Source organism: Panthera onca, chromosome B1, assembly GCF_046562875.1.
Source record: "Panthera onca isolate mPanOnc1 chromosome B1, mPanOnc1 haplotype 2, whole genome shotgun sequence".
Classification (NCBI taxonomy): Eukaryota; Metazoa; Chordata; class Mammalia; order Carnivora; family Felidae; genus Panthera; species Panthera onca.
Genome location: NC_138342.1, coordinates 33,951,757 through 34,528,472, shown reverse-complemented (window position 1 = coordinate 34,528,472; position 576,716 = coordinate 33,951,757). Strand labels below are relative to the sequence as shown.

The 576,716-nt window shown below is 41.5% G+C and overlaps 3 protein-coding genes and 1 long non-coding RNA gene across 20 annotated transcripts; 2 read left to right on the top strand and 2 right to left on the bottom strand.

The window, feature by feature from the left end:
• Positions 1–44,557: 44,557 nt before the first annotated feature.
• On the bottom strand, positions 44,558–58,354 carry UCHL1 (ubiquitin C-terminal hydrolase L1). 2 transcript variants are annotated; one of them, XM_060655168.3, is made up of 9 exons: positions 58,307–58,354; positions 58,178–58,189; positions 57,574–57,702; positions 54,672–54,822; positions 52,508–52,593; positions 52,382–52,429; positions 51,440–51,506; positions 50,224–50,282; positions 44,558–44,995 (listed from the first exon to the last, which is right to left on the bottom strand). In XM_060655168.3, exons 1-9 carry the CDS (start codon positions 58,337–58,339, stop codon positions 44,909–44,911), a joined length of 672 nt encoding a protein of 223 aa, XP_060511151.1. In that variant the 5' UTR covers positions 58,340–58,354; the 3' UTR covers positions 44,558–44,908. The 2 variants fall into 2 exon arrangements, with proteins under 2 accessions (XP_060511151.1, XP_060511152.1); XM_060655169.3 differs by lacking the exon at positions 58,178–58,189.
• A 39,375-nt stretch (positions 58,355–97,729) lies between these two features.
• Positions 97,730–479,214, top strand: APBB2 (amyloid beta precursor protein binding family B member 2). 14 transcript variants are annotated; one of them, XM_078446163.2, is made up of 18 exons: positions 99,553–99,782; positions 160,897–160,972; positions 176,919–177,074; positions 213,616–213,721; positions 243,040–243,155; positions 288,978–289,793; positions 355,686–355,894; positions 365,463–365,525; positions 365,919–366,004; positions 366,099–366,159; positions 405,479–405,625; positions 409,053–409,180; positions 465,759–465,873; positions 468,498–468,585; positions 469,416–469,499; positions 471,632–471,747; positions 473,421–473,600; positions 477,931–479,214. In XM_078446163.2, exons 5-18 carry the CDS (start codon positions 243,110–243,112, stop codon positions 478,096–478,098), a joined length of 2,307 nt encoding a protein of 768 aa, XP_078302289.1. In that variant the 5' UTR covers positions 99,553–99,782; positions 160,897–160,972; positions 176,919–177,074; positions 213,616–213,721; positions 243,040–243,109; the 3' UTR covers positions 478,099–479,214. The 14 variants fall into 14 exon arrangements, with proteins under 14 accessions (XP_078302291.1, XP_078302290.1, XP_078302293.1 ...); XM_078446165.2 differs by lacking the exons at positions 99,553–99,782; positions 160,897–160,972 and adding an exon at positions 97,730–97,748; XM_078446164.2 differs by lacking the exons at positions 99,553–99,782; positions 160,897–160,972 and adding an exon at positions 97,778–97,794.
• Positions 479,215–483,497: 4,283 nt separating this feature from the next.
• Positions 483,498–535,816, bottom strand: NSUN7 (NOP2/Sun RNA methyltransferase family member 7). 2 transcript variants are annotated; one of them, XM_078446175.2, is made up of 12 exons: positions 535,639–535,816; positions 534,755–535,159; positions 525,318–525,376; positions 524,577–524,707; positions 512,871–513,023; positions 511,722–511,905; positions 509,960–510,170; positions 504,163–504,306; positions 499,082–499,183; positions 493,719–493,836; positions 485,971–486,094; positions 483,498–485,113 (listed from the first exon to the last, which is right to left on the bottom strand). In XM_078446175.2, the coding sequence occupies exons 2-12, from the start codon at positions 535,065–535,067 to the stop codon at positions 484,475–484,477; spliced, it is 2,178 nt and encodes a 725-aa protein (XP_078302301.1). In that variant the 5' UTR covers positions 535,068–535,159; positions 535,639–535,816; the 3' UTR covers positions 483,498–484,474. The 2 variants fall into 2 exon arrangements, with proteins under 2 accessions (XP_078302301.1, XP_060511153.1); XM_060655170.3 differs by having other exon boundaries at positions 535,612–535,715.
• A 71-nt stretch (positions 535,817–535,887) lies between these two features.
• Positions 535,888–570,013, top strand: LOC132692585 (uncharacterized). 2 transcript variants are annotated; one of them, XR_009616445.3, is made up of 5 exons: positions 535,942–536,043; positions 537,484–537,571; positions 547,229–547,405; positions 552,357–552,439; positions 569,688–570,013. It is a non-coding gene; the product is annotated as an uncharacterized LOC132692585 (long non-coding RNA). The 2 variants fall into 2 exon arrangements; XR_009616444.3 differs by lacking the exon at positions 547,229–547,405 and having other exon boundaries at positions 535,888–536,043.
• Positions 570,014–576,716: the final 6,703 nt, after the last annotated feature.

The window sequence follows — 576,716 nt, the reverse complement described above, 5'->3', positions numbered from 1 at the left end:
GATAGGAAATGCATCCCTTAGGTTAACTGCTCCTCCCCTTAATAAAGTAACATTGTCCCTTATTCACAACAAACTACTTAGTTCAAGTATTTAACCAGGAGTTTCCAACCTGCACATGGAATCAAGGGAGACATTTCAAACCATCTATGCCTGTATCTCACCCTCGGAGTCTGGCTTAATAAACACAAGGTGCAACCTCTTTAAAGGTTCAAAAGTTGAGGTGAGGGTTCCTAGATTTCGAGCGTACATTTCAGTTCAAGCCAACTTTGCCCTTCTCCACGCATCTTTACTGACTACAAAGTTGAACGCTTTTTAGTATGACTTCTTACTGAATCCTTCTGTCCTCTTGATTATTTTAACTGCTGCTCTCAACTCACTAAAGTTTGTGATGTTAATTGGGGCAGGTGAAAAAAATGATCGATAACACGTCCTTGGCAGCTAGAAGTCAAGCAGATGGAAACAATGATACTGTAAGATTCTCAAAGGAAGGGACATGCCTTATCCATCTTTGTATTTCCCCAGTATCCACCATGGTACTTTGCTCAAAGGAGGCGCCTAATACTCATTTAGGAAGGAAAGTAAGATAACCTGTATATAGGATCTGCTCCCAACTGTTAAAATATCTGTAATGTATATGATGTCCATGTAGTTGAAAAGTGGTTTGGTGGGGAGTAACAGTATTTTTTTTAATTGGCTCACTTTTTTAAGCAGCTTTATCAGGTGATAAATCACATACCATGCAATCACTCTCTTAAAGTATACAATCCAATGGTTTTTAGTATATCCACAGAATTGTCCAACCAATACCACAATTAATTTTAGAACATTCATCACCCTGGAAAGAAACCCCAAGCCCACTAGCAGTCACTCCCATTTCTCCCCAAGCCCTTCCCCTCAGACCTAGGTCACCACTAATTTACTTTATGTCTTATAGATTTGCCTATTCCGGATGTTCTTACAAATAGAATCACACAATGTGTGTTTTTTTGTGTGTGTCAGGCTTCTTTCACTTCGTATAATGCTTTCAAGCCATTCATTTTTATTGCCAAATAAGATTCCATTGCATGGATATAGGTATTTGATTTATCCATTCATCAGTTGATGGACACTTGGCTTATTTTCACTTTGGGCTAGTGAATAGTGCTGCTACGAACATTTGATTTTTTTGTGGACATACATTTTCAGTTCTCATAGGCACCTGCACTGGAGTAGAAAGGTTGGCCCATATGGTGACTGTGTTTACCCTTTGAAAAACTGCAAGACTGTTTTCCAAATTGGCGGCAACATTTCTCATTGCCATAATCTCCCCTTCTTTCCTTGGACCCTCCATTCGAGTAGCTAGGCCTTTCTTCTCCCCTTGCCGCAAGGAAAGGATGTGACTGGCTGAAAGAAGAAACGAAGGGGTGTTCCTGACTTTCGTTTCCAAAAGCCTACACCCTCGGGGGAACAATGAAGACTGGCAGATGAGACAAACAGGATTAGAGGGAGGACTTCCCTCATGCATTCCACTCCACCCCATCCTCAGTACAAGAAAAGTTTCCTCCAGGGCTGGGCAGAAAACAGGAGATGGGACAGAAGAGATGAGACCATAGTTACTGGGTCCCAGAAGGTGTTTGTTAGGTGGGCAGCATGCTTTCCTTGGTGACTAGACTCCACAAAGCAGAGAGAGGAAATTGCTAGAAAACATATGCCCCAAGTCTTTCGAGAATCTTGCAGCCATTTCCTTGCTCAGTGTGGTAAAAAGAGCACATGTTTCCACTGCACTCAAAACTGATACAGAAGAACCAGCTTGGCAGGAATGAGGGGCATCTCAGTGACAATGTAGAGAGGAAGGACCTAGGGACTTCCCCCTAACACCCTGTAACTGCATAAACCTCCTGGGACTTAGATTTAATCTCATGGAAAATAAGTGGTAAGAGAATCCCAAACTGATTAAGATTAATTTTCTACCAGTCTGGCAAAATACGAGTTTATAATTGAAATTCAGTTGTACTTTGGCAAAAAGAAAAAAATTGTACTTTTGAGTTAACGTACTGAAATTGTACCTCCCAGGCAAGATTGGAAAAAAAGACTAAACAGAGCTGGTGGGTGGCTCGGTTGGTTGGGCGTTTATCATCGGCGCAGGTCATAATCTCATGGTTCTTGGGTTGGAGCCCTGAACTGGGCTCTGTGCTGACGGCTCCGAGCCTGGAACCTACTTCAGATTCTGTGTCTCCCTCTCTCTCTGCCCCTCCCCTGCTTCGCTCTATTTCTCTCTCTCAAAAGTGAATAAACGTTAAAAAAAATTATTTTTAAAGAAGAGAAAAAAAGACTGAAGAAGTCAAATGTCCAATAAGTGTATGAAAAAAGAACCCCACTGGTGACAATGATATGTGAAGCAAGCATCCGGAACAAAAAGAACGCTTCCGAACTGCTTGCTGGTGGAGTAATGAGTGAAAACAGCAACTTTGGAGAGCAAGTTAGCAACATTTAATGAAATCGAACAGGATGTAGGGAAAAGCGAACCCTCATGCACCGCTGGTAGGAACGTAAATTGGTGCAGCCACTGTGGAATTCAATCTGGAGGTTCCTCAAAAAATTAAAAATAGAACTACCATACAATCCAGCAATTCCACTTTGGGGTTTTTATCCAAACAAAACAAAAGAAAAGCAAAAACACCAATTCAAAGAGATATGTGCACCCCTATGTTTATTGCAGCATTATTCACAATAGCCAAGATAGGGAAGCAACTAGGTGTTCACTGAGAGATGAATGGATAAAGGATATGTGATGTATACGTGTGACGGGCTATTATGCAGCCATAAAAATGAATGGAACCTTGTCATTTGCCACAACATGGATGGACCTAGAGACTATTGCGTTAAGTGAAATAAATCAGACAGAAAAACGAATACCATATGATTTCACTTTTATGTAGGATCTAAAAAAACAAAACAACCAGAAATAGACACATAACTACAAAGAACAAACTGGTGGTTGCCAAAGTGGAGGGTAGTGGAGGGATGGGTGAAATAGGTGAAGGGGTCTAAGAGGTACAAACTTCCAGCTATAAAATAAATAAGTCACAGAAATGAAAAGTACGTCATAGGGAATATAGTCAATAATATTGTGATAACTTTGGTCACAGATGGTAACAACAGTTATCATGGATGAGCATTTTATAACATATATAGATGTCAAATCACTATGTTATACACCTGACACTGATATAACATTGTATGTCAACAATACATGTATACATATACACATACATACATACATACATACATACATACATACATAAAATTGAACATTTTTAGACCGTATGACCCAGCAATTGCCTTCCTGGGTGTATAACCTAGAGAACTCTTGCACAGGTGTGCCATGAGATATGCAAAGGGTGCTCACTGTACGAATGTCTGTAAAGGCAAAAAGGAAAACAAGTTAAAAAGTCCATCAACAAGGGACAAGACAGGTTAATTGTTCCATGTGTACTTGAAGTATATTACAGCCTTGTTCCCCAAAATGAGATTCCCAACCAATCTTGTTGACTCCACCCGAGAGCTCCAAGACCTACTCAACCAGAATCTGTATTTTAACAAGATCCTGGTAAGTCATGTACCAATCAAAGTTTGTGCTGTCCTATTCAGTTAAATGAATGAACTAGGACTATTTGGGTCAACATGAATAACTCTTAAAAACATAATATTCAGAGAAAAATAATACAAGTTGCCAAGGATGAGTATAGTGCAATGTCATTTAAATAAAATTTGAGGGACGCCTGGGTGGCTTGGTCGGTTAAGCATCCGACTTCAGCTCAGGTCATGATCTCACGGTCCGTGAGTTCGAGCCCCGCGTCAGGCTCTGTGCTGACAACTCAGAGCCTGGAGCCTATTTTGGATTCTGTGTCTCCCTCTCTCTCTGCCCCTCCCCTGTTCATGCTCTGTCTCTCTCTGTCTCAAAAATAAATAAAACGTTAAAAAAATTTTTAAAAAATAAAATTAAATAAATAAATAAAATTTGAAAACACGCACAATAATGCTATATATGTTTATGAATGTGTTTGTATGTAGTAGATATTAGACATGTAGGGAACTGTATAAACACCATATTCTAGATACTGGTTATCTCTGCAGAAGGAGGGAGGTGATTGGGAAACTATAGAGAAGCTTCAATTGCAATTATAATGATTATTTTTTTCTCAAGCTGCATGACAAGTACACTTCGATTTTTCATTAATTTTTACATGCTAATGATTCTGATACCCAATTCCTGATATATGTATGGGGGAGGGGTGTTAAAAAAAAACAAAATTCAACTGAGTAAATTTGAAGCTCTAATTGGCTTTATTAAATGATTCATGAATCAGGCACCTCCCATCTTAGCAGATAGAAAGGAGCTCAAAGGATCTGTGAAAATGGGAAGACTTTTATAAACAGAAGGAAGTGGGTCCAGGAAGACATTCTTGCAAAGCATGGGTTGTTTCACATAAAGTCACTCTCCTTTGGGAGAAGGCAGGGGTCTACTGGGCAGATTACTTTACTAGTGCTGACCAGGTGATTCCAGATCGACTAGTTGAAGGTCACATTCCTGGGAGAGGCTGAAACTACACTTAGGTTATGTATTAAGTCTTGGTTTGCTGACATGGGGCTTAGCACAAGTGACTCCATTTGAGGGCCATTTCTGTTTTCCTCTTTAACATGGGCCAGGGAGCAGGGGTAGCAGGGGCCACTGGTGGATGTTCCCACCACCAAGCAATTTGCTGACACCAGCTAGGTGTCCTACAATTCAACTCAACTCTGACACTATCTACCCTGAGATAGTACCAGATCCCACAGATTAATGGCTCAATCCCACAAGACTGCCCTCCACTTCAGAGGCCAATTACAAGTCCAAGTAGTCACCTATGCTTCTGACCAACCAGCTGTAAATCAGAAGTCCCCACGACACCCACCTCCAATTCAAGTAATTTGCTAGAGTAGCTCATAGAACTCAGAGAAACATTTTACTTACTAGATTATAACTGAGATATTGCCAAATGGAAGAGATACATAGGGCAAGAGATGGAGAATGGAGGCAGGACTTCCATGCTCCTTCCCAGCATGCCACTCTCCCAGAAGTTCCACGTGCTTGCCGATCCCAAAGTTCTGTCCTTTAGGGTTTTATAGAGGCGCCATTACATAGACATGGTTAGTTAAATCATTGGCCATTGGCTGCTGATTCAACCTCCAGCCATGCCCACCTCCCCTGCATTCAAAGAGGTGGGACTGAGAATTCCAACCCCCTATAATCACGTGGCAACCAACTCGCATCTTTAGGTGCTTTCCAAAAGTAACCTCATTAATGTAACCTCAGGGGTGGTTGAAAGGAGTTTGCTGTGAACATCAAGACTTTTATTACTTTCATCATTTAGGAAATTCCAAATGTTTTAGCTCTGTGCCAGAAAGAGGGATGAAAACCAAATATGTATTTTCTTATCACATATCACATTATTACATGTGCTAAAATTTTCGTTTGAACAAGAAATTTTTAAAAAGCAGAATATCGGGGGGGGGTGATTTTTATTTTCTTCTGAATATTCTTGTATTTTTAAACATTTTTGTAATGACCACGTATTATTTATATGATTTAATCTATTCTAAAAGTAATGTTGAATATTACTTTTGATGAACTAAGCATATCTTTACTTAAAGCATCAAACCAATTGCCAGAATTATTGCATTTTTATTACCCATTCCAATCTCCTACGTGGCTCCTTACCTTGGCACACAGGTTAGGTAGGGTCCAGGAGTCACTAGTAATGCCCAAGAAAGCACCCAGCCTGGTGGCTGGCAAGTACAGATGGGAAATGGTTCTGGATCAGAGCTCTGGTGGCTGTCCTGACTTTGTCACTAGGGGCCGTGAGGAATCTAGGAAAACTTGTCATTTCTCTGGGCATCTTTTCTTTAAAATGGGGATAACTCAGGGCACCTGGGTAGCTCAGTCCGTTAAGCATCTGACTCTTGATTTCAGCTCAAGTCATGAACTCACGGTCGATCGTGGGATCGAGCCTCGAGTCGGGCTCCTCACTGAGACTGGACCCTGCTTGGGATTCTCTCTTTCTCTCTCTGCCCCTCCCATGCTCTCAAACTCTGAACTCTCAAACTCTCCCTCAAAATAAATAAACATTTTTTAAAAAATAAAACGGGGATAACTCGTGCATAGTCTGTCTCATTGCATTCTTGTAAAGACAAAAAAACAGGAGTATGAAAATGGTTTCAAACCTTAAAATGCCTTGGAAAACTCAAGTTCTTCCTCAACTCCTCAACTCCATGTGTCAGTCCTCAATCCTGGGCCTGCCTAAAAATTAATGTGGTGATTCTACCCAAGACATGTCTTCTCTGTATTCCATGCTTCCCTTGGAGGGTAGTCTTTGGGGTTGCTTTCCAATTTTTCCTGTTTGTTCCCCTTTTCTGGGCACGTGATAGGAATGCACTTCACTGTTTTCTTGAAATTAGATATGACTATATGACTTGCTCTGTCTGATGAATTTTGAGCACAAATGATATATGTCATTTCTAAAAAGAACCTTGAAGAGCATTTTTGAGAATCACCATATCCCTTCACAACTGCAGGGTGATTATGGAAATGTGTACTGATGAGCCTCAGAGACCCTAGGTCTCTGAGTGACTAAACGGAGCAGAATCTACCTACAGTGGACTTGTAGCATGAATAAGAAGTAAATTTTCGTTACAGTCAGTACCTGAGATTTGGGGATTACCTGTAACCACAGCAAAAATAAGTTTAGCCTGACAGATACAATTTTCTAAAATCAGTGTAGTAAATGTATTAAAGAAAAGGATGGATGAGAACAACACAAGTCTTCATCAAGAATAAAAGTAATAGATATATAACCGGATGTGGATTCTCAATTTCCTTTCAGTTACTCTCTCCATGACTTGGCAGAGACATATTCTGTCATTCTCATTTAAGACCAGGGCAGCAATTTCTAGCCTCCTTTTGACCCTTGAAAAGAAGCACTCTCTCTCTTTCAGAGAGAATAGTATACCCAGGTGATAAGTTGTCAGGTTGGGGATTGGCATGCCAGTTATTAAATCTCTTTGCCAAATATTTCTTATTTTCCTCCTTTCCAGGGATATAAAAAGATTGTACTTCCTATTCCTCTGGGAGTTGGGTGGGGCCATGTAACTAGTTCTGGGCAGCAAATTATGACTAATTATGACATAATAATGACTAATTATGACTAATTGACAGTGGGAAAGCTTCCAGAGATCTTTCTCCTCTGGTGTGGTGACCCACAGCGTTAGAGATGTTAGCTGCTCCATCAGTAAGAGTTCCTAGTTGTGACGAGTCAATCCCTCCTGCCCAACCCAAAATGGACACATAGAGTCATGTGAAAAACAAACCTCTATCATTTTAAGTCACTGAGACTGTAGGCTTGTTTGTTACAGCAGCATAGCTTAGCCTTTCCTGATGGATCCAGAGGGAAATACTGAGATAAAGTCCCTGATTCCTTTGAAGTAATCACAACCACCACAACTCTTCAATGAACGTTTACCATTCCTCTCCACAACTTGGCAAAAACAAAATAAAACAGAAACAAAGCAAAAAGCACACTCAGCCCCCAAAGATCTTATTAATGGAACCATAGTCCTCTGATGAAGGAGCCCGCATGTTCCTCCTACAAGCATTCAGTCGGTTTTCACGTACTACGTGTGGCTTAACCTCAGGGGTATCTCTAAAATCGGGAACATGGAACTTAAAAAATGATATTGTTTTTCCTCTTGCTTCCAGTTCCAAGACTGGGTTCCCAGACGTGAGTTAACAAGTGAATTTTTTTTTAATTTTTAATTTTTTACTGGGATACCATTGACCTATAGCATTATGCTAGTTCCAGGTGTACAACATAATTATATATACTGAGAGAGAGAGAGAGAGAGAGAGGGAGAGAGAGAGAGAGAAATGATCACCACAATAAGTCTAGGTAACGTCTTTCAACACAGTTACGTTTTTTTTCTTTCGGTGAAAATTTTTAAAATGTACTCTCTTAGCAACTTCCAAAAATACAATACAATATTGTTAACTATACTCACCATGCTGTACATTATATCCCTATTGCTTATTTATCTTATAACTAGAAGTTTACATCTTTTTACCACCTTCACCCATTTTGCCCACCTCCCCACCCATCGCTTCCAGCAGATACCAATCTCTTCTCTGTATCTACAAGTTTCGAGTTTTGTTATTTTGGTTTTTGTCTTGTTCTTTGATTCCACACGTAAGTCAGGCCAAATAGTATTTATCTTTCTCTGTCTGCCTTATCTCACTTAGCATAATGCCCTCAAGGTCCATCCATGTTGTTGCAAGTGACAGAATTTTCTTTTTTTTTTTTTTTTATGGCTGAGTAATGTTTGAGCGTGTGTGTGTGCATGGGTGTGCACGTGCATGCGTGTAAGTGTGTGCACCACATCTTCATCCTTTCATTCATCAGTGAACATGACAGCTGTTTCCATGTCTTGGCTATTATAAATACTGCTGCAACGAACATAAGGGCATAAGGGGGCAGGTATCTTTTTAAGTTAGTGTTTTCATTTCCCTCAGATAAATTCCTAGAATAATTGGTGGGTCGTAAGGTAGTTCTATCTTTAATACTGAGGAACCTGCATACTGTTTTCCACAGTGGCTGCAGGAATTTACATTCCCACCAACAGCGCACTAGGGTTCTTTTTCTTCACATCCTGGCCAACAAGTGAATGTTTAAGTTCTGTTAGTGTTTATGAGCTTTTCTAATCTCTTTCACAGTATGCTCATTACTCCATACCTGTGTGTTTTCTTACAAATGTGTTTGTCCTTCTAAGAAACGAAAAGAAAAAAACTGCCTAATGCAGTCAGGTGATCTCTAGCAGGTGATTAGCTATTATAACTTTGACCTTCAAATCCCCACAGACATTTTCTTTACTTGCCTTTTGCAAAGTACTTTATTTCAAATTCTTAGAAGAATACCTGGAAAATTACTCATCTCATCAACTAAGGCTTTCATCTCAGTGTGAAGCACTTTTATTTGGTTTTGTTTCTGAGACAACATCTCTAAAACTCTTGAGTCATTGCCAAGGGTATTTAAATTTTATTTATTGACTGGACAGATCCATGAGGTTTGAAAGCTGATTTATTTACTGTGTTTTCATCTGATTAAGGAGTCCAGAAGATAAAGAATATCATCAAAGAATATCCCTGTAGCAGGAGAAGTTTTCTGAAGTTGATTTTCAGATACTGATATTCACTAGAAATGGGGGTAAATGGTCGACAGGTTTTTAGAAAGTTAATTTGAATAGATACTTTGAGAGGACAGAGAGGCACCTCCAGATGCGGTTGTAGGCTCACTCAATGGTTATAAGTAGCTGGGCTACTGTAAACTACTCAAAATGTAGGAGAGGATTTCTTCTGCCTCCCCTCCTTCCTTTAGCTGGGTTACTCCATCTAACCTCCCAGCCTCAAGTTAAATGTTGCTCTCCCAGCAAACCATCCCTAACACCCTGACAAGCTGATTCCTCACATACCCTCTTATAGAAGAGTATATTTCCATCCTAGCAATCACCGTAATCACTGAATACACATCTTTGTAATTACTTCTGTGTTAATGATCTCCTCCAACAAATCATAAGCTCTGTGACAACAATGATCATATTTGCATTGTTTGCCACTATTCCAGCCCCAATTTATCGACTCAACCAATGCAGGCAAACCTCATTTTATTGTACTTCACTTTATTGCACTTCATAGACCCTAAGGGTTTTTAAAAAAAAATTTTTTTAAGTTTATTTATTTATTTTTGAGAGGAGAGATAGAGAAAGTGGGGGAGGGGCAGAGAGAAAGGAAGAGAGAGAATCCCAAGCAGGCTCTGCAGCATCAGCGCAGAGCCCGACACGGGGCTCGAACTCACAAATCTCAAGATTACGCCCTGAGTCAAAGTCAAGAGTCAGACGCTTAACTGACTGAGCCACGAAGGCATCCCAGTACTATGGTTTTTTGTTTTTTTTTTTTAATGAATTGAAGGTTTGTGGTTAACCCGCCTTGAATCTCTCAGTGCCATTTTTCCAATATTTGTTCACTTTGTGTCTCTGTGTCCCATTTTGGTAACTCTTGCAATATATAACTATTATTATTATATTTGTTATGGTGAACTCCAGATCAGTGATTGCAACTCATTGAAAGCTCAAATAATGGTTAACATTATTTGGTAATAAGGTATCTTTTAATTAAGGTATGTACATTGGCTTTTTTTAGCCATAATGCTGCTGCACACTTAATAGACTACAACATAGTATAAACATAACTTTTATATGCACTAGGAAACCAAAACTTTATTTGACTCACTTATTGTGGTATATGCTTTATTGCAGTGGTCTGGAACCAAAACCACAGTATCTCTGAAGTATGCTTGTATTAACAAATGTCTATTATGTGACAGTCACTGTGTTAGATACTTGGGATGCATGGTGAACAACAAAAAAAGATCCCTGCTCTGGGACACCTGGGTGGCTCAGTCAGTTAAGCATCTGACTCTTGATTTCCACTCAGATCATGGTCCCAGGGTCCTGGGATCAAGCCCTAAGTCAGGTTCTGAACTGAGTGTGGAGTATGCTTAAGATTCTCTCTCTCTCTCTCTCTCTCTCTCTCTCTCTCTTCTCTGCCCCTCTCCCCCACTCACACACTCTCTATCTCTAAAAAAATTAAAATTAAAAATAAAAAAGGGGGGTGCCTGGTGGCTAAGTCAGTTAAGCATATGACTCTTGGTTTCGTCTCAGGTCATTATCTCACAGTTTCATGAGTTTGAGCCCCACACCAGGCTGACAGTGTGGAGCCTGCTTAGGATTCTCTCTCTCCCTCTCTCTCTCTGCCCCTCTCCCACTCATGCTGTCTTTCTCAAAATAAATAAATAAACTTAAAAAAAAAAGATTTCTGTCCTGATTAAACTTAGATTCAGGAGCAAGAACTCAAAAAATAAATGCCCAACCTAATAAAGTATATGGCATGTCAAAAGTTGAAAAGCATCATGGAAGAAAAACAAAAGGTGGAGCCAGGTTAGGAAGGGGAGCTGGTTTCAGTGTTAAATAGGGTGGCCACGTTAAACTTCAATGAGACGGTAGGATTTGAACAAAGACTTGGAGGAGGACAGGTAATTAGTCCAACAGGTATTTGGGTAAAGTGTTCCAGGCTGAAGTAGCAGCTAGAGCAGATTCTTGAAGGCAGGAAAGTGCGAGTTTTGTTCAGGGAATAGCAATAGGGCCAGTGTGGCTGGAATGGGGTAAGCAAGAGAGCAGAAGAGAGGTCAGAAATATTCAATCAGTATTCGTCAGTTTGTGAGTTCAAGCCCCGTCTCGGGCTCTGTGCTGACAGGTCAGGGCCTGGAGCCTGCTTCGGATTCTGTGTCTCCCTCTCTCTGCCCCTCCCCCACTCACGCTCTCTCTCTGTCTCTCAAAAAATGAATAAACGTTAAAAATTTTTTTTTAATATTTGTCGAGGAAATGAATGAAAAAACACTTATTTTTATTTTTTTAATGTTTATTTTTGAAAGAAAGATAAAGCACGTGAGGTGGGGGGACAGATATAGAGGGGGACAGGGTACAGGAAGCAGGCTCTGTGCTAACAGCAGTGAGCCTGATACAGGGCTCAAACTCACAAACAGTGAGACCATGACCTGAGATGAGGCCACCCAGGCACGCCAACAATATTTATTTTAAAATTCACTTTGAAGGATTTTCACACTATTCGTATATTTTCCCATAGGTGAGAAAAGAGTCTCTAGATCCATCCAGTCCAAAAACCGTAATCTCACTCATGTTAAGTGGCAGCTCTAGAAGGCATTGCGTCCTTTTATTGTCAAAGAGGAAACATCTCCTGTCTGTGTCAAGAGATGGCCATGTGTTCTCTTATCCATAAGTCCCCGGACCCCTCCTGGCATGGGTTCACACAGAGTCTGCAGCGGAGAAGAGAAAGTTGATTCTGCAGTGCGAGGCAGAAGCCCACGGTGCTGACAGGCCACTCCACCTCAAGGCTGATGTGATGGGAACCAAAGTGCAGCAGAGGAACAAGAGGGCATTCAAAGGGGCCGGGAAGCATTATCTCACTCAACACATTGAGCAGATGGAGGTGGAAAGGAAAATGGGCTCTTTGTGAACAAATGGTTTACCCTCATTGAAACTCACTCTCCAGAAAGGTTCTGTAATCCACGCACATTAATGGTATATACCAGGGGTTTCCAAATACCGCTGCAGAATCAGTTGTGAGATGTTTGGCCAACTCTCTCGGAACCTATTTGGAGCTTTTCTCAAAATATGGATTCTCGGAGCCCAACTCTGAAGGGTCTGAACCAGTGGATCTAAGTGGACTCGGAAATTGGTACTTTTAATGGCTACCCAAGAGATTCCAATGAGCAGCTAGCAGTGGAAAACCACTGCTGTAGTGTTCTGATTAACGCGCCTGCAAGTGACCAGAAAAAAAAAAAAAAAGCTTTTGCTAATGGTACTGGTTTCAACTGGTGGTATTTCAGGCATCAGAGATCAAAGGAAGAAGTTAGGTTGAGGTAATAGGAATGGGAAGCCCGCCAGAATTTCTGTAATCACAGGCCTGAACAGCCATCTTCATAGAACAGATGTCCTGTGAGACAGCAATGGGAAAATCGGTCCCTCTTCCCAAGTTTCTCCTCACTCCTACCAGCAAGTTCTTCCAACAGAGTCACCAGTTTACAAGTAGCTGGAAATCTTTGTGTATATTGATGAAACTGTAACACACACACACATACACACACAAAGGGAAGTTTGGGAATCTTAGAATTTCTACAAACATTCTAGTAGGGGATGGTGAGGAAGATGGGTAGGGGAGCCAGCCAACAAGATGGCTCCCAGTGCCTACCTCCTGGTATTCCTCTTGGGTAGTCTCCTTTCACTATACTAGGATTGGTCTGGATGACCAACAGCATGCAGCAGCTGTGATGGAATGGCATTTCCACAATTAGGTTATTAAAAAAACCACTGTTTCTCTCATCTTAGAATCTCTTCTCCCTCAGCTCTCTCATCCCAGGGGAAGCTAGCTGTCATTTTGATAGGACACTCAGGCAGCCTATGGAAAGGGCCATATAACGAGGAACTGAGGACCGGGCAACAGCCGGCAAGGAGCTGAGTCCTGCCAACAAGGTGAAGGGGCCAGGAAGTGGATCCTCCAGCACATGAAGGCTTCAGACGACTGCAACCTCATGAGAAATTCAGAGCCTGAACTACCCATCTAATCTACTCCCAGATTCCTGACCCTCAGAAACCGTGTGAGATAATATTCGTTGTTTCCAGCTGCTACGTTTTGGAATAATTGCTATGCAGCAGTAAAAAAATATACTAACCAGTTTACAAGCTCATCCAAAAATTATTCACATACATGCTAACCTAGACTTCCCTCATCCACTAAGTCATATAGCATTCGAATAAACTTTTATTGAAATATAACATATATATGGAAAAGCGTACAAACCCTAAAAGAATACATCATTTTATGCAGCACCTAGACCAGGAAATAAATTATTGCCAGGATTCCTTAAGCCCTTTACCAATTACATAACCACTTTCTTCCTAAAGGCAACCAGCATGGTCATAGAATAGTTTTGCTTGCTTCTGAACTATACATAAATGGGTTCATAGAGTATATGTCCTTTTGTGTCTGGCTTTTTGAACTCACCATGTTGGTGAGATTCATCCATATTGCTTTGTGTTTGGGAAGTATTTAATTGGCTTCTTGATTTGTAGAAGTTAGTTACATATTCTGGATACCAGTCCTTTGTCAGATATATGAAATACAAATATCTTCTCTCCCATTATTATTATGCTCCTTAATGAGATCTTTTAATAAAGAAAGTTCTTAGTTTTAGGTAGTCCAATTTATTACTTATTTTCTTTGTTGTTTGTGTTTTTTGTGTCTTGAGAAATAATTGCCTACACCAAGGTCATGAAACTATCCCTTTTGTTTCCTTTCAGAAGCTTTATTTTGTTTTCCTACAATACATATGGAATTGATTTTGTGTATTGTTTGAGACAGAGGTCATAATTCACTTTTTCCTAAGTGGATATCCAATTGACTCAGTGCTGTTTATTAAAAACCATTCCTTGCCTTGCAATTTCTTGATCCTTTGTCATAAATCTAGTTATCATATATGGTCTGTTTCTGGATTGCCTATTCTGTTCATTTCTTTGTCTACCCTTGCATCATCATTGTCTTAATTATAGTAATTATCTTGATACCTAGTAGGTTCTTCAAGATTACCTTGGCTGTCTTGGTCCTTTGCACATCCATATAAATTAGAATCATCAATTTCCATATATACACAAAACCTACTGCAATGCTAAGGGGAATTACATCAAATCTAGAGATCCTTCTGGGAAAAACTGACAATATGAAGTCCATCACTTCATGAACATGGCATATTTCTCCATTTATTTTGGTCTTGTTTAATGTGTTTCAGTAATATTTTGTAGTTTTCAGTATTTTTTTGTTTTTGTTTTACTTTTTATTAAAAATAATTTTAGGGGCGCCTGGGTGGCTCAGTCGGTCGAGCGGCCGACTTCAGCTCAGGTCATGATCTCGCGGTCAGTGAGTTCGAGCCCTGCGTTGGGCTCTGTGCTGACAGCTCAGAGCCTGGAGCCTGTTTCAGATTCTGGTTTCCCTCTCTCTGACCCTCCCCCGTTCATGCTCTGTCTCTCTCTGTCTCAAAAATAAATAAATGTTAAAAAAAAATTTTTTTTAATAATTTTATAGTGGGTGCCTGGGTGGATCAGTTGGTTAAGTGTTGAGTCTTGATTTCAGCTCAGGTCATGATCTCAAGGTTCATAATATCGAGCCCCCATCAGGCTCCACACTGACAGGATGGAGCCTGCTTGGGATTCTCTCTCTCCTTTTCTCTCTGCTCCTCCCCTGTTCATGCATGCACGCTCTCCCTCAAAATAAATAAATAAAAATTTTAAAAATTAATTAATTAAAATAAAATGTTTAAAAATAATTTTATATTTACAAAAGAGTTGTAAAGATAGTACAGAGCCCCACATATCCATCACTCACTTTTGCCTAATGTTAACATTATGATATATTTACCAAAATTAAGAAAATTAACATTGGTAACTATTTTTTTAAATTTTTTTTTAAATCTTTATTTATTTTTGAGAGAGAGACAGAGTGCGAGCGGGGGAGGAACAGAGAGAGAGGGAGACACAGAATCTGAAACAGGCTCCAGGCTCCAAGCTATCAGCACAGAACCTGACACGGGGCTCGAACTCGCGAACTGTGAGATCATGACCTGAGCTGAAGTCGGCCACTTAACCAACTGAGCCACCCAGGTGCCCCCATTGGTAACTATTTTTAACTTAAACTATAGACTTTATTTAGATTCCTATCAGTTATCCTACTAACATTCTTTCTTTATTCCAGGATCCAATTCAGGTTACCACATAGCTTTTAGGCAGCTAGCATTTTTGAGGTGAGTTCCTGTCAGCATCTGCTTGTTAGAAGTGGTTTCATTTCTGGTCACTTCCAGGACAGGCGCAGTTTCTGCTGTCTTCTACAGGGCTTTCCCCACATTCAGGGAGTTGGCTAATGGAGGGATGGTAGGGCAGAGAAGTTACAGCTGATGATACTCCATGGTGGTGAAAAAGTTTCTGCAGAAAACACTGCTGTGCCAGAAAACTGCATACCTCATTTTGTCACTCCATTTGGGTCTCTGTTCAAAAGTCCTTCCTCAAAGATGTCTTCCTCGACCACTCCATCTCAGATAGCACCTCCTTGCTCTCTAACACGCTTATCCAGCTTCATTATTTCTTCATAGGACTTATGATCACCTGCTATGACATATATCATCTGTTTGCATGTTTATTATGTGTCCTGCCCACTGGGATGTAATGTTCTCTGAGGACCAGGAACGTTTTCTCTCTTGTTCCTTGCTGTATTCTCAGCATTTGGAACTGGCTTGGCACCGGATAGGCTCTAATTTTTCCTGAATGACTAAGTGAATGAATATGCAGATTTAACCCCAGAGAGCCTTCAAAGAGGTTTCAGGGTCAGGGGGAGGGTGTGCAAAAGTACCTGTCTCCCCAGCACAATTGCAGAAAGCCTCGCATTCTCCTGCAAGGGAGCGGACAGAACGGAGAGAGCGTGGCATATGGAGTCAGAGCTCTTTCAGTCCTGACTCTCACCTACAAGCTTTTTTTTTTTTTTTTTAATCTGAGGAAAGCCCTTACTCTGAACTCAAATGTTCTCACCTATAAGATGGATACCGGAATACCTACCCTGCAAGATTCCTCCGAGAATTGAAGGCATTAGCATATGTGAGCTGATGGTCACTTATGTAAGCATTCGAAAATTACTGGTGAGGACATCTGTGTGCGTGGCTGTGTTCTGGGAAGGTCCGGGAACCACCCTGAGGTGACGTCGCTGAAACAGGGCCAGGGACACGGAAGCCAGGGGTTTTATATTTGCAAAGGGCTCTAATCATCTGTAGGGATCCCTCAATTTTGTAGTTCCGTCCCCTGAATAGAGATAAAGGAAAGGAGGGAAAGAAGAAGATCCAAAGACCCAATAGGAATAAGAGAGTGATGGAGTGGAAGCAGAGAGGCGCTTCAGGACTGAGTAGCCATGTGACAAAAACATGCTGGACCAGGAGTCCTAGGACGATTTGTGGCAGAACTGGGATAAGTATCCATGTTTTCCTCCCCTAGCAGCCAATCTCCCTTCATTTCAGCCAACACTTGTCTCCTTTTTTATTTATGATCTTTCTAATTAAGAAGCTGCAGCCCTGCTTAGATGTCCATATCAGCTCTTCCTATCCACTGCATATGTTTGACAAACAGAAAGTGGGCGCGTGGGTATAATAGACCAAGTGTCTCAAAAAAAAAAAAAAAATCCACATTTTTTAGTTGGGTCTTTTGTGGTTGCAAGTGTCAGGACCCAAATCAAACCAGCTTAAGTGAAACCAAACCAAAAAAAAAAAAAAAAAAAAAAAAAGCCTTTAGCGGTTCGCGTAGCTGTAGAATCCAAGAATAACAAGCACAGCGAGACACAGAAGCTCCCACGATTAAATCAGGACCAGCTTGTCTACTTGTTAGTTCTGTTTCCTCTGTGTTGACTCCCTCCGGCTTACAGTCTCCCCTCACCCACAAACAATGGCGGCCAGTAGCTCCTGGAGCCCCATATTTCCTGATTCACAACCACAAGGAGAAAAGCAGGAAACTCCTTCTCTGAGAACTGAAGGAAGAGTCACAAATTGCATCTGATCGCCCCTAACTGGCCTAACTTGAGGTCTGTATCTGTGAACTCCGGGGTAATATGTTCCGATTGCCCGATATCTAGGTTACATACTCTCCTCTGAGTCAGAAATGCAGCCCCTCCTGAAGAACATGGCTCAGGGTGGGGGAGAGGGTCTGCAGGGGAGGCATCGGGCTATATGCCAGAGGATGAATAGATGCTGAAGAACAAAAACACCAGGTGGCTACTGTGCCAAGTCTTCAGACCCATAGACCATGTTCTTTGTCCATAAAACAACTATTACTTTATAAGATTAAGGTCATTATTTTTTTTTTATCTAACGCTAGCTTGTTGGCTTCACTTCTGTAAAGGCCATATCTTTTTTTTTTTTTTTTAAGGTTTATTTATTTTTGAGAGACAGAGAACAAGCAGGGGAGGTGCAGAGAGAGAGGGGGACAGAGGACCTGAGTTTGATGCAGGGCTCAAACTCACGAACCCTGAGATCATGACCTGAGCCGAAGTCGGACGCTCAACTGACTAAACCACCCAGGTACCCCAAGGCCATATCATTTGCAGAGAGATCTATTCAGGTTCACAGAAAGAATAATTTAAACAGTCTTAAATAAATCTGCGCAGTCATGCAGAAGAATCCATAAGAAGAAGGGAAACTAAGTTATAGGAGAGAAGACAGAAAGCAGACGGAGAAAGATGAACTGAAAATAGATGGCGAAAGGGTGTAACCAAGAAAGCAGAGAGGAGCAAAGCCATCAGAAATTCCAGCACCTATTTGAGTATTTTCCCTCCTCCATTCTTAGGTTGGGGTCCCTAGAAGCTGAGTGGAGGAAGGTTCTCAGGGAGAGACAGGACAGTGGAGCCGCTAAGCAAGATGCCATTCCTCCTGAAGACTAAGCCCCCAGGACATCCCACCCGGAGGCAGGGGGCTGGCCTTTTGTACTGCTGTGCCAATCAGTGGGGTGGGGTACATCACCTCCCCGGGGAAGGCAGCTCCTCTCCAGCCAAGGGCAATTTTCCAGAAAAAGGGAAAGCTGTGAGTTGTTATCAGCCAAGGCTCACAGCAGCCCTGGGTGGGGGATTGGCAGATAAAGACGACGAGGGACAGAGTACCAGGTGCATGCCCTCCGCCTGCAGCCTGTTACTCACTCGAGCTCAGCCTGTAACTTCACCTGAGCTTTAATACAACGTCCCATCGTACAGCTAGTTCTTACATTTCCTAAACATCTGCTTCTCCACACTGACACACCGCTAATGTAGTTCAGCCCCTCATTGTCTATTGCACCGACACTGAAAGTAACCCCCTAGTTCTGTGGCCTCCCATTTAACCGTGCTTCTCATCTTTGTGCCTCCTCCTTCTCCCGCATGGCTTTGAGCCGTAAACTCCAGCAGAAATGACACCGTGCCACATCCATGGGAGGCCTTCAGAAGACTCGAAGCGTCAGCTTTTGCCTTCTTGGAATACTCTCACCACGATGTAAGAAAACGTGGCCTAGACACTGAGCAATGAGCAAGCACAGAGACCATGTGGAAAGAGTCCTGGCCAGCCCTCTGCTGCCCCAGCACCTGAAGGCTGCCACATGAGCGAGCCCAGGTGAGACCAGTAGAAGAGCCACCCAAGTAATTCACAAAATTACAATAAATGATATTTCATCATTGTTTTAAGTCATTAAGTTTGGGGTCATTTGCACACGGTGATTGATAACTAAAACACTCACTACTTGCCGTTATACCCAAAAATCCATCCTCCACACTCCTTCCCAGTTCTTTCCAAAGCCTGAATCTGGCCATATCTCCTCCCTAAGTAAACCCTGATGGACTTCCACTCATACAGAATCAGGTCTCAACTCCTTCTCCTGCCCTGGGGCATACGCAATCCTTCACAATTGAGCCCCAGCTTACTTTTTCAACCTAATCTTCAACCATGAAACCTGAACTCTAGCCACCACGAGCTTCTCCTCTATCTCCGGACACACCAGCTTGTCACATGCCATCCCCTGTCCACCACTCTTCACACGACCAACCCAACTCCAAGGGCAGATTCTCTTTCCAGCATTCCCCAACCCCTTTTGGCAAAGTCAGTCACTCCTGTCTCTGTGCACCTTCTCACCTCCATTACAGTCCTTATGATGCATCACTTAGGCCAGTCTCCTACAGACAACAAACTCCTGTGGTGCAGGGGCCATCTTGTATTCGTTGTTGAACCCCCAGAACCTCACTCAATGCCTGGCACGTAGTTCAGCCATCAAATGGCGGTTGACTGGAGTATTGCAGACTACATGCTTCTTGAGAGCAAGCCCTAAATATTATTCATCCCATTGTGCTAGGTTTGGAGCTTGGCACGTGATAAGTACTGACTGAATATTTAATTGAATTGAGCGATGGGAAATAGGAAGTTAAATGAGAAAGCAAAAGGACAGAAAAGAGCAAATTAGAAAGTTCTGTGAGAGGGGCACCTGCATTTGACTTCAGTTAAGCTGAATGCTTAACTGAAATGCTTCGGTTAAGCATTTGACTTCAGACAGGTCATGATCTCTCGGTTGGTGAGTTTGAGTCCCACACTGGGCTCTCTGCAGAAAGCCCACTTCAGATCCTCTGTCCTCCTTTCTCTCTCTCCCCTCCCCTGCTCACTCTCTCTCAAAAATAAATAAATAAATTTAAAAAAAGAAAAAGAAAGAAAGTCCTTTGAGAGAAAGTAGCCAGAAGACAGTCTTCAGAAAAACAATGCCAATTAGAACTTCTCAGGGTGGAAGAATTCCTACATTCTCTGAACATTTTGATTTTAATTAGCTCTCAATTTATTCTTCCCTCTCTCTCTCCCTCTCTCTCTCTTTTCAAACCAAGTGGTAAATTTTAGTAGAGGAAGAATGGGTCTCCGAATGCGGTTTGAGGGCTGATATCGGTGGCTTTTCTCGGACACCTTCCCACGGATGCCCTGGCACAGACTCCCTGCTCATAGATTGGGTTTGAGTGAGACAGTGCCAAGATGGAGTCCAGGCCTGCAGGGACCAACCCTTTCCAGTCATTTCCATATGCTGTCTTATCTGCTGAGATAAACTGGAGCCACTTCAGACAGGCCCGGAGCACACACCTTCCTTTCTTGTTGACCCTGGGGCAAAGAGCCGAGAGATTTTCCCAGGATTTTTAAACTTGGTTTAATTGTTCAGGAAGCTCAAAATGACTTCCATTTTCAGTCATTAAAATGGGGGGAAAGGGAAGACACAGGTTTGTGTTATAGTTCAGGTGAGTCACAAATTGTGCCATTAGTGAAACGGAAGATGGGGTAAGCAGGTATAGATAATAAATTCCTAGACCAGTTGTTCTCAAACTTTAACCACATCAGAATCACCGGGGCGGGGGGCTTCCTAAAACAGATTACTGGGGCCACATCCAGAATTTCTTTTTTTATTGTTTTTAATGTTTATTTATTTTTGAGAGAGAGACAGAGCACGAGCGGGGAAGGGGCACAGAGGGAGAGGGAGACACAGAATCCGAAGCAGGCTCCAGGCTCCGAGCTGTCAACACAGAGCCCCATGTAGGGCTCCAACCCACGAACCCAGGAGATCATGACCTGAGCAGAAGTTGAAAGCTTAACGGACTGAGCCACCCGAGTGCCTCTCATTTGCATTTCTAACAAGGTTCCCAGTGACGCTGAGGTGGCCAGCCAAAAAACCACTTTAAGCACCTGGCCCTAGACCATAAGCTTCTTGTAGAGAAGGAACTGGCCTCTTGTCTCTGTGTGCTCAGTGCCACCATGTAGTGGGTGTCCAATGTGTGCTTTTCTATTGAATCACATTAACGTTAATCATCATTATTGAAAAAGTTATTCAAAAGGCATTCTATCATACATCCATAATAACATCTTTTTATACTAAGGGAAAAAAAACCCACAAATCTTTATGGAGATTAGTTCTTCCATTTTATCTCCTCCAGCAAATTCAAATGAAGAGGGCGGCTCAAATAATACTGTATCTAGCACCAAACAGGGTCTGGAAATACAAATCATTCAAGTAAGTTCCCTAAAAAGGTCTTTGCCTGGAGGTGACCACTGACTGCTCTTAATACTGTGTTTGTTTGGTTTCAGATGATAGAAACACTTCTCGGAGCAGCTGGACAAAAAGCAGAATTTATTGGTTTGTAGAACCCAAAAAGAGCAGAACAACTAAACCCAGCAGGGATGTTGCTGAACCCAAGGGATGACCAGAACCACGCTCCTGAACCCGACCAGAGCTCCCTTTTTGGTCACTCTTCTCAGCCTCTCGCTCCATTTCGGCACTATGATCTGTCACTGCGCTCCTGCTGTCTTCATATTACAATAAATTCGAGGAAAAGACTCAGCCATCGAGGATGACAGGGTGGGGTCACATAAGAAAATAGCGTCTCCCACAGTGGCCATATGGGTGAGGAAGGTCACAGATCCCACAGGAGTGGGGATTAGAGATGCCAGCCCGGCATGTGAGACAGAGTCCCAAACAAATTGACAGTCAATGCTATCCATTGTCTTTTGGACACATATGAAAATCTGCCCATTCTTTTTACTCTGTTGGTTCTGAATGTCTGGCATTTTAAGTGCAATAACGTCAGTTTTCGCTTAGATGAGAGTCCAGGGACATACATTCTTCAGAAAGAAAGTTAAACTGTAGCAAACACTATTGTGCTGCCGTTAAACAAGCTGATGAGATGCCAGTTATCCAAGTTCAAGTTTATTTTGAAAATGAGTGGGTTTTTTTTCCCCAACATGCTGACTCAGCGGCTTGGTTAGGGGAATGTAGTAACACAATGGTTCGCCTCTGCCGATCTAGGTCACCGAGGCTGATTCTAATGGACACTAACGTTTGCAGCGGGATTTCTGTGGCGGGTTTCCTTTGTACATGGCAATCACTCGGGTGAACATTTCTGTTGTGTTCTTAGACAGAAATTTAATGTTTACTTTCCGACATGCTCCTCCTTCTTGCTCTATTATTGTTGAAGGTGGAAAATCCAGCAAGGAGAGGAGTTCCAAATGTGTTGATTTGATGAGAAATCAAGCGATGAATACATTCAAGTTGGCCACTGAAAATGTGGAGGAAAAAATGGCAACTAACAACATAAAGCACACAGCAAAGGTGTGGACATTTTCTTCAAAGCGCACTTAAGAGTAGAACAAAAATTAAAAGGTGCATTAAGCCATGCGAAGCAGATGTTAGTAACAACAGAAGTCCAAGTAGAAAGTGTTTCTTTCGGGAATGTTTGATCACTGGGACTTTACCAGCAGAGTACAGGTATGTACGTATCAAAGTGGATGGATCTATGCAACGGTTTATATTCCTCTTATAAATTTAGACTTACCATCATTTTGTTATTTCCAAAGAGATAGAGTCTATCTCATTCATTAATTTTACCAACAATTACAACTCTCCATTCTGTACCAGACCCTGAAATAATTGCTGGATATACAACAATAAATAAAGTCAGGCTCCCCTTCTCAAGCTCTCCAGCCACCCAGGGGACAGACATGTAAATAAGTAATTTAGAAGAAAAATAGGGGCAGCAGGATGGCTCAGTTGGTTAAGTGACCAACTTCAGCTCAGGTCATGATCTTGCGGCTCATGAGTTTGAGCCCCGTGTCAGGTTCTGGGCTGGACAGCTTGGAGCCCGGAACCTGCTTTGGATTCTGTGTCTCCCTCTCTTTCTGTCCCTCCCCAGCTCGCTCTCTCTCTCTCTCTCTCTCTCTCAAAAATAAATAAACACTTAAAAAAATTACAGGGAGTAAAAATCATAATTTTTCTCCTTCACATCTGGAATAAGCACTGAACTCTACTTGACCATGACTGTCAAGATTCCGGGGGCCAGAACAGACAAAGCTGCATAAGCACCATCCTTATGGGTCATGGCTTTGGCTGGACTTCCCTCTGGATTTATAATGCATTTGCTCTAACAAACAACTGTTCAAGGTGCTGTGGACAATAGGCCATGCCTGTGTTTATTTCCCCCTATGCTCTCAACCTAAGAAAAGAGTATTTGGATGGTGGCAAGGCAGAAAGAAAATGTTTATGATGGCTATAGAAAATTATTTAAAACTCGTAACTTGGACAGGCAAAGTGAAATAGGAGATTTCCTTCTGCAGATATAAAGATTACTGAAATATGGGGCACCTGGCTGGCTCAGTTGGTAGAGCATGTGATTCTTGATCTCAGAGTCGTGAGTTCAAGCCCTACATTGGGCATAGAGCTTACTTTTTTTAAAAAAGATTAGTGGAGTGCCTGGGTGGCTCAATTAGGCATCTGACTCTTGATTTCAGCTCAGGTCCTAATCTCACAGTTTATGGGTTTGAGCCCCTTTTTGGGCTCTACACTGGCGACTCAGAGACTGTTTGGGGTTCTCTCCCTTCTCTCTCTGTGCCCCTCCCCTGTGTGTGCTCTCTCTCTTTCAAAATAAATAAATGAACATTTTAAAAAAAAGATTACTGTAATAAATGACTTTTGATTTATTCTACTTGATTTTCAAACTCATGTTATTCTTGTCAAGCCTAAAAAGATACTAGAGGAATGCCTTGCTGGCTCAGTCAGAGAAACATGCGATTCTTGATCTCAAGGTCATGATCACGTTAGGTATAGAGATTGCTTAAATAAGTAAATATTTTTTTAAAGACACTAAAAAAGAATCCTCGTCTTGTGGATTTTCTACCCCAGGTAGAACCATATCCTGGTCAGCACTAATCACTGAGCTAACTTCTTAATTAGGAGGGGACCAGGCCAGAGGATGGACATAACCCACAGAACAATTTCCCAGGACCCAGCCTTGAACATTCTGCCAACCATGCCCCTTGGAGATGTCACCCAGGGTCTCTACTTCCCCCCACACAACACGAAGTTGTTATGGGGGATTCTATTTCTTTACTTTGGGTACATCTTAATCCCTCTGCTGCTTCTGTGACTTCTCAGCCCCTTGAGCAGGCAGGTCCAGGTCTCTCACCTTGGAACTCTCAGCTTGTGGGTATAGTGCCAATGTAGAACTGAGCATGCTCAGTGACTCCGTGTGTAACCAGGGAGCGCGGGGACAATTAGTTTTCATAACAAATGGCTACAACATCCAATAGCAACAAAACAAATAGCCCAATTTAAAAATGGGCAAAAGAGGGGCACCTGGGTGGCTCTGACTTCAGCTCAGGTCACGACCTCACAGTCTGTGAGTTCCAGCCTTGTATCCGGCTCTGTGCTGACAGCTCAGAGCCTGGAGCCTGCTTCAGATCCTGTGTCTCCCTCTCTCTCTGCCCCTCCCCCAGCTTGTGCTCCTTCTCTTTCTCCCTCTCTCAAAAATAAATGGGCAAAAGATACAACTAAATAGCAGGAAAAAATAAGAAATAGCCAAAGAACATTTTCCCAAAGAAGACATACGTACAAATGACCAAGGGCATGGGAAGGTGCTCAACATCACTAATCATCAAAACAATGCAAATCAAAACCACAATGAGATATCAGCTTACACCTGTTGGGATGTCTATTATTAAAAGGACAAGAGGTAACAGGTGCTGGTAAGGACGTGGAGAAAAGGGGAACATTCCCAGCGCTATTGCTGGGAAAGCAGTATGGAGGTTTCTTAAGAAATTAAAAATAGAACAACGCTATGATCTAGCAATTCCACTTCTGAGTAGAAATAAATAAATAAACAAACAAATAAATAAATAAATAAAATCAGTATCTCAAAAGAGTTATCTGTACTCCCATGTTTATGGCAGCACTATTCACTCTAACCTCGGTATGGAAACAACCTAAGTGAGCCTCCACAGATGAATGCATAAAGAAAATGTGGTATATATTTATATACAATGGAATATTATTCAGCCTTAAAAAAGAAGGAAATCAGGGACACCTGGGAGGCTCAGTCAGTTAAGCATCATGGTCTCATGGTTCTTGGCTTCAAGCCCTGGGTCAGGCTCTGTGCTGACAGCTCAGAGCCTGAAGCCTGCTTCAGATTTTGTGTCTCCCTCTCTTTCTGTCAGTCTCCTGCTCGCACTCTCTCTCTCTCTCTCTTAAAAATAAATAAATGTTAAAAAAAAATTTTTTAAAGCAATCCTGTCATTTAGGACAACATGGTTAGAACTGGAGGGTGTTATGCTAAGTGAAATAAGCCAGACAAATACCACATGGCATCACTTATATATGGAATAAAACAAAAAGTCAAACTCACAGAAACACAGTAGAAAAGAGGTTGCCACAGAAACAGAATAGAGAGCCCAGAACACAAATGTGCGGTCAACAAATCTTTGACAAAGCAGAAAAGTATATCCAGTGGAAAAAAGACAGTCTCTTTAGCAAACGGTGATGGGAGAACTGGACAGCAATATGCAGAAGACTGAAACTGGACCACTTTCTTACACCATACACAAAAAATAAACTCAAAATGGATGAAAGATCTAAATGTGAGACAGGAAACCATTAAAATCCTAGAGGAGAAAACAGGCAACAACCTCTTTGACCTCAGCCGCAGCAACTTCTTACTCAGCACGTCTCCAAAGGCAAGGGAAATAAAAGCAAAAATGAATTATTGTTACCTCATAAAGATAAAAAGCTTCTGCACAGCAAAGGAAGCAACAAAACTAAAAGGCAACCAACGGAATGGAAGAAGATATTTGCAAAGGACATATTGGATAAAGGGTTAGTATCCAAAATCTATAAAGAATTTACCAAACTCAACACCTGAAAAACAAATAATCCAATGAAGAAATGGGAAGAAGACATGAATAGACACTTTTCCAAAAAAGACATCCAGATGGCAAACAGACACATGAAAAGATGCTCCACATCACTCCTCATCAGGGAAATACAAATCAAAAGCACATTGAGATACCGCTTCACACTCGTCAGAGTGGCTAAAATTAACAACTCAGGAAACAACAGATGTTGGCGAGGATGTGGAAAAAGGGGAACCCTCTTGCACTGTTGGTGGGAACGCAAATGGGTGCAGCCACTCTGGAAAGCAGTGTGGAGGTTGGTCAAAAAATTGAAAATAGAATTACCCTACAATCTAGCAATAGCACTACTAGGAATTTATCCAAAGTTTGCAGGAGTGTTGATTCATAGGGGCACATGTACCCCAGTGTTCATAGCAGTGCTTTCAACAATAGTGAAATTATGGAAAGAGCCCAAATGTTCATTGACTGATGAATGGATAAAGAAGATATGGTATATATATATTCTTTATCCATTCATCAGTCAATGAACATTTGGGCTCTTTCCATTATTTCCTATGGTATATATGTATATATATATGTGTATATATATATATATATATAATATCTTCTTTATCCATATATATATCTGTATCCATATATCCATATACATATCCATATATATCCATATCCATATATCCATATATATATGGATATATATATAATGGAATACTACTTGGCAATGAAAAAAAATGAAATCTGGCCATTTGCAACAACATGGATGGAACTGGAGGATATCATGCTAAATGAAATAAGTCAGTTAGAGAAAGACAGATATCATATTTTTTCACTCATATGTGGAATTTGAGAAACTTAACAGAAGACCATGGAGGAGGAAGGGAAGGGAAAAAAAATAGTTACAAACAGAGAGGGAGGCAAATCATAAGAGACTCTTAAATACAGAAAACAAACTGAGGGTTGGCGGGGGTAGGGGAGAGGGGAAAATGGGCGATGGGCATTGAGGAGGGCACTTGTTGGGATGAGCACTGGGTGTTGTATGTGAGCAACGAATCACGGGAATCTACCCACAAAACCAAGAGCACACTATACACACTGTATGTTAGCCAATTTGACAATAAATTATATTAAAAAATAAATTAATTTAAAAATAAATAAATAAATACAGAGAACAAACTGAGGGTTGATAGGGGGATGGGGGAAGGAGGAAATGGGCGATGGGCATTGAGGAAGGCACTTGTTGGGATGAGTACTGGGTGTTGTATATAAGTGATGAATCACGCGAATCTACTTCTGAAGTCAAGAGCACACTGTATACACTGTATGTTAGCTAACTTGACAATAAATTATATTTTAAAAATAAATAAAAGAAAAGTGGTTGCCAGGGGCTGTTATGTGGGGAAAATAGGGAAAGGTTAGTAAACATGGTACAAATTTCCAGTTATGAGATGAATAAGGTCTACGGATCTAATGTATAATATGGTGACTGTATTTGATAACACTGTGTTGTATAATTGAAATTTGCTAAGAAAGTAGAACTTAAATGTTTTCACACACAATAAAACAAAATAAATATGTGAGGTGATGGATGTGTTAATTAACCTAATGGGGGGGTCTCCTTTCATAATGTGTATGTATATCAAATCACTATATTGTATATTGTATATCATTATATTGTATATATCACTATATTGTATATCAAATCACTATATGCTTTAAATATCATATGATTTTATCTGTCAATTATAGCTCAACAAAGCTGGGGGGGGGGGTTCAGGGAAGTAGAAAGAAAAAAAGGAATAGCTACAATAATGTTATTCTTCAAACTCAGAGGTGGTGCCTTAAAAAACAAAACAAAACAAAACAAACCCCCAAAACTGTGGATACTTAAGCCCTGCCCCAGAAACAGCATCTCTAGAAGAAGGGAATTTGCCTCTTTTCAAGCTCACTGGAGTTTTTGTGGAAGATCCAACATTGAGGACTGGACTAGATGGTGTTTCTCAAATTTGCCTCCTTCAAAGAATGTGGATAGCTTGTCAAACCCATTGAGTCCCCTCTCTCTTCTAGAGATCCTTATTTGATAGGCCTGGGGTGGGGCCCCAGAATCTGAAAGTTTAAGAGAGTCCCCAGTGATTTTTAGGACTCAGCAAGCTTGGGAAACACTAAACTAGGCTGGGTTTCCCAACCTTCTCTCATGATAAGAATCCCCTCTAGTTGGAAAGCAAATTCCTTTGCCCTCATCCAGAACAACAGAATCAGAATTTCTGGCTCAGAGATCCGGCAGTCTGTGGATTTAATAAAGACCTCCACTTGATTCTGGGAAATAGTAATAAAGGCTCATTGATTCTCAACTTTGGCTTCTCATTAGAAGCATCTGGGAACTGTGTGTGTGTGTGTGTGTGTGTGTATGTGTGTGTGTGTGTGTGTTAAAATACACAAACATAAATTTACACACAAGTGTCATATAAGTGACATTTAGTACATTCACAGAGTTGTGCGATCATCACTACTACCCAGTTCTAGAATATTTCCATCACTTATCTGGGGATTTTAAAACATCCAGATGACTAGTCTCTACCCCAACCAAATAAATGAGAATCCCAGGGGTGGGACCCAGGCATCAGTACTCTTTATAGCATTCCAGGTGATTACCATTTGCAGTCAAGTGCAGTAATGAATCCTACCCGGTTTCTCATGCTGCTACTCCACACTCCCTATGTACACCACCACTTTGCTCTTTGCCATTCTCTTTTTGAGGTGCTGCTTAGTTTGAGTCTTGTGCCCCACCAAGAACCCTTAAATTCTCATGTCCTTCTAAGGAATGGTGACCAAGTTTCCTATAGCTTTTGTACCTCTTCCATTGCCCTAGTCATAGTTATGCTCCCAAAAGTTCTCATTTAGTTGAATGAGTTTATTTATTTTTTTTTTAATTTTTTTTTCAACGTTTTTTATTTATTTTTGGGACAGAGAGAGACAGAGCATGAACGGGGGAGGGGCAGAGAGAGAGGGAGACGCAGAATCGGAAACAGGCTCCAGGCTCCGAGCCATCAGCCCAGAGCCTGACGCGGGGCTCGAACTCACGGACCGCGAGATCGTGACCTGGCTGAAGTCGGACGCTTAACAGACTGCGCCACCCAGGCGCCCCTGAATGAGTTTATTTAGAGTGACCTCATAATGATATTGTAGGAAGCAACATTTTACCTAATTCAATAAACATAGATGGAGAACCAATTGTGTACTAAGCATTGTGTTAGCATGGGCCCTACTCTGATGGTGGGAATCAAGAAGGAAGACAGATATATGACAAGATGGCCAATACTGTGACATATTCTATCACAGCAGGATTGAGAGTGGGAATACATAAAGAGAGGCATCCAAACAAGAGCCCACAAACTTTTTCGGTAAAGGCCCAAATTAACCCTTTGATGAAGGGCTAATTAATATCCACACTGTATAAAGACTTCCTACAACTCAACAACAAAAACAAACAACCTGATTTTAAAAATGGGCAAAGGACGTGAGTAGACATTTCTCCAAACAAGATACGCAAATGACCAGTAAGCGCATAAAAGATGTTCAACATCACTAACCATTTGGGAAATGCAGATCAAAACCACAATGAGATACCATCTCACACCCACTAGGATGGCTAATATCAAAACCAACCAACCAACAAAACAGAAAATAACAAGGTTATTTGAGAATGGGGAGAAACTGGAACCCTTGGGCATTGCTGGCAGGAATATGAAATGCAACCATGTAGAAAACAATATGGCAGTTCCTCAAATGAACTAAAAGTAAAAGTACCATATGTTACAGAAATTCTACTTCAGGGTATATGCACAAAAAAATTGAGAGCAGGGTCTCAAAGAGATATTTGTACCCTCATGTGCATAGCAGCATTATTTACAATAATCAAAACATGAAAGCAATTCAAGTACCCATCAGTGAATGAACAGATAAAGAAAATGTGGCATATGCATACAATGGAATGTTACTGAACCTTAAAAAGGAAGGGAATTCTGCCAGGTGCCACAACACAGACAAACCTCGAGGACATTACGCTGGGTAAAATACGTCAGTCACAAAAAGACAAATACTGTAGGATTCCACTTGTATAAGGCACCTAGAATTCAAATCCATAGAAACAGAAAGTAGAATGGCTCCAGGGGCCGGGGGAAGAGTAAATGGGAAGATATTATTTAATGGGTACAGAGTCTCAGTTTTGCAAGATGAAGAGTTCTGGAGATGGATGGCGATGATCGTACCCCGTGTACGTGCACTTAATGCCACTGAGATGCACGCTTCAAAATGGTTAAGATAGTAAATCTTATGCTGTATGTGTTTTACCACGATTTAATATTTTTTAAATGTTTTCTTCATAATCGAGTAAGAAGTGCTGAGTTTGACCTGAGGCAATGTCAGTGAAGATGGAGCAGAGAAGACAAATTCTGAATACATTTGGGGGGAAAATAATCAAAGAGTGTGTATGGAGATGAGGGAGGGACTCCAGGTTTCAGTCTTGGGAGGTAAGTGAGCTAGAAAGGACACATCGTTCTATCCACGCTTTACAGTAAGGTGATGAAATGGAGACCCATAAAGGTCTGCCACAAATCTTCCAACTTCGGGCCAGGAATTCTTTAAAGTTTGCTGATTCCTCAGAAGCTGTGATGTGAGATCCTCCAGGAAAACGGATTAGGGTTTTTGGTTTCCACGAATTCTGAAATGACTAGAAGGTAGTAGAGTACGGAGCTGAATGAAAGAAAAGCGATAGACTACGTCACAGGAACGTACGAAAGGAAATCGTGAACTAAACAAATGTTTGCTGAGTCCTACAATCTTGCAAGCACTATCCTAGGCATTGGGGTAAGTGCAGGAAAGACGGGCAAAGTCCCTGGCCTCAAGATGATTTTAGTGAGGGGAAAACAGGCAACTTCCAAAACAGCAGCAGTGAGCAAGAGGTGTGAGTTAACTCCAAGAGGGGGATGTGTCAGTGGTGATACCACTGCCAGGGTGATAAGTGAGTTGCACCCTAAATGATGGGATGGAGCCTGTCTTTCAAAGATATGGAGGAAGAGTATTTCAGATAGAGGCAACCTCATGTACAAAGGACACGAGGCAAAGATGATCTCAGAAGATTTTAGGAACAGGAGAAAAATTAAAAGGCCAATATGGCTGCACTCTTTAGGACTTGATATGTTTGAGACCTTGATTAGCCATCTCTGTTAGAATTCATTCTCAGAATATGTCGGTAGACAGTTGAAGGCATTGTATTGAAAAGTGTATCACAGGGGCAGGGGGTGGGGGGGAGTAGGTGGAGCACAGAGGATTTTTAGGGCAATGAAACTACTCTCATGATACTATAATGATGGATACGGGTCATTCTACATTTGTCCAAACCCATAGAGTGTTCAACACTGGGGAAACACTCACGTAAACTGGTCTTCAGGTGGTGACGATGTGACACTGAGGTTCATCAGTTGTAAAAAATGCACCACTCTGGTGGGAGATGTTGGTAATGGAGGAGGCCATGCATAAGTGGAAGCAGGGGGAAATGGGAAATCTCTGTACTTGCCCTCTCAATTTTACTATGAACCTAAAACTTCTCTAAAAAATAAAGTACTTTTATTTTTTAAATGTTTTTTTAATGTTTATTTACTTATTTTTGAGAGAGAGAGAGAGAGAGAGAGAGAGAGAGACCGAACATGAGTGAGGGAGGGGAAGAGAGAGAGGGAGACAGAATCTGAAGCAGGGCCCAGGCTTGGAGCTGTCAGCACAGAATCTGACGCGGGGCTCGAACTCATGAACTGCGAGATCATGACCTGAGCTGAAGTCGACGATTAACCACCTGAGCCATCCAGGTGCCCCTAAAAAATAAAGTATTTTTTAAAAAGCAGGTTGAAAAAAAGCTCTGTAGATGAAAAGGGATTTAAGAGACAGATTTTGTTAAGAAGAGAAAATCACAGCATGTAGGTTTGCACTGTTGAATGACGACAAGCAAGAAAGTGACCATCTTAAGTCAGGACAAAGGTTACATTTGTGGGGAGGCAGGGAGAGGTGACTGAGACCAGGCACACAGAGGACTCGGCCGGCAGGCAAAGTGGTTTCTTCATCTGGGTGGTGGCTCCAAGTGTATTTGCCTTAAAATAATTCTTTAAGTTGAATGATCATCCAGGCGCCTGGGTGGCTCAGTCGACTAAGCCTCTGACTTCAGCTCAGGTCGTGATCTCACAGTTTGTGGGTTCGAGCTTCACATCGGGCTCTGAGCTGACAGCTCGGAGCCTGGAGCCTGCTTTGGGTTCTGTGTCTCCCTCTCTCTCTGTCCCTCCCTTGCTTGTGCTCTGTCTCTCTCTCTATCAAAAATAAACAAACATTAAAAAAATAACAGTTTTAAAGTTGAATGATTGTCTATAAGGTCTTGCTGTATGTGTCATTTATTAGAATAAAAAAGGTTTAAACAATAAAGTATATTCATTCTGATTTTTTTAAGTGCATTACAAGCATTTTCTCTCCTTCAGTCCTTATGACAACCCTGCTAGGTAGCTCTTCTCTCCCTGGCTTAATGATGATCGGGAGACATTTAAGCTGCTTGCCCAAGGAAATGTGTATAGTTAATAACAGAACCAAGATTCAAATCCAGGTCTTCTGGATCCAAAGTTCTTACCGACTTACACTACCTCTCACTGCACATTCAAAATAGTAACAGAGCACATTTTACAAGGAGGTCTTGAAATTCGCTCTTGGGGAATCCATGGGGGCCATCAGGGGATTCAGCTTTAGAGACTCTCGAGCCAGAGGAGGCCACTGTCATACATGGCTCATGTGTGAAAACCGGTTACAAGACAGTCACCTGTCCCTCCCATTCCCTTCTCTGCAGACACTCCTCAGGACAGTGGCAGAGAATGAGGCCCATCCTCTCCCCAGGCTACCTTCCTGAATGGACTCCGTTACACCAACACCAGCTTTCGCTCTGTGCAGCCAAAGACCTTCAAGGAAGAGTCAGGGTAGTGGACCCAGAATGCCAGTCTGATGTGAGAGGACAGTGTTGGAATTCTGACCCTGACCTCTCCTTGTGCTGCCTCTTCCTCCAGGACAGGTCTCCAGGAATACTTTCTCCTTTCCCAAACCCGCTTTATACTTCCTGAGCCACATCTCAAATCCCTCAGCCTGGTGGCCTCCGTGAGAAAATTCAATCCCTCCACTGAGGAAAAGGAGTTCCAGTCTCTTGGTCTCTACCTGCACTTTGCAAACCTGAGCAATGCTTTAGATTCAACGAGATGTTCATTAGGACATCTGCTCAGTCAGCAAAGAAATATTTGCTGAGCACCTACTATAGGCTGAGGATTCTGAGGGTCTTAGCCTCAGTTTCAGCTTGGGCTTCGGGCTTGGGGCGCTTCAATTCCCACCAGGGAGGATGCAGATACTGTATTCAGTCTTCCCACCAGAGAGAGGTATAGATGATTTCCCACGGGCACCTGAGCAGTGAGCACACATCACAATGACATAGTCAATGTGATGCACTCTCATCTAGAGGAAAGGATGTTTCTCCCATTAATCTGGCTTTGGCCCTTTCTACCCTCTTTAAATTAAAAAAAAAAAAAAAAAAAAAAAAAAACCCACACATTTCTTGAATGTCCACCAAGCTCCAGGCACAAGCCCTGGGGCTGGGAACGCCACTGTACATATAAGGCCCTGTCCTCGCCATTTTCTAGCAGGGGGTCTGGCAGACAAATGGTAGAAGATTGCTAGCCCTGCCTGTTCGGGAACAAGATAGCCTCTGCTGTTATTGCATGAAGGAGATTTACCTCTTTCCCGCCCGGCCGAGCCTGGCTTGCATCACTAGAGGAACCACCCAGCTGTAAATGCTTGCTGTAACGGGCAATGGTGCCAGCTCCCATTAAATAATCTTGATTCCAAGTCCCGCCCCCCCCCCCCCATGGTAAAGGGGAGGGGCTTCCACTTCTGTTAAAATCACAGAAGTTACACGGAAAATCATTTGAGCTCATTCCTCTGCTTAAACCCCACCCACGACAATTCCCCTCTGCCTGAAAGCGTCCAAATTCCTGAGCTGGGGCTCTCAAACCCTCATGATCTGGTCCCTGCCTGTATTCCCAGCACCTCTCATCCCCCCCACCCCTCCCAGAACCCTTACCCTCCCTTATGTCAACCTCACCCTCAGTTGTCTGCAGTTTTTGAACCAGAAAGGCACGCTTTCCCCTGTGCCTTGGACTTCACTCTGCCTGGCACACTTTCCTGCCAGCCGTGTTTGCCTGACAACCTCCTTCTCCTCCAGGCTTAGCTCAGCCCCCAACAACCTGAGGTGCTTCACCTGCGCCCTTGGTTCCCCATCCTCACAGAGTGAGGGATCTCGCTCCTCCCCTCCCAAACCCCTGGGGCTGTGCCAGAGACCATATGACCAGCTGGGTCTTGGCATCGTTGTGGCTTTTGCTTGTCTCCACCCCCCCCCCACCCCCCGCCATGGCCTGTTTGTGTCTCTTTCTCTCCCTCTCTCTCGGGGACATATTGTGCTCTCCTATTTCTGTGCCTCCAGAACAAGCACCATGTTCACACATGGTTTTGCTGGAGATGAGAAAGAACCAGAAGGGGAGAATCCCCACCACAACCCCAACTGCATCACCACTCACATGTGATGGTGTGCATATTGGAGTGTGTGTGTGTGTGTGTGTGTGTGTGTGTGTGTGTGAAAGAAGAAAAGGAAAAAGAAGCAGATATTGAAAGAGAAGGTGGACAAGTCCAGTACTGTGAAGTTACCAGTTTTAACATCATTTAAATCTGGTCGTTATGAACCTCCTACTTTTTCTCTCTGCTCCTCTCTCATTTCCCTACAGTCTATTTTCTTTCTTTCTTTTTTTTTTTAATTTTTTAAATGCTTATTTATTCTTTGAGAGAGAGAGAGAACACGAGTAGGGGTGGGGCAGAGAGAGAGACACACACAGAATCCGAGGCAGGCTCCAGGCTCTGAGCTGTGAGCACAGAGCCTGACACCGGGGCTCGAACTCACTAACAGCGAGATCATGACCTGAGCAGAAGCTGGACTTGCTTAACCGACTGAGCCAACCAGGCGCCCCCTACAGTCTATTTTCCACCCAGCAGTTACAGGGATTTTTTTTGTTTTGTTTTTTAAGATCAAACCATTTTGCTCAAAATTCTGCAATGGCTTCTCATCAATGCTGTCACACAGAATACAGCCAAAGTCCTTACGATGGCCGTCCAGGTCCCATATGACCTGCCCCCACCAACGGTCTCTCTCGCTCCTACCCCACTGGTTTCCTGGCACCCTCTTCTCCAGATCATCTGTTTGATAACACATCATTTTCTCAGTGAGATCTATCCTGGTTGCCCCATCAACACTGCCAATGCCCCTGCCCCGCCTTCTTGTCTTGCTCTGCTATCTTATTTTTTTCTTTTTTCCATAGCTCTCTTCACTTTCTGTTGTACCAGATACTTTCCTCACATGTTTATCGTTTACTGTCTGTCTTGTACCCTTCCCCTCTCCCCCTACCCAAGGGCCCAGGTTTTTGTCTATTTTGTGGTTATGTAGCCACTTATTAAGCCATTCCCCTTGCTGCGGTCAATTGTATTTTTCCCTTTTTTCACTATTATAATATTGTCAAGAACAAAGCTTAGTACAGAAATCTTCACATAGATCTTCGATTACTTCTAAGAATTGGACTTATTTAATTAGATGGTGTATATTTATAAGACTTTTTATACATATTTCAAAATTGATTTCTTATCACACTTTTTGAATAGTATGTACTTATTGAGAAGGAATGTTACTCTCTGTTTGGGGGCAGTTTATAAACTTAAATTTATTATGTGCCCCAGCAACTCCACTCCTAAGAGTCTACCCAAGATAAATGAAAACCCACCTATACAAGCACATGTATATAAATATTCAAAGCAGCATTCTTCATAATATCCCTAAAGTGGGAAAAAACCCAGATGTCCATCAACTGAGAAATGGATAAGTGAGACGAGGTGTTTTCATACAATGGGATACTATTCCGCAATTTAAAAGATAGAATTATTAGTACAGGCTACAATGTGAATCAACTTATGCTAAGTGAAAGAAGCGAGGTGCAAAAGACTACATTTGTAGAACTCTATTTATATGAAATATCTAGAAAAGTCAAATTTATAGAGGTAGAAATCAGATCAGTGGTTATCTCAGGCTGAGAGTGGGAGCAGGGATTAACTGTAAACAGACACGAGAAATTCTTAGGGTTGATGGAAATGTTCTAAAACTGGATTTATGGGGATGGGCTTACAACTCTATTTACTAAAATAATTGAAATGCATACTTACAATGGATGAATTTCATGGTATGTAGATCACACTTTAAAAGCTATTAACAAGATGGAGAAGAAATGTAATCAGAGGGAAAGATTAGGAAGAAAATATAAAATGCATGCTGTAATTTTAAAAGTTTGAGAAATGTTTGAGATGTTGAGAAACAGTATAGCAGAAGAAATGTAAATGTTCAATACCGTGCATTTTAAGAACATTATTTTTTTAAATTATATTCATGCAGATTGGATTTATGTGAACTTCTATAGCAATGAGTAAAATGCGTAGGTCAGATTTCAATAAGTGATTACGGTTACACATCATTTTTCCTGTTTATATTTCACCAACCTGGTGCCTTGTGATGAAAACCATAAGCAGAGTTACGAACGTGTTAGTAAGGCAAACTCAGGCTGTGGGCTGGACCAAGGAACAGAGTGACCTTAAACATCCCCAGGGAGGATGTAGAATAAGGAAGGGTTGTCAGTTCCTGTCATTTCAGCACATTGTTCACACCCTTATACTCAGAGATGGGGGGAGGGCAAGGAACTGAGAAGAATCAGTGTGATTTCTTCCCAGTGCAGCCATGGGGTCAGCGGTGGGGACTGTGGATGGGTGGTTTATAGTGGACAAACAGGGCAATCCAGTGACTCAGTGACCATGCTGCCTTGCCTTGTTCAATTACATGTGAGATTTCTGTTGCTGTGTAATAAAGGACCACAAGCTTAGAAGCTTAAATCAACACCCATTTCTTAGCACAGAGTTCTGTAGGTCAGAAGTCCAGTATGGCAGGACTGGGTCGTCTCGCAAAGGTCAAGTTAAGATGTTGGGTGTGCTGTGTTTCTTTTTGGAGGCTCTAAGGCAAAGCTCTGCTTCCAAGTTCCTCCTGGCTATTGCTCGCATTCAGTTCCTTACCGTTGTAGAACTTAGATTTTCATTTCCTTGCTGACTGTCAGCTTGGACTCACTCTTGGCTCCTAAATGCTAACCACACTCCTTTGCCAGGAGGAACCAAATCCTTTTTAAGGACTAGGTCAGGCCAAACAGGGATAATCTATCTTAATGCCAATTTATTTGGAACCTTAATTACAGTTGCAAAATCCTTTCAGAGCAACATCTAGATTAGTGTTTGATTGAATACCTGGGAGAAAGTCTTTGTACACTGGGGGCTGGGAGTCTTGAGGGCCATTGTAGAATTCTGCCCGCAGCAAATTACTTAGGAAGGATTCTCCAGTCTAGGTAAGTGATCTTCAGGGTACGGCGGTACCAAGCCCTAATGGATGTTCTGGAAATTGCTGGGCAATTGTTTTGGGGTTGTAGTGATGGAGGGTAGGTTCCACTGGCACTTAGTGTCCATGGCCAGCTTGCCGGATGACAGCCCACACAATGAGGAATTGCACAAGGTACCACACAGTCTCGGATGTCCCTCCAGGCATTCATGTCGGTGAAAAAGCTGTGTAGCTTTCTGAACTTCTCTCTATTTTTTGCTCAGTTTTTGCACTCACGCGTCCATAAATGCACTTCGTGAATAAATTATTTCCAGAGAAATAATGTGGTTATTCTGTTGGGGACTTTCCCAAAATTATTCGCCATCTTGGAAAATTCACATGACCAATACCAAGGCTGCTCGTGGAATCTGAACTGTCAACGTGCCAATCCTGCCTCCGACTGAAGTCGTGGCTGTCCCTGTCTCGGCGTTTTTATGTTAAATACAGGCCTCACCCTACTTCCTGTCTTCTAATAATACAGCATTACCTAAGCGTTTACCTGTTGAACATGTATTCCTTTTCTTTTTTCATTTTTTGTCACAGTCTAGCTGACACACAACGTTACATTAGTTTCAAGTGTGCAACATAGTGATTCCACAAGTCAATACATTATACTCTGCTCACCACAGTGTACCTACCGTCCGTCACCTACAACTCTCATTGCTGCAACAGTCATTGAGTGTATTCCCAAAGCTGAACCTTTCACCATGTTTTCTTTCTTTAAGTTGACTTTTTAAAATCACATGTGTGGATAGGTTATATCAACTCTAAAGTCTCAGGATAGTAAAGGAGGCATTACAACATAGTGGTTATAAGAAAGGGCCAAAGATTTACAGTGTGGACTTGCTGAAGCTGGGACTGGCCAAGAGAACGAGTAGTGGAGCGTCTGATATATAAACTCGCAGAGATACAAAGGACTTCTAATTCTGTTCTTTTTTAAGGAAGAAACTAAAACAAACAAAAAAGGGAGTTAGTTAATGTCACCCAACTAGCTAATGTCAATGTTGGGACCAGACCCAGTACTTATAATGGAAGGGTCAAATGAGACAAGTATGAAATGAGTATGAAACTACTTGAAAATAAAATTGACATTTTTTAACTGAAGTGTTAGGGACAATGCTTCCCTAAAGATCTAACAATTTAATACGATACAATTAATTCCAGTATTTTCTAACATTAAGATGGATTTGGAAGCAAGGTTTTACTAGAGGCAGAACTGATTGTAGAATTGGTTATCTCACATCAATGGTACTTGGGATAATATCTAACTCAGCATTGGCAGGCGAAGTATTTATTTAGTGAACTTGTGATTTGAACTTCTTACTGCTTATTTCTATTTATTGTTATCAGAAAAAATAAGTTTTTTATCAGAAAAAATAAATAGAACCTGGGTAAATTATGAATAACCTAACAAGCAATTCAGAAGGCTGGCTTTGGCCAATCTATATCAAGACTGGTTAGTCCAGTCCAAAACACTGGGCCAAAATGAAGCCCAAACACTATCACACTTCATTTGCTCAGAAGGGCCAAAGACCCCAATAGCGATTGGTTTTTCTTCCGGACTCAATTTTGTTCACTTGCTTAGCTACAAAATTGCCATAAGTTTTCTTATGCTGCCACCTACTGGAAACAAGAAGTATAGTTTCGAATAAAGATTTTTGTCTTTTACTCAACGGGCTTGGATGTGGAATGGAGAATTTATTTAGCCTCTCAATTTGGCCGTAAATATCCAAATACTGAACCTTTAAAGGTCGTTTTCTCTAATGCCTAGAGATACCTTAATGTCAACCAAAGCAAACAAACCTATGAATCTCCATTTGCAAAACACCTCTTCTGTCCTTAGAAAAGATAGTTAAATCATGAGTCCCTTAAAAACCCCTCCCTACAAGAGGGTAAATACACTGGTACCGTTCATGTCTTGATGTAAAACGAAAAGTACCCTCTCACTGCAAAGAACAGCACCAGTGGTCAAGGAACCACGGTTTAAGATAACTTTTAGGAAGAATTGTTTTGGAAATAGCGTCTTACCCCAGAAAATGAGGTCTGGCTCGGCAATGAGCAGAAAAGGACACATACTACCTTAGGACTTAGCTTGGAAAACAAAGAGAGAAGGATAGAAAGAAAATAGCTGATGACAAAAATAAAAACAATAGTATCTACTGTATTCCAGGCACATGCCCAAGAACCTCAGAAGTATTTTCATGTCATTCTCACAACAAACCTATGAGGAAGTACTGAACCCACTTTACAGATGAGGAAATCAAGCTTTGGAGGCACCCGTCTGGTAATGCAACTGACCGCACAGGCTGCAGCTCTCAAGCACAAAGCTATGCTGTCCCACTGACAAACAGCATTGCCCGGAGCCAAAGCCAAAGCAGCCCCTGCTTTCGTGTAATTGATTTTATTTTTAAAAAATCACGGCCAAAAAGAGCCTAAGGGATACATGACAACTACATGATTTGCAGTATCCTCGATGGGATTCTGGAACACAAAAAGGGCATTAGGTGAAAACAAATATGAATAAACTATGACTTTAGTTAATAATTTATCAATATTGGTTCGTTCACTGTGGTAAATGTATCATACTAAAGTTAAGATTTTTTGAAATGCTTATTTCTGAGACAGAGAGAGGGAGAGAGAGGGAGAGAGAGAGAGAGAGAGAGAGAGGGAGAGAGAATGAGCGGGAGAGGGGCAGACAGAAAGGGTGACACAGAATCTGAAGCCCGCTCCAAACTGTCAGCACAGGGCCCAATGCCGGGCTCAAACTCATAAACCGCAAGATCATGACCTAAAGTCGGAAGCTTAATGACTGAGCCACCCAGGCGCCCCAGGTTAAGATTATTTTTAAACCTGCTTTTTAGAGAACGATTAACACTACGGAAAACGTCTGATTCCTAAGAATTAGGAAACACATCAGTATAAAATTTGATTTTGAATCGGCTTAAGAATATTGATTGCAAACACAAGCAGTGAAAGGCAATCATCAAATTATTTAAATTGTCCAAATCCAGAGATTTTGTATTAGGAGAAAACATCATCTATACTGTTTATTCTGCTGAGACTTTACTTCTCTTTGTCCTTTTTCATAAAGATTCACATACACACATACTCCTCAACCCTATATTAACAGTTTATGTTACATTACTACAATTACTCAAGGCATGTTCTCCATGTACTAAGCTCCATGTGGCTTAACTTAGCTTGATAAACTAAGATAAATCCTGTGGGACAGGTCCTATCATTCCCATTCTACAGGATCGCACCAGACTGACTATCGACAATTCACAATAGCACACTCTGAATGGTTAAGCCAAACCACACCTTGTTCCTCAGCTAATGCCAAGTCAAAAAATCAAACAGGTGAACAACTTAATGCTATTATACCAACGAGTTAAGATCCCATCATTCAAGGGACAAAGAAAGTAACTCTACCAAATTAGCATGTCAAGCCATTATTTAACATGACAGGCTGTGTAGGAAATTGAACATGTCCCAAATAATTTGAGGTTTAGGAGAGCATAACGATGATTATTTAAAGTTCTAAAATAGCCTCATAATGGGAGCGTCTGGCTGGCTCATTCGGTAGAACATGCAACTCTTGATCTCGGCGTCGTGAGTTCAAGCCCCACGTTGGGCATAGAGCTTATTTAAAACTTAACTAATTAATTAGCTGAAATAGCCTTATAATGGAGCCTGTAGAAGACAGAAGACAAAGTTAATAAGTTCCTCTGACTTTAACCATAAATTAAAGAAACTTGAGAGTAACCAGCAGGAGCTCACTGCAGATTTCTAAGTCCTAGGGAAAAAAAACTCACACTTTTTTTTATCATGAATAATATGGCAATTTTATAAAGCTTGGAAAAAGAGAACATAAAGTTAAAATAACCCATAATCTAGAGACAGGGACAGATCCACGTTGAGAAATTGCAAATTTCACAAAGTCGCACAGCCAGGATGTTGGAAGGGGTGATTGAAGTATAAGACCTTGAAGCTTAAACTTCATTTTGTTTAAGTTGGGTCTATCTATGCCTGGCAATAATCAATATTGTGGGCTCTTAGAGCTAGTCTGCTTTGGTTTGAATCTCGGTAATATTTACTACCAAATAACCTTCAACAGGTTGCTTAAGCTTTGCGGCGCTTTAGTTTTCTATTTGCAAAATGGGGATAATACCAATCTCATATGATGACAAAATTTAATTCAGAATATAGCCAAAAACTTAGCTGTTATGGTCTTCTCTAAGCACATATGCATCCACGTTTATAAAACTATCTCACTCATTTCATGCATGAATATTTTCCCATGTTTTTGGGTCTTTCAGACAGACTAAGTATTATACTCAATAGATGTGTAACCTAAAGATGTCCTCAGTTGGACATTTTGAGTGTTAGTTTAAAAAGGGAGATGCTTAACATCAGGTGGCTTTGCCTGTTGAAAGCACTAGTCATCTTCAAGGTCAAAGACTAATAACATTTTAAAGGAAGAAGCCAACTGGACACAGATCCTTGACAAGTCCAAGATGTCAGTTAAGAGGGCTTAATAGGGAAACAGGTGCATACTGCCTTCACGTGGAATATAAAGTCAGTGGTACCCCTTGGAGCTGTACATGGCTGGGGCCCCAGGGAGAGCAGTGGGGAAGATGTTGCTACTGGATGTAACCTTCTAGAGGCACTTTCCCAACATCTTCACTCGTGTCCAGTGTAATATTAAACACTGAAGATTGGGGGCGGGGGTGGGGGAGTAATTCCTTTGCCCAAAGTTACTGAGAGGCAGAAGTGGAGGTCAAAGCCAGGTTTGATAAACCTTAATGCCTATTCTACTGACTCCCAACCTATGGTAGCTACCTTTGGGTAGTCAGTCCACAGTCTAAGCCCAGTTTCCCTAGTGAATAGCTGTGAGGCTTTGGGCATGTAACCTAACCTCTGTGCCTATAAAACTGAAATTTCTCTGCACCTCCAGGGGTGGGACCACCCACATATATTAGCTATTGCATAACCTTTCATGGTGTGGCATGGTAAGGCATGTTAGTTTGGAATCATTTTAATAAATAGGTTTCTCGTACACAAAGTATAAAGGCTTATAGTTACATTTTGTGATATAATTTGTATTTCAGAGGCCAAGTGATTTTTTTTCTGGCTCACATAAGTAGGAAGAAGCCTTGATTTGCTTCCTTTCCCTTAAGTCCTTCTTTGTAGTAATTGTATAGAAGTCACGCAATAAGTTAAAATTCAAACCACATCCCTCTGGCTTCAACCCTAAGCAATTAGAATTCTCTCAATCACTGTATATTTTATTTTTTACACTAAAAGGATGTCAATAGTAGTGATCATCTTCCTCCTGGGAACCAAAATATCTTTCACTTGGAAGTTGGAATCAGATGTGTTACCACCATAGAACAATCAGAGCTGAAAAATTTAAGGTAACGGAGACCCAAATTATCTGGACTCCTGGCAACAAAGCTTTTCTGTGAAGATCACAGTTAAGAGCATTGAGTTTCTTCCCCATTGTCCTTAATTCCTTTAATTAGTGAGAATCAATTATATCCAAGCATCGATTGTTGAGAATGTCATTTACTCTTTAATGCAAGCTTACACATCACATATTTGCATATCCTTATCTATAAAATAGTAAGCCTTAACAACAAATGGCAGACATTTGCTCAAAAAAACCCTAATTTCTGGAAAACAAGGACTTGCTTAACAAAAAGCCCCTACATTTATAAGGTAGGTCAATGGCCAACGCTAGAACAATTTGAACAAAACATACTATGGGATTATAACCAAGAGTATAAAATATCTGTGAGTTCATACTGATGATTGAATAAGTAGGGGAGAAGAGATAAATCTCCCTTGGAAGATCCCAAATAATTTATACTTCATCCTCAGGGAGAGCAAAATTCAACTCCCCACTCCAAAAGTGTGGGCTGTGCATAGACTTCCTTCCAGAAAGTATAGTATGAAGGGAAGGAGGGTGGGAAGTAACTTTACAGTGGAGAAAACTTGACAAATCCCACCTCAGCCAGGCGTCAAGGTCAGTATCAAGTGATAAATCCTGTTGATACTGTGTATGTAACCTTTATATAAGGTGATGAAAATGACAACTTGATCCCTGTGGTCTTTCTCCCCCAAAATACAAAACCCTAGTGTGAGAAAAACATTGGACAAAGTTCAGTAGAGGGGCATCATGTAAAATACTTGTCCAGTGCTCCTCAAAACTGTTAAGTCCTCAAAACCAAAGTCTGAGAACTTGTCAAAGCCAAGAGGAGCTTAATGAGACATGACCACTGAATGTAACATGGTGTCCTAGATGGGATCCTGGAACAGAAAAAGGGTATTAGGTCAAAACCTGGAAGAATCTGAATAAACAAACTATGGACATTAGTTGACAGTAATTTCAATTGTTGGTTCACTAGCTGTAACAAATGTTTCCTACTGATGCAAAGGTTAATAGGAGAAATGGATGAGGAATATATGGCAACTCTGTAATAGCCTCTCAATTTTCTATAAACCTAAAATTGTTCTAAACAAAGTTTAAAAATCTTTTAAGTCTACAGGTATATACAGTAATAGAGATATACAGAAAGGGGCACCTGCTGGTTCGGTTGGTACAACATGCAAGTCTTGATCTCACAGTGAAATCTGAGCCCCACACGGGGCGTAGAGGTTACTTAAAGTCTTGAGGGGCACCCGGGTGGCTCAGTCAGTTAAATGTCCGACTCTTGATTTCAGCTCAGGTCATGATCTCACAGTTCATGAGACAGAGCTGATGGCACAGAGGCTGCTTGGAATTCTCTTTCCTCCTCTTTCTGCCTCTCCCCAGCCCATGCTGCTCTCTCTCTCAAGATAAGCTTAAAAAAATAAAAGCTTGAAAATAAACAAATAAATATATAGGAAAAAGTCTGGAGACCCACTGGACCAATACTATTTTCATCATCATTTTCCTATGGGCTGTAGGAGTTGCTTATATGGAAGGCCATAAACGTGTAACACTAGGAAAACGTACTGAAGGGTAAGGTAAAGGAGAAAATGAAAACCAGTTTAGGCTCATCCCTTAATCAGCAGAAAAGTTTTATTTCTTTTAAGGACAAACAATTAAACCACATCCAAGGCCTGAACTTACAGACAGAAACCAAAAGTAGTCATTTAAAGCATTAGCTATTGAGGTACAATACATACACTGGGGGAAAATGCTTCGCCATCTGAAGCTTCTATCAAACTTTGCTCGATCGACAGCTGAGCTCTGCTAGTGCCTGGGTGTGGTAGAGGGTAAGAGCGTATCTGCAGAACCAAAGGAGAACAGCTGTGTTCCACAAGTACTGAAGCATTTTAGACTGCACTGTGGGGACAGGTTTCACGCTGAAGGGAAGGGGGTGGGGGGAAGCTCTGTCCCTCCCCTAGGGCATCAGGCTGCCTTGCAGAGTGCCACAGCAGAAAAGCGGACCTCCCCTTGCTCACGCTCAGTGAATTCTCTGCAGACCTTCGCGGCATCCTGCAAGGAGAAAGGTCATTAATATCCAAAGCAGCAGCAGCTCGAAATGAAGTTTCAAAGGAAAAGGAACAGGTCACCCTGATCAACTTCAAACCTCCCCTTAAACTTCAGAACCAGGGCTGATTTAAGACAAAAATCAGGTGATGGGCAGACAGGAACCCACAACACACAGACTTGACTTCAGAAGCTCTTTTTTTTTTTTTACTTCCACCAAATACTCTGTGCTTTTCCCGCCTCGTGCCTGGTTTTGACAAGAAAACAACACTATTAGTGCTCTTCTCCTCAAAGCAAAACAAGATAAAAAAAAAAAAAAAATGGATCCTCTCTCCCATAAGGGATAAGGGGGGATAAGAGAAAAGTTCCCCTAACTCAGAAATTCCAAGGAGACAAATTTCTTTCAAGTGAACATTTCACAAAACAGCCTGGTTTTCCAGGTGCAGATGATGAATTCTTATTGATGGTGGAATGACATGTGTGACTAGTTCTAAGGCCTAGATTACAAAGATTGGTAATAGAAAATTGATGCCAATGTTAGTTATTTACCAAATTCTAGGCTTTAAAAGCCTTGGCATAGTAAATATCAATCACTGTTTAGTCTGTAAAAAGTCCAGTGGAAAGACAGCTCCACAAACCATATTGAATATGACCTTTAAGAGGATACAACAGTCAGCTCCCAAGGTCTAAAACCAATCAACCCCGTGAGTTTGGCCCTTAAAAGGCATCAACCACACCCAGAGTTTTGCTCCTGCTTTAGAACCACTTGTAAAAACTAGAGTGGATTCTATAGATTGACATCTACATATTTCACTGTCAGAATTTTTAATATACTGATATTCCAGATGTTCCTTCCCCAAATTGACTTTCCTATAGGGCCCACAATGATGATTAACATTAAAGATGTGTCTATAAACGGAAGAGCCATCCCCTACAATGAGCAGTGACCTCAATCCTTTCACGTTCAGAATTCTTGGATCAAGTTTATGTACTTTCTTACCAGATTAGCAGTAATTTACAGTTTAGATAATCTAAAACAACTGTAACCACATATAGCAGCAGCCTTACTTAGGATAAGAATTTTCACTATGATGCTGGTTTATATTCCATTTAATTTTAAATGAGATTCTAAATAGTTGTTGTTGTTTTAAAACAAAGTTTTATCTTCCCCACACCTCACAAATTCTACTCAAAGTAACAGTTTTAAGTTTCCTATGTGGGGCACACTTATCGTACCAGCAGTGTTCAAGAGGACAGTAACTACCTCAAACCTTATTAGAAGGACCAGTCTTTCCCCTAAATGGGTCATAAGCAGAAGTTCCGCCTCTGTTCTTATGCTCTCCCATAAGTAAATTCGACTCTGCAAATATCCTTCAATCCTGCTTTTCTAGATCTAGGTCTCATTCCGTACTGTTCCCATATACCCCTCGTAAATCCAGACTTGTCTCTAACTGATCTCAGGTGTGTAACAGCAAACTCGAGGCAGTGACCCCACCTACTGTAGCATAATCTGGCCCACTAACACCTGCAGCTCATGAGGTTTAGGATGTTCTAAAATCCGGTCTTTTACACAGAAAGGTAGTATCGAACAGTGGCTAAGATTGTCCAGATTTGAACCATGGTTTTGTCATTCAAGTCACTGACGACCCTGTGCATCACTTAACTTCATTTTCCTCATCTGTAAAACGTGAATACAATGCCTCAGAGCCTCGTTAAAAGCATCCCTAAAAGCTGTAAGTCACTTAGAAGAGCATCTAGCACACGGGTCGGCAAACTGCAGCCAACTGCCTGTTTTTATGAATTAAGTTTTAATAGAATATGGCCACACATTCACTTGGACACGGTCAATGGACAGCTGTAACAGAACTGAATATGAGCACCCTCATTTTATTGCCCTTCACCTTACCGCACGTCTCAGACACTGCATTTTTATAGTGAAAGTCTATGGCAATCCTGCATCAAGCAAGTTATCAGCGCCATTTTTCAACAGCACTCGTTTGCTTTGTGCTTCTGTGCCCCATTGTGGTGACTCCTGCAACATTTCCAACTTTTTTCTTGTATTTGTTACGATGACCTGTGCTTAGTGAGATCTGACGGTCACTATTAGGATTGTTTTAGGGTGCTATAAACCACGCCCATACGAGACCGGAGAACTTAGTATAAATGTCGTGTGTGTTCTCACGGCTCCGGTGGCCAGCTGTCCCCCCGTGTCTCTCTCCCCTCAGGCCTTCCTATTCCGACACAATGTTGAAATTAGGCCAGTTAATAACCCTACAGTCATCTGTAAGTGTTCAAGTGAAAGGAAGAGTCCCACGTCTCTCACCTCAAATCAAAAGCTAGAAATGATTAGGCTTACTGAGGAAAACATGTCGATCGCGGAGACAGACTGAAAGCTACACCTATTGTGCCAAATACTCAGCCCTGCCATGAATGCAAAGGAAAGATTCTTGAAGGAAATTAAAAGTGCTACTCCAGCAAACACACGGATGGGAAGAGAGCAGAACAGCTTTATTCCTGGTATGGAGGAAGTCTGCGGGGTCTGGATAGAAGATCAAACCAACGAGAACATTCCCTTAAGCCAAAGCCCAACGAAGAGCAAGACCCTCACTCTGTTCAATTCTGCGGGGGCTGAGGGAGGTGAGGAGGCTACAGAAGGAAAGTCTGAAGCTGGCAGACACGGACTCAGTAAGTGTAATGAAGAAGGCGCCTCTGTAGCATCAAAGTGTGCGGTGAAGCAGCCCGTGCTGAGGCAGTACCTGCAGAAGGTCAGCTAGGATCGCTAACGAAGGTGGCTACACCGAGCAACAGATTTCCGACACAGAGGACACAGCCTTCTACCAGAACAAGGTACCAGTTAGGGCTTTCATAGTGAGAGGAGAAGTCCATAGTTGGCTTCAGAGCTTCAAAGAACAGGTTCTCTTGTTTGGGACTAATGCAACCGGTGATTGGAAGCAGCAGCCAGTGCTCACTTACCATTCTGAAAATCCAAGGGCCCTTAACAAGTATGCTGTATCTACTCTGTGCTCTATAAATGGAACAAAGCCTGGATGACAGTGCATCTGTTCACAACATGGCTTACTAAATATTTTAAGCCCACCGTTAGACCTGCTGCTCAGAAAAAAAAGATTTCTTTCAAAATAGGACCGCTCACTGACAATGCACCTGGTCACCCAAAAGCTCTGATGGAGATGTGCAATGACATTAATGTGGTTTTCATACCCGCTAGCAAAACATCCATCCTGTGGCCCCACGAATTAAGGAGTCCTTTCAACTTACAAGTCTCATTATTTAAGAAATACATTTTGTGAGGCTTATAAGCTGCCATAGATATGGATTCCTCTGATAGACCTGGGTAATAAATTGAAAACCTCCTGGAAAGGATTCACCATTCTAGATGTCATTAAGGACATTCCTGATTCCTGGGAAGAGATCAAATATCAACATGAACAAGAGTCTGAAGGAAGTGGATTCCAACCCTCGTGGATAATTTTGAGGGGGATCAAGACGCAGTGGAGCAAGTAACTGCAGATGCAGTGAAAACAGCAAGAGAACAAGAATGAGAAGTGGAGCCTGAGGATGGGCCTGAGTTGCTCCAACCCCATGATCAAACTTTAACAGATGATGGATGAGCACATTTCTTAGGATGAGATCTACTCCTGGTGAAGATGTTGTGAAGACCGTTGAAACAACCAAAGGACTTAGGACATCACATAGACCAAGGCAGCAAAGCAGCGGCAGGGTTTGAGAAGACAGACTCCCAATTTTAAAACAGGCTCCACTGTGGGTACAGTTCTATCAAAAGCATCGCAGGCTACAGAGAAATTGTTTGTAAAAAGAAGAGTCAGTGGATGTGGCTAACTTCCTTGCCGTCTTATTTTAAGAAATCACCTCAACTACCCCAACCTTCAGCAACCGGCATCCTGATCAGTCAGCAGCCATCAAGAACGAGGCAAGACCTCCGTTAGCAAAAACATTACCTACCACTCACAGAAAGCTCAGATGATGGTAGGCATTTTTTAGAAATAAAGTATTTTCTTTTTATTTTTTTAATGTTTGTTTATTTTTGAGAGAGAGAGAGAGAGACAGAATGTGAGTAGGGGAGGGGCAGAGAGGGAGACACAGAAGCGGAAGCAGAATCCAGGCTCTGAGCTGTCAGCACAGAGCCCGATAAGGGGCTTGAACTCAAACTGCGAGATCATGACCTGAGCCGAGGTCAGACGCTTAACCCACTGAGCCACCCAGGCACTCCAAGAAATAAAGTATTTTTAATTAAAGTACATGCACTGTTTTAGACATAACGTTATTGTACACTTAATAAACCACAGTATACTTATACTATAACATAACTTTTACATACACTGGGAAACTCAGAATTTCATTGGACTCACTTCATTGCAATATTCCCTTTATTGCAATGGTCTGGAACAGAGCCCACAATATCCCTGAAGTATTTCTGTACTTGTAACAGAGCCAAATGCCACACGAAGCCAAAAACATTTTCTACCTGGCTCTTTACAGGAAGTTCACCAGCCCTTCATCTGCACATAGCAAGCACTCAAAAAAAATGAAGTACTTTTACCTTAACTGCACTTTTTATTGTATCACGATGAAACAGCTTTCCTTTATAACAGTAAATTGATTCTAGAAACTTGTTTTTAGGGTGAAGGGGCCTACAGTAGCCTGTTGTCCAGAATTAAGAGGTTTCTATAGTCACTTAGAGTAGGATAGTGATCCTGGATCTTAAATTCTTATCGAGGCAGATTTTGAATCTGCTTCTCTTGTGCTGTAACAGTGGACCAAAGGAGAAGAAAAAACTGAAGTTGACGGCCTAACCAGAATCCATAGTGCACTACCTATAAGACTGACCCAAATCCATCAGTTTGAGAGGGTTTAGGAAAGGCTCAGGCTGCTGTTCTTTGAGTCGTTAGCTATGATGTAATTTGACAAGAGAACAATGGTCACCTTAATCCCGCGAGGAAGTTAAGCAACAGCTTTCAGACTAATTCTAACCATAGGCTAAAGTCAGCACACGAGACAGATTAGTCAGGGCTGTTCTGAAGGATCCCGTTTAAAACCGTATCTTATAAGATAAGGTAGACAGGAATAATCCTTTAACCCTAAAGACTGCTATTAACCCAGGTGATTGGTGCTGGCCGCACTGACAAGGTATTAGCACTGTAGATAATATGGCTAAAGAAACGTGGACCCAGTCAGAGGCGGGTTCCGAAGATTACCTGCAGCAATGAGTCCTCTGAGCTGGTGCCATGGTTCACCGGAAAAGGCATTCGTCCATCTACAATGAAGAAGCCAGGCATGTCAATTTCTCTGCACATTTGCTGGCTACTGTGTTCACCCAGCCTAAAGGGAAGTTTTAGATCTCCCAAATACCACTGCCACTCCACAAAGGAAGGCTGGTCAGAAGCAAATAAGGTTCAAATGCTCCTAGATGCCCATTCCGGGCAATTCTAATCCACAAGCAACAGGTCCACACAAGCGAAACGTAACCATCCTAACAGAAAGGCTTGTGCCCCATCTGCCGGGCAGGACCCCAAAGCAAAAGCCAGATGCAGCCTCCGAAGTACAGGGAGGGGCAGAGACAAGAAGGAATGCTTCGGATTTCACTGCCCCTCAACGACTGCCAACTGACCCCACGTTAGCTTTGTTTTTATTTGCTCAAAGGTAGTTCCTGACTTGAGGCAACATGGCTACCAGTCTTCCTCCGTTAATACAGAAGGGAGGACTTTTACAAGATGGATAAGCTTTCTTTATTGCCGTATACAAGCTAAGGGAAATTATCCCCCAACACATCCAAATTCTTTCTATACAAGCAAGATCACGTGCATTTATCTTTTTCCAAAAGTATTCCTTGTCAGGTTGCTGCTAGCACTCCTAAGCCAGTAATGCTGTAGTGGAAGGAGGGAAGAGGAAGTCTGACATGAATGCCCTGAACTGGCACTGATCTCCTTACCGGTGTGTGACCAGAGTCATTCCTTCTGCAGGTCACTGACAGACTGGTCAAGGGAAGGGTCTGGGTATGATAAAGGATTAAGTGCCCCCATGAGAATACCTTGCTGTTCTGACTTCCTGAACAAAGATACACTCCACAAACATACATTAAGTGCCACAAAGTCACACACCAATACTGTTAAAAGGAATCTCATCTGAAAGAATGCATGAAACTATGGGGTGCCTGGGTGGCTCAGTCAGTTAAACGTTTGACTTCCACTCAGGTCATGATCTCATAGTCATGGGTTCGAGCCCTGCATCAGGGTCTGTGCTGACAGCTCAGAGCCTGGAGCGTGTTTCGGATTCTGTGTCTCCCTCTCTCTCTGCCCCTCTCCAACTCGTGCTCTGTCTCTGTCTCTCAAAAATAAATAAACATTAAAAAACATTTTTTTAAATAAAAGAATGCATGAAACCATACTGGGTTCCCAAAATGGACAAACTTACCAAGTTCATAGAGGTGGCCATCCACGTTGTTAAACAGAATAAAATGAAAATTCACTTTGTCATCTACCTGAAGAGTCAAGAAATATTTTGAAAATGAGTTTTTATTGTAATATACATTGCATTAAATTTTTTTTTCTTCAGCTTTACTGAGATATAATTGACCTAATATCGTGTAAGTTCAAAATGTATAACATGTTGATTTAATACACATATTCTGCAAGGATTTTAAAAGCAGAGCTTAATTTGTTAAAAAATAAATTGTCACTAAGTATGTGCTTGAACTGATTCGCTTATGTACCATTTTAAATCAGTACAGCTAACATGTATTTCCTATATAATAGACAATATTAGAAGACTCTTTTAATACCTTCATCTATTATGGTAGATATAGTGTAACTATCAGAACTCTGCTTTTCACTAAGAAAGAAATTCAGGCTTAGGGAGGATAAGCATCTCACCCAAGGTCAAGACTAGAAAGTGGCAGGGTCAACTATAGTCATAAAGGCACTGATAACCAACGTAAATCTAATTAACAGTTGACAGGAGGACTCTATTCAGATTAATGGTATATTTAAGCCTTCTAGAAACCATCAATCCTAGCTGGTAATCTCACTCTTGGCCAACAGTCTGTGAGAGAAGTATGTGAAATGCTCAATTTCCAGGAGGGGTGTTACTCTTGTAGAATCATTTGGATCTAAACAAAAAACCATCAGTTTGAATTTATTCAAGACTCTTTTATTGCCAATTAGATTTGTGGGGAGCCATTTTATGAACAGTTGTAGTCAAAGTATTATTCTGGTAGAATGTTCTGGTATTAATGGGCCTAGCTGGCCGTGGCTGGAAACATTTGCTGTGTCCAGGGAAGAGGTTCTTGTTCGTATCAGGGGAAACACAGACAGCACCTGGGCAGCCTGGCTCTGATTTGCATCTGCATGTATTTACCCGACATTGGCCTTCCTGGGCCACGGCATCATGGGCTGCCTGAATGGCCTGCAGGAAAGAGAGAATAATTAGCACAAAAACCTCTGTAGGAATTGAAAACTGATGCTCTAGAAGCCATCTTCCTACCTCATTCTTCTCAAAGCATTTTGCTCTGTCTTCAGGGGACAGCTTCTCCGTTTCAGAAAGAAACTGTTTCAGGACTGACCCATCCTCTTTGGGGGGAGGAAAAGTCTATTAGTATAAATAAAATAACGCAAATGGGTGCACAGCCAGCCATGCTCAGTGACTTAAGTCTTTACTGTGGTCTCGGAGGTGGAAGAGCCTTCCTTTCCCCCTCAGCCGCTCTTGCAACCACCCCCCTTCTACCACATTCAAGTCACAGAACTCTCCATTCCCCCTGTGTGCCAAGCCCTCTTGCATCTCCTCCCTGCTCTCTCAACCTCTTTTCCCTCCCACCTCACACTCACCTCTCCAATCCCTTACCGTCTTCTTTACAGTGGTTGTGCATTTGTGACATGTATTTGTGAGATTTGTCATCCCATAAAGGCAGGAACTGTGGGTCTTGTGTGTTACTGTGTGTTACTGTTACCTACAGCACCTGACAGTACACAATCCTACATGGTACAACTACATTCTAGTCTAGTTAACAATTCTCAAACCAGGATGTTTTACTTCAGGGTAGAAAATGCAATCTCCGTAGTATGGTTATCCAGGTGGACATTAACCGAAGGATCTTTTTTAAACAATTTTTTAAGTAAGAGCTTGAATTCAAACCCTGAGATCAAGACTTGAGCCAAAATCAAGAGTCGGATGCTCAACCGACTGAGCCACCCAGGCGCCCTGACTTAAGGATCTTAAGAAATGGAAAGAGCCTTATAGCCTGGCCCAGAGACAAGTGACCGGCTGACGGTGTGGAATAAGCGTTTTGTCATTGCTCAATATGGGTAAGTCTAGGAGACACTGAATACATAGCTAGAGTAAGAGCGAGTTATTTTTCAAAAGACTGCATTCGAACTTTCAGCTCTAAGCGAAAACATATTCGTTAAGTGAAGACGGTTTAAAATCTGGAAGTGATAGGAATCCTCTTAACTTTATGGGGCGGGCTAGGACTCAGATTACATCTTTGGCTCTATCATGACCATGGTTACAAAGAGTTACAGTATCCCTCTGACCTCCGAACACAGTACTCTAAAGGGAGACTTACTGCAGAAGAAATAAAGGATCAAGCTACAATACTCTTTAATATGGCAAGTCAACATTCAAAAAAGTAGGTTCTAGAAGATTTGGATTATTATAGCCAAACGAGTTTTGTTGTTGTTGTTTTAATTTCAAAAGTACACTAGCAGTGGTCTTGGCCACACTTACACCTTGTTTAAAAAAGTATTTGACCTGCTTGCTACAAGCCACACCGTGGACTTTATTAGCTGAAATTATGCAATTCTTAGCCATTCCCATCCATTGTCTAGATCAGGAGCTGGCAAACTACTGTACCTATTTTTGTATTATTGAAAACAGCCACACCCATTGGCTTACATCTGGTCTATGGCTGCTTTTGAACTACAGAGACCAAATGGCCCTCAAAACCTAAAAGACCTATTCTTACCTTCTAAGAAAGTTTGTTGACCCTTGGCCTATATCATACGTTACACCGTGTATCTTAACATAGCTTAGTGCTATTAATTGTGCTTCGGACAAACGTCAGGGCAGAGACTGCTTTCTTCTATATCCTCCACAGCATTCACTGGAGGGGAGCTAACACCCCCCGACATGACTTTGTTCACAGCTGGATCTTTCAAGGTTTTGAGCTGCTGCTATGCTTCCCTGAAGGAATGTTCACAACATCTTTGTCCAGCCGTTCTAGGCTTTTGGTTCTCCTGTTGCTTAGGAGACCCAGAACCATTAAAGACAGGTCCTTGGTGTTACTATTTTATGGCTGAACATCATCTCTAATTCTTCCGAATTGTTGAGACCTGCACGGGGGCACAGGGGAATCATGACGACTGGCTGTCTGCAAATGGAAGAGCAGAGGCAGAGAGGCAGTACAAAACTGCGTATCACTCCCTCTTCCCCTCCAGGTGGAAGAAGCTAGACCGTGCTTCTTGGAAAATGAGTTTCCTTCCCTCAAAAGAGAATCAATGTTAATTTGCCTACTGATTATATCTGGAGAAGTAGGTTTCAAAAAAAATTTAAGGCAAAGACTTTGCAGAGTAGACCCCTGGGGGTTTTGGAATGACAAGTTATTATGAACTAGAGGTCAACTAGAGGAGGACTACCCTCCACACCCACTTACCAAACTCCAGTTTGTCCTGGTTATTGGCCACTGCATGTATCAGCCCGATGGTACCACAGGAGTTCCCGATGGTCTGCTTCATGAAGTACACCTTGGGACTGACTTCTTGTCCCTTCAGTTCTTCAATCTGTTTTTTCCTGAAGTTCTCATGCTGTGAATATAAAAAAACATTTTTGTATCTCAAAATGAAAATGCAAAGAACTAACAGATGGCAGCACAGCGAGTTCTACCACCTAAATGGAAACACAAGTGGGATGTGGGACCAGGAACCTTGGTCCCAGGTGTTGGCCAGTAACCAGAGAATGGCCTGTCTGCCTCCCACACCCACGTCAGCCAGTCCGTGGGGTTCTGAGAGGCTCGGAGACTCCACCCTCATGCTGCAGTGCAGTAATGGCCTTGGATGTTGCCCAAGGATTTGTCTAGACACCACTACAACCTTTTAGCTTGAAATGGATGGTGTCCTGAAGAAAAACACACAAGTTCATTATTTTCTTCCTTAAACACCACCACCAACTATCTTAGTATTCTTTGAAGTTCTACCTCTATTGTGTGCAAGTATAATTCAAAAACAAACACAAAGCAAGACTTAACTGCTGAAAGGAGCAATTTAAAAAAATTAACTATTCCCTCATTCTTTTGGAAGGAAAGACAACTGGTCTAGGGTTCTGGGCTGTGATTTCACAAAATCGTCTCATCCTACAAGAGCAAGATATGACACTTGTTTGTGTCACATTTGCAAACTACAGTTTGAGGACAGATTAACAATGGGGGGGGGGGCAGTCCTAAGAAATCAACAAATGAATAAGAGTAGAGATAGTGTCCCTCCAAGAATCCATTTGCTCTTTGTACAGTAATTTAGTGGGCTTGTCTGGACCTTTTGCTAATGAATTTTAGACCTTAAAGGTAGGACTTCACAGTTAAAAGCAAGGTGCCAATGTTATAGAAACATTAATTTCCCATAACCAGTGTGATTTAGACATGATACCAGAAGATTTCCAATTCCAGTTGCCTCTCATTACTGTACACATAACTGAAGTTTAAGCCTTGTCTGTGACACCATAAGAATAAGAGGGCTTGTTCCACCAGACCAATTCAAGCTCCAACCAACAGGAAGTTCTAGCATCAAAGATCTACCGCATCTTTGAAATGTGTTAATCACGGACTTAAGGGTTTTCACTTTTCTAGGTTAACTTTTTTTTTAATCGGATAGCACCATTCTTTAGTTGTTTGAGCTCTTGCATGGAAATACTTCTGCAAATTTTTCATTACCACTTAAAATTTAATCTTTCAGAGGTGATCCAGTTAGGATTTCATAACCTTCTCTTAGACAAAAGTGGATGCTTTCTAAATTAACATCAGCTTGTTTGGAAGTCAACATATAAACTTCAGCTTTTCTTTGAATTTGTCTCAGTGTTTAGCCTAGTCGGTGTTTCGTGTCACAGAACAGGTGGCTCAATAAATCTGACTGCCCAGCTGGAGGTGAAGGAGTATGAAGTATCTGGCTTGTTCAAACCAGACCGGTTCTCTACCAAGAGCAGCTTGATCGGCAAAAAGCAAGCAGTGGGCTTTTGAAAGACAAACACGAAGCACCACTGCCTCCCAGAGGCCTTGCCTGTGAGTGCTGCTCAAAATCTCCGAGTCATCATGGTTCCTCTAATAAGAGAGCTCGAGAGAAGCTCAAAGGAGAGAGGAGATGGTGTCTGATTCGGTCAACAGGGAAGCTAATTTGCCTTGCAATTATTTAGCGGCTCCGTTTTACCTAACAATAAAAAACATGTCAGTGGGATTAACCTAATAACTTTAATAAGGGTTTTTAACTCACAACACAAAGCCCATTTACTAGGAGGAACGCCTGGAACTTCCCACAGAGCTTAATAATTTATGCCGAGGATGCTTCTAGAATACCCAGCCTTAGCATGGTGCTTCAGTTCCGCTTACTGTGTTTGGAATGATGCCCCAAATGCTAATATCCCAAGTTTTGTTAATGCAGATTTCATCACTCCCCAGTCAGGGGTCAAGTGACAGCAATAGGAGATAGACAATGCCATGCCAATTAGTGGGATTTCATACATCGCAAGACAACAATTAACCCAGCTACCTTTTTATATCTGATGCTCAGTCTTTGAGGTACATACATCCATGCACACTTGTAGGAGGAAGACCATCTAAAGGGAAATGAAAAGGTGTTTCCAAGACTGCTCTAATGCCCACCTATTTCATTTAGCTACAAGGTCAGAGAGGAAAGAGGATAAGAGAGGTGGAAGGAGGTCCCCACACAGGAACCACACGCAAATGAGTAAGGTCTTTTTTACAAGCACATTGGGGAGGTTAAAAACCAAGTGTGCATGTTGTAGGGAGTGGAGGGATGGGAAGAAACAGGAGTCCAGTGGAGACCCAAGAGTGGGGATGGAGCATTAAACAACCTATTTTGTTTTCCTGTGGTCTAGGCAGGCAAGCCCGCCCCCCTGTTTTACTGTAAGGTGGGAGTCTGAGAACCAAACAATAAACTGACAGGCCGCAGCCCTTAAAGGGAAACAACCAGCCATTCTTTGGAGTGGAAGGCTCTGAAAAGCGCAGGTTCAAGCTTACTTATGAGTAGGATGAGTGCTTTCTCTGGATAACTGAGATAATAGAACAGAGATGCTGCTTCTCTTTGAAATTCCAGGCAGTGCTGGATGGACGAGCGAGGAGCCAACAAATTGTTAACAGCCAGTGAGTAGGTAGCATGACACAGAGGGCTTCTCACCCCATCCCCCGCAGAAAGAGGGCAGTTTTGCAGGTGTGGACTCGCAGGCCGGGAGGGGAGGGAAGCCGGGTGTCTACACTGTCCTCAACGCCTCCCTCGGGTTTGGAAGCAGCGCACACGTTCCGAGGCCCGAGCACCCCTGGCCCCACGCCCTACCTGGGCCGTGAGGGGAAACAGCAGCAGCAGCGCGCAGGCGGGCGCGGGCACCGAGCCCAGAGCCTCCTCCTCCAGCCCCAGCACGTCCGCGAAGCGCCACTGGCCGGCGACCCCCAGCCGGGACAGCACCTGCAGAGAGGAAACAGGGCGGCCAGGCAAGCGGAGACCCTCGAGTCGCGGGCACCGGCCGGACTCCGGGGCCGCCCCCCGGCAGTCTCCGCGCCGCGACCGGAGCCGGGGAGGAGTAACGGCCCGCCCCGCCCCCCACCCCTCACCCCAGCGGGCGCAATGACACAGCACAAAGCGCGGCCCACACGTGGCTCCCGCGAAGCCCGGGCACACGAGTCGGCGCGGCCCGCGCCACGCCCTCGGGGGCCGGGCCAGCGCTCACATCTGGGCGCAGCCCCCTCCTCCCTTCCACCGCTGACGGTTCCGCAGAGTCACCGCCCGACCCCGATGCAGGGGCGGAGGGAGGGCGCCCGGACTTCGCCCCAGCCCGGCCGCCTGTGGAGCGCGCAGGATGCCGCTGAGTCCCTGCGAGACAGCCGGGGCCGGTGGGCGCCTCCGGGGGATGGGGACAGAGGCGGCAAGAGACGCCACTCACTTTGTTCAGCATCTGAAAGGCAAATGCAAAGAAAAAATACAAAAACAAGGCCACTCATCGATGCAGCTACCTGGCCAGGGCGGACCCTCAGCCCTGAGCTCCCGGGGCAACGATGCACCTGACGCTCACCTCGGGGTTAATCTCCATCGGTTTGAGCTGCATCTTCGCGAACCGCAGGAGGAGCCACTACCCAGAAGAAGAGAAAAAACAGCAAGCGGAGCCGCCCAGGCTGCCGCTATAAAGCGCCGGCCTGACGCACTTTAGGTGCCTGCGCAGGGGGAGCAGGGGCAAAACCAAGAGACGGGGAAACGGTCAGTCGCTACCAAATGGGTACGAACCCCCCCATGCGCCGCGCAGAGTGGTACAGCCGGGCCCCCAAACCTTGCAGTCTCACTTGCTGGTGAGATAATCTGGTGGTTGTGGAGATGGTTTTTGTTGGTGGGTATTACTTGAGCGTATGGAGCAGTGCTTTAGATGGAGTCTTTTTTTTTTTGCGAAGTTTCTGGAAACCTATCCTTCTTACCATCCCAGTTACCCGAGAGCTCAGGGTTTCTGAAGCGTTGAGAAAAAGCCCAAATTCAACAGGTATATATTTAGTATGAATATAAATATAGGTCTCCCACATCTTGCAGCAGTTTGCATTTGACCTTAGACAATTCATCCTCCATGTTAAATCAAGCCAGTACCGAGCTTCGTTTTTAATTGATTGCCTAGAATAAAACAGTCTGGAATGTAAACGATATTGTATTAGTAATGCTGATGTAATGTGACTCCCGGGGAAGAATTGGTGGGTCGCGGAGAAGCTGTAGAAACCTGGGGGATGTGACCGTGATGTAGCACAGAAGGCAGGCGGTCAGAGACTTTAAGAAACGGATCCAGGGAAAAGACAGGTGTGATTTCGAGACAAGAGGGTGTAAAAGGAAACGTATTTTTAAAAGAATGGGAGGCTTTGAAAAATAAAATTCTGAGTTCACGGCGGAAGATTCAGAGTGAAGGAGAAAGAGAATGGCAACTAAAGGAACCGCTGTTCTCTAATCATCTCAGGTGGGGCTTGTTTTTCCTACCAGCGTTTTCAAAAGATGGAGAGAAAAAGCATATGCGGGAGAATGAATAAAAAGAGGGACAAAAATCTGTAGGAATAGTGTCGGTGAAGCTAAACCTCAGAATGAAGTGGGGCTTGCAGAGACGCTAGGGAAGCAAGAAGGTTGTTTTCTTTTGTTTTGTTTTTAAATATGCTCATAACAAAATAATGATAATGGTGAAAGAATAGACCTGTTTAGGGGGTCCAAGTTAACAGTTACAGAGAGAAAAGAAGTAATCTACATTTTTTTTTTTGTTATTATCCCTACAGTGGATCAGTTGACAGATCTTTTGGAGGTTATCTCACTCAATCCTTGAAGTATCCAATGAAACAAACTCTTCCTAGTACAATTTTACAGGTTAGAATTTGTGGCTTAGAGAAGTTAATTAGCTTACAATCACAAAGAGAAATAAAACAGAAGTAAATCCTGGTAAATTGGGCTCTAGGAGCCCATTCTCTATCCAAGTTAACACTATAATCCACTTCTATCTTCTCCCATTTTTTACCATCAGAAAAATGACCTTCACACAGAAAATGAGAGAGAAACATGAGTAAGAAGACTCTAATGGGTGAATTTTATGACATGTAAACCATGCCTCAGCACTTTTTTTTTTTTTTTTTTTTAAATATACTTACAGGGCACCTGGGTGACTCAGTTGGTTGAGCATCTGACTTCTGCTCAGGTCATGATCTCACCATTCATGAGTTCGAGCCCCACATCAGGCTCTCTGCTGTCAACACAGAGCCTGCTTTGGATCCTCTGTCCCTCTCTCTCTGCCCCTTCCCCACTTGCGTGCTCTCTCTCTCTCTCACTCTGTCAAAAAATAAATAAAACATTAAAAAAAGACAACTTGAGAGTCAAGACAGATGAATAGGTGGTACAAGAACACCTGGCTGGGTTGAATGAGTTTTTGCCTTTAGATGTGAATGACATTCCAATTTACTTTAACTATTCGACAAATACTGATTAAGTACCTATCTGTGATGGGCATTGAGCTTAGAATTGGGGATGCAAAGGTGAACACAGCAAATAAACACAGAAACTTCCCCCATGGAGCTTTGATCAGTAATAAGAGTCATGTGGAAGAGGGAGCTCAGGAACACCTTACCTAGTGGAGAGGCTCCGGAAGGCTTCCTGAAGGAAGTGACATTCAAGATAAGGGCTGATGGACAGGTTGAAGTTAGCAGGTGACAGTTATTACCAAAATAAATAGTAACAATGGTCATGAAAACACTAGAATCTCTGTGAAAGGCATTCATTCATTCACACAACAAATATGTATATGAAGGGCCTACTATGTGCCAGGAACCATGGCACATGGTAGGAGCAATGAACAGAACATCTCCCTGCTTACAATGAGATGCCAGAGACTGGACAAAAACAAATCTTATCCTGATCTTTAAAAAAGGCGGGGGAGGGGTATATTGCTGAAACTGCAGCCTGGGAGATTTGATACCAGTCATTAGCAAAATTCTGGGAGTCTTAGAAAAAATAGAATGGCTGCATTTAGAACAAGTTATGCCAGCCAGCACCTCGCCTTTTCTTTTGGAGTCACTGGCTAGCAGAACAGGCAAATCATTTCCCATTGTCTTCTTCATGTTGCCTGGGTTGGCATCAATTGATATCAGAGTAGAGGCGGTTTTATAGCTTACTTACTTATTCTACCTTTAAAAACTTGAAAGTGCTGCTGAATGGAGTAATTTCAACCTGCAGCCACCTGGCAATGGTTTTAACCCTTGCTTGGGCGGTTTCATTAGAGCAGAGGTAGATGGCATGCATGCACGCAAGAATAAACAATCTTGGGGCGTCTGCGCGGCTCCGTCGCTTGAGTGTCTGACTTCAGCTCAGGTCATGATCTCGCGGTTTGTGGGTTCGCGCCCCGTGTCGGGCTCTGTGCTGACAGCTCAGAGTCTGCAGCCTGCTTCAGATTCTGTGTCTCCCTCTCTCTGCCCCTCCTCTGCTCACACTCTGCTCTCTCTCTCTCTCTCAAAAATAAATAAACATTTTTAAAAAAAGAATAAGCAATCTAAAAGCCAGAATTATGAGATTTAGAAAAATGAGTTCAAAATAAAACGATGAAATTTAATAGAGATATCGGTGATGATTATACACCCCTATGTATATACCAAAAAACTTTAAATGGTGAACGTATCTCAATAAGCTGTTAAAAACTTAGTAGGGATATGTGTGAAGCTTCTCATGCCAATTAGCATAGTACAGTTTATATTCACCTTTTCTTTTTTTAATCTACCAGAATCTATGGTTACAAAAGTATGTAATAATATGGGAAAATATCAAGTGAAAAGTCAACATTTGGATTATACTCACTTAAAAATGAATACACATGGGGCGCCTGGGTGGCTCAGTCGATTGGGTGTCTGACTTCAGCTCAGGTCATGATCTTGCAGTTCATGGGTTGGAGCCCAGCATCTGTGCTGATAGCTAGGAGCCTGGAGCCTGCTTGAGATTGTGTCTCCCTTTCTCTCTGCCCCTCCCACCATCCTGCTCTGTCTGTCTGTCTGTCTCTCTCTCTCTCTCTCAAAAATAAATAAACACTAAAATAAATGAATACACAAAGGCAGGAACACATTTTTTTCAGTGACAGAAACACATTTTTAAAAAATCAGTTAACACACAAGACAAACAGAATAGACCTGTTATAGGTGGAGAAACAAATCAATGAATGAATAAGTTGTCCTTCATAAATAAACATGCCATTTCTGATGCACCAGCAGCAGGATTTCTTTTTATCATAAGTGTTCTTTCTCTAACAATAATGCAAGTTTGGGATGAACCTTTAAAATCTACCTTCTGAGGGGCACCTGGGTGGCTCAATTGGTTAAGCGTCCGACTTCAGCTCAGGTCATGATCTTACGGTGAGGTGCGTCGGTTTCTGGGCTGGCAGCTCAGAGCCTGGAGACCGCTTCAGATTCTGTGTCTCCCTCTCTTTCTGCCCCTCCCCCCTCAAAAATAAATAATAAACATTTAAAAAACTTTAAATCTACCTTCTGATAATTCTGATGACTTAATAAAACAGAAACTCGAATGTCCTTGGCAAGTCAGATTTACAGTGTTATGGGAGTCAATCCTGAAGGCTCAGCCCCAGGTTTATTCCACCAGCACTTCACAGTGGCTATGCAAGCACCAAATTCCCTGTATTAAATCCCTTTCTACTTAAAATACCTAGAGTGGTTTTAGACTCCTATACTGGCATACTGCATGCATTTTAAGTGACTCACAAAAATGGAATAGTTATTTATTTTAATACTCATCAGAAAAGCTATATGTTCTTGTATATGTGTATAATTAGAATATCAAGTTTGTGATTTTACCCGTATTAAACCTTTGGGCAAATCTAACCTATACTAAGCAAATAGTATCATTGGTCTATAAGGATATTGCAAAAACTATAGGAGTCATTCACAAATCACGGTGATAGAAAAACTCTGCTTGATGACAAAAGAGCTTTATTGGTTGATGGGGTAGAGTGTGCAGTGTGTTTATGAAGGCAGGATACTCAAGCACTGAAGCAATACTCCCCAAATATTTTGCGGAGTGGGTATTTCTACAGAAGTTACCCAAGGAGGGAGATAAGAAAGGCAAGAATACTGGCTTTTTTGTTGTTGTTATACAAAGGACATTGTATTTGTTATCCTCCTTTACTCCTCATACCAATTTTTGGATATCCATATGTCTACACTGATCTTGCAGATAAGAAAACTGAGGCTCCAGAAAAGCTGTTTAACTTGTTAAAGTTCACATAGCTGCTGAGTGTCTGAGTCTGGGGTTCAACCCAATTTCATTTGCTTTCAAAACTTGTGCGTGTTCAACTCTTCTGCCTGCTTCCATCTACAGCCCAGCCCTATGGACCTTAGTAATTACCACTAGAAATAAGTATGAAGTTCAGCCACTGAGAAGAAAGGGCTAAAATGATTTCTGCGATGTGCAGGGCCGGAACAGGTCTCTCAATCTTCTGATAAGCATTGCTCACTTTGAGGCCTAAGAGTCTAGTTTGAATTTATAATTAGCATGACATTAATAATTGCTTCCTCAACATTTTTCAAGTTACTAGACAATTCCTCTGTCAATAATATGTCCCCAGAAGTAAGGTTCTGACATCCAGAGATTTTAAAGTTAAAAATAACAGAAAGAAAGACGGTGTGTAATGCAAATAAAGTGCCCTACTTAGTTCCCATGGCGAAGTCCATTTTCTTCCTATTTCCTAAAAGCAGTTCATTTACTGGGTAGTCACAAGTATATCTGAAGAAAGAAAGATAATTGTGAAGGAGGAGAATATAGGTTCTCATTGACTTATACCTTATATATACTCATATATTTGTTCAACAAATGTTCTTTGAGTATGCACTAGGTGCCAGACGCTATACTAGGCTACCTGGGTTAGGGGTGGGTAGCAGATGACAGGCGTAAGGCATAAACCATGTTTCCTAGCTTTTACAGATAAATCATCAATGTAAAGCTGCCTTTCAGGGGCTCCTGAGTGGCTCAGTCGATTAAGTGTCCAACTCTTGGTTTTGGCTCAGGTCATGATCTCCCAGTTCATGAGTTCGAGCCCTACATCGGGCTCTCTGCTGTCAGCACAGAGCCCGCTTCTGATCCCTGTTCCACTCTCTCAGCTTCCCTCCCTCCAACTTGTTCTCTCTCTCTCTCAAAATAAATAAATAAACTTTAAAAAAAAAAAACAAGCTGCTTTTCAGGGAGAATGGGAGGGGGATCCAGGGTACCAAATGTATTTATCAATTGCAAGGGATTGCTCCTTTTTAAAATGTTTGAACATGACAAACATGTGCATCTTAGAAACAGGGAAATATTATTTTTATCAAACTCGTCACGTTTGATTTGTGTTCAAGATAGCTAGCAGCATGCACTCAGTTTCCTCAACAGTGAAATGAGGATTGCATGAACTCTAAGATTCCTCTTAGTCCAGCATACTAAGGACCTGGGCAGGAAAATAAAAGACACATAGATCGACTCATATAACAGCCTGGGTTAGGTCTCCATTCGTCTCTAATTCCTTAATTTTAGCCATTAGGCCTTTTTAATGTCACTAGGCTGTAATAAACAAGATTTATTAGTTAAAATCAGCTTCTGAAGTGTCCTTCAGAGACATTTGTAATGTATTTCCTTTTACCAGGAGATTAGTATATGAGGAATATGATAAGCAGAAAAAAATTTAAATCTATAAATATGCCAGGAAGAAATGTTTTCTTGAGAACACTGCTGAGTCTTAACCTAACCAAGCATTTTTTTTTTTTTTTCAGAATCCTTAGAGTGAACAAATCAATATATAGATGTCTGGTGTCTTGGTCTTACCTGGACATTTAGCTTCAATGGCCTAAGAATATGAAACAATTAAAAAAAAAAAAAAAAAAAGAACAAATGAGTAAGTCAAATTGGAAAAAAAAATTCAAACTCCTCAACCCATAAATCCACCACCCTAAGAAATTTACAGTTTCATTTCTCCCCCTTTTCCTCCCAGGATTTGGACATTTATGTAGCAAACTCTGCTGGATTCCTAACCAGAATTTATTCTCTTCCTCCTTCCTTACTGGCTGCCAACTGTTCTAACCCCAGCTCCATCCTGCTTTCTTCAGACCCCAGCTCAAATCTATTTTCGTTTTGGGAAGATGATGGGGGAGGAGGAGAAAGGATGGACTGTCCTTGGAGATCTTCATTGCCTCTTGGGAGACCAGCAGTATTTCAAAAAGTGTCCTATGTAGTGTATTAGTAGACCTTCCGTGGAAGAGCCCCTCAGAGCACCAGGTCAGCCACAATGCCAGAAGCAGATATCCTCTTTGTTTCTTTTTCTCAGCTATGAAACTGTCCCCAGCAGCCCCTGCTCCTTGAAAATTGCTCTTGTGAAAACTGACCAAAACTGAGCCTTATGCCTATCTCAGTAAGGGGATTCCCATCACTTAAGGAGGGTGGGAAGCACATTGTATGTCAAGAAGGGGAAAAAAAATCTGTGTTGTATCTCAAAAACGACAAATTGAAGAAACACATTTTTCCCTAAAAGGAAAAAGAGAAATAAATCCATGCTTAAATATAGGCAATGAGGGGTGCCAGTGGTGCCTGGTTAAGCATCCAACTCTTGATTTTGGCTCAGGTCATGATTTCATGGTCTGAGTTTGTGCCCCACGTCAGGCTCTTGTGCTGGCAGCACAGAGCCTGGAGCCTGCTTCAGATTCTGTGTCTCCCTCTCTCTCTGCCCCTCCCCCACTTGAACTCTGTCTCTCTCTCTCAAAAATAAATAAACATTTAAAAATCTTTGAAAAAGTATAGGCAATGAAACTGCAGAACACCACAAACAAAGAAAGATTTTAGAATCAGCCATAAAGAAAGAATAAATGAAAATGACACCAGTTTCCTCAATAGCAACCGGGGAAGCCAAAAGACAGTGGGACAATACACCTTCAAAATGTTGAGAGAAAATAACCATCAGCCTTGAATTTCATATTTGGCAAAATTATTTTTTCAAAACAATAAAAAAATACATACAAACAAGCTACCTCAACAATATGTAAAAGAAACTTCTAAACGATGTAATTAAACAAAGAAAAAAATGATCCAGTAGATGGTCTGAGAAAAAGGATTAAAATAATATTCGGGGGAGGCATGTATGTAAATCCAAATAAATAGTATTTGTGCATAATAATAATACCCAGTGTATAGTTTTAATAAAAAGAATAGCAATGAGGCATCTGGGTGGCTCAGTTGGTTGAGTGTCTGACTATTGATTTCTGCTCAGGTCATGATCCCAGGGTCATGGGGATCAGGCTCTACCCTGAATGTGGAGCCTGCTTAAGATTATTTCTCTCTCTCTCTCTCTCTCTCTCTCCCTCCCCCCTCCCTCCCTCTGCCACTCATCTCTGCTCCTGCTGTCTCTCTCTAAGAGCAAAAAAAATCTGGGGCACCTGGGTGACTCAGTCCATTAAGTGTCCGACTCTTGATTTCAGCTCAAGTCACAATCTCGTGGTTTGTGAGTTTGAGCCCCGCATAGGGCTCTGCACTGATGGTGCAGAGCCTGCTTGGGATTCTCTCTCTTGCTGTCCTCTCTCTCTCTCAAAATAAATAAATAAATAAATAAACTTAAAAAAATATATATATTAAAAAAATAAAAAATATAAAGAATAAGAGTGAAATACTGTTCTGCATAATAGTATGTATGATGGAGGAAAGTGCAATGAGAGTAAAAGTATTGAGAGGACCTTTTATTATCCTGGCAGAGTTAAGAAATTAACTTTAGACCTTTTTAAGTGAAATGGTCATGATAACATCTCAAGGTAAATTAATAAAGAAAATATATATGTATATATATATAAGTCCAAATAATTAGGTAGAAATAGAATAAGGAAAAATACATATAATCAAATCCCCAAAAAGGCAGGATAAGAGAAAAAAAACAAAAAACAAAACAGAAAATCCAGGACAAATAGGATTAACGAGATAATATAGAAAAAAGTCCAAATAAAAAATCATACTAAATATAAATGGACTAAACTTAGCTGTTTTATCAAGTTAGATTTTTAAAATCTAGATACGTGCTATTTTTGAGAGACAGGCCTAAAGTATAAGGATACGACAAGACCGAAAGTAAAAGGAAAAGAAAAGGCTTTACAGGAAAAACATTAACCAAAGAAACCTAGTATAATTATATTAATAACAGCATAACAGATTGTTAAGCAAATGTATTATTCAAGAGAGTCATCCATATGATTATTTAGTTCACTAGTAAGGTATAATGAGTCTAAAATTGTATGCTTCAAAAAAGTCTTCAAATGGGTAAAATAAACACAAAATCCCTTCAAATGGGATTACAAGGGAAAATAGCCACTATCACTATGAACCAAGCTTTCTCAATTATTTATAATCAAGCTGACAGTATGGTGAGGAGTATGGCTCCTGGTTAAAATGTATGTGTGACTTCTAGATATCCCATGGGTCAAAGAAGAAATCAAAAGAAAAATTAGAAAATATTTTGAACTTAATAAAGATAAAACCACACTGTAATAAATGATAAAGAAATAAAGAAAATGTATGTGTGATTTTTCACGCCTGACCATAGGCAATCCCAAAGGCTTTATCTGGCAGGCCTCCTGGGGGAGGTTGCCCATCCCACACCAGACATCGACGCAGTGCAGCCTTGGAGGAAAGCTGCAAAGACTCAGGCTCCTCTGTCCAGTCACACTCTTTCACACACTGTATGTGCATTCCTAGCCCCAGAATCTTTATTTCTAGGTCTCTTTTTCTGAGCCCGGGGCAGATGTCTTCCAGGTTCCCCTTCTGAGGCCTCCTTATGGGGAGCAGAGGAGGGAAAACCCCGAGGGAACTCCTACCCAGGCTGACTCAGAATTTTTCACTCCTGGCCTTTCCTCCATGTCCTTACCCTGACCGCAGACTCCATAACACTATTAGACTCTGTTGTTCCAGGGTTCCCTCAATAGTGAGATGACCCCCACATCTGCACCAATCTACCTGACCTTGACCAGTGTACTGTTCCATGGGGGAAAATGGAACAGGAGAAGTCTGCACTTTCTCCAGTGTAACCTCTTGCTTGTACCGTAGCATTAAGTGAATAAAGGCTTAGCCCTTTCATTTTTGGCACATTGCTTTAATCAGCTACTCTGAAACCTAGCTTCTCTCTCTCTCTCCCATCTCAGCTGGCTGAGCTCCTGACATATAAAAGTTTAAACAAATTCTTTTGGAACACTACAACTAACAATCTCAATCTAATGGACATATATAAAACTCTGTACACGACCGTTTTAAAATGTGCATTCAAGCATTCATGGAATATTACAAGCGTTGATTAAATGCCTAGTCATAAAGCATGACTCAACAAATTTCATAGAATCAGTATTATGCAGACTCTGTTTTCTAACTGCAATGCAATTATTTCAAATACCAACAATAAAATGACAAATGAGACCTATAAAATTAACTTTGGATATTAAAATGCACACTTTTTTTGATAAGTCATTGCTCAAAGTAAAACTCATAATTGAAATTTGAAAATATTTATAACTGAACAATAATAAAAGTTGAAATATCAAAATTTATGACATGCAATTAATGTAATATTTGATGGAAATTCATAACATTGAATGCTTATATGAGTAAAGAAGAAACATGGAAAATTAGTGAGCTCAGGATCCAACTTAAGGTAGAAAAAGAACAACAAAATAAACTCAAGGCAAGTAGAAAAAAGTAGGTAATAATAAGCAGAAATAGATGATATAGTAAAACGCAATAGAGACAATCAACAAAAGTTGGTTTTTAAAAAAGATTAATAAGGGAGGGAGACAAAAAAATTAAAAAGATTAATAAACTAGGCCGTCACTTGGCAAGATTTATGGGAGAAAAGAGATTACTACACAACATTAAGAATGTACATCGGGAAAACAATTGTACGCGTTACAGATTCGAAAGACCGTGAGAGAATACTATGAACAATTTTAGTCAATCAATTTGAAAACTCTGAGAAAAAATTTAAATACCTGGAAAAAATAGAAATCCTGCCTTGTGAAAGTAAAGTAACTTAAAGTAATTAAAACTCTTTCAATGAAGAAATACTCAGCCTTAGATGCTTACCAGGCATCCAAGGATGTCTTTGGATTCCGTCCGTACATATACGATTCCTGAGAAGGTAAAGGAGGGAATGCTGGCTGACGTCAGCGGAAAAGGCAGTGTAAGGGCCTTTAAAAATGTACCCCTGTGTGAAAGCATTTCCCCAGATCCTCATCAACGCTTATTATTTTCCTTTGATTGTAACCATCCTTGTAGGCGTGAGATGGTATCTCATGGTCATCTTGATGTGTCTTTCCTTGCTGGCTAATAATATTGAGCTTCCTTTCATCTGCTTACTAGCCATTGATATATCTTTTTTGGAGAAATTTCTGTTTACTATAACCTTTTGAATCCACTCCAATAATAGTTTTGCTCACAGCACTCCACCAAAAGCTCCCTTGGTATAGCCACGTTTTACTTCAAGAGGACTCTTTTGTCCTCCTCTTACTAGGATGACCAGCAGCATTCTGTCCCATAAACACTTTTGTCTCTTGGCATCCAGGATAGACAGTCTTCTGGGATTTCCTCCCTCCTCCCTGACATTCCTTTTCTGTCACGCTTGTCATCTCTAGACATAGATGGTCTGCATGACTCAGTGCTTGAACCTCTTCTGTTCTCTGCACTCATGCCCTTGAAGCCCTCATGCAGCCCAGGGCCTTAAATCCCATCTTTATGCTAGAGACTCCCAAATTTATATCTCCAGCCAGACGTCCCCTCTGATCTCCTGTCCAGTGCCTTCTTCACATGTCCGTTTTGATGTTTAGCACCTAACTTGTCCCAGACAGACTGACTTCCTCATCACCTCTCCAAGCCTGCCTTTTCCATACTCTTCCCCATCCAAAGTCCACCTCATTGAACTTTCAATTGCTCAAGCCAAAAACCTCAGCATCATCCCTGGGCCCCCTTCTTCCCATCCCAAAGTTTGTCATAAATCCTGGCAGCTCTATCTTCAAAACATATCCCAAATTCTTACCACTGAGAAAATTATAAGGCAGTCATTAAAAATAACACGCAGACATTTTATGATTAAAATATGGAGTGGAAAGGTGGCATGCAAGTCCTATGTACAATATGCTTCCAACAATGTGAAATATGCTTCTAATAAAGATTTGAAAGAAAGTCACAGAACCAATATCCTGAAAAATCCACAGAGATATTTTTATACTGTCCCATATTTTTCTTTGAAAATATTTATCCAGCTATAAAACTGCTGGAAAGATTTCAGTGTTTCTAATATTGACAGATGTTTGTGGAGTACAGTACCATTTTATTTTTTATTTTTTTGTAATTATTTTTGTGTTTTAGAGAGAGAGAGAGCATGCAAGCAGGGGAGAGGGGCAAAGAGAGGGAATCTTTAAAAAAAATTTTTTTAATGTTTCTTTTTGAGAGAGAAAGAGAGAGAGAGAGCATACAAACAGGGAGCAACAGAGAGAGAGGAAGACAGAATCCGAAGCGGGCTCCAGGCTCTGAGCTGTCAGCACAGAGTCTGATGTGGGGCTTGAACCCACGAACCATGAGATTATGATCTGAGCCGAAGTTGGACACTTCACTGACTGAGCCACCCAGGCACCCCGAGAGAGAGAGAATCTTAAGCAGGCTCTGCACTCAGCATGGAGTCTGATGTGGGACTCGATCTCATGAACCCTGAAATCATGACCTGAGCTGAAATCAAGAGTCAGATGCTCAACCAACTGAGCTACACAGGCGCCCCAGTACAGTACCACTTTAAATAGTTCTGTGACATAAGTAGGAAAGGGAGCTCGTTTCTGGACGCCCTCTTGTACCATTGTTTGCAATGCACATTGTTACCAATGTATGCAAATTAGTTCACAATATACTATCTCATTTAATTCTCTGACCCTTTTAAAAACACAGCTTTATTTAGGTATGATTGACACGCAATAAATATTTAAAATATCTAACGTGTAATTTGGTAAATTTTGACATATGTGTATATCTGTGAAATCATCCCCAGGTGAGGATATGGGCACATCCACCACCTAAAAAATTTCCTTGCACCTCTTTATAATTCTTTCCTCCTGCCTCTCCCTGCTGCTTGGCTCCCCCAGCAAACACTGATCTATTTTTTGTCACTAAGGATTAGTTTGCATTTTCTAGAGTTTCATGTAGATGGAATCATATATTATGTAGTCTTTGTCTGGCTTCTCCCAAACAACCTTTTATGTCTTATTCACATCTATGGCTGAAGAAATAGATTCATAGAAGTTATGTAATAAGAGACGGCCCTGGACTTCCAATCCATTTCTGTCTGTCACCTCAATGCGTTGAAAGTAAAGCCTCAAATTGTTCAATTAACTGTCATACAGGTAAGTGGCCGAAGTAGGACAGAAACCTATTATGCCACATGTGTCTCTGTTATTTACGTCGCTATTGCAAAGAGCATTATGATGACTTTTAGATTTCACTAAATCTGCATTTTCAGAAGTCCCAGCCATGAACTCGACCTTGATGGTGGCCTTGGACAGAAGATCCAATGTGGTACGTTTTGACAAAGCTTCCTTCAACACAGTTTCTTTCAACTTGTCCCAATAGAGATACCTACCTCTATTGTGTCTTTCCTTGAAACTGCCTTCTGATTTCCATTGGGTTATTGTGCTCCTTAGAACAACAGTTAGAACAACAGTCTCCTTAGAACAACAGTCTCTTAAAGAGAACCACAGTTAGGCTCCTTCCCTCTTTCCTTTCTCTGCTCCTTCTCTCTCTTCCTTACTTCCATCCTTTCTGTCTTCCTTCCTTCCTTCCCACTTTCCCCTTTCAGCTTTCCCTTTTAAAGATTCAGTTGCAATTTATCCTCATTGTCATTTTTGTTACCACTGCTTTATACTCTAGATGGCCTAGACTACCAGAATAACACATGACATTGGAACAAAATGCTTGGTTTGTGATTTCCAAAACCGCCACATTACTATAGCTTGGTTTTCAATTCATACATTTGTTAGGCTTATGAAATGCCTTTACAGCTAAGAGATCACATAAAGTTAACCTTGAACACCTTTTTTCGTATCTGCAAAGTTTAATTAGTGCCTTAGGAGTTGTTTACTAATTGAAAAACAGGTTTATAAAGATATAAAACAGTTTATATAATGAGCAGTAAGATGATACTTTGAAAAAAGTATTAAAATTATTCAATACTTGTCAGAAAGGTGGGGAAAATACCTTTATAGTGTTTTAAATCACCTGTTTAAATATGATTTTAATTGTGTACAACTATTGTATTCTATGAGTGTGAACTTAAATGCCAGAAACCATAAGTTTCAACAAAATTTCTGAAGATCTTGGCTAGCTCACCTATGAAAAATAATGTTCTATATCCACTGGGACAAAGTTTTTAAGGAAATACAAGGAACTGTGACAGCAGCCCCCATATCACAAATGCAAGCTGGAATACTCTGGGGACAGTATGTCAATATGAGCATTAATTGACCTGTGAGACTGAATTATAAAATAACAAGCTGAAAAGGAATAGAAATCATCTTCAGAGCCTGGCCGTACCTGCCTCATATTCTTGGACTTACGCCCAGCGACTCAGCAGAGTAAGGAGATAGTGCTAAACAATTCTTTAAATGATGCTACTGATAAGGGAGGGATAAGTTAACCTCCATCCTTTCTCCTAAAAAATTCCGGATTATAGATTTGAGTTTGTATCTATGAAACCCTGAAATAGCATGTAAGTCTTTTTTTTTTTTTTAAGAGACAGACCAACTGTATACATGGAAACTGGCGAATTTTTAATAAAGAAATAAAATGTAACCTTTATAAAGAAATTCTTCATGACTTCTATGCTTGTGAAACCTGATTGTTCTGATTTCTGATAACTTCAAACTTACCTTCTATTTATTTTTACGTAGCAAGCCAGGCCTAAGAGGTTATCCCCAGGGCACAATTTATAAGGGTGATGACAGAGAAATAAATATAGCATGGTCAAGGAAAGAAGTCAATGTTTTCAGTTGAAAATATCCAGTTGAAAAACATGAAATCAAGAGAACAAAAGTATAAAATGAACATCAGGGTAAAAGATGGGAAATGGAATGTTCTAATTCGGGCCAGATTTCAACTCTTTTGACTTCAGTGGCATTTATTCTAGAGATACCGTTCCTGGATCTCTCTATTTTTATATGTCCTACATTCTATGAGCACAAAGAGTGGAGAAGATACAGAGTGAGCCGGAGTGAGGATACCCACATATTTTCCAATTACCTTGGCAAAGTTACTTCATCTCTCTGACCTTTTCCCGTGCGTAGAATGAGGCTGCTCCCAGGGTGCTGGAGGGTTGAGTCCATGTGTCAAGCGCTTAGCAAACAGAGAGCCCTCGGACATGAGGGTTATTACAAGGGGAAGGACTAAAAACATAAATTGGTTTCATGGAAGTTTACTTTCTCTCCTTTTCTTGCCTTGGTTTACAGGACAAAGCCTATTTTCTGCTCTTGTTCAAAGTAGCCACCACTAACTGCCTGCCAGTGCTCATCAAACTTTACTTAAGTACCGCTTATATCAGAAGAACCTCGGGGCCCCTGGGTGGCTCAGTTGGTTAAGCGTCTGACTTCGGCTCAGGTCACCATCTCATGGTCCGTGAGTTCGAGCCCTGCGTCGGGTTCTGTGCTGACAGCTCAGAGCCTGGAGCCTGCTTCGGATTCTGTGTCTCCCTCTCTCTCTCTGTTCCTCCCCCGTTCATACTCTGTCTCTCTCTGTCTCGAAAATAAATAAACATTAAAAAAAAAGAAGAAGAACCTTGAACTCTGGAGGCCCACAGTTGCCTGCATCAGGAGAGATGTGCCTTTTGAGATCAGGTATTTCATCCTTAAAAAAAATTGTTTTGCCCATTTTGTACATTATGTCATAATAGATGTGCATCTGTTCTAATATAAAATATTTCCCCCATGTTTTCTAGCACACTTGTCACTCTAGGAGGATGTGAGTTTATCCTACAATTTCTAATAACTCCTGGAATGTGGTTGCGTGTTCCCAGGGTGTGAAAAACTCAGTTTGAGAAACAGACTGGCTCGCAGCCCTTAGGATCTGTTTAGTCAGAAAGAATGAGTGAAAGCAGATCCTTTGTCTCAACCAGTGATTTGTCCTCTCCAAGGTCCTGTAACTAGTGTGGTTTTCACTTTTCTGGATGCTGCCTCCTCTCTCATGGGCATTTCCTTGTGGCTGGTTGTCTTAGGTCAGGTTTTAAAGAAGCAGAGCCAGAGAGAGGAATTCAATGCACTATGATTTGTTGATGGTAAAATTATCCAGGAAAGGCCTTATGAAGGAGGGAAAAGAGCCAAGCAGGGATCTGGTCTCAGGTAAAGTCTGACCTTGACCTGATCCACAGGGGAACATTTCTGGAGCATGAACCACCCTGCAGAATTGTCCTCCCTTTAAGACAAGGCAGCAGCTTCTGTATCCCAGAGCCAGTCAACTGTTGGCTGTGCTGTCTTGGTGGCCTGTTTGCCCCAGTGTTGATGGCTAACAGCTTCCAGGTGGTGCGTGTGGAGACCCAATCAGTGGATCCCTCAATCTTGAGCACATTCCACATCTTCTTTGCTATACAGTGGGTCTCCTAGTTTTTTTTTTTTTTAATTTTTTTTAACGTTTTTTTATTTATTTTTGAGACATAGAGAGACAGAGCATGAACGGGGGAGGGGCAGAGAGAGGGAGACACAGAATCAGAAGCAGGCTCCAGGCTCCGAGCCATCAGCCCAGAGCCTGATGCGGGGCTCGAACTCACGGACCGTGAGATCGTGACCTGAGCTGAAGTCGGACGCTTAACGGACTGAGCCACCCAGGCGCCCCAGTGGGTCTCCTAGTTTTACTTGTGCTCCCCTTCCAGGAGGAATCAAACCATCTGGAAGCCCTCGGATAGTGATGCTGGATGAAGCCCTGGAGACAGGAAAGGGAGATCCATACCAGTGATACATGTCTGTTTCTATCAAGATAAACTGTGGGCATTCTCAGGATGGAAGAGGTTCAATATAGTCAACATGCTACTGCATGGCTGTTTGGTCTCCTTGCGGAATGGTGCCATATCAAGGGTTCACCAAGACCTTCAAAGCGCTAGCTACTTCATGGTCATCTGGCCTAACCCACCCAATGCTGTCACTGCAAGGGATCAATGTGATGTTCTATAGGACGTCTAGAAAGTGCAGAGCTCTTAACACTCCATTATGATGGAATGTGAGAAAGGAAGCATAGCCATGGGGCAAGACCATAAATGTATATTGTTGTCAATTCCTCGGGACTACAAACTGTTTCTCCCCTTCTTTTTGGATTGGAATAGAAAAATGCATATCAATGACGGCATACCATGTACCTGAGGCCATATTCATCTGCTCTAACAAAGATACCACACCCGACAGGTAGATATGGCAAAGCTACTAGTTTGAGAACAGCCCATGGAATCACTACCAAGCATACCATGGTGTTGCAGGACCCTTATTCCTAGAGATTCAGTCATTGAGTCCGGATCTAAAAACTGAATCTTGTCCTGAACCAGGCAAGGAATTATAACTTCTCAATGGGGTACCTTCTCTTAGCGTCGTCATTTTCCATCCTTGATGTCTTTTACTTGTAAGTGGTATCCTTATCAATCGCCCACCTATTTTGCCCCTAGGGACATTGAGTTCCATTATCTCAATAAACCTCTGCAAGTCAGGCTGCCTCTTTATTGCCAACCTGACCTTGTTGATTATTATAATTGTAACTCCTGGCTATATACGTAGGAGTAGAATTGCTGGATTAAAAGGTAATTCTATGTGTAACTTTTGGATGAACTGCCAGATTGTTTTCCAAAGTGGCCGCATTATTCTATGTTCCTACCAGCAGTGTATGAGGGTTCCAATTTTTCCACATCCTTGCCAACACTTGTTTTTCTCCTTTTGATCCTAACCATCTTAGTGGGTATCTAATTGTGGTTTTAGATCCTAACCATCTTAGTGGGTATCTAATTGTGGCCATCCCTGATGGCCAATGATGTTAATCATCTTTCAAGTGTGATTTGGCTGGCCATTTATAAATTTTCTGTGAAGTTATATCTATTTGGATCCTTTACCCATTTTAAAAGTTGAGCTATTGTCTTTTTATTATTGAGTTGCAAGAGTTCTTTTTATATTCTAAATACAAGTCTGTTATCAGATATATGATTTACAATTACTTTCCCCCATTCTGGGAGCTATCTTTCCATGAAGTCAGTCATCTAGTCATCTAGCAGGGCCCTCACTGCTACTGAGTACCAGGTAAATGACTGATAACATACTGGATGGCAGGAATTTGTGATCAATTAGACATATTTTCTGCCTGCAAGAAAGACAGAGCAACACAGAATTGGGGCACCTGGGTCAGCTCCTGATTTTCCTTAGTCCTCTGGCCACTGCTCATCTCTCTAACATTTCCAACTGCCCCAGAGCTCAGTCCTGAACTCTTCTTTTTTCTAACTCCATTCATTTTCTTAATGATCTGTACCCATCTGTAAACAAATGATCCTAAAATTTGTATCTCCATCTCAGATCTCTCCCCTGAATGCCAGACTCGTTTATACAATTGCTCAGTTGACATATTCTGCTGTATATTTAATAAACGTTGTGAACTTAAGTGACTATATCTGAACCTCCAATATTACTTTCAAAATGTGTTGTACCCCTACCCTTCAGTTTCACTAAATGGCAATCTTGTTCTTCATCACTCAGTTGAAGAACCTTAAGACAGTCAGCAAAACTAAAAGGCAACTGATGGAATGGGAGAAGATATGTACAAATGACATATCAAATAAAGGGTTGGTATCTAAAATCTGTAAATAACTTATCAAACTCAACACCCAAAAAACAAATAATTCAGTGAAGAAATGGGCAAGAGACATGAATAGATACGTCTCCAAAGAAGACATCCAGATGGCCGACACATGAAAAAATGCTCAACATCACTCATCAGGAAAACCACAAGGAGATACCACCTCACACCTGTCAGAATGGCTAACATTAACAACCCAGGCAAGATGTTGGTGAGTATGTGGAGAAAGAGGATCTCTTTTGCACTGCTGGTGGGAATGCAAACTGGTGCAGCCACTCTGGAAAACAGTATGGAGGTTCCTCAAGAAGTTAAAAATAGAACTACCCTCCAACCCAGCAATTGCACTACTAGGTATTTATCCAAGGGATACCCGTATGCTATTTCAAAGGGGCACATGCACCCCAATATTTATAGCAGCGCTATCGACAATAGCCAAAGTATGGAAAGAGCCCAAATGTCCATCGATGGATGAATGGATAAAGAAGATGTGGTATATATATGTATATATATATACGTATATATATATACATATATATACGTATATATATACGTATATATATGTATATATATATATATGTATACACACACACACACACACACACACACACACACACACAATGGAGTATTACTCGGCAATCAAAAAGAATGAAATCTTGCCATTTGCAACTACGTGGATGGAACTGGAGGGGATTATGCTAAGTGAAATTAGTCAGCCAAAGATAAATATCATATGGCTTCACTCATACATAGAATTTAAGACACCAAACAGTTGAACATAAGGGAAGGAAAGAAAAATAATATAAAAACAAGGAGGGGGACAAAACATAAGAGACTCTTAAATACAGAGAACAACAGAGGGTTGCTGGAGGGGTTGTGGTTGGGGGAATGGGCTAAATGGGAAAGGGGTAGTAAAGCAAGACACTTGGGATGAGAAATGGGTGTTATATGTAGGGGATGAATCACTGGAATCTACTCCTGAAATCATTATTGTACTACTAACTAACTTGGATGTAAATAGATAAATAAAATTAAAAAATAAAAATAAAATATGTTTAAAAAATAAATAAATACTAAGATATATTTGGGCTACTGGGAGCAGAAGCTCAGACAAAAGGGAACATGTTGATCCATCTTGTCTTCCTATTCTCAAGGAAAAAATAAATTTAAAAAAGTGCATTTACTGTGATGAGCACTGAGCAATGTATAGAAATGTTGAATCATTATATTTCACACCTGAAATCAATATAGCACTGTATGTTAATTATACTTCAATTAAAAAAAAAACTCAAAAAATTAAAAAAAAATTTGTTTTGCAAAAAAAAAAAAATCAAGAAGCTTAGACTCATCTTTGACTCCTTTTTTTCTCTCACACCCAACATTCCACTTGACATTAAATCCTAAAATCTCCACGTTCAAAATATATCCAGATTCCAACAACTTGTCACCACGTCACTCAGTGCTAATAGCTGGGTTTGAGTCAGTAACATTTCTCATCTGGATTATTGCATCGGCCTTTTAGTTCATCTTCCTGCTTCTGCCGTTATCTGCCTCCTACAGTCTATTCCTAACATAGCAGCAAGAGTGAGTTCATTTAAAATGTCAGATCATGTCATTCTACTTATAACTCTCCCATGGCTTTCTATCTCAAGTAGAGAAAAAGCTCAAGCTCCTGTATATTCTGTGAAGCCATACATGACCTTGTCTCTCTCCCCTTAGCTCTGTATCTCATCTCCTCCTACTCTCCTCCCAACTGACTCCACTCAGCCACACTACTTCCTCAGTCATGTTCATGCCTCAGGACCTTTGCACTTGCTGTTCCCTTTGCCTAGAATACTCTTCCTGAGGTGGCCTTATGACCACTTCCTTACCTTTCTCAGGTCCTGGCTCAAATATCCTTGTATCTGTCAGAGTTCAGTCAGGGAAGCAGAACCTCTGTGAGTGTTGTAGGACAGGGGATTTATTATAGGAATTAGATCATATGTAGCTGTGGGACCAGCTGGGGACATGAAAGTCCAGAATGGTGATAGTCACTATCCAATTCTCCTGAAGTACTAATGCAAGACAGAGCTTGCCAGGAAATCTGAGAAGCCAAGGACACCCAGCCACTAAATTAGACCATGAAGGGGGAGTTTATGGAGAGATCTATGGGAATCTGTTTCTTCTGTGTAGTTACAGCCTCTGTGAGTCTGCAGCCAAACTCTGTGAGTTTGCTGCCTTTCTAAACATATTTAATTTTCTTTTTAAAAAAATGTTTGTTTATTTATTTTTGAGAGAGAGAGAGAGAACAAGCTGGGGAGGAGCAGAGAGAGAGACACACACACAAAATGTGAAGTAGGCTCCAGGCTCTGAGCTGTCAATGCAGAGTCTGATGAGGGGCTCGATCTAACCCACAAACCACAAGATCATGACCTGAGCCAAAATCAGACACTCAACTGACTGAGCTACCCAGCACCCCTAAACATATTTAATTTTCAAATAAAGACAAGGGCAAAAGCATACTTCTTAATAACATCATGCATCTAATAGTGCAAAATTCCACTGTATCACATTAGTTATTTACATAAATTATTTTTTCTAGCTGAGTGAAGCCCCTTTTTGATATTCTGTAACATGAATTCTAAAATTTAAGGTTGACTGCTATTCATACATAATGTTAGATAGTAGGGGAATGGGGCAGAGAAAACGAAAATATATACACAAATATATTCCTATCAAAGTAAGAAAGAAATGTTCATAACTACCATAGTCCTTGTCTCTGCAAATGATCATTTGATGAGCATTCATATTTATGACTTCCTTCTTCTATTCTCATAGGCTCTAAGCGTGGATCAAGAGAGACAGAAGACACTATAGCAAGAATAGAAGCCATGGGGATCTGAGTTACTTGCTCACACAACTTATTCCTTCAGGATCTGTTAGAGGTCTTATCTAGACATCCCACTTCCAATTAATAATGGAGTGCTGCTGTGCACATCCAGCTCCATGGCTTGATGGATCAGTCAATACTCAGAGCATTATGGACCCTTTAGTTTGAATAGTTTAGTCTTTGCTAGGGCCCACTAGCAAGCTAGAAGCTCTGTCTCAAAAAGGAGGATAGTTATAATCAGAGAGGAGCATAGTTTTGCCCAAAATCTTAACTCTCTGAACTGGGGAGCCAGTCAAAGGCTCCATACAGCAGCCCTATCAGTCACAGACACCTAGGTCACCATGGGATCTTCTGGACTAGACAGACTAGACGGCCACACAGCTTTCATGGCAGCCTGGACCCATTGGAGAGTCATCTCTTTCTCTGTGCTGCACTTGAAATGGGAAATCCTTTGCGTTGTTGGATAAATGAATCAAAGCAGCAGTCCGAAATATGCATATTGCCCCCCAAGCACCCTAACAACACAAGGTGTTCTACTTTTCCTCAGCGATAAGAGGATCATATATGGCAACTTGTCCTTACCCTTGGGAAGGATATCTTAACATAGCCCATGCCTCTGGACTCCTAGAAATTTCATTGAGGTGGTAGGTTCCCAAATTTTTGTGTTTTATATCCTACCTCCGGCCCCGTTGTCTATCCAAGATGTCTAGGATGGTTGCTATTTCTCTGTTGCCCACAGGTTCAATCCATGTGAAATCATACTCATACCCTTTCCATGCAGATTGGTAAAGTCCAAACCTCCTTATGCACCCTACTCTACCAAACCCTAAGTTCCAGGAACACTCTCTAAAGGTGCAATGAATGCCTTCCCAGGTCTCCGGGTATTGATCATACTCTGAACATTGCATGACTGTTTCCTGTGTCCTCTTGGTAAATTTCTGCTCTTCCTTTAAGATAGAAATAAAATATCTCTTCTGTGAAGCCCATCCCTCATTCCTCTCTATTGTGCTCCTAAACCCTCTTTTATTCCTTGATTATACATTTATCATGTTGTATGAGAATTACCTGCTTCCAGGTAAAAACTCGATAGCAGAGTCTGCCCTACTCCTCTTTCTACCTTCTGATCTTGGCATGCTTCAGTGCATTAGTTGGAGCTCAGTAAATGTGCCTTGAATTCATTAAGCTTCCTGCCTAGTTGGCTGTCTTCAAATTGGCTATGATCAGTACAGGGCTGAGCTATCCTAACTAGTCCTTATTTTGAATAATTAATATGCTAAATTTTCTTCTTCTCCGATGCAAATTTTTAGTTGCATTTATTACACTTTTTTAATAAAAGATGATACATGGGAAGGAGGTCCCCATATCCCTATTCCCACAAAAATTTGGAAATAAAAATTTTACCTGAAAATTAAACAAGAAAAAGAATTCACATATCATGGATGTAACTCATCTTATGTTGGAAGAAGGCCAAGATATTGTCTGTAAATGTGTGATGGAAGAATGGGTTTGTCCAAAACTTCAGGTTAGGCCACCGGCAGGTCAAATGAAGGAGACAAGATTGGAATTTGATTATGATCATAATAATGATCCTGAGATAATGGCTCTGAGAAGCCATGGTCTGGCATTGACAAGGAAGCCCCAGGAGCCAGAAGCTGGCAGGATCCTTTCCAGTCCTGCACAGGAGGACAGCCTGACCTCTAAAAGGGAGTCCTCCAATGCCACCATCTTACAGGTGCAGCAGGCTGTTGGAACCTCAGACCATTGTGCTCTTGGCCTCACATCACTCTCACCCTTATTCTGATTCCATTGGATCTAGCAAGTGATCTTCTGGTTGCAATTTGGCTTCTAGCACATCATACAGGATGTGATAGTTGCAGTTCTTACTGTAAATTAAAAAGTAAGCTCTGAGTGTGGCGAATACGAACTACCCTGACCAAAACAAGTCTCTGAGACTAAAGGCTGAGACTCTGACCCAATTTTGGCAGCCAGCCTGCCTTTACCCTGGTACCTTACCTCCTTTTTTTTTTTTTAAATGTTTATTTGTTTTGAGACAGAGAGAGACAGAGCGCAAGTGGGGAGGGGCAGAGAGGGAGGGAGACACAGAATCCATAGCAGGCTCTGGGCTCTGAGCTGTCAGCACAGAGCCCGACATGGGGCTCGAACTCACAAACTAAGAGATCATGACCTGAGCCGAAGTGGGTCGCTCACCCAACTGAGCCACCCAGGTGCCCATGGTACCTTACCTTCTTCTGTACCTTCCCCCAAACCACTCCAGGTATGATCGCCTCCAAAGCATTTGTATCTGCTTCTCTGTGGACTCCCTTTGGACTCACACAGTACCTTATGTTACTTTCTTTTTAAAATATCCATCTTGTCTCTCCTTTAGATCAGTGTCCTTCAAACATTTTTGGCTACCATGGACCATAAACAATGTACTTCCCTCATACATTTTTTTGACATAAAATTTTTTATCATGAGCTTAAATAAGTGCAAAGAATATAATTTCTGGTGCATTATACACACCAACAAAGTTTTACTCTTTTGTTTAAAAAGAAATTAAAAAAAAATTTTTTTTTACGTTTATTTATTTTTGAGACAGAGAGAGACAGAGCATGAACGGGGGAGGGTCAGAGAGAAAGGGAGACACAGAATCTGAAACAGGCTCCAGGCTCTGAGCTGTCAGCACAGAGCCCGATGCGGGGTTCGAACTCACGGGCTGCGAGATCATGACCTGAGCCGAAGTCGGTCGCCCAACCAACTGAGCCACTCAGGCTCCCCAAAAAGAAATTTTTTTAAATGTTTATTTATTTGAGAGAGAGAGAGAGAGAGAGAGACAGAACACAAGCCACAGAGGGGCAGAGGGAGAGGGAGACACAGAATCTGAAGCAGGCTCCAGGCTCTGAGCTGCCTGCACAGATCCCGACGCGGGGTTTTAGCTCATGAACGGTGAGATCATGACCTGAGCCAAAGTCAGACACTCAACCAACTGAGCCACCCAGGCGCTCCAAGTGTTACTCTTTTAAATGTATCTAATGGAATTAAATGCCATAACAATTTGATACTCACTATCATGTATTTTTAAAATACTTAAGCCAGCTGTTCATTAACATTTTACATTGTTCCTTTTTGCTCTTTATCTCCTATTTCATTTCCATTTCTCCCAGAAAATTTCATCCTAATGTAATGTATCTTTATGCCTAAAACTCTTCTATTTATCATTCCAGGATAATTGTCTGCAATATGGAAATTCAATTTTATTCTTATTTCTTGTGGCCTAAGTCTTTAAATGTTTGAAAGTATCTTCTAGTCTGACTTACCATTATTATAAGTGTATTATTAATCAAAATATCATAAATGTGTTACAAATTTTATAGGTAATTATTAAACATGAAAAGCAAAAATTTTTTTGAATATGGCTGCATTTAAAAAATGAATTGATGCATTTGTGGATGAATAAAGGACTACTACTGCTAGAAGGTTTATAATAATAGTAATATTAATAGTAAACACCCTTGCCCTCCTATTGACACAGAGCTTAACATCAATTCCATTCCTGCTTTTCAGTGTTATAGACAGACCTCTGAGAAACTTTGTTCACATAAAAAAATAGATGGGAACAGAAAGAATTTTGTTGTGGCAACGTCACTACATTTTTTTGCACTCCATCTAAGTTACATGAAAAAAATACAAACTCTAATTTAGATTCGGTCATCCATTAGCTGACAACTCCATTCCTTCCCCCTCCAATTTTGTTAATTGCGAGGAGTTGGAATCAGTGGGCTCGTAAGACAATCCAGTCTCCATAGTCTTTAGCTAACTCAGCACCACTGGCGGGATGTTGAATTGTACTTTTGCTTGGTTTTGCACTCAAGGCAATGCACCAGAGTTAGAAGTAGTTTGCAGAGATGTGCCTTCCTTCTGCAGAGAGGATGGAGAGTGAATGTCAAAAGGGAAGACGGGGAAGGAGGACCAGCCTGACACAAGCAAGCACGTTCGGGGCAGACTTTTAGGAAAGAGTTTCCCCCTCCATACTCTGAGGACTGGGGAATGGAAGCATCTGTACTCATCATGGAGTTCCTGCTTTGATGTCCGGAGCCGGGTTAAAAGAATTTACCCACTTTAATTTTGTTCTTTCTTTTTGCTTTTTGAATTAATTTCCCCTAACTTCTGTCTGTGTTTTCTCCAGTCTAAAAGAACTGGACAGATCTGTAGATGACTGTAACTAACTAGTGAGACGTTTAGTAGCTTGAGGTTACAGAGGCTGTTTTCTACATGTTTAACAAATATAATTATTTCAGGGGTGCCTGAGTGGCTCAGTCAGTTAAGTGTCCGACTTCGGCTCAGGTCATGATCTCGCGGTCCGTGAGTTCGAGCCCCGCGTCAGGCTCTGTGCTGACAGCTTGGAGCCTGGAGCCTGCTTCAGATTCTGTGTCTCCCTCTCTCTCTGACCCTCCCACACTCGCACTCTGTCTCCCTCTCAAGAAATAAACATTAAAAAAAAATGTTAACGATCTCGCGGTCCGTGAGTTCGAGCCCCGCGTCAGGCTCTGGGCTGATGGCTCGGAGCCTGGAGCCTGTTTCCAATTCTGTGTCTCCCTCTCTCTCTGCCCCTCCCCCGTTCATGCTCTGTCTCTCTCTGTCCCAAAAATAAATAAAAAACGTTGAAAAAAAAAATTAAAAAAAAAAATGTTAAAAAAACCTTTTCAAATATAATTATTTCATCTTACATTTAGAGGACATTTGATTGGTTCATGTAGTGGACATCAGCTGTTTCTGCCTACTCAGCATTCATTCCCCTTTTATCAACAACACATCATTTTGTTTACTGAGATAAAATTAACTCTGAATCTAGGGAGGTTTTTTGTTTAGTGTGTTGTCAATGTATCACTACAGAAAAGGACAATGACATTTCGCAAGAACTTTTCAGACTTTGATAACTTTGGGCATCTCTGAAGTTTAGAAATACTAGTTTATGGAGGGGCCCCTGGGTAGCTCAGGCGGTTAAGTATCCAACTCTAGACTTTGGCTCAGGTCACGATCTCACCATTCCTGAGATCAAGACCTGGGTTGGGCTCTGTTCTGACAGCATGGAGCCTGCCTGGGATTCTCTCTCCCTACCCCACCCCCACCCCCCCCTGCCTCTCCCATGCTCATGCACAGAAAGGGGGAGGGGCATCTCTCAAAACAAATAAATAAAACTTAAAATAGGAAATATTAGTTTATGGTAATAAATTTTTTCTGGTGTAATACTTACCCATCTGTAAATGGGGTGAATGGGTGTATTGGTTTCCCATGGCTGAGGTAATAAAGACTACAAACTGGTATAAACAACTGAAATTTATTCCCTCAAAGTTCTGGAGGCTGAAAATCCAAATTCAAGGTATCAGCAGGGTTGCTTCCTCCTAAGGACCCTAAGGGAGAATCTGTTCTATGTCTCTCTCCTAACTTCTGCTGACAGACAGCAGTTTTGGGGGTTTTTGGCTTACAGATGCATCTCTTCTGTCTTTGCCTCTGTCTGCATGTGGCATTCTCCCCATGTCTCTGTGTTTCTACATGGCTGTCTTCTTAGGAGGACATCAGCCATAATGGTTTAAGGGCCCACCTACATCCAATATGACCTCATCTTAACTAATTGCATTTGTAATGACCCTATTTCCAAATAAGGTCACATTCTGAAGTACTGGATTAGGACTTCAACTTTTCTTTCTGGGGAGGGCACACAATTCAACTCATGGGACAGTGGCTCAAAGATGAACCTGATGATGGCTTGTGTCTTTTATAATACTCTGATAGTTTGGGGCGCCTGGGTGGCTCAGTAGGTTAAACGTCTGACTTCAGCTCAGGGCATGACCTCAAGGTCTGTGAGTTCGAGCCCCGCATCAGGCTCTGTGCTGACAGCTCAGAGCCTGGAGCCTGCTTCAGATTCTGTGTCTCCCTCTCTCTCTGACCCTCCCCCATTCATGCTCTGTCTCTCTCTGTCTCAAAAATAAATAAACATTAAAAAAAAAACTCTGATAGTTCAATTATGTGGGAATGGCAGATCAAACAGCACTATCACCAAAGTATTGCCCAGTACATAGTAGGTACTCAAATATGTTTGTTAAATGAATGTTACCACTGAGGAGCTCAGGACCCAAAGACAAGAACTTCAGTCACTGTCCTGGTGAATGAGTCAGATCGTGACTGCTTGCCATATAGGGATTGGGCTTCAGGCAGTTCTGATGTGAGGGAATCCCCTCCTGTTCTCTAGCTACTAAGACAAGTAAGCCAGTTGGGAGAACGGGGGCCATTTGGGCAACAATTGTTTCCATCTTACAGCAAAGTGTCGAAAGAAAATGTTGATGCTTAAAGTTTCACCTCCAGTGAAGTTATGTTTTATACTTTTGAATAGCTTTTAGGCCAAGGAAATTGAGGGGAAAACAACTTTGTGAGGAAGACAACACATATTCCAAAATGATAATGATATGCGTTACCAGGCTATATAATATGTTCCGATATTAACAAACTCCCCATAATCAACTGCTCATTTGCATTGCATGTTACTTCATGAGTGTTTGCTTTTGGAAGAATATCCTCTGAATCTCCTCTGTTTAAGCCTTACTTTTTCTGTTTCTTTCTCTCTTTTTAAATGCTTATTTATTTATTTTGAGGAAGAGAGCATGTGTGCACCAGCAGGAAGGGGCAGAGAGAGGGAGAGAGAATCCCAAGCAGGCTCCTTGCTGTCAGCATAGAGACTGACGCAGAGCCAGACCCCAGAACCTTGAGATCATGACCTGAGCTGAAATCAAGAGTTGGACACTTAACTGACTGAGCCACCCAGGGGCTGCTCATTGACTCTGTTATTTTTTCAATTTCTATTTCATTAATACTCCTTATTATTTCCTCTCTTCTTACTTTGGATTTAAATTGCTCTTTGTTTTTTTGGTTTTTTTGTTTTTTGTTTTTAGCATGAAAGCTTAGATTATTGATTTGACTCCTTTCCTTCTTTTAAAAAAATAGTTAATGCTGTAAATATTCCTTTAAACTCTTAGCGGTGTCCCATAAATTTTGATATCTTGTATCTTCATTTTCATTCCATTCATTTTATTTTCTAATTTTCCCTGAGACTTCCCCTTTGACTCATGGATTATTTAGGAGTGCACTGTTTAATTTTCAAAAATTTGAGGATTTTCCTGATATCATTCTATTATTGATTTCTTGTTTAATTCTGTTATTATCAGATTGTGTATTCTGTTGTCATGGAACAGAATGTTATATAAATGTCAATTAGGTCAAGTGGATTAACAAAGTAGTCAGATATATATCCATGCTGATTCTTTGTCCACTCGTTCTGTTATTATTGAGAGAGAAATGTTGAAGTCTCCATGTATAATTACACATTTGTCTATTTCTCTTTTCACTTCTATCAGTTTTACTTGTTTATTTTTGATCTCTAACTTTTAGGTGCATACCCATTAAGATTGTTGTGTATTACTGATGAATCAACCCATTTCTCATTTTGTAATGTCTGTCTTTAATCTTGGTAATTTTTCTTGTCTGAAGTCTATTTTACCTGATATAAATATATCCAGGCCAAATTTTCTTTTGATGTTATGAACAAAATTGTGCCCCTGCTCCCAAATTCCTATGTTGAAGCTCTAACCCCCCAGTACTTCAAAATTGACTATATTTGGAAATAGGATGTTTAACGAGGTAATTCAGGTTAAATGGGGTTAGATGAGTTGGCTTTAATTTAGTGTGATGGTGTCCTTATAAGTAAAGAGAGAGGGGCACCTGGGTGGCTTAGTTGGTTAAGATTCAACTCTTGGTTTTGGCTCAGGTCATGATCTCACCATTTGCGGATTTGAGCCCTGCATTGGACCCTGCCCTGATAGCTGTGGAGCCTGCTTGGGATCCTCTCTCTCCCTCTCTCTCTGCCCCTACCCTGCTCACTCTCTATCTCTCTCTCAAACTAAATAAACATTTATCTATCGATCTATCTATTTATTATTATTTTTTAAGGAACCTCTGTGCCTAACGTGGTTGGAGCTTGAACTCATATCCCTGAGATCAAGGGTCCTCTGCTCTACTGACTGAGCCAGCCAAGTGCCCCCAAATAAATAAACATTAAAAAAAAAATAAGTAGAGAAAAAGACATCAGGGAAGTACTTGCACAGAGCACAGAGGAAGGGCTGTGTGAGGACACAGAAAGAAGGAAATAATCTGCAAGTCAGGGAGAGAGGCCTCAGAAGAAACCAACCCTTGTGGCACCTTGATCTTGGACTTCTAGTGTACAGAACTGTGAAGAAATAAATTTCTGTTGTTTAAGCCATGTAGTCTGTGGTATTTTGTTACCGCAGCCCTAGCAAAATAATATTTGATTAGTGTTTTTATCATATATCTCTTTCCGTTTATTTTCCTTTTATTTTAATTTATGTATATAATTATATTTAAACTGGCTTTCTTATAGATTGCATATAATTGGGTCTTCTATTTTTATATCCAATCTGAGTATCTCTGTTTTTTGATTAGAGTATTTAGGCAACTTACATTTAATGTAATTATTGATATGGTTGGATTTGGGTCCACAATTTTATTATTTTACTGGTCATTTTCCATGCTTTTATTCTTCTCTACTCCCTTTCTTATATTCGTTTGGATAATTTAAATACTTTTAGTATTCTATTTAACTTTATGTATTGTATTTTTAACAATTTTTCTCTTTTAGTGGTTGCTCTAGGGATTATTAAATGTCAGTGGTCTGCACACAAGTTAAAAGAAAGAAATTTGCTTATTTTTTCTTTGTGACTTTCCTTGCAAACCTAAGATTACTCTAAATGAGGCACTGTCATCTTAACCTCATTAAAATTGAGGCCGATACTCCAAACCACACTGGATTTATATAAACACCAGTCACTTGGACAAAGGCAATGTGCTTGACTGACTTCTATCATCTCACTGACTTTTTCCAAGATCAAATCTAGTACAAATAAAGTGAGAACAATAGACTTCTGTCCAAAAGACTTGTCTCAGGTAAAGTAACAGCAGATTTAGGACAATATAAAACTCAAGTCTTCTTACTAATATCACTCTCAAACTTGAAAAGTTATATGGGCTTTTTTTTAGTAGATCTAGAGGCTATTGGTTAAAATAAAGTCTTAAATAAGTGGGAAAATATAATACACATATATATGAGATTATTCAGTAAAATAAAAATGTCAGTTATCCTCAAATTAATTTATATTAAATGTAACAACAATCAAAATTCTGAACATTTTTCATCAAAAATCATATATTTATTTTAAATTTTATAAGGAAGAGATACTGTGAAAGGAAGGCTAAGGCAGTCTTGAGAGACCTGCACTGATAGCTGTGGAGCCTGCTTGGGATCCTCTCTCTCCCTCTCTCTCTGCCCCTCCCCTGCTCACTCTCTATCTCTCTCTCAAACTAAATAAACATTTATCTATCTATCTATCTATCTATCTATTTATTATTATTTATATTTATATTAAAGAGAGAAAGGAGAAAGAGAGACCTACATGACCAAATATAAAAATATATTACAAAGGTATAGAAATTAAAATAGTGCGGTTAAATTAAAATAGCACAACAATAGAAATATTAATCAGTGGAAGGGAATAGAGAGCCTTGGAACAGCCCAATGAGAACCTGGTACGTGATAGAAATGTCATTACAGATGAGAAGGATTGTTTGATATATTGTCTTAGTATAGCTGGCTTTCTACTTGTAAAATTATATCTGTATCTCACACCATATTAGAAAACAAATTCAAGATTTAAATGTAAAAACAAAATAAAGGACATGAAACTTGAAATCTATCAGAAAATAATAGGGAAGAATATCTTCATGACTGAGGGATAAAAAAAGTCTTAATCAAGAATATTTTTCCAATCATATTACCATTCATGGAAAAGCAATAACATTTATCAAAGTATGTAGAACTGCTTTGAAACTCACTATATGTAAGGAGAAACAGATATACCTCCTGTTCCACTTAGTGTTTCCTCCTCTTTTCCTAAGTTAAGTGTTCTCTAACAAAACTCAAAGATATCAGGCAAATTTTTTTCTAGTACACTTCTAATTTAGTTCTTTTCTTACAATAAATATTATGTATATGATGATATTATCCCTTATCTCCTCAAACTGTTATCTGATTCAATAATATAAAATTTGGCATAATTTCAAGAGAACTTTTTTTTTTTTTTGGTGATAACTTTCTAGACAGGATATGAACCTGGAAGAAAAAGGTAAAAACTGGTAAAATATTTGCCTGTTACATTTTTCCTGTTTTTGAATTGCCTCGTATTTCTTCACTTTTTGGGAATTTTATTCCAAGACAATTGCCAGTGCACAGCGGAAGACAATTCATTGCAATTTATCATGTTTACTAATGATGTAACTTTGATTGTTAACTTTTATATTCTAAATAACAGTTTGAATGATTACTTGCAAAGTCTTTGGCTTGGAAACTATTTTCATGAGAAATCATATCTCATTTCATTAAAATAAAGACAGAAAATTCATTCTCAAGGAAAACTCATTTGTCTTCTAAGAATAGCATTTCGGAGATTTAAAGAAATTAGAAGTGGAAAAAATCAATTACAACTAATCTACCAGCTTGTCAGAAAGGATTGCTTTTTACAAAATATATTCTAGTTCTTTGTCCAGGTTAATTTTAAATGTCTCAAGGCATAGAGCACTTGCTATATGCCTTTGAAGTCTTTCTTTTATCTAATTGACCCTACCAGCAATCTTTTTTTCCCAAATATCTAATCTCCATGTTAGGTATTAATTTGGTGCTATTACTTTTAATTACATTTCTTTTTCCTATACTAATGCCCCTTCACTCCCAAATTCACTTTTTATACTCTCAGATATTTATAAGGAGCTAGGTATCATTTAACCTAATGACAGATGTAATAATAATCTGTTAAAGAGATCTTTAGGTCTTTCTCTACATTTTCCCTGTTTGCCCCTCTTTTCTCTCTCCCTGTTTTCCTCCTTCCTCCTCTCCCTTCTTCTTTTCTTTCTTTCTTTCTTTTTTTTTTTTTTTTGCAGACCTTGTAATGAAGTGCTTACAAGTAAAAGATACTTGGCAAGAATGAGTAGAGAAAGGAGATTATAAATTTTTTGCTTAATCAAGGAGAATATCAATTCCTTTGCAAATTAGCAATATATTTCTTGTCTACCTCTAGGTATGAGTGAAGCATTTTTCTTTTGTAAGTGATTTCTGGTTCCACTATAACCTCTTCTGTCTTTTAGTATTCTTCATTTCAGATTTCCTCCTTTCTATTTAATTATGTTTATATAAATTTAAAATTGAGTATTTTTCCAGGTTGGATGGTATTATTGATGTTGTACCCTCTGAATACGAAGGTGATGGTTTTCCTCCATTTATAAGACTTAAATTCTTGCCCTTATCTGTGTGGACAATTAATTGTGAGACACCATGCACACTGGTACTCTGGACTCAAATTTCTACTCTCTGAAGATAAGCAAAACAAGCATTTTCTGGAGGGCTGAGAAGATATCATATAGCCAGGGAAGGAGATTGCCCTGAGCATAAGAACATAAATTCTTTGTAGGCAGAACCAGTTCAATAAAATGCCAGTGTCTGCAATAACAATTCTTGGTCACCTGGGGGAAGGGTAGAGACAAAGAATGTGATGAATTTTATTGTGTACTTTTGTGCTCATAAATTAAATTTCTATGAATTCCTGTGTAGAGCCCATCTATTATCGTTGTCCAAGAACAGTGGAATAAGTGTTTATAAAATTTACTAAGTATATTTTTAATATTTAGTGAAAATTTACAGGTAAATTTAATCAGCTTTCTCCTCTCTGCTCAAATTCTGCCTGTCTATTTTAATAGCTTTATGACCTTGGGAAAGAAACTTAACTCCTCCGTGCCTCAGTTTCCTGTTATAAAATGGTGATACAGCCTATTGGAGGAAAGAATGTGTTACAAATTGAGAATAAATTGAGTTAATACTGAAAGGTGCTTAGCAAAGTGCCTTAATAAAAACTAATTTTCCTTTTTCCTTTCATTCATTAAACAGATCTTTACCAAGTGTCTTCTCTGTGATAAAGCTGGAAATAGGGGTTCACAGTATAGTAACAGAGAATGATTCAATACCTAACTGTAGGTATGAGGTGCTACAAAAACATATGACGTGCTCTAGAAGCGAGAAGTGACCATTAACCTGTGTACTAGATTAAGGAAGAGTCCTGGCCTTTGTAGAATGAGTATGATTTCGAAAAGTGGACAAGGTGAAGAAAGTAGGAGTGAGTAGGTCAGTCTGTGAAGCAGAGTATATTTCAGGCAAAGGAAACAGCATAAACAAAGGCTTGAAAGCGTAGAACTACATGATGCTTGCCAGTGAGTGATAAAGTCCGGGTAAAGCATCATGACTGGGGAAGGGAGGATGGGGAGACACTTTTTTCTATTTTTGGTGAGTCCTCCATTGTATGAGTTTGGGTTATCTTAGGGCCGGCCCCCGCTTCCAGCAGAGAATCTGAAGGGAGGCAAATATTTCCTCTCTCTGCCTTCTGGCTGCTAAGTTATGGGCTGTGAGCTTGAATAGGGAGAACGTGTTGCTAAATTGCAAAAGTTCAGGAACAGTGGCCACAGTGAGTGGCCAGTGTTGGGGGGGGAGGGGTGCCATTGGTGACATACCGTGCAGTGGTCTGGTCTGTGTTATTTGCTGCCAGTCTTCCGTAGATCCTGACCTTTTTCTGAAACAGTTCTCCATCTTTGTGTTGATGCAGTGGGCTACCTGACGATGCCTTCTCTACTTTTATTTCTGGAAAAGTTAACTAGAGTTCCTTTTGTTTGCAACCAAGACGTATCTCAAACAATAGAAAATTTAGTCTTTTTGGTTTGTTGTTAGTGTTTCCTAAACTTTGTTCCATGATACCAAGTACTTCTGTAGTAAAATACATTTTTAAAATATAAAACCAATGTAAATGTGAAATATAAAATTTTTTGAGGGTAAAATATGTATTAAAAATACCCATGTAGAAACAAAAGGATAAAATGGATAGTAATAGTAATAATTTGAGGCAATGTATATTTAATGCTGACCTATGAGCTGGGCACATTGTTATGAGCTTTATGTACATTATCTTATTATATACTTTCAACACTAAATTGTACTTAATATGACTATCAACATTTTCAGACAAGAAAACTGAGGTTAGGAGAGGGTACGTCACTTTCCCAAAACTACCAGTGGGATGTGGTATAAGCAGGATGTAACCTGGGTAACCTGAATATAGAATGTACACTCTTAAATCTATGACATCACAGATGAGCTGGTCATCGTCTTTTCCTGGGAACGTTGACAAAGCTTTTTATAGAATAGGGAATATCTGAACTGGACCTTAAAGAGTAAGTAGTATTGGCCAGGTAAAGAAGATGCAAAGGGTTCAGTTCAGCCTGAGAAGTTTGTGTGCAAGGGCAAAGACTTGAAAGGCCATTATGTGTTCTAGAAATGCCTCTTGGAGCACTGGTTGATGGTGTAGTGTAGTGGTGTAGTGGTGTGGGGGAGGGTGGTATAGACAGAGTTATGGGCTGAGGGAGGGGTGAATAAAAGGGAGGTTTGTAGTAGAGGAGTCTAAATGTAGGATTGAAATGGAATGGGAGTTTGGCCACATGAGTCCTTATGATGTGGGAAACAAAGGCAAGAGAAAACATTAAATTCCCTTTCTGCCGACAGCCCACTGACAAGTCCTGGAGACAGGCAGAGTGACAGTTCTCAAGGAACTCGATTCTGCCTCAATGATGACGCTTTACTAAGGGCAACAGCAATCTCAGCCCGACCCCCCTCCCCTCCATAAGTCTACTTTAACACATAAAAATTCCTTTGGAAACTTCCTCTATCTCTACCCCCCGAAAATACATGTTGGCAATCATACTCCAAGCATATGGTTCCCTGATACACATCTGAAAGGTCTCATGACTGAATTTTACTAAACAGTAATACATGATCTTTTTCTAACAGCAGCTAGCCCCCTCAAAGTCTTGGAAACCTTGCTTCCAAAATTCCTTAGAGACTTATGCTATCCCTGATCCCCTCCCAACCTGAAGGTATATAATCACAACCCCAGTGCAGCCCTTTCTGCCCACGAGTTCTGTCCCTGTGCTTTAATAAAACCACCTTTTTGCACTGAAGATGGCTCAAGAATTCTTTCTTGGCCCTCAGCTCTGAAAACCTCAACACTCCAAACCACATCACTTAGATTCAATAGTTAAGTTTTTATCCTTAAGCAACTGGAAGTCATCAGTGGTTTTAAAGGAGGGGAGTGACATCATCAGCATCTCTTTTTAGAAGGATCGCTCTGGCAGCAGCATGGAGGAGGGGCTTGGGTAGGGAGTGATGGGTGTCACCAAGGTCAGTTAGCAGGATACTGAAATAGCACAGGAAAAACCAATGAGGAGAGCAGGAATGGGGGTAGAGAGGAGGGCCCAGACTTGGGAGGCATCCCTGAGAGGGCAGCAAGAGGCCTTGCTGAGTAATTTAACGCTGGCTGTTGAGGAGGAAGGAAGAAATGAAGATGACTGAGAGTTCTAGTTTGGAAATCTGAGTAATTAATTGGTGATGTCACTTCTTGAAATAGGAATGGAAAGAGGGAAATCTACATGAGGCCTACTAGAAACGTTACATATGTTGTCTTCATTTTAATTAAACAAACCGATGATGAAAAGGTCAAAATGCCCATCTTACAGATAAGAAGATGGAGGTTCACTGAGGTTAAATAATTTGTCCAAGGTCACACAGATGGTAAGTGAAAGAGCTGAGATGTGAAATAAAGTCTTACTCCAAAGCCTGTATCTTTCTTTCGATGATGTATTCTACACTATGATGGTAATTTTAATTTGGAAAAATAGGACTGAAACTCATGGGAAAGGGAGAGCTAGAAACATGATCCTCTCAGGGGAGGACTGGTAAAGAATGAAGAAAGATTAAAGTCTTACTGTATTGGGATAAAGAACTGGCGTTCACTGTCCAATAAAATTTTCTGCAGTGATAGAAATGTTTTATACTTGCACCATCTAATACTGTAGCCATGAGCCTGTGTAGCTATGGACCACTTGAAATGTGGCTGATATGACCAAGGAACTGAAATTTCAATTCCAATGTTAATTAATTTAAAATTAAATAAAAGTATGTGGCTAGTGACTACTGTATTGGATAGTTAGGATGAGAGGAGTCAACCAGACATGGGGAGTCCATTAAAGGACAGGTCTTTCTGGTACTCCTGAAAACTCACTAGGTATTTCATCATCTGCCTCAATCTGGTAAGACTGGTCCTAAATTTGGGGACTATAATTCATTAATTATAAATGTGTAGACAACACAGTAATTTTAGCAAGTCTTACATTTGGAAGGGGAGTAAGTGCAGTACTCTATTTGCCTTCTTATATGAGACAAAAATCAAAATCATTTCCTCTGTATTTACATTTTTCTGTGTGGAGTGTTGTTTAACAGCTTAAGCTCCAGGCAAATGCCTGGGTTCAAATCTCATTTTGGCCACTGAATGTGTTGCGCCTTGAGTTAGTTACTTCACGTTCTCAAACTTCTCTTCCACTCCCTGTAAGATAGGGATAACAATAGTACTTTACTCATAGGTAGTCGTGAGGATTAAGTCAAATAACTAAGACACTTAGCCAGTATCTGGCACAAGCTAAGCACTCAGTACAGGTTTGCTATTCTGTAACTAGTGCCTTGTTGTGATGAGTTTGTACTTTGTACCTTTCTATTTTCACATTTACTTGACTATTTTTGGACAAGTAAAGGTATTCTTTGTTTTTTAAAATTGTTTTTAATTTATTTTTGAGGGGCGCCTGGGTGGCTCAGTTGGTTAAGCGTCCGACTTCAGCTCAGGTCATGATCTCGCGGTCTGTGAGTTCGAGCCCCGCGTCAGGCTCTGTGCTGACAGCTCAGAGCCTGGAGACTGTTTCAGATTCTGTGTCTCCCTCTCTCTCTGCCCCTCCCCTGTTCACGCTCTGTCTCCCTCTGTCTCAAAAATAAATAAACGTTAAAAAAAAAAATTTTAAAAAAAAATTATTTTTGAGAGAGAGCGCGCCAGCAGGAGAGAGGCAGAGAGGGAGGGGGACAGAGGATCCCAAGCAGGCTCTGCACTGACAGGCTGAACAGCAGCAAGCCTCATGTGGGGCTGGAGCACACCAACCTCAAGGTCATGACCTGAGCTGAAGTTGGAGGATCAACCAACTGAGCCACCCAGGCGCCCCTTTGCAAGGAAAGGTATTCTCTCAGATCTCTAAATGTCTGACCATTCTTTTTTTTTTTTTTTTTTAATTTTTTATTCTTTATTATTTTTGAGAGAGAGAGAGACAGACAGACAGACAGACAGACAGACTGAGAGCAAGCAGGGAAGGGGCAGAGAGAGAGAGGGAGACACAGAATCGGAAGCAGGCTCCAGGCTCTGAGCGCTCAGGACAGAGCCCGACATGGGGCTGGAACTCACAGACCCCGAGATCATGACCTGAGCTATAGTCGGCCGCCCAACCGACTAAGCCACCCAGGCGCCCCAAATGTCTGACCATTCTAAAAAGGAATACACATTAGTCAAGATAAAAAGATAGGGTTTTGGAAAGTTTTAATTGTAGGCACGAGTTTTGCAGTTACTTTTGTATTCCACTTTGATTTCCATTTTGTTAAAAGTATTTTAAATCAGTACAGTCCCAAATCATAACCCTAATATTTTATTTGTGATCCTTAAAAATCATAGCCTTGATATTTTACTGTGATCATTAAAATTCCCTTGGTTTAACCTCTAACAGTTCATACACCACTCACTATCGAGCAAAAATACTAGAGGCTCTAAATTTTGACTCAAAAAATTTCGTCATGTCTTGAAGCTCTGAAGAATTTCATACCACTTAAATTGGAAATACTTGAAGCCTAGTCTCTGGTTATTTCAGAAATGGCTGGCTATGTTGTACAGTGTTCAGACAGATCAAGAACTATTTAAAGACTAATAGCTTCAGTAAGTATGAACAAGTAATAGGATCCCTTTTGTTGCCGATTTTGTACTCGGTAATCTTTATACTAAAAAACCCCAGCATTGTAAGATAGTCTTTCACTCTTAACAGTGTTTGTGCAAAACACAAATGTATGTGTATATATATATATGTACATATATATATATATTTAATGTTTATTATTTTTGAGAAAGAGAACACTGGGGAGGGGCAGAGAGGGAGTGAGACACAGAATCCCAAGCAGGCTCCAGGCTCTGAGCTGTCAGCACAGAGCCCGACGTGGGGCTGGAACCCACCAGCTGATGACCTGAGCCCAAGTCGGCCGCTTAACCGACTGAGCCACCCAGGCACCCCCACAAATATATATTTTTAATTAGATTAAGGTGTTAAGAAATCTGTGTTCAAGTGCAGTTTTGCCCAAGTAAGCAAGTCATTTACCTCTTTGGGCCATAGAGAGGTAAACATCTTCTGTAAAATCTGAGTGGATCTAGGCTCATTCTAGAATGATCTCCTAAGTGTCCTTCCAACTAAAACTCCTTGACCTTTCCTTTTCTTTTTCTCTTCGGCCTTAAAGGACTTCTAGAGGTAATGTTTACTTCCATGCTTTTACAAACATGCTCTCGAAATGTTCTTGGACTATTTCATTTCCTTAGAAAACAATTCATGGGTGAGTCAGCATGAAGGAAAAAACCTACTCACAATAGATATCAAAATTGCATGAGGTGGCGAAACGAGAAGTGATTTTCTTTGTAAACGAAAATGATGAGGTACAGAGGCACCAATTATTTATAAAACGAGTGCGCGGTGGAAGGCTTTATGTAGCAGAGGTAACTGTTACATATTCAGCAAGTCGGAGAGGGTATCAGGGAGTCCTCTCCACACAGCCTCAAAACTATTACTATAAACGTTCCTTTCAGTGAGGGAGGAAGATGTGTGTCGGGAGGCAGACAAGGAAGGATCCCAGCAAAGCGGGTTAAAAGCCTTCCCGCCTCCGCTGGTCTTCTCTCTAAATACATAATCAAGGGAATTTCCTCCTACAGCCACGGAACGTTCGGTGGCCGTTTCCACGTCACTATCAGGGCAGCCAGAAATTTTGCTTCCTCAGGCGGTGACTTCCCGACTCCTGCAGGTCCTCCGTGGGACTCCGAACGTCGCCCTTCCTTCCGTGCGCAGTCGGGCTGCGAGGATCGGAACCCGGGCGGGGGGCGCAGCGGCCAGGGGACGGCGCTAAAGCGTTTCCTGGGTGAGCGCGGCGGCCGGGCCCGTTTCCGGAAGGCTGATTGCATCAGGTGTGGAGCTGGGCGCCTCCTCGGCCCAACCTGGCGGCCAATGCGCCTGCGCGCGTCGCCCCGCCCCGCCGCCGAGCACTCCACCGCGGGTTTTCCTCCCGGTCTGGAGAAGACCGAACCGGGAGGGGCGGGCGCCATTGGTCGCCCCGGGACCCCCGGGAGAGGGGACGGCGGGGTGGGACTCCCGGAGAGCCGCGGGCGGCTGTGGGGGTGCGAGGGAATAGAGTGCGGTGGAAAGAGGATCTGCCTGGAAGGGTGGAGGCCGGTCCTGCTACTGAAGGGCAGGATGGTCTTGGGCTGGCTGATTGCCTCGCCTCTCTGGACCTGAAGGACGTAGGCTAGAACTAGAAGGCGTTCCAGTTCAGTCTGCATTTTCTCAAATTGGGTTAAATTGTGGCCTCCGGCTGTCCATGGTCCACCAACTTGATAGGCGGATCTTGGGGTGCGGGTGAGCACTTTCATGGATTTATAGGGATTTCTCAGTGGCAGTATTGTTTTCTGTTGCAGTAAGGAGCGACATGATTGTTGGCCTTCAGATGGGTCTGAGGAAAATTGTTGATGAGAGGTTGTGGGGGATGCAAACACCAGAAACCGGTCTTCCGCAAGGCAGCTTCCCTCCACCACTGATTCCTTGCAACCCCACCATGAGTCGGAGTCATGGTCCCATCATACACTCTTTCATACACACCTAGTAGATTTCCCTCCTAGCACTCCCGATGTTTTTTATGACATTTTTGAGTGATTATTGGGTGGATGTCTGCTCACCTCTTTGGACTGTAAGCTCTAGGAAGGCAGGGATCTGGGTTTCTTTTTTTATTCATTGGTACTCCCAGGCTTACTATAGATCTTAAGGATCCTCAATAAATTATGATAGTCGAAGCAATAAAGTACTGCCCACCCCAACCACACACAATCCTCACGTGAAGAGTAAGGACCAGCTAGGTGTGAGTTTGTTATTCAAGGAAGTAGTGAATTCTGGAAGTTTGGGGAAGAGGATGAGTGAGGCGGCGCTATAACTTCATAGTTACCGTTTGTTTACTTCCGGCATAATCTTCCTGACACAGATCACAGATAAGGCTGTGGGTATAGGTACAGTAGTGGTTCTCAAAGTGTAGTCCTCTGACCGGCAGCACCAGCATTACCTGGGAACTTGTTAGATATACAGATGCTTGGGCCCCACCATAGGCCTACCTATTCAGAGACTCTGGAAGTGGGACCTATTATAGATAATATTCCTGGGGACGAAAAAGAAATTATGCTTTTCCCCTCCTGCAGGTTTGTTTCTCCCCTGAGGTGATCTTGCTGTGATTTTCACCTCAAGCAATGGTGTGTGTGGCATATGCCTGGGATTCTGCATAAGGAGGCAGAAGTTCTCGCCTACAAGTTGCAGCTGGGTGGGTGTGGGCAGCTGTCATCTGGGTACATCTTCCCATTATAAGGGATTGCAGACATGTGGGGGAAAAGACTAGCCAGGGATGAGGTTACCCAACTGCCTGCTGGTGCAGACAGACGCCAAGCCACATGGAGGGGATACTGGGCTGCATCGCGACTTCCAGCCCTTGGCTCACGGAACCCAGGCCCCCACTGCCTCCCTGCCATCTTCCCAGGTAATAGGGGAACCGTGGGTCCCAGAGGCCCCGCAGCCTCTGCCTGCAGGGGTCGCACGAGGAGCGCGGCCCGCCCCCTCCTCCCCGGCCCCCGCCCCCGGCCCCGCCTTTCTCCGGTTCGGCCCCCGCCTGGCCGGGTCCCTCCAGTCTCTCCTCGCGCAGCCGCCGCCAAAGCCTGGAGAAGTGGAATCTCGCCGGCGCCGCTGCCTGCGCGGGACTCGCGGAGCGGCACTGGGCATGCTCAGTCGCCGGAGCCTGTCCTGGTCTCAAGTAGGAAGCTCGTGCGCTGCACCCGCAGCTGATCCGGGCGCTCCAGGGAAGGCGAGATTGGAGCAGAGCGGCCGGGTGCCGGTGCCGGAGCGAGCGCGGCGCGCATCGCTGGTGAGCCTCGTTTTCTTCCTTGCTTTTGCCCTGGACCCCAGGGCGGCCCGGGAGTGCTGGCGAGAGACCCGGGCAGCGGCAGCGGCAGCGGCAGCGGCAGCGGCGTGCGACGAGTGGCTGCGCGCAGCCCGGCTGCTGCTCCTCTCCTGCCGGCCCCTGGGGCTGCGCGGCCACTGCCGCCCGCCTCGCGGCAGCCACAGCTGCAGCAGCTGCCGCCGCATCTGCAGGGGGAACTCGTTGCGGAGTCCGGTGCACCCTGCGCTCGCGCCGCAGGGCCGGCCGGGTGGCACCGCGACTGCGGGCTCACTCCTTGACTTCCATCCCTCCCGCTTCCCGGCGCCCTGGTTCCCTCGGCAGCCCGGGCTTGGCGGGGCCTGGGGCGGGGGAAGACAGGGTTGGAGGGGGTGCGCCCGGGTGGGGGGCTGCGGAGGGGAAAAGTGAGGGCGGGCGCCGGCGGAGAAGAGCGCACACCCCCTTGCCCTGGTACCGGCCTCTGCTGTGCGGTTGGGCTCTCCCTCCTGGGGCGGCAGCGCGCTCCTGCCGGGGAGTTGGAGACGGCGCTGGCTTCTTGGGGGTTCAGACGCTAGCTGCTGGGAGATCAAAGGGGGAAAAGTTCATTTCCCTCTCGGCGGCAGAGAGCGTTTTAAGTAGAAAATGGCTGGGCGAAGGGGACCTAATCCGGGAAGCTGGCCACCGGGTCCTGAATGCCCCTCTGCTGCCCGGCGGGAGGAATGGAGGGTTGAACGTTGGAAATGACATTTGTTCGATGAAAACAGCGCTGGACGGAGCGAGGGGTGCCGAGTGCCATAGAAACAATGCTGGATGGTCTAGACCGCGGTGAAGAGATCTAGAACTGAGGGGGTAGGGCGAAGGGCCGAGGGAGAGTGGAACTTGAATTAAACCAGAATAAATTGGAGAAATCAGATTTAGAGTTGTGGCCGTTTTGTAGTCAAGTTCTGCGCAGTTTAGAGCCACAACTGTCATAAACGTTTTTGGATGGATTGAGTGGTTGGGAGGGCCAAGATTGAGAAGAGACTAATAAGGTCAGGGTCAGAAGCTCCGACGAGACTGGGTTCTGGAGGGGGCGTAGTTTTAACAAGTCCTTCAGTCACTGTCTTTACAATGCGCCTGATGACTTAGATGAAATACCTAAAGGATTATCATAAAATGATGCCAACAGTGGTGTTTCAGTTCCAAGAAATGAGGAAACTTTGGGAAATTGGCATTGGTTTGTCATTTGTTTAATATTTAACTGATTTAAACAAACAAAACAGTGGCTTCCTGATCTGTTGTTCTGGATTTGGGTCTCTTAAGTCTTTGATTTTTTTTTTCCTTGTCATGGACTTCTATTTCAAATCTTGTCCTCAAAAGGCCATGATAATTAAGGATATCCAAGTTTGTGTAGCTGGCCTTTCAGGAACATAATCCTTGAAGGGGGATTTCTTTGTGAATTTAGGTAGCAGCTTTGTTGCATTTTCTATTTGTAGCTTGAAAACAATAATTGTTCAACAGCTGTGTATCGTAATTTGCAGAATCCTAGAAATGCACTGATTTGAAAGGATGGCATTTTTCAGATGGATGAGGAATCTCGTGCTGGGGGAGATGCTGAGAGAACACAGGTGGCAGTAGAGTATAGTGGGCTAGGAGTCAGGATACCAAGGGAGACACACAGGCAAGATTTCTGTTGCTTTTCTTCTGTCATCATCGTACTGCATGACCCCCAGAATCCCTTGAGGTCTTCATAATCTAGGGATGCCCCTGGGTATTTGCTCAAAGCTTTGGAGAAAGGGGTCTAAAGTTGAGATCTTTTTCCAGGGAAGGAGTTCCTTACACTTTATTCTCTTTTCAAAAGGATATTTTGAACTAGGTAATTCACCTCCAAGGAGCCAGCACCATTCAGCACTTTGTGAAACTTTTATGCAGTGGTAGTGGAAAAGCTTGATGAGCCGAAGTCTAAAAGACTGGCATTTTACACTTAAATGGACTAATATGAGTAAGAGACTACAACATTATTTAAAAAATTACTACATCTTGTAAGAATCCACATGTACAAAGATAATGTATTTTAAAACTGTTACTCTTTTTACTTTTTTAATGTCACGTTTCAACTTTCAATGATCTTTTTCCTGCCACCAGAAAAACAACAAACATTGAATTCTTTCTTTCTTTCTTTCTTTCTTTCTTTCTTTCTTTCTTTCTTTCTTTCTTTCTTTCTTTCTTTCTTTCTATTTCTTGTTACAGCAGGAATTAATACTGAAAGCCTTGCCCTAGTATTAGTACAGGGTTGGGGCGCCTGGGTGGCTCAGTCAGTTAAGCCATCAGATTCTTGGTTTCGGCTCAGATCATGATCTCACAGTTTGTGGGTTCAAGCCTTGTGTCCAGCTCTGCACTGCCCGTGTGGAGCCTGCTTGGGATTCTCTGTCTCCCTGTCTCTCTGCCCCTCCCTGCTCTCTCTCTCTCTCTCTCTCTCTCTCTCTCAAAATAAATAAATAAACTTAAAAAAAAAAATAGTACAGGGTTATGCTGAGTACTCTGATTTCACAGTATCTAAATTTGCCTTTTAAGAAAAATGGATTGTTCTCTATATCTTTTTTAGTTACACTTTTTAAAAAAGTTTATTTATTTATTTTGAGAGGGGGTGGGGTGTGTGGGCAAGAGAGGGGCAGAGAGAGAGAGGGAGAGATAATCCCAAGCAGGCTCTATGCTGTGAGCTTGGAGCCCGACATGGGGCTTGAACCCAACGAACTGAACTGCGAGATCATGACCTGAGCCGAAATCGAAAGTTGGGCGCTTAACCGACTGAACCACTTAGGTGCCCTTAGTTACACTTTTAAAATAGGCAGGACTCTGATGTTGTAACACCTTAAGTTTTCCATGGCTGTAGGGCTTTTAGGAAAGTATTGTAAGAAGGTATTAACTAGTTATGTGGGCAATTCTTATTTTCCTGCCCCATGTTAAGGAAACTAGCATTTGTTGAATGCTTGCTCTGTGCCAAGTCTGATATGAAGCTTCTTACGTATATTATCTTATGTCTCAGTATCTTTCACATGAATGTCAGCTTCCCAAGAAAGCCCCTCTGAGGAGGTGGACAATAGTTTGATTGCACAGCAATAGAACTTTAGAGTTTTATCTTATATGAGAATATTTCTGACGTTTTCGTTATTAAAGAAGCATTCTGTTGTGAAACATTTTTGATTTGTTATTTGGAATTAGATTTGATTGGAACAGCATGTTTTCAAAATTATTTGAATGTTTTAAATAATCTCTCTGGATTTAAAAACTGTTTTATGTTCGTTTATTTTCAACAGTGTTGTGCTACCAACACATAAACCTAACTGTAAGGGAGATAAACCCAGATTACCCATTTTATTTCGAATGTGTTATTAGTGTTATTAGTATTCTGCCAGTTGATGGCATGTCTCAGGTGAAATGGTTTGTCAGACACAGAGTGACAGATTCTCCATAATAAAAGAGTCTGGTGGGATTTGGTGGAAAGACTATGAACCAGTGACTCCCAAGACTTGCCTCTGAGTCAGGCTCTTCTGCTACTTTCATTTACTGTGTGATCTTGGGAAAGTCTGTTTCCTTGTCTGGGCCTCAGTTTTTCCATCTGTAAAATGAGGGAGTTGCAGTAGAGTGCACCTCCTATTGGGTTCTTTTGTCCCATTTCAGGAGTCTGTGATGCAACCATTTGAGGACGTGGGGGTTGGGGGGGGGGGTGATTTGGACTTAATTTAGAGCATTAGATGAAGCTGATTTTGTGTTTCACTAGGTCTGGCCTATCCTGACCTGGCCTTTGAGGAATGCCTTTCCCTCCCTTTTTTTTTTTTTTTAAACTTTTTTTCAAAGTTTATTTATTTTTGAGAAAGAGAAAGACAGAGTGCAAGTAGGGGAGGGACAGAGAGAGAGAGGGAGACACAGAATCTGAAGCAGGTTCCAGGCTCTGAGCTGCCAGCACAGACCTGGACATGGGGCTGGAACTCATGAGCCATGAGATCATAACCTGAGCTGAAGTCGGATGCTCAACTGACTGAGCCACTCAGGCACCCTGTGGAATGCCCTTCCTTTTTTTGGCCAAATCCTTAACTCCCCTTTAGTTTTTGTCAAAGAATGGTTGTCATAAAATTAACTCTGTGGCCCTGCCAAGTCTAGGTAGGGGTAAGGTAATGATTAGATTTGGATAAAGCACATTAGATATTTGAAACTGTTTTATAGCATCTTCTGAGGGGAAACTCTGCTCTTGGGCATCAGATAAACTGAGAGAGAAGCCTCTACAGAGGCCACAGAGGAGAGTATCATATGTCTGGGGTGCCGGGCCTACTCCTAGGAAGTTTTGGCAAGCCCTTTCCATGTCCCCATCCTCTGTCTTCAGCCCTCGATTAGAAATGTAGCCCTTGCTCTCTGGAATAAAATTATCATTATCATTTCATGTTAGCACCATCCCTGTATTGGGCGGGTGTCCAGGGTCCGCTCCTGCAGTAGCAGGAGTGGTGGCTGTTGAGAGACATCTACTCAGCTTTGGCAAGATCGTGAACTTTTTTCCTTTTCTTTCTTTTTCTTTTGGCAAGCTATGATGATGGGGCAGAGAACAAAGGAGACTGATGCATTCGGTGTTTGTAGTGCACTTTGCTTTCATGACATTCACAAAACTCAGTGTCATTAACCTTCAAGTGAGGCAGGTGAGGAGATGCCAGAGTTGTTACCCACGTTTTAATAATTGATGATAAACAGGCAGTAAATCTAATGCTTCTGATGTTAACCAGGCTGCAGGATTACTAGGCCTCTGGTAGGAGTGAAGCAGTAACTCAAACATGAGAGCCCTAAGGGAGGAAAGGCATAGAGGTTAGAAAGTCAGGTCACTACAACTTGGCCAGAAGTAAGAAGTCTGGATCAATTTCAAAGTATTAGAGGCCTTGGGGCACCTGTGTGGCTCAATCGGTTGACTGCCAGTCTCTTGATTTTAGCTCAGGTCATGATCCCGGGGTTGTGCGATCGAGCCCTGTGTTGGGCTCTGTGCTGAGTGTGGAGCCTGCGTGGGATTCATTCCCCCCTCCCCCCCCCCCCCCCCCCCGCCCCTTTCCCCCACTCATGAGCTCTCTCTCTAAAAATAAATTAAAAAAAAAAAAAAAAGTGTTAGAGGCCTTTAGGTGTAGACTCACAGGAGACATTTCCTTTCTGCATAATCTTATTTCCATTATGTTTGAATCCTACCTGGTCTTATAAGCATTGACCAAATGCTAGGACAGACATTAGTTTTATCATAAGGAAAAAGGTCTAAATGTATAATGTATTGATACATAAAATGTATAGATTTATATGGACAAAGATGGGACGAGAACTTGGAAAAAAATGAGTAGTATGGAATTATGGATTAAGGTATTTATGATTTGACAGTGGTTATAAGTTCTATTCTTTGCCTCTCATGGAAATCCTGCAAAATTTTGTCTGCTAGGTAATAACTGAGGTTTTAAAAGTGTAACTCTACTGGAAAGTATGCTTTAGGAATACTCAGGGTGGGAGGAAAAGTGGTTTCGTTTGTGTTTTTCTTTTCTTTTTTTTTTTTAATTTTATTTTTTTTTTTTCAACGTTTTATTTTATTTTTGGGACAGAGAGAGACAGAGCATGAACGGGGGAGGGACAGAGAGAGAGGGAGACACAGAATCGGAAACAGGCTCCAGGCTCTGAGCCATCAGCCCAGAGCCTGACGCGGGGCTCGAACTCACGGACCGTGAGATCGTGACCTGGCTGAAGTCGGACGCTTAACCGACTGCGCCACCCAGGCGCCCCTGTGTTTTTCTTTTAAAGTAGGCTAAAAAGAATGCGGTTTTGTAACGGAGCTAGGAGGAAGTGCGCTTAGGAGGAGGAGGTTGGAGAGAACCTGCAGAGAGCTCCAGAGAGTGAAGGGCAAAGCTGTTTTGGGAGAAGGAAAGCTTGGCATTACAGTGCTGTAGGATGTAGTGTTTTCAGAATTGCTGCCCTATAAATCAGATTTTAGTTTCCACACAACTTAAAAGTGCAAAGCATGGTGTTAGGCCTGCAGGCCATTGTCTGTTGGGGATGTGTTTGCTGGCCTTATCAAAATAATGATGATGCTGAAGTGAATGTTTTGTAAGTGTGTCTAAATTAGAAGATGTGCTCTTTTTTCTTTTTTTTTTTTTTTTTTTAATTTTTTTAACGTTTATTTATTATTGAGAGACTGAGAGACAGAGAGACACAGAGCATGAGCAGGGGAGGGGTAGAGAGAGGGGGACACATAGAATCTGAAGTAGGCTCCAGGCTCTGAGCTGTCAGCACAGAGCCCGACCCGGGCTCGAACTCACAAACTGCGAGATCATGACCTGAGCTGAGGTCGGTTGCCCTATCTGAGCCACCCAGGCGCCCTATCTTTTTTCTCTTTTCTTTCTTTTTTCATGTTTATTTATTTTGAGAGAGAGAGCACACATGCATGTGCCGGGAAGGGGCAGAGAGTGAGGGAGAGAGAGAGAATTCCAAGCAGACTCTATGCTGTCAGTGCAAAGCCTGATGTGGAGGCTTGATCTCACAAATCACAAGATCAATGACCTGAGCTGAAATCAAGAGTCAGATGCTTAATCAACTGAACCACCCAGGTGCCCCATAAAGATGTGTCCTTTTTTCTCTGAGACTATACCCTTCTGATTTGGGGGGTAGATTTTTTTTTTTTTTTTAATGAATTGGTGGGAATATTTTTATTTGGCAGCTTAATGGTCCATGAAATTGACAAGTCTGGGAAGCCAGGCCTGAGATGTCAGAGCCCTGCCTTTGGGATAGAGTGAGAAGTGTAGGCCAGGCCAAACTGGAGCTTATGGGTGGGCTGATGGGGCCTCTGGGCCTTCCAGGAATGTAGGGTCACTGGTAGAGACCAGGGTCTTAGGAGCTTGGAAGAAGCTAATTTTGAAAGTGCTCTGGGAACCAGCAGATATTTTTGAATTATAGCCCAAGAATGTCAAAGGAAGTGCCAAGAAGAAAGATGAGGGTCTGAGAGAGCAGAAAGGACAACTGAAATGTGAATTTCAGCAGGCAAGGCCTCAAAATGACAGCTCTTAGTGTTGGTTTCTTTGCATGCAGGCTCCTTTCTGCCAAGGCAGCATGCTTTAGCAATTTGGCGTTGGTGCTTCTAGGAAATGCTGCTAGAGTCAAAGCCATAGAACAACAAGTGGTCTAACAGCCAGCTTGGTTTGGACCTCTGAGTATCATGTCTTCCAGAGCAAGTAGGAAGCTTAAGAATAGTTTGCCTCAGGGAATTGCAAACCCAGCTTATTTCTGTTTTATTTATTTATTTTTTTTATTTTTGGGACAGAGAGAGACAGAGCATGAACGGGGGAGGGGCAGAGAGAGAGGGAGACACAGAATCGGAAACAGGCTCCAGGCTCCGAGCCATCAGCCCAGAGCCTGACGCGGGGCTCGAACTCACGGACCGCGAGATCGTGACCTGGCTGAAGTCGGACGCTTAACCGACTGCGCCACCCAGGCGCCCCGCTTATTTCTGTTTTAAATAGTAGGTTAAGAAAATGATGTATTTTCTTTTTTTTTTTTTTTAATTTTTTTAATGTTTATTTATTTTTGAGACAGAGAGAGACAGAGCATGAATGGGGGAGGGTCAGAGAGAGAGGGAGACACAGAATCTGAAACAGACTCCAGGCTCTGAGCTGTCAGCCCAGGGCCCGATGCGGGGCTCGAACTCACAGACCTGAGATCATGACCTGAGCCGAAGTCAGACGCTCAACCGACTGAGCCACCCAGGCACCCCGAAAATGATGTATTTTCAAATAATACTTTAAAATCTATGCTTAATGATATCTGGGTCTTAGTGGTCATCATGGCAATCTATTGTTGGAGCTCTTTGTGCTAAGAGCTTTATCACCGTTAATCTATTTAATTCTTACAAAATGCCGTAGTGCTGTCCCCATTTTAGAGATAAAGAAACTTTAGAGGTCCTTTTCACTAAAGCCTGCACAGTGAACAGTAATGCTAACCCTGTAACTGTAGTGAGTATAGAGGAGTCCATCAGAGGATTGCTGAGGGACTGACAGGATGAAGAAATAACATTTATTAATTAAGGGTCAACTACGTGCCTTGTGTTTTACGGGAAACATCTCACTTAGTCCTTTAGGGTACCTCCTTCTTAGCTCTTCTGAGTGAGGAACCTTCCTAAATTCACCATTTGGGGAAGAGGTGAAAATTTCACCTTTCATCCATTTTCACAATGGACATTAACCTAAATCCACATATTTAATGGTGGAATTAGTTCTTTCATATTACGGTTCCAATATGCGTTTCTTTCATGTGCCCACAAATTGAGTAGTAGAAAATCCAGATATAATTTCTGAATGTGTCTGAAACTAGGGGTTGCTGTATAGCCTCTCTGGACACATTGCAGTCTAGAATGTTTCTACTGTGAAAAAATACACACTGGAATCTGATTGGTTGTCACGTGCCGATCATGGGGCAATGCTAAGGATGGCAGAGGTTTCTGATGTCTGGGAGAAGGTGAGGTGAGGGTTTCCAGGTTTCTCCAGCTACTTGTGGCTGGCTTGAGACTTTTGGCCGCTGGAGTGGTGGGTCTGGAGAGAGAAATTCAGCACGCTTGTTGGTGGTGCCTCTCTTTGGGAGCAGCCGGCATGCTCCCTTCTGATTTTCATTGGATTTCCTAAGTGGACTTTTATCCTGGGCAAGAGAGTCTGCCTGTTTGCTGGGCAGTACTACTTGTCAGTGGAAGTGAATAAATTAGAATTTCTTTAGCGTGAGTTAGGTTCCTTGAGTTGATTTTTTTCCTGAGTGAACTAATACCAAATTTCTGAACCTAGTAACTGAGGCATGGTCTGGACTCACAGGCATATAGATACTTTGAGAAACACTGATTCAACCTCAGATTCTTCTATCTGACCAGAATTTATCTTCTCTTATAACCAGGCTTTATTTATTTATACATTTTCCAGACCACTAGTGGAGACAGACAACAAGAAACTTTAGCTTCATTTATTTGTTCATGCCTTTGTTCAGCAGATGTTTATTGAGCACGTACGTTGTGCCAGGCACTGTGAGAAGTTCAGGAAGACAGAGGAATGTACCAGAGCACTGACTGTAAGGTGTGACAGGAGAGGCATGTGTGTGAAGTCTGAGGGAGTGGAGAGAAGGAAGGCTGTCCTCACTTGGTGGGAGTGAGGAGCCATGGCGAGGGACTCCTAGTGTAAAATCCCCACTACAGAAACCCTTTTCAGCTGACTCCTTTTCCATTTTCCTTCCCTCCATAGAACTGTTACAGCCTGTTTCTTCTATCCAATACCTGGGATTTGCCACTCCTTCCAGTGCGAACCCAGAGATTTGGCCTTTCAAATCTCTATAGCAGTGGTTCTCAAAGAGGAGTGGGGGAGGGCAATTTTACCCTCCAGGGAATATTTGTCTTTCTTTCTTTCTTTCTTTCTTTCTTTCTTTCTTTCTTTCTTTCTTTCTTTGAGAGAGAGAGGGTGCAAGTGAGCGAGGGGCAGAGAGAGAGGGGGAGAGAGAAGAGAGAGAGATGGAGAAGAATCTCATGAAGGTCAGAGAGAAAGAGAGAGAGAAGAGTGGGGCTCACCCAGAGTGGGGCTTGAGCTCACCCAATGTGGGACTTGAACTCCTGAACTGTGAAATCATGACCTAAGCCGAGGTCAGATGCTTAATGACTGAGCCACCCAGGCGCCCTTGGAGACATTTTTGATTGTCATGCTGTGGAAGGAGTACTACTGGCATCTAGTGGGTAGAGGCCAAGGATGCTTGTAAATATCATACAGTGCGTGCATGCACAAGACAGCCTTAGGGAAAGGTGGTAGCAGGTGGTTAATAGCCAGATTCTTAGGCTTCCAGTCTTGCTCTGCAATTTAATAGCCACATGACTGGCGACAATAGAATTACAGAATTACAGGTGGAGAACAGAATGTACAGTGCTTTAGTTTCATCATCCATAAGTAGGAATACTAATGGTGCCTATATGATATAGTCATTAGGAGGTTTTCATGAGTTAATGTTTGAATATAATGAACAATACTTGGCATGAAGTAAGATCTTAACAGTTATAATTATTTTTTATTTTGAGCAAAAACTTTAACTTTTGACTCCGGAGAGCTTGAGTTTAGAGAATCCAGGGCAGCTGAGTTTGTGGCACCATCTCTCTGTATGCTTTGGCGTAAGAATTGGCCATTGTTTTTGTTTCTCTGGTCCCTTTTTGTCCATGGGTTTTATTTTCCACTGTTTCCACCTCTTGATTCTAGGACTTTTGATAGCTTTGTCTTTCATCCTTTTTTCCCAGGGACCCAGATTTATGTCCTTAATGAACCTTTCCCTGGAGGGCTGAGAAATATATTTATGATTTTTTCTTAGCTCTTTCTATTTTGGGAATGGTGAGAAAGCAGGAAGCAGGTCAGGGGAGACCGCCTTACTTCCTGATTGTCACAGCTCCCTTCTCTATGAAGTTCCATGCAAGAGTGAGAGGCAGGTGGTAGTGCCTGCTTAGTAACTAACTCTTCCCTCTCTCCACCCACCAGCTCCACCCCCAGGTTAGGTGCCTACTACTTCCAAAATACCCTGTAATTGGGCCACGACATTATCTGCCTGCTTGAAATCATTTCTAAAAATCAAAGCAAAGATGTAGAATGTGTCAGTGGGATTTAAAACGTCTTGGTCCTCTACTTGGTTTTGGAGTTGTTCTGAAAACAAAAGAGCAAACTTGTTACCTTAGGTGGCAGTGTCTCTGTGGCCTACAACTGTGTCTTCCTTTCACTTGCAAAAGTGCTCAAGTCATGGTCCTTGCTGGCTTTCCACAGGAAGATGGGCTTGTGGCTGCCACTCAGCAGATCAGATTTACTGTCAAATTTTGCTAACATAATTGACCTGTAAAGATTGCCATTCTGTGTTTTGAATGGTATCAACAGACTTGAGAAAAGTAAGAAGTTGTCATGAGCTTTCTTTTTTTTTTTTTGACAGGAAGCAGGATTTATTGGTGGGCATGAATGGGGAAGGGCAGTGCTGAGGTTCACATGAGTGCAGAGCCCGCCATTTGTCCAAGGGGCCACGATTAGGGATGTATTTGACTCCACAGCGATCTGGAATGAGCTGCTTTTTAGCCACACCATGTCTTCAAATTCGTCCCGATTAAACTTAGTAAAGCCCCACTTCTTGGAAATGTGGATCTTCTGGCGCCCAGGGAACTTGAACTTGGCCCTACGTAGGACCTCAATCACATGCTCCTTGTTCTGCAGCTTGGTACAGATGGACATGATGACTTGGCCAGTGTGGACCCTGGGGCTTTCCGGAGGCACCCCGCATACCTGTCTGGAGCCTAGATTGGAGAATGCGTGAGGCCAAACCTCAATGTCCACCGGAAAAAAACTGTCTCTAAGGTCCCTCAGGGCAATCCGTACAACCAACAGGCAAGTTGTCATAAGCTTTCTAATTCCTTCCCCATGACACAGTTATCTCTCCCCTGAATGAGAGCAGTGGCCTCTCAGTGGCCTCCTGGCCTGTCCAGCTCCATTCATTCAGTTTGGCTTCCAAAGCGCTGGGCGCTGTTCCAAATGCTGCCTGTGGAAACGGACCAGGGTGGAAACTGACCAGGATGGCCACTGTGTCTGCCTGCCTAAACTCTCTGGCGGGAGAGACTGACTACTGTGATAAAATGTGATGTGTGCTACCACGAGGGGAGGTGGGAGGTACTCCGTGCTTCCGAGACTAGCACCTGCCCTGGTTGGGTGTAGGGGGTGTGTCAGGCACGGCTTCCTTCCAGAGGAAAGGGTAGACAGCATGCCTGGCACCTCCACATCTGTAAGGTGCCCCTGACTCCAGACTCCTGCTTGGAGCTATGTTGTTGCTGATGGTGTGCCTCCCTTCCTTCCCACCACTGTGGCCTCTCGTCGAGTTGCCTTCTCTGTGGTCTCTCTGTTCATCCTCTGCACTGCCTGCAAAGTGATCTCCTGAAATCCTCTGCAGGTCCAGGCATGCCCGTCCCAGCCCTCCAGGGGCTCCTCATTGCCCTCAAGATGATGTGCCAGCTTCTTGGCATCACACCTGGTACCCTTCATGATCCGCTTTGCTCTCCATCTCATGCTCAGAGCTTGAGCCACACCGTTCTCACGACCTGCCCTTTTGGCTTTGGGGCTTTTGTCCTCTGTTCCCATTGCCTGCAACCATTCTTACTGTCGGTGTATTCTTTACTTGCTTGACTTTTGTTTCTCCTTCAGAAGTAGCTTAATCATCACCCACCTCAGTGTGTGTCAGAATGACCTGAGGGCTGGCTAAAACACACATTCTCCCCTTACCCCCAGGGTTTCTGACTCCCAGGACTGTGGGGTGGCCCCATCAAAGTTTGTATTTCTAACAATATCCCGGGTGATGTTGATGCTGCAGGTCTGGGGACCATGCTTGGGAGACCCTAGGTACATGGTCACCAAGGACAGGGTGACTGGCTCTTTTTGCTTCCACTGTGAGTGCCTGACAATCTCTCTTACATCAAGCCTTTGTTGTCATACTGCTTTGCAACTATTTACTTTCCTGGCTTCTCTTTAGTCTGTAAGCCCCTTGAGGGACAACACTGTTACTTCTTTATCTTTGTGCTCCCAGTGCTTAGAAATCCTGGGTGCTCATTAAACATTTGTCAAAGAATGAATATATGAATGAAAAATAACTTTATCATTGGAGACTTTAATAAATATGCCCCAGAACTTATTTTAGCAGCTAGTTTTTCCGACAGTTTCCCCCACAGTTGTGAAGGTATAGGCTTATAACATGCTGTTAATGAGATCAGCATGCGTTTGGTTAACATAAGAGCCAGTTAGCTGTGTGGTTTTGTGTCCAAATTCTAGAAAGGTCTAGGGGAGGGACTAATACTAAGCATATTAGTGTTTCTGGAATTACTCAAAAATTACTCAAACATAGGTTTTTAAATAGTGGCTTGGTATGAAAATATGTGTCCAAAAGATATTCAGATGTCATTTAATTTAGCAACCATAGCATAACTGTGGTCTTTTTATTTGAAATAATAAATCTCAGTGAACTGATATTAAATGTAACCAGATGTTTAAGCAATCATTTCTTTAAGCCAGAGGGAGGGATAGCTAGAATACTTCATGTGCTTACTCATTCCGTAGATGTTTATTGAGCATCTATCTACTATGTGCCAATAGGCCCTAGGACTATGGCAATGAGTAAAACACTCCTGCTTTCTCAGTGGGAGGTGCCAGGGGGAAAATAGAGTTGGGGGATGTGATGCAGAGTGCCTAGAGGGCTCCTTTAGATCAAGTAGTAGGAAGTGACTTATTAAGCTGTGTCCTGATTGACAGGAAGTGATGGCCATGTCGAGATCATGACACGACAGGAAGTGATGGCCATGTCGAGATCATGACATGGAAGGGAGCAGTTTAAGGCTACGAGAATGGTGCAGAGGGCCTAACTTTAAAGCCTGTCTTTGAGGATCCCTGATGCCCCTGTGGTCTTGAAGACTGGATTGACGTCACCTTATTATTTTTTTTATTTTTTTAATGTTTATTTATTTTTGAGAGAGAGAGAGACAGTGTGAGCAGGGGAGGGGCAGAGAGGGAGGGAGACACAGAATCCGAAGCAGGCTCCAGGCTCTCAGCTGTCAGCACAGAGCCCGATGCAGGGCTGGAACCCACGATCCGTGAGATCGTGACCTAAGCCGAAGTCAGACGCCCAACCAACTGAGCGACCCAGGCGCTCCCCCCCTCCACCCGTCACCTTATTATTGTGCTTGCTAATTCAGATCCAGGCTCAAGCCTTGCTTCCACAGCTCCGAAAGCAGTACTTCCCAAAGGGTGTTCAGTGAAACCTGAGTTATGGGAAATATGTTGGGAATAAAGGTTTCTGCCATTGAGTTCAGAAAACTGCGTGCACCTTCTCTTTCCATTAACATATTCAGGAGGTTAACTACATTTAGTCCTGCGTTTGCCCATGGGCCTACTTTGCGCAGCATCTTCTGAACTGATGTATCTTGTTGCACACCTTGGACAGTCAGCTCTAAAGCTGCTGCTTCGTGCACACCTAAAAGAATATTTCACGTGAGGCAGGCTTCTCTCTGCTCTTCACGTTCCACTTCCCCTTTGGTGACTTTGATTGTGGAAGAGAAGGTGGGAGTGGGATTTCTCACATTGGTTTTCCAAATGCCTTGTGCCCAGTGGATCAGTCCACTGATTTGGGTCCAAAGGTAAGTGGCGTTTAGAGCCTGAGAGGTCATTGTTCGTTCGCTGCGTTCGGGGAGGGGTTGGCTGTAATGTCATGTCCATGCAAGCGGTTTCTGCACACGCTTTAGCCTCTGTTACTTTAATGGAGAATGGTTTGTGGTTGAGTTATTCATTCTGTCTTCTTTTGGGTATGTAAACATCGCTTTGGGTGTCAGCTGACCCTGAGTAGAAGTAGAGGGAGAGGAGTGATCTGCTGGGAGTTGCTAAGGGTGAGCCTTAGGTATGAGAACATTAAGCTTGGGTCAGACGCTGTGTACTGAACCTTTACTGATGTTTTGGAATCTTAATACCAGCTTAAAAAATACTGGCATTTAGATTTCCTTTCAGTTGAGGTATGTTTGGTTTTGGCCCTTCCTGAAGTCAGAGCAGATGGACAGGGTCTGTCTTTTTGAAGTTTTGTTGTTGACCTTTATGGTTCTAGTTTGGCACAGCAAGCCCGGAAAGGTTCAAGGTGGGATAAGCTCACTGAAAACTTTCATTTGAGGGAGAGTCCAAGATGAGTCTTTTTGTAGAATAATTCAGAGTAAAAGAGCATTTGGCTCACTTGCCAGGGTTGCGGGGAGGCTCCCATCCTGTGCTGCTGATTTTTTGTGCTTGGGGCAATTTCCAGAAAGAGGCAGTGTGGGGCCTGACTGAGAGAAAGGTTAAAGAAGCTGCAGATACAGATGGAATAGTCCTGGAAATGGCCCACCCAGCGAGGGAACTAGTGGTGGGGCACTAGAGGGAATACCTGGGGTTTCCTTCTAGTTCTAGGAATTTGGAATGATTAGTGCTTTTGGGTCCTCTGTGTTGGGGCACTGTGTTTGCATGGGTTGTGCTCTCCTTAAATGAAACAGAAACTTTAGTATGAGTGGTGGATATATTGGATACCATTACTGTGCACGGGATTGCCGTGTCTTCAATTATCTAGTATCCCCAAACTCCTGCATTCAAATGATATACATTCCAGTGACTTGAGCAGGAAGTGTGAGAAGTAGTGGAACAGAAGTAACACTCACTGCTCTTATGCATGAGACCTAGCAGTTGGGTCGGTGTCGTTTTCTAAAAATGTCTTTTTTTCTAGGTCTTGAGGTTATTTCTACTAAAATGAGTAAAGGAAGTCTCGCATTCCCTCAACTTAGGTATAATTGTCTCCCGGTCAAAGTCATCTCCTGCTGACTTGAGTTTTAGTTCATCTTAAATCATTTTCCTTTACTGGTACTAGATCCTGCTTTTCTATATATTACATGTATATATTTTGCAAGCCACAAGTTGAAACAAGAAACAAAAATAAGGCATGGAGTTTTATTGAATTTTATCTTTTCCCCCCTTAGTTCTGAGAACATGTGAATTGCAAGAAAATCAATATGAAAAAGCTGGGGAGAATGTTGATTTGCGGTATTATTATTTTTATTTCCTAGGAAGAAAACAGGATTTTCATTAGATGCCATTGCGTCGTTTTCCACTGAGAGCGGTAATAGTGGGATGGATGGCCATATCCGGAGTTTGTATACATTTTTGCTTAAAATGTAAATGTTTTTTGTATGAACTTTGCCAAGGTGTTGCCCTCTTCCTGCAGCAGCAACTATTATACAGTATGGTTCTGTCTTGCCAAGGACCATTTCCTTTTATCAGAGTGAAACTTCAGGCAATTTTAACTTAGTTCTACCATAGGGGAGCTTGGAAGATACGAGTGTTCATGAAAGAACATTTATTTTTCCTTGGCCATTGACCTTGAAAGTAAATTTTTGAAAAACTTGAAGATCTATTATTTTGATTGATGGTTAGGTTAAAGGATACTCAATGTGATGTAATTATACAAATTACATTTGCATAAAGCAAAAGATTACGAGAGAATGAGTAGAAATGAAAATGGAGTGCTTGCGTCATGGGATCGTGGATGATTTTGTTGGCTTTCTCATTCTTCTTCCTCCCTGACCGTCATTAGTGTTTTTATGTCCTTGTGGCATGCAGTAAAAGGGGGAAAAACATGCCCTCACATGTTCATTTTCGTGTCCTCTAGAGGATGTGCATTTCAGAGCGTTTCTTCAAGGAGGCTAACTGGGAACAAAAAAGAACTGGCAATATGCTTAGTGAAATAAGCCAATCACAAAGGGACAGTTATTGAATGAATGTGTTTATGGGTCCCAGAATAGTGTAATTCATAGAGACAGAAAATAGAAAGGTGGTCGCCAGGGGCTGGGGTAAGGAGGTAACAGAGAGTTAGTGTTTAATGGATCTAGAGTATGTATGATTTGAGGAAGATGAAAAAAGTTACAAAGACAGGTGTTGGTAATGGATGTACAACACTGTGATTGTACTTAATGCCACAGATCTGTACACCTAAACACGGTTGTAACGGTAAATCTTGTTATGTGTATTTTACCACAATCAAAGGGAAAAAAAAGTTTAAGCTAAAAAAACCCCAAAAAACAGAGAGCTGTTCCCGTTTCCTTCCTGTCCTCACCGACTGCAGCTGCTCTGGGCATGCTCTGATCTTGGTGTAGCCTGCCACTGGGGCTGAAGCTTTGAGGGGTGCAGAGGGCACAGACCCCAGCATCTGGGGGGATGTTTAGGGGCTGCTTGACCTGAACATGATCCCAAGCTCTTGTCTTTTAAAAAGCTTTCTTTTATGAGAGATGAACCCTGAAATTGTGAATTGGGTAGGCTCTCTGTGGGACATAGTTTTGGCCATATCTGTTACTGACTTCTAGGAAATGAAACAGTTTGGTAAAAATTAATCTTCATTTGAATGTCTTCCCAAACTGTGGCACTTTTCCCATTTATCTCGTTGAGTGTTTCCTCAAAGCCAAGTGACTGCGTGGCCTAACTTTTCTTTCGTCTTGTTCGTGTTATTCTCAAGAGAGAGTCGGCTGTCGCTCTGGACAGGACTGAGTTTCAGTTTGGGCCCTGCCCTGGGCAGGTGGATATAAGTGGGTACCCTGCCTGAGCCACAGCTTCTCCCGTCTGTAAAATATCTGGAACGATTCATACCGGGTTGGGAGGATTTATTGTGATAACATGAAAACACATGCTGCTTTCTTGATTTCCTGTTGTTGAAATGGTCGGTAGGTTGACGAAGCATTCTAGAATAACCCCAAATTTGTTATTGGGCTGTAGAAGATGGTTCTTGATCAAAACTTAGATATTTTTCAGAATTAAAATATTTTAAAAGATCTTTTAGAAAAGGCAAATGGAAAGATATTTCTAATTGGTAGTAGATTTTTCATGCTTTGTGTTCAACGCTCTGAGAGTTTTTATTGTTACCTCATCTCCTGCTTTTTTATCTTCAGAAAGTGTGAATGATAGTCCCTCGGAGTGTTTTGTACCCCTTATTACAGTTGGATAGTCTTGGAATACCCGTGGATCCGCATTTGATCCTGGGTCAGTCTCAGTGCAGTGCCCCTATATAAGTTACCTCCTTTCCCTCACCTATGGGAGGATCCTATAGAAATTATAAGGGTTAATGTTTATTGAGCACTTACTGTGAAACAGTGGTCACTGTGGCATGTGTTACATGGAGGGCATCATTTGGTCCCACGTCTCTGTGAGGTAGTTGCTATAATTACCCTCAATATAGGTGGGGAAGCTGAGGCTTACCAGTGTCCAAGGACATACATACAGCTGGAGCAGGTGATCGGATTGAGCTGAATGTCGATTATGAGGACAGAACTTGGCACTGGGGAGGCACTCAGTACATGTGAATGCGGCATGTATGTGTGCATGTGTGAGCACACACACACTGCACACCCTTAAATTAATATTTCCCCCAGGTACAAGAGTTACTAGGTTGCAAAATCTGGAATTCCCTGGGAGCGTAAAGAGTACCTAAGTGTGGGAAGGCTCATGTTAGCAGCACAAAGTGTATTTGGTTGTGATTGTAGCTGCTTTGCATTTTTTTCTAATTTCTTCTTTAAACAAAGAAAATTTCTATATACTCTGTAGGATTAATATGTACTTTTAAAAGATGTAATTGAGGTTTCACTGTTTTTCTTTAGGAAAAAGCCAGTTATTTCTGTAATCATTAAGTATCCTGTCCTGAGAATAATTACGGAGGATAAGCTGCTGCCACCAGGGGTGTGCAACTGGCAGTCTTGGAATGTTCTGTAAATATATTAGCCTGAAAATTGCATTTTAATGTGGTGTACTAGTGAAATAGAATTTGACTTGCTAAATTATTCCATGTTAATAATGATCTTTTTCTAAGGAAGGCTGTTACTGTATTAAAAAAAAAAATAGGTCGTTTGTATCTTCCAAAATAATTGAACTGTCCTTTGGGGTAACCTGTTAGTACTTTCACTTCTATTTGACTCTGGATAATTCATGGAATGCAAGAAACAGAATTTCAGGTCAAGAATTTGATTTTAGGAAATATCATTTTCTCTACAGTTTGCTTTGAGTAGCTTTGACCTACATTATATCCCGACTGAAATGCTATATTTTAATATTTAAAACAAGTTAAGGCAGCTTATGAGGTACTACACATGATCTCAGCTAGCAAAATGTATGCATTTAGATATCAGTGATGCCTTCTTTAATTTTTTTTTAATGTGTATTTATTTTTGAGAGAGAGCATGAGCAGGGGAGGGGCAGAGAGAGAGAGAGACAGACAGACAGAATCAGAAGCAGGCTCCAGGCTCTGAGCTGTCAGTGCAGAGTCCGACGCGGGGCTTGAACTCACAAGCCTTTGAGCCGTGAGATTATGACCTGAGCTGGAGTAGGCTGTCCAACTGACTGAGCCACCCAGGCACCCCATGTCAATAATGCCTTCTAAGAAAACCATTTCAAAGACTAACTCCTGAGCAGTGGATTGGTTAACAGTTATTCATGCCAGAGATTTCCCCCAAGTTTATTTAAAGAGCCAAATGCTGAATTAACTTGTTTTGGAAGTTTTTGGTTGCTTCCCTCACACACAGAGAAAATCAGGCTGTCCATGTGTGGTGAACATATTTCTCATGATTAATAGATGAATAAAATACAGTTGATGATAGAGTGAATGCACAGGTTTGACACCAGACTCTGGAAGAATAGGGAGGCTCTTAGCAGGAGAAATTTGAAACACCCATTTCCTTGAAGAATTGTGTACTTCGTTTACATTTTCCAAATTTTTATTAGGCTAATTTTTATTAATCAAAATTTGAAGGCAACTTGAAGGTTACATGTAATCTTAAACTGTTGGTTGTAGACCCCAGGGAATCATTTAGCTTTCAAAAGAAGGGAGCACTTCTATTAAGAGTTTTAAAAAGAAAATATCAACTATCAAATAGGTCACTGTTATAGAAGATGGTTTAATTCTTGTTCATCAGTCAAAACTCAGAGATGTTGGCTTAAATGGAAAAAATGGAGGTAAAAGAGTGGGAAGCCAAGCAAATTATAAGTACTTGAAGTTTTTCTGTGTATTAACTGGCTTCCATTTGAGAGAAATACTTGCTTTCTCACGATAAAGAAAATTTCTCTTGTACTTAAAACATGTTTACATTTTGGTTGCGTCCTGTTTACCTCGTATGTAAAGAAACCCTTGGATCTCAAACTTTTAACCACTCCTTATTCAGAAGGGTGATTTGAGAAGGAGCAAATCTTGCATCAGTGAAGAGGAAAACTGGTTAGAGAAACAGAGTCATTTCTCTGCATCTTTGGAGTCAGTACTATACAGGCCATATCCGTTAGGGGTTGAACTGTGTCATTCTCCCCCTCCCCCGCCTCAAAGATAAATTGAAGGCTTAACTAACCCCTGGTACCTGTGAATGTGACCTTACATGGAAAAGGGACTTTGAAGATGTCATCATGTTAAGATGAGGTCATACTAGAGTAGGGTGGGTCCTTAATCCATTATGACTGGTGACCTTATGAGAAGAGGGAAATTTGGATGCCGACCAAATGAGAATGTCATGTGGAGGTGGGGGCAGACTGGAGTTACACTGCCACAAACCAACCAATGCCCGGGGCCTCCAGCTGCTGGAAGAGGCAAGGAGGGACCCTCTCCCAGCAGCTTCTTGGAGGGAGCTAGGGCCTGCTACCATGATATCAGAACTCCAGCCTCTAGAACTGTTGAGACAATAAATTCCAGTTGTTTCCGCCTCCCAGGTTGTGATTGTTACAGCAGCCACAGGAAGCTGCAGGACAAGTCAGACCTCCAGAGTTTGACTCCTGGCTTCACATTCTAGTGTTGTGATTGATCTTAGGCAAGTTACTGAACCTCATGGTGCCTTGGTTTCCTCATCTATAAAATAAGGCTAAAAAGAGTATCTTCCTCATGTAGTTGTTTTGAAGGTAACGTATGTATGATACTTTGAACAATGCTATTATATGTAAAGAAAGTAGTCATTTTAGAGCTATAATTGATTTTTTATCATTCAGCAAATATCCCCTGAGTTTCCTTTTTAATAACAGGCCCTATGCTAGATAGTAAGTGAACCAAGCAGACAGGATCTCTGCCCTCACAGATCCTTCAGGTGATCATTCCCTGTATTAATGTGAAGAAGAAAGGAAAGTGGATTCCATGTGGCATCTTAATGAGCAAGAACCTTTCCTTAGACCTCAGAGAGTCTGGTGCAGAACCTGTGTACTGGACAGGCAGTGAGCATGCAGCCAGACTGCCTGGGGTCAAGTTCAGGTTCTTACTAGCTCTCACCTTAGGTGGTAATAGAATTTTTAACTTCCTCTGCTTCCACATCTGCAAAATGGGGACATAATAAGAATCTTTTTCAATAGGGTTATAGTGGTGAGGATTAAATGAGTTAAAATGCGTAAAGTACCTAGAATAGTAAGCACTTCATAAATGTCTTTGTATTATGAAATGAACCCCGAAAGATCCTAAATCTATAAATGAATTTTTGTGATATTTATAATAAGCGTGGAGAATTCAAGTATGGATTAGATGTAGCTCCTTTCCACATAGATTCATGGTCAAGGTGAGGGAGATTTATTTATTTACATGTTAGCGAAAAGGCATATGAACAAAAAATGGTGGTAGAAAGTAGAAGGAGCATGATTAATTCTCCTTGGAGGACCAGGGAAGGTTTCCCAAAGATGGGTTTTAGAGGTTGAATAGGAATTTGCCAGGCAGCAAAGGAAGGAAAGAATATTAGGGGAAGTGAGAGTAGTACATCCAAAAGTCTGAGGTCTTAATGCCATGATAGGTACAGGAGACACCCAGTGGTCATTCACAGCGGTGTAAGGGTGTAGGTATGTCCTAGAGCCAGGATTCAGACTCTGCCGCTTACTGCCGTGTAACCTTAAGCTATTTTCTTGACCTCTCTGTGCCTCTGTATTTTCATCTTTTAAGTAGTGATAACAAGCTTTGAGGGGATTAGATGCATATATTAATTTGAAGTGCTTAGATCAGTGCTTGGCCAAAGTGCATGCTCAAGAAGTATTGGCTCTAATTAATGTTACTACTCTTGTATTTGCTATTGAAAGACAAGGTAGGCTCACTTAATACTCTCAGTCTAATCCACAGATTCCTGTGGGCCTTGTATAAATGCTGCACCCTCAGGTCCGTGTACTTTCTTGAAAAACTTTTACCATTTGAACGTTGGGATTAGGAGGTAAAGAAAATACAGTGTACTTGGTTTAAATAGAGGGAAAAATGATTAAGATAGGCTAGACGTTGGCACAGAGCTATGTGCAGATTGCTGATTAGGCAAAATAAAAAAAATAAACCAGCATGTTGAGCCAACATAGTTTTGTTTTTAAATCTGGCGAACCACCTGTATCTCTAAGTGATCAATTTAAAGATGGCTTTGGTTTGTTGTTAATTGTCTCCAGATTACCTGGTGACGGCAGTCTGTGTTCTGAACCACTGTGAGTTTAAACAAGCCACTCCTGGAATGCAGTCTCCTGGTGGCGCCACCCAGGTTGGCGTGTGTTCAGAGGTGAGAGGGCACATACAGCCTTGTATTTCTTTGGCTGTCCTTCTCAGGGCTGTGATGTTGCAAATGCATGATTTCAGCCATGGTCCCACTCACTCTTATTTTTATATTTTGAAGGGGGATGTCATTTCCAATTGTGGTTTTTCTTTGATTATGAAAGTAAGATGTGCCCGTTACGACAAGACTTAGGCAAAAAGAAACTTAAAAGTAAAACAACACGAGAAATTTTAACATTTGGAAATAATAATTGTTAATACTTGGAGTGGAGCCTCTTAAGCCCCCTCTTGCTTGCAAAAAAAAAAAAAAAAAAAAAAAAAATCTCAACTACAGGGGCAGCTAAGGCCAGTGTTGGGCAAGGGGCAGGCTGATGAGTGAGGTTTCTGGGGAGATGCTTAATTAGAAATTGTTCTGGAAAATTCAGGACATAAACAACATAATAGCAGTAATAGAATTATTTTACATTAAATTAAAGTGTTGGTGATAATAAGTGGGCAAAGTTTATATCTGTTCATCCAACATGTAGTTATTGAGCACCAGCTAGATGCTCAGGTTACAGCATGCACACAGCAGGCAGAACTGAGCTTTCCTGGGACTTGCACCATTGTCAGCATTTTAGACGGTAACTAAATAAAATAATCGACGTTATAAGGTGTAAGTGCCATGGAGAAAAGCGGAGCAGGCTATGGGGCTGGAGAAGAGGGGGCTTAGGGGGAAGGGATGTGATTTTACTTATTTTATTAATTTAATAAAATTAATTTAATTTGATAAATAAAAATAAATAACATTAATTTAATAAACTTAATTTTTAAAAGAATGCCTTTCAAAAAAATATTTATTTTTGAGAGAGAGAGAGAGAGAGAGAGAGAGAGAGCGTGAGCGCATGAGCAGGAGAGGAACAGAGAGAGAGGGAGACAAGGAATCCGAAGCAGGCTCCAGGCTCTAGGCTCTGAGCTCTCAGCACAGAGCTCCATGTGGGATTTGAACTCATGAACCGCAAGATCATGACCTGAGCTGAAGTCAGACGCTTAACTGACTGAGCCACTCAGGTGCCCCCAGGAAGCGGGGATGTGGTTTTAAACGATGTTGGGGATGGACAGAAAAGTCTTGACAGGAGAGGTGGTGTTTGACTCGAGGCTTGAAGGAGGCAGAGGGATGGCCTCTGCTGTGCATGTTGTGGGAAGAAGCTTTCCAGAAGGAGCTGGAGGATAGCGGGGCTGGAGTGACATGAATGAGGGAGAAGTAGATGGGCTCAGATAAAACGGTGGGGATGAAGCAGTGCCTGGGTGGCCCAGTTGATGAAACGTCTGACTCTTGATCTCAGCTCAGGTCATGATCTCATGGTTTGTGGGATTGAGCCCCATGTTGGGCTCCACACCGGCAGCTTGGAGCCTGCTTGGGATTCTCTTTCCCTCTCTCTCTGCCCCTCCCCGTGTCGTTCTCTCTCTCTCTCTCTCTCTCAAAAATAAATAAATAAACAACAACAAAAAAAGGTGGGGGTGAAGGTAATGAAATATCCTGCAGGGCTGGTTAGGCCATTGGAAGAGCCTTGACTTTCATGCCAGGAAAGATGTGAAGTAGCTGGAGGCTTCCCAGCCAAGGGTGATGATCTGACTGATGTTTTATGAGGGTTGTCCAGTGGCTGTGGTGAGAATCGACTTTAAGGGTGCTGGGTGGACTCCGGAAGATCAGTCCGAAGACTGGTTTAATGTGGTTTGAGATGATTGAAGTGGGGGGGGGGGGGGCAGTGGAAATGGTGAGTTACTGGATTCTGAATATGTTTTCAAAGTGGAGCTGATGGGGGCACCTGGGTGGATCATTCGGTTAAGCACCTGACATCAGCTCAGGTCATGATCTCACGGTTTGGGGGTTCGGGCCCACATTGGGCTCTGTACTGGTAGCTCAGAGCCTGGGGCCTGCTATGGATTCATTGTCTCCCTCTCTCTCTGCCCCTCCCCTGCTCATGCTCTGTCTCTCTCTCAAAAATAAATAAAAGTTAAAAAAAATATACAAAAAAAGTAATACAAAGTGGAGCTGATGGGATTTATCAGTGGGTTGAATGTGGGGTGCGGTAGGAAGGGAGGAATCAAGGATGATCTTGCGGGTGTTAGTCTGAGCAGCTTGAAGTGTGTGGCAGCTCTGAATTGAGATGCAGAAGTCAGCTTCTGGTGGGACCGTGTTGTGGACTGAATGTTTGTGTCCCCCACAAATTCAGGTGTTGAACCCCTGTCTGGAATGTATTAGGAGATGGGTCCTTTGGGAGGTAATTAGGGTTAGATGAGGTCATGAGGGTGGAGCCCTCACAAATGGGATTAGTGCCCTTACAGGGGTCACAAGAGAGCCTGATAGTGCTCTCTGCTCTCTACCATGTAAACATACAAGACACAGTCTACAACCCGGAAGAGGATACTCACCAGACACCAAATCCGCCAGTGCCCTGATCTTGGACTTCCCAGCCTCCAGAACTGTGAGAAATAGATTTCTGTTGTTTTTAAGCCACCTACTCTGTGGTATTCTGTTATAAGAGCCCAAAGGACAAAGGCAGGACAGATCAGGAGTTGAGCTTCAAATATGGTATTTTGAGGCGTTGGATAGAAATCCAGTTGGACCTAGGAACCTGGCAGTTGGATCTAGAAGTCTGGAGCTTAGGGGGGATGTCTGAGCTGGAGCTGTAGGTTTGGAAGAATAAAGAGCATCCAGGGAGGGACTGACTTGTAAGAGCTTAGCCTCTGTTTGACAAGTTAGGGTTGAAGAGATGAGGAAGAACAGACCAAAGAGACTGAGAAGGAGTGGCTGCTAAAGTAGGAGTGTGAGGTCCTAGAAAGGCCAAGTGAAGATGTGTTTCAGTGGACAGATATGGTCAGCTGGGTCATATCTGGGAATAGGTCACATCTCTGTGTAAAACTGTAGTGATTATTGAAAACGTGTGGGTGTTCTTTAGGTTTTATTTTATTTATTTCTCTAGATATACAGAATTGTATTAAGTATAAATGCCCCAATCTCTCTCCCTACTCCTTGGAGATAACATTGTTAATAGTCGTCTGGGTAACCTGGTTTTGTGTGAGAGAGAGTATATATGTATCTTTATTGATATCTGTATCTATATCTGTAAATTTTTGTCTTAACAAAATATTTCAAATATGCAAATATCCAATGAGTAGAGACTAATGTATTAAATCCTGATGTACCTACTATCTATATTTTTTAGATAATGTTTTTAATTCCAGGATAGTTAACATATAGTAATATATTGGTTTCAAGTGTACAATATGGTGATTCAACACTTCTGTGGAATACCCAGTGCTCATCACAACAAGTGCCCTCCTTAGTCCTCATCACCTATTCCACCCATCCCCTCATCCACCTCCCCTCTGGTAACCACCGGTTTATTCTCTATAGTGAAGAGTCTGTTTCCTGATTTGCATCTCTTTTTTTCCCCTTTGTTTTGTTTCTTAAATTCCACATATGCCTACTATCCATATTAAAGAAATGTGATCACTGTTCTGGATGTCTTAGAATTTATCTTTACTTCCTTATTATTGCAGTTCTATTCTTTTTTTTTTTTTTTTTTTTTTAACGTTTATTTATTTTTGAGACAGAGAGAGACAGAGCACTAACAGGGGAGGGTCAGAGAGAGAGGAAGACACAGAATCTGAAACAGGCTCCAGGCTCTGAGCAGTGAGCACAGAGCCCGACGCGGGGCTCGAACTCACATACCGCGAGATCGTGACCTGAGCCGAAGTCGGACGCTTAACCGACTGAGCCACCCAGGCGCCCCTATTGCAGTTCTATTCTTATTCTACTATTTTTATTTTTGTACACACATATATCTTCTTGCTTGCGTGCACGCATGCCTGTGTTCTCTCTCTTTCCCTACTCAGGCTCTTTCACTCTGCCCAAGGCTGTGCTATATTTCTCAGACAGCTGCTGGAACAGCCACCACAGTGGTCCTGTACCCAGCTGGGTCCTGGGAGAGCTGCAGAAGTAATGATGCACAAAACGGCAGCCTCCTCAAGAACGTGTTAAATTTGCTGGTGAAAGTAGCCGTGGGGCCCCTGGGTGGCTCAGTTGGTTGAGCCTCTGACTTCAGCTCAAGTCACGATCTCATGGTTTGTGAGTTTGAGCCCCACATTGGGCTGACGGCGCGGAGCCCACTTTGGATCCCGTGTCCCCCTCTCTGTCCTCCCTCCCCCACTCACGTTCTCTCCCCAAAGTAAAATAAACATTAAAAGATGTTTTTAAAAAGTAACCCTGGGGAGTCCAGTGTTTCCGTTTGAGAGCTCAGGAATGCCAGTGTGAGGATCATGGTATAGGGGAAGGTTTGAGGCTTTGGTGTTCTTCAGTCCTTGCTTCGAATCCCAGCTCTGTCGCTAACTGTGATCACGGACAAGTCACGCCTCCATTTTCTTCATCCAGAGACTGGAAAATTTCCACCTTAAAAGTTTGCGAGGGTGGTGGGAGGTAACTTATCTAAGTAAAGTGCTTAAGAGTGCTAATCATGTGCTAGGTACCAATGACATAAATTCCTTCTCATCTCATCTTTTTCCTGTTTTGTGGTTAAACTAATTGCTGGATGAAAAAAGTTTGGAGGTATATTATTTAAGTAAATATATTCCAGTTATCTAGAAAGGAATATTGAGATGAAAGAATCTTTTTTTAAATTTTTTTTTTTCAACGTTTTTTATTTATTTTTGGGACAGAGAGAGACAGAGCATGAACGGGGGAGGGGCAGAGAGAGAGGGAGACACAGAATCGGAAACAGGCTCCAGGCTCCGAGCCATCAGCCCAGAGCCTGACTCGGGGCTCGAACTCACGGACCGCGACATCGTGACCTGGCTGAAGTCGGACGCTTAACCGACTGCGCCACCCAGGCGCCCCAAGAGATGAAAGAATCTTAATGCAAAAAGTAGCTGACCTGAGACTGGTGTTCTACCTTTTTTTTTTTTTTTTAATTTAAATCCGATGTCTTAGCCTGTAAGCCTTTAAGTTTCTCTGTGAACAGGTTCATTGCCAAGTTCACTGCCAGAGGTCTTCTGGAAAAGAGTTACTAATAATCTATCCTAACTACTACCTGTGCCATTTCCCTGCCTCAGGAGAGCTAATACTTCAGAGGATCCATCCTAACATCGGTTGGTGAGTATCTGTGGGTAAAAACTTCATTTGGTGGGGCGCCTGGATGGCTCAGTTAGTTAAGTGTCCATATCTTGATTTCGGCTCAGATCATGATCTCATCGTTTGTGAGTTAAAGCCCCTCCTCAAGCTCTGCACTGGCAGATGGAACCTGTTTGGGATTCTCTCTCTGTCTCTCTCTCTCTCTGTCTCACTCTCTCTCTTTGCCTCTCCTGTGCTCTGTCTCTCTCAAAATAGGTAGAATAAACTTAAAAAAAAAATTACGTATATATTAAAAAAAACCTCCACATCATTTGGTTAGAGGTCATCGGCTATGGTTTGTGAAAACTGGTCCTTAATCACAGTGGTTAAATGAAGTGGTTGGAAAATGAACCAGTAAGAAAAATGACTTCAAATAGTTTTTTATTGCTGACAAATAATGAGTCTTGCAAATGTTTAGCATTGGCCAAATATTTACTGTGATCCCTTGGCCACTGCCCTGGAGGACATGACTGAGTCAGGACCACCCAGCACACCAGAAGCATAATCAAATGGTATTCCCACCTGTGACTCCCAGAATGACCACCCCACTCAGTAAGTGACTTGCATTGGTAAAAGCCATCTTCTTTTACGCTTGAGTGTTCTACGGATGGTTGGGGGAAAAATAAAAATAAATGAATGCATGGAATAAATTTTAAAAGGAGTTTAATAGCAATTGACCATTGTTGGTAGATCCCAAGTTAGGAATCAGATAGGTTGTTGCTGATTGTTCATACCCATGGTCTGATCATGTTGAGCACACAGGCATTAATAAAGGGGAGAAGAAACTGTTTATTGGCTCATGTGGACAAAGGAGGAAACGTATGTGGTGCAATTTTTCCATCTCCCAGCCCCTGGTCCCGTGAGTGGTGTATCTCACAGTATCAGCATTCTCCTTCCTGGGGTGACCAGGGCTGCTGTCAGGGCAATGTTGGAGCATGACCTGATTCCACTGGGTCTCTACTCCGCTCCTCCCTGAGGAGAGTTAAATTGATCCAGTTGGGTCTCAAAGCATCATCCATATGGGAAATGGTGGGCCAGCCATAGCTATCTGGTACCTGGCCTGAGTTCCCCTTCCCTCACCCTTTTGCTGCTCTTGTCCATCAGAAAGAGAACACCAGTTCCTTACTGGTCCATTTCTCCAAAGCTCCTTAATCAGAAGTAGGGGATTAGCTTTCATTGGCCTTTTTCTTCTCAGATCTTCTTAGAAAAGAGTCTTGCTTTCTATTGCCTCAACTGCTTTACTGCTTTATCTTACTTAGGAAGTACAGTTTACCAAATTCCAGGAATCAAACCATATTTTTTGGCCAGGTATACATGAGACTAGGATGAGGTTGTCTCTGGTGCATGATCTATACAACAAAACATTGGGCACCAAAACACACGTGGGAGCCAAACCTGATTATATAGTGGAGGACATGTATCCCTTTTTTTCCATGACTGATACTTACTTCTCACTTCTGATGAAATAGATGATCACAGACAGAACTTTAAGCCTGGGTAAGGAATTCTTTTGATATGGTAAGTTTTAGGAAGTGAATATACTGCAATGAAATCAGACTAAGCGGTGTGTGAAGCTGTGGAGCATTTTTATTTTCTCGAGGATGATGATATTAGGGAATTAAATCAACTGTTTAGTGGAAAAAAAAAAAACAGTGTGTGTGGGATTGAGTTTTTCCACGTGTAAGTGCCTGTGTAGCCATCACCCAGATCAAGTTAGAGAACATTTCCATCCCTCCTACAGCTTTCCTCCTGTCCTCTTCCAGACAGTACCTTTGACACTAGATGAGTTTTTCCCTGTAAACTGCATTTTCTTTTTTTTTTTTTAAATTTTTTTTTTTTAACGTTTATTTATTTTTGAGACAGAGAGAGACAAAGCATGAACGGGGGAGGGTCAGAGAGAGGGAGATACAGAATCCGAAACAGGCTCCAGGCTCTGAGCTGTCAGCACAGAGCCCGACGCGGGGCTCGAACTCACGGACCGCGAGATCATGACCTGAGCCGAAGTCGGCTGCTCAACCGACTGAGCCACCCAGGCGCCCCTGTAAACTGCATTTTCACGTAAATGGAGTAATACAATATGTGCTCTTTTACGTTGGCTTTTTTTCGCTCAACCATTCATGTTCTTGTAACAGTAATTCATTCTTGTCCATTGTGTGCGGTATTCAATTATATGAACATACTTCTTCAGCTCATCCACATTATTGTTGGCAGACATTTGGTTTCCCAATTTTTCCCTATTGAGAATAATGATGCTGTGAACATTTTGGTATATGCCTTTTGGTGAACATTTACTATGCATTTCTGTTTAGGTATGTTTGGAGGTGTGGGATTGCTGGGTTGTAGGGCATGTGCATGCTGTGTAGCTTTAATGAAGTCTTTCAAAAGGATTGTTCAGGTTTACATTCCCAGCAGCTGTGTATGATGCCAGCCCGCTTTTTAATCCCACTCAGACTTCTGTGTCCCCCCTGCCCTCTGCCAACCAAAAAAAGACTTCCCCTGTTCCCTACCATAGTTAACAGGACTACCACCCGTATAGACACCAAAGCTGGAAGCTATCTGCCGCTTTGAGATTGTTTTCTTTTGCCTCATCCAAGTAGGCCATCAACCAGGAATGGCCATTCTTCCAAAATGTGCCTGGAATGTGTTCTATCTTTCCAGTTCCCAAATGTTTTCATTTTTTTTTCATGTCGAAGATGGTAAAGCTGCTAATTGGTTGTTCTGTCTCTAGGTTTTCTTTTCTGTAAGTCAATTTCCAAATGTCACCCTAGAATATAAAGATACATAACTAAAAGCACTCATCGCAATTCATAGGCAGTTTAATGTGAATTGAATGGGAATCTAATTTAAAATTGGCTGTAGGGGGCACCTGGGTGGCCCAGTTGGTTAAGCGTCTGACTTTGGCTCCAGTCATGATCTCACAGTTTGTGGGTTCGAGCCCCGCACTGGGTTCTGTGCTGACAACTTGGAGTCTGCTTCAGATTCTGTCTCCTTCTCTCTCTGCCCCTCCCTCGCTCACACTCTGTTTCTGTTTCTCAAAAATAAATAAATGTTAAAAAAATTTAAAAAATAAAATATAAAATTGACTAATGTGAAGTCTAAACTCTTTTGCATAAATATATATTGGAAAGAGTTAAAGACTAATGAATTTTCAACCTACTGGGGATATCATTTGGGAAACTCAGACACATGCACAGAGAAAAGAGAGAAAGAGAAAGAGAAAGTTTTGGCCTTTGCCTCTGCAATAAGATGTGGCATATAACACTCTGGAAAACAGTGTGGAGGTTCCTCAAAAAATTGAAAATAGACCTACCCTATGACCCAGCAGTAGCACTGCTAGGAGTTTACCCAAGGGATACAGGAGTACTGATGCATAGGGGCACTTGTACCCCAATGTCTATAGCAGCACTCTCAACAGTAGCCAAATTGTGGAAAGAGCCTAAATTACCATCAACTGATGAATGGATAAAGAAATTGTGGTTTATATACACAATGGAGTACTACGTGGTAATGAGAAAGAATGAAATATGGCCCTTTGTAGCAACGTGGATGGAACTGGAGAGTGTGATGCTAAGTGAAATAAGCCATACAGAGAAAGACAGATACCATATGGTTTCACTCTTATGTGGATCCTGAGAAACTTAACAGAAACCCATGGGGGAGGGGAAGGGGGAAAAAAAATAAAAAGCAAAGAGGTTAGAGTGGGAGAGAGCCAAAGCATAAGAGACTCTTAAAACCTGAGAACAAACTGAGGGTTGATGGGGGGTGGGAGGGAGGGGAGGGTAGGTGATGGGTATTGAAGAGGGCATCTTTTGGGATGAGCACTGGGTGTTGTATGGAAACCAATTTGACACTAAATTTCATATATTAAAAAAAAAAGATGTGGCATATAAAAAGAAGCTAAAAGAGGCACAGATAACTCATGTCACAGAAATCAATGAGAGTATTATCTGTTTAAGGATATTTCAGGTTGGATTATTTAAATCTTGATGGCACTTTACACTTTATGAATGTATACGTGTGTACATAAATGTGTGTGTTTCTCATTTAACTCTTACAACAACCATATTGAATAGATACTATTACAGTATCCTCTTTTTGCAAGTGGGATCTTTTAGGAGACTCTCCCTGGGTAATGGATAGTAAGTAACCATTCGTGGTTTGGTGCATATAGTCAAGCTTTCTGACCTTATAGCACATGGTCATTAAATTCAGTTTTATCCTTTCTGTATATGGGTTCTGTAGACAGGATATAACTTTAAGAGTCACATGTTTTATATAAAATAGACCATTATTAAAAAAATAAAGATAAAATAGCTGCAAATGGAAAAAAAAAAGTAGCCCATTGGCGCCAATGTGTGTTGTTATATTTCTCAAATCAAAATACGCTTATTGTCTTTTGTCATGTTATAAAAATGGTAACAGTTTTAGTAAAAAATACAATATATAACAGAGTACAAAAAAGAAATTTAAGAAAATCACCTGAAATTCCACCATTTAGATAGGTTTTATCTTTTAATAATATGGAAAGCAAAGGACCATTGTCCTCTGTTACCTGAGATCTTGTTTTGTGTCATATCCTCACATCATCAGGAAACAAAATTCTACCCAAAGCTCATCTCTGACCTGACTTCATTTCTTTGCTGTGGTTATTTGGGCAGCAACACTTGAAATAATCTTAAATGAAAAGGTGTGATATAGAACAGTATTCTCATAGTGATGATTCTTATGCATATGCAGAAGTCATGAATTTTAGTGATAATATTAGGTGCTTTGTTTCTGTGCGCCTAAAATGTTTGTTTATAGTTGCAATAATATCCAAAGGAACATATGGTGTAGTCAAGTGTATGGGATTTGGAGTCCCACCAGGCCAGGGTTCCAGTGATGGCTTTATTACATCCTAGTTGGATAGCCTTAAGTACGTTTCTCAATTACTTTGAGCCTTAGTTTTCTCATCTGAATAATTGGAAATAATACCACCCGATAGGGTTGCTATGAAGACCCAGTGGGATCATGTCAGTACCAAGGCAGTTGTGGTTATTTTAATAATAGTGTGCTGGCCCTTTATTTACGGTCAGCAGTAATTTGTCCAAACAAAGTGGAGGGCTGAACTTGAGCAGTGAACATAGTGAGTGTCTCGTCAGTGCACAGAATCGTCATTTTTGTGTGTGGTACAGTAGTTGGCATAGTGGTAAGGGATGGTACGTTCACTTTAGAATTTCTTGGGTCTTGCTTAATGGCAAACAGGTAGCGACCGAAGCTCACAGTGGGAGTGAGCAGGCACACGCAACCCTACAAAATTAGGTGCATACCAGACAAATGAATAACATACTAATTATTATCCTTCCTGGGAGAAAGTCTGGGAGGATTGTAGCTTCAGGCACTTTGAAAGACCCGGCTTTTTAAGCTTGCAAAATCGTGATTACTATTTTTAGTTCCATTTCTACCCTTTAAAAAAGTGTGGTGTACTCCTTGTTACTCCTGGATGGTTTTATGTATTTTAATTAATGTTCTCTTATTGCATTTTGTGCCCCAAGGCTACTTTAGTGAAAGATGTAATTTCAGAGGGCTGATGAAATTAGATAGGTCTGACTGGGAAGACTGTGTTACTCATATTTATGGTTATACAATATTTCAGGTCCATCTATGTAAGACAGTCCTGCGCTGTAAACACACAGTGTTCTGAATCCATCTGTCTTAGAGTGGTTCACACCAGTGAAGTAATAGCAGCTCCGGTGGGGGGGGGGGGGGGGGGGGAGGAGGGCATTTTATTGTTTTGGTGTTAAACAGAGCTTTACATTTTTTCCCTTAGAATCTCATCATGCAATTATATGTCAAAATTTGAAAGCGGTTCTATAAACCAAACACAAACACCCCTCCCCTCCAGCTTTATCACTTTATGGGCAGACCTTGCATATTCTTTACTGAATTGGCATGAGGTTTGTGACCAGGCAGAAATCAGCTTAATTTGGGTCTGAGTGAGCAGCCAGCTATAGAGCATGGAAAATATATTTTAAATCATTTGCCAGAGCTGAATGCAATTAGTCTTAAAGCGAAAGACAATTCTCTGAAAAAGAAAAAGTAATCTTTTGAGGAAGGCTTGAAATAAGACACAGTCAATAAAGAGAAAAGCTGTAATAAACTATTTATTATGGTAAAATGCAGGGCAGAGTTTTAGTGGGAGTTAATTAGCATATAAGCTATCACAAAGCTATTGAACACTAATTATGCATTATATAGTATCTTCCCTACCTTAAAGGTTAGGGTCCTGAAACCCTCTTGAGAGTAGAACTTGAGGTTGCAAAATTTTATTTAGTTTTTTAATTAAAAAATTTTTTTAATGTTTATTTTTGAGAGAGAGAGCATGCGTGCGTGCGGGGCGGAGGGGCAGAGGGAGAGGAAGTCACAGATCCGAAGCAGGCTCTAGGCTCTGAGCTGTCAGCACAGAGCCCAACGTGGGGCTCGAATTCACCAACCGTGAGATCATGACCTGAGCCAAAGTTGGACACCTAACTGACTGAGCCACCCAGGAGCCCCAAGGTTGCAAAATTTTAAATCCTAGGAGGAAGGAAAGAGTTAAGAATATCAAGATAGTAAATGAATCTTTTTAAAAAATTTTTTTTAAGTTTGTTTATTTATTTTTGGGGGGGCGAGGAAGGAGGGAGGGAGGGGCAGAGAGAGAGAGAATCCCAAGTAGGCTTCACCTTGTCAGCCTGATGTGGGGCTTGATCTCATGAACTGGGAGATCATGACCTGAGTCAAAGTCAAGAGGTGAACACTCAACTGACTGAGCCACCCAGGCGCCCCAATAATAAGTGAATCTTAGGAACTTTATACACATTTTTTTTTATGTTTCTGTAAAATCAAACAGCAAAGTGTGCTTTAGAAACCTCATGCAGAGTTTCATTATAATAGTGTGTATTCCTTTTGCTTTGTGACAGGTAATGACCATATTAAGAGGCTTTTGTCTTATCCAGAGGTAGTCCCCTATCCACATAGTCAATGCCTTTCCCTCCCTCCTTCCTTCCCTTCTCTCCTTCTTTCCATTATTTCCATTCAATCGTTTCTTATTTTGTACCAGATACTATCTTAGACTTTGAGACCACATCAAAACAAAGTCCCTGACCTCAGTAAGATTACATTCTAGTTGGGGAAGGCAGGTACGTGTCTCAGGGTTGGGTTCTTCAGGAGCAGATGCTGAGATACAGTTTGGGGAAACAAGATGTTCATTTGGGATTGACGCTGTGAACAAAAATGGGCAGAAGCAGGATTGGGCAGAGGAAGAAGCTGAACTCTGCTGCAGGTTTGACGACGCCTCTACCAACCCGCCAGGGAACTCTGGAGTGAGGATTACCTGTCAGAGTGTCCCTCACGGAGCGGTGACCTCCCTCCTTTACCAGGTGTGTTACCAGGTATGGGTTGCCCTGGGAAGGGTGTCACGTAGGGCACCTGAGGCTGCAGCTCGTGCTGACCTTGACCAGCGGGGCCCTGGAGGCTGTCAGCCTGCAGATGCTCAGTGAGTCTTGGCGGTGCATCTCCCAGCCTACCACGAGTATTTAAAGTATCTGGTGGTGACACATGATGGCAAAACTAAAGCCGGATGAGGGGGCTGGAAAGGGAGGAGAAGGCCTCGTGGAGGTACTTGAGCAGAGAGCCTCAGGAATGGAGGGTGTTGGGGCAGAGCTGTCTGGGGAAGAGCCAGAGCAAAAGCCCCGCAGAGGAGTGTGCCTGGTGTGTCAGGGGAGCAACAAGGAGGCCAGTGTGTGGACCACGGTACCGTCGTGCGAAGCCTTTTGGTCATCGCACGGAGGTCCCCGTGTAGTTTCCGTGAGGTGGTGTATTGGTCTGGAGGGCTGCCGTCCTAGACTACCACAGACCTGATGGCTTCACCAATACAAATGCATCGTTTCACAGTTCTGATGGTAGAAGTCCCTGTTTAAGGTATCGGTAGGGTTGGTTCTTTGTGGTGCCTGTGAGAGAGAATCTGTTCTACCCTCTCTCATAGTGTTTGGAGGTTTGCTAGCGATATTTGACATACCTTGGCTTGTAGATCTCAGACTTCATCTTTTTAAATTTTTTAATGTCTGTTTGTCTTTGAGAGAGAGGGAAAGAGACAGAGTGCTAGTGGGGGAGGGGCAGAGAGAGAGAGAGAGAGAGAGAGAAACAGAATCCAAAGCAGGCTCCAGGCTCTGAGCTGTCAGCACAGAGCCCGACGCGGGGCTCGAACTCACAAACTGCAAGATCGTGACCTGCGCCAAAGTCGGACACTTAACCCACTGAGCCACCCAGGCGCACCTCAGACTTCATCTTAATATGGTGTTCTCCTTATGTGTGTGTCTCAGTGTCCAAAATTCCCCCCCCCCCCTTTTTTTTTTTGTTGAGGACACTGGTCATATTGGATTAGAGCCCACTCTAATGACTTCGTTTTAACTAATTACATTTGCTATGATCTTATTTCCAAATAAAGTAACATTCTGAAGTCCCGGGGGTTAGGACTTTAATATATGAATTCTTGGGGGATACAATTCAATCCAAACAGGTGGGAAAGCATTAGAAGGTTTTGAACAGATTAATAGTAATAATCTGATTTATGTTTTAAAGAAGTTCAGTCTGTTTTGTGGAGAGTAGAATGGAGTGAGGAAGCAGCAGGAGATGATGATAGTTGGGCCAGGGAGCTAGAGATGGTGGTAGTGAGTGGTCAGGTTCTAAGTAACAAGGTAGAGCTGATTTCCTGTAGGATTTCTTGTGGACTGAGAGGGAGAGCGTGTGAGCAGAGGCAAGGAGCAGCTGGAAGCATGGACATACTGTTTACTGAGATGGGCAAGGTGTTGGGAGGAGCCAGTTTGAGGGTAACATTAGGGGTTTTATTTAGGACTTAAATTTGTGATGCTTGTTAGATATTCATGTAGAGATACTGAGTAGGCATTTGGATATAATGAGAGATTCTGGAATCTGGAGTTCAAAGATGAGAAGGGACCAGCAAAGACCACCTGAAAACAGGGAGTCTGTGGGTAGGAAGAGAACCCACGGTAGGGGGAGTGTCTCTAATGAATGTGTTTCAAGATCATGTAATTGTCCAGTAGGTTGAGGATTGGATTGACCATTGACTTGCGCAGCATGGTGGTCATTGGTGATCTTGACAAGAATAGTTTTGATAGAATGATAGGGATGAAAGCCTGGTTGGAGTGAACTCAATGGGAGGAAAGAGTAGAGACTATAAATACAGACATCTATTGATTTTATGGTAAGCTCTTTGACTGGCTTGCTGAGGATTCCTGTTCACCCCAGAGATACAGAGTGACTAGGATCCTAGAGATGGAAAAAACTTCTGTATTTTTGTACTATTTATTTATTTATTTATTTATGTATTTTTGTATTTTTGTACTTTTTAGAGAGAGAGAGAGACAGAGAGAACATGAGCTGGAGAGAGGGGCAGAGGGAGGGAGAGAGAGAGAATCCCAAGCAGGCTCTATGCTCAGTGTGGAGCCTGATGTGGGGCTCAATCCCACGACTCTGAGGTCATGGCCTGAGCCAAAGTCAAGAGTTGGGCGCTCAACTGACTGAGCTACCCAGGTGTCCTGAGATGGAAAAACTTGGGTTTTCTTTGACTGGTTTAGAATGAAGGTCAGGTACTTCTCTGATTCCTTCCCTTGTTCTTTTGCAGAGTTATTTAACTCTGCCCACTAATGATAACTTCATGCCAAAGTATATAATGTTAGCCCCTCTAAGACAAGTTTTATCTCCTTTCCTCCTACCAGAATAGTATAGCAATACTAAGTTCTTGAGGTGTGAGTAAGGGAGTATTAGGGTTATAAAGGATTAGTCATGAAGTCCTAAGGGAAGAAATATTTGACCGAAAAGGAAATGTATCCAGGATTCACTTGCTTGAATAAAGAAAATGAAGAAATTATACATAATTAGCTCTCAGGGTAATTTACATCCAAAAACAGTCTTAGCCGCATTTCAATTTTCTCCTTCCCATATCTTAAAATCAAGAGTTAAGAGCGAAGCATAATTAACAGACTTGAGTTTCATCTCCTCTCATTTCCTAGTCTGCCAAGGTAAGGGAGCAGAAGACCCAACCCAAAAGGGCAACCCAAAGAGTGGAGTGAAACACAAGGGCTTTGAGTTGGATCCTCCCGTTGCCCCCCAAGTGCTCAGTGCATTTAGAAATGCCTGGAATTGAATGTGGGTCAAGGTGTGAGTTTAAACTTTTGGGGAGACATGTATAATTTCAGAATCAAAGGAGTTCTTGAACTTAGTTTTTACAAGGCCATATTAGGTCTGAATTTTTTTTTTTTTTTTTTTTTTTTTTTTTTTTTTAGCACAAATGATAGAATGAATTCGATTATTGATGCTCTTCCTGCTTTGAGGAGGACACCTCAGATAATTTATCTGACCAAATGTGATTATTTCTGTGAGATGAAAGAGACTTTTTCTTTCAAGGGTTTATTGCCTTCCACCAAGTTTAGGTAGGTTAAAAAAAAAAAAAAGGAAGTAGAATTAAACAGCACAACAAGAAGAGCTTTGGATTTAATAAAAGGAAAGCTTTTCCTGATGAGGTTCCTTGAGGCTGGTCCTGGCTTTCCTGCAGCTTTATAAATCCCTCCCTCCTAGATGATCAAGGTGTGGGATAGACAGAGTGATCGGGAGAGCTTTAAGGGGGAATGGAGAGACCCATTTATGTTGGAAGATATAAGAAAACATCGGCAAATTTAATGCTACTTTTATTTTTTTTATTTTTATTTTTTAACTTTTTTTAGGTTTATTTATTTATTTTGAGAGAGAGAGAGAGAGTGGGGGAGAGGCAGAGGGAGAGAGAGAGTGGGGGAGAGGGAGGGAGGGAGGAAGAGAGAGAGAGAGAGAAAGAGAGAGAGAGAGAGAGAGAGAGAGAGAGAATCCCAAGCAGGATTCACACTGTCAGTCCAGAGCCTGATGCAAGAATTGAACTCATGAACCGTGAGATCACAACCTGAGCCGAAATGAAGAATTGGATTCTTAACCAGCTGAGCCCTGGGCACGCCCTTGATGCTACTTTTAAAGACCTTCAAGCAAGCAAGCACAAGCCCCCCATCCTGCAGGTTTCCTTATTCAAGCCCCATGGGACCACAGTGTTTACAGTGTGTCCTTGTAGGAGGTGGTACAGTGGGAGACAGACGTGCTGCTTTATCTTGATGGAAGTTCTTCATGGACACAACCTTTGCCCACAGAGACAAATGATTTCTCAGATTTCTGTCCATTCTGTGCATTATTTTGTTGCAGCTTCCTTCTTGTCTTATCTGAGATTGGCCTCTTAAATTCAGGGTTGAAATTTAGGTAGGAAAGAAAGAGGAGCATTAGTTGGGTATTGTTTCTATTAAACCTGGTAATGAGTTAACATACTATTGAATACTATTTTGTATGCTTTCCCCCTGAGGCTGTAAAATACTGTCATTTCCCAGATAAGGAAGAGTCCTGGGCAGCAGTTGTCATTTCTTCTGAATTCATATATAATCTAGCCTTATTAACCCTGTGTAGCCCTTCTTCATGCCAGTATATGTCTGCTATGGGGAATTTTAAATAAAGCCAGCTGTGTTAAATATTCATAGAATTGATTTTCACTTGTTTAAAGTCTTTGGTGATTTATCTTCAGGGAGTGTTAATACAGCAGTAATTCTACATTACATTTCTTGCACCAATATTTAATTGATACTATATTTCACAAGGATTATTGCAGGTTTATTGCTGTTGTATTTAGAGTTGTGGTTCTGTGCTAGTAATTCAGAGAAATAGGATCCTTGAATCTGTTGTTTCCATTTTAATTGTGTGTACTTTTGAGCTGACAGGTTTGAGAAGGGCTGTTAACTCTTTAACAGACCTGATGGATAAAAACCATGTGGTGGAGTAGACCTGGGGAATACTTCGCTTGAGGATGTCATTGTATTAATCTATTTTTTTCACTGATAGTAGGTAAATTAAAAAAATATATATATATTTTAACTGATACACTTTATTTTACATAATAGGTATTAGTGTTTGCTTTACTTCTCTCTTAAGGTGCCTGAGACAGCTCAGCCTGTGTGAATGGCAGCAATTGTAGTGCTTTTTAGAGCAGGTTGACTTGCGTTGTTACTCTCTTCCAGAAACTTCAGGAGTTTTTCAGAGCATTAGGACAACAGTATCCTCATCAGTTATTGTGTGATCCTATACACTTCTCTTCAGAACCTTACACAGTATGGCACTCAGCAGGTGCTCGCTATTGTATTGAATAAATGTCTGCACAATGAACAACTTTTTGTTTAGTGAGTAAATGGACGACTATGCAATGAAAGTGGTGCACGTGTGATACAGTTGTGCGCCCTGAAGGAAGGAGGGTTTCTCTGTTAATCACAGTCTTTAATAAATATTTGCTTAATGGATGGAAAGTGGGAAAAGAGGAGGTATTTTTAGGTGGGTAGAAAGGAAGAGTAAAAATTGCAAAGGCTCGAAGGTGTAAGGCAAGGCCAAGGCCTGAGTGTGTTGTATTGGAGTTAACTCGGGCAGCTGAATGGTCTGGAAAAAACTCCAGACTGAGAATTAACACACTTTGCTTCTTTGCCACTTGCTAAGAATGTGACCTTGGGTGACCCTGAACTTCTGGGCCTTGGTTTTCTCTCATCTGTCGTGCCTTTCCCAAAGCCTTAGTCTGAGACATAGATGAGAAGATTCATATGAAAGCGTTTTGCGTTCCGTGAAGGGTCATTCATATTAGATGGGGTTGGATGGACCCTTGATGCGTGATTTATCCATCAGACATTTACTGAGCACCTGCAACAGGCCATGCCCTGTGATAGACAGTGGTGGGTAAAAAAACACAGGCCTTCCCTCCTGGACTTTCTAGTGAGTAAGGAAGGTATTAAGCAAACAATCACTCAGGTGTGTAATTCCCGACTGTTGCAAGTACTGTGAAATACAGTGTGCTAGAAGCTCATTCTAGCCTGGGCCCGAGGGAGAGCCTGGCTCTGGGGTTTGAGTTTATCCTGTACTGTGTGGAGTCCTTAAGCGTTCGTGCAGGGAGTGACCTAAACCCAGCATTGCTTTGGGAAGCTGAATCTTCATGGCTACATGTAAAATAGCCTGATGAAGGATTGGGGTCTAGGAGAGCAGTTAAATGAAGCTACTGTTATCCTGTCTGTCCTAAGTCATATGTATATTCTTGGAATTGTTTTAGTGTTTTAAATGTTTAAGGTTGATATTTTTATTCAGGGTTTTCTAGGGTCTTGATGTTTATGTGGTTTTCATTTGGTATATTAGTGAACTTCTGTTTTTAATTAGATATGAAGTTAACAGGAAATATTAGCAGATGCTTCTGTGGGTTCTCCTGTGTGCCAGAGACACGGTGCTTAGTGCTTGATATATGTTATTCCCTGTTAACACTCCACAACCATGTGCGGTGCCAAGACCATGTTATCCATCCATATTGTCCTCATTTTACAGATGAGGAAACTGAAACTTGCCCAGGGCTGTACAGCTGGCAAGTGGAACTTGGACCCAGGCCATCTAGTTTCAAGTGTGTGTTTTTAATCACTTCATTATCATCTTTTCACTTAAAAAAGAATTAATCTAACGTTCAGTGAGAGAAGATAAAGGTGCCGGTAAAGCAGTCCTTAACCACTGTGAATCCCTTCCTCTCAATGTATTTCCTTCCTGTTTTTTATTTTCATTTATTTTTATTTTTTATTTTGTTTAAACATATATAGTTTGCACAGATCTTTTTTTTTTTTAATCTTTATTTATTTTTGAGAGACAGAGAGAGACACAGCATGAGTGGGGGAGGGGCAGAGAGAGAGGGAGACACAGAATCTGAAGTAGGCCCCAGGCTCTGAGCTGTCAGCACAGAGCCTGATGTGGGACTTGAACCCACGAAACGTGAGATCATGACCTGCCGCTTAACTGACTGAGTCACCCAGGCGCCCCATTTCCTTCCTGTTTCTTAAAAGTAAATTTTTGTTAATTATAAAATTAGGAAGAAAACCTATTATAAGGCAAACATTTTTTAAAAGTTATTTTGTGGTTTGGGGGCACCTGGGTGGCTCAGTTGGTTAAGTGTCCGACTTCAGCTCAGGTCATGATCTCGCAGTTCGTGGGTTCGAGCCCTGTGTTGGGCTCTGTGCTGACAGCTTGGAGCCTGGAGCCTGCTTCGGATTCTGTGACTCCCTCTCTCTCTGCCCCTCCCCCACTTGTGCCCTGTCTCTCTCAAAAAAAAAAAAACTTAAAAAAATGTTAAAAAATAAAAATAAAGTTATTTTGTGGTTTTATGCACTTTGCCAGGAAGAATTATAAAAGTTTAGTAGTCTCTGACATTGCTTTGTGGACTACATGTCTCCCCATTTTTTCCTTTGTTTCATAACCAGAATAACTATGAGTCACATCAGGGAGTGTCCAGATCTGCTCACTGTAGTAGATCTTATGTTTGTCTCCCATCTTACATTGCCTGTAAAAGCCCAGTTTGGTGTCAGGTGGATATTTAGTTCTAGGGCAGCAGAATCATAGCATGGATAGCACCTGTGACGTATACAAAGCTGATTCTCTGAGTTTAAGACAGGGACCCCAAAATTAAGGTTGAGTCACTTCCAAAGAGCCATTGTAATTACGGAGAGAGACAGACTGGAGAGCAGGACCTGGAACATCAGCCCAGGGTTCCCTCACAACTTTGCATGTGAAGGATAGTAGAATATACCACTCTAGTGTATGACTGTAGGACTCAGGATGTGTCACTCCAAAATATGCTCCTTTGGTATGTTGATTACTTTGAGCTGTAGGCACTTGAAAAACAGCAAATGCTAGGAGAGGCTTTCTCTGAACTCCTCTTACTTATTTTTAGGCAGATAGGAACTTAGTTGTCATAGATCTCCTCTCTAGAGTTTCATCAACCAGGGGAGACTGGCTTATCACAGGAAAGGAGACAGGAAGTGACACCACACCCAGACAGACTTTGTCACACCTGTCACGCCTCCTGTCTGTTCTCAGGGCCCACTCATCTTTCGTAAAAATCGTTTACTCTCCCTTGAGAAGCTTCCCCCTCTTTCCCCTTTCTCTGTTAAGATGGCATTTAAGCCTGAATTCTAATCCACCTCTTTGAGTTACTCATTTTCCCCCAGGTAACTTTCATGTTAAATGAGCTTACATGTTAATAAACTTCTGTTTTTGTCTTGTTAATTTGTCTTTTATTACAGGGGTCTCAACTAAGAACTTATAAAGGTAGAGGGAAAATTATTTTTCCTCCCCTATACATGTTTTCATGCCTTTTGGTTGTTGTTGTTGCATGTTGTTTGCATTCTATTTTATTTGTATAATATAACTGATAGTGAAATTTTGTATTAATTCTGCTAAGTCCCAATGCTATGAAATCAGGTTAGGACACACTCTGGCTGTTAGTTCAGAATGAATTTGTATTCAAATGATTTAAATTTGAGTATTAATAAAATCCTTTAAAATTTCCTATAATTTTAATCATGGTCAACCTAGAATGCTTTATTAAATGAGCTCTCCTGTGTTAATTTCCCTTGTCATACTATTCTACTTTTCATTTGTTTTATTTTTCCTAACACTAAATTAAAACTTTAATCCTGAGCTATGGGTCAATGTGGATAAGCTGTAAAAAGTTTGAATTCAGAATTAAACTAAACCCATTGCGCCTGGGTGGCGCAGTCGGTTAAGCGTCCGACTTCAGCCAGGTCACGATCTCGCGGTCCGTGAGTTCGAGCCCCGCGTCAGGCTCTGGGCTGATGGCTCGGAGCCTGGAGCCTGTTTCCGATTCTGTGTCTCCCTCTCTCTCTGCCCCTCCCCCGTTCATGCTCTGTGTCTCTCTGTCCCAAAAATAAATAAAAAACGTTGAAAAAAAAAAATTTTTAAACTAAACCCATGGCTTTGGATTAGTTTGGTGTATGGCTCAGAATCACTGACATTTTTTTTGCAGTCATAGTAAGAGAAAATGTTTTGCGGTATCTCCTAAAAGAGTTTTTATATATTGCTTTTGATTCTGCTTTGTTTCTTGACTTTTGGTCTCTTCCAGGGAAAAAGTGACTCTTTCTGCCTAACATAACCCTGTATGTCTCCTGAGGGCTCTGCTTTAATTTGGTTAATACTGTTAACTGCTAAAAAGTACATGTTCTACTGGAATTGGGTGAAGATATAATCTTGCTAAATAAGAGACATATGCTTTACAGTTTCACAATTGTTTCATTTTCTTTATTTGGTTGGAATCTCTTTTTGGACTCCTTATGCTTTTTTGTAATTGGTGTTATCACCTACCAGTTGTGTTTCAGTAATAGAGCCAGAATCTCTTGAATATTCTGCACAGAATTTTGTGTTTACAGTGTAAGCTGTCTTATCTGGGATTATCATGACGAGCAGCTAGTCAGCCAAAGTGGAGAAATGTAAAAAAAAATGTTAAATTTGTATCTTAAGCATTTAATTTTAAACTCAGACACATAAATATACAGCCATTTACTAATGTCTAATTTTTTTTTAACATTTATTTATTTTTTTTGAGAGAGAGAGAGACAGAGCATGAGCAGGGGAGGGGTAGAGAGAGAGGGAATCACAGAATCCAAAGCAGGCTCCAGGCTCTGAGCTGTCAGCACAGAGCCTGATGCATGGCTTGAACCCATGGACTGTGAGATCATGACCTGAGCTGAAGTTGGATGCTTAGCTGACTGAGCCATGCAGGTGCCCCAGCCATTTAGTAATTTCTGATGGAAGCCCAATAAGTGGTTTCCATGGTTTTGTTTGCACATAGAACTGTACCCGTGATGCATAGTCTACTTGGTTTTTAGTTTGGGTTGCTTTAAGTTGTTGCAAGAACTTTAAGATACTTGTGAACTAGCTGAGTGCAAAATCCTTACAGGTTTTTGTGATTTGCCTCTATTCCTTTGCCTCACACCTAAATAATGGCAGTTTTAGTGTCATTTTTGTTGAGTTATTCCACATTATTCAGATATTCAACTTCATTTTCATAGAAACATTAATTTTTCTGAACTCATATTTTCTGTTTACATAAAATTTACTGTGTGTTTATATGTAGTTAAATTATAAGAACTATTGGCATAAATAGGTTAGGAATTAACATATCTGACTCTAGGGAAGGCTATAGCATGATTGATAGGAGTAGATCACTCACTGCTTCCCAACTATTGTGTATGAAGATGTAGTATTTTTTATTTTACTGTAGACCTGTACTTTTATAAAATGAAAAAAAAGTAAGAAAGACATAACAAAACACAAGCCTTAGTTTTTTTATATCTTAGAAACAACAGAAATAAAATTACATGTCAGTAAATATAATCAGAACAACTTAATGTAGGGAAAAAAGAAAAAAATTACAAATTTGCCTGTTCTTCAGAAAGTGTGTATATGGGCAATTCACATAAAGAATCACTATTAGTCGTTTTTTTCAGAGAGAGCACGTGCATGCATGCATGAGCAGGGGAGGGGCAGAGAGAGAGGGAGAGAATCTTAAGCAGGCTCCATGCTCAGCACAGAGCCTGATGTGGGGCTCAGTCTCAACAACCCTGAGATCATGATCTGAGCTGAAAGCAAGAGTTGGATGCTAAACCAACTGAGCCACCTGGGCACCACAAGAATCTCTGTTACTCTTGTTAATTTGTTACTCTAGTTATAACTCAACAAGTTACAAGTGAAATGGTGATTCCCCATATTAAATACCTCTGTGTGTACTTTGAAAAACCTCTCTATGTGTATCAGTATTTAAGGTTTTTTAATTAAGTTTTTTATTTTAAATCCAGTTTAGTTAACATACAGTGTTGTATATGTTTCAAGTGTAAAATTCAGTAATTCAGTAATTCTATATGTTATTCAGTGCCCGTCATGGTAAGTGTACTCTTAAGCCCCTTCATCTATTTCATCCATTTCCCATCCCACCTCCCCTCTGGTAACCCATCAGTTCTCTATAGTTGAGTCTCTTTTTCTTGATTTTGTCTTTCTTTATCTCTCTCCTTTTTTTTTTTTCCTTTGCTCCTTTGTTTTGTTCCTTTAATTCCACATATGAGTGAAAGCATAGTATTTCTTTATCTGACTGACTTATTTTGCTGAGCATTGTACTCTTTAGCTCTATCCATGTGTTACAAATGGCAAGATTTCATACTTTTTTATGGTTGAATAATATTGGAGTGTGTGTGTGTGTGTGTGTGTATCGCATCTTCTTCATTCATCTGTTGATGGACATCTATTGGGCTGCTTTCATAATTTGGCTTTTGTAAATAATGCTGCTATAAATATAGGGGTGCATATGTTCCTTTGAATTAGTGCTTTTGTATTCTTTGGGTAAATGCCCAGTAGTGCAAGTGCTGGATAATAGGGCAGTTCCATTATTAACTTTTTGAGGAAAAAGTTAAAAAATACCGTACTGTTTTCCACAGTGGCTGCACCAGTTTCCCACCAACAGTGCACGAATAATCCTTTCTCTCCACTGCCTTACCAATACTTTTCATTTCTTGTGTTTTTGATTTCAGCCATTCTAACAGGTGTGAGGTGGTATCTCATTGTGGTTTTGATTTGCATTTTCCTGATGATGTGTGATGTTGAACATCTTTTCATGTGTCTGTTGGCCACCTGTATGTATTTTCTGAGAAATGTCTGTTCATGTCTTATACCCATTTTTAAATTGGATTATTTGTTTTTTGGGTATTGAATTGTATTAGTTCTTTATATATTTTGGACACTAACCCTTTATTGGATGTGTCATTTGCAAATATCTTCTCCCATTCAGTAGGTTGCCTTTTAGCTTTGTTGATTGTTTCCTTTGCTGTGCAGAAGCTTTGTATTTTGCTACAGTCCCAATAGTTTATTTTTTGCTTTTCATTTCCCTTGCTTCAGGAGACATATCTAGAAAGATCTTGCTATGGCAATATTTAAGGTTTTTGTTTTTATGTTGCACATAGTTTTTGTTAACCTATTTAGGCTGGGTTGGTGGTGATAGCTTATCTCAGAGCTAATGTATAATGTATACCTAAATTGTTTATGGTTTTGTTTTAATAACACTCATGGTGAAGGAACTGGTCTTACAAAAAGATGTTGATGAGAAAGAAAAAAGACATCATAAAGCAGTTTCAGTAAGCTCAGGATCTTCATTTTTCACTTTTCTCCAAAATGAAGCTAGTGTTGCTGCTGTCTCAAAATTTACCCTCAATCCCACCTCAGTAGCCAATTTAGACAATTTATCCTTTAAATTTATGGTCATGTTTGAATGATCTTTTGGCAGAAAGAAATGATCTCTGGATTTTAGTACTTGTACGTATCAAAAAAAAAATGGACAAGGTAACCCTAAACTATTACCTGTGGTCATGTGGTTCTCCTGTGCTTAATTAGTAGGCAGGTGGTACCAACTAACCTTGCAAGGTCAGCACCACCAGACCTGGACAAGTTCCCTATTCATGTATTCGGATGTTGCAACTATGCCTAGTGGCCACACCTGTTTCTAAATACTCACTCTCCATTTCCTGAACAGCTGGTAACCAACAGCTTACACACTGGCCCCCTCGACCACACTTTGAGAAGCCCTGTGTACAGATAGCGCCCCCTACTAGTTGTGTACTCAAACATCAATCATTATTCTCTACAGAGGGTGTGTGATGTCTAGGTTAATTTGGCAAGGTGGTTAAACAGAGATCAGTAGAGAGATCCTCTTTTGCATAAGCATTTTTTTCCCCTGGGGAGAAGGTTCATAGCTTTCATGAGATTCAAGCTATCAGATGTATGTGTGAGCATATTTGTATGTATTATGCGTCTGTTTATCCCATGATTATAATGGTAAGGATCATGCTTTCATCTGAAGGAGTTCGGGAGATGCTCCCCCAACTATGTTGCTTTATTATATTGATTATAATGACGTAATTGATTATATTATATTGATTATTTTAAATCAAAGGCCCTTGAAAAACAAATGCAATGAGAGGCTTTCTCTGACTTCTCTTTATCTGCCTAAAAACAGATTCTCCAAAAAGGAACCCCGTTGTCATAAATTCCTTCCCTGGGAGTTTCATCAACTAGGAAAAATGGACCTTTATCACACACCATACCCAGACAGACGTTATAACAAACTATTATATCTTCCATCTGTTCTCCTAAGGGCTGGTTTGTCTTTCCTAAAAAACCATTGACTCTCCCCTAAGAGGCCTACATGCCCCACTCCCTTTCCTGTATTAAGATGGCATATAAGCTTTCAAGTCTCAGTGCTTTTTGGGTATCATTTTCCCCCCTGTGTTGCCCCCCTGCATCTAATATTTTAATTAATATTAAAAATTAATAAATTTTTATACTCCCCCCCCCCCCCCCCCGTAAATCTGCCCTATTTATTTGATAGACTCAGCTATCTAATCTAGGAGGGTAGAAGGAAAGTCTTTCCTCCCCTACACATCTACCTTTGAATTATCCACTGGGCTTTGCATGTATCTGCTGGGTATTGCTTTATATAACACGTATATCTGGAATGTAGCCCTTTCAGTGGAGACATTTTCTGGAACATAGTTCTTTAAAGTGTAGTTCTATTCTAAAATGACACACTCTTAAATTTCTTCTCTGGTCAGTAGAAATGTGCCTATTATCCCCTGAGAAATCTCAGTATTTGGTCCCTGTTTCCTTCTCCTGAGTATATTGCTTGGGTCCAACAGGATTTAGTTTCTGTAATACTGAAACGTAACTTGGAAAAGTGATCACTGTGGCTGTTTTAATCCTTCATTTTTATATTTTAAATAAATTACAATTTTAAAAGATTTTAAATTCCCCTATGAACAAGGACTTATTGGGATAGCTGTGATTTATCCTGTTTTTATTAGCCCATTGTTGGGATAGAAGCACATTTTTCAGGTTTTTAAAGCAAATGAAATTTTAGCTATAGTTGAAACTCATTTTCATGAAAGTTTATTAGTAGAGTCTTTGGTGTTCAAGCAGTTGTCCTTGGAGTGGTAATAACCAGGATTTTGAATGAGAAGTTGACAGTGAAGGCTGCAGGGAGAAGTGAAAATATACTGATGAGTATAGATTTATCTCAGAGTAAAAAAAAAAAAAAAAAAAAAATTAGTGTGTTAATTTTAGAAGCATTTGCTTTCTTGATGTTATACCTTGCAATTTGAAGTTTTTCAGTATCCTAAAATAAGCTGATGTGCCAGTCAAAAAGTATTATTGAGAAAATGACAATCAGGCAACTTTTGCTAGACTTCGTCCCTCCCCCATCCAATCAGGTGAAAGAAACAACAGTGGTAAATTTCAAGCATATTTAGAATGATGTCGTTTGGATGTGACTTTAATAGCTATCATTTCCTGAGTGCTTAGTTTGACATATTTTATTTCACTTAATCCTTCAAATAAGCTGAGGACTTGAACAGGATCATCCACCTCAGTGTCTGAAGTGCAACGTGTTATGCCAGGCTTTGGGTTGTATTGAGCTTGCAGGCCAGCCTTAGTTCCTGTGTTCCTGGATGCATCCAATCTAATGGGGGGGGGGGGACCAGGAGCCTTACAAATACATAATTAGAAATGGTGGTAGGTTCTATGAAGAGAAATTCATAGGGCGCTATGAGAATATAAAACAGGGTGCTCATCTAGTTGGTCAGGGAAGGTGTTCCTGAATGCGTGATATTTAAGCTGGAACCTGAATAAATATTGACGCGTGTAAGTTTGCTAAGCTGAAGTGTGTGTGTAGGTGGGGAGGGGAGATGGGAAGACATTCCAGACAAAGAATGTAGTTTGCACAAAGCCTTTGAAGTGATGATCAAGGCTGACTCAGGGACTGAAGTGTATAAGAGGGAGGGATGCTAATGAGAGGCTAGAGCAGCGGGCAGGGGGAGGACCCCAGGCCACAACGAAGATTTTGATGTTTATTTCATTTTATTTTATTTATTAAAAAATTTTTTTTAATGTTTATTTATTTTTGAGGGAGAGAGACAGAGCATGGGCGGGGGAGAGGCAGAGACAGAGAGGGAGACACGGAATCTGAAACAGGCTCCAGGCTCCGAGCTGTCAACACAGAGCCCGACAAGGGGCTAGAACTCAGGAACTGTGAGATCATGACCTGAGCCAGAGTCGGACGCTCAACCGACTGAGCCACCCAGGTGCCCCTTGGTCTTTATTTTAAATGCAATGGGAAACTAATTAAGAGTTTTAGGTTGGGGAAAGGCATGGATAGATACATGTTTTGTAAGGATCATTCTGGGTCACTGTGGACATAGGTTCTCACGGAGTCTTATAACCAGGCCACTCCATCTGCCAGACCTTTGCTGAGTTGTGTATGAGGTTGGCTCTTGCCCCTTGGCTGTTTTGTCCTCCACAGTCCTGTTTATTTAGCAGGTTTCAGGATTTGCTGTTGACACCTTCCCCTTACAAGGTGACTTACCTAGAGTACATTGCTTTCGTTGGAGCCGCCTGTTAGCTTTGCAAGAACCTGTGGAACAATTAACAATCTGTGGGTGTCACAGGCTTGCAGAATTGTCTTTGGGCAAGTTCTATGGGGCAAATAGCTCTTTACCACCACAGTCCTGGGTCTGGCTCTCAACTTTGATGATCTGGGAAGTCAGTTCTTTTCTCAGTACACCCACCCATGTCTAGTCCACTGACATCAATAGACATTGTATAGGTTCTTGCTGTTGGGGTTTCCTTTTTATTGGTCTATACATTTTCTTGTCTATTTAAAATTTTTTATTATTTATAATTTTTTTATTTTGAAATAATTTCAGACTTTCAAGAAAGTGGCAAAAATAGTACCAAGAATTCCTTTAACATTCTTCTCCCAGGTTTTCTAAATGTTAGTATCTTACATAATCACTGTATAGTGACCAAAACCAGGAAACAAAGATCGATTTAATACCATCATCTGGAGACCTTGTTCAGATTTTGCTATTTAATGTCCCATTAATGTTCTTTTTCTGGTCTAGGATTCAATCCAGGATAATATGTTGTGTTTAGTTGTCATAGTGCCTTAACCTGTTAACCTTAATAAGTTATTTTACCAGCAAAAAAATGGGTTTATTTGGGAACAGCAGAGAATTGCAGTCTGGGACAAGTAAGCCATGGCAAAATGAGAGGCAAGTCCAGAGAACAAAGGAAAGAAATGTTCTTTTATAGAGGAAGGTTGGGGGGAGTTGGGGAAGGGCTGTTATAAACAAAAAGTCCATTGGAGCAAATTGGGAGCTGGAAATATAGTGGCTTCTCATTGGCTGGGTTGTTGCCAGTGGGAAAGAATCTTTCTTCCTTCTGCTTGGATAGTAAAGTAGAAGCTAAAGTAGTATTGACTTGCAAGGTATGTCTCTTCCTATTGAGTCTGCAATTGACAACCAATGTGGGGGCTGAGAGAGCTCCTCTGTCCTGTCTTCCCATTCCATTTTTTTTTTTTTAATGTTTATTTTTGAGAGAGAGAGTGAGTGCAAGTGGGGAAGGGGCAGAGAGAGAGGGAGACACAGAATCAGAAGCAGGCTCCAGGCTCTGAGCTGTCAGCATGGAGCCCGATGGGGGGCTCGAACTCAAACTGTGAGATCATGACCTGAGCTGAAGTCAATCGCTTAACCAACTGAGCCACTCAGGCTCCGCAACCCCCCCCCCCCCCCCGACTCCATTTTAAATGAGGTTTCCTTTCATTAGTTTTCGTACTTCTGAACATGGGACAGTCTTACCTATTGTTAATAAATTTGACACTCCTGAAGAGTACTGGCCAGTTATTCTGTAAAATGCCCCTCCATTTGGGGAGGTTGTTTATTCATGACTGAATAAAGGTTATGCATTTTTGTTCTGAGTATTATGGAAGTGATGTTATGTTGTGTGCTTCTCAGGGCATTCTTCTCTGTTTTTAATCATGATGCAATTTGCTCGTTCTTCCTTGCAAATGGAGATGATGCAGTTAACTAGGCTCAGGTTTCTTTTTTTTTTTTTTTAATTTTTTAAAGCCTTTTTTTTCATTAAATTTTATTTATTTTGAGAGAGAGAGAGAGAGAGAGAGAGAGAGGGAGGGAATGAGTGGGGGAGGGGCAGAGAGAGAAGGAAAGAGAGAATCCTAAACAGACTCCGCACCATCAGTGCAGAGCCCAATGTAGGGCTCCACCTCACCAGCTGTGAGATCGCGACCTGAGCCAGAAACCAAGAGTCAGACGCTTAACTGACTGAACCACCCAGGCTCCCCAACTAGGCTCGAGTCTCTTAAACTTGAGATAATGTTGACCTTTCAGACCATGTCTGGGGCACCACAGGTTGAGAAACACTGGAATTAAATGCTCTCATTTTAAGTGATCTCGGTGCCAGCATGCTTCTAAATGCAAATGTAGGAATGAAATTACTTGGCTGTACAAAGGTTGGCATCTGGATGGCCTAGGATATGCTTATATTATTGTAGATTAATTAAATATTCATTATAAAAATAGAAAAAGAAATAGAAAGTTTCTAAATCTCAGACTCCTGCAGAAGATATCCCTGGACCTCACAGTTATGGAAACTTTGGCGGGGCTGTGGTTTTACCCTTCCTAATTGCTTCACCCATCCCTTAAAAGACTGTACCATCTTGTTAAGGGATTTGGGAGTTCCCTGGCCTTGAACTGATTATTTAGAGTGGGATCCCATGCCCCCTATATCATTGCCTACTCACCTCACCTATTATACATGGACTTTTAGCTTAGAGTAACCTTACCTTGTTTTAGGATTGTTTTAGAATAACAAAACCATAATAATATAGTCAACATTTTTCTTTCTTTCTTTTTTTTTTTTTTTTTTTTTTTAAGTTTATTCATTTATTTTGAGGGAGAGAGAGAGCTAGCACATACGTGTACAAGCAGAAGAGAGAGAGAATCCCAAGCAGGTTCCACACTGTCAGCCCAAAGCTGGATTTGGGGCTCAAACTCCCAAACCGTGTGATCATGCCCTCAGGTGAGATCAAGAGTCAGATGCTTAACCGACTGAGCCACCCAGGCACCCCTAGTCAACATTTTTCTTAAAGTTCATTCTTTATCCTTTGCTAATTCTTCCAATTTATAGTTTTTAACTAACTTAAAAAAAATAAAACCTACAGTAATATCCCCCCCCCCCCCCCCCGCCCATTCATTTTGGCTTTTCATCCTGGTAAAATACTATAAAAATAAATCAGCTGAATTTCAGCATAAATACAGGGAAAGCCAGCAGTTGGAATGATTGCAGTTTGGAAAATGTTAGATAGAGGCACTTTAAAAGAAAGATCCCACCCTATCACAGGCTGCTACTTTGAAATAACTCATGTTTCTTTCCCACCTCTAAATTGTCATTTTTCCAGTTCTTTTTGGAAGCTTCAGTATGCAAAGCTTTGACAACAGTATAGGAGAATGAAATCACTACCCACTGTGTGTGACATTTGCTTGAAGATAATTCATTTGGCTCAAATTGGCAGTGGCTGAAATGCATGAAACAATGAAATGTTTGCATGGGTTCATTGTTTAAAGGAAGGAAATCCATCAAGGTATCCTTTTAATTGCAGGGCTGTGATAAGCCTTTATCTGATTGTATATCTTTAAATGGATATTTTCTTCCTCAGCTTCATGCAGAGTTGTGTGATAATTGGAATTCTCAGTACCTTTGCACTGTACCTTCCATCTTTGTTCTTTTCCCCACTTGACTTTGGACTGATGGCTTCCTGTATCAGGTAGAATAGTTTTAATGTAAATGATAGAAAATTCAACCCAAACAGGCCTGAGCAACAAAGGGTATCTATTGGCTCATCTTACTAGAAAGTAGAGCTTAAACATCAGGTTTAGGTATGGTTTGATCAGGGCCGTGGTCAACTTCTCAGACCATAAGGCCAGTGCTTCTCAAGCTATTGGAAAAAAAGGAACTTAAAAAAAATATTTTTAAACCAATACAGACCCATACTTTTTATAAAATACAATACAAATGAATTACAGAAAAAATGAAATTTAAAAAAATAAATATAAGGCCCAGATTTTAATTATTAAGTTCAACAGATATACATTTATTGTCAAATTGCTGTCAATGTTTCTAAACCTTATTTTCAGTTTCTGTCCTGACCTTTTTATAGGCTGTTATAGGCTATTGAGAAGCTCTGATTTGCTGCTGGCCTCTTCTGCCAGCTTATTTTTCAGTGTGGTTTGCTTCGGGATGGCAAAATGGCTGCCAGTAGCTTCCAGAATGATGTGTTCACATCTTTATTCACATCTAGGGGAAGAATTTTCTCAACTATTGTTCAAAAGGGTTGAGGCTCACACTGGTTGGACCAACTCAAAGCCCTTCACCGTGATCAGGGGAATGCCATTGGTTCCTTTTTTGTATTATTTGTCCGTTCTTGAACCACTAGATGTTAGAAGAATGTAGGAACATTGGGATGGGGGGCGCAGTCTCACTTAGACCATATGTCTGCCATACAATGCTGGGGTGGGGGGCACTGCAATACTGACTGCTGTTTTATGTTAATAAAAATATCAATATGGGGCGCCTGGGTGGCTCTGTTGGTTAAACATCTGACTTCGGCTCAGGTCGTGATCTCATAGTTCGTGGGTTTGAGCCTCACGTCGGGCTCTGTGCTCATAGCTCAGAGCCTGGAGCCTGAGCTTTACACTTTACATTTAATCTATAACACAATAAAAAATAGATATTTGGCCTTTGTCTTGGGTTCCTGGCATGGAGCTCCCTAAAAATCCTTGGAATCTCCTGAGTCATGAATGTCTTTTGTATGTTTACGAAATGACTCCTGGATAGAGGATGTGAGTTCTGCTAAATACTTTCACGCTGGGGGTTGGTCACCAGAATGACCAAGCCCTGATAGACGGGGCAGAACTGTAGGTGCGGAACTGGAGACTGAGTTCAGTCACCAACGGCCAATGATTTAATCCATTGTGCTGCATAAAACCCCCTAGAATGCATCTAGAGAGCGTCCGGATTGGTGAACACATCAAGATGCTGGGCAGGTGACTTGTCCGGAGAGGGCACAGAAGCTCTGTGTCCACCTCCCCCCCTTCCTTGCCCTATGCAGCTCCTCCATTTGGCTGTTCCTGAATTGTATCCTTTATGATAAATCATGAGACATAAATAAAGTGTTTTCCTGAGTTCTGTGAGCCGCTCCACTGAGGCTGAGCGGTAGAAGTTGTGGGAATCCCCATATTTGTAGCCAAGTCTGACAGGAAGGCAACCTGGGGACCTGGCCCTTGTGCCTGGCATCTGAAGTGAGTGCAGTCATGTAGGACTGAGCACTTATGCCTGTGGAGTCTGATGCTCCCTTCTGGGTTGTTCATGTCAAATCGAATTGAATTGTAGGACATCCAGCTCCTTTGGAGGATTGAGAATGAGACATGGTCCTAACAGCATTCCCTGAGAGAGGAGTAGGTACTAATATGACCCTAGTGTGCAGTGAGGAAATGGATAAGAGACTTATTAAGCAGCTAAAGTTGCACACCTAGAGATCTTTGGATTTGAAATCTCAAACCGCACTCCTCTGCATCGGTGTGTTGTAGACTTCTCAACTAGTCCAGTGAAATTCAAAACAATTGGTATTTTTGTGAGGGAAGTGTTAGAGATTTAATGGTTTAAGAGAAATGATTTATGTCTCTGTTGGTAAAGCTGTCTTTAAAACATTTTATTTTATTTGTAAAAAATATTTGTGTGTGTGTGAGAGAGAGAGAGAGAGAGAGAGAACAAGCAGGAGAGGGGCAGAGAGAGAGAGGGAGACAAGACAGAATCCCAAGCAGGCTCCAGGCTCTGTGCTGTCAGGGAAAAGTCCCACGTGGGGCTCAGACTCACAGAGAGGTCATGACCTGAGTTGAAATCGAGCCACCAACTGAGCCACCTAGGCGTGCCACCCCCCCACCCCATTTTTTAATTTAAACTTTTTTAAGATGGTGAAGCTTTCTGCAGATGGGGCTAAAGGGAAAATTTACCCACTTAAAATCCTTTGTAAAATAAGACTTGAAAATGAAAATGAAAACCCAGAATTATTTCCAGAGGGTAGACAGTATGTTAACCCTGATATGTACTTAAACACCCCAATGTAAGCTGTCCTTTAAAAAATAACCATATTTTTAGGGATCACTTAGGAATATCATTAAGTGAAAAGAATCAGATTGTAAGTTATAACTTCCTGCTGGTTCTGATAACATCTAGAATTTACTCTTTGTGCTTCTGTTAAATCTAGTGTGATATAGGATTTGAAATCCAGAAGATAAAATAGATGTTTTAGTTATTTAAAGGTTACATTCAAGGAGAGGTGATACTGTGCCACTTTTTTAGGCACTGTGTAAGCAGGTCTTTTTTTTTTTTTTTTTTTTTTTTTTTTTTTTCCAAGGGATTTATCTATTAAAAACTTAATTGGTTTGTGCTGTCTGGTACAAACAGAAACTGTTATGTCCTCTTAATGAGATAAAAGGAAATTATGTGTCTTGAGATCTTCTCTAAATCAAAGGAGACTTCTCTTGTGCCCTATGTTACTGTGTTAAACATCAGTAATTCCATACTACTGATTATAATTTGTGTGTGCATTCAAAATGGGTTGTGAATTCAGAGATTGCATTTGTAACTTAGACACTTGCTTACATTTTATCCCTGGATAAACATAAAGCCTTCTAGGAATTACCTTTTCTTTACAATGAATTTTCTCCCTCCTACAAGCCTTGTTGCTGAAACATTAGAGAATGTTTTGTATTTGATGTGGATTTTCATATACAGCTGTGGAAGTATGTTACTTGAGCTACTGTAGAAATAGTGTTTTTGCTTCAAGAAAATTGTTTCCTTTCTTTCAAAGCTGCAGATCAGCATTTCTACTCTTCATGCTTTCTGGCCCCAGGTATTCAATTGACAGATCATGTTACTTCCTTTTCTTTTTGGTCATTCCCATTGGCTCAGTTCAAGGCCCCCAATAACTGGATTATTGAAATCCAAAGTGGATTCCCCACCTCTAATACATTCTCAATGGTATTGCTAATGTTCTATAATACAGATCCAGTGCTAGTCCACTATTCAAACATGCTCAATGATTCTCAGATCCCCAGTATATATTTCAGATCTTTTATCATCAAACTTTTTTCCCATAAGATATTTTACCCACCAGCATTGCTGTCAATTTAGAATATGCCAGAGACATTCCCACCTTGCTAACATTGCCCAAGCTACCTCTGTGTCCTATTGCCCTTTGCTTCCTATGGGCCCAAACCAGGTTTTGCACTGTATAGTTTAGGTCCCACCTCATCCTTGAAATTCTTCTAGATCCTTTCCAGCTAGTTCTCATCTGGTGTTTATCACTCTCATTGGATTGTGTGTCTTCCCAGAGATAAGGAACCTGTCTTATTCCCCTTGGTATCCCAACAGCCTTGCCCTTATTGACATTCCATGGATACTTGTTGAATTGAATCAACAAAGGGTGACCTGGTGACTCAGTTGGTTAAGCATTTGACTCTTGATTTAGGCTTGGGTCATGATCTCATGGTTTGTGAGATCGAGCCCCAAGTAGGGCTTTGTGCTGACAGTGCTGGCCCGATGTGCTTGGGATTCTCTCTCTCCCTGTCTCTCTCTGACCCTCCCCTGCACACAAGCTTTCTCTCTCTCAAAATAAATAAATAAGTTTTTAAAAAAAAGAATTGAACCAATAATTAAATGAAATTTATTCTTTTAAAACAGAAGTAGGAGGGAGGAAAAGAGAGGGGGAGAGAAGGAGAATATGCACATGGGTGAATTCTGCATACTTCCTTTATGTAAGGTACAGGGCAGAGCATTGTGGGAGATCAAAAGAAAACTGCAAAATCCAGACTATGGGAGGGATGCCTGGGTGGCTCAGTTGGTTAAACATCCTACTTCAACTCAGGTCATGACCTCAGGACTTGTGAGTTTGAGCCCTGCCCGGGCTCTGTGCTGACAGCTCAGAGCCTGGAACTTGCTTTGGATTCTGTGTGTCTCCCCTCCCCACCCCCCCCCCCCCCCCCCAATCTCTCAAAAATAAACATTAAAAAAATTAAAAAAAAAATCCAGACTATAGGAAACCCTATAGGACAATTGACCTGGTTTCTTCAGTGAATAGATTATTGGAAGACAGAGAGACAGAGATGAGTAGAAGACCTAAGAAATTTATCAACTCAGTTGCAATGTGTAGACTTTGTAAGGATTTTGATTCAAGCAAACTGTAAAGAACACAAGACAATTGGGGAAATTTGAGCACTGATTGGATAACTGATGTTAAGAAATTATGATTAATTTCGATAGGTGTGATAAAACTAGTGTGTTTATGCTGTAAAGTGTCCTTATTTTTAAGAGATACATACTGAAATATCTGCAGATGAAAGGCTGTGATGTCTGGGATTTACCTCCAAACAACCTGGTGTTTGGGGGCTGGTGATCGAGGGAATGGGCATGGAGAGAAAACAAGATTGGCTCTGATTGGTAATTGTTGAAGCTGGCAGATGGCTGTGTGGGGATTCATTCATTCTTTAAAAAAAAAAGTTTTTGTTTTTAATGTTTATTCATTTTTGAGAGACAGAGAGAGACAGAGTGCAAATGGAGGAAAGGCAGAGAGAGAGGGAGACACAGAATCCTAAGCAAGCTCCAGGCTCTGAGCTGTTAGCACAGACCCTAACACGGCTCGAACCCATGAACTGTGAGATCATGACCTGAGTCGAAGTCGGATGCTTCACCTGAGCCACCCAGGCACCCCAATTCTTTCTACTTTTAAGTTGAAAAAAATTTATTGATGTATAGTAGATACTTTAAGTTTTTTATTTTTTAATTTTTAAGTTTATTTATTTATTTATTTTGGTGGTGGGGGGAGACAGAGAGAAGGGCAGAGAGAGGGAAAGAGAATCCCAAGCAGGCTCCACACCACGAGTGCAGAGCCTGATGCAGGGCTCGAACTTATGAATCTCGAGATCATGACCTGAGCCAAAATCAAGAGTTGAATAAGCAACAGACAACCACTCAGGTGCTCCTATTTTCTTTTTTAATTGAAATATAGTTGATACTTTCTATATTTTTATGTGTTTGAAAGTTTCTCTCATAAAAGATACAGAATAAAATAAGGGCTAAGACATAGGTTTTGGTTTTAAAGTATTTGAACCAGTGAAACTGGGGTCTGGGCAGCTCAGATTCTAGCCCTGGCCCTCTAATGACCTGAATGACCTGGAGTTGCCCCTTTAACATTTCTGGGTTCCACAGAACATTACTCGAGTAAATGAGTTCACTGGATGGGATCCTCCTTGTCAATGGTTACCTGCGATGCTGCACTTTTGAAAGAGGCTTGAGGTGTGCTCTCAAGGAGAAAGATTCTAGAATCAAGGAGCCATGTTCATGAAGGGCTTGGTTTCCTTCAAGCTGTTTGTCAGATTCTAGTTCCAGACTGGTCACCTCCTTTTCCCCAGGGAAACTGGAAGCATTCTGTAATGCAGGCTGTCAATTTGAGTTGATAGGATTTCAGCCATAGAACAGAGGTGTCATATAATTAGCTGGGTCGTCTTATCCCTGAGTTATTTCTGTGTGTCTAGTGGTTAGGAGATCAGGCTCTGGAGGCCGGGTTCAAATCTCAGTTTAACTACTAGCTGTGTCACCGACCTTCCTTAGAGGGCTGTGGTGACGTTTAAATCAGCTAATACATGTGTGACACATAGTGATGGCTCAATAAATGATATCATTTTTTTCAGGTCCATTAGTCTTCTTTGTGTTTTGGATTTACAGTTTTTAAAAGCTAGTTGAGCCTTAAGCTCCGTTGTCATCTTCAGTTTCTTCCTCCTTCCCTCCCTCTCTTTGGGTTAGCACATTGGAGACCTCACCATAGTCCTTACCATTGGTGAGAGCAGCACCAAGGTGCCTCCGAGAGATCGTCCTGTCAGCCCTTCACTTGGATGCTGATGCTGATGGTCTGGTTGCTGTGGCATTTGCCTGTGGTGGCATAGCCAGGGCATTGGTGGGGCCACATCTGGAATCCCATCTCCTGACTGCTGGTTATTTCTGTGGCTGTGTTCAGCTTCCTGAAGTCTCCTTTGGCATCCTAATTGCTTACTAGGATGTAGTGTGGAGAGAAAAATTCTGTCTCCTGTATCTGGTATTAAAAAACTTATCCCCTCTGTTAAGAAGGAATGTCTGGTAATGCTCTAGCATTTGTAGGGAGGGGAAATGGGAGGAAGCGTGGTGTTCCTCACATTCTGACTAATCGCTTAGGCAGCGGGGCTCCGTCATTTCCTTTCTGTGGCTTGGTGACCTCAACCCTCTTCCTGGTCCAGGCCGGCAGCACCTGTGACCACCCTCCCTTCCTTACAGCCAGCTTGTCTTGGGTCTTGGGTCTTTGTCTTACAGTTGTCTGAATCACTTCCCTGTTTCTCATCCTTGATGTTTCCCAGTAAGTAGCATTGTTTCTCCTTAAGCCTATTGTTTTTCTCCTTAATGTTATTTCTTGATTGCCTTCATTTTCTTTTGATGCTTCTATTTATTTTCTATTCATTAAGCTGAAAATAGGTTTATAAAGTTCTCTTATTTTTCCAAGGATGAGATCCCAGTTTATAGATTATCTGCATCCCTTTCCTTTTTCTTCAGCTTTGAGGCACTTTGTGACTCATGAGATTTTCCTAATAAGGGGGAAGGTAATATTTTTATAACACTTGACAGATTATGTAGTGATTTTATAGACAAAATAATGTACTAGGCATAAGAGTTGGAAAGCCTAGATTTTGTCCCGGGTTTTAATTTCCATTCACAAACCAAGTTTTCAGACAAGTTTTTTTAACCTTTTCCTACTTCCGTTTTCTCATCTGAAAAATGGGAATCCCTAGTGTTTGTTGGAAGATGGTGTGTTCTTGGCATTAAGTTCAGTAAGTTCTGGCTCAAGTAACTGTGGATATTGTGATCTTATTTGGGATTCATAGTAACTTTTTTGAGGTATATTGGACAATTACCCCCATTTTTTATCTATTTCCATTTTCTTTCATTTTTCTTCTTTCTTTTTCATCTATTTCTTTCCTTTTGTCTATAAGAAAAAAGAAAGACTTAAAAGCTAACACATTTCAGTTGTACAAATATGGCATTAAGGCTCGGTGTTTGAGATTTGCCCTAAAATCTTTCCTTGGAAGAGGAGGCAAAGGGTGAGTGGAGGACTCCTTCCTGCGTCTTTAAATTCAACTTATTCCCGGTTCAGTACAATCCAGAAAGACCGGGGGTGGGTTTGTCCTTGACTTAGAACTGTGTCCAGGCTTCCTGAGCGCAGGTGATAGGCCCGGAGGTGGTGTCATGCAGTGGGCAGACTCACCTGGGGTGGGGTGTTGGCCCTGCTCCAGAAGCCGTCTGCTCCTCCGGTTCCTCCTTGGTACAGTAACTGCCGTGAGGCGATTTTGAAGAATAGGACATACACGTAAAGGGCCTGACATGCTATATAGTTGCTTAGCCAATATGAGTTCCTTTTCTAGTTTAGAATATATTTCTGATTTGTGTAATGGGAACTGAAGTGGAAATGTTGGGATTCGGAGCGAACGGCCAAGAAAGAATTCTTCAGACGTCTTTGGTGCAAAAAAGTAGTTTCATGAAAGCACAGGACAGGACCCATGGGCAGAAAGAGCTGCGCTGGGGTTGTGACGGGTGACTGATTGTATACCTTCAGGTTGGGAGGGGGTTAGGGATAGCATAGCATACATCTCTAAGGAATTTTGGCAGCAAGGTTTCGAGGACCTTGAGGGGGCTAACTATTGTTAGGAAAAGATCATAAAGTACTATCTAGTAAAACTTCAGTCATAAGACCCTCCAGATGTATATCAGTGAGGCCATATGCTTGGAGGATGATTGCAAACCTGTATCTTGGGGGGTAGAGATAATGGAAGTTCCCAAAGGAATTTCTATGTGTGAAAGTAGACTCCCAGGATCCTGGGGGGGAGGGGGGGGGGGAATAATGTTAAGCTAAGATTGCCTTTTGTCCCTTAGCAAAGTGTCCGCATCGAGGCAGCTGAGCTCCCAGGGGAAGGTCACTCTGCCTGTCTCAAGGACTTACCACTGGACTGTAAGTAGTAAGGAAATTTAATTTCTTCTTTTGCCTTTGTTTCCCATATCAGGATCCTCCTGCTAAAGGAATTTCAGGCAGCAGCCAACAGGTTTTAGAGACATTTTTGTGGGCAGTGGTACTCTTGAAACATCCCTAACTACCCCCACCCTGCCAAGAAAGGCTGGTCTGGTAGGGTTGGGACTTGCTTTCCACCAGTGTTTCTCACCTCCAGGTGGGCCTTAGAGTGACATTGCTTTGTCAGAATACAATTCTGGGCTCCAGACCAGACCTACTGCCCAGACATGCACCTTTGGGAAAAGCTTTCCAGGTTCTTCTGATGCTACCCTGGCTTAGAGCCGCTGCTTTAGACAAACCAGAGTGACCTTCTAGAAGTGTGTCTAAAATATGATTCAATTTAAAGAACTCCAGTTGGGTGTCTCTTTCTGAGGATACAGCAGTTCTTTTCTGAGAGGAGCATGTCCTCTTGTACACTTGGCCTTGTTAATTGGGTGTAATGCTTTCATAGTGACGATAATAGCTAACCCAGGCACTTTACATGTATTAACCCGTGCAGTTCTTGCCGCAGCCCTGCGAGTTAGGTGCTATCACTGTGTCCCTTCGGCATGACATATCCAAAGCCACACACAATACCTGGAATGGAGCCAGGTATTGAACCCACACAGCCTGGCTTAGGAGTCAGTGCCCTTGTCCCTCATGTTATCCATCTGTCTTAATCGCAGATAGGACTGCCTTGGAAGAGGGCTTTGGAACATGCCGCTGTTACCCAAGGGTTGTGGAAATTTGGTAAGAACTGGTAGCCTCTTCTCCGCTGACTTTATATTGTTTCTTGGCGTATCCTGGCTGGGTCCAGATGTGAAGAGGACTCCTACATCAGAGCGGATGTGTGTGCAAGCAGGTGGTAAGGGGGAGGGGTAGAGCACATTTACCAGCACGCCTCTCCTATTTACTCCTTCCACTCTCCCACTTATTACCGAGGTGTGTGGGATTGGCTCGCTCTAAGGGTGGTAATTTGGGAGTCACTTCTTTGGCTTCCTTCACTGTAGCGAAAATGATAGACTCGTTGCTCTTTGAAGGTGAATGTCTCTTTGAGAGAGCCTGAGAATGACTTTCATTTCATCTGTATTCGGGAGAGAACAGAACACAGTTCCCAAAGGCCTGGTGCTAAATAGTCGTTTGAGGAGGGCTTCATGTGGGAACTCTTTGCAGCCTGGAACAGGCTGTAAAATAGACTGGGGGATATACTTGCTTTAGACTGACCTGCCCAGACAGAACATTGTGGGGCGCTCAGGCAAATGCAGCCCGTGTGAAATAACAATTAGAACGGCCACTTGCTATGTGCTGGGCACTGTGCTAGGTCATTTAGGACACTCTGTCCCTTATCCTGGTGGATGTCTTGGTTCCCATTTTATGGAGCAAGAAACCAACTCAGAAGTTAAATTATGAGTCTTATGGTCACACAGATAAGTGATGCAGTCAGGATTTGAGCATATTTCTCTCAGACTCCAAAGCCGTGAGTATTACTTCCTATAATACTTCACTCTTCTGTGAAAGAAAACCGTGTGCTCAGCTTTGCGGCAGCATTAATTTGTAAATAAAAGCCTTCTTTCCTGATTTAACATGAAGATCTTCTTTTGGATGTAAGGAATAAAATAAACACTGCTAACTGCTGTCCTGAAATGAAGGAAGTAAAAGAAATGAATGAATAAATGAATGAATGAGTGAGTGAGCTGGACTGGTGGTAGATTTGTAGAGCATGGGGAGATCCCTCCCCCAGGATACTCACATCTTCTAAATAAGTCTGTTGGGGTCTTTCGCCCTCCCACCCTATTAAACATAATATAATATCTGGACCTTGAAGTAGCAATTTGTATTTCTGGCTACGTTTAATTCCTGACTTGTTTACTCTCGATTTCTTTGCCTTAAATTAGTTGTACCTCCTATTCCTCCCCTTTTCTTTTTTTCCCTACTGTCCTTTCCAGTAGAAGGTTTTGCTTGCCAGGATCATTTGGTTTAAGGTGGATAATGTATGTAATTTTAAAAGTTCAGATTTCTTTGAAAAAGTCTGAAAAGAATTAATAAAGGCATATCCATCAATTCATGAACCACAAAAATTAGGATGAGCTTTCCGACAAATGTTGTTATTATAATACTTACTGTTCCATTTTCAATTCAGACATTACAGATGCCCCGAGGAAACAGACACAGAGGGAAAATGAGATGTGATCATATTAATTATGATTTCACTTCTGCGGTTAAATAGATTTCCAGCTAGAGTCAGGGTTGCTTCTTAATTAAACAAATATTTCTTGAGGGCTTGAAATCTGCCAAACTCTGTACTTGTCTTTGATTTCACCTGTTCCTTGGGTGCTAGTGCCATTTCAGCTCTGAGTTGGTTTTAAAAATTCTTTGCAGCAGCTCTCAGAATAATTTAGGTCGGAGTTTAGGACCGTCATTCCATGAAAGCCATTTTTCCATGTACTTGAAGGGTAACATCATGTCTGTCTTTTTTTTTTTTTTTTTTCATTTGGGTTCTCTGTTATTCCTCTCCTTTCTCCTCCTCCTTTTCTTGGCCTTACATTCTTGATTAGGAAGAAATACCAAAATTAACTTAATTTAAAGAAATTGTATAGATCCGTGCTTCCTATCAAGTGGCCTTCAGACCATCAGCATTATAATCACTTGTGCTTGTTAAAAATGTATATTTCTGCAACAACAGGGATGGACCTAGAAGGTATTCTGCTAAGTGTAATAAGTCAGAGAAAGACAAATACCATATGATTTCACTTATATGTGGAATCTAAAAATCAAAACAAACAAACAGCAGAAACAGACCCATAAATACAAAGAACAAATTGAAGGTTGCCAGAGGGAAGGGGAATGAAGGGAATGGGCTAAATGGGTGAGGGGGGTGGGAGATACAGGCTTCCAGTTATGGAATGAATAAGTCACAGGGATAAAAGGTACAGCGTAGGGATATTGTAATAGTGTTGTATGGTGATGGGTGATAGCTACACTTGTGAGCATAGCCTCAGGTATAGAGTTGTGGAATCACTGTACTATACACATGAAACTAACGTAAAATTGTGTGTCAGCTATAATCCAATTAAAATAAAATGCATATTCTTGTGTCCCACCCCAGATCTGAATGTGAGAACTGCTGAATTAGAGTTACATGCATGTTATTTTTATGCATCCGGTAGAATGTTCTCTTTTTTTCTTTGAATAAAGAGGTAATCTCATTTTCCCCCTGAGTTAATGTACTCTGATTAAAAAACAAAAATGAAAACAATAAAAAAACATTTCCAAAAAGAATGCTGGAATTAGGTTTTAGAATTTGAGAAACTTTTCTTTAGATTTTTACTGAAACTCAAGTTGTTCTTTCATCTACTGTGGGTATCCTCAAATTATTATTAGCAAACTACCCAATTCTTTGACTTTTTAAAAATGAAAGAAGTTTAAAGACTTCATTAATTTGAAGTCCTAGTTCAAGCTACTAATATTTTATTTATTTTTTTTAATGTTTATTTTTATTTTTGAGACAGAGAGCATGAACGGGGGGAGGGGGAGAGGCAGAGAGAGACACAGAATCTGAAGCAGGCTCCAGGCTCTGAGCTGTCAGCACAGAGCCTGATGTGGGGCTCGAATTTGTCACCTGTGAGATCATGACCTGTGCTGAAGTCGGACGCTCAACTGACTGAGCCACTCAGGCGTCCCAAGCTACTGATGTTTTAAAATGAGTCAAAGGAGTCACAGAGTTGTGGTTGGTGGCAAAACTGGATAGAAACAGGTTCTGATCTGTGCCCATCAGCTGTGTGACTCTAGGTAAGCCCTTTCAACATTCTGTCCAGTAGCAGATGGCATGGGTATGTGGTGACTTCCCTTCTGGTTCTGATTGAGTCGGACCTTGTGGAAAGAGAAATAAAAGATGTTGACAGATAGGCCAGTATGCTGGAGAGGGAAAGTTTTGTATCGGTAGAAGGGACTTTTAAAATGAAATACATGATGGCCGAAGGAAATACAGTCCATCAGTCCATAAAGAATAAGAATATTGAAGTTAAAAAGAAATGATTGGGAGTTTCTTGTACTCATTCAGAACAACAGTGCAGTACTTACCCAGATTCCCGGTTACTGAAGCCCAACCAGGAAATGGACTTCCTTAAGGCAAGGACTGCCCTTTGTTTGACACATTTCATTTGCTGTACTGTTGCCAGGTACGTTTGTGCCATTTTATAGATTTAGGTAGAAGTGGGTGATGGTAGGATCTGGGGAGAGCATACGTCTTCCATATTAGAAACTGCCACTATTCGAGGAAAGAAACAAAGCATCCTGCTTTAAGAGATTCATCCGTCTTAAGCTAATTCAAACAACTGGAGAATTGAGGAGAAATTGGAGTTTAGTAAATGATTTCTTGCTTGTGCTGTTGTATTCCATTTCTGTCTGTTGAGTTATGGAGAGAAGGATGGATATCAAAGGTGGCAAAGTATATAAAGACCAGTGTTCCTTAAATCTCAATAACTTATGGGCCTCTTTATTTAAAGGAAAAAATTTCTTACAAATCCCCAGTACTAACATAAATATTTTTATTATGAAGTAGCTTAAATATGCTCAAACATAAAACTAGGTATAAACTCCTTATGCTTCAGCTCTTATATAACTATTAAACAATGACAAATTTATAGAGTAAATTCAACAAAGCCACAAAACCAATAAAATTCAAATTAACATTAATTTGTCATGACAGATAATTTTGTTTGATAATTTTGACAGATAATTTTGTTTAAACCTTTCTTTGGAAATGTGATTATGGTTCTAACACCAAAGTTTTAGTTCTTTTGAGATCTGTGTGTAACTCAGTTCTCCTTCCACCTCCCTGTATTCAAAACTTCAAAAGCACCTTCTTTTGGCAGGAATGCATGATTTGGTTGTTTAATTTAGTTTTATTTATTTTTCTTACTTGTCCTTGATGATTAAAATTATACTACCAGATGCCATGCCAATCAAAAACATGAATGCAAACTCACTTTTGATCAAGCAAGAAGGTGGGATTTGGTACCTTGTTGCACATGGGATAGGTGGAGGGAGGAGAGGGGCCATTGGTACCTGCTATATTGGGTTTCTGATTTGGATGAGTTTGAATGGTGCCATTGAGCAAAATGTAGAACAAAGGAGGAAAAGTAGGTTTTGAGGGAAGATGATTAGTAGGGGACTTAGGTTTCCAGCAGTATAGTGGATTGGATACTCTGACATGCTTCCCCACTGTAATCTGTATAAAACATTTTTTAATGTACTTCTGGGATCACAGGAGCTAAAACATCTCCAAAATCTCCTACCTCAATTAGATCAACCATCATCTAAGGGTAAATTAAACCAAAGCTGAGAGCTTTGTATATAAACAAACACAAAAGATAGGTTGCCACAAGGGCAAATGATGATATCTCCACTGTGTTTGGAGACTGAGCCTTGGGTCAGTGGCAAGGTGGACGAGCCTGCCTTTTGCTAGGACCTATAAAAAACCCCAAGGTGGCCCAGGTAGGTAGCGCCCGTTGGCTTTTGGGGGAAGCAAATGCAAGTCCTTTCTGGAGGAAGGCATTCCCTTCTTTGGACCTTATGGTTCTCCTAAGATCAACCAAATATGAATTCAGAAAAAAAGATCTCTAATTCTTCTAGAAAACAAACCACCAAGAGTGAGAGTCACCAGAAACAAAAAACAATAAATTTAGAATCCTGAGCACTTTACGTATGAAAATGATCTGATGCAGAATATAAAATAACTATGTTTGAAATGCCTTAAGAAATAAAATAGTTACTCACAAATCAGTACAGAGAGCGTGAGATAAAAATTGACCAGGCATATTATGTAGCCATAAAAAAGAAGGAAAGCTTGCCATTTGTGACAACTTGGATGGGCCTTGAGGGCTTTATGTTAAGGGAAAAAGTAAGAGAAAGACAAATCCTGTATGATCTCACTTATATGTGGAATTAAAAAAACCCCCAAACTCCTAGAAACAGAGAACAGGTTGGTGGTTGCTTGAGGAGAGGAGTGGGGGAAATGGTGAAAGTGGTCCAGGTACAGACTTTTAGTTATAAGTTCAGGGATATAATATGCAGCATAGTGACTACAGTTAACAATACTGTATTTTATATTTGAAAGTTACTAAGAGAGTAGGTCTTAAAAGTTCTCATCAGAAGAAAAAAAATTGATAACTATGTGAGGTAACTGATGTTAATTAAACTCATTGTAGTAATTATTTTGCAACATATACAAATGGTAGATCTTAAGCACCTTAAACAGATATGGTGTTATGTGTCAATTATATCTCAATAAAATTGGTGCGGGGGTGAAGAGTGGGTACAAGGGCAACATAAATCTAGGTGTTTTTGTTGTTGCTGAAAAAAAAATTGACTAGGCTGACTTTGAAAAATACAAACAAAAACAGCACCTAAAGAAAAAGTTGTAACTGTTAAAATAATTCAATAATTAGAAATAGCTGAAGGGGTAATTAATGAACTAGAAAAGAAGATTTGAAAGAATCGGGATATAACATAGAAATGAGAAGAAAAACATGAAAGTGTAGTTGAAAGGTAGAAAGACTATAATGAGATATGTTCAGAGCCCCAGAAAGATAATAACAAATGGAGGGACATTATATTTGAAGAGCTAGTATATAATTTTTAGAGTTTATGAAGGACATAAATGAGCAGTGTTCCTTAAATTCAAGTAACTTATGGACAGATGAGGGGAGCACAACATAAACTAATAAAAAGAAATCCATGTCTCCATATAGGAACACTTCAGTACACCAAAATAAAGATGATCTTAAGAACATACCAGGAGAAAAGGGTAATTGTTCATCAAGGGAATAATGAGCTGACAGCTGACTTCTCAACAGCAATAATGGGGAATGGAAAAATATCTACAAAATACTAAAAGAAAAATACTGTTTGATTGTATACCAGCAGAACTGTCATTCAGGAAAAAGGCAAAATGTGCTTTCCAAAAATCTAAATTGTTTTAAATGTTTTATTTTATTTTTGAGAGAGAGATCGGGGGAGAGGAGGAGGGAGGGAGGGAGGGAGGGGCAGAGAGAGGGAGATACAGAATCTGAAGCAGGATCCAGGCTCCGAGCCCGATGCGGGGCTTGAATTCACCAACCGTGAGATCATGACCTGAGCCAAAGTTGGACACTTAACCGACTGAGCTACTCAGGTATCCCTGCTTTCCAAAAATCTAAAACTTGCCATGACAGACTTTTATTAAGATACTTCTTAATGGATATACTTCAGGAAGAAGAACGTGATTCTAGGAGGAAGGGCTGAGATGCAAAAAGGAATGGTAAAGAAATTGATAAACATATAGGTAAATCTCATTAAAATTAAATAAAATTAAAAGTTTTTTAATTTAAAATTTATCTTTTAAGTAGGCTCCACACCCAGCGTGGGGCTTGAACTTATGACCGTGAAATCAAGAGTTGGATGCTCTACCCTCTGAGCCACTCAGGTGCCCCTAATTTAAATATTTTTAATTTAAAAATTAAAAATTTTCTTCAGTCATACTAGCCACATTTCAAGGCACATGTGGTTAGTGGCTACTGTATTGAATTAACACAGATATGGAACATTTCCGTCATTGAACAAAGTTCTGGTGAACAGCACTGTTGTAGAACAATGGAAGGGAAATACATTAAGATAATTTCTGCAATTCATTTTAAGATGCCATTGTTTTAAGAGTCACCATTATATAGTACATGTAAAAAATTTTAGGAAACACATTGCCAATTTTTTTAAAGATTCTATCTTATTTTTTAAAAAGTTTTTAATGTTTATTTTATTTCTGAGAGAGAGAGAGAGTGTGTGTGAGCAGAAAGAAAGAGAGAGAGATAGAATCTGAAGCAGATTCCAGGCTCTGAGCTGTCAGCACAGAGCCCATCATGGAGCTCGAACCCACGAACTGTGAGATCATGACCTGAGCCAAAATTGGGTGCTTAACTGACTGAGTCACCCAGGTGCCCCTAAGATTTTATTTTTAAGTAATCTCTGTATCCAGCTTGGGGCTCAAACTTACAGCCCTGAGATCAAGAGTTGCATGCTCTGCTGACTAAGCCGCCAGGCACCCCTGTTGCCAAAAACTTTTTAAGCTGCCATTTTTATAAGACACGTCTCAATATCACCTGTGTGAAAATGTGAAGAAATGTGCCTCTTGGGATGGATGCCATTAGGGGTTAGAGCATTAATGGCATGGACATCCAGGAGTTGTGATCCAAGTAGGTTGGACATAGATGGACATAGATCTGGCCTGGAGACAAAGCATGGTGCGTATTTGGCGCATAGAGTAGGTCTCAGTGAATGTCTGGCGAGTGAATGGGTGATGTACTGCATGGCTGTGTGGGAGTTATCAGGATACTCTGTAGTCGGGCCTGGGAATGTGGTTGAAGTCACCAAAAGATTTATATGAAGTATGAGGAGAGTCAGGATGAAGCCTTGATGAACACGATTGGTGTTCTAGTGGTCATGTAGAAAGCCTACGAAGGAGCCTGAGAAAGAGACTTCAGAGGTGGGGAAGAACCAGGAAGACTTGGGGCAACCTGAGACTAAAGGGTGAGGAGGTGAGATGTTGTGTAGACTCTGCCAGGATAAGGCCTATGCATTCCTGAGGTAAGTGTCAGCCTGCTATATGTGATAAGGGAAGCATTGGAAATTACAAAGGCATCAATAATTATTTCTGCCAGGGCCTCTGAGAAGACTTCATGAAGGAGGTAATATCTGGGCGGGGCTTCAAAGGACAAACACTTGGCACGTCTGAGTGGTATGGCGGGGCAGTCTGGGCGGATGGAGTAACACTAACAAAAGCCTGAAATTGTGAAAACGTGTGAAGCCCTTGGCAGTAATTCCTAATGAGCCGGACTTCACTGCGTCCAGCTTCTTTCTAGGTAAAGGTCTCGTGTTGATGAAGGAGCATCCATTCTCTAAGATCAGAAGCACACCTTTTGCTAATCTTTGGTCGGATCGGAAGGTAACTAAAATAACTGCAGACCTGACCAGATACTTCCCAATGCTCTAAATAGACTACTTTATACATGATTTTCAGAACATAATCTTAATACAGAATTTATTACTAAATTTTGAGATTTAAGTTCTGTGTGCAAAACTAATGCCTGTGTTGTATTGCAGATTACATAATCATATGACAGACATCCTTAGACTACAGAGTGGAAAAGAGACTTAGCTTGTTCCAGTTAACCAGGTGCTAAGAAAATATGGGGCAGATAAGACTTGGGTAAAAAAATCCCGGGTCTTTGATTTAAAAGCTAGGTAAGGGGCGCCTGGGTGGTGCAGTCGGTTAAGCGTTCGACTTCAGCCAGGTCACGATCTCGCGGTCCGTGAGTTCGAGCCCCGCGTCAGGCTCTCTGGGCTGATGGCTCGGAGCCTGGAGCCTGTTTCCGATTCTGTGTCTCCCTCTCTCTCTGCCCCTCCCCCGTTCATGCTCTGTCTCTCTCTGTCCCAAAAATAAATAAAAAACGTTGAAAAAAAAAATAAAAAAAAATAAAAAAAAATAAAAGCTAGGTAACATCCGTCAAGTGACTGGACTTCTTTATGACTCAAATTGCCCATTTAAAAATAGGCGTAATAATAGTTCTTACTTCAGGATGGACGTGAGGATTAATGGAAAGCACTTAGCAAAAAGTTTCCCATTATCATGAAAAAAATATTTCGATACTTTCTTCTGTAAGAAAATCTAGTAAAACCAGTGGTTCCCAATCATGGCTGTGCATCAAAGCATCATGTCGAGATAGTTAAAAAACGAAGACTTCCCAGACCCTACCCCAGACCTGGTATGTGTGTCGTAGGAACTGGGCTTTGGACTTTGTATTTTTTTGTAGGAACTCCAGGGTTAGGAAGTCTTCTGTGGAGTTGAGTATCATTTTGGTCACTTTTCCTCGGATACTTTTTTCCTTGCTCTACAATGTTTTGAACATTGGCTCTTAGTGTTTGCTGAGTATGTGAGCTTTCAGGTTATTAATCCTGGTCACTGTGTGGCTCTTTACTCCATACCTTCTTTTGTCTCTCTTCCTCTTTTCTCACCCCCTTCTCCTCCATCCCATGCTGAATTTTTAGACAGTTGTGTTGACAGTGTCCTGGACAGCCTAGTTCTCAGGCCCTTTTTATTTATTTTTGTAATAAAACGGATTTAAAAAAGAAACTTTTCTAAGGCAGACATTTGGCATGTTAAAATGGAACTTCAGTTTAGTTTCTAAAATAAACAATTCAGCCTTTTTAAAAAATTCTTTAAAATATGAGTGCTCCAGGAAATGCTTCTAAAATAACTGATATTCCCCTTGTTAACACTGGGGTTGTTATTGGCTGGATTCCAGCGTGTGTTCTTTTTCCTTGGTAGGGGGCAGGGGGCCAGTGTGGAGAGAGTGCTCTACTCCATGCCAACACACAAATTGTAGTGCCACAAACCTAAGAGTGTGGTTCATATGCTCGCAGTAGTTATCTGGTATATTGTAAAATGTGGTCTGGAGATTAAGAAGTAAAATTTTTAGGGGCCCCTGGGTGGCTCAGTCAGTTAAACGTCTGCCTCTTGATTTTGACTCAGGTCATGATCTCACAGTTTGTCGGATTGAGCCCCGCTTTGGGCTCTGCGCAGACAGTGTGGAACCTGCTTGGGATTCATATTCTCTCTCTCTCTCTCTCTCTCTCTCTCTCTCTCTCTCTCTCTCCCCCTCCCCCCCTCCTTCTCCCTCTCTCTCTCTCTCCCCCACTCCCTCTCTGTCCCTCCCCTGCTTGTATGCATACTCTCTCTCTCAAAATGAACTTAAACATTTTTTTAAAAAGAAGTAAAATTTATTCTAATTGGATCAGTTAGAATATTCCTTTTAACTTTTGTGTGTAGGTATTTTGGTTAAAAGAATCCCCGTATTGCAGCCTTGCTGCTTATTACTCTATCTAGTTCATATATTGTGCATTTCATATGGATGAGAAATGACTAAAACGTCAGGTTTATCAGGGCGGAAATTATGGTCCCCGGCACTTAGAGTAGTGCCTGGCACGTAGTGTTGGAGAAGAATATATAAATGAATGAGCTAACAATTAGACAACCAAACTAAAAGCCACGTCTACCACTTTTCACTGAGAAACATTCTCAAGGACTCTTAAAGGTAACAATACCTGATATTGGTCTGGTATCTGGATCGGAGGCTGCCTGCGTGTTCCCATAGCTCCCTGTGCCTCACGCAAATCACACTGCATTCCTCAACCTAAGTCCTTGCAGGAAGGGACTGGGTCTGTTCATGGTTGTGTCCTCAGTGCCTTATCTGGCAGCATTGCAGTTTCTTAGTAAATATTTGTTGAATGAACATATAGAGCTAAAGTTTCCATACTGTGTTCATATTTGGTTTTATCAGTTGGCAGCCCCATGAAGTTGGCTGATGGTATCACACCAGTTTTACAAATGATGTAACAAAGGTTAAAGAGCATACATTAGTTATCCCAGAAAGCCTCAGGTCATTCTAGGACTGCAAGCTCTAAATCTGCCTGTGTCTTCATCCCTTGTTCTTTCCAGAACAGCCTTTAAAATATTAGTAAGCTCTGGGTGTTGTATGTAAGCGATGAATCATGGGAATCTACTCCCAAAGCCAAGAGCACATTGTATATACTGTATGTTAGCTAACTTGACAATAAGTCATATTTAAAAAATAAAGAAATAACTGATATTCTAAAAAAAATAAATGAAATATAGTTAATTTTTTTTAAGAAAAGCACTAAAATTAGGAATAAAATGAGTTTAGCATGGGTGAGATAAACTTTACTTTGTTTTTGGTTTTAAGTTGCCACCCAGAACAGGAACAGTTTAATTTAAACTGAATGATCAGTTTTAATAAATCAGTCTATTATTTAAAAGCAAACAAACAAAAACCATTGGTGAACATAAATTCCCCCTCCCTGCCCCCTCCGGTTGAAACCTCTACTTGAGAGCCAGAGATGGGAAGTTACCATATGAAACCTTTTCCAAATTGTGCCATGTCTTCCTCATCAGCTACAGTCTTTGTTGGTGCCAGTTTGGGTGATTCATAATAGATCCTTTTCAGTTGCCTGTGATGGGTACCTATGATACGTCCTTTTTGAAACAAATTAAAAATAAAACAATTTTAAGACTATACTTTTTCCTGCCAAACATTTTAAGATGTAAATTTATCAATACTGTAAATATGTTTTTGAAAATCAGATTTCCAAAGTGGTGAAAGGCATGTTCTCCAGTGTATTTTAGCCTGGTCTTCCTGGTCATTTTGATATAGAAATTTCTGAAGTGTTGAATTGGCTTGGCTGGTATTTCTGGACTCAGGCTCGAGAAGGAGAACCCTTCCCTGTGATATTAGAATAGGAACAATAAAATGCCGGCCAAACATCTAAGATTCTCAAATGGTGGCAAGCATCTGGGTGCACGTTTCGCCAAAGGCATCCACTGAAGTAAAGACCACACAACACCCAGCCAGGGTTCCAAGAAAGCCTTTTAAAATCTGTGAGTCTGATCTAATTTCTGTTTCATCTCTATTAAGAAAGATAACTTGATGGCTCCAGCAAGATTTCATCCAGTTTGATCAGTAGGTCAGAGTTCGTTCTCCCAGCCGGATAAATTTGAACTTACCATCATCGCCTTACAAATAACTTTAAAGAGTTACTTGAACAATACCACAGAGCTTTGATTTCATTGTGAAATGGCAACAAGAATCCAGTTCCCTTTGCCCGCTGTGGACATTGACCTTTAGTATTAGAACAGAGGCATCAAGGGGGAATAAATAAACTGCCAATGTTGTGTTTCCTCCAGGATCCAGCCATGAAAATATATGGCAGGGACTTGAGGAGCAGTTTTGGGTGGAAAAAAATGCATTTTCTTTTTTAGTCGGGTGCCTGGCTTCTCAAATGAGGCGGGACAAGCTATTGTGTTTGTGCTGGCTCTTACAAAGTGAGATCACGTCATCCCTCGATGCGGCTTTTTTTTTTTTTTTTTTTTTATTAGCAGCTTCACAGCCCATGGCTTTGTTGTCCTGCTGCACAGTAGGACAGGCTGACGAGCAGTGAGCTCAATAAAGGCTTTTCAGGGAGCGTTTCTGAGTTTGTCATTGCCATCTGTCCTCTTCTCTCCCCTTGCTTTTCAGGCTATTCACATTTTGTGCAAATCTTGGGTTTCTGATTGGTGTGGCGGGGACACTGTAGGTGGATGCTAAGAAAGAAGTGGAGGTGAGCAGTATTTCAAATAAATAACTTAGAAGCAAAGAGAAAAATCTTGCTCGCTCTCTGAGGTTGTATCAGACATAAGAGAGGAAGTATTAGGATTATTTCATTTTATTTTACGTTAGTTCTTGGGGACTGTTGTTAATTTTTGAAACCACTAATGCCTCTCCCCTAAGAGTTGGGTCATTTTGGCAGGAAGAGGCCAGGACCTGATGCCATAAATCACTTGTTTGCAGCTACTGGGGTGAGCATGCATCTTTCTTCTCTCTTGCAGGTGGCTCATTGCAAGTGTAGTTTTAGCTTGTTGAAAACCCTTTGTCCTGCTTTGATTGCTGGGTATGTGCTGTTGTCAACAGGGCAAATGCTAGGACCAGAAAGCTTTCGGTGTGATAGGCAGTTTCTGTTCTGGACACCTGCCGCCCGAGCACACTGCAGCCATTGTTCCTCTGCTTGAACGTGTTCTGGGCAGAGCCACCATGTCTTTTTTAGCCTGCAGTTGAGTCTTTTTTTTTTTTTTTTTTTTTTTTTCCTGCATGCATTTCATTTTTGGTGGAACAAATGTCTGTCTTATTCTCCTGGTTTTGCTGGTATGAATTTAACATGTGCGTGTGTTTCATACAAACTTGCATTTGGAGGAGTGTGTGCTGAGATGTTGTAGTGGTGGAAAGAGTGCTGGGTCAGAGTGGAGACAGGTGATCTGGACTTTGATCCCTGATCCTCTCATCCCTGCTGCGTGGCCTCAGTAAAGATATTTGAACTCTCTGGGCATCTCACTGTCTTCATTTGTAACCTCAGGGAGTTTGGGGGTTCTTGGAATGATGGATTACCAACTCTTCCAGTGTTAAGATTCCACCACTGTGTTTTGTGTGTTCTGGGATGCTAAAGAGTGTCAAAAATGGAGGGCGTCAAGTGCTCACTAGGGCCGGGCCCCTGTGAGACTGTGTAACACCCGGAGGCACTCTTTTTAATTAAGCAAAAATTAGATGACATGGCAGTGACAGATGATTGGATGAATTAACTAAAGGAGGGAAATAACTATGGTCTTCTTGTCTCCTTGTGGTAAGTTTGCAGAAAACAAACACAAACTTTTTATTTCTAGAAAAGTAGTGTTAATCAGTTCTGACAGTGTTATTGGACATTTGGGTTTGGAACTTCTAAATTAAGAATTGTTGAGTTCAGATAAATGAAGACTTCTTAATTTATTAGCTCTTATTGATGAGATAAGAGGAAACCCACAGATCGGGCTGATGTAGGATAGACATCCAATTCCTGATTTGTATTCTCATACTGTTTAATAAAAATCTTCTTTAAAAGTATTCTAATTCTACAAGTAATCCATATAAGTTGTAGAAAATTTGGAAAACACCAAGGAAAGACAAATGGCTTCTAATTCCATGACCCAGAAATGGCTCTTTTTTCATACTTTGGTGTCTTTAAAATATACATACTCAGTTTGTAGAATAAAATTGGGATCATACCATACATATATATATATATATAACTTTCCTGTATTCCTTTTGAGATGATTTTTGGGACTGAGTTTTCAAATGAAGGTACAGATTAATGTAATATTATGCGTGGCACACTTGTGACAGGGTCTGTTTTGACTTACAGAAATAGAATTGTAGACCCAGTATCTGAAAATAACACTTGTCCTGTTCCCTCTCGAACAGGCTTTCAATGTTTAGCGTTTATAGATGTTGTCATAGCTAATACTATAATTAACAAATGAGGACTTCTTAATTTATTAGTTCTTAGTTGTTCACTAATTGCTTTTGTAAGTTTCCCTCATTTTAGTTTTCCGTGCCAGAATTGTTAACTTGCAGTACCAGTGAGCAGAAGTTATTTTAGCACTGTCTTTCTGGATGCCTTGATTCCTCAAGCTGAAGCATGGTAGCTAGCGTGGGCCAGGCCACAGGTTTGGCATGAAGGAGGAGAGTTAAGAGATTCCTTTTGCCCGAATATATTATACATTTGATAATATTTATAACTCACTTGTTGAATATTGGTTTCATATATCATTTTTCTCTATTAGGAAATGAAAGATGATTAGTTTCCCCTTTGGATTATTTAGCCTATAAAATTTTCTGTTACAGCATTCACTTTGCATTGAAAATGCATTTTAAATCCTGAACCACACTGGGATTCTTTATGACCTTCCCCTAATGTGTCTTTTGGTGTGGTGCCCTTTGAAGTCCCGAAATGTTTTTCTATTTGATTGAGATTAAATCTGGGTTTCATTTTACTTTTTAAAACATATTGAGCAAGTTAATTTTCTGTTCGAGTTCCTAAGGGGAATGATTCTAGCCCTCTGTGTCCCAAGAATTCAGACTGAGTCTTGCCAGAACATTCCTGTGGTTTTCCACAGGGCAGATCACTGTGTTCATGAAATTTTAGTTGTAGCTTGTGTTTTCTGTGGTTAATTAAAACATCTGGCTTTTGAATTTTCCACAAACAGAGTATAATCGTTTGGCCGAACCTTCTCAATAATGGTTAAATACCTTAGTCCTCCTTTAGGATAGCCCACACTTGTCTTTAGGACACCTCATAAGCTGTTGTCTCTGTTCCTTAATGATTTTAAACAATTGGAAAACATTTGGGGTTATCCTGCCAAACATAAACTCTTGAGAGAGAGAGAGTGTGTGTGTGTGTGTGTGTGTGTGTTTGTGAATATGAATCCCTCCAATGGCTTCTGGCTTTCCCCCTCCAGGTCGGAGCTGCTGTGGGTGAGCTGCTGTGGTCTGTAGCCAAGCATGCTGTGGTCGGATCTGCCCAGCCGTGGAACAGAAACATTTGCTGGATGGAAAATCCATAAAAGAAAGCTCCTGTGAAAGCCGGAGACAGACAGTAACTTAAGCAAAATCAGGTTAGTATAAGATAAGAGAGCCTGGATGAAATGGATCGGGTCAACTAGGGAAAAGCCATTTTGTTTATGCCATAAAGTGCTTCTGAAACTGCCCCAAATAGTCATTCCCAGTTATTCGAGAGACTCCTAGCATTGTACAAATGGAAGATAGATCTGATCCTGACGTATTTACATGTACAGTGTATCATTGTCTTCCTCCCCGCCTCCTCTGTCCCATCGTCTTGCTGGTCGTCCTCTCCTCTCTCAGGGAACGTCCTCAGCGCACACATGTAAGAAGCCACAGCCAGAGGCCGCACAGAACAACCATAGCGATCTTGGTTTTATTTTGGAGAGAAACCGTGTCCTCGAGAAAGCATGGGCTTGCACTGGTGTTTTCAGACTCGCCCTCATTTGTGTTCTCACACTGGGAAGGGGGCATCATGGAAACCTGCCGTTTCTGTTGGGGTGCTGCTGGCCCTGGTTTGCTTGGCAAGATTTTACTTTTATCTCCCCCTGGACAAAAGCTAGCAACATGTTCATTTTTGGCAGGGTGTACATCTGGCATGAAGACACTCACATAGGACAGAAGAAAAGAAATGTCCTGAAAATAATAGGAATGTAGACAAATGCAAAATAGCCTCACCGTGGACCAGGAGAATGAAACAAAACCACCTCATGTGGAGCAGTAGGTGGGGACAGTTCATTTTGAGTACGTGTCCTGTACAAGGAGAGGCACTACAAACAAGCATTTCTATTGGGTGTTCAGGCAGTAACTCAGCATTATACATAATAAACAGTGAATAAATACTCACCAGGCAGGAGTGAGTCAGCAGTCTTGAGACCCTGCAAAGTAGTGAGCGTCTGTTGACTTCACCCACTCAGCATCCCTTTTCTCTTTCTCTCTTTCAATAAACCGCCTAGATTTTCCCTGGGCAGTCAGTCACCCTTGCTCTGTTTTCAGCCTGTATCATCGTCAAAGGAGGTGGCCTCGCTGCCTCCGTTATGGGTTTGTGACATAAGCTTGGCTAGTCAGGGTCACAAGGATCGGTTTATGGAGGACACCACTGTTTTCACTGACCCTGTTGCAAAGAGGTTTTTCCTTTTTGTGGGTTTTTTTTTTTTTAAGCTGGAGCTGTTAGTTTCCCTCTTTGCCACCAGTTAGGGAAAGCCTTTCGGAGAATAAAGTTAACACAGAGATCAGAGCAGGGAGATACAAGAGATCACACACCCACACACACCCACACACACCCACACACACACACACACACACACACACACACACACCCCACACCATATACAAAACTCAGATACAGCACCATCTAAAGGCAGTAACTCTGGTTTCACTTTCCTGGCAAGTTAGATAGTTTGAATTAGATGTCTATCACTTAGATCCAAAAAGGTCCTGATTGGGAATGCCTTCTAGGTGTGAGGTGTTAGTGTGAAATGATTGGCACTCCCTGTCTTTAGGGGCTCACAGTGTAGGGGATGGGCCAGATTGGTATTCAGTTAGCTGACACATGATGTGAAAAATGTATCACTAGAGGTAAAAACAAAACAAAACAAAACAAAAAAAACCACACACACACACACAACGAAGTTCTGTGGGAGTAGAGATGCAATTATGAATTCTGTTGGGTGTTGGAGAGACTGGCAGAGAGCTGTTATTTAACAAAGGAGAAGTAGAATTTAGTCTTCAGGAACATTAGGAAAAAATACTTTTAATTCAATTACTTGCTTTTTGAGTCTCAAAGAAAGGGAGGCTTTTCAGAGCCTATAGTTAAAATGAATAGCAGATAAGGAAGATAATTTCGGAGCTTCCCTAGTAGTAGAATCCTGGTGTTTACAGTAAACACAATTGTTTTGGGAGCAGCCAAATGAGAGGTTCCCAGAAAGTTGTCCAGAGTTTATTTTAACACCGCAGGGTAACAGCGGCTCTTCTCACCTAAACCTCAGTTGGCTTTTGGTTTAAGCAGAATTCTCTAAGCATGTCATGAATTTTAAAGATTATTTCTTCTTCTTCATGCTAGACTTATTATTATTTTATTTTTTGTGACAGACATTGCTTTTTTAAATTAACAGACTTTATTTAAAAAAAAAAATTTTTTTTTTACATTTATTTATTTTTGAGAGAGAGAGAGAAACACAGAGTGTGAGCAGGGGAGGGGCAGAGAGAGAGAGGGGAGACACAGAATCTGAAACAGGCTCCAGGCTCTGAGCTGTCAGCACAGAGCCCGACATGGGGCTTGAACCCAGGAACTTTGAGAACATGACCTGAACCGAAGTTGGATGCTTAACTGACTGAGCCACCCAGGTACCCCTGAATTCTGTGTTCTTATAAAGACCAATTTTATATACCTATGTTCATCAAGCCTTATTTTTAAAAATAATGTTTACTTCTTTATTTTGAGAGAGAGAGAGAGAGAGAGAGAGAACAAGCAGGAGAGGGGCAGAGAGAGAGGGAGACAGAATCCCAAGCAGGCTCCACACTGTCAGCACAGAGCCTTATGTGGGGCTTGAACTCACGAACTGTGAGCTCATGACCTGAGCTGAAATCAAGAGTAGGACGCTTAACCAACTGAGCTACCCAGGTGCCTCTGTGGCATTTCATTATTATTTTTATTTGCAGTTTCCTAATAACACATGATTTTGAGCCTCTTTACATATCTTTGTTTGCCATCTGTATATCTTCTTTGGTGAGGTGCCTGTTAGGATTTTCTTACTGTTGAGTTCTAAGAGTTCTTTGGATGTTTTGGATACCAGTCCTTTATTAGGTAAGTCTTTTGTGGATATTTTCTTCCAGTTCTGTGGCTTTTTTCATTCTCTTAATAGCGTCTGTCTCATAGCAGAAGTTTTTAATTTTAATGAAGTCCAGAATATCAGTTATTAATTCTTTCATGGATTGTTGCTGTTGTATCTAAAAGTCACTGCCAGGGTGCCTGGGTGGCTCAGTTGGTTAAGCGTCCGACTTCAGCTTAGGTCATGATCTTGCAGTCCTTGGGTTTAAGCCCCATGTTGGGCTCTGTGTTGACAGCAGCCTGGAGGCTGCTCCAGATTCTGTGTCTCCCTCTCTCTCTCTCTCTCTCTCTCTGCCCCTCCCCCACTCGCACTCTCTCAGAAATGAATAAATGTTAAGAAATTAAAAAAAAATAAAGTCACTGCCCAACCAAGGTCATCCAGATTTTCTAGAGTTTTATATTTCTATTATGTCTTCTAGAGTTTTATAATTTTATGTTTTATATTTAGGTAAATGATCTACAGATATTTTGAGTTAATTTTTGTGAAAGCTGTCAAGGTCTTTGTCTAGATTCATATTTTGTATGTGAAATTACAGTTATCCCAGCACCATTTGTTGAAAAACTATCCTTTCTTCATTGAATGGCATTGGTTCCTTTGTCAAAGATCAGTTAACTGTACTTGTATGGGTCTGTATCTGGGCTTGCTCTCCTGTTCCATTGATCTATTCACCTGTGCCTTCACCAGTATCACACTGTCTTGATTACTGTAGCTTTTAGTAAATCTTCAAGTTGGGTAGTGTTAGTCCTCCGACTTTATTCTCCCTCAATATTGTATTGGCTATTCTGGGCTTTTTGCCTTTCCTTGTAAATTTTAGAATCACTTTATCAGTATCCACCAAATAACTTGCCAGGATTTTGACTGAGATTGTGTTGAATCTGTAGGTCAAGTTGAGAAGAACAGATGTCTTGACAATATTGAGTCTTCCTTTCCATGTATGTGGAATAACTCCATTTATTTAGAACTTCTTTGATTTCTTTCATGAGTTTTGTAGTTTTCCTTATATGGATCTTGTACATATTTTATTAAGTTTATATCTAAGTACAGTAAAACCTTGGTTTGGAAGCATAATTCGTTCTGGAAACATGCTTGTAATCCAAAGCACTTATATATCAAAGTGAATTTCCCCATAAGAAATAATAGAAACTCAGATGATTCGTTCCACAACCCAAACATATTCATATAAAAATGATCACAATACTGTAATATCATACAAAATAATAAATAAAATACAATATATAAAGAAAAATAAACAAATTGACCTGCACTTACTTTTGAAAACCTCTGTGGCTGGTGTGAGGGAGACGAGAGAGGAGGGTTATTGTGTAAGACAACTTTTACTATCACTAATGGAATCACTGCTATTTATTGGCTCAATGGAATCTTTTCCTTTTGTGCAACTTTAACAAGGAACCTATCCAATGACACTTGCTTTTGCTCCTTTTGAGGACAGTGTGACATTGCATTGTCATCACTTGCATTGCTACAGCTTATTCAGGCGGTGCATTTCTACAAAATTTTGCACTGTTTCCCACATGTTACACATCTCCCTCATCTCATTAGTAAGTAAGGGATTCCTCTGCCTTTTTCTCCCCCTCTGCAGATGAGATGCAGACGTCGACTTCTTATAAAATCTTGCAATTTCAGCCACTTGCATACCTCATTCGTGCTTCTTGATGATTTGCTTCTTGGCTTTTGCTGCAGTCATCTTCTTACTGCCTTTCTTTTCAACCTTTTCCTGAATGGGAGCCATTGTATACGCTCGCACATATGTTGACTACAGAACAGCATTAATAAACTCTTGTCATATACTGTACTTAATGTAACCGGCAATAAGGCAGCAGAGAAAAGGGTCTGTATCTGCAGGCAGCCTGACCCAGAATGAAGCAAAGCATTCCTAAGCTTACTCTCTGTATGGAAAAGCAAAGGAGTGTCCATAGGCGCTTTGAAGTGACAAAAAATACACTAGTGCCAGTTGTGGGCATCTTCCAATGTTCTGAAAAGTCCCTGATTTCTGCCAAACACCACGGCCTGAGATTGAGCAACCAAACATGGGAGACACTCATCCCCAATGCCAGAGAGAGAGAGAGAGAGAGAGAGAGAGAGAGAGAGAGAGAGAGAAACCATTGGCTCAGTTGTGATCATGTGATGTTCGGCGTCATGTACTACTTGTATTGGAAGACATCGCTCGTTTGTCAAGTTAAAATTTATTAGAAGTGTTTGCTTGTCTTGTGGAACACTCGCAGAACAAGTTACTCACAATCCAAGGTTTTATTGTAGTTTCATTTCTTGTCCAATCTGGATGTTATTACCATTATTTTCTACAGTGATTTGAAAACGACTGTGATATGAGAAAAAAAATGCATTGGAGTTTCTAATGAAATCATCCTATTATGTAGCTTTTGAAAAGAACAAAAGATGATAATTATGAAATTTATCTCCTTATTATTGAGCTAGTTATGCAATCAGTGAGCTTCTTAGCCATTCTTGTATCTTCTTTAGGGAAATGCCTCTTCAGATTCTTTGCATATTTTTTTTTTTAATTTTTTTTTTTTAACGTTTATTTATTTTTGAGACAGAGAGAGACAGAGCATGAACGGGGGAGGGTCAGAGAGAGGGAGACACAGAATCTGAAACAGGCTCCAGGCTCTGAGCTGTCAGCACAGAGCCCGACTCGGGGCTTGAACTCACTGACCGCGAGATCATGACCTGAGCTGAAGTCGGCCGCTCAACCGACTGAGCCACCCAGGGGCCCCTTTTGCTCATTCTTAAATTGGATTATTTGTTCTTTGGGTATTGAGTTTTAAAAGTTTTTGGTTGTAAGGAAGTTCAGTCTATCAGTTTTTTCTTCTAAAGCTCATGATTTTGATGTTCCTAAATATTCCCTGAATAACTAAAGGTCATTAAGATTTTTTTCCTATGTTTTTCTCTAGAACTTTTGTTATTTTAGTCCTTACACTTAGGTTTTGGTCCCTTTGGGGTTAAGTTTTGTGTGTGGTCTGATGTTCAGGTATATGTTAATTCTCCCTTCACTTCCCCCCATGGATGTCCAATTTTTCCAACACTATTTGCTGAAAAGACTGTCCTTTCCCTGTTGATTTACCTTAGCATCTTTGTAGAAAATCAGTTGACCATAAATGTAAGAGTTTATCTCAGAACTCTTAATTCTGTTTCTTTGATTATTTATGCCTGTCTTTATGCTAGTACCATATAATACTTGGGTTTTTGCAATGCAGTTTTTCTGTGAAAAACATTTGGTCAAGAAGTAGGGTTAAGTCTCAATGTATCTCTATTTATTTTGCTATCATATCTTTGCTACTTTTCCTCTCCATTCCTGTTTAAGTTACTCTGTTAAAAGTACTAGTCTCTGGTTATTTCTCTTTGGGATAAATGTGGAGATCTGAGATGGTAGAAGAGAATGCAAACCAACTTAGATGGATTTTCTAGATAACTATATGGTATGCATTACTTTAAATAAAAAAATGCTTTGTTTTTCATAAAGATGGTAAGCATTCTAATGCTCCTTATCCATTAGAATAAAACAGATTAAAATTTTCCATTACTTCCAATAACTATTGACTGAAGTATTTACAAGTTTGGTATATTATCTCAAGAATTTCAAGAATTTCCATTAATGATTCTAGGAATTGGGTCTTTTTTACATACAATGATAAAATTCACAAAACTATTTTACTAAAAGAAAATCTATGAATTACAGTGTTTTGGGTTTTGAGGGGAGCCTGGGTGGCTTAGTTTGTTAAGCATCTGACTTTAGTCCAGGTCGTGATCTCACGGTTCCTGAGTTTGAGCCCCGCATCAGGCTCTGTGCTGACAGCTCAGAGCCTAGAGTCTGCTTTGAATTCTGCGTCTCCCTCCCTCTCTTTCTGCCCCTCCCCGATTGTACTCTGTCTCTCTGTCTCTTTCTCAAAAATAAGCAAACATTAAAAAAAAATGTTTTGGGTTTTGGGAATATAGTATGATTTTATATGTTTCATAAAAATTGGACATTTTTCATAGTATAATTAAAATGCCATCTGTATTTTAATATTTACCTGTGCTATTTCTATCTTTGTGTTAGTATAGTTCTCAATAAGCAAGGATGCAAGACATTAAAATAATTGTATTGGAAATATGAAGACTGAAAATTTATGTCTCTTCCTTAATTACAACTCTATAAAAATTGTGAATGCGTATGATTGAGAAGGGAAAAAAAGTCAGTGTTTTTTTATGGTATTTAGATTCTAGTTGACCATTTTCTTTTGTTTTCTCATAAAGTTACAATTTTGTTTGGGGAATGACTTATTTGTAATGTGAAAAAATATAAGATTTTGGTGTTGGTGAAATTCAGAGACATTTCTTTTTTCTGACATAAAGCTAAAAGCTGACTTCTGCCACGTTAATCGGGTATCAAAATCAAAATTAGATTTAGAGTAAGTGTTTTCAAGTTCCATTAGTAAGTCAAGCCATGCTTCCCGGTTTATGGAAGGCTCAGTTCAGGATGGCTTCTCTGCTTCCTGCTCTTTCTTTGCAATCTTCTTATTTCAACCTGGGTAGACCAAGTTGATGGTAATTGACATGTTTCCTACCTCCCCCTGTGCTTTCCATGGCAGTCCTTTGGCCGAGAATGTCACTGCGTAAAAGTGCATCTGTAGAGCAGTGTGGAATTATTCTTTCTGTTATTCATTTAAAAGAAAAAAACACAGGTAACCTTTGCTTATAACTGCAGGGCCTGGGAAGTGGGCATCCTGGTTCTTTTTGTCCTGCTTGCTATTCCTTTAAATCTTTTCTTTCTCTTTGGTGCGTTTAAAAAATCTTTGCGACCTATTTGCAGAATGATGAATTGACCCTGTGAGGATTGTAGTATGTAAGATGTTCTAGGGAAATACGGTTTTGGTCTTGTTTTTCTTAGGGAGCTGAAGCAAAATGTGGCTGGGTGATAGTAACTTCTTAACTGCCCTTTCTTTTATAGAGAGCCTTGTGCTGACTGATGTTTGGGGTTCGGAATGATTGATACACCAAAGTTTGAGTTGTGGTATAATTACATCTGTGAAGGCTCCAGCCTATTTATAATCATTTGGTTGCAGATGAAGCAAAATCAGATCAATTTTGTCACGTTCAGTGAACCAACACTAGTCCTACTCAGTGAACCAGTACAAGAATGAACAGAACTTGCTTTCATTAGGAGAAACCATGTTTTTGTGTAAATCTGTAATGGGGATGTTTATGATAAATATGTTAATAGAGTTTGACATATTACATCTTTTTATTTTTTTCTTTATAGTTTTTATGTTAAATAATCTGTGAATTATTAGGCTTCCTTTGAAAACCTTCAAAGATACCATATTTGAATGACATGTAGTCAATTGTTATTTATTTTAATGTAATTACTAATATAAGAACAAACAGTAGTTTCTCAGTCCTGTATTGACCTGTAACAAATAAAACATTTAATTTGATTATACTATCTGAATAAGATCTGTATTCATGACATGATAATTCTGTTCATAACTTCTGAAATTTCCAAACTGATTATTATTTGCTCAAATAAGAATTGATTTGCCACTTCATTCATAAACAAAAATAGTCTACTGGATGTTCTCACATAGACAGTATCCAAGCCAGTAATTTATTTAAAAAATGAATATCAACATCAGTCTAGCTTACATTAGGAAATTGTTCTGTGTAATTTGCTGGTGTACCCTTTTTACGAATTAAAGAAAATGATTTTTCCTGCAATCATCATGCAGCTGAGGCCCTTTGAGGACAAATTTTAGAATCTTGGTAACTATCTGTGCTTGGTTTCATAAGGGTGATTCTTTTGAAGACTTAAGTTTGCGGATAGTTTGTTAATGCTGTGGTTCATTTCTGGCGTCTGGTTAAAGTGTAAGAGTGCCTAGGAAAGTAAGAGGCTAACTAGTGACTTTTACCAAAGACTCCTCTCAGAAATAAAAAGTCAAGAGTTCCAACCATGACATTGGGTCCTCAGTGGTTCTAAAATTGGGTTAAAAATGACTGCTGCTCTTGAGCATTAATCTATGAGTAATGAGAGATGCTGAATTAATTTTACTTAGTTCAGAACAATTCAGTTAAATTCCAAGTAAACTTGTTAAAAGTATCCTGTATGGAAGGTTACTTTGGCAGCTGCTGGAGGGAATAAAATGAAATATCCTGGGGGAAAGATAGCCAGAATAGAAGCCCTTCTGGGAGAGCTAACATTTTATTGAGCGTGTCCAGTATGCTAAGTACTTAAGCACTTTCTCAGCTTTTGTTGGGGTGGGAGATTTCATTTGATCCTCACAACATTCCTATGAGAGAGATGCAGTATTACTCTATTTTATAGATAAAGAAGCTTACAGTCCGTAAGATCAAATGATTTTATCCAAGTCTCACATGTTCTAATTTAAATTTGAATATGAATTTTTTTCTCAAACTCCATTGTCTACGTGTATAAATGAAAGCACTGCCTAGAAAGTGATTGACCTATGGAAAACTTTCTTTATTATGTCTCTTTCTTTATGCATCTTTCGTAATTTTTATAATTAGTGAGATAATAAAAGATGAACTAGATGAATAGAATGCTTTAGAATTTCCAAGGAGAGAGTGGTTAATATAGATGTAGATGAATTTGGAAAAGTAGCATTTTGTTGTTTTTGATGAATGAGGCGGTAGGAAGTTGTCAGTAGATAGGCGTTTGCAAGCCTTTTTATCTGAGGAAAATATTTAATCAGACTCTTGGAGGCAGAAATAAAAATGCAGGACATGTTTGGGAAGTCCTAGGTTTTATAGCCAAGGGGTGTGGCCCACCCACACACTTTGTCAACTCTTTGTGAATTACCCAGAGGTATCTGATTGTGAGGAGAATCAGATACTCCCAGGAAGCTACTTAGAAAAGGAAGAAATAAGGTAAGCCTTGGACATTCCTAACTATCCTGCATCCCCATTCTGCACTCATTGTTTGAGGACTTCTAGCTTCTTTGTGCTATCATGGGAGCTCCTTAGAATTTGACCATGATGAGGGACCAAGTTGTTCAACTCTAGATGGTTTGAGGCTCTGGTCTATCTACTGCTTTCTTAGTATTTTCAACTGCTAGTATTCATGGTTAAGTACTGCTATGGTCTAAATGAAATGTGTCCCTCCAAAATGCACATGTCGCAATCCTAACTCCCAAAGATGATGGTATGAAGAGATGGAGAGATTGGGAGGTACTTAAATCATTAAGTGTTTAACAGAAGAGATTCCCGAGGGATCCCTAGCTCTTTCGATCATGTGAAGACACAGTGAGAAGGCCAGCTATGAAGCAGGAAGAAGGCCCTCACTAGAAGGTGATGATGCTGACACTTTGTTCTGGGACTTCCCAGCCTCCAGAACTGTGGGAAATAAATTTCTATTATTTGCAAGCCATCGGTCTGTCATATTTTGTTATAGAAGCCCAAAAGGACTAAGACAAGTACTTATGAGATGTTAATCCCCACCCCCAGCCCCTTTCTTTTCCCGAGGTTGTGTCTTAGACAAAGAATGTAGAAAGAAGTAAACAGTCAGCCACACAGAACCCTTTACAAAGCTGTGATTGCCAACCTCCGCCTTTGCTGTAAGATGTTTCTGGTTTGGTTCACGTACTTTGAGTCATCTGGGAGAGCTTGGCTAGGTCTGCAATGGGGTGTCTGTCTGATCTGTGATACAGCTGGAGACAAAGCAGGTCAGTTTTGATGTCCATAACACATACAGAAAAGGGACTACTGCTTGAGATTAAATTATCCTCTAAAATAGACACCAGTGAAGAGCAATTTGGCAATATATTTCAAAATGTAAAATCACCAGCAATTTCATAAATAGGCTCACTTAAAACCGTGCCAGGATATTTGTACAAGTTGCATTACAGCATGTTTGTGAAGAGTGAATTAGCTCTGTGTGTGTGTGTGTGTGTGTGTGCTGATTTGAAATTATGTATGTAATGTAATATATAATACATACACACACACGTATGTTCATGTATCTATAGAAAATGAAAAAATGTTTTGCAGAATCATATAAATACCATTGTCTTTTGTATAAATCTTTTTAAAAAGATATATATGCTGGTATGCATACTTTTTCTCTAAAAAGATATGAAAGTTAATACACTGGAAAAATTTTCTTTTTCTTTTCTGTATTATTTGAGTTTCAAACCATGCTCATTTATTCATTTTCTTTCCTTCTAAAAAAGAATCGGGAGCTAACTGGGCAGAGTATGATCATGGACCATTTTTCGACATTGTGTTTTAATGCGGTTTATAAAACGCTACTAAATGTTTTTAAAAACATTAAATTTTTCTCTAATATTCATTTGCCAGACTTTCTTGTCCTCTTTGCATGCAGAGGAAGGGGGTGGTCTTTGTGGGAAGGGTGGTAAAGTATGTGCTAAGCCAGCAAACATTCCCTTGAAAGCTTATTAGTTAAAACACTGGGTTGAGCAAGAGGAAGGAAAAAGATATTTACCAAATGTGATTTGAAGGACAAAGAATCCCATCTTGCTGGAGTGTGTCTGAAAGTGTACCTTTATGCTCAGTTTGTTTGCTTTAAATATGGGCTTTGGACTGAACTGTATTTGCTTTTCAGACCACAAGGCTGGAGGTGGTCATGAAAGTCTCCAAAATCTGATTGCTAATCAGGAAAGCTGTTTGCTAAGAAAGGCCTGCTTGCTTAGACTAGCAGTAATGACTGATGCACAGATAAAGCCAGTGTGCCTTTTAAATGTCTTTGGATTTCTGTTTCCAGATTTGCTTTTCTCTTAATTAAAAGCCCTAGGCATGGGTGATAGGTCAAAGGAGATGACTCCCCTAAACTCTTCCAATAACAATTACTGCTTAAGTCTTCAACTCTTGATAGGCTTGTCTGAAAACTTTACCTCCTGTGATCTCAGTTTGTTGAAATTTAATAATAATTAGGAAATGACAATTTTCTTTTTTCTTTTTAGAATGTAGGCAGTGGTGGTCTGGCGAATAAGCCCATGTATTACCCCTTATCTATACATATTTCAATCTCTAACACCTGATGTTTTATTTTAGAAAATCAACAAAGCCATATCTTTTTTTCTAGGTTCAAAAGAATTTTAGCAACTGCTTTTTTCCTAAAATGGTTTGATGAATAGCTCATCAAAATCAATAATATTTATTTTTATCTTGTCTTCCTTTCTTTCTGTATAGTTTATGTACTGATATCTGACCCTCTTGAGCTGAGTCATGTCAAGAAATATAATCCCCATGTTTCAAGGTACTTCACCCATAGTGTAAGAGTTATAGTCTATTAGGGAGATTCAAGGGACCATTTCCGAAATACATATATATGTATATATTTGTTTATGTATGTGTGTAATTGATTATGTTTACAAATTAGAGAAGTCTGAATCAATACCATTGACACTGGATATCATGAAAGAGAAAACCCAATATTACCTTCAATAAATACTTAGTTCCCATAAGAACCTGATAATTTTAAAACTCAAGGTAACCAGTGCCTAAATATAGGGATTACAAACTCAAATACCTACCAGGACCTGAGAGAAGAGTAAGCAAGTGAACTGGGGTATAAACCGGGGGGAAAAAAGGGGACAGTTGCTACTTAGCTGTTCAAGAATGAGAGTCCAGTGTTGCCTGACCTTCCAGTATTTCAAGAGAAAGCAGAGATTTGAGTTTTAATGTGACCGCTCCCAGTTTTTCAGTGTTGACAATGCATTTATAATAATTAAAACATGCTATGACCTTCTTTTCAGCCCCTATTATAATTGCTTTCTATACGTTAGTTGGCGTGGGGCTGAGAAGTGGATGGCGTGGCTCTTGCTTTTTAGGGCTCTTGCTTTCTAGTCCAGCTGGGCCAGTTTGATGTGGAACAGTTGGTATAGGTGGTAAAGGCCACAGGAACCCTGAGGGAGTAAGAATCAGTATGAGCTGGACCGTCTTGGGAAGACTTCCTAAAGGAGGTGGCATCTCCAGTGAACCTTCAAGGGCCTGGGTCATAAGATTTAGGGCAGTTGGAGAGGGGAAGGAAGGGTGGATGGAGACCCCAGAAGGAGTGATGGAGGGTGTATGAGGTCTCGGGGCAGGTGTAGGCAGGCAAGGAGATGGGCTTGGTGGAGGGATTTGGAGCAGGTCTGTGCTCTGGAAAGAGACTCACGGGGAGCAAGTGATGCTATGATGGGAGAGTGTTCTGAACACCAGTCCTGCTGCGGTTTGTAGAATGAAGAGAGATGCGAGCACTGAGGACGGGAGGAGCAACTTCCAGTTTCCCAGCCATCTAGGAATGAGGAGAAGGGTCTGGGCTGGGGCTTAGTTATTATCAATGAAAAGGAAGAAATGTAGACCTGTGTCCAGGTCCAGTCCATCAGAAAACCTTATTGAGTTGGCCTTCAGAACATACCCATTGTTGCCACCTTGACCCAAGCCACCATTCTGTCTTGTCTGGATTATTCTGGGGACCTCCCAGCTGCTTTCCTTCATTCTGTCCTTGCTTCGCTGTGCTGTGTTCTCAATAGAGTGATCCTGTTAACCCTCATGTCACACTGTGGTACTCTTCTGCTCAAAACTTGCTATAATTTCTCTGTCTTCACAGTAAAAAAATGAAGTCCTTCTAATTACTTGGAAGGGTCCATATGATACCCCTTCCTTTCCTCTGTGACCTCATCTGCTCATATCCTCCCCCAGCTAACTACTCCAGCCATTCTAGCCTTTGAACGGACTGGGCATGTTTCCGCCTCAGGGCCTTTACACCTGCTGTTTCTTCTTCCCGTGTGCTCTTCCCCAGATATTCGCATGGCTAACTTCCTCTCTGGTTTAGATCTTTGCTCAAATGTTACTGTATCAGTGAAACCTATTCTACCACTCTGATTGATGCATTGACAATTACAAAGTCTCCTGCCATCTTCACAAATCCCTCTTATCCTTCTTTATTTTTATCCTATAGAACTTACCCCTTTTTGACACACTGAAGACTTTACTTATGTTTTAAGTAATTATCTCCCTCTCCTTTCTATAATGTAAATTTCAAGAGGAATTTATGCAAATATAAATTCATAAATATAAATTCCAAAAGGCAGGGTTTTATTAAATTTTTTTATTTTTAATTTTTTTAACGTTTGTTTATTTTTGAGAGAGACAGAGTACAAGTGAGGGAGGGGCAGAGAGAGCGAGAGAAAGAGAGAGAGAGAGAGAGAGGGAGACAGAATCTGAAGCAGGCTCCAGGCTCTGAGCTGTCAGCACAGAGCTGGATGCAGGGCTCAAACTCATGAACTGTGAGATCATGACCTGAGCTGAAGTTGGACGCTTAACTGACTGAGCCACCCAGGCGCCCCAGCAGGGATTTTTTTTTTAAATTTGTGGTCACTGATCCATTGCCATCATCTAGAATAGTGCCACTTGGGGAGTGGGTGCTTGATAAAGGGAGCTGGGGCTTGTGAGTACATGGTGATAATGGTGGAGAGGCAGGTGGAGGAGACAGGGTTAGAAATAGCCATCAGAGACCCCAGGAGGGATGTGAAGGAGAATGGAAAATAAAAAATAACTCCTAAGTTTTGTCTTTGGTAAGCAGGGGGTGCTGGAGATACTAGTACCCCAGTTTGGAAAGTTGGGAGGGAAAATGTGTTTGTAGGACAGTAGAGGAAGTGATGTATGTATCTTATCAGAATGTCAGTACCATGAGGGCAGGGATTTTATTTAACATCTGCCTCCAGCACCAGTATCTGCCTCCACCTCCGGCATGCTGCCTGCTATGGCATGACAATCTCAGTAATGCTTATGGAATTAATGAGTAACGTAGTCAAACATGAAGGACCAAGGTGGGTCTGAGGTCATAAATTGTTAGAACACTTAAATTGAGATTGAAATCGTATAAATGATACTGTTTTTGGTATTTCTTTTTAAAAAGGCTTTGGTGATCATTTAGATACAGGACTTTATTACATGTTGCTGATGATATTCTTGGCCATGCACCTGGTTTGAATAGAAGTCTTGATGTCAGAGTTATTTCTTTAAACCCATTTTGATATCAGTAGCAGGCAGTACAGATTAACACAGCAATAGGTAATCCTTCGTGCAAAGACATGAATGCCTACGTGAAAAGGCACACATGAAATGAGTGAAAATGTATTTTTTTACACTTGCCTTTATGACGAATGTCAAGTGAAAGTCCTGATTTTTCCACGTTTGGATCTTTGTTGCAGTGCAAATTGCTTAGAAAATGTGCACTAGCAGCTGGTGCTTAGAAATCTTTTGTATATACCCCCCTGCCCCCAAAGACTTGACAATTGGATTTGGTATGTAATGAAGTTTTCATAAAGGCATTAAAAGTGATAGGTTGCTTTTTTTTTTGATAAACAAGATCAGAATGGTGTTGGGACATTGTTGAGTGTAATAGTCCTTCATTAAAAAAGGAAGGTAATTTTCCTTTTTTTTTTTTTTTTAAGTTTATTTATTTTGAGGGAGAGAGAGAGAGAGAGAGAGAGATCAGGGGAGGGGGCAGAGAGAGAGGGAGACAGGGAGAATCCCAAGCAGGCTCCACGCTGCCAGCACAGAGCCTGATGCAGGTCTTGAACCCACAAGCTGTGAGATCACAACCTGAGCTGAAGTCAGATGCTTAACCAACTGAGCCACCCAGGCGCCCGCAAGGTAGTTAATTTTCAAAAGAAGTGAGAATTACCTGTTTATTAAGTCTAGCCTCTGGCACTGGTAAGAATAAATGGACATGGAGCTTGGCCATGGCAGTGGTTCCGGCAGGGTAAAGGGCTGAATTGTGTCCCCTGAAAATTCTTATGTGGGAGTCCTAACCCTCAGTGCCTTAGAATGCGACTGTGTTTTGGCGATAGGACCTTTACAGAGGCAGTCAAATTCAAATGAGGTCATTTAGGTGGACCTTAACCCATATGACTGTCCTTATAAGATGAGGAAATTTGGATTCATATATACAGTGGGAAGACCAGGTGAAGACACAGCAAGAAGGCACCATCCGTAAGCCAAGGAGAGCGGCCTCAGAAAAAGAAACCAACTCTGCCAAACCTTGATATTGACACTGTCTCAGACTTGAAAATCTCCGCCTTTAAGCCACACGGTGTGTGGTAGTTCGTTAGGGCAGTGCTAGCAAACCAGCATGAGCGACGCCAAGGCTGTTCCAGGCGACTTCTCCTATCACCTGGCGTCAGCATCCCCGGCTCCCTGGGTGTGTGGAAGAGGGCGATTTGGCGGTGCCCTGGGTATTCCCAAAAGAATGTCTAGCTGAACGCCCACCGGGTTGCCGGGCAAGGACAGTGGCGATTCCTTGGCGTATCCATTCATTTCTGCCCATTTTTGTTTGGAGCTGCCTGCCCTGTCAGCATTCTCATTTCCCTCCGAAACCGAGTTAAGAGTGTGAGATGAAGCGGAGGCGCTGCTCTTACAACTTTCTGTGGTTCGATGTATCAGCTTTCATTTATGTGGAGAGTCCCCAGCTCAGCGGAATGGAGGCAACTCCCACGGAGACGGGGCGGCTCTGAGGACGGCTGTCTTTGGTGCGAATTGGACCACGTACGTGAGATGCCGGGGTTTCAAGCCACGTCTGCTTTCTCGGGAGACTGTCCCTGGCAGCTTGGAATTTAACTGAAGCTTAATTTAATCCCTGGTTTTCACAGTAAATCTGTGGGCTGTGTTACTTACAGTATGAGTTGGAAAACAAATGCTTCAAGAAGCAGAGCACTAGAGGTCTTTCAAAGAACCTTAAGATTTTTTGTGTCACATTTCAGTAGATGTGTTTTCAAACAGGGCAGGTGGGGTCTGTAATTAATTAGGTGATAATGAGTTTTGGTTTTGTGCCACATCTCCTAGGCTTGGAGAAGATGAGGGGTGTTAAATGTTGAGAACTTTCCTTTTGGATTCTGTCTTGATCAGGTTTCTGGGACACCTAACATCAGGATATTTAAAATATCTGGAGATTTGAAGTGAAGTGTACCTGTTCTCTACTGTGTATCTAGGGTCAGATAGACATGTTTGATGTTAAAACTACACCGCCTTCCTGTGTTTGGTTGACTCTTCTAAGTGGTAGCGTGAAGAGTGCTTCTTCAAATTCCGTATTGTCATATGTTGCTATTACATAAGAGATGAGACTGTTGAGATAATTGAGTGAAATTTAAAATCCTCTGCGTCAGGGACGCCTGGGTGGCTCAGTCGATTGAGCGTCTGACTCTTGATTTCGGTGCAGGTCATGATCTTACGGTTTGTGAGTTCGGTCCCCAAGTGGGCCCCTCCACTGCTTGTGCTCACTTGCTCTTTCTCTGTCTCAAAAATGAATAAACAAACAAAAAAATAAAATCCTCTGCTTCAAATTAAGAAGTAACATGTTTTTACCTTTTTATTTATTTAATTTTAAAGTTTATTTTTATTTATTTATTTTTAACGTTTATTTTTGAGACAGAGAGAGACAAAGCATGAACAGGGGAGGGTCAGAGAAAGAGGGAGACACAGAATCCGAAACAGGCTCCAGCCTCTGAGCTGTCAGCACAGAGCCCGACGCAGGGCTCGAACTCACGGACCGTGAGATCATGACCTGAGCCGAAGTCGGACGCTTAACCGACTGAGCCACCCAGGCGCCCCATAAAGTTTATTTTTTTTTGAGAGAGAGAGAGAGAACGTGCACGGGAGGGGCAGAGAGGGGGCGGGAATCTCAAACAGACTCCTCTCTGTCAGTGTGGAGCCAGATGCAGGGCTTGAAATCACCAACCATGAGATTATGACTTGAGCTGAAATCATGAGTCTGCTGTTTAACTGACTGAGCCACCCAGGTGCCCCTGTTTTTAATCTTTTTATTATTTTTTAAATCTCTTTAAAAACTTAAAAAAATATATTTATTTTTGAAGAAGAAGACAGAGCACGAGTGGGGGAGGGGCAGAGAAAGAGGAAGACACAGAATCCAAAGCAGGCTCCAGGCTCTGAGCTGTTAGCACAGAACCAATGCGGGGCTCGAACGCATGAGCTGTGAGATCATGATCTGAGCCAAAGTCGGATGCTTTGCCAACTGAGCCACCCAGGTGCCTCTCTTTAAGAACTTTTAATTGACTATGTTTTGTGTGTGTGTGTGTGTGTGTGTGTGTGTGTGTGTGTGTGTCTGTGTGTGGTGTGTAAGTTTTTAATTCCAGTTAGTTAACATACGGTGTTATTAGTTTCAGGTGTTGAAATAACATGTTTTAGTCATGCCATCTTCCGGCCTGGCCTTTTCAGCAAATTTGTGGCTCGTGGGGACAGATGACCCTAAATTGTAGCAGCACCTGCAATCCAAATAGTTCTCATTCCAGGGCCCACACAACAGGGTGTGTTTGAAAGTATTTGAAAGCAGAGTGTAAGCAACACATTATGCACTTTGTCATAAAACATTACATAGACTCTGCCTTGCCCCAAAGCCCAGGAAACCACCCTCTTCTTTTTATCCTAAGGTTTTGTTACAGTTCCCCTTACTATAAAAGAAGAAGCCAGATGAGATTTCTGTACTAGAATGGAATATGAAAACACTTAGTTGAGGAAAAAAAGTCTAACATAGCTTGTGCCTAAAGATGACTAAAATCCGGGTAGAAGAACAGTCCTAGAAGAGTGAATTAGTAATGTTTATTCACCCAACTGTTTATCCAGCTTATTATTCTTTAACAAATGTGGTCGTTCTATGCTTAATTCATTGTAGAATATCCGACAGATTCATGGTTCAGAATGTTTTTTATCAGTAGAAGAAAGCCTCCCTCAAGAATGTTTTAAATGAGGGATCAGCAAACTACATAGAGCTCGGGGGCCAGATCTGGCCTCCTGCCTGCTTTGACATGGCTCATGAGCCTAGAATAGTTTTCACATGTTTAAATGAAAAAGAAATTAAGAATAATATTTTGTGATACCTGAAAATTATACAAAATTCCTCTTTCATTGTCCATGATTAAAGTGTTATTAGAACACAGCTGTGCTTATTCATTTATGTACAGTGTCCAGCTGCTAGCATGCTGTGACAGCAGAGCTGAGTGATTGTGACAGAGATTCTCTGGCCTGCAAAGTGTAAGTTATTTACTGTGTGGTCCTTTATAGAAAATCTTTGTTGCCCTGGTTTAAACAGTCGTTTCATTTTATTCGTATTTTTTATTGTCTACTGTGTACTCAGTGGGTTTTGCTGTGCAGGGTGGAAAACCTCACATAGGATGGCAGGTTATTCCATAAACTCATCTTTTCATTTATTCAGAATCCCTTCTGTAGTATCTTTGAAAGGTGGCCACTGGACATCTTACTGCAGTCCGTAAGAAAGCAGACTGGCAGTTAAAAATTTTCTTTTCCTGGCCAAATCACTTATTTAGTCAACATGTATACACTGAGTGCTGACTGTGTGTCACCCCCTGTTCGAGGCAGGCAGCAGGAGCAGTAATCCTAACAGACAGGGTCCCCCTCTCTGGGACCATGCGTTCTCATAGGAGGAGATGGACCATGAGCAAATAATATGTATTAGATCTGGGTAATAAGCACAAGGAAGATGAATCAAAGAGAGAGAGAGAGAGAGAGAGAGAGAGAGAGAGCGCGCTGGAAGCAAGAGAGGGCTGCTCTAGAGATGGTGATGGGCAAAGCCCTGTGGGGCAGTTATAGGTGAGCAGGAATCAGTGACATGTGGTGACATGAAGACCCAGGAGGTGGCATTCTAGGTGGAGGGAACTGCAAGGGCAAAGGCCCTCAGCTGGGAGCAGACTTGGTATGTTCAGGAAACAGCAAAGCTGCCCTTAGGGCTGGAGCAGAGTGAACAAAGGAAGAGTGAAGCAAAAAAACAAACAAACAAAAAAAATGGGGTTGGAGGGAGGGGTAGGGTACGAAGGGTGCTGCAGGGCAGAATGAGGACTGAAAATACTCGATTCTAAGAGAGATGACAGGGTTTTGAGCAGAGACCTAACTTGATCTGACTTATGTTTTTGAAAGGATCACTTAAACAAGTGGGACCACATCAAACTAAAAAGCTTCTGCCCAGCAAAGGAGAACCATCAACAAAATGAAGAGACAACCTACTGAAAGGGAGAAAATATTTTCAAATCATGTATCTGATACGGGTTAATGTCCAAAGTATATAAAGAACTCCTCTAAATCAATAGCCCTCAAACCAAACAATCCAACTGAAAAATGGACAGAGGAACTGGATAGATGTTTTCCCAAAGAGGACATACAGATGGCCAATAGGTACATGAAAAGATACTCAACATCACTCATCATCAGGGAAATGCAAATCGAAACCACAATGAGATATCACACCTGTTATCAAAAGGACAAAGATAATAAATGCTGGCCAGGGAGTGGAGAAAAGAGAGCCCTTATGCACTGTTTTGTGGGAACGTAAATTGATGCAGCCCCGAGGGACCACACTATGGAGATTCCTCAAAAAATTAAAAATAGAAATGCCACCATATGATCCAGTAACCTCACCTCTTGGGTATATATCTAAAGGAAAGATCTTGAAGAAATACGTGCACTGCAGTGTTGATTGTGGCATTATATATGGTAATCAAGAAATGGGAACAACCTAAGTGTCTGTTGATGGATGAATGGATGAAGAAGAGGTGGTCTCTCTATATGCAATGGGATATTATTCAGCCATGAGAAAGAAGGAAATCCTGTCATTTGCAACATGGATAGACCTTGAGGGCATGATGCTTAGTGAAATAAGTCCAACAGAGAAGCACATATACTACGTAGTATCACTTATATAGAATCTGTTTGTTTATTTAAATTTTATTTTTTTAAATTTACATCCAAATTAGTTAGCATATAGTGCAACAATGATTTCAGGAGTAGATTCCTTAATGCTCCGTACCCATCTGGCCCATCCCCCCTCCCACAACTCCTCCGGTAACCCTCTATTCTCCATATTTAAGAGTCTCTTATGTTTTGTCCCCCTCCCTGTTGTTATATTATTTTTGTTTCCCTTCCCTTATGTTCATCTGTTTTGTCTCTTAAAGTCCTCATATGAGTAAAGTCATATGATATTTGTCTTTCTCTGACTAATTTCACTTAGCAGAATACCCTCCAGTTCCATCCACATAGTTGCAAATGGCAAGATTTCATTCTTTTTGATTGCCGAGTAATACTCCATTGTATATATATACCACGTCTTCTTTATCCGTTCATCCATCGATGCACATTTGGGCTCTTTCCATACTTTGGCTATTGTTGATAGTGCTGCTATAAACATGGGGGTGCATGTGTCCCTTCGAAACAGCACACCTATATGTCATGGATAAATGCCTAGTAGTGCAATTGCTGGGTCGTAGGGTAGTTCTGTTTTTAGTTTTTTGAGGAACCTCCATACTGTTTTCCAGAGTGGCTGTACCACCTTGCCTTGCCACCAACAATGCAAAAGAGATCCTCTTTCTCCGTATCCACGCCAACATCTGTTGTTAATGTTAGCCATTCTGACAGGTGTAAAGTGGTATCTCATTGGGGTTTTGATTTGTATTTCCCTGATGATGAGTGAAGTTGAGCATTTTTTCATGTGTCGGTTGGCCATCTGGATGTCTTCCTTGGAGAAGTGTCTATTCATGTCTTTTGCCCATTTCTTCACTGGATTATTTGTTTTTTGAGTGTTGAGTTTGAGAAGTTCTTTATAGATTTTGGATTCTAACCCTTTATCTGATATGTCGTTTGCAAATATCTTCTCCCATTCCTGTTGGTTGCCTTTTAGTTTTGCTGATTGTTTCCTTCACTGTGCAGAAGCTTTTTCTTTTGATGAGGTCCCAATAGTTCATTTTTGCTTTTGTGCCCTATATAGAATCTGCTTTTTTTTAAAAAGTCAAACTCAGGAACAGTGAGTGGAAAAGTGGTTGCTGGGAGTAGGGGGTGAGGGAGATAGGGAGAGGTTGGTAAAAGGGTACAAACTTTCAGCTATAAGATGAATAAGGTATGAGGATCTATGGTCAAATAAATAAATGTCAGGTGATGGAATGTGGTGATTAACTAGATGGGGGGAATCCTTTCACTATGAATACATCTACCAAATCCCCACGATGTACACTTTAAATATCTTACAATTTTATGTGTCAGCTATACCTCAATAGGGCTGAAAAAAAGAATCACTTAAGCTTCAAGTATATCTCCTCTACTGTGTAGTTTATTGCTCATGATACAATTTGGGGATTTAAAAACAAAAACCATGTCAGTACCAAAACAGCAGCCAAACAATTAGCTTTAAAAGGTCCTGAAATATTGTAGAGTGACGACTCTTTGACATAATTTATGTAAAGCTGTCATAAAAGCAGGAGGAGAGCAGTGGTAATTACAGGCCACTGTCTTGTTAGGTGAGTATTCAAAGATTTTAGGCCTCCATACCAGTCTAGGTCCCAGTGGGAAACAGGTGGCACATTCATATGTGCTTGGACAGGTGTAGGGGAATACATAGGAGATAGTATAGTGCCCTGGGGATAATAGCCAAACTCCTCCCACTCGGGGCCTGAGCAGAAGAAGGGGGGGCAATTATAGGGTGACAGAGAGCTCTGTGTAGTGGGCCACCCGACAGCACCTGTGACCTGAAGGGACCCTGCAGGGAGGGAATCATTCTTCCTTCTGCTCTTCTGTTGGTACCTCTCCATTGGGCAAACCCAACCAGGAGCCAGAGGGTAAGGGAAGATGTTGTTAAATGGGTCGGCATCCTGGAGCAAAAAAAGGAGTGGAAAACAAAGGAAGGAGTGGAATCTTAGGTTTTAGGAGACACCTAAGATGCTTTTCATGAGTTCCAGCTCTCCCCCACTTGCCCTCCCCGACCCTAACCCCACCCAGACACACCACAGATGAGCATTCCTAAGCCCCCTCTGGTATTCTGTGATCACTTTTCTGAGGAGGGCAGAGAAGCAATTCATTAACTGAAGTTTGAGGACACTTCTAACTATTTCTGTGGTGTTTGGGTCTACAGTATATGCCATTGGATTTGGGAAGGGTTTGCATAATTCTTTCAGTCCTGATAAAAATTCAAAGCACATGTGTTACTGATGGTAGTATTAAACATTTTATTCTTTAAAAGTCTCTTTTATAGTTGGACACAGAAGGAAAAATACTGAGGCAGAAACTTAAAACCCTTGTGAGCTATATTCAATTTTGGTTATTCTGGTTGAAAACAAACAAAGCAAGCATTGAATTTTAGCCTCTTTGATCCAGATGGTTTTAGTTTTCTACCGTTGGACATATTAAAACTTTGAAGACACAGAAGTACCATTCAGTAAACTGCTTCTTTCAGCAACTTCTGTGATGTCCTGGTGCACTGGAAAGCCTTGGGTTTCCTTTCAGGCAGGAACAGTTAACTCTGAATTAGTCACTCTCTGTGCGAAGTCAGGGGCTTTTTATTTCATGCCAGGGGGCAGAGAAGAATTTTTTTTTCACAATTTGATCTTATAAAAATATTTGCCTTCTCATTTGATTTAGGTTCTGAGAATCAAAGATTCTAATAACAAAATGGCCAATATGGCCAACAAGTCTATCGGAAGACAGATACGCACAAGCCAATTTTAGGTGTTATTTCCTGCAATAGGAACTCAAGCTATATAGATGGTGAAATGACTTTTCCTCTTCCCCTTTTCTGAAATCTGGATGAAAACTGAGACCTGTGGCATGTTCCTGAATAAATATTCTAGGTCCTAAATTGGAAGCCCAGTTGAGGACTTGTGGGGAAAACAAAACTCTGTTTTCTGTTTATGGTTATCAGCCATGTTGTAAAACATAAATATAATTTATTTTGCTTTACGGCCAAGGAAAAAAATCATCTTGAACTTCCCATTGGTTGTCAAGAACCAGAACAGAGTATGTTTTTGTTTCATGGCTTTTTGCCCATGGGTAAGCTTTGCAGCAGAGACTCATTCATGTTTGGTCATGGGCCATTGGATTTGGGGAGCACCCACTGTGTGAGGCATTGTGTTAACATTTGGGGGTGGTAAGCATGAGTGAGGCAGTGCCTTAGTCCTGAGTTGGTTTATATAATTCTGCGGGGAGATTGGATGCATGAACAGATGCATGGCCTGCAGAGAAAGAGAGACTGCCTCCAGAGATGAGGGGAGTACTGTGGAAAATTACAAGGTAGGAGAGCTCCTGTCTCTCTGGCTGGAGAGAGCAAAAACACAGCTGGCCCTGAGCCAGGCCTTGAAGGATCCCGAGTGGAACAAATCAACAGTGGTGGATTTGAATGAGTTCTGACTTCAATTACAAGCTTCGATTGTCCTCATCTATGAAATGGTGATCTCTTTACCACCCATATGACAGTACTTTTAGGAGACTAAATTACAAAATGCACTGCAAAAAGTAAAATACTGTTAATGCTGTTACTTACTGTTGTGGTTAATATTATCAAATGGTGTCTGTTAAACATTTACATGTCTGTGATGGTCTACTGTAGTTTTCCAGGAGCGTGATCTAACAGAGTTATTGTTACTCATGGTGACTTATTACGCTAGCTCTGCATAGGAAGGTCTTTATGTGTGGGAGTCTAGAAAATCTCATAAATGCGGTGAAGAGAGTCATCGTTACAGTGGGGAGAGGTCCTTGGACAGAGAAAGGCTGAGTTCCTGTTGTTAGGGAAGAACCAGGCGTGGTATGGTTGAGTATTTTAAGGCGCTGATGCCTAAGGTTCTAAATTTGAGATGGTAATATAGAACTTGGGAGTTAGGACTCTGACTTTTTAAGAAAATAAATACCCACACTTAAAAAAAAAAACTTTCTAGAGTCTTTCTGAGACTTTAAGAACTTGAATTGACTTAGAGAAGTAGGAGATGTGGTAAAGTCCTTTCTGGAAATGATTAAAATGTCATGTATGAAGCCGGAGAACTTGGAACCTGAAATATGTTAGGGTTGTATGAGGGGAGGGACATGAATGTATGAGATTAGGTTTAAAAAGCGTACACTACACATTTAGTCAGAGATCCTAGTTCTAATTCACTCCCCAAAGAGGGCCCATGTGTGTATTTCAGCGCCACTCCCTTTGCTAATGATGACTGGACCACTCTTTGGAATTTGTGTAAGAGGTAGTTTAAGAGCCAGTCAAGAAAATCAACCTCACAGTCACACTCTTTTTTCCTTTTAAAAAAGACTTTTATTTTATTTTATTTTTAATGTTTATTTATTTTAGAGAGGCCGAATGCAAGTAGGGGAGGGGCAGAGAGAGAGGGAGGTGCAGAATCTGGAGCAGGCTCCAGGCTCTGAGCTGACTGTCAGCACAGAGCCTGACACGGGGTTCGAACTCACGAACTGTGAGACCATGACGTGAGCCCAAGTCAGACGCGCAGCTGACCGAACCACCCAGGCGCCCTAAAAATAGACTTTATTTTTTTTTTTAGAACATTTTTAGTTTTATAGAAAAATTGAGAAGATAGTACACGGTTCTCTACTCTCTCCCCCCATTCCCCCATTATTAATATCTTACATTAATATAGTATATTTGTTACAATTAATCCACCAATAGTGATGAAACTGAAGTGCATAGTTTGTTCAGATTCTCATAGATTTTACCTGGGTCAAGAACTGTCCCTTTTTACTCACTGCCTTATCCCCTCACACAGAGTAGCTGTTTCTGGTAATAGTGGCTTTTCCACATATATGTCTGTGGAGTGACTAAACATGTAAGGTGCCCTGCCCACCCTTATGCCGTTAGAGCATAGGAGGGAAGGATCTGGCTGCTGTGCAAATGACGCGCACTTTAGCGCTTGAGAGTTTGGAAGCAGGTGGGGCTATGCTCCAGTGAAGCCTGGCACTGCCATTGACTAACCTTGTGACTTGGGGAAGTCACCCAGCCTCGCAGAGTCTGTTTCCTCACCTGGGAGAAGAGGGTAAGAGCAGGTGCTGCCTACCTGGGGTAGGAATAAAACGAATAAATGGAAGAACGCAGGAGAGTGTGTAGAGCAGGGCCTCACACATGGGCAGCTGTCGGTAAATGTTGGCTTTTAAGTTTTACTGTGCAGGATGGATCGCGGTGAGTGGGATAAGGAGTCAGAAAAGGGAGATGCAGAGGTGCGCCTGGGTGGCTCAGTCAGTTAAGCGTCTGACTCTCGATCTTGGCTCAGGTCATGATCTCAGGGTTGGTGCGTTCGTGCTCATTGTCAGTGCAGAGCAGAGCCTACGTGGGATTCTCTCACTCTCGCTGCCCCTCCCCTGTTCTCTTTCTCTCTCTCAAAATAAATAAACTTAAAAAAAAGAAAGAAAGAAAAGGGAGATGCATAGAGTTGTGTGCATTGGTGAGGTGGTGGGTGGTGGTTAGGAAAGTTTTCCTAGAGAAGGCAGCATTTGAGATTAGGTCTCCTCTAACCAGTGGCACCATGACCAGAGACAGAAAATGCCAGGTTGAGACAATATAATACACAAAGGTACAGAGAGTGGGAAGGCATGAGAGAATATCTTGTAGAGGAAAGAAAATTATTTACTGTTTTAGATAGACCGTTGTCTACGGTAGTAAGACAATAATAGGACAAGGGAGATAAAACTGTAACGTCATAAATATTTTTGTTTTTCTTTCTTTTTTAAGTATTATTTATTTAAGTAATCTCTGCACCCGGCGTGGTGTTCGAACTCATGACCCCGAGATCAAGAGTCACACACTCCTCTAGCTAAGCCAGCCAGATGCCCCAAGATCATAAATGTTTCTGACTGATATACATTTCAAGTCTTAAAAGTTTTCAAATATAGAAAAAAAGTAGAATGAATACTACTGTTAACATTCATAGAACCTCCATCTAAATTCATCTAATTACTGGGGCGCCTGGGTGGCTCAGTCGGTTAAGTGTCCGACTTCAGCTCAGGTCATGATCTCACGGTTGATGGGTTCAAGCCCCACATTGAGCTCTGTGCTGACAGCTCAGAGTCTGGATCCTGCTTTGGATTCTGTGTCTCCCTCTCTCTCTGCCCCTCCCCACTCATGCTCTGTCTCTGTCTCTCAAAAATAAATAAATGTTAAAAAAATTTTTTTTAATTCAGTAATTATTGACATTCTTCCATGTGTACTTGATCTGTAGAAATTTTCTTATATTATCTTTTGCCGAGCCATTTAAAAATAAATTACAGACATCATGACATTTTCCCCAAAATGCTTTAGCATGCATCTCCAAGAAATAAGGAAGCTGCTTTATGTGAACACAATACCATTGTGACACCCAATAAAATTAACATTTGTCCCCAAATATCATTTAATGTCAGTCCATAGTCAGATTTCCCACATTTGTCCCCCAAGTCTTTTAGCATGAAAAAAAAATTTTTAAACCAGATTCCAAGTAAAAGACCATGTATTGCATTATTTTTCTTTTGATTATCATGCTTCTTAAGTGTCTTTAAATCTAAAATTCCAACTAAGACATTAAGACTTTTAGGCTTTGGAGCATTGAGATTATGGTGCTTTTCCCTACACCCACCCCATCTATCACCAGTGTAGTTCAAAATAAAAACAATACTGACTATCCATAAACAAATGTAAGTCCATATAGATTCAGATTCTGCCCCCCCCCCCCATCAAGATGATGACTTTGATGTTAGTTTTAAAATCTCAAGTGGTCACATTTTTAAATAACTCAGCATATACCTCCTTGCCTTGAGTAGACCAGCACTAGACTCACAGAATTCAGTAGAGCTACAGTGATGTGTTGTTTTTGGTTGAGCCCAATGTCGAAACTTCACAGATGTGAAATGACATCCTTAAAATGGTTCTGTGTAGACACGCAGAAGTGATTTTTGGTTCCGTTGTATAGATAAGCCTTTGGGACACTCAGTTCCAGTCCCTGTGGATAATTTCACAGTGAGTTTCACAATATTTCTTGAAGGCAAAAGTTGTTTAGGACTGTGAGTGGGATTGTGGTACGAATACCTGACGCTTGTGGTGGGAAACTCTTACGTGTAAGCTGGAAGAGATTTGGAAAGTAGAGGATGCAGAGCCTCAGAAGTGTGCTACTTGAACCAGGGATGCCTGGTTCTGCCATGGGGCGCTTGGCCTCCTCCTTGGTCTTCGGCCACTCCGAGTCATAGACACCAGTGGCTGGGCAGGTGTCTGGAATTGCTGCAGGTATCGGGGTGGGTGTGAAAACGCCCACCTGCCAGGGCTGCAGCTTCTACGACTCCCACTGTGCAACCTGGCAACCACTGGAGCTCCTGTGAAGGAGAAGGAAGTGGGTATTGGGGAAAGTTTTCCTGCCAACGGGCCCCCTCTGATTGCTTTTTTCCTAATGACGTCTCCCTGTTACACTTTGGAAGTGGGGCTCCTCTGGGCCTCATTTCTTTCCACCTCACTTGCAGGTGCATGGATGGTGAGTGCTGCTTTAATTGATTGCGTTTAGCCTTATAGTGAAAGCCAGCCCACCCTGCCTCTCCTGGGAGAACCTCATTTCCCCCTCCGTTTGGACTTTGATGCAGTTCCATTGACCCACTTGGAAGGGATTCAGTATGTAGTGCCTGCTTGTTTTTCCTTCTGTCCTTAATTTGGCTTGCCTTTTATTGTCTTACAACTGAATGGATTCTTTCTCTTTCTTTTAAGGGAAAGGAACCTGAGAAAAACAATGCTTGTGGTGGTGACTGTTAAGGATAATTGTGGTGTTATGTTAATCTACGTGTTAAAACGAGTAGATAGGGAATTGCCAAATTCACCAACCTGTTTTCTCCCAAGTCTAGTCCTTTTAAGCATATTTGTTGCTGAAATGAAGATGTAGCCGTGCAGAGAAATGTCCAAATGTACAGTTTTTAAGTGCAATTGTATATATAGTATTGAAAATTTTATTTCCATCAGCAAGAATCATGGTAAAATTCGTAGAAATTATAGAAAAGTGGAAAGGAGAAGCCCAGAGATAACTAGCATTAACACTCTGAATCTTACGTCTCGCTATTTCAATCTGTTACATCTCTCTAAGTGGGCAGACTTTCACTACAACTGTCTAGAACCTTTTGCTACTCAGAAGTGTGGCCCGTGGATTTCAGCAGCATCAACATCGCTTGGGAGCTTGTTAGAAATGTGGAATCTTGGGCTCTACCCCAGACATACTGAATCGTAATTTGTTTTGAAATAATGTTACATATACGTTAAAATTTAGAAGCTCTAGAACGTAGTATATCCAGGGCAGCAAGCTGAGTGGATATGGCACAAAGAGCCAAGACCTGTGCTCTCCGTTCATCTTCATTTCCCCTTTGTCATGCTTTCCTAAAATAATTTCCTCCTCAGTATGTGATAAAGATAAAAATGAGGTCAATTTTTTTTTTTTTTTAGCAAGGCATAGCAACCCTGTTCAGAAACCCAACTGCCTCCTGCATAAACATTTCATTCAATGAACATTAAGTGCCTACTGTGTACCATGTGTACCCTCAGCCATCACGGACCCTCAGTTAAGGTGTGCATTGCCACAATAGGAGCATATAGAGAGCACGGAGGATTGAGTGGTTGGTTTTGCAGGGATAGAAGTCACAAAGAAAAATGCTCTCTGATCTGAGTCTTGAAATGTAAACCAGTGAACATGAGTTATGAGTATTGCTAGACTCTAGAGAGAGTACAGAAATGCTCTCTTCCTTCAAGGATTCCACGCTTGATTTAAGGCCATGGGGACAGTGTTTAAAGCTGTAACTAACAATAGGAAGCACCTAGGTATTAGGGTAGAGCTAGCATTAACACTCTGAATCTTACGTCATTCAGAGCTCTGAATGTCAGTGTTACAATTGTGACCTTGGACACATGGTCTCAACTCAACACCCATTTCTTCTGTAAAGTTGGGATAAAATAATATAAATTATTCCACAGACTTACAGTGATTTTTAAATGAGATAACATAGCAGAGCACTTACCTACAGTGCGTGTAGAATTGACACTGTATGACAAAGCAATTAAAAAAGCGCCAAGTGAGTGCAGGAGATAGAAATATTGAGGAAGAACAGAGGAAAGAGAGGCCGTTTCTGCCTGAAATATGAGACTGTGGCCAACGTGGCCTCGAGGGTGTGAACGAGGAAGAGTGGGTTTGAAGGATGGGCCATGGGAACCAAAGTGAAAGACGAAGCTGCAATTTGGAGACTGGCTCGACTAAGAAAAGGGGTCATAGAAACAAGGGATCAAGTTTGGTGGGGAGAATTCTGTTTCAAACCCATTAAACTTGAGGCAGCTGCTGAGAGCTATGGTTCTGGAATGCATGTTTGCTTCCCTGGACTGTTGCTCAGACACACTGTGTTCTGGGCTTGACCAGGGCTGGGATGACATCAGGTGCTCAGCCTTCCCTGCTTAGGGTGTTTGGTCAATAAGCTTGCAGAAGGACTCTTTCTGGCTCAGTGGAAATGGCCACGCCCACAGAGGGTTTCTCACCAGGATAGGAAACAAGGCACAATTTTTAAACCTTGAGACTTTCGTCTTCTTCAAAATGAGTGGAGGAGAACTGAACTTCTCTGTGGCTAATTTTTACCCTTTGTCATCCTCTTCCTTGAGTTTCTTTTTTCTTTTTCAATCTTCTTGCTCCCAACTAATGACCATTAGTTAATTGCTACAGAAGAGAAATGAATTGGAAGAAGTTTTTTTGAAAGACTAAATGCTGTAACACCAGTGGACTGTATTCCTGTCTGTGTCATTTTCCTTTCAGCCATGAACTCCTTTATGATCTCTCGTTGTACAGAATACAGATAGCCTACAAGTGATCATGGTTACTGGTTTTTATGCCTGCCATATAAAATGCTAACATTTTGCCAAATTTGCTTTATCTCTGTATTTGTGTCTGTCTGTCTGTCTATACATGCACGTACACACACATGCGCACACACACACTTTAAGTAATTTTTGCTGAGCAATAAATAAATAAGTAAATAAGTTTTGCTGAACCATTTGAGTTAGTTGTAGAGATCATGATCTTTTAGTTCTAAATACTTTAATAGGTACCTACCAAGCATAAGAATAGTCTTCCACATAACCCATTATACCATTATCACCAAGAAATATTATCTGATACATAGATAATATATGAGTACTTATTTAACTTTCCCCAGTTATTTCAATAAATAATGTCATTTATAACTATTCCTTTCCTCATCCAAGATTCATCAACAATCATTCATTGAATTTTATATCTTTAGTTTCCTTTCATCTAGAGCAGTCACCCTGTTTTTGTTTGTTTTTATCATTCATGGCACTGGTATCTTGGAAGATTTCAAGACAGTTGTCTTTTGGAACGTACCACAATCTGGATTTGATTGTTACTGTGTGACTAGATACAGATTAAGCATTTTGACAGAAATATGACGTAGTGATTATCATTTGACAAACAGTGACATTCAGTTGTCCTATAATTGATTATGCCAGCCATCACTTGGGTAAAGTGGTCTGCCAGAATTCTCTATTATGAAGACACCTTTTCCCATACTTAAATGATAAGTAATCTGTGGGTTGATACTCGGAGGCTGTGAGTATCCTGACCCACAAAACCCTTGCCCTAATGGTTTTAGCATCCATTAATGATCCTTGACTGAATCAATTACTGCCTGGGTAGTTGCAAAGTGGGATTTTCTGTTTCTGCTGTTTCTTTAGTGTTTTATTAGCTGGCATTCTTTGTAAAGAAGAGCTTCCTGCTATCCCTTATTTCATGAATTTCTATGAATTTATGGTTCCTTTTTTTATTCAGTGTGTTCTAACTCATCCATATCATTCTTTTTTGTTGTCGTTGTTGTTCAAACTGTGCCACATTTGGCCCTTTGAGACAGCTCCTGTGTCCTTTTGTCAGGCCTGTGTTAATATTTGAGCATCTCCTTGGTTTCTTGCATAGTAAGATGTTTTAGGCAATTTTGTACTTTCCTTGCCCCAGGGCTGGTCCCAGCTATTTCTGGAATGAACTAAGGTATTTAGAAGCGAAGATTTGGGTGCTCATGCTTTCTTTAAAAATGGATATTTTCTAGACAGAGTTAAACGTCAACAATCATTTGTTTAAGCTCTCCCATCCTCCAGCTTCTGCTAAAATATTCCCATGGAGCCACGGGTTGTTAACAAGTTGGAAGGAAAGAACCAGTTGAGAGGAGGAGGCCATCGAAAGTGAAGGTCTTTGGGCTTTGGACCAGAGGTGACACAGTGAGGCAAACAAGGAAGTGAGAATGTGCCAAAGACCAATTTAAATTACATTGGAATTCTGCCCAGGGAGTGACTAGAGAGCCCCAGGATATAATCCCTGCTTGTTTTCCAGGTAGACTCTGAAAATTGGTTGCCCTTTTTTAATATCCGATAATGCCAAGGGAGTGTGTTCCCCTGAGCTATACATGTGCTCATTCTTAGAGCGATTTAACAAATAGAGTTTCCATCCTGAGAGTTCCTAAGTGCTCTATATTTTCAGGGTCAGTGTGTGGTATGTGTGGATGGATGTATTTCAGCACGTCCTTTAAAAAAGAAAATTTATCCTTTTCATTTTGAATCCTCACAACTGAATATGATATCTGACCTGCTGATTATAATATTTGGCTGCAAAAAATAATACCTGGTTGCAAATTGTTGAAGGTGCATATGTGCAGCATTTTAGGCGGCAACTTGTGAGAACTCAGAAGCCAAGAATTTCCGGTACTTTTCAAAGTAATCAGCATGCATTTGATAAAGTGATAGAGCCTCTGAGGGGTATCTTGAATTGACTGATTTTTTGGAACTCATAGTCCTCTGTGATCTCTTTTTATACATAATAGCAAAAGGAAAATGTTCTTTTGCCTTTTCTATTCTTAAAAACAAAACATGAAGCCAGTAGCATTTGTTTCCGTTTGATAGGGAACCTATGAAAATGCTTAAAAATACAAAAGCAAATTTGAAACATAAGGGTTTTGTTTTTGTTTGGTGTTCTCCAAAGTCTGCATGTTTGGAAGTGAAAAACAAAACAAAAATACAAAGACTATTACATGTATACTTTGTCCGGCAGGAATATGGTTATTATTCAAATGGGTACACTGAATATGATGGGTTATTCAAATGGGTACACTGAATACGACGGGTGCTTTGTTATTTTATGAAACAGAACCACACCCACACATCCACAACCACTGACTTTTCATTCTCTGTACGTTCTTGACAATGGAGCATCCTATTAAAGCAATTGCTCTAAATAGTGACTGGGTGGACAGTACACCAGGAAGGTTAAACTGAAAATGAAAAGGAACACATTATTTAAATGTGCTGCTAGCCAGGCATAGGTGAGTAAACTCAGGTGTGTTGTGGCCAGATTGTACCAAATTGTCCTCTGACCCCTGAGGACCCTCACCATTCAGTTGTTTTGTGATGTCAGTGTATGAGATCAAACTCCGTGCACTCAGGACTAAGGAGTCACCATTTTTTTTTTAATGTTTATTTATTTTTTGGTGGAGACAGAGTGTGAGCAGGGGAGGGGCAGAGAGTGAGGGAGACACAGAATCTGAAGCAGGCTCCAGGCTCTGAGCTGTCAGCACAGAGCCCGACGCAGGGCTCGAACTCACAGACCGTGAGATCGTGACCTGAGCTGAAGTCGGACGCTTAACCGACTGAGCCACCCAGGCGCCCCACCATTTTTGGCAAATGTACAGTTTTCAAAGTCAAGTTTCATTGTTATTGGGAAGATTTTAATATAGCTGAGTCCTTTTGGAAGTCATGAAGATTAATCTCTCTCTCTTCTTACTTTCTATTTAAAACTCCCCCAAGTGGAGCATTTATTCCTACACCCAAATCCATTGCCCCTTGTATTTCTTTAATCTTGATCTTGTTTGAAAGGAGCTTTATCCAGAACACAATTTCTTCATTCAGAATGAAATTTCTTTCAGACATTAAGATAGCTTGTATACAATTACATAATTAAAAATCTCCTTTCATCTGGATTTTACTAATCCATAATAGTTTTAGCCAGTCAAAGCAAATTATATTTTGGCCTCTGTAATGGATTTATATACTTTGAACGTCCCTGTTGGGACTGTGTGTGCCTTGAATTGTGAGATAGAAAATACTTTCAAGGGTACAGTCATGAGACTGGATCTGTTAATGCTTGTGAAGGAAGCTTCTGGTGTCTGTGTTCTTGGGCTGGCCTTATTGGCTGGATTCACATGTGAACTTACAGTGGTAATAAAAAGAGGTTTTTCCCATCAAATGCCTTAGTTCTATTTCTTTTAACTTTTTTTTTTAAGAAAAAATTTTTAAGTTTATTTAGGAAGAGAGAGTATGCACATGTACAGAGGGTGGATTGGGGGGGGGGGGAGGGCAGAGAGAGAGAGAGAGAGAGAGAGAGAGAGAGAAAATCCTAAGCAGGCTCTGCACTGTCCAAGCAAAGCCCAATGCAGGGATGGAACTCAGGAATCGTAAGACCATGACCTCAAGAGTCGGATACTTAACCAGTTGAACCACCCAGGTGCCCCCCCTTCATTCTGTTTTTATATAGTATCTTGTTATTTGTAACTGTAAAAGTAGATGTGGTTATTGTGAAAAATTTGAGTACCACAAGAAAATGCAAAGAAACTAAAAAGTATTCTGTCCTAATATTATTATCTTTAATTAGCAGCTATACAAATGTTGACTTTTTTCCCTTCTTTTTTTCTAGCTTATAGATACTTTTAGACAAAGTTGGGGCTGTATTGTACATATTGTTTTATAGTCTGCATTTCCAATGAACACTGCTTAAAAACATTTTCCCATTTTATTAAATGTTTCACAGATTTAGAAAAAAACTGTTTACCCTTTGTTGGGTATTTATATTTTTACAGTTCCTTAAAATAATATTACTTGTCATAGAAAAACTTACTTGTACATACACATACATTTTTTGTATATCTTGGACTTTTTTAAGGATAAATTCAGAGTCTTTTTTCAATTGATTGGTTTCAAGAAATGAAAACTAATTCAGTTCAGTTTGTCATTTCCAGTAATTACAGGTAAGCCCTCTTGCCTGCAAGGATCTATCTTTATAACTCTATCATCTTGATCTGTCCTAAATGATGTGGTAGCACCTTATTTATCTAACACCATTAGGGAACTTCTCATAAAGTTTTCATTTACCTTAAACGAAGTGTCTACACTTGAAAATTATAAACATAAATGAGAATCTTTCTAAAATTGTATTACATATATTGCTGTCCTCTTTAACATAATGAAAAAAATATGAAAATCACCATTTACCCCCTCTGGTTTAAATCACAAGCATCTTTATAAACATCAGTTATGGTATCCTGAGTTCTGCTAAAACAAGATACAGGTGTTTCTTAAAACCACCATGTTATGCAAAAGCCTACAGTAAAACACATTGCACTTATGGGAAAAATCGGGTCAGGGACACAACACTCAAAAACCTTTATCAGTGACACATTAAAATAATAAGATAGGAACTGAATAAGAATTATAGCACAACTTTACACATGTTAGGTGGCTAAGAAATAAATAAATAGTATAGCCAATTATGACACTTTACCTTGACAAAATCCTGATGTTTTCTTGCAGACTGAGGCCTTGGCATGGTTGCAGGTTGTGAGTTACTTGAAGTGGTGGAAGGAGGGTTACCTCAAATTGGAAGGGAAGTTGGGGCAACATGTGTGGATGGCTGTGGCGCGTAACACACGGGCGGAAACTGGGATCGCTCGTTGATGTTAGAAGCATGGGCTTTGTGCATTCTGTGTATCTTTTTGCAACTGTGTTCTCCATGGATGCAATCTTACACTATTACCTAGGGTTTCCTGCAATGAAATCATGCATAAACAAATGTGAAATTCGAGTTATGCTCAAATTGTTCCCTAACATAGCCATCTTGGAATAAACACAAATGTTATAGCAGAACTGAGTGTACTGAGTAGTGACACAGTGATGTCTAGGGGATATTCCTCTTGTCTCTATCACTAATAGAGTTAATACACGTAAAACGCTTACGAGAAGAATCTGGCATACGAGTGAACACTGTATAAGTGCTGGCAGTAACAATGGTAGTAATAATAATAATAATAAAAGATGCCTATTGATGTTTGTGGGATTCTGTCTGCTTTTCACTTATGACTGCCTACTAGCAGTGCTTCCTTGCTCCGTCTAATTGACCTATTTCTCAATCTCTCGTGGCTTTTAAATGAGTTTATCGTGCTTAGAATTACATCTAGCATAAGGCCTAGAATGGGAGAACCTGGAGAGAGGGGTGCTGACTTTCAGTTATGGTTTCCCCACGGCATCTGTTTTACCTACCCAGACGTTTTAATCTTATGAGTTATTACCAATGTATTCATTTGTGAGATTGTTGGGAAGTAACTTATCTTTCAAATGGGATATGACCGTACAGAATTTTTGGATTTTCTGTTTGATGAGAAAAAAGTTCACACAACTCATTTTCTCATTCCCACCTGCAAAAGCGAAGTGTGCTTAAATGATTCCATGAGAAGGATGTTTACAAGTTGTTGACGATTTTCTTTAGGTTGTTGCTGTTCTTTTCTATTCACAGCCACTTCTGTGCTTGTGAGATGAGCTCATCTTTGGAAGGTGGAGCAGGGCAAGTGTGATGTCGGAAGACCTTCCCTCCCAAGTCACAGTATAATTAGAAGCCCAGATCCTCCCTCAGTTATTTTTTTATGACTCCCCGAGAAGGACATTTTTACCATGAATGATTGCCAAGAATACTTGCTGGATCCTCCTTTAGTGTCCTTAATAGGATGACAGATCAAAATACCATCTTGATTTAGGCCTTGTTAGTATTGTTCTGAAAGAAAAGTAGCTAACACAGCTTATCATTTAGATATTCCAGTGAAATCTGTATTGTAATTATGCAGAGAGACTCTGAATAGCATACGTATCTTGATTCTTAATTTCTAATCTTTGAATTTTAACTTTTTGTCTCTGCGCAATTTTTAGATATTTGGGCTGCTTGACCTCATTGCGTGATTGCTATGAATTAACAAGACTTTGTGGGAAAAGGGAACTTGCCTTTTGAGCTTTGTACCAAAGACCTGGGAAAAAAGTAAGTAATTTTCTAACTTGCTGTTTTAAAAAAATTCTTGTTATATGCCTCTCAGGAAGTTAACTGTGGGTCTGTGGCTTTTCAACTTTCTTTCTTGGCTTTGTAAGTTTTATATGCTCTTGCAGATTTGAAACATGGAAAGGGACTCAAGAGACCTTTGGAAAAAAAAAAAAAACTTCCAAGAGATTAGGATGACTTTCTGCATTTTGCCAAATCTTTTGGGTTTCATAAACTGAGTCCTCAAGGTTGCAATAAACCTTTTATCAGATGTGCAGTAGACAAATTAAAGGTAAAGCATTAGAATACTGCGTGCCAGAAAAGTGAGTCCTGTTTTCTGAGCTTCAAGTGTTTTAGACTTTTAGATAGGCTCTTTGGTTCAGAATTTTTAGAATAAGAATGAAATCCATTTGGTTCTTTTCTTGTCTAGAAAGGAAAACAAAATGCGTAATCACTTGTTTAAGACTTGGTCTCGGTAGAATTGACGTGCCTATCAGTTTTATTGTTTTCTAGCTTTCTGGAGGTACTCTAAGATATTCTAATTGAGACACTGTGTGAATGGTTTTGCTCTCTTTTAGACAAAATTGCTTGGGGCTCTAAAGTTCTGTTTTATTCCCTGATCTTTTTGAACAAGTAAAATGGGCCTTGAAGATAAAGTCAATCTGGTTTATTGTAGAATTTGTGTGGAAGTATGAATGGCCCATAAAATTGTAAGCAAAACAAAGCACATGCATGTACACACACACACACACACACACACACACACACACACACACACACATCCTTTTTCCGGCATGTTCCAGACACCATATCAACAATAGGAACCATTTGTCCATTTAAGTACTAGGTAGTGTCCTAAACTTTGTACGCCTTGTGTCTTATGGCTCCTCTGCATTTCTGACAGTACACATGAGCTAGTTAAAATGTGTCTAAAAAAAAAGGCAGAAAAGAACTCTCCTTTAGAAGTTCCATAGAAGTATTAATTATTGTTATATTGTATGCATTACAAATTTACTTATAATTAAACTGTGTATTATTATATAATAATTATAAGGTAAGGGTAATTAATTATGAAGCCTTTTTGGGGTTAAATAAGGTATTTGTACTGAAAAACTATTACGCACATGCACAGCACACACGCACCATGCATGTAACTTGCAAGAGCTGTCAGTATAAATTCACTGAAAGGAAGGACTTTGAGAATTTTCTCCAAAAACATTTTTTAATGTTACAGTGAAATATTGGCTGTAGTGAAATACTATTGTCCATGGCACTTAAAAAATGATAGCACTTTATTTATTTGAAAAAAAGTTTTTAAGTATTCATTTTATTAATTAAAAGGGGAGCCAGTGAAATGATAAAGCCAATTTAAGGAGCGTTTGAGCAACAGAGGCTTATATGACCCATTGTGAAGGCTTTTAAAAAGAATCTTAGAATAAGATGACTGGGTTAGATGCACAATTGGCTAATGTTTTACAGGGATATTAACTAACCTTTGGGGTTTTCTTTTCTATGGAACAGAGATCATTTGTATTGTATTGGTAATAGACAAGAATCATCTGTGTTATCAGCTTTCAGTAAATTAACATCTGCCTTTCCAAAATTGTAAAATATCTGAACCAATAGTAAATAGGAAGTCCAACAAAGGTACAGAGTCCTAGTGAATGAGTTAATCCTTGAACACACCTGCTGCTATACTGCACTAGCCCTGAAAACACATCCTATAATGCCTTTTGTCTATTTCTAAGTTTTTGGACAACGTGTGGATAAATATTCACGTTTTGGGGGAATTATTCTTTAAAAAAAGTTTGTTTTATGTTTATTTATTTTTCGAGAGGATGCGAATGAGGGAGGGGCAGAGAGACAGGGAGACACAGAATTGGAAGTAGGCTCCAGGCTCTGAGCTGTCCGCACAGAGCCCAATGTGGGGCTCCAACTCACATGCTGCAAGACCATGACCTGAGCCAAAGTTGGACACTCAACCAACTGAGCCACCCAGGCTCCCCTTGCGGGGATTTATTCTTCATAGAAGTGTATATTATTACTAGCTAATAATAATAATAACAATTGCTAACCTTTACTGAGCACCAGCTGTGTCAGGCACATGCATTTTCTCATGGGCTTCATTTTGGTTGAATTTAATATTCACATATTAACCTTAACATAAAGGAAATCCTATGTGGTATACTTATTATTCCATCTTGGAAGGTATTTGAAAGAGGATTATGTTGGAAGTCACCAGCCAGTCCACAGAAGTGAAATGAAAAGGGCAAAAGATTAGTTCTCTGGGCTTCAGGATCCAGGTATTTGATGTTTAGATTGGAAATATAATTTACCCCCAGAAAGTAAGCTACTTAAACCACCTTTCAAATAATTTATCATCTCTTTAAAATTTAACATAGTCTCTGGTGAGGTATTTTCCTTCTATTATACCACAATATTCCCTTTGTGCCATTGCTGTAAAAGGTGTATTTCCATTTTGTAGAGGCAAGGCATCTGTAGGACTTCTGATTCACACCAATACGCTAAAGATAGCCCGTGTTACCAGAGGGACCATGGCAAAAAGATCCCTGCTTATTAAACTGATGTCATAGGTGAATATTTCGATGCACAGAAGGCCATTCATAATTGACCTTTAGGTTAAAGAAAGAAAAGAAAAGAAGAAGGTTATAACGCATAAGTATGCTGTACATAAATCCAGGCCTGAAGAACTACTCACATGGAGGTCAAGGTTAAGGGAGAGGCAGAGCAAGGGAGAAGGAAGGAAATCTTTTCTGACAGTGACAAAAGTCATAGGAGAATGTTTTTGACGGTACTTTGAAAACTGTAAGGTGTACTTAAATGTATCAGTGGGGGGAGGCAAGCACAGTTTTGGGGCAAAATCTAGAACCTGGATTAACCTCCACACTTCTTTTCAGCATTTCTGTGGCCTCTACTTTTATTTTTTCTTTCTTGTATTTGTGATTAGAAAAGCATTTTATTTAGTTATTTAAGGTAGATTTCTGTTAACTTGGGTCTATCATGTTTATAAAGTATGGATGCACTTTTTGAAAAATTAGCCATGGGTTATTTTAAAAGAAGTAAAAAAAAAAAAAAAAAAGCTTCTAGTTTACTGTTCTATTTGATGCACATTATGTTTATTTTTATGCCAGTACTGAAAGAGGATTCTATTCTTCAAATTGTTTGGTATCCTGTCTTTTCCACCTACCAATAAGTAATGAATTCCCATGCTAATAAATATTTATCTACAATGTCATTTTTAGTGAAAGTACAACAATGGGATCTTAGCTTTTTGTTTAATTTGAGGCCATCCTGGCTTTCAGTTACATAGTATAAATATGTGAAATACAATAGTGTAGGTTTTTCATCTGCAAACAGAAAGACTAGGATTCACCTTCTGTAATCTCTACGGTGTTTACTGTAACCAGACACGTTCTGGATAGGAGGCTCATGGGAGTAAATACGTGCTCAAAACTGTGTCACTGTCTGACAGGTACTGTGTATAACGTGTTGTGTCTTTGGTTCCTTTGTTATATGACAAGAGTGCAGGTGACATATTCCTCCCACTCTGCTGTCTTCATCAATATTTCTGTGCCTAAGGAAGGTTTCTACCTACATATTTCTCCCTCCCAAGAAACTCTAAATATCTCAGATGAGGTGGCGATGGGTACAAAAGGAGCATTTCATAGACTGTAGACTAGGATTTATTGGGGTAAATTGCAATCCAAAATAATTGGAGACACAATGTTTTATAGACCTTTGCATGCTTTCTCAGTTGTAAGTTCATATATTAAATCAACATTTCTTGAGCAACTACTATGTGCCAGCCACTGTACTAGGAGCTCATTACTCAGAGATGAATGAGTTATACCCTTGCTTTTAAGGAATGTAATCTGCGTTTCGAATTCAGATTCAAATAAACATTTATTCAGCCTGTACCATGTGACAAGCAGTGGGGTGGAACTTAGATGAGGTGTTTGATTACTAAAATTCAGTAATGATATTTATCGACCCATTCCCTCCCAAATAAGTCTATAAATAGAAACTTCTAATCTTTAAGTTTTTTTCTCCTATTATATTTTCTTGAACTTTTGGTATCTGCTACTACTTGTTAGGTTAAATAAACAAATTGGAAAAAAAGGGTAAACAAATAAGAAGCATTTAGTTGATAAACTTTGAGCAATGATTTTAAAAACATATACTTTTTTTATATTTGAAAACCTGTAGACATATAATGTGGTCTTAATTTTTCCTACTAGAGAAGATCTTAGCTCACATGATACAATTAAGTGTATTGAGATTTTATGCATTCTGCCCTTAGAGTGGCTCTACTGTCTGAACCAGTGTGGAAGACATAACATTAGGGCATTTGATTTTCACAGTAATTCTTGGGGTAGGAATTATTGAAATTTAGGTGGGCAGGGCGGGGCGGGGTGGGGGAAGTAACTTGTCCACATTTCACTCAGCTAGAAAATGTTTGAGGTAGGATTCTAACTCTGGCCCATCCAATTCAAAGCCCGTGTAGTATCCTCCTGACTCCCACAAACTGGTGGAGAATGTACACTCACAAATGCCTTGGGTGCACTGAGAAAGGAACAATTGGGAAATGTCTTTATTGCATGCAAGAGCTGGCAGTGGAATAAGTCTTGCCGGCTGAGTTAGAAGATAGGGAGGAAGGGGAGGAGTCGTTGGAGCTAGTTGTAGGAAAAGCACGTGCCAAAGTGCAGACGAATGGAAGCTCATGGCGTGTTCAGAGAGTAGCAAGAACACCACCGTGGCTGGGGTATGGGACGTGGTGGAGAGCACAGTTGGCTGTGAAATTGAAGAGACTTGGTACCAGAGGAGGGCCACATGGGTACCACGCTGGAGACTTGGGGTTTCTAAGCAATATATAGCCATAAAAATTTTATTTATTTATTTTTAAAATATAATTTATTGTCAAATGGGCTAACATACAGTGTGTAATATGTGCTCTTGTTCTCTGTATTTAAGAGTCTCTTATGGTTTGCCTCCCTCCCTCTCTGCTTGTAACTATTTTTTCCCCTTCCCTTCCCCCAGGGTCTTCTCATAAACATTTTGAAGTAGAAGAAATTTCATAATTAGATGGGACTTTTACAAAAGATCACTTGGGTGGCAGCGAGGCATATACACTGAAAAAGAGAAGACTGGAGACCCAGGGTTGCCATGTGAGGTCATGCAGATTGTTTACTGCATAAGGGCAACGTGTGTGCGGTGGGTGGTGGGGACTGATAATCATCCGCCACATTACTTACTCAACTGTATGCTCTTGGGTCTGGGACTGCTTAGAGAAGGCACCTTTTAAAATTTGCATAATAAAGTGCTCTACTTTTTAATTGCTTATAAAATAATAGGAGAGATTAGGCAAAGAAATAACCATGTACCCTAAAGCCTAGGAGTCTGGAGGTAGACATGGTGGTCTTTTTACTAACTGTATGACATTGGGCACATTCCCCATTCTCAAGGTCTATCCCCTCATCTTTATTTATTTATTAAAATTTTTTTTAATGTTTATTTATTTTTGAAAGAGACAGAGACAGAGACAGAATGGGAGTGGGTTAGGGGCAGACAGAGAGAAGCACAGAATCTGAAGCAGGCTCCAGGCTCCAAGCTGTCAGCACAGAGCCCAGTGTGGGGCTTGAACCCATGAGCTGTGAGATCATGACCTGAGCTGAAGTCAGACGCTCAACCAACTGAGCCACCCAGGCGCCCCTATCCCCTCATCTTTAAAGGAGAGTTGATAATAGGATCTGGCAGGGCTTTGGACAGACCAGGTAAGGGGCATTGGTAAGACAAAGAACCAGACACAGAAGATGGAGAAATAGTGGGTCAGAGACTGGAACCCATTGCTAGCAATTAACCCCGAGAGTGTGGCGGGACATGTAGTAAGGGTTTCTTAGGTTTTATTTTCCTTAATCCTTTAACAGTTCTTTTTTGTTTTGTTTTGTTTTAAGATTTCTTAAAAGATTTATTTATTTATTTAGAGAGCAAGCAGGGGAGGGGCAGAGAGAGGGAGAGAGAGAGAATCCCAAGCAGGCTCCACACTATAAGCCCAGAGCCAGATGTGGAGCTCGAATCCACAAATGGTGAGCTCATGACCTGAGCTGAAATCAAGAGTTGGACACTTAACCAACTGAGCTACCCCCCCCCCCCCCCCGCCCCGCCATATCACTTCAAAGAGGGAGATGCTATTATCCTATTATTTAAAGATTTTGAAACTGAGGCTCAGGGAGGTTAAATAACTTGTCTAATTCCACACAGCTAGAGAGTGGTATAGATACGACTCAAACCTGGGTCTCTGTGACTCTCATGTTTATGCTCTTAATGACTGTGCTGTGCTTAGAAGTGATCTTTTCTGTATGTTGAACTCCCTTAATACCCTACCTGAGTCCCTCTGATAACATATTCTGATTTTATCCTTTTGAATTGGGTCATAGTTATTTACATACTATTGTGTTTAATTTACTAGATGGGAAGATTCTGAGGACTGGGATCCAGTCTCATTCACTTTTTGTCTTTGTCTTTCATAACTCTTTGCTTAATAAAATATATGTTGATAAGATGAATAACCTCTTATGGTTTTTCTGTCTCCTAAAATTCAATAATTTTTTTATTGTATATGTAAAGCTTCAGTTGCAGTTATGGTTAAGTAGAATGTACAAAGGAGTCATTGGATTTTAATTTGATGTCTAGATTGATTGCTAAAGTTTCAGGCAATTCCTAATTGCCATTTTTCTCTGAGAAATAATTTGTGATTTGCCATCAAACACTGAGGCCAAGACTAAAATGTACTTATGGCGAGTCCGTTTTGGAGGCTTAAATCTGTGCCTGCTGCTTCACTGCCGGGGCAGGTATAACCACTCAAATGTCTTAAATGATATTTATGAGTCCATAAAAAATGTTACACTGTCATTCATGCAGGTAGGGACCTCAGTTTGCAAAAACTCATGAAACCCTTGTGCTGATAGTCACTCTTGTTTGGTCCTGGACTGACTCAGATTTAGACAATAAATAGAAGTGTTTTCCTAGTTCAGAGCAGATGAGCAGAGGCCCCGGGGTCAGACTACCTATGTTCGCATCCTGTTTTCTTGGTTTCTGAACTCCATGGTTCTTGGCGAGCAAGTGTCTATAAATGAAGATGGCTAAGAAACAAGGCTGTGGTAATTGGTTCATGTGCCTGGTTCATTGGGAATTTAGTGGGGAAAAAAAATGTACATTTGGATGAGAGCCACTTTTGCTCAGATACTCTTTAAAGGCCAAAATTGTAAGCTTATGGGCTGGAATTTGACATTTCAGTGTTACAGCCCATGTGTAGCCCAGGATGACCCTTTGCTGTTTTTAAACCAGAGTTCACGTTCTTGTAACTACTACATTTGCTTTTGTGAACTCTAAGGAGGGATTTTAGGCTTTGCTTCATGCTCTGTATGCCCTAGGAGAGTAGGAAATTATGGCTTTTTTAAAAAAAGAAAATGTTATTTGAGATCAGCATTGCCTCGGGACTTTGAAAAACTCTGGAGTTTCTTTCATCTTCCAGGGGAGTAGCATAAGTGAGCTGGGAAAAAGGAAACCAAACCCCAGGGAAGTTTCATAGCTCGCTTCTGCCACCGTTACTGGAAAAGAGGAAGGAAAGGTCTGTAAATAGCTCTCATGGCCTCAGTAGGCTAGAAGTTCAGGTGTGCTGGAAATAGAGCACAAGGGACCTTCTTATTCCCAGCGGCCACTGTTGAGCCTGAGGGGAAGTGAAATAGTGGCAGAACGGGTCTCAAAACATTGCTGTGTGGCAAAAACAAGCGTGTGCCTGTCTGTCACAGAGTTGGTTTTCTTCCATAAATGCGAAGTTGCACAAAGACTCGTGATGTTATTCTCCTTTGAGGTTTTATATTTGAGATCGCTGGAAAAGCAAGCAAGTTGGATAAAAATACCCTTCAGATCCAATCTTGTTCTTGTGGTTTTTGACTGCTTTGTTTTGCACTTTAAAATAAGGGCAGGGGCGCCTGGTGGCTCAGTTGGTTAAGCATCCAACTTTGGCTCAGGTCATGATCTCACAGCTCATGAGTTCGAGCCCCATGCCAGGCTGTGTTCTGACAGCTCAGCCTGGAGCCTGCTTCGGATTCTGTGTCTCACTCTCTCTCTGTCCCTCCCCTGCTCATTCTCCCCCCCTCTCAAATAAATAAACATTAAAAAAAAAAAAAAAAAGAGTAGGGGCTGGCTCAGTCAGTTAAGTGACCGACTCTTGATTTCAGCTCAGGTCATGATCTCACGGTTCGTGAGTTCAAGCCCCACATTGGGCTCTGTGCTGATGGTATGAAGCCAAAAAAAAAAGAGTAAGGGCACACTTCGCCTGGACATTCTTGACGAGGAGAAGCATGAGTTATCAATAAATGCTGAATTTAAAAACCATTTCCTGGGTTACCTTCCCCCAGTGTATGACTCCTGCAATAGAGCTTCAGCCTGCCATAAGCTGGTAAGCCCTTAATACTTGGATACTTTGGTAGGGAAAATAAAGTTGGATCATATACCTTTCCCTTTTACTTGTGAACTAATTGTTGTTTTCCTGCATTTAAAAGCAGATGTTAAACTCCTCCTTTGATGTTCAACAGCAGACAGACTTCAGTTGTGTGTTATAGCTCTTGATGCATATCTGTTGTTTGAATGAAGCTCAGCTTCAGCAAATTAGATTTTGATGGTTACATTTTGATCTGGAGCCACAGAATGGAATGGCAATGTATGCTTTCATTCAATACACATTTCTTGGGTTCTGGCTGGACCCTTTATGTAACTCATTTTTCAAATCTCACAGATTCCACAAAGAACTTGCAAACTGGATGGTGCTATCTCTATTTAATAGATAAGAAAAATAAGGTATCTAGAATGATTAGTATTATTTTAGACATAAGAAAAATAAAGCATAGAGAATGATTAGAAACCTTGCTCAGGGTTACATTGCTATTCAGTGGCTGGGAATCTGATCTGGGGATTTGGGTTGATCTCAAAGCTGTTACTCTAATGGGGCTGCCATTTAAGAGGAGATAATCAATGGAGCAAAAATGGTAAGGAGTTGGAATCAGGAAAAAAGTAGTTAACCATGAGCCCCGCATTCCTTCATTTACTCCATAGATATTTATCGAGTGCCTGTTTTGTGCCGCAAACTCTACAAATTGCTGGAAAGTCACTAGCAGGCAAGACATCATGAGTCCATCACCAGTTTTATGGCGGAAATAGGGATGCAAGTGCGTCTTGGCTGAGGGAGCTTTTGTAAATTTTTTTAAGATGTAGACATTTTGACACCTAATGAAAATAGTTTATTATTCTTTTACATCAGTGCATATACTAAATTATCTACAAATGAACAGGGAGGTGGCTTTGCTAGACTACTTTGGAATTCTACTCCCCGCTTGAGCTGCTTAGGATATGCAGAAACAGAGGTTGGGGTGAAACTGTATTGAGTTTTAAACAAAGTGTTGCAGGGGCGCCTGGGTGGCTCAGTCGGTTAGGCGGCCGACTTCGGCTCAGGTCATGATCTCGCGGTCCGTGAGTTCGAGCCCCGCGTCGGGCTCTGTGCTGACAGCTCAGAGCCTGGAGCCTGTTTCAGATTCTGTGTCTCCCTCTCTCTGACCCTCCCCCGTTCATGCTCTGTCTCTCTCTGTCTCAAAAATAAACAAACGTTAAAAAAAAAAAATTTAAAAAAATAAACAAAGTGTTGCAAACAAAAATTTGGACAGTTACCTGGCAAGGACTGTATCTAATTCAGCTTTGAATTCATTTTATGTAGGAGGTCCTTAGCACAATACCTCATATGTAGCAAATACCCAGTAACTCTGGTTGATTGGCTCAGGGATGGAAAATAAAATAGGGAGAAGAGGGGACAGGAGTCTCCGAGGAAGGGGCATAAGTTAAGGTAATATCAAGGAGGAGTGTGATGGCAATAAAATAAACCAAGAAATAAGCAAGGAGAGCACATGGCATGTGACGGACTTAAGCCACATATACAAACTGTTTTAATCAAGGTGGGAGGAACTATGCTTAGGGAATCTGGAAATGCCATTGGGTGTGGGTGCTTGAGAAAGACTTCTCTTGATCTTACTTGGTGCTCTGACCTTCTTTTCACGTAAGCCCTCTAGGCCCCTTTCCTGCCATGGTCTTGATTTCAGTTTTTAAGACTTTAGGTTTTTAAGTATGGTGTTTGGTTCTTTAGCAAGTTGGGTGGCCATATGTGTCCGTTTGCTGGGACTGTCCTGAATCTGCCTGTTTCCTGTTGTTGTTTCGATAATGCCCCCCTTCACTGTCATGTGTTCTGGCTTGGATGAGAAATTAAATGGCCACCCAGCTGAGGGACTTTGGTGACATTCTGTGTCTTTAAACAGAAATCTTACAGCCTTGGGGTGCCTGGGTGGCTCAGTCACTTGAGTGTCTGACTCTTGATCTCGGTCATGATCTTATGGTTAATGAGTTCAAGTCCCACCTTGGGCTCTGTGCTGACAGTGCAGAGCCTGCTCGGGATTCATTCTCTCCCTCCCTCTCTCTGCCTCTCCTCTGCTTACATGCACTCTCACTCCCAAAATAAATAAATAAACTTAAAAAAAAATTCTCTCTTAAAAAAGGAAATCTTACAGCCTTCAGACTACTTTGATGAATTCAACTAATGTAGATGTAGTACCAGTAAAATTACATGTTAGATTAGTGTCTGATCTCTTATAATAAGTAGAAAGACTGATGAGTGGTAACTGAAGAGAATCAGATGTTGAGCAAAATAACCTGATTTTGACAAAATGAACTTTCATTCCAACTAATGGCTAGTGTAGCCATATGAGAAAGGGCATTTAAAGGTTATTACAATGATGGGTCGTGTTTAGGGAATCTGGCCTCATTCGAGAAAATCTTGTCATCATCGGTAGTTTTGATTTAGCATCTCACTGTTTCCACAGCAGTGGTAATTTCATTCAGATGCATTTTCATTTGCTCTCTAAGTAGAAAGTAAAAGAAATCATTTCTTAGAACAGAGGATTTGTCAGAGGTTTAAAGAAATGGCTGGAGGGAAAATAGTAAAATTCATATTCTTCCCCTTAAATTTACCGTTAAATTGTGTCTTTTGTTGAAAATGGTGGTAATATTTTAATCAAATGAGACATTTACGTAGGGACTCCCAAGGCTTTAATAGAATGTATTTTGAGGTTTTTCTCTTGATAAATAGGATTAAATTGGTTTTATAGTTCATATACTTGGCTCTGAAGAAACAGACTAACATATTGCCATACAGATATATGTAAAAGCTTGAGGTATTCAGGTAATTCTTGACGATGATTGTGGTATGAGAGTTTGATGGAGGATTAAAATCATGTTATGGCCAGCCTCTTTTCCCTATTAATATTTTATGAGACGGTGGTACATTTGCCTTCAAGTCCCATAGTTTCTTGTTCCCTGCAACGTTATCTTTTGTAGGAGGGTAACTTTCCAGAGTAGAGGGATTGTATCTCTAGAATTCTAAAACTCAGTTGTTTTAGAATTAAATTCTGACTCTGCCACTGGCTATCTGTGGGTGAACTCTTTCTCTGAGCCTCAATTTTCTAGCCTATAAAATGGGACTAATGATTATTGCTTAGGGTTTATTAATAGGATGTTTATTCATTCCTGCATCTGGGGCAAACTGTAAGCATCTAACACAAAAATAGTTTTCTTCCAGGCTGAGGAATCAATAGCAGATACTGTTGGAGACACAGGTGTTATTGTTGGAAGGGTGAGACTCAAACTAGTTAACACCCAGTGTCCTGCCAGTCAGAATGGATGCTGACTGTAAACATTCTGGATGGTCATTAGAGTGCTCAGCCATTGAATTATTAGTATGTGTGGTTGGTACTGAGAAACCCATGTTTAATCTGTGATGATTTGCAAGGAAACACATTCTGTCTCCTAGTTACAAATTAATGCCCCCTGTTCTGAGCTCCCCTGATCAAGAAAGGATACCATCTTCGTTTGACTGGTGAGCCTAGCGTTCATGCCTCGGATTCCTGTCTTAAAGCTTCCTATGTTCTTTGAGGGCCTTGCTGATCATTGCTGCCAGCACTGTGCTAGCTCTGCCTTCCTGTTTTCCGCTCCACCCCTAGTCTGGAAACGTGCCTTTAATTACCTACCTACAGCAGACAAAAGTTGAATTTATGACTTTTTTTTAATGTCTATTTTTTTTTTAATTTTTTTTTTATAACATTTATTTATTTTTGAGACAGAGAGAGACAGAGCATGAACGGGGGAGGGTCAGAGAGAGGGAGACACAGAATCTGAAACAGGCTCCAGGCTCTGAGCTGTCAGCACAGAGCCCGACGCGGGGCTCGAACTCACAGCCCTCACGGACCGCGAGATCATGACCTGAGCTGAAGTCGGCCGCCCAACCGACTGAGCCACCCAGGCGCCCCTTAATGTCTGTTTTTGAGAGAGACACACACACGCGCGCACACACACACAGAGTGTGAGTAGGGGAGGGGCAGAGAGAGAGGGAGACGCAGAATCCGAAGCAGGCTCCAGGCTCTGAGCTGTCAGCACAGTGGCTGACGTAGGGCTCCAACTCACAAACCGTGAGATTGTGACCTGAGCCAAAGTCAGATGCTTAACCGACTGAGCCACCCAGGCGCCCCTGAATTTACGACTTTTAACAAAACCCAGAGAGTCCCATGAAATTGGCTACCAGATATGGCAGGCCTAAATACAGCCTTACCAGGCCTTCTACAAGGCTCTCTGTCTGTAGAGACCACCACTTCTCATTCCCAGAAATGACTGTCAGCACATCTGAATGTAGCGTCTGGGCATCAAAGAGATTGAGGCCTTAGAAGAGGCAGGGTTTCCGTTTTCCTTCTGTCAAGTCTTTCCGTGCTCATTCCCATTTCTTATCTCAGGCTCTGCCCTTTCCCAGGATAATTGATGTTGGGAAGTCTCCCTTGCATAGGGCAGACCTAACCCCTTTCCCTAGGGATGGGCTGGTGACATCCAGCTATCAAAAAGTCCAGTATCATTTGGAAGCTTCCATATAATCCTAGGAGGTTCCTTTCCTGGAGTTGGGGTGAGGTGGTTTACATATACTGATGCAGTTAAGAGTCATCAAGAAATTGTTTTGTGATTACCTCACATGTTTTAGAATGTGAGACATTGACATTGTTAAAGACAAGAGATAACGAGTGTTGGTAGGGATGTGTGGAGAAAAGGGGTCCTTGTGCACTGTTGGTGGGAATGTAAATTAATGTACATTAATTTACAATGTAATTAATAGGGTGTAGCCACTATGGAAAACAGTATGGAGGTTCCTTTAAAAATTAAAAATAGAACTACCATATGATTAAGCAGCTCCATTTGTGGGTATGTATTTGAAGGAAATGAAATCACTATCTAGAAGAGATATCTGCACCCCCATGTTCATTGATTGTATTATTTACAATAGCCAAGACATAGAAGCAGCCTAAGTGTCCATTAGTGACTGAATGGATAAAGAAACCATGGTGTGTATACAATGGAATATTACCCAACCATAAAAAAAGAAGGAAATTCTGCCATTTACAACAGTGGACCTTGATGGCCAAGTAAGTCAGGGAGAGAAAGACAAATACCATATGATATTACTTATATATGGAATCCAGAAAAACACCTCCAAACTTATAGAAACAGAGATACGGTGGTTGCCTGAGGTTGCCGTAGGTTAGGGAGGTGGGGGAAATGGGTGAAGGTAATCAAAAGGTACCAACTTTCAATTACAAGATAAGTAAGTTCTAGGGGTGTAATGTACAGTTTGGTGACTATACTTAACAATACTTGTTGTCTGTTTGAAAGTTGGTAAGAGAGTAGATCTTAAAAGTTCTCATCACAAGGAAAAAATTTGTAACTGTGAGGTGGCTGGATTTGTAACTTACTGTGGTGACCATTTTTTGATACATACGTATATCAAACCATTATGTTGTATACCTTGGACTAGGACAATGTCATATGTCAATACTGTCTCAATAAAACTGGGAAACAATTGTTTTGCATAGAAACCTTTTCTGCCAACAGACTAAGGTGGTTCTTCAGGAATTTCATTAGGGAAGATGGAGAAACCCTGGCAATCTGGGTTCTAGTCTTGGTTTCGCCATCTGCTAGTTATTATATGACTTTGAGGTACATATAGGGAGCTCTTCCTTGGGTACTCATTTTCTTATCCATAAAATGGTTCATATGTACTGTGATTTTTAACTGTCAACCTGAAATTCTGTTAATGTATAATAACTCCTAAAAGTACACAGTGCAAATATTTGAACGGATTCAGCCTGTCAGTATCTGATGATAGTGGTTACCATTCTTAACACCACTCTGGTTTGTGACTCTGGCTGTTTTGTGGAGACCCAGGCATCTGTTGCTAGAGAAGGCTGTTCTTCCCATCACTTGATATTATACTATCCTGTTGGTATGTTTTTCAAGTGCAGTGACAGACTTCTTTTCTGATAGGACGACGTACAAAGTCTCCTCTGTGATCGCCTCATGTGAAAAGTCATGAATTTGGTCCCTTGTCAGCCTGAATATTGGTGATGATGCCACTCTGTTTTATTTTATTTTATTTTATTTTTTTTCATTTTAAAACAAGTACTTTATTTATTTTCAAAATTTTTATTTAAATTCCAGTTATTTAACATACAGTGTAATATCAGTTTCAAGTGTAGAATTTAGTGATTCATCACTTACATACAACACCCAGTGCTCATCACAAGAAGTGCCCTCCTTAATACCCATCACCTATTTAACCCATTCCTCCCACCTTCCCTCTAGTAACCCGATGCCACTCTATTTTAATACAATTTTTTTTTAATGTTTCTTTAGTATTGAGAGACAGAGAGAGACAGAGCATGAGCAGGGGAGGAGCAGAGAGAGGCGGAGACACAGAATCTGAAGCAGGCTCCAGGCTCTGAGCTGTCAGCACAGAGCCCGATGCAGGGCTTGAACTCACAAACCACGAGATCATGACCTGAACCAAAGTCGGATGCTTAACTGACTGAGCCACCAGGTGCCCCGATGCCATTCTATTTTAAGTGTTGGATCCTCTCTGGATCTGAATAGTAGCTTCCAATGTGTGATGTTCAAAATATTACTTCATAGTTTAATTATAAGTGTTTGTTGGTAACTTGTAGTGATTCACCCTTTAAGTTTATTACAGGAGAGAATATGTACTGATTTTTCTATTTCTGCAAAAGTGTCATTGGAGTTTTGATAAGGATTGCATTGAATCTGTATTACTTTGGGTAGTAGTGATATCTTGACAGTTTTAAATCTTCTAATCTATGAACACAGGATGTCCTATTTATTTGACTCTAATTTCTTTCAGACTACATTTTGTAGTTCTCAGTGTTTACATCTTTTGTCTTGGTTAAGTTTATTTCTAAATACTTTATTCCTTTTGATGCTATTATAAATAAAATTGTCTTAATTTCCATTTTGGATTGCCCACTGTTAGTGTATAGAAACACAAATGATGTTTGTGTGTTGATTTTATACCTTGCGACTTTGCTGAATTCATTTATTAGTTTGAACTGGTTTTTGTAGAATCTTTAGGCTATTCTGCATCTGTGATGGGTTTTCATGTCATCTGCAAGTGGAGATATTTTTATTGATTTCTTTACAATGGATGCTTTTTATTTCTTTTCCTTGCCTAATCGCTCTGGTTAGGAATGAGAATACTATGTTGGACAGAAGTGGCAAAAGTGGGCATCCTTGTGATCCTAAAGGAAAATCTTTCAGCTTTCCACCATTAAAACGTTTTTTATTTGTGTTGGATTTTAATTTTCCTCTGTTGTAGGCCTTCATATTTGTCATTTTTAATAGCTCCACAATCTATTGAGTGGTTGACCATCATAGAACAGCACTTTACCTACTTACTGAAAATTCAGAATGTTATTTTTCCTATAATGAATAATGCTTCAATGAATACCTCTAACATACTTTTTGATTATTAATTTTTCACCATTTTCTTAATGAAATGTAACTTTGTAGAAGCCTCCTGAACTATTTTGTGGTCAAGAATCAGTCTGACTTCAGCTCAGGTCATAATCTCAACAGTTTGTGGGTTCAAGCCCTGCATCGGGCTCTGTGCTGACAGCTCAGAGCCTGGAGCTTGCTTCGGATTCTGTGTCTCCCTCTTTCTCTCCCACTCTCCTGCCCATGCTCTTTCTCTCAAAAATAAATAAACGTTTATAAAAATTTTTTTAAAAAAAGAAGAACCAATCTTTGTATTCAGATAAATTACCAAATAAACAGCTACTCTTATAACACCATTCATTCATTCATTCATTCATTGATTCAGCATCAACAATATAATGGATTATCATGTGTTCAGTAGTTGCCAAGACTAAGCATTAAAAGTTCAGTAGGACACCTCTCTGACCTGTAATATCTCATAGTCTAGTGGGAGACTCAGACTGGTCAAAAATAAATACTGCAATATGATGAGCGATGTTGGCAAGATGTGGTAAATTACTTTAGTTGCATGAAATTGGCTTTGACAGCATTGTTGATTGGTATTCTTTATGACATAAGAGGTGTGGACGTATTCATGTCGCATAAAATTTTTAAAAATAAAGTGTATAATAGACTTAATAATCTGACAGAATATGGCCCCATCTGACTTATCCAACTTCTTTTCCTTAAAGTCTAAATCTTTCCAGGAGGTCTCTGATCCAGTGTTTGTTCATAGTTCCATGTGTCCTGTTGCATGAATATGCTAAGCTCCCGGTGGCCAGTGACTGTGTCACATGCCTCACTTCTGTTCCACACCTATTACAGACTGCTGTGTTTGTAGTAAGTGTTGAAGGATTGGTGGCTCATCTGACGTGCTTTTAGTTACTTTTTTCCACCATTTTATACTTTCCGTAGAACTTCATTAGCTGTCAGTTTACATTCTGTGATATTGGTGAAGTCAGTGCTATTTTAATTACATCTTGCCATATTTGTTTAGTAAAAACAAATTCAGATTAAGAAAATATTTGTGAGATTATATAATCCAATGGAGAATCTTAGAGTAAAAATATAAACATACAATGGATGGAACTAGAACCTACACAAAACAAAATAAAACCCCTCTTCGTAAATTTCTGGATGATCTCTGAAGTCATTGCAGAGGGGGGATAAACAAAGAGATCCTTCTATATTCCTAAATATTAAGTCAGGCTTTGGATACAATGGCTCTGTTTTGCAAATAGCCGTTCATGGCTCCACCATTTTGAGTTTCATTAGCTAGCTATGAATTTGCCTCCTTTGCACTTGTGCATAAAAAACCGGCCCTTACTTTTAAATTTCTCAAAAAGGTAGTCTTGGAAACAGCTTTTGAGACTGATTTATTGGGAAATCTTGGGACTGATTTCTTCTCTCTTTTCATTTCTGAAACCTAAATAGCAGAACTGTCCCTTGTTCTTTACAGCACTGTGCTAGCTAATTAGATTCTGTATTTACTTTGCTAACACACACATTATTGCTGTGTGGAGTCACTGTCCATTGCGATCCCCAAATGAAACGAGGTGAGGGGACTGAACCCGGGATTAACTGAGATGAATTTATCTCAGCTTTTCAAAACACTGTGTGAGCGCAGTATAATTCACTTGGACAACTGTGGAATGAAACTCTTGTTTTAGAGGCCATTAGATATTTCATGGGAACTGACTGCACAGACGAATATACGGTAAAGATGTTTCGGCAGGTGATAGAATTTGAGGTGGCATTCACATCACCAACTGAAATACAATTAATTTCTTCCAAGGTGATTTATAGCCTGACTTCTGTGACTGAGGAATTGATCCCTTGGCAGGTCTTTATGAAATAACACCACAGGCAGGGAAATTACATGCACACCTCAGGCTCTGCATTTATTTTATCAGCCTTCTTTACAGGGTGTGTATAATCTTGTTCTGCACAACTAACAAAAACCGTAGTTGTACTGTGTCATGACTTTAACTGTAGCTCTACTTTGTCATGAAAGACTTCCTCAGTTTCCAGACACAATGGCTACCACAGAGAGAAGCTTTCTTTCTTTGCACCCCCATTTCTAGTAACGTCATTACTGCATTAGACTCTTTGTATGAAGCCCTTTTGATCACATCAACAGTTAGTTCTAAGCTATCTATCTTAACTTCTAGCTTCGTCTGCAGAATTTGTGTGGTTAGCCTGAGACATATGCAGATAAATGGCCTCGGGTTCAGCTCTCTCCGACTTGGGACTAAACATGCTGCAGTATGCTGAACTGATGAATGTAGCTTCTTGGCAATATTGATGTTTCTGCAGTGGACTATAAACCTTTGGCTGACTTGCTTTGCATTTCCATATTCACGTGCAGTGCTTGACCACTGCCTCTCAGACGACTTCATCTCTCAGAAAACTTTGTTTTAAGCAGAAAGACAAAATTGTTCTTCCTCACCCACTGCTCTTCTGCCCACTCACAATAAGAATCGTGAGTGTGAGTCTTTTGCCAGATGTAAATAGTGGCAATTCCCAATTCACAAACTGATTACAAAGCCAGTTAGTGGTTTTGAACTAGGAGTGTGTTTTCTAATGAGAGAAAACAATTCAAAGAATTGATGAGCCCATTGAAACTTCTTTAACCTGTAACATTCCAGCAGCTTAGTTGTATTTATACTTAAGATCTCACCCCCCCCATGTTTCCCTGTGGAAAAATACCCTTGGTTCTGCTTCAGTATCATATGCAGCATAAACATTTTATTCTTAACTTCAGTAGAAAGCTAATTATGTCTTCCTATGTATCCTGGGAAAGTATATCAGGCAGGGTTCTTAGAAGCAATGGAGACTGGGTGAATGATTTAAGCAGCAAAAGAATATTTTGAGAAGATATTGGGTAGTTTCTGGAACTGCTGGAAGTTGGTAAAAAGGCAGGAATGAATAGAGACTGTACAGCCAGATTCATAGTCAAGGTCATATGATATGATCAGTTCTATGCAGGGTAAATGGACCCTGTTGCTGAACACAGGACAATGCTGGTTCACCCTGACCACCACAGTGGGACCAGACACTTGCTTCCAACGGTGTCACCTCAGCCTTTGCTACCTCTGGCACTGGATATTGTTGCTGTTGCCCTTACCCATTGTAATTTTCTCTGCTCCTGCCTTTGTGTCTCCAGCTTTAGATCCAGGGTTGGCTAAGGCTAAGTCATGTACTCATGCCTTAGCTGCAGGGGTGCTGGGAAGGCGAGTGTCACCCCCCTCCCCCCCGCCATTTTTGCCTTTATGTTGAAAGGTGTGGCTCTCATCAATACTCACATGATGATGAATTCCACAAACAAAGGAAGGAGGTTCAGATACTGGGTACTTCCTGTCCTTGACCCTTCAATAAGGACAAACCTTCACTGTAAGAAGCCACAGTAGGGACTCAGGTAGAAGGGGAATGGTGAACACAGATGTCCATTTGCAGCTGCAGTTAATGAACTTGATGAAAACAAACATGGCTGTGCCCTGGTGTCCAGGGACCCTTTCATTATGTGCTAACCAGAGCTAGAGACGTGACTTAAGGATTTAGGCATATTCGACCTCCCTGTGCATTTCTTGCTACTTAAAGATAAAATGCATTAAATTAAATTTTAACAGTTTGATTAACTAGGAGGAACAGATTTAGATTTATCTGTTTCCTAATTTATATATAGAATGAAATCTCACATTATCAGTTTGTCTTATATGGTTGGCTGGTTTATATATTTATTGATCAATTTCTGCCATTTTTAAAATTTATTTTTTATTTACAATTATATATATATATATATATATGGCTTATAAATTCCTGCCTGCTTATTTGCATTGTCATTTTCCACTTCTGAGAGGCAATTACTTTCCATTCAGTTAGCTCTTTTTCTTTTTAAAAAAAAAAAAATTTTTTTTTAACGTTTATTTATTTTTGAGACAGAGAGAGACAGAGCATGAACGGGGGAGGGTCAGAGAGAGAGGGAGACACAGAATCTGAAACAGGCTCCAGGCTCTGAGCTGTCAGCACAGAGCCCGACGCGGGGCTCGAACTCACGGACCGCGAGATCATGACCTGAGCCGAAGTTGGCTGCTTAACTGACTGAGCCACCCAGGCGCCCCGCTCTTTTTCTTTTAAAGAAAAAAAAAATTTTTTTTAGTAACGTTTATTTTTGAGAGAGAGAGAGACAGAGTGCGAGCAGGGGAGGGGCAGAGAGAGAGGGAGACATGGAATCTGAAGCAGGCTCCAGGCTCCGAGCTGTCGTACATAGCCTGATGCTCAAACCCACAAACTGCGAGATCATGACCTGAGCCGAAGTCAGATGCTTAGCCGACTGAGCCACCCAGGGGCCCCCAGCTCTTTTTCTTATATTTACTTCCATATAGTTAATTAATACATTCATATTAATATTTCTTTTTTTTTTCAATTTTGCACATTAAACATTGAATTCCTATGAAGGAAGTTAAGGAGTTAGCTCTGGGGTTTTCTGTTTTGTTTTGTTTTTAGGAGTTAGCTTTGTTTTATTCTCCTTCACTCTCTAAGATAGTTGTATCTCAGCTTACTTTCACTATAAATATTTTTCACAGCTAAGCTATGCAGTGTACTATGACTTTATATTCTGTTATGTGCAGCATACTTAAGTTCCTTTTTTTGATTCGCTTATTCATCCCCAAATTCTCAAATAAGGTCAGACACAACAGCTTTTGTCTCTCAGTTCTTACATGTGCACATATGTGTGTATGACATTTTTTTCCAGAACCTTCTGCTTGCGTGCTCCATTCTGGACTTGACTCTTGAGATCTTATGCACAGCTGTGGACCTGGAATTTTCTTTTACTATCATGTTGGGAATTCTCAATTGACCTGGATGGGTGGCATCTCCCTTGCTTTTGTCTCTCTTTTGCGGAGGCACATTGCCCAGTTGCTTCTTGAGAAAGAGTGTGTATGATGTATTTTTTTTTTTTTTTTTTGAGATCTGGCAAGTGTGAAAATATCATTTAGTCTCTCCTCATACATGATTGGTATAGAATTTAAAGTTGGAAATTATTTTCCCTGAGAGTTTTGGAGGCCTCATTCCATTTTGTCTGCTTCCAATTTTATTATTGAATTGTTGGAAGCTTTTCTGTTTCTGGTTATTTTACATGTGACTTTTTTGAGCGGAGGGAGGAAGCCTTTAGAGTCTTTTCTTTTAGTCTCCTAATATTCTGAGAATCCATGATAACGTGCCTTGTTTTTATAACTTTTTTCATTTATTGTGAAGATTTTGTAGGGGGTGGTGGAAGATAATTTTCTTCCCATTGTTTTTTGTATTCTTTCTTTTTCGGAACCCTTACTTGTCAAATGCTGGAACTTTTGTATTTTTCCTTCAGTTTATTGTTAAAAAAATTTTTTTGACCTCTGTTTTTTATTTTTTCTTCTACTCCAGGGTGCATTTACCTTTATTATTTTCTAACCATTCTATGGATTTTTTTAAATCCATGATCATAATATGAATTTTTAAGAATTCTTTCCTGTTCACTCAGTATTTCTATTTTTATAGCATCCTCTTCTTTTTTGCTTTATGGATGCAGTATCTTTTACCCATCGGAGTTAATAATGTATATATGAAGTTTCCAAAGCTTCTAGCATTGACTCTGTTTCCTTTTAAAGTTTCTGTTTGTCATGTTAGACTCTTCATCACATGTCTGGTGATTGCTGTCCATTTGATATACGTGGAGACACTGAAAACTGATTGGAAGTTCTCTGCATGAACAAGTTGACAAGCTCTCTCTCTCGTCAACTGGTGGTCTTACTATTGGATGGCTTTTTCTTTTCAGAAGCCCCCTTTGTCTGTAGTTTTAGTAACAGTAGATCTCTTTACTCGGGCTGGTTAGTTTCTCTAGAAAAGTCTTCTAATTTCCTATATGGCCGGTGCTGTAGAAACCCAGCAAGGGAAGGGGCTGTGGATCTCTCCATTCAGAGTGTCCACTTTCACTCAGTCCTCTCTTTCAGTGTGATGTCTCTACTAGGTCATTGTTCCTAGTGTCCTGAGTCCAGACCTTCTTGGGTTTAACTTTTGCAAGGAGCAAACCTGAGATGGAGGGAGAGATAGTTGACAGGCTTCATGGTGGAGGAAGGATCTGGAAGTTTGCTCCTTAAAACGTCTTGCAAGCATTACTCTGGTTTTCAGTGGCATCTCCACACTGCCCTCTCCATCCATCCTGGACTTTTGATGAAACTGTGCCTGAATTTGCACTTTCCTAAGGTTCCTAAATAACCCATATTGGCTTACTTCTTCATGACGGTTCTGTCTGTAGACATTTAAGTTTTGTCTGTCCTTGCATTGCAAATTTACTCATCATTGGCCCATCTGATTTCTATTTTCCAGAATTTTTTTCCATCAAGTTTCTTCTCTTCCATTCTCTTTCTTGTTATATGTATATCTCTGCCTCTTGCTAAGTGTCATTTAGTGGCATTTTAGAGGGAACAGAGTTAAGCACATGATTGTAATCTACCACATACAACTGAAAATCCCTGTTAGTGAACTTTTGATATCTGGCCTTTCAATTTGGATTCATGGTTGTCTGGTCCATTAAAGAAAAGTTTATTTGGTTATTCCAAGATGGATTCCATTTATTATACTTTTCAGTTTCATCCAAAAATGGAGCCTTTTTCCTGTTATGTACTCATTGTCAAAATGAGCTAGTTGTCACCCTTTCTTGATTTGAGTAGATAACAGGAAAAAGGCTCAGTTGTCTCTAAAGTATAAATTCTAAGTGTGACCTCAAACCCAGTCACAAAAATAACATACAATTTCTTTCTTTTTTTTTTAATGTTTATTCATTTTTGAAAGACAGAGAAAGACAGAGCACAAGCTCTGTGGGGCGGAGAGAGAGGAGGACACAGAATCTGAAGCAGGCTCCAGCCTCTGAGCTGTCAGCACAGAACCCGATGTGGGGCTCGAACTCACGAACCGCAAGATCATGACCTGAGCCAAAGCTCAACCGACTGAACACCCAGGTGCCCCATATACACTTTCAACATTGTAAAGAAATAACTTCCACTTTCTATGCTTTTCCATAACCTTAATCTCACTTGGTTCAGTCTTTCTTGGATTTTGTACTAGTTTGATTTGAGTTGTGTCCAAGGTGGAAAAACATTCTTTTCTATGTGGTCCCACTTGTATTGTGCAGGACACTGCGTTTTTATGAGTTATCTCTGTAGATTGTACAGAACAACATTAGACCATGACATCTTCTCCATTTCTAGGATAAAATCACTCCCTCTTATGAAATGTGGGAGCATTTATAATGTGCCAGAGCTTACATTATTGGACATGTAAACACCATAGCAGAATCTGGACCGTATATAATCTCTCTTTCAACTTTGCCTTTAAATAGTACTTCCATTTTAACAGTAGCAGGTGATTTTTTTCTTTTACAATGTTTAACATATTATTAAGGTATAGCAAAGATTGTAAAATTATTATAGGCCTAGTCAGTCACTGTAAAGCAAAGAGGAAGCTAATTCAAATTTTAAAGGTTTTGTGTCCTGCAGGATTTGAATGAGTATCAGGGAATCTGATCTTACTCCTAATCTAGAGTTTAGAACATCTTTTTTTCGAAAAACAAAATAATGTTTACCTTCACATGATAGAATTAATATTTTCCTGTTTCAAGCGCTCCATGTTCTTTGTTGATAAATCAAGACTGAGAGCATATAGAAGTTCAGAGAGGAAACATTCTGTTCGAAGGTTCTTGTTTTCATCACGATAGGTAGAGTGCTAGGCATCTGTTTTGTGCTAAAGCTTACTAGAAGTGTCACTGCCTCTGAGCAACAAGCAGGAAATACTTCTGTCCTTAAAACCAAAAATAGATGCTCTTTCTCATCATCATAGCTCAAAAGATCATCTTTTTTAATGAGATGGGCACATCCCCTGTGGTTTTCACAGATTTAAGAATCAGATTATTTAATGCAGAGCTTGGAGAAAAATAGCTCTGATAAGATAGATAATGAAAATTTTACCGAACGCTGAAACAAGAACTTTATCTTTCTGCATTTTTCACCTTTTATTTTTCATTTATTATTTTTGATAATTCCTAAAGAGATTCATTCACCTGTCTTATTTTAAGATGTCAGTACATTTACGTAATTCTTGCTGTATATTAACTTCAAAAGCTCATCACTGCAGAGGAAAAAAAAATTGCTCACAAGAAGAATTGGATGTGTTAGGATTTAGGTATACTGTATACTTTAGACAATTGTACAAAGTATTGTGTATTAATGTGTTGGCAGTTGGAAAGGTAAAAATTGCTACTTTGCTGATTTTAGAAAGTTCTGCCTGTGTTTTAGAAAGTGGGGCAAGGGAAACTAAAGAGAAACAAGTAGAAGTAATTTAAGGGAAATAAAGTAATGTATTTGAAAGTGCTTTATAAACTTCCGAATAACATAAAGATGTTAATTACTGTTTCTGCGAGCCTTGACTTAAAGAGAGAAGAAAGATCCAAAAAGACTCAAAAAAGAAAAAAAATGGGAAAAAGAGAAAAGAACTAACTCGGATAGGAAAACGTTCAGAAAGAAACACATTGAGAATACCATAATGGGGGGGGAGGGGTTACGTTCTAGCTTTTTTTAAAATCTGAAAATGCAGTAGTACTTATACTTCTTATTTAAGCAGTTAAGTTAAAAACATTTTATAAACCAAAAGTTCTGCTGAAAATAATTTGGGGAAGGAATCTTATCATATGAGTTGGCAAGAATTGGGTGGAAACCGCAAGGCAGATGACTTTCTCAGCTCTAAATAAAGATCTGTGTGTCATAGGGGCTTCTGTGCGGTGCTTCCACTTAATTAAGGTTTAATTTACATTTGTTGATATCATCTGAGCTGTACATTTTGTTCTTATTCACACCTTTACAAGGTAGGTATCATTAACCCATTTTACAGATGAGGCATACAGGGTAATCGACTTGCCCCCAACCACTTAATTCTCCAGTGGCAAAACCCTCATTCATCCAGCCCTTGAGTTTATTCCCACATCCCCACAGATGCTTCACGGCAGAGCAATTAATTCCATTGTGTTTCTAGATACCTGGCTTATTGGATCTCTCTAGAAGAAGTCCTTGTTAAATAACAGTAGTCAACTTACAAATATCACCCCAGGGCATGTTTTAGGCCTGGCTGTGTTTGTACTAACTGACTTCAAATGAGCCCTACTATTTGCATTCTGTAAGAACCAAGGAATAAACAAAGAAGACATCTCAGCTGCCCAAGTATGGGTTCAGAGTCTGTGCACTGTGCCCTTCACACCTTATCTGGAGTTTGGTATTTTAAGTTTCATTCTCTTCTAAATTTTATTTGGTTTCCAAAATCATAGCTGACTTGAGAAAGGGAAAGGTTCCTACTCTGACCGCAATGAGACTTGACTCTTGAGGGCTGGGGCGAGGGCGAGGAGATAAGGATATGAAAGGCAGCCAAAGTGTCTCCTGGAGCAGAGCAGTCAGCGGCCTTTGAGTAGAAGAGCAGACAGCCCTCTGTGCCTCCGAAGCTTGTCTCGCCACTGGCCTTCATAGGCAGGTGTGTTCCATTTACCAGCAGTGCGCACAAAACCAGTATTGCACCCTGTCCCTCTATTCCATTGATTTTTTTCTTCCTCTAGGATCCTGACTCTGCTTGGTTCTAGACCTGGATCTGTAACTTGGATTTCACCTTTAGCTCTCCAGGGTGTTTTTATACCTGTACTTTCCTTGCTGTTTGAAACTCCGCAATCTTAGTTTTGATTCTCAGAGTGTCCTGTTGGCTTTGGGAGGAACTCCAATCCTGCCAGCTCTGGTCATGGCCGTAGAAACTCAGCCTCTGCCCAGTATCCCCTGAGCCAGCTCCTTTAGTTCAGTGTTTTCATGTTCCAACGGAGCAAGATAATTGATAGTCATATTGATGATCCCATGTCACCAAAGATTAATTATATTCTGTATGTTCCGAGAAGGCATTACATTTTAGAAAAAAAATTTAATCCAGTACGGTTGAAGCTAAACCCATTTTATTACTTAGATGGGTAGTCAGTCCTTCAACTGTTATGAAAATCTTGATCATTCTCAAGATCTTCTTCCTCCTTGCGGTTTCTAAAAAGCAGAAATTATATAGTATTATAACAGCATAGTGAGGCAGAGAATTATAATGAGGTATAGAATATTTGTGAGGAGCATAACCAATTTTTTTTAGTAGCTTGCACCAGCTTTCTTATTCAAAAAATGGTTCATTAAAACAAAGTCTTTTTTTTAACATTTTGTTTACAGATTTGTCTTTTAGGTCAATAGCAGCAAATACTTAAGTAGAGATGCTACAATATCATAAAATAGTTAACAAGGGAGATAGTGGAGCAAGTGGTTGTTGACATGAAATGTTTATTTTGGGGAGAATTCTTGGCATTTTTGCCTCACATCAGCATAATAAGGGTTTGTAGAAGAGGAGGGAAACATTAATGTATTTGTTGAGGATAAATGGCCCTGTAGAGCATTTGTGTTAGTGAATATATTATGGATAGTCCCATAAATATAGTAATTAAAAAGTTGCACACTAAACATTTTGTGGACAGGCATAAATATCCCTCTCCTCCCCTCAATGGCCTGCATTCGAGTGAATAGTGCATTGTTCCTCTTGGTTTCTTAGTATTCTTAAAAATAGGAAAAAGAATGGTAGTCTCAAAGATTTGTTTCCTTCTTGGGGTATTGGCTGATCAGATGGGCAGAAACAGATTTGATGTTTTTAGGACTGAGTTTTTTTTTTTTTTACAGTCAGAAAAATGTCCCATAATACCTACTAAAAAAACAACAACAACAACAAGCAAACAAAACAAAACAAAACAAAAAACAGCAACAACCCACGCTTCCTGGCTTTGGGAAATTTAATCATTAAAGTTATTTCCAGACAGTACCGGAGCGTGCTGCCATATAATGTGTAAAATGTGTTCAGTAGGGTCAGTGATACCACAGAGCTTATGTGTTGTAAAAGACGCGAAATGATGAATAATATAAATATATATTAGGGACAAAAACATAGACCTGTAGTGAGTGAATTTTCTGGATTTTCAAGGAAGCCAGACTTGATTATCTCATTACTATCTGTTGCCCCAGTGGGTTGAACCTGAGTAGGTTGCTGTGTGAATGAGCATCTGGGAGGAGAGGCACCATGCTGTTAGAGTAATGACGTCCTGTCCTTCACACAGAAGGGTAACAAAGAAGGCAGACAGATGTAAAGTGGGCAATTTCTATTCCTTTGCATGCTCAAAATGTTCGCACCTAGCTATTTTCCCATTTATGAGGCATCCTGTTTTTCATAATTTCATTTTTTCTGAATCCTCTTACTTACCACACTATATGCATTTATGAGTTCATAAAGATTTTTTCTGTGAGGAGGAGAGTAAATGCAGTTGAGTCTGATTTGCAGCTTGGCTTTGAGTCAATTAGGTTGAGAAAAGAAGGAATAGACTATTCCTGTTCTCACCATTTAATTAGCCTCTTTACCTCTTAGTTGTGAGAGCTCTTGACTTATGTACTGGCTTGTCGATTTATTCCATACTTGTTGACTGTTTGCTATGAATCCTATGCCCTGGGGATGCAAAGAGGAATGGCCCAGTTAGGTTTCTGATCTCTTTGGAACCATGTCCATCCTGGCTGACTTAATGACAGTGACATGTTTATCTAGAATTCTGAAATTCAGCCATCTTCCAAAGATGGCCTGGAGGTGTTCATGGTAACAGAATAGACCAGCTCTGGAAGCCTCACAGCTTTTGAAATCACAAAATCTGCCTACAAAACATAAAATCTACTTTTTAAGGTGTTTTCCGTTGCATTAGACTTTCTAATGAACCTTGCTGTTGTGTATTTATTGGAGTGCTTTCCAAGAACTAAGTCACTTCCCGCACTTCTGAATTTGCCAGAACCTGAAGTGGAAAGTGGACAGGAGCCTGAGGGGGATGGCGTTGCTGCTGTCTGAAGAAGCATTGCGCTGGGCAATCTCAGAGGCAGGAGCCATGGCCAACTGTACTCCCTTTCCTTGTCTTTATTTTCAAATGTCTGACTCTTCATTTTTATTCACCTGGTCATGCTTGGAGGGGTCTTTGAATTGAAGCATCTTCTGAAGCCTTGTGAGATGGTGGGTACTGGTTTCACTGAATGAAACTTATGTAAACCTTTGGCAATGTTGGCACCCCAAGCCAAAGGTCATTCTTCTGGATGTTTTACTTACAAGATGCTTTTTCATACTGCTAAGTTCTACTATCGATGTGCTCGCCTCACAGATGCTCCATCCGTCCTGATATGCACTGGTGTATGTGTTTATTTACCTTAAAACAGGGTTGGGCTGTTTCAATTTTGGAGGGTAGCATGAGTGAGAAACCAAGATTTTCAAGATCTAGGTTGTCAAACAATTTACATGTCAACCCATTCTCAGTAAAGAGCCTTCCCAGCTGTTTTATCTACAGCATTATTGTCATTTCATCTATTGCCTCCAACATCCCAATGCTCTTACCTACAACCTTGCTGTAACTAGGTTTGTCTTTATTCCTCTAATTCTAATATTCTTCTAATATCAGAGGGTTATGGATTTCAGTGCCTGGCATATAGGAGTGTTCGGTGTATGTTTTTTAAATGAGAAATTAATAATGACAGCAAATCAATGTGATGTCTACAAAAATGAGCAGAAATAATCTTTGCATTCAGTTGACTTCAGGAGGGGACATGAAGGGGGCTTCTGGGGTGCTGATAATGTTCTAGGTTTTGATCTGGTGTGTCAGTTTAGGAAAATTCATTGAGCTGTTTACTTAATGGTATGTGTACTCTTTCTATATTTATGTAATACTTCAATGGAAAGTTTTCTTAAAAAATCAGTCTGATGTCTTCTCTACCCAGTACAGCAGATTTCTTTTTTTCTCTCAAGCTTTTAGAGTTTTTACAGGATATTAGTTCAGATGTCACAACAAAGAACCAGGCTAGAGTTGTTCCTTGACTTTAAGGAAGAGTTGAGGGGAACACCAACAAAATGTGGGTGGGATTGCCTGGTCTTCTGAAGAGGGCCAGGGAGGGCCAGCCCTGATGGATAGACTTGCAGTGACCTGCACTTCTGTCACACTTATTACAGGGGCCACATGCTAACCATCAGTAGGCTCTGTGTGCGCCTGCAGTGACAGGGGGACTTCATCTTGCATGTGACTATGAATAATTCATAAATGTGGTTAGCTGGAAATTTGTGGTCATCATTAGCATTTTAATGAAAAAAAATGCAGTCATTATCCTAAATCTGTTTTGTTTCTACTTTTTTTTTTTTTGTCTCACCCCCACCCCCACCCCCATCCCTATCCCTCATGACAGCTAACCATCTCAGTCTTTCCTGAGTACTTGGAAACTGCCGAGGCCCCTGCTAATGTGCTGACTGGTCGCTATGGGCAGACGGTACCCGGAGGCTCACTGTCACCCAGGCAGCTCATGTACGTATGGGATTGGTCCCTCTTCTTTTTTCCTTTAAGTTTCATTGTAGACTATTACAGTAAAGGTTTGTAACATTTAAATGAGAGTGTTTAGAAATGCAGGAGGATGCGTTGCTCTAGGGTACGTTTTTAATATTGAATGATGGGAAATGTTATTTAAATTAGGCTTTTTCTAATCCAGTGGCCATAGAAAGCCAGAAGTATGTATCAGCAGTAGTCTCCCTCTTCTGTTTCAATGCATCCGCTCATAGATAGGGGTTGTTTTTTTTTTTAAGTTTTCCTTTTCATCACAATATATAACATTTGAAACAGTAGGAGTGCCATAAATTAAAATCATTTCCCACTGCTTTTTACAATTCTTTTGAGTAAAAAAATTCCCGGACCCAGAAGAGAAGTCCTCTGGGCATGGCGTTGTTGAATACGTGTTAAGGAGAGAGCCCGTGACTCTTTATTTGTTAGCATTCTCCAAAGGAGGAAACTCCTGATTCCCTCAGCGATGACTTTCAGTGTCTCACAAAACTTGTTTTTCCAATTATAGTCTTTCAGGAATGGCTACTGTTGTGGCCTTTTCCTGTTTGTCTCTATCTCAGATTAATTTAGGAGAAAAATTATTATTGCCCCTTTAATAATCTCTCCTATTTCTATAAAGGAGAGTTTGTCTTAAACTTATTTTTTGCCCCATTTAGACTTTTAGGTTTGGGCCAGCTGTTTACATATTTATTTGCTTTTGTCGCTTCCTTTGGACCTCTGGAATTTTGGCTTCAAATCAGGGGTGTGCTTGGGGTAATTTCCCACAGTGCCTTTGCTCCCATATTCTTTTCAATGTTTACTCATATCAAGTCCCATTTCCTTGTACACCTCCATGTTTTTCTTCATAGAAAAGTTAGAACTGCCCTCAAACCCTCCCCCAGACCATTGCTTCTAAAATATAAGCCAGGTTGTTAGAAGCAGTGGAGGAAGGGAGAGCTGACAACAGAGCAGAGATTCAGACCAACCACCAGCGATAACAGCCCACAGCGGGGGGATAAACAGCTTTTACACGTATACTTTAGTATCCTCCAACAGCATTATTATGTTACCCTAAAACTAGCAGTTTTCATAGTGAACATCAGAAAAAATTTACCCTCATACACTGTAAGATAGAGGTCAGCAAACTAGCCCATGGGCCAAATCCAGCCTACACCTGTTTTTGTAGGACCTGACAATTGTTTTTATATTTTTAAATGGGTATGTAAGCACCTACATAATCTACTTTGCCTCTTGGCCCTCAGAGCCTAAACTATCTGCGATCTGTCCTGTTGAGAAAAAATTTGCCTATTCCTGCTGTGAAAGAAGTTGGAAGCCATGTACTATGATTGAAACATATGAATTTGTTATTTTTTGACCAGTTTTGTCCTACAAAAATGCTAATTTTATGTGGTTCGATCTAATATATTTTGAAGAAATTCATCTTTCAAAATGGTTAAAAGTTTGAACGTTGTCAGGGTTCTCAGGGTGGAAGAAGTAAATTTACTTAGAAAATTATGTATGTGGACCAGCTCATCGTTCACTGTCTTCGTGAGTGATTCACCACACGTCTTTGGAGCTTTCCGAGGGGGCTTTGAGCTTCACAGCAGACTGGGCTGTTGAGTAGTTGAAAGGACGCATTTCTTCTTCACTTGACTTAGGAAGAACTCTCTAGGAGAAAAACGTCCTTGTTTTACCCTTCCTGGATGCCAGGGATGTGCTAGCCTTTCCCAGAGGCCTCTGCTGTGCATGGTGCTTTTTTCCGGGTGGGAACGAAGATGAGTGGCTGCATTTTGTGGTGGGCACACAGATGGTTCCTTGGAACTAGAATGTAGTTCTCACCCTTTCGTGCCTTTCGTCTCCTTAATAGTGTTGTTGCACCCTTAGTTCCGTATATTAAAAAACCATCATTTATTTTATGTGGTGTGCTTTCCGTTCTCCCCTTTCTCCCCTCTTGTATCTCCCTTCTCCTGATTATGAAATAAGATTTGCTTGTTGAAACCTCCAGCTGACATTCTTTAGTGGCCCCTCTTAGTGGTAGGAAACATTACCCTCAGCTGCTCTGTCTCCTGTCACCTGAGGCAAGAAAATTAAGATGACCTGGGGTTTCTGGACCGGTACTAGGTCTGAACAGGGCCACAATGTTCCCTGGAGGAGAGAAAATATTTCAAGGGAAAAGAAATTCTCTGTAGAGTTTATAATTTTGTCCTTAAGTGTGGTCAGAACCATGAGTCTAGGGTTGATAGTATACAGTGCTGTGCTCTGAACAATTTTTGAGGCTCATACGGCAAATTGGAGTTTTAGATTTTCAATGTTTCTGTCTTAGGATCATCATTTTCCCTTTCAGCACTGTCTTCTTTCAGGATAGGATGCTGTTCTTTGGTGGAATGGGGCGTGGTATCCATTGAACACCAGAATAAGAAGTCAATAGCTAGAGGTGATCTTCCCACTCTTTTCATGCAGATATTAGTGCTTGTGTTGAGACTAGAGTTTGAAAACTATCCTGGGACTGGCTAATAAGATTGCATCCTTGTTTTTTTGTGTGTTCGCACCTAGCCATTCTCCTGCGTGCCTTCAGCTGCGCCAGCTGTAGCTGTCAGGATCTGGACTGTGGCCATAGTCTCCTGACCTCTGGCCTGCAGTCCCTCTCCCTGCAAATTGGACTCATACATCCAGCCAGATTCACCTAGTGGCATCCCTGTGGAGAATGTTTCGTGCATCCCCACTCGTCTAGAAGGTCACCCTGACATTTGAGTCCTCCACATTTTCTTTCGCTGCCCCTTATTTTAGTACCCCTGACTCATGGCTAATAATAGTTTTTGTTGGTAGTATTACTCCTCAGCAGATATCTTACACTAGCCTCAGTGGGCTCCTCCCACCGAGACATACTGGTGCCTTTGGGTCCCTGTGCCGTTCCCTCTCTGGAATTCAGATCCATCTTTTGACCACCTGCTGCAACTCTACTGTGGCTTTAGGGTGTAGCAGAATTGCCCTCATTCCCAGCAAGCTTCCCTGGTTTCCCAGATAGTAGTAGCATGTGCCCAGGTAGCTTTTAAATGTCCCTCCTGAAGCTTATGTCCCAAATGGCTCTTTATATTTTGGAATCTTTATATACTTGGTCTGAACTTTGACACTAAACTCTTTTTCCACTTCCCTCGTCTTCTCTGCCTGTGAGGACAGTGCTTTATCTATGGCAGATCCTTAGATAATTGTAGCATCACTTTGGGTTTGGGATGCGATCTGATAATTGTCTGCAGGAAGCCCCCGTAAGCATTTTCCAGAGCTCTGGGCAGAGCTTGCCTCCAGGGCAGTCCGTAGCTTCAACATGTGCTGCTCACCTACCCCTGGCTCTGCTTCCACCTTCCTTTCCCTCTCTCAGAGGGTAGCTGTTTCCTCCTTTTCTGCACTTAAGAAATTTCTGTTTCAAACGTTTAAACAGTGACAGGCACACACAACCGTTTCTTTTGGCCTTCCCTTCTTGATTTCCTTGGTGTCATTAATGAAAGGCTTCGTTTTGTTTTGTTTTTTAAGTTTATTTATTTTGAGAGAGAGAGAGCAGGGGAGGAGCAGAGAGAGAGAGAGAGAGAGAGAGGGAGAAAGAGAGAGAGAGAGAGAAATCCAAGCAGGCTCCACACTATCAGCGCAGAGCCTGACATGAGGCTCAATCTCATGAACCCTGAGATCATGACCTCGGCCAAAATCAAGAGTTGGATGCTTAACCGACTGAGCCACCCAGGTGCCATGAAAGGCATTGGTTTGTAAAGATTCATTGTGTTATCCCCATTTCACAGATAAGAAAACTGACGCTTGAAACAGAAAAGTAACTTGTCAGAGCAGAGTTGCAGTTTGAGCCTGGGTTTTATCCCCTCCACCCCACCCCGCCTGACCTTGTCCCCATCTGTATTCTCTCCTACGCTGGGGTTGTCTAGTGACCTGGTGATCATTTATTTAGGTGGTATCCACTCGCAAGTTCTCCACACCAGGGCTTTTGGTAAATACAGGTCTTAAAGACCTACAAGATTTAGCATCAAAGAATGCCGACATCTGTCTCTGTCTCCTCTTTTACCCAATTAAACTCGGGAGCCACAAATGACACAGAGGCCTTAAGAGAGCACTTCGTGTAGAAAGAGTAATAGTAATAAATACCATAATGGTAATAACACTTTTAAATCATACAAGTAATACATGTTTAATATAGAAAAAATTAAAAATAAAGAGAAAATAAGCTCTTACACCTCCACATACCAAGAGATTAACCATTTTATGCCTTTGTTGAATACCCTTCTGTAAGTCAAATATTCTCTCTCGATATATTTATTTTCTGATTATTTACAGAAATGGGATAATGTCGTCCATGGTGTTTACTCAACAAAGTGTCATAAATATCTTTCTAGACTAGTACGTTTACTTTCCTGGCAGCTTAAAACCAGCTGTGGCCAGCGGTAGACTATCTGTGTGGTATTCCAGAGGGAGGAAGTAAAAACAGTTGAATGCAAGGAGGCTGCTTGACGTTAAAGAACAACTTTTACCATGGTTAAAAAAGGGCTGGTTAGGACCTGTTACATCGATTTTCAATAACCATTAATGGGTCTCAGCTCCCAGTTTGGAAAGCACTGGCCTAAGAGATCACATGCTAGTGGAAAGCATCCTTGGACAGAATTGGTGGTGGGGGAGTGGGAAGGAGCAGAGTTTCTGAACTCAGCTGGGGTGTGAGGAAACTTTCAGAATTTGCGTTGAGTCCAGAAGTCTGAGAGCAGTGCTCAAGATCATTAATAGTCAAGTGGGTTTCAGTGCCCAGGACAGGCAGGAAATGACGCAGTCACCCAAAAGAGGGGCTTTCTGCTCTGGTTTTAATCGGTTTTCCTGGTGTGGGAGGAAGTCCTGCAGGATTGTCCAGATGCTGGTGATCACAGCTGAGGAGTCCTTGGGGAGTCTCATAGTTTTAGTAGTAAGATTCCCTGAACAGTGAGGGGGATATTGGAATTGGGGAATGTTAAAGGAACAAGATTTTATTTTTTTTATTATTATTTTTTTATTTTTTTAATATTTATTTCTGAGACAGCGAGAGACAGAACATGAGTGGGGGAGGGACAGAGAGGGAGGGAGACACAGAATCCAAAGCAGGCTCCAGGCTCTGAGCTGTCAGTACAGAGCCCAACACGGGGCTCGAACTCACAAACAGATCATGACCTGAGCCAAAGTCGGTTGCTCAGGTGCCCCTAAAGGAACAAGATTTTAAAAATAACGCTGATTAAATTCTTCCTCTGTCTGATGGGAGGAAAAAAGATCCATTTATCTTAGAAAATGTATAAATACTGAAAAGCACAAAGAAAAAAACCCATCCTTAACATTTTGGATGTGTTTTTTATGGTCTTGGTGCATTGGTACCTTTAGATTAAACATTATTGTGATCATACAACATATCTTATGTTACGATGTGCTTTTTGTCACTAATTCATCATGCAAATTTCTGACATTAAATCTTCTTTTAGTATGTGATTTTTAACAATCTAACACATTATTACATTGCACGGGTATATCGTGATTACCAATCACCCACTGTTGAGCATTTAGGGTATTTCCAATCTCTTGATGTCCTTCTGGATTAATCATCACTCGTAACTCTATTTTTCTCCTTAAGAAATGGCCATAGGTGAAACCGCTGAGTTAAAAGGTTGTTTGCACATTATAAAGACATTGCTATGCACACCCGAACTGCCCTCTGGAGAAGTTGTATCTATTTCCATTCCATTGCCCTTGTGTGAAGACTGAACATTTCTTCCTATTCTGGAAACGCAAAGATAAAAAACACTTTCTGATATGATAGGTTAAAAATGCTATCCTTATTGTTATAGTTTGCATTTTCTTTTTTTTCCCCTCATATTGAGGCTTAACTTTTTTTTATCTGTTCAGTAGTCGAAAATCAGCTGCATGAAATATGTGTGATGCAAATGTAAAAAAACTCAACTTCTTTTTGTGCAGATAATGTAACTTGTTTTCATTGTGTGTGGTTTGTATTGTGTTATTTTTTTTTTTTTTTATTTTTTAATGTTTATTTTTGAGAGAGAGATGGGGGCAGAGACAGAGAGGGAGACACAGAATCTGAAACAGGCTCCAGGGTCTGAGCTGTCAGCACAGAGCCCGATGTTGGGGCTCAAACTTGGGAACAGTGAGATCATGACCTCAGCCGAAGTCGGATGCTTAACCGACTGAGCCACCCAGGCGCCCCTCTATTGGTTTTAAGTTAAATGTCTAGTTCTTTAAAAAGACAAGTTGCCAGGGTTTTCATATGGCAATAGCCTGAGGAGTTTAATTAAAATAGGAGAGTCCCTGCACTTAGAACTCTGTGTTTGATAGCAAACAGCCTGTGATTGCTGCGGAGCCCTGGATAGGGAGACAGGAGGCCTGAGTCCAGACCTGGGCCTGCCAAGTAGAGCTAAAGGCACGGACAAGTTATTAGAACCAGCCGAGTCTTGGAGTATCTGGGTGGCTCAGTGCAGTGCATTGAGCATCAGACTCTTGATTTCGGCTCAGATCATGTTCTCATGGTTCATGGATTCAAGCCCCACTTTGGGCTCTGTGCTGACAGTGTGCGTCTGCTTGGGATTCTCTCTCTCTCTCTCTCTCTCTCTCTCTCCCTCCCTCCCTCCCTCCCTCCCTCCCTCCCTCCCCTGCTCATGCTGTCTCTCTCTGAAAATAAATAATTTTTAAAAAAATTAAAAAAAATAACCAACTGAGTCTTATTTATGACATCTGTAAATTGAGGAGTTGGACTGGATGATATTTAGGCAATCTCTAGTTGAAAAATTCAATTATATTTATTTTCGAGAAAGAACAGTGAGTGACGTTTGGCCATAGGGAGAACCAAGTCAAAATCAGAGCAAATGAATTCCAAACGTAGAATTCAGAAAATGAATGGGTAGTGAAGTATTATTTAAACTTGGATTTTAACTGCTTAAAATGTATGCAAATAGGCCAAGACAAAGAGCTTTTAAAGGAGAGTGATCACATTCAAATAAGTAAAGGTAATCCACTTTACTACATAATAGCAGTGATAAAAATAAAAATGCTTTCACAAGATAATGTTTTGGTTTATCTAGTTAGCTGAGACAGTGTGATAGCATCCACTTCCTAGTGTGCTTCTGATAGGAAAAGTTTTGAGTAACCATTATGAATGTGATTAAGTACAGGGCCTGACATATAGTAAGTGCTCAATAAATATACATTGAATGAATGAATAAATAAGTACTTACTTGAAAACTTACTTAGCATTGATGGGGGGTGGAAACTCCTTGCACATTACAAATTTTTCTGAATCCTGTTTTGTAACACACTCGGTTCTCTAGCTTTGGTTGTACTCGGGTAGCTTCTTTCTATACGTGACAGCCCACACTGTTTTGCACCCGCCTGACTCATTATCCTTCTCACCCATATCTCCTTAGTTTCCTCCTTTGCAAGATGGGAAACAGCTCTAAATGCCCTTGTATGTTTTTAGGGTCAGTTTCTTTTATCTCTGTCAGGCTGAATTACCAAATCTTCCTGTTCTCCCTCCTACCTCCTGTATGTTTTCTGTTGCTGCTGTAATAAAGTACTGCGTAGTGGCTTAAAACAACACAGTTTTATTCTCTTACCATTTTGGAGACCTGACGTCTGAAAGGGGTCTTACTGAGCTGCCCAGGTGTCAGCCGGGCTGATTCCACTTGGAGCCTCTCTCTCGGGGAGAATCTGTAGCTTTGACTTTTTCAGCTTCTGGGAGTTCCTGTGTTCTTGTCTTGGGGCCCCTGTCTCCGTCTGCAAAGTGGATCGCTCTAGTCTCGGCTTGCATCACCTTCTCCCCTTCTGTAGTTAAATCTGACTCTGCTTCCTCCTATAAAGACAGTTATAATTACATTTAGTGCCCCCCAAAATATCCAGAATCTCTCCTCCTTTGGAGACTTAGTCCCATCACATCTGCAGAATCCATTTTGCCCACATCAGGTCACTTCACAGCCTCTGGGGATCAGGATGTAAGTATCTTTGAAGGGGAGGGGACAGCATTATTCAGGTTGCTACACCTTCCTTCTCTCTTGCCATGTTGTGCTTTTCCCTTTTCTATTTACTACCAACTATTTGCTCTTGTATGAACTTAACACACACATGTGTTTGTGTGGGAAGTTACTGCATCCACTTAGAGAATTCTTAGTTTCCTCTCAAGCAACTCCTCTCTGAATTGCTGTGCCAGGTACTCTTGTCAAAGTCGGAGTGCTGTCACCTGACAGGAGTAAGAGGCAAGGTTTAGTACAAGGAAGGATATAGAGAGATGCCAAACCCAAGACACTGTTCTGCTGGCAAATCTCCAAATCCTGTTGGAGTAAACCCTGCTTGTTAGCGGACTCTCTACAGCTTCCACCCAAACTACCTTCCAGTTCACGAATTCGTTCTTTGGCTGTGTCTGATCTTATTGAATTGGCCCGTTGAGTTTTTCCCCTTAACCGAGATATAATTCACACTCTACAGAACTCACCCCTTTAAATTACAAAATTCAGTAGCATTTAGTATATTCACAAAGACGCGTGACCATCACCACTGTCTAATTCCAGGACACTTTCACCACTCTGAAAGGAAATCCTGAGCCCATCAGGAGTTACTACCACAATTGCCCACCCTTCCCCCTCAGAAACCACGGAGCTACTGTGTCTCCAGCATAATGTTTTCAAGTTTCATCCATGTTGTAGTACTTCCCAGCACTTCATTCTTTTTTGTTGTCGAATAATATTCCGTCGTACAGATATACCACATTGGTTTTTCTTTGTTTTCTAAAAAAGAGAGAGCACAAGCAGGGGAGGAGAGCGGGGGACCGAGGATCTGAAGCAGGCTCTATGCTGACAGGCTGAGCACAGCTGGGGCTTGAGCTCATGAACCACGAGATCATGACCTGAACCAAAGTCAGATGATGCGCAACTGACTGAGCCACCCAGGTGTCCCGTATTTGGTTTTTCTATTCATCCCTTTATGGACATTTGGGTTGTTCCTACTTTTTGGTATTCTAAATAATGTTGCCATGAACATTCACGTACAAGTTTTTGAGTGGACAAATGTTTCCGTTTCCCTTGGGTATATACATGAGAGCAGAATTGCTGGGTCATATGGTAACTCTGTTTTAACCTTTTGAGAAATTTTTAGTTTTATAAAGTAGGTGGACCCTTTTACAATCCCACCAGTAATGTGAGAGGGTTCCCTTTTTTTGGCATCCTTACATTACTTTTTATTGTCTTTTTGATTATAGCTGTCCTAGTGGTTGTGAAGTAGTATGTTATTCTGGGTTTGATTTGCATTTTCCTAATGATTTGATGATGTTGAACATCTTTTCAAATCCTTTGTTCATTTAAAAACATTTTTTTTTAAGTTTACGTGTTTTGAGAGAGAGAGAGAGTGAGCGAGCGAGCGGGGGAGAGGCAGAGAAAGAAGGAAAGAGAGAGAATCCCAATCAGGCTCCACACTGTCAGCATGCAGAGCCCGACACAGGGCTCAAACTCATAATAATATGCGAGATTGTGACCTGAACGCAAATCAAGAGTTGGTCGCTTAACCGACTGAGTGACCCAGGTGCCCCTCCTTTGTTCATTTTTAAATTGGGTTATTTATCCTTTTCTTCTTTATATATTCTGGTTACGATACCCTTTATATATTCTAGTTACTATAAAAATTTTCTCCTATTCAGAAATAGGAGAAAAATACTTGTATTTTTACTTGCTTGATATTGTCCTTCAAAGCAAAAAGTTTTAAATTTTGATGCAGTTAAGTTTATGTTTTTTGTTGTTTATATTTTTGATGTCATATCTGATAAATATTGCCTAATCCAAGGTATTGAAGATTTGGTCCTATTTTTTTCCTAATAACTTATAATTTTAGTGCTTACATTTGGGTGTTTGATTCATCTGAGTTAATGTGTTCTCAAGCAGTGGTTCAGTTCATTCTGCTGTATGTGCATATCTAGTTGTCCCAGGACTGTTTATCAAAAGACTGTTCTTTCCCTTATTGAGATAAGTTTTATAATTTCTGCAAAGAAGCCAGATGACTTCTTTAATAGGGACTGCATTTAATTTTTAGAGCATTTTGAGATATATTGCTGCCTTCATAGTATTGCCTTCCAAATACATGTACGTGGATATCTTTCGTTTATTTAGGCCTCCCTTAATTTCTTTCAGTGATGTTTTATAGTTTTCAGTGTACAAGATTTCTACTTTAGTAAATGTATTTTTAAGTATTTTATTCTTGTTTGATGTTATAAACAGAATTGTTCTCTTTTTTTAAGTTTATTTATTTTGAGAGACAGAGCATGTGTGCGTGTGTGCATGATTGTGGGAGGGGCAGAGAGAGAGGGAGACAGAACCTCAAGCAGGCTGTCCACACTGTCAGCACACAGCCCGTTGTGGGGCTCAATCTCATGAACTGTGGGGTCATGACCTGAGCTGAAACCAAGAGTCGGAAGCTTAACCTGCTGAGCCACCCAGATGCCCCTAACAGAATTGTTTTCAGTGTATGGAACTTGAACTTGCTTGTAGGCATGTGTGTTTTTGTGCATGTACACTATATACATAATACGTAGTGCGTGTGTCTGTGTGTGCGTGTGTGTGTGTATATCTCGTTTCCTTCCTTCCTTCCTTCAGTCTTGCAATTTCTAGTAGATTTTTTCAAATTCACCTGCTGTCCTTTCATGCTATCTGGTTTTTGTATTCTGCAGTTGTTTCAATACAAAGCCTCTTTCAGACTTTCCACTATTTTTAGCTCTTGGACGCAGATTGTGCCATTTGCGTTGGCCATCTCTCTTTTTCTTGTTTAGTCTTAAACTTTGTGAGGGCCAGTCAGATGGGGGGTCATTTGCCATGGGAGTCCAATGTGAATAGGAATGTGGAGACTCAGGGCATTTTTTTCATTTGCTTCAGTTCGTGCTTCATTGGTATCATTGCTTCTGGACCAGTCTTTGTATTATTTTTTGGGACAGGGAACCTGAAGCTACATGAATGTTATATGTTTGGATACCATACCTCCCTATAAGAGTAGTCTTGGGATTTTGACTTGATATTGGTGAGGCTTTAAAAATGTTGTTTGTTGGGGTGCCTGGGTAGCTCAGTCAGTTGAGTGTCCAACTCTTGATTACAGGCTCAGGTCATGATCTCAGGGTTTGTGAGATCGAGCCCCACATCAGGCTGTGCACTGAGAGCATGGAGCCTGCTTGGGATTCTCTCTCTCTCTCTCTCTCTCTCTCTCTCTCTCTCTCTCTCTCTGTCCCGCCCCCACTCATGTGTGCACATGCATACTCACTCTCTCAAAATAAACAAACATTAAGAAAAGTAAATTTTTTTTTTTTGCTTCCTTCCTTCCTTCCTTCCTTCCTTCTCCCAAACAAAAGCTTCCTTGCAAAGCTTAAGGGGTGGGAAATGAATATTTTCTAGACGTTGTTTTACTGAGGGGCAGCCCTTTGTGACTGCCAGAATAGAGCAGGTAGCTCAGCTTTGTCTGGCCAGGTTCATGGGTCCTGTGGTCTGTGTGCCCCTTTCTTTGTAGATTATCAGAATCTTAGACATTGAGGCCATACTGTACTCTGATAGCCTTCCAAGTGTTCAAGTGTTAATGTTCTCTACTGACTGAGTTCCATCTTCAGTTCTGGCCCAGGGATTTACTTCTCGTGATTTTGACGTTTTTCTTTGTAAAATAAGGTGTTAGGTATATGTTATTCAGGTTTTCCATATATTTGAAACAGGCAGAATCCTCCTTTGTCATCTTGGCCTACCATATGGACTAGAACTTTGGCACAACCTGACTGTAGGATTTTTAAGATCTTTCAATCACCAGATTACAATCTCTGATTTCCAGAGAACCTTAAATATAAATGAATGTTTAGTAAATATTAATTCAGTGTATGGGTGTTCTGCAGAGGTGCCTTGCACCTGAGTAAACCCCAGTTTTGTAGTGTCGTGAAATACGGTCTCATCCATGGACTCCTGACCACTTGTAGAACACTGCTTTCTGTGCACGTGTCAGAATCAGTAAGCCAGATTCTAGATTTTTACATGGCATGTGAACCAAAGCTGTGCACTTGCTTATCAGAGTCCTATCTATTGCCTGTATTTTTAGATACTCATAAAATAGAGCTTGTCTTCGTGTCTAGTAAGTAAAGGTTACATCTTGATGTTAATGGTAATAAAGAAAGGTGACAGCTCTATATTTATCTCTCAGGAGAGAGAAATTAAAGTTCAGTAGTCTAAATTAAAATCCCTTCTTTGCAAATTTTTGGTTTTTTTTGTCTTAAAATTCCCTCTGTAGTCTGCTTCTGAGGTGGACGTTTGAAATATTGCATCAGTCGAATGCAAACTGGTGCAGCCACTCTGGAAAGCAGTATGGAGGTTCCTCAAAAAATTAAAAATAGAACTACCCTATGACCCAGCAGTTGCACTACTTGGTATTTATCCAAGGGATACAGGTGCGCTGTTTTGAAGGGGCTTATGCACCCCAGTGTTTTTAGCAGCGTTACCGATAATAGCTGAAGTATGGAAAGAGCCCAAATGTCCATCAATGGATGAATGGATAAAGAAGATGTGGTATGTATGTATACACACACACACGCACACACACACACACACAATGGAGTGTCACTTGGCAATCAAAAAGAATGAAATCTTGCCGTTTGCAACCACATGGATGGAACTAGAGGGTATTATGCCAAGCAAAATTAGTCAGAGAAAGACAAGTATCATATGACTTCACTCATATGAGGAATTTAAGATACAAAACAGATGAACATAGGGGAAGGGAAGCAAAAATAATATGAAAACGGAGGGGAACAAAACGTAAGAGACTCTAAAATATAGAGAGCAAGCAGAGGGTTGATGGAGGTGTTGTGGGAGGGGGGATGGGCTAAATGGGTAAGGGGCTTAAGGAATCTACTCCTGAAATCATTGTTGCGTTAGATGCTAACTAACTTGGATACACATTTAAAAATAAATAAATGAAAAGATGCTCAAGAAAATGAAACATTGCATCAAAATTTATTTCGTTCTGGTAATGAAAAACTCTCCTCTTCACGTGGATGCTCTGGGTTTAGCATCTCCCTGCAGTAACAAGAGAGAGCAGAACCAAGAGGCCCTGGGTCAAGTCTTCACCAGTGTAGGAGTGGCCACCCTGGAAAGAAGCCTGTTTGGTGTCTGCCTAGAAAACATGGCAGAACAGTCCTTGGAGGGAACTAAGCGGGACTTCCCTTTTTATTTTCTACAGACTAACTTTCTTGTTCCATGAACAAGGAACCTGTTTGCATAGTGTGGTGAGTACCTGCAAATCTCATACCCAGCATTTTTGGGACAACAACTCTAGGGGCTTCTGAACAGCCTTTCCCCCAATTTCAGAAGAAGAAAATTCAGATGGTGGGATGGATTAGTCTTCTGTATATGTGGGTAGATTTTGACGCAGAGAGAGATGAGAAGAATGTGTTGTCCTCAGGGAGGTGGACACAGAACTTCCTGCGAAAGCAGTAATTGAGAGGAAATCTTCCATCTAAACTTTAGGAGGTTAAGACCATCTTCTGGGAGCCACCTCTGGAAATGAAAGAAGAGAAATATGCGACTTTACGGGGCAGTTTTGAAAACAAAGCAGATAGAGTTACTTTTCCAGGTTTGCTGGACACTTTGCTCATTTATGCAAACCTGAAATTATTCTCTGGGGAAGTGAACTCTGCTGACCTGAAAGAAGGTCACAAAAATCCTTGCAAAATGAAACCCATAGAATTCTGAAAGGAATGACTTGGCATCTTTCAGAGTCATGAGATAGGTCAGTTTGTTGTTAGCCTCTGTACTCTCCAGACTTTCCTTTAATGATTGTGTGTGTGTGTGTATGCATGCCTGTGTGTTTACGTGTATGTGTGGAGAGAAATAGAAAATAGCAAGCACGCACTATTGCATATTGTCTGTAGAGAATGTTTTGTTAAAGGTATATCTAGACTTTAAAAAAATTTTTTTGATGTGTATTTATTTATTTTATTTTATTTTTTATTTTTTTTTTTTTTAAATTTTTTTTTTTCAACGTTTATTTTATTTTTGGGACAGAGAGAGACAGAGCATGAACGGGGGAGGGACAGAGAGAGAGGGAGACACAGAATCGGAAACAGGCTCCAGGCTCCGAGCCATCAGCCCAGAGCCCGACGCGGGGCTCGAACTCACGGACCGTGAGATCGTGACCTGGCTGAAGTCGGACGCTTAACCGACTGCGCCACCCAGGTGCCCCGATGTGTATTTATTTTTGAGAGAGAGACAGACAGGGTGTGAGTGTGGCAGGCAGAGAGAGAGAGAGAGAGAGAGAGAGGCAGACACAGAATCTGTAGCAGGCTCCAGGCTCTGAGCTGTCAGCATAGAGCCCGATGCGGGGCTCAAACTCACAAACCTTAAGATCATGACCTGAGCTGAAGTTGGACGCTTAACCAACTGAGCCACCCAGGAGCCCCTATATCTAGACTTTTAAATCATTTTCTCCCTTTCAGTTTTATGGAAAATACTTACATCTGTGGAATTACATTTGTTTTCTCCTTAGAGTTCTTTCTTAGGAGTGTCCAATCATGGGAAGTGTTGATCCCCATCTCCCAGGGTCTGAGATTCCCCAAATGGCTTATGTTGCATACTGCTTATTTGGAACTTGATACCAATAGTTCCAACATGATGTAGCTAAATCATGCATACCTGCTACCATTCTATTCTTGTGACTGGGGCTTGCTTAAGGGTAAAGAGGATTTCCTGTTGTTTTCCAATGTCAGGAGCTAGAAGCCTTTTGTTTTTGAAATCCGTGTTCATTCCACTGAAGGGTCCAGTTTAAGCAAGGCTTAAAAAAAGCTTCCCCTTTTTTTTCTGATTGAGGAACAGGGTGGAGTTAAGGCTGGAGGGCGGATCCGAGCCAATTAATAGATACGGATTGATATGGCACCTACTATACTTAATGCTGTGCTGTCTCCCCAAGGATGGAGAAGAGTTACATACTATCCTCAGAGAGTTCATGTTTTCATCTGTAGACATGACCAAAGGTGACAGTTAGCAAAATCAAATCACGTGGTGTAGCAGCTTAGAGGAGGGGGAGGCCAGTAAGGATATGTGTGATCAGTGAAGTTCAAGGACCACCCAGACCCCAGATTTTGACTTCCTCCTCCATAGGACCGAGGTCTGGGAACAGATGTGATGCAGATCACGGAGGTGGCAGAGCAGCTATGGGGTTGCAGGTGCCATGGTGTTATTTGAAGTGCACATGAAGTGGGGTATCATGGAGGGACCTGTTGAAACGGGACTGCAAGGGAAGGATACAGCCCCGTGAAGACAAAGAACATGTTCATGATAATGAGTTATTTATATTATTAATCTAGCCAGACACTGTCGTAAGAACTTCACGTATGTTCTTTTAGTCCTCCCGGCATCTGTCTGTGATAAAGGTGCTGCTGCCATCACTCAGTTACAGATGAGGACACTGAGGCACAGAGGAGATAAGTATCTTCTTTAAGGCTACTCCGTAACCAGTGTGGTTGGCATTTGAGTCCGGGCTGTCTGGCTCCAGGGTCTGTGCTCCTGACCACTGTGCTGCCTGCTTCAGTAGCTGTGAGAGGAGGAGGAAGGGGTTGCAAGCAAGAGATGCTGCTGGCAGGAGAGGAGATTCCCGGGTCGGGACTGCAGGGGGGAGGTTCCTGGGGACGCAGTGTCTGTTTGGTGGCTACCTCAGGGAGCTAGTGACCTATGGGGAAGTTGGAGATCCGCTGCATCAAGATGGCCCCAGAAGCAGGATGGCAGAATGAACAGCCTAGAGCCTTTCTGTGTGCTGGGCTCTGGGAACAGAGCAGTGAGTAAGGTAGGTAAGGTGGCCGCTTCCCTGCAACTTCCATTCATTCTAGTGACGGAGGCAGACAAGAGGAAAGCCACCCAACGGAGAAGATAATTATGGATTCTGGTCTGTGCTGTAGAGGAGTCAGTGGCATGACAGAGTTACTGGACAGGGCCCACAGGACATCGGGTGACATAAGGAGATGTCCCTGAAGAAGTGGTGTTTGATCTGTGATTTGAAGCATGGGAGAAGCCAGCTGTGTGAAGAACTGAGGAAATCTCATTGTGGTCAGTGAGAATGGAGACAGTTCAAGGAATGGAAAGGAGGCCAGGATGTCCAGAGCATAACGGGCATGGTAGGGCATGGTGACAGATGGGATTGGAGAAGGAGGCTAGGGTGAACAGACTTGAGAGTCTTCGTAAGGAGTGTTGATAATTTCCCAAGAGCAGTGGGAAGGCACTGAATGTTATGTGTGTGTGTGTGGGGGGGGGGGTGGTGGTGGTGTCATGATCCCACAGGAGATCCAGGGTGGTAGAGAGATGCGCTTGTTTGGTCAGGCAGGATCGTGAGGTGGATGAGAGAAGAGGGAAAACAGAGTGGGGAAAATACATTTAGGATGCTTTAACCCTATCCTTAACGTTTGTATCTCAGCTAAAATGGCCTTTCTGCCTAGCGAAAGGTGAAACCTCAGGTAGAACTCTGTAGAATTCATTGAGGTGCTGATGAGTATTCACAGCACTCACCTTTTGGCCATCCGGCTGTCAATTTTCATCTGTTTATATGTAGAGAGAAAAACCAGAACTTACAAACCTAAAGATTAACCAGTTTTTGTTTGTTTTTATAGGTGTTGGAATTTGTAAAACATTACTTTATATGTAACAGATGCTTTTGAGATGGAGAGCAAAAAACACTTAGGAAATAACTGTGTAACTGTCTTTTCTATTTATTGGATGACTTTCTTATCCTCAAGATGGAGACTCAAAATGGAGACAAATAATTGCCCACCCAGTGCCTATATCCTGCTCCAATTTTGCTCACAGACTCTGCATTTAGTTCAGAGTGCATGGTGGTCAGTCTCAGACACTAGTTGTGATGGTCCAAGCCAATGTGTGGGTCCTGACCCCCGATTTCCCAGAGTTCTTTGTAACTGGTTCACACCAGCTACATGTGACCTGGTTCTGGCTGGTGAGACCTGAGAATAAGTCCTGTGGGATGGGAGTGGGGTTTCCAGGAAAGCATTTATTATCCTGATAAAACCGGACACGTGAGCCTGTCAGTGCCCTTACTTGCTCTCGCCCGTGTTCGGCCTTGAATATCGATAAGGTGTCTGAATGCATAGCAGCCCTCATGTCACCATGAGGTAACAAGCACGAAGGAAAAGCCAAAAGCATCACCGAGCTATCTGCTCTGACATTGTTACTGTTGAACTGACACCAGTAACCCTGAGCTTCCCAACTACTTCCTATTTATTGAATTCACCGTTAGTTAGGTTTTCTGAGACTTAAAGCTGAATGCAGTGATCGTAGAAGTTACAGATGTTACAAGCTTTTTCCCGTATGCCGTGATTGCCTTGTAACTGTTCTGTGATATTCAGTATGACCTTTAGCTTGTGTGAAAACTGCCTCTGAAAAGGACATTCTAACTTGTATTAAAAGTTGTTCACAGTTGAAAGCGATGAGTTGTGGACTTAGAAATGTAATTTTCAAAATAAATGAACTTAGCCTGCACGAACCTGCTGTAGCAAGTACCATGGAACCATGCTTCATGGCCGGTATCTTCCTTATGGCCTTTTTTATGATAGTCTTAGTCAGTGTTCTGGTGAACTACGTTGTGTATATTTATGGCTTTGTAGGAAACTATAGCAGTACTAGGGGTAATAGCATAAATAGTCTGATTTCTTAAAAATGTGAAGCTCCAACAGGCTTTATTGGATTTCAGGGTAATGGTATTATTAAATTTTCTACTTCTTTTCAAACTTTTTATGGCTAAGTTCCACCCTGGGGATTTCAAGAAATCTGGGGGCTAGTTCTGTACTTTTATGGAAAACCATTTATCCTGGAAGTTTGCATTGCTGAAAATAGGGGTAGGGGAATTAATTTGGGTTTTCTTTTTTATTGGCTTGGACTTAGTGCAAAAACTCAGCGCATCGTTTTCCACGTGGAAGGTTGAAGTGGTACTGTGGTAGGCATCATGAGATAATTTAAGGTATAAAATAAAAATGGTCTTCTAAGCTCTTAGGAAAAAAGGATTATAAGTCATAACATCCTCCAATTATAAAGAGAAATTTTAGACAGCATCTAGTAAAATTAGTTTTTTTCATAACCTTGGAACCTAAGACCTAAAACAATTTCAGTCATTCATTTCAAAAAATTAAAATGTGTGTGGTTAACCTATACATCTTCTGCTTCGTTAATGAAAGATTATTCCAAAGGAACAACGAAACATCGTGTAACCCCAAGGGCCTTCAAAATAAGTCTTCGGAAGCCATCGATTCTGACTGCCTCATTTTGCAGCTAGGAAACGAAGTCCCAGAGAGGACAAAGGTTATTTCTTTGTGGTAAACCAGAAAGATGGCTCTTGGGCAGGTAGGGGCAGGACCACAAAACCTGCTAGATGCATTAACACCTTCAGTACTGTCCACTGGAATTTTTTTAAATTTATTTTTTTCAAGAGAGATAGAGAGCAAGTGGGGGAGGAGCAGATAGAGAGGGGGACAGAATCCCAAGCAGGCTCTGTGCTGGGAGCACAGAGCCCGATGTGGGGCTCAGTATCATGAACTGTGAGATCATGACCTGAGCCGAAGTCAAGAGTCAGATGCTTAGCCGACTGAGCCACCCAGGCGCCCCATGTCCACTGGAATTCTTGATGACAATGTCTTGGGTGTGATCAGTGTTTGGGCTCATCCTTCAGATATGGTGAAGGTTCAATAGGCACTGATGGGACATCAGTAGGTTCAGTAGAAGGGTGGGGAGCCCAGTCTGGTGCCCCTTTGGGGGTCAGGTGGTAGAGGAAGGGCTTATGTGTGCAGAGATTAGAGGCAAGCTGGAGTTAGTACATGGAGGGTCTTGAGAGCCTATGGATGGAATGGGGATTTTACTTGGTAGCCAGTGGAGAACTCTTAAAATAGTCATGCTGATGCTGCTGATAGCTAATACTTCCATAGCACTGACTATACCACCACCATTCTGAGTGTTTCATGCACACACCTGATTCCTGCAGCAAGCCTTTGGTGTAGGTACTCTCATCTCCATTTTACAATTGAGGAAACTGAGGCATAGAGGTTAAGTGACTTACTCAAAGACACCCATAGGAGGTGATGGAGACAGAATTCAGACCCAAGTGGTTTGCCCCTATGGTCCCACTTTTAATGGCCTGGAGCCGTAGGTATGGTGGTGATAAAGGTGGCAGATTCTCTTGGGAAGACAAATCTGTAGAAGTGTGCAGGGGGCTGCAGTGAGGGCAGACCAGCCATCAAGAGGTGGACTACAGGCTTCCCAGAGAGTTCATAGAACCCTGGCTTAGGTTCTATAATGGCAGTGAAGGGATGAGAATTCAGATGCCTGTAGCTCCTAAGCATGGATCTCTGGTGCCAGACCCCAAGTGGATATGGGGGCCAGGGTGGGACAGCATGGCTGAGATCTTGCTTGGAGGTCTGCCTCACTGAACCAGGGGGCTGAGGATATGGGGGGGGGGGGGGTGACGATTTTTTTTTTTCCCCAGCCATGTTTTCTCACTGTGAGCAAGTAGTGCAGTGGTTCTTAACTTGAGAAAACCATCTGGAAAAAAGATCCACGTCAGTGTGTCCTAACATATTTCTGAGTTTATGGACCCTCTCGAGCTCCTCTGTCATTGTGATGCGGGGCCCAGAGGAGGTCTAAACAGTTTTTTTTAAGGCCATCTTAAGACAATTCTAAGGTGGCTTGTCCTCTTCCCAGTTTAAGAATAGTGGGTGTGAGGGCAGGCACGGTGGTGGGTGTGGCCTGCATTCGGGGCCTCCTTTGTTTTGGCTTCCCTGGCAGTGTTTCTTGCCTTCCGCTTTCCTCATTGACCAGGAGAGCCGAGGAGAGCCGAAGGTGGCTAGAGATAGAGGAGGACCGCGGTGTGCGTGTGTGAGTGGACATCCTGTGTTGAGAGGAACGCCCTGTTCCTGGTGGCGGCCTTGCGGGGCAGGGCGGGGCCAGTTTCTTCCCTCCGGCTGCCTTTCTGGAAAGAGTGTTCCTGGTCGGCCCGTTCCTGGTCTTCTCTGAGGCCTCTGTAACTGTAAGCCCCCTGGCCGAAGGGCTGAGAAGGAACAGCAGGTTGTTCCAAGATCAGTAGCTGACACTCTTGTGGAAAAAAATCCAAAAGTGGACGAGAGACCAACACAGAGATGCCACTTTGGGTTTTGTTTCATTATCATCCGCAGCCTGGGACATTTTCTTCTTTCCCTCTCTCCTTCCTTTCATCATTTCTTTGCCTTCCCTCTCTCCTTTTTCTTCTTATCAGAGGAGGTGGAAATTGTGTCAGATCATTAAATGTGACTGCACCTATTTTTATCTTTGAGTATGGTTCGCCATCTTGATTTCTCCGGGAAAGGTAAAGCAGTCGCATCAGCACTGGCCGCGTGTGGAATTTATGCAACCCTATTCTCCTGGCTGTGGCTTTGTGATGAAGATGGGGAGCCAGAAGGCTGGGCTGTCCCCTCGAGCCCCTTACAAAACGATGGAGAGACAATATACACATGTGGGTTCGAATTCCGGTTCAAGTCACCAGCAGAGTGTCCATGCCCTCAAGTTCTGGAATCCCTCATCTGTAACACGGGGATCGTAGTACTTACTTCACAAGCATGTGTGACTCACACATGAGACCACACGTCCGAAAGAAACTGAGCACTCCTCCTATCTCCCGGTGTTCTCATCTAATTGAAAGTTTCCGGACTGTACCTTAGGATGATCCCGGAAATGCTAGAGGAAGAAGGGGGAATCTAAGTTATTGTCATAACCTGCTTTATGTATGTTTATTCCATTTCTGCCTGGTAACAACGTGAAGTGAATATTTTTATTTTCAAGATGAGAGAACTGAAGTTCAGAGAGGTTGTAAACAAAGTACTTCACCACCTGCTACATGTGTGACCTCAGGCACTTAGTATCTCGCTGTCTGTTACTTCATCTATAAAATGGAGATAATGATAGCTCCCTACTCACACTGTGGTTACAAGAATTGAAACAGTTAATATGTATGAAGTCTTAAGACAATGCCTGGTAAACAACAAATGAAATTGTTTTCATTAAGACAATTGCCAAATGTCTCTATGCCACTATAGTGAAATCAGAATTGATTCCTATGCATTATGTGTTGAAAGGAGATTTAATGGTAATTTTTGGAAACATAGAATGGATTTGATTTTCATGAAGAGGAATTGGGGAAGTGATATGAGAAGCGTCAGGCAAAGTCCAAAGGAGAGAGGAGAAAGGATTTCAAGAATGCAGAGAGAACAGAAGAGGTCCAGAGGTAATTAGGAGGGAGGTCAAAAAGGAAGTTCAGTGGTGCTTTTGTGATGTTGGTGAAGAGAAGCCATTTCCTAATTGCTTGCTTATGACTCTCACCTTCTGGAACCAGTGGGTGAGGGATTGATAATCTCCGCAGATGGGATCTTTGGAGTCTCTGCTTTACCAGTCCCATCCCTCTTTCTACTTCCTGGGAGAGGCAGTGGAGTAGAATACAAACCTAAGGATTCTAGAATCAGCAGACCAGATTTAGAGCCTGGGCCCTGCTGCTTCTGAGCCATCTGATGTTTTGCAGGTTTCTCAGCCTTGCCTTAGGTCCGTGTCTGTGTAAAATGAGAAAAATGGTGTCTATCTCTTAGGGCTTGTCAGACCTGAGAGACACTGAGCACACTGTTTATGTTTATTTGGCCCAGAAGAAGCCTTCAACAATAGTTACTATTACCCAGGGCTTAATATTATCTGCTAAGCTTTGGTTAAAAACTCAGGCTCAGTAGGCATTATGTCATTTGTGGTGACATTTGGGGGCAATGCCCTTTCTTGGATGAATCCCAGCCAAGACCATAAAAGACTCCTGGCTCCTATCATTGTCTCAGTTAAGAATCTGGCATGGAGGGGGTGCCTGGGTGGCACAGTCGGTTAAGCGGCCGACTTCAGCTCAGGTCATGATCTCACGATCCGTGAGTTCGAGCCCCGCGTCGGGCTCTGTGCTGACAGCTCAGAGCCTGGAGCCTGTTTCAGATTCTGTGTCTCCCTCTCTCTGACCCTCCCCCGTTCATCCTCTGTCTCTCTCTGTCTCAAAAATAAATAAACGCTAAAAAAAAAAAAAAAAAAAAAAAATTAAAAAAAAAAAAAAAGAATCTGGCATGGGGGCGGGTACCTGGGTGGCTCAGTTGAGTGTCCGACTCTTGATTTTTGGCTCAGGTCTTGATCTCACGGTTCGTGGGTTTGAGCCCTCTGTCAGGCTCTGTGCTGACAGTGCAGAACGTGCTTGGGATTCTCTCTCTCCCTCTCTCTCTGCCCCTCTCCCGCTTGCATGCATGTGCTCTCTCTCTCTCAAAATAAATAAGTAAACATTAAAAAAAAAAAAGAGTCTGGCATAGAATTTTGAGTTGTTTTGAGGTATACTTAAAAAAAACTATTTATTTAGAGAGAGAGAGAAAGAGAGAGAGTGCACAAGGGGTGGGGGGGGGGGTTGCAGAGAGTGAGGGAGAGAGAGAATCCCAAGCAGGCTCTGCGCTGCCAGTGCAAAGCCCAGTGTGGAGCTCAAACCCACGGACCTGTGAGATCATGACCTGAGCCGAGATCAGGAGTTAGGTGTTTATCTGACTGAGCCACCCAGGAGCCCCAGGGTATGCTTTTATCTGCTTCTCCTTCTCCTCAAGAAAGTGTCTTAGAGCTTAAAGAACAGACGTGGACATAGTCATCTTCTGTTGGGTTCCGAGTACCTGGACCCTCATTTCCCTTCCCTCCGATTTTTAACGTACAACAGTACTGCACAGTGGAGTTTATATCTAGCAAAGAAACAGAATTCCAGTATAAACTAACAATTTTGCACTTGCAGTCTTTGTTATACAGATTTTTCTCATTATCTCATTTATTCTTACTACCAAGATAGGACAGGGGAATGAATAATGGGTTTCTCTAAGAAAAATTAAAAAGTGACTAAGTGAAGTAGGTTCCTTGGACTCACGAATCAAGAAGTCAGATTTCATATGTCCTGACTCCCTATCCAGTGCTCTTTCAACAAGGCCATGTTACCCCTCAGCCTTTCTCTTTGCTTCTTAATGGGGCCTGCCAGGATGTTCCCTGCTGTCTAGGAGGCTTTTGCCCTAGGAGGGCCTTCCGCTTCTCAGGTAGGCTTTGCCAAATGACCTGTGTTAGCTCCGAGGGAAAACTTGAAATCCTTTCTCCAAAAACTCATGCGTTCTACTTCAAATGAAATCATTTTCCTTAGCCAATTTAACAAGATCCTTACTCTTTCGTTTCCTTTAATTATCTTTTTTTTTTTTTTTTAAAGGGGGAGCTGGAGAAGACCATCTGTTTTATGAGGCAGTTCATCTCTTATGTTTTCTCTAATAGATATATGAAGGCCCAGTTAAGCAAATTAAGGCTTCATCTCGTTCTTGTTTGGGATTGTTCTGTTTGGTGCTTTTACGTCACTGCCATCGGCATTTCTTGGTTGTGTATCTGGGATGTCTTGGAGTGCAGATTTTATGAAAAGATGTTATCTTTGTTCCATGAATTGCAGGCACTGTGTGCCATTTTCGATATAGTGCCAAACTATCACAACAAGGTTCTTTGCTTTTTTAATCCCTTCCTCTCCACCACAAGAAGTCCTATTAACATGTTTTCTGAGCTGCAGAGTAAAATCTTGTCAAATATAGCATGGAAGGCAGATGGGTGGTTGCTGTCTTCCTTTTCACCAACTCTAAACCTAGTCTTTCTTAGTAAAACTAAGCTTTATCACCTCTGACGCCAGAGGCTTCCTTTATGAATAGAAGTCATATGCAGTGAGGGGGTGGGAGGGATGGGGAGATGGGGTTACTCCTCCTTTCCTCCCTTCTTTCCTCCCTTCTTTCCTTCCTTCCTTCCTTCTTTCCTTCCTTCCTTCTTTCCTTCCCTCCTTTCAATGTATAGTATGTACATAGAGAGTTTCATGTACAAACTTTCCTTCTTTCACATTGACAATAAATAACTCTTTGCTCTGAATATGAAAATGCTTCACTCATAAAAGAATTTACCCAAATCAGCAACACACAAAGGTTTGGAAGACATTTTTCTAAATCCTGCCACCCAGAGATTACTGCTGTTAACATTTTAGTGAACTATTCTATACATTCCTTCATGGACTATTTATTGAACATCTGCCATCTGCCAGACATTAGGAATATACTGATGAGTGAAACAGAGGTAGTCCTTGCCTTCATAGAGCTTTGCAAATAGGGGAGGGAAAGGTAATAAAAGAGAGACTATGTAAATTATATATGTGTGTGTATATATATATATATACACACACATACATACATATATGTTTCTAATTCAGATGTGTGCAGTTCTTTTATGTCTTATATAATTTGAAAATAATCTTTTACCCTCTTTTGAAATAGTATATTATATTTGAATTTTTAAAAGCATGTCTTTTTGGCATGGTTTCATTGTAAGGATATCACTCTGTTCCTTATTCTTTCTCTTTTCATAGTGAGTTTATGGGATGTAATCTTGCTAGTGTTTTGTACTTTTATAAAATTTTATAGAAGTACAGAACACTAGCAAGATTACTACATCCCATACAAACATACTATTTAAAAAAAAAAGGAACAGAATAATATTCTTATGGACAATGAAATCATGCCAAAAAAGACATGCTTTAAAAAATTAAAGTATACTATTTCAAAAGAGAGTAAAAGGATTATTTTCAAAATTATATAAGGCGAGAAAGAACAGCATACATCTGAATTAGAAAAATTCAGAAACGGGGTGCCTGGGTGGCTTAGTTGGTTAAGTGTCCAACTCTTGGTTTCGGCTCAGGTCATAATCTCATGGTTAGTGAGTTCAAGCCCTGCATTGGGCTCTGTGCTGATAGTGTGGAGCCTGTTTGGGATTCTCTCTCTGCTTCTCTGTATCTCCCCTGCTCGCTCTCTCTCTCTCTCTCTCTCTCTCTCTCTCAAAATAAGTAAACTTAAAAAAAAAAAGAGTAAACCATGTATTTTAGAATATCAACCTAGAACAACCCATGTCAAGATAATCTAGTAAACATACTGCCTTAAAAAAAACCAAAACAAGAGAAAAGGTCCTTTGGGTATGTAGACAAAAAGAGAAAAACAACAGAATTAGGTTGTTCTCAGACTTTCTGACAGAAACAAGTCATGGGAGGAAATATTGTTCCTATGAGCTCTTCCTAAGAAATATCCTGAAGAGTGAGCTTTCAACACCAAAAATAACCAGGGAAAGAGAAGATGAGCCTGTAACATCCCTAGGCAGTAGCAAGGAAGCTATCAAAGATTGGGGCCATGTCAGAAGAACTCAGGAGCCAACCTAAAGATGATCCTAGTGGTAAAAACTGGGACGATTTGAGGTTCAGAAATGAGGGTTGTGAATATGTTTAAATCCATGACCTCTCATGATATGAAAAAAAAATTATTGGTTACCATCTGAGGTTAATGGAACACCAATTTGTTAACCTTGAAAGTAGTCAGAAAAGAGTCGAGTATTTATCCTGCCTTTCTTATGTGAACTGACTACTGGATAACCATGTAGTAGATGATGGGAAGAATCTCCTAAAATTTTTCCACTCAACAAATGAAAATGAAATGAGAGAATTAAAATATTACCATTTTTTCAATCTCTATTTAATGGATCCAAACGGTGAGTGACAATGACTGCAAACATTAGAAATCGGTGAAAGCCAGATATTATGTGCTTCCTGATGAAAGAGCATCCCACCAAATGGATTGAATCTCAATTTTTTCTCAATTTTTTCAAGCCTCTGAATCCAGCTGCCAATTTGCAGGAAATTCAGAGGACAGTGCAACGTGTTCACTTGTATTGTGAGTATGCAGTCAGCAGAATCCATACTGTGGAAACTCCATAGCTCATCTGGCCCTGATTTTTTTTTTTTTTTTTACTTTTTAAAATTGAAGTAGAGGTGACATGCAGCGTTATATTAGTTTCGGGTGTACAACATAGCAGTTTGACAGGTCTCTCTATTATGGTATGCTCACCATAAGTCTAGCTGCCATCTGTCACCATACAGAGCTATAACAGTACCATTGACTGTATTTCCTATGCTGTACCTTTCATGCCATGACTTACTCAGATCTGGGTTTTCTAATGAATAAATTATAAGGTAAAGAAAAAGATGGAGGGGGACATAAATTACATGTAACTTAAAAGACCTATGAAATTTTTAAAAATGGGAAAGAATTGACTATATTGACCAAGGTCATACAGTGGGGTAATGAAATAATAAAGAAAAGCAAGGAAATAATTACTGTAAGTTCAAGATAGGTTTGTTTACTTTTGGAACAATGGAAGAAGTTCATGGAGGGCCTTCTGGGGTGGCTAGAAAAGTCTTTTTTTTGATCTGGGTGGTAGTTGTAAGAGTGTTTTCTTTATAATAACTAATAAACTATTTGTTTTGTGTAATTTTCTAAATGTGTTTTACCACAAAAAGACTTTTTTTAAATTTATGAAAGAATGACACTATGCCTGCTACCTTTATTTTAACTTTTCATTATGACAATTTTCAAACATACGGAAAAGTTAAAAGTACTGTGTATGTAATGCCAGTATACTCATCACACTGTTTTATAGCTAGTTTTTTTTGTTCAATAATACTTAATAGAGATCTTTCTAGATAACTATATATAGAACATCCTCACTTTTATTTTTTTATTTTTATTTTTATTTTTTTACGTTTATTTATTTTTGAGACAGAGAGACAGAACATGAACGGGGGAGGGTCAGAGAGAGAGGGAGACACAGAATCTGAAACAGGCTCCAGGCTCTGAGCTGTCAGCACAGAGCCTGACGCGGGGCTCGAACTCACGGACCGCGAGATCATGACCTGAGCCCAAGTCGGACGCCCAACCGACTGAGCCACCCAGGCGCCCCTCCTCACTTTTAAATAATGCATAATACTCCACCGTAGAGATGTAATTCAGTTTCCTATTGTTTTTTTGTTTCTGATTTTGTTCCTAGTAGAAATAATGCTTCTAGTATGACCTTATGACACATCCCTAAAATTTGCCATCACAGGGTACTCTGACATGCTGAGTGTACATGGTTGTGTGTTGTGTATGAACAACGGGAGAGACCAAAGATGAAGCCTGTATTGATCAAGACATTCCTTTGTAACCCAGGGAGGGCAGGGAAGAACTTGGTTCCCCACAGTGGGATCCTCACACAGCAGCATACCTGCCCTGGATTGATTGAGGTTTAATCCCAACGGCTCTCCTGTTATCTCATTTTGACTGTTGTGGGTATAATTCATGTATCATTTATCTATTACCACAGTAATGTTGCATGATGAACCACCGCAAAATTCAGTAGCTTCAGCAATAGCCGTTGGTATCTACAGGATGGCCGAGGGATGTTCACGGTATCTGCTGGGCTCTCTCATGGTCCTGCAGTTAGCTGCAGGCCCAGCATGCAGCCCTTGGCAACACTCTTCCACGTGTTTGATGAGCAGCTGGCTTAGGCCGGTCTAAGATGGCCTCGGCCAAGAGGATTCATCTATCTTACCTAAGACTCCAGCATCCTTCCGAGAGGCCAACGTGGATGTGTTCTCATGGCAGTAGCACAGATCTTAATCGTTTTTCAAGAGGCTGGAAGTGGGCCATGCTTTTCAAGCTCCTGTATCATTCTATTTGCCAACCTCCTAATGACCAGAGCAAGCCACACAGCTAGGCCATAGTCAGTGGGAAGGGGCTACAAAGTTAGGGGGCAGAGGGAAAGGATACAGAGAGGTGTTAATTGAGGCCATTGATGCAGTCCACCCTCCAAAGCCATCCAGCAGCATATTTTGAATTGGTACTTCTTAGAAGCATTAAATATTGCTGTTATTTCTAAACTGCAGGTGTCATGCCTTTGAAGTGTGAAAAATGGGGGTCAGATATATTTGCGGAGGAATCAAAGCTTTTGCTTCATTTAAAAAAATATTGTTAAGAGTTATAAAGGTAATTCATAAATGGAAAAGTCTACCTTTATTCTGTTTTAAAAGTATTTCTTTTCCAATTTTGGTATTTTCCCCCCTGGGATACATTCCAGGAAACAGAGTTTTCTTTGCGCATATTTTTTGATAGTGTTCTTGGAATTGGTTTTAAAATCTGGCACTGAGAACACCGAATCAAGTAAGATAAAGAGCTAGAATCACAAATCAGTGTCCTTACGGGTTTTTGTGTAAGATATGGACATTAGAGATAGGATCAGTCCCTGCATCTTTATTGCTGAGAACTTTTTTTCTATTTTAAGTTATGTAAGTGGAGAATTTAGGCTTTTCCAGAACAGTGATTCTTAACAGTAGATAATATAGCTCCCAGGTATGTGGATGGCAAGAAATTGTTACTAGTAATCATATCTCAAAACTTTTTTTAAAAAATCAAGTTATTTTCATTGAGTGAAATATGGTATGCCACACCTCTACTTCTCTGTGGAAATACAAAATACTAAAAATAAAATTTTGCATATGCATATACTTACTAAATACTCTTCATTATGTATGCATCACAAAACTTTACACACTTTAGTTGTTTAATGGAAACTGTGTGTATTGTATGCAGTAGGCAATTTAAAGGATTTTTCAGAGTTCGACTGTGGAGTCATCTGATGCAGCTGTTACAAATTATAGATCTGAAAATAGAGATTAAAGTTCTTTAGGGAAAAACATTTGAAACCTTAAAGGATAATTGAATCAGTATGAATTTAGAGATAGGTCCCATCCTAGAGTGCAATGTCTACTTTAAAAGTATTTATCAACGAATCCAACCTTGTATATTTTCAGGAGGGTTAAGCGACAGTTTTTTGACAGCCCTTCCTATGCTTGGCAGGTTACAGTAATGACTTCAGTAATGGCAGAAAGAAAGTTCCCATTATAATTGTAGTTCTTCGCTCCATTCTTGGACTCCGTTTATTATTTATGAACATTTTCACAGAGGGCAGGACAGGGCAGGGAGGGAAGAAAGAAGATGTGGGCCACCAAAGTTTGCCGAACACTTACAATGGGTATGCAAAGATCCCTAGGACACCTCCCTTTCTTTCAGAAAGCTTACAGCCTTGTTGAGAAAAGAGGTCATATGTGTAAGAAAAAATAATATCTGCCAGGCACTAAGCAAAGCAGGCAGGCAACCTGGTGTATCTCATTTGATCCTCGTAGTAACTGTCAGATGGATGGTAACCACGATTTGCAGTTGAATAAGATGTGCTTCAGACCTGAAGTACTGGTTCAAGATCATATAGGACCTCAGTGTCAGAGTTAGGAAGTGGAGAGATAACTCTGTGCTGATGTTATAATTTTCACAGCTGGGGAGGCTGGAAGTGTCTACAGCGCAGCGCCCCTTAGGGACTGTGGAAGGAGGCCCCCTACTTGCATTTCTGGGTGGAGACCAGGGCACCCTGTATAACAAAGAATATTTCACTCTGCAAAGCCTATGAACACTGTACCAAATACTCAGGTAGGCAAACAGCGTGTTTATAATTGCAAGAGCCTAGAAGTTCTAAAGTATTTTTTATGGCTTTAATATACACTACATATTCTAGAAGTGGAAAGTCCTTCTAATTGTTAGATGACTTGTATTTAACATTTTTTGGAATTTTCTTAGAGTTGTTCAGCGTTTTGAAATTGCTGTTATTGACAGCAGTGCAGATCATGATTTCTGGGTTGACAACACAGCACATGCCTGGCTCAGTTTGTATTTATAGTTGTTGCACTCACAGCAATCTACCCATAGATCATGATTGCTAGTGTAGTTGGGCCTGAGATTTGCTTATTGAATTGTATCTCTCCTTTTATTTCTCCTTTTCTGGAATTCATGTGTATATATAGTTTACTTATCTATGAATTCCACTTCAAGATAGTAAAGGGACCTTACAAAATAACTTGTTATAGCAAGGGATTGTTTCTGATCAGATTACAGTGGGTTAGAGTTTTCAGGAAAGTAACTCTTTGAAGGCAATGCAGGATTTAAGTAAATGAGAGGTTCTAGAATCAATTGGGTATTAGATTGTCAAGGGTTAAAAGAACTTTATTCTAGAGGTTGGGTTGGGATTCTCCCCCTCTGTCTCTGCCCTCCACCAAATAAATAAGCATTAAAAAAAACAATCAGGTAGTTCAAAGAAAATTTTATCAAGGATGCAGTACTTAAGCTGTATCTAAATGGATGAACACAAGGAAGTTTTCATTTTTTTCTTGCAAAAAGAAATATTACCCATAACTTTAGCTTACTTAGGAATAGTTTCTCAACCTTATAGTTAAAAAGATCAGGCAGTGAGAGCAGGAAAAGATCCCAGTTTTATTCAGGGTTGCTGAAAGCTGGCTGGGACTCCCCCATTGCAGATGGTAGTTGTGTTGGGCAGTGCCCTCTCTGCCCACAGTTTTCTCATCCCTCAGACAAGGATGGTGACTTGCTCTTGCTGCTTCTGGAGTCTGCATTACCCCTTATGGTTTTCCTACCCTGCCGACCTTTTTTGAATAGTAACTAAATTAAACCCACCTCAAATTATTCAATTTGATTGTATCATCTCTTCCCTACTTGAAACCTCATAGGTACCGTGTGTAATTAAGAAAAGATAAAATATACAATAAAAATAAGGGGAAAAAGTTTTTATTCTAAATTACAAACACAGTATCACAAATAAAAAGAATAATCAGTAACACAAATAAAAAGAATAATCAGTAACACAAGTGGAACACACTAAGGGCATGATTAGTGTGAGAGATGGCATTCTTGGTCAGGGGCGTATTATATTGACAAAAATGAAGACATTGAGGTTTGGATTGTTATGACAGGAAAAGGTGAGGTATATATAAAAATTTGAATTTATTTATATCCCATGGGAAAAAAGCATATAATCTCATACTGAACCAAATACAAGTGGGTATTTAACTTATATACTTATTCATTTGTTTAATAGTGCTTCCATGATTTCTGCTTCGGGACGTTCTTCTGTGGTCCTTTTGGACATTTTTTGGGCTTTTGTGGCATTATCACAAAGCATATGAGTGTTATGGATTTTCATTAATGGGACACGTGAAAACGCTGCTGAAAGGGAAACTCTGGTTACTAGATTGTTTCACTTACATAGTTTTATGCTTTAAGACCTCAGCTGTATTGGGGCGCCTGGATGGCTCAGTTGGTTGGGCATCTGACTCTTGATCTCGGCTCAGGTTGTGATCTCACGGTTCACGAGTTCAAGCCCCACATTGGGCCCTGCACTGGCAGTGCAGAAGGAACCTGCTTGGGATTCTGTCTCTCCCTGTCTCTGCCCCTCCCCCTCTTGTGCTCACTCTCTCTCTCTCTCTCAAATAAATAAACTTAAATAAAAAAATAAAATCACAGCTGTATTCTTAACGTGGAGCTTGTAGTGGCCTACGCAGGTCTCTGTGTCTTTGAACTCAGTATGTGATTTCGTGGAAGCAGAGACACTTGTTCTGAATGCTAGCAGACCTTCCCTCGCTTTACAGCTGAGGTGACATTTCTGCCTGTCTTCGCTTTTATGGAAAAGGTAAATAATACTTTGACTAGGGCATTGTCTCAAACTCTGTCTGCATTCCCTAGATCAGTGCTTCTCCAACAGAAAAGTAATGTGAGCCATATATGTAATTCAGAATTCTCTAGTAACCACAATTCCAAAAAAAAAAAAAAAAAAAGGGCAAAGGGCGCCTGGGTGGCTCAGTCGGTTAAGCATCCAAGTTCTGCTCAGGTCATGATCTCGCAGTTTGTGGTTCTGAGCCCTTCGTCGGGCTCTGTGCTGACAGCTCAGAGCCTGAAGCCTGGTTTGGATTCTGTATCTCCCTTGCGCTCTCTCTCTTTCTCTCTCTCTCTCTCACTCTCTCTCACTCTCTCTCAAAAATAAACATACGTTTAAAAAATTTTAGTAAGTAATGAATCAGGGCAAAATTAATTTTAACAATATGTTTTATTTAATTCAGTCTATCCAAAATATCATTTCAACATGTAATCAATATTTTAAAATTACTAGTGAGATATTTTACTTTTTTTCATGCCAAGTCTTCAAAATCAGTGTGTTTTACGCTTCTAGTACCCAACCGGGATGCAGAATTTCAGTAGAAATACTCGATCTGTATTAGATTTCATAAACTATATTGTTGAAAAAGTAGATTCACCTACCCAAGAAGTTTCCTTGAAGAATCAAGTGTCACTTTCTAAGTTTAGATTTAAATTAATTATAATTAAATAAAATCAGGCATCCCTTAGATGCACTAGTCACCTTTCCAGTGTTACTAACTTCTGTTGCTTCTAGTGGCTACCATGTTGGACAGCACAGCTACAGATTATTCTTGAAACCATACTTGGGGTGCGTGGGTGGCTCAGTCAGTTAAGCAGCAGACTTCGCCTCAAGACATGATCTCACAGTCTGTGAGCTCGAGCCCCACGTCAGGCTCTTGTGCTGGCAGCACGGAGCCTGGAGCCTGCTTTGAATTCTATGTCTCCCTCTCTCTCTCTGCCTCTCCCCCAGTCACACTCTTTCTCTCAAAAATAAATAAAAATTTAAAAAAATTAAAAGAAAACATACTTGAGTGCTTTTATATTTTTCAGGTTATTCTTTATGCAGAATTAGCCCATTCCACAAAGTCACTGGAAACCGTTGCTCGTTTAGGTTTATTCATCAAGGATATAAATGCCCAGGGAAACTCTGCATGTTTGTGTATTCCTGGGGCCAGGGAATGCCTTGCATGTGGTAGGTGTATAATGTTTACTCAGCTAAATCCTGTTTAGTCCTCAAATTGCAACTTAAATTATACTTTCTCGGGTAACTGTATCCTGATTCTCCAGTCTAATATTCTTTTTCTTATACACCGATGTGAATAATTTTGTGATTAATGTCCATCTTCCTGACTGGTCTGTCTATAAGTTCCATGAGAGTGGGGAATGGTGTTTTCATCACTGAAGTATCCCCCGCTCCTAGCATAACCCATGCACATATGGAATAAATGTTGGTCAGATAATAATAGCAGAGGACCATTTAAAATATGAAGTGATTATCTGAATGTCTGTTCATACCTTTATAGAAGTTGGAGTTTGTTTCAAGTTGGGAAGAAGGAATATTTTTTTTTTATTTTAAAGATTAGATGCACTGAAAAGTATGCAGATTCTTAGCGTTTGTTCAAGCCTTTTTACTCCTCTAAGTATGCCTCTTCTTAGCTTTTTCTCTGTTTATTGATATTCATTTTCTTAAAATAGCTGTCACTTCACATCTGTCTCTACTTATAACTTAAGGTGCACTGAAGACAAAAACTTAAAAAAAAAAGAAAATTGTAAAATACTTTTCAGGAGCTGAGAAAGGCATAGGACAAAAGCAAAGGTACATAAAGGCAGCATGTTTTGCTGTTTCAGGACAATTTAAAATAAACCCACCCTTTTAATTATACCAGAGTAATGAGCCTTACACACAATATGTGGAAATATAATTAAAAATGTATTGTGGGTCAGTAGACCAAGTTGTCAGGTCATTATCTGAATCATAAAGTTGGGGGTAATGCCCATTAAAGGTTACTAGTTTGGAAAGGTTAGAGTAGACTTTAGTCTTCACAATATAAAGTTGTACAATTTGAATAATGCTTTAGAAAACCGCCAGCATTTGACTTTTTCACGAAACATCTCACAGAACTATAATGAGCATACAGAATTTTGCACGTGAGGGTAGAGCTTGGTGAGCTTCCATTATCCAGATCAAGGAACAGCGCTTAGTATCATAACGTCCCAGAGGCTGCCCTCCTGCTTCTCCCTTTTTCCTGCCCTCCAGGGTAAACCACTGTCCTGACATAGATAAGTTTTTCCTGTTTTTGTACTTTATATAAATGGAATCTTACAGTATCTTCATTTGAATTAATATAATAGATTATCATTCCAAGTGATATTCCTGATAGCAGCTCATTGAAAACAAGGTCTGTTTTCAGTTTTCCTTATTATATATCTAATTTGGTAAACTGGCAGTTTACCACTGTGTCTAGTTCTTTTTCTATTCCTTTAAGAAATTTTCTGTGTAGATGCTTGGGGGGTGTGTGTGTGTGTGTGTGTGTGTGTGTGTGTGTGTGTGTGTGTGTGTATGTATGTGTGTATGATGTGTGTATGTATGTATGTATTTACTTGCATATATATATGTATAGGCTTTTCAGATTTTTACTCAAATGCGATTTTGCCCTGCTGTGCATGTTATTCATCTCATAGTGCTATGTCTTGAGACCCTTTCATATCCGTTCATGTAGACCCACTTTGTTTTTCCTAATAGCGGCACGGTACTCTTTTGTACGGATGTATCATAATTTAATGAACCAGATGTCCACTGAAGAACAGTTAGTTACTGATCTTTTGCTTTTAGAACAAGAGTCCATGTAAGTTTATCTGTAAAATAAATTCTCAAAAATGCAGTTGCTGTACAGTGGGGTCCATGCATTTTAAATTTGCTCAGATATTTCTAAATGGCCCTTCAAAAAGTTTTGCCGGATTTTAATCCCATTGGCAAGTTTTGAAAATTCCTTTTTCCAGTGTTGTTGTTTTAGGTTACGTGTTATAAAGCTTCTTAATCTTTGCAGGCCAGTAGAGGAAAACCAATGAGTCCTTGTTATTTAAATGTGCATTTTCTTTACTTTTGAGTGAGGTTAGTTATTTATGTGTTTATTGGATATTTGTGTTTCTCTGGGGACTTGTCCTGTTCTTTGCTTATTTTCCTATAGGCTTGTTTATGTTTTTCTTAATAATTTCAAGGTAATCTTTCTGTATAAATGAAATTAGCCCTTTTAGTCATAGTATTATTTTTTTTTTCAGTTTTTTTTTTTGTCTCTGTTGTATTTATAGTCACTTTTTATTCCCAAACAGAATGTTTAGATTCTTATGTGGTGAAATGTACTAGTTTTTTTCCCTACTGCCTTCTGAATTGTGTGTTTTTAATGAGAAAAAGCATTGGAAAGTTGAGACACGTAGGTAGATAGATAGATAGATAGATAGATGATAACTCTAGCCTGGCATGGAAAAAAAAAATCTCAAGAAATGTTCATGGAAAATGTGGTTGAGCAGAAATTCAAATTTCAGTCAAATGTGTTGTGATCAACTATAAATAAACACAAATTTTGATATTATCTGCCAAAAATTAACATTTTTGACAGCTTTTGGAAGAATTTTCAATGCTATGCTTTTTTTCTTTTATGCTTTGTTATTTGGGTTTTAATTTCTCAAATGATCCCTCTTTTCAGATTTCAAATTATAACTTATTTCCTGCTCCACTGCTGGCGTCCAGTGATCCATGTCAGAAGTACTTCCAGGTCAGACACACTTCCATGTTTTTCAATGCGGAGAAGCAGTTGAATATTAAAATTTTAACAAATATCAATGATAGACGGTTGTTTTGATGTTAAACATGGTTTGCTAAAATGACGTTTGCTTTTTATCGTTCACTCATGTAGTGGAAAAGTGGATCGTTAAAATAAGATAGAAGAATCAATTGGACCTACCTGTATTCGTGTAATAATTGCATGACTCTAGTAATAGCATAATGTAAAAATATTTTAGTTGATTATAACAGGAAACTAAAACTATGTCAAATTTTGCCATCTAGCATTGTACTTGATAGCCTGTGAACAGTTACGTATGAACAGTGAAGTGTCGGTGGTGAGTCTCCATAAACAGCATCTTGGCCATTGTTGGGTTTGTCTAGAATAGAGCTCCCCGATTCAGTATTCTCCTTGATCTATGCTAGTTAAATTCAGGCCTTAAGAAAACCACCATAATTTTATTGTATATCCGTTTCTTTGTGTCATGATGGATGCTAGTCCACACACAGTGTGGTGTGGGATTTAATTCTTAGCCTCACAGTAGTGTAATAAGGAAGAAGCAATTCCGATAACATTTTGTCTTTTTTTTTTTTTTTTTAGTGTTTGTTTATTTTTGAGAGAGAGAGAGAGAGACAGAGAACAAACAGGGAGGGCAGAGAGAGGGAGACACAAAATCTGAAGCAGGCTCCAGGTTCTGAGCTGTCAGCACAGAGCCCAACGCAGGGCTCAAACCCACAAACTGTGAGATCATGACCTGAGCCGAAGTCGGACGCTTAACCGACTGAGCCACCCAGATGCCTCTCGATAATAGTTTGAATTAAACATAGGATAGGATTGCAAGTGAAAGATGAATCTGACAGAATCCATATTGGTTAGGATACAAACCACTCTGTAAATTCTGAGTTTTTAAGTAAGTAGATTTAAATTATGGACAAATAGCTATTAAAGTCCCTCAGTTCTGTAGTTAAACTCCTTATGTACATCCGAGCTGTTTTCTCTCTTACATAACACTGCATGATCTGTTTCAACAGAGAACTAAAATAAAACATAATAGAATAAACACTAAGCTCAGTAGAGGTGTATGAGTGACAGGTAGTATCCTTTTTATACAAAACAGTCAAAAACCTAAATTCACACAGGAAAATTAGGAACTCAGAGCTAATTTTTAGAGGCCATCTAATCACACTGTGATAATTTAGGGGCAGGGAGTAGATTTTCTTGTAAATACATGTTTGAATAGGCATATTAATTTTGGAAAATCATGGCAAATACATGTGTCCTTTTAAAAAAAAATACAGTTTAAATTGTTGAGAATGATCCTTCTAGGACTTCTTCAATATTTAAAATCTTTTAATGCATTGCAACATAGGCTCAGTATGGAAACTGTAAGAACAAAGCTAGCAAGTATATAAAATGATGTGTTTTCTTCTAAATGGAAGTAAACTAATCAAATAACTTCTAGGAATTTCCAATTGTCGCTTATATTTTATTATGCTAGTGTATTCATTCTTCCTAATGGTACTCAAATTGCTTTTATTCATCGGTAGTTATATAAGAGATAATGACCCTGTTACCCAGCACAGTTTTTTAATGGCAGCTACTACTATCATGCAATGGTATAGGATGCGACACATTTTACAAGGAAAGCAGTATTCTTATTTCAGTGGAGTATAGATTCCAGTCATTTTTTTACTTGAAAATTCAGATGGCAGCTAATTTGGGAAGATCTGGACCAATAACTGGGACAAGGTAGCCTTCCATCCCATTTCCTGACTCCCGGGAGCTATGACTAGAGGGAATCTTTTTTTTTTTTTAATGTTTATTTATTTTGAGAGAGCGCGCGCACAAATAGGGGGAGGGGTACAGAGAGAGAGAAAGGGAGAGAGAATCCCGAGCAGGTTTCACACTGCCAGCGCAGAGCCCAACACAGGCTCGATTCCACAGACCGTTGAGATCGTGACCTGAGCCAAAGTCAGATGCTTAACTGACTGAGCCACCCAGGTGCCCCAACAAGGAACCTTTTAAAAAATAAACATACCCCAGAACATATGCCATTATCTGCCTGGAAGAATCCCTGTTGAACCAGCTGGCGGCGTAGTCAAGGAGTCTGCCATCGTATCATGCTCCCTGTTGGAATTCACTTGAGGCCCAGCTTTTCAGTTCCTGGGTCATTACTTTATCACTCACCTGCTTTTTCCCACCTAAACCAGTATTCCTAAGCGTGATCATTGACCACATTCATCGGAGTTGGTCATAAAAGTCTAGAGCTATATTTACAAAATACATTAATCTTTCAAAGACGTTGAGGCTTTTCTAAACAATGAAAATGGCTTAGAAATTGAGAAGGAAAAATATCCTTGGGATAAGCATATACTGTCTCAGTGTGGCTGCTTTGAAGGTCATAATTCTTATTTGAATACACACATTCTGATTTGTGTTTCCAAAATGACTAATCTTCACATTTGCCAGCGGTGATATTGGAATGCCAGGTTTTCCCTCATCTGCAGTGCCTTTCTCACCTTGATCCACTGCCCGACTCCTACCTACTGTTTAAGATGCAGCTTAGCTGTGATTGTTTTGGGGAGTACCTTCCTTTAACCTCTTTCCTGTGCAAATACCTTTTTCTCATAAGTCTCTCTGCCTACTTTAGCCATTGTGAGTCTGTTTAATAACTTTATCTTCTCATTGCCTATTCTGACTTTAAAAAAAATTTTTTTTTTTAATGTTTATTTTTGAGAGAGAGAGAGAGAGAGAGACAGAGCACAAGTTGGGGAGGGGCAGAGACAGAGGGAGACACAGAATCCGAAGCAGGCACCAGGCTCCGAGCTGTCAGCACAGAGCCCGATGTGGGTCTCAAACCCACGAACCATGAGATCATGACCTGAGCTGAAGTCAGTTGCTCAACCAACTGAGCTACCCAGGCACCCCTGACTGAGTTTCTTGAAGAAAAGTATCTGGTACATCTCTCTTGAGTCTCCTCAGTTCCACTGGGGATTTTTAACAAAGTGAGTCCTCAGGCAATTAAGTTGAGTGGGCATGGGAAACTTTTAGGTGGGTAAGACCTGGCTGTTGAAATCTTCCTTTTATCCTAGGAGCCTGGGGAAGCTGCCCTGTGAATCAGCTGTGGGAAGCTGCTCCTTTGGCTTTAAAAACTTCCAAGGTTCTAATCCTGTGATCTCCCTGCCTCCATGACCCAAGCTGCCTCCTCATAACCTTTACCTCTTTTGTTCATAGAGAGGTTCTTATCATTTTTGTCACATTGAGAGTTTACTTTCATGAGTAATTTCAGGAAACCAGCTTTATTTTGCCTCTCCTTCCTAAAAGAAAAAAAAAATCTGAGTTATTTCATTTCCTTACTACTTAGAAGTCTAGTTCAAAAGGCAACATTCCTCAGGGTAGAAGTATTGCTGTTAACTCCTCAGTGGAAATAAAATTGTGTAGCAGAAAGATGAAGAAGCTGTGAAGTTTCACTGAAGAGCGGGGCCAACATTGGGTTTCCTGGGGCCCATTTGTCAATTTCCAATTTTATAAGCGTGTCATGGGAGCAGAGGGAGAGCGGCAGGTTACGGAGAGGAGTTTCCTGTCATTACTGACAAAATTTTTCTTTGACAGATGCTTAGAGGTCTCAGAAAAGAGAAAGCGGAGCGGGTAGGCTTAAGTACAGATTCCAGCATGAGTTTGAATTAGGACGTCATCCAAGTTACGGGGTTACATCTCCGTGCTGGGATCTTTGTGACTCTGGGGTTCAGGAAAGCTTTGTTGATCGTGGAATTTGAGTAACGCTGGCTTACCTAATTTTTTTTAGGTCTCATAAAAAATACTCTGTTAATTAACTAAGGTGGTTTTTTTTTGAATTCCTAAAAGGAGAAGGCCAGTTTAAAGTGGTTTAAGCACACACACTCCAATCGATTGATTTTAATTCCCGAGAAGTCTAGAGGCATCATGTTTCAAGTATGTCTCGTTTTAGGGATTCCAACACTGTCGTTAGAGCTTCCTCCTTTCTCTCCATCTTACAGATCTGCTTGCTCATTTGTTAAGTTCATGCTAACTCAGTTTGCCTCTTCATGGTGACCCCTTGAAGTTCTAGACTTATATCTTCCAGTTCAAGAAAAAGAGCACCCCTCCTCTGATCATTCCGGCAACAGTCTTAGGATTAGCTTTGTGTGGGTCGCATGCTTTTCCTTGAGCCAGTCACCATAGCCATGGGGATTTGCTACTCTGACTGGCTGGGCCTGGGCCGTGCCCTCCACGAAGTATGGGGCAGCGTTATCTCTGCCTGAAACACGTGGGCTGAACCCGTAGGACCTAAGCTGCATGAAAGTAGGTGTTTTTATTTTGTCAGGTTTGCTCGCTGCTGTAACCTTAGCAGTTAGAACCGTATCTACTGCATGGTCATGCACACCAGAAGTTCTGTTTAACGAAGGAATTAGCATGTAGAAAGGTTGATTCCCCAAGAAAAATTGTGGGGCTGGTACCAGATAAGGAGACATCCATGCCAGGCTGTAACAGATGTTTCTCCATGTGGATGCAGAGCGATGGCAGTAATAATATTAGCTCTTGTCACACTCTGAACTCAGCTTACACCTAGCTCTAGAATAGGAAATGATCCTCCTGAATTGACGTGGAGCTTCATAACAGCATGATGAATAGATGTAGAAGTGATGGCAAAGTCTTGGGGCCCCGTCCAACCACCAGAAATCCAGGAGAAGCAGAACCACTTCTGTACTGAAGAGTCTCAGGGTTACTGGCATTTGCTTATCCAGTCCTCATTCATTTTGCTTATGTCATGCACTGTGATGTTCATGGCCTTGAGAAGAGCAACTTGCACATAGCAGATGCTCGATGGATATTTAGTTAACGAATGGGTGAATGGGTTAATGAATCAGACATTTATTGAGTACTCTTACATGCCAGGTTTTGCGAAAGGTACTGGAGGTTCGGAAAATTTTTAAATGAAAGGGAGATGCAAAGCAAAACGACAGTGAGGTGCCACTTCATACCTACTTGGATGGCCATCTTAAGAAAGACACAGAAATGAGTGTTGGGGAGGTTGTGGAGAAATTGGAACCTTCATACACTGCTGATGGGAATGTAAACTGGTGCAGCTGCTTTGGACAGCAGTCTACAAGTCCTCAAAGGTCAAGTGTATTTCATTATATAACCAGCAATATAATATAAATATAATTGGCCGTTCTGCTCCTGAATGTACACCCAGAAGAATTAAAAACATGTTCACACAAAAGCTTGTACATGAATGTTTGTAGCAGCATTATTTGTAATAGCTAAAATGTAGAAACAACCCAAATGTTCATTAACTGGTAAATAGATAAACGAAATGTGGTCTGTTGATACAATGGATTATGATTTGGCCATAAAAAGGAATAAAGCAGTGATACATACTACAACATGGATGAACCCCGACACACTAAGTGAGGAAAGCCAGTCACAAAAGACCACGTGTCGTATGATTCTGTTTATGTGAACTGTCTAGAAAAGGCAAGGCTATAAGGACAGAAAGTAGATTAGTGGTTGCCAGGGGCTGGGCCAGGGCGGGGGTGGGGCGGGGGAGAAATAGAGGGTGACTGCTGAGTGGAGGGTTTCTTTTTGGGCTGGTAACAGAATTCTGCCATTAGATTGTAGTGATGTATGTACAACTCTGTGAATATGCTAAACACCCCTGAATTGTACATTAAAAGTGAGCTTTGTGACATGTAAATTATATCTCAATAAACCTATCCTAAAAAATGAACAAAAGAGTCACCACCCTCAGGGAACTTACAGTTTAGAAGGAGAGATAGACATCTCAGTTGACATTTACAGTATAGAATAGAAGTACTGATACGAACAGCCTGTTACATCCCTAGCACAGAGGGACGGCAGCCATCATTGTGTATAGGGATCAGAGAAAGGCTAAAGGAGCCGTGTTTTGAAGGATTTATAAAGGAGCTTTCAGGCGGGGGTCTAGGGTGGGGCTAGGAGAGAGGAGGACAAAGAACATTCCAGGGCAGAGGAAACAGACTCTGTGCAGAGGGGGAACTTGAGAAGGGGTTGGCATTGTCAGGAAGGTAGATTGTGGCTGTGGTGTAGAAAACATGGGGAGGTGCAGTGGCAAGAGATGGGACTGGAAGGGCAGATTGGAGACTAGCATAGGAGAATTTGAGGTGGCTTGTGTGGAGTGAGCTGAATTTGAACAGTAGGGAGCCACTAGATGTTTTTAAGCAGGAGGGCTATGTGATCAGTTTGTTCTTAGAATGATACAGGGCAAAATGTGTCAGAGTAGACTGCAGAGCCGTTATGCTTAGAGATTTAGAAGGAACTGATAAGTGATGATGAGGGCCTGAAAGCAGGTGTGGAGGAGGTGGGAAGGGGAAACCCGATTTCCTGGAGAAACACTTCCAGGAAAATTGGCAGAATTCAGTAGGTAAGAAACTCATGGAGGGCTGTTTCAGTGTTTCCAGTCTGGAAAATGTAGAGTAGCAATGTCTTGAATTCTCACTTAGGGCCTAGCCCATGTGTTGGTGGATTTAACTCCGTCCACACACCACCCCTCCCCCCCAAATTAAAGGGAATATTAGACAAATTAGTTTTTGATCTCGAATCTATAGTAAAATCAGGCAAAGGTAAATGGAAGTGCCTTGAATGGCACTGACTTTTGAGTCTCAGTATAGTATTAGTATTGGGGAAAGCAGGCTAAAATGTCCTACGTGTAGAACAGATGGAGCAAAAGGTAGGTGCGAGAGAGTGGTCCTAGGATAGAAGAGGAACATAGTCATCTTTTCACGTTTATATCCACAGAGCGCTAGTTTTTCTCCATAATTTTTAACATTTATATTACTATCGTGTTGCTGTTTCCCATCATACGTGATTCTCTTCTGTTCATTGTTACTACTGATGCAGGTGGTAAATATGAGGAAGAGAGGAAACAGAGGAAGGCCCGGAAATAGGTACCGGGGGTCACAGTGGTGACCTGAGTGCTGTGCCGTGTGCACGAGAGCCTCAGCTGGGCCTGAATGCTGTTCAGGCCAAAGCACGTACAACTTTGAGCTAGTAGGGTGACAGCTGATGAGAAATCATGTCTGGCAGAGAAGTATACCAGTCTGTTCTGGGTCACAAAACAGACTTTTGACTCTAAATAGCCTTTTCTTCTTTAGAGAGTTACAGCAGAATTGAGTAGGAATTTTCTTGAGCCAAGACTGAGGAGCAAAATAAGTTGGTCTGGATAGAATATTGAAATATTTTATTTTAAGATTCATTCATTCATTTATTCATTCATTTATTTTGAGAGCGAGATAGGGAGTGAGCAGGGGAGGGTCAGAGAGAGGGAGACAGAATCCCAAGCAGGCTCTGCACTGTCAGCACAGAGCCCGACACGGGGCTTGATCTCACCAACTGTGAGATCATGACCTGAGCTGAAGTCAAGAGTTGGACACTTAAGTGACGGAGCTGCCCAGGTGCCCCTAAAAGATTTTATTTTAAATCGTGTTTAGCTGTTACATGGGATAAAAGCTTGAGTAAAGATAGGCTTCTAATGTAAACATTTCTTGAGATGTTAACAAAACACTTGGTTGTTTTTTTGTTTTGTTTTTTTCGATTTTATTCGATGATTCCATAAACTTCTAATGAGTACTGTGTACTACACTGCTGTTCTGGTTGCTGGAAGTCTAAAGCAGGGTGAATGATGCTATATAGAGACAAGTTGATGAGGGTTTGGGAGTGTAGGAGAAGGAGCCCTTGAATCTGCCTGGAGGAGCAAGAAGATGCTTCACAAAGAGGTGATAGCTACCTTGAATCTTAAAGGTAAAGTAGAATTTTTCCAGACAGGAGGGAAGGATGCTGAGAATGTGTGCAAGGACAAGGAACGTGGCAGGCGTGATCAGAGTGTTCCAAGTGCCTCTGAAATCATTAACTTGGATATATATCATCTTTTTCTTCCAAACCTCTCACTTCCTTGTTCCAGTGGTTCTAAGCCTTGGCCATACATTGGAGTCACCCAGAGAACATTTTATTACCCCCACTGTGCCCATTCCCAGACTGATTGAATCACGGCCTTTGAGGGTGTCTTTAGGGGTGGGTTTAGTCTTTTTTTAACAAAGTTTGTTTGTTTGTTTATTTATTGTGTGAGAGAGAGGTGAGAGTTGCACACACACGTGAGCACAAGACTGGGGGAGTGGCAGGGAGAGAGGGAGAAAGAATCCCAAGCAGGCTCTACGCTGTCAGTGCAGAGCCCCATGCAGAGCTCGTTCCCATGAACTGTGAGATCATGACCTGAGAAGAACTCCAGAGTCAGATGCTCAACCAGCTGAGCCACCCAAGCGCCCCTAGCCTTCTGTATGTTTTAAAAGCTCCCCAAGGGTTGCGTGCGGCTGGGGTTGAGAACATTTCCTTGTTCCTGTGACTCCTGTTCCCTGACCTTTTGGAGATCTCTGATTCCTCCGCCTTTTCCTCCCAGCTCTCCACCCTCTTCCCAACTCTATTCCCTGCCCTCTGGGCCACACCCAGAGAGCATTCCTCATCTGCTCACTTCCCCACTCCTACCACCTTGATCACATCCCCCTCTGTGACTGTTTCTTTGTTTTTCCCTCCCGTTCTCTAGGTTGCCTTTTCATTTTGTTGATGGTTTCCTTTGTTGTGCAGAAGATTTGGGGGTTGATGTAGTCCCACTTGTTTATTTTTGTTTTTGTTGCTTCACTTTTGGTGTCAAATCCAAAAAACCATTGCCAAGACCCATGTCAAGGAGCTTACTGCCTGTTTTCTTCTAGGAGTTTTATGGTTTTAGGTTCAAGTCTTTAATCCAGTTTGAGTTAATGTTTGTGTATGGGATAAGGTCATGGTCCAGGTTCATTCTTTTGCATGTGGCCGTCCACTTTTCCCAACACCATTGTATTGAAGAGACTGTCCTTTCCCAATTGCTTATTCTTGGCTCCTTTGTCATAAGTTAATTGACCATAGATGCATGGGTTTATTTCTGGGCTCTCTGGTCTGTTCCATTGATCTGTGTGTCTGTTCTTATGCCATCAAACCTCAAATTTCTTTTAGAAAGTCACCAACTCTGTGTTTCTCCCACATGACTTTTCTGGACTCTGTTTCTCTCCTTATGTTCCCCTACCCTGCTTCCCCTCAGGGGAAGACTTTACTTTCACAGAGAAAATTGAGGCTGTCAGTTTTGCTTTTCCTCGGTTTTATGTCACTGCAATAGTATATGGGCCTGTCCCCATCCTTACTCCCTTTCCTTCCTTCTCATATGAAGAAGTATCCCTTGTCTTGGCCAAGGCTGACTCTCACATCCGCTGTGGTCCTTCCTCTTGTCACCTGGATTCTGTCTTATTCGTCTGTTCTTCTTCTGTGTTTCCACTTTTCCCTTCTCGGCTGGCCTCTGTGTTTCTAGCTTATAAGCAATAAAACATCACTAAGAATCTAATCTTTAAAAAACAAAAACTCCTTTCTGTAACCCCATGAACCAGAGCTGTTGCTTTGGTTCATCTGCTGGTGTAAAGTCACTGAGGTCTCTGTGGAGGACAAAGGATCAGATAAGAAGGGAGTCATTCTTCATAGACTGAGAAATATGAAACCTTAGGAATTCTTGATGATGAATTTCATTCCCTTCCAGTCTGAGAAACCTTTCTTTCTTCCTAGCAAGAGACACATGGAATAAATCACAGATGGTATGAACAATATTTGAGATAAATGCAACTGTCAGGTAGTTTCCTAGGAGTCCTGCAAGGGCACATGGTGACTGCAAACAGCTGAGTCTGTGTTTTAATTCAGTGGAATATATTCAGACTCCTTTGGGAGCCCTAACACATCAGTAGCCAAAGGCTCAATGCTACCTTATTAGTAATAGTTTTATGTGTGTGTACATTCCCCAGCAACTGGGCCATTTCTCCAAAATTTCTGTTTAGTACAAACACTAAGCCCAGGTCAAAAATATTCACAAAGATATTAGCAAACTACAACGGAGATTTGATTTTTCCAGGCATCCAGAACACAATTTCTAAACATGGTTGAGAAAAATTACCTTAGATGTATGGGTACATCATTGAACGGTAACCTTTCAGGTTAACTAAGAAAGCTAGAGCCCCAGAGGATTTTTCAGCAACTTTTTTTGTTGTTGTTGCCCAAAGGAACTGCAGAATAGAAATGCGGTGTAAATGTTTAGAAGAGCGTGATTTTTAAGGTTGCAAAAAATGAAGACCAATCATCGGCAGAAAATGCTTTTATATGAATTCAAGAGGGAGATTCTAAGTAAAATTTGGACCCTCTGACCTCTCAGCTTTTCTATAAATTGGATTTCGTGTGTCTACATTAAGGCTTTTATTTGTTCCTATTTAATGTATGAGTGAACACTGAAAATAAAGAGGAAAATGAGTCAATTCTATAAGGAGGTATGCAATGGAAGGATTAATTCTTTCAATTTTTTATATAAAAATGTCTGCTCACTCTGTATGCTAAGCAGTTTAATCCTGCCAGGCAGCTAATGACTAGTTTTCTTTTTTCCAGCTGACTCAGGTGTAGACACTTTGGCAGTGTTTATGGCCAGCAGCGGAACCACAGACATCACGAATCGGAACAGTCCAGCCACACCACCAAATACCCTTAATCTCCGTTCCTCCCACAATGAACTGTTGAATGCTGAAATAAAACACACGGAAACCAAGAACAGCACACCCCCCAAATGCAGGAAAAAATATGCACTAACTAACATCCAGGTGGCAATGGGCCTCTCCGACCCAGCTGCACAGCCTCTGCTGGGAAACGGCTCTGCCAACATCAAGCTGGTGAAAAATGGCGAGAACCAGCTCCGGAAGGCTGCAGAACAAGGGCAGCAGGACCCCAACAAAAATGTCAGCCCCACTGCAGTCATCAACATAACTTCTGAGAAGTTAGAGGGCAAAGAGCCCCACCCACGTGATTCCTCAGGCTGTGAAATTTTACCCTCCCAACCCAGGAGAACCAAGAGCTTCCTAAATTACTATGCAGACCTGGAAACCTCAACCAGAGAATTAGAGCAGAACTTAGGCAACGAGCACGGGGGTGTGGAAGAGAAGCCCCAGCCGGGCCAGGACCAGGCCTCCACCGTCATCGGGAATGGTGAAGCACTCCCACAGAAACCAAACAAAGCCCAGTTCAGCCCCGAAGACGGTCAAGTGGCCACTGTGTCATCCAGCCCAGAGACCAAGAAAGATCATCCCAAAACGGGGGCCAAAACCGACTGCGCCCTGCACCGGATCCAGAACCTGGCACCGAGCGATGAGGAGTCCAGCTGGACGACACTGTCCCAGGACAGCGCCTCACCCAGTTCCCCGGATGAAACAGGTACCGCCGGGAAGGGTACAGGCTGTGGTGACACTTTCTTTTGGTGTTTTCAGTTGTTGATGGAATTAATCTCTAGTCAGACCGAGAAAAGTCATTTGCGGGCGGAAAAGAACATCAGCTTCTTGGGGTAAAATTAGGCAGTTGGTGTGCAAAATATTGCTAGATTTCTCAATGGTTTCATTTCACTTCTTACGTAAGTTGTTTGACCTGGTAAGCATTTTTGTAAAAGAAATGGGTCCTTGGTGTTAAGCATAGTAAAACATCATCTGTTTAGAAATCATACCACCTGTGCTTAGGTGAACTATTTCTATGTGCTGTCTAGAAATGCTGGGTTTTGTTAAGCAAAATAATAAAAGAAATGCAGTTGCAGGGGACAGCATATAACCTGATTATAAAAACCAACTATTTTAAAGTTCTTGGAACTTATTTAAGCTCGAACTAATGAAAAGTTAGAAGTTTAAAAAATTTAAAAGCCTATTCATTATAGACATTTCCCTTTGACCTTTACTGGGAAACATTTTATTAGCCTTGTTCATGTGATGTTTTAAAGTAAGAAGGTGTTGTTGTTTGTTGCTGTTGTTTTTAGATATTCAGAAGTTCAGGATTTGAGCTAGTCTAATTGAGACCAGTCTTTCTTGACTTTTGTCTGTATCTGTAACATCTTAGGGTTTGTCAGAGAGTCACAATTGGGACAGAAATGAACAGGGTTCTAAAAGCCACCTACTTTCCATCATCTTCTCATAGCTTCCCCATTACACTGATTTTAAGATTAAAACATGTGGAGCATCTGGAGGCTCTCAGTTGATTAAGCACCTGACTTTGGCTTAGGCCGTGAACTCATGGTTCATGAGTTCAAGCCCCACATCAGGCTCTCTGCTGTCAGCACGGGTCCTCTGTTCCCTCTCTCTCTCTCTCTGCCCCTGCCCTGCTCGCACACTCTCTCTCAAAAATAAATAAAACATTAAAAACAACAACAACACGTGGAGCACTTTGTTGGAGCTAAATTCAATATAAATAAGCACTCACAAAGGCTTATTTCTCTAACATAACCCTGCAGCCCGGCAACTATCCTAGTGGGTTCCAAGATTACCTTAACGTGCTGTAAATATAACAGATAGTGCCACCACGGAAGGAAATAACATTTTTGCAACCTATAAGGCACAGAAATTACAAGGACTGTAGATAAGGAAAAGAGAAGGAGACAGTGAAGACATTAACTTGTTTTAAAAAAAAGTGTTTTTGAAGTGCCCTTTAAAATTGCGGTGCTTTAAATGATGGATTTCATGGGGCGCCTGGGTGGCGCAGTCGGTTAAGCGTCCGACTTCAGCCAGGTCACGATCTCGCGGTCCGTGAGTTCGAGCCCCGCGTCAGGCTCTGGGCTGATGGCTCGGAGCCTGGAGCCTGTTTCCGATTCTGTGTCTCCCTCTCTCTCTGCCCCTCCCCCGTTCATGCTCTGTCTCTCTCTGTCCCAAAAATAAATACAAAACGTTGAAAAAAAAAATTAAAAAAAAAAAAAAAAAAAAAAAAAAAAAAAAAAAAAAAAAAAAAAAAAATGATGGATTTCATGAGCCTGCTGTAGCTGGATATGGCAGTAGGGAGGTTGAGATGAGTCCATTTCGTCTCCTGAATGTCTGGACCTGCACATTACTGGAAGCATAATTATGTCTGGTAATGTTACTGAGTTCACAGCTATTAACTTTTTACCCATTGAGAGGATTCATATCCTATCGCTGATAGACACTGTCACCTGCTAGTGTTTGAATCTGCATAAAGGACTCCTTGAGTATCTCCTATCCAAACTCCACTTCCTGTTTTCAGTGGCGCCAGTAAGGCCTCACGGACTTCCTCCCGCCTCGGCGGCCTTTCGGTGCTCTTCCAGGCACGGCACTTTCTGTTGTAGGCAAATGTTAAGTGTTAATGGTATTAAATGAACAGTAAAGTCTCCACGGTTCCTCACTCTAGACCCTTTCTCCAGCGATGGCTACCATCTTTTTGTTTTAAGTATTTCCTTTCAGAAAGCATTTTAGGCATATACCCACATTTACAATAAATTTTAAAATTTACCCATATTTTATGATAATGGTATTTTTAAAGATCTTTAAAAGATACATCCTAACATACAGTAGTATGCTATGATATAATATAAACTAATATAAATAATATTGTGTATGGGATTTTCTCCAAAATAATTGAGGTAGGGATAAAAAGAAGAAACAGAATTGACCATAAGCTGATAAATGTTAAAGATTGGTACATAAGGGTTTATTATCCTGTTCTCTCTAATTTTGTGTCTTTAAAATTCTCATAATAAAAAGTTAAAACCAGAAAAAAATTACTTACATTAGGCAGTTTTATGAATGGTTTGCTTTTTCCTCTTAGGTATATATTTTGTAGAGTCGTGCATGTGAGGACATACCGTTTTTCTACCTCAGATTTTTAAAGTGTCGGGCGTGCTATTCCACCATATTCAAGCTCCAGTGGTTTATTCAATGATTCCCTCACTGCTGAGTATTTGGATTATTTCTGTCCACAGAAATAATTTCTGTCCACTCTGTTGAGTGCTGGTGTCAGCGAGGGCCTGTGGCGCTCACGAAATCCAAGCCGAACATGCGCACTCTGTTTCACCTGCGCTGACGCTCTCCAGGAAACCTTTCTGGGGTCCCCTCTGCTCGCCACTCATCTGCTCAGGTCCTGGCATTACCTTCTGTTGTGTTTCTGTGTAGAGCCCACTGCAGTGCTTGGCACATGGTGTAAACTTGGTTAGAGCTTTCTGACACAGTGAGGGGATACATTCATTTTTCTCTCTTAAAGTCAGTTTTGAAGGCCTTCAAAAAAATTTTTTTTCAAGAGCGAGTGAGCGTGCGCACGTGTGCACATGTGAGCAAGAGAGGGGCAGAGGGAGAGGGAGAGAATCTTAAAAACAGGCTTCGTGGGGCGCCTGGGTGGCTCAGTCGGTTGAGCGTCCGACTTCGGCTCAGGTCACGATCTCGCGGTCTGTGAGTTCGAGCCCTGCGTTGGGCTCTGGGCTGATGGCTCAGAGCCTGGAGCCTGCTTCCGATTCTGTGTCTCCCTCTCTCTCTGACCCTACCCCGTTCATGCTCTGTCTCTCTCTGTCTCAAAAATAAATAAACTTTAAAAAAAAAATTAAAAAAAAAAACAACAAAAAAAAACAGGCTTTGTGCCCAGCCTGGAGCCCGTCTTGAGGCTCGATTCCACAACCCTGGGATCATGACCTGAGCTGAAATCAAGAGTTGGTTGCTCAAACACTGAGCCACCAGGCTTCCCAAGAGCTTCAAATGTTAAAGGAAGATTGATAATATGGTAATGCCCCTAATGAGTGGCCAAGGATAGACATTTTGAATCAAATATGCTCAAAAGAATGTGTTGCGACTCTAAAGCAGCGAGATTGAGTTTTTTAAAAACATGCTGGAACCAAAAGCGTGCCGTGGTTCAACATATGGTCACTTTGGGGTCTCTGCACGGAGTTCAGCATGGTGCATTGTCTCCAAGCATTAGTATCAATAGTTTGGGGAAATACTTTTGGAATTTCCTCATAGCCAGTTGTGAACTTCTACTGAAAAGAAACCTCTTTACTTCATGATCTGAGTTTCAGGTAGTGAGCACTACATAAATTAGTGAGTAAAATAAAATAAACGATTTTTCAGAATTTGTATTTCTTATGATTCCTTCTGTCCAGTGAAACATAGTGTTTACCGTGATCACAATCAGTTTTAAATTAAACATTGTCTGTTTCACTTACAATGGTAAATTCAGTGTTCCTTATATATGTTTCGTATAATATATACATGTTTTTGTATGTAACAGACACAAATACTATTGAAAGAAAACAAGAAATAAGAGCAAATATTTTGTAAGATACTAGTTGCCAAGTATATGTATTTGCTCATCTGCTGTGTGTTAAGTAAATACTCATCACAGTGGTGTGTGTTTTGTGACTAAATCATGACACAAGTATCTTTGGATTGTAGACTGTGCTTTGGGGAGCCTAGAAAAAGAGAACAGACTCGTTTCTGCCTCTTAGGGGCATCCTTTTCCAAGTTAGACTCCTATTTATAAAGTAAAATGCACTGCCTAACCCAGAAATTGACTACTTTCTGTTTCTCTTTCTTTCTGAATTGCTCCCTCTGGCGTTTTAGTAACTTTTTTTTTTTTTTTTTACGTGATCAATCATGTATACAATATGTTGCTCCTTTATTCCTCCTGTGGAGTCTGTCCTCTGAGAAAACAAGAGCCTATTAGGAAAAAGAAAAGCATCTGTGATATTACTGAGTTTCATAGGAGTTTACAAAAGTTCAAAAGCATGCCTTGACTCCCATTCTAAAAGAAAGGGTTGCATCATTTTGGTACTTGAAGGTGAGAATTTGTAATCCATTAGCATTTTGCCAGAAATACATTTCCGTCCATGGTCCCAGGTAAGTAGGTTGACTCAGATAAATACAGGCTGGTCATATTGTGTGTAGTTACCTGGTGTTTTAGGTTTGTTTCATGAACAGTTTTGAAATATATGACATTTTGATCCAGTTTGGTACAGGTTTCAGTAACTTGATACCAACATTTAACTTAGGTCTAATTCCGGCTTAATAAAATTGAAGATACAGAGTATGAAACTAGGTGGATCTTGTGGAATAGCCATGCCAAAAGATGGTTTGTTACTAATGTGTGCAAAGGCAGGATACACACGGAGAAAACAAACTCTAGATGGTGGGACCTTGGGCCTAATGCTTCATTAACTCCTCACTGAAAATTTCATCCCAGCTTGGTTACAGACAGGCAGTTCACATAGACTTTCATGTGTAAAGTGGGGGTGATAGCAGGGTCAGGCTTACACCAACCATGAGCATTAAGTAATAGCATTTTCAAATGACTCTTAGAACAATGTCTGGCATACTGCAAGAGTTTAATAAATATTAGTGTTTATTATTATTAGCGATTACCATTACCACTTTAGCAATGGAATATAAAAATTTGCTTCTTCCTTAATTATGAATTACCTATGTTTTGGACTCTGATTTTGCTTAGAACTTTCTGCACCCTAAGGGCGGGGATTGGTTTGTCTTCATCTTTGCATTTGTATTGTCAGTGCCCGAAATATAGCAGGTGAACTTAGTAAATCAGTAATGATTAACTGAATAAAACCGGAGGCCATCCTCATATCCCGAAATGGCCCTGATTTATTCAGTTAATCATTTGGTGTTATAGCTTAATCAATGTCTGATTTTGATGTTAGGTACATATTTTATAACTTAATTGATGATGTTGCCTCGTAATAGGTGAGGCTGAAAAACCAGTTATTAGGAAAGGCACAGGGAAATCCTCTGGGCCTACCATGTGCCCATAGAACCTTGTTCGTGGCACTTTTTCGTACTCAGGTGGCCATGACGGGACTTGAATCAACGTCTTCAGACACAGCATCCAGTGTTTTTCCACTGTACCAACCACAGTCTTGAGACGTAGGTATATGACCTCCAGAGCCTGAATATATGAGATTTAATTTTCTTAAACTGGATATGTGTGGAGCAGTCATCTTGAGAATCTGGGAAATGGAAAATTGTATTTTAGAGGGTCTTTCCATTCTTACAAACAACGGAGATTTAGTTCAAATGTTGTCTCCTGTGTGAAACCTTTCAAGTCCCTCTGAGTTATTGAAAGCCCTTTCTCCGTACACCGGAGACATGTTTTCAGATTTCTTTTATCATGTTCCCCTGAAGAGTTTGTAACCTTACTTGAAACTTTCCATTTAGACAGAGAGTCCTGTGAAAGCAGGAGCCAGCTCCTCATGACGTGTGGATGTGAACCTCTTCAAAGAGAACGTAACACATAGTAAAAGGCTGCATGAATGTTATCTGTTTGCTGCGTGGATAGCTGGAGCTGGGTGATAAACATGTATGCTCTCTGAGGTTTGTTTTATCAATGAGCACATCTACAGAAACAGAAAAAGTAAGCACAGCTTGTAAACCATCATTGTGAAGAGTACCCGGATAGCCTGATTCTTATTTATATTCTAAGCTCCTGGGAGGGATGGAGTATTGGGGCCACTCAGTCTACCACAAATATTGCTCATATTTGAGTCCATGGGTCTGCGAGTCAGAAAGGCCAGTGCCAAGGAAAGAGGCCACTTCGATTTCACTTGCTGTTCCACTTGGCCTGGTGCTACAAATTGATCCGTGTCGCTGGAGAGTTTGAATCCTTTGATGTCACACGTTGATTGGTTTCCCAGTGAGAGGCCAGCAAAGTGGACCTCTGTTGCAAGCTGGTTAGTGGGCAAGGGGGAAAGCCGAGGAACAAACCGAATTATGTCAGCATAATTGGCAGCACTTACTCTGGCCTTAGCTTAAGAGTGATAGCACTTTGGATAATTATATACTATGAATGCTTTCAGTAACTTCTTTTAAATTTTTTTTTTTTAACGTTTATTTTTGAGACAGAGAGAGACAGAGCATGAACGGGAGAGGGTCAGAGAGAGGGAGACACAGAGTCTGAAACAGGCTCTGAGCTGTCAACACAGAGCCTGACACGGGGCTCGAACTCACGGGCCGTGAGATCATGACCTGAGCCGAAGTCGGCTGCTTAACTGACCAAGCCACCCAGGCGCCCCAGAAACTTCTTTTAAATATTCATTCTGTGTCACTTGTTTTCTGGTAATTTCAACTATAAATGATTTTTAAATTGCTTTTCAAAAGCTCCTATCCCTTGAAAATATAATTCCAGGATATAGGAGAGGCCTAGCTTTCAGCTGGTTTGCCCTGCTGGATTACTTTTAATCTCTTAAATATCCTTGGGTGATTCACTAGGCTTCCTGTCTTGTCTTCTCAGTTGAGAGTTCCATGATGTGACAGGAGGAATTCAGGAAGACAGATGTGAGATGTTTCCAGAATAGCTCGGACACACTGTGTTCTGGGGTAGATGATGTGATTTCCAAATTAGATTTTGTACCTTGGGGGTAAGATATAGAAATTTTTTTTTTATCTCATCCCATGAACTTAGGGAAGAAAGTGATTTTGCTCAATTAAGTATTTTTGGAAAGTTCTAGACAAAAAAAAAAAAAAGAAAAAGTATTCACTTGAATATGCAAGATAGTTTTTGGTTGCTCTTTCATGATAAAGTGTTATGCTTCAGGGGGTTGCCTAGGTGGCTCAGTTGGTTAAGTGCCCGACTTCAGCCCAGGTCCTGATCTCGAGATTCATGAGTTCGAGCCCTGCGTGGGGCTCTGTGCTGACAACGCAGAGCCTGGAGCCCGTTTTGGATTCTGTGTCTCCCTCTTTCTCTGCCCCCCCCCCCCCACTCATGCTCTGTCTCTGTCTCTCTCTTTCTCAAAAACTAAACATTAAAAAAAATTTTTAAGTATTATACTTCAGGAAACAAAAAGATAAATACAATGAAATGAGTGGTAGCAAAAGCCTAACCGTCGCAGTGAGCACAAGACAGTAGATACATTCCAAAGGACCAGGAAGGACTGTGAGAAGCCAGGGTGCTGTGGGATAGAGGGAGGGTGTTCTACCTGCCAGGAGGAGGAGGAAACTTCAGTTGATAGGGATGCCCTGTCAACTGGCTCCCTCTCTAGTTGATAGGGATGTGGAAGTTCGGTACTTAAATTTACCTGTGCTGGGGACTGAATAGACATCAGATGGAGATCTGAGCAGGGCATTGACCCTAGAAGTGTTAAAAAGTAAAGAGTCTCTCTTTTTATTTATTTTTTCTTTTCTTTTCTTTTTAATTAATTGCTAAAGAAGTTTAACTTGTGATTTTTCCACACTTTTTTGTTTTTTTTTTTAGAGAGAGCGTGTATGTGTCTATGTGCAAGAGAGTAGGGGAGGGGCAGAGAGAGGGGAAGAGAGAATCTCAAGCATGGTCCATACCTGCATGTAACCTGACCTAGGGCTTGATCTTATGACCCTGAGATCATGACCTGAGCTGAAATTGAGAGTCAGATGCTTAACCCACTGAGCCACCCGGGCACCCCTTTCCCTACTCTGCTTTGCTTTATTAGCATTTTGAAAATAATTTTTTTTTTTTCTAGTTCGGCAAGTTATTTAGCTTCTGGGGAGAGTGTGGTGTGAACAGAGTGGCTGCTTAGGAAGAGAAGGGGTGGAGTCCTCTAGCTGTCCTGTGGAAGGTGCTCCCAGAGGTGCCAGGTGATGCCCTAGTGCCCTTGATGGAGGGTATGCAGCCACTAAGACTGATTCAGTGGAACCATAGAGACAAAAATACTACTGGCGGCTTGAAAATTTCTGGCCAAATTTCATCATGAGCTGTCTGCCCAGACTCATTATCCTCACAGAAGAACCTTACATTATATGTCATAGAGAGGCTTATGATTTTAAAAGCCAAGATGTTGCAGAAACATCCATAGTCAGTAAACTGAACTTACCCACATCCATGGGGAACTGAAATAGATCTGTAACCTTACCTTGATTTTCACTGAGCAGTATTATTTATGTAAGTTAACAACAGCTTAAGGGCTTGTGAATTTGCTCATCATGGTTTTGTTCATTCGTTCATCCATTTTTTCTTTATTTTGTTACTTCATGTACACATACATATACCGATCATTTAAAAAAAATGTTTATTTATTTTTGAGAGGCTGGGGAGGGGTGCGGTAGGAGGAGGGGGGGGTGGATAGAGGATCTGAAGCAGGCTCCACACTGACAGCAGAGAGCCCGATGCAGGGCTCAAACTCGAGAACAGTGAGATCGTGACCTGAGCTGAAGTCAGATGTTCAACCGACTCAGCCACCCAGGTGCCCCACAGTTTTTAGCAACCTCTTCTGTGTTCTGTGATAGGTGCCTGAGACCTCGAAATAAGTTAGAACCAGTCTGTGAGTGCAAATAGCTCCCATACAGTTTCTCATCCCCATGGTCGCAGCCCTCACCATATGAAGAGTGCCTTTTACATGTGTCTGTGTGTTCTTTGTTTCATCTTGTACATGTCAGTACCTCAGCAAGCATAAAGAGATACAGCCTATCCCAGATCAGGCCCTGCCCAGATCCTAGGCAGCCTAAATTTACAAGCAAAAAAGAAAAGATGTTTATATGTTTTGTTAGTTTCTTAGGGCTGGTGTAACAAATTGCCACATACTTGGTGGCTTAAAACAACAGAAATTTATTCTCATGGTTTTAAAAGTCCAGAATCAAAGTGTCAGCAGGTCAGGCTGCTTTTGAGGGCTCCTTCTGAAGGTCCCTTCTTGCCTCTCCCAAGCTTCCCACGGTTCCTGGCAGAGCTTGGAATTCTTTAGCTTATAGCTGTGGTACTGCAGTCTGTGCCTATGTCTTCCCATGGCCTTCTTCTTAGGACACCAGTCATGGGGTGTAGGGCCCTCCCTAATCCAGTATGACCTTACCTTGGGCTGATTATATCTGCAAAGGTTATTTCCAAATAAGGTCACATGCTGAGGTTCTGAGAGGGTATGGATGGGGGGGGAGGGGGGAAACTACTCAACACCAGTGCAGATATCTTCACAGGTAATTTTTTAATACATGCAGCACAGAGGAGATGTGAGGATATATGCAGGAATTATCATGTTCAGATTTTTCAAGAAGGAGATCTTACATTTGCAGGTATTGTGAGAACTGATAAGTGATCAAACTATGCTGCCAGGGGGACCTCAAGATGGTTTGGGGTTCCTTCGTCCAAATTCTTTACTGTAGAGATAAGGAAGCCTATGTGTGGGACTGACCCTGGGGAATCTGAAATCGTAAAACCAACTGAGACAGGGAATAAGTGTGGAAAGGACAGGAAAACACGACAAAGACATAGTTCAGCTTCAGATTTAGCAATGTGGCTGAGCTCTGAGGGTAGGACAGTTCAGGGAACGTGGCATATGGAGATGGGAGTTATTCCTTTTGATCAAAGCCTAAGAACAGACAGACAGGGATGTTGGTAATAGCCATGTTTTTCTTACCTGTGTTTGAGAGAGATTGCTCACACAGGATCTTCGTGGGAGCTATGCAGAATATAAGAGAAAAAGATATGACTTTAAGACAATGCAAAGGTAATAGGATGCCATGAAATCTTCAGAGGTCACAGATGGGCAGTGCTGGAGAATGTACAGACAACCCTCAGACAGGTTTTGTCCTGTAAACAATGTTTTAGAAAACTTTGAATTAGAAGCCAGTGCCTAGAAATTGGGAGCTTTCATTACTTAAAAACATGGGTTTCTCATTTTTCTTGTAAATGCAGGAATCTCACAACACTGGGCTCAAATGCCGAAGAGGCAACAGTCAGTGGCAGCCGTTGAGATGGGTCCTGTCCTTCCTAGCTTGAGGCACTGGACTTGGGGACCCCGGCTGTATGTGTCAGTGGACTCAGCTGCCACATACACATGAAACTATTAAGGTAGAATTAACGAGCGGAATGTTGGTCTTGCCAGGTAGGGCTGCATGCTGGTGCCATAGAAGCAACGTCCTGGGATCAGAGTCATTCTGGTGTCAGTACCATGCCTTCTGCTAGAATTACAAAGTGTGACATGAACTGTTCAGCAAAACATGCTTGAAATTTCCAAAGACGTCTTTAGATGACTTCTCAGTGTTCTCCATCTGTTAATCTGGTTAGAGGAGGGGAAACATTAGCTTTTCAGAAGCTAGGATGTGGGTGGTTCATAAATTTTGTGCCTCACGTCTGACCCAGTTAATGTACGCAGTTTGCTCTCGTAAATGTGAAGGTAGTTAATGATTACCCTTATAATTTATATATTGTATTTCCCTATTATTAAAACCCTTAGATGCAAAACAGTGAAATAAGATCTTCATATTCAAACACTTCATTGGAAAAGTCAAGTCATTTGACTATTAGAAAATCGTATGCGGTCAGCAGTCCACACGGAATGGTCAGAAAGCAGGAGAACGGGGTGACCCCCCACTCCGAAGCATTTCTCTTGGTACCTAAGAGGGGAGGTGATATTTGTTGTTTGAGCTTTCATGTTTTCTTTTTGTTTAACTTTCCATAGATTTTCTCTTGAATATGATTGGATTTAATCGTGGAAAGCAGTCTTGCTTAGTATCGTTAGGGACATTGTTAGTTGATTGTTCTCCCTCAGTGTTATTTGAAGAAGTCTTCACATTGAACTGAATTGGTACATCTGAAATATGATAAGGGTGGATCTCCATCCTGTAAATGGCTTGTTTGTTGCCAGGACACTTTTTCTCATACAAATGATAGTGTATGGTGAAGGTTATATAAGGTCCACAAGATGGCTGGCTCATGAAAGCATATTTAATCCCTAATAGGCATGTAGAGTAGTATTAATAGAACCACAGAACCTTTTCTTGGAATGTTCTAAAGAAAATGTGGTCATAGCTCCACGTGGAGTTGTCAGAAAGTGAGAGAGTGGAGATGACCCCAACTCCAAATCGTTGGGTAGGGACTGATGGGAGGTGTAGCAAGGGAAGTTCAGGGGCTGGACATGGGAAGAGACCTGATGATGGAAGTCTCCGGGGGCACTTCTCAGACATGGACAGACTCTCCAGTTCTTACTTTGCTCTTCTGTATTTGTTCCAAGTGTGTGTCCTTTGGGGAGACCTCTGACCAACATTTCCTTTGATCCCTTGCTCACCGTGGACAAGGGAGACATTCCATGACCTCCTGCCCTTCATTTCTTTACCCAGAACAAGCATCGGCTTCTTTCAGGATTTCCAGGTGGCTGTCACCTTTTTAGTTCATGACTTATCCCTCTGTCCCCTGATGACTTTTCTTCTGTGTGTTACAGAGCAACAGCCCTGAGTCAGAGAAGGAACTCCATATATAATATATCAGAGAGAAGCATTTTCACCTCAGGTTTATTATATCTTTAATGGAGTTAAGGATTATTGGATTTGTAAAATCTAGGTGGTTGATTTTTAGGATACCCTTAGTCAGGTTGATAGGTTCCCTTACTCCACTTAACATACTTTCAGTCCAGTGAATGCCTACTGAGTTCCTAGACGTGCAAGGAACTGAGCTATTGCTCTGGGTGAATCCCAGATTGAGATATAATCTTTCCCTCAGAGAACTCACAGCCTGCTTCCTCAAGATTCTTTTAAATCTCTTCATCCATATCCTGGCATTCATCACTTCCTGGGTGTTAGAGGAATATATCCTAGCTCATCCCACTTAATCACTTACTTAACCTCTGAGCCGCAGCTTTCTTATCCCTAAAGTGGGAATAATAATAGTAGAACCTATCTCATTAGATTGTTACATAAAGCCCTTGAGACAAGCCAGGCCCACAGAAAGCGTGTTTTGAAATGTTAGCTATCATCATCATTATTATCTTATCTTTGCTGTGAGGTGGGAAGCTTCTTCAGGATATAGTCTGTTTTACTTTTGTTGTTCTGTTAATTCCCAGAGTTCGTACAACAGGTGTGCATGTTTCAGTGAATGACTGTTATAAAAAGTAAATTGTATTTTTTTTAAGTTTTTATTTAAATCCTGGTTAGTTAACATATAGTATAATATTAATTCCAAGTATATAATACAATGATTCAACACTTCCACCGAGCACCTGGTGCTCATCACAACAAGTGCACTCCTTACTAGCAGTATAACAAATTTAAGGTAATGATTTACTTCCAGGAAATTCACAATAATTAGGGCGATGCATAAATCCTCTGCTTTGCTTTGCTTTTGTTTTTTTGTTTTTTGTTTTTTGTTTTTTTAAATCCTCGGCTTTTCAAATGTGAGTATGTAGGAAGATCTCCTGGGGATCTTGTTGAAATGCAGATTCTAATTCAGTAGGCTGGGCTGGCGCCTGAGATTCTGCATGTTTTAAAGAAAATTTTTAATTGTGGATATTCTACATTTGTAACGAGCTCTTTCAAATGATATTGCTAGTGCTTCACCACAGTTTGAGAGGTAACACTGGACTGCAGGCTGCAGAAGGAAGGGGATACCAGATAGAGTTTTGCCAAGTATGGAGAACAGAACAGATAAGGGTCGTGAAGTTCCAGATAAGGCGTTTCTGCATGGAGAGAAAAGGACAGAATCGAAAGATAAATGGGGTTCAGGGAGGAAAAGAAGTGGTGGACACAGTAAAAAAAAAAAAAAGAACCTGGAAGAAAACAGAAGAGATTACTCTAAGGCAGTGTCCTCAAACTTTTTTGGTCTCAAAGACCCCTTTACATTTCGAGAAATTATTGAGAGCCCCAAAGATCTTTTTTTCATGTAGATTATATCTCTCAATACTTATTGTATTAAAGATTTTAATGGAGATTATGTTTTAAAAGTTATTCATTTAAAAAAGAATAGCAAAGTCATTAACAAAATAGAATACGTTTTGTGAAACCAACCAGTTTTTTCAAAGCCAACAGCAATTTAGTGAGAAGAGTGATATTGTTTTATTTATTTGAAAATCTCCTGCATGGCTTAATTGAGGGCAGCTGGATTCTCTTATCTGCTTCTACCTTTCCTGTGTCTCCATAAATTGTTTTGGCTGAAGTAGATGAAGAAAATCCTGCCAGTCTCATACACATATGTAGCTGGAAAAGAGAGGAATATTTTAATAGCTTTTTCAGGCAATCGCAGGTATTCTTTTTTGATGTGATACCCAAACTCGATAATCGGTAGTTTCTTAAAGGTTGGTTACACTGTGGAATCTGAAACCACAATAGTAAACTTGTTTGTATTGTTACATTAAAATCCGTTGGTATGTCATGCATTTTGAATGGATATTTTACCCATACATAATTTTGTAACATCACGGATTAGTGATTTGGAAAATATTGGTTCAATGAGTTGTGTAGATCTTGCAAATGTTGACACATTTCATTATACGGTAGGAAAACATTACGTTCGTTAATCTCACTCCCTATCTCATCAGAGAAGTCAGTAATTATTGGGAAGCTGTCAAGCTTTCAGTGGCAGATACAAGTTTTCCAAAATTCTAATTTTTGCTTGAAAGCTCACATTTTATCATTGGCAACAAAACTGTCAGTTGTTTTCCTTGAAGTGACAGGCTCACCTCATTCATTTCTGAGAAAATGTCTGCCTGATACCCAAATTTGAATAACCATGGTTTGTCTGTCAGTCGTTCTTTCGAGAAGAAAGTATATTCCACGTGCTTTTTCCTTCAAACAGCAGTCATGCCTCCATCTACAGAAGAAGTGCCTTATGCACACTTACATTGAAAAGATATACTCAAGGATTGAGGCTTAATGAAATTAATAATTTTTACTGCTTCAACAAGGAATTCTTAGGTGAAATTAGCATCGTTTTCAGTGGGAGTGTATAGTATAGTTACAGTAATTACTAGTACAATTTGTGCCAAACAGTACCATTTTCTTGCTTCATGCTGAAAAGACAGCAATTTTAGCCATTATTTTTTGTGCCCTATCAGTTAAATGTCAACACAGTGGAAAAGGCTGTAAATAACATCTCAGAATTATGAAGTGATTTCTTTCTTTCTTTCTTTCTTTCTTTCTTTCTTTCTTTCTTTCTTTCTTTCATTTACTTTTGAGAGACAGAGACAGGGCGTGAGAGGGCAGAGAGAGAGGTAGACACAGAATCCGAAGCAGGCTCTAGGCTCTGAGCTGTCAGCACAGAGCCCGACGCGGGGCTCAAACCCACAGACCGTGAGATCATGACCTGAGCCGAAGTCAGACGCTTAACCGACTGAGCCACCCAGGTGCCCCAGAATTAGGAAAGTAATTTCGACCTCAGAGCCCCACCCCCCTGAAACTCTCTAGGAATATGCTCTCAGTGTGGGGATCAGAGCTTCAGCAATTTGGTTAGAGAGGAGTCTATGAAGGGTAATTATGGGAGAGGTCAGATAGATAGATGAAGACCAGATTGGAGAATGCTAATGCTCAGTTGTGAACGTACTTTTGTTGGTGAGGAATGGTTCGGTGGTTATGAGAAAGAAGTGTCATTTGTAAGGTGGAGTTTGAAGAAAGTCTCCCTGACATTGGTGCCTAACATGGGTTGCAGGGGCAAAGGAGGCAGGCAGTTTTGAGAATCTGCCAGCAAAATCCGTTTGAGATGATGAAGATCAGAGGAGACTGGTAGCTCTCTAAAAATATAAGTGGAGGAAAGGCATGTCTAGGATTTGGCAATTGGTTGGATACGCATGGTAAGGGAGAGAGTAGAATCAAAGATGTGAGCGTTTCAGTTTGAAGACTTAAGAAAATGCGGGTTTTCAGAAATAATGAAGTTAGGAGCAGGAACTAGGTTTTGAAGGAGGAGGATGTTTTTGATTTTGGATGTGTGAGTTTGAGATAACGTGCAAATAGCCAGGGGGTGATGTCCTGAAGCAAAAGTGTGGCTCTACTCCAACACCAAATTCTTCCATAGTGTCTGGGGCTTTTATATCAGCTTTTGATGTGTTGTGGTTCTAACCATACGTCACTTTAGATGGGTGATGGGGTCAGGATGGAGTGGGGACATGGGTGGCCTAACCCGGTTGGGTGGTATTAGAGGGTTGCCTAAAAACACCAGTGACACAGTTACGATGGTTGGAGCCAGTCTGCTCTTTCATCCTGTTTTAAATCTGACACGTGCATTCCATTTCTCTAAAGTTTACTTATCTGTAGTAAAGAGAAAGGGCCACATTTAGAAAGACAAACATACTCTTCTACTCACAAGCTGACATTGACATGGGCTTTTCACTTACCTCTGCCAAATAAGACACCCAACAGACTTTACCTGGGGCATGCATGACCTGGGCCTAGGACCTACCTGCCAGACTGCAAACCAGACTTTAAAAGCAGATCCTGCTTCTTAGGGATGAGCTCATTAATCAAGTTCACGAGACTAAAATACTATAGACAAAGTATCAGTTGATTAACTTGTGATGAGAATGATCACTCTCCCAGGTAATGGATTTGTTGACATGACACAGCCAGTGCAGTCTCAGTGCTAGCGTATTATTTCTCAACCAGAAGTCATTATCACATGGCCTGATTTACCCTAAATTTCATGACTAGGCATTCCCTCCTTCTAGAGAGACAGGAAACCCAGGCATATGCAGAAGGTTGCTTGGGGAACATGGTTCTACCAAAGCGGAGGTTAGGGAAATCAAATGTTTAAACAGCCTGATGCATCCTGTACTTCCCCTGGGGATGATGCTATCAGGAACCTAGAATCCTTGAGGGGTACATTGGCCAAGATTACCTCTTCTTTGGAATTTGAATCTGTGATCTGCTTTTTCTAAGCTACCTAGTTTTCCGATTGGCACACTCTTTGTTGAGGTACAGTAATATTTTCTGCTGAGTTAAAGATCAGTCATTGCTACCACCCTGATCTGTTGTTTACCTATTCAGAACACTTCTGACACTAAATGTATGGGTTTACACACCAAACAGTTCTCCAGTTCTCTGCAGACACCAGCTGGACATCAGTCCTGATCCTCACTACCCAGAGTTAGCACATACCCCAGAGGTTAAGGGCTCTGTCCCATAAGACGGCTCCCTACTTCAGATGCCAATCACAAGTAGTGGGTCAATAGGTTACCCACAGTTCTGTCCAACTTGACTACAAATCAGTTTTCAGTACCCTCTCCTCCAAATGATAGTTCACTGTCATGATTCATAGAACTCGGGGGAACACTTTACATTTACTGGCTTATTATAAATTATACAGGATACAAAATGGACAGCCAGATGAAGAGGTGTGTAGGGTAAGACCTGAAAGAGTCCTGAGTGCAGGAGTTTCTATCCCCATGTAGTTGACCCATGGATTTATTCACCAACCCAGAAACTCTCCAGACCCTTTTGTTTAGGGTTTTTATGGCAGTTCCAATCCATGGGCATGATTGATGAAATCACTGGCCACTGGTGATTGGCTCACCAATCTGTCACGGATCTCACCATTAGTGACCATTGGCTGTAACTCAGTTTACAGCCCCTCTCCCCTCCCTGAAGGATGAGACTGAGAGTTTCAACCCTCCGGTGTCCTTCTCTGGCAACCAGCCCTCATGCTGAAGTTATCTAGAGTCCCATCTAAAATCATCTGATTATTATAAACTCAGCTGTGGTAGATGGGGGTTTATTATGAATAACAAAAGATGCTCTCTGACCTACATCAGTCAGGGAAATATAAGCGTGTTAGGAGCTCTTCAGGAACCAGAATGAGACCAAATATATATTTCTTACTATATCATAGAATGATAGTCATGCTATGTTTGGGAGCCATCGTACCTCCTTCTTACCCTGTTTCTTGGCTTTCATCCATTGGCTGATTCAATTGTTGTATAACTCCAAGAACAGTCTTAAGTGCCTTCGTTTTGAAGTCTTGGAAGAAATCTCATTGCAGCTATTAAGTTGCTGTTTTCCTTAGATCTGGCCCACAGTCTACCTGCATCAGAATCTCCTAGACATGCCTTACGATGCAGATGCCTGGGCCTCCTCTGAGACTTACAGAGTCAGACCCAGTGGGTGGGTCTCATGGGCCTGCATTTTAACTAGCTCTTGAGAGGGTTCCTTTACACACCAGTTTGAGAAGCAGCTCCAGTTGTGACATAGGGTCTGCTTTAGTCGGGGCTTTCAGCAATGTGTAAAGTGCTGTGTCCTTGCTAAAGTCCATATTGATCTGGGCCACATGTAACAGGATTCATAATCCTGATGAAAATGGGTAAAACATTCCTTTTCTATAAAAAATAGAACAAAACACATTGCCTTGTTTCGGTTTTAGCAGGGGCAAGAAGAGTTCTAAAGATCCTACCAGTGCAGTGCTCTTAAATCAGAACCCATTCTTACTCCACCTGTCTGTCTCTCTCTACATACACACACACACACACACACACACACACACACACACACACACACACACACACACACCCAGAAACTCATATTAAAAATAGTGGAGTAAAAACTGTCAATTAAGGCTAAAGCTTCTAAAGAGAAGAGCATTTTTTGCCAAGACATTCTGCAGTTAATGCTCAGAACTTTTTGAGAATGAAAACTAATAACCTCACCCGACTGGTCGTTCACTTTAACAGCCATTGAGTCATTTTCTGCTGTAAATTAAACAACATTTTGGGTGTCTCCTGGGCAGTACTCTTGGATGCCTCATAAACGTGCAGTGAGGAAGAGAATAAACTGAGACTTGGAAAATGTGTCGGAGGCGGTGTGGGATGGCGATGTGGAGACACAGGGACTCCCTGCAAGTCAGCCTGTCATGAGGCTGGCAAGTCCACGTATCCGGAGCAGAACCAACCTCCTGGTTTCCAGAGCAGGGGAGGGGACGGCAATGCCCTTGGGATCCACCCTCTCTTCTCCACCCTTTCAGTTAAGGCTGATCTGACCAACAACCCAAACTCTACAGGGATGGAGGGAAAGCAGGATAGCCTTCCATTTGCATGGTCTCTGCTCTATTGTGTCCTTATCTACACGTTCTAGTCTATTCTGCTGCTTATCTGAAAGCATTTGGTGTACACAATCATAGTCCCTCTTTTACTTTTTCTGTGCCTTTCCTTTAGTGGGAGAGTTAATTTCCTACATGGAAATATTTGTAAAATCAAATTTCTGCGGAGCCCTTACTGCACGCCCCGCCGTATTGCGTGTTCCACACGTTTTCCTTCATTTAATCCTCACAACCACCCCATGAGGCAGGTACAACCATTAACCCCATTCTACAGAGGGGAAACGCAGGATGTTAAGTGGTTTGGCTCAATTACACATTTAGTAATGTCAGAGCGGGGATTTTAAACATTTAATCTTTACGCGGCATCAAAGCTTATGCCACAGATCCCATTTTAGGGTCACGAACCAGAGAAAAGACGTCTAGCGCTTTAATTTCTGGAGCCTATAGCAATTAAGAACTCTTCTTATAGTTTCAGACCATTCTGAACATTCTCACAGATGATTCTTAAGAGATGCCTCAGCTTGGGGCACCTGGGGGGCTCAGTCAGTTAAGCGTCCAGCTCCTGATTTCGGCTCAGGTCATGATCTCATGGTTCGTGGGTTCAAGCCCTGAATCGGGCTCTGTGCTAATGATGTGGAGTCTGCTTGAGATTCTCTCTCTCCCTCTCTCTCTGCTCCTTCCCTGCTCATGCTGTCTCCTCTCTCTCTCAAAGTGGATAAATAAACTTAAAAAAAAATAATTATCAAAAAAAAGGATGGCTCAGCTCGCCTTCTGTGAAGGTAAAATGAATAGTATGCTTGGACACCTTTGGTGTTCTGCAGATTGTGAAAGAAACCTAGAAAACTGGGGGATAAGCTGAATCAGGGAAGGACGATTTTCAAAACTGTAAATTGGAAACCGTGTCAAGTTGGGAAGACAGGGTTAAAAAGTGGAACCTGTCTGTACTTCTTGCCTCTTCTTGTCTGCTCTTTTGCCAAAAACAAACAATATCACCTCACTTCCAGCTCAGGACCAAGAAGCAGGTGGAAGTTGTTCTAGTTAGAACTCCATCTGTATTTTTTTCTGTGTTCCTTGCATATGTTTTTAAAATATAAACAGAATCACTTAGTATTTACCATAATTTCATCTAAAGCATTTTGTATGTTATATTCTTAGTCAAGGGTAGGATAGATTACATCAGGAGGGGTGTGAAGGCTTCAAAATGCATGGCATTCTTCAGGGGACTTTTTTTTTTTTTTTTTATCAATAATGGGGAGCAAAAGGAGAAATTTAAAAACTGAAACCCAGTCTGAAATGACCAGAAGTCTGTGTAGTCAAGTGGACTAAATCTCCTACCCACCCCTCACTGTTCAGGATTTTCTTGCTTCTCTTTGCCTCCACCTGCCCCCACGGAACATATAAACCCAATTTAAACCTTCGGGAGCTGAATCCCAGAGTCTTTGCTTTTCTTGGCAGAAGTGGAAGAGAAGGTGCCATACACAGTTTGGAGTAGCATGGTGAAACACAGTTTTAAAACGATGGATATAGTTTGGGATGAAATAAATCACTGTTTAATCTGTATTACTTTGCCCATATGGGTGCACTTGGACCCACCACGAACTTGCTGCATGATGGCAAAGCGTCCCCCCCCCCCCCCCCGTCCCCACCCCCCACCCCAGGAGCTTGCCATATTTCTGTCAAGAGCCTTCTGGAAGTCTGAAAGCTTTGCAGTGGTAGGCTAATGAAATGCTGAGCCATTTGCAGAGTTCTTTTCTTTCTTTTGGATAAAAAGTGGTTATGGCACAAGTGCTTTCATGAGAAATGATCAGCCTTGAAATCTTGCCTTGCTTTTGGCTCTTTTGTAGGAAAGAACACTTTTTCTCAGGTTGGACACCTGATATAGCTGGAGCGTCACCATGATGTTGGGCAAGAAACTAGGCATAGTCTGTCAATTTTAGGTTAAGTATTATTTTATGAAACAGTTTTACATGAAAAAGTATTATTTTATGAGACAGGATAAGTACATGTGTATTTACTGGATCATGGTGACAAAATTGTATTTCTTAGATGCATGGCATTCCAGTGACACAGTGGAAAAAGAGTAGAGTCAGGTATACCTAGGTTTCAAATCCCAGATATGCTCCATTGCCCTGTGCCCTTGGCAAGTTACTAAGTAGCTCTAAGTCTCAGTTTCTTCATGTATAAAATGGGCTTCTGTCACCTTCCTCATAAAATTTCTGTGATGATTGAAAGAGCTAATAATATATGAAAGTACACGTGCTGAGATATGTGCAAAGTGTGTATGTATGTATGTATGTAAAGTATATTCCTGGCGCGTGGCAGGAATCCATACTTTCTTTCTCTACTTTCATTTTGTCTCGTCTCCTAAAAAATCCAGCGATTGGTGGTTCCTCTGATTTGGTGTTAACATTGGTCTTATTTTACAGCCAGTGAGATAGAACTTGCATTAAAGTCGATTTTATGGATCCAGCCTGCTCTGCCAAATGAATGTCTTCCGTTGGGAAAGTTGCCTGTGTGTTGTAAGTCCTCCTTCTCCCGCTCGCCCTCCCCTGGCCCAGGCCATAAACTTTTCTCTCGGGTCCACCTTCTAAGGCTGGTCTTAGGAGCCACATCTCTGTCTAGGGAATCTGGCATTTCGTGAACTCTTCCTTGTTCCTTCTGGTATTCGAGGATACACCCAGATCCTGTGTGTATTTCCTTATAAATCATCCACATTTGCAACACACTAATATATTCTGTGCATAGATGCAACATACAAAAGGAGAAATAAATGGATAAACTAACAGTAAAAGTAGAAGTAGGAAATATGCTTTCTTCATATCCCAGTGGACCATATTGTACTACTCCCATTTTTTTTTTTTAAATTGTGGTAAAACACACATAATGCAAAACTTACCATCTTAGCCATTTTCAAGTGTGCTGTTCAGTTATATTAAGTGCATGCATATTGTTGAGTGACTATCACTACCACCCATTCTTAAAACTCTTTTCATGCTGCAAAACTGAAACTCTAAACCCATTAAACAATAACTCCCCAATCTCCCTTTCCCACCTCTGCCCCCACCCCCACCCCTGGCAACCACCATTCTACTTTTTGTCTCTGATTTTGACTACTCTGGGTACCTCCTATAAGTGGAATCATATGTCTTTTTGTGACCGGCTTTTTTCACTTAGCATAATGTCAGGTTTCAGATGGCATGCATCGGAATTTCCTTTAAGTCTGAATAATATCCCACTGTGTGTATATGTCATGTTTTGCTGATCCATATATCTGCTGATGGACACTTGGGTGGCTTCCACGTTACTACTCCTACTTTTGGGACTACTGGTGTAGCAGGTGGGCCAAAGAACTATGGCACATGAGTATATGATTGGTCATAAGAAAAAAAGCAGCATTGTCCTTGACTAAGAATTCAACGCTGTGGTTCTCTGGCTGTTTGTTATAATCTCTTGGAGAGCTTTAAAAAATTATGTTCGTTGCAGTATTCCCACCATAGACTCTGATTTGACTGGTCTGTGTAAGATTGGTACTTATTTATCGCTCTGGTATCGTTTTTTAAAGCTCTTCAGATCGTTCCTTTGTGCAGCCAAGATCGAGAACCACTGATGACCCTTTCAGAAATTCACTCTCTTGGGGCACCTGGGTGGCTCAGCCAGTAAAGCCTCTGGCTCTTGATTTCAGCACAGATCATGATTTCACAGTCATGAGATCGAGCCCTGCGTTGGGCTCCATGCTGAACATGGAGCCTGTTTAAGATTCTCTCTCTCTCTCTCTCTCTGTCTCTCTGTCTCTCTCTCTCTCTCTCTCTCTCTCTCTCTGTCTCTCTCTCTCTCTCTCTCTGCTCCCCCCACCCCCGTTCACTCTCTTCATTTGCAAAACATCATTGACAATACTTACTTTGTGGGAATGATAATTGTCATCCTTTATTGAATGTCTGCTGTGTGTTAGACTCTGTATAAGCATGAGGGAATTTAGTCTTTACCACAGTCCTACAAGGTAGATGCTGCATTTTCTTTCTTTCTTTCTTTCTTTCTTTCTTTCTTTCTTTCTTTCTTTTTTTTTTATTTTTTTATTTATTTTTGAGACAGAGACAGACAGAGCATGAACGGGGGAGGGTCAGAGAGAGAGGGAGACACAGAATCTGAAACAGGCTCCAGGCTCTGAGCTGTCAGCCCAGAGCCCGATGTGGGGCTCGAACTCACGGACAGCGAGATCATGACCTGAGCCGCAGTCAGACGCTCAACCGACTGAGCCACCCAGGCGCCCCTTCTTTCTTTTTTTAAAGAGATAAGTTTGCTGAGACTCAGAGCTATAAGGATCATGGCTCAAGTTACATGACTAAGCAGCCCAAAGGATCAGGATTCACCCAAGGTCTGTCTCATTTCAGAGTCCATGTCCTTTTTTTCTTCCTCCCCTCCCCTCTCCTCTCCTCTCTTTCCCTCCCTCCCTCCCTCCCTTCCTTCCTTCCTTCCTTCCTTCCTTCCTTCCTTCCTTCCTTCCTCTCTCTACCTCTTTCTTTATTTTTCTTCCTTTCTTTCTCTCTCTCTCCTTCCCTTCCTTCCTCCCTCCCTTCCTTCCTCCCTCCCTTCCTCCCTCCCTCTCTCCCTCCCTTCCTTCCTCCCTGTCTCCCTCCCCCTCCCCCTCCCCCTCCCCCTCCCCCTCTCCCTCTCCCTCTCTTAATTCCTGAAAAGGTGAATGAAATTCCAGTATGTGAAAATGGAAAAAATAATGGGAAAGAATCTGTTTCCGGAGCAGTAATAAGGATGTCAGGTCCATCTTTTGGACCTCTTCTTTGATGACATGGTTTTAGCCTTTTGTATGTGTTCTTTCATTTCTTCTTTTCTTTCCCCCTTCAACAGTCCACTGAAGATCTCTTTGAGGCCAGGATTTGCTCTTCATGAATACCCAATGATTGTTATCTTTGTTGCCATTGTATTTGAAAGTCTAGTTGCTGATATTTAATCTGTGAATGTGGCGTCTGTGACAGCAGCCCTGGAGCCCCCTTCAGATAAAGTTCTCACTTTAAAGCTCAGTTAAACAGAGACCAGAATGCATTAGGAGGTTTTATAACAGTTGGTGTGATGCTTGTACTTCTGTAAGTCCCTATAAATTGTTTATTACAGAAATTAGACAATAAAGAAGCAAACAAGCAAATTAACAAACCAAGTAAATGTATAGCTAGTTTGAAAAACTGACACATTTAGGATGGCTTTGGAAAAAAATGTACTTTCTAGTCTCCTCAAGGGAAATTAAAAACTCTTGTGTTTTATTGATTTCCACTGAGCTCATCCGAGCACATTGTTTATGTAAGAGCTAAGCGATGAAAGAAAGGGCATAGTCTTTGGAAGCGTGGATTCTAGATACAAAGATTTTGGTTTTGCTTCCAGGAAATGAACCCTTTCTGCAGAGAAGCATCCACCCCGGGAAAACATTTTTTTCATGTCCATTCTGCTGTGCATCAGTGAATGGTTGAGGGGAGAAAGCCTCCTGTCTGAGCTGAACTTGGCTTTCCTTCTGCTCAGACCCCTGAAAAGTACAGGAAGAGGCAAGGCATCATGGGATAGCTGCCTCTTTTGAGAGTCCAAGCAAGTAATAATGATCACCTGACTGTTAATGTTGTGTGTCAATAAATGAGGTGGAAAAGTAGGCCGCGTTTTTCAACCTTCTCTGTTTTCTCTACTCCACCGAAGAATCCGCATGTTTCTCACTACATGAACAACGAAACTCGAGAAAAAGACTTTGGACGGCAGAGGAAAACTCCTTCATGTATTTCGTGTCTGTTACATTAATATTACTTGTATATGTACCATGTCCTAGCCCCTGGCATTTTAAAACAAAAGAGTGGTTGTTGATAAGAATGAAATTTTAATCATGTGCATTCGAGTATAGTGTGTTTTGAAGTAAGGGCTTTTGGCACAAGTGCAATGTGAACAAGACATCCTGGGGCGAGTCTGATTGTGCGGGTGTTGGGACTGTGTGACTAGGGTAATATGGCTTTGAAATTCTTGTGTCACGATTGGCTTTGAGTCACCTTTGGGGCACCGTCACTTAGTCATGATGACCATTTGTTTCTTGCCCACTATATGAACAATCTGTTCACATCCATTATCTCATTCAATTCACAGAATATCCCTGGATGTAATTACTCACGTTTTTCAGACTTGGAAACAGGTTTGAAAAGATTGATTTTGTCTGACGAATGCTAATGTTTGAATGTAAAATCTCATTTTAATGCAGTGGAAGGACCACAGGACCATGGAATTTGAAGGGATCTTAGATTCTGTATACTCTAATTCCTTTCTAATTCCCTTGTGTTACATCCTAGAGAGATGGTCATTCAGCACATGCCTGGGATGAATCCACTAGGTTCTTGGAGAAATGTTTGATGGCTCACAGAATCATTCTTGATAAAGAGTTCCAGAAACAGGGCGATCACAGACATGGTGATTCTTCAACTTTTTCTGTTTTGTGGTCACCAACCAGAAACATCATGGGAATTTTCATGCCCTTGTTATAAATTATACACACAGAGACTATGTTCAATCCTTCATTTTGAGAAAAGATGACTATCTAATTTTAAATACATTTCAAAGAATTAGTCATTGGGTTGAAATGTCAAATCTAAAAAAAAAAAAAAAAGTCCTATGAAATATTAAATAGACCTTCTTATCCCTTAGGGTACAAATCATTACCTAAAGAGAACAAGGCACATTAAAGCAGAGAATTGGTTCAGTATAATTTATAATCAAACCATCAAAGCTTCCTGCTGATTGTTTTGTAACTTTAGGAAGTTTGCTGAGCTGAGGAAGAAAACAACTTTTTACCATTATATCATCAAGTTCTGAAGTATGTTTTATGCCTGTCAGGTTCTAAATTGATCTTTTGAACTTTGACAGCAAACAAATATCTGAGTAATAAAAAGGATAAGCTTATTATTCTTTTGATACATACGCTTGGTATCATGTTGTTTAACATTGAGTTTTTCTTCTCAAGTGTATACTGGCAGACTGTGGAAAAGCTGTTAGTTTTTACCTAATCTCTTAAGAGTGATAATGTCTTAGCAGACGTGGACTTAATTTTACTCCTGTCCTGTGCAAAAAACACAAAAGTTTTCTTGGTCATTTTGACCGATGTGATTTTTGGCATTGCTTTAAATTATTGATCATGGTTAAAAAGGGGAGGGACTTTCTGATGAGAACAGCACTCTCTTTAATAGCCTTTCACAAAATCAATTTCTACCATTCCTGCTGTGCTCCTGTGGTGTGCTGAAGGTTAAGAACCCGGGGAAGAATTTGTGTCTCCTAAATTTGTCTTTTAATTTTCCATTATTTGCCCTTTTCTCCCCTCCATGTATGTCTAAATAGCTTACAGCAAAGATCTTTTTGTATGGTTTCTTTTGTGCTTGAGAGAGTGGGGCTGGGCGGGGCAGGAGAGGGATGTGTGTGAGAGGTTTTTGCTGTTTAGGTGGTTGGTTGCTATCAGTCATGGGCGGTGGATTAATACAGTAGATTCATGGCCCAAAGGTGCTGTGTCTCGATCTCTGTCTCCTGATTGGAATAAGTCAGATCTCGCATCAGTATCTTTTATTTATTTATTTTTATAAAAATTTTAAAAATGTTTTTATTTATTATTGAGAGACAGAGAGACACCGAGCATGAGCAGGGGAGGGGAAGAGAGAGAGGGAGACCCAGAATCTGAAGCAGGCTCCAGGCTCCGAGCCCGTCAGCACAGAGCCTGATGCGGGGCTTGAACTCACAAACCGCAAGATCACGACCTGAGCCGAAGTCGACTTAACCGACTACCACCCAGGCGCCTCTTGTATCCATATCTTTTACACTGGAGGCGTTTCGGTGGTGGATGCATCTTTCCCAGTGGCTTTGTTCTCAGTTCATCTGGACAAGGAAGCATCGATGCTGTTTTCGTGTGGAGCCTCAGGAACGTGATGGCTAGGCAGATGTGCATGGGAGAGATGGTTTCGTTCTGCACAGAGTCTGATACTACCTAGGCTAATTAACTAAATTCTTGTTTACACACAAAACCATTTGCCTTGCTTCAAATAGGGAGTTGATTTGGAGGCATGTGAAGGATAGAAAACTATTGAGAAATGTAGCTCAAGAACCTAGAAGAAGCTGGTAGCAGACTGCACTGTCACAGCGAGAGATTATAAGTCATCTCTTATTGCCCCCAGTTAATTTCGTCGGTGATAGCTTGCTTCTGGATTTCTTTGGGAGTTTATTTTTTACTTTATTATTTTGTTAGGCTGGCAGGTGGAGGGGGAGGGGGATCGTAAAAGGAAGAAATGAGCAATTTTGAATTGATCTAGTAGTTCGAAAAGAGTCGTCTCAAATTCAAGTTCTTGGCTGTCCCTTGGCTATCCCGTGGTCCAAGTAAAGTTTGGAAATTGTGATCTGTGGAACTTGAAAGCTTTCAAAGAGAACTAGAGTCCGTTACAAGACTTCTCTTTTCTCCTTCATGTGTCACTAATTTCTTCTCTGGGACAACCTACTAAGTCATTCAAGTAGAAACGTCATACTCAAGATATCATGACTCAGCAAGTGAGTTCATCCCAGCCAAATGCTTGAGGGCAGGGCAAAGTCACGTTTTACTCTGATGGAGTATAAACGGGATGTGAAGACTTGCAATTGTTACCAGGGGTGCTCTGCTCACACAGTTCGACTTCTATCAGAAGTGTTACTTTGCTCAACTTGCCAGAAACTACTGGTGTTCATCTTTTCCACCAGCTTCACTCTAACTCAATTAATTTCGGAGCATTATCTTTTTATTGTGTTCATACTTAGAGATTTAATGTGGTTAAACTGTAACAGAATGAAAAAATACTACTTTAATTTCAGCATCTCTCATAAGAAATCTGCCCTTAATAGTGACTAAAATTGCCATGGTTTTTATCTTCTGTATTATGGCTTGTGGATAAGTCAATGCATTGAACCTGAAGTTCAGTGTAACTAAAGGGGATTTTACCAGGTAATGAAATCAGTCCTCACCATTACCTTACAAGTGATGTCATGCTCACTGTCAGGTGTATTCTTGGTTCTATAGTTTCTCATGTAGCCTCTATCTTCTAGGATTAATCCTGCTGGAATAGACCTGGGTTAACTCAGTTAAACATAGCTTACCTCGGGTTCAATTACTTTTCGAAAATTATTAACTTAAGCAGATAGTTTGAAAATTTTACTCATTTGTTAACTGCACAAATCAAGGCATGTTCATTGAAGACAAGGCTGGGCAGCAGAGGTAGACATAAATAGACAATTCTAAATCTTCTCCTGTGCTGCTGCCCAGAGATAAGAACTGTTACATATTTTATGAATATCCTTTCAGGCTTTGTTCTATGGCAGTCTGTGCCTTCATATGTATATACATCTATTTTTTTCTTCTTACTAAAAAGGAAATTGCTGAACATGTACGTGGTTAACTTACCCTTTTTACTTAGTATTACATTAAATATGAGATATATTAGTACATTTTCAAGTCAGCAAATGTACTTGTATTACACAATATTTTTATTTTGTTATTTTTTTTTAACGTTTATTTGTCTTTGAGAGAGAGAGAAGACAGAGCACGAGCAGGGGAGGAGCAGAGACAGAGGGAGACACAGAATCTGAAACAGGCTCCAGGCTCCGAGCTGTCAGCACAGAGCCCGACGCGGGGCTCGAACTCACAAACCGTGAGACCATGACCTGAGCCAAAGCCAGACGCTCAACTGACTGAGCCACCCAGGCATCCCCCCACTTTTTTTCTTAAAAAAATTTTTTTTAATACACAATTTTCAATGGTTGTCCAGTAACTTAGGTGTGTAATACTGTAATTTATTTAGTTAGTTTCATTGTCGGACATTTAGATTATTTTCTTTTTCCTTCAACTCATTAATTGGACAAATGTGTGCCAATTTCCTAGCATGAGTCAGCAGTAGAATAGATCTAAAGCACTTATGGTTCCTGCCTCAAGGAGCTGATAGATCCACAGAAGAGAGTTGATTATCAGTCGTGAAAAGTGCCATGGGGAGAAAGTTCTAGAAGTTCTGAGTGTAAAGCCAAGGTAAGGGATGGCCTTGGGGTCCTGGGAGGACCTCCCTGAGGAGATGATGTTTACAAGAAGGTGTGAAGATTGGAGAAGGGTTAGCTCTGTCAACAGGTAGAGGTAGGGATGAGTGGGCAGAGAAGAGCATGAACAAAGTCCTGAGGTCGGGGTGGAGGGTTGGGAAGCTTGGATTGCTGAGAGATGGTCAGTGTAGGTACTACTTTAAGAACAAGGGGTCGGGACGCCTGAGTGGCTCAGTCGGTTAAGTGGCCGACTTCAGCTCAGGTCATGATCTCATGGTCCGTGAGTTCGAGCCCCGTGTTGGGCTCTGTGCTGACAGCTCAGAGCCTGGAGCCTATTTCGGATTCTGTGTCTCCCTCTCTCTGACCCTCCCCTGTTCATGCTCTGTCTCTCTCTGTCTCAAAAATAAATAAACGTTAAAAAAAAAAAAAAAGATTCAAAAAAAAAAAAAAAAAGAACAAGGGGTCGTGTGGTACCAGGTGAAGCTAGAGAGGTGGGCAAGGACCAGATTGTTAAGTACTGTGGTCTTAAATAGCCAGACAGTGAGAAGCCTTGTGAGGGTGACATCTGATTTGTGTTTTGAGAAAATAGCTGTGACTGTGGCATGAAAAATTAGCTAGTGGAAATTCTTGACCTTTAATGTGCCATTGACCTCTTTGGCTGTCTGATGAAGCCTAGGGGACACCTTCTAAGAGTAATGTTTTTGAATCTGTAAAATAAAACACATAGGATAACAAAGGAAACCAATTATATTGAAATGCAGTAGCCAAAATATTAAACTCACATATGTGATGTGGTGGTATGTGTTCTTCTTTCTTAGCACATTAAACAATAAGATTTAGTGGGGAGTCTAATAGCTGCTGTAATTTCAAAGGAGTGATGACAGTGAACAATATATCTGACACCTGTCATGTGAAGTGAAAACACCTGATTTCTCTTAGTGGCAACATCGCAGTAGTATTTGAAGTATTAGTGTTCTCCTAATACTAGTATGGTTTGTTGCTAACATTCATGATTGAGTGAAATGCTGAATTTCAGCTTGAGATTAATGCAAGTAAAGGTGTCCTATCCCCCCACCCCCAAGTTCATGGGCCGTCTGAATTCTAGCCACAAGAATCTTTGGGAGTCCATGGACCGTGGGCTAAGAAGCTCTGAGAGGGAGATGAGTAAAAGCCACAGGCTGGATAGGAGGCAATTGCAGATGAGAGATTGGATTAGCCTGAAGAAGGCAATAGTAGAGATGGGGGAAGGGAAGAAGACGGATGCAAGACAGATACAGTAACTATTGTAGGGTTAGATTTAGGGGTATGAGAAAGAGGGGTTTGTCAGGAGGAGCCCTAAGTATGTGGTCCATCGCCGGATGGTTGAGATGGGAATGATGGGAGCAGGAAGCCAGACCTTCACATGGTGAGTTTAAAGTATCCCAGTGGTGATGTCAGGTGGGCAGTTGATGTTGTCGGGGACTCAGAGGAATGATCTGGAGTGGGTGTAAGTGTGAGAGGCACATTCCTAGAGGTTGTAGCTGGAGCTTGGGCACTGATGAGGTTGCCTAGACGTTGAATCAGGTGGGTAGATAAAGGACCCAGGAATCAGCCTTCAACACAGAAGGCCCAGAGTGAGGGCAGGAAATGGTCGAGGACATTGAGGACTGGTGAGAGAGGTCACAGAATAGCCGGGAGAGGGGGGTTTCATGGAAGCCATTTGAGGAAGAGTGTTGTCAGTGGTGTTGAAAGACATTCAGAGGCGAAGTAAAATGAGAATTGAAAAATGTATCTTGAGTTTACCGTCAAGAGGTTATTAGTGACTAGAAGAGAGTAATTATGGAGATGTGATGTGAGTAGAATGCCGTTTGATGTCACAGTAGGAGTGAGTAGGAGGGAAGAACTTGGAGAAAGCCAGTGTAGATGATTCAGGTTTGAAAAGATTCAGACAGTTCTGAGGAATAGGCTTATAAGTCAGAATTCCCTCCCATTCCCATTACCTGTTTCACCTTGTCTCTTCCTCAGAGAGAAGAACCTTGAGTGGCAGGGAGGAAGGATGTGGTTGTAGTTTGTTGGTTTTATTTTACATACGAGTACCACCTTGGTTTGTGAGCATAATGTGTTCCGGAAACATGCTTGTAATCCAAAGCACTCATATATCAAAGTGAATTTCAAGAACCTTTGGCTCAGTTGTGATCATGTGGCTTTTGGCATCATGTACTACTCGTATTGCAAGACATCGCTCGTTTATCAAGGTAAAATTGATCAGAAATGCTTGCTCGTCTTGTGGAACACTCATCGGACAAGTTACTCACAATCCAAGGTTTCATTGGTAAATGGAATAAGCTATGTGTAGTTTTTTCTATACACACACGAGGCATGTTTTGGGGATAATACTACTAATCGCTAACATTTCTATGGCCCTTACTTCTTGCCAGGCAGTGTTAGCACTTTGCTTATAAACCTCACATGAGCCTCTTCTAAGGACTACTGTTACTCTCTGCATTTTACAGTATCAGGAAGTGGAGTCCCTGAGAGGTTACAGAGTTTCGGTTAAGGTCAGAGAGCCAGACCCTTAAGCAGGGAAACAGCCATCCATGAACCACTGTTCGAACAGCCTTGTTTGTAGCAGTAAACCTCGGAAGGGGCATCTGTCAAATGTGTGCTGGAGCTGGGATTAGTTCAAAACCTCCTGGTTCTGCTGCATAATAATCTAGAACATAGGTATACCGTATTTCTTTTACTGTTCCTTGCTGCTGGGCCTTTAGGTTGTTTCTTCTTTTCCTTATAACAAACTAGCTTCTGTGAACATTCATAGACATCTCATGACTATGTCCAAGTATTTTTCTAGAGTAGTTATCAAGGTAAGGAATTGTTGACAGATACCTCTGCCCAGAGAGTGTACCGTTATAATCAAAGCCGCGATGAACAGTGGGCTCATGAATGTCTGTTTCCTTGTGTAAAGGTCCCGGCAAGAATATTAAATACAATATTCATCTAGAGAGTATTGTTAAAAAAAAAAAAATCTAGTAGGGGCTTCTGGATGGCTCAGTTGGTTGAGCATCCGACTCTTGGTCTCAGTTCAGGTCTTTATCTCAGGGTCGTGAGTTCAAGCCACGTGTTGGGCTCCATGCTGGGCATGAAGCCTACTTAAAAAAAAATCTAGTAGGGGCACCTGGGTAGCTCAGTTGGTTAAGTGCCTGACTTTGGCTCAGGTCATGGTCTCAATGGTTCATGCGTTCGAACCCCGAATCGGGTTCTGTGCTGATAGTGAGGAGTCTGCTTTGGATCTTCTGTCTCCCTCTCTCTCTGCCCCTCCACTACCCCCCCAAAAAAAAGAAATAAACATTTTTTAAAAAGTCCATTGCTGACCATAAAAAAAATCTAGTAAGGTGTATTGTATTATTTCATGTACTCCCCATAATATGAATACTGCATTATATCAACGTCTTTATGGCAAACTATTCTTTACCCAACAAATAAATAAATAAAATAAACAACACACTGAATTTCAGATTTCTTTTTTTTTTTTAATTTTTTTTAACGTTTATTTATTATTCAGAGACAGAGCATGAGCAGAGGAGGAGCAGAGAGAGAGGGAGACACAGAATCTGAAGCAGGCTCCAGGCTCTGAGCTGTCAGCACAGAGCCTGATGCGGGGCTTGAACTCACGACCTGTGAGATCATGACCTGAGCCGAAGTCGGTCGCTTAACCGACTGAGCCACCCAGGTGCCCCATATTTTTTTTTTTTAATTTTTTTTTTTAATAATTTCAGATTTCTTGGAGCAGATTTTCTCTGACTCTTTGCTGCTTGTTAGCGGTGGTCCCAGCTCTTGGGATGCCAGGGGCCTGGATGGCACTAGAACACATTACTGCACAATGAACCAAATGACCATTTCTGACCTGGACTGTTTTTACAGAGGAAGGTGCTCTTGAGTGGGGGTGTAAGGAAACCCTCCCTCCTTGCCTCCCACCATCAAGCAGCAGCTCAGCCCTTGGCATCCTTGGTGTAAGAGTTCATTTGGCCAGTGACAACATACTTTATTTCAGAATCTCCAAATCCATGCTTCTTTTACCTAATCAACTTTTGCCCTCCATTATCTCAGAAGTGAATCCAAAAAGGAAGAAAGACAGGTCTGAAGTCATTCAGAGATAACCAGTTCTAGGCTCATTTACACGCACTTAAAAAAAATTTTTTTTGAATGTTTTTTATTTATTTTTGAGACAGAGACAGAGCATGAGCAGGGGAGGGGCAGAGAGAGAGGGAGACACAGAATCCGAAATGGGCTCCAGGCTCTGAGCTGTCAGCACAGAGCCCGACGCGGGGCTCAAACTCACCGACGGTGAGATCCTGACCTGAGCCGAAGTCGGACGCTCAGCCGACTGAGCCACCCGGGTGCCCCTACACGCACTTTTATAAGACAACACAGGTGCTGAAGATCTTGAGATGGGCCAGCTTCCTATGAGGTTGGCCCCCGATGGGCTTCATGCGGGACTCCTGTCCTACTACTACTGAGAAAGGCTGCTTGTGTCTGAGGTTTATAGAGACTGACGAGCCATCGATTTTTCAACCTTACCCAGCGACCCCTTGCACTGGTAGTTATGCATTGCTGCCTTCTTTTGCCTCCCAGGGTCAAGATCAACTTATGAACCTGTGGAATAGTCCACCTCTAGCATTTTAGCCAGATGGTTGCTGATCCAGGGCATTCTTTGGACCATTTAATTAACCAGTGAACTCACCAATAGTGTTGCAGATAAGAACATACTCTTTTTTTTCCTTCTCCCACGAGGCTTCATGATTCACGGATCAAAAAATCAGTAAACAGGATCCTGGAGTTAAGGATTTGGACTTGTTGTGACATTGTACTAAGTCAGCTTTATCTCCTGTCCATGACTGAGAGAAGCAATATTTACCTACCTCCTAGAATGATAGGAAAGAGACTGCGAAATGTTTGCTAGTTCCCAGTATTTTACATTTAAATTAATAGTGTTTTTCATTTTTTTTCCCAGAAACTGTACTTTCCAAGACCTGGATGGGTGGGTAGATTACGGAAAGAATGCTTTTTAAATCGTCTTTGCTTTAATATCAGTTCTTAGGAGAGAGCAAATAGTGTAATGGCTAAAAGCACAGGCCTCAAAACACAGGCTGCCTGGGGTTGAATGCCAGCACCACCCATTATTAACTGTGTGACCTTAGGCAAGCCACTTAACCTCTCTGTTCCTCATTTCCTGGTCTGTGAAAACGGGGAGGGTTGAGAATTAAATGAGTAACTTACAGAAAGTGCTTAGAACCGCACCTGGCTCATGGTGAGTGCTCAGTAAGCATCAATCACTGTTACCATTTTTGCACCGCCGAATATTGGTAATGTGTCTCCCTTGTCTGCTTCGATTCTGTCTTCCCTGGCCTTTGTGGGGAGTCCCTCTAGAAAGGCATGGCAAGGGGCAGTTCCAGTTCCCTAGAGAGGATAAAGCCCAGGTACATGTCAGGGATCTGTTACCTGTTGGTTCCAAAAGGGGGACAGTTTGTCACTTTTATATTTGCTGCATTTGAATAAGTGCAAGGACTTTGGGCACTTTGATGTTTCATGTCTGGGAAGGAGGAGGAGGACATCCCTGATGGTCGGTGTCCTGGTGGGGTCCAAGCAGGAAGGAAACCTGCCCACATGGTTTTGCTCCAGTCTTTGTGTTTGTTTCACAAAGGTTCCTGAAGTTTGTGCTGGGGCAGAGGGAGAGTAGTTTTACTTTTTTCTCTGTTGAATTGATCTCCTGTGTATATTTAGGTTTAATTGTTTAAAATTAAGATTTATTAGGATGCCCAGGTGGCCCAGTCGGTTAACTGTCTGACTCTTGATTTCTGCTCAGGTCATGATCTCACGGTTCATGGGTTCAAGCCCCAGGTCAGGCTGTGCACTGACAAGCACAGAGCCTGCTTGGAATTCTCTTTTCTTTCTTTGCCCTTCCCCTGCTTGTGCCAACCCCCCCCCCCCCCACCTCAAATAAACTTAAAAAATTAAATTAAATTAAGATTTATTTTATAAGGGATGAGCAGAAGTGACCTATATGCATTATTTTTGTTGATTCTTGGTTACTTCATGACCAGAGAAATTCACTCACATTTGAATACTTGCAGGGAAAGTATGTTTTTAATTCATTGAATAAATGAATATTTTCTAATCTTGAAAACAGGAGGGGAGGTTTGCTTACAATCAACCTTGTCTGAAGAGAAGGGTGGCTAGAATGCAGTCTCAAAAATGTAATTTATTGGGGTGCCTGGGTGGCTCAGTCAGTTGAACGTGCGACTTTGGCTCAAGTCATAATTTTACAGTCTGTGAGTTTGAGCCCCGTGTCGGGCTCCATGCTGACAGCTCAGAGCCTGGAGCCTGCTTCAGATTCTGTGTCTCCCTCTCTCTCTGCCCCTCCCCAGCTCGTGCTCTGTCTCTGTCTCTTTCAAGAACAAACATTAAAAAAAAAAATTTCTAATGTAATATTAACTGGCTATCACACAAGGGGTTTTATATTTTGTGAGAATTACTACTATAGATAGGTGTATTAGTTTGCTAGGGGTTTCAGAACAAAATACCTCAGACTGGGTTGGGCAGCTGAAACAGCAGGAATTTATTTTCTCATAGTTCTGGAGGCTGGAAGTCCAAGATCAAGGTGCCAACAGGCTTGGTTTCTTCTAGGGCCTCTCTTCTTGGCTTGTAGGTAGCCACCCACTTGTTTCCTCCTCACATGGTGTTTCCCCAGTGCAGGCACACCTGTGTCCCTCCTCAGCAGGACTCCAGCCCCGTTGGATTAGGACCTCCCTGCAAAGGCCTCCTGTAACCTTAGTCACCTCTCTAAAGGCCCTGTCTCCAAGTACAGTTCCCTAAGGAACTGGGGGGGGATTACTGTTTCATTATATGAAGGGACATGCTTTAGCCTACAACAATAGGGGTTTGTTGGAAATTGAGTGAAATTGAGGGCTTATTTTAAGGCAGAGTGGGGCTGGCCCATGCACAGTCATGGTGGCCTCCTTGTCTGCAGGGAGCAGGGACCACACCTGCAGCCAGATGGACACTCATCATTTGCAGCTGGCGGGTGGTTGGAAAGGACGATCAACGAGGGACCTTCCTCACAAGCCATCCCAGTGATAACTTAGTGTACCATCAAATTTTGCCCTAACCGTAAGATGCTAACTAATCACAGACTTTGGTGCAATGGAATTTTTTTCCCTAATGTGTTTACATATTTCTGTCACTACAAAGTCATTTTATCTTCAATGCTTAATTATGTATACTAATGGGGGAGAATATTAGTGTGGAAAACACAAAGACTGATTCATTTCCAGCTTCCTGGTCGGTGTCAGTGCGTTACACATGCTGGATTCCAGTTCTAGCTCTCTTCTTGCTAGCTGTGTCTCTATAAGCAGATTGTGTGAGCTCACATTCCTCATCTTTAAGAAGATGTTGTTGGCCAAGTTACATTCTTGGTTTGCAAATTTACTGTGCAAACTTAGTGTTAACAAGTGCCCATTCCCTTGCCCCCTCCCCATAGAGGTTCTGCTTGGGTAGGATCATAGCTGAAGCCCAGGAATCTCCATTGTCAGCAAGCTTCCCTAAGTGAATTCGACTCAGGGAGTCCCCTCATCCTCCTGGGGAATCAGATCTGAGACCTCTCCTAGTCAGGAGAAGAGATTGGGAGCAAATAGCCTTGAGAAAAAGTCCGAGTTTGAGAAACAGCAAGTTTTGGATACTTCTTACTGCCTTTTTTGTCCTTGTCCCCAAAGCTACACAATGTAAATTTTATTTTGTGCCCATATGCAGCTATAAAGCTGTAAGACCATAAACACAGTCTACTAGATGACACAAAACGGGCAAGGGAGCTAACTTAAGGGCTATAACTTCTACTGTCTTTGATACTGTCTCGGATTTTTCCCTCTGAGGTATTACATGTATTTGAGCTCAATGGTCATACTTTTATTGGCTACTCGTTGGCTGTGCTATTTCCCTTCATGGATCATATGTGGACATTCTATCATTTACCTCAGGCCCACAGTGGCACGGCTGCTGCTCTCTTAGGCCTGGGCTGTAGAAGAGTAAATGAATCTGTAACGAATGCAGAAGGAAAAAAGTCCCCAGGAGGCAGAGCAATGTCCACGGCATTGTGGACTAGAGAAGGTGGAGAAAGGTCTAGCTGGTGGTGAAAGGGGAAAGAGCCCCCTGCTGTTGTTCCAAAAAATCTTGGTGTCCTATATTAGTTTTCTCTCGCTGAGTAACAAATTGCCACAAGTGCAGCGGTTGAAAACAACATCCATAGTTACTGTGGACCTGGATTCTGGATACGGGTTAGCTTGGTCCTCTGCTGAGAGCCTCAGGGGCAGAAGGCAAAGTGTCAGCTGGGGCTGAGATCCCATCTGGGGCTCGGGGTCCTCTCTGAAGCCCACTGGTTATTGTCAGAGTTTATTTCCTTGTACTGTCTGACCCACATCCTCATTTTCTTGCTAGCTTTTGGGCCGGACCATTGTCAGCTCTAGAGACTGTCCATGGGCCCTTGCCCTGTGTCCCCTCCTTTTACATGTGGCAGCTTACTTCTTCAAGACCAGCATCTGCTGCTACTTATATCCTTTAAGGGCTCACCTGATGAGGTTAGGCCCATCCAGGAGAAACTCCCTTGTAGTTGACCCAGAGTTAACTGATTAGGGACCTTAATGAAATCTACAAAATCGCTTCACCTTACAATGTGACAGAGTGATAGCCCATCTTATTCCTTGGTCTTGCCTATACTCACAGGAGGAACTGTTCGGAGTGTGTACATCAGGAGGCAGGAATCTTGGGACCATCTACGAATTCTTTTTTTTTTTTTTTTTTAAGTTTATTTGTTTTTATTTTGAGAGAAACAGAGAAAGAGAGTGCATGAACGGAGGAGGGGCAGAGGGAGAGAGAGAATCCCAAGCAGGCTCAGCACTGTCAGGGCAGAAGAGCCCCCAGTGTGGGGCTCAGTCGCACAAACAGTGAGATCATGACCTGAGCCGGAATCAAGGCTGCTTAGGATGCTTAACTGACTAAGCCACCCCAGGACCATCTAAGAACTCTGCCTACCACCTTTCCAAAGATTGTTTATTGTTTGTTGGGCACCACATCTTAACTGTTAATTTGTTAGAAACTATATGAAAATATTACTATTAAATCTAGGGATCTCTAATGATATAGATTCTTTTTTTTTTCTTAATTTTTTTTTTAATGTTTATTTATTTTTGAGAGAGACAGAGACAGAATGTGAGTGGGTTAGGAGCAGAGAGAGAGGGTGACACAGAAGCAGAAGCAGGCTTCAGGCTCTTGAGCTGTCAGCACAGAGCCCGACGCGGGGCTCGAACCCACCAGCCGTGAGATCATGACCTGAGCCAAAGTCGGATGCTCAACCAACTGAGCCACCCAGGCACCCCTCTAATGATATAGATTCTAACCTGCTACTTTTTTTTTGAGAAGTGTTGTTAAGCAGAATAAAATATCTAGCCTTTCCTTCCAGAACTTGAAATCACAGAGTGCTAGAAAACCCCAGAGCCCATCCAGTTACCTTACTCCTTGTGCAGAAGAGAAAACAGTCTCAGTGGGAAAGGCTTCCCCAGGGTCCTGGGGCCCGGCTGGGAGTTAGTGGCCCTTTCCATCGCTTCTTTTCCTATGTGTCTCTTCGTTTTCTTCCAAGATGAGCTCCAAGTACCCCTATTAACCTGGAGCTCAGTGACTTCAATGAGCCGCTTTCTTTGTTTCCCATTATTGTCCTGAATTAGAACATTTTTCTTATAATGTGTTTGTGAACTAGTTACTAAATGAAATGGAATCTTAATAAAATGAGCTTTTGGCTGTTTATTTGTATTTGTATAATCTTTGTAATTTTCCTGACGACTCATACCGTCAAGGAATTGTAGATCTCAGGGTGAGGAGGGGACCCAGAGAAGGTTTTTGCGACCTGACTGCTTCACTAAAGAACCCCTTTTTGTGATTGACAGTTGAACTGACATTCATTAAGTGATTTTCCGTGCTTTTTTCCCTATATTCAGTGGTACTGGTAGGTTTTTTTTTTCTTTTTAATTTTAATATATCTATTTAAGTAGAAATGTGATTGAATGGTTTTTCCATTTCTTTTGGAGTGGAATCTTAACCATTGGCAAGACAAGGTTTTTCTGTACTAAAGCTTCTGCCCCAGACCTCCCACCAGCAAATGACGTCACAGGTAGATAGACCCGCCCTTAGCTTGAAGAGTGACTGTTACCAGGTAAGAAGCCAGTTACTGTCCCAGCGTGGAGACAGTGGATGTGTCAAGCGGGAGCAGAGTGTCCTTAGCATGTATGGCTAGAATAATGTGTGACTCAGCCCAGCTTTAGTGCTGCCTGATTTGGGGTGAAGCTTGTAGGCTTGGATCTGGGCACAAGTCACTGGCAGTTGACAAGGCATGTTTGTGGAAGATGGAGAAAACATTCGCAGCCATAGGCTTTCTCTGAGTCACATCGCTTGCATCTTCTTCTATATGAGTGCTTAGTTACGAGCACAAACAGGGACATCTGACATTCACAGGAGAATGGCCGAGCCGTTCTGCCACTGCTTCTGCCGTGAAGCCTCTTACTGTCTGCCTCATTGCTATTATCACACCCCCCTGGGCCCTGGAGCATGAGGTTTGTGTTTTACCCTCTATCCTGTATGAAATTCATTTGTACGTTTGTTTGGAGATTTGTTAAATCTCTGTGACAACATAAGCTCCTTGAGGTCAGGGACAGCATGTCCAGTGTGTTCCCGGTGGTCTTCTTTTATATCTGTCACATACTGTAGAAATCCCTAGTCTGCGGGCCTCAGACCTCTGGGAAAAAGGAGGTATTTCAGAGGCTGTGTATCTGTATGTGTGCCCAGTGCTCCTATGTATGTGACTCTTTCTCAGATACATTTGGATTCTTTTGAGATGAATAAAACACAAGTTTCTCTAAAAGCGCACTTACTGCGTTAGAAGTTAGGTCTTTTTCTCGGTCAGTACTTAATAAGAGTACACTAAAATGCCCTCGTGCTTGCATGTTGAGAAATGCCCTTCAGCATTTACCAAGGTGCTTTGCATTTTGAGATATTTGGGGTATTTCCTATCTCAAGCCTTCTGTCCCCCAGTTCTCTCTGTGAGGCATGCAGAGGAAGCTGACAGTCCTCCTTTGCAGCACAAATAACCACTTCGGTTCTTTCATTCTTTGAATGAGTATTTGATGAATACTCCCCTCCACCCCTAGAGTGGAAGCTCCTGACCCTCAGGATTGTGTCTGTCTGTGACCGACTGTGTAACAGGATGACCTCACGTAGTAGGTTCAATAGCTGAGTTAGTGGGCACAGGATCTGTGGTCACAACTGGGGAGTGAGTAGTGTAACTACTCCATCATACGTAGACACTTCCCTGTTTTTTAGTAGTTGGGAATTCCTATGGTAAATAATAAGATCCTCAAATGTGTCTAGAATCCAAATCACAGGATTTAGAGGAATACTTTAGCTAATTTTAATGTGAAAGCAAAATGTCTGCCACCTGGTGTCAGATCAAGAGTTAGCATCTCTGCTAATTCTCACACTGAGTGGGTGCCATTAATGTTACTATTTAGTTGTTAAGTTCTACATTTCACATAAAATTATAATAAGCACCATTCTGAGATTACTCCTGACTTGCTACCTATGGATTTATATTTAACATTGTTGGGTTTTCCTGAGTCTAAAAACTAACTTGGAATTAAAGTCTAATTTTAGTAAAATTTTCTATAAAACTGTTGACTCTGTGGCATTGAATTTTATAGAGAGAGGTAATAACTTTTGTGAAACAAAAATAGCCTTAAACATCATCAATATTTTTTGAGTTTGTGTAAACCTTATTACTGCTGATAGTTTTTCTAATAATTTTGGTCAGAAGGAAGGAGAAAAGTCCCATTTTTAACACACCTTTGAGTGTAAATGGACTGGTTTGAATTAAGTGAGAATGCAAATATTCATGAGGTTCCCTAGAATTAGAGCCAATCCAGGTTCGGGGTTGAGAGATCAGAGATAAGTAAAGAATGTGGCTCTCAGTTTTGTAAAGAATGAGGTTTATGTAGGAGAAAGTTCTTTTCTTATTTACTGCATTCACATCCCCTGAAAGCTGTTTTTTTTTTTTTTTTTCTAGTAAAGTTTATTTATTTTGAGAGAGAGAGAGAGGGAGAAAGAGAAAGAGACTGCAAGCTGGGGAGGGGCAGAGAGAGAAGGAGGGAGAGAGAGAATCCTAAGCAGGCTCTGCGCTCTCAGTGAAGAGCCCGATGCTGGGCTTAATATCATGAACTGTGAGATGATGGCTTGAGCCAAGATCAAGAGTCAGATGCTTAACCAACTGAGCTGCCCAGGCGCCCCTACCTGAAAGCTGCTTGTTTGCAGCATGCAGAAGACCTTATGGCATAACGTCCTGCCTTCTAGGCCAACAGTAAGATTATATGAGATAAAGTGTACAGTTCCAGAAGTAGTAAGGAGCCTTAAATGTTAGAAGATGAATATGTTTATTAACAGTGTGTACAAGATTTGGTACAAGACATCAGTTGTACAAGATGCTGAAGATCCGCTGTGATACACATCCATTCCATTTACAGCCTCCAGGAGCTGAACTTCTGCAGGAGTCAGTTAAGGGTTTAAACATACAGTTAGACATTAGATGTGATTACTTGTCAACGTAGAAAACTACCCTGGTGCAAGGCAGAAGTAGATCAGTGATGAGAAGTTGAAACAAAGGGCAAAAGCCTTTTGAGGAGCCCCAGATAGATGCCTCATCGTCCCTGTACAGCCCACTTTCACTTTGGTTATTGAAGGGCCTCCAGGCTCTTGCTCAAAGCCGGTTTACTCCACTTCAGACGTGTTGCTAACATAGCTGCGTAGCAGATAAGGGTTGACGTTTAGCAGATAAGGGTTAGAAGGGGGCTAGGTGGAAGGAGAATCTGGATCAGGAGAAAAAAGAAGTTGATAGAGCCAAGCCTTCCAGTAGTAGCAAGGGGACAGCTTAGCATTGGGAAGAGTTAGGGGGGCAGCAGACCCAGACCTTATGCAAGTGCCCAAAGGACTGGCTAACTGCCAGTTAGCAGTGGTGGGTGTAAGGAGTTTAAGTGTCTCTCACTGTGGTGGTTGATATTTGGAGTAATGGCCTTGGGTCACCATATGCAAGTGCCCAAAGGACTGGCTAACTGCCAGTTAGCAGTGGTGGGTGTAAGGAGTTTAAGTGTCTCTCACTGTGGTGGTTGATATTTGGAGTAATGGCCTTGGGTCACCAAAAAGAAGTAACATTATGCTTTGGGAGCTTTGATAAAACAGAAGGGAGCAAGGGACACAGGAGCTCAGCATTTGTATATAAGGTTTTGGCTCCCCTGGAACGTGAGTTCTTTAAAGGCAGTGACCGTATCTCATTCATATCTGTATCCTCAGAATTTATCTCAGAGTTCAATCTAAAGCAGTGTGCTGTTCAGTAGATGTTCTCTGATTGTGTTAGATTAAAGAGGATTACTTCTCTAGACAAATCTTCATGGAGATGTTAGAATTAGATATGCCCAAAACTAGACGTATAGGCAAACTGTAAGTTCAACATCCCTGCTTACAATTCCGCAACAGAGAAGTGATGTAGATAGCTTCTCTTCTTTTAGTCTTTATTAATATATTTTTAACTATGATAAAACCCCAAATCTTTTTTTAATAACTGTATATAACATTCATTTAGTGATTTACTGACTTACTGGGTGTGTCTGAGCGCCTTCAGTGTGCTTGGCCTTAGACTCGCTCCTATGGGTGCACATTGGTGAAGATTTCTCCCTGCCCTCAAATAATTCTGCAGATAGATGGTATCTCTAAATATATTAATTATTGTTATGGATTGAATTGTGTCCCCCAGAAAGATATGTTGAGGTCCTAACCCCTGGTACCTATGCACGTGATCTTATTTGGGAATAGGGTCACTGCAGATGTGGTCAAGTTAAGATGAGGTCATACTGGAGTAGGGTGGGCCCTTAATCCATTATGACTGGTGACATTAGAAGAAGAGGGAAAGGTGGACACAGACCAAAGCAAGAATGTCACGTGAAGGTGGGGGCAGTTACACCGCTACAAACCAAGGAATTCCCCGGGGCCTCCAGCAGCTGGAAGAGGCAGAGGACCCTCTCCTAGCAGCTCTGGAGAGAGGTTGGGCCTGCCAACATCTTGAATTTGGTTGTTACAAACCATCCGGTTTGTGGTACTTTCTTATGGTAGCCCAAAGAAAGAAGTACAACTGTAGTACATTTCTGTATGAATCAGTACATCCCAATGGAAAGTAGTTGATTATTCCAGTCCAGTGGGGTAACTGAAGAGAGTTTAAAGAAGGCACTGTTTACAGAGGCTTGGGCAAGATTAAGAACCTTCCAGGGGATGGGGAAGCCTTCTGGGGTTGACACGAGCAGGTTCCCATTGGCATATCCAGGCCGAAAAGGCCAAGAAGAGGGAAGGTTCCTGGGACCCAGGCAGAGCTATATTTGCAACTGAGAGGATAGGAAAGAAGTAGCCTGGCTGTAGGCCCAGCTACAGCGCCTCTGCTCTTGCAGAGAGGGGGCTGGGGAATTTGTACTCAACCTCTTTCTTCTCCCATGCTACTATCACTTGCTGAGCCTCTCATTGGCCAAACCTGCCAAGGGTTTATTTAGCCTCTCTCGGTGTCTAGGGCAGGGTGGAAAAGATGGAGAGTAGATTGAGAAGGGAAACTGGAGAATATCCCACACATTTGGAATAAGGAGTATATGTCATTCAAAGGTGTCTGTTCTCAATCAGAAGGAAAGAATCTAATGTCTAAGATAGTTTTGTTCATTACCACTGGTTCTCAACAAATACCATGATTGCCAACATAGGCTACCCAGAATGGTTTATGCTGGAGTCCCAGATTTAGGACAGTGGAATTCATTAAACAGTTTCTTCTTAAACACTATAGTGCCAGATACCAGACAGCCCTAGGGATAAGCATCAAGTAAAACAGACTGTCCTTCCTCTGACAGAACTTAACTCCTAGAACTCAGAGTTCTGTTTTAGAACTTAGTCTAGTAGACACCAACTATGTGAACAGGGGTAAAACTCCCACAGGACTCTACTTCCGCAGATTGCTCACTGTAATTGTCCATTACTAACAAGATTCCACTCCTTCCGTGTGGACTGCAGACTTCATGAGGGGGCCGGTGAGGGGGTCTCAGTTTATTGCCAGGTCCCAACACCTAGCCCAAGGCCTGGCTCCTGGCAGATGTTCACTGAATGAATTGATAAAGGAATGAATGAATGACAGAGTGTGTTGATTTGCCAGAGAGGAAAACCTTTTCTTCTATTCTTTAAGGTTCAGTAATTGGGGCCTGCAAATTAAACTGACCTAAGACAGATTAGCAAGAGGGAAAAAAAAAAACCCCAGATTTAATTACATACTTATGCATGAGAGTTCACAAAGAAATGTGACTCAAGGAGGCTGTTAGAATTTGAGGTTTATATACACTCTTAATAAGAGATGGGAGGGGCAGAGGGCACTTCTGGAAGAACACATGACTTTTTGGAAGGTTGTGGGGGGAAGGTCACTATGAAAAAGCAAATAATTGTTTTGGAAGGCGAAGTGGTCTCTTAGGAGAATAGGGAGGAGATATGATAGTTTGATTCTGTTTCGATACTAACTTCTCATCTCCCAGAAGAGATTAGAGTTGTTCCTAGGGAGAGGAAATTTATGACAATGAAGTTCTTATTTATTTATTTATTTGTTTGTTTTTAATTTATTTAAATTCAAGTTAATTAGCATACAGTGTACCACTGGTTTCAGGAGTAGAACCCAGTGGTTCATGACTTACGTATGACACCCAGTGCTCATCCCGAAATGTGCCCTTCTTAATGCCCCTCACCCCTTCAGCCCATCCCCCCACCTACCTCCCCTCCAGCAAGCCTCAGTTTGTTCTCTCTATTTAAGAGTCTATATGATTTGTCTCCCTATTTTTATCTTATTTTTCCTTCCCTTCCTTTATGTTCATCTGTTGTGTTTCTTAAATTCCACATGAGTGAAATCATATATTTGTCTTTCTCTCACTGACTTATTTCACTTAGCATAATACAGTCTAGTTCCATCTACATTGTTGCAAATGGCAAGATTTCACTCTTTTTGATTGCTGAGTAGTACTCCGTTGTATATATATATACCACATCTTCTTTATCCATTCATCTGTTAATGGACAACGGAGTTCTTTTGGGAAGTTCTGCTTTTAGGCAGGTGAGGGATTTCAGGAACTCAAATACCTTCAGCTGAAAATAATTTAAGTGCCACAGTGGCTTATTCTAGAATCTTTCATTTTACTATTTAGGAGTTTCTGAAAATTAGTGAGTGGCTTAAAAATATTTGAAATTGGACAAAGTCTCTATAAAGAAATATTTGAAAGAAGTATTTGAGTGAATTCTTCATAAAACAAGCATGTTAGAACCAAGTAGTCTACAATTTATCTAGTTTATAACTCTAGCTTTAATTTTGGGGAGTTTTATGTTGAGAGTACTTTTGTTCATTGAAACCAAATATTGTCTTTTTGTTTTCTCGAGTCGTTGTTATTCTAAACCGATTGGTCCATAAGAATATGCCCTGAAGTTCAATGAGAGCCTCAATGGGAATACGACTGGATTTATTATGCGCTCTAGCCTTTTCACATCTACATCAATGATTTAAATCAAGAATCAAGAATCTTGGTCTTTAAACCAAGACCAAGAATTTGGGAGAATGCTTTACCTAATTTATAAAGTAAAACATATGCCACCTGCTGTCAGGTTAAGAACCAAAAGATGTCAAAAGGAGCAGTTACATGATAGACTTTCTTTCCTTGCTCTTAAAACATTTTCCGTATTCAGTTAGGGGTATTAACTCCTTTGGGCCTCCGAAGTACTATTACTAAACAGAAACCAGAGCTCCTTGATGACTATATTGGGAAAGTATTTCTAGGAAAAATGTCGCAGAATCCTTGAGCAACTCTGTTGTCTAATAGCCTCAGGATGGGGAGACTTAAAGAGAATGAAAGCAGCTGACTTAACCATTTTCCCAGAGAAAGTTTCTGCTATTTCTGCATAAAGATGTATGATGTGATCCTTAGAGAGTTTCACCCTAATTATTGTGTCCTCTGTTTGAATGAGTAAGTAGAGAATCTAGTTTTTATTCTTGTCAGTCATATAAAATGTCTTCTTAGCTTGAGAGTAATTGAGTAAATTACTTGTAAAAAAAAATTCATGTAGGAAACCAAAGAAAAAGAAAGCAGGTTCAAAAAGCCACTGGTCTGTTTCTCAAAATGCAGTTTGAATTTTAGATTTAAAATGTTTCCTTCTTCCTAGAGTTTGAGTCTCTCAAGGAAGAATTCTGTTAATAGCTCCTCATTGTTAGATTTTGCTGGAGTTTCTCAGTCAGTACATACATGTTGAGCAATAAGACATTTCATAGCCTTGTAGGAATTATTTTCACAAAAGCTGGCTTGAGCGTTCACCCGTGTCTGGGAACATCTAAGTTAAAAGTATGTATGAAGAAAATTGCTCTCCCTTCTGAGATAATAACTGTAAATAAATGGCATAGTCAGAAGAGAGTGAAGAGTTATGGAACCATAGAGAATTTTTAGAAGACAGAGGGGCAAATGTATTTTTCCTGTCCATGAGAGGAAGAAACTCTTCAGCGTTGGCAGGGACAGTTCTTCATTCATGCTGGACTTAAGGTGACAGTTTGCCTGGGACCAGGAGTGCTAAAATCAGGAAAGTCCCAGGAAAATCAGGATGATTTGTTCCTCTCACTAGACTGCCTTACATATTGCAGGACATTTCACATCCCTGGTTCCTAACCACCTGTGATGCTCCCTAGCCATTGTGAGAACCCCAAACACTCCCATACATTTCCAAATACCCCATAGGAAGTGCCCTGGTGTGAACCACTCTAGTCCATGGTGTTGGGGCATGCTGGTCCTACTGACCTGACCAGTACTGAAATAAGGTGGGTGGCTGCAGGATGCTCTGTCTTCAGTCTCCAAATAAACACATAAACATAAACCCAAATGCAGTGAGTCTAAATGCCTTTGACACAAAAAAAGAGTGGGGATAGGTGGCAGTGTTAATCGAAAGTCCGAGGCACGGAAAAAAAGAAGAAAATGATTTCATTTATAAACGTTTAGCTAAGTTTTCATCCATTTGTGGCTCTTATTCACAAATATTACATGTTCCCACAGAATTTTTAAATTAGTTTGCATAGTCATGTAAGATGTTCACCATTTATGTAATTTGGAAGGGTGGAAGAGGTAATGAACCTCCACCTTACTCCCCCTTCCCATCTCCTTGGAAGTGGAGAATCAGTCCCCAATGAGTGTACATCCTTGTACATCCCAATGAGTGTACATCCCTGCAGAAGGGATGAGATCAGAAGAAGGATGGGCAGTTTCTGACTTAGGAAGATTTGGGATGTCAGTAAGTGAAAGGGCAGAATATGTTTTGAAGAATTCCCTCACTGATTACAGGGCTAGTGTGTAGAGCTTCAGTACATGTTATTAAATGTGCAGAACATAGATGCTAAAGCACAATTTTATTGATTAAAAAAGCTCAGCCTGCTTCTAATACTTACAGGGATTTAAAGAGATTATATTGGGTAACCTTGGGCGGAAGGGTGTTTTCTTACATTCTAGAACTGGTCCGTGTATTCTTGATTTAACCTGATTGATCCTCATCCTCTCTCCTTAAACAGAAGCTTGTGTACAGAGATATAGCCTGAAGTCATGTTGTCATGACAACAGTTACACGCTGGGAGGAAGCAGTCTTTTAAATGGCCGGTGACTGGGTTTTTAATTACTGATTTATATTGATAGCAAAATTAAATAGGGATGTAGAATTTGTAATTATGTGTTATTTTGGCTTGATATTTTCACTTCTGTTACAAACTTGTAATTTTCGAACATGTGTTATGATACATAATTTTTACACTAATGCAGTTCCGTGTCATCTGTCTTCTGTCTTGTCAGTAATGATATTCTCAAAACACATACAGCCCCTGCTCAAAACTTTTGATAGTATTTTGTTGCCTGTATAAGAAATTCTGAACTTATGAACGTGGTTGTATAGGGGGCCCTATTCACCTTTGTCTCTCAATGGCATCCATTATGGCTCCCAACACATACACAACAATCCTTGACTTATCTTTAGGAGCTGAGGGAGGTGGATGCCTCATATTGGAAACTAATAATACTAAGGAAAAAATTGCCCTAAATAATTTGTATCTAAAAGGAGGTAGTACAGGGAGAAACAGGTTAATTTTCTAAAATGGGTGATTAGGAAAAATTTCATGGAGGAAGCAACCTTTGAAGTTTTAGTTTGAGGGAAGTAATGAAGGAGGTTCCAGTCCAGGGGAACAGCATAAGCAAAGGCACAGGGAGGCTGAAATGTGTGGTGTGTTGGGAGACCAGTAAGTCTGCAGTTGGCCTGGCTTAGAAGGGGCATAAAGGAGTAAGATGGCAAGCGGGCAGAAACCATTGAAGGAGGGGGTTGAATGCACTGCCATGAAGCCTGCTTATTTTGTACCGGAAGAGGAGGAGGGAGTGGTTGAAATGGGTATTCTCTGGGAAATTACTAGCTGTGGTATGATTAGAGGGAGCAGTCCAGTCACAGTCACTGATTATGGACCATTTTCAAATCCAGGTGAGGCTCTTGAGAGCTTAAAATGAAGCAGCAATATGGAGGTTGAAAAGTAGGGCACGAATATAAGAACCTTGCACTGGTCTGGACCCAATCCTGAAATGGGTAATTTTGTATGTTGACTAACATGTACTTGGGAGCATGGGTTCTGGGGTGGAACTGCCTGCCTCGAATCTCAATTCCACCGTCACTAGTTCTGGGACCAGGAGTCATTTACTTCTCCTCACTATGCATCATCCATAAAATGGGAGAAAGATAAGACCAATCTTAAAGGGTTCTTGTAAGGAGTAAAGGAATTGACACATAAAATGTTTACAACAGTGTCCAGCACATGTTAACAAGTAGCTCAATAATACATTACTGTGGATGCTGACGTTGATGAAGTGTGAAAACATTGGTGAGTATTTGGTACTTTCTAGTAATTTTCCTAAGCAATCGCAAAAGAGTAACTTAGCTGACTTGAGTCCTCCCCAGACATCTCAATCTACTTCTCTAGAGATACTCACTTCCAGTTAATTTGATGGATAGTCATTGACCGTGCATAAATGCCAAACATTCTACTCAGGACTGGGGCAGACAAATGAAAATCCAAGGGTCTTGTCATAAAAGAGCCTAGAGATGTTTAATAGGTGCAGTTGGTCCATACAAAAGAGTGTAGGAAAAATAGTCTACATGTGACAGAGAGAGAACAAACAAGAGAGGAGTAATTACTGTGAATACACAATCTCTAAATTGTTAGTGCCAAGGCCATTTTGACTTTAAAAGAACCTCCCAGTAGTGGATGCTTAAATCATACATCTGTGTATCTGTATTGATAAACTGGATCAGATTTTTCCAATTATATCGTAAGCCATAGCTTCAGAATGAGCTATAATAGAAATTTTCTTTTCCTTTAGTCAAATTTCAAGGAGTAGACTTGAATTTCTGAAGAGCAGCATTATTCCTAGGAAAGTTTTAAGATGAGAGCAATGGACGGTGGTAGGTGTTTCAAACTGTTGGCAATTCCTTATCTAGAATTTTAGTATTTAATCCTGAACTGCTTTTATATCCTCCCAGTCAGGAGGCCACGTTTATGTATTTCAGGACCTCCCAGTTTGAGGTGCCAAAGGAATTTTTACAGAAGGGATTCCTCTTGAGCCCCTGGCTCACTGGAAGTCTCTAGACCAGTGTGTCTGTTAGAAATAAAATGTGAGCCGCATATGTGATATTGAATATTCTAATAGCCACATTAAAAAAAGAAACAGATGAAATTACTTTTAGTCATGGATTTTATTTAACCCAATATATGTAACCCATTTTAACATATAACCCATATACAAATTATTAATATGTTCTGTTCTTCTGGTTGTATGCAAATGTTCACACCCAGTGTGTGTTTTGCACTGGCAGCCCATCTCAGTTCAGACCAGCTGTGTTTCGGGTGCCCGTGGGGCCAGTGCCTTCCATAGTGGACACAACTTAGGGCTTTTTAAAGCCCTGAGTCCTTTTAGACCGCCTAAGCAATGTCTATATCTGTGATGAGTTTTCATTAGTACTTTTATTGTTTAGGGAAAGACGTAAATGTAAAATAAGTAAGTTTGTTTTGAACCTCAGTTGCAGATAGTTGAGTTAATCATATGCACTGTTTCATCATGTATTTTCATCACTCGTACACGTAAAAGTATTTCTCTTGTTTTACCTGCTTCCTTATTTACTCCTTGTCATTCCCCTCCCTCCCTCCCATTCTCCACCCATCATCTAATGTGTTTAATGGGTAACTTTCAGTTCAAAAGTATACTTGTGATGGAGACTATTGTTACTGTGTGTGTGTTCTTTATTTAAAGGATATTTTTATCATGTGTTGTGTTTAAAAAATATATCCATAAGACTGTATGTGCAGCTAATGCCTAATTTCAAACTGCTGCATGGTGCTTCATGGTGTGGATCCAACACATTTCCCATTCCCCTCACAGAATGATGGGCTCCTAGAGTGTCTCCATGCCCCCAGCACCACAACTGATCCCACAGGGAATACCCCCCCACCTCCCCCACCACACACACACACCTCTTCTGATGGAACTGCGTGAGAGGTTATGTGGGATATACATCCAGTATTGCTGATTCATAGGGTATATGCTATCTACTTGTGTTGGAAAAACAAGGTGTTTTTTTTCTTATTTTTATTGATGGAGATACTTTCATATAATTTTGTTCAGTGAAAAATACAGGATTGCAGTTGTTTGTTGAATCAGATCCTTTTGACCAGTAAAGTGAATCAAGTTACGGCTTATTGTTTTTGGGGGTTGCTAACCAATTCAATTCCCATACATACGTTTCTCAAACAGACTCAGTATATGAAAAAGGTCAAGCTTTCCTAGGGTGACCAGTTGAAATCTGGGCCAAGTACAAGTGTAATCTTTATTTGCAAGTCTTGCTCTATCAGCAGAGCATAAGATATATTGTAAATGAATTCATTATTGAAGCAGAAAGTGGAAGAAAAAAAGTTATTAATCTGAAAGAAAAACCCCATCAAAAATTCACACCGAAAATGTGCCCTTGCTTTTAAAAGTAATTCATAGTTTGTTTCTCCAAGAGAAATTTCAAAAAACAAAACAAAAAAGCCCAGCATTTTCTTTCACTCAACTTTTTTCCACTCCTGACTCCACGGTTAGGTACTTCCCACTTGTAATGTTTTCTGAAAGGAGGGGTCAGTGCTCTCAGTTCATTCATCCAGGCACATCTGCAACACAGGAAGACAGACACGGTTTGTCTCTATAAGGAAGGAAGGAAGCACAAACAGCTATCTAGGACGAAGATCTCGACATACACAGATACTTGTCCCCAAGGACGCTGCCTGTTCTGCATGCAACAAGGAAAACTGTGGCACCGCGTTGGATTCATCTGCTTCCAAAGAATGTTCCTCTGAACCCACTTCTGAGATCTAAGCATTATTTGTGTGCTCTCAACAGCTTTTAGGTTCTAGTGATTTCTTTCAGAGAGAGAAGGTAATGGGGAAACTGAGGCACAAGATGCTTAGAACATACCAGAATTTAAGACCAGGTAGGCCATCCTTTACAGATTTAGAAAGAAAGAAATGGAGCTAACACAGAACAAAAACTTTGTATGAATCAGTTTTCACAAGTGAGAGCTTAGAATTTGAGACGAAAAGAAAAAATCCTATTTCTGTTGTGTATAAATTTGGAATCCTTCCCAGACAACCTGCAGATGAGAACTGATAATGCTTTAAGAGCATTTTTTCTAGTGGGAAAATAATTTTAGCCTATTGGCTGGAATTGGAGGCCCAGTGGGTTAACTGGTGCATTCGAGGCTGAATAAAACTAGCCAACAGTTATTCTACATGTCATAGCAAAGTAGAACTCAACTCACACTCAGCAGGCAGGATGCTTAGTGGTACCTGTCCTTACCCCCTTCTCCCTCCCTCCCTGCCACCCTTCTTTCCTTCCTTCCTTCCTTCCTTCCTTCCTTCCTTCCCTCCTTCCCTCCTTCCCTCCTTCCCTCCTTCCTTCCCTCCTTCCTTCCCTTCTCCTTCCTCTTCTTTGTCCTCCTCTTTTCTGTAGTTGTCATTCATATAGATATTATCTAGGTAGCTTCTTAGTTTCAGAGAATGAGATGAGAAAAGGGAGCCACTCCCAACTGCATTCACTAACCTCCAGAAAACTTAGACTGCACACCTAGTATGTGTGAGACATATTTGCGGTACCTTGGTTGATTCAAATAAAAAGAGAAACAAGCTTGACCTTTGCTTTCAGGAACTTAGATCTGTTTAATTTGTGATTAATAGCATCTCTGTGACACTTTTTCTGAACATGTTGTGCTTGGGGGCCCACAGCTTAAGCACCAAACAGTTCCATATCCTGATCTTTACAGAAAGGCAGTCTTTCAAAACTTTGAGCGCCCATTTATTGTTTGAGGTTTTTGAGAATAATTATTCCATTTACTTGTCCTTTCCTGGAATTTTGGCTCAATTACCTAATATTGTCTTCGGCTAGATCCTATTTTGAGAAGCATAAGGAAATGACAGTTTCTCCACGTGCATCCCTGGCAGATGGGATCCACAAATACCCCTGCCTCTTTTCTGCCAGTAGCCTCAGCATCTTTGAAAAACTCAGAGCTCTGCACATCATCACTCTTTCATTACTGGAAAAGAAGACCCAAGTTATCGCACAGGTGCGGAGCAGCTGACTGGTTTTGCCATTTTGTTTTCCACTGGAGAATCTTTGCTTTTCTCTCCTGACCTAGATTCAGAGGGGGTGGGAGTGGAGCGCAGTATAGATCACAGAATTCAAAACCTTGAATCAAACAACTGGCGACTAAGATGCTGCTTGTGGGTGGTTGCATCCTGGTAGGTACTTCTTGAGGTTTGTGAAAAACTAGACCAAACACAGTTTCCTCATTCGGTATTTTTGACGGGAGTAGGAGACGAGGTTAAGGTGTTTGGCTTAGTGGGTGGTAGGAAGTGAATGGGTGGTAACCAATGAAGTGACATCCCAGCAATGTGTGCTGTTTTAGAAAGAGTTCGGGAGTCAGGAGCCTGGGTTCCTTAACTCCATAGTGTAGATGCTTATAGGTTTAGGTTTGAATATGAGATTACAAAGCCAATCCATTAGAACCTGTTTCTTTTCCTAGGTGCTAGATCTGGAATTGTGTTTTGTGCCATCAGATAAATGAGTTAGGATCAATTTCAAATGCTCATAATACAAAACTTTACAATAATAGTGGCTTACTGCAATAGAAATTGATTTCTCTTTCACACAGAAGCCTGGAAGTAGCAATTCACTGATATGGTGGCTCTGTTCCCCAAAGACCCCAGGAACCCAAATTCCTTGGCTGTACTTCTTCACTATCGCTGGAGTATAGCCTGCGTCCTCGTGGTCCAAGGCAGCATATCTCTTCCAGACAGCAAGAAAACATATGCCTGCCAGCTATTCTATAAGAACGGTTCTTGGAAACTAGCATACAGCTCTTGTACTTACGTCCCAGTGATTAGAATGTGATCTGCCTGCTCACCATCTAGCTGCAGGGAAGGCTGGGAAATGTATTCTGTGCTCTGGGTGGGCACGTTTCCAGTAAAAGGTATTTACCGCTTTGGAAGAAGACACTGGATATTGATGAACAACTTTCAGTGTCTCCTACAGGTATCTTACTAATGAGACCCCAGCGCCACGCTTCTCATAGACAAGAGGAATAGTACAGAATGGTTTGCCCAGTTAACTTTATTATTTAAAAAAAAAAAAAGTTTACATTTAATTACCTATTGTGCAACACAATTACAATTTAGAACAAGATTGACAAGGGGTGCCTGGGTGGCTTGGTCAGTTGGGCGGCCGACTTCGGCTCGGGTCATGATCTCGCGGTCCGTGAGTTCGAGCCCCGTGTCGGGCTCTGGGCTGACAGCTCAGAGCCTGGAGCCTGTTTTGGATTCTGTGTCTCCCTCTCCCTCTGCCCCTCCCCTGTTCATGCTCTGTCTCTCTCTGTCTCAAAGATAAATAAACGTTAAAAAAAAAATTTAGAACAAGATTGACAAAATAAAACCACCTAGATGCAAGGTAACACCTCCATTATCAGTTTACTGCCTTTCTACCTCTAGTGCTGTTTCCAGCATGCTAAGATTTGATGCTTAGGAAAAGTTTCTTTTTTGATAAACTACTTCTATTAGATAACTAAAACTTTGTAAATTTTTGGAATAAAAAATGAAATTTCTTCTCAACTCCATGGCTGTATCCTCTCATGTTGAAATATGTTTATATCTTTTACATAAGCTGCTTTAAATTCTCTTTTGATTTGGATGGAGACTAAATATCTCAGAGAAGTAATAAAAAATAGCTTTTACCTTGATCTTTTTAATTGTGTTTTTAAAAGGTAATCTCAGGAAAATATTTTTCTCTGAACTCCTTCCCCCATCCATAGTCTAGAAATCCTATTTTACATCAAATACTAAAGTTTGTCCACTAACCACCTTGGCAGATGGACAGATTAGTTGAGTTATGCTGATATTTTTAAGGGCACTTAAAACTTTAAAAATGCACTTAACAAATAGAATGGTTTCCAGACAAAAATACACAAAGATTTCTCCATAATCAACGATAAGCAGTTCCCCAGCCTCATCAAGTTAGTTCACCTGGTTGAAATCTTTTTCTTCACCTATGAAATGGGAGTAAGATCTCTTTTACCTGCGTCGCAAGATTTTGTGGTATCAGATGAGATTGGATTAGTTACAGCACTTTGAAAGTCCTGTAGTGCTATAGAAATACATGTTCTAGTTCGTGTATCAGAAACACAATATATACATTTTAATCTATGGGAATATAGTTCTGTGTGCTCCGACACATAGTATTTTGGAAAAGGTGGCATCCATTCACCTTACTCTTCTAATACACTGATAAAAGACCAAATTGTAATTTGTTGTAGAATACTGTGCCTATTTCCTAGATTCTCGATACCATCTTTTGTTCTAATATTTAACACCGCTGAGAAGTCAAGTCCTGGTATGCCATCATTTAGAATAATAATGACCTTGAAGTTAGTCAAGGCAACCTCTGGAATAGCTTCTACCTTGTCCTCATTGCTACTGTGTATCAGCCTGAGGAGGACCACAGCTCAAAGAGAAAGTACATTGAAGACCCTGCCAAAATAAAGGGGAAAATATTGGCTCTATTTAATATACTTTCAAACCCGTCTACCCTGAAAGTGTGGTGCCAGAAGTAATTCTATCTTGTCTCATTGTTTGGAAGCCAAAGAAAGATTCATGCCTGCGGTGGTATTTTGTCTTCTCTTCCCCACTGCTCACTGTGAAATAATAAATAAGAAAGTTGTGTGCTTAGGTTGACTGAGGCTATGGCAGTTGGACATGTTCTCTGAATAATGTTGTGCAGTTACCCTTTGCTTAATTTCCATATAATCATAGATCTTTCTAGAACACTGTGTTTAGGAGTAGACAAAGCAAAGGGTATTAGGTCTGATTTGTTAATCTTCTTGCCAAACGTAATAATCCCATCTGGTATGGAATAAGACGTACTGCTGTCGTTGAGTAGGTGAGTGGTTTACTCAGACAACTGGAGAAGAAAGTAATAAACCTGCCTAGCAATTTGATATAAATATGATCTTTACTTTTTAAAATTATCAAAAAATTGGGGCACCTGGCAGACTCAGCTGGAAGAGTATTTGACTCTTGCTCTCAGGGTCGTGGGTTCAAGCCCCATGTTGGGTATAGAGATGACTAAATAAAAAAATGAACTTTAAAAAATTAAAAAGATTGTCCAAAATATTGTTGATTTCAAGAGCACGCCCACCTGCAGTCATTCTCCATTCATTATTGTGATTAGACTTTTGAATTTTGGAGATTTGTTGTTTCAGTGCAATACAGGTTTTTCCTAGCTATTCTTAGAAAAATAAAATTGAGGTTACCGAAATGGCCTATAACTTTTTCAAAGTAAAATACGAGTCTCCACTCAAGTTTTAAGTTTTTGTTTTCTTCTCAATTTTCATTTAAATTCTAGTTAACATATAGTGTAATATTGTTTTAGAATATAGTGATTCATCATATACATACAGCACCCAGTGCTCATCGTAACAAGTGCCCTCCTTAATGCCCATCACCCATCTGGCCCATCTCCCCACCCACTACCCCTCCATCAACCCTCATTTTGTTCTCCATAGTAAAGAGTCTCTTCTGGTTTGCTTTCCTCTCCCCCCGCCCCCCGCCTTCCCATATGGTCTTCTGTTTTGTTTCCTAAATTACACATGAATGATCATATGGGTATTTGTCTTTCTCTGACTTATTTTGCCTTGCATAGTACCCTCTAGCTCCATCCATGTCATTGCAAATGGCAAGATTTCATTTTTTTTTTTTGATGGCTGAGCAATACTCCATTGTGTATATATACCACCTTTTCTTTGTCCATTCATCAGTTGATGGACACTTGGGCTCTCTCCATATAGTTTGGCTGTTGTTGATAATGCTGCTATACGCATCGGGGTGCATGTATCCCTTAAAATCTGTGTTTTTGTACCCTGTGGGTAAATACCTAGTAGTTTATGTATAAGGGCTTTTTTTTGGAGGGGGTAGCTACTGAGCCTATGGTTTCTCAGAAGTGTTTGTAAATTGTGCTACTTCGTACTTAGTGCACACTTTAAAAGGAAATAGTGTTCTTAGGTTATATTTCATATCATCCTAAGATTTTAACATCTCGTTTCATAACTTAAAAGAAAGTACATGTTTTATTGTATGTTTGGGTGTTTAGAATGAGACCTTCTGATGGTATTTAAAATAGTCTTTAACCAGTCATATGATTAACCTCACCTATATGTATATGTAGGTTTGTACAGATGGGTGGATATTTACAAATACCAATTTTTCCTCCAGAAAATTTGTAGCTACTTACATCTTCTGCCTTTTAGTTTTTAAGTTTGCCTTTGCAGGGTCCCTGGTTCGGGTATTATGTTTTGATTTTGGGTAACAGTCTGTGAACAGAGAAGCATAGTGTCCTTTTACCTTCTGCCAACAGTTCCTATACACATACTTTCATGGGGACATGAGGGAGAATAGAAACAGACTCAAAAGAAGGATGTCTTCATAAAGCACACTTAACAAGACTATTCTGACTTCATTTCTGCTTCTTTAATGGCTAAGCTTCATGACATAAAAGAGCCACATGCTAATTAAAGAGGTGCCACTTACTCAAACCAGTGTGTTTTCATGTGTCTGAGTTGATACGTGGGTGGCCAATATTATCCCATTTTCTTGATCTAAATAAAAAACTGTCTTTTTAGTAAAAACCCATTTGGTGGCTGCAAACTCTCCGAAATCTTTTTAAATGAAATGAGCTGTGGCTGATGCCATTTCAAAAAATGTTATGTATTACAGGATATTTCCCCCCAAAGCCACATTTGAGTGAAGCGATTCATAGCTAGTTACAAACATTTACTGAGTGATTACTACGTGCCCAACTTTGTGCCAGGTGCTTTGTACCATGGGGTGGGACCGGCTCTTTTGTACAGTGAGCAGACAGGCCATTAGAAATTAAGCCATTTGGGGTTGCTTGTGTTGCTCAGTCAGTTAAGCGTCTGCCTTCAGCTCAGGTCGTGATCTCACGGTTCGTGGGTTCGAGCCCCATGCCGGGCTCTGTGCTAACAGCTCGGAGAGCCTGCTTGGGATTCTCTCTCTCCTCTCTCTGTCTCTGCCCCTACCCTGCTTATGCTCTTTCTCTCTCAAAATAAATTCAAAAAAAAAAAAAAAACAAAAAACCCAAACAACTAAACTTAAAGTAGTTGTACCATTTGGAAGGAAGGAAGGAAGGAAGGAAGGAAGGAAGGAAGAGAGAGTGAGAGAGAAGGAGAGAGAGAGAGAAAGAAAGGAAAGAAAGGAAAGGAAGAAAGAAAGAAAGAAAGAAAGAAAGAAAGAAAGAAAGAAAGTTAAGCCATTTGTCACAGGTGACACGGCCAGCACTGGAGCAGAGATTCAAAACTGCCAGCTAACTCCAGTTCTCCTGTCTGTGATAGTAACCTGGCCCCGAAACAATTCTAGTAGACTAAGCCCAGCAAAGACTATGTCTCCAGTGAGTTTAAATTAAGAAATTTTGTGTTGATCTTATGCCAAAATACTTGATAAAAATATACAAATATGTAATGTTATAATGCCCCAATTTAAGGACTGTTTAAATAGTGAGTTCTTGGAATATTTACTCAAGAACCTTTAACAGAAAAATCCTCAGCTACAAATAGCTTCCTATTTCAAGGACACTCCAAAATTTTAATATTATGATTTTAGAAGAAACACATGAGAGAAAGTATTAGGAAACTAGTGCTCCCAAAACTGTTAAGAATGTTATTGCAACTCTTAAAAGAAAGGCACTGCGGGAAAGTGCAGTTGAGTACAATGTGTAATTTTCCTAAGTCTGGGATAGACATTTCAGGGTCCCCTTCATGCCTTTGCAAATAAGTATCAAGAAATAGAAGAGGCCCTAAAACTTTTTGGTGAGCTTTCTTCCTCACTGTCTGGCAGGCTGGTGGGTCAGAATTCTGAAAGCTCACAGATTTGGGACATTTTGGGGCTTATTCCCTGGTATCCATGGTCATTGTTTTTGCCAGTTCCTTCAGCTGAGGACAGTTTGACGCCAGATTCTAAGCAGCCTCCGTATACTGCTTGGACTCGCAGCAAATCTATAATAAGTGATGTAGTCCCAGAGCCCTGGTTCCTTGCTGTTGTCTCCAGAAGTTGGTGATGAAGCTGGAGGGGATCGAGAGTCTTGCTTGCTCTATTCTGACAAGGAAGTTCTGGGTCCAGAAGAAAATAAAGGGACTAAGTAAGGGGAGAGAGAGAGACAAGAAGAAAGGCAAAGGAAGCAGATCACTAGGTGATCAAAAAAAATTTCAGAGTTAAATTCAGATACAGTTCAATTCAAATCTTCTCAAAAGTTTGTTATGCCACTTTGCTTTTTCAAAACACCTGCATTAGTACCTGTTTGCACGAACCAAAAGAAATCCAAGAGGACTTTTGCTTTTACTTAAAAGGGTAAAAACCGTATTCAGCGTTTGTTTTGCAGTGAGATGTTACAGGTGTGGCGTGCACCCCCAGCAGTGAGGGCGGCCCCACCAAGCTCCCTCCCAGGGACTATGCTTAGCAACTCAGCACTCATTCGCCACAGCATTGAGCTGTGTCTGTGAGCATCTGTGCTTTATCTTGATTTATTTTGTGCATTTGTTAGCAAGATGTGTCCTGGGGGATCAGAAAAGCCTAAGAGAGGTTATTTTTTGGGTCTGGGACCCCTCAAAATTTTTTCCATGTAAATTAATGGTATTTGCTTCTTTTCTTAGCTTTATTGCCATTTTGGCCTTTGAAAGGTTTCATCTACTTCTGGATAGCGAGGGAAACGTGTAGTTCGTATTAAAGCATCTGCTCCTTCAGGAATAATATTGTTCAAGAAATAAGTTAGCAGCTGCAGCTAAGACTTTGGAAGAAAGAATTTTTCCTTGTCGAAGAATGGAAGCATTGTGTGGAATACTCTTGATTTTAAAAACAGGTCGCAAAAGACCTTCAAGAGTTCCTTTGCATAGAGGGAGAAAGCCTAGTCCTGGTGGCCTTGATCTTATCCTAGACCACTTAGCCCTGCCTAGAGCGATTTTTCTGTTACAATGACAAGTTACATTCCCTTTGCTGACAATGCTGTTCTCTTGTCTCTTCGCAAGTCTGGCCCTTTCTGGTTTAGGGATATATTGCTCCTCCGAGACCTTCCCAGACTGTCCTGTCCAAATAGCCCGCCCCGTTCCCAGACACGGTTGGTCACATGACCCAATTTGCTTCTTTTATTCATTACCATATTCCCAGCTTCTAGAAAAAATAGTACTTGACGTTTATTGGAACCCCTCAACACGAAAGAGTGAGTGAATAAGTGGGTGGATGGATGGATGGATGGATGAACATCCATTCACATTTCTTATTTTGTGGAACCAGGTGCCAGGTGGAGTTGGATGGGGAAGAATTACTACCTTTTCTGTTTTTCTTAGGCCAATGGTTCTTAAAAGCATGGTCCCAAACCAGCACCGTGGAGTCAGCATCACCTGGGAATTGCTGGAAATGCAGATTCTTAGACCCTACCCCAGACCTGCTGAGCCAGAAACTCTGGGGTGATACCCAGTTGTTGCTTCTAGCAGGTTCTCCAGGTGACTCTTATGCTTGAGAACCACTGCCCCACGTCACCAGTGCAGGACCAGATCTAACTGGTGACCCCATGCATCCCCAGCCCTAAAACAATGCCTGGCACAGAGTAGACCGGAAATATTTGTTGAATGAATTACTCCTTCTACTCTTTCCTGCTGCCCCCCTCACCCCATGCCTTGCACATCAAAGGCACTGGGTACACAAAGGTGGAGGAAGGGAGTGGGTGCCATTCTGAGGAACTGAGGGAAGCTTTTGTGCTCTGCACCGCAGACCTTGCCAAATTTAGAATCTCAGCTCATCCATTCCTCCTTCCTGTGGCCTCTGGAGCAGCAGAGGAAATTTCCAGCTGCTGCTGGATGCGAATTTGTTTTCATTTGACCCTTGGGCTCCTGCAAGTGAGCCCCGGGGAGAGGATGATTAGAGTTGGGCTTACCTCACCTACATCTCCACGGGGAAAGGGTGTGGGGAGCGGGTCCCTGCGAAGAAGAAGCCAAAGTGGAGCCAGGCCCACAGCACAGGCACTGGCGCCTGAGGTGGCTGGAAGGGGCCGCCGGTCTTTGCTGCTCACAGATGGGCTCCTTGTTCCCACGCCAAGTATTGCTCTTGGCCCCAGGAGGCTCTCGGCACAAAGAGGGACTTTCTGGGGGCTCTCAGCCTTGCCATTTTATACCCTGACTTCCAGGCTCTGCTTCCAGAACAAAACCACAAACAACGAAGGGCCACAGAGCCACTTTGAAAGGACACCTGTGGCTTTCAGCTCTTACTGCTGAACTGTCCTGTTAGCTTGTGACAGTGCCTTCAGCGAGATGCAGTGATGATCTGAAAGCCTCTTAGGCGCAAGATCCTATACGGAGGGGAAGAGGGAAAATAGGTGGAATCTTAGTCTCTGCAGTGGGCCTGAGGTTGGAATTTGATCCTGAGGCTTCTGATGGGGAGGGGGCCAGCTGGAGTGGTTGTCCGGATTACTGAAAGCAGAATTAGGCACAAAAAGGAGGATCCTGTGTAAAGCCTACACTGGAAGTGTCCTCCAGTTGATGTACCCAGACAAGGGTGGCTCCAGGCGGGCTGAGGGCCAGCCCCTTGGGGCAGATCTTTGTGCTCAACTTATTAGCTGTTTGACCTTGGTCAGGTCAGCTGGCTGGTCTCCTAGCACCAGACTTGCAGCCATTGCGTTCTTTTCGTTTGTTTTCACCACTGTTTACAGCTTCTCCGTTCCCCCAAGCTGTCCATACTGGTTTCTCTCAGGTGGTGGCTGAAAAAGTAACTCCATCCAGACATAGGGACATAGTTTACCCCCTTGGCTTTAAACCAAGCAGCTGTCCTCCCTGAGCCTTAGAAAGGGGATTACAATAGTGTGTTCTTCATAGGGGAGCTGTGGAGACTCCACGAGCTCCTGCAGTAAAGAAGTAAGAAAGGATCTGGGTACTTCAGCCTTCAATGCGTGTTGGGCCCCTTGTAACTTGTTCTCTTAACAGCAGTATTGTTCCTAGCTTTCAGAACCTCATGGCAGCACTAATGTCAGTTGGGTTTAAACCTTGAAAGGCCTGGATTCTTGTCCTGGCGTGCTAATAGTTCCTCCCTTGCCCTCGAGCTGGGATCGATGTGAGCATTAAATGTGGTAATGTGAAGATGTGCTTTACTTTATGGGTAGAGAACTTTTTTTTTTTTTGGTAATGAAGGGCCTAGACCCACCGTGGGAGAAAAAATTCAGGAATCCTGCAAAACAAGGCAACTTTATTCATTTGGGGGTGGTTCGTGTTTGAGAGAAACCTAGGAAAAATTTAGTAAATCTGCTTTAAAGTAGACCACAGGGGACATGAATCTTTGTTTTTAAAATTATGAAATATTTACATTTTTCCTTCCACATTAATTGAGAGACAGACATTTGAAGAAAGAGGAGGTATGGCCGAAGGAGAACCCCGGCCAGCCAGGCCAGAAGCTCAGCAAGGCATGGTGGGTAGAGTCTGGTCTCCTCTGACCTGCCCAGGTCCTCAAAGTCCAGCCCTGCTAAGGGAGTCCGGTGGACCTTCTCTCTAGAGAAAGGGTCACCGTAAGATTATCTTCTTTTATCTTTATTCTTTGAACCATGATGATCACATAGCCCCATAAATTCTACAGGGGGAATTTTCCTTTGGACATATGAAAATATTTTTTTTATGGTGGATTTGGTGAACTTAGTATATTATTATATTGTTGGCTTTGGAGACCTATGATGTATAATAATAACAATAACAGTGAACATTTATGTGGTAAATATGCCTGTACTATGCCAACCTTTATTCTGAGTGTTTTATACAATGCCCAGTGATGCAGAGTAGACACTGTTTTGATCCCTATTTTACAGATAAGCATCTGAAGCCCAAAGAGATTGAGTAACTTGGTGGAGGTCGTTCAAATAATGAGCAGTTGAGCCAAAATACAAAGGCCCCGTACAGAGTTCACACTTGGTTGCATGCCAGGCTGCGTTGTGCCGTATTTAGAGTCTTTGCTGACTCCCCTGATTTCTAGTTTTACTGGAATATTTAAAAACACTCTTCAGGCTGGGCACCTGGGTGACTCAGTCGGTTAAGCATCTGACTTCGGCTCAGGTCATGATCTCACCGTTTGTGAGTTCAAGCCCTGCATCAGGCTGTGTGCTGACAGCTCAGAGCTTGGAGCCTGCTTCAGATTCTATGTCTCTGTCTCTCTCTGCCCCTCCCCCACTCATATTCTCTCTCTCTCTCTCTCTCTCTCTTCTCTCTCTCTTTCTCTCAAAAATAAACATAAACATTAAAAAAATACTCTTCCAGCTTTCTATAGATTTCTCCATTTTAACTCTCCTATAAATCTTTCCTTAAGTCACCCCACTCCCTACCAACAGTTGGTCTGAGTTCCAATCCTGACATTGGGTAACTGGGATGGAATCCTGTGGTTTGCTTTATGCTGGCCAGTGCTGAATGGATCTTCCTAAGGTTATTGTTCCATGGTGACTCACCCCAAAAGAAAAGAGTTCTCCAGTATGGAGGTCTTTCAGTGTGTTCCCGCTGAAAACTAAGAATACCAAGACTTCAGAACTCTAAGCAGATCTGCCAAGAAGGGGCTCATGACAGACAACTCAGTGTGAGAAAACTGCTGAGAATCAGAAGGGCATTGAAACTATCAGCAACCATTTCCTTTCTGCAGCATCAGCTCCTTTGTCTCCAGCAAAGCTACACAAAGTAATTTTCTGAGAATCAGAAGGGGTTGGAACTCTCTCCTCTAATCACCTGGTGTTTATAGATTTTTCCTATATTGATTTAGTCTGCGTGCCCTCCTTCATGCCACGTGCACTATGGTACTCAACTATTTTAAGCTGCTTTGCAATATTTTGAATAATCGTTGACAGAAGCAGCTTCTTGGGGTTTAGATGTCTTGGCCCCACTGTACTTTTGCTTTAGCTATGGTGTCAAACTTTATTTTAAGCAAAAACAAACAAACAAACCCCTGATCTCTGTTTTCAAGGAAAATCGTACATGTAAGACCAGTAGTGGAAACTGAAAAATGGTGCTGGTGTGGTCAGTAGGGCCTGGAGGGGTCTGGGATTCCATCTGCCTACACCACTGTCTTCCTCCCACTTTGATAAAAGTTGAAAACCACTGACCTGTTGAATAAGGTCCAAAGTACTTATTTAAGTGTGTACCTAATTTTACGTAGGAAAACAAAGGAAATTGGGGGCTAACAAGATTAAACAAAAGGAAATGTAATGAGGCCGAGGTGCCTCAGAACATTTCTTAGTGTTCCCTGTGGTACCTATCAATAAAAAAAAAAAAAAAAAAAAAGAACCAAAATCTCAACTTAGAGTCTCTTGGCCACCAGCCCAGGACTCTTTCCAATTTGTCATATTATGTTTCCTTTTATCCATAAGAACATTCAGATACACCATCAAGGAAAGTAGACATTGCTATTCTTGGGGGTTGTGAAATTGCTCTGTTTTGTGAAACTGCACAGAACTGATTTCTTCAGAATTCTTCTTTTGCTAAGTTCCAATTCCCACCATTCAAAGACTTCATTCAGTCATTTATTTTTCCCTCCTTCTTAATCCTTCCTTCGTTCCTTCCATCCATCCACCGTCTATCCATCCAACTCACTGTTATTGAACACCTGCCATTCTAGGTATTGGGAATATGATGATGAACAAGACAGATATGATGTCTCTTTGCCCTAATTTAAGGGCTTATGTCCCTTAAAACCCAGTGTGGGATGATGTGGAAGGGATTCTATACATGTTTCTGGAACTGTTAATAATACTGTCAATGTGCCAACCTCACTTCCTCTATCATAATCATATCATCATCAATTTTTAGCACCAGAAGAAATCTCCTTTTTGTTTTAATTCCAACAAAATCTCAGCAGAGCCTCAGAATGTAAACCAAATATAGGCAGGTAGGTCTGTTTGCAGACAGAAGAGCGCTATGCTCTTCTGCTGCCTTCAAGGTTCTGGATAGACAGCCAAACCCAAAGGCCACTGATGTTGCTTTCTGTCCTTGGTCCAACATGATTCCATATTCTGAAGGTGGTATCCTGCCTATGTGCTTATGTCCCAACTGTAGAGACAACAAGGGTAAATGTGTAAACTCAGACCCTCAGACCTCAAAAACCACAGAAATGGTAACTAGCAGCCTCTTTATGCCCTTTCAAGAGTTTCAAGCCGCAAAGCTTGGTTCTGTAAACCACTAGAATGGGACAAGGTTTTTCTCCCAACTTAATCCAGAGACCTGTGTATTTTATTTTTCCTGTCCCACTTGAGATGCTAAAAACAACCCCTACGCACCACTGAAAAGGACACAGGACAAAGGAGTGTATACATGTTTGTTTCAAGTTGTTTCTGAAAATTTTAGTTAAGTTGAAATTATGTAATCATGCTTAATTTCCTGTAGGGGGAGGGGGAATGTCCATCATAATTTGAGACAAGTGGCAGTTTTGCCCCTGGCAGATTTAAATGAGAAAAGTGAATGCTGGGATGCCAAACCACCACATGAATGCGCATCTGTGTCCATAGTCTTAATCAACCTCTTTGTTTGGTTCCTTTTTTTCTTGTTGTCGCTGTAACAGTCAGTGACGCCTGCCCACGTGATGCAATGGCATTTGCACAGAGCAAAGCCCACGTGCTTCTCCTCTGACGAGTGGCCCCATAGGTCTCATCCTTAGAAAAAAAGCGATCCTCAGATTTAAAGCACAAGTTTCTGAAGTTTCACTACCTATATATGTACATATGTTGATACAGCTACCTGTGATTTCTCCACGGTGGCTCCTTCTTTATGGATTTCCTACTCTGCTTCCTTCTCTCTCCTCTTTTCTTGCCCACTCATTTCATATTCAACTCAAAGAAGGCCAAAATGAGATTTTTAAAAAGCAAATAATTACCCAGTAAACTGATAAAATGTTGATACAGGCCAGGGATCGCTGAAATTGCCCAACATGTGTATTTTACTCCCCCTGCTATACACATACTCCCCCTGCTATACACATACATAATATAACACATTATTTTTTTTTTAATTTGAAAGCCTTTGGACTTCGCACATGCTTTCCATTTCGCCACAGTCCCCACCATTCTCTGTCATATTTCACACTCACCCTCCTTCATGACCTGTTTTTATAGTCGGTCTGGTCCCTTCTTGAATTCCAGGGATTTTCTAGTCTGCCTTCCTTAGGAATCTTCTGTGTGCAATTTCAAATTGTAGAGTGTTAGAAAAGACACTGCTACTTTGTAGATGTGGACAGTCAAATGGGAGGAGTTGTAAAAGCAAAGCTATAAATACAGTACTCATTTATGGAAAGTGATTAAAGAAAAGAAGAGTTCCACCCATTGCTGAAAATGGTATAAGATGCCAACCAGTAAATCTTCCTGATTTATAAAGGAGTCAGTAGATTTTGCCTGTAACCTTGCGAATTTTGCTTGGGTCGTTGATTTCGGCTAATGGAGCTTTTAAGTTGCTCACAGGAGTCTTGAAGCTGTAAGATGACTTGATGACGGGTCCTTAATGTCTGTATTCTCAAGTGTCCGTCTTCTTTTCCAGTTCTTCTCTTGTTTCTTTCCATTATCGTCCCCTTTACCATACTCTGTGTCCATAGGATGTCTTTAGTTCTCATTAGTGCTGTGGACGCATCTGCCTGTGGGATTCTCCAAACTCTTAGGGATGAAATTGGAACACTGTAATTGTTTCGCTTTTAATAAAACCCTCTTATTTTCCATTTCCCAGCAGATATATGGAGTGATCACTCCTTTCAGACCGATCCGGATTTGCCGCCTGGCTGGAAGAGAATCGTTGACGTCGCTGGGACCTATTATTGGCACATACCAACAGGGACCACTCAGTGGGAGCGCCCTGTCTCCACCCCAGCAGATCTCCATGGTTCTAGAAAAGGGTCACTTAGTTCTGTAACGCCATCTCCTACCCCAGAGCACGAGGTAAAATGGAGTATCTTTTTAACAGCTTAGTAGAGTGGATGTTACTTGTGATTTCTCTTTAGACTTGTTGCTTCTGCCCCAACAGGTCATCAAGGTAAGGTTTTTGATTATCATGCATGCTGCATTTGAAACCGCAGAAATGCTTCCTCTTAGTGTAAATAGCGTTAATACCATCTTTCAGGGATGTTTTCATTTTTTAGTGGCTTTTGGTTTCTTGAAACAGCATTCTAGGTACAGAAAGTTAAGAGAGGCTGATTAATGAGAAGTGGTTAAGATTCCCTGAGGCTCACTGAGGCAATACTTTACTCCATAGGTGCCATTGCATGGCGCTGCCCCATAAAATATTTACACACAGAAGGACGTCTCTTGGCCAGACGTGTTATAATTACTGCATATCTTATTAGCCTTGGGTCCTTTTGGTTGCATGGAGGGGATGTCTGCAGGAATAACCCTTGAGAGCCTTCAAATGCTTGATTTCTATTTTTTTAAAGGATCTGTTTATTTAGCAGAAGTGATGTTATTTTAGACATAAATAGCAGCATAAATTTCTGCTCTCCATGAGGAAGAAATATGATGTTTAAACAAAGAATTGCAGCTTGAAAAAATTCCACGTGGTATTTATTAACACAGAGATTCTTGCAGCTAACCTTTGTGAATCCTGATAACTGAGTATTCAAGAGAATTGCAGTTGGAAAAGGTCACTATTAAGTAATGGCTTTTTTCAGCAAAGTAGTTGGATCCCTAACACGCAGGCATTTCTGCCTGCCTGACCACAGTCTTCTGTTTTTTCAACAACCCATTTTCCTTTACTTTGAGGACACAGAGGGCATCTAACCTGCATCTCTCACCTGCAAGGCTCCTCTCCATATTTGCAACTATTATGACCCTTCTTGTCATGAAAGTAGACAGTGTCTTGTTTCTTACATCTGTGGTTCTTTATTTCGTCTTCTCTGGGAGGCAGTGAGATCTACATTCCAATCACATGCCTGCTCTTACAGGGCTTCAGCACCTCACTTACCCTGCCTAGGCCCCATATTCTCCATTTTTCTTTCTTTCTCTCTTTTTTTAAAGTTTATTTTTTTATTTTGAGAGAGAGAGGGGGAGAGAAAGAATCCCAAGCAGGCTCCGTACTGTCAGCACAGAGCCCAGTGCAGGGCTTGATGTCATGGACCATGAGATCATGACCTGAGCCAAAACCAAGAGTCAGACAAATGCTTTATGCTTAACGGACTGAGCCAGCCAGGCGCCCCTCTCCATCTTTCAAGCGATGGGTTGGGGTGAGCTCTACTTACGGTGATAGCCAAGGGCCTTGGTTTGTTGGTACCTGACACTGATAGGCACACGCTTCAGTATTACTGAACCACATAGGATTTTGTTGCTAATCACTGGATGACTTTATTGAGGCATAATGTTCCTATTCACTGAGCAAATTCCATTCATTTACTCATCTTGTGTTAGGTTTGCTGGGGGATAAAGATGAGCCTCAAAGAGCTTAGCATGAAGTGGAGTCCTTCTCCTGTCTCAGTCTAATTGCGTCTTGGCATTTGTCACTGGACCATCAAGTGGCCTCCCAGAAGCGGAGCCAGCCAGGACACAGCCTCTGCTCACTAAGAGCAGACATCCTCTCTCTTTCTTTCCTGTACCTCTTTTCTCTTTGCATCTTTGTTAGAATCTCTTTCTCCATTCCAGGTCTTCATTCCCCTATTACAACCCTTTAACCATCTTCACCACATGGGGGTGCCCTATGGCGGGGGTGGGGGGGGAGTGTCAGGGTGGGAAAGAATCAGCTGATCCCCCCCCCACACACATTACAAACAGGGAAGCTGAAGCGCAGAGAGGTCCGTGACTGGTGGCACCATTGGATCTAGAACTCAGAGATCCTGAATGCTCCTGAATCCTAGGCCATAGTTGTTCTCGCTCAACCTCCTTGGCTTTAGGATCTCAGCCTACTGCGCTTTCTCATTGTCCCAGAGGTTAGATTGGCCTCACTTTGACATGTCCCTTTTGTCCAGTGAACCTCTTGTCCTCCCTCCGTGCAAGAGATGAAGTTCTTGAAGCCTGCATCCCGAGACCAAGGTGTGGGTGTGGTAAAGTCAAAGGAGGGCATCCCAAGTTTCTGTGACTTGAATTTTTTATTTCTTCAACTAATATGGCAGATTTTTGTTTCCACATTTTCTACAGAAAATCTTGGGAAGAATGCATCACAGATAGGCAGCGAACCCTCAGGAAGATTACCAGGTAGCAGAGTCCACCTCTAATTCCTGGGCTTCCTTCTGATGCCCACATATGCCTGTTCTTCCTCTGTCTACACCTGCTTCCCATTCCCATCCTAGCTATTACTCAGGGCCCCTTTCCAGGCTCAGATTGTGTCCCATGGCTCTTGCTTCCTGCTTCCTCTCCTAGAGTTTAATGTTTCCCTAATGTATCCACAGCACTTAGCCTCCCTGCTGCTATTCATGATTTATTGTGGTTTGCAGTGTATTTTCATAAGTGTCATTTGTTCCCCTCAAGATGGAGAAGACCGCTAATATATTCCTTATTTAAGAAAAGAGTTGGGGCGCCTGGGTGTCTCAGTCAGTTAAGCATCTGACTTTGGCTCAGGTCATGATCTCACAGTTCGTGGGATTGAGCCCTGTGTCAGGTTCTGTGCTGACAGCTCAGAGCCTGGAGCCTGCTTCGGATTCAGTGTCTCCCCCTCTCCCTACCCCTCCCCTGCTCATGCTCTGTCTCTTTCTCTCTCTCTCAAAAAAAAAACATTAAAAAATTTAAAAAAAAAAAAAAAAAAAGAAGAAGAAGAAGAAGAAAAGAGTTAACTGAGGGCACCTAGGTGGCTCAGTTGGTCAAACCTCTGACTCTCGATTTCGGCTCAGGTCATGATCTCACAGTTCCGGAGTTCGAGCTCCACATCAGAATCAGGCTCTGTACCGACAGTATGGAGCCTGCTTGTGATTCTCTTTCTCCCTCTCTGTCTGCCTCTCTCTCTATCTCTCTCTCTCTCAAAATAAATAAATAAAAGAGTTAACCGAAGTTCAGTGAGCTCAGTAGCCATGCAGCTGGGGTAGGATGGGCATGTGCCTAGCTCTCTGACTTTAGATATTATGCTCTGCCCCCAGTAGTGTGTCAATTTCCACCTTGCTGTTGGTCTCATTCCTCTCTTCTGCTGTTAACCATGCCATTGTGTCGACCCTTATCCCTCCAAGGCAGTTTGTTAACAGATGTGTCATTTTAAGGTTCAGAGAGAGAGCCACGCCCCTCCAGCACTTTAATAGATCAGTGGAATAGATTTTCTTCAGATCAGCCTTTCAGTTGTTGACTTCATACACATTTCCCTCCTGTGCGTAAGGCCGTAAGCAAAAGAACTGAGCACATTTAAAAGGCAGTAAATTAAAAGCACAGAAGCAAAGGTATGAACAGGTAGAGAGAGGAGGAGGGGGAGTTGGAGACAAACCCAGCCTGCCATATACCCGGGACGTGCAGGCGCTGACACGGATGTTAAACCAGAGGCACTAAGGGTAATGGAGTGTTCATGGTGCCGAGCTCATGGCTTATCTCACGACTCCTCGACTCCTCCTAAAACCCTCTGCAGCTGGTACTGTAGTTGTCACTGACTTTTTACATTTGACAACACTAAGACAGCGTGGTGAAGCTTGCCCGAGGCCACACACCGAACGGGGGTGGAGCCAGGCTCAAATGAAGATCCGCCCACCCCCAACCTACCCCAGGCTTCACTGCACCGTTTACAGGAGACTTGGCAAGTCTCAAATCTCAGCCCAAGGGAGGGCCACGTCACGAGCAGAGCCTGCTAGAAAATGACTTCTCTTGAAAACGTTGTCTCAGGTGCTAATGACAGTGGAAGAGAAATGATTATTTCTCTGACACCGTTTCTTTGATCCCTAAATAGACTCTATTTCAACTAATTTGGAACCACAAGAGAAAGCAAAATGTTAAGGATGAAAAGAAACTTGTAATATGTCGTGTTAGAAACGCATATTTTATTCAGCTTTTCCCCGAGCTCGTTTAAAAAAAAAAAAAAAACAAAAAACTCCAAGTTGGTGCCAAATCTGTTGACTCTGCTTCACAAAAGTTTAGGACTGAAGGCTTCCTTACAGTTTGCAAATTTTACATTTCACATTCCAAAGTTCACCAGGGAAGTGTCAAGCACAGTGGATAATATTTCCTCTGTACATGCCAGCAGTATTTTCTGAAGTTTATAAACGGCTCAGGAAGGATTTGCTATTGAAATTTGGCCCACAGTAGTCTCCCTTCAGTCCACTGATTTGTTCCAAATTCCTTGGATGTCGAAATTTAGAGAGAAGAGGGAGCCACACAAAATATTTTTATGAATAACTGTTGGCCTGTAGGCAAGTCTCGCCTTTCAGTGTTTTCAACTGAAGGTGTTTCCTGGTTCCTTAAACAGGATGGAGGAGAAAGTGGGTCTGAAGCAAGGGAAGGTGGAATCGTTTCTCAGAACTGTGATCTTTTCTTGATCACAATTCGCTCTGTTCTTGCTGCATCACTTGTGGTGTTTGTCAGGGCCCTGAGCAGCTCACCCCCTGGGAGGGGAAAATCCGCATATTACATTAGAACTGTGGAATTTCTTATACACTTAGAAATAAGATGAAAACACAAAGGAGCTATTCTGGCATCTTTTTACTGAGCTTCTTGACCTGATCAAGTAATCGTGACTGGCAAGAATCCTCAAGAAGGGCCTCGTCAGTGCTTTTTTTTGTTTGTTTTTAATGTCTTACTTATTTTTGAGAGAGAGTTGGGGAGAGGCAGAGAGAGAGGGAGACACAGAATCCAAAGCGGGCTGCGCGCTGTCCAGCACAAACCCCGATGCAGAGCTCGAACTCATGAACCGTGAGATCATGACCTGAGTTGAAGTTGGACACCTGAGCGACTGAGCTAACCAGGCACTCCCATGGCAGTATTTCTGAGCCTGTGAGCCTGTGGGTCAAGGATTGTGGCCAAGGTGACCTCTGAGGCTTGTAGGACATTTTGATTCCTTGGTCCTACCCCAGGCCACTGAGCTAGACCCTCTAGGGGTGGGACCTGGAAATCTGCCTTTATCATAAGCTTTCCAGGTGATTTTGTGCTGAGTAGGTACAAGAGCTGGCACTCTGGTGAAGCTCGTCTCCCTGTCTTTGTTTATATGTTACCTCCTCTCTGGACTCATCCTACTTCTCCTGGGAATTACTGCGCTCATCCCTGAACTTTTTTTTGAAAGCCCTTGATTCCATAGGGTCTTTTTGTAGTATTATTAACTGGTGGCATGTCAGTCTCCCTCCTTGGGGTGGGGGGTCAAGGCCTGTCCCCCCTCATTTTGTGTCCTCAGCACCTGGCATAGGGTTCGTACAGGGTGATATTCATTAAATGTTGGCTGAATGAAGGAATAAACCAGTTTCATAGCTGAGGGAGCTCTTAGTTGACTTACTGTCACAGCAAAGCCAGTACTAGTGTCCCCGGGCTCCTGACGCTCCCCTAGCTCACAGACACTAATTTAGTTCCTCAAGCATTTGTCAGTCTGTTTGCTAGTTTGACTCTCTCTGTCTCTCTCTCTCTCTCTCTCTCTTTTTTTTTTTTTATTACTTCTCTGGGTTATGTTTGTGTGATAAACCGTCACTCTATTCTTCTGAGACAGTGTCACATCCAACAAAACACAGAATGCATTTTAAAAAGAAGTTTAAAATATGCACATATATATGAATTTAGTGCTCATTAACATCGCCTGGACTGTTCCTTCGTGTTCCAAGATTAAGGTGCTCTTTTATCATCAAGGCCACACATACAGAGGCTCAAGTCGTGGCAAAAGAGGATGAAGAAGCATAATTCATTAACACTTTGTCGTCCATAGGTCCCCAAACTTTTTATTCTTACAAATGGCCTTATTTTTTTTCCTCCATGGAAAAGAGTAGAAGATACGGAAACTGCCACCTTGGGCACCTTCGGGCAGCCAGTCCCTGTGCTAATTGCTAGTGTTCTTAATCTCAGTTTGCCCACACTCTGATGGTGAGGTCCTCTTAGCCCTATTTCATAGACAAGGAGCTGAAGTCACAAAGCAGATGAGAGCAGAGGCAGGGTTTGAATGTGGGCTTTGCTGCAGAACTTCTGAAGTGCCCGTGGAGGTGATGATTCTACCTTCCGTCAAAGTCACTACAGAATGTTCGTTCTTTTGCTTTGCTCTCTGCCTGGTTCTCGGCAGGTTCACCTTCCGTGTTTGCTCTCCAGCTTACATTTTGATACCACTTCTTAGAGGCTTTCTCTTCCCCCTCGAACATCCTCAAGAACATGATGTAAGCTTGCTTCCAGCAGAAGAGCAGGGCAGCCTTCCTGTTTGACTTGTGGACTTGCTTTCTAAGATCTCAGAAGAGAAATCAGGAAGAAGAAAACTCTCAGTAGTCAAGGTATACAATTGGATTCCCTTCGTGGGTCCATCCTCACACAGATTCTGCTGTGTGGCTGTGAATGGCACCATGCTGAAAGGTCATGGAGGGTCATGATAAGCACCATGCTCCAGGGGCTGGGTCAGTCATCAGGGACACACTGCCTCTGAGGAGCTGAGAGTCTCCACAGCTCTCCCAGAATTCAGCATGGTCACTTTGATCAGGGTAAGGGGTGCTTCACCTGGTTAAGGTCGGGAGAAGCACCCGGAGAAACACCCGTAACTGGCACCAGAACACCACTGTGCCAAGATTTAGCTGCATCACCTGCAAGATTATTAGTTGGGGGGACATTGCTCATGGAAAATGATCTCTGTTCTTCCTTCACTGGCCTTTTCCCCTGTCAGTCTTGTCCTTCCTAAGGCAAATTGCCCACCTGCCTTTCCCTCTCTCACTGTTTTTCTCTTTGTCTCATCCTTTCTTTCACCTCTCACTCCCACCATGCAGACTGCAGACTGCAGACCGGGATGGCTGCAGACTTTCTGGAGAACCAAACAAGTTCTTTGGGTTGTTTTCTTTAAAAAAATTATTAGCTAAAGTGGTGTATTCTCGCTTTAAAAAATTAGATGAGGGGCCCCTGGGTGGCTCAGTTGGTTAAGCATCCAACTTCGGCTCAGGTCATGATATCATGGTTCATGAGTTCGAGCCCCATGTCAGGCTCTGTGCTGACAGCTTGGAGCCTGGAGCCTGCTTGGGATTCTGTGCCTCCCTCTCTCTCTGCCCCTCCCCCACTCATACTCTGTCTCTCTCAATAAATAAACATTTAAAAAAAATTAGATGTATAGAATATGTAGTTCTTAAAATTCAAGACAGATGGTTTTTATCTTTTGTTGCCCTTAATTTTAAAAAAGGAAAATTATGGTCACTTATACAGGGAAGAGAATTTCTAAAAATGAGGGTTTTTTAATATAGGAGGGAAAAGGGTCTTTTGTCCTAGTCATAACATGCTAGTCCTTATTGAGTTTTGTACTAAAGGGTTTCTTTAATAGTACCCATGTTATTTTAGCTTTTGAAAAATTGCTGTATACGACCTTTGTTTACTTAAATCTGCAAAAGGTGATTTTTGGAAATTTGCCAGCTGACTCATGTCTCCGTAGCATAAGAGCTGGATTCATACAGTCTTAGAATTATAATCAACCTTTATGTTATAGGGACCCAACATCCAAAGGGTAAATACATTTAAAAAAATTGTTAAACCATACACACATACAGAGAACTATTTTAGTTAAATGCCAAAGACTCTTCTGAATACTTGTTTTGCAAAAATACTCTTTATTTCTAGTCCCACACAGTGTCTGTTGAAGATAATTTGATTTCAGATTCCTTTTATCAGACACCCACTCTTTTTTTTTTTTTCTACAAGAACATAATTACCTGGAGTCTTACTAATTCACCATCTGATATCCTTTTTCAACATTCAACTGAAGTGAAAAACAAATATTGCTCACATGTAAACAGTGATGATGATTTGGGATCAAATAGGCTTGTTTTCCTTTAAAAAAAAAAAAAAAAAAGAAATTCTAGCTCAGAATTCTTGGTATTTCACGTCCTTATCATGAGTACCCCTGCAATGGTGATTCAAAACCTTTCTTGGTTACTGGCCCCTCTGCAGATAATGAGAAAAATTGAGGATCTTCTCCCCTAGGAAACACACATACACAAAACCCCACCCTGATTTCAGGGGGTTCACAGGTCACCTCAGCTGACAAGTTAAGACTCTCCTATGTTATTAATTTTCTCAGCAGTGAAAACTGGATGCTGCTTTTGGGGATGGAGGAAGGACAGAGGCAAAGGGTGAGGCAGCATTCCTGCTCTTTTGCTCAACGAAAGACAGATGATTGTTTAAAAAGTAAATATAGTGATCTAAGTCCTACTTTATTTGGAAAACCTGCAGTTCGGATGCTTAGTCCAAAAAGGAGAGTGACAGTGATAGCAGCTGTGTGATAGTGATGACAAATTTGTATTTGCAGTGCCTCTGCTCTCGTTGAGTCCCATGGAGTTGACTGAACACCTCTTTCAACACCTGGCTCGTTTGAACTTAGCTGCTTTGGCTTTGAGTGGGTGTCAAAATCAGACTAATGTCATGAGCAGAAATTAGGGGTCACTATTCCCTTCTCATTTTCAAAGAACCTTAGTTGAAGGGACTTAGGTGGAAAGTCTCCATGGTTGATTTATCATTCAAGAAGAGAGGTTATGGGCCTGACACATCAGTGGAACAGATACACGAGGCTGTCTCTGGGTTTTGTGTGCTTCATTTATTTCCCCAAATGTTAGATGAAAAATATTTGAATATTCACTCAATATAGAAGAAAAGAAAAAGACCACAAACAACATCGCCTGTCGCCTGAGGTGAATGGAAAGGGGTGTTTACAGTCAAAAATCTATCGCAAGCGTTCTCCCAACAAGGCAAGGCTTGGTGCTTTGCTCTGCGATTATGTTTACAGAATCCTTTCGTGATCAAATACTAATTCATGAAGAAGCTTATGTGGCAAAGAAGCAGAGCTTTTGATGAATTTGAAGAGTTTACATTAGGTTGTGTAGAGCTATTTTTTGTCAGGTTAAATCTCAGCAGATGTGGCCGTCGGGCTGTGTTTTCTTATATCCCTCTTTCCCTCTCATTGTCCTCCTTTTTTCTTTTATGTGAAAATAATTTGAGCCCCAGCTTTTCATGCCCTTGGCCCTGGACATTCCCCAGTTTTCAGATGTGCACATCGACAGGCACCATCCCTAATTCCACCCCCACCTCAAGAAGACAGTTCTGTTTGGTTACCGGAAGAGAGAAGGTTTTCTGTGGAATTAGGTACACTAGGCATTTAGTACTTGACAGCATATTGTGTGGTTTTAAGGCCACGTGTGGAAGACCACTGACTGCTAATAGTGTTCAGGCGTTTGCCGTGGTAAGTAATGCACACTGCGTCTCTGTCCTCCTTTTGCTCTAGGCTGCAGGTGATAATCTAGATCTAGAGCCAGCTAACATGCTGCTGGTAGAGTGAATTTGTTCCCTAACCCATCCTGTGAATATCAATGCTAACAACGGTGTCTTGTGTTTTTTTTTTCTTTTCTTCTTTCTTTTTTTTTTTTTTTTTAAATCAATGTGCTTTTTCCTATGTGAATAATTATATGTCTAGAAACAGCCATGGAGTGATTTTGCTGTTCTGAATGGGGGAAAGATTAATAGTGACATTTGGAAGGCAAGTATATTGTCAGATTCTAGATCATTTGATATTTCGTCCTTTTTGCATGGCTGTGGCTGTATCTTTTTCTTCTTCATGAATATCATCCATTCTGCAGGGACGCAGTGATGGGGCTTCTTGCTAGGGATGTCCAGCTCACACACATGTTGCCTTTATTTAATGTGTCCCGTTGTGAATGACGGCAAGCCGGTTGCCCCAGGCTCCCCGTTGTCTTGTACAAACCGGGGCTTGCACCGAGCCAGCACCCAGCGGTCCTTGCATGCCCTCTCCTGCCTAAGCTCACATACACTCTCTGCCTCATGCCGGGAGGACTCTTCTCCCCTTTGATATTTGAGGCCACGTCACGGGCCTTCCCCCTTTCTCCATTAACAGGGGTCTATTTTCCTCTAGGATTTGCATGCAGCTACAGTTAACCCGGACCCCAGTTTAAAAGAGTTTGAAGGAGCGACACTCCGCTATGCATCTTTGAAACTCAGGTAGGACATCGGCAGGACCTGCCGTCATGCATCGCTTCGTGCAGCTGGAGTTTGCAGTAGAATTCTAAGTCCAGCTTTCTGGTTTTCTCCCTAGAAATGCCCCCCATGCTGATGACGACGATTCCTGCAGTATCAATAGTGACCCAGAAGCCAAGGTTAGTACGAAACCCGCTTTTCAGCAGCCAGGTTATATTCTTGCAGCAAAGTAACGACTTTGGAAATGGCTCGGTTTTTATGAACGATCAACCCAGAGCCACCTATGATGTAATTATTCCTCAATCCTCTCTCTTTCCGATTCTCCAACACTTAAAATAAATCCCCAGGAGAAGTTAGGCTTGGGAGGGTCTCCATGATCGTCGAGACTCTGCCTGCATCTCACTGCATCGGCTCTTTGCACAATGTAGTAGGTTGAAATGATTGTTCGGACGGGTGGGCTTCAGAAGCCTTTAGAGACAAAGCAGGCTCTGCCTTGCAGAACAACGGGAGGCGCAGCTGACAGGTGGGACAGGACTCCTCGTGCCCGCCTCTCCCAGGACAGCCTCACACCTTTGCTATCATTTTCGTAAACACAGGCCTGATTTATGGTGGAAAACGAGAGTAAACTTTTGCTTCTGGACTTTTGGTGGGGCACCAGCAAGGCCACCATGGGCGTATGGCCAGTGCAGTTGCACGAGGTCCTGTGCCTGGGGTTTAATGGTGTGTGGTCGCCATCTTGAAATTCTTAATCATTTTATCTTTGACTTTGCATTTTTGTAAGTGAAGTCCAACAGGGTGGTGACGGAGCATGCCCCAGGAAGTTGGAGCTTTGGTTTATGCATAGTCCTGCCACTTCCCTACCTCCCTGAGAGGTTCTCAACTGCCTGTTCCCCCTCTGCTTGGCACCTCGGGCCTTGCCGAACATCCTCACACCTGCTTCCGTCCAACAGTTACTGGTGCCTTCCATTCCAGTAGGGGCCTGTGAACATGGGGAGAGTTCGCCTTGGGGACACATGCGCCTGTGGCATCTTGAAAAGGGGTGAGAGAGTGGCCTGCCCAGTGCAGGCTGACAGCACAGAGGTGTGTCCCGTGGGGGTGAGGCCCTGCCCGTCCACAGTCTAAGCACTAGTGTGCTTGGCACAGATGTCACCATACCCTTGGGGGTCACCTGTCTGCTGTGGGTCACGGTCATGGGAAGAGGGGATTCCCTGTTCCTGGGCAGGGCATGGAGCATCGGCCCAGCAGCTGGTGGGATGGGGGAAGCCCAGAAGGTGATGGTTTGTGGGGGGGGGGGGGCGCGCAGGGCCCTGGGGCACCTGCGAGCGCCTACACTTAACCCTGCACGTATCCCTTTGCCCAAGGGAGCATGACTTCAAATACCAAGTAAAAAACACCATAATGAGCAAAGAGAATGCACAAGAAAGGAAACAGTTTTGTTTCAGTACTTTTTACAGCATTTTCTTCCTGCCTTTTGAACAGGGGCTCTGCATTTTCATTCTTCATATTTCATTTCCATTTGCAAGCTGGTCCTGGATATTTTTTCTGAGTCCCAAAGCAGATCAGTGTCTATGAATAAAACAGCAAATAAGTTCCCTTCGTAGTCATCACATGGGAGACACCACGCAGTTTGAAAACGTTGACTCCTTTGCTGCCATATTGCCGTCAATGCTGCGCGAGTCAGGGCTTGCAGCGGAAGCCTCCGCCAATCCTGGTCTGCTCAGCTTCATGCTAAGCACGGTCTCCTAGGATGAAGGCCATTCTTAGAGCAAGTGGCATTCTGAACAAGTCCTTGGGCTGCTGCTGACATGCTGGCCTTTTAAAGATAAATTCTGTGGCAGGGAGCGGATGCAGTAAAACAGGAAGATGGGCTGGGAATAATTTGCTTTGCTACCAGGTGTTTTACAAGGCTTATCAGCAAAGGCTGGAAAGGAGGGGCAGTGGGCAGCCCCATCTCCCTCTGCCCTGAAGGGCTGGGGAGTGATGGCCTGGGAAATAGAGCGGGCGGGAAGGGGGATGCCCCGGAGGAAGATGGGATTGGTACCAGGAACAGGAGGCCAGGTTGAAATATTACCCAAGTTGTGCTTTCCCTTTTTACCTCCCAGGGGTACTGTTCACTGCATTCTTTATCTGCCACCTTGCTAGTGCCCATGTCGCTTCCAACGCCTGTTGTGAATTTGTTTGTGTTAATAAGGAGGCTTAGTTTTGTCATAACTCACCTGAGTTTGAAACAGAGAAGTACATGTGTTGTATTTATTTTAATGTATTTTAAGTTTATGTATTTTGAGAGAGAGACAGAGACCGAGAGACAGAGCATAAGTGGGGGAAGAACAGAGAGAGGGGGAGAGAGAGAATCCCAAGCAGGCTCTGCACTGACAGCACAGAGCCCGATGTGGGGCTCGAACTCACAAACCATGTGATCATGACCTGAGCTGAAATCAAGAATGAGACATTTAACTGACTGAGCCACTGTGCCTCCTGTATTATTTATTTTATACCCTACTTTGTTCTATATAAGATCTTAGAAGACTTATGAGAACAAAAGCTTTCTTTTTTAAACCACACAAAATATAAAAGAATAATTAATAGATCTGTCTGTACTGGGACAACAGACAAGAGTCAGAAAAGATTAGGGCAAAGAAAGAAACATGACTTTTCAGATCATGGAACTCTGCACAGTAATGGAGATTGACCTGCAGGTTTATTTTTGTGCCTCTAGGTGATCATTTACATCAAGGATTCTTAGGGTGAATGGCACAAATCCCTGGAAGGACAACTCAGAATCCTAAAAAGATGTTCACAAACTACACGTGCTTCTAACTAACCTCACCCTCCCTAGATTCTGAAGGTCCTTGTGCTGTAGAAAGCCACTGTCATTGTTGAGGACTTAGAGGACATTGGGAGGGCAAAGGGTTTTATAACCCTACAATATATGAATCACACTATGCATGAGGCAAAAGCCTCTCAGTTCATTATGGTATGTAATGGATTTTCTAGCGCTTCTTTATAAAGTAACTATAATAATGAATATTGAGTGTTAACTTTTTGCCAGGCATTGTCCTAAAGACTTTGTGTCTGTTGATTCTCATCCACAGAAAAATTCACTGGGCTAAGTATCATTATCTCTAGATTGCAGATGAGGAAACTGAGGCATAGAAAGTTAAAGAGCTAGAAAGTAAATAGAGTCAAGATCTGAATCCAGGCCATTTATCTACAGAGCCCACACTCACTAGACTTTGTATAGAGAGAATTCCTTATACATTGCATATTTGAAAGTTGGTAAGAGAATAGATCTTAAAAGTCCTTATCACAAGAAAAAAACTTTTGTATGTATGGTGATGGATGTTAACTAGACTTATTGTGGTGATCATTTTGCAACATACACAAATGTTGAATCATTCTGTTGTACACTTGAAACTTATAATGCTATCTATCAATTATACCTCAATTTAAAAAAAAAAAACATTCTCACTTGGAGCTGTATTTAGGGGCAACCACCAAATGATGTGTCCTCAACAATATTCCAACTCTATGTGGATATGTAGAAATTTGGATTTTGTCAGTTGGTATTTCACAGCATTAGTCACTGGAAGCAAAGGATAAAGACCCAAGCAAAACTCATTTCAAGTAAATTGAAAGATTTACTTGATTATAACAGTAATTATAAGAAGATTATAACGGTGTGGACGGAAGATTATAACAGTGTGGACCAGCTTGCAGCTTGCTGGTCTGACGTGAGGCAGTGATGAACTGTACTCTAGAAGTGGAAGGGATAGGCTGCAGGGTTTTCAGACCATCCCTTAATAGCAAACTTTCAACTAGGCTTACGGTCAAGGTTGGACCTAGATCGGGAGTGGAGATAGGCTGCGTTGCTGGTGATTGGCAGATCTGCACACTTCCATTCACCATGCACATGGCAGGACTGACCTCCCTTAGAGGAAATGGAGGAGTCTGGCTGTGCTTCCCTCCTGGATGCATGGTCACCACCCCCTAAGGGAAGTGAGTGAGGGAAGCCCTGCAGAGAAGGCCAAGCTGTTCTTTCAGAATTACAACTTTATATATACACACACACAAAATTTATTGTCAAGTTGGCTGACATACAGTGTGTACAGTGTGCTCTTGGTTTTGGGGGTAGATTCCCGTGATTCATCGCTTACATACAACACCCAGTGCTCATCCCAACAAGTGCCCTCCTCAATGCCCATCACCCTTTTTCCCCTCTCCCCACCCCCCCATCAACCCTCAGTTTGTTCTCTGTGTTTCAGAGACACTTAGGGTTTGCCTCCCTCTCTGTTTGAAGCTATTTTTTCCCTTCCCTTTCCCCATGGTCTTCTGTTAGGAGTGAAAACCTATGATATCTGTCTTTCTCTGACTGACTTATTTCATTTAGCATAATACCCTCTGGTTCCATCCACATTGTTGCAAACGGCAGGATTTCATTCTTTCCCATTGCCAAGTAGTATCAGAATTACAACTGTTTTAAAATCCAGCGGCCCTAAGTGAAATTATTTTTTTTACAAATTTTCAAAAAGTCACTGAGTTGAGCACTGACTTCAGTGAAGTCACTTTGGAGGAGTGCCCCGACAACACACACACATACCCTCTGTCCGCCACCTGCCTGATTAGTGCCACCTGGGCCAGCTAAGAAGCAGAAGTGGCCAGACCCACATTTTCCAGATGTTCAGGTTCTTTTGTGGAAGTAAGTTCCTTCTTCAGATAACCCTTCACGTTCCTTCAGTCTGCCAAAGACCAGGAAACTGAGTGCCCCCCCCCCCCCCCTCAGGTAAGCAGAAAGTATCCTTTCTTTAGGGGGAAAAAAAAATTAATTGAAAGTGCCATGGAATTGTAAATATAGCCCTTGAGAACTGATTACTAAGAAGTTATTACAGACGATGTCTGCCTTCCTAAATGAAACTTACATGCTAAAAAAATAAATATCATTTTAGCCTGTTAGGATGTAGGTACATACAAACACTCTCTAGCTATTCTCAGTCTGACCACCTTGAAAATCATTTGTTGGGTGAAACCTCTATAAATAGCAGTGGCAACGTAAAATGACGCCCCCCCCCCACCACGCACATATGCATCTCCTAGACATGCTTCACCTCCCTCCCACCCTCCCCAAAGAGCAAAGTATTTTTAAAACTCTGAAAATGTTTTTCGAGACTACTTAATTTTTTATACAGTAATTTTTTTGGTAGTTGATAACAGTGTATATGTGTGTATAGAATTCCAAACTCTTTTTTTTTTTAAGTTTATTTATTTATTTTGAGAGAGAGAGAGAGAGAGCATGAGCAGGGGAGGAGCAGAGAGAGAGAGAATATCCCATGCTGGCTCCATGCTGTCAGCGCAGAGCCCAGTTTGGGGCTTGAACTCATGAACCATGAGATCATGACCTGAGCCAAAAGAGTCGGACCCTTAACTGACTGAACCATCCAGATGACCCCTGAGCTCTTTATTTAACTTTTTATTTTAAAATAATTCTAGATTTATTGAAGAGTCACAAAGATTGAGTTCTTATATACCCTTCACCTACCTTTCCTTAATAATGTCTCCATAATCATCATATAATTCAAACTAATAAATTAATATTGATACCATATTATTAACTAAACTATAGACCTTATTCATAATTTTTCTTTCTTTTTTTTTTTCCACTAATGTCATTTTTTTTGCTCCAGGACCCAATCTAGGATATTATAGGAAAATTATTTCATGGGGCACCTGGGTGGCTCAGTCAGTTGAGTATCTGACTCTTGGTTTTGGCTCAGGTCACAATCTCACTGTTTTGTGAGTTTGAGCCCTGCATCTGGCTCTGTGCTGGCAATGCGGAGGCTGCTTGGGATTCTCTCTCTCTCTCCTTCTCTGTCCCTTAACTGCTCATGCAGTGTCTGTCTCTCGAAACTTTTTTTTAATTTAAAAATTATTTCATATATTCCTTTCCATAATTCTCAGATTTCCCATTTCTTAACTCCATTAACATAATATTCCATTTAATTAATAGTACCATAATCTGTCTAGACACCCAGTGGCCATAGGAGCACCTTCTAGCCCTGTAAAGCAGAGAGCTACAATTTTATAAAAATAGATGACTTTTTTTTCTTTTGTTTATTTATTTTCAAGATTTTATTCTTAAGTAATCCCTACACCCAACATGGGGCTCAAACTCACGACCCCAAAATCAAGAGTCACACACTGTACTGACTGAGCCAGCCAGGTACCTGAGACTTTTTTTTTTCTTTTAAATTATTGCTTTGGTATAGCTTGCTGAAACTGGTATCACCAGGTCAAAGGCTGTCAGTTTATGGCTCTGTCACCTACTGCAAAATTGCTTTTCAGAAAGGCTACAACAGCACGTAATTCCACCAGTAATGTCCTAGAACATACCTCTTCGTTCACTGCCTGCTTTACTCTAGCCTTTGCCATTTTAATTTATTCACCCTCGTTTTATGCATGTGAGTTACTCTGTCCTCTAAAATTTCCCCTTCTTAAATTATAGAAAAAGAGCATTGCTTTATGAAACTCTCTGTTCCTGTCCATCCTTGCCTGTTTTTTCCTCTTTGCTTGTTTAGATAAAAACTTTGTTTTGAAATAATTTTAAATATACAGAAAAGTTGCAAATATAATAGAGTTCCTAAATCCTCTTCCCCCAGCTTACCCTGGTGGAATAACCATAGTACATTTGTCAAAATTGAGAAATTAACATGGGCACAAAATGATTAACTCAACACATTTGTTCTGATATTACCAGTTTTTTCTTCTAATGCCCTTTTTCTCTTTCAAGACCTCATTTCGGGGTACCATATTGTGTTTAGTTCTATGCATTTTAAATTCAAAACTTTATTCATGATTGTAATCTTAAATATTTTTCTCTAATTTTTTTTTCTCTCTATTTTGTGTTACTTTTCCATGTGAAAAAGGGTTTAAAATTCCTGTTACACAAACCTTTTGGAGATAATTGCCTCTTGCGCTTCATTTTTTCAGAAGGCAACTCCTTGCCGTATTTGGGCAGCCCGGTAGCTTGCATTTCTAAATTCTCATAATTTGCTGTCTGACCTCTTGCTCATCCTACTTTAATACCGTAAAATCCAAATTTAGCCCCATAAAACTGTCCTTTTTTGACGGCATGTAGCACACTGTTGGCCAAACGACTGACTGTAATGACTGACACTAAAATAAAAATTTATAGTTAAATTGTAGAAAACTTAATGCTTTAAAAAAGGGTGCTACTTAGAGTTCTTTCTCACCCTTTGTGTCCCTCTGCTTGGACTTCTGTAAAGATGTTCCGCCACCTTGTGGAAAGTATTGAAAATTACATCTTAAAAGAAATCAGCAAAGGCTGTATTTCATTTGGAATCATTAAATTGCTTTTAGCTGAAAGTGTGACACTGGAGATAATCTGAAGGGCCTTCTTTACAGGTGAACAAAAAAGTGAGTCCCAGAACATTTGAGTAAATAAGTTTCCTATGTTCAAACAATTAGTAGTAGAGATAGTACACAAAGGTAAGTCTCCTGGGCTTTGGACCACCCCATCTTTGTGTATAACAAATCAATTCCAGGATATTTGGAAAGAGAGGTTTTAAGAATTGCCTTTAGGCATGCCTAGGTGGCTCAGTTGGTTGTGTCCAACTTCAGCTCAGGTCATGATCTGTCAGTTCGCGAGTTCAAGCCCCACATCAGGCTCTGTGCGGCCGCTCAGAGCCTGGAGCCTGTTTCGGATTCTTTGTCTCCCTCTCTCTCTGCCCCTCCCCCACTCGCACTCCGTCTTTCTCTCTCTCTCAAAAACAAATAAACATTAAAAAAAAAACCTTTTTTTTTTTTTAAAGAATTGCCTTTAGAACACACTTCTTTGAAATCCATGATAAAGGAACTGGGTAAGGAAGATTATATTGTTGCAGGCATTTAATTCTCTAGCTTTCAGCTTCCTCGTCTGTTAAAAATCAACGTGCCATCATCTCAGAAGTCACTCCGGTTCTGAAAAATTTTAAGATTCCAGATGAAATGTAGCAGTCCTGACCTCTGGCATCTGGAGATGAAATAGTTCAGTCTGATCTGTCCTCTAATGTGGAGGAGGGAAGAGAGTAATTTGCTCTCCAGTGCTCTCCAGGGCTGGAGATGGGCTGCTGGCTCCCCTTTTCCAGACGCACACTCAGCCCGTGCTCTGCACACAGGCACTCACGTGCAGTTTTCCTGGAGACACAAGGCATCGTGTTTATTGTCCCATATTATAGATAAGAAACTGAGCTTTGAATAGGTCACATCGTTTTTTTGTTTTTGTTTTTTTTTTTTTTTTTATCACACGGCTAGTAACTCGTGGAAGTAGGACTTGAACTCAGACACATTTGACTCTAAAGGCCAAGAAAGTATCATGCTTACCCACTCCCAGTTATTGGCTCCCTAAGCTTTGGGGTCAAACTGAGGCTGTCTGAGTGTTTTGGGTGGAGGTGCCAGAGATGTCAGAGGTGGGTATGGGTGAGGGAACTGTAAGGTCATTGCTCGAGGACAGACTCCCCCTTCCTTCTCACCGTCATCCAGACTCACGTGGTCCAGTCCTTTGCAGTGCATTCAGACCCCCCTGCACGTGTTGGCCAATTCAGATTCAGCTGTTCTGGGGCGAGGCAAGGGACCGCCTCTCTGTTAGGCTCTCCAGCAGTGCTGCTGCTGGTGGTGGCCTACCCGCAGCACTTCAAGTAGTAAAGCTGAGAAGTTTGAAACTGAGGCACCGTTTTCATGCATCGTCTGCAGAGAAGTAGACGTAGCCTTTCTACATTTGCGCCTTCTGTTATGGCCCATTTGCCACCTGTGCTCAGCTGCTTGGGGATTTTTTTAACCAGGTGCTGGATTCTGCGTAAGCTCTGCTTGTCTGCTTACTCTTCTGTTATGACCTGCCCCCAGAAGGGGAGAAAGGAGAAGGAGATGATGGAAATCAGTCCAAGGATGGGTTTGCTGGAGGAACTTTCTGAAGTGAATGATGAACGGACGTGAAATTCTAAGACGCCTCTGTGAGCTTTATTTGTCCGTGCCCTCCCTTGGTTCCGATTAGCGTAGATCTTCATGAAGTAATTATATTAGGGGCTACTGACTAGATCAGCACAAACAGATAAACAGGAAGGGGCAGGGAGTATCCACTCATTCAGACTTATTTCTGGTCTGTGTAGCAAATTCATTATCATTATTTAGCATTAGTGTGGGATTTTATGTCTGTGTGTAGTTCTTATAATTGACTTTTATTCATGTGGCAAAGGTTTTTCTTTCAAATCCTCATCTGTATGAAAATGTTGGATTTGATTTCTGTTGTGGATTTCTTTAAGCATCAAACACATTTATTGAGTGCACAGCGCTAAAGGAGAAGCTGCATTATAAATGGTAAAGAGCATTCAGGGATTTTGGACCCAGACTGAGTGGGTTTAAAGCCAGACTCTGCTATTTTCTAGCTGGGTGACCTTGGGCAAGTTACTTAGCCTCTCTGTACCCCCGTTTCCTCTTTTGTAGAGTGAGGATAATAACAGTACCTACTTCACATTAAGTGGGGTAAACATTAAGTGAGTTGATATGCTATAAACATAACATATATGTCAAGTGCTTGGAAATGTCTCTGGAACATAATAAGCATTCTCTGTGCATTAGCCATGATTACTCTTTCTGTTACAAAGAGGAATAGATACCCTCTGTCCTCCTTCAAGGGGCAGACAACAAATAGACAAATTCGATGCGTTGTTCTAAGTGCTGATTTGATGAATAGCGGCCATGCCAGGGGCATCTACCCGGGCCAACAGTAAGAAGGGGCTCATGTGTTTTCCCAGAAGGAGATGATGCTAAGCCTAAGGGTGCTTGCATTGCAACAGGATTTAGTGATTCTTCCCCATTCAGTAAACATAAATGCAGAAGGTTTGAAAATAATTTTTTGTATAAATTTGTGTTCAATTTCAGCAAATGCTTTTAGGAACGGATCTGTTAATATGAAATTCAGTCGTATTTGTCCATTGCTACAGGTAGCATTATTTCTGCTATCTGTTCCTATATACTTATGTAACCATGCCAAAACTTGGTAGCTTAAAACAGCCACTTATTTTGCTCACAGTTTTGTGGAATTTGGGGAGGGTTCAGTACTGCAGTTCCTCTCTGATCCACATGGAGGCAGCTGGCGCCCGAGGGTCCACTTCCAAGATGGCTTCTTACTCACATGCCTGGTGGCTTGGTGTTCCTTGGCTTCTCTCTCTCCTCACCCAGCAGCTCATCTTTCAGGGCCTCTTCGTGTGGCTTGGGTTTCTCACAGTGGTGGTCTCTGGGTCTGTGGTGTGATGTCTGGCTTCTAAGAAGCAGGAAACTAAAGCCACCAGGTGAGACAAGGCTATTCCTGAAAGTGGCACCACATCACTACCATATTCTGTTGATCAGAGCGGTCCCAGCCCAACTAAGGTGGAGGCATGGACTCTGCCTCTCTAGGGAGGGTGGCAAGGTCACATTGCCAAAGTACGTAGGAGGGGAGGCTTTGTTGCGGCTATCTTTGGGACGTACAAGCTGCGGTAAATGTCATTCCCACATTTCAGTCGCTCAACAAAAATGCCTTTAGTGAAGGACATTATCAACACAGTTGAATCAAGAAACCAGGGCACAGAGCCAATGATGAACATATCAAGTCTTGGCAGAATGAGATTCATCCTCTCGCATGTGGCTTTTAGGTTGACATTCACAAAGAGAAAATACAGACTATCTCATTCAAGTCTTAAGAAGAACGGGAGGACGGTAAAGAGGCAGAGTGATCTGCCCAAGAGCCCATGCCTCGTCGGGGAAGAGCAGGATTCAAAACCAGTCTTCCTGGCCCTAGTTCAGCACAGTTTTCCATTGAGCAGAGCTGACACTCATTCTCGGACACTGAGCCCTTGGCCTGGGATGCTCATTTCGTCTCCCAGCCCAGAGGACAGCTTTTGTGTTTCTACAGCTGTTTTTCTCCCTTTATTTGCCAACACGGCCAAACATAATGCTGTGTTTCTGGCAGAACCATGGCTTCCTTTCCCTTATTAACTTCTGGTCACAGCGCTTGTCAGAGTGAGCGGTCGAGGAATTGGCAGCCATGGGATCCCCCAAGTTTTGAAGGCACTGTTGAAACGAGGTGTATTGTTATCCATTGTTGGCAGCTGCGCCCTATGGTGGCAGATGCCTGGAAAGGCTAATTAAGGAAAGGCAGACTTCCTCTTCCCCTGAAGGAAGCCAGCAGGAAACAGGTGAGGCGACAGATAGCCGCCAGCAGCAGCAGCGACAGCCATGAGCATCCTGGGAATGCTGGGGCAGCAGGTGCGTGAACCTGGCCCTGTGGGATCCTGGCAGAGAATCGGCCACGGTAATCACAGAACTGAGCAGCCTCGGGCAGAAGCAGCAGCGATGCATTCATCCAGCCAGGCTGAGTCCTCCAGAAAGGGCCACCTGGGGGCCCTGATGCTGGCCTGTTGGGGCTACCTGGAAAATTGCCAAAAGATACCAGACCTTGTTCTCTTGGAGCTGTCGGCTGAGAAATAATACCAGTACCAGTACTGAGGCACTAATGCAAACATTTCTTATTTATTGGCAGTTAATAAAATTCACAGAGGAATGATGGCTCCTCCTAGGTGACCGTCAGAATGATTCAGATGCTGAGTCATTGTAGCTGAGCCACACCTTCCGCTCGTTCCCAAGACTCCTGGTTAAGGTGAAGCCATAAAGATCTGAGCCTGAGTTCTTCCTCCACTCCTGGCTCTGCTGCTTATAAGGAAATCATTTTCATAGTCAGGCTTCCTTATTTTCAGTGTCTGAGGCTGAGAGTGACCGCTCTCAACAGTTGTCTGCTGTGGATTCGTCCACCCATTCATTTGGCATATATTTATTCAACAGCTGTTCTGTGCAGCAGGTATGAGGCCCATCAGCCTGAGGAGGGGAGCAAAAGAAAACAATACAGCAGAGAAAATGTTAATCTCATTTAAGAACAACAGTAATAATGTGGCTAGAAGAGAGAACTTACAACTGTGCATGGAATTTCAGTTGCTTCATGTTGAAGGCAATGTTTGAGATGAGTCCACTAAGGAATATCACATGAATAATTTTTTTAAGTTTATTTATTTTGAGAGAGGGAGAGAGAGTGCATGCACACATGTGAGCAAGGGAGGGACAGAGAGAAAGGGAAGGAGAGAGAATCCCAAGCAGGCTCTGCACTGTCCGTGCATGACCCAATGCAGGGCTCAAACTCACAAACTGTGAGATCATGACCTGAGCCGAAATCAGGAGTTAGACGCTTAACCAACTGAGCCACCCAGAAACCCCAACACATGAATAATTTTAATTAACAAGTGTCTGTCAGTGGATGAATGAATAAAGAATATGTAGTATATTTATACATATACCTATATGTGTGTATATTATGTGTATATGTCTATATACAGCTATGAGAAAGAAGGAAATCCTGCCGTTTGGGACAACATGAATGGACTTTGAGGGTATGATGCTAAGTAAGATAAGTCACACAGAGAAAGACAAATACTGTATGATATTACTTATATGTGGAATCTAAAAAAGCCAAGCTAAATAAATAAATAAGCCAAACTCGTGGAAACAGTGTGGTTACCAGGGGCTCAGGTGTGGGGGAAATGGGGAGATGTTGGTCAAAGGGTACAAACTTCCAGCTATGAGATAAAGGTTCTGGGGATCTAATGCACAAAATGGTGATCACAGTCAACAGTACTGTACTATAAACTTCAGAGTTGCTAGGAGACTAGGTTGTAATTGTCCTCACCACACACACACACACACACACACACACACACACACACGCACACACAGATAATTATGTGATGTGAAACAGGTATTAGCTAATGTTATGATAGTGTTCATATTATATAAATATATCAAACCAATGTCATTGTGTCCGTTATATCTTTAAAAATAATTAGCTTAAGAGGCACCTGAGTGGCTCAGTGAGGTAAGTGTCCGATTCTTGGTTTTGGCTCAGGCCATGATCTCAGAGTTTCATGGGTTCAAGCCTCACGTTGGGCTCTGTGCTAGCAGAGTGTGGAGGCTGCTTGGGATTCTCTCTTTCCCCCTCCCCCACTTGCACTGTCTCTGTCTCTCTCAAATAAACTGAAAAAAAAATTTTTAATAAAAATAAGATAATTAGTTTAAAAGATAATTTCAGTTGACTTTGAGACCCTTAGACTAAAAATCACTTCATTAAGATTATGGTTAACTGTTGAACCAACATATTCTTAACCCAGATCTCCAGTCAGATGATGCTTTAGTTCACCTTCTGTTGGCACAGAGTAGAGATCTGTCCCTTTGGATTCTATTATAGTCTCCCATTCTCTTAAGTGGGCTTGCTGCCTACAAAGAGGTAGACAGGTCCCTGCCTGGAGCCCCCTTTTCTGCTTCAGGCACATTACCGAAGGTCAATCCAAGTAACAATAACTCCCATCACTGGCAAAGCTGGGAAGTTGGGCCATGTAAATGACATATGGAACCTAGAGCCAAGAACATATGATTTCTCAAAAAGTCCTTCCCATGAGAGCCTCAGCCTTTAGAGAGCTGTGAGTTCAGATGAGATCTGTCATGACCTAGAGCTTTTTTATAGACACTGCTCAGTTTTTTCCCTCTGCTCTAATACTATAGGCCAGTGTCGCTCAGTAAGTAACATAACATGCCATGTGAAGTTCATCTTTCTGACTTCAGATATTCTGATACATTGCTGCCATATTTTAGTTGAGATCTAGAAACAACAGCATGAATGGATGTCCTGGGTAAACTGTCATCATTTGGGAACAGTAGAGGGTGGGTGGAGAAGGAAACTCCCATTACTCATTCCATCCGTGTGCTGGGCACCTATTGGGGGTGTTATGTGCTGTGGGTCTTCTGATTCTTGGAACAACCCTGCAAGGAAGGTGATATGTGTCCATTTTACAGAGGAGGAAATTGAGATTTACAGAATCTAAGTCACTTTCCTAAAATTGCAAACCTATTACATAGACAAGCTAAAATTTGAACCCGAGTAAGGCAGACTCTAAAGCCCGCGTTCGTTCTGATAATAAAATGATGATAGCTAATGTCCGTAGAGCATTCAGTATGTACAAGGCACGGATACACCAAGGTGGTTTTCGGGCCGTTACTGGCAAGCTCAGTTTTCTGTCTTTCAGGCTCATCAAGCACCTCTGTAAATGGCGATAACAAGCGCCCACATGGTGTCACCCCTGTTCTGTTCTCACAAGCCCCGGGAGGTATGTGCTTTGGTTTCTCCTATTTTTAGTTGAAGCTGAGGGACAGAATTGTAGGTGACGTGCCCACAGTTCCACAGCTGGCAGATGGCAGTGCTGAGGTTTGCACCCAGGCAGCCTGGCTCCTGAGCCCACGCTCCGGACTCTCTTCCCTGTCCCGTAACATGGGACTTGCCACGGCCTTGCAAGAGTGACTGGTTTGTTGCACTGATCCCCTGTGTCATCACTGAGGATTCTGAACCACCAGCTCAAGTTTCCCTGAAGATGTGCAACTGTGTCAGAGACTGAGAGGAAATATAAAATACGGGGTTTTTTGTGCACGTTTTTTTGTTTTTGTTTGTCTGCTTGCTTATTCGTGGTGATCCCAGGCAGTTGGCTCCCCAGTGAATGACAAAAGAGGAAAAACCGGCCAGCATTTTTGTCCCTAATGCAGGGCCATGCTCCAAGGGGAAAGATTACCAAGCAGGAGCTGAAATACCTGGGCTCTAGCTCCAGCTCTGTTGCTGGTGAGCTGTGCAACTTTGAATAAGTCACTTAACCTCTCTGGGCTTCGCTTTTCTCATCTGTAGAAAAGGATGATGCTCATGCCTTTTCTGGGAACCTCATGGTGTTACTGTGGGGACCAAAGATGTTACGGCAGTGCTTGGGTAACTCTGCAGCTCTAGCTAAACATGAAGTATGATAATTGGTCTTCCAGTAGTTTCTTTAAAAAATTCTGATGTAGTGGCCCCCAGCAGTCCTGTCAGTCATGGTGAGTTACCAGTTTTGGCTGCTATGTGGATGAAGTCAGCTAGAGGCCAGTCCCAGGCATGCTCAGTCTGAAGCAACCACCCTGTCTCTCTAAACCCTGAGCTTGGGAATCATTGGAACTGGAGTTTTTACAGTGTGTCATAGCTTCTCACAAGCAGCATAAATTTGTTTCCCAGGCCCTAGAAAAGAGGTAAAATGGAAACTGTCTGGTAACACAGTGGTTGCTAATGGAAATGCAGATAGGACCGGCTTACGTAAGTTATGTGAGGAGTTTAAATCTAATTTCCAGAAAGGAGACCGTGATGACATGTATACAAGACATGGGGTTGTCTCGTGCCTCATTTTATAGACAAAACAAGCCTTGAAGCAGTTTTTTGACTGGTTGCATTCTGTGTGTGTTGTGACTTTTCACTGTACATAGAACAAGTTACTCTTCCCTTTTCCTTTATGTTAGAGCACATTTTTGGTAAAGCGTTCATCGGTTCAGAATTTTTCGGTGGTTTCGCCAGAATGGGAACAAAGCACCTGAGTCCAGCCGCAAAAGTGTTCCTTTCCTGGTGCCCCTGGTTAAAGCCCAGTCTGGGCTTAGCCTCCAGAGTCCTGGTTGAAAAGATTTGAGCTTTAAACAACAGGGGCTTTATGCTAGCTTAAAAAAAAAAAAAAATCCTTACTCCGAGCTCTATGTAAGTACTAATTGACTTCAAAGTTGCCCCCCGTTGCAGGGAACTGTGGGTGGTTTGCTTGCTCCTTTCCCTCGGCTGTCCCACCCCCTCACAGGGGCTGCAGGCTTACAAGGAGGCCAAGTGGAGGACTGCAGCAGAATCTGGCCAGCTGCCTTGAACGGCATTAAAGCACTCCTACCATCACAGAGATAACTAATGTAGCACCTATAAAACATCTTCCCCAAAATCTTTTTTTTTTTTTAACTTCTTAAAAAGTTGACACAGAGGGAAAAAAATGACACAGGAAGCTGGAAAGTTTCCCAGTGGCCCATAGCATATTTTGGTGTTCCATTAAATGCGAAACACCTTCCCATTCCTCTGGAGTTCTTTGAGGACTTCTCTCTATGAAAGCTGGGAAGTCTGCAGAGATGAGCTGAGTCCCTATACGTTAGCAGGGGTGATGATGTGCCAGTTAAGGCTGGTCTTCTTTCCCACTAGAGTAAGCTGTGTAAAATCAAGATAATTAGCCCGGCCCGCCCTGGGCATCTCACATTGTTCACATATGAAGACATTCTGAAGACTTAAAAACAAATACTTTGTTTACTCCTGTATGTACTCAGGTATGAACTACCATTCCCTCCTTCATGCTGTAAAGGCTCTTCCCAAAGCCTTTGAATGATGGGGTGGTCAATGCTCTGATGCATTCTCATGGAATATTAACTCATCGTGCTGTTTTTAAAGCTTTGCCCCAGAGGCGGGGCAGCCCTTTTGGTAGATGGTTCCTTATTTTAGTATCTTATTCCTGAAGAAGTTCAGTATTACTGCTGTCCAAATTATCCTTACAATTCCAAAGCCCCTACCTCTTGCTCGATATGCTGTGTGGAAGGACAGTTTTCAGTTGGCATTTTCCCCACACTCATTCACATACTTCAAGATTAATCTGTGAAAATTAATCTGGACTCCCTCTGCTGTTCTTTAGAATTCACAAGGCTCATGACACTTTGATTAGTTCTGCTGATTTTTTTCTGGATGCACTGCATTTTCTCAGAAGAAAAAATTAACAGATATAAGTGCTGAATGATGTGCTTGAAACTGACCTAAGCATTGTAGGATATAAAAAAAAATATTCTGGTTCTCTGACCTCAGGTGGCTCTTAGGGGAACCTGCAGGGGACAGTGGAAGGGGTACTGTGTTGAGAATCAGGAGACTGCCCTCTCTCCTGCTCACCCATACCTGCCTCTGACAGGCTGGTCTTCCGTGGGCAAGTCACCTTCTTTTGATGGGCCTCATCGATCAAGCAAAGAGGACAAGAAAAGCTTTGAGTTCAGCTCTGAAAACAAGGCTTAGAGGCTAACTGGGGAGCTGGAATTAATTCAAATAGAGCATTTCGAGATGAACTATTGACTTTCTACCACAGGAGTTTAGGAAAAGAAGAGAGGAGTTTGGGAATGAGGCTTCTCCTTGAACTTGAACCAGCCATCTGGGCCCAAATCACTAGACCCACCCCAGCTACATTCTGGGGTCAGAAGCCCAGGTGTCCCGTAGCTGGCTTGGTCCTGGTCTAGGAGCCCTGTCCTGTCAAGGGTACTGCGAAAGTCAGAATACTAAGTTCTTGTTCCTTTCCTCTGACCCTTCCCACCACGTTTTTCTCTCTCAGGGCCTCCCCTCTCTGCACCCCATCCCTGTCAAGGCTTACCTCGTGGACTACTTACTCTCTTGTGCCTCATTACCGTCTCAAGGCTTTGGGACAGGATCCAAACTGTGGAGTCACATCTCCTCCTGGACTTTTGGGAAGACGTTGCCTTGCAACACTCTCTGGGTCCCTGCCCTCCTTGGTTATTTTGTGTGATCACCAAAGTTGGTCACAGTCATGCTTGCTCTTAGAACAGTTTTCAGTTTCTGGAACCCCTGAGCATTCTTATGGCTCCTCCTATCCATCTTTCCTTGCATCCCCACACATGCCAGTTAAGACATGATTTTATTTGAGACACCGGTATATTGGAACAGGAACCAACTATGTAAGTCGACATGGGCCAAAGATGGTTCATTCGAATAGAAACACATCTTGCATTGGGAAGGCACAGCTCAGCTAATACAGGCTGAGAGCTGCCAATCTCCATGTGAAGAACAAAGTGGGAAGTCATTACCTTGGTAGTGTGGCATTTGTTTTTTTTTTAAGATATATCTTTATTTTTGAATGTTTATTTTTGAGAAGAGAGTGTGAGCAGAGGAGGGGCCGTGGTGGGGGGGGGGGGGGGAGGGGGACAGAGGATCCAAAGCAGGCTCCACACCGACAGCACATAGCCCGATGTGGGGCTTGAACTCAGGAACTACAAGATCGTGACCCGAGCTGATGTCAGATGCTTAAACCTACTGAGCCAACCCAGGCTCCCCACGTGGCGTTTATTTCTGAAACAGGCTTGCTAATGGCAGCACTTGCGTTGTGCCTGCTTGTAAGAAGCCACAAGGGACCTCTTTGGTCAGATAGAGTCTAAGATGTACCCATTCCTCAGATACCTTGTCATCTCTAGGATTACATTTTTAGCCTTCATTCTAGTCTCTTGCTGTGAATGCCTTCCTTTTTAATATCTCAGCCCTGTGTACATCATTCCTGCCCTAAGAATGCAGTATATCTCATTTAAAGCAAATTCCTTAAAACAACTAGTTAAAATCCTTCTTCTTGAGTTGCCATAAATGTTTTGGAAGAGCACCCATTCATACTCATCTTTGTGTTTACCTCGCTGCCAAGTTGGTCAGGGACTGTTTCAGTAAGCGGTGGTTACTGCAGGAACCTCTTGAAGACAGACCTTCCGCGTCTGCTCCACTCCCTGCAAGGCAGACGCTTGTTCTTGTTAGTGGGTGATGCCCTCGGGACATGGGTCTACTCATCTGCGAAATGAGGTGGTTGGCTTCCAGGGTCCCCAGAGCCCTTGTGTTCTGGCTCTCTGTGCCGTGGTTAAATGCTTCCCCTCTGTGAGTACTTGGCAGACTTCTAGGAGTCAGCCTCGAGAACTGAAACATGGTAAATGCTCTCCTTGGGGTTGATCACAGCAGTGCTTACAATTAAGGTCTTTGTAGGTTTGTACTTTATGAGCTCAATGAGTTCGTTCATCTCACTTTGTAAAAAGTGCAGACTTGTCATTTCGTAGTGAGTAGTGTCGTGAACCCTTTCTTACAAACCAACGACAAAATTGCAGTCAGTCCCAGTGATGAGGACAATTATAGCTAACTTGTACCAGGCATCAGCTGCTGCCCAAAGCCGACTTTATATATATGCACTTATTTAATGAACTCTTACCGCAGTCAGGCTCCATGCTTGGGGGTAAGGGATATTGTCGACCAAACTTCCTGCCTTCATGTAACTTACCTTCCTGTGTGAGGAGGGAGGTAAACCGCAAAACACAGAAGTGGAATAGAAGCACATTAGGTGAAAATACTTGCTATTGAGAAAAATCGAGTAGGGAAGAGAGAACTAGATCATGCTGGGGGGGTGGGGGTAGGGGAGGGAGGATTGCAGTTTTACATAATCAGGGAAGGCCTCCCGAGAAGGGAGACATCAAGTGCAATGTGAGGGAGGGCACCGGGTGGGTAAAGGGGGAAGCCGGAGGTGAGCATTTGCCTGGCAGAGGAGGGATCAGCCTGGAGGCCAGTGCGGCTGGAGCCACGTGAACGAGCCAGGGGGACAGGAGTGGGATGAGATGTTTGAGAGGTGTTTCTCAGTTGGAAATGTCCTGAGGGATCTTTCAGCCCAAACTCTTCTCCCTCCTTGGCACCCCCTTCTCCTCTCTTACTTGTTCAATGAGGAAAGGGAAGCCTAGATGATCAGGGGACATCCTGAAGGTCACAGCTACCAGCAGCACCAGGACAATAACCCATGGGTTTCATGGTTGTTAATCCCGCCTACATCCTACGCAAGATCCAGAAAGCTTAAGAGTAATGAAGCCCTTTTCACTACCCCAGGCACCTCCATCCTCACTCTGGGATGAAGGGCAGATACAGTGGATGCCCATTATTTGTGGTGGTTCTCGAAGGTGCCAACACTAAATTAGCAAATACTGAAGCTTTGCTCCTAAGGGAAATGCAGAGCTAGGTTCCTGGGAGTCTCTGCTCATAACATTTTCATCAACCTGTCAGTACACAACCTTGTTTTACGTGTGTTTCTGTTTAAAGACACCTGATTTAATACGTCATGTTGACTCACTAACACTGAACTCACGCCAACAACACCATAACTCGTGCCTGAACGGAGCTTATCTCAACTTAACACCTGTTTTCTCCGTAAGGCACCTCGCAGCCTTCTTGCGCTTAGGAACCCTGGATAGCACTTTAGCACTTTGCTTCAGGGCCATGTTAAAAAGCAAAATCGCCAACAAAAAGCACAAAAATGCAAAACACAAGGCACTGTGTAACCATCAAAAGGACACTTGTTTTCAGCGTGAGAGCTAAAACAAGAAGGCAGAGCATCACCTTCTTCAACTTCAGCTGGGAAATGTGCACATCGAGTAACCCCAGTTTTCTGCCACTGTTTTACATGTCCACAAGTGACCACAAAAGCGTGACGAGAACCGATTTGGGGGTTCCAGATACAATTCAACAAGTAGATGAATTTGCAAATAGGGAATCTACAAATAGTGAGGATGGACTGTATTTACCTGAACTATTGCAAGGAAGGGCTTTATTCCAGACCATTCTTCGTGGAGTCGTCCACTGGGCACATTTTAGAGTAGAAGGTCAAATCAGTTCTGAATTGCCTCTGATAGTGCCTAGAGAGCATGCTTTTGGCTAACTGTTGTTAAGAATGATGCTTTGGGGGGCGCCTGGGTGGCTCAGTTGGTTAAGCGTCCGACTTCAGCTTAAGTCATGATCTCGCGGTCCGTGAGTTCGAGCCCTGCGTCAGGCTCTGGACTGATGGCTCAGAGCCTGGAGCCTGTTTCCGATTCTGTGTCTCCCTCTCTCTCTGCCCCTCCCCCATTCATGCTCTGTCTCTCTCTGTCTCAAAAATAAATAAACGTTAAAAAAAAAATAAAAAAAAAATGATGCTTTGGTTATTTGAGTATTGCATTTGCCATATTGCAGGCAGACTTGTTATTAGTTGAGATTGTGTCTGTAACTTCCCCATCTCCCCAGGGTCCCAGCTCTAACTAGTCCCAGCTTCCCCAGGCCCCCAGCTGGAGGGAACAGCCTGTCTCCTGACTTCAGGCTCTCTCTGCTCCTTTCTTTGGATCAGCATCTCCTCTAGAGCTCATATGGCCGTCTTGCTTTCCCTAGCAAAATAAAGTGGCCTACTTTATGTGCAGAACTTGGGTATTCATTATGGTTTTGCTCTGTGCTTACTCTGCAAATAACATTTCTCAACTTTGCAGCAGCAGAAATATAATCTATAGTGTAAATCAGCCATGTGGATCATAGAACTTGCCTCCCAGTCTTTTCCAAGACTCCTGTAGGGGAAAATTAAAATACCATTCACGCTTTCAGTGAGTAAGAGTGGGTTCCCAGTAGTGCAGACATCTGCTGCTTATCAGCAGGAATGAAGTGGGATCCTGCCAGCCTAGCTCCTTGGCCTGGACTTGCACGGGCTCTTACTCAAGCTCTGGGCATGTGGGCTGTGAATCTGGTGTTTACTGCCACAAACTCCGCTTCTGTTGGCATTCGAATGTCTCCAGCACAAGTTCCCTTTTGTGTAACATGTTCACAGTCCCACCGGGAGAAGTTTCTGTGGTTATTGTCAGATCACGATTCTTGGAGGTGCTTTGTGGTCACTCTGAGCTGTCCTGGGCCTTGGGCTGCAGCAGGTTGGAGCCATCTAGGTGGGTCATGATTGGATATTTGGCTGGGGGGAGTTGACAGGGGCCCTAGCTGGACAGGTCCAGCTGTCAGGTTTAAGAAATCCCTCTTGTCCCCAGTCTTCCACGCTTCATGAGAGTGAGCATTTCACATCATATATAAAAGTCTTTTGTAGAAGCTTTTGAATTTTTCAACAGTTAAACAAAACATTGAGTTCTTTTTTTTTTTTTTTTTTTTTTTTAAATTTTTTTTTTAACGTTTATTTATTTTTGAGACAGGGAGAGACAGAGCATGAACGGGGGAGGGTCAGAGAGAGAGGGAGACACAGAATCTGAAACAGGCTCCAGGCTCTGAGCCGTCAGCACAGAGCCTGACGCGGGGCTCGAACTCACAGAGTGCGAGATCGTGACCTGAGCCGAAGTCGGCCGCCCAACCGACTGAGCCACCCAGGTGCCCCAAAAAACATTGAGTTCTACACTTGTCCGTTGTTGCTTGTTGAATGTGTGCAGGAATGGTCCAAGGCTCAGCAGGCCAGCCCCACATCCAGAGGGTCCCGTTTAATGAGTGGGTCCTTGTCATATAAGCATCTCAAGTGGTCTTGAGCTCAGAATCAGGGTTTGGACAAGGGGACATCATGACAATGAGGTGTTTAGATCCCACCAGCACCTGGAGGGAAAATTAATACAGGCCTTTGCGAAGGGGCTCAGCTCTAGGACAGGACGCTGGGTCTAGCTGGGTGCCCAGTGTGTCGATCAGGAACCGGTTGGAGCCCAGATCGAAGGACTGTAAACACAGGAAGCATTCAGGTTGTTCCTCAGTCCACGTGTTCCAGGACCCTTGAATCTTGGCTCCAGTCTGCAACCTGAGTCCAGGCCCTTCCTGCTAGTGACGATGGAGTTCCTAATAAACGAGATTGGTTGGGGCACTGGGCAGGGATTAGTCTCCTGGAAGAACTAGCCCTTTATTCTTAGAGTGGAGCCATAGTACCAATGTACATGGTACGTTGCTGGGAGCAAGTATTTTCATAAAAATATGCTAACTGCATGTTTTTATATGACTTCTATATCACTAGGCATGGCTTAGATCAGGATTTGTTGATAATTTAGAGCTAATCATAATGATAACTAACATGCTGAAAGCTTACCATGTACTGTTCTAAGCACATTCGATGTATGTTACCATTTTATTGCTCCCAGTGTTCCTTAGGACATAAGTACTACCGCTGTCTCCATTTTACAGATTAGAAAGCTGAGTCACAGGGGCACCTAGGTGGCTCAGTTGATTAAGTGTCCGACTTCGGCTCAGGTCATGATCTCATGATTTGTAAGTTCGAGCCCCGCGTCGATTGGGATTCTCTCCCTCCCTCTCTCTCTGCCCCTCCCCAGCTTGTGCTGTCTCTCTCTCTCAAAATAAATAAATTTTCAAAAAGAAATAAATAAAGCTGAGCCACAGGGCAGGTCAGTACATTGCCCTGCATCACTCAGGAATTAAGTGTGGAGCCAGGATTCAAACCTGGGTGCTCTGGCTTCAGAGTCCCAGCTATATACATTTTGCTCTAATAAAAATGGCTGTGTCAGTGTCTCTGCCAGGGCTCAGCACACATCCCCTTGAACCCTTACCACCACCTGCATGGGTGGGGTTATCCCTCCAAGGATGCAAAAACTGGACAATTAACTTGCCAAGGCCCCAGCCAGAGAGTAGTGGTCCGGGATTCCCAATCAGATCTGGTCTATTCTTGCCATGTTACCTCAGTTGGTCTCCAGCTTGAGCGCCTTCACTTAACAAATATCTATTGAGCACATCATTGTGTGCTGGGCCCTCTTCTGGGTGGTGGGTGTCCAGAGGCCCACAGAACAGGCCTGGTGTCAAGGAACATTCCTGTTTATAGAACAGTTAACGTAGAACAAAGAATAGTGACCAAGCTTAGGATCCATTGGTCCTCAGCTACATCACTTTGCTGAACTTCACTGAGCTGGTTCCTCTTCTGTAAAATCAAGAGAATAATCCACCTCGAGGACTGAGCCTTAGATCAGATTCTAGCAGGTGCTTATTTAATATATGACCTTGAGCAATTCAACAAAGCTCTCCAAATCTCAGTTTCTCACCTGTAAAACAAGTGGCTTCTTTCTTACAGGTCTGTGAGCACGTGTCGTGCTATATGTTGTACAGGATGCAGCATTTATAAAGTGACCTGTACACTCTTTTTCATGCTTGTCCACAAGTCTAGACTCTTAATTTCATGTATAAAATAGCACAGAGTAAGCACTTGATAAATGGTCATTGCTAGAAAGACAATGGTGATTATATGAGAAGATGTCCAATGTGATCTACCTGCAGGTTGATGTTTAAATATACACATACACATCACTTGTTCTCTGACATTCTGGAAACATTGGGCTAAGTCTCTTGTTTGAACCCACCTCTGCTCAACTTTTTCATTGATAAAAATAGGCCTCATACTGCCAGCCTAGTTCCTGGGCAGGAAATGACTAATACGGTGAACTTGAACTATTCACATAGGAAGTCACAACCCCGGAGACCTGTCTGTGGCACCAGCCGTGAATCTCTGAAGATCCTGGCCGTTGAGATGTTGAAGCCAGCTCTTCTGCTCGCATCTTTTCTCATCAGCTAGCAGGGGGCTGGTGACTAAAAACCGGGCTAGATTTCCTCCAGAGAATGAATCCCTTTGTTAGCCAACTGGAGCATCCCGTCAGACTTACACTTCTCTCTGTAAATTAATAAATCAATGTTCTGGGTTTTATTTTTAAATGCATATAAATTGCTCATAATGTGGTTTCAGTTCACCCCTACTCTGCAGATTAAGAATCACGGTGGACCAGCATCGTAAACGCTTTTTGATTGCCATGGAACACTGGCCTTTCTTTAACTGCACATGAGCCTTTCATGAGGGAGAAAGAGCTGGACTCTGGCTGAGGATGATACTCAGAGGCCTCAGCCCGGCGCTAGGCTGCCCTGTGGCCTCTCCCACAGGTTGTGCCTGAGCCTAACAACCCTAGGCCTTCCCACACTGCAGCGGTGCTGTGGCCCGGAGGGTTTAGCACAGGCATCAGACAGTTGATTGCAGTTGTATTTCCTTTGCCTCCATGGAGACTCCTTACCTCCAGTGATCTGTTACTGGAGTTGGGTGGGGAAGGTGGCGGGCAGGGTGGGAGGGAAGGAAGGACTGAAGGAAGGGTGATGGCGCCCTCCAGTGGACAATCTGTGCAAGGGCACCAGGACCACCTCAGGGCTAGTTTGTGCCTGTGGTGGAGGCTCCGTGATGCCTCTGAGAAGTCTCAGGGCCAGCCTGAAGCAGTAAGTACTCTAAGAACTTTGAAGCACTCATTCCCTATGGGGGGGAGGGGGTATTTCCTTCTCAGTGTACTTCTGGCCTTGAATTCTCTGGGGCCTCTTTAGAATGGGGGGGGCAGGTCTCCCTGACCTCTGCTGTCAGTGTGGTCTAGCTGTTGTGTGCTGAAGACGTGCGCACTGTGTGTTGGGTAAGGGCGGTAGGTTCTCTCTGGGTTCCCTCGGTGTAGAGAGAGGTATACCCGCGTCGCTCTCCCTTCTTGAGGAAAACCAGTGTTATCGTTGCCCCTAGGAGGCAGCATAGCATGGTTCCAGTGGTCTGCCAGTCCACAAAGCTGGGTTTGAATGGCAGTTCCACCACGTGCTAGCTGGTTACCTTAAGTTTATGCACCTTAAGTTTATCCGCCCCCAAGCTGGTTACCTTAAGTTGAGCTGACTCAGGCTGCCGTAACAAAATACCACAGATTGGGTGGTTTAAACAACAGACATTTTTTTCCTCTGTTCTGGAAGCTGGAAGTCTAACATCAGGGTGTTGGTAGGTTTGGTCTCTCCCATGGCCTCTCTCTTTGGCTTGAGATGGCATCTTCCTGCTGCGTCCTCAGATGGCCTTTTCTCTACATGTACACATCCCTGGTGTCTCTTCCCCTTATAAGGACATCAGTCGTATTAGACCCACTCTGATGATCTCCTTTAGCCTTAATTACCTCTTTGGAGCCCTGTCTCCAAATATAGCCACATTGGGGGTTAGGGCTTCAACATATGAATTCAAAAGGGGACACAGTTCAGTCCATAATGACCACCCTGTGCCTCAGTTTCCGCATCTGTAAAATAGAAATAATAACGTGTTTCTTATATGTTGTCACATGGAGTAAGTTAAATATGTAAGAGAAAGTATACATCATCTCCCTTTGGTGCCTGGCACAGAGCGCCAGCATGATCTCCTACATGATAAGGGCGCTAGGAGCATCTTTTGTTCTACTGTTTGGTCCTTGATCCTGATTCTTGAAATAGAGTTCCTAACCCCGTTGGAATTTCCTGGGTGACAGCAGTGTCTTTTGCTCTAAGCAAGTGACTCTTGTTGGGCTCCTGGAAGGGGACCTGGTCTCAGAAAGACTAAGCCATGATTAAAAGCTTGGAATTTTCAGCCTTACCTCCCCATTCTCCAGAGAGGGGAGAGTAATAGCAGTGGAGTTAACGATAGATTGTGCCTAGATGATGAAGCTTCCATCAAGGTCCCCAAAGCACAGGCTTTAGCATTCCAGTTGGTGAGCGCGTGGAAGGCAGGGAGTGTGGTCAGAGAGGGCCTGGAAGCTGGCCGCCTTCGCCACACCTCGCGCCATGCAGCTGTTCCCTCTGGCCGTTCCTGAGCCCTATGCTTTTATGACGAGCCAGTAATAGAGGAAGGAAAGTGGTTTCCTGAGTTCTGTGAGCCACTCTAGCGAATTAATGAAACCCAGAGAGGGGGTTGTGGGAACCTTCGATTCACAGCCTGTTGGTCAGAAGCACCAGGTGACAACCTGGACCCACCATTGGCATGTAAGGTAGGGCAGTCTTGTGGGACGGAGCGCTTAACCTGTGGGATCTGATGCTGTCTCCAGGTACACAGTGTCAGGATGGGGTTAAATTATAGGGCACCCAGGGGTGTTACAGAGAATTGCTTAGCGTGAGCAAAAAAGAAAACCCACATATTTGGTGACAAAAAACTATCAGAGCAAAGTGGTCTGTCAGTAGCAAAGGAGAAACACAGGGGAAATGAGTTTATCTACTCAGTATGTAATGTACACACACACACACACACACACACACACCCCTAATTACTGTGTGTGTGTGACACTGCATCTCCCACCTTGGTCTTCCTCCCTCCAGCCTCCTCCTCACACCACATTCACAAACGTTAGGGTTAAGTATGACTACGACAGCACCCCAAGTCACATTTTAAAAAATATTTTATGAAGGCTTGAACCTGCCAGAGTCCCTTTACAAGCATGTTCCTGTTTCCAAACATGGAGGGGGGTGTGGGGGAATGTACCTCTTTCACTTGGTTGTAAGAATTAGCCTAAATTCAATTGGGTAGCTAATAAAGCCCCTCTAACATAGGAGCTCAGAAAATGGAAATTCCCTCCCTCTTCATTCCGATTCTGAATTCCCCTCACCTAAGCACTAGTGAGAATATTGCTTTTAAGGTGATAATAAATACTCAGAAATAATGTTTACGACGTATTGCTGTTAGGGTTTCCTTGCTGCACGAAAATACACATCTTGTGTCATAAACGAAAAGCAGAACACACGCATGTCATGATTTCAGTGCTGCGCAAACGTGTGTCTTAACTTAAAAGCCAAACCCAGAGCAGTGACGCTGTCCCACTCTCCAGCATAGCCTCAGACTCATCTCCCCAGCCTGTCCGGCCATTCGAGGGGACAGGAAGGAGCCCAGACTGCTGTTCTGCTCAGGTGGACTATCATCCTAACAGGAGAGATCTCTCAGTGAGGAGAACGGGGCAGTGGGGGGGGGGGGGGGGGTTGTTTCATCTGAATAGGAGTAGGGAAGGGAGGAAACCCCAGCAACAGTTAAATATTTAAAGTACATGTAAAATCTCATCTCTGCCTCCTCCCGCGTGACTACCTTGTGCATTCTTTTCAGTATAGCAGCAGTTCAAACCTCAGTTTCTATAAATCCCAAAAGGACTGCTTTTCTCAATGTTGCGTGGTTACAAGTCAGCAAACATGTTTTGTATAGCAGAGGGAATAGTTTAGGAAGAGTCCCCGCAGCCAGGAACTGACTTGGGAATGGCACAGAGGGGGAGAAATAAAGACACATGTGCTTGGAAAGAATCCTTATATATTCACTTAAAGATTGAATGTGCTTTTTAAATATTTATTTATATTTGAGAGAGAGAAGGGTGGGGAGGGACAGAGAGAAGGAAAGAATAGATCTCTGGACAGCAGAGAGACTAATGCGGGGCTCGAACTCACAAACCGTGAGATCATGACCTGAGCCGAAATTGGATTCTTAACCAACTGAGCCACCCAGGTGCCCCTATTCATTTAAGGATTTAAAATCGCAACGGGACACCTGGGTGGCTCAGTTAGTTAAAGCATCCTTGATTTCAGCTCAGGTCATGATCTCTGGGTTCGTGGGTACAAGCCCCACATCGGGCTCCACGCAAACAGTGCAGAGCCTGCTTGGGATTCTGTCTCCCTCTCACTCTACCCCTCCCCTCCCCTGCTCCCCTTGCTTACTCGCTCTCTCTCATAAATACATAAATAAGTAAGTAAATAAAATCACTAAACCCTTAGATCTGGGGAAGCTGCGTGGCTGCACATTGTCCACGTGGGAGAATTGAAAGTTCTCCTTAACTGCGTCACATCCTTCCCCTAATTTGTGTGAAATAACTTAGCTTTGATTCCCTATAATTGCACCTGCTCTGAGGCATTTCCCAAACACAGAGAATTCAGTCAGTATTATTCCTGCCCCCTGACCTTGCATGTTTCCAGAACATTTACTAGGGACAGAGCCTCTTACTTGCTGGTGGCAGAGGTAGCCCCAGGCTGGGAACCACGCTCTGTGAACCCAGCAGTCGGTAGTGAGCAAGCAGACAGGCATGGAGACGACTGTTGTGGATAGTGGTTCCCCCACAGATCCATCCTTGGTGCCCAGCACATGGTGAGTGCTATGGGGGTGAGATCTGTTGTTATGAGTGGTGTTTGTTATTATTATGACTGTTCCCTTTGTAGAAGGCCCTGTCGGATGTTAACAAAGGGTGTATTTGTGTACACAACACAGCAGCGTTGTCTTGTTCTGAAAGGTAGGTTGGGGGTGGGGGGGGGGGGCGGAAATTAAAAGTAAATGGCCCTAGTGGTCCCAGGGCCCCAAGGGCCAGGAGTCTTGTTTTGTACCCGAATGCTCACCATGTTTTCCACAGTCAGGGAGAAACAGCTGGAACAGCGGATGCGCTTCATTGGGGTCCGTGCAGAAATGCACTCTGGGTCCTCGCTGCCTGCCGGGGTCATGCTGAATAATTAATCAGGCTGATTCCTTCCTTCAGCCGGATGGAGAAGTGGGTCAGGCTCCACTCTGGAGTCCCCAGCCACCTCTCCAGTCAGAGCCCACCGGGGGGCTGGACTTGGAAAGCATTTCAGTGTTTCAAAGAAAGGCAATAGAAAATAAAGCTTCATGATATTAAAAACGGTGTCCCTAATGACAGTGATGTATATTCTGCCATGTAGTGACCACAAACACCAATTAACTGAAGACCTCCCTGTTATGGAGGCAACATCCAAGGAAGATGTTTTGAGTCATGAAAAGCCTGTGCTTTTTTTAGAACAGTCTCTGTGAACATCACTGACAGTCACAGCCCTTTGCTTCCTGGCCGCCTAGTTCTCAGTGAAGTCTGGACGTTCGGAAGACTGGCCCGGAGAGAGAAATCAGGCTTGGGCCGTCTCCATTGCACACAGTAACTTGGCAGTGACAGGGTGGAGAGCTGTTCTTAACTCTTAGAGAAAATCTCCTGGAACAGAGGATGTCAAACGTCATGAAGGTACCCTAAGTGGCTGTGTTATTCTGGCCACCAAGATGGAAAAAAATTTTGAAAAAGATACTCTCACTTCATATATGGGCTGTATGATTATTAAAAAATATTATTTGGAGGCATCCGGGTGGCTCAGTCCGTTAAGTGTCCAACTCTTGATCTCGGCTCAGGTCATGATCTCACTGTTCATGAGATCGAGCCCCACGTGGGTCTGTCAGCACAGAGCCTGCTTGGGATCCTCTCTTTGTCTCTCTCCCTCTCTCCCTCTCTCCCCCTCTCTCTCTCTCCCTCTCCCTCTCTCTCCCTCTCTCTCCCTCTCTCTCCCTCTCTCTCCCTCTCTCCTACTTGCCCCACTCATGCTTTCTGTCTCTCTCTCAAATTAAATAAATAAACATTAAACAGAGAGAGAGATGTTCAGGACACCTGGGTGACTCAGTCTATAAGCATCTGACTTCAAGTCATGATCTTACAGTTGGTGAGCACGAGCCCCACTTCAGGTAAAAACATGAGCCCCAGCTGAGCCCTGCTTCTCTCTCTCTTTTTCTTAAAAAAAAAAAAGAAAGAAAAAGAAAAGTTCTTCTTCACAGTCTTGTGCAGCAGGAACACATGGCCCCAAGAACACAGACCTAAAAGGGCTCTGCAGAAGAGCTCTGCGAAACTCGGCACCAGCCAGAATCGCCCTGCTCCAGGCTCCAGGGGAGAAGGCCAGTCTCTTGTCCTGAGGAAGTCCAGGGGTCCTTCCCAAAGTTCTGCCCATGCCCTGGGGCTTGTGTTGACTTCCCCGGCTCCACCCTGAGGCCTTTGCTTGTTGCTGCTTCTCTCCTGCATCTCCCCAGGGGAGCATACACCCTTCTCTTTTCATTCTCCCTGGACATCAGCCATCGCTTTGTAGCTCACTTTTGCTGGAGCACCAAGGATAATCCAGGGGCTTACACCGCGTTCAAAAACAGGTGCGGGTTTCAGAACTTCCCTCCTCTTTACAAGCCACCCGCTCAGAGACTGTGCCTCCCTAGAGGTTATATACCCACTTGCCTTTCATTCACACTTCTGTTCTCCCCTGAATTCCCGATCATTTCGTATGTGGAGCCATTGAACCATTCTCCTCCTCCTCCTCCACTTGTCATAGAAGAACTCTGATGCCAACCGGTAAGCTTTTTGTATCCCGATACATGTGTCTTAATTGACGTCATGATGACTGAGTACTCTGGTATCTAACTCCCTTGGAATTCTTTTGAAACACTTCATATTCTCACAGCCTTTGGAAAGTTGGTTAAAGCTTTGGACACTTTTCCATAATATGGAAACACACAAATAATTTGGAATATATTTTCAGGAGGTTTAGAAGCCCATCCACGGACCCCATCCCCAGGGCGGTAGACTCTTGGTTAAACCCCCCGAGATAGGCTGAGGAGATAGGAGCCTGCCCTTCTGAAGAATACAGAGCCTCCTCTGCTCCTCCCCAGGCCCTGTGCCTCTTCACCTCCAGCCACTGAGGTGTAGTCCCACTTGATCGTTAGTTGGAAAAACAAAACAGGATCTAATGGCTGGCTGTTGGTGACATTCCCCAATCCTGACACATTTGACAAAGACCGAAGATCTTGAGAAAAGAGCGGCCCCCTTTTCTCACCCATCCCCTTTGGGCCAGATCTTGTGAAGATATGAGCACAGACCATTCCATTTAATCATGCCAGTACCCCCAGGAGGCCCATACCATTGTCCTCACTGCAACAGAGGAGGAAACTGAGGCTCACCAAGATTAAGTAACTTGGCTCAGATCACCCAACTTGGGATTTGTTCCCAGATCAGTGACTTGAAATCCTGGGCTCTAAACCATCATGCTCATGCCCCTCCCTTACATACCATGTACCTTTACTCATCTTGCTCACTCAGCAGAGCTGTGTCACCTTTGGGGCCATGGCCAAATGAATACACCCTTCCAACTTTTTAAAATACTACTCAGAGCAGAGCCTTTTGGTTCATCGATGTGTCTCCAGTACCTGGCTTAAAGTGTCAGTAAATGTTTGTTAACTGAATGAATCCATCCATCCTACAAGGCTCAGCTCAATACCACATCACTCAGGAATCAGTCCCAAACTCCCTGTCTCTGAGCAATCAACACGCATGTGTACGTCTGTGTCCCTTTATTTCCCGTTGCCGTGTGATAGATTCCCACTTCGTGTCTGCTCCTTTGCAGGCTTCTTGAGAGTGGAGCTGTGTCTGACTCATTTCTCTGTGTCTCCAGAAACTAATAGGCACTCAGTAAATGTTGATTGACTTGAATACACCGTTGTTATTGTGCTGCAGGGTGATTAGGCTTCAATGGAAAGTCAGTCCTATAAATGAGTGTTAACTAAGATTACATGTGTAGTGCTAGACCCAACTGTAGCCTTTTCTCCGTGAACTTTTTAAATTCGAGTGTAGTTTGGCTGTTGATTCTGGTATCATCCTCCTCTTTGTCATTGCCGCTCAGTAGTCATAGGGCACTGAACTTGATCTGGGCAATGAAGGTGCTGCTTTGTGGACGTCGGCTCATCGGAGCACCGTGTTCCTCGGTGCCATTCAGCGAGGCTGGCTTACCTGGGGGCAGGCAAGGCTGGACCCTCCAGCAGCTCTGGTTCCCTCATCTCCCCCCCTCCCCCCACCCTTGTCTCATCTTGGTCCTGGCACAGCACTCCCCCCCCCCCCCCCCCCCCCCAGTCCTCTGCTATCGTGTTCTCATCTTGCTTGTCCTCATTAAAGCTCAGGGGAAGAAAACACAGACCACCTCCCAGAGAACAAAGAGTGAAACGAGAGGGCCTCCTTGATCCGGAGAGAGAAGAAAGTGAATATTTCTGAGGGCCCACAATGCGCCAGCCACTTTCCTTTCCTCGTTTCCTTTGGATCTCCCGGATGCTCTGTGACCCTATATTGTAACCATTTTTCACCTGCGAAAACTTGGATTCACAGAGGTTGAGCACCCATTGATGGGAATGTAGGAATTCAAACCCAGGACTGTCTGATCATAGAAACCAAGGCTTTTTACTGTATTCTTTCCCTCAACACGTGTTCCCTGGGAGAGGTTTCCCCCAGGCGTGTGTCTCTATTAATGCAGTACTCAGAGACAATGAAATTGAAACAATGTGTGTTTCCAACCGAGATGTGACAATTTGATTCCTGTCCGGGGAGGAGAGACTGGGTGGGAGAGAAGGAAGCCTCGGGCCAAGAGCTGTGTCCCTTCGAATTCAGCCAAGACTCTCGTTCCCCTAATGCCAGTGATGACTGACAACAGCAACAGGAGCAGCGGCAAACTCTGCCCCTTTAATCCGCACATGTGACAGACTGTTGGGAGACAGGGAATTTGAGTATCACGTGAAGAAGCTGAGGCACGGAGATTTTCACTGACGTGCTCAAGGTCATGAATAGTAAGTGGCAGTCTTGGGCTTTCCACCCACACTTTACTTTAAGGACGAGCTTAGGGCCAGCGTGACCTTGGGTGAGGAAAGGAGCCGTCCTGTCTATAGCGATGGTTCTCACAGCGTGGCCCCCAGACCTGCAACCTCAACATCACCTGGGGGTTTGTTAGAAACGCAGATTCTCGGGGCTCCTGGGTGGCTCCGTCGGTTAAGTGTCCAGCTTCGGCTCAGGTCGTGATCTCATGCTTCATGAGTTTGAGCCCTGCATCGGGCTCTGCACTGACTATGTGGAGCCCACTTGGGATTCTCTCTCTCCCTGTCTCTCTGCCCCTCCCACACTCTCTCCCTCCCTCAAAATAAATAATAAATAAATTTTTTAAAAGGCGGGGGGGGGGGTGGCGCCTGGGTGGCATAGTCAGATAAGCATCTGACTTCAGCTCAGATCATGATTTCATGGTTCTTGACTTCGAGCTCCACTTAGGGCTCTGTGCTGACAGCTCACCCTGGAGCCCACTTTGGATTCTGTGTCTCCCTCTCTCTCTGCCCCTCCCCCGCTCATGCACGTGCATGCGCGCGCGCTCTCTCTCTCTCTCTCTCTCTCTCTCTCAAAAATCTTTAAAAAAAATTTTTTTTTAATTTTAAAAATTACAAAAAAGAAAGAAACACATATTCTCTTGCAGACTCCCTACTAGGACCTACTGAATCAGAAACTGTGGGGCCAGGGGCCAGTTTTCTGTGTTTCAACGAAGGCCTGTGGGTGCTGTGCTTGCATGTACCACAGCCCACAGCACATCTCCACATGCTAGCCTCTGCTGCAGTCTGTGAAACTAGAGAGATCTTTAAAACCCACACATAGGAAAGTTAAAATGTCAATAATATAACAAACGGTCATCAAGTTCTTGCTGTATTCCAGGCACTATGTTAAACACTTTATCTGCATTGTCTCATGTAGTCCCAACAACAATGCTATAAAGTATAGGTACTGTTATTATTCCCACCTTGCAGATGAAGAAACTGAGACTCAGAGATCTGAAGTGACTTCCCCAAAGTTGTGACTTAAATCCAGATTCATACGATGACACTGTCCTTTCCCTGAACCATTACTCATTTGTGCCCTTTTGGTAAAGAGCTACCGAAAAATGAACATCGGGGTGCCTGACGGGCTTGGTCAGTGGAGTGTACAATTCTTGATCTTGGGGTTGTGTGTTCAAGCCCCATGTTGGGTATAGAGATTACTTTAAAATTTTAAAAAGAAAGGAAAGGAAAGGAAAGGAAGGAAGCAAAGAAAGAAGAAAGAAAAAGGAGAAGAAAAAGGAACATCAAAGAGCAAACATTGTTTTTTTTTCTTTAAATTTTGAAAAAGGTTAAATATTTGGGTTTTTTTGATTGAATATTTGGGTTTTTTTGATTGAATATTTTGGGCTCTTTCCGTACTCTGAAACAAATGTTTATTCCCAGAGCTGATTACACTAAGTATCATTATTTCTGAGCTTAAGGAAAAGTGGTGGTGGTTGTAAACCTTCCTCGCCACACGGGGGCAGCACCAAACAGCACAGGCTGCTCTTTGTCATTTGGTTCTTCGGTAGGAAGTCGAGCTCGCTCCCTGGTGGTTCTCGGCTATTCCCCTTATACCTGTTTCCTCTTACTTAGGCCACGGGGACCCGTGGTGAAGCTTTATAGATCAGAAACCGAATTACAACAGCAGCAAGATTGCACAAGGAAAATTACTTAAATTCGTTGTAATAATATAGTAAGGGGTCTTGTTTTCTTTTTATCAGTGTGACAAACAATGCACTTCATGCACCATGTGCATTTCTTAGCCAAGAAAAATACCCTTGAGTTTCAGTGAGCTTGTTTAGATTGAAATCTTGAACTCAAAGGACAAAAAGCAGCCAGTATTCCCTACTTATTGTTAATAAATTCCTTTGAGTATTTACGGGCTGTAGGATTTTGTAGCAGGCAAAATGTGTTCCTGGCTTCTAGTTTAAAGGGCATATGACCATTCGTATGGTCATACTGGCATTTTGCCGTTCACCTCTGCCAGGATCACCAGATGGTCTGTTGATGGCAGCTTCTGTCAATCTCGAACGCTGTTTCCACTTGGGCATATCACAGTATCCCCTTCAAACCTCAGTTTTCACATCAGAGGCAGAATCACTGGAATTTGACTAGAGTGACTATAATAATTTATTATCCAAACTGGGACCCTTTTGAGAGTAAAAGGAGCCACTCAGTGATTTTGCTAGAACAGCAAACATAAACCAGAACTGTCGTGGGGACGGTTGGAACCTGTGGTCACCCTAACTTCAAATCTGTCCTTTCATTTCTTTCCCCCTTTGATAACTCCAGTTAAGATTTATTGTAGCACTCTATTCATTTGCTCTTTCCATTCAACAAATGTTCAGCGTGTTCTTTCCATTTTAATAAATGAGGAAAAAATTGGGATCGTGTAAATCACTTGGCAAGATCACAGTACCAGTAAATCAGAGCTGAGATTTTAATCCAGGCTGTCCCTGCTCTGGGCCATATAAAGTCACAGTTGTGCTGATGTTGCTGGCTGTTCTGTTGCCCTCTCTGACACTGTTCCTCCAGCAAAATCTCAGACAGATAGACAGTGGTTAAGAGTGGGAGCCCAGAAGTCGGACTGCCTGGGTTTGAACCCTGAGTTCACCACTTATTAGCCTGATGCTTCCTTCTCTTTCCTCACCTAGAAAATGGGTACAGTTAACGTAGTATTGATTTCAAAGGGTTGACGTGAGGAGTAAATGAATTAATAATACCTTTGGCATTTGGACAATGTCTGGTTTGTTGTGTCAGATGATACAATTGTGCTGTGTATTTTCTGCGTTAAAGTAGGTTGGGATGATATAAATGTTCTCCAAATCAAGAGAGTTTCCAATTCTTTTTTGACACAGGAGGAGAGCACTAGAGATGTGTGACCGTGTGATTTATAAGAAAAAAATATATTTGGATGTTGAGATATATTTCTCCTGTGTTTGGTGCTTACCTTTGGTCCCCGCTCACAGCTCCCCAAACCCTTGGAGTTCCCTGAAGTGCTGAGAGTGATTGGGATGCTAATCACTTTTGTTATGCTAATTATTTGGCTGTTGGAAAGCACCCAAGGCTGGGGCTGGTGGCCAACGGAGCCAACCTGGTGTGTAGAGGGTTGAACTTTCAGTCCCACCCCTGGACCCTGGGGAGAGGGAAGGGGCTGGAGATTGAGTTCCATCACCAGTGCACCTGTGACTGCTGAATTAACCAATCTTGCCTAAGTTGTAAAGTCTCCATACAAACCCAAAAGAATGGTGAACACATGGAGACCGGGGAGAACAGGGTACCTGGGCGGGCGTGGAAGGTCGTAAGTAAAATGTTTCTGAGTTCTGTGAGCTGCTCTAATAAATGAACTGAATCCAAGGAGTGAGTTGTTGGAACCTGCAGTCTATAACCTGGGCTTGTGACTGGCATCTGAAGTGGCGGGGGGGGGGGGGGGGGGGGGGGAGAGACACTCTTGTGGGACTGTCTGCAGGTGGCGTCAGAATGGAGTTGAATCGTAGGACACCCAGCTGCTGTCTGAGAACTGCTTGTTGGCTTATGGGGAAACCGCCACACGCTTATTTGGTGAAGGTGGAAACGCAGAGTTTTTCATCACAAGGTGGGATGTGACAAGATCAGAAAGCAGGCTGGGTGGGTTGTTGAGGAGGGAGTGTGGGGCAAGCTGAGGGCAAAGTACAGGCTAATAGCACCCTCCCCCGCCCCCAGGTGAGCTATGTGTGGCATTCCTCAGGCCCTCCTGCTGCCCTAGGACAAAGGACAGGACAGAAAACAAATGGTTAAACTGATAGAGTCTCCATCAGTTTACAAATATCTTAGTAAATTACGGGAAAAGGCAATCTTATCAATAGCCTAATCTCCTGAAACCCCTGTAGACTCAGTTTCCTGGAGCCCCAACATCACCCTTCCCTCCATAGTGATGGGGGGATCAAAGGCAGAAGGAAATGGCAGGTAAACTTCAGTTTCCTTATAACCTGCAGCGCGTTGACAGATACTTGAGGCAGTCAGTATAACATTTCTCCGGGAACTCCCTCCTGTCTTAACGTTAATGCTTTGCTAGAGGGGAAAACAACCTTAGCTTGACAATAGCTAGGCCTCCAGTAAACCGTGGACCGCAGGTGACAGTTCCTTCAGGAACTCTCTCAACTTTATCTCCCCCTTCCCCAGTCCATAAACCGGTCACCCCACACACACACACTTACAGTGCGGCTCTTCCTGCCCACGGGTCCTGTCCCTGCGCTTTAATAAAATCACTGTCTTTACATCAAAAGACGTCTCAGGAATTCTTTCTTGGCCGTCAGCTCCCAACCCCACCACCACCCCAAAACCCATCATTGTGGCACTGTGTTTTTACCGATGTGGGGCCACGCTGGAACCAACAAGGAGGAGGTTAGTGAGTTACACTTAACGTGCAAGAAGCAGAAAGGGACACTGAGGGGCACAGCCCCCCACCCTGCCCCCCACCCCCCCGGAGGTTGTGAGCTCGGGAAGGTGTGTGCCATGGTGTGGGTGTGTGGCGGGTGTGACTTACCCGCCAGGAGAAACACACTTTGGTCTCCGGGCTGAGGAAGCAGAGCTGCAGACGGCCCGGGCCCGCCACTGACAGAGGCCGCCCTCGTGCCCGTGGGCATCCGCCTCCCCTGTGAGTGGTTTCACTGCACTGGATGAAGTGTGAGGGTGTCTCCCAGAAACTTCCCTCCGGACACAGAGTGCTGAGTAACTTTTGCAGCTATCACAGGGACACCTTGTCTTGTTGGTGTGTTTGTAGAAGGCATCCTATCCACCGTCAGCTCAGGGCTGCTGTTCTGTTCCCTGTGCTTATGCAGATACCTCACTGTGTCCCCACTAGGCTGAAGGACCTGTGTGCCGTTTGCTTAAATAGATGGGTACTTTGGTGGGGTTTTTGGCCCTCTGAGAGAACGTGGTTAGCAACTCGGGGAAGGAGGTGTCCTGTCAGGGCGTGGGGGCAAGACAAGGGAGGTGGAACTGGACTGAATGTGGTCACTTTGGGACAGTTCATAGCATTTCTTCATTTCGTCAGCAGTAAGTCGTCGTGTTCCCTGGCCTTGGTTCTTGAGTCTGGCCAAGGAGGAATTCAGAACCACACGTAAGCAAGCAAGCAAGCATTCAAGAGTGATCAAAGCCAAAGTACACTCAGCTGGGACAGCAGGCAGGTCCGGAGATGGCAACTGCACGGGGCAGTTGGTTATCTGGTTTTCATACTAGTTTTCGTACTAGTTATGGGTCAGAGCTGGGCCCTCCCAAGAGCCCGCCTCCAACCCTCCAAGGGACTCCTCCTACCAGCGGGGAGGGGGAGTTCTTCCGCCCTCGGTGGTCCTTGTTGGAACTGCCCTGGCAGCCAAGCCCTGTGAGTTGGAGGGAGGTTCAAAACCTCAGTGTAAATGTACTCTAAGGAAGCTAGAGGTTACTTTAGGGCAGCGGTCCTGGAAAGAACGGAGGCACATTCCCTGTTCCCTGGGGACCCTGGCTGTTTGCATTCTGGAGGTGGTGGGCATTTTCTGTCTTTTTCAACAGTTGGGCTGTCCTGTTCACTGCTCATACCTAGTTAACTGCCTCTTCTTCAGTCTGATTATGAAGTACACTCTGGGAACTTTACAAGATGCTCTTTGAGAGCCAGCCTGTTGGCTCCTGCAGAGACGGGGCCCCTCCTTTGCCCCGCCTGGGATGGGAAGGCTCTTCTTCAAGTGCTGTGCCGCTTGGGAGCCCCCGGTTTCAGCCACCTAGCATCCCTGGCGATTGACAGCAAGCAGATCTGTAGCCAAATTACCCCTCACATGTCCTGTGAATTTCTTTTCTATACATCTTTGAATTTTCTCATTTACTGCAATGTGCATATAATACTTTTTATATTTTGAAACAGTTGAAGAAACGAATTTCTAAAAGGAAGACAAGGAGTGTGATCTCAAATAAAATATCTCTAAAGGATAAAACCATTAAAAGAATTTGTGCTGTAAAGTATCTTATGAACTTGTCCATTGTGTGGGCTTTCAGGATTTGGTGCTAATTACAGATGCTATAGGACCCGAGACCTATTATCACAAAAGCACATTTTCCCCCTATTTTCCTTCATTTCTGGGTACTAGAAAACACATTTTGCTTTATCATTATTAGAAACAAGTACCTAATATGTATTTAATTCTTTCTCTCTCCCATTATCTTGTTCTAGGCGTTTAACAAGTAGTAAATTTCATGGGTGTTGCATTTCTTACTATTTAAAAAAAAATGCCGGGGCACCCGGGCGGCTCAGTCGGTTAAGCGTCCAACTGCAGCTCAGGTCATGATCTTGTGGTTTGTGAGTTCAAGCCCCACGTTGGGCTCTGTGCTGACAGCTCGGAGCCTGGAGCCTGCTTTGGATTCTGGGTCTCCTTCTATCTCTGCTCCTCCCCTACTTGTGCTCTGTCTCTATCAAAAATAAATAAATGTAAAAAAAAAAAAAATTTAATGCCTTATCATAGGTAAAGGAGCTTAAAAATCTTTAATTAATCTTTAATTAGCCCTGTAATTCTACTTCTAGTAATCTACACTCTGAGACAAAAATCTGAACACACACAGAAAAGTAGGCAAGAAGTTGTTTATCACTACATGTTTTTAACAGTAAAAACAGTCACAGTGTAATTTTCCAACAATGGAGGATTTGTTTGCTGAATTTGATGACCAGACATGATATAGTAACTGAAGATGCATTAGGGCTACCTTACAGGGGATTTTGGCACACTGGAGGAGAGGGGCCATGATCAGTGTGTACTTTCATGCCCTCTGCTTTGTCTTCCAGTGTTTTGCTGTGCGTTCCCTAGGATGGGTGGAAATGGCAGAGGAGGACCTCGCCCCTGGTAAAAGCAGCGTTGCTGTCAACAACTGCATCAGGCAGCTTTCTTACTGCAAAAATGACATCCGGGATACGGTCGGCATCTGGGGAGAGGTGAGTAAAACGTGGGAATAATTAATGGCAGGCTTGCTTATGCTCTGCTGTGCTTTGTGAGACGCCAGAGCTCCGCGGGATGTGATACTGAGGATGTTTATCAGGTGCATTTTCCCAGAAAGGCAGGTGGTGTGAGCATGGTGTACCCTTTGATTTATCTGTTAGCCCAGCCAAGATCCCAGCGAGGACTGGGCCCTGGCAGAGAACAGTTCTCTGTGTCTACATGACAGGGTCTGACCTGGTATCTCTGAGCCCCAGAGATGTATGAATGGGTGCTAGGGCCCCGAAACCCTGAAACTTGCATGCAATATCGGATGCACCCTTATGTAAGAAGAGAGAAGAGCCTCTGAAAGTATGTTCTCGAAGGGTAATGTGACCCCTACACCTACACGCAGCAATGTTTGATGTCCCTGTACTCTAAAAGTTGACAAATTATCCTTTTATAACACGTTCTGCTTTATTTATAATCTGAAAATCAGTATTATACCTGAGCTTTTAGAATGGATGCCTATATATTCTTTTCTCACTTTGAATAAGGTAATTCTGTTTTTGAAATGTTAGTTGACATCATTTCAGAAAGGAACGTAATAGGTAAAAATACCAAATTCGTGTAAAAATCATATCAAATGGGAAAATCCATATGCCTACCATGCTTGGAGATCTGGGGAGCAGGTATGTTAGGAGCACCTGGAAACAGTGCTTGCTGCATAAATCCATGACCCTTAAACCATGCCCAGGGTCACCAGAGCCCTGACACCTTTGATGGGCTGTTTGGAGCCCCCATCACGTTACCCTAGGAGCTGTGTCATAATGAGAGCGGGGCTCCCAAGGCTTCCCGTGGAGGAGTCTCTGCACCTTAGAATGGGGCTGGGCTGCATTGCCGTCCAGACTTTCAGATCTCGAGCATGGGGAAAAGAGGGAAAAATTTTCTCCTGTCCAAGAAAAGGACATTTGTTTGGTATTTGGCTTTCCCATACTTTCACTGCATTACTTCCCACCTCCCACCCAAATACCCAGACATGTCTTTCCCACCAAATTATCTACCTGCCATCTCCTTCAGTTAAAAATGCTATTCCACCAAAAGAACAAATCTTAGCTAGGATTTAGAAGAAAGTAATTTATACTAATGTGTGAGTGATTGATGAATACCACCATACTTAGCATTAGATTCTTAGAAGAGCTTAGTAAAATTCTAAAGGAATCTCCACTTGGCAGGATTCCTACAGGAGAGAGAGAGACAGAGAGAGAGAACTTTGGATGGGGATATAGGGTGAGGGAACAGCCAGGCCAGAAATCTGCTACTTAACCCTGCTATGCCATTCCTGTTTTTCTCAGTTCTTTCCTCTTCTGAATAATAAACTCTTCAGGCAGTGTTTCTAGTTCATACTATATGAAGTATAGCTCAACGCTTAGGGTTATGAGCTCTGCCTTTTTGCCATGCCTCACACATACAGCACAACTCCTTACATGTTTGAGTGACTGACTGAAAATATAGTCATGAGTGCTGGATGAGTGTCTCATCTTTAGATGACGGCTGCATACACATCGCTGTTGGGGTAACAAAAACCAGTTAGCAAGACTTTATACTGGGCAGCCCAGAGCTGCTGTGTGTTAATGAGAAAATCAATAGGATGTGCATGGGAAGCTACGAGTGTGCTGAATGACCCAGCAGAAGCCACGCTGTATTTTCATTCAGGGACATTCCGTACTCAGCCAGCCATTCTCAGTGTAGACGACCAGCTGGAAGTTGGCATCGGTTCTGACCAACAGTGTAAAGATGGCCAGTAGAACTAACCAACAAAGACAGCCTCTGGGACCTTTGGGAGGACCGGTTGGGGTTTCTAAGCTGAGTTAGCTCAAAGGAAATGCATCACCCTGCTCAGTGAGGGGGACCATGGCTCACATCCCATAAAGCATTAAAACAGAGGCTTTCAGAGTGTGTTAGTATCTGCAAGGTGTTTGCCATGCAGCAGCTGGACAGAAGTGGGGTGGGGGTTACCAGGTGGGAGTTGTACTGGGGGCCACTCACTAGCAGGTCTGGCTGAAGACCTCTTAGGCTACAGTCAGTGCCTCATTCCTGGGGGAAGGACGGAGAGGAAGGAGAAGGCACCAGACATGCCCAGACAGCTCTCAGTAATCCCAGTGTGCATCACCTGGTTGGCACCACCTGGGACCTGCCCCCTCTCCGTTCCCAGCTCTCCGAGGCACAGCCATCTTGCATCTCCTGAAAACCACCAGAGGGCTGCCCTCAGCTAAGGGTGGGGGAAAGGACACCGTCTTTTAGTGTGCAGCAAATGTTTAATAATTTCTCAAATGATGCCTGAGGAATTGCAGGGGGAATAAAATTGAATAGTCCAGTGTTCTTGGCCCCAAAGAGCCAACATATGTGAGGAGACAGGAGGCCAAACCCTAAAGAGCCATGCAAGCAGTGAGAAACGTCGGCCTCTCCTTGTGGTATTACAGCAGCACCTTGTCGCTAAAGGCCTCACAGTTTCTGGGTGAGACCTGGAGCATGTTGCCTAACCTTGAAGCCTCGATTTCCCTGTCTGTGAACTGGTGAATTGGAGATAATAGCAAACCAAGCTCTCAGGGCAAGTCGGAAAGATCATGAACCAACGTGCCCGAAGCACATGGCATAGTATCTGCAATGCGATAAAGTCCTATAAACACTAGCTGTTGTGGTACCAAGAGATGCCACAAATGCACCTGCTGTTTGTCAACCAAATCACATAGATGCAAAGTACTGTAAATACCAAGGGATGGGATGGTAATGGTTGTGGGAAGGCCGTCGGGGACATGCCTGCTTGGGTCTGACCAGAGAGGAAGGGATGGACAGAGACAGGTGATGAGAATGACAGGCGTGGAGTTAGCGAAAGACCGGATTCTCCAGGGAACCCCTCCATTAGCCTTTTTTTCCCCGAGTCAAGATTCAGAATTGTAAATAATGAAAAACAAGAGCTGGGTAGAAGGCAGGCTAAGGATACATTTGAGAGGACTTGGAAAGGGAGAGAGAAGCTGGGTGTGGGGGGAGTATGAAAGATTCATGCATATTTTTTTAAGTTTCTTTATTTTTGAGAGAGAGAGAGAGAGAGTGAGTGCATGAGTGGAGGAGAGACAGAGAGAAAGGAAGACAGAGAATCCGAAGCAGGCTCCGTCCTGCCAGCACAGAGCCTGACATGGGGCTTGATCTCACGAACTGTGAGATCATGACCTGAGCTGAAATCAAGAGCCAGACACTTCACCGACTGAGCCACCCCGGTGCCCCAGACTTATGCTTAGTCAGGAGAGGATGTTGCTCTTAGGAAAACAAATAACAGACTTGAAGGGTGGTTTCTTTTGCCCCTTGAAATGATGTCCCTAGATGGCTGCAGGCATCATGACCCATAGCTTCCCGAGAAAAAGAGCGTGTTTTCTTTTGGGACCCCAGGGGAAAGACATGTACCTGATCCTGGAGAACGACACACTCAGCCTGGTGGACCCCATGGACCGCACCGTGCTCCACTCCCAGCCCATCGCCAGCATCCGCGTGTGGGGCGTGGGCCGCGACAACGGCCGGTGAGTACCCCGTGCTGGTGCCGTCACTTGTCCCCTCCCCCCCCCGCTCCAGTCTTTCCTTCACACCAAAGTGTGGCCTCGCTGTTGTTGTCCCTCACTGAACATGAAAGGTGTCAATAGACTGTCCTTAGAAACGTAAAAGAGTAAAAGCACATCTCTGTCCCTGCCTCATAGACCCTCCAAACCACTTCCCTTCCTGGTTTCTGCCCCTCACACCTTTTGTCAACTCTGGATCCTGTCTTCGAGTTCTGCATCTTTCTCCTCCTGCACGTCCTCCTCATCTGAGTTGCTGACTCACCCAGGCTCTCTGGACCCCTGCCCTTTTTTTCCCCCTCTTCTCTGCAGTCTGGGTTAATCTTAGCCATTTCAGAAGCCCTCCTGTTGGTGTTTCCTTCTTAGAGGGCTTGCGTGAAGGGAGAGGTTGTACCACGAGCTTTAGATCATTAAATCATGCCGATCGGGAACTTCTGGGGTTTGGGGCTGCCTGAACTTTTTTAACATTTGATATGTCTGGTCACCTCAAAATTCCATTCGATGTTTTTCTGAAATTCTGCTGAACGTTTGTTATTTACAGCAAGTACTTCGTAGATGTGTTGTGAATCGTCTGTTCTCTAGGATGGCTGGAAATAAGGAAATCCAAATACATATCCTAAATAATAAAGTGGCACTTACCACAGACCTCATACTTGGATACCGTTGTTAAGTAATTGGGCTACATGAAATGCATTCAGCTCTTAAATTATAGCTAGCCTTTGGCAACTCTCAAAGTATCCGAGGATCTCCTAGCATTTAGGGATCAGGCATACGATGATTAGTTGTTTCTTTGTTGAAAATGGACAAAAGCAAGTGAAAAGCCCAGATGACAGAAAGATGCTCTTCTGGGCTTATGGCTCCATTCCTGGGCATTCTGGTTCCATTCCTGGGCATTCTGGTTTATTGGGTCGTGTGGTCCTCTCTTGGGGGCTCTGCCTTGGTTTATCCTGGGTAGATTTGGTAGTCTTTTGATTCAGTTTCAGGTTCCAAGCAGAAAGAAAAATGGTTATGTACTCATCAGTGTAAGAACAAGCATTTTTGCTATAACCAGACATAAGAATAAACGGTCTGCAAAAGAGAAAGCGGGAGTGTCTTGTGCCTGCTGACTGGATAAAGCTTCCTAAGACCACAGTTGTGTCTTTGAGCTTTTGGATTTTTTTTTAATGTTTATTTATTCTTGAGGGAGAGAGAGACAGAGTGTGAGTGGGGGAGGAGCTGAGGGCAAGGGAGACACAGAATCGGAAGCAGGCTCCAGGCTCTGAGCTGTCAGCACAAAGCCCGAGGCGGGGCTCGAACCTACCAGCCACGAGATCATGACCTGAGCTGAAGTTGGACACTTAACTGACTGACCCACCCAGGCGCCCCGGGTTGTGTCTTTGAGCTTTTGTAACGGAGTGATGAACGGTGACAGCTGGGCCAGGTGCACTGAGGGGAATGAGTGGATAATTTGTGCGTATACACCTGTCTGTCATTCACTTAACCATGCCAGAGCTATAGCACCACAGGGATGAGTTGATATGAATTGATTAATTTTACAAGGAAAATACCTGATGAGGTTTGCTCATCATTGAAAACATTAGCCTTAATGGAAGGGTGTAGGATGCTCGATTCTTGCCTAGTTCCTGTCCCCCAAGGTTGTTTTAAAGGCAGGAGCCTCGGTAAAGATCATTATATGCATGTACAACTAGATGGGATTATTAACCTTTCTTAAGATTAGACCATAAGCAGATTTTCATTGATGACGTTTTCAGCCTACCCAGTTTTTGAAGTTGAGGCCAAATGCCACATGTTCAGGGAGAAAAAAAATACTCAAAAATCCAGTTGACAAAATTATTCAAGCTCTGAATCCCAGTTTCTCTCATCTGTGAAATGGAGATCATAATAGGGGCCACAAAGCATTTGTATATATTGTGTATATATACAGTTGTGTACGTATTGTTAACTGGCACAGTGATGGAGACGTGGTAAATGGTTAATGAAGGTTAGCTCTTAATTTGTGAAGGGAACAGAAACCAGCAGATACATCTAATTACACAGCTTCCTTTCAAAGACAGGGTGAATATGGGAGGAGTCAGACCTCAGGTTTCAAGGACAACTTATCATTGGATACAGGGGGATGAGGGGCTGTTCCAGACACAATGAGTTCAGTTATCCTCCAACTTCCAAGACAAGAAGAGCCCCGCCCACCCGCAGCCCCCCAATGATAGCAGTATGAATTCGGTTACATTGCCTTGGTTATGTTTTTTGAAATGTGGGCTCGGTTAACCATGTTTTTGAAACCGCTTCTTATTCTCACTCAGTGTTAACAGATAAGTGTCATTTAGAAATTCCCTCAAGTTCCACACTGGCTGTCAGGACTTCAAGCTTCTGCACTGGGTTGGGGGCCCTTGAGTCAGATTGCTTTTGGAAGCAGTAAATAAAAAAGTATGTTTGCCAGTGAAAGGTTCTATTTCTCCCCATTGGTCCCTTGAGCTTTCATTCCCTAGAAGAAAGGGCCTTTGTATTCCTGCTTTTTTTTTTTTAACTTTCTTTTGCTTTTAATTCTTTCTTTTTTTTTTTTTTTTTTTTACAGCAATTTACACTAGCAAATTCAATTTGTAATGCTGCAAAGGAAAGGGGTTTTCATTTTGCATGAATAAAACATAAAAGTGTTTCATTTTGCTTGCAAAAATGAGCCCGTTTTGCATTCCTTTGTAACTTTCCTTACTGAGAAAATGGAATCTCTTAGGGGATTTCTTCTCTCTCTCTCCCCCGCCCCCCGTGTCTCTGAATTCTAAAAAGATATGTTTAATGAAATGTGAGGAAGAGACGATATGGTGAATGCAGCCCTTTACATGCCCAGCTCAGCACTCTAGGTGCCCAGCAAAGACTTGCTGATTTGATTTATAACTCAGGAGGCACAGTCCTTGGAACTTGGGCTCTGTGTTCTCTGGTGAGTAATAAGATAACCATGGTAATGCCAGTGACAGTCCCTAACATTTATGGACAACTTACCACAAACCTGACCCTCTGCTGTCTGCTTTGCAAGCCCGGGCTCCTGCGATTCCATTCTCTTTCTTCCCCTCTAACCCTGTAATAATCTGCTTGTCAGTTAGTGGGATCAGGTACACACAGAAAATCAAACCAGGGCAGTGTATTCGTTTGCAAGGGCTCCTAGGGGATTTCTTGAGGTTCAAATGAAAAAGAAAAGTATGCATTCCAGAGGCTCGAAGGGCACAAAATCTTTCTTGAAATTCAGAGTGCTTCACTGAGCCATGGAATTTCAGAATTTTTTTAAAGTTATTTTGGGTTTAGCACTATCTCAAGGCTTTTGATTTCCTCTGGAGAAGTTTCTTAGGGAGTAAGTTTACTTTGGGTGGGGAGGTGATCTGTCCATGACACCCCCCCACTGATCCCCAAGGTTGATGTGGAGAACCCTCTTACCATGGATGATGGAAGAAGCTGCAGTCACACCGGATGGTGGCTCTCTGTGGGGTGTGGGTCATCGCTGGACTGGGCTGAACTTTTTGCCTTATTCTTGAGGGCTGTGCCTGCCTTTATTGTGGTGTTTTGTAGAGCACTTCTGCATTGCTGCCCAACAAAGAGAGAGCTACCTCCTCTCTCTTGGCTAGTCTATACTTTGGCTTCTTCTTTTTGTTTTTAAGTTTCTTTATTTTGAGTGAGACAGAGACAGCATGAGTAGGGGAGGGGCAGAGGGAAAGGGAGAGAGAGAGAATCCCAAGCAGGTTCCATGCTCTCTGACACGGGGCTTGAATTCATGAAACCTCGAGATCATGACCTGAGCCAAAACCAAGAGCCGGGTGCCTAACTGACTGAGCCATCCAGGCGCCCCTGTACTTTGGTTCCTTTTGATCCCAGCAAGATAAAGATCAAGGCTCTCAGACCTCCAGATTGGCGAAAGGAGTTTCATAAGCCTTGTATTTCCAATGCAAGGCAGTACTGGGGAGTATCCGAATTCACCTGCTCTGCTGCCTCCTGCTGTGGGAAGGAGGGCATCTTCACAGGTACAAATGGCCCTGGGCCTTAGAGCTGGCACTTTGCCCCCAGGGACTGAGGCAGACCACCGGAGAGCCACCTCTCTTGCCTCTGTGAGCCTGCCAGCTGTCATTCAAGGATGGGTGGGAGGATTTCAGGAGCCTGTTTTTCAGGCACCCCTGCTGATTGCTGGCCACAGCTCTCTTCTTACTCATTCAGACCCTGGGAAACAGCTTTCTCCCTCTTCCGTCATACAGGTATCCAAAGCAAGCAAACATAGTTTCTGAACATGGGGGCCTTTAACACCATATCCGTGGTGGCAGATATGGATCCGTCTTCTGGGAAGGATCTGACACACAGGCCCCTGTGTGTGTTGCCAATATGTAGTGGTATCTGCCGATCCTGTCTGTTTCCCATGAGAAGGGAAACTGTGTAGATGGGATAGTCAGAGGGTTTCGGAGTGACGTCCGTAGCCATGTCTATGGGGAACTAATGAGGTAAGATGTTCATATGCTGTCCCAGAGAGGGAAAAACAAGATTTTAGAGTCTGTTAGGAAACTGGGTTAAACAAAGCGCAAAGACCCCCTTTACTCTGGACCCTCCTGGAGGTTTTCCTGTGCTGATGTTCACTGGGACCCTTTTCTTCACGGAAATGCAGTCACATGGAACACACTTTGGAAGATGCTCCTCTGGTCAGTCAACTCATTCATTTAAATTAGTGCCAACACTAGATTGCTGCCTTTGTTTTTAAGAAAAATTGGAATTAGTTTTAACAAGTAACTATTCATAAATGGAGATTTTGTCGGGCCTGCTAGAATGAAGATAAAATCCCTTCATAATTAATGGCAATGACCACAGCCATTGGGCACAAATTTTTTTTATAAAGTACTTTCTCGGATGGGGCGCCTGGGTGGCTCAGTCGGTTAGGTGTCCAGCTTCAGCTCAGGTCATGATATCACAGTTTGTGAGTTCAAGCCCCACATCGGGCTCTGTGCTGAGAGCTCAGAGCCTGGAGCCTGCTTCAGATTCTCTGTCTTCCTCTCTCTCTGTCCTCCCCCACTCACACTCTGTCTTTCTCTCAAAAATAAATAAACATTGAAAAAAAATTTTTAAGTATTTTCTCAGGTTAAATGTTGATCCTGTGATATTATTTATGCCTAAAGTTTGTATTATGAAACCTCTCTTTCTAGAAGATGCTTTATACATCTCTTTCCTAGTTTTGAAGAATAATTTATTTTTTTTCTGTTTTCATTTACATCCAAATTAGCATATAGTGCAACAATGATTTCAGGAGTAGATTCCTTAATGCCACTTACCCATTTAGCCCATCCCCCTTCCCACAACCCCTCCAGTAACCCTCTGTTTGTTTTCCATATTTAAGAGTCTCTTCTGTTTTGTCCCCCTCCCTGTTTTTATATTATTTTTGCTTCCCTTCCCTTATGTTCATCTGTTTTGTATCTTAAAGTCCTCATATGAGTGAAGTCATGTGATATTTGTCTTTCTCTGACTGACTTATTTTGTTTAGCATAATACCCTCCAGTTCCATCCACGTAGTTGCAAATGGCAAGATTTCATTCTTTTGATTGCCGAGTAATACTCCATTGTATATATATACCACATCTTCTTTATCCATTCATCCATCGATGGATATGTGGGCTCTTTCCATACTTGGCTATCATTGATAGTGCTGCTATAAACATGGGGGTGCATGTGTCCCTTCGAAACAGCATACCTGTATCCCTTGGATAAATACCTAGTAGTGCAGTTGCTGGGTCATAGGTTAGTTCTATTTTTAAGTTTTTGAGGAACCTCCATACTGTTTTCCAGAGTGGCTGCACCAGCTTGCATTCCCACCAACAATGCAAAAGAGATCCTCTTTCTCCACATCCTCGCCAACACCTGTTGTTGTTAATGTGAGCCATTCTGACAGGTGTAAGGTGGTATCTCATTGTGGTTTTGATTTGTATTTCCCTGATGATGAGTGAGGTTGAGCATTTTTTCATGTGTCGGTTGGCCATCTGGATGTCCTTTTTGGAGAAGTGTCTATTCATGTCTTTTGCCCATTTCTTTATTGGATTATTTGTTTTTTGGGTGTTGAGTTTGGTGAGTTCTTTGTAGATTTTTTATACTAATCCTTTATCTGGTATGTCATTTGAAAATATCTTCTCCCATTCTGTCAGTTCCCTTTTAGTTTTGCTGATTGTTTCCTTTGTTGTGCAGAAGCTTTTTATTTTGATGAGATCCCAATAGTTCATTTTTGCTTTTGTTTCCCTTGCCTCCGGAGCTGTGTTAAGAAGTTGCAGTTGATCTAATAATAGATAATTCATAAATTTCCGAATGAATTTAACCTTGACATAATTGTTTTATCTGGTCAAGATCTCAGGAAACTTTTATCTAAAGAATATAGTGAGTCTCCAGTATACCAAATATATATATTTTTTCATATTCTCATCTCTTAGGATGGTCCCATCTGGTTTTAGCCAGCAAGACCCTGCCTGGTTTAAGTTGTTTTAAAAGGCTCTCGTTACACATAGTTCTTGTTTTCCTGCCACTGTTGTCTCGTTTTAATTTCTTTTAAAAACACTGCTTAATTTGGGGGTGGGGACAGGAAAGGTCCTGAGAAATACTGGGATTAATTAATTAAAATACATAAAACTTTGACTCAGAGCCTTTTAAATTGAAAAAGTAGTTTAGTAACAATATCCCCCAACTTCTTTTAGAGATTAGGAGGCTCAGGACAGAGGGTGTGACTTACCTTAGATGATCCTTCAGGTTCCAACAGCACAGAGACCAGACTCCTGAGATTTTCATCTGTCTGAATAGGAGGCTCCTCTGTTCATCCTGACAAGAGATGACAGATGGTCTAAAATAAGCGGGGATCAGGAGGGAGACCCTTGAAGTCTATGGCCTGGTCCCTGTCCTTAAAGATCTGGCTTCTTAATTGAAGAGATAAGACCACAGTTGCAGAATGAAAGCGGAAGTTGACAAAGTAGGGCCTTGAGACCTCTTTTTGTATGGCTTTGAGCTAGGAATGATTTTTTACATCTTTAGAGTGTTGCTTAAAAAAAGAAAAAGAGGAATCGAGACCCAGCCATAAGGGACCTAGGATGCCCTCCTCCCCTTTAGAGAAAGAGCATTAGAATAGTAATGCTTGCAGGGCAGAATTAGGATCTTTGTGGGTGCTGTAGGAGGTCATTGTAAGAAAGGCAAAGTCCTTTTTGACTGCCTCTCCTCTCCTACCCATACCTCCGTTCTACCGGCATTCCTCAGGGTACCTGCAAGCATTGCCCAGCTCTGTTGCTGTCCTAGAGCTAACCCTTTTTGTATTCACTAGGGTATGTTTGGGCTGCTGTATCAAGTATTCTAAGGTCCACTGTCTGAAACACTAGGGACACGTTATCTGTAGTAGTCTGCAACATGCAGTACTGTCTCAGTGCGGCTCGGTGCCATGCGGGCTCCTGCTCCTTCTAGGTGGCGGCCATGCCATCCCTCCAGTCTGACCAGGACAAGGGATTGACTATCTTCTAAGTTGCAAGACGACCTGGAACTTGCACACCTCACGTATATTCACATTCTGTTCACATCCTGTTGGCCACACACAGCTGCAAGGGACTCTGGGAAATGGAGCTGGGTCAACACTTGCCAATTGAAAAAGAAGAGGTGACACAACTAGCATTCTGGCGTGGTCTGGAGACCAGTCACCTCAGCTTCCCGAGCCCGTGACCTGTTGCTTCCTAAGCCAGGTATTAAGCTGCTGTGTCTCAGCTCCAAACCCACCCTTTGCAGGTGGCTCAGCTTTCTGGGGCCAAGATTGTGCAGAATTCGTCTGTGCTTGTCTGGTTTGCTGCCTGTTAGGCTCTGACTAGAAGACTGCAAGGCTGGAGGAGGAAGAGACTTGCTCCTTACTTCGCTTCCTGTGAGCATCACCCTAGAAAAGCTGCTTCACCCCATTGCATCAGTTCAAACTCCACTTCGAGGTGTTCCCAACACTCGCAGAAATGCAGAACGAGCTTCATCATGCCCCTTCTTCCGAGCCCCCAGCACAGCTGGCTGCCGTGCCTCTTTAAAGGTCTGGGCCCCTCGGCCTCGGGGCCCCTCCTTCAAGCCTGGAGATGCCAGCACGGCCAGGCAACACTTCCTCAGTGTTCTCCTCCGTGGGGCCCCTCCAGGCTTCTAGCTTTTAATAATTCCAACCTCTGTGCTTTGTTCCTTCAACCCTACAGGTCACCGCCCCTCCATCCCCCTTTGCAATGTTGCCTCCACGGTAACCTCTTTCTGTTTCCTTTTTGCCTTTTTATTACCTGCATACAGTTCTTTGTATGATATTTTCTTTGTTCAGATATCTGGGGTGGTTTCTGTCTCCAGGCTACACCCTCCCTTGTGGACCCATGAGTTAGCATCTGGCTAAAGGAGGCAGCCACTTCCACACGGTACAGAGGGCACTTCTGCGGGGAGGGCATTCGAGAAGCTTTTGTGAGCAAGCGAGTGAGTGCGAGTGTTCATTCTGTTCAGCTGCATCACGCGGTGGGTGCAGCTCGTGCCAAGGAAACTTCCCTTCTAAATTGGTGGCAGTTGCCAGTGACAAAGGGAGGTTCTGTTTTAGGTGACAGGGATTCAGAAATAGTAGGCCCCTTGTTTTTTTTTTTTGAGCTACTCCAAAAGTTACCTCTATTTCCCCTTTGTCGTTGTCTCCTTCCCTAGGCGTAATCGGAGGGTCTCCACATAGAGGATGGAGAGCTTCCTAACGGACATCTAGGCAGAGGGTTCTCTGAGCCAGACCGTAATGAAAGATTGATGGAATTTCCAGATGTGCTGATGAAAGTTTAATCTAGGGTGTGTGCTGTCTTGCCTCAGGGAGAAAAGTCTTCAGAGAGAGCGATAATTCTCTCCCTGCGCCACAGTATTGTCTTGACCTCTAGAGTTAATTTCTTTTTCATACAGCCCCATGATAAGCGGAGGCATCAGGATTTACTTGACCATCTTGCTGGCTTACACTGTAGTTATATTTTATCTCTTTACAAGTGGCTTCCTTGCCTTCTATTAATCATGCTGGGACACTTGCTAATACTTGCAGCTTCGAATCACCTTTAAGAAAAGACATTGTAAATGATGGTCCAAGGAACAAGCCCCTCAAGGAGTGTGCGAGGGCATTTCCAAGCAGATCGTTCATGGTGGTGCCATCCGTGTTGATGACTGTGTGAAAACAACGGTTTCTTCTCAGGAACGTGTCATCCGTTTTTCTAACTGGTTCGGTACATAATCCAGCATTTCTCATAAGCGTGTTTCGACACCAGCCAGCAGAGCGAGGGCTTGAGGTTGTCGTGTCAAGAGAGAGCGGAAAATTCTGGTGATGGTCCCTAAACAACTTTCCTCTCACACTTGCCCTGAGTCCCAAGCCAGATGAGGAATGGGCCTTTCTGGTCGCAGCGTGAAGGTGATCCATCATGCTTGGCTTCAGAAATTCTCTGTGTCAGTCCTCAAAGCACCACGATCTTTTCGGAATACTTGGACCATTCCGAGAACAGAAGGAAGAGTAATTTTAGTGGAGAAATAGCCTAACAACCCACTTAAACATGGATTAGTGTCTTTTTTTTTTTTAAACAAAGTTGTTGTTGTTGTTGTTTTAAGTGTATTTATTTCAGAGAAAGAGAGCACAACTGGAAGAAGGATAGGGAGAGAGGGAGAGAGAGAGAATCCCAAGCAGGCTCTGCACTGTCAACATAGAACCTGATGCAGGGCTAGAAACCCATGAACCATGCGATCATGACCTGAGCTGAAACCAAGAGTCGGATGCTTAGCTGACTGAACCACCCAGGCGCCCCAGAGTAGTGCTTTAGAGAGCAGAAAAGATTGTAACTGTTATAACCCAGAGCCTAGCTTGGTTACTAGCATGTTGCATATGCTCCGTAATGATTAGGTGGTTGATGAATTTGTAAAAGCCTACTATTATTGCAGATGAACAGGTAACCACTGCTTTTCATGCACAGATTATCATTTTGAACCCTTTTACTCAGATGTAATCATCAGAGATTTTTGACTTCATGGCAAATCCAATGATTGAGAACATAGCGTGGCTCCTATGATCTGTTACTAGTCACAGAACACTTCTGGCACCAATTGTGTGGGTTTTTCACACCAAGCAGTTCTCAAGTTCACTGCAGATACTAATTCTGGGTGTCCTACAATTTAATTCAACTCTGACACTAATTACCTGGAGTTAGTACAGACCCCCCTTCCCTCCAGGTTAAGGGCTGAGCCCTTAAGCTCTCCAGACTGCCCCGACTTCAGACGCCAGTCACAAATCCAGGGTCCGGGTGTTACTCTCTCATATTCCTGACCGGTCTACAATTCAGAGGTCCCCACAACCCCTCCTCAGGTTTGATAATTTGCTAGAATGGCTCACAGAACTCAGGGAAACACTTCATGTACTATTACCAGTCTATTATGAAAGCTGTAAATGAACAGCCAGATGAAGAGGTATATAGGGTAAGGTCCAGAAGGGTGGTGAACACAGGACTTTGACCTTCTGTCCCTGGGGAGTTTGGGACACGTGACCCTCCTGGCATCTGGATGCGTTAAACCAACCCAGGTGCTGCCTAAACCCTGTTGTCTAGGGTTTTTTATGGAAACTCCATTATGTAGGTATCATAGATGAAATCACTGGCCATTGGTGATTAACTCAATCTCCAGTCCTCTCCTCTCCCTGGAGTTGGGAGTGGGGCTGAAAGTTCCGCCCTTTAATCATACCTTAGTCTTTCTGGTGACCAGCCCCCATCCTGAAGGTATCTGCGGGGTGGGGGAAAGGCAGCCCATAACAGTAGCATAGAAGGCCGTGCACCATGGAGATTAGGAAGGTTTTAAAAGTTCTCATGTCAGGAACCAGGGACTAAGTCCAAGTATTAGAACAAAAGCTGCTCCTGTCATTCAGGAAATCACAAGGGTTTTAGGAGTTTTGAACCAGGAACTGGGACTGAATTTTTGGTCGTGGTCTTCCTATTACAATATCACAGTAGCACAGTCAGTTGCCGAGAAGAATTAGAGAACATCAAGTGGGACTCCAGAGTTCTCACCTCGTGCAGTACAGTCAAGTGTTTGAGAGCGACTGTAGGTCAAGAGAAGCAGTACTGGAGTAGGAATCCCACCACTTGCCATTTAAACATGGGTCTTCCTGTGCACTGATGTTGGAGGCTCTTGGTGTCCCCGACTGTGCACCTGCAGTGCGGATCATTGTCAGGATGGCAGGGCTTCATAGACATGTCATGCATTGTCCCCAGTAGTACTGTTTTTATTAAGACAGTAATATTTCCTTAAACTACTGCCCTGGGTCAACTGTAACCTATTCTACAAAATTCAGGAGAAATTTAATCACATGGGAAATTGTCATCGCTTTGTTTTTAAATATCTAAAATTTGTCCCTTGTTGGTTCCCTGTGAGTCTTGACTGATGAGCTCAAAGGCTACTGTTGATGTTTAGACACTCCCTCCAATGACTTTATGTTCTTCTAGCTCTTGTATTAAGCCAGACTTGGTGTTTTAATATCAAGGCTGTGAATTAAATCCTGGGAATAACTTGCATTTGGTAGAGTTATTTGTTAGTAGAGAAAAGTGAGAATGGGTGAAAATTGTCCTGTAACGAGTTTTCAGTCCAGTCTCTTGGGTTCAGATACTTCTTACCGCTGTCATATACACCAGCCAGCATGAGCTGTACCAGCTTCTCCCTGGGGCCCAGGTGCTGCTCTCCTCCTGCTCACCAGCCTCTCTCTTTAGTCACCCTGCTCTCCCTCTTACAGCCCACAGCCTGCGTGCAGGCACCTGTCCCATGTCTTTCTTATTAGAACTTCAGCTGGAAATTCTTTCCCTCTAGGCTGGTTCCCAGAGTACCCCGAGGACCTGCTCTTTAGAAAAGAGAAGAGAAAAGGGAATCAAAAACGGGATAAAACTCCAGGCCCTGAAGCAAGGACCCAGTTTCTCAGGGTAAAAACGTCCATGGGGCAGAATCAGGCTGGGAAGGACATGGCGGCCAGAGAGTGGAAATACTAAATCAGACTTTAGGCCGGATATAAATAAGTGAGCCACATAGGTGGTTCAGAACAGAAAGGCTCAATCTCTCTAAACACAGTAATAATCGTTTCGACTATAAATAAAAGAACACAGAATGGGTGACAGACTGGATCTAGCACCATGCACGTATCTGGAGAAGCTGGGTGGCAGAGAGAGGGAACAAGAAAAATAATAAAACCTAGAAAATTTTGTCATTTGGTCTGATATTTTACATTGAAAACATGTCAAAGGGAAAGAAATGTTTGAAAGTCCCCAGGGTGGGTAGGTTGGGGGAGGGGTGCACAATTATAGGCTCTAAGGAAAGTGGGGTTGGTGGAGAGAGCCGAGGACAGGGCTTACGGACCAGGCAAACAGACCAGTCGAGGGACGGGGAGGAAGGCAACCACGAGTAGAAAGCAGCTGGACCTGGGCTGCCTTTCTCCGTGCGGGAGATTACTTCTCTGGGTCTGGTGCCTCCTGCCTCTGGTTGCATCTCTAGGCCTAGTCACCACCCCATGTTACCAAGTCTGAATGGCTCCAGCTGCACTGGCAAGGGCTCGTTGTTTCTGCACAGAGCTCTCTGGCCTGTTGGAGAGCTCCTGGGCCCTTGCTCTGTACCCTGAGCTGTGCAGCCCGGGAGGGAGCAGGTCATGCTGGAGTTGAGAGCCCCTTTGTTACTGGAAAATCATTCATGGCTCCCGCCTCTTGATCTCGTAATCCTTTCCTGCCACTCCCCTATGAGAGAACCCCTACCTGCAGATTTATTGGAGACAAAGCCAGAAAAATTTAAGTCTCCATCTTAAGCTCAGTAGAACCAAACATTTCTATGTGGGCACTGAAACCAGGTCTGGCCCAGGAGGTGAACTAAATAGGGAATGACAGTGTGGGATACGTTTTGCAGGAATTTTACATAGAGCACCAGCAGAGGTAGGGATATCACTTTTTAAAAAGCGTTAACCCCTCTTTGATTACCAAACCTGTGTAATAGGTATTTAGTTCAGATCCAAAGTATCCCCTCCCCTCTGGCTCTGGCCCCTCAGCAGCCCTCCTGCCCTGTCCTCCTTTGGACATAACTGGAATGGGAATAGAGATAAGAATAAAAGGGCACAAGTCACTCCAAAATCCATAAACAGATGTCTGAACTCGAAAAATTCAGCAGTCCATTTCACATCCCTTTGAAAGAAGCTTCTCTCCTAATTGCATATGTACCACAAGGTCATAGGTAGTGTGGTGGCCCCTAGTTAGCTAACCTAGGGCTGGGTCACCCTTGCTGTTGGTTTAATCACAGCTGCTGCTGAAATGCCAAAACAAATCTGTGGTCAGAACTGAGAATGTCAGCCTCACCCCTGACCCCATTTTCAAAGTTATTCATCTCCTGTTTTGTAGCTTCATGCATTCATTCACTTGTTTCCATGCGTGCATTCATTCACTCAACTCCTACGAGCCTACTGTGGTTATGACTCTGCCATCAGCTGCACGAATAAACAACGTGGGGTCCTCTTACCTTCCCCACCTGCAGGGAGTAGTGAAGTCCTAATGATTCTATCTCCTTAGTACTTAGATCCAAATATAATTTTCAGAAAGTTAAAAAAAAGGCTCTCATGTGCAGTACGTAGTAACTGAAGCTGGAAACAATTCAAATATCTAGCAGCAGGTGAAAAGATAAGTTGTGGTATATCCATACAACGAGTATCCACTCAGCAGTAAAAAAGAATCAGCTATTGATACACATAACTACATGGTTGAATCTCAAAACGATTGTGCTGAGTGAAAGAAGCCAGACCCCCCCCCCCCCGCCGACACACACACACACACACACACACAGTATATGTTGTATGATTTCATTTATATAAAATTCTATAAAATGCAAGGTCAGCTAATCTATAGTGACAGACAGCAGGTCGGCAGTTACCTGGAGAGGGGTAGAAGGCAGGGATTATAAAGAGGCAAGAGGAATCTTTGGGAGTTCTAGATATATTCACTGTCTTGATTATGGTGATAGTTTCACAAGTGTATATCTGTGTCAGAATTTATCAAATTATTTATTTCAAATTATGCAGTTTATTGTATGTCAGTTTTACCTTAATAAGGCTATTTTGAATATAATTTTAAAAATATATAGTGAGTAACAGGTCAAAGATTTATTTAGCTCAGGATTGAGGGAACCCGCAGGATGCCAAAGCCAGTTCAAAGGAATATATGAAATGCTGAGAATCTGCGGAACAGCTGATTAAGCCATCAGAAAGCACAGGAGCTTTCAAGAATCACAAAAGGGCACCTGGGTGGCTTAGTTGGTTAAGCGTCCAATTTGGGCTCAGGTCATGATCTCACAACTCAAGAGTTCAAGCCCCGCATCCAGCTCTGTACTGACAGCTCAGAGCCTGGAGCCTGCTTTGGATTCTGTGTCTCCCTCTCTCTCTGCCCCTCCCCCGCTCACGCTCTGTCTCTCTCTCAAAAAATTGAAATAAAAACATTGAAAGAAAGAAAGAAAGCCTCTTCATGAAACCTTTATGTTTCCCTCTTCTGGGTTCACAATCAGAACCTATGGAGACTTATACCCCAGCACCTCTGAAGGAAGCTTTATTTAACTTGCTGATTACATGTGTATTTACCCACAGGAAAATAAATTTTGTAAGGACAGTTGTTAGAATAACTAAGTAAATAATTGTTATGTGAATAATTATTTAAAATTATTTTGTGAACCCCTACATTTTTTAGTCACCAATTTTTCTGCACATTGATTTTTAAACTGTTTGCTGTAACCCATAAGAAATGTAATTTGTGGCATGACCTAATTCCCCCCTGTCTTCTTAAAGTCTTTCACATTTAACTAACCAAAGCTTCAACACAACAATGCTTATCTTCCCTATGTGTTCTGTTCTTGGATTTTTTCCTTTGCTACCTCTATTTATTTAACTTTTTTTGTTTATTTATTTATTTTTTTTTACATTTATTTAGTTTTGAGAGACAGAGTGAGACAGAGCATGAGCATGGGAAGGGCAGAGAGAGAAGGAGACACAGAATCTGAAGCAGGCTCCAGGCTCTGAGCAGGTGTTCAGCACAGAGCCTGATGTGGGCCTTGAACCCACGAACCGTGAGATCATGACCTGAGCCAAACTCGGACACTTAACCGACTGAGCCACCCAGGTTCCCCTATTTATTTAACTTTTAAAATTCTGTTTGTGACCACTAGCTGATCATAATTGGAATAACACTGATCTTGGTTAACTTTTCCAAAAAAATATTTGAACTGAACAATACTCTACCAGCTTAATAACTGCTGTTTAAGTTTTAAAAGATCCCATGGACAAATCATTTTGAGAAATAGTATATGCAATGTCCTGCTCTCAGAGAGAGGCCTGAATACACAGCTTAGCTGTTGAAAGCTATCTTGAACTTAATACTTTGTGAGCATAAAACACATTATTTGCTTTATATCAGTGAACTTGGCTGAGGATCAACATGTTTGGGGCTCACCAGGTTAGAAAACACTGAGGTACCCTGATGTAGGGATTCTAAATGCTAACTCTATATCAGTTATAACAAAGCTGTATTTGCTTAGCATGCCACCTCCCATGACCTCACTGAAAAGTTATATATATTTTTTGTGAAGTGTATTTATTTATTTTGAGAGAGAGAGAGAGAGAGAGCATGCATGCTAGGGAGAGGGAGAGAGAAAGAATCCTGAGCAGGCTCCATGTTGTCAACACAGAGCCTGAAGCAGGGCTCAAACCCACAAACCATGAGATGATGACGTAAGCCAAAACCAAGAGTCAGTAACTTAACTGACTGAGCCACCCAGGTGCCCTGAAAATTTATATTCTTATGAGTGTAGCTTTCTTTGCAGTCAGTGAATATGGTGTCTCTTAAAGAATTTGGTTAATGGGGGCACCTCGTTGGCTCAGCCAGTTAAGCATCTAACTCTTGACTGCAGCTTGGGTCGTGAACTCCCAGTTCATGAGTTCAAGCCCCACATCAGGCTCTGCGCTGACAGAGCAGAGTCTGCTTGGGATTCATTCTCTATCTCTCTCTCTCTCTCTCTCTCTCTCTCTCTCTCTCTCTCTCTCCACCTCTCTCTCTCTCTCAAAATAGATAAATAAACTTAAAAAAATAAAAAGAATTTGGTTAATGGTGAAAATTGCATCATTTGTCATGTTTCCTTTTTTGCCAGAAAGTTTCAAGTTAAATTAAATTATTTTTTTTAATATGAAATTTATTGTCAAATTGGTTTCCATACAACACCCAGTGCTCATCCCAACAGGTGCCCTCCTCAATGCCCATCACCCATTTTCCCCTCCCTCCCACCTCCCATCAACCCTCAGTTTATTCTCAGTTTAAGTTAAATTAAATTCTTAACCTCAGTAATAGACTGAGCCATATGACTGCTGGGTTTTTTTGGATGAGAAATGGTTGAATGTGGTTCAAATTAATATTTAACTTAATTGATTTACAGAATTACTTCTTCCATTTGGTTTTAAATTTCATTTTTCTAACTTAAGAACCTGATAGAATGCTTGCCTTTTATTTGCAAACCACTTAACAGAAGCACATGGGATATAAATTTTAATAATCACAGAGTCCAGTTGTAATGCCCCATTAACCAAGAGGGTGTTTAAAATACAGATATTTTCCCCTGGTTTCCCAATTTTTCAGTAATTGGCAAATGGTATGCATTCTGTTAACAGGAGTATTTTGAGGGTATTTTTCCCTCTGTAAAACCCCAGAACAGCTTAAAGAATGACAAAGTTAAAAATGTATGTCTACAGTTAATTAATATTTATTGACCACTCCAAATGACATCTGTGGCTTTCTACATGAATTAGAGAATAATAGTATCACGGAAACCACCTCAGCCCTCACGGTACTTGCTTGCCAGACTCAGTTTGCTTACCACCAGGGATCCCATTACAAAGATAAGCGGCGATTACTAAAAGTATTGCATCTAATGGATGGTGTGGAATTTCTTAATATATTTTGCCCACACATTCGGGGGCCTAGCAGTGATTGTCTGTGCCCCTTTCTTGCCTAAAGGAAATGTCTTCGTTTATCTCCATATAGCTCCTAGCTAAAGAGTTGCTTTGTCTTTTTTACTCACATAAGAGAAGCTATGGAGGATATTTATTAAGGAAGATATAACCTAATCCTATTCATTAAATTCACTAAGTCAAGGGTTGAAAATAAAAAGGAGGGAAAAATTTTTTTAAAAGATCAGGTTTTAGTACGTCTGTGCTGTAGAAATTAGAGTGATTCTTTTTTTAAAAAAATGGTATATATCTTAAGTCTTTGAATCTTCGATCGCTTTTAATCATAATGTTGTTAATCATTCTTTTAGGGCTTGAAACCATGATATTAAAACAGATGATACCAAGGAAGTGTATTAATCAGGACAGGAGGAGAATGGAAATGGCTGTCATCATCCAGAAGGCACACCATCTTTTTTTTTTAAGCTTTACAATGATAACTTAAGCATAATTGTACCTGTATATTTTTAGGTGATCTGTGTTGGCCTTCTTCATGCCCAAGGCCACATCATCCTCATTCCTACCTTGAAGTGTCAAGCTGTGGGGTTTCTTTCCCCCCTCCTTCCTCTGTTATGTGGTCCCATCTACCTCTCTGGGGATTTATTAGACACCCATTTATTATATCCCCACTATGCGCCAGCCACTGTGGTTGGTGCCAAGGATGTAGTTATGAATAAGCTTCATGGTCGCTGTCCTCATAGGGTTGTATTAAGTAGAATAGTAAGTAATTATATGAGTCCTTGAGACCCATGAGTCACTTTGTAATATACCTGTCAAATATTATATGACATTGCTGGCCCTATGGCTTAGCCTGGGTTCCGTCTGTATTGTTAGCCTTTCTGTCACCCTTTGTATCAGTCAGCACTGTCTAGTTTATGCTGCAACCAAAGGGCTCAGTGGCTTAAACAACTCTCATTCTGCTAAATGTCCATGGCAGATTGACTGGAGGCACTGCTTTTTATAGTTGTTGCCCTCATGCTGTGTCTGAGGCTGATGATACAGACACTAACTAGACTAGACTATTGCCAGCCATGGTCACAAGAAAAAAAGATGCACTGACTCTTAAAAGGTCTGCCTGGAAACAACGTTTTGCTCACATTTCATTGACCAAAGCAAGTTACGTGACCGAGCCTGACTTCAGGGGGTGGGGAAATACACTGCTGCCCTAAGAAGGGGACCAGATATTCACACCACTACAGTGCTCCATAATCTCTTTTATCTCTGTAGTCACGTAGATATTATTAGCACCGAATCTTTTCAACCTTGTGTTGTTACTTAATGCTGTGGGTGTGTATGTCTCCCCAGGAAGATGATAAATCCGGCCAGCTCTGGTGCCTTACTTACACTTCCTTGTGTGTGACTCAACATGATACTCTCCTTATACGAGATGCTTAAGAATGCTTTTGATTGTATGAAGAAGAGAATGAAGGGGGAGTAATCAGGACTCTTTCCATGTTTTAATACAACACTTTATAGTTTACTGAGGGTCTGTGTACACTATCTCCTTGAATCTTTTCAGAGACTGAAGGACATATCACGATGGCTTTTAGAGATCAGGAAAATGAAACGTAGAACTTTCACATGACTTGCTTAGTGTTGCACCCCCAAAAAAGCGATTGAGCTGTGTCTGAAACCGTGAATCCTAAACTCTGGACCAGTGCTTTTTCCTACTCCTTTTAGCCATTAATGCAGACATACCAGCTGTTTCTTGTGTTGAAGATCACACGGGACGGGGGAAGGAAGCTTTAGAAAAAGAGTTGAAAGCCCCTGACCAGGATGGGGTATATCTCTTGGTATTTGGATGCCAGCCAGGCTGAGGCACGCACAGCGGCAACTCTCAGCTTGCACCCAGTGGGGCAGTGTATTCGTTTCCTGTGGCTGTCATGACATATTGCCACAAACTTGCTGGCTTGCAACACAAATTGAATTCTCTCACAGCCTGGAGGCCGCAAGTCTAACATTCGTTTCAGTGGGCAAAATCAAGGTGTTAGCAAGACTGTATTCCCTCCGGAGACCCTGGGAAGAATCCGCTCCCAGCATCTTCCAGTTTCTGGCCGCCTCTGGCTGTTCTTTGGCTGTGGCCATTCCCCTAGTTCCTGCGTCCTCTTCACATAACGTCCTCTTCTGTGTGTGTGATCTCTCTGCCTCTCCCTCATAGGGACATTTGCTGTTGGATTTAGAGCCCACCCAGACAATCTAGGATAATATCCCCATCTCAAAATCTTCAACTTAATCATATCTGCAAAGATCTTTTTTCCCCTGTAAGGTAGTATTTACAGGTTCCAGGGATTAGGACCTGATCCTCTGGGGACCATTTCTCAACCTACCACAGTCAGGTAGGTTGACTCTGCTACCGGAGCTCTCGTCTCCCCTGCTCTGCTCCTCCATTCTCCTTCCTCAGCTCTCCCCTCCTCTGGGTGGTCCAGATGATGATATCCTGGAAAGACCTTTTGAGTTCAGCGCACCCCAGCAGATCCTGGATCTGCCTCTTCTTGGCTTTGTGACTCTGGGCAAGTTACTCACTCTGAGCCTTGGTGTCCTCCTGTGTAGAGATGGGGGCTTTAGAACCTACATGCAGCTCGGGTAAGATAGTACACGAGAGCAGGCCTGCCATGGGCACCTGGCAGAGAACCGCCACCCCTACCCCCGCTGTCCCTCACTCAAGCCCCGCCTCCTGTGCACCTACAATGTGGGGCGAAGTGGGCTGGAGGCCGAGAGTGCTACCCGTTGAGATTCGTAGAGCACTTCCTCCCATTTATTTTTCACAGTGAAGTTAAAAATACACGATGTTTATTAAATAATTAATCATCCTTTCCTAGAAGGGTTATTTCATTTCATGGGTGAGCAGTTTATTGCCAGAGAACTATGTCTTCCTCCGAAATGATGTATAACATGCTTTGGTGTCTACGTTTTTAGACACTAGAATGTTTTCTCTCCCTGCCATTTAAGCTTGAAGGTGGTGTGGTGCATATTCATTTGTACTTTGTTCGTTTTAAGAGACACACAGGTGCATAGTGGAGTGACCTCATATTCTTCCATTTCTAAAGTAGTATCCGGAAGCCGACGTGCCAATGCACGTGAGTTCCAGTAAGTTTTAGCATTTACTAAGTATTTAGTGATAAATACCACAGGCAATAAGCCTTCACAGCATTAAGCCTATGAAGAAAAATAAGCAGTTGTATAACTGGCAAGGAAACTAATACAGTGGTATAAGCCAAGAAATATCAAAGCCGTTTTTTTTCCCTCAAAAGCCTTTGTGGTTTCATGTACGTTCCTTGTCTACAATCTAAAATTCTGCCCTATTTTGTTTATAAAGCAGTCCCTTCAGACATTTGCCTTATTTTTAGGAAATGTTTATCCTATTACCAGAATAGTAAATAGAGGTTACTCACCATCTTTTTTTTTTTTTTAAGTTTATTTATTTCTGAGAGAGTGAGGGAGAGAGAATCCCAAGCACGCTTTGCACTGTCAGTGCAGAGCCTGATGTGGAGCTCGAACTCAATGAACCGTGAGATGGCAACCTGAGCCAAAAGCAAGAGTCAGACGCTTAACCGACTGAGCCACCCAGACACCCCATGCCATCTTTGACCTAATGACATTAGAGACCTGAACTGCTAGTGTGAGAAGGGCCGGGAGACCAAAACCGGCTTGCTGAGGAGTCTGTCATCCGCTGGTCAACACCTGCCATGGACGTGGGGCAGGCGGACACAGATTGGCCCGAGTCCTCGTGTAACTAACTTTGCAGCAGAATCAAACCTATAAATATGGAGGACAAACTAATGGCTGCCAGAGGAAGCAGGGAGGGTTGAAGGAGAGTGTGAGAGGCCCGCTTTCCATTGTGGAATGAGTAAGTCACGGGGATAAAAGGTAGGACACAGGGAATATAGTCAGTGGTACTGTACCAGCACTTTGTGGGGACAGATGGCACATGTGGTGAGCAAAACAAAATGTATAAACTTTTTGAATCACTATCCTGTACACCTGCAAGTGGTGTGACACTGGGTGTCAACTATATTCAGATTAAAAAAAATAATAATAAGAAAAACAAAAAACAACCAGTAACCTATCTACAGGAAAAGTAAAAACTTGGAGGAAAAGTCTCGAATGGTGGATATTCTCCATACCTACCATCATCTCCGAAATTTAGTAGTTTACTGATAAATACCTAATGAGGGGAAAAAGAAAGGAGAGAATTGTTCGCCTGGAAAACTGACCGTGGCTGCAAAGGGAGAACTTGTTTTGAGGACCTGACTGTGAATCAGAAGGGCTGAATTTGTAGCGGCTCCCGGCACAGAGCGGTATGCAGTGTTCAGAACGAGCAAGAACACCCAGGACGTTTAGTTTGTGGGTAAACAGCCTAAATGTAGTGTTTGAATGTTAAGTGTTTAAAGCATTTGCACTGTCTGACAACAGACACACAGCACTTGCGACAATGGGGCCTTTTGTTTTTGTTTGCCACACCTCTGGAAGAAATCAAATGGGTTCTCCAGATTTGAATCGCAGCCCTGCCTGCCACTTACTATGTATGTGTTCTTGGGCAAGTTACATCACCCTCTCTGTACCTCAGTTCCCTCATCAGGAACTAACATTGCTTACCTCCCAGGAGTGAGTGGGTTACTCTCGCTGAGAGCTGAGGACGGCATCTGGCACATCCATAGTGAGTGCAGTTGTCTGGTTGAACCCCTGTTCATTCCTAGCCCTCCCCTGCTGGCCTCTGACCCCCTGCCCCACCCCCCCCCCCCCCCACCAGGCTGTATTTCCAGGCTGTGCCTGGATTTGGCCACTGGGAGGCGCTGAAGGAGTGAAAAGCCAGCAAGGGTTCCTCTCCCCTCTCTGGGCCTCCTGGCTGTTGTCACTTCATGGCTCCAGCCACCTGTCACCTGTTGGCTTTTCAACTCTTCCATTACTCAAATCACCAATTTTGTGAAACTCCCTGTTTATAGCAGTTTTGTTTTCCTGGTTGTGCCCTGACTGATAAGGACTAGGCACCCATCTACCACCATTATTATTGTGATGGTCGTTGGTGCTGCTCTTGTGGTCTCATGGGAAACTGAAACTCAGGAGGTAAAGCGAATCAACCAGAATCCCACAGTTGGCATGTAGCAGACCCCAGCATAAAACCTTTTTCATTAAATCTCTCCTTCTCGCAAGGCTTTGGATGGGCTGATATGTTCAACTCTAATTCGTCTGAGTTTTCAGTGTTTTGCCAAGGGACTCACTCCCTTTCTGGATTCCCACCTATTGGAAGATACGTCTACCTGGACATGTGCTGAGGAAACAGCCATCCTAACTGCCACTGACTACTTTGCAGTCACAAACTATCAGGTCGGGACTGACCTCACCTCATGTGGTTCTACCACACTGGGGGTGTGGGTGTTAGTTAAAGACCATTGATTACAAGCAACAGAAAACAATTTGAGTGATCTTAAACAAAGGACAATTTGGTTGTCCTTTGGAACCCAGAGTCTGAAGTAATGTCAGGATGTACTCTTCTTGGCTTCATACTTTTCTCTGCTTCATATGGTAAAAAATAACGATTTCTTTTCTAGCCAGTCTTAGAATGTAGTCTCTCAATTCCAAATTCCTGAGGGGAGAGACTCTCACCCGGCACAGACCAGTCACCCACCTTAGTCTAAATTAACTGGCCAGGTTCATTTCACGCAAGATGTCAACAAGGAACCTGCTGTTCCACATGGGTTTGGGTGGTGTGGTATTTCCCAGAAAGGGGGGCCAACACGGATAAGCGAACAAGTATCCACTGTAGAGCTCATTTCAGGATGTCAAACTGCTTAATCATCATGGGAATAGCAGTGGCCATATTTGTGCCAGATGCAATGCTAATTACATTATATCTGGGGGGTTTTGTTTGTTTTATTTTAATCCTTAGAACAGGCCTTAGAAGACAGGTGTTATTTACCTTTTACAGATGAGGAAAGGCGAAAGGGAAAATTTTGCATTTGTATAATACAAAGCTCCGCAAGCCAACCAAAACATTACAGGTCTTTGCTTCTAGTGGGAATTAAAATATATCAACTTAGAAGGGCAACACTGGTTAGCTCATGCTGACCAGAAGTTGTGAGTAGTGGCTAAGTATACCTTTGACTGACAGAGAAAGGCAGTGTGGGTGCAAATCAAAGTCATTTATTATTTGTATGAGAAATGCATTTTAAAATAAGACATCCTTGGTGGCTAAAAATAATAAAATGGTCCTTTGGTGGTTAAAAGGATCGATTTGGTCCAGCCCCCAGTCTTTGAAAATAAGGAATTTTATTTGAAGTAAGTAATTTAGGTTCTTTGTGAGAAGTTCCGTCAACTTCTAAGATGATTCAGAGTTCAGAATACTGATTCAGTCTGACTGTATCAGGAGTGTTTAAATATACATTTTCACTCACTCAATAAGTCATGAATTCATTTAATTGACATCGGTGCACTCAGAAATCGTCCAAGCAGACTTTGAGCTGTAAGCATTTGCTCCTCTCCTTCTGGTTAATCCTCACACATCTTACACGTCATGTTTTCCGAAACTTCTAAAAATGGGATTGCTTACCGTTGAAATTGGCCATTGGATTGTTGTGTTCCTAAAGACAAGTTATAAAACTTGCTCAAATGATGTATTCCCCCCGCTTTTTCTCAAAATGTTTTCTACATGAGCAGAGAGTGTGGCATCTACAATCTAGAGGACTGGAGATGCTCCAACTTGAGCCGCGTCAGAATCCGCTGTCGGTGTTCAAAAAGCACGATGGCTGAGTCCCGTCCTCACAGTTTGTGATTCAGGATGTCTGGGGTAGAGCCTGAGAACTTGCATTCCTAACAAGTCCCCAAGTGAGGCGAATTTCATCTGCGGGCCACCCTTTGAACACCCCTGCTCTAGACTGGAGACTGTAGAGTTTGCTGAGATGAAGCATGAATGCTTTCCGTCTTGCAGCTTTATGAGGAATCAGTGGGGATGGCAGATTTGAATAATGAGTCTGTTTAGTCAGAAAGGGCCGCTTCTTACTAAGAGCTCTGTCTGGAATATATGAGCTTCCTTTCGTTGAACGGGGAAGATAATTCACAGAGGATTTACTAGTATGATCATGAAGCTTCAAATTTAGAGTCCCTTTGCCTGAGTGGCTCATTCGATTAAGTGTCCGACTTCAGCTCAGGTCATCATCTCGCTGTTTGTGGGTTTGAGCCCCGCGTCGGGCTCTGTGCCAACAGCTCAGAGCCTGGAGCCCGTTTCAGATTCTGTGTCTCCCTCTCTCTCTGCCCCTCCCCCACTGGTGCTCTGTCTCACTCTCTCAAAAATAAATAAATGTTAAAAGAAATTTAAAAAAATTAGGGCCCCTTTTAAGGTTTAGCAATGAGTTCACCTGGTTTTTGTAAAATTTGCAAAAGGAAGGTACTTTTGTATTCCTTTTCATAAAGAGCCCCAGAAATTATCTGATCTCTAGCTTCCCTGAAACCCGAATCAACTCTCTGATCATTAACTAGTATAGTCAACTCATGTGTATGAAAGGGATATGGTTTGTAAGAAAGAGAAGCCTTTCAGCAGTCTGTAAGTGCCAGAAATTAGGATAAAAGAAAGACATCATCTCAGGACATGAGCCTCACGTGTGAACTTTGTGTGGCACTGAATTTAATTGAATGAGCTCAGTGGGGCATTAAGGCAGATGAAAATCCAAGCTGATCTTAGCTGGCTCACTAAATGATCAGCTTGCTGTGTGTGCTGTGTGTTTTGTTTATTTTCTTTGTATTTGTTTTATTTATCTATCTATTTATTTAGTGACAAGAGCTGATGTGGAGAATGAGTTGCGCTCAAGTTCTGGTTTCACCTCTTATAAACTCACTTACTCTCTGAACCTCTTTACCTGTGAAAAGGAAATGGTAGTAATTGCCAACTTATTACAGCTCATGGGATAATGAAAAGATAGATACGAACAGACATTTGTTGATGTTTGAAGATACAAAACTGTTCTTATGTGAAGATACAAAATGCTATGCAAATTAGTAGTTATACAAGTCTACACAAATAGTACACTAATGAATGGTTCATATTAATTGAATGACCAAAAGGCCATTCTGCTAGATCAAGGGTCAGCAAATTTTTCTATAAAAGGAAAGACTGTAAATATTTTAGGGTTTGTGGGTCCTTCTGTCTCTGTCTTGACTACTCAACTTTGCCACCGTTAGATAAAAGCAGCCATGGACAAGACAGAAATCAATCACTGTGGCTGTGTTCCAGTAAAGCTTTATTTATGAAAACAAGCGTTGCTATGCTGGATAATATATCAAAATTCCTCTGAAATGCCATTGTCCCTCACAATTAGGAACTTCCTGCTGAACATGAAGATAAAACAGATACTAGCAGTTATAAATAATGTTTTAATTTAAACTCCAGCACCAAAGGATCTAAAAGCTGGCAAATTTCATCTGCTTTACTTTCCATAGTTCCTGACATGGCTGACATCTCTTTGGGGGATGAGGGCACATAAATAGAAGAGGGAAGGCAAAGTGTGGAAAAGGAGTGGTTCAAGGTTAAGTACAGTTAGTTAAATGTCCAACTTCAGCTCAGGTCATGGTCTCGTAGTTCACGATCTCACTGCTCTTAGCACAGAGCCTGCTTTGGATCCTCTGTTCCCCTTTCTCTGCCCCTGCCCCACTTTTGTGCTTTCTCTCTCAAAAATAAATAAACACTTAAGAAAATTAAAAATTAAACTTACCTATGGGATTCAGCCTCAACCGCAAACTCTAAGAACAGAGTTTTGTGACCACCAAGAAATTAAGTGGCTCTATTTTATAATCTCCTTTTTTTTTTTTTTTTTTTTTTTTTTGAGAGAGAGAGAGAAAGCGTACAAGTGAGCAAGGGGCAGAGAGGGAGGGAGAGAGAGAGAGGCTCACCGGAAACATGAACGAGCTCACCGGGATGCAGGACTGGAACTCCTGAACCATGAGATCATGACCTGAGCCGAGTCACATGCTTAACCGACTGAGCCACACGGGCGCCCTTCTCCTAATTACTTTTTAAAAGATCACTGGTATGATCTGTGATCATTGGGTCTGTGAACATTGCAAAACTGAAGTAAGTTTTAGTCAGGGGACCCACCAAAAAGACAGTTTGCCTATTCATCTCAAAAGGGAAGACAAGGGTCGCCTGGGTGGCTCAGTTGGTTAAGCATCTGACTCGTTTTTGGCTCAGGTCATGATCTCACAATTCTTGAGGTCAAGCCCCATATCCAGCTCCTCACTGACAGCACAGAGCCTGCTTGGGATTCTGTCTCTCTCCCTCTCCCTCAGCCTCTCCCCTACTTTCTCTCTCTCTCAAAGTAAATAAACTTTTAAAAAAGGGGAAGTTAATCGTGAGCCATGAATAATGTTTCTGTAAGCATTCACGTGTAGGTTTTTGGGTGAACATAAGTTTCCACTTCTTCCGGGTAAACACCCAGGAGTGGGACTGCTGGGTTGTGTGGGAATGGGGTGTTTAGCTTCTGGAGAAACTGCCAACGCACTCTGTGAAGTAACTCCCCCTTCGCTTTCCCGGCGACAGTGGACGAGCCCCGCGTGCTCAGCGTCCTCGGCAGCACTTTGTGTTGCCCGGTTTCTGTGGGGTTTTGTCGCTGTTATGTCAGCACTCTAAAATGTGTGACGTGGTAACCCGTTGTGCTCTGAACCTGCATTTCCCTAATGAATAAGGACGTTGAGCATCTTTCCTGTGCTTACGAAAACCATATATCTTCTTTGGTGAGGTATCTGTTTAAATGTTTTTGTGCCTTGAAAAAGTGGGGTGGATTTTCTTATTACTGGTTTTATTTATAATTGCCCCAAACTGGAAACAACGTAAATATCCACCACTGGTAGATGGATAAACACACCATGGTACATCCATGCAATGAAATTTCTCAGCAGTAAAAAGGAATGAAGCGCTGATATACGCTCAACAATTACGCTAAGTAAGAGAAGCAAAATTCCGGAGCTACATACAGTTTGGTTCCATGGATGACATTTGAGCAAAGGCAAAACTATAGGGACAGAAACCAGACCAGTGGTAGACCAGAGTTGATTGCCCCTGCCTCCACTTTCCCAACCGTAGGTTTAATATGAGTTTAGGCTTTAGTTTCTCTTTTCTTTTCTTTTCTTTTCTTTTCTTTTCTTTTCTTTTTTCTCTTTCTTTTATTTTGAAAGAGAGAGTACATGTGTGCAAGTGGGGAATGGGCAGAGGGAGGGAGTGAATCTTAAGCAGGCTACAGTCAGCGCGGAGCCCCATCTGGGGCTCCTTCTCGTTGAAACTCGATCACGTCAGAGCTCGATGGTGAGATCATGACTTGCGTCGAAATCAGGAGTAGGAGACTTAACCATCTGAGCCATGCAGGTGCCCCTGAGCTTGAGTTTCTAATACAGAAACACAAACGTGATTTTCCTCTAATTTTAATTGTGGAAATTGCCAGACAGCAGGCATTTCCCTTGACCCTCATTTTCATTCCTGAGTAGACCTGGAGACAGCCTGGCCCTCTTCATCCTCATGCATTCAGGGCCCCTGTACCTCCCTGCAGTTCTGCCTTCCAAGGGGTTGCATAGGGAGATGATGGAGCCAGATGCACTTTGAGAATTGAGTGCTGAGCTGATTCTCACAGGATTCTGAATCATAAAGGGTAACGATTGATGTTCACCTCCCACCCCCTAACAGATGGGAACAAGAGAACTATTGGGTGAAGTGGGGGGAGGAAGGATAAGTCAATTTCTCCATAGTACAGTGAATGCCAGGGAAATGCCCACTGTCTTTGGTCTAGTGGGAGGTTCTGTCTGCCGAATATTGCATTCAGAAAACGAGCTATGCTCCCTGATTAGGGCTTGGAAATGTCTTCCACTTACAAAGATTTTTGTTGTACACATCTATTATAAATAGCCCTTGCATGTTATAGGGCAGAGCATGAAGAATTCAGGTCATTGGACAGGAGAATTGGGTTTTTGTTTTGTTTTGTTTTGTTTTCAAAATCTTCATTACAAGATGCTGTGGTCAAACCTGGAGGATTTTTAGAATAAACGTCGCATCCGTATGTGAGTGCAAGGAAAACTTCTGCTGTATCTGGTGTTTTGTGGGTGGAGGAGGTTTTCTTTTAAAAATTCACGTTATGGATTCCTCTAAGGGCAACCATCAGGTACACAGTCCTTTAAAATAAGTTGGGAAAGATTACTCTTGGTGCACAACTCCCTGGCTTTTATTGTTTGAGTTCATTGTGGATCTGAGTTTACATTCCTTTTTGCTGTTTATTTATCCTTGTGGCCATTGTTGGGCTCATTTGCGTCTGGTTTCTTGCCACTCACAATAGAGTCTCTGGACTAGAGCATCAGCATCACCTGGGAACTTTAAAAAAAATTTTTTTTAATGTTTGTTTATTTTTGAAAGAGAGAGAAACAGAGTGCAAGCAGGAGAAGGAGCAGAGAAAGAGGGAGACACAGAATCCAAAGTGGGCTCTATGCTCTGAGCTGTCAGCACAGAGCCAGATGTGGGGCTCGAACCCATGAACAGTGAGATCATAACCTGAGCCAAAGTCAGATGCTTAGCCGACTGAGCCACCCAGGTGCCCCTCACCTGGGAGCTTTTAAGAAATGCAGGTCCCACCCCAAACCTACTGAATCAGTGTTGGCATTTTAACAAATCCCCAGAGGATGCATTTGCACATGGAAGCCTGAAAGGCACTGATCGAGGTCAAGGTCCTGCACAAACATCCCACCTGCTTGATTGATAACCTTGTTGGGATTGTGTGTGACCCCCGGAAGTGTACTGTTGGTGCATTTTCCTGATGTCCGTGCAAGTGTGAGTGTGGATGCATGCCACTTTACTACAGTGAAATTAATTTAGTAAATGTTCTCTGCTGAGATGGGCACTAAAGATACCAAAACCAAATAAGGCGCGGTTGAGTTTCCAGGAGCTCAGAGTCTAGTTGGGGGACACAGAAAAAGCCACAACATCACATTGTCCATTGTCTTATCTGTGTTGTTTGACTTACTTCCTCCACACAATTCCAGTCCCCTTCTCTGGAAACAATTTCTCAGTGCATGTAGTCCACTGGCCACCTGCCTCTGAGTCCTTCAGGTACATATATGAGAAGAGCATGGGTCACCCCAGACCTACTGAATCACACTCTTGGGATGAGCCCTGACATCTTCATTTTAATGATTAGTATGCACGTTATAATTTGAGAACCACTGACCTGGGTGCTGCTTTGATATCCTTTGTAATTATGCAATGTGGTAACAAAGGAATGTTTATTTATTTAATTTTGAGAGAGAGCGAGAGAGAGAGAGAGAGAGAGAGAGAGAGAGCGCGAGTGACCAGGGGAGGGGCAGAGAGAGAGAGGGAGACAAAGAATCCTAAGCAGGCTCTGCACTGTCAGCACAGAGCCCATCTCGAGATCATGGCTTGAGCTGAAATCAAGAGTCGGACGCTTAACCGACTGAACCACCCAAGGAATGTTTAAATACGACTTCAAATATTTAAGGAATCATTTGGAGTTTTCCTTATACCAAATTCAGGGAGAGTTGCTAGTGGCCTCCAAGTTCAAAGCTGCTTTTATCTTGGGTGAGACAATGTAAAGATCTTTGTGGACAGTACTCAAGGATTGTTTGAATTCATATTTATATATTTTCTAGCAGCATATTTTCTAGTAGCAAATGAAAATGCTTTGTTCTGTAATGAGTTAACAGTGTGAACATTGTTATGACAATCCTGTGACTTTCTTGTTTAATGTTTATACTCATCTAATCAAACAAATTGAAATTGGATTATGGCCGTTGCACATTATAGCAGTTATTATCCAGTTTAAATGCAGGTCTGAAGGAAATAAAATTGATTTTTCTATGCTACTTGGGGACATCATAGATTATTAGTGTGCTGGTTGAATTTTCAATTAGGTTAGTATGGAGGAGAGAAAGATTAGTAGTTGTTTTTTTTTTAATTTTTTTTTAATGTATTATGTAAATAAACTGTAATATTTCATTCTAATTAGGGAGTCAGATGACTTTTAAAGGTTTGGCGATCTGCTTCCATACTTTTATTTAAAGCATGTCAGGTTTTTAAAGTGGATAATAATTTCGAGGAACACTTTTATTTTTAAAAAGCAAATAATGGAGTTGTACGCCATGATAACACTCAGTTACTGCAGTAACAGCTACCTTACTTTTCAGGGAATGAACTGCAAAACGTATCAGAATTTCGTAGATGGCTGAACCTATCTTTTTTTTTTTTAATTTTTTTTTATATTTATTTATTTTTGAGACACAGAGTGAGACAGAGTACAAGCAGGGGAGGGGCAGAGAAAGAAGGAGACACAGAATCCGAAGGAGGCTCCAGGCTCCAAGCAAGTGTTCAGTACAGAGCCTGATGTGGGGCTCGAACCCATGAACTGTGAGATCATGACCTGAGCCGAAGTCAGTCACTTAACCGACTGAGCCACCTAGGCACCCCTGAACCTATCTTTTTATAAGCTAAACCCTTTTTTAAAAATTCCCTTCATTCTGTAAATACCTTTTGTGTACCTGCTCTGTGTAAGCACCACGCCCGACAGTAGGGATTCAGAATTGATCTAACACAAGTCCTTCACAGAAACAAATGTTTCAGTACCACTGACTGCTAGGAAAGCAGAGCAATGGGCCACAGAAACACAAAGGCAAGAATGATGAGCCCTGGGGAGTAGGAAAAGGCTTCATGGAAGACCTGACTTTTGATCTGGACCTTGACTCAGGAGTAAGAGTTGACAAAATGAAAATTTATTCTTTAAATTGTAAAGGCATTACATGTTCATTACATGCTCATTTTATTTATTTATTTTTTCAACTTTTTTTTTTTTTTTAATTTATTTTTGGGACAGAGAGAGACAGAGCATGAACGGGGGAGGGGCAGAGAGAGAGGGAGACACAGAATCGGAAACAGGCTCCAGGCTCCAAACCATCAGCCCAGAGCCTGACGCGGGGCTCGAACTCACGGACCGCGAGATCGTGACCTGGCTGAAGTCGGACGCTTAACCGACTGCGCCACCCAGGTGCCCCTACATGCTCATTTTAGAAGGGACGCCTGAGTGGCTCAGTCAGTTAAGCGTCCCACTCTTGATTTTGGCTCAGGTCATGATTGCATGGTTTGTGAGATCGAGCCCCACATCAGGCTCTGCACTGACAGTGCGGAGCCTGCTTGGGATTCTCTCTCTGTATCTCTGTGCCCCCCCTCCCCAACTTCTCTCTCTCTCAAAATAAATAATAAACTTTAAAACAAAAAAAAAGTACCTATAGGAAAAAGTTAATTGATTAAATTTGATCATTATGAACTGTATTAAATACTAACTGTGTATCAGGAAATACTAACTGTGCTTGATGCTGAAAATACAATGGTGAACAGTCCACAAGACCAGTCTTAGGTTCACTAACTAGAAAGACTTACAAACTATTACACTCACATTGTGGTTTGTTACACCTAAAAGATACAGATTAAAATCAGCCAAGGAAAGGGGTGCCTGGGTGGCTCAGTCGGTTAAGCGTCCAACTTCGGCTCAGATCATGATCTCATGGTTTCTGGGTTCGAGCCCCGTGTCGGGCTCTGTGCTGACAGTTCAGACCCTGGAGCTGCTTCGGATTCTGTGTTTCCCTCTCTCTCTCTCTCTGCCCCTTCCCTGCTTGTGCTCTCTCTCTCTCTCTCTCTCTCTCTCTCTCTCTCAAAAATAAACATTAAAAAAAAAATTTTTTTTTAAATCAGCCAAAGAAAGGGTTGCATAGGGCAGAGTTCAGGAAATTTCCAGAGAGCCTCGGTTGTCCTCTCTCTGTGGGGTCATGGACAGTATAGCTTTCCCAGCATCAGTGTGTGATAGTATGCACAAAGTATTGCTGACCAGGGAAGTTCATCTGAGCCTTGGTGTCCAGAATTTTTATTGAGGCTCCATCACATAGGCATGGTTGATGACCCATGTGGTTGACCTCGGACTCTAGCCCCTCCAGAAGTGGAATTGATGCCAAGTAACCCAAAGCCCCTGCCCAAACCACATTGTTAGACTACCTAGTGTGACCCAAGACCTGCAGGCAGACAGAAACACTAGTAATAGGCATGACATGCCATGGTCTAAGAGCTTACCTCCAGAAGCTGAGGGACAAGGCCAAACCTCTGTTGGGTCAAGGTTGAATTCTTTACTACACAGAAACAAAACCAGACACTACAGTAAGTGTATAAGACTCACCATAAAGTGAGGGAGAAGAGGACTGTAAAGAAAATATCTGGGACGCTGGGGAATGGAGAGGGTAGGGGTATGAACTGCCAGTTAGGAAGATTTTCCCAAGGAAGTGGACTGAGATATGAAGGACGAAAGGGATTAGCCAGATGAGCAGTGCAGTGAAGAGCATTCCAGAGGAGGGAACAGATGGTGCAAAGCCTCTGAGGTGGGAAGTAGCTGGGAATGTTTCAGAAACTGGAACATGAGGCTGGAGCAGAGAGAAGAAGGAGGGAATGTGATTGCAGCATCGGTTGTAGAGAGAATAAGGACCAGATCGCAGGAGGCCTCAGTGACCCCTGAAATGATTATGGACTATATCTCTCCAGTCAATGGGAAGCCATTGGAGGGTTTTAAAGTCTGAGCATGGATGCTCAGGTTTGTGATTTGTTTGTTTAAAGGGACACACGTGTGGCAGCTGTGAGAGTAGCCCGTCGGGGGTGAGCGTGGAACCAGGGAGACCGTTGGAAGACTGTGCTAACCATCTAGATGAGAGACGGTGGTGGCTGGAAGTAGGGTGGAGGCAATGGGGTTGGAGGGAGGGTAATGAGTTTGAGAGGACAGTGGCCAGTAGAGTTGGCAGGACTTGTCAAGCACGACTTCTCTGCCAGGGGACGCTCAGCTGTCATACTGTGCCGTTACCTTCGGGCATCTGGCAGCTCTTTTGCTTCTCATTTGTTGTTTCCACCCTCCTATAGGCAAGTAACCAAACTCCCTAGAATTATGCGTAAGGAAAGAAGGGCAGCCTCGAAGGGGTGACAGGTGGGATTCTGTGAAATCAGCTCGTATCTCCAGATTTGGTGATGCCTGTTCTGACTGCCGAACCCCAAGCCCAAGACTCACCCCCACTTCCAGTGGAGGCTGTGTTCCACACAGTTGTGGTTGCCAGAGCAGCTCATTGTAAACAGCATTTCTAAATAGCTGAGGAATTATTGGTCATAGATTCAGATATGCCATGTGTTAAAACATGTCCTCCTTGAAAAACAACTGATAACCAGAAAAGCCTACAATTGTCAGCACAGAGCCCAGCATTTAGGAAGAGCTCAATAAATGTTGAACAAATGAGTAGATGTTTAATCTGCTTTTAAAGCATGAACACTAAAAGAATTACCAGTATACCTGTGGTGTGTTTTACTAAACCCAGACAAGACTCCTAGTTACACACTCCCTTGATTTTCTTGTGTGTGTTTTGTGGATTATATTCCTTTCCCTGTTAAAAAAAAAAAAAAAAAAAAAAAAAAAGTGTATGGTACTTTGTTTTTTGTTTTTTTTTTTTAATTTTTTTTAACACTTATTTATTTTTGAGACAGAGAGAGACAGCATGAACGGGGGAGGGGCAGAGAGAGAGGGAGACACAGAATCGGAAGCAGGCTCCAGGCTCCGAGCCCTCAGCCCAGAGCCCGACGTGGGGCTCGAACTCACGGACCGTGAGATCGTGACCTGAGCTGAAGTCGGACGCCCAACCGACTGAGCCACCCAGGCACCCCCAAAGTGTATGGTACTTTGAATATAACAGAAAACATGGCTGATGTCCCCTGCCTATTTCATTTGGTTAAATTGTCCAATCAAACATCTTGCCCAGAATCAATGAGAAGAAGTACTTTGAGTACACACGGAATATAGACAGTAAGAGATCTTGGATTTTCCTTTCAAACTCTGTTTTAGTCAATGACTGGCCAGCATTCATTTAAAATGCTGTCACTTAGCCAACTGGACACTTTCCTGCTTCTGTGTCTGGGGGAGCGGATTCTCAACTAGAGATGGTAGCGTTGGGATGCCAGTGTCATCTTGGAGCAGGAAACAAAAAGTGCCGTAAGAGATGCCGGGATTGGAGAGGTGTGTAGGGGTGAATGACTTGCTGTTAAGCGTTTCCTGTAAATTGGCAGGGAATCTGAAAAATACCTTTAAGCTCAGTTCAGCACTCGCTGCCTCATTTATCAAGCTACAGTTTGGACCTGCTTTGTCTTGACATTGAAAAGGCTTTCTGTCTGTGGCTTGCGGTGCTCCCTCCCCTCCCACCCCTGCCTCCTGCTCCCCTACGCCCCCACTCCCCGCGGCAGGGTTCAGGCAGGGTCTGTTGGGAACCAGAAAGCCAAGCCCAGGACGTCAACTTTGTAAAGCGGTTCAGCGAGATCAGAATGAACTTTCCAAGTCCCGAGTGTCCAAAATGGGAAATGTTCGTCCTAGAACGGGTGGGCTCGTTGGGGATGAAGGTATTTACCTACCCGCACGCCCCCTCCCCCCAACTTGCTTGCCTTGGGCCTGGTGTCCGGCAGCTGGAAGCCCCTACGGGGGACACCTGCTGGGCACACCTGGCAGGGGGTGGGGGGAGGGAGGGGCGGCTCCTCCCCAGCAGCCAATGGGCGGCCGCGGCGGGCGGCGGCGAGCGGAGAGCGCGGGCAGGCCCGGCGCTGGGAGGCGCGGACGCTGGGAGGCGCGGAAGGCACTGGCTTCAACTTAAGACAGAAGGAGCGCGCCGCTGCTGGTTCGAGCGGCCACGGCCGGCTGACTGGTGTGGTCACCGCTGTCCTCGTCCCAGCACAGGGGCCGCGCGGGAGGCCAAGGTGAGAAACGTGGGGAAAGGGCGGCGGGCCTTTGTCTGCAGGTGCGTGCAGAGGTAACGAGCGGGGTCCGATCCCGAGCTGGCTCGCGGGGACAGCGAGGCGGGCCCAGGGGGCCCGCGGGACAAAGGCTGCACCCTCCCTTCGCCAGAGTCGGCGCTTAGCGAAGTGCCTGGTCGTGGGCAGCTGGAGGGCTAAGGGGGAGCCTTTCTGCCTCGCTGGAGAGAAGGGTGAAGAATGTGTGAATTGGAGGCGTGGGGTGGGATGCGGGAAGCTTTTGATCCCAATTGATGAGCGCAGCAGTAGCCGTTTGGAGGCTCTGCTCTGGGCATTTCTCTTGTGGCCAGTGTTAGGGTTGAGTAAATGAGTGTATTCATTTCACATGCCCTCTGGTGAATCCACATGTATGTCTTCTTGTCTGTTAGGAGAATCTTGATAATCCAATTTTGGGATTAAAAGCAATATTCTTTGGTGTAAAAAGACTGCATTTACAAACAATTTTAGTTATATGGTTTAGAATATCTATCTGTGTGACTTCCATGTGACAAAATGTTTCAAATTCCCAAAATGTAGAAAATCACCTCCTTGCTCTTGGCATTGAAAAAGGAGTTTTGTTTTGTTTTTTTTTATAAAGAAAAACATGATGTAAATAGTGCATACAGATTTGATCACATTCTCAGGGAATCTGTGCCTTCTCTCTCTCCATTATCTGTTTCCCTGTACCAGTATTGTAACCAGGCACATCTATTGATTCCCTAATTAATGTGTGGTTGTGAATCTTCATTACTGCCTTGGGTGGGAGAAGGCGGAGGAGCAGACGATCCCATTAGTCTTTTTTTTTTTTTTTTTTTTTTTTTTTTTCTTTTTATAACTGCAGCTGCAGCCTGGCTTGACTTGAATCCTGAGTGGTGGGTTATGCCCGCTTTCCTTGTGTTGTGTTTTTTGGGTTCCTTAGACCATTGGGCAGTTTCTTCTCCATCCTCACCCTGACACAAAAGCAGTTTGCAAGTTTTCTGACTAAAGCTCAGATCTTTGGCACTGCCTTTTAGTTGGTACTGCTTTGTGATAGGAGTTATTTGGTGTCCTGACGCCTTTCCCAGGGACTTAGAAGCATAACATATTATGAAAAAAGCAGCTTTAAATCCCTATTTGAAAATTTTGTCCGTAATTTGGGTTTTTTTTTTTTAATGCTTCTTTATTTATTTTTGAGAGATAGTGAACAGGGGACGGCAGAGAGAGAGGGAGAGAGAGAATCCCAAGCAGGCTCCACACTGTCAGTGCAGAGCCCGATGTGGGGCTCAATCTCACAAACCGTGAGATCATGACCTGAGCTGAAATCAAGAGTCAGATGCTTAACTGAGCCACGCAGGTGCCCCTTGTCCATAATTTTGTAAAAGTTGTTGGTGGCTGTGTTGTCCAAAATGAAGTGTAAATAAGAAGCTTGATAGGGGGAAGACTTTCCACAAAGCATCAGCCCTTATTGTCAAAGAACCATCGTTCTTGGCTCAGCAGTAAGTGAGGCTCAGCATGAAGGCACAGGCTATGTGCTGGGTGGGTCAGGAACCCTACCTCTCTGACACCTGCTGCATTGAGTTCCTCTATCATTCTAGTGGGTCCTAGCTTTTGAGCAATGGGGATTATTTATTTAATAAGTATTTACTGAACACCTGGTATATGCTGGGCCTCGGCCCTAGTGATTAAAATGGGAACTGCCCAAGTACCTCCTTGCTTTCTTAGAGCTCACATAATATTGTCACAGGATCCATTTTAGATCCTTTGAACTGGAGCACACCTAAGAAGTAGTATGGATGACCCTGAGGTGAGTCAAGAGGATGTTGCTGCTGGCTGCTGCCTTGGAGGCCAGCTGAGCCCAGGGCTGTAGGTGTTCACAAGTAGGGCCAAGGTCACCTCCGTGCCAAGGGTGTAGGTATTAATCAGACCGTGGGTCATCGTGCACTGGAGTCGGTCTTCTGGGACTGCAAGGAGGGCCAGAGGCTGAGTTCTGAAAGAGTTTGAACAGGGCTGTTGTTAATTTGGATGTGGTCCTTCCAGTGTGTTTCAAAAACTGTCTATCAGTCATGCAATCTCCTGGTCTCACCTCAACAGCTTTCATCTTTAACAACCCCCTCAGGGAAATGAACTTCATTCTATACCACTGACTGAGCAAAGCTTTCCATCTGTCCACAGTCTCCCAAGTGTGAAGAGATGACTCCTAGATTTAAGGACCTAGAACACGGTTTGAAAACCCCTACTTACTCTCTCTATACTTTTCATGGTTTTTGTTTTGTTTTGTTGGAGTATATTGATGACCTGTAACTTCTTACTCATCTGGGTTTCCAGAGTTTTCCACAAATCCCTCGGGTTACATGAAAATACATTAAATAGTAGTGTAACTCGTTCTTTTCTAAGCACCTATTTTAAACACAGAATATAATATTTTTGAGAAATTCTTAGACCTTTGGTTTCCTCTGGTCCTGGCATAGGATGTTCTTCACAAGTAATTGAAATGTTGAATGGACAGATGAATTAGTATAGATGAAAAGACTTCATTTTCTGTTTTGAGGGTTTAACTTTGACCATCACATGTACTTGATATTTATAATCTATACATTGACTTGCTTTTCAGCAGATATAGAACATCTGTGTGTCAGGCATCTTGTGAGGTACATGATGGAATGAGACAGACAAGATCCAAAGAAGCAGGAGATAAGCCAGAAGAACAATTTAGGACGCAAGATAATATAGATTATAAGTGCCAGGAAGATGATCAGGGGCACAGAGAATGCAGCTGAGTAGTTCAGTGGGGAAAAGAACCACCAAGAAGCAGTCCATCCTAAGAGGTGATATTTGAGCTGAATGTGAAGGCTGAGTAGAAGCCAGGCATGTGGGGAGCAAGTAGGAAGCTTGGAGGAAGAGAAGTGCTCAGCGCGTTCCAGAATCAGAGAGGAGGCCAGCATGGTTGGAGCCAGAAGCAAGGAGGCCAGTGGTATGTGCTGGGGTGGACGAGGTTTGTGGGGACACGATTTCATGAGGCTTTTTGGCTGTCATTGAAGGTTTGAGTTTGGTTCCCTCTCTCTGCCCTTCTCTCTCTGTCCCTCACATGCACGACGTGCGCACACACTCTCGAAAGAAAGAAAGAAAGAAAGAAAGAAAGAAAGAAAGAAAGAAAGAAAGGATCCAAGTAAGAAAAAAAGACAGGTTTAAGCTTTAATTCATACGGAATTAACTCTACCTTTGCTCCAGTTTTGTAAGAAACCTTTGATAATTGCATTTGAAGTTCTTTATTTCACATGGGACATTCTTCAGAGTCCAGACACCTGGATATTTTGTCCCAAACAAAAGTTGTTCCATATGTATCTTGAATCAGAAGGAATAACTTTGTGGGAAAATAACTGAGCATACTGTGAGGCTAGAAAAGCCATCTCCTTGTTACCTGTAAAATATAGAAGTGAAGTATTTGGTTTCTGATGGGATTATTTTGCACCTTCTCCCCCCCCTTCAGATTTATCAACTTGAAAGCTTATGGTGTTTGTCAGTTAACTTTGGTTTTGAAATCAACTTTGGTTTGGTTTTGCAAAAAAATAACTGATGTAGAAAATATTCCCTCTACAGTTAGAATTTTAGGCTTGTGGAGGGGCAGAAATGACTGGGGCTGCCAGCCCTTCTGACCTGGATGCCCGGCCTAGTTACCCTGGAACACGTAAGCTTGTCTGGGGATGAATAAATTATGACAGTTGAAATAATTATGATGGAAAGCAGCTGCAGAGAGAGCAGCTGACAGTTGGGGCTGATTTGGCCTGATTCTGTCATGTCAAAGCATGCATCTGTTTGGCAGGTTACATGAAAATGCTGTTTGCAAGAGGTCTGGTGTGATTTCCATCCACCTACCACCACACCCCCCACCAAAAAAAAAAAACCATTCATAGCCTGCACGTGACCTTTTTGAAATGAAATGGTTGAGGCAGAGCTCCATATTGACTCTGATTCGCATGTCGGATGTACATGTAAGATTTCAGTTGAGCAAAAGTGTTTTTGGTTCTGAAGAAGCTACAGATTGGAAACACTCTTATTTCCGCATGTGGGTAGAATAGTTTCTAGCTAGTGGTGGAGTTTGGTCACCCGCAACAAGGATTATTGCAGCATCTCAGGCTGCTGGACAGGTTTAGTGCGTGCTCAGGTTAATGCTCTGCTCTTACCATCTTGCATTTCTTAATCTCTTCACGCAGAGCCTCCCATTTTCATTTTGCACTGGGCTTCACAAATCATTTAGCTGGTCCTAATCTCAGTGTTGGTCTACATTGTATGTTACAACCCCTGGATCAGGTTGTCATCTAAGCAGGGTTGGACACTTTTTCTGGAAAAGGCCTGATACCGAATATTTGGGGCTCTGTGGGTAAACTCAGCCACTCGAGTTCTGTTATCTTAGCGCAAGAACGGCCGTAGCCAAGAGGAAACGAGTGGGTGTGGCTGTGTTCCAGTGACTCTTTATAAGAACAGACAGGAGGTGGATGGTCTCTGATCCTGGGGCCGTAGTTTTCCACCCCTGATTTAAAGGACCAGAGTGGAACCCACAGTGACAGCTGAAATAGGGACCTTGTCCTTCAGAAGTTAGAAAGTTCAGTCGCTTTTGGCCAGCTTTGAGGTATTCTGAAAACCAGCCTCTAAACAGAATTCCTGGAGAAGGTCAGGCTGTTTGGGGTGCTTCTGTGACAAACCATTATTCAAACATCCCAAGCCCACACTTCAGCTTCTTCAAGGTGGTACGGTTATTGCATTTGTCAAATATGAACAAATATGGACAATAAAAGAAAGGTAAAGTCAGACAGTGAAAATAGAATGCTATGGTGATGAGATTGTGGTTTTTGGGTTTTAAAGATTTCTTATATTCGATAGAGAAGAAAAAAGAGTCTGGAACAAGGAGACTAGCCGCATATAAAAAGTAACCTTACTGAATGGGAAAGATGGGTATTCTTTCAAATTGTGTCAAAAAGTTAACTCCTGCCAAGATAGCCTCGTCGGGAATGTTCTGTGATGCTTTGTGGTGCAGCTCCTCATGTGTCCTCTGCCTTAGTGTATATGGAAATGTCTTGTCTGGAGTCTTTTCCCTAAGTGATAAGCAAAGATTTATTTCTTTTAGAGTACAGATATAAAGAAAATTATCCGAGGAGCTGATAAGTCTTGATAGAAATCAATATACAATGGAAATTTATATATTGATTTCTTCAGGAGCAGAGAAGCCATTTTTCATTTAGACAAACGTTCTGAAGGAGGAATCTAGTTAGGGGCTCTGGAAACATTATTGTGGTTTCTGCTGGAGATGATCAAAGTATAGATTTGTTTCACTTTCAAATAGAGTCACAAGAGACTGATAATCTTTCCACAACTTTCCTCCATGCTCATTCCTATGAGATATGTTTCATTAACATTGTGGTTTCAGATGACATGAAAATGGAGTATGAACTAAAGTCATTTTTAAAGTACCATCTGTGATGATCAGAACAGGGAAAAAAGAAATTCAGCCAACTCTGTGGTATTCACAGGATCATTGCCTTAGGTTCTTACGGACATGATCAGGAGTTAGGCAGGGGGGTTCTTTGTTCACCCTGTTTAGTTATTCATTCATTCTATTCATTCATTCAGAATCATTTACTGATTATGTGGCACAATGTGCCAGGCAGTGGTGAGTGAACACTTACACAGTGGTGAGTGAACACAGTAGGAAAGTTCCTGCTCACACAGATTTTACTTTTTTGTGGGGTGGAAGGAGGAACAATGACCAAGCAGGGTAGTGTTAGATGGCTGCAGGTGTTGGCAATGACTGGGTGGCCTGGAAGGGTTTTTTGGAAGTGGTGACAATAAGGAGGAGCCTTCCCATGGGAGACCTGTGGGCATAAGTCATCCAGGGCAGAAGGTCAAGGCATGTGTGTGAGAGGACAGAAGGATCAGAGTGTGGCTGGAGCCCAGCAGGTTGTGGGTGAGGCAGGGAGTTTGGGAGGGGATCATAAGCAGGGCAGCAACAGGATAATCGGCTGCTGTGCAAAGGATGAAACCCTCAGCCTTTGCCTGGGAACATCATTTAAACCAAATAGAGCACACTTACTTTTTGTCCCCAGGTCCAGCAGTGGTGTAACCAAAAATCCAATAGGATAGAGATAGGAGCGGAGAGCTGAGACCACCTGTCTTCATCGAGGGCTGGGGTCCTGAGGAGAGCCCCTTAGCTGGGAGGGAGGCAGGCTCGGGTGCCTGGTGCCCTAGAACCACACAACAAAGGAGGAGAGACCTGGCAGGCAGACCCGTAGGTTCCATTTGTAGATGTACCACTCTTTAGTGATGGGGGTTTGAAAGTGAAAGTCCTGGAATCTTGGTTCTCCCACACAGAGTTAACCGTGTAGCCTGGCGATAACGTGTGCCAAGCACAGAGCCTGGGTGGGCAGCACATTCAATAAAATGGGAGCTGCTGTTGTGATTTCGTTATTAGTCATCGTAGCGTTGATGTCTGTTTTTGTTGAGGTATCACTGAGTTTACAGAATATCAAGAGTACTTGTATCTAGATGGAAGTTTCCAAAAATCAAATGATCAAATGTCTTGGCTCTTTGTGTTAGCTATGCTAGCACTCCTGTGTGCACAAAGAAAGGATTGGCTGTGTGTAGTGATAGCCCTAAATCCTCTTGGAAATTTAGAAACAGATTTAGGAATGCGCCTTACCCGAACGAGACCCTGCCCACGGCTGGGTGCGTGCGTTGTCTATATCTTCCTGGTACTTTATGTCCTTGTGACACTTCTCACATGGAAACCACTTCCCTAGTATAGACTGGTCTTCTTCCCTCTACTGTGTCAAAGCCAGAGAGGAGCCTTCTGAGTATGTTTTGTTTCTCCCCCTCTGCTTTCAGGAAGGAAGCCAGACCATGGTTTCACAGTTTGGGTATAACTTACATAATTCTTCCCTTTGATTTTGCCCTAAACTTTAAACCTTGAAACCGTAACATGGCATGAGTTATTTCTCACTTGAGAAGTAAGTGTAAGTTGTATGTGTATGTGTGTTCTGTCTTCACAGATACTCAGAGAAGCAAGGTTGTTTTGTTGTTGTTTTACTGTAGCACAGCCCAAATGAAAGCAGACCTTGTTAATTCTTGCTGTCTTCAAACAGGGACTTAAAAAAAAAAAAACAAAAAAACGAAAAAGCCACCAAAAACTCATTTCCTGTTGCTCTCAAATATCCCTTTCCCTCATTAGTAAGCTGGCTGGTAACTATTGTGTCTTCTCTCCAGTGGCATGAGAAAGTCCTTTGTTTAGAAGAATGTGCCTTGAATTTCAATAACCTTATACCAGTTTAGATCCTCTTCTTCACACTTAGTCCTGTTGGAACTCTGACTCCCTGCTTCTGCAAGTTCTGCAGGCTAACAGGCTGCACGGTCCTGGGGGGCAGGAGAGGGAGGTGGGGAGCAAACTAGCTGGCAGACTAAGGCACACTCAACAAAGACAGGTGCTTCTGGCACCATTTGGTCCTGGGAAGGACAGAGCCCTTCCCGGAGCTGAATTCCCTGAAATTCCAGACACCAGATGGTAAATTTGCATAAATCCAGAATTCGGTTCAGAGCTCTTTTACCTGCAGGATTTGGATTCTGAAGGGGTCTGTAAATGAGTTTCAGGGGTTATTGAACCTTCTCCCCCATCCTCCTAAGGTTGTACGTAAAATTGTGGGTCCATGCACATTTCTTTCTGGAATTTTTTCATCAGATTCCAAGAGGTTCCAAGATCCAAATCAGGTTAGGAGATCCTCTCCACAGACCTCCTGGTTAGTACACTGCTTAGTATGCATGTCGAGTCCACATTGGATGTTCTCACACCGTGAGCCTTACACGGATTTAGGAGTATAACCCTCACAGCACTCTTAGGGGGTTAGTGCCACTATTAGTCCCATTTTACAGATGAATAAACTGAAGAACAAAGAGCCTAAGGGCCTTGACCAAGGGCAAACAGCCAATAAACGTCAGGGAGGGAAGAAAAACAAAAACAAAAACCTTGAAGCTGGGAGAAAAAATAAGACAGCCAGGTTCAGGAGTTGATAGGAAAGTTTTCATAAAGTTTCAGTTTTTGCTTCATTGTCCTGTGGCTAATGCTGGTCTGTGCTGGTGCTCGAAAGGCACCCAAGGACCCCCCCAGTGATGAAAGACAGGCATCATATAGTAGCATGAAACAGACTTCTGTAAAAATGGAGCGAGAAGCACGCTGGCAGGTCTTTGCTTTACGTGCTCAGTTTGTGAAAAGTAGAGGGTGTGTGCCACATATGAAGTAGGCCGCTGTGCTGGGGGATAGGCGCGTCCTCCTCCAAAAGCTGGAATAGGAATTGTCATTCTGGTGTGCTGTTTATTTTGAGGAATTTCCTATTCATTTGGATGCCCAGTTACACATGCCAAGTAGTTCTGTTATTTCAGGCTTATTTTAATGAAAACATTGCCAATTACTCCCACGTTCATTTTCCCAAGAAGTAGCTGCTGAGAGCATACTGATCAGGCGGCCTTGGGTGCGTGGCTGGTGTGGAATTAATCCCGGAGTTGAATTCTTCGCACTGCATCTCGTACAGTGAGAAGGGAGTCAGCTTGTGCCTGAGTCTACACTTAGCCTCCTGGAAGGATGCTCCTCATGCAGGAGCCCAGCTTTGGGCTGATGTTTCCTTCTTGGCAAATTTATAAGGTGTTAAATCAGTGAAGCAGCTGCCGCTTTGACTCTTCTGCATTTTTTGAAAGACATTTCAAAGATCGCTCTCAGGTCCCTATTTGTGGCAGGCTTTTACTTCCATACTCAAATCAAGCAGTGTCTATTAACCCCAAAAGGATGGACCTTGGTAAGAGTTTGCAGTATCATTTTTCCAAGTTCCACCTTCAGGGGAAAAAAACTCAGTGGCTACATATAGATGCTGTTTCCTTAAGTGAATCGCTAATAATGGGTCTGATCTAATCTAATACCCAAGGCTTCCATGATAATTATACCCAAAAGAAACAGAGTGTATTCTAAAGTCTCTAGATTGAACATTATCAGGCAAAGTTTTTGCCATACAGTAGGCATAGGCTTTTTATTAAGAGTAAAAAATTAAAAGCATTTGGTATAAATCAAAAGCTAGCCAGGGAAATGCTAGTGGCTCATTCTTTTTTTGTTTTTAAGAGTCAAAGCTTTCTAACAGACCCTTTTCTGATTAGAAAAAAAAAAAAATCTGAGCACGAAACCATCTCATCTGAAATGAGAAACCGAGACTCAGAGAGGTTAAGAGACTTACCTAGTGCTCAATGTGGGACTAGAACCCAGGTCTTCGGATCCTTTGGTGATGATCTATAATTACGTCCATAGACTAACCTTGACAGAGGGACACGAGCAACAGGTGACTTCCCCTCAACCTGTGGTAAACAGTGCCCAGCCAATCTGAGGAGAGGGTCCCCAGTGATTTCCCTTCCAATGGGAGACATTTCACTTCCAGTGCTGCCCAGCATGACCCAGCTGAGACATGAAACCGTCAGATGACTCAGTGAAGAAAACTGGAAGGAAGCAGTTTATTGCACTTTGTTACACGCAGGTACTCTTGTACTCACACCGTCTCATTTCATTTAATTCTCATGATTACCCTGAGCCACGTGTCCTTCTCCCCTTTGCACTGATGAGGAAGCAGTTTCGAAGGGGGGGCACCACCTAACACAGTGTGCCTGGCACATAGAGGGAGCCCGGGAAAAAGAGACGGTGAGTAACGTACCCAGGGGAACACAGCTACCGGAGGGATCTGAACACAGCTCTGTCTACGTACTCAGCCTAAAGGGCCTCTCTTGTGAATTTTCAGCCACCTTCTCCCCCAACAAAAGTTCACAAGCCAAGGAAAAGGAAGGAGGTTCCCCTGTGCATGTAAAGCCCCAGGTTCTTTGCCAAAACCTTTGCTCCTGTCTTGAATACCTGTGCGTGGTAACCCTCTGAGCCATTCGGGAGACAAACCGTGAGGTGGTTCTACAGGACCGTGAATGAGGAAGGGGTGCCCATCATGGGTGCAGTGTGAGAAGCCTAGGATCAGAGAGTCCTGCCGACCTACACCAAACCCTAACTTCATCATGTACTCGCTGTGTGACCTTCGTCAAGTTCTTCAACCTCTCTAAACTTGTTTACCTTTTTATCAGTGAGAACGGTAAAACTTACCTCATTGGGTTGCTGTTTGGGCAACACAGAGCCAGAACTCAAGAAAGGGTAGTTGTTGGGGTGCACTGACCGCAGTGGGGTCCCTGAAATAGTGAAGTAGATATTTACACATCTGTAGTACAAAAGTCACATGTGCTTATTGGAGAATATTCGAACAAATGTATTAAAGAAAATCCTCCATAACACCATCCCTCCAGATAACAGTTGACGATTTGCATGTTATGAGGTTCCAGATATGTTACTATTTGGATATCAAAATACACACTCCAACTTTCTTGTTTTTTGTATGAGACCGTGTATCTGCAGTCTGGACGGCTTGCTTGTTTGATTTCCCACTTGATAGATAATATGTCACGGTCATTGTTCTGTGTCAGGATGCAGAGGTCTGTCTTTCGGCTTCGTGACTGTGGTTCACTACCCTGCGTACTTGCTGTTTCACACCATGATTTGAGCTCTCGTGTCTGCAGGGTCCTGCTGGCCGCTCCGTGACCCTGGCCGCGGGGCACCTGAAACAGCAGGTTTCTGCGAAGGTTGAGTTTCTCCCCTTCCTTCTCGTTATCTGGTGCCCCTGCCTCTTCAGTCCACTTGCTCTGTGTTTACCTGCATGCATGTGACCCATCTAGAAAGTCTGTGGTCCTCAGGCCCTTTCAGATTGGCTGTGACAAGACCAAGGGGATGGTGGGCTCTCCGGGTCAAGAAGTTAAGTGACTTCTTTAGGGTCACCCTGGCAGCGCAGGGCAGCTGAGCATTCGGCCCCAAACCCGAAGTTGTTCTCATCCCTTCTCCGCTTCCAGTCCTCTCTTCCCTGACACATGATTCCTCCCCCTGCCGGCCCTCCCACATCCCACCTCTGCCCTTGACCTTTTGCTGTCTCTGCTCACTCCCGCTCTGTTGCCTTCTCATGATGCATTTGAGTGAACGTACCTAGACTATAATGTTGTAGTTCAATTAATAGAATGTCAGAAGTTAGTAAAACAGGTAAGGCTGTATCCACATCATTGTTTCTGTACGTTGTTTATTGGGAGCAGGTGGGGCTGGAAAATGAAGATAAGTGCTTTGCCAGTGTTTACCGCAAACAGTTTCTTGTATTTGACTGTGATATTTTAAGCTTGATTACCTCCCCCGGTTGATATGTTGCCTCTAAACTCAGCTGGCATCTCTTGGCTTCATCGTAACATGGCTCGAAATACACACTTCTGTGCGACAGAGCTCGGCTAAAATAAGCACCAAAGGGCTATTCGTTGCAGCAAAGTTGGGAAAAGGGATGGAATGTCAGCGCTTGGAGTTGCCGTTAACGGGACTGTTTTATTTTCTGGATGCCGTGTGAATGCTAACGTGTTGTTTCTGCTCTGTTCCCTCATGCCTTCCCGGATTCAGAGAGAGGTAACCAACCGATTTTCACTTCTCCCTCTTCGTGGTGTCTTTTAAGTGTTTGGCACAGCTCACTTGCTTTCTTCATGCCATATTGCCACCCCCACAGACGTCGTTGTCTTTGAAAAGCAGAACTGTGTTCTGTTTAACCTTCTATCATCATTCTTATGTGTCCTCATGTAGAACAGAGTATGGAGTTGCATCTGGGCCCCCGACCCTCTGTTGCATTTGGCCCTGTTTGGGGAAGTCGATGGGCAAAAGTGATGAAGGTGTAACCGGAACATGGTCACTTCAGTTATGGCTGGGAGGGGTCGGAGCCGCATGCTGGGGAGTAAACGTGAGGAGAAATACTAACGCTGGGTCCCATGTCGTATCAGCCTTGTCATGCTTCTTGAAGAATTAATATTAGGGCTTAAATTACGTATTCTCTGGAGTTTCATTGGGAAGGTTTGACTGCAGGCTGGTGGCCAGAAGGACTGACTCCATTTCAATCTCGATTATTAGTCAAAGTATATGGATTCTTCTCCTTTCCCACATCTAGATGAACAAACTCTGGAAAGGGTATAACTCTGAAGCGAAAAGCAGGTGTTTGTACCTCAGGTGTGTGTGTGTTTCCAGCGCTCAGTGTCAACCGTCCCATTTGGCTGACTGGGGGGCTTTAAGCTCCACACTTTATCACTTAATTAAAGCTCTGTTTTTGATGGAAGAAGAAAGTTTTCAAATTTCTCTTTTTAAAAAAAAATTTTTTTTAATGTTTATTTTTTTGGAGAAAGAGAGGGAGAGACAGAGTATGAGCATGGGAGGGGCAGAGAGAGAGAGGGAGACAGAATCCAAAGCAGGCTCCGGGCTGCAAGCCGACATGGGGCTCGAACTCACGCACCACAAGATCATGACTTGAGTCGAAGTCTGACGCTTAACCGACAGAGCTACGCAGGTGCCTCTGAAATTTCTCTTTTTGAAAGAATGGTTGTGGTTACTGCTTGGCAAAGTGAAGAGATGTAGGCAGTCGCCTCTTTGCATTGGAGTCGATTTCAGGGGAGCTCCCACCTGGTTGGGGCTGAGCCGTCAGTGCTCAGTGGTGAGGAGGGGAAGGGAGACAGCATCGATTGATTGGGCAACACTTCCAGAATCAGTCTTCCCGAGGGTATGGTTACAGGAATCTGCAAACTTGACTGAATCTTTAATTATCTTTGAGGAGGCTGTAACTTCTGGAGGTGGTGGAAGCTTCCAGAGGATGAGGCATGGGAGCTCCCTCATCTGAAGTAATGAGAGGGCCTGTCTGAACCAATGGTGAGGATATTCTCAAGATGTTCACTAGCTCCTGCCCCCTCTGTATTTATTCAGGTCTCCTCTCTGGAAGCTCTGAATACGAATACCAATTCTGGTCCACCAAAGCCACCTTGATTATTTGCAGATGGTAGAATTTCAAATCTGTTGACACAGCTTATATGTCTCACGGAAGTGCCTAGTGAAGGATTCCCTGTGGAGAATGTGTATTTACCCAGGTGATGAGTTACTGGAATGCCCTCTGAATGGGCATCCCAGGAACTTCCCATATTTGTACTTAGCATCTGCTTAAGCTTGCGAAGGAGAAAGAAAGTTGAGTTTACAAAGCTAAGGCAAGAGCTTTGTGAAATTAGTGATGCCTGCTGATGTGCCAGTGGGTAAAATTAAAAAAACAAACAATCGTGTGTGTGTAACATTCTGATTGGCCATCTAGGAGGATGGCTTTCTCATCCCCTTTCTTCCTCTCCCTTCCTCCCACCCCCAAAATGAGATTTTCAAAGTCCAGTCAGAAAATAAGAGCATTGAGGCAAAGGAGTGCAAACAGTCTTGAAAACAAGACTCCTCCTCCCTCCGGGCCCTGTGCAGGTAACACGAAGTGGGGATAAAGCCCTTGGTCATAAAGGGCTTAGACATGTAATGTTTCCATCAAATCTCTTTGTTGCTATTTGTCTTTATTTGCATGTGGGTCCTGTCCTGTGCAGTTAAAGCAACTCTGGCTTATAAGATTCTACAGAAAGATAAGCAGGGAGGAAAGCGTCTTTATATATTTCAGCAAGTCTTAATATAATTCATATGAATGCAAATAATTATGAAAATATCACTCTTGGATAAGGAGACAGGATTTCAAAGGAGGCTTTTTCTTTGACTTCTTTTTCCTCATTTATAATGACAACTCCCATTAATTGAATGCCAGCCTTCACAAATTCCCAGCATCAAACATGTTTTTGACCTGAGCAAACACAGATTACATGGAAGGCGTTATCTTTTTGTGGAGACTGGGTAAGGACTGCTAGCAGCGGAGATTTGGTGAGAGTCTGAATGGAAGGGAATCTCTTAGAAAAGAGGGGAGAAAGTCACTCCCAGACAAGCCTGGGCTGTACTGCAGCTGACAGGGTCGGCTCATGTGGGGCTGCTTCAGAAGGCAAAGTTCGGTCCCACAGGCCAGAGTTGCAGGGAGGCAAATTTCAGGTCGTTATTTAGGAAAAAATATGTATGTTGGCTCACCAGGAGCATTCCTGCAGTGGAACAGACTGATTCAATAAGCAAATAAGGTTTCATATCACTGAAATATCCTAGGTGCCACCTCTCTGGGCATCTGTAGACGGGGGTTTTTAATGTTAGCCTGGCTAACCTCTAAGAGGTCGGAAGGTGCCTTGTAAGTTCCTTTTGAGGAGAGAGAAGCACGGAAGCAAATTCCATTTATGTAAGAGGGTTGTGGGGGAGAGAGGGAGGAAAAGGGTGAATACTTCTGTCTTGGCTCTTTTTTAATAGAACCCATTTGAATAAAGAATCATGTCTTCATTCATTCCATAAAGATGGATTAAGCCCCTACAGGGTGATTAAAATGCTGTTCAACTGAGAACAATAAAAGCATTCTTTTGTCCTTTTCCCTTGCCATTAAGAAATTTGAGGCTGTCATGTACGATTCTTAGCGCTGACATTTTTCCCTGGCAGAACTGGAGGCTGGTCCTCTGGGGGAATAATTACCAACGAGAACAGCAAAAGGAGTAGAGAGTTGGAAACACAAGGGCGCCGTAAACAAAAGATGAAAGGTGCTCACTTCTGTTCAAGTTTAAGGAAGGGGCACAGATAGCTACGGCTATAAGCCTTCCACTTCCTGGGGGCTTTCTTGTTTTTGTTTTATACAAAAGGGACTTATTAAAAAACCAGTAAGACATCACTACATCATGACACTGTCACACTGGGCTTTTAACACAAGACTTGCTCTACCATACTGGGTGGCGGGGGAGGGGGGCATCACTTCCTGGTTTTTAAAGGAAACACTGTGATTCCCATGACTGCACAAAATAAATGTGTGGGGAGCAGGGGACTGGAACAGCGCCTCTTTTAGCAAATGGCTCCTCATCCAGCACTGTAAATGGAGCAAGCTGGAGCAAAGGACGAAAATGGTTCTTGTTGCTGAGTGTCAGACAGAATGTCTCAGACATCTGGAAGACTCTGTTGGAAAAAGTAGAAGCTGTGTTCTGACTGGACCTCAGAGATCATTTGGACCAGCTTTGTGGTTTTAAATGAGCGCACCAAAGCCCTGGGGGGGTGCATGACCACCAGGGTACCCGGTCGCTGGGGGAGGCATAGAAGCCCATCTGAGCCGCGGAAGCCAGGTAGCTGTATAGCCCAAGGGCTACTGGCGGCTCTGAGGAAGGAAGGGGGGAAGGTGGGAGGTGGCAGGAAAGCCATTGAGGGCTCTGTAGGCAAAGGTTCCTGAAATGCCCCAGCAGCGGGCTGACCCTCCCCCTCATGCAGTGTCAGAGCCACCTTGGGCCCTGCCTGGCTGTGTGACCCCCGGTGGCACCTGGTGCTTTTCCTCCAAAATTCCCACGTGGCCCTAGGCCCATCACAACAGCGTAGGCTTGCAGTCTGTCAGGAACACTATAACTGTGGAGGTTTCTTGTTCCCCTCAGAACACAGGAAGATCTCTAGAAAAGGTCGGAGTGCTCTTACATGTGAGCATAAGGTCTCTTAGAACCCTAACACTGATTGGAAAATGTCTCTCTGAAAGGCCAAGTTGGACGATGTCTTGATCATTGTTGAAACTGGATGATGGGACATGGGGAGTTCATGGACCATCTCTTCTACTTCTGTGCGTGTTTGAGAGGTTCCAGAATGAGAAGTTTAAGGGAGAAAAAAATAGGCAGATGTACTATGTTCTTTTGTACTCAGGAGGTCCCACATTCCTCAGTCTCCTAAAGCTGGGACCCACTCCCTTCTCCAGGGAAAAGGCCCAGGACGCCAAGGTCACCACAGACCTCCCTCCCTTCCTGTTGGTTGCTAAGACCGAATAGCCTGTCTCCTGCTGCACAGCCTCTGCAGCCCTGGAGACTTCTCCTGAAACCCTCTTTTTTGGATGCCTTTGGGACCAGCTTGTCCTGGGCTTGCCCCCTCCCCAACACTTTCTCCACCCTTTCATTGGGCCCTCCTGCCTCAACCGGGCTTTTTAATGCCTTTCTCTTTCGGTCCAGGCTTCGTTTTGTCTTTTCTCATTCTCTACACTCTCTTCTGCTCTCCTGACTACTGCTGCCCACAGGTCCATGTTTTTAGTCCAGACCACAGGCCTGAGCTCAGGGACTAAGCGTCCACCTGCTTGGTGGCCCTGGCCACCTGGAGGCCCTCAAACACCTCACACTTCCTGCCCAACATGGAGCTCATGAGCTTCCTTCACCAAATCCCTCCCCTCTCCCCACCTCGATGTGAGGGCACTTAGTTGGTCCAGCAAGGACCCTAGAGTTATTCTGGGTTCTCCCCTCATCACACCCATCAGTGTCAGCCGTCCTTCCAACACCTCCCTTCCATCTGTCTCCTCCACCCTGTTCTCACAGATGCTAACTTAGCCCACATCAGGCTCATCCTCTGCTACTATGTTGACATAGGGGGGTGCTCCCTTGACCCACTTTGTTCCACCCAAAGAAAGTTTTCAAAACCCCTGTCATGTGGGGTCACATGCCATACTGCAAGGCTCAGATGGCCAGACTGCTGATTGGCCACACATACAGCCTCCCTGCAGTCACCCTCGGCCCCTTACCACACCACTCGGGACTTTCTTACTTCCATGCTTTTGCTTGTGCTCACATTGAATCTTCTGTGAACCGTCCACTACCCTTCTTACCCTGGTGAGGTCCTTACTATACTTAAAGATGCAGCTCAAATCTCACTGGACGTCCGTATCATTAGACAGTGGGCTTCCGAGGTTGAACCTTGTCTGTCTTTGCATCTCTGGTGCCTGACACATAATAGTGCCTCAGAAGCTATTTGTGGAGGGAATTGAATATTTTTTAAAAACAGAAGTCTTTAATCATGTCATAGTTTAGTTAGAACATAAAGCCAACTGGCAGCCGTATTAGTCCAATTGCTGCTTTAACAAATTACCACAAACGGTAGCTTAAAGCAACACGAATTTATCCCCCTACAGTTCTGGAGATCAGAAATCTAAAATGAGTGTCGCACTTGTAATCATGGTGTCCATGTGGTTAAAGACTCCAAGAGGAAGTCTTTCCAGCTTTTAGAGGCTGCCTGCTTTCCTTGGCTGGTGGCCCCTTCTGTTCTTTCACTTATAAGCAAAATTCCTCCTTCTTTCCCTTGTAATTGTGTTGGGCCCAACCAGATAATTCAGGATAACAGCCCCATCTCAAGATCTTCAATTTAATCACATTTTGGCCATGTGAAGTGACATATTCACAGATTCTGGAGATTAAGGGTGAGCATCCTAGAAGGGTCATTGTTCTATTACAACAGCCTTTTCAGAAATCAGATGCTGGAAAGCCAAGCTTTTTTTTTTTTTAATTCTTTTAATGTTTATTTATTTTTGAGAGAGAGACAGAACACAAGTAGGGGAGGGACAGAGAGAAACAGAGACACAAAATCCCAAGCAGGCTCCAGTCTCTAGGCTCTGAGCTGTCAGCACAGAGCCTGACACAGGGCTCAAACCCATGAACCGTGAGATCATGACCTGAGCCGAAGTCGGACATTTAACCAACTGAGCCACCCAGGTGCCCTATGGAGAGCCAAGGTTTTGAAACCACCAGTTAAGCAACGTTTGGGTTTCATTCTAAATAATAATGAAATTAGATGAGCCACGCACTTCGCTGCACACAAGGGGAGCTGTTCACCTTGTGTATGCCCCAGGTCTGAAAGAGAGGACTTACCTGCTTCTGACAGACCTCCGTGTATAGCTTGCGGCTATTTAGGGTGACTCGAGACACACAGATCACTTGACCTCCACAGTGAGGAGAGAATGCTGGTTTTTTTCCTTGGAAGCAGATAGAAAACCTGGAGGGGTTAGTTATGAGATTCACTCACCATCACAAACTGACAGATTCCTACCTTCCCGATCTATCAGCCTGGTACCTGAGAGGGAACAAGAAAAGACAAAGCTGTAAAAAAACAAAGAAAAAAGAAAAAATTGTCAGAATCCCCCAAACAAAGCCTTTGGCGGCTGAGCCTCTCCTCTGGGAAGATGTGGGTTCCAGATGGTTGCCTTAGGCATTAATCACTTTCCCTGAAGCCAGAAGAAAATGAAGATTAATAATAATAATTTTTTTAAAAAATTACTCCTGAGGGGTTGCATATTAAAGAACAGAGGGCATGGAGCTGAAGTTTGATAGGATGATCCATTGCTCATTGATAACGGCTTGTTTCATCCTCCTTGGTGGTAACCTTGCACTTGCCGGCCGGCCAGCAGTCCTGAAGAGCAGGGTGGACCTTGGAAGCTATGCCATAGAATATCAGAGCCACACAGGAACCTGGGAAACCTTTTTTTTTTTTTTTTTTTTCCAACTCTCTCACTTAGAGATGAGGCTAGACTCCATGCCCGAGGTTGTATAGCTCAGTGGATCCAGGAATGAGACTGGAATCGGGGTTGCCTGAATCCCGATACATTGCTCTCTGACATTGCCTTACTATCTCTGAGAGACAACAGACACGTTAGATCCGTGCAAGAACTACAAAAAGTAGTGTGTGACAAGCTCCTGTCCTTTGTGCTATAGAATTTATATACTATAATAAGCATTTAGACACCAGCAAGGTTCTGGCACCCAGCAGGCTCTTGAGGTGGATGGACCGTGCAGTAGAGGGAGCTGTGCCCCCCTGACGGTGCAGGGACACCAGCGGTCGCCAAGTGAGAAGAGATGCCATGAGGGGGGACCTGCCTTTCCAGAGCAGAGAGGAGAGCTCCTTGGCTGGAATAAGGATGCTGGGAGAGTAGGTGCGACAAATTTTGGAACTGTAGAAATCCACACAGAGTTGTTGGTGACCACAGAACCAAACAGATTTGACCGCAGCTGAACGTAACTTTATTTACTTAACTTTATTTATTTACTTAGAGAGAGAGAGAGCGTGCATGCAAGGGGAGGGGCAGAGAGAGAGGGAGACAGAGAATCTTGGGCAGGCCCTGGGCTATCAGCACAGAGCCCAACATGAGGCTCGAACTCACGAACCACGAGATCATGACCTGAGCTGAAACCAGGAGTCTGTTCGCTTAACCAACTGAGCCACCCAGGTGCCCCTGAACATGGAATTTTGAAGGGAAACAGTTGTGCATGGTAAGACACCACGTATATTCCTTTAGGATCCATTTAGGAAAGAAAAGAAGCCAGAGAGCTGGGAGCTAGAAACAGGGCTTCCCTTGAGCATGGTCTCCAAAAGTGAGGCCCTCTCTCATTTCTTTTTTAAATACAGTATAAAACCTTGGATTGCGAGTAACCTGCTCTGCAACCGTTCCACAAGACAAGCAAACATTGTTCATAAATTTTAACTTGATAAAGGAGCGATGTCTTGCAATACAAGTAGTACATGACGCGGAACGTCACATGATCCCAACTGAGCCAATGGTTCTTGAAATTCGCTTTAATAGACAAGTGCTTTGGATCATAAGCATGTTTCCAGAACGAATCATGCTCTCAAACCAAGGTTTTACTGTACCGTGTTGTCTTGATGGTGGTTGAGACCAGAATGGAAAGGCATCAGGAACACAGTGTAGAATAAGACTGTGCTCGGGGCGCCTGGGTGGCTCAGTTGGTTGAGCGTCTGACTTCGGCTCAGGTCATGATCTCGCAGTTCATGAGTTCAAGCCCCACATCAGGCTCTGTGCTGACAGCTCAGAGCCTGGAGCCTGTTTCAGATTCTGTGTCTCCCTCTCTCTCTCTCTGACTCTCCCCCGCTCATGCTCTGTCTCTCTCTGTCTCAAAAATAAACGTTAAAAAAAAAAAAAATTTAAGACTGTGCTCATCGCTCAGTCTGGGCCCAGCGCCTCACCCAGACCCACCCCTCATCCCACTGCCATGTAGCCTGACGCCTCTGACTGAGGGCCGGCTCACCCTTCAGGAGATCAGGATGCGTGCTGCAGACCCCATGCCGGAAAGAGAAAGGAACACTCAGTACCTATATGGCCAGGCCTGGACTGGATATTGGGGATGAATAAGGCACAGATCGTCTTCACAGAGCTTTAATGACTTGTGGGGAGTCCTACACAGACTCCGCTCCTACACAGACACCGATGGTACCCGGTGCTAAGTGCCACGTGCATAAGTTGTGACCGCAGCACTGGGAGGGGCGATCTGCTCATCTCCGGGTCCCACGTGGTGACAAGGGCATGGAGACCGTGTGCACAAAGGCAGGGAGCAGAGACCTGCTGAGAATGCCCGAGAGGTCGTAGGGCTGGCAAGGGGCGATGGGTTCAGGACGTTTTTCAGGAGGTAAAACTGGCCAAACAAACGCAGGGGGTGGGTACAGAGGGTGAGGGGGAGTCCGGAAGGCCTCCTGGTTCTAGCATGGAGGACACCAGCTGAGACAGAACATGAGGAAGGAGAAGGTTGGGGGGAGCAGGTGTTGAAGCCAGGTGTGGACAGGCTGAGGCTGAAGTGCCCTGACCTGGGGTCGGGGTTCGGGAGCCCCCACTGCACATGGCGTGCGATGCAGGGGAAGCTTTTCTGCCACATCTCCACGATGGCCAGTGGCCTCCAGTGGGTAGATCCCTGTGCCTTCCCAAAGAAGCCAAGGATATCTAGAAGAAAGCGGCTGTCATGGTCTGTGAAAAGACCACCAGTTCTTTTGTTAAGAGGAACCATTAAAAATAAATCCATGTGTGGTTACATTTACAGACAGTATCCTGGCTTAAGCAACAAACACAAAGAACGCGTTGTGATCCAGATGGGGTAAATCTGGGCGTGTATTGTTCTTAAACACTTCGATCTTTAAACCACTGTCCTCCAGTACGAACAGTAAGAAATTTAGTTTTACAGTTGGTTGTTCGGCCCGGTTCTTTTGAAGCCAGGCCTTGCCACAGTCGATATCCTTTTCAACAGCAGAACAGATGCTAACACGCAGCACCAGCTGCACGCCCACCGAGGTGGCTGGGCTGACGGTATAGAGTGCCATGCTGCCGCCGTCACCCCGAGCTCTGGAGTGGGAGCCGCGCTTAACAGAATCAAGCGCCTTTGACGGGATTTCAGTCTGCGGTGTCTCCTTGTGTCACAGCCCAGCCCGTGACTGCCCGTCCGCTTTCTCCTGCAGCTGTGGGTCCGACGCATTCTCCGTGCACGTGTTTACCCATCAGCCCCTATTGTTCTGCCTCTGCTGTACCACTGCGTTTGTCATAATAGCGCTCATGCACATTCATGCTCTTCTCAAGCCCCTTTTCTCTTTTATAATCATGGTATTTGTTGTTACACTAGAGAGAAAGTTCATCAAGAATTCGGTTTTTCATTAAGGGTTGTAAGAGTTTCCAGGAGTTCAGCACACTAACTTTGGGAAACATTGTAGTTCTTTTACTCAGAAATGAATTCTTTAAAAAACTTTTTTTTTTTTTAATGTTTATTTTTAAGAGAGAGGGAAACACAGAATCCGAAGCAGCCTCCAGGCTCTGTCAGCACAGAGCCTGACGTGGGGCCCGAACTCAACAAATGGCAAGATCATGACCTGAGCCGAAGTCGGATGCTTAACCGACTGAGCCCCCCAAGCGCCCCAGAAATGAATTCTTAAATCCATGAAACTGCTTCTCCATTTTGGGGTAGCTATTGAAGTTTACGTTTTGTTTTTAGCCCTCGCATACTCTGTTTGGCACTGACATACCGGCTCCTTGCTCAGCTAACATTCGCCACTAGAGGGTGTGTTGGTAAAGTTTCCTTTTCTAACATACTGATAAATTTTGTTTGCACAGAGATTTTGCTTATGTAGCAAGAGACAAAGATACGCGAATTTTGAAATGTCATGTATTTCGATGTGACACACCAGCAAAAGCCATCGCCACAAGTCTCCACGAAATCTGTTCCAAGGTAAGCAGGTCAGGACACTGTGGTCAATCCCTCTCTTTTTTCTCACTGCCTGAGCAGGGAAGGGGCCGTGAAAGGGCAGGGGCAGGGGGCATGCCGACCTGTGCCTTGCATTCGGGAGAAGCGAGCAGACCATGTATTTAGCCCAGGAAAAGTACTCCTGCATTACAGGTGGTGCTCTCAATGGCTCTCCACCCACAAAATGAGCAGAGCCTTTGACCCTCCCACAGTTTGGAGGATATGGTAGGTGGGCAGAACAGTGACGGGCGAGGTGGTAGAGATGGGTACCCCGAGCCTAACTCGGAAAAGGGGGAAAGGAGTCAGGGCAGATTTTCCAGAGACAGGGCCCCCTGATCTGAGAGTAAACACAGGGAGAAGGAAGGGTGTCTGTGCAAATGCAGGCAGCCGGGAGTTGCCGTGAACCCGCACTGACTCCAGGAGGACACATAGCTGCTCATGGAAACTGACCGGCTGTGAGGCAGGATAGCTGCTCATGGAAACTGACCGGCTGTGAGGCAGGGCTGTGGTCAGTGTCTCACACTGGGGAGGTCCTGCTTCCTTAACCAGAGTCACAGAGCCTCAGAATGAGGACAGACAGTTGGGCATCTCGGGACTAGCCTTCCTTCCCTCCAGCAGAGCAGTCCTGCTAGAAACATCCCCACCCTCTGCCTGGTCCCTCCTTTGACCTCCATCCACAGGGCCCCCTACTTTTCAAGAGGCTGTTCTAGTAAAATGAGCAGCGCTGACTGTTACAGAGTTCTTTCTTGTGTAGACCTGAAGTCCTCTTCTCTAGAACTTCCGCGTATTTACTTGAGATGTGAAATCTGTAGCAACAGGGAAAGATGCCTCCATCTTGTCTGTTTGCTGGGCAGCCCTTTGTTATTTAAAACATTTGAAGCTGTGAACTGTACCTGTACATTTAGAAGTGCTGGACAAGTATCCTGTCTCCCTCGTTTCTCCAGAACCCCCACCCCCATCTCTTTTGGGTCACATGGTTACCAGGCCCCTCACCCGCTTCTGAGCGTACTGTAGTTGGTTCCCCCTGAATGAACACAGCGTTCTAAGGGTGAGCCAGTAGAGAAAAGACTATGGGCCACTCTGTCCCTTGACCTCCAAAGATGCGATACTGGGGTGATTGATATTTTTAGCAACCATATCACCTGCCGTCTTGTGTTCAGATAGTGATTAGCCAGGTCCCCAGGACACTGTCACAGATGCCCTTCAGGCAGGCCTTTCTACTCCCCAAACTTACTTACTGAACCTAAACACCAGACCTCACCGTCACCTCTGCTGGACGTCACCTTTCTGGTTTGAGGCGGATGTCAAGACCCAGCCTCATTGCAGCTCCTCTGAGCTAGCCACGCCCAGGCTGTAGCCACTGCTGGGCAGCAGGGACAAAGCAGGTGCCAGCCACATTTCCTCGGGGGGGTGGGGGGGGGGTGGGGCTAGGAGCTGGGACCAGTCTGCTGCTCTGATGCAGGTGACCAGGACTTACAGGATGGGTGCTGGTCCTGACACCACTGTTTATCCCAGCCCAGATTCACACTGGTGCATCAACAAGCCTGGGCCCGGCTGCACCTGTTACAGCATTACAGCACACTCCCCAGGTGCCATTTTCTTCCTCCATTTCTGCAACAGGCACCGCTGAACACTATTTACATGCCAGGGACTGTTCTAAGAACACGGCAGAGACTAAAACAGAAAAGAAAAATCTTTGTCCTTGGGGAGCGTAAGGCCCCCAGAACACAGCCTGGCACAGAGGACGTGCTCAGTTAAAATTTGATGTTGTTAAACTCGGCCGCCTCCTTGCCTGCTGTCCCAGGCGCAGGCCGAGACAAGGGTGGAGTGGAGCTCTGGAGAAGAAGTGACTTTCGTTCTGTCTGGAATTTTCAGAAAGCTTGGGCTGGGAATGAAGGTGTGAGTTACCTTTTGGGTCATCGAAGGTTGGGCTCTTAAGCCACACCAGCACTGTGTAAACAGAAGTGAGAAGTGATGACTTTTCAGTAAAGGAGATGTCAGTGCCCCCAGCAGAAGAGAACCAGTGTGGTAGGCAGCTGACAGATTGAACAGTTTAGGAATAACAACCCCGATCGATAGCAGCTAATATTGCTGAGCACTGACAAAACTGACATAACCTTATCACTGGGGACATAAACGTGCAAAGGGGAAATGAGACACAAGAGGCCAGGTGACTAGCCCAAGATCACACAGCTAGTAAGTAGCGAAGGTGGGATTTGAACTCATTCGCTATCCCCAGGGCCCGGAAGAGGGTACCCTGCATTCAGAAGCAGTGGGAAAAGTCCATTACTGTGCGTGTCTCACTGACCACAGTGGGCCAGCAGAGGATATTTGTTTGGGCTGTTTCACTAGAGGTAGGAGCCAGGTGAGTGGAGGAATGAGTTCCAAACAATCAGGGGGCTCTGAGGGCTAGTCATTCACCGGTTACCCCTGGGGAAAATGAGCACAGTTCTCCATGTGTGCAGTACGGGGGTGGGAAGTCAGGCAGTAGACTGTATGTAAAGCCAGCTTAGCTTGGAAGCAAAGTCCACTCAGACCCTTTGCTGGCTGGAATAGCTGCAGGCAGGGCGTCTGTAACCACAAACCACAGTGTGTTTTCTCCCCTTCAGATTATGGCCGAACGGAAGAATGCCAAAGCCCTGGCCTGCAGTTCCTTACAGGAAAGAACCAATTTGAATCTCGACGTTCCCTTGCAAGGTAGGTCAGTGCATCTGCTGTCTTCACGATGGTGCTGTCCATCCTAGTCAAGGTCTCACAGGGCTCCCGGCCGTTTCTAGTCTCCTTAAAAACCATGCTCAACCCAACAAACGCACACTGAACCAGCCCCAGGGAGCCTCCTGTGCGCAGAGTTCATTTTGTGTCAATAGGGTTAGGCACAAAAGGCCAGGATAAGTTTTATTGCTACAAAAAAGGACAAGATTAAAGAATATTGTCTTTAGTGATTTTATAACTCCTGTACAGCCTGGGATAAGAACCAGCTAGCTTAAAAATATGTAGGTTGATGTGAAAAAAATTTTTTTTGTAACTGTGATGATGAATGTTAAGTAGACTTATGGTAATGGTTTTGCAATGTATACAAGTATCAAGTTACTGTGTTAGACACCTGAAACTAACATAATGTTGTGTGCCAATTATACCTCAATAAAATAAAAATATATATATTGATATTTGGGGGAATTCTGTTTAGTTATTTTTACTGTCTCTGTGCCCCTTGTGAGTAAATTCTCTCTGGGCATCAACCACCTAACAAATAGGACATCAACAACTGTTATTTAGCATGTACAAAAAGGACAGTAGCAGCTTTAAGACACCGAGAACTAACTGTTCCTGCTTCCCTGCTGAGAAACAAAAGTTGAATGGGGTTTTGATTGACAGACCCCCAGTATCTAGCAGAAGACCCGCTGTTCTCCCAGAGCAGGTGCGCTGCTTCTCCCTCTAGAGACAGGCTGTTGTGGCACAGGTGGTGGCTGTGTTTTATGTGTACGTTGGAACCACTGACAAAGATCTGTTGCTTTTGTTCCCTGTAGTAGATTTTCCAACACCAAAGACTGAGCTGGTCCAGAAGTTCCACGTGCAGTACTTGGGCATGTTACCCGTAGACAAACCCGTCGGTATGTGAAACATTTACGTCCTTTCACTGTGCAAGTGTTCGGGAGCTCGGGGGAGGTGTCCACCCTCCCCAATGGGTGCGATCTACTGTTCTGCTCCCTTTCCTAGGCTTGAATTAGGCCCTTGCACTGTCACCAGCCACAGCACATGAACAGTCCCAATCAAAAGAGCAAAAGAGGGCAGGCTAATAAGCTGCTCGTCATGTGGTCCCCAGAATACAAGGACTTCAACAAGGCAGACACATAGTTCTCGTGCACCCAGCAGGCCAGAGATGCATGAGCCAGGGCTCTGCCCTTCTCAAGTGGGCCTTCCATCCCTGGGGCCATCTCTGCTTCAGTCCTCATTGGCCCCTGGGCGGGGAGAAAGGGCTGAGGGAGCCCTCATGCTTTTCCTTCCAAGGTGTGATCCAAGAGCAGCACACACGGCAGTCAGCTCCCACCCCGGGGGCAGAACTTCGTTGCTTAGCCATACGAGCTGAAAGGAGGCGGGGAGATGTGCCCTTTTCCTGGGCGGAAAAGGCTGTGGAGAAACCTGAACCCTCATGCACTGCTGGGGGGTGGGGGGGGGGGAAGTAAGGTGATACAGCCACTTGGGAAAACAGTCTGGCACTTCCTCCAGAGTTCACAGAGTTACCGTTTGACTCAGCAGTTCTGCTCCTGGGCACATACCCAAGTGAAATGAAAACATCTGTCCACACACACATTCACAGTAGCAGCATTCGTAATAGTCACAAAGTAGAAACAAATGTCCCTCAACTAACAAATGGATTCATGAGATGTGATGCTGCCATACAGTGGAATTTTATTTGGCAGTAAAAAGGAATGAAGTACTAAAAATAAATAAATAAATAAATAAGGAATGAAGTACTAAAATAAATAAATAAATAAATAAGGAATGAAGTACTAAAAAAAAAATTTTTTAAAAAAGGAATGAAGTACTAAAAAAAAAATTAAAGAAAAAAGGAATGGAGTACTAAAAAAAAAAAATAAATAAAAAGAATGAAGTACTGATAAATGCTACAACATGGATGAACCACGAAGACCATATGCTAAATGAAAGAAGCCAGTTACCAATCACACATACTGTGTGATTCCATGTATATGAAATGTCCAGAAGAGACAAATCTCTTGGGATAGAAATTTGGGGCGCCTGGGTGGCGCAGTCGGTTAAGCGTCCGACTTCAGCCAGGTCACGATCTCGCGGTCCGTGAGTTCGAGCCCCGCGTCAGGCTCTGGGCTGATGGCTCGGAGCCTGGAGCCTGTTTCCGATTCTGTGTCTCCCTCTCTCTCTGCCCCTCCCCCGTTCATGCTCTGTCTCTCTCTGTCCCAAAAATAAAATAAAAAACGTTGAAAAAAAAAAATTAAAAAAAAAAAAAAAAAAAAAAAAAGAAATTAAATTAAGTAAGTAATTGCCTAGAACTAGGGGGCTGGAAAGAAATGGATGGTGACCCCAAAAATGTAAAGGTTTCCTTTTTGAGGAAATGAACATGTTCTAAAATTCATTGTGGTGATGATTACACACCTTTGTGAATTTACTAAAAACTAGTGCGTTGTACACTTTAAGTGAGTAAATTAAAGATGAATTATATCTCAATAAAGTTGTTATCTGACCTACCCCCTCACACTGCCACAAAAAAACGGGTGTGGGAACACTCAGCAAAAGGGCCCCCTGGTATAGTGCATTCTACTCATGTACAGGGCCTTCCAAACTTGGCCTTGTTCAAGTAGCAGAATAAGGTGGAGGAAGATCGGAGTATTCTGGCAGTCGCTGGCTTCTGTTCGGTTCCTTTTTTCCCAGGCTCCTTGCTTAGGAAAAGGTAGCATTTGCTTCAGTGCTATTTATATACTTGGGGCTGGGGAATCTTTGGAGAGAAAGTAGTACCATGGTCCAGTTAGACAGGACGTCACACACTGCACGTCTCTGGAGGCTCTCATGACCCTCCTTTCTATTGAAAAAGCTGGCTTTTTTTTTCCTCCCCAAGCAATGAAATGCTCAAATAGAATGTCTCCTGGAACTATTTAAAAAAAAAAAAAAAAAGATTACTTGGGTGTAGCTGTTACTGGGTGATTTGGGCCCACATTGGAGAGTGATAAGTGGCTTTAGGACCTTTTTCAATTATCTGTTCCATCCACAGGAATGGATACCCTGAACAATGCCATAGAAAGTCTTATGACCTCATCTAACAAGGAGGATTGGCCGTCAGTGAACATGAATGTGGCCGATGCTACTGTGACTGTCATCAGTGAAAAGGTAAGAAGGATCATAGATGCAGTTGGTCTGTCTGGGTTACAGTGAAACTCTGGATACAGTATCTTCTGTGGAACTTAGACACATAGCCAAGGCTTCACCTCCAGGGAGTTATGCTTACTTGTAATTAAAATAGCCTGCATTTATAAAACAATGTTTTTGTCCTTTGTGTCTGGATCTCTGCATAACTTTGCTCTCCTCTGAACCAAGAAGCTCTTGTCCTGGTGTTCCCCATTCTTTCTTCCTCATGGGCCCAAGAGATTAAAATCATTTGCCAGAGGTAACTATGACGCTAGCAGTAACTCATTATGGGGAGTGGTTTTTTGGCTGCTCTCCAGGGTTCAGGGTTACCTGGGCTATTTGTCTGGAGTTGGGGCCCAGGAGATGCTTCTGTCGTGGAGGGTCTTTGGTTTGTTCTGTCAATAGTAGCAGAGGCCGGTGGTCATCCAGAGAGGCCAGCATTAGCCTCGAACCAAATTATCCCAATTTTATGGTTGATGAAACTGAGGCACGGCGAGGTTAAATAACTGCCCATGGTCACAACAGCTAGAAGTGGCAAGCTCAGGACTTGATCCGGGCAGTCTGCTCCAGACTCTTTACCACTTTTCAGTTCCACCACCGTGAAGCACCTGCCACGGAAAGACCGCAGGTTGTTGGCCTGCTCCTGATTCTGTCCACTAGGAGGTCACCTTCAAGCCCAATTCACCTTCTCAAAAGGAGTTAGGAGTAAGCTGCTCACTGACCCTGCCTGCCTTCCAGCCTGCCAGGCTGGATTTCCTTAAGTCTTGAAACATGTCATACCCTTTTCTGCCTCAGCATCTACAAGCACTTCTGTGCTCCACGCCTTTGCCTACTCAACATTTACCGGGATCTCAACCTAAACATCATCTCTCCCAAGAAAACTTCATGGCGTCTCAGGCTAGTTTCATTTGCCTGTTAAGGAATTCCATAGCACCTGAGTGAATATTTAGTAAGTCAAGATGTTAATGATCCAGAAGTCAACATTCTGGATGTGTTTACTAATTCACAAACTACATATGGTTGTTGCAAAGGATGTGGTGTTCGTAAGAATGAATTCCGAACATTTCTTTACACTGCATCATATGGATACCATATGGGGACCGGTTTGTGGGGAACAAAGTGATTTGGCAGCTTTTATACACAGTTTTAGATAGAAATATGATTCCACGTGGTATTTAGCATGGGAAGGAGAACTGGATGGAAAGCCATCCCATGGCTCCTTTTCTCTTGGTTGCTCTGAGGTTTCCAGCGGGTTCACTTGGGCAAATGGGTTTTGAGCCACTGGGTGCCCTGTATGGGCAAAACCGAAGAAGTACAGTATACATGGCAGGGTTCCTACCCACAGTGAACACGCAGGCTTGGAGCCTAGAGGACCGACAGCAACAGAACACGCCTGCCACGGAGAGTGTAGCTCAGTGCGGGATTAAATGTCAGACGCCCACATAGCAATGATGGCTGCTGCGGACATATTTAGAAACTCGCCTTTCTAGGAAAACAGTCCTTTCTAAATCCAGTCGAGCTATGTATTTTTAACACCAGTGTCTCTACACGGCCACTCCAGTCTTGATTCTATGATCTAAGAAATGAATATGTATATTTTATAACTGTTGCCTGGCTTCACAGAGAGAGTGGGGGCTGACCAATGTGTCTTGCAGAATGAAGAGGAAATCTTAGTGGAGTGCCGCGTGCGATTCCTGTCCTTCATGGGCGTCGGGAAGGATGTTCATACATTTGCCTTCATCATGGACACCGGGAACCAGCGTTTCGAGTGCCACGTTTTCTGGTGCGAGCCTAATGCGGGTAACGTGTCTGAGGCGGTACAGGCCGCCTGCATGGTGAGTAGTCACACGCCAGGGAGCCGTTGGACCTCCCGCACCACTGCTCTTGTCTCATATGCGGTAAATTAGCACAGAGTTACTAATATAAGGGAAAATATGTCTAATCTCTAAAGTGATGTTTTGCTGTATAACACCCTCATTCCTGTGGACACAGTCACGATGAGCGGTTTACCATCTCAAGAGGCCAGGACGCCTACAAGAAGCGGGACTGGGCGGAGCGATGTTCTGAGGAGATTTCCAGTATCACTGAAAGCAGTGATCTTCAAAGCCACAAATTCTTAATTCTTGATCTCTAATTAATTTCAGTAGGTGATCAGGAAATGTTGGTCATGTATGAATTGGTGCTATTTAGAACGAACTTGGTACTTAAAAAAATTGCAGTGTATTGAATGATTTTTATTTCAGATAGTTGGTTTAAGCCCACTGTTCTTACATATTTTATTTAATTTATATCTGTGAACTTAATCCTTAAAACAGCCATTTGTAAGGTAGTTGTTCTGTTTTCTTTATGACAGAACAGAGGCTCAGAAGAAAGCGGGCCTCAGGGCACAGAGTTGACAAGACAAAGCCTGTGTTCAACCCCAAGTTTTGGGGGTTTTTTTGTTTGTTTTTTAATGTTTATTTATTTTTGAGAGAAAGAGTGCGAGCAGGGAAGGGCAGAGAGAGAGGGAGACACAGAATCCAAAGTAGGCTCCAGGCTCTGAGCTGTCAGCACAGAGCCCAAAGTGGGGCTCGAACACACCAACTGGGAGATCATGACCTGAGCCGAAGTCAGATGCTCAACCGACTGAGCCAAGTAGGTGCCCCGCAACCCCGAGTTTTTGAGGTGACACAGCCAGTTCTCTTTGCACCATGTATATGATATCAAACAAAAACACCACATCATTCATTCTGCAAATATCCTTTGAGCACCTATTGTGCTGGACGCTGAAAAAGTTCTAGAAAATTTGAGGGAACAGTATGAATGTAGGCACCAAAACCTGAGGTGGATGGTGATTCTTAGCAACAGCAGGTTCGGTTGCTGGAATCAAGTAAAGGAGGTCAGGTCTGTATGATAAAAAGCCTGTGATATCATGGCAACGTGTTTATCTTCAGCAAAGATTATTAAGCAAGAGAGATGAATTGGTATTAGGTTTTAAAAGCAAACTCAAAACAAAAACAAAACCCACCAAAGTTAGAGGATGGGTTGAGAGGATAAGGTTGAGGTGGAGAGATCAGCCAAGAAGCCATTTTGCTGGTCACATGAGGGTGTCAGAGGGTCTAAACCAGGAGAACAAGCAGGAGTAGACGACTTGGGATGTTGTAGAGAATTGCCTGGCTGGGGATGAGGAATGGTGAACTTGAAGCACCTGTTCTTCATTTAATTCAATCCACCATTTGTGGGCTGGACTCTGGGAAGTTCCAGTAGGGCTGAGAGATGAGCCTTACATTACAGAGCTTAAGTATATGAGGAGACACATAAGCCAAAATTCAGTTGCAGTGTAAAAGATGCTCTAACTAGAAGTATAAGACCACACTAGACTGAAAAGTGACCTGGAGGAAAAAGAAGTGGAGGCCTTAAAATAGACCAAAGTCTGACAGGAAAGGGGTAGCGCAACGGTAAGGGGGTTTGCTTCTTGTTTTATGATGGGCGGGGCAAGGGGAGATTTGCACATTTTTTCGGCTGAGGGAAATGAGCTGGTGAAGGTGGATTGAAATGAGGGTCATATAAAGAGTTGGGGCGAGGTCTTGGTGGTAGATTGAGAACCTAGGGTTGGGGTTTGGCCTCCTGATTGGGTCGCAGTGACTTTGAGACTAGTCAGATGCTAAGAATCCAAGAGCGACAGGTGGCATGGAGGTTGGGAGAGTTCTCTGTTTTTCTACATACAGTACATCACTAAGGTTAAGAATGAAGGGAAAGGATGAGGTGGGCTGTAGTTGGCAATGATGAGTCACGAGGAAAGGGAGTCTGCTGACTTTTCCCTTAAAAGGCACCTTTGAATGGAGAGGGACGGAGGGAAGAGGGAGGGTAAGAGCTAGTGCTGTGTGCTCATGATCTGGCATCCTTCTTCCCACAGTCCTTTGTCAGAGGTGCATTTTCCCCTCAAGTACTGCGGAGCCAGATGCTAATTCAGATCTGCCTGCATGTGAAGGGGCAGGGTGGGTGGGGGTGGTGGGGGCAGAGCTGGCGGAGGAGTCACTACGAATCTCTGACCCAGCACAAGAGCCCGAGATGGGATGAAGGAGACAATAGAAAATGAAAGCATTCAGTCAAGCAAAAATGGAGGATGACTATTTAGTTATTTCCTGAAATTGAAAAGGGATCATAACAGATGGTTTTAGTCATAAAATGAATGGCTGTCAGCCATAATTGTACATTTTAAATGCTGGTGACAATTAAATAATTAGCTTTATCACTGGTTACAGTTTGTCATCTGATTCCCAGACTTATTTTCTGTCTTAGGAACAATTTTTATTCATGTGCTTATAATTTTAATTCTAACAGGGCAGCCAGCTCAAGTGGCTCAGCCAATCCAGCATGAGTCATACTGATGACATCGGCCTCTTCTTTACGCTCAGAGTCCAGCATTTCTAACTCCATGGCTTTCCTCTTGAATTAAATCTGCATGATTCTCCATCCGAAATCTCTACACGTGAATTTCTATCACCTGAAATATCTGTATTGTAAACACATTCTTTTGAATCCACCTAATTTTTAGGCATATTTTGCAGCTGAGTGGCATAGGCCCAGCTGAAGATGTTTTGGTGAAATTTAGAATGAGAGAGGAAGCCTCAATGAAATCCATCAGGTGCGATTTTGATTCACACTGGACTTACGTAATGTTAGAGATTTCCGGTCCAGTGTACCGTGTTGCACACCTGCCCGTGTATAAATCTGTGCTTTGGAAGTGTACGGTTTGGGTTGCGTTGCAGACCTGGCAAGATACCTTACACAGAGGAGATTTGGTAAATCGTTTCTCGTATGATGGGGTTGAAGGGGCTAGTTCTGTGGCCTTTGGGCTTTGTGACTCGGAGTTCTGCTGTGGATAGTTTATGCTTCCCATGGGGAGACATCAACCTGTTTCACACTGTACCAAAGAACCTATTAATATTTAAGTAGCTTTTTAAAAATCAGCCATGGAATTATTTTCAAGTGCTTAGATTAGGAAAAAACATATTTGTAAATTTTAACCTTCTTATCTAATTTTGAAGAATTACTTTTCATTAATAGAAAACTAGGTGGACTGTGTTATATTTCGGAAGGAGAGAAACTATCTACGGTGCCAGCAGTGCTAATGGATACTTTAAAATCCATTGGGATTTAGGGGCGCCTGGCTCGCTCAGTCGTTGGGAGCATGTGACTCTCGATCTTGGGGTTGTGAGTTCGAGCCCCACATGGGGTGTAGAGATTACTTAAAATTTTTAAATCCATTAGGATTTAGACTCGTGGATAAAATGTGTCCTAAAATCTTTATACATCATTCTTTTTTATTAAAGCAGGAAACAGGAAGGGGAACAAACATTTGTGAATGCCTCCTGCATTGGTAGGCCTGTTTTCAGCATGCAGCAAGTATTCCCTAATCATAACACCCTCTGTAAAGATCCCAGTCTTCTGCCATTTTACATTGAAGAAACTAAGGCTCAGAGATTGAGTAACTTGCTTGGGTCACACAGTTCCCATAAATGGTAGAACCTAGATTCAAACTGTGCCCTTTCTCCCATGTTGTCTCCCAGGTAGCCATGAGCACTTACCTCACGTACAAAGATGTACGTGTCTCCGACAAAACCCTAATACTGTCTCTCCCAGTCCTCTTCCTTTTCATTAGCTCTTCGACTGTTCGGCATATTAATTGCAGCCAATCCATAAAGAGAACAAGTAGAGGGTGGAGATGGGTGGAAGAAAAGGATGGCAAAAGCCACAACACTTTTGCTGAGCCTAATGATCATAAGAACCCTTAAAATACCCACATTAAGGAAACAGAATAAACTTAGGGCCCCTGGGTGGCTCAGTTGGTTAAGTGTCCGACCCTTGATTTCAGCTCAGGTCACGATCTCATGGTTCATGAGATGGAGCTCTGCCTTGGGCTCTGCACTGACAGTGCAAGTCTGCTTGGGATTCTCTCTCTCCCTCTCTGCCCCTCCCGCGCTCTCACGCACACATTCTCTCAAAATAAATACTTTTTAAAAAGGGGAAAAAAAGAAAAACTCTTGGATTAATGCGTAGGAGCTAGGTCGTTAAGTTTTGCAAGTAAATGTATTGGTGATGCATTAAGTCATCAAATCATAAATTAAACAAGAAAGGATGATACACCATTAACGACCATAAAACATTTTTGTTTTATTTCAGTTACGATACCAGAAGTGCTTGGTAGCCAGGCCGCCTTCACAGAAAGTTCGACCACCTCCTCCGCCAGCAGACTCAGTGACCAGAAGAGTCACAACCAATGTAAAACGAGGGGTCTTATCCCTCATTGACACTTTGAAACAGAAACGCCCTGTCACAGAAACGCCATAGCTGCATATGCTACAGGATTCTGTAATATTTACCTGAAGATTGAATAGCTACACTAAAGAAGATGAACTGATATCTGGCCTTCCATTCAGTTGCTGATGCTTTGTCTTCAGAGAATTTATCCTTAACCAAACAGTGTTAGACAAGCATGTTCTCTCGTCTTGCCACCATCATGTGATATGAAAAGAAGCATGACTAATTTTTTTTGCTATCAGTCAGATACATCATGAGCAGTGGAAGGTCTTTTTCTTATTGTAAATATCGTGAACATTAACTTCACACACACGGAGAAGAATGTGGCCACACCCCTCCTAGTGAACTAACGCTGAGTCCTTGGAGTGAATGACGCCTGAGTTAGTTTCACTGTCTTCTTGACTGGATCTGTCACAAGCAATGTTTAAGTCCTGCAGCACTTGGCCCTGTTGCCAACACTGGAGTAGCCACTGCGTACCAGATACCATTGAATTGCTGTAAAACTAGGATGATGGGTTTTTGTTGCAGTCTTTCATGAAATTGAACCTTTGGGTTGACAGAATTGGCTGTTGGCATCAGTACAGAAACCAACCGGCAGCTTTCCTTGACAAGCCCTTTGACACATGGACACCATTTCATGTCTGCAGCTGCTTTGTGGGATGTTGGGGAAAAAGTGAAACTTGAAAATTGAAAAACAAATCAAATTTGAGAAATTAAAATTGAACAAAAAAGGGCCTTTCTTTCTAGACGGTTTTCAAACTGATTATTAAAAACAAGAAAGATTTAAGAAAATCCTAATGCATTTCGGGTAGGACATGTTTCAAACTTCTGCCTTATATTGTACAATGCAGCTAGAGAATTATAGTTCACTCTGGCCATTCTCTACATAAACATTAAAATGAAGTCTTCCTCGTACGCCTTTTATCCTTAGTTTGTTAATTAGCCAATATGCAATTTGGAGTTGAGGAAATGTCATTTATATTTTGGATCTCCACCACCACATTATTTTGTTAGTCCGCCTCCTAGTGAAACCCACTAGGATTCTGTATCTAGCTCAGTCTTACCCTAATGCTTTTTGCCCAGAAAGCTGTCTGTCCATCATGTATTGTCCATGGCAACAAATTACATTAAATTGAACCTTTTGGATTTATGTATTTAATATTGGGATTTGTTGGACTTTACTAGATATATTTTTAAATTTATATCTTTTCCATTTTTTCAAGATTTAAAAATTTCATATCAGAGCAAAATAAACATAGCAACAACGGACTGCTTAACAAGTTTCCCCAAAATAGCAGTTTCCTGCTTCACGTTTCTCATGTACTTACAAAGATACTCAGATTTAGACTCTTGTTGACATTGTTGTTTTAAAAGGAAGTTGCTAAGGAGACCAATCTAAATATTAGTCTTATTTGCTTCTTAATGTCAAAATTAATGCGTTAAGAACATCCAGTTTTAAAAGGAGCACTTTATTTACCCACTGCTGTGTACTTACTTGTCAATGGTTTCCACATTCTTATCACATTTGAGCCTTACAAGGTAGGGAAAGGTACCAAACACATCTGAGAAATAAAAATATAAAGTACCAAGAGGCTCAATCACCTTGCCTAAGATCTCTCGAAAGTTTGTGAGAGAGCCGGGACAAAAGCCCACACTTCCCAACTCTGTTATAAGTTATGCTGCTTTTACATCGGTGAGGAAGAGTCTTTCCAAAATTACTCTGGGTGTATCTAGTTATTGTCAGGAAATCTTAGAATTCCCTGTAGAAGGCGGGAAATATGTCCCAATTACTCACGCAGTGATATTAATCACAAAACCATCGCCCTCTCTCAGTCCAGGACTGTTTTCCTGCAGTGTGCCTCAAATGTGTTGTAGAGGACAGGATTCTACACGCTGTACGGCCTGTTCAACTTACAAGGTTTTCCAGAGATGATGTTACTTGTGATAGACACATTCCTAACTCACGGTACTTAGCCACCAGAGAACACGATGGAGCAGGTGGCCTTCTGCTATTCCCTCAGAACTCTGGAACTGTTTGCTAGCACCCTGGTGTTATGACCAAAATGATGCCACTCTAGAAATGAATTCTACTTCTCACCAGCCTATATGCTATTCTATCTGAAGTAACCAGTGCCATCATAAGAAATTATTGCATTAAGAAAGTCCTTACTGTGCCCTTTGAAAAGCTGTTCAAAATTCAATCATGATGAGGTTTCATCTCGAGCTCCACAATGAAAGGTTTTAGTGTGATAAAAATTCTGAACAGGTCATCCACTTTTATATTGGAAATCTCTACCCGAACCCACCGTTCATTTTCTAAGGCATACATTTGTTTGTTTTCAGGATCAAGAATACTGAGCTAGCTTTAAGTAGCAAACTGATTTATATATGCAATTATAGGATGCATTAAGACGAACGATAGCCTTTACATATTGAAAACTTTACTGCAGATATTTTGTTTTGAAAATAGCTTTGCATACTAAATGCAATTAATTTTGTAAAATTGATTATGTTAAACAGTACGTTCAGACACTTTCTGCCATGGCCAAAAAGTATGTATGAAAGTATGTGTGTATTTTCCTGTGTGCGGATGCCGTGTTTTACCTGATATTGTGGTGACATTCAGTTATCTATGCATTCTTTATATCTGTGACTCGGTAAACAGGCAGCCATGTTCACTATGCCTTGTATGTCTTATCATTTTTTTAATTAACCTGTTAAATACAGCTTAAGATATTTTTATTTTATTTATTCTATTTTTACTGAAATATACTGCATTATCGTGTTAATGTATTCTCTTTACTGGACAGTATCTCACAAGGTATCCAGGCCTAAGTAATCTCAGTGAACTATACGTTGCCGAAAAGGTGGTTTTGTAACGATTTGTAGACACATTTTTATTGGACTATGTAGAAGAAATGGCAACATGCTTAAAGTTCCTTTTATTTTTTAAAAGCAGCTAGATAGACGCAGACTGGCCACCTCATATATGCGCCTCTTGGCAGCCTCAAGGGGAAGAGCCAACACGCCTGTGGCAAACCTAAAGCACCGCTTGGGGCTGTGTGTTTATGTCCTTCCCAACACCTGTCATCTCCTCTAGGCGACAGACACGTGCCCACAAGCCCTCTGTTCACCTGGATAGAAGACCACCCGTAGCTAATTAGGACCACTGTTTTTCGTTCGTGTCTGTCTGACTGCATGAGGGGACATTAGACCCATCTCCACTAAAATTCGTTCCTGGTGAGAAACTGTTGGCACCGCTACTTTGTCAAAGAGCCACTCCGATCTCAGGACGGAGTAGAGATTGGTAAGGTGATTCCACACAAGGTCACCTACTCGAAAGCCCTAAATCTTTCCTCCTTTTCTCGTATGACACACGCATTTCATTAAGCATTGCAACACAGATTCAAGATTTCACAAACAACATGAAAAACATCTCTCTGAGACGAGCACAATGTAGCCAGTAAAACCATTAGCTCTAGTTTGCCAGGCTTCCTTAACCTAATACCCAGATGACGTGTGTGTTATACAGCCAGTAAAATGAAGTTCAATTTGTTTCAGCTTCAGAGAAAAGATTCCACTCACACCCGATCAGTGAGAGCACTCCCTGCCATCCAAAGCGGCTTGTTTATCCTGAAAGAACGTTTGGTTTTGCTTTCGGCCCCGTTTGCTGTTGACCACTTTGACACATTTAAATGTAATATGTTGTGAGAATAAACTTAGCTGCATAAAACGTCTGGCTCATTTATCTGACATCTCAGTCCTATAGATCCAGGAATGGAAATACAAGTTCAGTGTCGCCACGCTACTCATTTTGTTTTCAAATTATTCTGCTTTGCTATTGCAGGTTTCCACCTGGTTAAGAACTAGAAAGTAACTTTAAATTCTGAGTAATTAATTCATCACACTGCTCTTATCTGGTGACCAGGAAGGACCGCTGGCATCCTGAGTCACCAACGCAAGGCCTGGGTAAGCAGTCTAGTGTTAAGAAAGTCTATCTTTCATATCCTTTAAGAATCTGACGTCAAAGAATGAAGAATAAAGTTGCACAGGCACTAAATCCAAAAGCAAAGGTAGCCAGAAAAACCAGTTGAATCTGGGCTAGTTCAACTGTCAGACATGGAAGAGAAGCAGAATGTAGAGTATGTACCCATTTTTCTGGTTCCTCTTACGTTTCCGCCCCATAGTTTCTCTTTCACTCTATCAAAGGCAGTTACTCTGAAGGAACGAAATTTCATTTCGGTTTCAGGTATTATACTAGTGGTAAGTAATTTCAGATAAAATTTGCTATTGGAGAATCTAAACACCAGCAAATATATTTTAGATTTTTGCAGCACTTCCCTGTAAGAAGCTCAAGAAAGAAAAATGTCCGTGTAATCAATATTCTCCTTCACTCAATCGCTCATGTTGTCTTTATCCAAAGTATTTTTCCCTTTTTACTCCACAAAAGTACTTAAATAATTGATCACGCCCTTCTCAGAAGACTCTCAAAGAAGAAAACTACAGGCTTAATGAACCATTCAGAATCTCCATATATTTCTGAAGAGAACAGTGACAAGCGTGTTAGGTAAGATACTGAAAATAAGTGGCTTACATTGTGATGCGACACGAATCACAAGCTTCTCAGAAAATAGCCTGAACTATTCCTTCACAGTGAGAGTTTCCTTTTCAGAACATCACAGAAAATAAGGGTCTGAGACCTGCTACTCGTGGACAGTGGCATCCTTTGCAGCTTGGGGCAGGGGCAGAGCACAGGGGGAATGAGCGATTCCCTGGAAAACACTCCAGCTCTTCACCCAACAAAGTTCACGGCAGCTGCACTAGTCCCTCAGGGCACGGAGTGCTCTAAGCCAGAGCAAGAGGAGAGACACCATATCCGGAACAAAGAAATCTATCGTTTTTTATTTTTGCAGTCAGTAAAATAAGCTGAGCATTTAAAACACTTCTGGATCTGCTGAGAGTCATAATTGAGAATTCTTTGAGGATTTAAATTTCCAAGTATACGAAGGCTTGTTCCCTTTCTTCGTTGACACATTCTATGTAAATTTTTAGCTAAAATAAAGATTTATTACCAATAAAATGAAATTCGCCATTTTGTTTAGCCTCACTTCAAGTGAGAAAATAAAGGATAGGGTATTAGGCTGAGATAGACCTAAAAATTCATCTTGAAGAAGATAATACTCTACTGAAATCATGCCACCTGAATTGAACATTTAGGAATTTACATAACACTGTTCAACACGACTAGATTCTGAAAATAGAACTTTATATTCAAACGTTGTGTCTATGAACATGTTTTTAAACAATAGGTTTCATAGTTGTAACTTACTTGATTAAATGTCAAACAATTTCTGTTTCCATGATGAAAAAAAAAAAATCAATAGACCCCAAAATGATAATCATACCAATTCTTGGTAGGCAATGGATGATACATTCAAGATGAATTGACTTTTAATATAATTAACCTAGTGCTACAATATATTTTAGTTGTGCATCAGAGATGATTTACCAGTTTGATTACCGTGTACCATTTGAAATGACTTGTAGATTTTAGCATTTCACCTGATCTTTGAACAGAATCAGACATTTTTATGGATTTCTTCAATAACAGGTGTCACTTGTAGTCAACAGTTTTGCCTCTTCCTCAGAATTATTACTATTTGGATGGAAATTTGTGTGCAGTCACTTTTTCACAACCATATTTGGCAGAAGGGATAGCTGATTGTGTTCAGTCTGCTCAGGATCCCAGAAGCTCTTTTGATGAGAAACCGTTTTTGCTCTGTTAACATACTTCTGAACTATGCACACCTGGAACTTCGGAACCTCCTGTTCTTCCTACTCAATCTCAATCACATCACAAAAACTCATGACCCCCCCCCCCCCCGTTTAAAGAATATTTTGATATTTAAGAAAAAAAAACCAACCTCCATAGCAATTGAAAATGTCAAACCGCAGGTGGATACTGAAAAAGCAACATAAAGTCAGTGTGAGAGGCCAGCGTCTTTTCCATATCTACACTCTAGTAAACCACCTCAAGTCTGTTATAAGGCAGACAGTGTTTCCTGTCAGGAAAAATTGTTGCAGCTTTCTCTTAAAACTGGTGTCCTGAGTCCAGACTGAAAGTTAACAAGAGGGATACAAGTTCTAACAGCTGATCCTGAGTCTAAGCTGGACATTCTAGAACAGATCAGCACTGAGCTGTTGAATGTAGGAATTCTGCTTTTGTTGAAGTGCCTACATTGTTATTTCTCACTTGTCTTAATTCTCCTGAAGTTAACAGCACCTTTAGAAGATACTAAGTGGCCAAAAGGATGAGTATCTTGTATAGGGATGGCTAACCTCAGAGAAATATCAGACTTTGAAAAAACATGAACTGCTCTTGACCCCTGTAAAAAACACAAGATGGTCAAAGCCATGGCCGAGGATGCCTGAGTAGGGAGGAAGGTAAGTTTTCTCTAGGCTTTTCCCCTCTTCTGGATATTGATGGTGAGGGAAAGTAGTTGGGCATGACAGTCTTGGGTCCAACCCAACGATAGTAAAAATGTTGAGTTGGTATCTGAGATTTGATCCCTTGGGAACCTGAAAATGGCAACATTACTGGAGGCAAAACAATCTCTACAGGTTTCAGTGCCATCACTCTGTCTTCTGGGCGAGATCTTACGAAGTTTGTCTGCCGTTCATACGGTCTGGGTTGAGCTGTGTTCTTCATAAATGTAGGCACTAAAGGATTGCTGGTGGGCTTGTTGGGTTTTCTGACTTGCGAGGAAGAACCAGCTGTAGTTGTATTTTTCTGTGGAAGAGATGTTTTTGTTGCTAATGTCTCTGACCGATTAGCATTTGCATTACTTTCTCGATTCAGGAATTCAGCAATTTTCATTTGGATGTCATTACTATCATTGGTGGGGGCTCTTGACAATGGTATTTTTGATTTCTTCTTCTTCTTCTCCCGTTTTGAAGCTTTACCCAACTCAATTCCATCCAGTAGACCCTTTGCTGCAGCACGGGCCAAAACATCTTTCACAGACACTGCCTCAGATGGGTCCCGCTACAATCAAAAGAAGCAGTTACTAAATGTAGGAGTTAACTATTGTGTATATTACAAATTTTCTCAGTGTTTCAGTAAAAATAAAAGTGTATCTTTATTACTATAATAGAAATGGTTTTTAGGCTTGAGTCCCTAATATAGCCCATAAGCCTCAGTAAATGACTTTTTTTTAGACTTACACTTCCCCATTTGTTTTGTTTTTTGTTGCTGTTGTTTTAAGTTTTTATTTTTGAGAGAGAGAGAGAGAGCAGAGGAGGGGCAAGAGAGAGGGGGACAGAGGATCTGAAGCAGGCTCTGCAGACAGCAGACAGCCCGATGTGGGACTCAAATTCATGAACCATGAGATCATGATCTGAGCTGAAGGCAGATGCTTAACCGAGTCACCCTGGTGCCCCAAAACTTCCCCATTTGTAAATCTGACAGAAAAAAAAAAATAATTACAGAGCTTATTTTTTCCATGTGAGCTAAGATGAACTAGATGTGGCAAAATGCTTGGAGAAGTGGGGGTGGAGAGCAGGCAAGGGAGGAACCCTCAGGGGAAATAGAAAGATAGAAAAAGGGATCGGGGGGCACTGGCTGGCTCAGCCGGAAGAATGTGCAACTCTTGATGTCTTGAACGTGGAGCTTGTGGGTTCGAGCTCCACGTTGGGTGTAGAGCTTACTAAAAACATAAACTTAAAAAAAAATACGGATTTTTGTGTCACACAGTAATAATTCTTTCTCCTGTCTTTTAGCTACTTATGAAATAAACACACCATTACAAAATGTTCACAAAGTTCCTAGGTTCCTCTTTATGAGGCTTTGTTGTTTCTTAATTCTTAACAAAGTATAACATGGTTTGGGATTTTCCCCCTTACCTCCCTTGTTAGAACAGAAAGAAAACAACCATTGGTAATTTCAGATGGTTCCATTCTGAAAAACTTATCAGTAGACAAATGTATTTCCTTTAAGGAGCACAGTGGAAGGACAGGAGGACTAAGCCTGCAGGAAATAGGAGCACACAGGAAATAGTTAGAATGGCTCATTTGCCAATCGAGAGAGACACTAGATTGCAACAATTTTTCTTCTGTTGTGTTTTCTAATCATTTAAACAAAAATTCCCAATAAGCCTAAAATGCTAAAGCATCATAATATTATTATAAATTAAAAGCTCTAATATTTCATGTTCAGAATTTATCATGCTTGCCAAGGCTTCCATCTCTAAACAACTATGCCAAGAATACCAGCCTTTCCACAAATTAAAAACTCTTTTCCAACTCAGTATGTTAACAAAAAGACTTCTATCAAAACTGGTAAATACACAGAGTAATCACAAAGGTGGAACAGAAAAAAATCCTTTACTTTCACATGTCAAAATACAAAAAGTATATCTTCCTTCCTCTGGTTACTTTTTGCACAATTACAATATAAAAATATGGCCCGTCATTTTCACTACATTATTCTTCTCAACTACTTTTTGAGTATTAACGGATGAGTTATGTAGTGCTCAAGAAAGCATATAACAAAAGACTTGGTGTAAGGTCTCTAATCACTATTATGTGTAAGGTAACATTTTGGTTTTTATATTTACTATTTAATTTCTCATTCAGTAGTAATAAATAATAATTCTTATATTCCCATGCTTTTACAATTAAAATATATTTAATCAAGGCAATAAATATTTTCCCATATAAATTAAAATATCAGGAACTCTTATTAGTAATTTTATATATTCTGAAATTTTTTAAAACCATTTTTTTCAAGTTTTTATTTAAATTCCAGTCAGTTAACATACAATATAATGTTAGTTTCAGGTACAGAGTGATTTAAAATCATTTTAAATTTATATTCATTCACTATTTGCCTACTATGTGCAAGGCATATAAAGATCAATTCTCAATAGTTTACAATTTGGTTGGAGAAACTAATCAGTTTATTAAATTTTTTTTTTAATGTTTATTTTTGAGAGAGAGCGCGCATGAGTGGGAGAGGGGCAGAGAGAGAGGGAGACACGGAATCCGAAGCAGGCTCCAGGCTCCGAGCTGTCAGCACAGAGCCGGACGTGGGGCTCGAACCACGAACCGTGAGAACGTGACCTGAGCCGAAGTCAGACGCCCAACCGACTGAGCCACCCAGGTGCCCCCTAATCAGTTTGTAATAATATAAAGAAGGCCCAATAAGAATGCCGAGCCAAGGAGAGACAAAATGAGGTAGTAATACAGAATAAGGCCCAATTAACTCTGGCCACAGGATAGCGCACGTGGAGACTCCACAGAGGAAGAGCCACTGGTACTGTGTCTTGAAGGGTAAGTTTCCCATAAGGTAAAGAAGGTATTTTTAGGCAGAAAGAAGGAAGGAAATGAAAGAAAGAAAGAAGGAAACAAAAACACAAGTGTCATAAAAATGTTCAAGGTGCAGCAAGTATTTCCATGTGGCTGGGACATAAGGTGAGTAAAGGGATGCAGAGGTCACTTACGATGCAGGCAGACACATGACCTCAAGTGACATGCCAAAAGTGGCACAGAAGGTGGTGCTTAATAAATGTTTATGCTGAACTCAGCTGAAGTATAATAGCTGTGTAGGTACTAAAGGCAAGAGAGCTAGTCCCTCCTCTCACCAACCTTGTAACCAACAAACCGAATTTCTGAGGCCTATTTACGTGTTCTACATAAATAGAAATCATCAAAAACAATTTGTTCACATAAGGTAAAAAAATTCTTAGGAAAAATAATGATTTCTTAACAAGTTGGACATACTTAGTTCCAAAATGTAAATATGAAGGTTGGGATTTTGTCAATTTTAATTTATTAACATATTCTTAGCACCTAGAAGAGTGTCTGGTACACAGTAAGTATTCAGTTAGTGTTTAATAAATATGATATATTTTAGCTATATATGCTGTCTTTGCTAATGGTAATAATCCTAATTAAGATTGGTTGAGTTACCTTACAATTACCCCTACATAACAAATTTATTTCTAAACTCCAGGTTATAGGCCATTTCTTTGAATAATAAAGGAAGTTCATATCCAGTCTCGTGGATACCTGACTTAGATGATGACGTTTGGGATTTATGCAGTTGATATTTAGGTGAGATTTTGGATTTAGAATTGATCCTGGAATGGGTGAGGACTTGAGGATATTGGGGTGAGTTGAATGTATTTCACACATGAGACAGACATCAATTGCGGGGGGGGGGGTGCAGAGTGGACTATTGGGGGCTGAATTGTGTCCTCCCCAAAATTCATGTCCACCCAAAACCCAGAATGTGCCCTTATTTGGAAATAGCGTCTTTGCAGATATTTAAGAGGAGGTAATACTGGAGTAGAGTAGACCCTAAGTCCAATATTGGTGTCCCTATAAGGAGAGAGGACACAGAGACACACAGGGGAAGAGGGCCATGTGAAGACAGAGACAGAGGTTACAGTGACACAGCTACAGGCCAAGGACACTAAAGATTGCTAGTGAACACCAGAAGCTGGGAGAGGCATAAAACAGATTCTTCCTCAGAGGCCCCAGAAGCCAACAACCCTACCAACACCTGACATTCATTCGGACTTCTGGTCTCCAGAACTGTGAGAGAATAAATTTCTCTTGCTATAAGTCACCAAGTTTGGGATAGTTTGTTGTGGGAGCCTAGGAAAATAAGACACATGGCAAAAGGAATTTTGCAAATGTAATTAAGGTCTCTTAACCTTAAGCTATGCATGTTATCAGGATGGACCTGACCTAATCACATGAGCCCTTTAAATACAGGTCTATAGGAGTTCTTGGAAGATGGTAGTGGAATAGGAGGCCCCTAGGCTTGCCTTGTCCCACGAATACAATTAGATACCTATCAAATCATCCTAAATACTCCAGAAATCAATCTGAAAACTGGCAGAACAAACTCCACAACCAAAGGCAGAGAAGAGGCTACAAAGTAGGAAGTGCGGAGATTTGGCTTGGGAGAGAAATGGATCATGGTGCTGCAGTGGGTTGGGAGCTGTAATCTCAGAGAAGGGTGAGGGACAAACCAGCACACGGAAATGTACAGGAGAGACAAATCCCCATAGCAGTGGACTTGGAAAGTGAAAGGGCCTAAATTTTGTGAGTTCTTTTAACCAGCAAGGCTTAGAGCCTGGAGTTTTAAAGGAGTTTTAAAAGAGAGCTTGGAGGACACTGGGGCTGCTCTTGGAGAGAAAGCAGGCACAAACAGCAATCTGAAGAGTGCCTGGGCCACAGAGCGATGAGGTTATTTGCTCATCTTGGAACCTGTCCCGGATAGGCAGCATTCAATGGAGAGACCCCTCCAGGAACAAAGACACTGGCCAGTGTCATTTCCCTCCGCAGCCCCTCAACATGAGCACAGGGCCACCTGCAGGTACCAGTACGGCACCAACACTGGACACTTGCTACCTGACTTGCTTAAACCAAGCCCTGCCCCCTTGCCATCTGGAAGAACTGCCCTTTCCAGTCATGCTCACCTCCGTCTCAGTGTGGTAGGCCCCCTCCTCTAGAAGACTGGCCCAAACCCCTACTGACACCGCATCTCCTGACCCAGGTGTTTTGGTGAGGCCTCAATTCTGGTGACAGTGGAGATATATCTCATTTCCCAAGCAGATCAGAGCACACCTAACTAAAATGCACCATATTCAGGCCAGGAACCAAACACTGCCCACAACAGGCACAGAGAGTCTCTGCAGATAACTGGCCTGATGGATAAAGCAGTCAGGACACAACAGCAGAGCACACACAACACATTGGAGACACTCCCAGAAGTGCCAGGCCCTGGGGAAAAGGGGACCCTACACTGCAGGGCATTATAGGACCTCTTCTTCATAAAGCTATTACCCTCAAGAACAGGAGACATAGCTAACTTTCCTAACACAGAGAAATAGGCACAGAGACTTAGACAAAATGAGAAGACAGAGGAATTTGTCCCAAATGAAAGAACAAGAGAAGGTGACAGCTGGAGATATAAGTGAAACAGAGTAACAAGCCTGATGGAGAATTTAAAGCAATGATCATAAGGATACTCACTGGACCACACCAAGGCATACTGTTGTTTATTATTAATATTGTTTTAAGTAGGCTCCACACCCAACATAGAGCTCAAACTTACAACCCCAAGATCAAGAGTTGCATGCTCTACTGACAGCCAGCCAGGCACTCCACCAACACATTGTAATTAAAATGGTAAAATATAGTGATAAAACAATATTAAAAGCAGCAAGACAAGACAATTTCATACAAAGGAAACCCCGTAAGGCTATTAATGGCTTTTTCTGCAGAAACTTGCCAAGCCAGAAAGGAATGGCATGATATATTCAGAGTGCTGAATGGGAAAAACCTGCAGCCAAGAATACTCTATCCAGCAAGGCTGCAATTGAGAACCAAAGGAGAGATAGAGTTTCCCAAACAAAAACTAAAAGAGTTTGTGACAATTAAACCAGTCCTGCAAGAAATACTAAAGAGGACTCTTGGAATGGAAAAGAAAGGCCAATAATGACAGTATGAAGGTAGGGAACACCAAAGCAGCAAAAATGAATACTTCTTTAAAAAATCAGTGAAGGAACTCACAAAATAGAAGGATGTAAAGTATGATGCCATAAACCTGAAACATGGGGAAGACAGGAGTAAAGAAAGGGTTCAAACTGAAACAACCATCAACCTACTGTAGACTGCTACAGCAGAAGATGTTATACACAAACCTAACAGTATCAAAAACCACTAATAGGCAAAGAATAAAGAGATAGAAATCCAAATTATCACTAAAGAAAACCAGCAATCCATGAAAGAGAGAATGACAAGAACAAGAAAATCTTCAGAAACAACCACAAAACAAGTAATACAATGGCAGTAAAGACATATGTATCAATAATTACTTTGAATGTAAAAAACGTTCCAATCACAAGACATAGGGTGACAGAATGGATAAAAAACCAGACCCGGGGCGCCTGGGTGGCGCAGTCGGTTAAGCGTCCGACTTCAGCCAGGTCACGATCTTGCGGTCCGTGAGTCCGTGAGTTCGAGCCCCGCATCAGGCTCTGGGCTGATGGCTCGGAGCCTGGAGCCTGTTTCCGATTCTGTGTCTCCCTCTCTCTCTGCCCCTCCCCCGCTCATGCTGTGTCTCTCTCTGTCCCAAAAATAAATTAAAAAAAAAAAAAAAAAAACGAAAAAAAAAAAAAAAAAAAAAAAAAACAAACCCAAAAAACCAGACCCATCTATATGCTGCCTACAAGAGACCAATTTCAGACCTAAAGACACCTGCAGATTGAAAGTGAGGGGATATGGGGCGCCTGGGTGGCGCAGTCGGTTAAAGCGTCCGACTTCAGCCAGGTCACGATCTCGCGGTCCGTGAGTTCGAGCCCCGCGTCGGGCTCTGGGCTGATGGCTCGGAGCCTGGAGCCTGTTTCCGATTCTGAGTCTCCCTCTCTCTCTCTGCCCCTCCCCCGTTCATGCTCAGTCTCTCTCTGTCCCAAAAATAAATAAAAAACGTTGAAAAAAAAAATTAAAAAAAAAAAAAGTGAGGGGATAGAAAAACATTTATGGTGCAAACAGATGTCAAAAGAAAGCCAGAGGGGCGGGGCACCTGGGTGGCTCAGTTGGTTAAGCAGTTAAGCATCAGACTCTTGGTTTCAGCACAGCTCATGATCTCATGGTTCGTGGGTTTGAGCCCCATATCAGAATCTGCGCTGGCAGCAAAAAGCCTGCCTGGGATTCTCTGTCTCCCGCTCACTCTGTTTCTGTCTCTGTCTCTGTCTCTCAAAATAAATTAATTAAAAAAAGAAAGCCAGAGTAGCAATACTCTTATCAGACAAAATTGACTTTAAAACAAAGACTATAACAAGAGGCAAAGAAGGACACCATATAATAATAGAGGGGGCAATCCAACAAGAAGATACAACAATTGTAAACATTATGCACCCAACGTGAAAGCACCCAAATACATAAAAGTTAATAACAAATTTAAAGGAGCTAATCTCTAAGGAACATAGATGCAAAAATTCTCAACAAAATACTAGCAAACTGAATCCAACAATACATTTAAAATATCATTCACTGCAATGAAGTGGGATTTATTCCTTGGTTGCCAGGGTGGTTCACTATTTGCAAATAATCAACATAATACATTACATCAATAAGAAAAAGGATAAGAACCATAAGATCATTTCAACAGATGCAGAAAAAGCATTTGACAAAGTACAATATCCATGCATAAAAACCCTCAACAAAGATTTAAAGGGAAAACACCTCAACATAATAAAGGCCATATATGAAAAACCCATAGCTAATGCCATCCTCAGTGGGGAACTGAGAGCTTTAACCCTAAGGTCAGAAAGAGGACAAGAATGTCACTCTCACCACTTTTATTCAACATCGTACTGGACATCTTTTTTTTTTTTAATGTTTATTTTTTGAGAGAGACAGAGTGTGAGTGGGGGATGGGCAGAGAGAGGGAGACACAGAATCCGAAGCAGGCTCCAGGCTCTGAGCTGTCAGCACAGAGCCCGATGCAGGGCTCGAACTCATGAGCTGTGAAATCATGACCTGAGCCGAAGTCAGTCACTCAACCGACTGAGCCACCCAGGCGCCCCCTTTTATTTTTTTAAGTTTATTTCTTTATTTATTTTGAGGGGGAGAGAGAGAGAGAGAGGGAAGGGGCAGAAAGACAGGGGGAGAGAGAGAGAGAGAGAGAGAGAGAGAGAGAGAATCCCAAGCAGGCTCCACAGAACCCAACATGGGTCTCAATGTCACCAACCATGACATCATGACCTGAGCCAAAACCAAGAGTTGGACGCTTAAACAACTGAGCCACCCAGGTGCCCCAAGGTGTCATATATTTTTAGATCTATTCCTTATTTTGATGTCCACAGTTTAGATGGAATATTATTGCTTATCCTCTCTACCTCTATTTTATTGCAGCATTTTACCCAGAAGCTACCTGAATTGTTTAGGCTATTTTTACCTCAGTCCTTGTGAGGGACAAAGGCTACAAGGAGCTTAGAAATGTGTTTTCAGGTAATAAACATCCAATTAAATAATTTTGCTTTTCCTTTCTTTTTTTTGAAGTTATTAAACTTATTTTGACAGAGGGTGTGTGTGTGTGTGCAAGCGAAAGAGGAACAGAGAGAGGGGGAGAGAGAGAGAATCCCAGGCAGAATTCATGCTCAGTGCAGATTATGCAGGTCTCGATCTCACGACCATGAGTCCATGACCACAAGATCATGACCTGAACCAGTATCAAGAGACAGACACTTAACCAACTGAGCCACCCAGGTGCCCCTCTGTCTCCTTTCTAAGTTTATTTTATATACTTACTTTTCTTGTACTGCACTGAGGCATAAATGTATAACTCGGGATATAAAGTTCAGGCCCAATTTATCCAGAAATCAATCAACTCAAAGCCAAAATGCATTTAGCTTTACCAACGATAACAACAAAAAGAATTTTTAGTAGTACAAGAGAATGCTCATGCCAATCCATCATAAAGACTACAGAATCTGTTATAGTTGTAAGAAATTAGGTTGTTTGGTCATGTTAAAGTATAACAAGAAGGATGTGGAACGTCTTTAAATAACTTAAAAATCATAATCATTCATGCTCAGAATATTTGAGTTCAGAGCAATCCTTTCCTTTCTTACCTATAAGGTTGTACTTTAATCCCATGGTCTTGAAATTCCAGTGCTTTCTTAACAACACCTTCATTTTCTTCTGGATAAACTGAACACGTGCAATAAACAACTGCTTGAGCTTTAGTAACTGTATGCAAAGAAGGTGGTAATTAATAATAATGGCCCCATTAACAATCCTAAACAGACTTATGTTTCCAAACATCTGTTTGATACTAATACCACATGGTTTTGATGGGAATGATTTCCATAGATGCTTGCATTATTCCCCTCTTCAAAACATGTATTAGTAACGTAGTCTGTGGCCAATAAATAAAGTAAATCTAACTGAATTGTATGGAAATTGAATTTTTTTTTCTCTCAAGTTTTTATATAAATTCCAGTTAACACACAGTGTAATAGTTTCAGGTGAAGAATTTAGTGATTCATCACTTACATATAATACTCAGTGCTCACCACAAGTGCATTCCTTAATCGCCCTCACCCATTTATCCTATTCCCCTGCCCACCTGCCCTCCAGTAACCATCAGTTTGTTCTCTATAGTGAAGAATCTGTTTTATGGTTTGTCTCTCTCTTCCCCCCCACCCCGTTCATTTGTTTTGCTTCTTAAATTCCACATGAGTGAAATCATATGGTATTTGTCTTTCTTTGACTGACTTATTTCACTTAGCATTATACTCTCTAGCTCCATCCACATCATTGCAAATGGCAAGACTTCATTTTTTATGGCTGAGTAATATGCCATTGTGTGTGTATGTATAGATATAGATGATACAGATATAGATATAGTTGCCACATCTTCTGTATCCATTCATCAGTCAATGGACATTTGGGCTCTTTCCATAGTTTAGCTATAGTTGGTAATGCTGCTATAAACATCAGGGTGCACGTATCCCTTCAAATCAGTATTTTTGTATCTTTTGGGTAAATAGTGTAGTGGCTGGATCATAGGGTAGTTCTATTTTTAACTTTTCAAGGAAACTCCATACTGTTTTCCACAGTGGCTGCACCACTTTGCATTTCTACCAACAGTGCAAGAGGGTTCCCCTTTCTCCACATCCTCACCAACACCTGTTGTTTCCTGTGTTGTTCATTTTAGCCATTCTGACTAAATGATTTAGTATTTAGACATATTTGTATTTCCTTGATAGTGGGGATGTTGAGCATCTTTTCATGTGTCTGTTAGCCATCTAGATATCTTCTTTGGAAAACTGTCTGTTCGTGTCCTTTTTTACCCATTTCTTAACTATATTATTTGGTTTTTGGGTGTTGATTTTGATAAGTTCTTTATAGATTTTGGATACTAACCCTTTATTAGATATGTCATTTGCAAATATCTTCTCCCATTCTGAAAGCTGTCTTTTAGTTTTGTTGATGGTTTCTTTTGCTGTGCAGAAGCTTTTTTATCTTGATGAAGTACCAATAATTTATTTTTGCATTTGTGTCCCTTGCCTCAGGCGACCTATCTAATAAGAAGTTGCTATGTCTGAAGTCAAAGAGGTTACTGCCTGTGTTCTCCAATAGGATTTTGATGGTTTCCTGTCTCACATTTACATCTTTCATCCATTTTCAATTTATTTTTATGTGTGGTGTAAGAAAGTGGCCCAGTTTCATTCTTTTGCATGTTGCTGTCTAGTTTTCTCAACACCATTTGTTGAAGAGACTGTCTTTTTCCCATTGGCTTTTTCCCATTCTTTCCTGCTTTGTTGAAGTTTAGTTGACCTATCATGGTCAACTTCTGGGTTTTCTATTCTATTCTATTGATCTATGTGTCTATTTTTGTGCCAGTACCATACTGTTTTACTACAGCTTGAATATAATATAGCTTGAAGTCCAGAATTTTTGCTGTCTCCAGCTTTGCTTTGCTTTGCTTTTTCAAGATTGCTTTGGCTATTCGGAGTCTTTTGTGGTTCCAAATAAATTTTAGGATTCTTTGTTCTAGCTCTGTGAAAACTTCTGGTGGTATTTTGATAAGGATTGCATTAAATGTGTAGCTTGCTTTGGGTATCATAGACATTTTAACAATATTTGTTCTTCCAATCCATGAGCATGGATTGTTTTTCCATTTCTTTGTGTCATCTTCAATTTCTTTCATCAGTGTTTTATAGTTTTCAGAGTATATATATTTTACATCTTTGGTTAGGTTTATTCCCAGGTATCATATGGCTTTTGGTGCAATTCCTTAATCAATTCCTTAATTTCTCTTTCTGCTGTTCATTATTGGTGTTTAGAAGTGGAACAGAATTCTGTACATTTGTTTTGTATCCTGAAACTTTAGTGAATTCATGTATCAGTTCTAGTAATTTTTTGGTGAGTCTTTTGGGTCTTCTATATAGACTATCATGTCATCTGCAAATAGTGCAAGTTTGACTTCTTTCTTGCTGATTTACATGCCTTTTTACTTCTTTTTGTTGTCTGATTGCTAAGGCTAGGACTTCTAGTACTATGTTAACTAGCAGTGGTGAGAGTAGACATCCTTGTCTTTTTCCTGACCATAGAGGAAAAGCTCTGTCTTTTCCCATTAAGGATGATATTAGGTGTGGGTTTTATATATGTGGCCTTTATTCTGTTGAGGTATGTTCCCTCTAAATCTACTTATTGAAGGTTTTTATCATGAATAATGTATTTTGTCAAATGCTTTTTCTGCATCTATTGAGAGGATCATATGGTTCTCATCCTTTCTTTTATTAATGTAGTATATCATGTTGATTGATTTGCCAATGTTAAACCACCCTTGCAGCCCAGGAGTAAATCCCTCTTCACCGTGGTGAATGATTCTTTTAATGTAGTGTTGAATTCAATTCACTAGCATTTTGTTGACAATTTAGTTAGGTATCCATATTCATCAGGGATATTGGCCTGTAGTTCTCTTTATTTTTTTAACATTTATTTTTGAGAGAGACAGAGCACAAGCATAGGAGGGGCATAGAGAAAGGGAGACACAGAATCCAAAGCAGTCTCCAGGCTCTGAACTGTCAGCACAGAACCTGATGAGGGGCCCAAACCCACGAACTGTAGGATCATGACTTGAGCTGAAGTTGGACACTTAACTGACTGAGCCACTGGGGTAGCCCTGTAGTTCTCTTTTTTAGTGGAGCCTTTATCTGGTTTTGGAATCAGGGTAATGCTGGCCTCATACAAAAGGTTTGGAAGTTTTCCTTCAATTTCTATTTTTTTGAGCAGTTTGAGAAGAATACATATTAACTCTTTTTTAAATGTTTGGTAGAATTCCTCCTATGAAGCCAGCTGGCCATGGACTTTGTTTATTGGGAGATTTTTGATTATTGATTCAATTTCTTTGCTGGTTATTGGTCTATTCAAGTTTTCTATTTCTTCCTGTGTCAGTTTTGGTAGTTTATATGTTTCTAGGAATTTATTGATTTCTTCCAGATTGTCCAATTTGTTGGCATATAGTTTTCATAATATTCTCTTATTATTTCTGTGGTGTTGGTTGTTACTTCTCCTGTCTTACTTGTGATTTTGTTTATTTGGGTGCTTTCTCTTTTTTTCTTGATAAGTTTTGTTAGGGGTGTATCAATTTTATTAATTTTTTTCAAAGAACCAGTTCCTGGTTTCATTGATCTGTTTGGAAATTGAAAACACAATCAACGTGACTGACCTAGTTACAAACACAAACAAATAATAGTGCAGATTACCATGAGCTTGATACTTCAGCCATTCTCCCACAAGTCATATCACATAACTAGTTAAAAGGACTGTAGAAACAGATGCGAATCCCAATTATGTTACTTACTGCTATATGATGCTGGGAAAATTACTTAAAACTCTCAGATTTTTCATCTGTGAGATAATACTACTACCTGGAACTCACTCGTTTATTCACCCATATCAAGCACCTACTATAAGCTAAGCACTATTCTAGCATCTAAGATACATAGACAAAAATCTCTGCCCTTGGGGAGATTCTTCGCCATGTTTTATTGATATGATAAGACACAGATACATCAGAAAATCATATAGTATCTTTAGGGGTTGATAAACAGTGTAGAGAAAAAGCAGGGATGGAGGATAGTTGTAGGTGATAATACTGTAATTTTAAACAAAGTAGAGAAAGCATCAAAAAATTCAAAAAATTATTTACCAACTTTCTAATCTTCCAACTAACTTATCTCATATATCATATATATATATATATATATATATATATATATATATATATATACACACACATGTACGTATTATCATATTATCACAAAGCCTGACACAGGGCTCGAACTCACGGACCACAAGATCATGACCTGAGCTGAAGTTGGCCACCCAACCAACTGAGCCACCCAGGTGCCCCTACATATTATCATATTTAAATTAATGTTTATTAGAGCATCAACTAAAAAAGCAGACCTGCTCTGTGCTTACCATTTGCCTTATTTCTACCTCATTATGTTATATCTTTATGTACTGAATTATCTATACCTGTATACTTATCTTTGAGCCTTCGGAGATCAGGATTTATTCACACTCATATCCCTAACATCCAACATAATGCCTGACCCAGAGTAGGCACTTGATAAACATGCACTGAATTAATAATAGTTTATGTAATTTCTCAGAGACTTCTCCATTTTCCATATCCATATCCATTTGAGGGCAATGCTCCTCAAAATCTAAATGGTACTCAAATCTAAATGGAGTGATTGAAACAATAAAATAAATACCTAAAGACCTCATTTACTCAGACTTCAACTTACTCAGGCTTTATTTATAATTGTACTTCTCTATTAATCTCTATTTAACACTAAGAGACTTAAGAGTTTGATTCAAATTTGGATTGTAGAATATGGCCAGGCACAATGACAACAGAAAAATTACATCAAATAAGAAGCCAAAGAAAAGAAACAGAGAAAATAAAACTGTTCCATCATGGATATACATAATTATTTTACTCCAGCATTAAGCAACTGTCCTTGCTAACCTATGCTACAAATGATAGTACAACATCTATTTTTAAAAGAAGGGTTGAGGGGCGCCTGGGTGGCTCAGTCGGTTGAGCATCTGACTTCGGCTCAGGTCATGATCTCACAGTCTGTGAGTTCGAGCCCCGTGTCAGGCTCTGTGCTGACAGCTCGGAGCCTGGAGCCTGCTTCGGATTCTGTGTCTCCCTCTCTCTCTGCCCCACCCCTGCTCATGCTCTGTCTCTCTGTCTCAAAAATAAATAAAAACATTTAAAAAAATAATAAAAGACAGGTTGAATTGGTAAAAATAAATACTTTGATATTGGAAGGTGCTAAGGCTGAGTGTTCTGGAAAATTCACTTATGGCTCACACTTCATTGCCTGATTATAATAGATAAATGAAGTATTAATGTTTCTAAGATTTACAATGTATTTTAAGATTGAACTGATAATAAACTTACATTTCATTGCATGTGTTAGCTGTTCATATTGCTGTTGAACAAGAATGTGAAGTTTATCTTCTGATGTACCTCCTTGAGAGAAATCTTTAAGTAAACCTGTATCTAAAAGCAAAGAAATACTTTTAAATATATCACTATTAGGTGTTTTTCATATATTGCTATAATCACATTGTTTAATTTTTCAATCATTTCCCCTATTTTCTTTAAATGTTCATTTATTTTTGAGAGAGACAGAGTGTAAGGGGAAGGGAAAAGAGAGAGGGAACCACAGAATCTGAAGCAGGTTCCAGGCTCTGAGCTGTCAGCACAGAGCTGGACGTGGGGCCTGAACTCATGAACAGGGAGATCATGACCGAAGCCGAAGTTAGATGGTTAACCAACTGAGCCACCCAGGCGCCCCAACCATTTTCCCTATTAATAATATTAATATATTAATATATTTAATATTAATATTAATATTTAATAAATATTAATAATATTTATTAAAACTAAATAAAGAGTATTATAAAAACGCTGAGTCAAAATTAAAAAACAAAATAAGCGTAATTTTGTTTAGTTTGGTTTTAGTATTGTTTTTCTTTCTTCTTTAAGTTCTTCTGAGATAGTCATCCTACAAGCTAACTTAGATTAGGTTCTGTCATTTAGGCACAGAAGCGAGAATGCTGTAAGTGTGGAGCCTAATAGAGGAAAAGAAAAAAGATTTATTTCCAAGGCAGAAACTGATGAGCTATAATCAGTGCTGAGTAGGAAAGAACACAAAAGGATACAGTTAAAAACATTAACTTACCGAAAGAAATTTTGGAAGGAAAGAATTCAGAGAAGTAAATCTAGTCTACATAGATTAAGAAACAGATCAAGAAGCTCTTAAAGTAACTTAAAAATTTTTCAAAACATACTTCTTGATAATATTAACTAGGATGTATTGAATACTACTTTGTATACAGTATTTTATTTGTCAACCCCCTGAAACATTATTATCCCTTTTAACATTAAGAAAACTGTTCAAACATACATTAAACCACTTATCTGAGGTCATATAGCTACTAGGTGAAGAGCCATATTTTAGCTCAGAAATCTGACCAGAGTCCAAACTTCTAACTTCTCTTTATTCTGCCTCTCAGTAAGTCCCTGGAGTAGGAGAGCCAATTATATGGCATAATTATTTATGCCATATATTTGGCTGTTCCCCATTCTAGTAATATCAGTAAAGGTTAATTAAACTCTATTTCTTCCCAGTTTATTTTTACACTTCACATTTTTCTCTCTCTCTTCACCACTTTTAAGGACTATTTATACATTATTATACTATAAAACCACATCAATTTACCTCTTTCACCCCATTTTATTGTATGTATTTTTTAATAATTTATTGTCACATTAGCTAACATACAATGTATACAGTGTAGTCTTGGCTTCAGGAGTAGATTCCTGTGATTCATCACTTACATACAACATCCATGTTTCTGTAGCATAGTGGTTATCACATTCGCCTCACAATATCCAGTGCTCATCCCAACAAGTACCCTCCTCAATGCCCATCTCCCATTTTCCCCAGCCCCCCAACCCCCCACCCTCATCAACCCTCAGTTTGTTTTCTATATTTAAGAGTCTCTTATGGTTTGCCTCCCTCTCTGTAACTTATTTTTCCTTCCCTTCCCCCATGGTCTTTTGTTAAGTTTCTCAAATTCCACATTTGTTATGAGAAAACATATGATATCTGTCTTTTGCTGACTGGCTTGTTTCACTTAGCATAATACCCTCCAGTTCCATCCACGTTGTTGCAAATGGCAAGGTTTCATTCTTTTTCATCACCAAGTAGTATTCCATTGTACATATATGCCACATCTTCTTTATCCATTCATCAGTTAATGGACATCTCGGCTCTTTCCATAATTTGGCTATTTTCAAAAAAATTTTTTTAATGTTTATTTATTTTTGAGAGAGAGACAGAGTGTGAGCAGGGGAGGGGCAGAGAGAGAGGAAGACACAGAATCCAAAGCAGGCTCCAGGCTCCGAGCTGGCAGCACAGAACCCGATGTGGGGCTCAAACTCACAAACCTGGAGATCATGACCTGAGCCAAAGTCAGACGCTTACCCAACTGAGCCACCCAGGTGCCCCCATACTTTGGCTATTGTTGAAAGTGCTGCTATAAACTTTGGGGCACATGTGCCCCTACGAATCAGCCCTCCTGTATTCTTTGGGTAAATTCCTAGCAGTGCTATTGCTTCATCCCATTTTAAAATAATTCCCAGTTATTAGCAAGGAACAATTTCATGTATTCTTCAATGTTTCTCACATTTTTCAATGTTAAAATGTTTTTCAAACTAATTCATGATTTTTCCCTTCCACCTAGTATCCAAGTCTTTTCAATTCATCCCCACTAAACTTATCAGTCATATTTCTACCCTTGGCACTAGGTCAACAGCTTCTTATTTGCTTTGGCTATTACTTCCTCAGAGGAAACCCTCCTTTTTCCAGGTTTGCCAAAGACGACTTCTTGGCTTATCCTCTTGCCTCTTCAGCAAAGCTTTCAGAACATTGCTAATACCTAGGAAACTTTTTAAAAAAAAAAAAATTTTTTTAAGTTTATTTGAGAGAAAGAGTGCATGTGAGAGCAGGGAAGGGGCAGAGAGAGAGGGAGAGAGAGAATCCCAAGCAGGCTCCACACTGTCAGCACAGAGCCCGATGCGGGGCTCCATCCCATGAACTGTGAGATCATGACCTGAACCAAAATCAAGAGTTGGATGCTTAATGGACTGAGCCACCCAGGTGCCCCCAGGAAACTTTTTACTTTCTCCCTTTTCATCTCTTGTGGTTCCCTTTGAGCTCCTCTCCCAACCCTGAGTTCATTTTTACCTATGGTTTATTTTTTTCTGCATTCCCACTTCAAAATGACCCAGAATAAGGCCAGAGTTTCTCAGTTGGGAGCTCTAACTCTCTTCACTGCTATGTCTATTATAGCAGCTATCTTCCCCCCTCTTTTCCTATGTCTACTAATTCTTCTTATTTGATTATTTCCCAGTTAACATAGAAAGTTTCTCAGCTCACTATTCTCCACTTGAATTGGTTATTCTGTTTTACTCTCACTGCGAGGACATTTTCCATAGCGAGTCAAAAATTCCACGGGGTGCAGTGTAAACCCAGTTCCAGACTGTCCGGTATCGTGGAATGTGCTAACTAATCTGAATTTGAATCCCAGCTTCTCTATTTACTAGGTACGTGACCTTAAGCAACTTGTGAGATTTCTCAGAGTCTTGTTCCCCTCCCCCACTGTGAAACAGAGATAACAAAAGAACACTATCCTCAAAAAGTTATTGTGAATATTAAGTGATAGTGATGGGTGCCACCTAGAATAGTGACTGGGACATACTTGTGCACAATAAATATGAGTTTCTTTCCCTCCATTTTTTTTTCTCACTTTTGATCCTGACCTTGCTAGAAACAGAAAGCAAGTATTCACTATCTGCTGAATGTTGGTGAAATGTCTTCCTTATCTAATATTCTAGTTAACCTGATTCAACTAGGGCTTTCAATAGGAACAGATTACAGTAAGAATGCATTTCAGTCAATGCACGGCCATACACTCTGGTTTAAAAAGTGGCTCAGAGTGCCAGCCTCAGAGTCAGAGCTGCTGTGTTTGAATCTGGGCTCTGACACTAGTCACATGGCCCTGGGACACTTCTACACCTCTGGGCCTCAGATTCTGTACTTGTAAAATGTAGAAGTAAGTATCCGTGGTTTTGCTTTCTGCAGTTTCAGTTACTGGAGGTCAACCACAGTCCTGGAAGCCGATAATCCTTTTTCTGCCGAATCAGCAGAAGATCACTAGGAACTCAAGGCTACATCATAGTGCCTGCGTCACTCACTTGGCTTTATCTCATCATGGAGGTAGGCATTTTGTCATCTTACATCATCACAAGAAGGGTAAGTAGAGTACAGTAAGATATTTTGAAAAAGAAACCACATTCACATAACTTTCATTTCAGAATATTGTTATGACTGCTCTATTTTATTATTGTTGTTATTAATATCTTACTGTGCCTGATTTATAAACTGAACTTTATCATAGGGGCATATGTACAGGGAAAAATGTAGTATACATAGGGTTCAGTGATATCTATGGTTTCAGGCATCCACTGGGGGTCTTGCAACAAATCCCCACAGATAAGGGGAGACTACTGTAACTAACTCACTGAGTTCTTGTGAGGATTTAGTGAAATAAAGCAAAGTGCTTAGCTCAGTGCCTTATATATGAGTGCTCAATAAATGGTAATGTTAATATTTTATAATTTCTTAAAGAAGTAAAGTATTTCTAGAATTAATACTTAATCTGAAGTATTAGTATCAGAAAACATACATACTAGGGATTATAGAAGTCTTGAGTTTGAAATAGTGTGATTATAATTTAATTAGGATCATTTTAGAGCACAGTCTATAGAGTCTGGCTGATCTAAATTTGAATTCTAGCTCTGCTACTAACTAGAGCTTGTGTGACCTTATAAAAATGAATTAATCTTTCTGAGTCTCAGTATTTTCATCTATAAAATGCTGATAAATTTTAATGTCTATATCTTGAGCACTGGTATATACCAGAAGAGCATACCGGCCAACATGTGTTCTGATTACCTACATCATTCCTATTATTAAATATTTTTAGGGCACCTGGGTGGCTCAGTCAGCTGAGCGTCCGACTTTGGCTCAGGTCATGATCTCACGCTTTGTGAGTCGGAGCCCCACATAGGGCTCACTACTACGGTCAGCCTGTCAGTACAGAGCCTGCTTCAGACCCTCTCCCCACTCTCTCCCCCTCCCCCGCTTGTGCTCTTTCAAAAGTAAATAAGTATTAATAAATAAATAAGTAATTTTAATATTCCCCCTTGCCCATATCACAAAGGATTGCTATAAGTATTCAATGAAACAATGAATGTAAAGTACTTTACACATTGGAAGTGCTCTATGCATGGTAGCTATTCATTAATAAGATATATTTGATATGTCATTTTAGTGATTTTAAATAATTTTATTTTTGACATTTATCAACAAATTTCAATAATTTATAAATGAAAAATTTTTAAAGTACCTTCATGCTCATTTAATATAAACTCCACTGGATTACTAACACCCAGTCCTGAGCAGCGAGGAAGCAGCAGAATCACTTTAACTTTCTGCAATCTATGATCCTTTGATTCAATGTTCAGAAATGCCTCATGAAGTATTTCAATATCTTGGAGGGAAAAAAACAGAACAATTAGTGCAAAAATATTCATTAAAAATCTTAATACAGTTTGTAATTAGATCTATTTATCATTGTTCATTTTTTTTACTGTTTATTTATTTTGAAGGACAGAGCAAGCAGGAAAGGGGCAGAAAGACGGGGGGACAGAGGATCCGAAGCGGGCTTGGTGCCAACAGCAGAGAGTCAGATGCAGGGCTCAGACTCACCAACCATGAGATCATGACCTGAGCCGAAGCTGAAGTCAAACACTCAAATGACTGAGCCACCCAGACGCCCCTATCATTTTTCATTTTTAAATCCTCAGCCTCACAAAAAGTCATCTCATATAGTCAGAAAAGAGAGCTATTCTTCTCTGATAACTTATCAGAGTTAACACATGAATTCTTTCTCCTTCACTTGAGAGAACAATTTTGAAATTTAAATATCTCCTACATAAAATATAATTTTTCATTCTGAACTTCAGATTACTTTTTTTTTTGAGAGAGAGAGAGGGCACAAGTGAGCGAGGGGCGGGGGGGGGGGGGTGCGCAGAGAGAGAGAATCCCATCAAGGGCAGAGAAAGAGAGGGAGAGAGAGAGGGAAAGAGAGCGATAGAGAAGCAGGGCTTACCCAAAGCAGGGCTCATATACGCCCGAAGCAGGGCTTGAGCTCACCCAAAACAGAGCTCAAACCATGAGATCATGACCTGAGCCAAAATCAGATGCTTAACCGACTGAGCCACCTAGGTGCCCTGAACTTCAGAATCTTTTAAAATACTATGACATAGTGGAGGGAAATGGGCTTTGGGGGCAGAGACCCCCAAGGATGACTCCCAACTTCGGTATTTACTAGCTGCGTGACTTAATCTGAGCCCCCATTTTCTTACTTATAAAATGGGATAACAATGCCTGCCTCATCTAATTGTGGTGAAGACTGAAATAAAGCAGTTTAGTATGGTGCCTAGCACATAGTAAATGCTCAGTGTTGGTTATTTCCCTTTCCCATTGTAATCTCCTTTTATATTCCATCTTCCTCAGAGAAAAAATGGGTATCAGTAGCATTTATGAGGCAGTCTAATGTTCCTTAAGGACTTTAGCTTAGTTGGAAGGAAGTCTGTCCTCACTGAGTATCATAATCTGTGCCCCTATCTTCAGGCCACCCCTCCACTTCTGCAATGACTCCCAGTCCCCTCACCTGCTGAGGAGTCATCACTAAAATTGTTCCCCCACCCCCTTTCTCTTGTCTGATCACCCTGTTCATCTTCCTATTCTGTCTGTTTTGAAACTGTTTTTTTTTTTTTTTTTTTAATCAGTGGGCCTTTTTTTTTTCTTTCTATTTTAAAATTTCGATTGGAAAAGTTCAAACATACAAAAACACACATAAAAACATAATAAATTCTCAAGTACCCATCATGGACATTCAACAGTGAACCATTCATGCCCAATCCTGTTTCATCTACACTGTACCCACTTCCACCCCAACCCATATTATTTTAAATCTATAAATATTTCACCACATAGCTCTAAAAGAACTCCTTTAAAAATATAACCACACAAATTAAAAAAAATAAGAATTCCTTATCATCATTAAAAAATAATGGAATCCAATCATGGCTCAAATTTCCCCATAGTCTCACACATGACAAAAGTTTTTTACAATTTGTTTGAATCAGGATTTTAATAAAGTACATACATTGTAATTAGTTGATAAGCCTTATTTTAAATTTCTTCTTATTGATAGGTTCCCTTTCCATTTTTTCTTACAACTTATTCCCTAATGAAACATGGTTATTTGTACTACGGACAGCTTTTCTACAGTCTGGATTTTGCTAATTGCTTCCCTAGAGTGTACTCTAGCATGTTCCTGTGTTCTGTGCTTCTTATAACTTACTAGTTGTATCTTTAGAAGCTTAATTAGATTCTGGCATTTTTTTTCTTTTTCTTTCCTTTTTTTTGGTGGGGGTGGGGGTGTGGAGAGAGTGGAGAGGGGAGCAAAACTACTTCACAAGTGATGTCATATTTATCCACTAAGTTATCTTTCTGGTACCAGCAAAGAGGTTGCAAAATAGACCTATTTTAATTCTGTCACCTATTTTAATTCTGTCATACCTTTTTCATATTAGCTAGAATACTTCTAAAAGAAGAAACTTCCTTCCTCCACTGCTTGGTTACTTAGAGGTTCCTATTCTCTCTTGGTAACTAGGTAAAAATTCAGAGGGTAACTGGAAGTGAAATGCTGGGTCATTGGTATGTACATATTCAATTTTAGTGATTAATGCTAGCTTTCTAGAGTGATTGCACAAGTTTACAGTCCCACCAGCTGTGTTTGAGCCTTCCCAATGCTCTTTACCTTGCCAGTACATGGTACTGCCGATATTTTTCATTTTAATCACTCTGTGGACATGTGGCGGTAAGTTGTGATTTTAATTGCATTTCCCTGATTAGTAATGGGATTGACGACTTTCACTTTTTTTTTTTTTTTTTTTTTGGCATTTGGATATCCTCTTTTGTGAAATGCCTGGTCATGTCTCTTGCACATTTTCCAGTTAGGTTGTCTATTCATTGTTAATTTGTAAGAATTCTTTATACACTGGATAAAAACTCTTCACTAGTTTATATGTTCCCTCTCTACAGTTTGCCTTTGCACTCTCTTAATCTTAATGCACAGAAATTTAAAATTTTTCAAAAGTTTACTACAGTCCAATTTATAAATCTTTTCTTTTATGATTAGTGCTTTATGTGTCCTGTTTAAGAAATCTGCCAATCCCAGTCATTAAGTGTTTCTCCTATAATAAATTCTAGGAGACTCTAGATTTGTACTGATGGTGTGAAGTACAGGTCAGTTTCATTTTTTCTACCCCCATTTACTGAAAAAAAAAAAAAATCTCAGTACTCTACAGTGTCATGTGGCTTGAACTGAATCCATGAAGATCAACTTGGAGAGAAAGGTCATCTTTATAACATTGAATTTTTCAGTTCATGAACGTGATTTATTCTTAGATTTGGTTAAGTCTTTGGTCTTTCAGTAATGGTCTATAGTTTTATGAGGAGGTCTTACACATCTTTTATTAGATGTACTTTTAGTACAAAAGATGTACTTTTAGTACTTTTGTACTTTTAGTACAAAAGATGTACTTTTATTAGATGTATAAATGTGTTATGGTTTTTGGTACTATTATAAAAGATACCTGCTTCATTTTCAAATTTTCATTTTTGGTAGGTAGAAATTGAATTTGTATGCTGACTTTGTATCTATGAACCTTACAAAAATCATTTGTGAAATCTATAGTTTAGTTGTAGATTATTTTGGATTTTCCCCATATATAACTATGTAACCTATTAATAAAAAACAGTTTTATTTCTTCCTTTCCAATTTTTATATCTTTTATTTCTTGCTTTCTTTTTTTACCATATTGCCTATGACTCACAATACAACATTGATTAGGAAGTTTGATGTTTTTGATGTTTTTATAAATAAGACTGTTTTCTTACTTTCACTTTTTGATTATCTATTACTAGTGTATAGAAATAATTGATTTTTTATATTTGTGTCTTTCAATCCATTGATTAGTTCTAATAGTTTTTTCATACAATTTTTTTAAGGATTTTCTATATACAGAGTATGTTTTCTGCTGGTTCTGGATAATTTTGCTTTATGCATTTTGAGATTATGTTATTAAGCACATACTACTTTCATACTCTTTCATTTTCCCGATGAACATGTTATAATTATATTTCTAGTAATGTTTCTTATTTAAATCTACTTTGTCAATAGTTCTTTTGTTGGTATATGTAATGTATATCTTTTTCTGTCCTTCTAAGTTTTTTTTATATCCTTATATGTAAAGGGTTTCTCTTATAAACAAAAATATATTTATACATATATATTCTCTTATAAATATATATGTATAAAAATACATATATTTTTAAAGTTTAATCTGTTTTCTATTTGTCTTACCTTTTTTTGTCTTACCTTTTTTATGTTAATTGGTATTCCAACTCCATATTCCATTTTCTTCCCCTTCTTAGCTATTAGTTAAACATTATTTAATTATTTGTGTATTGACTGCCCCAGATATAACATATACCACTGACTTTCTGCTGACTTTAGAAATCTAACTGGTAGCTTCTTTCTGCACTATGAATACATTAATAGTTTTCTGGTTTCAGTTATTTCTGTTAAAAAGTTAAGTTTTTAGTTTTATTGCTTTTCCATTAAAGGTAATATATATTACCACCTGGGCTGCTTTGTCTTTGGTTTTCAGCAGTTATGCCACAGTGTACCTAATATGTTTTCTATATATTTATTCTTACTGGAGTTCATAGGGCTTCTTGAATCTGTGGCTTCATTTCATCTATTTTGAAAAATTCCCAGCCTTGGGGCACTGGGTGGTTCAGGTGGTTAAGTGTCGACTTCAGCTCAGGTCATGACCTCATGGTTCCTGAGTTTGAGCTGTGCATCAGGCTCTGTGCTCACAGAGCTTGCACTCTGCCTCTCTCTCTCAAAAATAAATAAACATTTTTTTAAATTAAAAAAAAAAAAAGAAAAGGAAAAACTCCCAGCCTTAATTTCAAATATCATCTCTTCTTAATTCATTTTCTCCTCTTTGTGTTCCCATCACAGCATATGGAAGATCACTGAATCACTGGGTCCCATGTGTGTTTTATGATCTTTTCCATATTATTAACCCTTTATTTCCCCTTCTTCAGTCTGGATATTTTTGTGGTTTGTCAGTTAGCTTATTCTTTCTTTAGCTCTGCCTAATCTACTGTTAAATCTACTTACTTCTTAATTTCACATGTTGTATTTTCTAGTTCTAGAATTTTCTTTTGACTTAAAAAAAATTACAGTTTCCAGTTGTCTACTGAAATTCTGAAACTTGGCATTTAGTCTCTTCAGCATATGTATCATAGTTATTTTCAAGTCCACATCTGATATCTCTAGTATCTGGACCATTTGTGGGTTTGCTCCTATTGTAGTGTTTTTCTCTTTATATCAGTCATATCTTTTCTTCCTGTTTGTCTTTTTTTTGGTTTGTTTTTTAATGACTGCCAGACATTGTATTTGAAAATAATTAGGAGATAATATGAGACCTAGGATGATGTTATTTTCTTCCAGAGGAAATTAACTTTTGCTTCTGGTAGGCAGCTACATCTGGCACTAACAATCCCAGATCATCTTAATCTGATGTGAATCTGTCAAAAGTTTTGCTTAGTTTTTCAGCCTCACTGAACCTACAATAAAATGTTATCTTTGGTCACAGCATGATCCAATGAAAAAGATTTTGCAAATAAGAAGCCTAAGGGACTTAGCTTCTAATCCTAGATATTAACACTGTCAAGCACTTCTTTGACTGTGCTCTTATATATTAAAGGATGATAATTTGTACCACCTACTTTAACTATTGTTTGAATTTCAAATTATACAGTAGCTAATGCCAAGCAATGTACCAAAGTGCCAATATATTCATTCATTTCAACTATAGTTGTTGAACCAATATTAAACAATGAGAAGAGCCTGGTATAATATGAATTAGTGAAGATTTTAAGAGTATAGTATATAAAGAGTTTTTATGTTACAAAAAGTAACAAATTCAAACATTTTTGACATTTCTAAATTTAATATAACATTAATTACCAAACAAATAAATATTTATACATACTTTTACATCCCATTTTTGTAAAAAGGTTCTTCAGGTCAGGATCCTTAGCTTGAGATTTTACTCCACACACAAATATTTTTGAGGTATTATTATTTGTTAATATTGACATATGGGCAACTGTGTACCATGAACCTGTATTGACCATTAAGATATCATCATCCATATTTAATAAAGCCTTTACAGAATGGACAGCGAGACTTCGAGATTTGTCCTATAAGATAACGGTATGATTAGAACTTCAAAGGGTTTGACAAGAGGCATGAACTGATTTCTTTTTGCTTAGGTAAAATAAGTACTTGGTAGGAGTGTTGAGATACCTAATCCTTTTGAGTTTAAAACACCTTAATATATGTTAGAATACAAAGTTAACAAAAATAACTGATATAAACAGATTTAAAACAAAGACCTGAACTTTGTTTAGCCTAGTTATCATTTAACTTTTATATAGTACTAAGACAATGCCAAAATCCCCAAAATGTAATTAATAGATTAGTGATATCCTACTACAGCTCCCATTCTTACCCCTTGATGAAAACTCATCAGCTACTTCCATTCTTTCTTCCCCATTACACTATCATTTAAATTGCTGCTAGTTAACAGATATTAGAAGATGGTTGACAAGCTTATAAAAGGGGGCTAGACAGATCAGTTTTTGTAGTTGATCTCAGTGCTCAGCAGGGTATCATTGCTGAATAAAGGCCAAGACATTCTACCCAAGAATATGGATGCTGTCAAGGGATAAAACTTAGAAGAACAAGGTAAATCTAAGGCAAAAATTGGAATCTGAGGATTTTTCATTCTATTGAATCTAATTGTTTTTCATTCTGTTGAAACCACATTATTTTTCATATTCTCTCCCTACATTGATAGTCATCATATACCTCTTACAAATCAAGGCTCTAAGGCCATATTAAGGAAATAATGGGAAGGTATTACATATTGCATTTTCAAATTCAGGATGGTACTAGCATCTTCCTCAGAAATGGAAGGTAGAAAAGGTATCATTGCACTTTTTTTTTTTTTTTTTTAGTTTATTTATTTATTTTGAGAGAGAATCAGAGATAGTGCAATTGGGAGGTGGGGCAGAGAGAGGAAAAGAGAGATGATCCCAAACAGGCTCCAAGCTGCCAGCACAGAGCCCAATGAGGGGCTTGGCCTCACAAAACTGTGAGATCATAATCTGAGCCAAAACCAAGAGTTGGACACTTAACTGACTGAGCCACCAGGTACCCCTCATTGCATTTTTTTAAATCCTCCTTTGGAAGAGAAAACTACAGCCTTTCAGCTGCCAGCAATACAATTATCCCCGTCTATAGAGTCTGAGAAGGAGAACATGTTCTTCATAACTTTACATGGGACAAAGATGCTAGAGTACAATAGGAACACTGATTGTAGGGGTATTAATTTTATTCAAGGTTGAAAATTAGGCTTTATTAACCTTTTTGATCATCTATAAAAATATAATCAGTTTGTTAGGGTTTTTTTTAAGTGTTTTTTTTGTTTATTTTGAGACAGAAAGAGAAAGAGAGTGGGGGAGAGGCAAAAAAGAGAGGGAAAGAGAGATTTCCAAGCAGGCTCTGTAAGCAGAACCCAATAGTGCTTGATCTTACAAACCATGAGATCATGACCTGAGCCGAAATCAAGAGTTCAACACTGAACCCACTGAGCCACCCAGGTGCCCCGTGTTAGGTTTTATTTTTAAGTAGAGAGATTCTTTGAATAAGTAGGATTATTGAGAATCACAATGAAAGTAAATGCTTACCTGAAATATAAGTTTATAATCTTTGAAAAGATCTATATTTAGAAGATTATTTTTAAGATGAGATGGAAAAATTAAGACATCATAGCAATGTTGGTCCACAGCAAAGACTTTATCATCAATATGCAATACAGATTTGACTTTATTATAGCCTCTTTTCTTCAAACTATAATAAACTTCTTCAGGGCTGTAAATATGCAATATTAGGTTGTAATTAAAAATATATTAAAAATGCATTTAACATTACCATCTTTCCCCCCCCCCAAAAAAAAGTATCACTGCATTTATTGCATTTAATGGAACTTATAATTTTAGCCAACAATAAGTTAAAAGATAATTAAAGACAGAAAAGTTAACATATTTATGTAATTACCATTTAGGAATTTGGTGGTTTTTTTTTTTAATTTTTATTTAAATTCTAGTTAGTTAACATACAGTGCAATATTGGTTTCAGGAGTAGAATTCAGTGATTCATAATTTACATATAACACCCAGTGCTCATCATAACAAGTGCCCTCCCCCATGCATCTCCCTCGATCAACTCTGTTTGTTCTCTATCATTAAGAGTCTCTTATGGTTTGTTTCCCTCTTTTTTTCTCCCCACTTCCCATGTGTTCATCTTTTGTTTGTTTAAATTCCCCATATGATGAATTGTATGGTATTTGTCTTTCTCTGACTGACATTTTGCTTAGCACAATACCCTCTAGCTCTATTCATGTCATTGCAAATGGCAAGATCTCATTCTTTTTGATGGCTAAGTTATATTCCATTGTATCTGTATCCATTCATCAATTGATGGGCATTTAGGCTCTGTCCATAGTTTGGCTATTATTGATAATGCTGCTATAAACATCGGGGTGTATGTACCCCTTCAAATCCAATTTTTGTATCCTTTGGGTAAATACCTAGTAGTGTAATTGCTGGATCATAGAGTAGTTCTATTTTTAACTTTTTGGGGAACCTCCATACTGTTTTTCAGAGACACTGTACCAGTTTTCAGGGAATTTGTTGATAGGATCCTGAACTAAATCATGATTTCCCAGTCACTCCCCTAGACATGTCCACCGAGGAGAAAGGTAGTATTTCTTATCACATTATTTAGAAAGGCTAGCAACTTGAAATAAAAATAAAGGATTTGATTAAAACTCTTACCTGATTTTACAAGTATTTATCCAAGCATAAAGTGGCAAAGTGGAGGCCCTTAGTTCCTGGTTCCTAACTGTTTCTGGAAGAATGTGGTAAATTGAAAGGGCATCGTGTTTGATTCGACATCTTGCCAATGCTGCAGCCAATTTTATCTTAAAACTAGAGACAGAAAATCCATTTTTGGTGACTACTGCATTGAAGACGAGACTATCAATTTTCCACTAGAAAAATTCACAAATTAGACTTAGAATTCTAACAACTATTTCTGTAATTCTACTTCAAATTTTCATAGTATAAAATAATATTTAAAATTAGAAATCCGATAATCCTGCTTCCTTTTTTCAGTTTTTGCTGCTTCTGTACAGATATGAATCTCCTCAGATATTTATCTCAATTGCTGATTGAAAGAAATTTTATGTAGTGAAAGAGGTGTGGAATTTAGTCAGACAAATTTGAAGTTAAATTCAGTTTCTGTCACTTACTAGCTGTGTGACCTCAGGTTTATTAATGAATCTCTTTTCTCAGCCTGTTTTCTCATCTGTAGAATGTGGTCACATTACCTTAATGTGGTGATTACCAACCATGTGTGTAAAATACTCAGCACAGTGCCTGGCACATGGCAGATACTCATTATAGCTAGTTATTGTCATAGTTGCCAACAGTGTATTCTTAATAAGATTAAGGAACTGTCATGAATCTGTATCATGTCCTTCCCAGTTCCGATGATCCCAGAACAAAAAACAGAGCAGAGCCCGATGTGGGGCTTGAACTCATGAATCTGAGAAGAAATTAAGAGTCTGCCACTTAACCCAGTGAGCCACCCAGGTGCCCTGAGAGGATCCAAAGCAGGCTCTGCACTGACAGCAGAGAGCCCAATATGGGGCTCAAACTCAGCTCAAACTCACAAAATGTGAGATCATGACCTGAGCCAAAGTCAGACACTTAACTGTCTGAGCCACCCAGGCACCCATTTTTATTTTTATTTTAAATGTTTATTTATTTATTTTGAGAGAGAGAGAGCACGTGTATAGGTGAGCACAGGGGAGGGGCTGAGAGAGAGGGAGAGAAAGAATCCCAAGCAGGCTCCATACCACCAGGGCAGAGCCAGACACAGGGCTCAATCTCATGTACCATGAGATCATGACTCAAGCCAGAATCAAGAGGTGGATGCTTAACCAACTGAGCCACCCAGGTGCCCCTATTTTGTTTATATTTGTTTATTTGTTTATTTTTGAGAGAGAGTGTGTGTGCACACAGGGGTAGAGGGAGGGAGGGAGGGAGGGAGGGAGTGAGGGAGGGAGAGAGAGAGAGAAAGAGAGAAAATCTTAAGAAGGCTCCATGTCCAGTGCGGAAACTGATGCAGGGCCCAATCTTATGACCCTGAGATCATGACCTGAGCAGAAATCAAGAGTCAGACACTGAACTGACGGAGCTCAGACTGTGAATTTTAATTTAATTTAATCACACAAAAATAATTTAAAGTATATATACAGTTATAAAGATTTTTGTATAAATACACAATATCAGATTGAGGATAAAGACCAAATCCAAATGCTATTAAGATAACCAGACATGTATTACATTTATAAATGAAACATCCTGTGGTTACTAAAAAACTTCTTCCACAGGTGTAGGTGGACTGCAATGATGAAAATGGAAGCAAAAACCATTCTCAACATTCTGGATCCAGAAGTCCACCTCCTGCTATAATTTGAACATTATCACAGAGGGTTGCCTAATTACCTCTGTTTGCCCGGAAACAGCGAAAGCTGTCTTTCTATATGTTAAATTGTAGTTATGTAATTTCTAAGCTTACATCCAAAATGAACTCATTAGCTACAGGACAGAATCTAAACTCTTTATCATGATACACTAGGATATTAATAATTTAACCTGAACCAACTCTTCAGTCCTCAGTTTCCACATTCCCACCACTCCCATCCACAAATCTGGCCACACATGGAACTATTTTTGCCCCTCTTAATAGCACACCACATCCCTTCTTCCTCTCCCTCTGCCATTCTCTCCCTCTGTCTCTCCAGACAGTATGGTTTGGACTCTGCAATCAGGCTACCTGGATTCAAATTCTGGTTCCACCAATTACTAGCTACATGACATTAGATAGGTTATTTAGCTTTTCTAAGCACTAGGAATTAGGAACTAATATCTAACTTACAGAATTGTAGCCAAGATACTTTTGAAAATGTACTTCCAAGTCAAGCTATTCAAGAAGTGATAATAATTAATATGCCTATTCTTTTAATATTGTTAATTAAGAAGTGTGATCAAACCTGGGCTTCCACCCTTATGTAACTTATAACTTGGTGGTATAATAGACATATAAACAATTAGAGCACAACGTGATGAATGTTGTAAGATACACAGATAAAGAACAAATTGAATGTATCAGAAAAAGAACAAAAATCAGCCCAAAGTGACTTCTAAGAGAAGGAGAAACTTGAACTATTAAAGGAGGAACAAGAGTTTTCCAGACCACAAAAGGAGAAAAGACACACAGAAGGCAGAGTACAATAAAGATACAGAGATGTTAAACGGCAAAGCATATTTGTAGAATATGGGGTGGTGAGAGATCCAGGCCTCAAATCACCAAAAATCTTATATACCCATGCATGGGAAGTGGGAGTGTTTTCTGTAGGAAATGGAAGGCCATTTAAGAATAGAGAAATATCAATTAATTCATGAACAAATATTTTCTTCCTTACTATATTCCAGGTACTGTTTTATGTCCCAGAAACATAGGGATAAGCAAGGAAGACACTGTTCCTGATATCACAAAATGTAGAGTCTGGTAAGGGGAGACAAAGCAACTAATTTTCAATGTCATAAGTATTTATGACAAAGGAAGGCAGGATACTATGGTGACTCAAGGGGATTCAAGGAAAGTTTCCCAGGAATCATATTTAGGCTAAGCCATAAGGGTATAAGTAGGAGTTAGCCAGGAATAAGGGATGAGGGGGTATGTGAGACAAGCTGTCCAGTGTTCCAAGTAGAAGAAGCATCATATATGAAAAAGTATCTGCCAATTCTGAAATACGTGCCTGAGAAGTTGAGAGATACGCAGAGCTAAAGACAACTCATTGGCCATAGGGAACAAAAATGGAAATCTGAGGCATGCCAACTTTATGGAAGGGGGGCTTTGATAATGTCCTCAGGCTTTGAACTGGGTCGCCAAAAGACAACCCCAGGAATAAAGTAAAAAGGAATAACTGGCCTTCACAAGGAATGAAGCCCAGCTTCCAATCATTTCAACCCCAGAATACGAAGTCACCTGGGTTTGTTAGTGCCCCAGGTCTAGTTGCAGCCTTCCAGTAGCAAAAGTATAGGCTGCCTCTAAAGGAAGATAACAGTATCCTAGGCCTCACATGAAATAAACATATACAATATCAAATAATACCTAATACAGTATGTCCCAAAAAACTTTAAATCTAATAATAATGGCAAAAAGAATTATCCCCAATGTTTCCATTAATTATTCTATGTAATTAGAGGTTTATTGGATTTCTAAATATAATAAAGGAGTTGCAGTATTTTTCAGAAAAAAAGGGGGGGTATACCATTTTCATATTTATTCCTATAGACCACTGGAAAAACATAATTAAGAGAAAAAATGGATAGAAGGTAAACAGAAATATGTTCTAATATATTTAGATAATACATAAATACAAAAGAAAATATCCAAATCACTTGCTTATAATAGGTTTTATTCTCTTATTTTTCATAAGAAACCATGTGGGTTATTTTGAATAAGTCAGTGATGATTCATGATGTAGTGGAGAAATGCAATTTGCTAAGAATAAAGTAACAACGAAAAGCCTATATTTTAGGAATATCATGTCTCTGTCACAACCACACAGGTGAGAAAAGGCATATTTCCTATATGTTTTTGTGTTGCTTTTCCTAAGTCAGGGAATGTTATTCTGACTAGCAGCTGATCACGGTGGGGCTATGATTATACCTAGTTAATGGGAAGTTCTTGCCCTTAGCAGACACATTTAGCATATCAATGTTTCCTTTTATAGTAGAAACCTACTGGTTTGCACTCTAAGGGCTGCTGCTTTCCTTCTGGGAATAGAAATCCCCCTCTCCTGAAAATGTTCCTTTCCTCCTTCTAGTCATACAATTTTCTTGGAAGGTGTCCCTAAGTGACTCAGTCTCCTTGGCCACAGCTGATTGGCAGAGGGTGGGCCCTTGACTCAAGGCAGGGTCAAGCAATTTTTGGATGTAGCAAGAGAGAATCAAGCCAGTCTTTCTAGTGTTTGGTGCTGTAAGATGTAAAGCTCCTGAGTTGTCAGCAGCCAAGTTTCCCAATCCAGGAACAAAGAAAGAGAAAAGAATGAAGCCAAAGCACACAGAGCAGTGACTACAGTCAAAGAGGATCCTGATGATATTTAAGTCACAGGACTGAGTAGAAGCATAGCCACATCACTGCCCTTTCTGCCATTTCAATGTTCAATCCTTCATGAAATACCTTATAATAAATTCTTTATTTTGCCAAATCTTGTTTGAGTTGGGGTACTATCTATCAGTTGGCAGAACAGAATCCTAATACACCATTTTCCTTCAATTTCTTTACTTATTATTTTTTAATTGATGTATACATGACATACAATATCCTATTAGTTTCAGGTATATATCATTTGACATTATGAAATGATCCCCATGTTAAGTCTAGTTATCTGTCACCAAAGTTATTAGAATATTATTGACTATATTCCCTATGCTATATATTATATCCCCGTGACTTATTTATTTTATAACTGGAAGTTTATATTTCTTAATCCCCTTCACCCATTTTGGTCACCCCAATCCCTCCTCTGGTAACCGATATTTTGTTTTCTATATCTATAAGTCTATTTTTGTTTTTTGTTTGTGTGTTCACTTGTTTTAAATTTTAGATTCCACATATAAGTGAAATCATATGGTATTTGTCTTTTATTTATTTCACTTAGCATAATACCCTCTAGGTCCATTCATGTAGTTGCAAATGGCAATACTTCATTCTTTTTTTTAACTTATTTGAGAAAGAGAGTGCACGCAAGCAGGGGAGAGGGGCAGAGGGAGAAAAAGAGAATCTTAGGCAGGCTCCATGCTCAGTGTGGAGCCCTACATGGGGCTCTATCCCATGACCCTGGGATCATGACCTGAGCCAAAATCAAGTTGGACTTCATTCAACTGGGTGGTTCAACTGAGCCACCCAGGTGCCCCAAGACTTCATTCTTTTTTATGGCTGAGTTTATATATATATATATATATATATATATATATATATATATATATATCATATATATGGCTGAGCTCACATTATATATGTGTGTGTAAGATATATATATATATATATATATATATATATATATATATATATATATCTATCTTACATCTTCATTCATCTATTGCTTCCATATCTTGGCTACTGTAAATAACGCTGCCATGAATACAAGGGAGCACGTCTCTTTGAATTGGTGTTTTCATTTTCTTTGGGTAAAGATCCAGAATTGGAATTGCTGGATCATATAGTAGTTCTATTTTTATTTTTTGAGGACCCTTCACAGTGTTTTACATAGTGGCTGCACTAATTTACATTCCCACCAAGAGCATATAAGGATTCCCTTTTCTCCACATCCTTGCCAACACTTGTTATTTTTTGTCTTTTTGATAATTCCCAATCTGACAGGTGTCAGGCATCTCATGATGGTTTTGAATTACATTTCTCTGATGAGTAGGCTGTTGAACATCTTTTCATGTGCCTGTTGGCCATCTGTTTGCCTTCTTTCGGAAAAATGTCTGTTCAAGCCCTTTCCACTTTTTTAAATCAGTTGTATTTTTTTTATATTAAGTTGTGTAAGTTCTTTATATATTTTTGACATTAACCTCTTATTGGATGTGTGATTTGCAAATATCTTCTCCCATTTAGTAGCTTGCCTTTTTATTGATGATTTCTTTCTCTGTGGAAAAGCTTTTATTTACTTTGGCTTTTGTTTATTTGCTTTAGTTTTTGTTACCCTTGCCTAAGGAGACTGGTCCAAACAAATATTGCTGATAAGCCAAAGAGCTTACCGCCTATGTTTTATTCTAGGAGTTTTATGGTTTCTGTTCTTACATTCAAGTCTTTAATCCATTCCAAATTTATTTTTGTGTATTGTGTTTATCTGTTTCCCTTTAAATATTAATTGAATATTTTCTTAATGCCAAAAATAATTCAGTCAATTGCCTGAATTTCCCCTATGAATATAAAATCAGACATCGTACTGACAACTGTTTCAGAATATTCACTAATTAAGTGAAATAGCCTAAGAATTTGCAAAGAAGGTGTGGAAAGAATATGAGATATAAAAACCCATGAACAGGGGTGCCTGGCTGGCTCAGTCAGAAGAGCATGCAACTCTTGATCTCAGGGTTGTGAATTCGGGTCCCACATGGGGTGTAGAGATTGCTTAAGTAAATTTTAAAAAACTTAAAAAAAAATTTTTTTTAAACAAGCCCATGAACAAGTATTCAGGGAGTATTTCGGCAAATGAGAAACTGGGAATGAAAGAATTGGGGAAGACAAGAAAAGGGATATATCTGAGCAAATGTAATTTATCCCCTAAGTGCCTGATTGGTTTTAACATTCACAAATCATTCAATATAAATTACCTTACCACTTTAATAGAATAAAGAAGGAAAGACAAATGATCATCCAACCTTCCAAAATTCTGATCTCTGTTTTCCTAGTGAGACTACTGTTTTCCTCTTGGGATCTCCCTTCCTGTACTTCAGTTGGAAAGTACCTTGAGGCATAAAGCCAGGACTGTTCTAATGCTTACCTCATTTGGTCTCATTTTCTCAGGGATAAAGTTTCTGTGCTGCTTCTTGTCTAATGGCCAAAATCTTTGCCTCATATATTTTGTCCAGTTTTCTAGTTGTTTACAGTAAGTCTAACCCAAGATACTCTCTCATGACCAAATAATTTATATTTAAAAAATATCACTCTACCTGCCATGGAGAACAGATTGCGGGAAGGAATGAGTTATAGGCAGGGAAATCAATGATGAAGCTAGTGTAGTAAGCTGGTGGCTTGGAAAATTGCAATGTAGTCGTGGAAAAGGAAAGAAGTAGATCATGAAGCATGTTTTCCAAATGGAGTTACAGCATTAGGTATGGTATGGGCACAGGGATGGGGAGGAAAGAAGAATCAAGGATGTGTCTAGGCAGATGTTGGCACCTGAATGTAATGTGGAAGATTTCAGGATGAGTAGTTTTGGGTGGTTTGGGAGGATAGACTACTAACTCTTTCCCCTGCTGCTGCCTCTCTAGTCTTTCACTGCTCATTCTCCAATTCTGCCTCACAAAAGTCCAACAAATTATTTGGCAGGAAGATTTTTGGGCTAGTGTGAGGGCATGGGAAATAAGAAAGGAAGAGGTTGTGGTATCTTTTTATTTAACCCGTGCACATAGTATTAAAAACATAATTGATTTTATACAAGGAAGGAGTTCATAAGGACTTTGCATATGTCAAAAATGATAATACGTGTCATCTTGGATTATATCTCCAAAGCCATGAATAAATGAAGGAAAAGATACAAGTTGGTACATAGAATATAAAACACAAGGATCTCTGGTAGAGACAATAACAACAAAGATCAAGCAGAATTTTCATAAGAAAGAAATCATTCTTATTCAGTTTCTTGCTAAATAATTACTTCCTCTCTCACCTCCTAAAATTAGTTTTTATCCCCTCAGTAGAAACTTAGTAAGGTACATTTTAAGCTGACAATGATTCTACTTCCCTGGGGAAAACAGCACCCAGCCCTAAACCCCAGAAGATCTACAGAGGTTGAGCTACAGGTCAATGTCCTGTCTGAGTTCAGAATCCCACTCTATTGGCTACGGGGGATTGGCTCAAAGGAAGGCACCTGAACCACATGGAGCCAATCAAATTCCTGGGGGAGCTAGAATTTAGAATTGGTGTATGGAGATGATAAAATAAGTTAGTCTACATGAAGATACTACAAGACAGCTGTAACATGTAAGCTCAGGAACTGGGGTGCAAGAGTAGGGCTTTTTCCATGTAGACTAGAGAAGCACAGAGGCAGATAGGAAGAGAAAAAGAGAATGAAGCAGATACTAAGAGAGAAGCAGAGATAAAAAGATTAAAAGGACTTCAAGCTGTATTACAAAGCTGTACTCATCAAGACATTCTGCTACTGGCACAAAAACAGACACTCAGATCAACGGAACAGAATAGAAACCCAGAAATGGACCTACAAATGTATGGCCAACCAGTCTTTGACAAAGCAGGAAAGAATATCCAATGGAATAAAGACAGTCTCTTCAGCAAGTGGTGCTGGGAAAACTGGACAGCAACACGCAGAAAAATGAACCTGGACCACTTTCTTACACCATACACAAAAATAAACTCAAAATGGATGAAAAACCTAAAGGTAAGACAGGAAACCATCAAAATCCTCAAGGAGAAAGCAGGCAAAAACCTCTTTGACCTTGGCCGCAGCAACTTCTTACTCAACATGTCTCCAGAGGCAAGGGAAACAAAAGCAAAAATGAACTATTGGAACCTCATCAAGATAAAAAACTTCTGCACAGAGAAGGAAACAATCAGCAAAACTAAAAGGCAACAGACAGAATGGGAGAAGATATTTGCAAATAACATATCAGATAAAGGGTTAGTATCCAAAATCTATAAAGAACAAACTCCACACCCAAAAAACAAATAATCCAGTGATGAAATAAGCAAAAGACATGAATAGACACTTCTCCAACGAAGACATCCAGATGGCCAACCGACACATGAAAAAATGCTCAACATCACTCATCATCAGGGAAATACAAATCAAAACCACAAGGAGACACCAACTCACCCTGTCAGAATGGCTAACATTAACAACTCAGGCAAGGACAAATGTTGGCGAGTATGCGGAGAAAGAGGATCTCTTTTGCACTGCTGGTGGGAATACAAACTGGTGCAGCCACTCTGGAAAACAGTATGGAGATTCCTCAAAAAACTAAAAACAGAACTACCCTATGACCCAGCAATTGCACTATTAGGTATTTATCCAAGGGATACAAGTATGCTGTTTCAAAGGGACACATGCACCCCCATGTTTATAGCATCACTATCAACAATAGCCAAAGTATGGAAAGAGTCCAAATGTCCATCGATGGATGAACGGATAAAGAAGACGTGGTATATATATATATTGTGTATATGCACACACACACACACACACACACACACAATGGAGTATTACTCGGCAATCAAAAAGAATGAAATCTTTCCATTTGCAACTACCTGGATGGAACTAGAGGGTATTATGCTAAGCGAAATTAGTCAGAGAAAGACAAATATCATGTGACTTCACTCCTATGTGGAATTTAAGAAACAAAACAGATGAACATAAAGGAAGGAAGACAAAAATAATATAAAAACAGGGAGGGGGACAAAACATAAGAGACTCTTAAATATGGAGAACAAACAGAGGGTTACTGGAGGGGTTGTGGAAGGGGGGATGGGCTAAAGGGGTAAGGGACATCAAGGAATCTACTCCTGAAATCATTGTTGCACTATATGCTAACTAACTTGGATGTAAATTAAAAAGTAACAATAATAAAAAGATTAAAAAGCAGAGATAAAGAAAGTCCTAATCTTTCCAATTCCTGATTTCATTCTCTTTCTGAGTCTTTGACTTATATGATACATCCCAGTATCTTTATCATTTTTGCTCAAACTAACTGAAGATGGCTTCTGTTACTTGAAAGCTGAGACTCTTGATTAAAACACTCTGGTGGTATCTTTATACATGTATACTGCTCTACTCTTCTCTGCAATTCAATCACTATACATGCATTTCTCCTATAGCATATTATGAATTAAATATACTATGAATTGGTTAATTTGGTAAACCGATCAATTTGTGAGTAAGATTTGCATTATATAAGCCTTTATTGGTTTGTGTAAGGGGAAACACTATTGCACTGACAAGAATGTAACCGGTATGTGTCAAGGCAGGAGTAGCATGGTATGATGGGGAAAGGGAAAAGTCTGGGGAATCAGGAATCCTTAGACAGTAGGATCTTCTGGTTCCTCTGGCCTCCTGAGTCACGGTCTTTGCCTGTCCTATTCATACCTGTCTTGCTAGCATTCAGCTAAAAGTCTGCAGCTGCTGAAAGCATAGTCTGGTCTTTCTTACTTGGTTAGAGCCCTATGGCTTTCCTGGCTGACCCAGGCTAAACTCAGCTCTCATTAGGCTCACTGAGACTAAGATGGGGCTTCCATCAATGTCTCCCGAGTCCTGCTAAGTCAAACAGAAACTGAGAGAAGCTCAGCAAACCTGAAACTTTGAGCCTGTCCCATGGCATATTGCCCCACCAATTTTTCTCTGATGTACTTGTACCCATCTTGGACACCTGTGGTTGGAGGCAGGTTACCCACTAGTGGGATGGGCAGTGAGGTGGTTACCCAAAAACCCACACAGTAAACAGGGGTGAGATCTTACTTATCTAACACAGAGGGCATGTACCTCTGAATGCTCTTGCTGTTTGCTGTCTTAAAATTTCTTATGGCTACATCTGACATGAGATATGACTGTGTCTTATCTTTAATCTTCCAGAGTACATCAACCAAACCTCACTATCCTAAGTGGAAGGAGTAGTAGCATATAAATCGTTAACACTTGGACTCTGGAATCCACCTTCCTGAATTTGAATCTGGCTACTCCCTTCTCCGATCTATAGCAATAGGTAGGTTCCTGTAACCTGTCTATGCCTCAGTTTTTCCATGTGTCAAAATACAGGTTGCTAACAGTATCCTCCTCGTGTGTTGTTATTAACAAGAGCTCCTTACAACAGTGATTGACACATATTAAGTGCTCAGTAAATGTAAGCTATTATTATTACACCGTTCTTAATCCTCTGGTCTCAGCCTTCAATAATTTAAATGAAACCGCTTGGATTTCCCATAACAATATAAAATCAGATATCCTACTGATAACTGTTTCAGATTATTTACTAGGTAAAAATCTTCCTACAAGATTGTTGTTGTTGCTATATTCTGCTTTCCATTAAGGTTCAACAACATGATAACAAAAGCCCTAACCACAGTAGCACTTAACATTTATTGACCATCTACCCTGTGTGTGGCTCTAAGCTAAGCATTTTGCATGCATTTGTTTAATTAATTTTCCGAACGACCTTTTTAGGTAGGTACTATTATTATCCCCATGGTAGGTTTCTGCCAATATTTAGGCTAAAAAGAAAACAAATTTAAATTTAAAACTTGTTTGTTTTTCTTAACTATGTTGAAGCTTTTTTTTTTTTAATTTGCCCAAGTAGTGGAATTTTCTCATTTGATACACGTTAGATTTTTTTTTTAAAGAGCTGTAAACAAAGGTAAGTAAATAAATAATAGGTGTTTCAAATGAAGTTTAATTTATGTATGTGCTAAAACATTACTAGGAGTTTTTCATGATTTTCCAAATACTTACAAGTTGGATCTTACAGTTCAAGCTTTCAAAAACAACTTGATTTTAAACAGAATGTTTAACCTGTTCAAGGCTGTTTGTAAAGGAACTCAAGACACATGAACTTTTATATATTTTCTCCATAAATTTCTGAAACTTATCTACACATCATACCGTATACCAATGAAAATACTAATAATTATTTCATAGAAAACATCCTTTGCACTTTTACGATTACCTGTTAAGAAGGTTCTCTACTTCTTGAACTTCTGCTATGGGTTCTTCATTATCAGAAAGGAAACGAGCTTCAAATTTTCTATCTTGAAAATCATACAGCATCACAATAATAAGACTGCTCAAATGATCTGGCTACCAGGGGGAAACACACATAAAGAAAAGTATACAAACAACATCTATAGTAATATTTTCCATTCCACTATGTTTTCATGAGAGAACAGAAATATGACTATTTTTACATAGCCTGGTTGTATTGGTAGAGAACTTGCAAATAGAAAAAAAAACAATAAAAAAATAAACCATTTTAAAGAGACAATATTTGGTATGTTCATCACAATGAAAGGACTACAATCAGTATTAGAAGTAGGAGAGAGTGGGGCGCCTGGGTGGCTCAGTCGGTTAAACGTCTGACTTCAGCTCAGGTCATGATCTCGCAGTCTGTGAGTTCGAGCCCCGCGTCAGGCTCTGGGCTGATGGCTCAGAGCCTGGAGCCTGGAGCCTGCTTCCGATTCTGTGTCTCCCTCTCTCTCTGCCCCTCCCCCGTTCATGCTATGTCTCTCTCTGTCTCAAAAATAAATAAACGTTAAAAAATTAAAAAAAAAAAAGAAGTAGGAGAGAGTTCAGGATGTGTTCTGAAGGTCTCAGCAATAAGCAAACTAGTTGGATTTAAATCTAAAGGCTTTTTAATACTTTCGAAATAACAATCATGAGACAGCTAATGATATAAAAGTTGTCTACTTACTATTGTGGTACTTGGGAAGATACAGCTGTCTATTAATATAGCTTCCAAAATATCTTGAACTGCAAGACAAGGAAAATGTCTGTTACTGAGAATACCAAAACTGAAAATGAAAACTTTGGAATCAAAATACACTTTAGGGGCACCTGGGTGGCTTGGTCGGTGAAGCATCTGACTCTTGGTTTTGGTTCAGGTCATGATCTCACAGTTTGTGAGATCAAGCCCCACGTCTGACAGCACAGAGCCTGCTTGGGATTCTCTCTCTTCCTCTCTCTCCACCCCTCCCTCACTCACGTGCATGCACATGCACGCAGGCGCTCTCTCCCTCAAAATAAATAAACATTAAAAAAATACACTTTATACAGTGTCACCAACTACTTTTACTTTCATAATTAAAATATATCTCAATTCTTGACAAAGACCCAAATTATAATGACATGATGAATATTTGTCGTATTTATGAATCCAGGACCCTTAGGACCCAGGCGTCACATGATATCCTAGTCAAAGAAGCATTATCTGAATACCTAAAGTAGTAATAAAGGAATTCCAACCTTTAATTTACGTCTTTTGAGAAACATTTAAGAGGATCTATTTTAAATATTGCATCCTTTTTATATGTTGCTGGATTCAATTTGCTAAAATTTTATTTAGTTTTATTCTATGTTTATATTTATGAGGGATATTGGTCTATCATTTCTTTTCTTATAATGTCCTTGTCAATGTCGGTACCCAGGTTATGTTGGCCTTGTAAAGCAGGTGGGAAGTGTTCCCTCTTCCTCTTTCAAAGAGTTTGTGTTAGATCGGTCTTATTTCTTACTGAAATATTTCGTAGGACTCACTAGGGAAGACACTGATGACATTTAATCTAAGACCCAAATGACAAAGAGTTAGCCATGGAAAGATCTGGGAGAAGAGACATTCAGGCCGAGAGATAACCGCAAAGGTACTAAAGGGAAACAAGTAGACATATTGAAAAACCTCCACAGTGTGCATGAGTGTTCCTTTTGTTACGACTACTTAAAACTATATATGGACCATGTAACAATTTTTCTCTAAATTTTTAATGTTTATTTACTTTTGAGAGAGAGAGAGAGGCAGAGCGTGAGTAGGGGAGGGGCAGAGAGGGAGACACAGAATCCAAAGCAGGCCGCAGGCTCCAAGCTGTCAGCATAGAGCCCAACGCGGGGCTCAAACTCACAAACCGTGAGTTCATGACCTGAACCAAAGTCGAACGCTCATCCAACTGAGCCAGCCCCATAAATGTTTTAATCAGTTGAGCAGAAAGCTAGGCTACCTAGCTTCAATTCATTCAACATTCATGGAAAACCTACTATATAGGCACACTACACTTTTGAATTTCAGTTTTTATTTGGGGGATGGGAAAACTAAAAAAGAAGTGACTAATGGGAGCATAGACTCCAATTTTCATAGGAAATCCTTTGGGAGTCCTAATCCATATTTGAGCCACCAATTATGGCTGTATTATACAAGGCAATATCCCCATTTCACTTATAAGGAAAATAAGGTTTCATTTGCACCCTAAAGTACTAGCAAACCAGTTCCTAACCACTTCAGAGATTCTCAGCACGGGTCCACATTTTTGTCACAGAAAATCTGGTCATCATAAGAATAAAGGGGTTCTGAGACTACAGACCTCAACAGGCTACAGAATTTTGAGCAATGGAGACGCTTAGCTCCTAAGAAATAGGAGAGGCAGAATGTAAAAAATAATGATGATTTTGCCAACATTGCATTTATCCTTTGGGGGGGGTCTTGTCAAAACTGGTAACATCGTTGGGCTGCCTTTGATATGGTGCAGAATGCATTACTTTTGTATATCTACAATTTACGTAACATTCTCATATAGTAATATCAACATTAGTGGTAACTGTATATTTTAGATAGTGCTTTCTATGTGCTACACCTTGCTCTAAGTGCTCCATTTGGTATTCAATTAACTCTCATAACAACCCTATGAATTAGGTGTCATCATTATCCCTGTTTTATAGATTAAGAAATGAGACAAAGAATGGGTAAGTAGGATGTCACAGTCACACAGCAAGTAGCAAATCAGGGATTCAAACCCAGGGATTTGGTCCCAGTCTGGCACCAAAGTGCATGCTCATTACCAAAACATTAGCCTGCCTTTCTTCATCTTCCTCTTATAACAAACCAGAATGGCTATACAAAACACATTGTTAATGACTAATTTGAGTTACCAGGATTTACTTGAAGACTGTAAACCTTGCCTATCCTATCTAGTTCAGCACACTAACTTGAACTATTCCTTGTCCCCCACTAATTAAAGCCTATTCTCTTCAGTCTGTTGAAGAGAACTCTTAACCTCCATTCTTCATGTTTTCAATAAGGAAGGGCCTTCCCTAGGGAAAGATTTTCTGCCATGTGTCAGCAGGAAGTGCAATAGAAAGGTCTACACTTCTTCAGCTGTGTCATAGATTAGATGAGAAGTCTCTAACTCAATAGTAAAGGATTTGCAAGCCACTTGGCTAGCCACTCTCTCAAAAGCCACTATGTCCCCAAACATCTATATTTTTTCCTCTCTCAGTGGGACCAAATTCAAGTGTAAAGGAGGAGTGCTATTTATTAGACCCCCAAAATCCACAGAGCCCATCTTGTCATTCTTCCCATTCTGGAAGAAAGGTGTAAGATGTCCCTTCTTTTGACTCTCCTCTAGGTTCTTCCTCTCTATTTTTATTATGTTTTCATAGAGTTTCCTTCATGTGAGAGGCCTCTAGAATCTTCACTTCAAGCATGTCAAGGCCTTGGGGCCCCTGGGTGGCTCAGTCAGTTAAGTGTCAGACTCTTGATTTCGGCTCAGGTCACGATCTCACGGTTTGAGCCCCGCGTTGGGCTCTGTGCTGACAGCTTGCAGCCTGGGGCCTGCTCTCTCTCTCTCTCTCTCTCTCTCTCTCTCTCTGCCTCTCCCCTGCTCATGCTCTGTCTCTCTAAAAATAAAAAAAAATAAAAGAATATCAAGGCCCTCCTATAATTATACAATATAGATAGATGCTGTTTATGTGTGTGTAGAATGAGGGAAACAATAAAATTATTTAAATCTTTTTTTGGCAAAACTAGTAAGACTAGCCACTAACATTTTGGAAGAATATTTCAGAGAAGTAAATGCCAGGGAAAGGAAGCTGGTATCACCAAATACAAAATCATTATGTAATGAAAATAAAATATATATGGAAGACTCACAGCTAGTATCAACCTCAATGGGGAAAAACTGAGAGCTTTCCCTCTATGGTCAGGAACAAGACAGGGATGTCCACCCTCACCGTTGTTATTTAACATAGTACTAGAAGTCCTACCCTCAGCAATCAGAGAACAAAAAGAAATAAAAGGCATCCAAATTGGTAAGGAAGTAGTCAAACTTTCACTATTTGGAGATGACATGACATTCTATGTAGAAAACCCAAAAGACTCCACCAAAATATTGCTAGAACTTATACGTGAATTCAGCAAAGTTGCAGGATATAAAATCAATGTACAGAAATCTGTTGCATTTCTATACGCCAATAATGAAGCAGCAGAAAGAGAAATCAATGAATTGATCCCATTCATAATTGCATCAGAAACCATAAGATACCTAGGAATAAACCTAACCAAAGAGGTAAAAGATCTGTACTTTGTACACTATATAGAATATTTATGAAAGAAATTGAAAATGACACAAAGAAATGGAAAAATATTCCATGCTCATGGATTGGAAGAACAAATATTGTTAAAAAGCCTATAACTACCCAAAGCAATCTACACATTTAATGCAATCCCTATCAAAATAGCACCAGCAGTTTTCACAGAGCTAGAACAAAAAAATCCTAAAATTTGTTGGGAACCCCAAAAGACCCTGAATAGCAAAGCAATCTGAAAAAGCAAAGCAAAGCTGGAGGCAGCACAATTCTAGACTTCAAGCTATATGACAAAGTCACAAGACAGTAGTCATTAAAACAGTATGGTACTGGCACAAAAACAGGTACATAGATCAATGGAACAGAATAGAAAACCCAGAAACGGACTCACAACTATATGGTCAACTAATCTTTGACAAAGCAGGAAAGAATATCCAATGGAAAAAAATCTCTTCAGTAAATGGCGTTGGGAAAACTGGACAGCAACATGCAAAAGAAACCAGGCCACTTTCTCTACCATACACAAAAATAAATTCAAAATGGATGAAACACCTAAATGTGAGACGTGAAACCATCAAAATCCTAGAGAATACAGGCAATAACCTCATTGACCTCAGCCTTACTGGCTTCTTATTAGATATATCGCTGGAAGCAAGGGAAACAAAAGCAAAAACAAACTTTGGTACTTCATCAAGATAAAAAAGCTTCTGCACAGCAAAGGAAACAATCAACAAAACTAAAAGGCAGCCTATGGAATGGGAGAAGATATTGACAAATGACATATCTGATAAAGGATTAGTACGCAAAATCTATAAAGAATTTATCAAGCTCAACACCTCAAAAATAAATACTCCAGTTAAGAAATGGGCAGAAGATATGAATAGACATTTTTTCCAAGGAAGACATCCAGATGGCTACCAGACACACGAAAAGATGTTTGACATCACTCAACATCAGGGAATTACAAATCAAAGCCATGATGAGATACCACCTCACACCTGTCAAAATGGCTAAAATTAACAACACAGGAAACAACAGATGTTGGCAAGGATGCGGACAAAGGGGAACCCTCCTGCACTGCTGGTGCTAATGCAAACTGGTGTAGCTACTCTGGACAACAGTATGGAGGTTCCTTAGAAAGTTAAAAATAGAGCTACCCTAGGATCCAGCAATTGTACTACTAGGTATTTACCCAAAGAATACAAGAATACAGATTTTAAGGGGTACGTGTACCCTCATGTTTATAGCAGCATTATCAAAATAGCCAAACTATGGAAAGAATCCAAATGTCCATTGACTGATGAATGGATAAAGAAGAAGTGATATATATATATTTGTGTGTGTGTATACATATATATATACATATATATATTTGAATATGCAAATAGATGCATATATGCATATACATGTGTATATATGTATATGCAATGGAATATTATTCAGCCATAAAAAAGAATTAAATCTTGCCATTTGCAATGACATGAATGGAGCTACAGGGTATTATGCTAAGCAAAATATAAGTCAGTCAGAGAAAGACAAATACCACATGATTTCACTCATATGTGAAATTTAAGAAACAAAACAGATGAACATAGAAAATAAAAAAAAGGAGAGAGAAGCAAACCCTAAAACAGATTCTTAACTATAGAGAACAAACTGAGGGTTGCTGGAGGGAAGGTGGGTGAAGGGATGGGCTAAATGGGTTATGGGTATTAAGGTAGGCACTTGTGATGAGCACTAGGTGTTATATGTAAGTGATGAATCACTAAATTCTATACCTGAAACCAACTGTACCATATATGTTAACTAGTTAGAACTTAAATAAACATTGAAAAGAAAACAACCACAACATGGAACCATAAAAAACTAGGATTAGGGATGGGGTATCTTGTTCTACCACCCTTTCCAATCAGATAAAATACTTCCTCTTTTTAACCTTCTTCCTGCTTGGTTCCTTACTATATCATTTAATCTCTTCTTGAGTTTCCCTCAATTTTTTTCATTTGCAAAATGAGAATCTTGTGTCTCAAAGAACTGGTGTAGCAAATGATATTTTGTTTTGTCAATTACAAAGAGCTATGTAAATATAAGGTATTATTATTATTTTCATTCAAGAAAATTGCATTTACCTCTTACATGACAACCAGAGCTTAAGAGGTTATTGATCTAGATTATTTTTCTAATGAATCACTATACAATCAAGAATTAACTCAGCATGGGGCACCTGGGTGGCTCAGTTGCTTAAGCTTGATTTCAGCTTAGGTCAGGATCTCATGAGATCTAGCCCTCATCAGGCTCTGAGCTGTCAGCACGGAGCCTGCTTGGGATTCGCTCTCCCTCCCTCTCTGCCCCTTCCCTAGTCACGCTCATTCTCTCTCCCTCTCTCTCTCAAAATAAATAAATAAACTTTAAAAAAATCAACTAAGCAGGCCTGGATGGCCAAACCCTGAACACTCCAAAGAAAGGTTTGGCACTCTGGGGAGATAACTTCTATAAACCTTTGGAATAGCTTGCCTGATGACAGTGTCTGTGTTTACACCGGGTGTTGGTGGGCAACATGGTGTCAGCTTGACCTCTGGAAGAGCTAGAGACTAAGGTCAGCCACAAGGTCACTCTTTGTCTACATGACTGACACCAATAAAAACCCTGGACAGCAAGGCTTGGGTGAGCTTTCCTATACTTCAGTACTACATTCACATACTACAATACTTCATTCCTGTTGTCCTACCGTTGCTAAGAGAATTAAGCATTGTCCACAGACTCCTCTGGGAAAGAACAGTAGAAAACTTGCACCAGGTCTCTCCTGGACTCTGTCCAATGCACTTTTTTCTGGTGTTGACTTTAAGTAACCTTTCACTATAATAAACTATAACTATGAGCATAACGGATGTGATAAGTTCTGTAAGTCCTTCCAGTGAATCACCGACCCTGATGGTGGTCTTGCGTACCCCACCTACAATTACTAATTACCAAAGTCATAATAAAACCATACATTAAGCATTTACTAGGTTTTTCACTAACAGGTTAGAAGATTCTGAAATGGCCAGGCTAATGCCACAGTTAGTTCCTGAGACTGAAAGTTCACCAACTACTATATATACTTAGGTTGGAGAACAAATTAAGCCAGGAATAATACCAACAATTTCAGGGACATCTTTTTCTTCAAGTTTTCTGTTTTCTTCATTTGTGGTTCATTAGTTTATTTCTTAAGAAATCATTTTCCAGAGTTTCTTTTCTTTTTTTCAATATTTAGAATTCTTGAAACATCCAGAGATTCTTTGAAAAAACAAATTAGCTGCTAGTACTCTATTTCTTTGATAGAAATAAAACTTAAAAGGAATCGGCTACTCTTCATTACCTTCTTTAACAGAAAATTGACTTTGGGGCTATTTAGTAAAGCAGGAATCGTGGTTGTCTTCACCTCAAAAAAACATACTGAGCCCTTTAAACCTTCAAAAGGTTAATCATATATAAATACATTCTCTCCTTTGAAAGAGCTTATACACAAAGGACATCAACAAAAGAGTAAACAATAAAACCGAAATACTGAAAACACAGCCAAAGGAGTATACTTAACATTTATATAATGAAGGAATTTTCTGTCATTTTTCCTTCTCCTTATACTACTACACACACACACCACCTATTCACAACTTCACCAATAAAAGGGATCTTTACCCAAGCTCTCTTTAGTTTATACATTAACATTTTTAGCTTTACTGCCCCTATAAAAAAACTGCAGGGAAGAAATCCTGAGTTTTCTTTTCTGAACCTATAAGGTCCAAGCCAAATATGAGTTTATAAAATATCATGTGAAAGTACTGGTAGAACACTGATTATACAGAAGCTACCAGGGAAATGCACAGAGCCCCCACTACCTTAAAGCAAACTATCAGGCTCTTAATTATCTTGGAAATCTAATACATTTAGAAATTCTGGTTTGATTTTATTTGAACATTCAGAAATTATTCAGATAATAATTTAAGCAATATATTATTATTTTAAGAAGAAAAAAATATTTGTACCAAGTAAACAACCAAAGCCATCTTAGATTAGAATTAGAATTTAAAAAAACAAACATTTCGAGCAAAGGCAGGTCTGTAAAGGTCTATGACAATACTTTATCATAATGGGATTTTTCTGGGTCATTAAAAAACATAAAATAGTCACAAAGCCCTTTCATAAAACAGAAATAAGGACTGAGAGGAAGAAAAAGATAATCAAGTATACATAGCACTATAGCATATGACCATCTAGTCAATGCATTAATTGTATACAAAATAATTTCAGGTTTTTAGTATTGATTCCTAAATCTAAGGCTCAATATTCCATTAGGAAAACAAATTGTCTATAATAGAATTTTGGCATTAACATTAAATACCAACTAATTAACATAGATGCCCAGTCTGCCTTTCATTGTTACAAGGAGAAAATGTAAAAATGTTCATTTGGCTCATTATCTAAAGTGCAACATTTTGGTCCCTAAAACTACATTTTTTCAAAGCAGATAGAAGGAATGGATGAAATAATGTGAAAGATTCCACTGGAAAAGAAAAAATGGTTAAAACATTTAAAAAGAAAAAAACCCACAAGCAGGAGAAAACAAAGAAATGGAAATTAAAGAGATGCCTTTTGACATCAAATTTTTCTCTATGTTGACAAATTTCTGGCTTCAGGGTTGAGCTGCCTTGTATCTGCAGACTACCAAAAACATATATTCATGTCTAAGTAATGAACAGGGCATTTTAGTTCAACTAAACAACTGGTAAGTGCCTATGTGCAAGAATGTGGAAGGCCCAGTAAGTAGGAATACTAAGGAAATGCATGCAAATTAGTGTTGCCCTTTCAAGGTGTCTCTTTAGGAAGCCATATGCTTATCATTTCAGCCATGCTGTTAATACTCCAAATATTTCTGGAACTTCTTTTTGGAACTACATTCACTCATTTTACAAACCAGTATAAACATTATAGTTTAAAGGGGACAGGCGAGCAATTGATAATGTGGTGTCTGAATCAGAAGATTCTAAACTTATTTTAAAGCTTATTGCTAGTACAAAAACAAAGATCTCCAGCCCCTGCCACCGTTTGCTTTCACAGTAACAGTATTTGGTTCTGTCCTAGAGTCAGCTCCACACACAGAAGTGGATAGTTAACCACCACTGAGCGAATCTGAAACACTGCATCTCAAACCCTGGAGGCAAATTAGAACAGGGAATTCTACAGAAGTTTGGAGGAATAAATGTATAAGCTCTCAAAATTTAGGCTATTGGCTATGAATGGGATCATCTTAATCCGGGTTGATTTGATTCTGATATTCATTTTTAATATATTGTACCTTGGCTTCTTACTCCATCTCTGTTCCTCTCTTACTGGTTTTTATAATTGTGAAAGTTCATACACTAATATACAAGAGGTAAACATAGAAAATGCCAAGAAATAACCCAAGGTGGTGGTGGGGGGTAACTGTACTTGGATCCTTCAGTGGACTCTTATTCTTCCGGTTAATGGAATTGTTTCCTTGTTCAATTTAATGACTGTGCATTACATCCATCTAAGGACAGGCACCCTCCTAGGCACAGGGAATCTGCAGTGAAAAACAGTTCTGGCCTGAAAGAGCTTGTTTTACTGGAACTCTCCAAATTCCTTGACATGCATCTGACCAAAGTTACACAAATATGTGAAAACAAAACCTGGTGTGCACCAGAGGGCGGGAAGGGGACTGCGCTCCACAAATTCTCTCATTATTTTATTTTAGTGACGATCGTTGAGACTGGTACTACTCACACTTCAGAGCACTGAAAGCCAGCTCATAGGACGAACGCTGAGAAGATTCATCCTCAGACTCAGGCAAGGACCGCAGGGGTTCATTCCCATACTTTATTAAGACTTTCTCTGGCGACTTTTCGAATCGAATACCCTGAAAAATGTTTGCTGCCATAATGTAAACGGAGTCCGGATAGCCAGTTTTTTCGGGTAAACCACTTGAGTTTTTTTCGCCGGTTGATGTGTCACCTGACAGCACCAGGGAAGCGAGCTGGGAGATCTCCTCCGTATTTTGTTCGTTCGAAAACTCCAGTTCACTCGTGGCACGAAGCATGTTTGCCCCTTGACTGCAGTCGATAACTCAAGATCGAATTACAACTCAGATGTTCCAGGAAATGGTTTTTCCCTGTACCTTAAGTATCGTCTCTGTGAAAATAAAAGGTTATCTCGGTAAATCACTATTCCTGCGGGACCCACTTGGTGGCCCATTTCGTTGTGGCCTGAAAGACTAAGAGGTGGCATCTACTGGCGGATCCGAGCGTCCCATGCTTGGGGCCGTACAAGACCTAACCAAACGTCCCCAACACTCAGAGAGAGGGGAGGTGGGAAGGTGTTTCGGGAATCCTCTCCCAAGCGACTTTTCCCTAGGCCCCTTTGGGGGTAGCGCTCCCCACGAGCCGCGTCTGCGGCCCCACGGGCGCCCCCTACCCAGGAGGGCGGATGTTTCCCCGGGCTTCGGGGACTGAGACACTGCAGCCGTTGCGCTTGGGGCACCGAAGGCCGGTGTCTGAACAGAGCCCTCGGGAGCCCGGGACGGCGGGGCGCCGGCGGCGGCCCGGGAAGGCAGTTCTGGGTTAAATGCAGCCTCTCCCACCAACCGTGTTCGGGGTGTGGGGGGCCCCGACCTCCGGCGCTCGCTTCGCTCCAGTTCCCGAAAGCAGAGCGCGCCTTCTGGCCTCCCCAGGTCACGCTCAGTGGCCCTTCGCGGACGCGGCGGCGGAGCTGGGTGGAGCGGGGCGCGGGTGGACCCACAGCTCAGGCCGGGCAAGGGTCGGCCTCTCCCACCTCTCGCGGTCGGCCGGCCGGCCGGCCGCGACCCCGTCTCCGTGGCAACCTGGAGCGTGGCCTGACGCCGCCGAGGGCCGTTCCCGCGGGACTTGGCCGGGTCCGCCTCTCACCCGGCCAGTTTGCTCTTCCTCCAGAGTTCCCGACGCCAGCCCCAGACCCTTTGCGCAGTTGGATCGCTTCGTCCCGAGGGTCCTCGACTTCCCCAAAACCACAAGTGGCCCCCTCTATCCCGACACTTCCAGGTCGGTCTTCTTGAAAGCAAGAATTCTGTGTCGCTGACAGCACCCGCCTTGGCGCGTTGGGCAGAGGCGCAGGAAATATTAAAACAGATGAGTGTAGAGCTACTGAAGAAAAGGGGGGAAAAGACGAGCCTACTTTATTTTCATACTTTTTAGAACAATGGATATCACATTAGACGGACTCTTCCAGGGCAAGTTGGGTAAAGGTATTTGCCAACTTAAAACCGCATCCCTCCTTTCCAGGAGTTGCTTGCAAAGAAACTTTGCTGAAGTGGACCTACAAACGATCAAATTTGTCCCACCCTCCAGATTCTAGCATGGAACTGGGAACAAATATAAGCCTCCCCAGAGGGTTTTAATATGGCTACTTTAATTTTTGAGTCCACCTGGTGAACTCCTACTCAATCTTTGAAACTCAGTGCAAGCATTGCCTCTATAAATCCTTCCTGATTGTATTAGGATATAAATTTAACCCCTGTGATAGAGACGCAAACTAACCATTGGCCTCAACGGAACCAGTTTATTTCTCACATAAAGTCCTGTTGGCACAGCGGCTCTCCTCCACAAAGTTGTCAGGGCCCACACTCCTATTTTAGGCTCCATGGAAGGGCTTTGCTCTTCTCAACTTAGTCCAGTGTGGCTTACCACCCTGGCATACCATAGCAGTGGTTGGGGGAACTAAGAGGAAAGGGAAGGCTTGCCCATTCCTTTCAAGGACATAACCTGAAAAGTACACACATCACTTTTGCTCACATTCCATTGGCCAGAACTTAGTCACATGGTATACCTAGCAGCAAAGGGGGTTTGCATTTGTGTCCAACTAGAAATCAAGGGAACCGTTGCTATGGAAGAAGAATGGATACTGGGGAACAATTAGCAGTCTCTGCTATAAGCCTCTATCTCTGACCCTTCATCCGCTAGTCGTCTCATTTCCATTATTCCCAGATTGTCAAGTAACAAATATATATTAAGTTATTACCATGTATCTGGCATTATGTTTGGCCCTGGAAGTAAAAATGAATGTGCAGAAATGATCAGGGACCTTAACCCTCAAGAAATTAATGAATAGATATACTTGTACTTGAGCACCCTTCAATTTTTATTATAAATATTTGTGAACATACTGTATTCCCCCTCCTTCTGTCATCTCGCTACCACATAGCCCATAAAACTCACACTCTTAAATAGTTTTATTATCTCTTTTTATTTTTATTATATGTAATACCATTTTATGCCCAGATACTAGCAAAATATCACTGTCTTTCACATGCACAGAAGATTACAAATATGAAGATGCCTCCGGGGTCATGATACATTTTACCATGCATCACACAGTACACAGTAAAATTTGCTGAAAATGTGAGACGATAGCTAGCTATAAACTTTGAAATACTATTGTCTTTTAAAATATAATTTCAGGAACTTCTTATTTTTCCATGATAGGTCAATGTAAGTGACAGTTCGCTGTACTGAAAACAAGATTTAATGAGAGTCTCCATCCCCAAAGTAAAGCTTAAGCCAACAGTTGTGGGTGAGTGAATTCATGGTTACTATTTACTCTAATCATGTGTATAATCCTTCTTACCTCTCACATCTGGTTAATGGTCTCATTGTGGACTTAAATCTCAGAGAGGACAGTACAAAAGTCACCATAGAGATAGGTGTGTGGATCAACTGCTGTGAAAACAAGGCAGTAAAAAGTGTGGTCTTTGTTTAAGTTGCTCTCTGTAATATGATCAGAACATCAAATCAGAGATGGTGTAGAAAATTAAAAGTTAGTTACCTGGAGCTTTCTACTAAAAGAACTTAAAGGACTGATTTTCTTTCCCCAGGGGGTAGAGTATTTGAAATATTTGTAAATTAACATTCCTTGCTAGTAGCTAGTAGCTAGCAGCCAGTGTATATTAGCCAAGTAGGTATTCAAAATACATTTTCTCACTTGCTTCAAGTTAATATGGACATATAAACTGTGCTCATTTCCATTGAAGCTTACTACAGAAATGAAATTGTGTTTTTAAACATCAGAACTCAATTTATAATTATTGCCACTTAGAAATAATGGTTGATTTTTTTTTTTTTTTTTTTGCAACAATGCTTGTCATTATTCTTTTATAAAGTTACCTAGTGTTCCATTGTGGACCTAAGCCATATCCAACTGGGAACTTTGGGGTATTAGGGCAGGCATCAGGAGCCCTATTTGTCTGAGGATCCCCAAGACCCCCTGGGTAAGCTACATCTGGAGACTGATGGTCAGGTACTGAAATATCCCATCCCAGAGAAGAAGAGAATGGTAGATGCCAAGAAGGCAGGAAACTCACTCTGATGTGGGTGAACATCATCCTCTGATGCTGGGTGAGGCTTGGTGTGAAGGAATACTTTGCATATCATAGAGGGTAGCATTACTCAAGTGTCCTCTTCCCTGCTCCTTGTGGAAATTTGTCCCAAACAACTTGAAAAGGAAGTGGTAAGATGACAGTGTAAAGATGCCTTTGGAAAAATCAAAATATGATTGCACAAGCCCATCAAAGATTAACCAAAAGAGCCATAACCACTTGCAGAGGAGGGAAAAAAATCTTTCTTAATTTGGAAGCAGCAGACAACCAGGATGGAGCAGAGTCCTGAAGGGTGAGGCAAGTGGAGAGGAATAAAAGTCCAGACCCTAGCAGTTCAGAGACAGAACCATTAGAAACAACATTCTGAAATTTGGAAGCCAAATATGACATAGCACTAAGGAAGAGTTTGAGTTACCTGGAATGCAATGGGGAATGGAGGTTCAGGAGGCTTATCATCCCAGCCCTTGACTGTCTTTTGTGGCCCAGGAGAAAGGAAGGTTATGACAGACAACTGTTATAATAGATTGCACCAACACAGTATTTTCCCAGAGCTGGTCATTCAAGCACCACCTTAGTGGATTATTTTTCCATATCCATATACTACCATTTATACAATTTACTCAATATTTTATTTTATTTTATTTTATTATATTTTTAAAGAGAGAGAGAACGCATAAGAAGGGGAGAGGAGCAGAGGGAGAGAGAGAGAATCTTAAGCAGGCTCTATGCTCAGTGCGGAGCCCGATGCAGAGCTCGATCCCTTGACCCTGGGATCATGACCTGAGCCGAAATCAAGAGTCAGACGCTCAACCAACTGAGCCACCCAGGTGCCCCTACTCAATATTTTCTTTTAAATCAGGATCACAGTTTTACTTCAATAGAAAATTATAAATGGAAAATCAGTATCAGTGCCATAAATGAAAATCATCACAACAAAAATAAAATAATACTATTAAATTCTAGTTAGAAGCTGGGTATCAAGGCTCCAGGCTTAAGGTTGACTGCTCTCGGGGCACCTGGGTGGCTCAGTTGGTTGGGCTCCTGAGTTCAGCTCAGGTCATGCATGATCTCACAGTGAGTTTGAGCCCTGTGTAGGGTTCTGTGCTGACAGCTTGGAGCCTGGAGCCTGGAGCCTGCTTCAGATTCTGTCTCCCTCTCTCTCTGCCTCTCCACGGCTCACACTGTGTCTCTCTCTCAAAAATAAAATAAAAACATAAAAGAAAATTAAAAAAAAAAAAGGTTGACTTCCCTCAGTTAAAAAGGAAAATGGGCAATGGTAGAGAGGTGTTAAACACCAATACAAAAATGAGACTTTCTCCTCATCAGAAGGATCAAAAGAGCCTTGGATAAAGCAGCTTTCTCAGTGTGTATTTGTTATTCAATACTAATTCAGCATATCACTTCAAATCCTCTTCCATACATTTTTATTTAGTTTTTAAAGTTTATTTATTTATTTTGAGAGACAGAGAGAGAGCTGGAGGTACAGAGAAAGAGGGAGAGAGAGAGAATGCCAAACAGGCTCTGCGTTGTTAGTGCAGAGCCTGACATAGGGCTCTAACTCATTAACTACGAGATCACGACCTGAGCTAAAACCAAGAGTCAGACACTCAACCGACTGAGCCACCGAGGTGCCCCATCTTCCATACCTTTAATGGTGCTGCCTCTGCACTTGTGGAAACACTGTGTTAAGAGATTTGAATTCAAGAGTTAGATAGTTGGGAATGCAAACTGGTGCAGCCACTCTGGAACATAGTATGGAGGTTCCTCAAAAAATTAAAAATAAAACTACCCTATGACCCAGCAATTGCACTACTAGGTATTTTTCCAAGGGATACAGGTGTGCAGTTTCGAAGGGGCACATGTACCCCAATGTTTATGGCAGCACTAACAATAACCAAAGTATGGAAAGAGCCCAAATGTCCATCAATGGATGAATGGATAAAGAAGATGTGGTATACACACACACACACACACACACACACACACACACACACACACACACACATATAACGGAGTATTACTCAGCAGTCAAAAAGAATGAAATCTTGCCATTTGCAACTACGTGGATGGAACTAGAGGGTATTATGCTAAGCGAAATAAATCAGAGACAAATATCATATGACTTCACTCATATGAAGACTTTAAGATACAAAACAGATGAACATAAGGGAAGGGAAGCAAAAATCATATAAAAGCAGAGAGGGGTACAAAACATAAGGGATTCTTAAATATGGAAAACAGGATTGCTGGAGGGGGTGTGGGAGGGGGGATGAGCTAAATGGGTAAGGGGCATCAAGGAATCTACTCCTGAAATCATTGTTGCACTATATGCTAACTAACTTGGATGTAAACTAAAAAATGAATAAATTATTTAAATAAATAAATAAATAAACATGAAAAAAAAGAGTTAGAGAAACAATGCTTCCTCTGAAACAAGAGGGAGAAAATATAAGAAATTCAAAACTGGCAAAAAAGACATTAGAGGGATCTTGTCACAGATGAACTCAGTCCACTTACATGGCACAGTGGTAGTGGGAACTTTGAAACTAGATAGAATCAGAAGACCTGTTTTTTAGTCCTAATGTTGTCATTAGTTGCATAATCCAAGCAAGTCTCTTTGTTTTTTTGTATTTGTTTCTTGATATGTTGAAGTCTATGATTTATTTACTAAGAAAAAAGTAAGTGGAGAAGGATTTGAAGAGACTGAGAAAGTCAATAGGGGAAAGATATTTAAATATCTATTTTAATATTTATTTACCCATGTCTATTTAAAATGTCTATTCAAGGGACACCTGGGTGGCAGTCAGTTAAGAGTCCATCTTTGGCTCATGATCTTGCGGTTTGTGAGTTGGAGCCCCACATCGGGCTCTGTGTGGACAGCTCAGAGCCTGGAGCTTGCTTTGGATTCTGTGTTTCCCTCTCTCTCTGCCTCTCCCCTGCTTGTGCTCCATCTCTCCCTCTCCCTCTCTCTCTCTCAATCTAAGACAAATAAACATTAAAAAAATTTTTTTAATATCTATTTGAAAGGTTTTTTTTTTTTTTGCAAAAGAAGGCAGAGGGGCGCCTGGGTGGCGCAGTCGGTTAAGCGTCCGACTTCAGCCAGGTCACGATCTCGCGGTCCGTGAGTTCGAGCCCCGCGTCAGGCTCTGGGCTGATGGCTCGGAGCCTGGAGCCTGTTTCCGATTCTGTGTCTCCCTCTCTCTCTGCCCCTCCCCCCTTCATGCTCTGTCTCTCTCTGTCCCAAAAATAAATAAAAAACGTTGAAAAAAAAAAATTAAAAAAAAAAAAAAAAAAAGGCAGAAATGGAGGAATAAAAGGACAAAGACATAAGACATACAGAAAAAAAAAAAGAAAAATGGTGAATATAAATCCTACCTAATCTGTAATTGCATTAAATGTAAATGGATTAAATACTCAATTAAAAAGCAGAGGTTAGTAGAATGGATTTAAAAATCCAACTATATCCTGGCTACAAGAGACATATTTTAGATTCAAAGATACAAATAGGTTGAAAGTGAAAAGATAAAAAAATCAAAGCCATGCAAACGAGAACCAAAAGACAGGCTTGAGTGACTGCCATTATCAGACAAAATAGATTTGAAGACAATAATTATTTCTAGAATACTTTTTCTTAGAAAGTAAGTCATAGACTTGAACATATCAAGACATTTTGGCATTGGCAAAAGCTTAGTAAAATTGTGGCAAGTCAAAATTCTGCTGAATCAGTGATTTCATTGGGAGCTCTGGATGTGTGTTTTAAATTGAAACAACGCTCATGCCTCAGTATTAGAATATCCTAGCAAATCAGAATGCATGAAAGAGGTAAAGGTATGGTTTTATGGAGATCCCTGACCCAAAGCTCAAAATACATAAAACAATAGGCACAGAATTACTTTGTGAAATGTCAGAGTCACTTTTCACTGAAATTATACATGTTGCCTTAGCATTTAAATGCTTGAGCAAATAGGGGCACCTGGGTGGCTCAGTTGGTTAAATGTCAGACTCTTGATCTCAGCTCAGGTAGATTAGGTTGTGAGTTTGAGCCCTGTGTTGAGCTCTACCCTGGGTGTGGAGCCTACTTAAAAATTTTTTAAATAAAAAATAAATGCTTGCACAAATATAAAAGAAAAAATATTGCAAATTAAATTATTATTTCCTTTTCATATTCTAAAGTTAAGGATCATGAAGAGTCATATGAAATGGTGAAAAAAGATATTTTATGTTTTTATATAACTAAATAAAAATTTCCCACTCCCCCACCACACCAGACCCAATCACACCAGACCAATGAAACACTCAAAACAACAAAAACTCTGAGACAATAAGGATTCATCACTAGGTTTAAGTATACTATCTTATTCTAAACTAGATTCAGAGAGCCATCTGCTGGTAAACTGATGAGTTGTCTATGCTTTTTTTCTTATTTTTTTAATGGATGTACAGTTAGGGTTGCCAGATTATATATACGGGCTGTTCAGTTAAATTTGAATTTTTGAAAATCAACAAATAACTTTTTTAGTGTAAGTCTGTCTGTACAATACTTGCTCCATATGCCAATGCTACTTTGTCTTAAACTTTCAGTTATACTCTTTCAAACAACTTAGAAAACATTTCCTTAAAATTCAGACAGTACCATTTTTTAGGAATATATTTATTACTATATTCACATGCTCCAGCATGAAGTGTTTTTCTTCCACCCTTCTATCTTCTATCTGACTCCTAATCATTTTTTAAATGAGTTCTTCCTACTTTATTTCTTTCCTGCTGCTGCAGTCTCATATTTAAGCAATCTAGGTCAGTTACAACTGATGAATGAAAAACAGAAGAATTCATCTTATCTTCTGTAGTACCTTAGTTGCAGATACTACTTATCTTTTTTGTTTTTTTAAGTTCATTTATTTATTTTGAAGGGGGCAGGGGCAGAGAGAGAATCCAAAGCAGGCTCCACATTCATCCAGGAGCCAACAATGGGACTCCATACCATGACTGTGAGTCATGACCAGAGTTGAAATCAAGAGTCAGATGCTTAACTGACTGAGCCACCTAAGCACCCTGATACTACTTATCTTTTAAAAAGTAAAGGGATATATCTGTGTATGCTATTTTTGACATTTAACATTTTATTTTTTTTTTACAAAAAAATTTTTTTAATGTTAATTTTCAAGAGAGAGAGAGACCCACGGAGCGCAACCAGGGCAGGGGCAGAGAGTGGGAGAATCCGAAGCAGGCTCCAGGCTCTGAGCTGTCAGCACAGAGCCTGACATGGTGCTTGAACCCACAAGCTGTGAGATCATGACCTGAGCCGAAGTCAGATGCTTAACCGACTGAGCCACCCAGGCATCCCAACATTTAACATTTAAAAAATTGTTTATTTATTTATTTAGTTTGAGAGAGAGAGAGGGAACAGAACAGGGACAGAGAGAGAGATAGAGAGAAGGAGAGAGAATCCCAAGCAGGCTCCACATTCATTGTGGAGCCCAACACAGGGCTCGATCCCACATGAAATCATGACCTGAAATGAAATCAAGAGTCACCTGCTTAACTGACTGAGCCACCCAGGCAACCCAAGGACATTATTTTAAAGTGAAAGCATACAATAGGGTAATCTCTCAGGGGAAAAAAAGTACCATAGATAACAATAAAAAACATTTCTTTTCTCATTAGTTGTGGTTTTTAATTGAATGGCTTAATTTTATTTTGCCTATAGCGCAAATAGCAAAATAATTCTTTTAAATCTTGGTTGCATCGAATGATTGACTATAGTTGTAAAATCCAATTAGTTACAAACTTGCATTATAACATATCACAAGATGGAGATGTTGCTCCATGAAAGTGACTGTTAAAGAACAGGAGAAAAAAAATCTTTTGTCTCTTTTTGAATATCTTTATTTTTTCTTAAAAAAATTTTTTGTTGTTGTTGTTTAATGTTTAATTGTGAGAAAGAGAGAGACAATGTGTGAGCAGGGGAGGGGCAGAGAGAGAGAGAAAGAGAGAGAGAGAGAGAGACAGAATCTGAAGCAGACTCCAGGCTCTGAGCTGTCAGCAAGAGCCCAATGCAGGCACAAACCCATAAACCACAAAATCATTACCTGAGCTGAAGTCGCACACTTAACCAACTGAGCCACCGAGGTGCCCCTATTTTCTTCTTTGTCTTGCTCCCCATCTTCAGTCATTCAACATAGTGAGGAACATACAAAAAGCCTGTGTTAAAATCCCTGATTTGTCTCTTTATGCTTGTAATTCTAATTAAATTAACCTCCAGGCACCTTAGGATCCTCTGTAAACTCAGGCTTATGCTCTTGTTATGAAGATTACACTAAATAATATATTTGAAATAGCAATGCCTTCCAGTCAAAGCCACCAAGAACACATCAACAGTTGAAGAGGTTGTGTTTATCACTCATTGCAGTGAGGGGGAATGCACACCATGGGGAACAGGGTATAAAAAAGACCTGTGATAGGATTGGGGCTGTAGTTTGTGATTTGTGGTAGAGTCCCAGGAAGCAGGGTTCACTCTGGATTGAGTGCTCTCAGAATGCAAGGATGATCTATGGCTGGGTATTCTCACCATTTATTTACAGAAGTCTCCTCTTTTCCATTGTTTCACTTTCTGCAGGGTTTGTTTTCCCCCCCCCCCCCCGTTTGTTTATTTATTTTTGAAAGAGAGAGGGATTGTGAGTGAGGGAGGGGCAGAGAAAGAGAGAGGGGGAGAGAGAGCACAGAGCCTGATGTGTGGCTCGAACCTACAAACCTTGAGAGCATGACCTGAGCTGAAATCAAGAGTCGGACACTTAACCAACTGAGCCACCCAGGAGCCCCACCCTTTCTGCAGTTTTAATTACCTTTGGTCAACGAAGGTCCAGAAGCAGATGACACTCTGACATACTGTCAGAGTGTCAATAATAGCCTACTACTATGTCACAGGGTCTGTGTCATTCACCTCACTACATCTCATCACGTAAGCATTTTATCATCTCACATTATCATAATAAAGGTGAGTACAGTACAATAAGATGTTTTGAAAGAGACCACGTTCAAATAACTTTTATTACGGTATATTTTATAATTGTTCTATTGAATTTTTAGTTATTGTTAATCTCTTACTGTGCCTGATTTATAAATTAAAATTTATCATGGGTAGTTATGTATAGAGAAAAACATATTGGAAACACTTAGATCCTTTCAGATCTAACTTTGACGTTCATTTATCCATGACCAGAGCAGCATTTGGCCTGGGAATAATTTCCCCCCATTACTGAGGCAAGACTCATCTTAGTATTCTACACCGTATCTGTGAATTCTGAGGTTTTCCAATCTGGCTGTTAGGAACAGGAACTATTTCTGGCCTTTGACGAGGTCCAAGAACTGTTTACTCTTCCCTGTAATCTCTTCAGGTGGTTCTTTCCCTGACCTTGGGTAATTTCCTCACACACATTCACTGAGCAGCACTCAGCCGAATACTAAAGGGGCCCCTCTGCTCATCTCCAGAGTTGTCCCTCTGGGCCACGCTCTCTGATCCTGTGCTTTGCTCTGCGAGTGCTACTGGCCTTGGCTCCCTCAAACTTGCACCCCCATCTCCTCAACTCAGAGAGATGGCTGGGCTCCCCTCGGGCTCCCAGTTAGCTGAGTCCTGGAAATTCACTCTAGGCAATAAGCTGGAGGCAGCTATAGTCTTCCCTCATTTGTTTCCTATCCGGCAGAGATCACTGTCCTTTGTTGCCTACTGTCAGTATCTTGAATGCTTGTTTCCTTGAATCTTGTTTCCTACATTTTGTTCATTGTTTTTAGTTGTTTCAGACGGGTGAGTAAATCACATTCTTGTTACTCCATGTTAACTAGAAGCAGAAGCTATCTTAAAAAAAAAAAGTATCATGTACTAAATCATTAGGTTAGAGTATCTTAAACAACAATGACAAACAAATAAACACTAAGATAGTACTTGGCTTAGTTCAGGTTGCTGTAACAAAGTACCACGGACTGGGTGTCTTAGAAATTTCTTTCTCACAGTCTGGAGACTGGAAATCCCAGATCACAGTGCCAGCATGGTTAGGTTCTGGTGAAAGCCGTCATCTGGGTTGCAGACTACTGATTTCTTGTTGTGTAAAAGTAAGCTGGCCTTCTGTCCTCTTACACGGGCACTAATTCCATTCATGAGGACTCTATTCTCATGACCTCCTTATCTCCCAAAGGTCTTTCCTCCAAATACCATCACACTGGAGATTAAATTTCAATGTACAAATTTTAGGGAGACACAAACATTCAGTCCATAACACCAAAAGCATATTTTTACTCAATATAAAGAATGCCTTTCTATAACCACAATCATACAAAAATGGAACAGTTTTCCTTGAAAAGAAGTGTGTTTCCTGTCACTGCAGATGCAGACAGAGGTGATAAGCATTGTCAGAATATTGTAGAAAATATGCAGGTATGGTCAGCAAACTATATAGCCCACAGGCCAAATCTGTCCCGCCACCTGTTTTTTGTTGACACAAGGCTGTACACATTTTTTTTTCTAACATACTGTGTATGTGTATGGTCTTTTCATGCTACAATGGCATAATGGAGCAGTTGTGATAGAGACTATGCCCTTCAAAACCTAAAATATCTTACTTTCTTCAGAAAAAGTTCACCAATCTTGGATTGAGGGATCAGATATGGCTGATGTGACAGAATGACTTCTTCGATGCCTTCCCAACTTGAGAATCTATGAGTCTGTGAGTCTATGAGAATGAGAGTCTATGAGTCTGTGGAAGCAGGGAATGCAACTTATTGCCTAATGCAAATTTTGCATCTTCCTCCACATATCTATATTTATTTTAAATTCTTTTTAAGTTTATTTTATTTATTTTTAGAGAGAGAGCGCACATGTGAGCGAGCAAGAGAAGGGCAGAGAGAGAGGGAGAGCGAGGACTCCAAGCAGTCCCCATGCTGTCGCACAGAGCCTGACGTGGGGCTTGAACTCACGAACCGCGGGATCATGACCCGAGCAGAAACCAAGAGTCTGATGCTTAACCGACTGAGCCACCCAGGTGCCTCTTTATTTATTTTGATGTAATCTTCTCTTCCCCATCTCGCTTCCTTGGGCAACATTGACCTTCCCTATGTTTTTCCTCTAGCTTTGCCTCCCTCCTCCCCACCTCACACCCACATGTTCCTTGTGATGTGCTATCAATTCCTTCCCCTTCTGCCACCAGTTCTTTTACTTCTGCTTCTTTTTTTCTTTCCTCTTTTTTCTTCCTCTTCCTCTTTTCTCTTCTTCCTCCCTTCTTCTTTGTCTCTGCATCTCTTTCCCTCCCTCCTCCTTCTTCCTCTTCTCTTTTATTCAATAACTATTCGAGCACCATGCCAGACAGTATTCTAGACATTGGGGCCATAGCAGCGACAAGGCAGTTTCTGCCATCACAAAGCTTACACTGGTACCCCAGTTTGAAAAGCAAGACCACAGTATGTCTTCAGGTCAAAAACAAGCCAGTGTCACCGGAAATCATTTCAGAGAATCCAAGGAAAGGCACACTCACCAACTGTCACGATGCAAGAAAACGCACAGCGATCGTTCCCCAGCAAAGGCACGCTTGCGTCTATAGTCTTGTCAAATTGCTGCCAACCTTAAATGGAAAAACCTTCTGATAACAAAGCATTTTAAATTTCAACTAGAATGAGAGTGAGAAAAGATTGGGCACCACTGTCCCCAAAGAACAACCTCAGCGCCACATATGATTTTGTATATGTGCCATATCAAAACGTTCTCACCTGTAGTTGCTGAAAGAGATTTTCTTTTGAGGATGAAAGGTACAATGACTGAAAGGGCATTTGACAACATGAAGTGAATTAAATTTCAGGAGCCACCAATGTCCTACAGCCAATCTTCCTAATTTTATTAAAAAACTAAAAATAACTTCCATTTCAATCTCTAGGAAAAACCTCTCTAACTCTAGTTTTTAATTAATTTTTCAAAACAAACTCTCCTTGGGGGCAGTAATCAATCAATGAATCAATCAGGCAATCAATCTCTCCTTTAGGAGAATGTACTTTGTAAAATCATTTCAATTTTGTTTTCTCAGAAACCTGAATTTAATGGAGAATTACTATAAATTATGATTCTGGAAAATAAGCAATGTTAACGTAACTGTGATACATTTGACCCCAGTAATTTAACAGTGCCCTCATCCCCAAGATGAATTTCAAACTCTGGTTTATAGAAACTTCTAAGATGGAATTGCTACAAAGTCCTCATGTTGTTTCAAACAAAGGGACCTACTGTTGGCAAACCTGCTTGATTTTTGTCTCTTTGTTCTTTTCTTGAAAACTCCTGCTGTCTGTTCCATTTCTCTGGGCATGCAGTTGAGACTGTTGTTAAAATTCTTTCAAATTGAAATGTCTGTTCAGGAAAGGTATTCAGGAGGTCTGATGAATAGATACCTGACATTACTCTGCTTCTGAATAGGGAAGTAGTTCTAATCTTGCTCATTCTTTCTTTCTCCTTCATTTGAACAGAACAACTTAAATTTAGCTATGTTTCTGAACAAACGTGTATCAAATGTATCAAAATTTCTCTTACCTGCCAGAAATATTACAGAAGGAATATCTGTTGATAAAGATTAAGCAAATGCTACGAAAAAGCTACTGAGTTTAATGTAATATACAAAGGAAGTTGTGTTATTATATTTTCACTTATTACCCTCAAGCTAGGAAAATTTCAGATTAATTTTTTTAAAGATTAAATATATTTGCTGTGAGTTCTGATTACTTGAAAACTGTCACTTCCCACTGCTTATATCTGCAATCCTTTGAACTACTTCTGTACGAACTTCAATAGATAGTGCATATGATCACACATGTTAATGCATGTTCCACACACAAAAATTAACCCAGGGGCACCTGGGTGGCTCTGTTGGTCAAGTGTCCGATGTCGGCTCAGGTCATGATCCCATGGTTCATGGGTTTGAGCCCTGTGTGGGGCTCTGTGCTGACATCTCAGAGCCTGGAGCCTGCTTCGGATTCTGTGACTCCCTCTGTCTTTGCTACTCCCCTACTCATGTGCTGTCTCTCTCTCTCGCTCTCTCTCTCTCAAAAATAAATTAAAAAAAATTTCAATAAAATGCAATTCTTAAAAAAAAAAATTAACACAAAATGAATCAAAACCTAAATGTAAGAGCTAAAACAATGAAACTCTTAGAAGAAAACACAGGAGTAAGTATTTGTGGCCTTGTATTTGGTAATGATTTCTTAGGTATGACACCAAAAGCATAAGCAACTAAAATAGATAGCAAAAAATTAGATAAATTGGAGTTCACCAAAAATTTAAATATACAACATCAAGAGTAAATACTTTAGTGTTGTAAAAGGTTACTATCAAGAAAATGAAGACAACCCATAGAACAGCATAAAATATTTACAATTATATGTCTCATATGAGACTTGTATACAGAATTTATAAAGAATTCTTACAACTCAAAAATAAAGACAAATAACCCAATTAAAAAATAGACAAAGGATCTGCAGACATTTCTCCAAAGAAAATATACAAATGGCCAAAGAGCACATGAAAAGATGCTCAACATCAGTAGTCAATAGGGAAATGCAAATCAAAACCATAATGAGAAAGTACTTCACACTACTAGAGTGATTAGAATTAAAAAAAAAAAAAGAAAAAAGAAAAAGAAAGAAAATACTAAGTGTTAGGGAGGATATAGAGAAATTGGAATCCTTAGACTCTGCTGGTGGGAATGTAAAATGGTGCAGTTGCTTTGGAAAACGGATTAGTAGTTCCTCAAAAACTTAAACATAATATTACCATTTTACTCAGCAATTCCTTTTGTAGGTATATATACCCCAAGAGAACTGAAAAAAAGGTGTTCAAACAAAAACTTGTATATGAATGTCCATAGCAGCACTAAAAAGGTGGAAACAATCCAAATGCCCATCAGCTGATGACTAGGTAAGCAAAATGTAGTTTATCTGTACAATGGAATATTATTTGATCACAAAAAAGAATGGAGAGCTGATACATAATACAACATAATGAACCTGAAATGCATCACTCCAGTAAAAGAAATCAGACACGATAGGGGGAGCATGGCTGGCTCAGTCAGAAGAACATGTGACTCGTAATCTCGGGGTCATGAGTTAGAGCCGCATTTTGGGTATAGAGATTACTTAAATGAATAAAACTAAAAAAAAAAAAAAAAAAAAAAAAAAAAGAAAGGCCACGTATTGTATAATTCCATTTAAACAAAATGTCCAAAATAGGCAAATCCACAGAGAAAAAAAGTAGATTAGTGGTTGCCATGGGTTGGGGGGAAGGAGGAATGACAGCTAATGGATATGGGATTTCTTTCTGGGGTGATGAAAATGTTCTAGAATTAGATAGTGGTGATGGGTTGACAACTTTGTGAATAACTAAAACCACTGAGTTGTATACTTTTAAAAAGTTGAATTTTAAGCATTTGAATTATATTTCAATCAAAAGTTGTATGGAAAAAAAAATGCTAGTATATGGCTAAGATCAAACCCATTTAGACCACGCAATCAAATTAATTTTGCCTGGTTTATAAACATATAGATGACAGCAGAGAAATTCTTTATAATGCTATTACACTTTGTATATTTACTTGGCTTAAAATTTTATAAATTATAAAATTTATAACTTACAAAATTATAATTTGTTTACTACACTTACGTTAACCTGGGGGAAAAAAATGAAGTTGCGATTTATGAAAATTAGAAGGAAAGAGGCTGTTGGTTCCAACAAAATTTGTCAACTTGAAAATAAATTTTTTAAGTTTATTTATTTTGAGAGAGAGAGAGAGCGACAGCACAAGTGGGGGAGGGGGAGAGAGAGAGAGAATCCCAAGCAGGCTCCACACTGCCAGGGCAGAGCCGGACATGGGGCTCAAACCCACAGAGCTGTGAGATCATGACCTGAGCCAAAACCAACAGTCATACACTCAACCAGCTGAGCCACCCAGGCGTCCCTTGAAAATAATTTTCATAACCATATTAACGGATATTTGTTAAGCCATTACTATTTGTAAGAGAATGTGATGTGCATTTTGATAGACTATCTAAGACCAGCACTGTGCTAGGCTCCACGAGGCTCAGATAAGAATTGAATAACAGTCCTTGCTTAAAATCTGGTTAAGGAAACAAGACTAACATAGCTAAAGCAGTTAGAGAGCAAATGTGGCATATATTTAAGACTGAGTGGAATGTACAAACTCCTAAAATTATAATGCTGAATGTCTCTTAGTATTCTTTGGTGTTAAGCTTCTCTTTTTGCAGGTCCTGACTTTAGGAAGTAAATGCCATAGAGTTCCAAAAAAGGGCAAATCAATTCATTCAGTAGATAATTAGTGAGTGCCTACTATGGGCCAAGCATTCAAATTGTGATAATTGAAATTATTACAAAAAGGAAAACAAGACACAATTTAGCTATATGCATCTAGTGTTATGTATGGGAAGGAAATAAGAGGGATTTTAGTCATCTTAAGAGCTGGTCTTTTTCACTGTTCTACCTCCCGGGTTCAGTCCTATCCTGTGATACCGTGTGAACACTCCAAATGGAGAAGCAATGAAATTGGTGGTTAGGAAGCACAAGCGTTTCTCAAACAGCCCATGTTTAAACATACAGACATATTTAGGGGCACCTAGGTGGCTCAGTCGGTTGAGCATCCCACTCTTGATTTCAACTCAGACTGTGATCCCAGAGTCGTGGGATGGAACCCCGTGTCAGGCTCTGGGCTGAGAGCAAAGCCGGCTTAAGATTCTCTCTCTCCCTCTGCCCCTCTCCCTTGCTGTGCTTTCTCTCTCTCAAATAAAAACAAAACAAAACATACATGGATATTTATATTTTTCTATTATCAAGAAAATATTCAAATTCGATGCTGTAAACATTTAAAATCAGAAGTTAATGCTATTTTTCAGGATAAACAGTATGAGATTAAACTACCATTTAACTTTACAATTAATTTTTTCTCCCAGGAAGAACAATATTGGATTTTGGAGTCTGTAGTTCAGAGAACCACCAAGGTCCTCATCTTTAGTTACTAGCTGTCTGACGTTGGGTGAGTCATTTAATCTCTGTTTCCTTTACCTGTAAAAGGACGGTAGCAATATTCCTACTTTGTTGGGTTGCCCTGAGTTTAAATGAAGTAATGGAAAAAAAGATTTTAGCATTGTCCCTGGTACCTCATAGTCTCAATTAATGTTAAATATGATCCTTGGGAAATAGTTGGATTCATTAGCCTTTCTCTCCATTTACAATTCATAAAGCAGCCATGAAGTTCTTGGAGATGGTAGATGTATCTCTCCCTTAAAATAATATCTATTATTTTTTATTATTTTTAATTACCTGTTTCTGAAAACAAAAACTAAAAACCTAAAAATGTCTTAATTAAAAGATAGGTTTTAAAAAATGTTTACTTATTTTGAGAGAGAGAGAGAGAACTCGTGTGCACTTACAAGCAAATGAGAGGAAGGGTGGAGAGAAAGGGAGAGAGAGAATCCCAAGCAGGTGCAGGACTGGATCCCAGGAACAGTGAGATCATGACCTGAGCTGAAATCTGGAGTCAGATGCTCAACCGACTGAACCACCCAAGCACCCCAAAAGATAGGTTTTGAATGAGAGCAATACAACTTTGTATGTAAGACAAGTTTCAAAATGTTAACTTGCAGGGATCCAAATTCCTTGAGATCAGAATGGATGAAACTCCTATTTTAGAGCACAAGGAGGAATTAAGCAGAAGGCAGGGACCCAAGGAGCCAGCTTGGCAGAATGGGAGATTCTTCAAAGCATAATGAGAAGCTTTGCTTCTAGCAACAGAAGCCAACACTCATGAAATTGAAAATTCTATGAATTAACCAAAACAAGAGATAGGAAACGGAGCAATACAAAATTGCACAGGAAATCAAGTGATATATAGGTGGTTTATTAAACACTGCAGACCATCTTATGGACTTTGTTCTTGAATAAGTAGGCATCCTTTCAAAGTTAAGGAAAATAAGGCACAAGAGGGTGCCATGAATTTGCCATGAGTCACTAACTTAATATTCTTATATAGGTCCAGGCTAAATATTTCTTACCACAAACTTACCTAGGGGGGTGAATTCCTGAGAGACAGAAAGTAGATTAGTGGTTGCCAGGGGCTGGGGGTGGGGGAGATGTGGAGTGATGTTAAGGACATGTGGTTTCTTGATTAAAATCAGTGGGGATACAGTGGTGAAGAGCATAGACATAGTTCCTGTCCTTATGGAGATTATTTACCTATGAAGGAGACAAGGCAACAAAACAATCATTGTGTTAAATGTAATGGTTAAATGCAACGGTTAAATGCAATGGTTACAAAAGTGAAGAGAACTGGGTCAGTGGCACTTATGTAGGGAACAACTTCTAACAATGAGTAAGAGTCAGAGGTAGACGGATGGGAAGCAGCAGGAAGTAAATTATGGTGTTCCCAGCAAAGTAAACCATATATTCAAAGGCCCAGAGATGAAACAGCTCATAACATGTTTAGGAACTGAAAAATATTTAGATCAATGGGAACAAGGTAGGAGGCAAGGAGAGGCTTGGAAACGGGGGTCAGACCACACAGAGACTCATAGGTCATATTAGAGTTTGGTCTCTGTCCTAGAAACAGTGGAGAAGCAACAGAAGTGATTAGGGAAGCAAGTGACACGATCAGATTTGTTTTTAAGAGATCACTGCAGAATGGAGAATGATTAGGATGAGGCAAGCCTGGAGGCAAGGAGACTAGTTTGGAGAGATAATGTGACTGAACCAGGCTGGTAGCCCTGTGGATGATAAGAGGTAGAGAGATGGAAGAGATACTTTGGAAGTGGAATCATCAGGACTTCGTGATTGCTGGCTATGAGATATTAGAGGGATTCGAGGATTATTCTGGCATGGGCAACTTACAGTCATTCACTGAGCTGAGAGCACAGAAGGGGAGGAGATCTGGGGAGATTTCCGTGTTAGAAATGTTAAACTTGAGGTGCCTCTGGAGATAGCCAAAAGAATATGTCTAGCAGGCAGTGGGTAGTACATGTCTAAAGTTCAGGAGAAGGAATGTCCTAGAGCCATGGATCAGTGAGTCATCATCAATTTAGGGATGGTAATTGAAGGCCTGGGAGGAGATGAAGTCCTGGGCAAGTAGAATGAGAAGAGAGGGATCTCAGAATAAAATAATGAGGAGCACCAACAAGTAAGAAAAGGACAAAAGGGAGGAGGCTGCATAGGAGACCGAAGCCAAGAGGAAGGAGTAGAATCAGAGAACCATTGTGTCCCAGAAGCCAAGGAGAGGAAGAAGTGGTCAAATGTGTCAGATGCTGAAAGAGAAGTCAGTAGAAGAAGGACTGAGAATTCTCTATTGAATCTAGTAACAAGGAACTTCGAGATTTCAGTGGAAACCCAGATTCCAGTAAGTAGATGAGTGATCTGAAGAGAAGACAATGGAAACAATTCTTTGGAGAAGTGGGTCTGCAACATCGCTGGACAGAAATGTGGAATCAAATGAAGTTTCCTTAAATGAAAAGCATGGGAGAGAGGTAATTGAATGACAAAAAGATAAAAAAAGAAATTAGCCAATAAAGAGGGGGAAGTTGAAAATGCACAAGAGAGGGATTAAAAAAAATTTTTTTAAATGTTTATTTTTGACAGAGAGAGACAGAGCATGAGCAGGGGAGGGGCGGAGAGAGAGGGAGACACAGAATCTGAAGCAGGCTGCAGGCTTCGAGCGGTCAGCACAGAGCCCGATGCAGGGCTCGAACCCATGAACCATGAGATCATGACCTGATCTGAAGTCGGACGCTCAACCGACTGAGCCACCCAGGCGCCCCAAGGGAAGGATTTTAATAGAAAAAGATACTGATAGAAGGCAGGAGGGAGTCTTTCACTTTAGATTGGAGAATAGGAGAGACATCTCCTATAACAGAGGGTGAAGAAGGAGATGTTCTGTACCTATTTAAATTTCTGGGCATCACGCAGTGTGTACAGGACCCAGCTTCTACTAGCTCATGGCAGCCAATAGTTAAATTTTCAGAAATTTTGAGAGCCGGCTAGTATACATCAAAAGCTTGAATTCAGCCACTGTGGGAATATTTACACCATGGAAACTGATCAACACTATAAATCAGAACTTCCTCACACCCCAAACCCCCAAAGAGTCAGTTATTGGTCATTTACTAGTATACCACTGGCCAGGGTATAAAAGTGAAGGAGTACCTAACCCGATAGCACTGTTCTGTCTTTTGGGTAGAAGGGAAGATTGAATGCCGGTGTCAGAGGTTCAGGGAAAATGAAGAGAGGTTGAATTCTGTGGAGCGTGGCAAAAAGAACCACTTAGGGAAATGCTGAATGATTACCAGGCTGTGCTGAGGTTGGAGACTACTGGTCTATGGTAGAATCAATGTGATGCATGCAGTTGTATGATTTCTCCCATGAGCTCAGTAGCCTGGGGATCTCAGCAGAGAAGTAGATAGGTGGTTTGATTCAGAGCCATTCTCTTGCCTGGCAGTTGTGATGGAAGAAGTAAATGGAGCAAGGATAATGAAGCTGTTTGCAAGAAAGTAGCTGCAATAATGGGCCACGGCACCTCAAACTGTAAAGGGAAAGAGGTGAAGATAGGAGAAGGTGGTGGGTAAGTACAAGGTGAAGGAGTCATGTTTTCCTGGTATTATGTGCTCCGAGTGCCCTTACTGTCCTGGTCTCATTTTTGCAAGTAAGCTCTCCCATTTGGCAATGCCACTTTTGGAATGCATCATCTAGATCCAAGCCCCTCAGTCTTATTCAATGCTCCAGTTTGGTCCGACCCTCAAAGACTATATTGTTGTCCTTGTTTTAGACATCCTATGTTAAAGATTCGATGCCCAGTGTCATCAGAAGAATTTAGCATCATTGTTAAACACACGGCATAAATGAGGTGAAGCAGGAATAGACAGTTTTTTAACATTTTAGTGGGAATGATCTGATATTTGAAAATCTTTTGCTTAGCATTAGCTAACTGATGAACCATCACCAATGAATATCATTGAGGAACTGTAGTTCATCAATAGCGAATATAATTGCCATTAAAACATCATTTTGCAAATTATTAGAACAGAGAAGTACTAAATAACACAGTGTACCAGGGTGGCTCAGTTGATGAAGCGTCCAACTTTGGCTCAGGTCATGATCTCCAGGTTCATGGGTTCGAGTCCCACATCGGGCTCTGTGCTGACAGCTCAGAGCCTGGCGTCTGCTTTGGATTGTGTCTCCCTCTCTCTCTCTCTGCCCCTCCCCAACTTTCTCTCTGTCTCTCAAAAATAAACATGAGAAAAGAAGTACTAAATAACACAGGGGAAACTTCAGAGAGTTAATGTAAAATCTCAAAATGGCCTTCAAATACACATAATTTCTGGAGTAGTTTCCCACCAAGAAGAAGACTCTTTCTGGATTATACAGAATTTGTTTATGGATATCCTTAGAAGCTCACCTAGAGATGGGATTGTTACTGATGGCGGAACAGCAAGAAAACAAATCTGCTGTTATAAGAAAATACTGTAGGGCACAGGAACTATCACTTTAATTTCAAAGGACAATGAGCTTTTATAGCTGAAACCTGCTTATACCTTCCAAAGCCTCTAAACAATAGAACTGTCAGAAATCTGTGTAGTCGGTGGACTGTCTTCCCCATGTCACCTTTCCCTAAGATTGAGTAAATTGAGTACAGTGCCAGTGTTCCATTTCTTAACACGTATATGTTGCAGGAATTTTCTTTCTGAATTAAAAATGTCGTTTCAGTAAGATAATTGAATTGATGGTACTCTTGTGTTTGCAATTCATCACAATTAGTGCCAGATTCAACAAATACAATCCATTTTCACACAGTATGTGTGAGATGAGCTGGATGTCATGGCTTTGAAATAGCTAAACTCCCTGGTGCTACGGATGTAAACCTTGCCTACGTAACTTCTGTTCTTGCTTATGAGGTAAGTGAAGGTGAATGCCATGAACACTGTCATACTGGGGAGGATACTTTCTTCTTCATCAAAGCGGGAAAGTGCATTTCCTGCTTGAATAGCTGATCCATCAAAAACATGGCAAGTAAAGCTATCGATTTTAGTCCCTTCACGCTAGATTTTTTTCTTACCATTTTTTTTTTCTAACCTTGAGGTATTCAGATATGCAGTGAGAGAGAGAGGAGGTATCAGGGAGAGCAGGAAGTGTGCAGATTTTTTTTTCTTGTGTCACTCTTCGTTTTGGCCAGCAAGGGGAGTTACAGGAACAATTTCAGTTGTTTGAGCTGAGACGCTTGACGACATACCTCCCACAGCTGATTAGTCCCCGTGTCTCTTGCACTGGCCTTTCCCTGTAACCCCGCTAGTATTTTACTGTTATGTACCAGTGTAGTTTCCCTTTCATCTAATAGTTTGCTGGCCCCAAATTAATTGTGAACTTCAAAGTAAAAACTCTACCGGAATGGTGGGACATTGAAAATGAAGTGAGCTTCTATGCCCAGGTGGCATAAAAATCTAATTGTAGCCGGGAGCAGCCCTAGCCCCCTTAATGCGGATAAGACAGCATTCAACTGGCTTCAATAAAAAGAGACTTAAATGGAAGGGAGGTGGCCTTGAGGAGAGCCGCCAGGACTGCCAGGACTGAGAAGGCCATTGTTCTAAGTTCTCCTGGGGTTTATAGAGATTGACAAGGCACCTGCTGCTTTCCAGAGCTGACCGTTCTCGGGTCAGCCCTGAAAACACCCAGGGCTGGGACATTCCCCCAGCTGGCCCCTAACTGGCCCCTAGCCATCCAGGTGGTGGAGATTCAAAGATGTAGGTAGAAGGTGTGGGAAGAGCCCTCGAGAGGAATCTGGAGAGATTGTTTCCAGTCTGTGAACCCAGGAGAGCTTTCTCCCTTTTCAATCGTATTTCATGCTTCTTAGCTTCCACCAAGGTTTTCTGTGGCCTTCTGTGGAGTTCGTTTGCTAGTAACATTTAATCACTGACCACTTTCACAGATAATGGTTCATTTTATTCGTTTAGTTTGGGACCAAAATCAAAGATTATGTGCCCTACTTAGTGCCCTGATCCTGCTTTCCCAATCCCCACCCTAGCTGTTAAACATATTACTTTGCTGTTAATGGCAAAATAGATTAAAAATCAGTAATCACTGTTTTTCTCCAAGTGAAGATCAAATTTTTATTTCAATGATTTAAAAGATATGTTTTGAATAAATTACATGCCTCAAGCTTTGCTTATGGACAGACTGTGTTGTATAGAGGAGAGGATCTGGCCCATGTGGATTTTAATTCTGACTTTGCCACTTTTGAGCCATATAATCTGGGATAAATCACAGAATTTTGTCAGGGCTTAAGTATTCTCGCTACAAAACTGGGGAGGGTGGACTAACGGAATGGACAAGATTCCAGACTCAGGAGCCAGGCAGACCAGGGTTTTATCCTGACTATATCATGTATTAGCTGGATCACTTTAAGCAAGTGACTATTAGCATTATTTTAAAGTTTTAGTGAAATAATGTACATGAAACCCTTCACATCATTCTTATAATAAGCATTCAACAAAGAATAGTTATTATAATAATTATGAAAATGATCTTAATTATTAAAGTTCTATTAGGGCCTTAAAAAAAAAGGCCCTAATTATTTATTAGGGCCTTAAAAAAAAAGGCCCTAATTATTTATTAGGGCCTTAAAAAAAAAGGCCCTAATTAATTATTAAAGTTCTATTAGGGCCTTAAAAAAAAAGGCCTCCAAAAGGCAATGACTTCACTCTGAAATGTTGTGACCAATTGTTATGAATACACCCACTCATCAGATCTGTCCTTCTTCAGGGAATTATGGAACAGGCAGCAATTATACAACTTTGCAAAATACTTAGATTTATAATACTATAATAACATATTTAGCAAAAAATGGGGTTATAGGCATTATAATAAATACGATCATGGGTTGATTTCCTCTTTTTGTTATAGTGTAATGCCCACTAGAAAATCTTTAAAGGTTAAAATGCATATTCAGTAGTAACACTAAGAGTGTGACAAATGGAGTGATTAGCTCCTTTTAATTTTAAAACTGATTTAGGATTTTCTTTTAGTTCATAAGTTGTAAAAATGTTATCTCTATAATGTTTGGGCTTAATTTAAAATTATTCTCAGACAGAGGCTCCTGGCTGGTTCAGTCAGTAGAGCATGCAACTCTTGATCTTAGGGGTCATGAGTTCAAGCCCCACATTGGGGTAGAACTTACTTTAAAAAATAAGTAAATAAAATAATAAAGTATACAGTTTGATAAGTTTCTTAAAAATAAATAAAGTTATTCACACACATAATTATTAGAAATGAGCTGTGTTGGGACACCTGGGTGACTCAGTTGGTTAAGCGTTCGGCTTCAGCTCAGGTTGTGATCTCATGGCTTGTAAGTTCGAGCCCCACATTGGGCACTGTGCCAACAGCTCAGAGCCTGGAACCTACTTCAGATTCTGGGTGCCTCCTTTTCTGCCCCTCCCCTGCTCACACTCTGTCTCTCTCTCTCAAAAATACATAAACATTAAAAAACAATTTTAGAAATGAGATGTATATGCTAGCTTTACAGCTAGGAAGACAAACTAATATAATCCATTGAATAAATGTATATTGAATGCCGATTATGTTCCAGGTACTACTGGAGGTGTTGGGATATAGCAGTGAGTAAAATAGAACAAAGCCCTACGCTCATAAAACTGACCTTCTCCTGGGGTTTACCATCTGTTAGGATGCCAGCCCTAATTGAGGACTCATCTGTCAGGCTCTGGTAACAAGAACTGGGAGACCACACCAGGAGTCATTAAAAAAGAACGCTATATCTGACTGGTGACTTCCACCAAGGCCAGGACTGTGCTGAATTTACCAACGTCACCACAGAGCATTCCTGTCCAATCAGACAGCCACCGGCCACGTGTGGCTATTGAGCGCTTGAACTGTGGCCAGTCCAAATTAAGATACATATAAAGTATAAAATACATATTGGATTTGGAAGACCTAGTAGGAAAACAGGATGTAAAATATCTCAGTAATAATTTCATATTGATGGCATGTGGAAATAAAAATACTATAAATACATTAGGTTAAATAAAATACATTATTAAGATTAATTTCACATTTGTGTTTACTTTTAAAAGCGTGGCTACTAGAACGTTTTACTATTATACACGTGGCTCTCATATTCCTGTATGTCAGTGCTGGTAGAGTGTCTGTCCAGGCATGAGTCGATGTAACACCACAAACTTCTCAGCCAGTGCAGGTGGGAGACAACCCTGCCAAAAAGTCAAAATGTGCCATCTCCTACCTTCATCTCCTACCTTCTCTTCTTTTAGGTACTGCCTGATCCCTGAGTCTTCTGTCTGGAGTTCCTCCTTGCAGATACCTTCTTTGGAGCCATTTGCAGGCAGTTTCCAGGCTTCAAAACTGGCCCATCCTATCAGAACCCTTCTGCTCAGAGTTCCTTTCCTGCAAAGTAGTCTGCTTTCTCAGATGTTAATAGATTCTGATAGCTTAGGATATCATCCTTTAAGATGCATCCATTAAATGCATGTTGCCCTTTAATAAAATGCCTTAGCTGAGAGAAGTCAATCTCCAGTAGTGGGGAATTTGTGCCCAATAAGAGAGTTGGAGCACCATTTCTTCATGGCATGGAAGCCACAGAAGCATGAAGACTATAATCCCACCTTGTCTACAGTTGTCCATTGAGATCAAGACAGGCCAGTTCCTCTTTACAAATCCTCTCTCCCTGGTGTTTGTACACCATTTCACAGTCTACAAAGTGCTTTCACAGATTTCCCAGTTTAGCCTCCAACCATTCCATGAAATAGGTAAGGATGACCTCATTAGTTGCTTTATATAGAAGATTTTTTAAAATGAGGCCAGAAGGCAAAAGGTCTTCTAGCTGGTGAAGCCTGTGAAGGAGGAGGAGGAGTACCAGATACTCAGAGGGACGGGGAGAACAGTGGAAGAAAGTGACTAAGAATGTTCTAAAGATCTTAGCTAGGGGAGGTGGGGGTGGGGTGGGGGAGGGAAGGCTAGATTAGAACATCATGGTGGGGAATATACTGCATCTCAGGGGGTGGCTTATTTACAAATAATACTAAAGACATATTCTGATACAGAGGGGAGGAAAAGGGAAGTAACCATTAATGGAATAGGAAAAAAATACAAAAGAGACTCCAAATTAACAAAGGAGAAAATGAAACATATATTAAGCTGTTGAAATGAGCAAAAATAGAGAAAAAGAAACAGAGGGAATCAAAATCTAAATTAAATTAATGAATACAGAATAAGATAAGAACATTGGATGTGATGACCTGAATGTATCCATTAAAAAGCAGAAACTGGGGCACTTGGGTGGTTCAGTCGGTTAAGTGGTTAAGCGACTGACTCTTGATCTCAGCTCAGGTCATGATCTCACGGTTCCTGGGTTCAAGTCCCATGTCCGGCTCTGTGCTGACAGCTCAGATTCTGGAGCCTGCTTTGGATTCTGTGTCTCCCTCTCTCTCTGCCCCTCCCCCCACTCATGCTCTGTCTGTTTCTCTCTCTTTCTCTCTCTCAAAAATAAACATTAAACAAAAATTTTAAATGAGAAACTGCCAGATTTGGTTAAAAAAGCAAAAGTCAGCTGTATGATAATTACTAGGAACATGCCTACACAGAGTATCAAAGAAGGGATATACACGGGCGCCTGGGTGGCTCAGTCGGTTGAGCATCTGGCTTCGGCTCAGGTCATGATCTCGTGGTCTGTGAGTTTGAGCCCCGTGTCGGGCTCTGTGCTGACAGCTCAGAGCCTGGAGCCTGCTTCAGATTCTGTGTCCCCCTCTCTCTCTGCCCCTCCCCCACTCATGCTCTGTCTCTCTCTGTCTCAGAAATAAACATTTAAAAAAAAAAAGAAGGGATATACAAAGATAAAGTAGAGTTGGTGATATTAATACTAGACAAATGAGGGGCGCCTGGGTGGCTCAGTCGGTTGAGCGTCCGACTTCGGCTCAGGTCATGATCTCATGGTTCATGGGTTCGAGCCCCGCATCGGGCTCTGTGCTGACAGCTCGGAGCCTGGAGCCTGTTTCGGATTCTGTGTCTCCCTCTCTCTCTGCCCCTCCCCCACTTGCACTCTGTCTCTCTCTGTCTCAAAAATAAATAAACACTAAAAAAAAATACTAGACAAATGAAATTAAGTTGAAAGCACCAAACAAGGTGAAGAACATCATGTAAGGATATAAAATTATGTAAATAAACTTACAAAATTTAAAATTTATATATAAAAATGAAAATAACGAAAGTTTATCAGACTTAACCATTATTTAAAAATTACATTAAAGGAACTAAGTCTTTTAAATCTAAAATCTAGTTCTTTGAAAAGACCAGTGAAATCAAAACCTCACCCTCCTCACACATACTGCAAGAAGCAGAAGAGGCAAAATGAGGAGTGAGAAGTAAGTCATATCCCCACGTATAGGAGAGACTAAAGGGATAGGTGAAAATTACTTCTTGCAATTCTATGTCAGCAATTTGAAAATTTAGAGGAAATGACTAATTTCCTCATTAAAAAAAAAAAAAGCAAGTAAAATTGACCCCCAAAAGAAATAGAAAATGTGAACAGATCAATCACTAGAAAAGAAATTGAACAGATGATGAAAAACATCTTCTGTCAAAACCAAAACAAAAGCCACCAAAACTATACGGATAGCTTCCCAGTTAGGTTTATCTGACTTTCAAAGAAGAGATAATTACAAGGTTATTTACCATGCCAGATGATATTCTTCTAATTCATTGTATAAAACAGCAAACTTTAATACCAAAACCTGGAAAATATAACAACATAAAGGAAAGTATAGAACAATCTCACTTATGAATAAAAGTGCAAAAATTCAAAATAAAATATTAGCAAGCAAAATCCATGTAACAAAAGGATAATATATTATGACCAAACAGGATTTATTTCAGAAATACAAGAATGGTTCATTATTATATAATCTGTTACATAATCAAATGCATCAATAAAAGAGAAAAATATAGGCATTTTAATAAATGCTAAAAACTTATTTGATGGAATTCAGCAGCCATTCCTGCTAAAATCTCTTAGAAAAATAAGAATAGAAGGAAACTATTTAAATATCCTTAAGATTAGCAAAACTGAGCAAGCAAATATGCAGTGGCAAATCAAAAAAAAAATCATTTCCCTAAAAAATAGGATAGCTACCAGCACCAATATTATTTACATCACCTTATAAGTTTTGGGAGACAGAGAGATTAAAATAGCTGTCATTTACCTAGGAAAGAAAATTTAAAGGCCCCCCATTTTACACTAATATAAAATAAATTCAAGAAAGATTAAAAACTTAAATGTAAAAATGTAACTGAATAAAGATATCACACAAAGAAATCTAGGTTCCTATATGCTCTGTCTAAAGGCTGAGGCGATATCCTTTTCTAACCAAGGCTGAAAAATTCTGAAATTCTAAAAGGAAAGATAGATACAGTTGACTATGTAACAGTGACGGTCTTTGCATGACAGAAGATATAAATAACCCGATAAGCAAACAAAAGACTTGGAATCATTCTTTTATTCTTTAGGGTTTTTTTTCCTAGATGCATTATTTACACAATCTGGCAGAAAAGAGGCTACTTTCTCTCTGGGAAACAAATGTGGTCAGAGCTAGAGAAACTCTGAGGAAAAACAACCCACCCACACATAGAATTTCATGACTGTTGAAAGCCCACCCATTCACACTAGGTGTGGTCCACATACCCTAAATTAAGAATCCCTCAACAACGGGTGCCTGGATGGCTCAGGTGATTGAACATCCAACTTTGGCTCATGTCATGATCTTGCAGTTCGTGAGTTCAAGCCCCGCATCAGGTTTGTTGCTGTCACCCTGTTGGCAGGGAGCCCACTTCGGGTCCTGTAAAGAAACCGGCATGCTGCTTTCCATGGCAGCTATACCATTTTACATTTCCACCAACAGAGCACAAGGTTCTAACTTTGCCATATCCTTGCCCACACTTGTTATTTTATGCTTTTTTTTTTTTTTAATAGTAACCACCCTAATAAATGTGAGGTGATATTTCATTATGGTTTTAATTTGCATTTAAAAATTTTTTTTTATTTTATGGGAATGCAAGCTGGTGCAGCCACTCTGGAAAACAGTATGGAGGTTCCTCAAAAAACTAAAAATAGAACTACCCTACGACCCAGAAATTGCACTACTAGGCATTTATCCAAGGGATACAGGTGTGCTGTTTCCAAGGGACACGTGCACCCCATGTTTATAGCAACACTATCCACAATAGCCAAAGTATGGAAAGAGCCAAAATGTCCATCGCTGGGTGAATGGATAAAGAAGATGTGGTATGTATATACAATGGAATATTACTCGGCAATCAAAAAGAATGAAATCTTGCCATTTGCAACTACATGATAGAAGTGGAGGGTATTATGCTAAGTGAAATTAGTCAGTTAGAGAAAGACAAAAATCATATGACTTCACTCATATGAGGACTTTAAGAGACAAAACAAATGAACATAAGGGAAGGGAAACAAAAATAATATAAAAACAGGGAGGGGGACAAAACAGAAGAGACTCACAAATACGGAGAACAAACTGAGGGTTACGGGAGGGGTTGTGGGAAGGGGGATGGGCCAAATGGGGAAGGGGCGCTAAGGAGTCTACTCCTGAAATCATTGTTGCACTATATGCTAACTAACTTGGATGTAAATTTTAAAAAAATTAAATTAAAAAAAAACTATGTTAAAAATAAAAAAAAATTAAAAATGGAATGACCATATGATCCAGCAATTCCACTTCAGGATATATACCAAAAGGATTGAAAAGGGATATTTGTTATTCACGATAGCCAAGAGGGGAAGCAGCCCAAGAGTCCCTCAACGGATGAATGGATAAATAAAATGTGGTGTATGTATACAATGCAATATCATTTAGCTTAAGGCAGGAAACTCTGAGACACGCTGCATTATGGATAAGCCCTGAAGACAGTCTGCCAGGTGAAATGTTATCAGTCACAAAAAGACAAATGCTCATATGATGGGGCGCCTGGCTTGCTTAGTCAGTTGAGCATCTGACTCTTGATCTCAGCTCAGGTCTTGGTCTCAGGGTCATGAGTTCAAGCCCCGCATTGGGCTCTGCACTGGGTGTGAAGCCTACTTAAAATTAAACATAAAAATAAGTAAATAGATAGGTAGTAGATGATAGATAGATAGATAGATAGATAGGTAATAAAAAGACAAATGCTCATATGCGTATCTACATTAGTCAAATTCATAGAAATAGAAAGTAGAATGGTGGTTTCCAAGAACTGAGGCGAAGGGGAAATAGGGAGTAGTTGTTTAATGGGTATAGAGATTCAGTGTCACAAGATGATAAAGATCTGGAGATTGGTTGCACAACAGTGTGGATTTACTTAACACCACTGAACTGTACATTTAAAAATAGTTAAGACGGTAAATTTTATGTTCCATGTATTTTACAATTCCCCAAAAAATTCCTGCCTCACACATTTTCTACATATTCATAATTTTAACTATTATAAGCATATGCAAATGACCCCCAATCTATAACTTCAACATAAGTTTCTCCCCTGACATAATGATTTATATCTCTGATTTCCTGCTGGGCTTCTCTTGCTGGATTGTATTCCACTGGCTTTTCAAACTCAACATGCCCCAGAGTGATTTTAGCCACAAACCTGCTCATCCTCCTATTTCCTATTCCATGCCTGTGGATGAATGAATAAATGGATGAATGCATCTTGCATCTTTTTCATAGGAACCTAACAATCTGTCTGCTATCAAGATAATGGGTCATTTGAATAATGTTTTTTTGTATTGGTTTTATTGGCATATAATTCACCTACCATACAATTTACCCATTTAAAGGATACAATTCATGGCTTTTAGTTTATTCACGAAGTTGTGCAATCTTTACCATAATCAACTTTGGAATATTTTCATCACTTCCCTCTAAAAAACACTATTTTTTTTACCTATTACCCCCACAGTCTTTCCATCTCCTCTAGCTTTAAGCAACCACAAATCTACTTTATGTCTCTTAGATTTGCCTATTATGGACATTTCGCATAAATGGAATCCCATGATATGTGATCTCTTGTGACTATCTCCTTTCACCTAGCATGATGTCTTCAGGGTTCATCCATGCTGTAGCATATATCATCAGTACTTTATTCCTTTTTCTGGACAAATAATATTGCATTGTATGGATAAATCACACTTTGTCCATTCATCAGTCTGTGGGTAGTTGGGGTGTTTCTGTTTTTAAGTTATTACGAAAAATGCTGCCATGAACATTCATATATGTTTTTGTGTGGACATACATTTTCATTTCTCTGCAGTGTATACCTAAAAGTGAGTGAATTGAAGGTTCAAATGGTAACTATACGTTTAACTTTTTCAGGAGCTGCCAGACTGTTTTCCACGGTGGCTGCACCAATCCTACATTCCCACCAGCAGTGTATGGTTCCACTTTCTCTACATCCTCATCAACACTTCTTATTTTCTGGTTTTGTTTGTTTTTGTTTATTTTTAGTCCAGCCATTCTAGTGGGTGTAAAGTGGTATCTCACTGTGATTTTAATTTGCATTTCCCTGATGATTAGTGATGTTGAGCACCTTTTCATGTGGTCATTAGCCATCTGTGTATCTTCTTTGGAAAAACATCCATTTGGAGAATGTCCAGATCCTGTACCCATTTAAAATTTTTTTCTTGTTATTAAGTTCTTTATATATTCCAGATACAAGTCCCTTATCAGATAAATGATTTGAAAATATTTTCTTCTATTCTATGTGTTGTGTTTTCACTCCCTTGGTAGTGTCCTTTGCATCACTAAATGTTTTGCTTTTGACGATGTATATTTAGATTTTTGATGAAGTCTATCTCTTTTTTCTTTTGTTGCTTGTGCTTTTGGTGTCATACCTAAGAAATTTACCTAATCCAAGGTCACACATATTTACTACTCTTTTTTTTTCTGTGAGTTTTGTAGTTTACGCTCTTACGTTTAGGACTTTGATCCATTTGTGTTGATAATTACATATGTATTGAGGTAGGAGTCCAGTTTCATTCTTTTGAATGTGGACACCCAGTTGTCCCAGTACTATTTGTTTAAAAACACTGTCCTTTCTACACAACCAGTGGAATTGTTGCCTTTTGCAAGTTTGAAATCATGGCAGGTCCAGAAACTGATGCCCAACTCCATCTCACTGGTATCAAAAACTATTTCAACTCTTATACTTCAAGTTAAGGTCGGAAAAACACCAGCTGTGAAAGCAACAGAAATGGATCTTAAACTGTGCCTCACCTGTTAAATTCCCATGCCTGGAGAAGCTAATGACAACTCATAATGCGATACTCAATTTGTACAATATATTATGAATCTGGAAAAAAAAATAAAAACACTGTCCTTTCTGGTCTAGTTAACCTTATCAAAACCCAATTGAACATAGAAATAGGAGTCTATTTCTGGATTCTTTCATTCTATGCCATTGATCTACACATACATCTTATGCCAGTACCACACTATCTTCAATACTGTTGCTTGGTAGTCAGTTTTGAAATTGAGAAATGTGAGTCCTCCAATTTTATTTATTGTTCTTTCAAGATTGTTTTAGCTGTTGTTGGTACCCTGAGTTTACATATGAATTTTAGGATAAACGTCAATTTCTACCAAGAAACCAGATGGGATTTTTAATAGAGTTGTGTTGCATCTATTGAACTAATATAATTTTTATTTATGAGTTGTGGCTTTCAGACCAAATTTTAGTTCTGTTACTTTTTTCAGGGAAATTCATTGGTTTTCCAATTAATTGAAGGCAAGCAAGTACACAGAGTAATACTAAAAGGCAAGATACAATTTTTAAAGTTTATATTTTGCTGCAAATTTAAATGAAATCAACACTTTTACACTTAACTAGAAAATTACTTATGAAATAAGCAGTTTCTCAATGGTTTGGTTTGTCAGGAACCTTGTAGCTATCTGGTAACTTGTTTGCTTATGATTCTGGACAGTTATACCTAGAATTCAGGTTGCCCCAGTCTAAATGTCAAGGTTTGTATCAAGTACAACTTTTAATAGTTTCTTCAACTTTTCAAGTTAGGCAAAATATTATTTTCAAAGAACAAGGCCCCAGTTTACATCAGTACCTTAAAAAAATAAAGCTTTATTTGCACGTGTGATAATTATCATGAAAGCATTTTTTTGGGTACGAGCTAACTTTCCGGATTTGTGCTTTGCTTTAGAATAAAGCACAATACTCTCCTTGTCTACCTAAGCAGTGTGTCCTTGAAAACTATTAAAATCGTTTACACATTCTTTGCAGCATTATGTACTCATATAAATATAAAGGTCATTCAGCTAGCAGCACTAACGGTATCGATCATTTATAAAAGTATTTAGACATTATGCTTTTACATCACTATTTCTTTTGACTAGTATATTGTAGTGTGTCTTTTTAAACCAGGAATATGTATGAAATTATGTTTCCTTATCCATTAATTGAGATTTTTGAACTTACCCTGATGCAAAAAAAAAAAAAAAAAAAAAGAAGAAGAAGAAATGACTGCCTAAGTTTAAGACTTAAAAGTCCCTCTCACTAACATTTGTGGTGGTATTTTCATTGTATGAAGGTAGTGACTTAATTGATGTTGTTGTTCTTAATGCTGCTATTATTTCTGGCAATAATAACAGTTTTCTTGACCACACTTTGTTTCATTTCTCCTAATAGGATAAATTTTTAAAAACGAACAACAGGGTGCATGGGTGGCTCAGTCGGTTAAGCATCAGACTCCTGACTTTGGCTCAGGTCATGATCTCACAGTTCATGAGTTCTGGCACCACATCGAGCTCTGCACTGACAGTGCAGAACCTGCTTGGGATTCTCTGTCTCCCCCTCTCTCTGCCCCTCTCCCACACCCTCTCTATCTCTCTCTCAAAAATAAGCATTTAAAAATTGTTTTTAAACGAATATTGAAGGTGACTCCAGATCGTAATCCTCAGGACTTTTCCTTTTTGTCTAATCTTAATCACCTGAAAGCTAGGCTTTTCTAGAACCTCATCTGTTGACCTCTAATTATAGGTTCATCAAAAGAGTATTTGGGGTACAAAGAGCTTTTAACCGAGATGTTTTCCCCTCAGTTAAAGGAGCCAAAAGCAGGATAATTGAAGGGGTTAATCTGTAAGAGAAGCATCCTATTTTTCCTAAAATTTTCTGGAGACTTTGAAGTAAGTTATCTGAATAATTGTCTTTGTGTGACATGTCTCTTTCAGAAAGGGATCTACTCTGAGTGTGCCTTCTAATGCTCAGAAACACCAACACACACCTGGAACCCACAGCAACGGATCACTGGAAGACAAAATGCACAAGAATAATATTTCACCCGGCAACGAGGACTGAGATTTGCAAATAAAATGGCTGGAGGAGAAGGAGCATCCCCATCACCTGGAAATTGTTTTATTAGGCAGCAGCTGGGTTTTCAACTCTGTTAGTTGGATTTTTGTTTGTTTTCAAACTTTTCGGGGGTTGTTAGCCTGAGGTCCATTGGTCGCGTTCAACGTGATTCTGGATGAAAAAATTAAAGTTTTGTTTTCACTAACCTCTACACAAAAGGCAGCATTTCCTTCAATAATGAATGTGGGCAGTACATCATGCTAGTATTAGTACCTGTGACCTTTTCATTAAAAGAAATCACACAGTTTTTCATAGCCCACTATGACTGCTGCACATCTTGCAAATATTGTTTAAGCTACTTCAAATGTATGTAGTCATTAAGTGGCTCAGTCAGTTAAGCGTCCAACTCTTGCTTTCAGCTCAGGTCATCATCTCACGGTTTTGTGGGTCCGAGCCCCGCATTGGGCTCTGCACTGGCAGCATGGAGCCTGCTTGGGATTCTCTGTCTCCCTCTTGCTCTCTATTCTTCCCCCACTCTGTCTCTCTCAAAATAAATAAACTTTAAAAAAGTAAACAAACAAACAAAAAAAGACATCACTCTTGAACAAGTAAAGACATTGGTGGTGCAAAAATAAAAAATAAAAAAAAAAAAGAAGCCAGCAAGTGTAGGCTTAGGTGAAGTGGGACTTGAAATGTGTTCTGAAGAGGGGGCTGCCCGTATATGGTCATTGAACATTCCCCATCTCTTTGCTCCCTGTGTTTGGCTGGAACTATGCCAGTTTCAGTATCCATTAGCATGCCAGGTCCTGGTTAGCTCCAGGTCTGCCTAAACTAGATTCGAACTACAAGGGTGGCCCTTGGCCAGCCCTGGATCATCTCAATTTCGGATTTTCACTTTTGAGTAAGTCTTGGTGTTGTTGGACAAGTTAGGACATGCTGACTGGGCCCCCGACTCCCCAAAGGCCACTCTGCATTTATCCCTTCAGTGGCCACTAAATGTTTTGGGAAAAGTGTGAAAATAGTGGCCACCCAAACCATAAATCAGAAGTGGAAAAAACATACTGATAGGGGCGCCTGGGTGGCACAGTGGGTTAAGCGTCTGACTTCAGCCCAGGTCATGATCTCACAATCCTTGAGTTCGAGCCCCGCATCGTGCTCTGTGCTGACAGCTCAGAGCCTGGAGCCTGCTTCAGATTCTGTCTCCCTCTCTCTCTGCCCCTCCCCTACTCATGCTCTGTCTCTTCTCTCTCTCTCTCAAAAATAAATAAACATTAAAAAAAATTTTTTTAATTAAAAAAAACCCCACACACTGATAAAGGCATGAGTTTTATGAACAATGTCATGCCAGAGAGACCAGGAGATGGGAACCAAAAAAGTGGAAAGACAAAATGATAACTTATTCAAGGAGAAGTCTACCGTCTAACCCAGTGGCCTACTTAAATCATTACATTTTAATTATAGCTGCTTCTTGCACAAATAAAGTGACATTGCCGGTAAAAACGTTCAGCTTACTGTGCATTAATTACCTCCAGGTCCATCTGGTATTTCTAGTTTTTTATGTTTGTATTGTGAGAGTGAAGAGGAAAAAAAAAATGTTCCCTTCTTTTCACTCACTTTAAACAAATATTGTGTGTGGCTAACAGGGTTTGCTCTACAGCGGGAGCTGCCTTTCCGATTAATGGTTTCTTTAAATTTGTGATGGGTAAAGGAGGATTCTTAAAAATAGAAGCCCCAGGTTTTAACCTCAATACTTCCTCTGTTTCACCTGGTTATGTTCCTGTACACGACCCTGTCTTTTGCCATTCTCAGATTTTCTCGGCCTATTTGACATAGAAATTGGGGGGAGAAATAAAAGAGGTGGGGGAAAGACAAAGTTGATGTGAAGTTCTTTGAGTGTAGTAAAAAGTTGAGCAGACATATTGTCGCAAAATGTCTTTTAAATTTCTACTACAGAGATACCTCATCTTATTGCCCTCTGCTTTATTGTACTTCACAGACGTGTGTTTTTCCAAGTTGAAGCTCTGTGGCCCCCTGCAGCGAGCAAGTCTAGCGGCACCATTTTGTCAACATCATTTGTTCACTTTGTGTCTCTGCGTCACATTTCGAACTTTTTCACTCTTAGCGTAATCATCACGGTGATCTGTGACCAGCCACCTTTGCTATTGCTATTGTAATTGTTTGGGGGCACCATGAACAGCACCTGTGTAAGACAGTGAACTTAATCCATAGAGGCTGTGTGTGTTCTGACTGGTCTGCCACCTGGCCACTCCCTGGTCTCTATCCCTCTCCTGGGGCTTCCCTAGTTCCTGAGACACGACAGTATTGAAATTGGGCCAATGAATAACCCAACAATGGCCTCTAAGTGTGCAAGTGAAAGGAAGAGTTGCACGTCTCTCACTTTAAATCAAAAGCTAGAAATATGATTCAGTTTAGGAAGGCTTGTTGAAAGCCGAGACAGGCCAAAAGCCAGACCTCTTGTGCCAACAGTTAGTCAAGTTGTGAATGCAGAGGAAAAGTTCTTGAAGGAAAATAACTGCTACTCCAGTGAACACGTGAATGAGAAGAAAGTGAAATAGCCTCATTGCTAATACGGAGCAAATATTAGTGGTCTGGATAGAAGATCAAAGTAGCCACAACCTTCCCCTAAACCAGAGCAAGGATCTAACTCTCCTCAAGTCTATGAAGGCTGAGAGAGGTGAGGAAGCCGCAGAAGCAAATCTGAAGCTAGCACAGTTTTGTTCATGAGATTTACAGAAAGAAGCCATAGAGAAAAGGGTAAGGTGAGGCAGCAGGTGCTGAGGAAGAAGCTCCAGCAAGTTCTCCAGGGGATCTAGCTCAGGTAAGGAATGAAGGTGGCTGCACCAAACAATAGATTTTCAATGTGGACCGAACAGCCTTCTATTGGAAGAAGATGCCATCTAGGACTTTCATGGCTAGAGAGGAGAAGTCAATGCTTGGCTTCAAAGCTTCAAAGGGCAGGCTGACTCTCTCATTAGGGGCTAATACAGCTGGTGACTGGAAGCGGAAGCCAGTGCTCACTTACCATTCTGAAAATCCGAGGGCCCTTAAGAAGTATGCTGCATCTACTCTGTGCTCTATAAATGGAACAACAAAGCCTAGATGACAGAACATCATTTATAGCACGGTTTACTGAATATTTTAAGCCCACCGTTGAGGCTAACTGCTCAGAAAAAAAGATTCCTTTCAAAATATGACTGCTCACTGACAGTGTACCCGGTCAGCCGAGAGCTCTGAGGGAGATGTACAAGATTAATGTTGTTTTCATGCTTGCTAACACAACAAGCATTCTGCAGCCCATGGATCAAGGAGCCATTTTGGCTTTCAAGTCTCGTTATTCAAAATATATTTTGTAAGGCTATAGCTGCCATAGATAGTGAGTCCTCTGATGGATCTGGGTAAAGTGAATTTCAAAACCTTCTGGAAAGGATTCACCATTCTAGGTGCCTTAAAGAACATTTGCGATTCACGGGAGGAGTCAAAGTACCATCATGAACAGGAGTTTGGAAGAAGTTGACTCCAACCCTCATGGATGACTTTGAGGGATTTAAGACTTCAGGGGAGGAAGTGACCGCAGATGCGGTGGAAAAAGCAAAAGAACTAGAATGAGAAGTGGAGCCTGAAGATGTGATTAAATTATTACGATCTCATGATAAAACTAACAATGAGGAGTTGCTCCTTATGGATGAGCAAAGAAACTGATTCCTTATGTTTCAAAGCACGTTATAATAAAGAATGAACTAATAAGGTGACTTACCAGTTTTTTTTTTTTTTCATTTTGTCGATTGTCATATAAAAAGCATGATGCTAGTGGACTATAGCTAACTTTTGTCAATGTGGAGAACCTTATATTGTACATTCCTCTGAAAGAAGATATAAGAGAATTTGTATACACTACAATATACTCAGAGCTTAGAATAGTGTCTGGTACATAGTAAACCCTCAATGAATATTGAATGACGTAAGAGAAGAGCCCAATAAGCAAATCTTCAAAGTAACGATATGTTAATTATATAGAGATTATACATGAATTATCCATTAATGGAGAAGATTAAAGCAGATGTTTCCTTTATTTTCTTAACGTTTATTTATTTATTTTGAGAGAGAGAAAAGAGAGCACATGCACAAGCAGCAGAGGGGCGGAGAGAGAGAGAGGGAGGGAGAGAGAGAATCTCAATCAGGGTCTGCACTGACAGTGGGAGCTGCATCTCACAAACAGCAAGGAGCCAACGAGCCTGGATCTCACAGTTCTTGAGATCATGACCTGAGCTGAAATCAAGAGTTGGGTGCTTAACCAATGAAGCCACCCAGGTGCCCCCAGATGTGTCCTTTAAGTTTACTAATTCCAGATTGGGAGAACAAATACTATAATTAAAATTTTTAGCCTATTTCTCTTCCTGCCCCCTTGTTCTTTAGTGTAATACTTAGTGCAACATTTAATAAGAGTATACCATTTTTTGGCACAGGGAAGGAAACATTACTAATAGAAGGAGTGCATTGTGTTTTTGCCATTATAGATAAGGCATGTGGAGTAATAATGGCAAGCATTCTGACTTTGCTTTTATTAAGAATATTTCAGAGTACCTCTGGCTAATGATCTTAAAATGCCCCTTCCTCACATATAATTAAATTACTCTCTAGTGGCTTTCATTATTTTTATTTCTTTATGATAAGATACAGCCCATTAAGCTGAGTAAAGATAAAAAAATATATAGCATAGTCCCTAGTTCTTCTATATTCTTAAACGAGTTTCTTCGTTTCTACAGGTGTTGATGCATGTTCTGGATGAAGGTTGGCAAACCATGAACCATAAGCCAAATCCAGCCTACCATGCATTTCTATATAGCCCATGAGCTAACAGTAGTTTTTATATTTACACGTAGTTGAAGAAAACCAAAAGAAGAATACTTCATGGCATAAAAAATTATGTATAAAATTTACATTTCAGAGTCCACAAACAAGCTTTTATTGGAACATAGCCAGACTAATTTGTTTATGTATGTTCTAGAGCTGCCTTCATGCTGCAATAGCAGACTTGAGTAGTTGTGACAGAGACCATATGGCCCTCAAAGTCTAAAATACTAACTAGCCTTTTACAGAAAAAGTTTGCTGACCCCTGCTTTCAGTTGTTTAATGGATAAAGAACTTCATTAAACTATATGAAGTGAAAATACATGTAGACTTTTTAAAAATGTTTATTTATTTTTGAGAAAGAGAGAGAGAGAGCAGAGGAGGGGCAGAAAGAGAGGGAGACACACAATCCGAAGCAGGCTGCAGGCTCTGAGCTGTCAGCACAGAGCCCGACACGGGGCTCCAACTCACGAACCATGAGATCATGACCGGAGCAGAAGTCGGACGCTTAACCAACTGAGCCACCCATGCACCCCTAGACTTTTAAATAAATAAACATAATTCCAGATATTTCCCATGGATTGAAGCATAATCTTTAAAGCAAATTTGGTAAGATAAGAGAATATTCTGAATTAAAAACTAAGATGATCTTGCATAGAAAATGTCCTGGATGCTCCTTCAATTATTTTGGTTCTTAAAAATGATGTTCTATTATTCTGGTTTCATTCAGAATTTAACCACAAAAATCAAAGAAAAATGAGTCATAGTCAATTCTACGTGGAAGGGAGTCAGTGTAGAATTCTTGAGCTGATGGGACTCAGGTTTCAATTTTGGTTCCACCACTTATTACCCAGGAAATACCGTACTTAACTTCTTTGAGCCTTAGTTTTCCCATCTGTAAAATGGCAATAAACATATTTTAGCTCAAGGGCTAAGCCAAGACACCAATCTGGTGACTTTGCTTCAACCCAATATTCTTTAAATAGTTGTTTACTAATTATTAGTGGGAGTGAAGAAAAACTGATTTTCTATTGAAAAAATAAATTGCTCACTGTTTTATGACTGTGTAAAGGATTTCTTATATTAAGTTATTTGAAATTGCCTTTCACTTTGCAGTTTTTCCATCACTTAAAACTGTTGGTTACTCTCAGCCACCAAGCCTTAGGCTAAATTACATGGTCTATTAAGTACTATTCAAAATACATTTTAAAGGTCTTTGTTTTCTGCTTTCTATACTTGCAAAACATCTCCCATCTTGTTCCTATCTCTGTGTGTCTGTGTGCTCACTATAGCATGTTTGTGTACGTGATTCTCTAAAGCAGACTATCTCTGGGGGACATATTATAAGTTCTATAATGTAGATGATAAAGGGTAAATTACTGTTTTTCCATAAAGAACACTATGCCCATAGATTGTTTGGTTCCCGTTTTGAACATCCCCTGGCTGTCTAGTTCTCAGGTTCATGCCCCATGGTACCTGAACTTGTAAGCCCTCTAGACTCTGAAAAGATCCACACTGGCATGAATCGTCTTTTATTTGCACCAGAGGTCTCCATGATCTAATGGGGTTGGGACTCATTTACATTTTGCCTGTTGATCCAAGAGTTGAGTGTGGAAACCTGAGTCAAGCGGCATCAAATTTCTGGTTTATTACAGTTATATTATAAAATAGCCTCCCTGAGCTGGCTCATGATTTAATCCTATGAAGAATAAATAAGAATATATAGAGATATATTCTTAAATATACTTAAAAATTTTTTTAATGTTTATTTATTGTTGAGAGAAAGAGAGAGCATGCACAAGTGGGGTAGGGGCAGAGAGAGAGGGAAGCACAGAATCTGAAGCAGGCTCCAGGCTCTGAGCTGTTAGCACAGAGTCCAACACTGGGCTCGAACTCATGAACCATGAGATCATGACCTGAGCTGAAGTCGGATGCTTAACCAGCTGAGCCACTCAGGTGCCCCTACCACATACTATTTTTGAGACAGAAAGAGAGAGAGAGTATGGGTGCTCAGGGGAGGGGGAAGGACAGAGAAAGAG

What these genes read in the sequence shown, in the direction of transcription:
- UCHL1 (XM_060655168.3), bottom strand. Translation starts at nt 58,339, where the DNA reads ATGCAGCTCAAACCGATGGAGATTAACCCCGAG. An exon ending in CCAGGACAAACTGGAGTTTG is followed by an intron (nt 52,594 to 54,671) that starts GTAAGTGGGTGT and finishes CTCCCCCCAAAG; the next exon opens with AGGATGGGTCAGTCCTGAAA. An exon ending in CCCAGGAAGGCCAATGTCGG is followed by an intron (nt 51,507 to 52,381) that starts GTAAATACATGC and finishes TTGACTCTTCAG; the next exon opens with GTAGATGACAAAGTGAATTT.
- APBB2 (XM_078446165.2), top strand. Translation starts at nt 243,110, where the DNA reads ATGGGCAGACGGTACCCGGAGGCTCACTGTCACCCAGGCAGCTCAT. An exon ending in CTGTCACCCAGGCAGCTCAT is followed by an intron (nt 243,156 to 288,977) that starts GTACGTATGGGA and finishes TCTTTTTTCCAG; the next exon opens with CTGACTCAGGTGTAGACACT. An exon ending in CTCCTACCCCAGAGCACGAG is followed by an intron (nt 355,895 to 365,462) that starts GTAAAATGGAGT and finishes TTATATGTCTAG; the next exon opens with AAACAGCCATGGAGTGATTT.
- NSUN7 (XM_078446175.2), bottom strand. Translation starts at nt 535,067, where the DNA reads ATGCTTCGTGCCACGAGTGAACTGGAGTTTTCGAACGAACAAAATACG. An exon ending in TCTTCCCAAGTACCACAATA is followed by an intron (nt 524,708 to 525,317) that starts GTAAGTAGACAA and finishes TCCCCCTGGTAG; the next exon opens with CCAGATCATTTGAGCAGTCT. An exon ending in ATTATAAACTTATATTTCAG is followed by an intron (nt 510,171 to 511,721) that starts GTAAGCATTTAC and finishes GTTATCTTATAG; the next exon opens with GACAAATCTCGAAGTCTCGC.